The 488,300-nt window shown below is 42.0% G+C and overlaps 2 protein-coding genes across 4 annotated transcripts; both read right to left on the bottom strand.

The window, feature by feature from the left end:
• Nucleotides 1-10,951: 10,951 nt before the first annotated feature.
• FRMPD4 (FERM and PDZ domain containing 4) lies at nt 10,952-303,137 on the bottom strand. Of its 2 annotated transcripts, none has more exons than XM_056862191.1 (17): nt 303,085-303,137; nt 128,682-128,798; nt 91,276-91,436; nt 89,778-89,880; nt 64,762-64,807; nt 53,464-53,568; nt 49,922-50,029; nt 46,535-46,666; nt 41,887-42,006; nt 38,626-38,762; nt 30,719-30,845; nt 20,344-20,433; nt 18,915-19,097; nt 17,906-18,044; nt 15,992-17,050; nt 14,423-15,688; nt 10,952-12,536 (listed from the first exon to the last, which is right to left on the bottom strand). In XM_056862191.1, the coding sequence occupies exons 1-17, from the start codon at nt 303,123-303,125 to the stop codon at nt 11,191-11,193; spliced, it is 5,280 nt and encodes a 1,759-aa protein (XP_056718169.1). In that variant the 5' UTR covers nt 303,126-303,137; the 3' UTR covers nt 10,952-11,190. The 2 variants fall into 2 exon arrangements, with proteins under 2 accessions (XP_056718169.1, XP_056718171.1); XM_056862193.1 differs by having other exon boundaries at nt 12,402-12,541.
• Nucleotides 303,138-439,369: 136,232 nt separating this feature from the next.
• On the bottom strand, nt 439,370-456,481 carry MSL3 (MSL complex subunit 3). Of its 2 annotated transcripts, none has more exons than XM_056861751.1 (13): nt 456,350-456,481; nt 452,484-452,566; nt 451,048-451,143; nt 450,492-450,589; nt 449,766-449,854; nt 448,920-449,042; nt 448,426-448,586; nt 444,243-444,401; nt 443,746-444,008; nt 443,138-443,247; nt 441,029-441,128; nt 440,571-440,655; nt 439,370-439,919 (listed from the first exon to the last, which is right to left on the bottom strand). In XM_056861751.1, the coding sequence occupies exons 1-13, from the start codon at nt 456,446-456,448 to the stop codon at nt 439,820-439,822; spliced, it is 1,566 nt and encodes a 521-aa protein (XP_056717729.1). In that variant the 5' UTR covers nt 456,449-456,481; the 3' UTR covers nt 439,370-439,819. The 2 variants fall into 2 exon arrangements, with proteins under 2 accessions (XP_056717729.1, XP_056717728.1); XM_056861750.1 differs by having other exon boundaries at nt 439,371-439,919; nt 449,766-449,857.
• Between the last annotated feature and the right edge of the window lie 31,819 nt (nt 456,482-488,300).

Raw genomic sequence — 488,300 nt, 5'->3', positions numbered from 1 at the left:
CCACAGCTCACTTCTTCAGATCCTAGAAATGGATGTTTAGGATACGAAGCACCCTGCTTAGCTTCTGAGATCTGGTGAGGTTGGGCTAGCCGGGACCTTCACTGGGCCATACGTTCTATATCAGTTCTGGACTATATCTTCCATTCTAATTCTACTAGTGTTGTACTGTGTGATGTTAAACATATTAGTAAATCCAATGGAGTTTAGGGGGATTTACTCCCAAATAAAATTTGCAGCATTACAGAAGAACACCACGTTGCTATTATGAATGAATAAATCAGCCGTTAGCTACCGCATGTTCTCAAACAGCCTTTTGTAGTTGGATGAGGGGTGCAGTCTTTGAATCAAAACACAAGGCAGTCTCTTTACTTTTCAATTTCTTATAAGCTGTCATTAAAATGAGCGTTGCCACAATGAGCTTGAACTCAAGTTTGTTAAACCCATCTGCGCCCCTTGATCCTTCCCTCTCCCCTCACCCGCACAGCCATTAAGGCTTCTGGGTTTAGGAAGCCTTGAAACAAATGCCCATTCCCCATAATTTTTTGAGTGCAGGTGCCTGGCTGAACTGGCAATTGCATGCCTCCCCCAGACTGGGATTCTCAACTATTTAATCCTGATTTAGGAAGGAAAAGCAAGCTCCTGATTTGTTTGGGTGCCTACATTGGCCAACATGACAAAAAAGTCTGATTAAAAGTTTTCAAAACTTGTAAATAAAGGTTATGATTATAAATGTTTTATATAAACCAGGAAGCCCTGGTTGCTCTCTGTGTATGGGGAAGGGGGGGCTTTAGAAGTGGAGGTGTTCATACCCTCCCTAGCAAATTTCAGTTTAATTACAGCTTGTAATTCCAAACTTAGAAAACATTTTCCTCCTAAAAACACATGCACAAACCTTGGCTTGTATTCCTCTCTGTTTTATGAGAGCCTGATCACTATAATGAATAAAAGCATTGCTCACCAACTGCATGTTAAATTTCATGGGTCTCCAGTAAGAAATTACAATAATTCTTATTGGCCAAGAAAAAAAACTTAATGTTGAAGGCATTAATGAAGTATTACTGTATATTTTCCCATAATTTTGCATAGAAACTCATTGGTAGTGAAAACCTCAGCGGTGAAAAAATATGATTTGATTAAGTATGTCATGAACTCAGTGGTCCCTTACATGGCCTCTCCCCACACTTTCTTGCTTGCCTCTCCTGATTTCAATGAGACTGAGTGCCAGCTCAGAGTCTTATGCTTCTCATGTGAACTCTGCTATGCAAGATTTCAAAACCCAGTATTGTCAGCGAGACCCTCGTGCTTGGAAACTAATTCATGGATGAATTAAGTTCCCATTTCAGATACCTGGCCTCCGAGCATCTCATTTCCTCCAATAAACACTGCCTTTAATAGAAAGCAAAGCTGCTGTGACAGTCGCATATTTATCTCCATTTATTTGTTGAGATTTTTATTCCTATCCTTCCTCAAAGGAACTCAATGCTTGGTTTCTTCTTCTGTGATTTTTTTCCTAACAAGGAAGGAATAAAGTAAGTGGGCTATCAGTCCATTTTAAAATATCTTTGCAAGAAAACCAAGAATTTACTTTTTTTGACAAGTTTTCTGGCATGATTTTGAGTAAACATTGGCTTAAGAACATAAGAACTCTGGATCAGACCAGTGGTCCATCTAGTCCAGCATCCTGTCTCACACAGTGGCCAACAAGTTTCTCTGGAGGGCCAACAACAACAGGGCATAGAGGCTGAGGCCTTCCTCACATGTTGCCTCCTGGCACTGGTATTCAGAGGTTGACTGCCTGCGAATGTGGAGGTTCCCTTTAGTCACTATGGCTAGTAGCCACTGATAGACTTATTCTCCATGTACCTGTCTAATACTCTTTTAAAGCTGTGTTTGCCTGTGGCCATCTTTCATGTCCACCCTTAGTTATCTCTTCTCTAAACTGAAAAGTCCCAGTCTCTTCAGCCGTTCCTCATAGGGAAGGTGCTCCAACCCCCTAATCATCTTGGTTGATCTCTTTGGCACTTTTTCTGGCTTTGCGATGTCCTTTTTGAGATATGATGACCAGAAGGTTTGAGACCTTGTGGTGGCTAAAGGCTGATTTGGTGCTAACTTTACATCCATAAACAGTTCCTTTTAGCCTTTCATATGGTGTGTGGTAGAAGTGTGATAGATTTCTGTGGGCTCTCAAACTGATAAAACAGTATACTAATCTTGCACTGAAAACAATGAAGAATGGAAAGGTCAATTGGGAGGATCCGTGGCTCAGTAGTAGAGCATCTAGCTTGTGTTCACAAGGTCCCAAGTTCAATACCTGGAATCTCAAGTTAACAGGATCAGATTGTACACTATGTAAAAGATTTGAAGTTGGGGGAGACCATGGCTTAGTGGCAGGGCATCTGCTCGGCAGGCAGAAGGTCCCAGTGAGAGCAGACCAATGGTCTGATGCAGTCTAGGGCAGCTTCATGTCTTCATGATCATTTATTTAATTTTAAATTGCAAGTGAATAGAGACTGCCGAAAGTAGACAAATGTATTTTGTTTCTCTATTATTCATTGACCTACTGCTTTGGCCTGATACAAGTACCTGCAAGTGGAAGAAGGGACTGGCTCCCAAAACAAAGAGATGCCATTCCCTCACTACCATCCCTCCATTACAAAATCTGTGTGAATGAAACTGTGATATATGAAGCAGTTATCTGACGTTGGACTAATTTCTATCATTTTTTTTGTTTTTGCTTGCTTCTCTAGAGGCATTGAGAATGGAAGCTGGTAATGTGGGAACCTTTCTTGTGCAAGAAACAAGGGGGAAAGTAAAGCAGTGCTTCTCTTCAGAGGTTTAAATTAAATCAAGATGGAGCTTCCTGTTACATTATGAGAAGACAAGAGTCACTAGAAAAGACAATAATGCTAGGAAGAGTGGAGGGCCCAACATGAGATGGATTGACTCTATAAAGGAAGCCATGGCCCTCAGTTTGCAAGACCTGAGCAAGGCTGTTAATGATAGGACATTTTGGAGGACCTTGAGTCATAGGTTCGCCATGAGTCAGAAGCGACTAGATGCTACTTACCACACATAACACTTGTTAGGGAGTATGCATGGCTTCACACTGCTGCAGGGGTGGAAAGATACTTTGCAGGGGAGAATTGGCATCTGCTAAGTCATCCCATGCAAATGGCTCATGGGCCATTTTTTCCTTAACTGGGCTCTTGAAGTTGCCTGGCAACAGGAAACAACATCCTGGAAGGCATTGGCCAAGAAAGAGTCCTTTGCAATAGCTTTCCTGTCCTCTGGTGTAAACATGAATGTAAGAATCGTGCTTTTGCTTGTGTAATGTGGGCAAGTAGAGGGAAGGCAGCATGGTATAGCCCAATCTCATCAGATTTCGGAAGCTAAGCAGGGTCGGTGGTTGGAAGGGAGACCTCCAAGGAAGACTCTGCAGTGGAAGGCAATGGCAGACCACCTCTGCTTAATCACTTGCCTTGAAAGCCCTTTGCTGGGGTTGGCATACATCGGCTGTGACTTGACGGCACTTTACACACACACACGTTGTAGGTAAGATGGGGGAGAGTGATTAAGATATCACACACACATGTTTTTGGGAGATTGCTGCATTTGTATGTTTTAGCATCAATCAGTATCTGGATGTGCTACTGTTGACTTAAAATAAATTTTCAGAAGCTACCTAATGTATATGTTTGCACTAGTAAAGCAAAAAATGACACAAGGCAGGAAGAATGAACACGCAATTTCCCCTTTCCCCACCCACCCCCAGAAGACCCATCCCTCAGATCGAAACCCTGATGACTTATAGGCATTCATCTGTAAGCTATTAAATTCTATTGACAAGGGTGGGGGAACCGTGTCTGTAGATCAGAGGTTCCCAAATCTTTTGAACCTGTTGGCACCTTTGCAATTTTGAGAAAGGATATTAAGCACTCCCCCAAAATAGCTGCCATAGGAGATGGAGCCAAACACAATACTTCCCTCCTCACTTTGCAAAAGAATAGCAGAAGGGGAATAAAAAAGTAACAAAGGAAAGCTCAGGGGCGGAAGGAGGGAAGAGAAGGGAGAATAAACAGAAGAAAATCCTAAAGGAGAAATGGAACCACAAGCCTGGTTGCTTTCCAGTCCTTCTGATCCTCCAGTGGCTATAGCTGCTGTTGCAGCCATGGAAAACCCTTTCATATGAATGAGGGCAACCAATAAACAGGCCTTATAATGGCCCTGCCCACTTCCTGAAAAACACTGTAGGAACCAGGGGAAGTTTTGGCAGGTGCTATGGCACCCATGGGCACCACATTGGAGAACCCTGATGTAGATGCTAGCAAAGTATATGTGGATACTAGCAAGATGATCCCAAGAACCAAAAATTAGGTGTGTGGGGAAACACTAGTTCAATTTGATTTTACCCCTATACAATAGTATATAGTTACAGAAACAATGCAATATGAACTAACAGTTGAGAGTGTCTTTGAACATATGCAGAATGTCTCTCCCCTGCAACCCAGTAGTAACCCATCTTGGCTGAAGAAACACAGTTGTCCGCTCAGACTATGAGAATTCGAAGGGAATGAGAGCTTCAGGTCCCTTCATTTTAGAAACTGTTGTTTTAAAGTATATCAGGTTTGCATAGCATAGATATTCATGAAATTGCAGACCTGAGTATATTTGCATTCAATTTTTGGAACATTGTCTATACACACATTAATATGTCTACGTGCTTTCCTGACAGATTTTAGCATAGCCAGTGCAAAACTCAAAGTATGAGTTCTTACCCTTTTTGTTTTTCATTTTATACTTCATGTTACATATTATTATTTCTATCAACCTTTGCTATAACCCCATTTAATTCTTCTGTTTTGAGACACAGTAACAGAAAAATAGCAGCAGGGACAGAGTAATTAACACAGCAAAGGTGCACAACCTGATTAAAGTGTAGATAAAGGTTTTCCTTTTCTTATCAAAAAGTACATTTCTTTAACTTCCCCTCTCCCCTCCTCTGACCCTTCATTTAACATTGTTACATTGTCACATTGTCACATTGTTGATATTATAATTAAACAATGGATATGTGTCATGGAATGTAAAATGATTTTGAAAAATAAAAAAAAATATTTAAAAAAAAGTGTAGATAAAGGTTTGTTCAGGAACTGACATACTTGATAGTGAAGAGGAAAGAGAGATAGGGTCCTAACTACACGACTAGTTGAGAGGGTGTGCAAGGTTCAAAGTGGAACCTCTGAGAAGGAAGAGAGTAATCTAAGAGTAGTAATCTGGAGACAGACAAGGAATGACACTTAACTGGAGAGAAGGTGCTGACCTCATTATCCTATCTAACTGCCCTCTTGCTGCCCCTGCAGGGTCTTCTCTTTTTCTTGGTACGTTGCCTCTGTTCCAAGACAATCTCAGTTAATATTCAAAATCAGTGCAAGCCCAGATTTATCTAAGAGGTCTGTATTGATCACAAGAGAACTCAAATCCACATGTAAAATGTTTCCATTAAAATAATTGGTCTAGGTTTTCTGTTTGCCTGGATTTTATACATGATTAGAAAAAATAAAAAGTGGGGACCTGCAAGAAACTTGCAGGAATAGCTATCCCACTTCCCTCACATATGCTTCTTCCCTTCTCCTCCTCCTTTTCTCAGTCTCTCACTTGTTCTCCCTCCTGCTACCCCTTAATCCCTCTTCCACTCTTCCTCTTTCTGTCCTCCCATCATTCTTTGTCTTTCTGCCCCTCTCATCCCATCTCTTTCTGCCCCCATCGCCCTCCCAGCTTTCCACCTGCTTCCTCTGCCCGTAGGGTTGCCAGGTCCCTCTTTGCCACCGGCGGGAGGTTTTTGGGGCAGAGCGTGAGGAGGGCGGGGTTTGGCGAGGGGAGGGACTTGGATGCCGTAGAGTCCAATTGCCAAAGTGGCCATTTTCTCCAGGTGAACTGATCTCTATTGGCTGGAGATCAGCTATAATAGCAGGAGATCTCCAGCTGGTACCTGGAGGTGGGCAACCGTATCTACCCGCTATAGAGGCAGTGGTGGCAGCTCTCTCGCAATCGCAACGGATCTCTCACCAACCGAGAGATCCCCCTCAGGGTTGCCAGCTCCAGGTTGGGAAATTCCTGGAGATTTGGGGGTGGGGTCTTGGGAGGGTGAAGTTTGGCAAGGGAAGTGACCTCAACAGGGTGTAATACCATAGAGCCCACCCTCCAAAATAGCCATTTTCTCCAGAGGAACTGATCTCTGTCATCTGGGGAGCAGTTGTAATTCTGGGTGTACTCCAGCCTCCCACCTGGAGGTTGGCAACTATAGTTTCCCGGGAAATGGCTGCTTTGAAGAGTGGAGTCTATGGCATTATACCCTTCTTGAGGTCCCTCCCCTCCTCAAACCCCAGGCTGTCCCCCCCAAACCTCTAAGAAGTTCCTAACCTGGAGTTGGCAACCCTATCTCCTTCCCACCCAACAGCCAACCTACCTTTATCTGCCCTTCTATCTTAAGAGCCTCCACTAGGAAAACTGTGGCCCAGTTGCTTGGTGCCAGCCTCCGGGCCAGGACCACTTGCATGGTAGGGAACCCTCAAGGACTTGTGGGGGGCACCTCACTTTCCCCTTTATCCCCCTCCCCACATCATTTCCTCTTTCTTTTGGCAACCCCCATACTCTCCCCCCTTCTCCTGCCTCATCCTCTCCTTCTCAGCCACCCATCAACCTGCCTTTGGTCTGCCTCCCACCTTCAGCTGTATTTTCTTCATTTGTACCCCACCTTTCTTCACAGTGGGGACCAAAGCAGCTGACATCGTTCTCTTCTCCTTTTTATCGTCCCCACAACCCTGTGAGGGAGATTAGGCTGAAAGTATGTGACTGGTCCGAAATCACCCAGTGAGCTTCCACAGAGAAGATGGTGCTTTGAACTTAGGTCTCTCAGACCCTACTCTCTAGTTCTCATGGGTACACCACGTTGGCTTCCATACAGTGGCTGCTGTTGAACAGTAGGAGGCCTCCAGGCCGAGTTGAGTCATGCAAGTTGGGTGGTATCAAGTCACCCAGAGGTTGCTGCCTGGCCTAGGGTTGCCAACCTCCAGGTGGGTGTGGAAATCAAGAAAGTAGCACAAGACAATTCTTTCTATAATAAGAAGACCAAACTATAGCAATTAGTGCTATTAAGAATATGTATTGGAAACATACAAAGAACAAAATTCTGGAGCAAAAAAGTATCAGAATAGTGCACAAAAAGATTGAAGGCTTGAAAAAGACTGCACGAAATGGAATTATACCGGATTTCCATTGCCCTTCATCTTGCTTTTGCGACCTACTGATGCACTTTATGAAATTTCATGCGGACTCTATAAGGACTGAGTATTGTTCCCGTGGTTCACTCATGCACTTTATGAAATTATTTATGTAGACTGAATAAGGATTGAGAATTTGGGCTCATGTTTGTATTGTAAAGCCCTTATTGAAAGTTGGGGTCTTAATTACCTATGTGATACTTTTTTGCTCCAGAATTTTGTTCTTTGTATGTTTCCAATACATATTCTTAATAGCACTAATTGCTATAGTTTGGTCTTCTTATTATAGAAAGAATTGTCTTGTGCTACTTTCTTGATTTCCACACTCCCTACTTAGCACTTGCAAGCCGTTTTTTGATTACTAACCTCCAGGTGGGACCTGGCGATCTCCCAGAAATGCAACTGAACTCCAGACAACAGAGATCTGCCCCCTGGAGAAAATGACTGCTTTGAAGGATGGACTCTATGGCGTTATACTCTGCTGAGGCCTCTTCCCTCTCCAAACCCTGCCCTCCTTAAACTCCACCACAAAACCTCCAGGAATTTCCCAACCTGGAGCTGTCAATCCCACAGGCCTGGACCCAATAATGAGTCCTCCCTCAAAGACCAAAATAGACCTCCCCGTCCCTGCCTTTTTCTGAAAGAACCAAGCCTTGCAGTGGTTGCCTACCAATGGCCACTGAGGGAATACATTGCTCAAAAATACAGGTGCTGCTTTTATCGTTTTCAGTTTTTTTCAGACCCCTCAATGTATTTTTTTCAGATTTCACTCCCCCCCCCCCCCAGCAACCTGGGGCTCTTTTCAGGTTTGTAGAAAGGTCTGTCTTGCCATTCACACTTCCAGTCCCTGGATTTCAGTATCCAAAGATTTGGCTGACTTCACTATTAGAATATAAGATTCTTTGTTTGGATTACTAGAATGTGACATCTGCAACATTTGTACAAAAATCATATTTTTAAATAAAATTGTTCTGCAAAGTAGAACTGATGCTTAAGTCTATACTGCAGAATAAGGCTAAGAATAAGATTTACAAGGTTGAGATTTAATAGGTACTCACTAGTGGGTTAACAATCCTGCGGTATGAATTAGCTTCCCTTTCTGTTTTAGTTCTCAACCAGATGGAATTGCTAAGGGTTCACCAAGCAAGCCCACCTACATCTATCAGGGAATTATGAAAATGTATGACTTTTTTTTAAAGAGCATCTATGTAACGGCAGACTTATTTCTACAGGTCTGAAGGGCTGAAAACAACACATTATGTTCAGCCCAAGGAGTAATTTATTTTGCCAAGCCATGGTTGAAAAGTGCTGCGTCTGGGCATCCTTACCACACAGAGGGGATAGTCTGCCACAAAGAAGTGAGTAGTTCCTATTTGCGTGCAGGTCCGTGTGCACCACATCAGATCATATATATGTTGGACCCAGGCTGTGCAAAATGCTTACACAAAGTACCATTAAGTTCTCATGGCCAAGATCCATTAAAAGGTATGGGAGCAAAGCAAAAATATTCCCCCCACAAAATGTGTTTGTTCAGAGAGCACAATATGGTGGCCCAAGGGTTATTTCACCTGTATACTGATGTCTCAGCATGGCTGTTCACGAGCAATGAAATCCAAAGCATATTTTCTTATAATCAGTTTCCATTGAGTACTGTGGGGTTTACTCCCTAATATGTATGCTTATGGTTGTAGCCTATTCCGGTCTGACCATGGTTGAAGCAGCAGTGAGAAGGATCCAATTGAGCATTGACTGTACACTATAAAATCCCATCTAAATTCCATGCATGGAAAAATTACTTCCCCACCTCTCCCCACCCCCAAAGGCTGCACCTGGAAGAGGGGGGACTCCCAGAAGCAGTATAGGGGATGGTTGAAGGATTGTTATAGCACAAAGAGAACTGGTGAAAATCACCTGTCCTCTTGTGTGTATGGATCTTTTCCATGGGAATTAACAGGAGGTAAGGGTTAGCACTGTTGATACATAGAGATGTTTTCCAGGGCCAGATAAAAGTCTGATATGGCTTCGTGAGCCAGCTATTATTAATTTACCCATGGATATGACCTAGCTATTGTTTATCAACATGCATCTAATAAATGAAATGCTTCCTCCACAAACACATAACACCTATGATAATTGTGGGGGACAATCCTTTCTGGCTATGCCCTTTATAAAGCTGACTGATTCTTCCTGGCTATGGGTTGCAGTCCCAGCTTTGTAGACCAGCTGGAATATTAAACAGACCCCCGATCCTGCTGCTGGTTTTTAGGAAGCTCTGGAAATCAGTGTTGTTTGTGAGGGCATTCAGAAGCAGTTTAAGCTGTTAGGGTCTGGGCCTACTTAAATTTTGCTTTAATTGGTTTGAGAATACATTTGTTGTTATTTTGGGGCATATCCAGAAGGATAGGTACTCTGAATAACCATTCAACTAGATCCTCAGATAACTCTGTTGGCATAACTACTGGCTATAATGATTACATGTGGATCAGTTGTAGCGGCACCAGGTATGTATCTGTATATGGCCATATAGAAACCAAAAAGGGTCACACAGCCATTTTCACAATATGTTAATGCTTCAAAGTATTCTAAATCACTATATTATCATTACACGCATGTACTAACTGTAAAAATAAAATGCAGGCATATGGCTCACCTTATAGCTTCATTGAGCCTCCCCTTTGTTAAAAAAAGAAAAGTGGCTAGAAATAAATGCTATACTTAACTATAAATAAGCACATTAACACCTTAATAAGGCTCTTGTTGATCAGAACTGGAGAAGATGACCAGGTTGGATCTTACCAGGTTTTCTGCTAGTGCAAAAGGGAGAATGGCCGATCTTGCCCGATTCCTCTCCTTGCTGCAGCCTCATTCTGTATCCCATGATTCCCACCATAGATTGGCTGGAGGTCAAAGGGGGCCCGTTCTCCCTCTTGTATCATCAGAAAAGCTAGTATGATCCTACCCACCATCTTTGCCCTCCCACATGTCTTTGTTGGAGGTCCACGTTGACCCATTTTGGAAAACAGCTGAATGGAAAAAATATGTTGCTCAAATCAAACTGCACAAAATAGCAGAACATAAGCAGAAAAGCCTGGAGAAATGATGAAAATGAGTATCACGAGTATCTTCCAGTTGTCCATGAGAAATAAGGAGACATTTGCATGCCATGGATAGTAGACTCATTTTCAGCTTGGTTTCATAGTCTTTTGAGCCACATGAAACAGTGTTCTTCCTCCAGCTTTTCGGTCTTGCCATCAGAGTGTGCACGCTAACAAAAAAAAATATGGGGGAAGTTCTTCAGCCCCAGTGAAGTGTGGCCCAACAATGTCTAGAACTGGTTTCAAAGCTTAAACAAGGGAGCAATTGCTGCCCAGAAAAAGATACAGCAAGCAAACAATATGAACAAAAGATTCATTTATTTTATATATATATATATATATAATCTCTAATAAGTTGCAATAGTCTCTGGGGTTTAAAATGTATTTTTGCTATTTTCAATGCTTTAAAAATTATAATTCAAACATTAAATACTGTTATATACATTATGATTCCATTTCTTATCTCTAAACATGAATGGTATAGTTTTCCAAGTAGAAACCCAGATGGGGAAAAGCAAGTAATTCCTCTAAACAGAAGGGCAGATCATACACCTGTAGACTTGACTATGAAAAAGCCAAATTTCCAATGCTGTTATACAGGTTATCTTGTTTTATTTTTGAATGAAACAGAAGGATAGACTGGCCAATATTTTGTCAATTTTATAGGGTTTTTTTAAAATCTCATACCTATTTTATATAAAATAACAAAATATACAGGGAAAGCGCAGTTTGTTAACTTTAGTTCATACACATGACAAGTAAATAAAAGATTTTATGTATGGCTTTGCAAAGGTAGATTATGAAGTGACTTCTGTTTATTTATTTAAAAGCGTTTTAAGAGAACGTGTTAGTGTGCTTACAATAGTGGCCATGGTAGTCGAATGACGAGCCAAGAGTTTAATGCTGGAGTCGCTGGTGGTCTTACCAGACACTGCTTCTGCAGCCTTTAGAAGACAAATGTAGTTTATTACAACCTCGTCTATTTTAGCTACAATTTCCTCCTGCTGTGTTTCAGAGTTCATGATTTTAACTAAACGCATGCAGGCTTCTGTTAAGCAACAGAGTACTTGAAAGCTAGAAGTCATAGCTAGGAGCATTTCCTCAGGGCTTTTTTCAGCTATGGCCATTCTCCTGCAGGCACTTCCCAACTGTCTTGATTCTACAGATAACAGTTGTTTGTACTGAGAAAGTTGAAGGTCATATGTTTCTTGACATACCTCTTCCCTTTTTCTCGCACTGGATCGGACCAAACAGAGTAGCTCATTAGCATCTTTTTGTGCTGCATGAAATCCATCAGGCACTGCGTAATTCTTCTCCTTCATTAAATTGAGCCTTGCAATTTGTGCATCGAAGGACATACTGCTGAGATTCACATGGGTTTTAACAACCTGGTCTTCAGTCCTTTCCATGTTGTTTTGACTATTTCCAATATCTTTGGGGGATTCGACACTTTCTTTCTCATGTTCCTCATTTAGAGCAGAACAAACTTGACTACATTTTTCTGCTGCTCCATGCTGTTTCTCAGGTTGATAGAGGCATGAAAGCTGTGTGCTGTCTTTATGTTCATCTTCATCATCGTTGTCTTCAGCGGGTCCTCTTTTTAGGAAACAAGAGCTAAAGGGTCCATGACATTTCCAGTTGCTGGCATCTAGCTTTCGTAAGGGTAATGTTCTGTACTGTTTGGACTCCTTCTGGATGGTGTTCAAGTCGGAAGACCTTTTACTGCTCATGCTGACATTCAAAGAACTCTGGGAATAACTTTTGGATAACATTTTGCCCAGAGGAAGTTGTCCTCTTTTTTCTAATTTTGAGTCATCTGCTTCACTGGTGTCCATGCATATCAAACTCACCGTAGCTTTCTTCTTTTCCTCAAGAAACATCTCAGTGCCTGTAGGTTCTGCAACAACACTGTTACTACGGCGCAAAACCTTCTTCTTGTGTGGCATTCTGAGGCTTCCTCCCATCATATCATATGGCCATAAACGAACCGTTATCCCACCTGGCTGGTTGACTTTGGGAGCATCAAAACAGTCTTGATTTTGACTTGGCACCTTTGATTCTGAGTGAATGTGGGATGATAGCGTGATGGAATCAGCTCTGGGCTGCTTAGGAAAAGCTGAAGGCATGCCTCCTCGTCTTTCGGTCACAGGCTCTGTGAAAGCTACACTAGGGGTAGTAGAAGAACAGAGATAATCATGAAACATCAACCTCAGAGCATGCTGTTGATTGAGCATTTTAGTCTTTTATCATTAAACATTTTTAGAAAACCTCACCATTATAAACCTTTCAGGCCTTCAGATATGGTTGACAATGCAATCACATACAGTTCTTTCAGGAGACATAAAGTTCATTAAAATGACCACTGTAAATCAGCAAGTCTCTCTGTTATATTGTAAGTCTGGCTTCCCAATATAAACAACAGACTTACATGCCAATACACGGAATTAATTGTTGTGAGTCTTTCAACTGCCCCCAAGCCTTCATCCAGGCTATCTGTTTTTAATTATTTTAAGGTAAGCGTACAGTTCATCTGTTCATTAATTTCTTTATTGGCCATGACCGCACTACTCATTTTCTGTGGCCATGACTTTGCCACCCCAGACGAGCTCTTCCCCCAACCCCGGACAAAAGCAAGGAGTAGAATCCAAGCGGGGATTACAACCCTTTAGCTGATCATCTGAATGCAACAAAACTTGTGGGAGAGACGGCAACGATGACTTGGGCGCCCCAGATGAGCTCACCCCCCCCTTCTAGGACATTTTCAAAAAGGACAAGTGCGGTCAGAATAGAATATATAACTATGGCACAACTAACGGAATATATGAGAGACAATTCACAAGAACAAAATTATGAGAAATGGAAATCTTTTTATGATAATATTAAAATTATCAGACAAAAGGACCGACTATATCAAACTACCACCTAGTTAAGAATATTAATATGTTTAGAAGACAACAATATAGAATATTGTATTTGTATAAAAGAGGGGCAGATAGCCCTTAGATGTTTACAAAACGACTTTTATATAACCTTATTTCCCCACTCCCTATTTTCCCTTCTGTTCACCCTATTAACAATGAAAAATAAAAAATATTTAATAATAATAATTAAAAAATTAGCATTCGTTTTCAAGTCTCGGGGGACTGATGAGGAAAATGTGAGGTATGTAATTAGTGCGATCATGGCCAATAATTAAAATTTAGAAACTTTTTAAAACTGCAAAATGGGTTGGAGAAAGAGTAGGTTTACTTTACCTTGCCTTTCTCACCAATAGAAACCCAAACCAGATTATATTGTTCTCATCTCCTTCATTTTATCCTCATAACAACCCTGTGGAGTAGGTTTTCACTGACTGGTCCAAGGTCACCCATTCGTGGCAGAGTGAGGTTTGAACCCGAGTCTCCAGTCTGAGATTCTTACCATTATGCCACACTGGCTTTCTTGTAGTGGCTGCTGTGAAATCGTAGCGAGTCGCCAGAAAGTCACTCCTGGGCCTGGCTGAGTCATGCAAGTTGTGTGGTAGTGTCACCTAGTGGTTGCTGGCCCCAGCAAGTCCTCCACCCAAGGCTGGGGGAATGAGAGCAGGAGTGGCCTGGGAGGCCAAAACAGCCCTGCAAAGGGCCCCTCCCCCTGCCTTTTACTGACACAAATCAAGGGTTGAAAGTTGGCATTACTGTGATTACCTAGCAATCCCACAATAGTCACTGAAATCTCAAAGGGCATCCATTTCTTAAAGCTACAGGGGCTGCTTCTAATATTTAGGGGTAACCCCCCCAATGAATTTTTTTCAGATTGCAGATTTTCCTGCAAGCCTGGAATGTTTTTCAGGTTTGCAGAAAGATCTGGCTTGTCTGTCCATGGCACCAGTCTCCGGATTTACATATCTACATATGGGACCATGTTGAGAATTTCTGGGTTGTAAGCATGGAAAATGGTCCTAAAATTAATATCGTAACACTTGGGATTCCCTCAGATGGATTTTTATAGCTTTAAATTGCACCCTTGGCTTTTATACATAATCGGATTAATGCTTTGTGGCTGCCATACCTGTAGTTTCTTTAATCTTGGGGATTCTGTGACATCCGTCTCTTAAAGTGCCAAACAGAGGGTCAGCAGAATTAACTGTGGAATGCATAACAGGCACTGCCATTCTATGACACACAGTTTCAGACTGCGGATGCTCCTTGTATGTTGCTCCGTGGCTGGGGAGCACGGCAGCTCTTTCATCCGCTGGGATATAGCTCATGCCTTTTACCATCACGTCAGGCATAATGTGCTTAGCAACCGAGTTGCAAAGAGGGGATTCAATCGGGGTTCCACACGTACTGCTGCCTGTGCTGCACCCGGCATCCACCGAAGAACACTGTGAGCTTTGCAGTGAAAAATGGCCTTCACTCTGCAAGGATGACATTCGCTTAGCCAAGTGATACTCGCATAATCTAGTCACACTCTGCTCTGCCTCTGGAAGCTTTGAGGAATGGTCATCTGTTGATAAGTCAATGTCTTCAGAGTTATTTAGGTCTTTGTGTGAAGACACAGTGGTCACATCTGATATAAAAATTTCCTCTGCCCCATGCCCTAAAATACCATCATGGTCAGTCTCATCTTTACAATCCACCTCTGTTTTCCCAAGACTTGAAACTCTTGGAACAGTCTTTCCATTAACTGGTTCTGAATTTGGTTTCTCTACTGCTCCTTCATCTGAAGCAGAATACCATCTTTGGCCATCCTTGTGAAAGGCAGTTCTCTCCACATTAAAAGTGCTTATGCGCTGACCCTCTCTTGAGGAAAGAGTGCCGATTTTGCCCTTTTGCTCATCAGTTTCTGTTTTTTTAGTTCCCTGCTGTTTTTTCATAACAGCATTGCCATCAGGGGTTGCTTTTGCTTCCCCATCAGTAACTTTATTTTTCCGTTTAGTAGTGCAAGAATACACCACAGACCCCATATGCAGCTTGCTAAAATATTCAGTAACAGATTTTGTTTCCATAGTTTCTGGTTCCATCTCCATGTTATCTGAATGAAGAATCTGCTTTGAAGGCACAACTTTTGACTGCAGTTCTGTAACTTGCTGATTAGTTGAAGACTGTGAGGATTTCATAAGCCCTCCGGCCTGATTCTTGGTGATGGAAAATTCGGCCTGCGGTTCCACAAGGGGTTGATAACCTTCATTTGCAGACAAAAACATACGGGTGGCATTTTCCGTCAGCTTCTGAGCTGTGGCCAATTCTGAACTTTCAGTCATTTCAGAAGAGTTTGTTTCATTGCCAGAATCAGATGATGATTCAGGGCTATATGCTCTCAAGATGGCTACACCTGTATGCCACAAAAAATAAGAGCCAATTAATGAAACCATGTCAGGCACTTGAATAAAATGATAATAAAATGGATTTTGTTAGCTTAAAAATGGTTCTAAAATACTGATTCACATATAGCACAGTTTCCAAGAAAGGCAACTTAACATTATGGTAGTTCTATTATGTGGTATGTACAAGGTGATGGCAAAAAAAGTAAAAAGAATATTGCCAAAAGGGCTAATGGTGAATAAGCGAATGGTGAAAAATGGATGGAATGATATGATTTTTTTTCAATGAATAAATGTAACAGTAGTGAAAGAACCTGAATTGTCACTTGTCTGCTGTTCCTCTGAAGCCGCCAAGGCCTCCAGTGCTTGAAGAGTAGAAACCACAGCATCATCCAGCCTCTTTTCACATTTTTCGTCGACATGAGTAGGGACAGCATCAATAAGTGACACGGGAATATCATCACCACCTAAGCAGCTAGTTTGCTCCTTGTCTTCTCTATACTGTGTTGTATGATTCTGAGAATCCTCTTCATCAGAACTATCCCTGAATCCAGGGGGAGGAGCAGCAATGGCCATGTTTAGAGAATGCAATAAGAAGTCATCTTCATTATCATCCCCTTCGGGAGGCGGGAGTGATGTCAGATCAATGATGTCATCACTGGACCCTGAAAGGCTGAGAAGAGCAGGCCTGCTGTTTTCTCCCACCATAATGTCTTCCTCACAGCTCACTTCATCTTCATCCTCAGCATCATCTGTGTTCTCTGCATAGCAAATATCATGTAGCAAAGGCTCTTCTATTCCTTCAGCAGCTCCAAATATTTTGTTATCGGTGAAGCCTGAATACACAGAATTAGCAGCAAATTGAATGCTTTCTGCATCCGGAGACAACTCCAAATCCTTAATGTCATTGGCATGGCTCATATAAAGAGCTCTTTGCTTATCTAATGCTTCTGGGCTTTCATCCAACAGTCTCTCATAGCCAAGTGTTTGGGGATTAATGCCATCTAAACTGTGATCTCCAAATATAAAGGATACTTTTGCTGCCCTTGGAGACCCCTGTGCTTTTTTGCTGGATTCCAGTCCTGCGTATGACAGCACAGACTGCTGGTTTAAACTTCTGTTTTCTTCTGCCTCTGGAGAGTCATTTTGTTTAGCCAGCTGCTGATCAAGCTCACTCGAATGATAAGCATTTTCTATGTACAGATGCCTGTGATCTTTTGGGCATAAGGTGCCATCAGAAGCATCTGCAGTTTTCTGTTTTGAGTCTACAAACATGTGCATCTCCTGCTCTCCCTCTGCTGGGAAAGTGGTGGTTTTCGCTACACAGTTCCACTCAGACCCATGGAGATTATGTTTCACCTTGGTTTCAATCCCTAAATAACAGTACATAGAAGAAAAAAAGATCAACTTAATTTATGCCATTTAGGATACCTTTATATTAAATTATTTATTATTCTTAAATATACACTTTGAAAGTCAAACAACTGCGTCAAACAATTCCATCCTGTTTTTAATCTATTGGAAAGTTCATAATCTTAGACTAACATTGCAATCCTAAAAAAGCTTTCCTGGGAGTAAGCTACATTGAATTGACCTGGGGAAGATTCTGAGTAAACTTGCTTAGGATTGTATTGTAAGTTTCCTAACAGCTGCCTCTGAATTTATTTTCTGTTTTTCACATGAACCTTTTTACTGCGTTTTAAATTTCCTTACATCATTATCGTAATACATATAAATTTATTTAAAGCCTCCTTAGCTTCTCTCTATCCTGGGATAGTTACATAGGTTTTGCATTACAACTTGAAGTAAATACCTAACCCTAATAATCTGTAAATGTACTTTGAGCCTCTGTCTCTCTGTCTCTCTGTCTGTCTGTCTGTCTGTCTGTCTGTCTGTCTCTCTCTCTCTCTGTCTCTCTCTCTCTCTCTCTCTCTCTCTATATATATATATATATATATATAACAAAAAGAAATGCATATCCAAACAAAGTAGACCAAATTATTCAGTTCTGATTGTTACAAAAGATAAGGAAATTAGTATTTCCACAGTGATAGCAACCTTAATGTTCTCAAGTTCAGCATGCCATTTTAAGATGTTGATTTTCAGATAAGATTTGTAGTAGCTTTTGTCTTCATGGAGTTCCACTGATAGGGGAAAAAAAGCTTATCTGGAAGGCAAACTGATACATTATTTGCATATCTGACAGTTGCATTATGAATATTTATTACCTGATTCACGGCTCCCACCATTTTTCTTACTGGCCATGTTAAATATTGAGCGCCTGGAATCAACAAGAAGTCTGTAATATCCTGCTGTTAAACAGGCAAGATTCATGGCATCTGAGGATTCCATTAGCAAAGTGATTGGCTGTGCACAAAAGACAACAAAGTTGTGATCAATACTATGCTGCTTGGAGGGGCCACAATACACCAATACAAAGAGTATAAAATGTGTAGGAAAAAATTATAATTGCAGCAAGCAAATTCACTAGGGGAGTTAAACCGACAGCATGATCTTAAGCATGATTATTGAGATGCAAGTCACATTTTTGGGGTGTGTGTGTGTGTGTAAAGTGCCATCAGGTTGCTGCCTACTTATGGCAACCCAGTAGGGGTTTCAAGGCAAGAGATAACTGAGGTGGTTTGCCATTTTTTGGTAGAGAGGTTCAAAGAGGAAGTTTTAGTCTGTGGTCTGAATCTTCAAAGCCTTAAAACATTTCCACAAATTTTAGAGATACAAGTCAAATGATAACTTTTTACATTCTTTGCATTCTTCTTGTTATACTCTTTTTCTGTTTTTTAAAAAGAGATGAACAGAGGTGAATGTTTCCCAAATACTGTCACAATTTAAGGCTGTTGTGACTGGTGCTCCATTGAATCTTGCCACAAATAAACCTCTATAGGTCACTTCTTTCACAAAACATATGTTAGTACACTGAAACTGGAAACAATCTTTAAAAAGGAGAAAACAAATATTCTTGAAAATAATAACTGTACATTTGCAATTGAATTCTTAATCAGATAATAACATTCAAACAAAGCTTCAATGTACTGTAAACAAGAACTTATTGAACTAGATTTGCTGTTGCATTAGATGAAACACCAAATCTGAAACATTCAGGAAAATCCCTTGCGAGTCTTATGAGGTCTTTGTGAATATAATCACGTCCTTTGCTCAAAATGGGATGAAGCAGAGAATCTTAAGGAAGCAATGAAGTTCAATCGGCATACAACTTACTTTTACATCTAGCACATGAAGTTCAACTCTAACAGTGGTTTCATCTTCTGTAAACATCTCAATTCTGTTCACATGGCTGAAATCAGCCAACAGGGCCACCAGGTTTGTTTTGGTGTTTATGACGTGGCTGATGCCATATCGTGGTCCCACCAACAATGTCACTTCAGAACGCTTCTCCCCCTGCTGCAACACAGGAAGCACAAAAGAAGAGGAACTTTACACAGCAAGGACCAAACTGCACGTAGACTGAAACAGATAATGCTGTACTAAATTCAAATTCTCAAACAGTTTGTGGATCACATTCTATACTCTTAAAGAAAACACTTTACAAGGTCCCCCCCCCCCCCGAGGTTATATATAAGGGTGTGAACAATTATTTTGGGGGGGGGGTATTTTTCAGATTTTGATTTAATAGACCCTTTTTATTTGAAAATCCAAAAAAAGCTGAATTTTCATACTGTTATGGGGGCTTTTTTCAAATAGCTGAAAATTTTCATGTCTATGGGAAATTTCTGTGGGGCTCTGGAGGGTGGTTTTTTAAAGTAGAGCCACCAAATTTTCAGCGTAGTCTCAGGTGACTCTCCTTACAAGAACCCCCAAGTTTAGTAATGATTGGGTCAGGGGTCCAATTTTACAGGCCTTCAGGAGGGTGCCCCATCCATTTTCCTTTGTTTACAATGGAGAAACAATGGGGCCCCATAAAATTGGAATCCCTATCCCAGTCTTCACCAAACTTGGGTGTTCTTGTAAGGAGAGTCACCAGCAGCTACACAGCAAATTTGGTACCTCTACCTCAAAAAGCCCCACACACACACACACACACACTGAGCCCTGCAAATATTTCCCAATAGTTTCCTTATGCTGGGGAAAAAATATTTCAGTGATTCTCAGCTTTGACATAGATCAGTGTTACATCAGTGGGGGATCTTTGTGGGTCTCTGGGGAACTGTTTTTCACAATAGAGGAACCAAATTTGCAGCATAGCTGCTGGTGACTCTCCTTACATGAACCCCCCTACATGAACCCCCCAAGGAGAGTCACCTGAAGCTACACTGAAAAGTTGGTGCCTATAATTCAAAACATAGACTCTGCAGAGCCCTGCAAAGATTCCCCTAGGGTACAACGGACCTGAAAAAATTTTAAAGGAAAAGAAATTGGATTTTTTTCGTATGTGCCTTTTTGGCTCCATTGAAATGGTCCCTCTTTTTTCAGTTCGACATATCCAAATGTACACCCCTAGTTATATGTACATGTTACTGTGAGAAGACAACTTTGTAAGAGAACAAGAGCATTTTCAAGTCATATTAGAGCTCTTTGCATGAGCAATCTAAATATTAGTTGTGTATACCGAGCCTTAATCATCCTGTTACTTAATCATATGCAGAATATTTGGCAAAAGTGGACAATAACTAAAGATAAAAAGACCTACCAGTAATGTTGCCTTGAATACACGGCCCCCGTATAGGCGTAGATCACAGAGAAACTTAAGATAGTGTACCTTCGCTTGCAAAGCAGATAGCTGAAAGCAATGACAAAACAAAATGGCAATAGAAATAATATTCAGTGTTAATATTATCAAACAAATAGATTAATCATGATATTACTACTCAGCCTAAGGAGACTGAAATGGGACAAAATTGCCAAAGTTTCCTTAGAGAAATGCCTAAAAGTATAAGTTATTTCTAGGTCATAAATTTAGGAAGCAATCCAAAACTGGTCTATTCAGAAGTTTGTACTGTGTTATTCAATGGGACTTACTCCCAGGAAAATGTCCTTAGCATTGCAGCCTTAATGACTCATTTAAAATTAGTCTTATCTAAACTGTTTTGGGATTCTGAAGTTAAGATATGCATCAGAAGTAGCATAGACTGTATTAGAAACATGTCTTGAAGGGCTTTAAGTAGAGGAAAGATCTGAACTATCAAATTTACTACTTCTTCAATAAAGATTTTCAGGGGCAGCCTTTTTTTAAAAAAAAAATTAGACCCACAGTGTGCTAGATTTTAAAAATGATTTATCTTCAAAATGCTCCAAATTGTCCATTGATTTATCTTTCCATAACTGTAACTGATTTGGCTTACATATGTGGTACATTCAATGTGTGAAACTCTTAGCTTGTTTCTTACCAATTGTTTCTTACCACTGGTTAAAAAACAAGTAGTGCAACCCGATCTCAAGGCAGATTTGTCTCCTGTGGCCCACACGTAGGTTTCAGTTATAACAGCTACATCCTCCTCAAGACAAGAAGGCCGGAACTGTTCTATCCATGTCCAGGTGTCTCTGCAAATCTCCTTAATACCATTTTACTAACCCAAGTTGCTCACACCAAGTGGAAGGATATTGCTCAGGATATTGCCTTAGAACTCCAGGCTATTATAATGTTTGGTTTACTCTGTTACAATCCCAATGACATTCCTCCCAACCTGTTGCTATTCCTTGTCTGGTTACTTCCAAGAGATGACTTAAAATGCAAATGCAGCATCAGCAATCCACATGTGGACTCCCAAAAGTTCTGTTAAGATATCTGGATGTAAGAGAAGTCCATGAGGAAGTTGGTCACACGGTTATGGATGCCTGCCATTTCCTAGTTACACTGCCATTACATACCCTGTAATGTCCTTAATTTTTTTACAGAATTCTGCCGCAATAATTTTATATTTATATTTTTCTATCATAACTGTTAAAATAAAAACACATATTCCTGGGAAGAATAAAGGAGAGCAAGAAGCTGTTCCCTGAAGGAAAGAGCTCCTTTTTTTTAGAACCTCCTCTCCCTTTCTCTTTCTTATACATACATGCACACACACATTGGAGTAACTGAAATGGGGATGGGATGGAAACAGTTGGGAGAGGCTGGGAATATGGAATGAGTTTTGAGACTGGCTAAAGATGAGGATAACCTATTTGCCCACTGCAACAATATAAAGAGTGGCCTGCTGTGGGACGAGCAAGAAGAGCTCAGTGTTTCTTAGTGGCTGGGAGATATGAGTAGCGCCGGCCTTGCAAAGACAGCCACTGGTGAGTGTCAGCCCTTGGCCCACAGAACCAGAAATCACCACAAAGTCGTATAGAGTCCAAACAGGTGGATTTTACTGATCAAATAGGCATACAGTGCAAACGAATAAAATGACAGCTATGAAAGGCTCACTAGCTGGGAGATATTATAAGGCAGGAAAGGCGGGAGATTACACGCAGGAATACAGTTTCCCAGGAGCTGAGTTCCCAGGCTTAGGCTTAGGCATGCGACCTTGGGGGGCAGACAATACAGCACAGAGACAGAGGCAATAACGAAACCGAGATAGCAGCCTGACATTCTGCTCCCCTCAAGGCCCCCTCCCAGTCCGCAAGGGGGCTGGCCTGTTCGGGTAAGCAATGTGAAAGGCGTCAATGAGGTCGGGGGCGGAGACATCCCGTGCGCGCACCCATTCGTCATAGGCAGGGGGGAAATGTTTCCAACGAACTAGATACTGGAGAGTACCATGGTGAATACGGGAGTCAAGGATCTTGGAGACTTCGAAGTGTTCTTCCCCCCCCACCATGATGGGTTGCGCAGGCGGTGGGTCCGGATGCCACCGTGGAGAAGCAACATGGGGTTTGAGGAGGCTTATGTGGAAAACAGGATGCACACGCCTCAAAGATTTGGGGAGAGCCAGTTCCACTGTGACAGGGTTTATGACCCGAGTAATGGGGAAAGGGCCAATGAATTTGGCGCTGAGTTTATGGCACGGTTGGGTGGACCGGAGGTTTTTGGTGGAAAGGTAAACCAAAGCACCCACTTGCAGATCACCCCCGGGGGAGCGATGTTTGTCAGCTTGCGCTTTGTATTTACGTTTGGCCCGGTCGAGGTTGCTAACGAGCCAGGGCCAAGTGGTACGGAGGGCGTGTGCCCAGGAGGCAATGTCGGGGTTCCCCTCCCCCTCTACATCATCTGTAGGAACGATGGGACTGAACTCTTGTCCATACACAGCAAAAAACGGGCTAAAACCTGTGGATTGATGCATGGCATTATTGTAGGCATATTCTGCTAAAGGTAGCAGTTCCACCCAGTTATCCTGGTGGTAGTTAACATAACAACGCAAATAACATTCGAGTACAGCATTGACACGTTCAGTTTGACCATCAGTTTGAGGATGGTATGCACTAGACAATCCCTGTTCCACCCCCACCAACTTGAGGAAAGCTTTCCAAAACTTAGAAACGAAACCACTTCCGCGGTCACAAATTATTTTACGCGGAAACGAATGTAAACGAAATATATGCGTCACGAAGAGGCGGGCCAGTTTCTGAGCAGAGGGGATCCCTGCACATGGAATCAAATGTATTTGCTTAGAAAACAAATCAGTAACAACCCACAACACAGTTTTACCCCCACTGAGAGGGAGATCAGTCATGAAGTCCATAGCGATCACTTCCCAAGGTTTGCTGGGCGTTTCAAGAGGTTGTAGCAGTCCCGGGGGTTTGCCCTGCGATCGTTTCGCAGCGGCACAAACGGGACAGCTGCGGATGAAGGAGTCAATGTCGGAACGCATTCCCCCCCACCAGAACTGTCTGCGCAATAAGTGAAGGGTCTTCAGAAACCCAAAGTGCCCAGCTGTTTTGGCTCCATGAGCTAAATGTAAAACGTCCTTCCGGAGAGCTTTGGGTACATACAATTTTGAGTCTTTGTACCAGGACCCCCCTTGTTCCAAAACACCAGGAGGTAGGGTATGAGCGGAACGTTCTAAAAGGCACTGGTCCCGAAGGACAGTTAAAAAGGATTCGGAGATGGGGAGTTTGGAGGGAGCCCCCCCGTCGGTTCTGGAGATCTGAGAAATAGTTATAGGGCTAGTGCTTACGTGTGGCGGCGCGCAGACTGCAGGCGGCTGAGCGGTCGGAGGGGTAGGAGGGGCGGGAACTCCGGTCTGTTGCGGTGGCGGCTGGGCAGCCGGTTGGGCTGGCGGAGCTTGCGAGGTGTGTTGATGCTGGGATCGGGTTTGCACAGCCAGCATAGGTAGGGCCCCACGTTGCATAGGGGTGAACAGAGAGTTGGTGGGTCTTTCGAGTTTTACCGGATATTGTGGTAAACGGGAGAGGGCATCCGCGAGAACGTTCTGCTTCCCAGGGACGTGCTTCAGGGTGAAACGGAACTGAGCAAAGAACTCCGCCCACCGTTGTTGTTTCGCCGATAGCTTATGGGACCCCGTGAGGGCAGCTAGATTTTTGTGATCGGTCCAAACTTCAAAGGGTATTTTAGACCCTTCCAAGAATTGCCGCCATAAAGTCAGTGCATGATGAACTGCAGAGGCCTCTTTCTCCCAGATGGGCCAGTTTAATTGAGCGTGCGCAAATTTTTTTGAAAAGTAAGCGCAAGGGTGAAGAAGACCGTCCGGTCCTTGCTGGAGGAGAGCCCCTCCCATGGCTACATCGGAAGCATCGACTTGCACAATGAACATTTGATTTGGGTCTGGGTGCCGTAGCACCGGCTCCGAAGTGAAGAGGCGTTTGAGGGCCAGAAAGGCGGCTTGGCATTGCTCAGTCCATAGGATCTTTGCGGAGAGCAAGGCAGCCGAGCTTACTTTTCCTTTAGTTTTCAGCAGGTCCGTAATGGGTAGAGCCACTTGGGCGAAGTTAGGGATGAATCCCCGATAGAAGTTTGCAAATCCCAGAAATTGCTGTACTTGCTTACGGTTGGTGGGGGGAGTCCAATCGAGGACGGCTTGGACTTTGGCGGGGTCCATGCGAAGACCTTGGTGGGAGATGATGTATCCCAAAAACGTGAGTTTGCTTTGGTGAAATTCACACTTAGCTAGTTTAGCGAACAGTTGATGGTTACGCAGGCGTTGTAGAACTTCTCTGACCAGAGTCACATGCTCGTCCATAGTTTTCGAATAAATGAGAATGTCATCTAAGTAGACCACCACCCCACGATATAGAAGGTCATGTAGGATTTCATTGATGAGTTGCATGAAGACCCCCGGGGCCCCTTTTAATCCGAACGGCATTACAAGGAATTCATACATTCCGAAACAGCTAGAGAAGGCAGTGAGGTGTTCATCTCCTTCGCGGATACGGACTCGGTAGTAGGCTTCCACCAAGTCTAATTTAGAGAACACACGGCCTTCCTGTAATTGTCCCAAAATATCCGATATTAATGGGATAGGATAGGCGTTGGTCTGGGTAACCGCATTGAGCTTTCTGAAGTCAATGCACAGGCGAAGGTCGCCCTCTTTTTTCCGGACGAAAAACGCGGGGGCCGAGTTTGGGGCATTCGAAGGGCGAATGAACCCTCTGGCGAGGTTTTTGTCCAAAAAGTCCCGGAGGACAGTGCGCTCGGAAGCGCTCATAGGGTAAATCTTACTTTTGGTTAATGTGCAGTCCTTTACTACTTCAATCGCACAGTCTGAGGCCCGGTGGGGGGGTAAGGCATCACATTCCTTAAGGTCGAAGACATCTTCAAAGTCCCGGTATACAGCGGGTAGAGCCGGTGGTACTGGGGCAGTAGAGGTTAACGCTGGAACGGGCGGAAATGGCAGAGCAAAGTTTTGCCGATGCTGGTCGCAGGTGGGACTAGCGAAAGAAATAGTGTCTGTTTCCCAATCAATACTGGGACTATGTCCTTTAATCCAGTTAATTCCCAAGACTTCAAATCGGATAGGGGCTATAGTGAAGTCTATTTGTTCCCAGTGGGAACCAATTCCCATTGCCACCCCTATGGTGCGATGATCAACTGGACCCCCCTGGAATTGGCTCCCGTCCATTTGAGCAAATTGGACGGGGGCGGGTAAAGCCTCTGAGTCGGCTCTGAGGGCAGCAAACGTGGCTTCGCTTATGAGAGTGCGACAGCAACCGGAGTCAATTAGTGCTTTGACGGGGATTTGTGGACCTCCGTTAAGTTGTTGTAAAACTGCATCTACGTAGACGGTGGAGTCCACTTCTTTGATTTTGGTAGGAGCATTCGGTTTGATAGGAAGATCCTGAGAGGTCTGTGGAGATGCTCCATTCACCACAGACCGGAGCCGTTTTTTGACAAGTCGAGGGGAGATTCCAGGTTTAAGGCTGGAGAAATCCAAGGGTTTTCCTCATCCGAAGAGGGAAAGCTGTCCCCCAATGGGGCACTTGTAATCCGAGACCCGGCGGGGTCGTTGGAAGCAGGCAGGGAGGCTGGGTCCCCGGCATGGAGTGCAGAGGGTGTGGGCCTTCCCGGAGCTGCGCTGCGGGTGGCCGCGGTGCCTCTGCGTGGTGGACGACCTCGGGCGCGGGTTGTCGTGCTGGGACGAAATAATTCCTGGCGGCGTGGGCAAACGGCTGCAAAGTGGCCCATTTCTCCGCATGTAAGACAGGCACCCCTCTGAAATCGGACTTCACGTTCCTGGAGCGGACGTGGGGGATTTCGTGGGACGAGCAGTGGTGCCTTGGGTTGAGGCTTTTGGGTGCCCTTCTCCTTGTGCTTTTGACGGACGAGAGAAATAAAGCGGCGGCGGCTTTCCACTTCCTCGGCTAATAGGATCCAGCCTTCGAGGGTATCGGGATCGCCCCGCATGTAAGACCAGTTCAGAATGTCAGGATGCAAGGCTTCCCTGAAATGATGGATTAGGGTGGTCTCGGGCCAACCTACAATTTTACTTGCCAGTCGCTGAAATTCATCGGCAAATTCCCGAACTGTAGCAGAGCCTTGTTTTAATTGTAAAAGTTCCGTTTTGGCTCTTTCTCCCAGGAAGGGGTCCTCAAACCTCCTTCTCAGGGCAGTCATGAAGTTGTTGAGGGAACGAATCGCACGAGAGCGGGTGTCAAACTGGAGGACCATCCAGTCAGCCGCTTTGCCTGTCAGGAGGGAAGCTACGTACCGCACCCGGCTATCTTCCGTGGGGAAGAGTTGACCTTGTTCTCGCATATAACTGTCCACTTGATGCAAGAAACAAGGCAAAGTCTCAAGAGATCCGTCATACGTAGTCCTCAATTTGAGTTGCTTCCAAGGGCCGGGCGCGGGCTGACCCGGTTGCACGGGTGGTCCGGGCGGAGGAGCAACAGGAGCTCCAGGAGGCAAAGGTGGAGCAGGCACATTAGCAGGTGGTTGCACGGGTGGTCGGAGCGGAGGAGCAACAGGAGCTCCAGGAGGTAAGGGTGGAGCAGGCACATTAGCGGGTGGTTGTACGGGTACCGCCTGACCCGGTATCGGAACGGGCTGTCTCTGAGCTATCAGGGTTTGTTGTAATTGTCTGTTCTCGTGAAGCATAAGTTCCATTACTTCTTGGAGTTGATCCACACGGTCGGAGAGCTCCCGATTCTGGGCTCGTAAAAGATGAACCTCCTCACTTGGGCCCCCAGTAAGATGAGGCTTACTGGTTCGGAAGCTCGTGGCCCATTGAGAGCTATCCCCATATAAATCCTCGTCTTCAGACTCATCTGAGTCTCGACGTCGGTCAGCCAAACGGCGTGCGCGTTGGGTCGTACGCGACGGGACAAACGCCGGGGAAAAGGTGAGACCTGATAGTCCCAGTACATAGTCCTTGGGGCGCGTGTCCACGTTCGCCTGATTCCTTGCTGCAGCCGCCCTGGCTGCTTCCGCCGCCTCTCTCTCTCTTGCGACCCTAGCCGCTTCGGCGGCTTGCTGATCCGCAAGAACTTTGGCGTTCTCAAGTCTTAGGGCAGCCTCTGCCGTAATGCGCGGCAAAAGTTCTGTCTCGAGGAGCAAGAGTATGGGGTCAGGTTCCCCGCCCAGCAGAGGTTGTACTCGAACCGCCAGTGCGGATGCCTCGGCTCCAAACGTCGGGGTCAAAACTTGAGCCAAGGTGGCTACCGGGGTGTCCTTTGTACATTCCACAAGGAGAAGAGCGGTGCTAATAGCGACTCGCTTGGCCTCAGCCTGGCAGCTGGCCGCATCCGGGATCAGGGAAAAACCCTCCGGTGGGGCTCCCGCCATGGTAGAAAGAGTTTGTCGAGAAATAAGATTATCCAGAAGTCCAGTTAATATTTGTAAATCCTCAGTCGCCAATCGGGCATCGTCCAGTAATTGATCCAAGTCCTGAAGATCTAAACGAGCATCAGTATCCTCCGATGTTAACATCCAGAGACGTCCTGTAAGAGATTGCCACTGCGCGTGTACCAGTCCCCTCAAGCGGCAAACCTCTCGGTTCGTCCGGAAAAGTTCAGCAATTAAGTCCTGTAACAGAGTAGGGTCCTCTGAGAAGGGCTCCAGGGTAGTAGATCACCTGGAGAGCTGCACAGCTCCCATCCAAGTGGCAGGCGAACCCCCCTGGGCTCCAGCCTGGCTAGGAGAACGGTGAAGATGTGAGATAGCTGTCATAATGTCAGCCCTTGGCCCACAGAACCAGAAATCACCACAAAGTCGTATAGAGTCCAAACAGGTGGATTTTACTGATCAAATAGGCATACAGTGCAAACGAATAAAATGACAGCTATGAAAGGCTCACTAGCTGGGAGATATTATAAGGCAGGAAAGGCGGGAGATTACACGCAGGAATACAGTTTCCCAGGAGCTGAGTTCCCAGGCTTAGGCTTAGGCATGCGACCTTGGGGGGCAGACAATACAGCACAGAGACAGAGGCAATAACGAAACCGAGATAGCAGCCTGACAGTGAGGTGAACAGGGGCTCAGAGCTCTGAGATCATGGCTCTGGAGCACACAGGGCACGAGGTTCCCTCCTGGAGGCATTCAAGGGCATAATTTCCAACAGTTACAGTGCTAGACAAAGAGGTTCGGCCCATCTAAATCTGACTGTATTTGTGAAAATGCAAAACAATTAACTAAAATAAAACAGATTATGTGATTCCCAACTAGAGTAGATGCCCAAGTAAGGTAGTAGTCACACACACCATATGGTTTGGATGGGGAAGAGGGAGAAGGGAAGAGGCCCATGGAATAAGTCAAGTAAAAGTGGAGGATCTCCCCACCTGCCTTGCCCAGTCCCTTCCCCCCCCCCCCCCCGCACATCACCAGCATTTTGGCTTGGCTTTTGCGTCTCCTGGCCTCAATTAATATTGCTGAGGAGCAAGAACTTCAGGTGAATTCCACTCACTAGTGTACATTCAGTAACAGCCTCTTAAGATTGTTTGTGCTTAGTCAGCTGGCTGTCCTTAAATTTCATAGATAGATCTGGATCCTTGGCAGGGAACTTGTCAGAACTTCAGGTGCTCTCCTCCTCCATCCCTCACCTAGACTCAGCCCACTCCTCCCTCTCTTTCTACCCATAACTTTTCCTTCTGGTATCCCAGTGACCTTCTTCAGTTAACTACATGCTGTCCACTTTGCATTTGCTCTAAAATTAGATTTATATAAAAAAGGTAAAGGTAGTCCCCTGTGCAAGCACTGGGTCATTCCTGACCCATGGGGTGACATCACATCCCGATGTTTACTAGGCAGACTATGTTTGTGGGGTAGTTTGTAATTGCCATCCCCGGTAGTCTACACTTTACCCCCAGCAAGCCGAGTACTCATTTTACCGGCCTCGGAAGGATGGAAGGCTGAGTCAACCTTGAGCCGACTACCTGAAGCCGACTTCCGCCGGGATCGAACTCAGGTCGTGAGCAGAGCTTTTGACTGCAGTACTGCAACTTACCACTCTGCGCCATGGGGCTCTTATATAAATTTATATAGCACTATATGAAGTGCTGTGCAGGACTGGATCTGTGCAGGACTGGGGTGTGTGTGGGGGGGCAAGCACTCCGAGCGCAAGGAGGTTGGGGGCCCAGCACGGGCATGAAGAAGAGGAGTGCCACCACAACGCAGCAGAACAAGCGCAGTTGCCTGCCTGCTGTGCAGTTGATGCGCACGGCGCCACCCAGCATTCAGCCACCCACCCTTTCTCATTGCATGCGCCACACCTACAGCAGCTATGCGCGAGACCAGAGTGCGGGCAAGCACATGGTGGCAGTACGGCAACCACTCCTCTGGCCACCAGTGCCTAGCTCCAGCTCATGTACATGCGCCTGGCGTACCCCTCCCTCCCCTCTGCCCTCCCTTTCCCCAAGCTCTGTGCCAGGTGATGTGGCACCTCAGCTTCAAATTTGCCTCCAGCTAAACTGAACAATGGCACAGCAAGTTAACAGTCCTTGACTAGATGTCCGACATAGTCTCAACTGTTCTGCATTTCTCTTGCCACATTTTGTATTTTATAAATCTTTGCTATGTATACATGGGGTGGGATGCGCAAGTGAAGTGCTTATATAAGCAGTTTGTGTAATGTCTTATGCATTTTTTAAGTTATTTATCTTTCACATTCTAATCCACTTTTGACAAACTTGCTAAAAAAGTACAAGTAGGTCCAGCCAAGTTTCAGAACTAGGCATGTGTTTATCTGTGTCTGATCTGTGCTCTTAATTTATAAAGCAACTCTCAAACACACCGAAAGCCCGAGCTGCATGTCTATTAATGTCATTGTGGAGTCACTGGATCAGGATTCTTCACATACCAATATTACAGCATGCAGTGGATGGCATAATGAGAAAGACGTGTGGTTGTGGCAGATTCTCCAGTTAATGCAGTTCAGAACATCAAGCTGAGAGAAAGCAATTTGCTAACAATTTTGTTATGAAATGTGAAAGCAAAATGAACGCAAGAAGAGGGAAAGAGGCATGCCCTTGTGGTTAACTAGCAATTTCCCACCATTGTCAAGTTAAAAAGGTGATTTGGCTAAATAAACTCTTTTAATTACTCTTGAAATATGGCAGTGAGCACAATACATTGTCCAATGTGGCAATCTCTGAAAAAAAATGCACTGGACACTTATTTTTCTAAAGCACTTTCCTTCAGACACAGCTCTTCCTGATTATGAAAATATATTTCCATTAACATGTAAATGCATTACCTTTTTACCGGGAGGAACTAGGTTTTGATTTGCTTTGACAAGATGTGAAAGTGCTTTCTTTATGTTCTTTTCTTTCATACTCTGCAGTACAGCAGATGGAAGAAAAGTCTCCAGTCCCCATTCTTTTCTGCAACGCAAGACATACCTTTAATATCACATTCTTTTGGAAAAGCCATGCTAACAAGTAACCACAGAACAGAGAGAATAACATTCTGATGCAACAATTGGTGACACTTTCAGTTGCAGATGCAGGCTTCTTTCTGTTCCATATAAATCTGGGACAGAAAAAGGAAACTGCTAATGCTGGGGGGTAGCCCCTAATTTCTTCCATGAAGGAAGTCCTTTTGAGAGGCACAACAATTCTTCTCGTTTTGTGTTTTCCTTGAAAACGTCCCATAACGTTCATTTCAGGAATACAATGTGAAAACTCACAGCTGATTCGTATACACAGCCATCCACACGGGTGAAAAATCAAAATTAAAGTAAGGAAAAGGGAGAGACTGTGAAAGTTGGCTGCCCTGCACAGTTCAGAATATTTCAATCATGCAGGTGCAACCTACAGCACAAGGAATTGTGCTGGTTGTTGGAAATCAGTTTAGCCACCTGGACAGCTTGTTAAGCAAAGGGCTTTCCCTTGGCACAATTCCATTTCTAAGTGACCCCCTATATGGGCAAGAGACAATCAAGCCTAAAGAGAATACCTTTAAAATTCTTTGTGAAGAATATTTTAGTCATGGACACAGGGCTGTGGCTTTTGGCCTATATCTACAAATGTCCTGCTTCTTCAGACCGATACCACAATGAGCATCTTGGATCAAATATTGCACCCAGTGTAGCTTAGAAGAAGATTCAGTTTGAATAGCCGGTCTACCGTGGGATGGCTACCAACTTCCATCACAGAGCACTGATGAATCAGCAGGAGGGACCTGGGGTGCTTTCACACTAGAGTTTTATTGTCCCCATTATGTTGCCAGTGCAATATTTTCTCAATTTTGCATTTGCAACAGAGATTCCACATGGCAGAATGCAATCCAGTATTAGCCATGTATTCCATCACGTTACCATCATCTCTTCCTTCCACTGCTGTCTCTCCGCCATCATTAATCCCCTCCCACCCTCCTTCCTTGTTTTAAATGTTTTCAGGCGCATGTGTGGTGATGAAGAGGAATTGTGTGATAACACAAGCCTTTACATAAACCTTCCACATACTTACATATTTACATAGCGCAGTTTAGGAATAACACAAAACTTGAAACTTCAAATCCCTTGTATTTGCCTGCCTATCATAACACCATTGCCACCAGTTAATGAATGGTCCTCTCTTCCGAGTTTGCTACATTTCAGTGCTGGGCGGGTGACTGTGGGTGATCCCCCCTTTTCAGGATCAATTACAGCACTGGGAAACGTATGTGTGAACCCTTCCCCCTTTTGATAAGTTCCCCTCTCCTGATTTCAGGGCTACATTTCAGCAATAAGCTGTGGGTGATTCTCCCCCCCCCCCCCAGTTAATTTTAGCTTTTGAAAACTCTTTTTGAATTGCTGTAGTTGAATAACAGGACAACAACATTACAGAGATAAAAACTTTAAACATTTAATGGCTAGGCGGAGGAGGTGTATGTTTTTCTTTTAACTGAAACGGAAGGCATTTCTTCCCTATGAAAATCTTGTAACGAATTATGAATAAAAAGCGGCAAGGGATTACGATCCACACAAGGTAACCGACAGTGCAACTGTGCTGTTCCACATTATTTATGAAAAGAAAACAGGATATTTATATATGTGTATGCCGTCAAAACTGACTCACAGTCACCCCAGCGAGGGGCTTTCAAGGCAAGTGAGAAACAGAGGTGGTTTGCCATTGCCTTCCTCTGTAGAGCACTCCTTGGGGGTCTCCCATCCAAGTACTGACTCTGCTTAGCTTCTGAGATCTGAAGAGATCGGGCTATACCATGCCACCTTCCCTCCCACAACATTTTCAGTTTATTCAGGTTTAACACCCCATAAGGCTTATACCAAGAAAATATTTAAGAATTAAAAAACAACAGCAAATAAATTTTTTGCTATACATGCTTTACAAAAGCCACTGAGAAACAATCTTAATTTATGGGTATCAGAAGTGGCTGATTATGTTAACAGTCATTTCGCAAGAAATTTCTCCCTGGCAACAGTGTGTTCAGAACAATTAAAGAAAACATGCAGTAACAAATCAGCCATTGACAGGGAGCAATCACAAAAATGTTGTTCTGGAGGAATCCCTTTAACACACCCTTCATCTGTGCTGTAGGTAGCGCATTACAGTGTGCAAACATACGGCCATCTTAATTTAGGTATTATCAGCATATAAAGGGAGGATGGGAATTCAAATTCTGGTAAGTATTTGATTCCCAGATGGAGTGGGGAACATTTCCATCTGGCATCTTGGATTAACAGGTTCCAGTCTTGTTTAAAAAGTATTTGATTCCCAGATGGAGTAGGGAACATTTCCATCTGGCATCTTGGATTAACAGGTTCCAGTCTCGTTTAAAAAGCTTCTTAATAATTAACACTCTTTCCTTCACTACCAAAGAGGTCAAAGACCTCAAAGGAGCCAGTTGTGCAATTTTAGAATCTGTAATTTTAATCCACCAGGACCAACAGCGCTCTCGAGCTGCCAATCGAGTAAGCACTGGTTCTTAGCATTAAGCAACCTATATTTAAAAATTGGTTATGGCTTTCCAAATCAAAGTAGAAATTTTTGGAAGACCCAGTTCCAAGCACACAACTAAAGATGCTATATGTGGAGGTAAGGCAAGGATTTTTTGAAAAAAAGAACTCTGAAGCTCGCCAAGTAATTCAGCTGGACCTGAGAACCAGATCTGAGCACCATATTGTTATATTGCAGGGCTATATTGAAGCGTAAAATATATGCTTTCAACAGTGCTGGTATAAACTGAGCACCTTGGATAAAAAAGAATTTCTGAAGTGCTAACAATGACAGTTCAATTTTATTTTTAACATGCTAAATATGCTTAGACCATGATAAATCTAACCTGAAGATGACCCCGCAAATATCTAAATTAATTAACCACGTGTATACCTTTTGATTGGAGACTTTTTAGATTATGCAAAAATCATAATTTTAGATTTGTCATAATTGATCTCTTGAAGTTTGTTACTGCAGTAGGTCATAACAACTTTTATAGCTCTCTTCAGGCCAAAGTGAGACCTAGAAAGCAGTACTAGATCTGCATATAATAAGGCAGGAACTGAACAACCTTCCAAACAAAGCACATGGAAGAGAATATCCTGTAAATTAGGCAAAAAATCCTTCAAGAATGGGTTAAACAAATGTGGAGCAAGTACACAAATCTGCTGCACTCATCTCTGGACAGAAATTCAGTTAGATACAGAGCCCAAATTATCTAGTTTAATATACAACAAATTCTCAGAATAAAGGTTCGTAATTAATTTCAGCAGTCTAGTAGGCAAATGGGCAGCATAAAGCTTGTTCCATAAATGTGATTGAGAGACTGCGACAAAAGCAGCTCTTAATTCAATTAATGCTGCATACAAAGAGCCCGGCGTATCTACAGAATATTTATTTAATAGTGCAGCCAGCGCAAAACAATCCATACAGGAACACTCTCTTCTAAAGCCCACTTGCTCATCACCTATAACTTTCTCATTGTCCATCCATTGAAGCAGGGTTCTTTTTGCAGGAAACTTGCATATAGTTTGCTAGTCATTGTCCAAAGACTGACCAATCAGTAGTTATATGAATCTGTTTTATCCCCTTTTTAATAAATCAATGCAATGAACAAGATTTTGCATGAATCTGGTTTTCATTCCTTCCTGATTGATCAACATAAATAGAGATGCCAGCACTGAAGCCCACCACAAGGAGTTCATTTTCAAAAGTTCAGAAGGGAGAACATCAAGGCCTGGGGTTTCCCTGTTTTCAACTCGTTAATCAGTTCAACTACTTCCCAATGAGTTATGGGTTTCCAGCATGGAAGCTGCTGGAGATAAATATCAAAGGCCAAGTCTGATTCCTTTTTGGGTTTCTTATATAGATTATTGAAATCGTTTTCCCAAGTAGATGTTGATATAGTGGCTGAATTGTACCCCTTGGTTTCAATATTGGAATAATTAAATGCCACAGAGAAGTATTTTCCCTCTGCAGCCATTATTATATTATTTCAAAGAGATTCCATGACCTATCCCATTTTCTTCTTCAGCATATTCTTATACTCCTATTTAGACCATAGAAGTAGGTTTCTTGCAGCATCTGAATTTTCTGTCTGAAGAGCCTATAACTTATTCTTAACCCGATTTTCGGCATTCCTACAGTTAGAATTGAACTAGCTTTTATTATGACTTTGAGAGATATTAGATTGTCTAACTGGCAAGCTGCTAAAAAAACCAGACTCAAACAGATTAATAAGTATAGTCATACTTGACAATGCTGATTGACAGTCTTGAGCTTTGACAACTCTTTCCTTTAAATGAAGGGGTTCTGTGGAATTAAATATTGTTCAGCAGCCTCTGCTAAACTCTCGTTGCATCTTTGCCTAGGTGGAAGTGTCTTGAGCTTGGGCTGATCGATATCCAGCTCCAATTCAGTTCCAATATTTATCTTGATGGAAATAGGTTGATGGTAATTTACTCCATGATCACACACCTTAACTCAAGCACTTTGGAAAAGTGAGAATTATCAATTAACAGGTAGTCAATCACATTTGATCCCTGTGATGTAACAAAAATAAAATATCCAAAGGGATCGATGCAATTCCTATTAATAATTAATGGTGATAATTTAGAGGTCAAATTTATCAATCTGACCCCTTTATTATTAATACCCTTGTCTTTCTACTGCCAAGTGCCTGGCGTGGGATCACAGTAAAAAAGCTATCATTCCAGAGTTTAGAACAAAGTAGGTCACCATAATTTGATCCAATTCTGGCATTGAAGTCACTGCTCACTACCAAGATACCTTTTGTATATCTACTTTGCTGGATCTAATAAATAATCCTCCTTGGTGGTTCTAGGAAGATGATAAATATTGACCAACAGAATTATTCTCAAATTAATCAAGATCTTGACTCCCATTGCTAGATTAAAAAGGCAGGAGGGGAGAACAGACTGTTTACCAATTTTGTTGGATACAAAACAACTTAATCCCACCTGTGGATACCTCTTAAAACATTTTTACGGGAAGATGACAACACTTATATCTACCTAAGTCAGAGGAGTTAGAAAGTCAGGATTTTTTTTACCGTAATACAATCAGAGTTATTCAAAAAGGAGAAAAAAATCCATGATCAGAAATGATCCTTTTCCATCTAGCTATGTTGCAACTTAGAATTGTCAGCTTTCTGAAATTAGCACTGGATTCAATTCTTATCTCTTTCTTCCTAAAAAAACACACACTCATCCACTACTCGATTGGACACAGAAATGTTCAATAATGTAACTTTTGGTAAAAGGGGGACTAAAAGGGATTCATCATCATGTTTGGCAAAAATTCTTGTCTCCATATTTGACTGGGTCCAGTGTTTAATTTATCTCTGTTGAGGGATCTATAAGTACTTCATCTGCTATAGTGGAGGAGATAACTACTATGCCCTGACTTTAAAATGCAGATATATAGGATTCCAGTCTCAAGAGGCCTGGACAAGCCATCAAATCATCTGTGAACAATGATGGACAATTATCACTTAGAATCACTAGATAGTTCAGCTATATCACTTTCCATGTTAGTAAATAACAAAGGCTCTGTAACTTTGAAGAGAAGTTGTGCATAGGGGGCTTGCCATCTAAAGTGTTTCCTTGGGCACTGGGCCAACTCTTTGGGGCAACACACTTGGTTGAAGCAAGGTGGTCAAATCAATGAGTTCTTGATGAAGCATCTGTTTTATTGTCATTTCAAGGGTATTTGTAGAATCTGGCCTCAGGGCCTGGAGAGGATAGTAGTGTTTGAGTCCTTTCTGTTCCCTTTTTTTGAAGGAAGAGGTTAAAGGACTGTAAATTCTGCAAAGATGTCTTGGACAAGAGAGTGACATCCACCCATAGCAGATGACTCAGTAAACAAAGAATAATTCTTTGGTTAACCCACCATCCTTTACTCAGCTGACAAACAAGGTGATTTGATTACTCTGTAGTGTACACATTGATCTTTCTAAGGGCTTTCTCAGGTCATTTTCTCTTATTCCTGGAAAAACAGTTTGTCCATTACCCATTACTGTAGCCAAAGAATTACAGGTATCATCTATGTTATTTATGCATTCGGTTCCAGTCATAGAAGTGGGAAGGAGAGAAACTGCAGAGCTCTTACTAAGGACGGTGACATCATGGGTGACCTTGTCGAGTTTACTTGAGATATAGTTAAGCTGCTGATAGACAGCCACCACAGTTTCTCTAGTAAGAAGGAAATGGTCACCTATGAATTTTAATTAAAAAAATCCTTGCAAGAGTCTCCAAGGTGTTCCTTAGTACCAGGAGTATTCCCATCCAAATTGGGGGAGGCTGCCTGGTTTATCCCCCCTGGAAACCTCTTGCAGATCCAATGAATGACCTTCTGGAAAAGAGTGAGACACGGACTCATGCTCCACAGCTTTGCATCCAATGAGAGACGAAGAATCAGATAATCCACTTACTGTTTCTTTCATTACAAGAAGGTCATCAATATGAAGCTGCTTAGTATAATTAGTTGGAGAACATGTATCCAAATAGGTCCTTGTACACTTTTTCTTTCCCATAGTTGGTAATGGATAACAATAACTATAAACTGCAAGGTGCTAGAAAGTAAGTCCAAAGACTCCGAGAGGATATACCAAAAAGAAAGCCGGCAAGATCTCTCACAGCTGTCACAAATTATCTTGTTTTGTTGCCTGGAGAAAACTCACGGGAGGCAGCCAGACCAAGATAGCAGCTAAAACAGCCAGATAAACCAGCTGAGAGCAAAAAACCTGCTTGAAAGTGGGAAGAACAGGCTTCCTAAAACTACTTCTTATCAATTTCTTATCAAATCAGGGTCTAAACAATAAACACAATTTAAAAGGCAGTTTTACCACATTTATCAGAGGGTGTGGCAGAGAACAACTACACTGCCAGTGCCATCTTGGCCCACCCCCTCCCACAACAGCATATTTTAAAAAGCCTAAATACAACCTCCACTTCCCCCTGCAGCTGTAACGTGTTGGTGGAGCTGACAGAGATCTTAAAAAAAAAAAATCTAAAAAATTAATGGATAGGTGGAGGAAGGGGGAGGAGGTGTTCATTTTCATTGGAACCGAAGACATACCTTTCATTCCAGACACATTGAAAAGAACGCCCCAGCAATGCCATGCTGGGGGAAATTTCCCCCTCCCCATTCTAAAAAAGGCATTTCTTTTAGAGAAAAAAATGGGCTGCCAATGGCTGGGGCATAAATGCAAAACAATGTCATGTGGAAACTGAAAAAAGTGCATGAGTTGGGTGGCTGAAACAGGGGGAAATCCCTGTGGAAGCAGCCCTGGTATCCTTAGGAGAGGGAATCATGAGGTGGAGAGAGGGACTGAGGTGGGTACCTCAGCACCGAGTTGGTACACAGTTGCTGCTGCTACTGAATGGTGTCCTTTTAACACCAGAGGTAGATTAAACAATAAATAAGAAGTGATTTCGTTGGATTAGCTCCAGTGATATGTTAAAACAGAAGATAGTGCTGGATTAAATTGAACAGACTATCCTATCAAAACACATGGACATATGGTTGAACTTTACTTACTACAATACTACCATTAAAGTTAAGGTTCTTTACAGCAGCAGGGTTTGTTATTACAGGCCAAAAAAGTTGGGTCAATTTCTGATACAACTTGGACGGCCAGACCAATTGAGCTATTCCAATCGAGTCACTCCTTATACTCCTGAAATATACATCTTATACTTACTCTATATATTTGAGGGAGATTTTCTGAGTATGTTTTGTGGTCACAGTTGCGATGTACATTTGCAATGCGGCCAGTCGCAGTGCAATATCGTATTTGAGTTCAGGTCCAAACCTCTCCTGAACCACATCATTGCAGCTCTGCCAAAGAACCAGTAGAGGGCACATCAAACTCAAAAAAATCTCAGATTTTAAATATAACCACCGCATTATGACTAATTCAACTCTAAAAGACAAGTTTATAATTAACAAGAACTATGACTGCCAGATGAGCCATTCACGAACATTTGAAGGCCTCTGAATGAGAAATACTAACAAAGTCCCACAAAAAATGTTGATATATAATATTAAATTTGGGATTGGTAATCTCAAATTAACACTCCCCAAAAATCAGAATACTGTGGATTTTTGTTATTTTTTCATATGACGGGGAATCTCAGAAGGTTAAGCATTAAAGGGTAGAACTAGAGAAATCGTGAATAGAAGTCTGACTCTCTAAGTCACTCTTCCTCTACCGTTAATGGTTCCAGTGATACTGGTTCCACCAATCTCTCCCTTGGCTTCAGCCCACTAATTTGCTAGGGCCCTGAATACTGTAATGCTTTACTTGCAAACTAGCATGGCTCTCTTTTAACCTTTCTCATTTCACAGCTAAGAAAGAGATTCTAGCAGAATAGATGAGGCAAGAGGAAGATGAAAGAAGGTGAAGGGCAGTAAGCACTCCAAATATGACTCTTCTTATTTTCCTATTACAGGACTCCTCCTCTTGGATGCACACCTTAACATGGTGAGGGGGGTTGTGTGTGTCAGTGAAGCTCAGCGTAATACCATAAGGGGGTCTAAAATCTGTCAGGAGTCTAAACTCCTAGCAGAGTCACTCAAGGCAGAATGGTCACAGATGAGACACCAGATGAAGATGCAGCCATGCCCTTCAGGGATCAATGACCACATCAGCAGAACAGAAAGGACAGTTCCAATGGTGATGAGGGTGGAAGAATCCTTGAAGGGTAGCTACTGGGCAGCAGCAGTAGTAGAAGGTGACACTGGCAGAGGGTCTTTCGTAGACAGCGCCACTTCATCCAACCCTGGTTAGTACGGTGCAGAAGAAGACAATGATAAACCACTTCTGACCAACTCTTACCTTGAAAACCCTATGATGAGACAATCAAAAACAAGACAAAAAAGATATAGTGCTGGAAGATACTGGATTGAAGTCAGATGGCACTCAATCAGCTACTGGGGAAGAGCTAAGCACAACTAAGAGTAGCATTATTCTTAATGATGCAACTGCACTAAAGCCAAAAGGACATTCAGTTGTTGATGTGAATGAATGCAAAAGGAAAGTCCAAAAGTCGATGTGAATGAATACAAAAGAAAAGTCCAAAGATAGACAAGAAGAAAAAAATAAAAGGTGACAGAATCAAAAGTCTCAATGCAGCATTCCTGCGACTTGCACATAGAGCCAAAGAGAACTATTATAATAACCAGTGTAAAGAAACAGAAGAGAACAAAAAAAGGAAGAACAAGAGATCTGTTCCACAAGATCCAAGAACTCAAAGGGGAAGTTAAGGTGCAGTTAGGCATGATGAAATATCAACACAGAAATATATTAACTGAACAGGACAAAATAAAGAAAAGTTGGGAATACAACAAATAATTATACAGAAGAGACGAAAGGATGACAGATTCCTTCCAGAGAACCTTTTGAAGAAGAACCTACAGTTTTAGAAAGTGAAGTGAAAGCTGCACTGAGAGCAATTGGGAGAAACAAATCACCAGGAGTAGATGGGATATCAACAGAGCTAATCCAAGCCACAGAAACAGTGCCTATCAAAATCTTGACAAGAATATGCCAACAAATATGGAAAACAAAACAATGGCCCAAACACGTCAAATACTGAAGCAACTATTGGACCATTGCATTAATTTCTCAAATAAGTAAAGTGATGCTCAAACTTAACAACACAGACTGTTACCATACATGAAACGAGAAATGCCATATGCCCAATCTGGATTCTGACAAGGCACTAGAGATCATATTGAAAATTTATGTTGGTTATTAGAGCATATGAGAGAATTTCAGAAGAAAATCAGCTTGTCTCATAGATTACAGCAAAGTATTAGACTATGTGGATCATGAAAAGCTATGGGTGGTTTTTAAAAAATGGGTGTGCCTCAGCATCTGATTGTTTTGATGCACAACCTATACTCCGGACAAGAGGCTACAGCTAGGACAGAATACAGAGTGGTTTCCAGTTGTCAAAGGTGTCAACAAGAATGCATTTGATCTCACTATCTCTTCCAACTATATGCAGAACATATAATTAGGAAAGTTAGATTAGATTGAGATGAAGGTGGAGTGAAAATTGCGGGAAGGAACATCAACAATTTGAGATTGCAGATGACACCCCATTACTGGCAGAAAATAGTGAAGACTTGAAATTACTACTGCTGAAGGTTAAAGGAGAAAGTGCCAAAGCAGGATTACAGCTGAACATCAAGAAGACAAAAGTAATGACTACTGGAGAATTACAATTTTAAGGGTGACAATGAAGAAATTGAAATTTTTCAAGATTTTCTATTCCTTGGCTCCGTTGTCAACCAAAACTGCAACCAAGAAATCAGAAGGAGATTGAGACTAGGAAGGGAAGCCATGCAGGAGCTAACTTTGATCACATTATGAGAAGACAAGAGTTCCTGGAAAATACAATAATGCTAGGAAAAATTGACAGGAGCAGGAAGAGGAAGACCCAACATGAGATGAATTTACTCAATAAAGGAAGCCATGGCCCTCAGTTTGTAAGATGTGAGCAAGGCTGTTAACAATAGGACATTTTGGAGGACACTAATTTATAGAGTTGCTGTAAGACGGAATTGACTTGATGGCACTTAACACACACATTACAGAACTGCTGGGAAGCTGGAACCTGTGCCATAGCAGTAAGTGTAATGCCAGAGTGATTGGATTAGGTACACCTGACTGCTCACTGATGAAGCTCACTGGATGTTTCTGAGCTATTCGCTCTGTCAGAGCATAGTCTACCCTCACAGAGCTGATGTGGGGATAACAGGTGGATGGGATATGTGTGTCATTTTTGTCCTTGAAGGAAAGGTAAATAAAAAATGCAATAAAGAAGAAAACAAGTATTCTCTGTGTTTGTATTTCAGGATCACTACCAGCAATCGTGTAAACCAACATGTTATTTTTACGTTTATTTTATATCATCTGCAAATGTCCATATTTGGCATAAATATATAGACCTACCTGTACATATAGATATTCAAAGGCAACTGCATCTCTTCGTAGAAGATCAATGGGGTCCTTGGGGACAAAACTTATTCTGAAGAGACATCTCATCTTGTGAGAGCTTGGCCTCTGGGTCACCTAGGACAGCAGAACACTTACATTTTAGCATGCAGTCTCCCAAGTTCTGTATTAGGATCCAATGTGGTGCGCAAACCTGAAAATGGTCAAAGGGCCTACTGAATTCAAAAGAAATTTAAAAGAAGGAATTGACCTCAGAATACAGGTAGATAAATACAGGTAGATGATACTCTATCCTTCTCCACCATTTTCAAAATCCCTCGTCACGGTTACTCTTCTTTTAACTAGTGTTTTATTTATTTTGTTTTCACCCTATCTTTCAATTCAGAGGCAGGCCTACACAGAATGATAAAACACAAATTTGAGGATGCTTCCATTTCCTCTGGCACAGCAATGGTATGGAGTGGCATGGATGCCCCCAGCCTCTTTCACTACAAATTGATATTTTAATGGCTAATAAAATGAGATCTTAATAACTATGACACTGGCTTGATTGTAAAAAAAGGAAATCAAATGAGTCTTTGAGGTGGGGCTATGGGTCAATAGCAGGTCATGTACCTTGAATATAAAAAGTCCCACGTCCAGTCCTTGGCATCTCCAGTTGAAAGGATCAAGTAACAGGTGATGTGAAAGACCTCTACCTATGATCCTGGACAGCTGCTGCCAGTCTCAATAGATACCACAGCTTTGATAGACCCATGGTGTGACTCAGTATAAGGAAGATTCATGTGGTCAAAATGGCTCCAGGATCTTTAAATCCATAAATAAGGGCCAGGGCCAGAGAAAAGAGGTATTTTTACACACTTGGCAGAAACCTCAAGTTTGCAGACAAGTACACAATCTTTAAAAGAAAAACTGAGGCTTTCTAAAAGTCCTCTTATTGGAGAAGTATGGTCTGGGCTTGTATAGACATCACAACTTAAACAAAGCAGATCTAATACTTGAAACAGTGAAAATCAGCTGAAGTCACTAGAAGATGCTGCTGCCAACTGGTAAGGGGAAAAGGAGGTGGAGGGGACTGGAGAGAGACAAAGAGTTGCTGGAGCCACCATGTGAGCCAGGCTTGCTGATGCAGTAGAGCTGCAGGTGAGTGGGCTGACCGGCAAGTGAGCAGGTGGGTGGGCCTTCTGAAGGGTGGGCAGTCTGGGTAACAGCAAGTGGACAGGGAGGTGAGGTGGCATAGCGAGAAGGTGGTAGTGGCTATGAAATTTGGTCCAAAACGTACCATCCCAAGCTGTGTGTTCTCTTATCTGAAATATGTCTGGAGTTTATACACTACTTAGGAATGCTGTGATTGGTTGAGGATGTAGTCAGTATACTAATCTGGTCCATGGCAGTCTAGGCATGCCAGGAAGCAGATGTGAGGGCTTTGTTTTTCACTTCCATTGGAACTTTACTTATGCCAGATTTTTTGATAGTGTTAATGTTATGCCAGCACCAGGGCAGGATATGGGTTGAGGAGCTTTGGATGATGAGTCTAATGAACCCATTTCTTGCCTCTACATGGAATCACCTCCATTACCACTTGGTTTACAGAGGTTGCAGCATCAGGAGGGTGCTATACTTGCATATATCCACATAGAGGCTTATTTGGCATTCTAATCAGTCTGCAGATGGCATTAGGGATTTATCTATTTACCTGGGATGTGCCCCCCCCAAAAAAAATCAGTAAAATTCAGATTCGAGGCTAATGGACCTTTTTTTTTTTTTTTTTTTTAAAGTAAACCCAGATATTCCCAAGTGGTAATATCCAGATTCCCAAAAAATCTGGGTCATTAGACCCAATTTCGAATTCATCCTACAAAACATTCTGCCTTAGTTTCTCCATATTTAGTTTTAACTAGTTGCATTTCCTCATCTAGGATATTTTTAAAAGCTCACTCATTTTATCAAGATGTTTTTGTGGAATGTGAACTTGTACTGAAACAATGGTGGAAATCTGTTTGTCAGCATCAACACTGAGTAGGTATTTGAGGATAAACCAGGCTACTCAATCAGTTCAATGTGTTTTTGGCTAAGCATTGGCATCTCCAATCAAGAAATTACATTGCATAAGAATCCATTACAAAAAATACTGCCATTGACCAGTCCACCTAAGTGCATGGTGTTTTTGTTTATCAGCAGGAAAACCACATAAATGGATGGGTGTATTCAGAGTCTTATATGGAACAAGGTAAAAAACCATAAAGAAAAAATGTAAAGGGAAGTGTAAGTGTTCACTATTGACAGCATAATTAAACATTTTAAGTAAATATAATCACTACTAAATTCTTAAGTTTAACACAAAATATCAGAAGTTTATATAGACCTGTGCGTAATTCAAGTAACCCAACTTTATTAGCAAGGACACAGTAATCATGGACTCTATTCAACAAAAGAGAGCTTCCATCTTGCGATTCACATCTTACTAGGATTTTGTTCCCTTTCTACCCCTAAACCCCCTTTTCTGTACCTTATTGTACCATTGCAGTGGATAGGGTTGCTGATGTTTTATTTACTAATCATTCTTTCCAGGACTGCTTCCACATCAAGAATTTTACACATTTTAGTCAACTGGCCCAAGGAATCCCCTCTCCAAATACAGCATGACATTTTGTATTCATGCGCAAAACATAAATAGCCCATTCCTTTCTCAAAAACCCTTGTTTTATTTCAGACCTGTACAAAAAGTGGTGTTTCCTCTGCAAGATATTATCAGCACAAACAGTTCCTTGTATTAGAAAGGAAAACTACACGTCATGTTTGAATGGACATGCCTCCTTTGCTCCTTCCTTCCTCTGAATTTTGTTGAACTGCCATGTAGTTGCTGGAAAATTCCCCTTCCCCCACCTGGCATTTTCAGCACCAATAAAATTTTATTTTGAGGAGTCAGATCTGAACAATGTTGTAGCGCTGTTTCTACATTGCAAAGCCACTGTTCTTACCATCTGTGAAATCAATGGTTATGTCTCCCCCCCACATCCTTCATGGCTTGTCTGTTTTTTTTATGGGGGAGGTGGTGGATGCTACAGAATGCACTTACACAATAAAATGGCAGGTCATTAATGCATTTCATCACAGCCAGAGAGGGGATGGCTACCTTTTGCTACTGCCAAAACCTTCAGATCTTTATGTATGTGTGTGAGGGGAGGCAGGAACATTCTGTTCCATTGACAGAAGTGCCTTCATTGAGTAAAAAATTAATATATATCAGACTTCTCTATAGGACCTTCTCTATAGCAATGTCAAGATGATGGAACTTCCTGGTTAGAACACACCTGACCTGTCCCCTCACTGGTTGTTTTCTGATAAGGGCCAACATTGTACCAGATAAAAGGAGCAAAAAGCCCCTCCCCCCCAGCTGCCATGTCTACTGCCAAAAATGGCACAGGAAGAAAACCTGAATCTTCCTCTCCTCCCTTGCAGCACTCCCTCATAGTGTTGAGTGAATGCCTGTTGTATAAAGTCAGTTTCTTTGATGTACATCTGACAGAGTTGAGTCACATACCCATGACTAGGGCTGTGCAAAAAAAAAATTCTGGAATTTTTCATGTTTGGGCTTATTAAACCCGGATATATTTTTTTTAAAGTGGGTTTGATAAACCCAAAAAAAATACTGAAAAATACTGGAAAAACCTGTATATTTCAGAACTGTCTTGCTGGCCTTTTCTAGGGTGAAGAGAAAGCCAGGGGAGAGATCTGAAAGCAATCCATCCTGCACCACTTCTCTGGAGTCCAGAGAATTCATGCAAGCTTGATTTCCATCAGATACCACCCCCACCCCGGTCGGGCTTCTCTGGACCCTGAAGAAGCCGGGGTGGGGAGTCTGAGAGCAATCCAGCCTGCACTGCTTCTCTGGAGTCCAGAGAAGCGCCGTGGGCTAGATTTCTGTCAGAGGCAGGTAAGTAAAAGGGGAGGGAAGATGGGAGAGAGGGAGTGTGGGGGGAAATGTCAGCAGGGCCAAAGCAGATCCTGAATAATGCTGAAAAAATTGGCAATATTCGGGATCCACTTTTTCGGCCCCTTTATTGCCGCCTTTTTAAATACCAGTTTAAAAAGCCTTGAAAAATACTGAAAAGGTATTTTTCGGGGGGAGGGGAGGGTTATTTTGGGATACCAATATGCACACTCCTACCCATGACCCAACTCATTTCAGGTCTATCATGTATTTGGTCCTATATTTAAAGCTGCTTGACATTGAGGGCTTTTAATGTGTAATAGTACTGATAGTTCATTGGGAGTCTTTTTTAAAAATCTGGAAGCTGATTTTTGTGTATGCTCTGCAGATGCCTACCTATGTGGAAGGGTGGAGTACATGTTTTTAAACACATAAAAAATCAGCTCATAAAAAACATAAAAAAGCAGCTCATCTCATCTCATCTGAATAAGTTATTTACAAAAGTTGCTCAGATGTGTGTAATCTGAATCTCTTGATTAGAAAGCTTCTTGTTATAAACTTCTTTGGGTACTAATCTTGTTTGAGTAGCGCATTCCTAATTGTGTTCTAAAACACATTTGACCAATCTCAGTACTGGCTCCAGAAATCCACACACTAAAATACATAGACGGCAGGGCAGATCTCAGTATTAAGTTTAATTAGGTCACAAACCTGAGTTAGAGTCTCTTGTTCATGTAGCAAGAGAAGTTTGGTTCCAGACCCTTCAGTCTTCTGCTCCAACATCAGAGAAAAGTGTTCAATACACTTAATGGAGAGCTTTTCTTGAAGTGTTAAGATGACATCCTTTAAAACACAAAGGAAGATACAAACACAGAGCTGGAAACTGGTTTTGTTGCTTTACAAAAATGGGGGAAAATGCGTTGCATGTGAGCTGTCATGCCTTCACCAAGTTATGTTTTAAGGGTTTTTTTAATTCATGGAAAAACAGGCTTTGGATTTTGCTTTTGGAACTGAAAACACACAAACACCACCAACTCATCTGGCGTTTAGCTCCTTGAGTGGGCACCAGCATGCTTGGGCTGTTACTAAAATCATGTTCGGAGAGGTTAAAAAACATGGATCTCTGGTTAATTTGCTTGAGCAACTTAGAAAAGGGGAGGGAGCTTAGGCAACACGTGTAGCAGGAGGAAAATACAGTTAGTTACTAACAGTGCCATCTTAAGTAGCATTATGCCCTTCTAAGGCGATTGAAGTCAGTGGGCGAAGATAGGTGTAACTTTGCTTAGGGTGGCACTGTAAAAGGTAATTTTGTACTTGTTCTATATTTCTCATTAAGTATTTAGTCCTGCCAATGGATATTCAATTAAGTAAACAGGATCGATGAGTGAGCAAATAATTACAGGATCACAGCCTAAATTAACATCAAACATAATCAGTATCAGCATATTTTCCACCATTATTTTAAAGGTCCTCCCAATGACCTTTCTCTCATTTATTTATCTTCCTCCATTATAGTCTTTTTGTAACTTTCAATCCATATCTTACATCATTATAACATGCCGCACAATCCCCCAGACTTTTGAACCATCTCTGCCTTTTCTTCCTTGCCTTCTACTGCTGTTGAAACTCTCTGCCAGATAATGGCCCCCAAACAGCTAAAGTCAGTTGTGTCTCAGCCCCATTGAAAACAATAGATTTTAGTTACAATTTATGTATTCTATTGAGTTCTGTGCAATGTGTAACTCAATCCTATGCAGAAGTCAGTCCCACTAAATTCAAGAATTACAGCCTTAGGGCCAAACTAGATGGGTCTGAGTCCCCCAGACCTGAGTCACTTTCCCTGTAGCTGCTGTGTGGCTGAAAGGGAATGACATTTTAAAAGTCTGCTGCCAACTCCAAGTTGAGAATTACCTGGAGATTTGGTGGGTGGAGCCTGGGGAGGGGAGGATTTGAGGAGGGGATGGACCTCAGAAGGGCACAGTCCATAGACTCCACCATCCAGAGCAGCCATTTCCTCCAGGGGAAGTAGGCTTGCCAACCTCCAAGTAGGGGCTGAAGAACAACTGCAATTACAACTGCTTCCCAGATGACAGAGACCAGTTCCCATGGAGAAAAGGGCTGCTTTGGATGGTTGACTCTATGGCATTATACTCTGCTGTGGTCGCTTCCCTCCCCAAACCTCGCCCTCCAAAGGCTCCACCCCCAAATCTCCAGGAATTTCCCAACTTGGAGCTGACAACCCTAAGTGGAACTGATCTCTATAGTTGGGTGATCCATTGTGATTCCAAGAGTTCTCCAGGTTGGCAACCCTAGAAGGAGAGAAGGGAGAAGAAAAGGGGGAGATGCTGTGGGGGTTTTCAGGAAAGGGAAAGAGCAAATAGTGAGGAGGAGGAAATGAGATGCTTATAATTTGGTTATAGTAATGGCAGAGCCATTCTCCTATGCAAGGCCCCTTCCAGTGGCAGAAGGAATTTTGATCAGGATGAAGCTGTTTGTCCTACTGGTGGAATGCTCCTTGTGTTGGAGGAAGTCTCCACCATTAGTGGAATGGAACTTTTAGAAACCGTGAACGTGAGATTTGAAAGGTGGAAAAAAGAAACGATAGCGTGGAGCCAAGAGAGAAACCCATATATTCAAAAAAATATGGAGTGGTCTCCATTAGCTGTACTATCTTGCTGGGGTCGCTGTAAGTCGGGTGCAACTTGATGGCCCTTTACACACTGCACAATCTATACTTATTGATATGCCTAATTTGTTTTTGAAGCACGTTGATAAATGAAAGATATTTGTTACATTGGAGTCAGAGCCTAATGGCAACTGAACAGAGAAAAATGTACAACACTCCCAACATTAGCACAATTGCAACAGTGTTCCGCCAGTTCACTCTTGAAACCAAAGCATTCATACTTCAGTGTTTGACTGCACAATCCTAAAAACATTTTCACTGAATAGAGTTGAATGGAATTCACAGAAGGATATTTGAGGAGATGACTAGGAGGGGACATGACCACTGATGGGCCCCTGCTGTCCAATTTCAGGGCTAGGGTGACTCAGTTTCCTCCTGGTGCAGCAGCCTCCTGTTATCCAGGTACTATAGCAGTAGAGACGTAGTCCCTTTCTCTGACTAGAATTAAGCCGGAGCTCATGGAATAAATGCAGACTATGTCTTTGCTGGTCTTCGCCTCCAACTCCCTGTCCCCTTTTTGTTTCACGTATGTTAATTTTTTAATCGTCATTTCCTGGGGGACAGAAACCGATATCCAAATCATGCACACTGATCGAGATTTACAAATAAAATAATTAAACAGTGGGGCTTCCCATTAAAGTTAGCGGCATGAAGGGGGCAGCTCTGCACCTCTTGCCTTGTGCAAGATGCCACTGCATTGGTGCACAAGCTTTCACATGATAAATCACAGAACTGGAGAATTAAACCACAACACATTACAGAATGCAGTGTGAACTTTCATCCTTGTATGATCTTTTGGGGAGCAGATTATACCCAAAATTGCTGCATGGATACAGCAGTCATTCGGTCTCTGCTGTCTTCTTATACCATGTTTGCACACAGATATTCAGAATGCTTTGACTGTGATATTATAGGATTGAAGGAAGCAATACACTACTAATGGAGAAAAATCATTACACATTATAACACAAACACATTCATCACTCATATTACTGGAAGTTTTGCAGGTTTTTCAATAAGTAAACCAATCCCTTAATCTTAGCTTTTCATTTTGCTGGCAAACCATGCTGACTTCTGGCAGCAAATCAGAACTTCTTAGTGAGGTCCATGTAATGTTAATTAAGCTGCAGCCATTACAATTACCACCTCTATTTTTGCATCCCTAACATCACATTAGATTTTATGAGCATAAAAACAGGTTAAATCTGATTAGGTCTTCAATTCACTCTTTGCAAAACTGGCCACGAGGGAACCTTACATGACAGGTTTTGGATCCTGCATATGAGATTTTTTATTGTGAATTTTTAAAATGGCCTTGCTAATAAAATATGATGGAAGCTTCCCATGGTCTTGATTTTTATTAAGGCCTTAAGGAGAGACATATGTTAAAAGGGGCTGAACAGTGAGCCTACCTTTATTGAAGTGCTGCAGTCAAAGCGAAAAGATTTGGTTTGCCCATTTTCAAGATATACTTTCAGAACATTTGGCATGAAAAGAAGTGCATTATCCTTAACTGTTTCCTGTTAAAGAGAAATAAATGTGATTATAGTCCCCATATTAAAAGGCATAAAATAAGCCTCAATCTCTGAACTGAAGAAAAGAGCAGTAGAACTGGCTGATACTGGAAATCCAGCATACTAGATCCTATGAAGCAAAACTATTCTTACATTTTAATCTTAGTAATGTGCTGTATCTGTCACTGCTTATTATTTACTCAATCAAATGGCAATGTTACGAATTATCTTAAAATTTTCCTTCACATCAATTCTCTGATGCAGGTCAGTGTTACATTATTATCATCCTGATACAAAATCTACTAGATCGTGACAGTGATCCACAGGGCCTGTAAGACTGAGATGTTCTGCCAGGCCTATGGTTGAGGGCAATAACAGTTTCCATCATAGCTGGCCTCCCCTCCACTTCCCCTTCTTCCACCTTATCTGGGTTGATCTGATTTGGGGATCCTGACCGTTCCCCTCCAGGCTGGCTGTTGATCTGTGCGTTAATGAAGTGGGCGCTAGTTGGATTTTAGATCTTATAGAATTATGGTTTAAATTGTCAATTATATTTTTGTACGCTAATAGGTAATGTGGAATATGGAAATGATGTTTTCGTGATGTAAGCTGCTCTGAGCCCGGCTTTGGCTGGAATAGAGCAGGATTCAAATTTAAAAATAAACAGTGCCCCACAATCCTGGCAACAACTGTTGTTGGCATGGAGATATTTAGAATGAAAGCGCTGACACATAAATGTGATTAACATCACCATAAAAAACCTAAAGATCTGTACACGAGTAAAAGGTGGAGCAGGATAGTGCCTATTTGCACTCACTGGCTCCACCCAATGTGCATGCAATGTAACAACTGACCGAGAGTGCACTTTTACAGAGGGTACATGAGTAGGTTCTAGCTATATGATCTATATGAACATTGAAAAGGCAAGCTTCCTGACTGAAGCTGAGTTCTATACATTTTATCAGGAACCCTGCCTTTTCAATGTGCCTCTTTACACAGATAGAAATTAAGCATTTACAGTTTGAGTGGCTGTACTCTCTTTTAAACAATATATCAACTGTTGTGGAGAGTCATTTGGTACAGTGTCATTCTCTTCTGTGTGTACATTCCCCATACATAATGTAACATATATTCAGTTCTATAGCAAGCCCAGTATTTTATGCTGTGCTGTGCGGGGTACTACCATTCACAAAGGGGTATTTTGCACTGCCATCCTAAGCAGAGTTGACTTCAATGGATGTAGAAGGGTGTGTTTCTCTTATAGAAGGGTGTGACTCTCTTATTTATTTAGACTTATACCCCGCTCTCTATCCTGACCAAAGCTGGGCTCAGAGTGGCTAACACCCATTAGGTTTCTAGAGGGAGGGTTTGTCCCTTAGCCTTTGCTATTAAAATCATAGCACTGGTTATTCAGTCAGCAACAAAGAGCCACCTAACAATGCAGTTTCACTCTTTGGGTTGCATCCATCACAGGAAGACTCCTCACATAGTGGAAGGAAGTCACTAAATCCTAGTAATTATATTCAAGATGCAGGGTCCTTCTCCAATGGGCTCTTCTACATAATGCAACCATGTTGCATTTTTGTTTTGTTTTTACAGACCAGAGGGAAGCCTCTGAGCTCCAGGTCCACCCAGCCCCCAGAGGAGCAATTGGCCCACCAGGGACTGCTCCAGGAGCTCTCCCAACAGGCTCCTTGGTGCCGGCTCAGAGCTGAGAAGATGACCTCCCTTGTCTTGCTCCCGACCCCGTGACTGCCAACACAGCCCCAGCTAAGTCTGGGGCTGTTGCTTCTACATAATGTAACAATGTTGCATTTTTTGTTTTGCATTAATAGAAAATATTTGTTAATGGGTTTAGAAGGAATGAGGAAACAAATATTCTGTTCCTTCTTTGCGTGTTGTTCTGGCTTCTCTTCCCCCGCCTCCTTGAGCTTCCCAGGCTTGCTACAATCAATAGCCAGTGCTGAGCTGAAGGAACTGCTGGTATCACCCAGCATGGCATTTCTTATGTTGTATTTCTTTTTGAAAATTATGAGTACAAATCAACATCTGAGAGCAAATGTCGCAGAGATTAGCTTATGGAAAGGGCAATAAAGGGAAAAATAAATTATACAGAACCATCTAATTAGTGCATGCCTGTTCTTCTTAGAAATGAGCAAATACAGAATTCAGAAGCTCAAACCCTAGGAAACAAGATTCAAAACTACAGTAATGAAGAACCCTTTTAAAAGAAAGCATTAACAGCTCTCGTATTAGGACATCATTCCTATGAAATATTTATGCTGAGACACTATTTACTTTATTAACCAAAAGATTTCATGGTGGCCTTGGTTTTAATAAAGGGGTTTTTAAATTATGAAAATGTATCAGGACCAAAAACGCCATAGTTGCATTTTATGTTTCATCTTCTCCTTCAGGAGAGGGTGCTTTGGCTTCTCTGTGTTGTGTGTAGCATTCTTCCTTAAAGCTCTTTTGAACAGCCAATAGATCTTTATGACAGATGATTCAGCACTAAGTTAATAACATGGTACAGCCCTCTCCTATAAAGGTATCATTTCAGATTTCACATTCTGGGTTGCCTGTCTGTTCGTTTTTTGGTCAGCACCAAGGTTCACATGAAAAGCTTGTATATTACATTTTCAAAATCACACTTCTCATGATAAATTTATATGTCAGAGTGAAGGTTCTTTCTCTGACAAATAAGATCTCGTGCTTTCAAGCAGAAAAACTCCGTGTAATCTAAGATGTTACTGATGAACAAGAGGACTATGCCACATTAGTGCTATATAAGAACATAAGAAAGGCCTTGCTGGATCAGACCCAGGCCCATCAAGTCCAGCAGGCTGTTTACACAGTGGCCAACCAGGGGCCTCTAGGAAGCCACAAACAAGACGACTGCAGCAGCACCATCCTGCCTGTATTCCACCGCACCCAAAATAATAGGCATGCTCCTCTGATACTAGAGAGAATAGGTATGCAGCATAACTAGTATCCATTTTAAGTAATAGCCATGAATACCCCTTTCCTCTATGAACATGTCCACTCCCCTCTTAAAGCCTTCCAAGCTGGCAGCCATCACCACATCCTGGGGCAGGGAGTTCTACAATTTAACTATGCGTTGTGCGAAAAAATACTTCCTTTTATCTGTTTTGAATCTGTCACCCTCCAGCTTCAACAGATGACCTCGCGTTCTAGTATTATGGGAGAGGGAGAAAAACTTCTCCCTGTAAGTCTTTCAAATCCTGGAAATCTTGATTTTCATTGAAATAACGAACAGCTTTGCATTGTTGCATTGTTTGGTAAACATGTTTATAATAAACAAGTTCTTCGCACATGCCAAAGTAATTGTATTGTATTATTTTATCCCTTTACAGAGCAACTTTGAATACATTCCTTTTCCAATCTGGGAAGTAAAATGATAACAAAGTCTTGGCACTCACTGAAACCTGGCCGTTAATAATGACCTCTTCTGAGAATCGCACTTTGACAGGGTTGGACTTCAATCTCGCCTTTTTTGCAGCACTGATAAATGCCGACTTAGGAGACTAGGAGAAAAAGGAGGAAGAAAGGTCACATGGCTGACACTTAACCCTCTACCTCTTCAGCAGCTCTCATGAGGAATAATAATTTGTTCTCATCTGTAAAGGACTTTTCTGAAGTGTTATTAGATAAGCAATGGGAATGAAAGCAAACCACAGTTTTTCCTTGATGTACAGAATATTAAAAAACGCTGGTCGAATGCAACAAGGGTCACTCATTCATTCAGTTTTCAAACTGATGAAACATCACCTGCTCTCATTGTCACTGGTCATCCCTTGCAGTGCTTTTTAAATTAATGCTGTCAAATGTGTGTTTGTATGACTGGCTCCAGATCAGGGATCGCTCAGTCAATAAATACTCCATGAAATGCAATGGCAAAGCCATGTCCTGTACATATACACAAATTTCCACAGCTTTCATTTATTCGCATTCAACACTTCTAGATAATCTGAACTATTAAAATGTGAGATCTGACACGTTTTTTTTAAAACACACACAGTCTTTGCAAGTCTTCAGGTTCCCAGGCTTTTATTCCTATTTTTGGTAATGAGAACAACAATATTTCTGCAAATTTATTCTTTGTACTGGTTTAAGCCTGGGCTCATAACAAAATATATCGAAACCTAAATTTACAGGGCTCTGTCAAATAAACCCTTAGTGGGATATTCGTTATATTCCAGATTAGTTCCTCTATTTTAGAATAACTACTCTTTTGTAATAATGCTAAAATTATATTTTGGTAATTGGCACACACCAGCATATGTTACATGTCATGGAAAAAAAACAGGCACCATGTATCAGAACAGGCACACACAGTAGGCACAAGAAAGCTAAGTTCTTGCAGTCTAGCTCTGAAGACAAACCACTGAAATCAAATTACTGTCATTACCAACAAAGGCTATGCAATAATCAGCATACAAGAACAGACACCTGGATATTTTCTTGAAAAAAGTGGTTACATTTCATATATAGGTTGCTAACTGGTACGCCTGCAGAAAAACGTATCTCACTAGTTTTGAAGGAGATGCATTGGCCAGTGATTCATTTTCAATTACAAAACTAAGTGCCACTGTCCTTCAGTGTTAATCCTCTGAAGATGCCTGCCACAGCTGCTGGCGAAACGTCAGGAAAGAAAATACCAAGACCACGGTCACACAGCCCGGACAACCTACAAGAACCAATAAGTGCCAATGCTTGTTTTTAAAATTTGAATTGGACTGGCACCCAAGTGTTATAAAGTCTTGCCTTCTCTCCTACCAACCTGCCTGAACATTACAATTAGAAGTTCTGTTGAACACATTCCTGTGTATAGAAATGAGGTGGCTGGCAATGAGAGGGTTATTATTATTATTTTAGGTATTAACTTGCTCAGGAAACACTCTCCCTCCGGCCATATGACTGGCACCTTCTTTGTTGAATTTCAGCTACCAGATAAAAGACAAGTGTATAGTCCAGGCTGGATCCTGCCTAGATTTCTGCAGCCACTTTAAATGCCCTCTGAGAGGGGGGACCCCCAGGAACAGCTCGGTAGGAATCAGATCTCCTGTGGGAACGGGTATCAGGAAAAATCATCGCACCCATGGAAATATAGGCAGGATCCTCTGAGGGTACTAAAGTCAATAATCTGGAGTAATTCTGCCTAGGATTGCATTCTCATTCATTCAAGTTTTTGTCATAGTTTTTATGAAGAATGACTGGTATTGTTCCCTCATTTACCGGTTTGGCTTTAATTGCTGCAAAATTAATGTTATGCTATTGATGATCTCTTTTTATTGCTGCTTAATTAAAATGTTTTAAATTGTATTGCTGCTGTTTTATTGATAGCTTGGTCTTATTGTTGCTATTTTTATTGGTTGTTACTGAGCATGACCAGAGAATGCTGCAGATTGGCTGATGAACACGAATATGTGAAAGAAAGAATGGGTTAGCATGTCCACTGAATCCCTACTGAGACAGCATCATTTTTCTTCACCTTACTGAGGATGGGACAAATTGTTCCATAAATTATTGTAACCCCTGCCATTTCTACTTTTAATGTAATTTTCTCCTTGCTTTTCTGAGCATGACTACAGCCAGTTTTCCCATGTGAAATGATAACTTTTCTTTCATGATTCCATTGTTTCCATTGGAAGCAGTTTCCATTATGCCATGTGTTCTCCATTCATCTAGCTTTCTTTAAAGGCAATGTAGGCTATAGGATACTAATGAAAATTAAATGGGGAATCTGTACTGAATGGAATCTAAAACTATGAATTCTGTGTTCTAACTTCAAAAAAGACAACATAGGAAATCCATTCCCTTAAAAAAAAAATTCTACAATTGTGCAAATGCTGATGTCGAATTTGCTGAGGACTGCCATTAGGAATTAAAAAAAAGTGGGAACCTGCAAGGACTTGCAGGAGGCTTCTCATTTTCCCCTCCACCACTATTTCCTCTTTTGCTTTCCTGAAAGCCCTCCTAGACGCTCCCCTTTACCTGATTCCTTCTCTCCTTGATTAGGATTGCCAGCTCCAGGTTGAGAAATTCCTGGCACTTGATTTTTGAGTACCATGAGCTTCTATGGGCTATGCCGTGCTTTTTGTTGGTGTAAACGTCCGACTCTGATAAGGACATTACTGGGCTGAAATGGCTTGGGGAGCTGACTAACTCTGGCCATGCCTCTAGAACTGCCTACAACCACACCGGTGCAGGGGCCTATGCCTAAGTTGTGCTGGCAGGTGGCTGCGGTGGGGATGTGCTGGCGCCCAAGATCAACAGAGCGGTACTGGGGGCCTGTGCTAGTGTAACCGGCCCTTATACTGGTGTAACTTGAAGATACGCTAGAGTGAAGGCCAACTAGCTCCCTGAGTGCATTTCCCCCCCTCTCACCCCAAAAAAGGATTGTACTGAAAGTCTCAGAATCTGGGAACTAGAATCAATGAAGGACAATGCTTTGGGTTTTTTTTTATTTTAAGTAAGCAAGTTTTATTTCAGCAGAACCACTTTTTGTATTTTCATCGCTCAGACATGGAACAAAATAAGACTAGTTAATTAAACCCAAGCTGAGAGGTGGCAGTGATTTCCATGTGAATGTCTCCATATTTTCATGTAAATATCCAAATATCCAAATGGTTCACTTGTCTATCTACCCTAGTCACTTGTCTATCTACCCACAGTTCATGTTTATACATTAATTTAAAATACAAAATGCAAATCCATCAGATTAGGTTTTACTTATCCCCCTAAATTAAAATTAGTCCTATCTATGAGGAAACCTTTGAGAGGCGAACTTTAAGTACTATTGTGCAAAACCCAGAGGTAAGTCCCCTGACCCTGAGCACTGTTAAGAGTTATTTTTTGGTTCAACTTTCCCATTAGTTGTAGTAAAAAAAACCTGAATACTAAATAGCAAGTAAAGGAAGGAAATATCAAAAGTCCAAACTATTTCTTAGTAAAATATATGCTCTATTTTTCTGTCTCATATTCACCTACCATGAAAATGCCTAACGAACACATGAACACATGAAGCTGCCTTATGCTGAATCAGACCCTTGGTCCATCAAAGTCAGTATTGTCTACTCAGACCAGCTGAGACTCTCCAGGGTCTCAGGTAGAGGTCTTTCACATCACCTGCTTGCCTAGACCCTTTAACTGGAGATGCCGGGGATTGAACCTGGAACCATCTGCATGCCAAGCAGATGCTCTACCACTGAGCCATGTCCCCTCCTGTGGTGGCTGATACAGAGAACACAACTGTAGTACCATCATATGCAAGGCCAGGCCAATGTATTAAGTGCTGGGGAATACCTATTATAGCTGATATTTCATTAGAGACACGGTATAGGGACATATTTGTTTAACAAAAATATTTATATACCTGCTTTTCTCCCAGGCATCCCAGGAGCCAAGATGGGTAACGATTGTGTAAAACTGATGTAAACAATTTAATAAAACAAATATTAAAACAACTCATCACAAACAAAACTAAAACAACATATGCTCCAATCAGCAGAGCATTTCCCCTTCATCCAGGTTCAGGCTGCCCCAAACCTCTCTGGAACAGCTCTGTTTTGCAATCTTGCTGGAAAGGCAGGAGGGTAGGGGCCCCTATCGCTTCTCTCAGGTGGCTGTTCCAGAGGCATGGACCAGCCACTGAAATAGTCAGAGCCCAGACTATAGCAGAACGTGCCTCAGACCAAAGATTCTTAAACTGTGGGTCCAACCCCATATAGGGTCGCGTAACTGAATGTGGGGGTCACCAAAAATTGGCAACAGTATAAATTTCTTTAGGATTTATTATCAGTAAATGTTTGATTTCTATACCTATTTTATATACCTATATACCTGGGGTCGCGTAAAAACTTTTCAGGCAGAAAGGGGTCACAAGTGGAAAAGGTTTAAGAAGCCCTGCCTTAGACAGTGGGTGGACTGATAATACTGAGAGGCCAAAAACGCATCTTCCACAGAGCTGCCATAGAGGAATATGCAGGGAGAGGTGGTCCTTCAAGTAATTGGGGCCCAGGTCATGGAGGACTTTAAAGGTGAGCACCAGCACCTTGAACTGGATCCAGGAACTAAGCAGCAGCCAATGAAGGGAACTCAGAATAGGAGTGACTGACATGGTCCCATCAGCTAGTCACAAAGAACAGATAAGCTGCTGCATTTTGCAGCTGCAGTTTATGGATTAAGTGCAAGGGCAGGCCCATGTAGAACGTGTTACAGTAATCTACCCTTGAGGTTACTGAAGCACAAATCTGATGTGTGCAAATAGGGAGCCAGCTTCCTAACTAGAAAAAGCATTATTTTTATATTGTGGACACCTGTTGGTCCAACAAAAGACCAAAATCCAGCCAGACCCTGAATCTACCAACAGCCTTTCAGCAAAAAGTTGCACACCATTGATGGAAGGAAGCACAACCCCATTTAAAGCACTGGCCATTTCAGCCATCATTACCTTAATCTTATCTGGATTCAACTTCACTTTGTTCTCCCTCAGTCACATGACTACCACATTCTGACACTGGTCCATGACATGCATCCTTAATGTACCAAAGACCCTTCTAAGAACATGTGGGGAGTGGATTATTGAGCACACATCCCAGGTTGCTTGGTATTCTGTGCAACCCCACAACCCAACACATCATGTTGACACTGTATTCTCTGTGCCCAATTCTGGCCACTTATGGAATATGGATGTTTGAAATATACAGCCGTTTTGGCATATGTGTTTACAAATACAATTAGTGTTTCTTTTCATAATGAAACAAAAAGTATTTCATGTTTTAGATAGCAGGGAAACATTTTTCATGAAAGTGTTTTAGAATGTCACACAATTAACACTGACCGAGAATGAGACGGTGAAGGGAAAGATTAGCATAAAAATAAACTGCCTGCTTAGATGTGCGCATTTAATGTGTTATTAAATGAACTTCATCATTATATAACAGTATTCACATTAACTGTGGTAATTAATAGCCATAAGCTACAGTTCATCTAGTTTGCAAGAATAAGAATCAGTGCTCTGGAAAATAACAAAATTGAAACAACAGCTGAAAAGCCATATGTTTGTAACCTCTATTGTGATCTATTTTATGTTCTAAAGCTCGTTTAGATTCCCAGATCAACCCAGTTCTTTTTTTTTACATCCCTGTTCTTCATTTTTACATCTGCTGCCTCTTGTTCTTCTCTTCATACTGCAGCATATCAGAGCCAGCTTCTTCTAGAATGATTATATTGCAATTGCTGATCAAATGCATTGTAATTGCTAATGTTCATTTTGAGGAAACCATTTGAGAAAGGCAATTAATCACTTGTACATGGCCAGTAGGCAACTTCTTCTTCTCAAGTATGCTTTAGAATTCCTTGGAAACTAGGCTATATTCACATCTGTGCATCCAAACTTAGGGCAATATAATATTAAAATTTCCAGACACAGGTAATATAATTTGCACTGTTCTATAGGGAAAGTAATTCTCCTGAATGCTTAAAGCACTTCACCTATATTAGCATTTGATATTAGTATCTTTACAGCAAATGAGTAATGCAGACAAATATTGTCATGTTCAAATAACAGATAATGATGGAAGGGAGCAAAGTCTAATAACATCCAATGAAGCCATGGTTCACATGAAATGGTGACTGACTTTCTAGCATTCAACAAAGTATGACTTCAACAGAATGTTGAACTTGTACATCTGATCAAGAAGGCCACCGCATGTAAGAACATAAGAAGAGCTCTGCTGGATCAGACCAGTAGTAGAAGAAGAGTTGTTTTTTATATGCCAACTTTCTCTACTTCTTGGGAGAATCAAACCTTCCTTTCCCCTCCCACAACAGACACCCTGTGAGGTAGATGGGGTTGAGAGAGCTCTAAGAGAGCTGTGACTAGCCCAAGGTTACCCAGCTGGCTTCATGTGTAGGAGTGGGGAAACCAATCCGGTTCACCAGATTAGCCTCCACAGCTCATGTGGAGGAGTGGGGAACCCAGTTCCCCAGATTGAAGCCCACCACTCCAAACCACAGTTCTTAACCACTACACCATACTAGTCCATCTAGTCCAGCATCCTGTCTCACACAGTGGCCAACCAGTTCCTCTGGAGAGCCAATAGCAGGGCATAGAAGCCAAAGTTTTCCCTCATGTTGCCTCCTGGTACTAGGATTCAGAGGTTGATTGCCTCTGAATGTGGAGGTTCCCTTAAGTCACCATGGCTGGTAGCCACTGAGAGACCTATCCTCCATGAATCTATCTAATCCTCTTTAAAATCTGTCTATGCCTGTGCCATCACTACATCCTCTGGTAGAAAATTCCACATTTTAATCGCCCTCTGAGTAAAGAAGTATTTCCTTTTGTCCATCCTTAATCTGCTGTCCATAAACTTCATCTGATGCTCTCAAATTCTAGTATTTTGGGAGAAGTTCTCTCTGTCCACTCTCTCTATCCCATGCATAATTTTATAAACCTCTACCATATTCTCCCCAGTCATGTATTTTATAAACTGAAAAGTCCCAGACTCTTCAGCCTTTCCTCATAGGAATGGTGCTTCAACCCTTTAATCATCTTAGTTGCTCTCTTATGTACTTTTTTCAGCTCTGCAATATCCTTTTTGAGTTATGGTGACCAGAACTGCATACCATATTCTACATAAGGCCACATCATATTGCTATAGAGGGTCATTATAATACTTGCTGTTTTATTTTCAATCCCTTTAATCTCCAGTATACAGTTTGCCTTTTTCACTGCTGTGGCACACTGGGTTAATACTGAGTTTCATTGAGCTATCTGCTACGACCCCAAGATCTTTTCCCCTCTCCATTTCAGCAAGATCAGACACCATCAGCTTATATTTGAAGGTGGGATTTTTTTACCCCATTGTGCATCACCTCACCAACATTAAAGTTCATTTGTCACATTGCTGTCCACTCACCCAATTTGTGGAGATCCTCCTGGACCTCTTCACAGTCATCCTTAGTTTTCACCATCCTGAATAATTTTGTGTCATCTGCAAACCTGGCCACTAGACTGCTCACCCGTAGTTCTAGATCATTTATGATCGAATTACCAGCCCCAGTACTAATCCTGCTCTGATCATGTCATTTTTGGTTTTATTTCTGATTTTAACTGGAAATGTTTTAAACTATTATTGTAAGCCACCTTGAACCACGGAGAAAGGGGAGATATAAATGTTTTAATAAATGAAATAAAACATCAGTGCTTGCTTTCAGAGCACATGTCTTGAGTTGTGTGGGCCTTTTTGACTTAGGCCAGGGCTGTTCTCCCTAACAGCTGCTAACAGTTTCAAAATTTCCAACATTAATAGGAAAACACCAAAGTTATAAAATCACAGAACAAGTCATAGGCTAATATCAGTTTATATACTCCTGTATTATTTATTGCATGCAGTTTATCTGAATGAGTGCAGATTTTTACCATTCCTGTGCAAGATTTCTGCATTATGGTACGTCGTGCCTTAGACACGAGTTTTTTTTTGGGGGGGGGGGCGTGTTACTGTTTTTTAATTGTGTAATTCTACTGCATTGTCTTATACCGGATTGTCTTATACCGGATGTCTTATACTGGCTGACTGAATTTTTAAAAATATTTTGTTAGTTGCCTCGAGTCTCAGCAAGAAAAGTGAGCTATAAAAGAGGCAAATAAAATAAAGATTAACGGGATCTGCTGCAAGCTACTTAAAAGACAGCAAAGATTTGTTTCTGCCGCTCTGTCAGACCATGGTAGCTTGTGAGAATTTGATAGTTATCTAGAATGCCAGATTATCAGGTCAGCAATTGAAATTCATTCCCTAAACCTAAATGTATAGCACATTAGATAAATTGTCTAATTAGAAATATGCTCAAACCTAATAAAATACCCATTGCAATGATAACCCATTTCAAAACAAAATGTTTTCAAAAGATAATCAAATACACTTCCAGAAGAGCAAAACTTAAAACTCCCTCAAGTGATTAAGCTCTTAACTCCTTTCTTTATCAGTATAGATGACATTCAAATTAACCTGCCAAAGATTTACTAAATTGTCAAGAAGTACAATAGAAGAATGTTTGGTCTTGGTTGTCATTAAACTGAAAGTGAAATAGTTTAAGCAAAACTAATCCAGAAGACACTAAGTGAATTATGTTCAGCCCAGTCATTCGATAGTCATGTTAGTTTTACCAGCTATTTTACTGATGAGTTAGTAGCAAGTATACAGAGATTATTATATTTATTCAGCACATTTTGATCCATTAAGGGCTCCTTTAATTCCCTTCCCCAAGCCCTGTAATACTTCCTTTAACACCCAAATAGCAGACTACTTAGAGTAATTCAATGTAGATAGGAAATTATGTTTTGTTTAATTGTCCTTGTGTTGAGGTAGCTAGAAGGAACAGGTGATCTCTGTTGGTAACATATATGGAGTCAGAGCTGCAAGAGTCCAAAAAGCTAACCTGTTCAAGCTACTTTGAAATCCTTTATTTACAGCATTTTACCTTAAAAGGACTCAAGCATGTTACAAGTTACTTAAAAATAATTTCAAAGAACAACAATTAAAAGTCAAGATAACATCACAATTCCTGTCTTAAACTTTCATACAAAACCCCACACTTGCAGCCCTCTAAGCCAGCGACACACCACCAAGAAACTTTTATACCCTTATTGGCAACTGCTCCCTGATTGGAAGAACTCAGCCTAAATTATCCCTCTGTGCACTCCACAAGCCATGCCACTCAATGCTTCTGGCTACTTGAAATGGGCAGTGTGTCAATCATTCTATCCTTGGCTCACCTAATCTGGATTTGTTTTCTTACATGGCTACCTTTTGACAGGACATTGACAGAATGGGTGCTTACATATTTGTGCTTGTACCAAATTGGTTTGATTTGGCTAGTACCAAGATTAAATACAAACAAGAGGCTTCACATTTAAGTAAAAAAAAACCCTACCGCGATAATGACATACAAATTGGTGAAATTTATCAGGTTTTCCAGTACAGTTGAAGGATATATACGGTAGGCACTGAAAATGCCAAGGGGCTATACCTGAGGCTCTAAATAGCTAGTTTTGTCTGCTTATGCTTCCAACTGACCTGACATACTTCTGGTTTTTGAAGCTATCCATCTTGAGTCCACAGCCAGTCACGTTTTCAGCATTCTACATCGCAAGAGCATAACTGCGTATGTGACAGGGTTTCTACCCAATGAGAGTTAGCATGGCCTTAGGCCAGAAATAACACTTACATCTCTGATTGTTCACAGTGGGTAGCCGTGTTAGTCTGTTTACAGTAGTCAAAAAGGGCAAGAGTCCAGTAGTGTGAAAGGAGTGTGACATTTTTAACTAAGCTGTCAATGCATCGGGCTACACAAATTTAATTCAGTAAATGTTCCAAATGACACATTTTCCCAACAAAATGATGTGCGGCATAACCCTAAGCACCTTCTGCTACAGGCTGGTCTGTCTTGCTGAACATACACTGAAAAAGGGCAAGAGTCCAGTAGCACCTTAAAGACTAACAAAAATATTTTCTGGTAGGGTATGAGCTTTCGTGAGCCACAGCTCACTTCTTCAGATACAGCTAGAATGTGAATCCATCGGTCTTTAAGTAGAGGAACAGTATGTAAATGTGAATAGCAGGCTTGATGGGATTAGGTGTGATATGCAGAAGAGTCTGTGATGTCCAGGGGAGAGATGGGTGTGGAGAAATCAGCACTGGTAATGGGCCATGAATGCAAGGTCTTTATTCAGCCCAGGTAAATGCATTGACTTTAGTTTGAATTACCTGGGCTGAATAAAGACCTTGCATTCATGGCCCATTACCAATGCTGATTTCTCCACACCCATCTCTCCCCTGGACATCACAGACTCTTCTGCATATCACACCTAATCCCATCAAGCCTGTTATTCACATTTACATACTGTTCCTCTACTTAAAGACCGATGGAGTCACATTCTAGCTGTATCTGAAGAAGTGAGCTATGGCTCACGAAAGCTCATACCCTACCAGAAAATATTTTTGTTAGTCTTTAAGGTGCTACTGATCTCTGATTGTGTTTAGCACTACAACAGAACTACACGCACAGAGCTTTACTATAGGCTGTTTATTTATCACTCCCATATTATTAAAAGCAAAATTCTCATAATGGAGTAAGCCATTGCATTTCTTAATACAATAAGGAATGAATTTAGCGCAACCAAGTGGAACTGTTAATGGGCAGCGGCCTGCCACCAGAATACAACCATTTTGACTTTTGAGCATTATAATAAAGGGGTTAATGACTACTACACAAGACATCACTACGGAGAAACCCCACACCATACTAATGCTGCTCACAATAATTTTGTGAAGTATCTTGAAGCTGAACTCAGTATCCTGTCCCTCAGAAATATTCCTCTGACGGTTGGAAAATGCCCAGCTGCTGCAGCAGAGGTCACCGGGAGCTGCCCTGGGCTCAGAGTTGCTCCCATGCACTGTCACCGTCACTACAAGGCTTAAGGTGGGCGGTGGGGCCTGGAGCCACGATAGGGGGGAGAGATGGGATCCCACACCCGTGGGTCTGATGGGCCTCCCACTTGCTGGTATATAATCCTCACATTTATCATCAGAGACACAGCTTGTACTTCACTTGTGCTTTTGGTTATGCAGATAAGAAACACAGGAAGAGAACAGGCAGACAAAAGCCATAAGTGTTGCTAGGAAACTGATTCAAAAAATGTGTTAACTACTTACAGGGTAAGGCTGAACAACAGTGAGAAGGATAGATTCTTTACAGCTCCTGGAAACAAAGAAGATGAGAGTGAAGATCCACATTTTCATGCTTCAGCGATAACAACAGTTTGTCCTTGAGAGCATGTTCATTTCAGTCACACAACAGCATTGGTTTGAAAGCAGAGCTGAAAGCTGTGGGTGCTATGTGCGGATGCTTTCGGCCATTAAAAAAAAACCATCTTGACTGTGCTTAGGGACCACTCTGAAATGGTGACAATATGCTGTCCATTCGGAGTGAAGGCAATGGCGAGTCAGAAATTATTTCCCCCACTTTGAGCCTAAACAAAAAAAAATCCACCATGATGTTACACAGCCAAATCTTACTGGCAACATAGCAGCATGGTGTTAAGCTGTGACTTCCCATTGGTTGAGGATGGCTCATATGATTAACCTAGGAAGAAGCAATAAAAAAACCACAGTGGCATAGCAGAAACAACACAAGACACAGTAGCAATAAAATGGACTGAAATAAAGGTGAATGTTTCTGTTTCTACTGTTTTGAGCTTTTTTCAGGATACATTTCAGCATCCAGGGAGCAGTGCAATGTAGGCAGGAAAACATTAATACAGCCTTAGTTGAGAACAAGAAACAACAAAAATTAATGTCAAAATAAAAAACGATACCCATATTAAAATTAAATCAGAGCAAATAGACTCGAACCTTATAATATATAACATCCAACTGAGAACCAAGGGTAGTTTCTTCTTACAAAGGTTGGCAATGGAATCCCATTAATCAAAAATGTAATGTACAAGGTGTTAGTTTATGTTACTATTTTAAGAGCAGCTTTACACACATACACTGATAACGGGTTGGAACCCATGGGGGATTTCTGAAAATTGAAGGGAGGGCAATTTTTCTGATTCCCCTCTCCCATTACAAACCTCAGACCCCTGCATGCTAATGTAGGAATCATCCGTCTCCAGAGACAGGTTTGGGGGGCATTTTTGGCAGGAGGACAAGAATAGAGGCAAGAAAGTCCACTATGCTCACAGAAATCACTTCCACCAGAATAAAGGTTCCATGGGATTTTTTGTTGTTGTTGCAAACTTTATATCCTGCCTTTCTGCCTTCAAAAGGGGCACCAAGGCAGCTAATAAATTAAAATGTACACAATAAAATCAATTCTTAAAAACCATTAAAACTAACAAAAAACATCATTAAAACAATTTAGACCAGTGCTAAACTACATACAAAAATGTAAAAACAAGTAAAACACTGGGCAGGAAGGAGGAATTGCTGAGGGAACACCAAATGGAACGGAAAAGTCTTTACTCGCTGGTAGAAGATGGCAAATGAAGGAAACAGTCAAATCTCCCTGGAGAGAGAGTTCCAGAGTTTTGGTGCCACAGTCAAGAAGGCCCTCTCCTGGGTTGTCCCCACCAAATATCAGAAAGTGGAGGCACCCAGAAGCAGGGCCTCCGAAAATGACCAGTGGTCAAATACATACATAAGGGGGTAGGCAAACCACAGATGTATTTATTTAATTCATTTGTATCCCGCCTTTCTCCCCAATGGGGACCCAAAGCAGCTTTCGTTGTTCTCCTCTCCTCCATTTCATCCTCACAACAATCCTGTCAGGTAGGTTAGGCTGAGAGAGTATGATTGGCCCAAGGTAATCCAGCAAGCTTCCATGGCATGAGTGGGAATTCAACCTGGGTCTCCTAGATACTAGTCCAACACTCTTAACCACTACACCACACTGACTCTCGGGTTTTATAGAGCTGTAAAGGTCAGAATCAGCACCTGGAATTGTGCCCGGAAATAAACTGGGAGCCATTGTAGATAGGCCAAGACTGGAGTGATATAATCTCTTTGACCCACTCCAGTCAACAACGTAGCTGAAGCATTCAGCACTAACTGAAGTTTCCAAACACTTCTCAAGGGCAGCCTCACAAACAGTGCACTACAGCAATCTAATCTAGCTGTAACCAAAGGATGCACCACAGTGGCCAGATCTTTCCTGCCCAGGAAGGGCCACAGCTGGCTAACCAGTCAGAGCTGGTAAAAGGCCCTCATGCCCACAGCTGCCACCCACTTATCCAGCAGTTTGCCTAGGTCTAAAAGCACCCGCAGACCCAGACCTGTTCCTTCAAGGGGAGTGCTGCCCCTTCCAGAATGGATGACACCTTAAATCCTGGGTTAGACCATCTGCACACCAGTAGAAGTTCTATCTTACTGGGATTAAGCTTCAGTTTATTATCCTTCATCCCTTCCAAAATCACTGGATTTAAGTCACTGGTGTTTCCTGCAGCAAATACATTAATTTTCTAGTATATTGCCCTCCTTCCAAGGAGCTCAGAACAGTCCCACGTCATCATTCTCCCTCCTCCATTTCATTCTCACAGGAAGCGAGTGAGGGCGATTAGGTTGATAAAGTGTAACTAGCTCAAGGTCACCCAGTAAGCTTCATGGATAAATGGGGATTTGAACTCTTGCCTCCCACATCCTAGTCTGATATACTAACCACCTCACCATGCTGGAACACATATGATTCTCTGACTACCTAAACACATTCATAAATAAATATGTTACCCAATAAATAATCAGTTTTTCGGCACTGAAATGAGGGAAACAGGAAAGAAAGCATAGGTGGTTCTGTTTTGATATGTTGTGCCAGTTGATGTGTTGTGGACTAATAAAAGATTAAAAGAGAAATTTGATGACAGAGAATTTTGTTAGCATCCCTACTTTAGAGGTAAGTAATAGGAATATTTTTGGAAAGGTATGCTTATTTTAAAGAGTTAATCAAGAATTTAAAACTAGTAAACTGGTGAACTTCTTACATTTTGAACCAGGAATTGATAATATACAACCAGCACAATGGGACACACAGTTTATAAGACCCTGTGCTGAAGGAATCAAAGCTGGTTCAGAAAGACTTTTCAGAACTGTTTTATATTAATGAAGTGTCTCAGAAGCACACACATAAATGCACATTTATTTGCTATGCAAAGCCTCTCAACATCAATATTTGTTTTATTGAATCAATGGGCAGTTTTTCTTTTTATCAGTTGGGGAAAGGTTAGTTGCCACTTGATTGTGATGAGCTTGATTTTCTGTTGGCTCCCCTAATTTTAAATGCAATTAACTGTCTGCTTTTGAGATTCATTGCTGGGCTGAGTGAAGTGCAACTAATTTGCATGCCAGTACTGATCAGTAGGAAAAACAAAATAAATCACCACCACAGCATTAGCCTGCATGAACGCAAAGCAGCTATTCATGTACAGTCTAACTCAAGCAATTGGGGACTTTGTATAAGTGGCTCCACATTCGCCACTCATGTTACTGGTCTTAAAATGTTATTGCTCTCTGCAGCCCATTCAGTCTGTAATAACTCCTTGACAATCAATAGAACACCAGGAAACAATTTCAATGGCAGCCTTATCCATTGCTTTATCACTGGGTGGGGACTGGACTCTACAGAGATCTTCTCTGTATTTCCCACGCCTCTTCAGCCACTCGGTGGCTTGCCACTGGGGTAAGCACAGGGTCTCTACAGAAGTGGAGATGGGGATTTGCAGTGTGAAGAATGGGGACTGTCCTCATATATGAAAGAAAATAACCCAGTCTTAGGATCATCAAATGTAGCGCAATTGTAACAAGTTATCATGGGTTGCTCAGCTACAGTGACAACACAACGATTCTCCAAAGTAGAGACTGCTGCAGGATTGAGTGATATAAATTCTGGTATCTGCTAATGGAACATATAGGGTATTAGACATACCATGCATTCCTGAGGGGAATGCCTGTGCCGGGCTTAGGAGCGGCGTAGGAGCAACGTAGCGGCGCTGCCTCCTAAATACGCCACCTGAAAGGTGGCGTATCTCAACAAAAAAAAGGGGCGTTCCCAAGCTGTAATGGCTTAGGAGGCCACCTAATGGCGGCCCCGACCCCAGGCCAGCACCTTGAAATACCGGGATCGCCTCCTGGGACGCCGGGACGCCCTGGGAACACCTCCCGGGGCCAACAACGCTGCCTTTGCTGGCGTCCGGACGCCAGCAGAAGGTCCGTTGGTGTCCTGGCGCTGCCCCAGCAGTGGCCGGCATCCAGGCCTTCATGCCGGCGGGTTGGGGCCACAAACACCAGCATACATTGCCTGGATGCCAGCACCGTGGGCCCTTGCGCCGGCGCAGGCCTTCGCTGGCCTCCAGAGGCCTTTCATCCTTGCCACCAGCGCGGCTCAGGAATGCGCGGATAGTCAACTAAGAGCCCACTCAACATTTTTCAAATTCCTGAAAAACTATGATGGCATCAGTTGAGCCAGCTGAAATTTCCTCTTTTATACAACTATTACAAATTCAGGCCTCCATGCTAAAGAGACATCCATCCCTTTAATTGGTGATGGCAGGCACTGAACCTAGGACCTTCACCAGGCTTTGGTCTAGCAAGAGCCTACCACCACTGTGAAATCATGAAATATTAGGATAGCTCATTCAATATTAGGATAGCTCAAGAATTCCAATTTCCCTCTGCTGATGTTTACATGGCCTTTCTAGTTATGTAGACCAACTCTATGGATAGCTCTGTAGACGGCATTCTACATATTTTGTACAGTTCATCAGAAATTTGAAGGTCAACAAACAAATATGTATCTAGCAGAGAGAATAGTTTTTCTTAATATGTTATTTGCCTGACAAATAATTAAAGTGTTTATAGTGATTTTTGTTTTCTAAGAATTAATACAAGATTATCACGGTACAATTTTGTGACTGAAATGTTTGTGAAGATGATGAGAATTCTGCTGTCATCTACTTGACCTTTGTAATGGCTTCTACTGTATATTTGGTTTTCCTGCCTTTCATACAGATAATGAACATGCAAGGAATGGGGAATATAAAAGCTATGAGAAGGATCAAATTGCAGAACATTAAAAAGGTCAAAGCAGTATTACTAAGAATTATCTGTCTTGGACTACATGAAGCATGAACCTTTTAATACGGAATTTGCCATTGACTTTGCCTGTGAACTTGCAGATGGAGAACTCCCAGCTTTCTGTTCATTTGATGTGGAAGGAAGGAAGGAAGGAAGGAAGGAAGGAAGGAAGGAAGGAAGGAAGGAAGGAAGGAAGGAAGGAAGGAAGGAAGGAAGGAAGGAAGGAAGGAAGGAGGATTTGAAGATAATGTTCGTACAGAGAGTCAAGCCATGAAACAGCTGGCCCTGAATCATATTCTGACAATGAAATGTTTATGAAACATGAATGGGTAAAGAGGACCCAACCAAAAATGGGGCCTACTGAGATACAGCTGGCTGCGGTGGAGCAAATATTTAATCTTTAACAGTGCATTCCTAATGAGAGTTACTTCAGTCTAAGCCCATTCATTTCAATTGGCTTAGACTGGAGTAACTCTCCTTTGGAATGCACTGCAAGAGGCAAAAAAAAAGAGAGAAACGGCAGGACAAGAATAAGATACTTAAGGGATTCCCCCCTCCCCACACACAAATACCTTAAAACCTATTAGTACAAAGACTATGAAGATAAAATTTATTTTCATGAAGAATCCCTACTATTTTACAAATGCAACTTTGAAACTATGTTGAGACACTCCAAACTTTACATAACCCCCTGTCAATAGCACAAAGCAAAACAACCCACTGCTTTCAGGCATTATATGAAAAGGTAAGGCCAAGACAATGAATTATGTATTTAGAGATTATAGCAAACGAATGAACTTCAATCTGCTATTCATTTGCTGACCTAGTTATCTTGAACTCCATGTTCCTCAGCAATCTCCACTGAAAAAGTAAATTGGCTACAAGGTGTAAAATCTCTGAGGTTAAGAAGTGGATAAGGATTCCATGTACAAAGAAACTATTTTGAAATTTTAAAATTTTATCCCCTGTAATGCCAGCTAATCCATTTCCCAGTGAACCAAAAATAATAATGTCCACAGCTTTCAAGCGTTTATCCCTCTGATGGTATAAATTTGCTCAAAAAAATGGCAATTTACTGTTGGCAAAGGAGACAGGACTGTTAGACTTATGAAAAGAAAGAAGCTCTACTATCTTAAAGCACAGGCTGCCTTTTATACTTGCCCGTTGGCTTCTAATTATTCAAATGATCCTGAACAGTCACTTGCTTGGGATAAGGGCCCTAAACTCAACCATGGTTGCTAGAAATTAATTTCATAACAGTATATACTTTATGCTTTTTCTCTCTACTCCTGTATTATCAATTTAAATTTTCATTGGGGTGGATTCAACTCGTCCAGGAAGAAAGCAACTTTCTAGAAGGAAACAAAATATCCCAATTTTCCCTTTTCTAGTGCAGCCCTCTTCTGAAAAATTGGTCCTATTTCTGACTGGAAGGGACCCTGAGGAAGAAACCGAGCGTGACTCCTTAAACTCTGCTTGTATGCACCTCGGCACCTGAAAGAGTGTGAAAGAGCCACAGTGGTGCTCCTGGGTGCTCTTCCCAGGCAGAAACTGTGGATTGCCCCAAAGTAGGGTTGCTAGCCCCCTGGTGGGGAATTCCCCACCTTCATCTGGTATTTCCCTATGAGTGGTGGTGGGAGACAAATAAAATAAAAAAGCAGTTGTCGGCTCATGGCATGACATTACTTCTGGGGAAACCTGAGAGTGATGTAATACCTCTCTAGGAATTAGCCAAAACTCTGTGGTAAAACCACACCGTTTTTGGCAATTCCTAAGGAGGACTGATGTCACTTCTGGTGGTCATGCTAATGCCCCCCCCCATGTCCCTGCGCCCCCTAATTCTCCAGATGATTTCCAGACTGGGCCTGGCAACCCCACCCCAAAGTTCTCTCATCCTCCTTCAAGCCCTGCTTGGTTTCAGAAAAGGAGATGCCAGGAGGGAAGAGATGTGTGCTTGATGGACTGGGCCCACGGAGGGTCGATTTTCTGCCCCTTCCAAGCCTGGATGTGGTTACAAAGTGATGCCTATGACTTAAGCCTTCTAGTAAGGTCTTTTGAAGGTGGTTCTGTCAGGTGGACCAGTAGGGTTCTGAGTGTCAGGTATAGCTAGCGTGTACGAAGAACAGTTTCAGATACCAAGATGTTACTATCATAGATTCAGGAGTAGAATTGATTTTCACAGCTGTCATCCCTGACAGTATGTTTTGTGTCAGTTCAGAAAGCTGATCACCTCTTCTATTATGCAGTAGACAAATAATAAAAGCATACAAAATGGAAGGAAGATATATATTTACAATCAGGGAGCAACTTTTGCTTTAGTATCATGCTGCAGTGCACTTTCAGAAACTACGTTTCATAGTTTGTTGTGGATTCCATCAATATTATTGATTACTCTTATTTTTCAAAAACAACCAGCAATCCACCCTGAACCGGGGCGGGGGGAGTTTTAATCAAATGGCTGAAGGGAAGGAACCCCGAAAGTGCCTTGGGGAAAGCACACACGGTTCTTTGAGGGAAGACACATACAGTGTCTTGAGTTCCAGAGATCAATCTGAATTGCCGCTGTGATCTCTCAGTTTTATTAAGGAATATTACAATGGATAGCAAAGGTCAGTCAGTAATTACACAATGGAACTTAGGCAAGGCATATCACAATTAATGATTAATGAGATCAAGGCATAGAGAAGACAATTATACATTCTATCTTGAAGCCAGCATCCTTTGAGCAAACATTGGCTGTCTGTTACATAGAATGATGAGATTACCCGAAGCTAATCCCTTTAAGGTTACTGAGGTAAGGAGGTCACTATACAGTCAGTAGACTTTGGACATCTCAGAGACCCAGAATTTGTTATGACCAATATTTCAATATGGCAAGAATATTGGAACCAATATTAAAATGGCAAGGGTGTGCCCTGCTGCCAATTAATTAAGTTTCATAAATCGCTACAAATGGCAGAGTTCTTCTCTGAGCTCCTTCAAGTTCTGATTGCTATGATGTACAACAGCAATCGCTTCGTTATGGTATAGGGAAAGAGAAAACTATATGAACAAGTTTTCAGTATAATGTTAGACATTAGTTAGACATTCTAACTAGAATGTCTAATTCACTTCTAATTTCTGAGTTTTGGATGGAAATGTTTGGTGGACTGTCAAAGATACGTATCCAGAAGATCTACAGTTCATCACAAATGAGACTAGATATGGATTTGCAAATACAGCCAAACAAGACTTGAAGCTTGCTATTCTTTTGTTCTCTAAAAGTAAAGGCACTGCTGTCTTTCTTCTCTCCCATGGGACATCTAACTGGTTGCTGTTAGACTACTGGACTAGATGTCTGAATCAGTATGCCAGTTGTATGCTCTTTTGGATCCATTAAGAAGAAGAATCATAGAATCATAGAGTTGGAAAGGACCACCAGGGTCATCTAGTCCAACCCCCTGAACAACGCAGGAAATTCACAGTGATCTCCCCCCCACCACACTCCTAGTGACTCCCTACTCCATGCCCAGAAGATGGGGAAAAACCCTTCAGGATCCCTGGCCAATCTGACCTGAAGGAAAATTGCGTCCTGACCCAAAGTGGTGATTACCCTGGACATGTAAGAAAGGGCCACAAGAGCCAAACACGGGTGCAACCCTTCCTGCCCTCCCTTTCACGATCTGCCTGCCTTCACAGAATCAGCATTGCTGACAGATGGCCATCTAGCCTCTGTTTAAAAACTTCCAAAGAAGGAAAGCCCACCACTTCCCAAGGAAACCAGTACCACTGAGGAACCACTCTAACTGTCAGGAAGTTCTTCCTAATGTTTTGCCATAAACTCTTTTGGTTTAATTTCAACCTGTTAGTTCTGGTCTGACCTTCTGTGCAACGGAAAACAACTCCACACCATCCTCTATATGACACCCTTCAAGAACTTGAAGATGTTTATCATATCACCTCTCAGTCATCTCCTCTCCAGACTAAACATACCAAGCTCCTTCAAACTTTCCTCATAGGACTTGGTCTCCAGACCCGTCACCATCTTTGTTGCCCTCTTCTGGAAATGCTCCAGCTTGTCTACATCCTTCTTGAATTGTGGTGCCCAAAACTGAACACAGTATTCTAGGTGAGGTCTAATCAGACCAGAGTAAAGCGATACTATCACTTCGCGTCATCTGGACACTGTGCTTCTGTTGATACAGCCCACCCCAATCTTCTGGCACCTCACCTGTTCTCAGAAATGCCATCTGCGAGTTCTTTTAGTACCCTTGGATGCAATTCATCTGGCCCTGAGGTCTTAGTTTCATTTAAAGAAACTTAGGTGTTTATGTACTACCTTTACACCGATCCTAGGCTGCAACTCCCTTCCCTCATAATGTGTTCTGTTTTCTGCAACGTTGAGCACTGTTTCTCTTGCAAGAGAAGACTGAGGAAAAGTAGGAATTGAGCTGTTCCCCCCCTCTTCATCACCTGTTGCCATGTCACTTTCCTGTCCCTGCAGCAAGCCAACCATATCTTTGTTCTTTTTCTTACTCTGAACATAGCAATTTTTGTTGTGTTTTTGTTGTGTTTAGCATCTCTTGCTAGCCTAAACTCATACTGAGCTTTAGCATTTTTAACACTCTCCCTATAAGCACTAGTTAGTTAATTATATTCTTACTTGGTTATAAGGCCTTCCACTTCCTAAATGAGTCTTTTTTATTTCTCAAATCTTTAGAAAGCTGTTTATGGAGCCACCCTGGCTTTTTTAGACTCTTCCCATTTTTACTTCTCATAGGAATCATTTTTGATTATGCCTTTAATATTTTGAAGAAACTCCCACCCCTCTTGAGCTCTCTTCGCCTTAAGCATTTCTGACCATGGGATTCTACCCAACATAATTTTAAGTTTGTTAAAATTTACTTTCCGAAAGTCCAACCTATAAGTCTGACTTTGCTTTTTTGACTTTGCTGGCTTCAAGCTCTATATCTCGTGGCCTTGGTTTAAAGGCAGCCCACTTACCAATTTAGAACCTTTTGTGGGTAACCCCACCTTGCAGGAGGGCAACTCTGCAAGGTTGGCATTCAGCTTGGTAACTGTTAAGTGCAGTCAGGGCCTCTTGGCCTCTGCCTGGGTTGAGCACTAAACAAGAGCTGGTGGCATGCTACCTTGGAGCAGAGTGGATGCTCCTCTCAGTGCTTTGTTAAAAAGGGAAGTTTGCCATCCACCCTCCAATCGTGCTCCAGTGGCTGCAGCAACTGTCCCTCCTTCACAAATACTTCCATCCATAATGCAAATGCTATAGTAGACCCCCCCAAAAAAAACCTCCCCCACATATATTTATCTGTGGTTGCATTAGCCTTGAGTTAAAAGGTAAAGGTCCCCTGTGCAAGCACCGGGTCATTCCTGACCCATGAGGTGATGTCACATCCCGACGTTTCCTAGGCAGACTTTGTTTACGGGGTGGTTTGCCAGTGCCTTCCCCAGTCATCTTCCCTTTACCCCCAGCAAGCTGGGTACTCATTTGACCCACCTCGGAAGGATGGAAGGCTGAGTCAACCTTGAGCCGGCTACCTGAAACCAACTGCCATCGGGATCGAACTCGGGTTGTGAGCAGAGCTTGGACTGCAGTACTGCAGCTTACCACTCTACCTGCAGAAACTGAGTGATTTATGTTGTTTTGTGGCTATGAATCAAACCAGAAAGTTAAATGTCACTGAAACCACAATCTAGCCTCAAGGTAGCCTTCCCTACGCCATTATCTTGGAGCCTCTGCTGGAACCCCCCCCCCCAAACATCTGTAACGTGGAAGAAACAATATGATTTACGTTATGGAGTTCTTTTAAGCAATAATGGCATGATGTGTGTGAAAAGCTTTTCAAACTCTAGAGTGCTATATAAGGTAAAGGTAAAGGTCCCCTGTGCAAGCACCGGGTCATTCCTGACCCATGGGGTGACGTCACATCCCTACGTTTCCTAGGCAGACTTTGTTTGTGGAGTGGTTTGCCAGTGCCTTCCCCAGTCGTCTTCCCTTTACCCCCAGCAAGCTGGGTACTCATTTCACCGACCTCGGAAGGATGGAAGGCTGAGTCAACCTTGAGCCGGCTACCTGAAACCAACTTCCGTTGGGATCGAACTCAGGTCGTGAGCAGAGCTTGAACTGCAGTACTGCAGAGTACCACTCTGCGCCACAGGGCTCTTGCCAGCCTTGAGTTACATCCCATAAAAGTTTTGAGAGAATTCCATTTAGTATTTAAAAGCCATTAGATTTTACCAGACCTTTGGAGAGCTTTATTTGGCATGTAAACTTCGCGGTGTCATCCCACCCCATATTATGAGATGCCATAATGTTAAACTTGGTGAACTTTTGGCAGGTTTTATAGGTTTTTGTGATAATCATAAAAAGAAAAGACATATTAAGGGAAACGAACCTTCTTTCCTACCATCTTTAAGTTTGAAATAAATACTCTCTCTTCAATTTATATTCAGTAATTTATCGCTTCCATAGTTAAATTCAGCTATCCCTGTGAGTATCTGACAGATGCTGGGACATATGCTGCTTGCCGCCTTAAGCCAAATGGTGCATAGCTCTTTATTTCCCCTTTTCTTTTGTACTAATTACCCTGTATCCTGTCTTTTTCCTGTATTAATGAGAAACTGGTTATTTTGGCAATTTAAGCATTAACCTTAGGGTTACTGGGGTTTTTTTCCCTTTTCAAAAACGATAATCATGCATACATTTTATAGTGAAGGAAAATTTCATATTTAATGATAATTTGGTAAACTAAGGTTTATTAAAAGGTAATAGGTCCACCTTAGGTATTTGGAAGTGTGTAGGTGCAGTTCAGTTGTATTTGATGTTAAACTATTATGTTATGCCATTCTTTCTCACCATCCATCTTAGCTCATCTCGCAAGTCACAAGGGGCCAAGGAATGAGTTTCTGGCCATGTTCAATACAAAAGCTGGGCAAGAGAGAGAGGGGGCAGAACTATGGGAAGTCCTTCATAATCTCATCACACTTTCCCAGGATAACAACAAGCCTCATCATGCCCACAGCCCTCAGAATATTAATCAAGGCATTTCAGTTTTTAATCATAGTGGGTTTAATACAAAGGATCAAGATGCCCTTAGGGTTGCCAACTCAGAGTTGTGAAATTCCTGAAGATTTGGGGTAAAGACTGGGGGGGGAGGTTTTGAGGATAAGAGGGAGCTCAGCAGGATAAAATGCCATAGAACCAACCCTCTAAAGCAGCCATTTTCTCCAGGGGAACTGATCTCTGTTGTCTGGAGATCAGCTGTAATTCTGGGAGATCTTCAATTGTACTTGGAGGTTGGCAACTGTAGTTGCCCTGAAACACAACCCTTTGACATACCAAAAGCCCATATTAACATATACCACAGGACCCTGGACCTTCTTCCTCATTACTTTTGGCCACTCCCATGACTCACCTAGCATTTATTTATTTACTTAAAATATTGCTATGCCACCGTTTCACCCAATAGTGTTCCCAAGGCAGCAAGTATCAAAACATTTCAACATTAAAACATTAAGACATTAAAACAACATTTAAAATATAAGTTATATAAAATATTTAAACAATTCAATAAACAAACACAAATAACAACACAACTAGGGATGAAGGCCAGTGACAGTTGGAAAAAACCAAACCAGACAAAACTAGTTTTCTCCCACTGGCAGAAGGCAATGATAGAGGAAGTCAGCCAAATCTCCCAGGAGAGTGAGTTCCAAATGGGTCAAACCTTCCCCAACCAGTAGCACTTCCCCATCACCACCAATTTTGTTGGAATTAAGTTTCAGTTTGTTAGACCTCATCCATCCCCAAACTGCCCCCTGTTCATGGTTTACACATCCTCCTTGGGGTCTACTGGAAGTGTGAGATAGAGCTGAGTGTTGTCCGCATATCGGTAGCAACTCAGGCCAAATCTCTGATCTCTCCCAGTGGCTTTGCGTAGATGTTGAAAAGCATGGAGGGCCAAGAAGTAACCTTGTGGGACCCTATAGACCAGAGGCCAAGGGGCAGAGCAAAAGTCCCCTAGTACTACAATTTGAAACCTACCTTCAAGGTAGGACAGAAACCACCACAGAACAGTGCCTCCCTGTCCCAACCCAGAAAGGTGGTCTAGAAGAATACCATGATTGATGGTATCAAAAGCTACCAAGAGGTCCAAGAGAACTAACAGTCCCCCTGTCCATCTCCTGGTGCAGGCCATCCACCAGGGCAACCAAGGCCATTTCAGTTCTATAACCAGGCCTGAAACCAGATGGGAATGGATCCAAACAATCTGTTTCATTCAGGAATCCTTGGAAGTTGCCCAGCCACTCCTCAACTTGCTCAAGAATGGTACATTTCGGACTGAATGATATTATTAAACTCTCCTGGGTCCAGAGCAGGTTTCTTTAGGAGTGGACAAACCAGTGTCTGCTTCAAGCCAGGGTGACCACCTCCTCTCTCAGGGAGACATTCACTGTATTTTAGATCCAGTACACACACACACACACACACACACACACACAGTAAATTTAAGCAAGGGGAGAAGCAAGGGGGGTCATACAAACAGGTGGTAGATCTCAAATTTCCAAGAATCCTGTCCACATCCTCAGACTCGACAACCTGAAAGGTATCCATATATCTCAACAGATCTTCACCCTGGGAACATCCCATTCTATCAGTGCTAATTTAGAGTCCAAGTCAGAAAGAATGCAAGGGATTTTTTATCTGCAAAGCAGTGAGTAAAAAACATTGAGTGGCTAGAACCCAATAGGCCTCTGACCATCCAGAAGTATTCTGCAGATCTACACTGTGGGGATGCAATGCTTGCAGATAAATGTTTTTTCTTCATCGCCATCACAGTCACGGTATAAGTTTTAAAATGGGTTCTAGCCCATGCCATGTCGGATTCATGCCAAGACTTTCTCCACTGTCGCTCTAGTCATTTCCCTTTTCATTATCCACAGTAAACCACGGGGCTGCCTGGGCCCTTAGAATTAAGAGAGGGCACCCAGAAGTAGTAGTGTCAATTGCCCAGGTCATTTCCTTACTCTAGAGCAGTGGTTCTCAACCTTTTTCCGTCCGTGGCCCCCTTTCGACCTTGTTTCCTTCCTGTGCCCCCCCCCCCCCGTCCTACTGGTAGAAAGCTAGCTATTTAAATGTTTGTAAATAGCCAAGGAACAAAGAAGCATAAACAGCCACACAAAATGCACACATGCAGTTCTCATTGGGTAACTTATATGGAATACCCCTGCTCCCCTAGTGGACTCAGGGTTACACTTGCATGAAGAAACAGCACCCCACACAGTGACACTGCTGCAGCCATGCACCTTGCCCGTGACAAACGAGATGCGGACAGTTTGGTGTGCGCAGCGGAGGAGTGTGGAAGTGGGAGGGAGAAGGAAGCGGAAGTGGTGTTGCCACAGAGTGCGCATGGCAATCTATCCACTTCTCGGTTCACTCTACTTCTCTGTTTTCTTTTCTGTTTTCTTTTCTCGGTCACTTCTCTGTTTTCTTCACTTCTCACTTCCCTCTGTGGCCCCCTAGTCTCGTGCCATGACGCAATTTTCACCTGTGGCCCCCTTGGAATATCCTGGGGACCCCCCAGGGGGGCCAGATGGCCCCAGGTTGAGAACCACTGCTCTAGAGGACAACTAGGGCATTGAAAGGAGCACCGGCCATATGAGCAGGAAAATCCCCTAATCCCATCTGAAAATGAGTCAGGTCCATCAGGCTCCCAGGGGCAGATAATCTTAATTGATCTCATACCCTTGCAGAGTCTTGGTATCCCTGTAATTGTAAGTTTGGTATACCCAGGATCTAGTGAGCTCTCCATGATATGGGGACGATGTTCAATCCCCCCCTTCAGATCACCATCTTTTTCCCCAGAGCAGAACACCAGATCAGTTTATACCTTTCCCCAAGCCAGGAAAGAGAAGAATCTTTAGTTTTTAATTCCAGCCTCTAGCCCTATAACTGAAGCCAGAATTCAAGTGACCTTTTCATCTGCCCCAAACCGCCCAGAACTGTGCAGCTGTGAAAGTCCCCATTTGCTGTGACATCACTGCTCTTCCCTTTATCTTGTTATACCTATTACATTATTGCCTGCCCAGGTATTTAGATCCCTGTGTAGGGAATAACACTGTGGCCAGACCTTCATAGGTAAGGAGGTATCAGCATGCTGCTCTACCTCCTTGGCAACTTTCCTGTCAGTATATTTCTTTTGCTGTTTCTGAATGTCATTGCCTAGGAACCCTCAGCTGAACCTAAGCCAGTAGTTTTTGTAATATAAAATGAAATGCAATGGAAGAATGCTCCCCCCCTTACACCTGAATATAGATGCCAACCTTCAGTTGAGGGATGAAGCTCACCAGGATTTACAACTGATCTTCAGGCTCATATAGATAGAACCTCTGAAGGAAATAGCAGGTTTTGGGGGGAGAACTCTATGACACTGAATCCCCAAGTTCCCACCCCTCCCCAGACTCCACCCTCCTCACACACTGCCCCTATATATCCAGAAATTTCCCACACTGGAGTTGGCTACTCTACTCTTGAATGATACTAGGGTAAAACTGGGTTGAACTGGGAAGCAGGCCACGTTCACACAGACAAGCATATAAGGGAATATATCCACTGACCAGACGTAGTTACAGAGAGCAATGTGGGATTACTGGTGCAAGGCTATCTGAGAGGATTGGCTAACCTTAAAATAACCATAACCATAAGTCCAATAAAACAATACAATTTTATTTAACAGAAGAAGAAGAAGAGAATTGTGGTGTTAACAGGCAACAACTTATTTTCTTAACTCTATAAACAGCTGTAAGGATTGGTGCAGCATCTGGAGCAGGATCCAGAACATCTGCCGACCCCAATGCAGACTGATGTTGTTCCTATTCCAGCTGTCCCGCTGGAATAGCTGGGGATGGCAATAACTGGATATACCTGGGTGTGAGCCATTTGATAAAATCCTCTGCCACCCTAGGGAGAGACCACCCTGGCTGCCCCAGAACTGGCTTGCCTTACCACCATGTCTCTCCCCTAAATCCCTTATGGGGATTTCCACAACAGAGGAAAGGGGTTCGCAAACCGCTTTCCTCCTAAAACAGATCCTGCCTGATGCGCACCCCGCCAAATAGCAGTGCGGAGCCCATGTATCCGCTCTGCTTCCCCCAACTCCCTACAGCTGTAACCATTCGCCTAGCCCAAAATGGATACTAGACAGCTGTTGAACAAAGTCTTCCTCATATAGTAAAGAAATGTGAATGTATGGCCTGACTCACATCTATTCCTTCATGTGCTCATGACCAGTTGTAAATTTATACGTTATATTTTAGCAAGAAGCATACACATGTACCAAGGCATCTCTGCTCACTCTACTATGTTCAGGTCCCTAAGGCCTTCAAATAATCCTGTGCAGTGAAATAACAGACTTTCAACATCCAGTAAAACTACATGTGTTCAAGCAACCACAATTAGTGTCAATTAAATCAACAGCAATGATTAAAATACAGTCACTAGATCTGTTAATCGTTTAACACAGTGGTTCCCAAACATTTTGGGCCACCGCCCACTTGGTTCCACAAACTCAACCTCGGGGGCCCCTACCCTACCCTATAAAAAGCATTATTCAAAATAGGGGTTTGCATGATGCACTAAAGAAGATAATAGCAATAAAATTTCAAAACAGTAACAACTAATTGCACATTTATGCAAAATCTAATTAAAACTTTTTAGTTGAAATTTATCCAACAAAACTGATGAACTTGATCCAGTAGTACCAGCTCTTCAAAGTCTGGGGAAAAATTCTGAGTTTTCACCAAATTTGCCGGCTTGATCTATTGTAAATTAGTGAACAACACAGTTGAAGGGGCCCTCCTCTAGCGCCACCCCCTTGCCTCTTAGTGCCCTCCTAGGTAATACCACCGACCCCCAGGGGGTGGTACTGCCCACTTTGGGAACCCCTGGTTTAACATAATAATGTCATAATGGAAAGAACCACAGGGAGATATGCTAAATAATAAGGCACTTGGTTTTAGAAAACCTTTACTCACTTATCCTGTATATGGAATAAAACGGACAGCATAGCGCTTCAAACAAAGAATCAACACATACTTACAATTATAATATTTTTGTTGAATACTGCAAAAATGGAAAAATGTCTCAGAGTAGTAAATTAGACACTGCGAGACCTTTTTATTTTTTTAAAAGCCAAACAACCCTTCCAATATTAAACAGTAACAACAATAATTCCCAGTAAAATATAAAAGTATTCATGGCCTGCAGTCCTCCAGTACTGATGAACCAAGTATTAGATCCTGGCGAGAATTTCCATCTTGTTATTTTCCTTGGGCTAAAACACATATGTGTCTTTCCCTGCAAGTAGAATGTAATGAATGAGCTGGACAGGACTGCATTTATTTGAATATGGCATCTTTCCCTGGAATGCCTCTAGCTTACTTTCACACAAATGTTTTGGTGCTTGCTTACTTCTCAAGTAGGAACCCCGTGGCACAGAGTAGTAAGCTGTAGTACTGCAGTCAAATTTCTGCTCACAAAGTTCAATCCTGACAAAGGTTGGTTTCAGGCTCAAGGTTGACTCGGCTTTCCATCCTTCTGAGGTTGGTAAAATGAGTACCCAGCTAGCTGGGGGTAAAGTGTAGATGATTGGGGAAGGCAATATCAAACCACCCCATAAACATAGTCTGCTAGTAACGTCACTTCATGGATCACTAATGACCCAGTGCTTGCACAGGGGAACTACCTTTACCTTCTTGTTCTCAAACATCTGCTCATACCCTGCCAGAAATTTTGTTAGTCTATAAGGTGCTACTGGGCTCTTTTCATCTGCTCACTTGCTTGTGAATAACAAATCCTACAGCAAGCTTTCACAACCATGACCTTTTAATAATGTTATAAACACTTTTAATTAAGAGTGCTTTTTTAATTAACAAGCTGAATGTATATGTGCAAAATGCTAAGTTCTTTCAGGTTTCTGGGGCATGCACACTTTTAAAATTAATGTTTCAGAACAGTGGTTTGATGAGGCAGTGTGAAACCCACAGATGCACACCCAACCCTGAAGATATGTGCACATCTTATCAGTTTGGAAAGGAATGTCCTCCCAGCTAAGCATCCTTTCCATGGCAGCTGCAAGGGAAAAGGCGGTTGACCAGTGTGAAAGATAGTTTCAAGTCCCACCCTCCAGAAACCTCAGCCAGTCACTTTCAAATGGGGGTCTGGAATGATCGGGGGGGAAAGGAGAAATTGGGCAGTATAACTGCTGGCCAACTGACAGAGTTGAAGGTTGTTGAATTTTGGTGGGAGAAATGTTCGGAGGTCTGCTGGTTAGGCAGGAAGTCCATCAGGGACTTTAGGTATTTTGAAGACAGGTAGGGTTCTTGTTAACAACAGTTAAAAGCCTTTCTGTTCGATGTAATAAGTCTGGATCAAACAAGAAAGCCTCTTTGTAACTTTGTTACTGTAATACTGAGAAGCTGGAGAAAAGGAAAATAAAGAAACAACCAAGCTGTACATACTATTGAAATAAACCTGCGTCTTAGTTGTTTTCATTAAGCCCACTGTGTGGTTCCTTCAAGCCAGTAATCCCCTCATAATAGGCCAAGTGAATGCCAGGTGGCACTGGGGTTGCCAGTTTAAGGTTGGGAAAGACCTGGAGATTTGGGGGATGGAGCCTAAGGAGGGCGGGGTTTGGAGAGGGGAGGGACTTCAATGCCATAGAGTACAATTGCCAAAGCTGCCATTTTCTCCAGGGGAACTGATCTCTGTTGCCTGGAGATCAATTGTAATAGCGGGCGATCTCCAGCCACCACTCTAGGTGGCATCCTGAGTCCAAGTATTTGTCTTCATTGAGGACTAGAAGGCTAAACAGTCCCAAAAGCCTCAACTATAAAAATAAAAATATAGATCAGAAAAGAAGAAGTTTGTAAGGTATGAAATTTTAGTTCTTTTATGCATGGGAATTTTACCTTGGGTTCAATGCTCCCTTGACCCACACTTTTTTGATATGAATTTTCAAAATCCTATGGTGATTGTTTGCCCTGAAAAAAGTCCTGGAGTATCAGGAGTAAGTTTTGGTAATGCAGAATCACCAGCACAAATCCGGAGCATCTGAATACGGGCTGGAAGGCCCACTGAAGTTCACGGGGGCCACTTGGCCCAGATTCTGGCACTGGATTGACAGCCCCCACAGTGCACCATCGTTCCACTCTGGGGCTGTCATTCCAGTCCCAGAACACTTCTGCTACTCCCAGAAGGTGTCATTCAATTCTGGGGGCTGTCATTCCAGTGCCAGAGCACAGATTCTGTTCCCTGGGACCATTATTCCACTCTGGGGGCTGTCAATCCAGGGCCAGAATAGTCTATCTGGGCCAAGTGACCTTAATGGAAAATCCATTCTGCATTTTCTTTGCAACTGTTTTTGTGCTGTAATGTATTTCAATGGAGCCCATGCAAGTGCTGCTAAGTTGCACTTGCTTCCTCCCCCCACGAATGGTTTAGAAAGTCCAGTGAATGAAGAAGTAGTTCCTCCAAAGCTCTATCTGAACATTGCTCAGGCAAAATTAGAACGAGAAAAACAGAAGAAAAAGCCCTGATGATGTGGCATGGATAGAAGGATGCTTGAAGGAGGCTATAGGGGACTTGTCAAGTAAGGAGCATGCTTGAAGGAACAGGGAATTACAATTATTGAAAAAAACTGCAATGTGTAAAGCATCTCTTAGGCTCACTAGCTTAATATGTATGGCATGATTTCTTTTTAAAAAATCACAGAATCATGTCTTACTGCATGGCATTTTTAGCTGACCTAAAAATCTCTGTACTTCTGTCATTTTTTGGTACTGTGTGATTTCCAGCCTGTTCAGCATGGAATAGATGGCCTATTTTAAATAACACAGAAGTCTGCTATGCCATGTGGTGATATAAAAGCTCTCCCTGCATGCATGGGCATTAATTCCAAACTATGCTGTGATTAACTTTAAGGCACCAGAACATGTATCACAAGTACAAGGGGAAAAAATCAGCAGCTGCTGCTGCTACACAGCAACACAGCCGGATCTTTAAATAGACCTCAGCTGTTTAGTATGCTCTCCTTTGGTATTTTAATGATATAGTAAAATTGAGCTCATTTTTGGAGCTCCTTCTCAGTTTCAATAACTTTGCTTTTAAAGAAGGGGTTTTCTCCTCCCTCTAAGCATCAGCTGATCTTACAAAAACAGATAAAAGCAAGCTCTTTACCTTCTTTTTGGAAAAATGGCTTTGGGGGTCTCTGCTTAGAAAAAAATTAAAAAGCTCAGCAGAAAAGAAGACACCAGGAAAGCCATTGCAGAAAGCCAGAAACAATGAGACTTTATATATTGCTGCTGCAACCTTGTCAGCTAAGGTTTCCTGTCATCCCCGGATAAAACAAAATGGTTCTTCACAGAAACTAAATGGAGTTTTAGTTCGCTCCGTTCCCCCCCCCCCCATTTGCACTCTGTCTCCCGCCTGGCATCTGCACCACAATGGAGACCCGCCCACTAGTATGATACCAGGTTTAGTGCTCTCCCATCTAGCCAAGAAATATTCCTCCCCCCGAAAGGCACCCTTTATGCGGGTTTTATGGATCTTAAGGGAGCTTTTGATACCATCCCGAGGGAGAGGCTATGGTTGAAACTATCACATCCTACTATGGATAGGAGGTTACTATGGCTTATTTAGCAATTTCATACTGACCTCACAGCTCAGGTTCGCTGTGGCAACCAAGGAGAACTAACCGAGCCTTTTGAACTGGTCAAGGGAGTTAGACAAGGTTGCCTCCTTGCACCTCTCTTGTTTAATCTATCTCAGAGTTTTGCCACCCCCCAAAGCTTGCAAGCCATCCCACCCCGATTCTACTCTATGCTGACGATGCAGTTCTCCTGTCCCACACAAGAATTGGTTTGAAAAGATCTTTGCAAACTTTTTCTGAGTACTGCTCTAGGGAAGGTCTTAAAATAACCCATCATAAATCTAAGATTATGATCTTCACTAAGAGGAGAAAAATGCCTCTTTTTCGCTGGGTATTAGATGGCTTTGAGGTTGACCAAGTCAAGGAGTTTGTTTACCTTGGCATTCTGTTTTCCCATAACCTAAATTGGAAGGCCCATCAAAAAGCAGTGTCCAACAAAATTAAACCTGGGGTTGGTGCTATTGTCAATTTTTTTCACACCAAAGGTGGCAAATATATTCCAGGGGCTATTCAGGTTTTTAACCTGAAAATTACCCCAATTATCCTCTTTGGTGTTGCCATCTGGATTACAGTCATCAATGAATCTATAGATCGTCCACTTCAGCTTCAGTTCTTACGAAAACTCCTAAATGCCCCTCGATGTGTTGCTGCCGTTACTCTTCGTTCCGAGTTTGGCCAAATGTCACTTGAAGCTAGGGCGTGGTTGGCCGCCTTTAAACTCCACCTTAAACTATGCTTTAGCACTGAGGGGTTCCTAGCTTCTCTGAAGCATGACCCTTTCAAATCCTCATGGCAAAAAATCTTAGATGAGAAACTGGCGTTGTTGGGCTTCTCGCAGGATATGTTATCAGATCTTGGGAAAACTGAAGCTTTTGCCAAAATTAAAAAGCGCATTAAAGAGCTCGATTATAACAGCACTACTTTTCGTGCTCGTCGCGTCTGTTCATCCCAGTTCTTTGGAATACCCCCTCCATGTGGTCTGCCTGCCTATACATATTATCTGACAACCCCTCGTCTCTGTAGAGCTTTTTGCTTGGCTAAATTGAATGCTAACCCTTCTGTGGTAATGCAGGGCAGAATTCTGAATATACCCTACTCAGACAGGATCTGCCCTTGCTCTTCTGGCTCTGTTGACACATTAGCCCATGCCCTTTTGGAATGCCGTTTTTACGAGGAACTTCGATAGCACTATATTTCCCCCCTTTTAATATACAAATCCAATGCCTCTGTGACTGACATAATGCCTTTTTTTACTAAGCGACAGGGACCTCAAGGTTACATTGTCAGTGGCAAGATTTGTTTCAGTCCTTATATACCTCCAACACTAGATATATGCTGCTCAAGATCAATTGATCAAGGAGCTTCTAAGGGATAAAAGGAAAGGATACCAGGTCCCGTGGAACAATGCCGGAAGCTCTGGAAGATCATCTAGCTATTGCACACGTTAATTTCTTGTATGCATTTTCTTAAGTCGTTACCGGCAGTTAACTTCTGTATTGTTTCTTTGTATCTAAACTTAATCAACCTCATTGTATGTACCCTATATATGTACCAGTATTTCCCCATGCCTTTATTCTAGCCTTAAGTTTCAATGACTTGCTGAACTCGCTGGCTTTCTTAATAAAACTTTAAACTCACGACTACGTCTGGAGTGAAGTCCTTTATGCAAGGAACGCAACGAGGTACTGAGGTCCGAAGGAAGGCTAGAATCACTCATTTTTTATTTTTGTAGTAGTTTATTTTTAGAACAGGATGTCCGCACGATCCACTAACCCACTCTTCGTGGATGAAGACTTCTGCCAGAGCTTCTGGCCGGGAGCAAGTCCCCTCGATGGAGGGAGCCGGGGAGAAGCAACTTCGAGACGACGCCCGTCTGAGTTCGCCGGGTTCCCCAAGAGGCCGGCGTGGACCTCTCTGCCGACACACGCCGAGCTACAATGCAGGACCAGGACCGATGGTGCTCCCTGAGCACAGGAGGCCCTGAAGGCTGCTCCCAGGCTGCAGGGAAGGCGCGCGGGCAGGCGGTGGCAGCCCCCTCCCTGAGCGCAGGAGGCCCCGCAGACCGCTCCTAAGCCGCAGGGAAGGTGCGTGGGCAGGCGGCGGCGGTAAATCCCCCCTTCCCTCCACCTACCGTATTGACCCGTGTATAAGCCGAGTTGGGCTTTTTCAGCCCTTTTTTTGGGCTGAAAAACTCGGCTTATACGCGAGTATATACCGTAATTAGAATTAGATTCAAATAATCAAATCATAAAATCAAAAGTTGCAAGGGGCCTAAAGACCACCCATTCCAACCCTCTGCACAATGTGGGATGACCTAAAGCACCCCTGACAAATAATCATCTGATCTCTGCTAAAACACCTCCAAGGTGGGAAAACACAACATCCCTGGGTAACTCATTCCACTGCTGAACTGCCCTATCGTTAGAAAGTTTTTCCTACCATCCCACCAATATCTCCCCACTTATAACTTAAACCCATTATTACTATTTCTATCCTCCATTGCCAGCCAAAATAGCACCCTACCGTCCTCTAATTGACAGCCCTTCAGTTTGCTTTTATTGTGGTGCTAAGATTTCTTCGTGCTTATTTTTATTCTGTTTATCACTTCAGGAGCATGGACTGAAAACCAGATAAAATCAAATGAGAGAGCTGAATCAATGAATGAAAAGAGAAACCTAACACTAAAAAAGGCACACCTGAAGTGATTTCACCGATGATGGATTTTTGCAACTAGAGAAAAGACAAAATCTCAAAGAGCATGTCTGTACATGTATCAAATTATGACAAAGCATGATTTCTGCATATGAAGAAAACCAGAACTAAGTATGACCCTGGTTTAAGTTGTTGCCTAGAAGGGATGCTTTACCACGCAAGCACAATGAATTACTTTTTGCCATAGTGTGCTGAATGCACAGTGTTTTCTTTAATCGTTCCAGATGTCCCCACTGAAATGATAGTAAGCTCTTTATGTGGAATGAAGTGTTACGTAACTCTAATACAGCTCACTGAAATTCATTAAAGTCAATTGCTGTCAAACCCCACAGGCAGACATATATAGAAATGAAAGGATGGGATTCTGCATCAAGCTGTCCTCCAGCAGAGTATTCTTCCCAAGAATTCAGCACAGGATTCTATGTACAGATTCAGTTTGCCTGACTAAACTGGTATCTGAAGACTACATACAGAATTAACCCATGAAACATATGGCTAATTCACAAGTTTAGGAAGATGTAGTTTTTCTTAGAATTTTAATAGATAGTGAGGATTTTTAAATCGTAATTGATGTGTTTTTAATTATTGTTGGAATTTGCTGTAAGCCTCCCTGAGCCTGACTTGGTTGGAAATGGGTAAGTAAGATAGATAGATAGATAGATAGATAGATAGATAGATAGATAGATAGATAGATAGATAGATAGATAGATAGATAGATAGATAGATGCATATGGTCTCTGCTATTTTGCAGTGTAAGTGAATAATCTGGTTCCTGCCATGGCACTCAAATGCCATTCATGGCATTCAAATGCCTCAGAACCTGTGCTTTCATTTTTGTGTCTTTAGACAATGTGAATGCAGAAAAAAGGCAAAGCATAGATTCCCATGAACAGGAAGCTCTTTGTCATTTCTCCTTTTTACATGTTAATATTCTTTGGCCCCTTTAAATATCCAGTTGCCATGCCCTCTTCCTAATAATCCTTCAGTTCTTACTAAGAAGATTCCAATAAAAGAGGCAGTTATAGTTTTTAATTTTATACTTGTCACCTGTCAAGAGTTTTCACCAGTAATTTGTTCAGGTTGACAGCTTTTTTTTGTCTGTCATAGTGAGCCTGTTAACCTACATAAAATTCCTGCTTGTCACAATGGGCGTACAGAAAGGGAAGAAAGACATGCCAAATTCATTATCCCGTCGGTCTCTTCTAAACCCCTCGACGTGTTCCCTTGATCATACCCCCTCCTGACTTGTGGTTGTCTTCTTCCTTGCCATTACTTCTCCATTGCATCATCTACCTTTTTCTCCTCTGCCTCCTTTCACATGGCATTCAGACGATAACAGTTTCCCTCATTCTCAACAAGCTTTCTCATGAACTACCTCCTCATCAACTACCACCTGATTTCCTGCCTAACCTTTGCCTCCTAGAAAGTGCTTCTTTATCCTATTGTCTTGATTTTCTCTCGTTTAACATCCTACAATCTGGCCTGCACTATCTACCTTCCAATGAAAGTGCCAAAATTAATCATGGCCAGAACCAAAGATTTCCATCCATTGGCTGACATGACGTGTTTATTAAGATGCTGGATGGTTTTGGTTTCTTAACAACAAAAACAAAAAAAACCCACTAAGTGATAGAGCCGGTCAGGTCTCTAAATAAAATTTAAAAGAAAAAAGAAAACATTAACTACCTGACAAGGTCGATGACTCTCTCCCTTGGAGCAGTGTTCACTGGCTCATCATTAATCATGATGATCTGGTCTCCTGGGATAAGTTTTCCTTCAGAGGGTCCCCCTGTTGAGATATGACATTCAAGCACAGATTACACAGATATAGGCAGCCTTCTCAATTATGTAGAGCACAGAGATTTGTTACATCTTAGAGAAGTGTATATTTTTCAGTTTGATCATGCTTATTGGATATCTAAGAATTCAACACAATCAGTGGGCAAGAAATAACAACTGCATTTCTCTACTGCCCTTCCCACTGAGGTATATATGTACAATCAGGTTTTTTTAGCAAGTAAAGCTGGGAAATTGCAGCAGAGGTTTTTTTTTAAGTTGTAGTTTTAGCTTCTAATGTCAGAGTCCCCATTGTGGTGGAGTGTGAGGAATCCTCTCTTCATTTTCCCAGGCACACAGCTTGAAATTCAACTATATAGAAGTTCTAAAGGTAAGGTAAAGGTCCCCTGTGCAAGCACCGGGTCATTCCTGACCCATGGGGTGACGTCACATCCCGACGTTTCCTAGGCAGACTTTTTTTTACGGGGTGGTTTGCCAGTGCCTTCCCCAATATAGAAGTTCTACCTTTTACTTTTAGATAGTTTTGTTTGAGGTGTTTTAACCTTCAAAAACTTTCACCAGGCACTCTGTACACAACCAATGTGTCTCTGGCTGTCATTAGCCCTTACTGGCCAGTGCAGAGGGGAAGGTAGCTATCAGATCCCTCCCCCCAAACCATATAATAGCTCAGGAAGGAACTCAGTCAGGCAAACAGCAAATCAGTATGGGAGTATCCCTGCAATAGCTAAAACTGTTGCTGGGCTACTTTCATAATTATTTGATGTTTTATTGCTGTTTATTTTATGATATCATCTTTCACTTAAAATATCTTTTCACCACTTTCAATACTGGAAAAGCAGACTAACTCATTTTAAAGAAAGAAAGAAACCAAGAGAAGTCGTTTGTTGTTCTTTCCCAGAGAGCCACAGCAATATTTTCCACCATGGGTGTCCCCGAGTCTGGGCTTTGGAGCAAACTGAGTGGGCGGCTAAGGCCTCTTAACTTTGCGAAAAGCTGATCTGCAATTAATGATCTGCAATTAACTCCTGAGACCGGGGAAGAGCATAAGGGAACTCCTCATCTTCATCCACACAATTGGAAACAGACCCTGGAGACGGACTAGGCAACAATACACGCTTCATTATTTATTATGGCTTCACAATATCTGTTTTTATGATAGAAAAATAGACAAAGTTTATTAGGAAACAAAAGTTTTGTAATGACAAAAAAGTTAGTTTGTAGGTCCTTTTTTGTTTCTATATCTGTGAATCAGGTTTCCTAAAGGAACAGCTTCTTCTATTTTTTGTTAAAAACGGTCAGAAGCCAGTGCATTACAGGACTCTCTGGACAACAATTATGTTAATTCTGCTGTGGGATACTAACTTAAACATAGGAGAAGAAACCATACCTGGCGTTACAGAGCGTACAACCACGGGTTTTTCACTGCCAGCTACAAAACCAAAGCCCAACACAGGATCTCTCCTCATTTCCACTTTCCGGGGGGCTGGAGGTATTATTTGGCAGCTCTCTAATCGAGGGTCATCAAAAGAGGATGGCTGGGTCATGTGACTAGAGAAAAATAAACAATAATTTATTTTAAATTTGTCATCTTGGGTTGAAGAAAGGAGAAAAAATAAACTTGAATCTACACAAGCACTACCAATACATTTCAGTAAACTAAAAGAATGCCCATCAGTTCAACCTTCAGTGTGTATATCCTGTTTGTCAACTATTCAAAATATTTGAGCGATGTTTCACTGGCCATATATAATATAATATTAGAGTGAAAGTCATCAGCACAAAAACCTCCTACTTGATATACCAGAATACAAGTGTGCAAGTAGTAATTTTAAGGTTGGAGTTGGGTAGATCTTCTTTTAAACCCATTTCATCTGTTTACACCACTAGTTCCCAACCTTTTTGAGCCCGCGGGCACAGTTGGAATTCTGGACTTGCCTTGGTCTGATCCACCATGGCTTTTCTTATGTTCTTATGTTCTTAAGTTCCATAGTTAACTGTTTTATGTTTAAAGAACATAAAATCTCTAATCGGTAATCAACAAGCATATTAGCACAATTTCCCAACTGTTATCCCTACTGTGGCAACATTTTGTTTCAGTACATTTGACAGGATTCAGATTTTTAAGCCTTTATTGTGGAAAACGGTTTAGTTATATTAATTTTTACCGGGTTTATGCTTTTGATAATTAAATCCATCATTTTAATGAAGATGCAAACATTCAGATTTTGCAGGGCTTGATGCACAAAATTTTCATAGGGTACTAGTCTCAAATAAAGTATTCTGGACATTTAATATTAAACAATATTAAAACGAGAGATCAAAATTAAACCAAAGCATTAATAGTAGCTCTGATCTCTAAAGCTGAGAGATGATGGCCTATTCTCACATTTGCCGCAGCTATGATTGGATGGGTGTCACGAGCAGAATACGCTCTTGGAGAATCATTTACTCTTTTGACTGGATCTTACTGTCATTTGTGTTCTGTAACAATACACCTGTGTCCTTGAAAACTGGGCCTTCTGAACTTCATAATAACTCCCTTACCCTTCCGTCATTTTTAGTTTGGGGTATACATAGATCTGTCTAACTTTACATATCTGATTAAGTTAGGATTGCCAGATTGCTTGGATTGGCGGGCAATAGGCCAGCTCAGGAGCGGGGATCACATGTAAGCAGCCGCGGCAGCGCGATTATGTCACTTCCAGTTTATACCCAGAAGCACCGCATTGCGACAAGCCGCTTTACCACTCAACCCCCCCAAATGCTAGTGTTTGGGGGGTTTGAGTGGTAAAGCAGCCTGTTGCAATGTGGCGCTTCTGGGTGTAAACCAGAAGTGACATAATCATGTCACCGCAGCTGCGTGTGATCCCTGCACCGGCTGAATCCCAAAAACCTCCTGCCAAAGGAGAGGGGGTACCTGGCAACCCTAAATGAAGTGGGCTCTTGTTTATGAAAGCTTGTGCCACAATAAATTAATTTGTCTTTCAGGTTTCACAAGTATCTTTGCTGTTTTGGCTGCAGCAGACTACATGGATCTCTCTCTGGGTTGTGACTATATCATTTCAAGGCCAATTTAGACCTTACTGTTAAGTGATAAAAATCAGGTAAAACAGGAGGACTTGGGACATGCCTTTTAGGTTTCTACCTACAGATCAAATTCCACAACAAAAACAGCGGGCAGTCAAATAGCATTAATTGTATCAGGTCACTGAAAGAAAAAGCCAGCTGGGGATAAAGGGGGTTACCGCACTTTGTATTCCCAGCAATGTATTAAGAGTTTGAAAATGTTGTAAAAAACATCGCTTTAAAAGGGTTTTTGGATACCACAGCTTATAAATGGTTGGAAAACGTCTTCACAGCTAAAGGGGCCAAACAAAGTGCAAACAGTATTTTTTATAACATTTTCAAACTCTTAATACATCGGAATACATAGAAAGTGTGAACAGTATTGGTTCTTGTAGGTTATCCGGGCTGTGTGACCGTGGTCTTGGTATTTTCTTTCAGGAAAGAAAATACCAAGACCACGGTCACACAGCCCGGATAACCTACAAGAACCAATGAACTCTGACCGTGAAAGCCTTCGACAATATTGTGAACAGTATTTTTTATAACATTTTCAAACTCTTAACACATCACTGGGAATACAAGTGCGGTAACCCCCAAAGCAAAGTAAAGTAACAGAGGTTAAACAAACTTAATTCCCATTTCTGAACATGTTAGAACTTTACAAGTTCAATCAGCTCACAAAGGGATTCATTTCCAAAAGTCAGTTACTTCACCATCCAATTCTGCATGTTCACATATTTATTATAACGTTATTCTCCCTTTCATTATGTATGGTAAAGACAGATTTCCCATGAAGTCTCTAACAAGATACAAATGTATTTCATTTCAACATGATGGCACCATTTCCTGGGCCCTGAATTTTTTACTTTTACATAGGTATCGTTATGTATTAATATTGATAAGGGTTGCCAGATGCCTGTTAATGGTGGGCAATTGCCTGCCAATTAACAGGCGTGCCCGCCGCCCCTTAGCTGACCAGTAGGGAAGAAGGCCAGCAGGCGAAGCAAGCCAACGAAAGGGAGAAACATTCCACAGGCACGTGTCTGGCAGTGCACAACACAATAATGTCCCTTCCAGGGTAAACCTGGAAACAATGGAGACACTCTAGCACATTCCTCCAAAAAGTCTATGGTTTCCATAGAGTTTTTGGAGGGACATAATGGCGCATCCCCATCACTTTTGGGTTTAACCTGGAAGGGACATTATTGTGCGTGCGTGCTGTACACTTGCAAATCACCCCACCCCAATTCCCACCAGTGGCAAGGAGGAACCTGGCAACCCTAATACTGATATTGTGATGTATTTAAAAGTAATCTATAAATAGTGTAAAAAAAACAAACACGGAGAACAGATTTCTATACCACAAACACATAAAACTTTTCTCTGCAGGCAAAGAAAGATATTGAATTTTTTTCAGCTAACGTGTCAATTCTATTTTTTCATAAGCTTCTTCAATGATGAAATCTTCTAAAGTAAGGTCATTTTATAGCACCCTATAAGATCTGAGTAGAAGCCATCTGGATGAGCATATGGCAGAACTGTAATTAGAAAGAAAAAAGGTTCAGCTGTTTTTTGTTTGTTTTTTTATATAAAGTCATGTATAGTTTTTGGCCTAGGACAAATTCCTCTTCATACAAAGAGGAAAACAGTGCATAATGTCTGGATCTGGATTTTGGATTATGGGACTGGCATCACATAGCGGTTAGAGTGGTTAGACCAGGTCTTGGGATGGCCAGGTTTGAAGCCCTGCTCTGCCACGGAAGCTCACCAGGTGATTTAGGGGCCATCAGCATTTCTCAGCCTAACTTATCCTCACAAGGCTGTTGTTATGAAGATTACATTTAGGAGGGGAGAACAATGTCAAAAGCCTCTTTGGGTCCCAATAAGGGAGAAAAGCAGGATATAAATAAAAAAACAATACAATAAAGGTATTACAAAAAATAAATCAAAAAAATTGTAAGCCATCAAAGGCCATGCAGTTTGCTTCAAACAGGAATACATCATACATGCTGAATGACAATTATTCTTCTAACCCAAATTAGATTTTTCTACTGCCCATACCTTGGGCTAGAGTTGTCAGGTTCCTCTTTGCCACCGGTGGGAGATTTTGGGGGCAGAACCTGATGAGGGTGGGGTTTGGGGAGGGACTTCAATGCCATACAGTCCAATTGCCAAAATTAGCTGACCAAGCCCCAAGCAGGCAGCTGCCCCAGATGACCCCCCCAGCACGGGCAAGCAGGCAGGCATCCAACAGGTGGCGCACTCGCCCACCTGGTGGCACAGGATGGTCTGTTGCACCAGCTGGGCATAGCCGTCCAGCCGCACGCCGGAGTTGCTCCTGCTCCCTATGGTCAGGGCCGGATTCTACAGCCGGCTCCTGCTACCTCCGCCTGCAGGGATGAAATGAGGACACACTGGCTAAGAACTTGTCGTCCCCCCAGATTCCTCTCCTCCTCCCTTGGATGTCTTGGTTCAACCCATGGCATCACATTTTTTTAAACATTATTTTGTGCACATGGTTTTGTAGGACCAGCATACTTGGTAGTTGAAAGCAGCAACTACCTGCCTTGGAAACAGATCATAGGGCGAGAGCCAGATGGGGCCATCATCTATAAACTTGTACATTGGTACTTCCATGTTACATATTGTGTCGCATGAATGGTCAGAGTCCACTGCAATACGTTGTACTTTCAGACCTGAGATTGAGAGCACTTCCTCAAGGTCTAAAGCTATCCATTTAGGGTTGCCAACCTCCAGGTACTAGCTGGAGATCTCCTGCTATTACCACTGATCTCCGGCTGATAGAGATCAGTTCACCAGGAGAAAATGCCCACTTTGGCAATTGGACTCTATGTCATCAAAGTCCCTCCCCTTCCCAAACCCCGTCCTCCTCAGTCTCTGCACCCAAAATCTCCCGCCGGTGGCAAAGAGGGACCTGACAACCCTATATCAATTTGAGGGTATTTATCCCATTTACACCATCTTTAATTTGTCTGTGTCAGCCCCACAACTACTTAATAAATGTAAACTTGGGGGGAGGGGAAGAACCTGAGCGGAGAGACAGCTGTTTCTGCATAAAAATGCATCAGTGAACCTTGTTGCTGAGTACAAGGGGATGAGGCTGGCATGGTAAAGAGGGCCAGAGCACCAAAAATGCACACTCAGTTAATTGAGGTTGAAGGGGTCTGTACAAAAGTGGAATGAACAATATATGCTGGTTGTGTTTTTGACAGGTTTCATTTTATGGAGAATGACAGTAATCCATCTGCTAATTTCCTATCTAACTCTATACGTGAAAGCATGTTATGCCTTCAAATGAAGACCTTGAAAACGTCTTCATCAGGAGAAAAGAGACAATGTGTCTAATCGATCATGAAAAGTAGAGTTAACAGGCAGAGCACGACAAGGAAGCAAAACGTCTAAGGGCTACATTACCTAACTCAAATGCATTGATTCGGAGAGACTTTTTCAGCGCTGTTGGAATGTTTTAATTGTTGTTTGAATTATATATTTATTATTCTGATGTAAGCCGCCCTGAGTCCGGCTTGCCAGGGGAGGACAAGATATAAATAAAAATTTACCATCATCATAATGAAATCATACTTAACATTTAAATGGAACTTTCTAATAAATCAATGGGCCAGATTGCTCCAAAATAAAATGATTTGTACGCTTCCTCCAAAAGAACTTCCCCCAGCCCCTTCCATCAGATGAAGGGTTGCCAAGACTGATATGCCTCCATTTTGTTGGTTTCATTCCCTATAATTTTGGCTTGCACCTGCCTTTGCCATATTCAAAATAATCTGCCAGATTTTACAGAATCTTCTAGGTAGAAATGGAGGTGGGCTGGTAAAAGAGATGTGAGGCTGGCAATAGTCGCTCATCATTGAATCTGAGCCTGAGACAAGGGCTGGCTCATCAAGGAAGGAACTGAAGTGTGCAGGACCTTTGGAAGTGTCCTGGAAGCCAGCCACAACCTAACACACACAAGGTATCTTGGTTATTATATTGTATGTTTTGACATAGTCAAGTAATCAAGGCTATACAGCTACCTTTATTCCCTTCTGCACGCCAGCTCTCATTCAGACAGGTCAATCAGATTCTTCTCAGCCAGCTCTCATTCAAATGGTCCAATCAAGCCTTTTTCACATCTCCTATCTCTCCCCTCCTTCTCTGAATGGAGGAGCAGCAAGCTGCCATTCCACCGTGCACGTCCTCCTGTGCCAATCAAAAGTGTTACTTCCAAGTTTCTTTGACTTTCCCTCTCTCCTGACAAGTCTGGAAATTGTGCTCAATCCTTATAACGGGATCCTCTTCCCAATGCCAAACCTCACTGCCAAGACAGGCTATCCTGTACACTGTCAATGTGCACACATATATGTGCTTGCCCACCTGCTTGCCTTCAATCTGTGTGCCCTTATTCCCTCTTGGTTTTATTACCTGGAATTGCTGCTGATTCGTCCACTTGCCCTCCCCCACTTGCCAAGCACCTTTCCTTGGAACTCTCTCCAGGCCATAACTAAGGATCAATGAAGTTAGACCATCCCAGAGGACTCCCAATGCAGAAAAAGATAGGTAGTATCACCCCCAACATGTTTACTGCCCATGCTTATTTCTTGCCCCTCTTTCTCTGGTTTTGTGATGAACTGCTCCATGAGGGTAACTACTAGGTCAGGAGTCCCCAACATGGGCACCATGGCACCCGCTTACCCCTTTTCTGGTGCCCACCAAGTGTTTTTAGGAAGTGGGAGGGGCCGGGTAAGACTTTGCCCAGCAAAGATTATGATTGACTATTGGAGATCTGATTGGCTGTGCAGATTTTTTTTTAATGTTGCTTTGGTAGCAGCTGCCACCATATCACAAGGATCTACACTGTATTACTGACACTAACTGGTGGCAATCCTTTTGTGGCTAGCTCCGCCTCCTGCAGCAGCCATTTTGTTGCTGCACCCAGCATGCCTTCAGGCTCAAACAGGTCTGGGACCCCTGTACTAAGTGAATGTCAGAATTTGGTACAGTTACTGATGAGCACTGTGGTATTTTGTATTGAAATGTTCTCCTCATAAACTATTCCAATTTATAATAGCCTCTGTTTTCTTTTCTAAGCCTCATTGCGAGCTCCATCACTTTTCATTTTGATCCCAAATCATTGAGCATGGAGTATTCATTCCCCTCCATCTGGGCTTGGACCTGACGTCTGTGCATTCAGCAAAACCAAACTGAAAAAAGCTGGAAAATACCTTATTTTAGGCATGAGGAAAACCAAGTATTGGCCAAAAAAAGGTGGTTTTAACCTGTAGCCATTAATCCTGATCCCGAAAAAGCCGAAAAATTCAGCTTTTTTCAGGATTATTTCAAGATCACCAGCTACAGCCACTAAAAAGGAAAAATACTTCCACAAACATTTAAATCCCACCACCCTCCATTGTAGTCTATGGGGAATCTTTCCGATATGCGCCAGATGGTGGGTCAGCTGTATCTCTTTAAAGTTTAAATAGCATAGCTCTGTTGTAGTCTATGAGGAATCTCGGAAGGGGGGGCTATTTTTCAAGGTAGAAGCCCCCATTTTTTCCCACTGGAAACAATGTAGGATGGATGAGGACACCCTCTTTGGAGGGCCATATAATTGGACCCCCAACCCAATCTTTACCAAACTTGGGTGTTCTTCTAAAGAGACTCACCAGCAGCTCCACTGAAAATGTGGTGCCTCTACCTTGAAAAACAGCCCCTTAGTGCCCCAGAAAGTTTCCCCATAGGGTATAATGGACCCATTTTTTTTCAGATCCCCCCCCAAAAAAAACTCAAAACGGTATGGAGATTCAAGATTTTTGGGGAATCCCAAAAATGTTCAGGTTTTATGCACATCCCTAACATTTACTTATGCTGCCTTATGACACTTGGTCACAGAAGGCTCTTAGGCTGGAGGAAGGCTCCAAACTTTGCTGAGCAGAATAGTAGCCCATGGAGTATGGTTCCAATTGTTGGCATATTTTCTTAATAGTAAATCCAAAGTTTGTGTTTAGAACAAGGAACCTTGGGGCAAAGCTAAAGGAGACACTGGAAATCCACAATCATTTTCTCATTAGGAATTGGCCTCCTGACTTTGCTATTTGCCCTGGCAGGACAAACATATGCTTCACAAATGATCTTCCTACTGTGGCAAATAATGCTACCAGTGGATTGATTACACTGAGAGAAAGATGCAAGGCGCCTTAGCCTTGATTCAAATTGGGCTCCCCCAGCAGCTGCTATTGAGAAAAATTTAAAGTGCTCTGACACAGATCTCCAATGCCTCATCCAGTAAAGAATTAAACTATCAACCGAAAAAAATCTGTAAACAGCAACAATCAAACAATCTTGACTATATATCATATATATTAATTGAAGACATGCAGATACGTAATAAACATCTTAATTAAAAAAAATATATAATTTTACCAAAGTTCTCAAAGAGCTACAAAGATGCTGGCCTTTTCAAAATGGATTATATTTTACTGTCTACGTTCACACTTAAATGTGTGTGACTCTCGCTCTCAATCCTTATGATATAGCTGCTTTCCAGTTTCTGATATGACACAGCTAGGGCTGCCATTCAGCTAGCATTAGAAAGCTCAACAGCAAGCCAGTGTGCACGGCCATGCTGCATACAAAGAGGCCAGCTGAGTTGAAATCACTCTGCAAAATAGCAGAAAGTACATAAATGTAGGGCTGGTGAATATACCTAGTAGGGCTGGAGAATATACATAGGTTTGCCAGTCTCCATGTGGGGCATGTTCTCCCAAAATTACCACTGATCTCCAGACTACAGCAATCATTTCCCCTGTGGAAAATGGCTACTTTGGATGGTGGACTGAATGACATTATGCTCTGCTCAGGTCTCTCCCCTCCACAAAACCCGTCTTCCCCAGGCACCACCCTCAAATCTCCAGAAATTTCCCAACCTGGAGTTGGCAAATCTAATTTACTTCTATGGACTTTACATACATACATTTTTCTGTAAAAAACTGGTTAAAATGGAAACAATGGGTGAATCTATGGATCTTGATAGCTGTAATGACAAATAATTCTATAATATTGTCGAAGGCTTTCACGGTCAGAGTTCATTGGTTCTTGTAGGTTATCTGGGCTGTGTAACCGTGGTCTTGGTATTTTCTGTCCTGACGTTTCGCCAGCAACTGTGGCAGGCATCTTCAGAGGAGTAACACTGAAGGAGTAACACTGGAGAGACACTGTCCTTCAGAGTGACTCCTCTGAAGATGCCTGCCACAGCTGCTGGCGAAACGTCAGGACAGAAAATACCAAGACCACGGTTACACAGCCCGGATAACCTACAAGAACCAATAAATTCTATAATAAAATATGATGTTAAAATTCTCACAGCATAAAAATAAAAAGACAAGTATTTGTTTTGAATTTTTAAAGTAAAAAATAGAGCCAAAGCAACTTGGAAGATGAGGGTATATTATATTTGATCCATTAATACAGCATGATTTTCTTTTTCTACTTAAAAAAAAAAGTAAATGGTCTTATATTCCATGCGGTGAAAACCTCAGTTTTGGATCAGGGATGGTTTAATACACTCTGTGTATGCCTTGAGGGGTGCAAAAGTTCAATTTTGAAAATTATATTCCAATACTGTTCCTGCACTAGTTACATTTTGAGCAGTAATAATGGGGAAGATTGAAGTTTTGCATGACCTCAATAATAATGTAATAATTTAATTTTGATGAGATATGCAGATGATTTATGTATAATGATTTGCAGATTACTCATTTGTATGGTGAAGTTCAAATAAAAGGAATAGCATAATTGGCAGAACCATGCTTATAAATTTAATTAATATTTAGCAAAATATGTAAGTTGGTTACATTACATGCTTAATTTCAGAAACTTTAATAATTTACTATGCCCTAATTAAATTGTATTCCTCCTTATTAACCCTAATTTAGCATAAAATGTCTTATACAGTTCACCATTGATCCTGACCAGTGCCAGATACATCTTTTACTGTAAAAATTTGCAGTGTAAGGCTGCAGTCCTGAGGGGGGGATCCCCTTAGGATCTGGCGTGACCCCACACTGGCATAGGTGCCACTTGATCACAGGATCAAGTGGCAAACACGCCAGCACGGGGGCAAACACACCGGCGTCTGGTAGGCATGGAGCTCCGCCAGCCCCCACCGCCAGTGCAGCCATTCCGGCAGCTAAATCCCGGAAGAGAACAGCGTGGCGCAGAGCTTCCTTTGGGCAGCTTCCCTTTCGCCCCAGGAATGCTCCCTTGAGCTGCAGTGGGGCTGCACCACCTTTTTTGTGGCGCAGCCTTGCTGTTTGCAATGGGGCATTTCTACCCATTTTCCCTTTTTTATTTTTAAAAACCTTTTTTTTCTCTGTGGCAGCTGGGAAGCCTCTGAGGAGGTGGTGCGGCTCTGCCACTCCCAGCTGCCACGGATCTATCCCCTCTTTAGGAATGGCCTGTAAGTTACACTAAAATTATAACTGATCAGATTAGCTATTTCAGTTCATTCTATGTGGTTAGAATCTTAGTAAGACTGAGTTGCACAGCTCCAACTTTACTGTGGTACTCATCCAAGCAGAACTGAACTAGCTGTATGCATCTTTTTTTGTTGCATCCATAGCAACCAGTAGTAGTTAACCATGACTAATTGCTTGCTACTACTGCTGCATTTTAGAGCAATATAGAAGCAGTTTGATTGTTGTATTATCACCTGTCAGCTAGCTAGCTTGATCCCAAGCAATGGGGGCACTCAAAAGCATGGTGCCGAATTTGAACTTTTTCATACAGTGTTGTGAAATATATCTATAGGACCACAGAGAAATGATGCAGAGGCTAACTGCTCATTATCTTACCCAAACTTGAGTCAAAATCAAATTAGGATCCTTGCTCAGAATCTTGAATTGCAACCCCAAGCATAAGTGAAGGAATTCACGGTTCCAATTATATGACAGTACAATATATTGGGTTGGCTCCAACCAGCTTTTCTGCTACTGAAAAAGAGAGAACCTTTGACTGCCAAAAAAACCACACTGGGAATCATGGGATCTGCATGGACAAAAAGCTGTTGAAAAGAGATAAATTATGTGAGACTGTGTGAAAAAGGTGGCTAGATCCAACCCGTTGTGTAGATAACATCATGACTTGATTAATTATAATATATACTACGTTTCACTGGAAATTTAAACAGATCTCTGGTAAAGGTATTACTAGGGAATAGCTAACATCAGAAATAATTCCCATCATATGCAATTCTACTCTTCATTACTGGTGTTATTCACAAAAAGTGGGATTTTAATCATTTATATGTATATTGACAAAATCTGCTATGCAAGTCCATTCAAAGATAAACCATCAGTGCAGTCCTTTCAGGATGGGAGACTTGTTTATTTATTCATCATGGTTCACCATGTCATATTTTTGACGTTTCAACTAAAGTTCTCTCTGAAAACAAAAGAGATCTAACTACATGAGATTTAACTTCAACACTAAGTACAAGGATTGTTGCCATGGCACACACCCATTCAAAGATGAGCTTTGGTTGCCCAGACAACAAACCCAACATACTTTCAGTGTACAGTCCACAGATAAAATGAGCCTGCAAGAGAGCGGAATCAAACTATATTTAATAAAGAATGCAAAACAAACTTTCGTTAAGCCACAAATTAAAGTCAATCAATCAAGTTTTATTTCAAAACAAAATCAGCTCTGGATAAAAATCAAAGTACATTAAAATCAGAACAGTAGATTTCATTGGTTTAACTACCCATTTTAATTTGATGTATGAGCCAGATATATCAAATAAAAACAAATAAAGAGAAAATAAGTATATTAAAATATGTGTTTATCTGAAGTTATTTTTCCCACATACTTTTAAATCTGATTTTAAGGTTGATGCTGTTTTATGCAGCAGCACTTCACTTCACTTTCATTCATTTAAAACCAGATAGAATTTTTGACAAAGAAAAAAAACATGTTTGGCTTTCTCATTTTCATATCATCTACTATCCTTGGACATTAATGTTCTTCCCTGTTTCAGAAGCAGAGCCCATAAACACTTCCGCAGGGGGAGGGAGGGAGCAGGCTGAGACTCTGGCAGAAGAATTGGCAGCCAAATATTCTTACCCTTTCCATGTGGACCATCGGCATGTTGCTGGGGAGGGGGGTGTTGCCAACTGAACATACCTAGCTTGCCCTACTCATAGGGTGACCTTCAGAACTCAAGGGATGAAGCATTTTCAGTGGAGTTAAGCTTCATTATCTGTCAACAGCACACCAAGCTGCAGAGGATGGTTGAAAATTTGCCAACCTGTAGTCATATTGTGAAAAACAAAATGGAGAACTCTACCACACTGCAACAGTCTGGATCAACTTTCATACACAGACCACTTTAAACAATGTGTGTGTGTTAAGTGCCATCAAGTCACTTCTGACTTATGGCAACCCTATGAATAAATGACCTCCAGAATGCCCTATCTTTAACAGCCTTGCTCAGATCTTGCAAACTGAGGGCCATGGCTTCCTTTGAAAAGTCAATCCATCTCATGCTGGGTCTTCTTCTTTTCCAGCTGCCTTCAACTTTCCCTAGCATTATTGTCTTTTCCAACGACTCCTGTCTTCTCATAATGTAACAATACAACTTTTTATATACTGTAATCTATTGCAATGTTTATTGCATGTATCATCTTTCTTTTACTACACTGTGTTCTACCTTTGTATGCCACTTGCTGCATTATTTATGATATTTCATGCCTTAGAAAGTTTTCTGTTTGTTTCTAATTATGTAATTCTAGTCGTATTACATTGTTTATCGGATGTCTTAATCTGGTTGACTGAATTTTTTTTTCTATTTTGTAATCACCCCTGAGAAAGGTGGGCTATAAATAAAATAAAACCTTTTAAAATATGCTGTTGAGTCACAACTAACTCGTGGTGACCCCAGCCATGGCATGTTGAAGGCAAGAGATGAGCAGAGGCTGTTTGCCAGTGCCTTTCTCTGCATAGCAACCACAGTCTTCCCTGGAGGTCTCCCATATAAGTATTGACTGTGGCCAACTGAACCAGTTTAGCTCCCAAGCCCTGAGGGGCTCAGGCCAAACTGCTACTTGGGCTGTTAAATAAATTAGCAATCACTAAAAATGTCAGCACAGCAACTGTAAGATCACCCCATGACAACATCACCCAGAAAGACAATGTTAGCTAGGAGATGAACAGCAACTGAGTCAGCAAAACATCCATGCTTACCTAAATGCTCATAACAACAGTGTCCTTTGCACCTTTTCAGGCAGGCCATTTCACAAAGTTGTAGCAGCAGTACAGAAGACTAGAGAGTGCGCTGCAGATGTGAATTAGAAAAGGGTATTTCTGGCAATGACACCAACCTGCTTTTTTAGAAGCATGGCTTGTTCCAAAAGCATCCCACAGAATTTCATTTGACTCACCAATACAGCCAACCCCAAACAAGCAGATCAGTCCCTTCCAGATCACTAGGGATCTCACCCACCTTTAGTTCTGTCTTGTCTGGGTTGTTTCAGCTTGTTTTTCCTCATCAACTTGACTACTGCATACAGAACTGAAACCTCCATTTATGGAGTTTTTTTGAGTGTCATCAGCATACCGATAACAATTTACCCCAAAGCTATGGACAATCTCATTCAGTACTCTGAAATACATGTTGAACAGCATGAATGAGAGAACAGGGCCTTGAGCCACTCCACAATTCTAATTCCATACACAGAACTCAAACCTACCCCCAACACAAACTTTCCAAGTTTGACCAAAGACTGAAACAATAGGAGAGCTGTTTTTGTAATACTCAACCTCTTTTCCAAATGTTCCAATAAGATGTAATAATAAACCATGTCAAAATGTTCCAAAAGATCAAGGAGGAGCAATAGGAAACCATATCCCTTGTCCATTTGTAAGTGGATATAATCCACCAGAATGACCTATGATGACTCAACTACAAAACCAGGTCTGAAGCTCAATTGAAATGGGTCAAGGGAAGAAGTCTTATTCACATGTGCCTGGACATGCTTTGGAATCACCCACACAATTACCTCCCCCCATAATAGTTGGCCAAGTCCTTTTCACAAAGGACTGTTTAATTGGCAGGAACACAATAGTTGAGAATAGGGGATACGCAAGGATCTCCCTTCCAGGAATGTTGAGAGCAGGCAAATAAAACGGGCTAGGGTGAAAGCTCTGTGGTATTTGTGGAATTCTAAAGCATAAAGATATTTCACCAGCAAAATTTTTTGGCTATGATTCCCTACTGCTGGATAGAGGTGCGCCTGAGTTCTATCAGCTCGAGGAGCTGTATCCCAGATCTTAAAACAGTGTAACCCTGTTTAGGATTGCACAGTTAATCTTCCAGTATTTGGAAGAGTATCTTCTTCAACCCCAAAGACCCATCCATATCTTTCAATTCTGAACCTATGTACAGAATACTAGCAAAAAGATGCTTCTAACACTGAATTGAACCCATATCTAAATTGAGACATATTAAAGAGATATTATCAGCAAAAATCTTGTCACAGCATTCCATGGAATTATCTTCAGTGGAATATTTCCATAGATCTGCAGCAAAAATTCCAAGATGTACGGACCAAATTAGACTTAATAACGACATCCATAAGCATGTCCTGCTTGTGTACAATACATGTGTATGTGTTGAATTAACATCCAGTAAGGTGCTCAGATATGGAGAGTTCAACCTATTCCCACTTCATCTCCCTGTAGTCCATCACACCAGGCATTTATTTTATAGCCCAGCTCTCGTTGGAGTTGTTCTGGTAATTTTTAAAAAATTAGGTAGGGGTAGGGGAATGATGATCTTCCCCTAGCTATGCATTACTTTGAGTGTTAAAGACATTTTATTCACTAGGACTTAAAATGGTGCAGGTATTTTTTTTTGCAGTACTGCAGTCAAAAACTCTGCTCACGACCTGAGTTCGATCCCGACGGAAGTCGGTTTCAGGTAGCCGGCTCAAGGTTGACTCAGCCTTCCATCCTTCCGAGGTCGGTGAAATGAGTACCCAGCTTGCTGGGGATAAAGGGAAGATGACTGGGGAAGGCACTGGCAAACCACCCCGCAAACAAAGTCTGCCTTGGAAACGTCAGGATGTGACATCATCCCATGGGTCAGGAATGACCCGGTGCTTGCACAGGGGACCTTTACCTTTTTTAAAAAAAATTTGGAAGACTGTTGCTTGGTTAGTTTTATTGTGCTTTGTATGTCTGAAATTTGGATAAACTGTGGTGAAGTTATTCTGGAATTGGGAAGAGCTGCTGCACTGAACTCCTTAAGGTTTGGTTTTGTTGGAAACAGTTCCCCCCTTCCAAGTAATCCTGGGGCACCAATTAATGGTCAGCACTACCCCAGCATGGAAGGCTTAGGAATGGACTGAAAATCCGATCCTCGTGCTTTGCTTGCCAAATAGAATAGTATTCAACTGTGGCTGAGGCCATCACCTCTAGCTTGGAACATGAAAAGTTTTTGTTTCTAACATATGGTCATAAGGAGTTCAAAATACAATTTCTGATATCTGGACATATGAACGTAAGAGATATGCTGCTGGATCAGACCAGTGGTCTGTGCAGATCACTGTTCTTTCACACAGTTTCTCACCAGTTGCCACGCAGAGTCAACAATTAGGACATAGAAACCAAGGCCTTCCTTAGGTGTAGCCTTTTTGAACTAGGGTTGCCAGATCTGGGTTGGGAAATACCTGGAGAATTTGGTGGTGGAGCCTGAGGAGGGCAGGATTAGGGTAGGGGAGGTACTTCAGTGGGCTATAATGCCATAGAGTCCACTTTCAGGCCAAGCAAACAATTCAGCAGGGCAAGGGTCTCGCCAGTGGCTGCTACTGCACGACTTACCTGGCACATAAAGATGCTTATAAAGAACAGCTATAGCAGATATCTCTGAGTACGTACTATAAATATGTTTTATCTTCATTCAAGAAACATTTTAACACACAAAGGTTTTAAGAGGTTCCACAGTATCCCTATTTCTTGTCAAAACTGGCTAGCAAACTGCCCTTATTGAGAAAAATCCCTATATCCATTTTGCATTGCCTTCAGAGAAGACCTTTCTCAGCAATGGCGCTATATGAATGAGCAATAAGAACTATGCAGCCATATTTGTTTCTTCTTTAAACATTTCTGGCTTATGTAACATGCCATCCAGCTTTACTATAGAAAAATAAGTCAAGGATGATGAGGAAAGCCTGAGATAGTGCTACTGATTAATAAATAATGGACAACAGTAGTAGAATAGGGGAAGATCTAAACAAGAAGGAAAACATAAGGAAAATGGAAGCAGACAATATCAGCAAACAAAGTGTGATTTTTTTTTTCTGCAAAAGGGCCAAGATTCTTGGTATTTTATGAGATTGGTTCAGCTCAAGATTCCCAAGATGATTCTTACTTCAAAGAGATCTTCACAGGAAAACTTTAAAGACAACAGCATGTATGGCTGTAAGTACTTTGTTCATTGGCAAGCAATTCTTTCAAAGATTCAAGTTGCCAACTTGATATAGCAATTCTCACTTAACATATTATTGTTGAGTGAGAATTTCAACCCAATGCCCTGTTTCAACCCAATGCCCTGTTTTAGGCAAAATGCATACAGAAGTGAATCTTTTTCCTCTTGGAACATTAGCATCCATACATTAGTAAATAATATCCTCAAGGTATAGCTTTTTCTTCCTCCCCCATAATTTCAGAACTCAGGGCACCTAATGAAGTCGATGGGCAACAGATGCAGGACAGACAAAAGGAATGCTTCTTTACATAACTAGTAATTAAACTGTGGAATTCACTTCAAATGGACACAGTGATAACCAAGAGCACATATGGCTTTAAAAGGAGTTTAGAGCAGTGGCCTTGCAGAGCTTGTGGAAAGCAATGACCATCACCCCAAACCTTTGCAATTACCATCACCCAAAACAGACACATTTACTGCCATCCCTGGCACGAGGTCTGCACCTCAGGGAGGCTCGCAGCTTACTATTTCCTCCAGCAACAACGGTTTCAAGATGGAAACAACCTTTCAACCACAAGCCCCACTGGGCAAAGGCCTTGCCAACTTTCCTCAAATGTGGGCAGGCATCATATTAGTCAGTGCTCAGAAAAGCCACAAAGTAACATGTCAAAAAGCTGTATGTGGCCTCCGGGACACTTAGTGAGTATCACTGGCTTAGACAAATTCTGTTGTGCCAGGGGAATGTGGGATGCCCTAAATAACACACAAGCCTTTTACAAAGGTGCCATTGGACTCAGAGGAATCATACCTTTACACAGGAACTATGCAATAACATCCTCATGAGAGGCAGCAACCTATTTATGGTGAGAGATGAAGGGAGAGAAGGGACTAGTGGAGTTCCTCAGGGATCTGTGCTGGGCCCTGTGTTGTTCAACATCTTTATAAATGATTTGGATGAAGGAATAGAGGGGATGCTTATTAAATTTGCACTTCAACAAAGACAAATGTAAAGTTCTGCATTTAGGTAGGAAAAATCAAATGCATAATTATAGGATGGGGGAGACTTGTTTGAGCAGTAGTGTGTGTGAAAAAGATCTTGGGGACTTAGTAGACCAAACACTGAACATGAGTCAGCAGTGTGATGCTGTAATTAAAAAGGCAAATGCAGTCTTGGGCTGCATCAACAGAAGTATAGTGTCCAGATCACGCAAAGTGATGGCATCGCTTTACTCTGCTCTGCTTAGACCTCAACTAGAGTACTGTGTTCAGTTTTGGGCACCACAATTTAAGAAAGATGTAGACAAGCTAGAACGTGTCCAGAGAAGGGCAACAAAGATGGTGAAGGGTCTGGAGACCAAGTCCTATGAGGAAAGGTTGAAGGAGCTGGGTATGTTTAGCCTGAAGAGGAGAAGACTGAGAGGGGATATGATAACCATGTCCAAGTACTTGAAGGGCAGTCATATAGAGGAGGGTGCAGAGTTGTTTTCTGTTGACCAAGAACGTCAGACCAGAACCAACAGGTTGAAATTAAATCAAAAGGGTTTCCGTCTAGACATTAGGAAGAATTTTCTAATAGTTCGAGCGGTTCCTCAGTGGAACAGGCTTCCTCGGGAGGTGGTAAGCTCTCCTTCCCTGGAGGTTTTTAAGAAGAGGTTAGATGGCCATCTGTCAGCAATGCTGATTCTGTGACCTTAGGCAGATGATGAGAGGGAGGGCAACTTGGCCATCTTCTGGTCGCTGGGGGTGTGGAGGGGGGGGTTGTTGTGAATTTCCTGCATTGTGCAGGGGGTTGGACTTGATGGCCCTGGTGGTCCCTTCCAACTCTATGATTCTATGAAGAGCAGGGAACCATTGGCCACAATGTCCTGGAGTGCCCCCAAAATATAGCGTGATTGGACAAAGGCAGCTGTGGCAATTCAGCCCCTCCAATATTGAATTGATCACAAAGAATATTTCCCAGCCAGGGAAGAATTTATTAACATGTTCAAGTCACTCAGTGTATGTCAGCCAAGTCCTGAGGAATGCAAAGGAATAGATGGATATCTGAACAAATTCCAAGACCATCTTTTTGTGTATTGTTCCTGCCAGCTTCCATCCATTTCTTGAAGAGGAATGCCAAGGTAACTTAGTCATTCAGTGTAACTCAGACAGGATGCTTTTTTAAAACTATTTATTTCCTAGTTAGAGGCATAGAAACATAGAGCTGGAAGGAAACCCAAGGGTCATCTAGTCCAACCTACTGAACAATGCAGGAAATTCACAGCCTTCTCTCCCAATGATCCCTGCTCTATGACCAGAAGACACAAAAAACCTCCAGGATCCCTGGGCCAATCTGGATTGGAGGAAAATTCCTTCTTTACCCCAAAGTGGCAATCAGCATTAACCTCGGCATATTAGTAAGGGCCACAGAAGCCGAGTACTAGCTTATACCTTCCTGCCTTCCCTCTCATGTTCTGCCTAAATTCATAGAATTGGCATTGTTATCAGATGGCCATCTAGCCATCTAGCTTTAAAACCTCCACAGAAGGAGAGCACACCACATCCCAAGAAAGCCTGCTCCACTGAGGAACCATTCTCTCAGAAAGGTCTTCCTAATGTTTAGCTGAAAAACTCTTTTGATTTAATTTCAACCCATTGTTCTGGGGCAACAGAAAACAACTTCAACTCAATCACCTATGTGACAGCCCTTCAAATACTTGAAGATGGCTATCATATCACCTCTCAACTGTCGTCTCTCCAGGATAAACAGACCCAGCTACTACAACCTTTCCTTATAGGAGATGGTCTCCAAACCCCTCACCATCTTTGTTGCCCTCCTCAAGACACGTTTCAGCTCATCAACATCCTTCTTAAACTGTGATGCTCAAAACTGAACACAGTACTCCAAGTTAAGCCTAATCAGAGTAAAGAATAGTGATACCATTACTTTGCATGATCTGGATACTATACTTCTGTTGATGTAGCCCAGAATAACATTTGCCTTTTTAGCTACTGCATCACACTGCTGACTCATATCCAGTGTATGAACTACTAAGACCCCTAAGACCATTTTTTGCTTGTACTACTACCAAGGCAAGTCCCCCCCCCCCACATCCTATAAGTATGTATTTGATTTTTTCCTACCTAAATGCAGAGACTTTACATTTATCTCGGCTGAAATTCATTTTGTTATTTTTAGTCCAGTTTTCCAGTAGGGGTGTGCATTCAGTAAAGTCGACCTGAAAAAAATAGCCAAAAAAAAACAAAAACCTGGTATTTTTAGACATTCTTTCTCCCCCCGCCCCCAAAAAACAGAAGAAACCAATGGTAGCTGGCAATCTTGAACTGAAAAAGCCAGGGGATTTTATTGGGATGGCCGGTTACAATCTGAAAAAAGGAGGGGGGTCCTCCCTCTTTAATTGCCAGACCATGCCTGAGTTGTTCAGGGCTTCTGCACATCGCAATAAGTTCTGCAAGGCTTGAAAGGATCCCCCCCTTTCAGTTAGTTCTGCAGAGATCCTCCATTTTGACAATGGCTCTCTTGGGCTTGATCCTGGTTATGCAAGTTCCCTACCCACCCTCCTTCAGTTTCTACTCCAGAGTTTCTCTGGTGTGGTATAGTGGTTTCTGCTCTTCTTGCCCTGCTTGAGTGGGCCTGGGTTCTGATGGGCATCTGCACATTGCTAAGACTTGTGCTGAGCTTGCAAAAATGCACCCCTGCGCTTAAGACTGCTGTGCTGGGCTTCTAGGGATTGTACTTGGTTGTGAAAAGGGAAAAAACCCACCCACCCCCAAAATGCTGACATTCCGTGTTTTGACTATAGTTCTGTTGGGCTTGCACTGCTTGAGTAGGCTGGGGTTCTGATGGGCACCTCCACATTTCATTTGGTTTGTCTGGGCTAGCAAAAGTCCCCCCTTGATTATTATTTTTGCTGTGATTCTCTGGTTTGACATTGGTTCTGTTAGGCTTTGCCACATTGGCTTGGGGTTCTGCTGTATTGCTGGGTTCTCATTTGGTTCTACTGGCCTTGGGTTGGTTCTTGGGGTGGCATTGAAAGTGCTAATGCCTCTTTGCCTTTTCCCTGGAGGAAAAAAGGAAGTCCCAAGATTGAAAACAATGGGGGATGAATGGGGCCCCCTATTTGGAGGCCCATAAAATTGAGACCCCTGACTCAGTCTTCATGAAATTTGGGGTTCTTCTAAGGAGAGGCACCTGCAACTATGTTGCAAATTTGGTGCCTATACCTTAAAAAAACAGCCCCCCTCAGACCCCTGGAATGCTTCCCCATAGGCCATAATGAAGCAGAATTTTTTCAGAGCCCCCCCCCCCCAATACTAGTATGAGAATTCAGGTACATTCAGAAATGTCAAAAATGTTTGGCTCTAATATACACAAATCTGGATTTTACCTTCTTTTTTTTAATTCACACTTTTATTTTTCTGCCTGTCAAGATCATCCTGAATCTTGATTCTGGCTTCTACTGTACTTGCTACCCCTCCCAATTTAGTATCATCTACAAATTTAATGAGCATCCCCTCTATTCTTTCATCCAAGCCATTTATAAAGGTTGAACAACACAGGGCCCAAGACAGATCCCTGAGACACTCCACCTGTCACTCCTCTCCAAGAAGACGAGGAACCATTAACACACACACTTTGGGTGCGATCTGTAAACCAATTACAGATCCACCTAAAGGTAATAGGATACAAACCACATTTTACCAACTTCAACAAGAATATCATGTGGATCCTTATCAAAAGATAACTATGTCCACAGCATTCCCCTGATCCAACAAAGTCGTAACTTTCCAGGAGAGCAGCAGCAGCAGCAGAAGCAGAAGAAGAAGAGTTGGTTTTTATACCCCGTTTTTCTCTACTTAAAGGAATCTCAAAGCGGCTTACAATCACCTTCCCTTCTCTCCTCACAACAAGCATGTTATGAGGTAGGTGAGGCTGAGAGAGTTCTGAGAGAACTGTGACTAGCCCAAAGTCACTCAGCAGGCTGCATGTGGATGAGTGGGGAATCAAACCAGGTTCTCCAGATTAGAGTCCGCCTCTCTTAACCACTACACCATGCTGGTAGGAGTTATCTGGTGCTGGGAGGAAAGAGATTAGTTATCCTGTACACACATACACAGGAACCCCACTTAGAATCAGAACACTGGGGGAATTTGGAAATACACATGAGGGTCTGGTTGGTGGAAGTCTACAGTAAGAACAGAAACAGGAGTGCTAGGGCTCCCCTCCAGTGAGCTGAAACCCCACACATGCACTGACATCCCATCCTCCGGGCTGCTTACAGCTTGGAAGCCAAGGAGAGGAGGGGAAGTCTGAGGAGTTGTGGGATCGAGTCATGGAGGTAGTGGCCATGATGACTAAAGGGAACCTCCACATGGAGAGGCAGCAAACTAGTACTAGGAGGCAGAGTCAGGGAGGCCTAAGCCTCTATGCCTTGTTCGATAGCCTTCCAGGGCCACCACTCAGCCACTGTGTGAAACAGGATGCTGGATTAGGTGATCCAGCAGGCTTTTTTTATGTTAAATTCTTATGAGAATAGATGTGATTTCTAGCACAAGTAGGATGCCTATCAAATTAGAAGTTGTCTACTTCAGACACAGCCAAATATGAATTTTTTTTAAATTCCTCGTAAGTTAAATTTGTAGAATGCAATGAACTAGCACACACACTTGGATTGTGCTCCCAGGCGTTTTAGGCACCTTTGGCTTATTGGGCTCCTTCCTCCTCACTCCTCCAGGCTACTTCCACCTGCTAGTTTTTCAAGTATAACACGAACTGTGGCAGCCATGCTGGAAGCACTTAATTGACTTGCTAAGTCCTGATGCGAAGTTGCACATGTTCGTATCTTCTTTTTTACTGCCGCAGGTTGGAGGGAAAAGGTGAGGAATGAAGCAGAAGGAAGAACAATTAATCCTTTCTGCCAGTATAAAGGGTGTGCAGGAATGTTTTGATCAGGCTCTCCAAGTTGCAAAGGGAAGGCGTAGTTGCGATTCATAGCAGGTAAAATCTCTGCAGCAAAATTAGCTATTCTTCTCCACTCTTCTGTATATAAATGAGCAAACAAGTTATAGCTGAACAACGGGTGCCTCTAGAGTTGGTTTAATCCTTCTGAATACTGAATTCCACTAAGCACACAGGTGGCTCAAACTAAAGCAGCGGCACCCACCCTCACTGTCACTGATCACAATTAAAAAGAAAGAATTCCCATTGTAAATCCTAAATACAAGAATGATCTTAATACATCTAATGCAGAGTGGTGAGTTTTTAATGACAGATTTTCCAGAGTTATTTATTTACAGAATAAATCATGTGATTCAGAAGAATCTTCAAAACCAACAAGATGGCATTGGTAATATTTACCAAGAATTCTTAATGCAATTCTACTCAGGCTGTCCTAACAAACCGAAACAATCTAATTGTTAAACAATGCAACGTAAAAAAAAATTCAGTATAATTAGAATATAGTCAATATTGGTTTCTTGAAAAGTCCCTGTAAACCTATTTTTTCCATTTCCCCAAGAGACAGAACAGTTTTGAGTTTTTATTTCAATAAGCCTCTCTTGTGCTGTATTTCTGACTTTTATAAAGAAAGTGGGGTGATTTTTGGGTGGATTCCCCAAACTATCTTCAGTGTGGGACAGAAAAATAAGAAGAGTCAAGCCATAAGCCTCAGGAATTATAATGGTGGTTGGTGAGGGAGAAAAATAATTTAAAACAAAAAGAGTTGTCATACATGGGTTTTAAAAGCCCAGATGGACTCCTGTCAGGATGTCTTTGAACTTTTCAAGGGAGTACATCCAATAATCACAAAAGTTAACACTGAGACTAGAAATTGGCCTCAGTTCCACAATGGAATTAATACAGTTCCTAAAGCTGCTCCACTAAACACTCCTCTTCCTTGGCGTCTGACTTTCTATTACATATAGAAGCTACCAGTTTTGTCTGTGCCAGTAACATGAATAGGACAGTATGGTAAGGATGCCTGCCACAGCAGACGCAGCCTGGGTAGGTATGCTTAACAGACCACAAAAGAGCACATAATCTATTCACAATGGTTATGTCATGTTAAACTGTGTAGGGTTCCATTGCACAGGGTCCAATTTTATTTCATTAAAATCGTTAATATGCTGCCTTTCCCACCTACCACAGCAGTTCCAGGTGGCTTAGAAGAGCATGACCGGCAGGGTAATAAATCATTAAACCAACATTAAGATTATGGAACAGAGTAATTTGCCCTCAAGGCAGCCCTTTTAGCTGTCTAATGACTGCCTGAACAGAATGGCTTTGCATTAATTACAGAAGATGGCGCTTATGAATTTTCACATTGCGGAGGCCACTAATGAGAATGGGCCCAAGCTCCGCTGATCACAACTACTCAAAGATAAGGTTCAACCAAGAAGGAAGCTGAGCAGTGGCAAGCACGGTCATAATGTACAGGCAGAAGAAGATGAAAGTATGCAAACCTGGATGAAGTTTGGTGACTTGCTATCACAATACTTATTTGTGCAATTGTGTAAACCTCAAAAATGCCAATAAAATACTGCTGATGCACTGAACCTTTTGCCCATGTATTTATAGACCATTTTGGTAGTTTCACTTTAATAAGAGTGTGAGAGGGGGAAGATTCTTGAAAGAAAATTGTTTTTGTGACCATTTATTCCCATAAATAAATGAGAAACTACATTTTCTGCCGCTGCTTTCCAGTGGTAGCAAAATGGCTTTTTGGCAGAGCTGTCATCCATCATATTGTAACAGACTGCGTTTAACAACTACTATTTATAGTGAGTCTGATGCCAAAGCAATTTTTCAGAGCGTGCAACGACTTGAGAGATGTTATTTTACAAATCCATCTGTTCAAATGTAAATTGCCAATAACCTATAACTTTTACCTTTGGTAAAATATTGACCTGCCTTGGTAGGGCTGTTTAATATTACTTACATTTCTGAATGAGTATAAGGCAGAATGTTAATGGTAGATGATGCTGTAGGAAAACGAAGGTGAATTCAAACTGTGATATCACTACAGCATATTAATCTATACAGTTTATTGTAGCCATTCTAAATGTTCTTTGTTTGTAAAGAATTACTGCACAATACCTTTAGTTTAAAAAAGCAATAATTGCTTTAGTGTGGGTGGTTGTTTTCTTTTAACAAGGAGCCTTGCAACCCTGCCAATTTTTTGCACTGAAAAATGCAACCCATCAGTACAGATTATTCTAACTACACATTATATTTGTAGCAGCCCTGTTTTCTGCATTAGCAGAGACCTCTCAAAAGGGCCGTTTAACCATTTCCCCCCCAAGAGTGTCACTTCCATATTCAATGCACTATTTATATGCTGCAGTTGCTGAGTTATGCCAGGCTGGTTAACTTATGCATGGGAGTTTTACCTGAGGTCCGTTGCTCGCTGGGAGCTTTCCTGTTGGGAATGTATGCACCAGCAGTCTCCAAGCTCAAATCAAGTCCCCGCCCCTTTAAATGATGCTTTGTAATTGGCTTACTTTGTAGAGCTTACTGTGAGAGAAAATTCCCTCCCCCCCACAAAAAAACCAATTGCTGCATAAAAAAGCATTTTAAGAACAAAAAACAGAGCAATCTGAAAAGGGGGGGGGGAATCCAAGCCTCGGTTTTAAAAAGCCTTTCTTCAGAAAGAGCTCCAAGGAAGCTGGAAGCATTTGAATCCCCGCCTCTCTACACGCTGCTTTGTAATTGGCTGTAAAAGAAACCAAGCTTGCATGGCCCACACTTTGCCTTATGCATGGGGATTTCACCCAGGCTGAGGTCAGGGGTGAGGGAAGAATCGGGTCAACAGAGGAACGGGAAGTCCGAGGATTTGTGAGGGCTGGCAGCAAGGTCATCTCTAATGGATGGAAAACTCATGCATACCTCCAAGGAACGACCGAGACAGACTGGGGGCAAACGTGAGTGAAAGTACCCATGCATAAATGACCTTAGTCTTCTATATTATAGAGCATCAGCGGTGATCACTTATCCTGCTCTTGCCCCAGTTCCCAGCTACTCACCATAAATTGGTCTGATTCAGGATTTGGATCCAAATTTAATCATAAGGCACATTTGGAGAGTCAGAATTACTCTCCCTGGGGCCATTTGAGGGGAAGCCAGTGGGGAAGGGGGGCTTTCCATGCTGCCATCGTAACTTAAAAGGCCTTAGCTGCTAGCCTCCAAACAAACAGTACTTCTAAGGCACAGATGAATGGCCCAAGTGTAATTTGAGCTGACATGCAGATGAGAAAGATTTGAATGTTATACCAAATGCATGGAAAATTTATGCAGGTAAGCACTTCTTGGTGGACTCCATGAGGACTGTTGTTTAAATCAGCCTTCAGTGACCCAAATGTTATTATACATACCGCACTCTGACAGATGCAATGCTGCATTTACAGATGTGCATAACCATAGTGAAGGTAATAGATTTCAGTATACCACACAGGGCATAGGGCTGTAACCAGTGCTATTTTTCTACATTAAAAGGTACCCATGGGGAACTGAAATAATGTAGAGACTCAGAGCCTGCGTTATAAAATGCACACATGAAGAATAAAATATATCTAAGCAAAAAGGAGAGAGCACAAACATTCCTGTTCTTTTCTGTCTCTCATGCTAAGGTGCAGTCAATAGTAACAGTGCATGCTATTTATAGCCAAACGGTCTGAGTTTTAATTATGGGAAACTGATTAAACCCTCTAAGGAAACATGTTTATGTATCTGTTTGCCTTGTTCCCCTTTGTAATTCAAGATAATTACTTCCTTTGTCAGGAAAAAAAGTACTCTGATGTGCAAAGATATGGCCAAAACACTTCAATCCCTTTCATTTTCTATGAAATAGTTCAGTTCAAGCTGATGCCAGAGTCCTGAGAAAATCTGAACTATCCTCTTCAGCTGGTTTCTTACTTTACATGTTTAATTTCTGTGACTATGGTAAAATAACAGTTGAAAAGCTGTCTATTGTCATTTTTGTAAGCCACTCTAAATATGATTGAAGAAGGTATTCTAAATATGATTGAATAAGGTATTTGGATGCACACCTTAACATGGTTACAGCAATACCGCAAGGGGCCTAGACTCTGTCAAAACTTCTAGAAGAGTCACTCAAAACAGGATGGTCACAGCTGAGACACCAGATGAAGATGCATCAGCAGAAGAGAACAGACAGTTCCAATGGTGATGTGGGTGGAGGAATCCCTGAAGGGTGATGTGGTGATGTGGGTGGAGGAATCCTTGAAGGGTAGCTATTGGGCAGCAGTAGAAGGTAACACTGGTGGAGGATCTTTTGTGGACAATGGCAGTGCCACTTCAGCTAACCATGGTTAGTACTGCACAGAAGAAGGCAATAGTAAATCTCTTCTGATCAACCCTTACCTCAAACACCCTATGATAAGACAATCCAAAATGAAAAAAGTTATCATTCTGGAAGATGGAATGCCCAGGTCAGATGGCACTCAATTAGCTACTGCGGAAGAGTGGAAGACAAGAACAAGTAGCGCTATTCTTAATGATGAAACTGGACTAAAGCTGAAAGGACATTCAGTGGTTGACGTGAATTGATGCGAAAGGAAAGTCCAAAGCTGTTTGATGCATATAACAGGAACTAGGGTCGTGAAAAAAATAAAAAAATCAGTGAAGTTCGGGATTATTGGGCCTGATTTTTTTTAGTAAACCTGGAATAAGCCGAATACCCATATCAGTAAATTTGTATTTCAGCTTTATATCCGGGTTTACCGGAAAGCTTGAGCCCATTATAATCTATAGGGATTTTTTTTCAAAGCTCCTGTGGGGGCATTTTTGGGGATAGAGTCCCCATATTTGCAGCATGGCTGCAAGGGACTCTTCTTAGATGGACACTGACATTTGGTGAAGTTTGAGACAGGGGGTCCAAATTTATGGGACCACAAAGGGGTTGGCCCCATCCTCCAGGCATTTGTGAGCCGAGCTGTCCATCGGTTTTCATGTTCAGAAGTTCAGCATTGCTGAGGACTGGTGGAAAGAGCCGACTGGCAGGCTAATGCCTCAAAGTCTGGAAGCTCCCTTTGTATCTGGGGCGCATAGCATGATGCCCATGCAAATTGGATCCAAACTGAGGAAAAAGGCTTAATTGCAAGAAAAAATAAGGCACAGAAAACAGGAAAACATTTCTGTTGGTGGCAAATGATATCCTGTGAACAGTCTTTAATTGTTGTCATCAAACATCTGATTTCAAGAGATGGTCACGGCGTGGGGAAATGAAGCCTATATTTGGGGCGACCTTCAGTTTCAGAGAAGGTTTTCAGGGGTGGGGGTGTTGGTATTGGAGCCAGCTGAAATCATGACCAAGGCAGCTCTTGTGAAGGAGATTGCTCATCTGCGAGAGGTTAGAAGTCTTCTTCAAAAGCCCAATGAGCAGCTGAAGAAGCTGGCATTTTTTAGTTGGATGGTATATCCTTCCGGACAGGACTGGGTGAGCCCCATCTTTTAAAGTGCAGATCAGCCCACCACCTGGTTGGTCAGACCAAGTTGGCTCTGATTACACGACTCCAACCTCAAAAGGGTCCCAACTATGGGGCCGTAACAAAACCAGTAAATAAAAAAAGATAGAAAAATGGAATAAAGCACAAAGCTGTGCACTTGAGCAAAGACAAATAGCCGAACCCCCAAAAGCTGAATATTTCGGGAATCGCCTATACGGCTCCGGGCATATCTCCAGGTTTTGGTGAAACCCAAAAATTACTGAAACAGCTAATTTCGGGTTTATTTTTGGTTCGGTTATATCGATATGGGTGAGCCCCATCTTTTAAAGTGCAGATCAGCCCACCACCTGGTTGGGCAGACCAAGTTGGCTCTGATTACACGACTCCAACCTCAAAAGGGTCCCAACTATGGGGCCGTAACAAAACCAGTAAATAAAAAAAGATAGGAAAATGGAATAAAGCACAAAGCTGTGCACTTGAGCAAAGACAAATAGCCAAACCCGCAAAAGCTGAATATTTCAGGAATCACCTATTCGGCTCCGGGCATATCTCCAGGTTTTGGTGAAACCCAAAAATTACTGAAACAGCTAATTTTGGGTTTATTTTCGGTTCGGTTATATCGATGTGCACAACCCTAATAGGAACACAGAACTTGAAAAACATGAATCAAGATAAGCTTGATATCAAAAAACGAAAAATGGAACTGTGTTGGACAACTGCTTTCTGTGGAGTTGTCCCAGTCAAAGAATCCTATGATTGAAAGAGAGTTTGAGTAGAATTCTAAGAATGGCAGGTGGAGAGTAACAGACAGAGCTTGGAGACAGTGGTGTGAGCTGCAAGCTGTCCGGTGGAGGATTCTCCTCTAGAGTGAAAAGGAAAGCATTTGGGTTTTGGATCAAGAAGGATCCATAACCAGTTATCGAGGAATAGCTCTAAGGTTGATAGACTGATTCCTAAGATTTTAATGGGAGATAGCTCTGTTGAAAGGAGCGGTCCCAGGCCATTTAAAAGAGAAACTGGGGAAGTATGTTAACGTTCCTAACTCCTCCAACTAAAGAATCAGTGTAAAAGAAATAACAAACCAGTAACCGGTAAGAGAAATTGCTCTCAGTAGAAAACAGAAGTTTAAACACTTGTATGTGAACCAACTTGATACATTTGGAATTACAATATGTCACTTGAAAATAGCCAACTGAAGTTTCTCAATTCTGTTATTCCGTTACAAACCACAATCCTGTTATGAAGCTTTGCTAACCTGATTTTTAAATCCCCCCAAAAGAGACAAATAAAACATTTTAAGTTGCACTTCGAAAAGCCTGTCAAGTGTCATATATTTCTGACCTTTTACAGAAAATAAGGGATCCATCATGCACAACAATTTATAAGTCTCAACAGAGATTGTGAAACCCAAATAATAGCTAGCTGTACAGTCTAGCAATGACACACCTGAGATTAGCATTCCAGCGGTGCTTTTAATTTCACTGGGAGCTTGTTTTCATGAATAGAACTTGTTGTCTGTGCCGGCTACATAAATCTAGAGCTCCTTTTCTTACAAATGAGCTAGTAAAGAAAATAATAGCAAAACCACCCAAATCTACAGGAATGCTACCAGCACAGCCCTGCTTCATGAAAGGCCCTCCAAATGCTTAAGTGATTCTTAACTGGTGCACAAGGTAGTCAGAGTACAATTTTTTTGCTCATTCTGACTCTGCCAGTGACTCAATCATTACTCAGTGAAGAAGTACAGCATTAACCTTAGTGAGGCCTTAGCACAGGCCGCATCATTTTATTCAGTATATCAAATGTCAAACCTAGTTCACTTCAGCTCATAACCCCCCCTCATTAAAAAAAAAATCTGAGGCAGCTAGAATTTCCCAGCACAGAACGTGTATACTTGTAGCTTTACATAACCATCTCTCTTCAACTGGATCCCCTATATTCACGTTTGGCAAACTGCGTCACTATTTTTCTAATATATAGTGAGTAAATCTTCCCATTCTCTATACCCATTCTCAAGCTATATTCACCAATGCATATGCATCATGCTGTGATTTACCATTTGATCATAGCTATGAATATTTTTTTTCCATTATAGTTTCTTTTTACATTTCAAAATGTCATTCAACGGGTTGGATCCAGACGTATTTTTCCATTAGTGGAATGGAACTTCCCTGCCTCCCCCTCCCACTGCATCCCACTGATCTTCACAAAATTTGGCTCCTGGAGGACAGAGACCCTGAGGAACAACATTAAGAGGGCCTGCAGTGGAAAGGGGCATCAGTGGAAATAACAAACTCATTGTTGTTGCATTCCTTTTCTTTTCTTTTTTACATAAATTGGTTTTCATTTTCTAAACATTACAGTGGAAATCACATTTTTTAAGTATTGCTTCTTTCTTTCCATCCAATTTGGGTGAAATGATCAGAGATTGTACCCCTCACTCAGGGCATCCTTCCTTGCCACCTTCAGGCATGAGAAAGCAGACAACGTTATAGAGTGGGCGTGTGTGTGTGTGTAAAGTGCCGTCAAGTCGCAGCCGACTTATGGCGACCCCTTTTTGGGGTTTTCATGGCAAGAGACTAACAGAGGTGGTTTGCCAGTGCCTTCCTCTGCCCAGCAACCCTGGTATTCCTTGGTGGTCTCCCATCCCAGGGCTGACCCTGCTTAGCTTCTGAGATCTGACGAGATCAGGCTAGCCTGGGCCATCCAGGTCAGGGCATAGAGTGGGCGTAGGAGAGCCTTTTTAGTACCACAATGAAAGCAGGCAGAGTTCAGCAGCTGATACAGATGTTTGCATTTGGAGCTGCAAGGAAACAGGTAGAATTACAGAGGGACAGAAGGCATTTTTAATACAGGAAGCTTGTTTAGAGATATTAACATATCCCTAAAGTTCTACCAAATGTGACATTAGCATTATGTAATGTCACAACAAGGAATGTTTTACTTTTTATAGCAGGCAATTGCATTGTCCTGCCAAAACAGACATCCCCTAAAAGTGTCCTTTGTGGCCTGTAAATTAAGGATTACTTTTGATTCATCTGTACAATAATGATCAAAATAGCAAAATCCACTTTTGCAACCTCCAAAGAGCACATTGAAAATATAATTAATTCTTTTTAAAAAGTACTGAACACCACATTCATATCAGCTTCTTGACTTGCTAAGGAAGTTTCACATTCACATCAAATACCATATAGGACAGCATCTGTTCAGCACACAGTAGCTCTTCTAACACAGCAGTCTTTAACATTTCCAGATTTGGGACCCATCATTAATCCCCATGCAGCCACAGGGACCCTCTGAATTGCACACATGGGATGAAGACTGCATCTTGCTGCTCCTCTTAGTATACAAACAAGCAGAGCACCCTTATTCTCAGCACATGGAGCTTAACAGTAGTCTCTTCAACAACAAAAATGGAATTTTGCATTTAAAGGCTTGCATGTGCAAGCAGAAACATAAATGGACTTAGTGCAGTTCTGCTTGCACAAACCTAGGTGCAAACCTAGCCCTTTTCTCTCTTACTATATATTATGTGCATATACAACAAAGCTCTGGCTTGATACAATACAATGCTGTCCCGCGCCCAGGCTAGCCCCGGTCGCGGGACTGCCCAGCGGCGCGCTTACCGGGCAGGAGGAGGCGAAGGCGGCCCGGAGCGAGGGGGCGGGGCCAACGTTCCGCGGCCCGCGGAAGCCCCGGGAGAACTGCCAGCCTGGCCGGGAAGGCTGGGGCCGGGCAACGGGGCAACGCGGGAGCCACCGGCGGAGGAGGAGCCGGGTGGGGAAGAGCCGGAGGGGCGAGAAGGCGCAAGCGGGAGCGGCGGAGCACAAGCCGCCGATCAGCTGGGTCGGGGCTGCAGCCCTCCTGAGGGGGAGGGCGGGCGGACGGAGCTGCCAGCGATTGGTGGAGCCCCTGTCAGTCAGAAGGGGCAGACGGGAAAGGGGCGGAACCGCTGGGAGCCTGGCTGGCTATATGACTGGGAGGGGGTGGAAGGCCAGGGAGGAAGCGGTGCAGGTCTGCCATGGAGCTGGTGGCTCAGAGGAGCAGGGACTGACCGTGGGCTGAAGAGAGGGAAGGACATCCTCTCAAGAAGCCCATTCTGAGGCCAAAGGAAGCCCTCCCCAAGTCAAGCCGGCCAGGCCGCAGGGCTAAGAGGCGGGGTCCGAGGGGACGGTTCCTCACAAATGCAATATAATATAACATATTATAATTAGGGCTGTTGAAACTGAACCGGAAAAATACCGGAAAAATGCAAATTCGGTAAAATTCGGATTCGGGTTTACCAAGTCCACAAAATCTGGGAAGTTGGCAAAGCCAAATTTGCCATTCCTGAAAAAACCGGATAAAAATCTGGCTTCTTCGGGAACGTCTTTCAGCAACTCCCAGGGGGCATTTTTGCAGGTAGAGGTCCCAAATTTTCAGGGTAGCTAGAAGGGACTCTCCTTGCAAGAACCCCCATGTTTTGTAAAGATTGGGTCAGGGGGTCCAAAGTTATGGGGTCCGGAAGGGGTCGCACCCATCCTCCATTGAAAAGCACTGGCTAAGTGGCTGTATTCAGATTCTTTAGTGTGATCTTTGCAATGTATCTCAATGGAGAAGCCGGGCTTTAAATGGTGGGAAAGTTCATCCCCAAAACTCCGGATCCCCTGACTCAATCTTTAACAAACGTGGGGGTTCTTGTAAGGAGAGTCCCTTCTAGCTACCCTGAAAATTTGGGACCTCTACCTGCAAAAATGCCCCCCAGGAGTCGCAGAAAGCCGCGAAAAGCCCCCATAGGGTTTAAATGGATGAATGTTTCAGGAAACCTGAATTTAAAGCCGAATTCCTACCTTTACCAGTATAGGAAATTCAGCATTTGGGTTTTCTGGGGGGAGGGGGTATGGCCAATAAACCCGAACCTGAATTTCACCGAATTTTTTTCCAACAGCCCTAATGATAATATAATATATGATAATAAATAATATAATATGTAATATAAATTATATATATAATACATAATAGAATAGAAAGGAAGAGATGCAAATAGCCACAGAATATGAGAGACAACACGCATTGCTGTTTTCTCGCAGTCACCCTGCTGACTACTCCAGGGCTTTGCTTTGATTATGCATGCATTTTCCGACAGTCAGAGGTCGCCTCACTCTCCCCATGTGTTTCTGCGCAGTTTCTTTACATTTTCTGAATTCTGGCTAAACATGAATCCAGATAACATGAGCAAAATGCACGGAAATGCGTGGGGAACCTCTGTAGCAAGGTGACCTCTGACGGTCATAAAATACATACATCATCAAAGCAAAGCCCCAAAGCAGTCAGCGGGGTGACCGGGAAGAAACAGCCACACATTGAATTTGAAGAATAAACTGATGAATATGTTTGTGAGCTTCAGCAGTGAACACTGCAGACATTATTAGCTGTTAGGGAGCAGAGCAGACACATCATTAATAAGCCTATCTAATGTTTGTCTCTCTTGGAGCTTCAGGAGAACAGTTATAAAAGTTGCACTTGCAATTTTTTTTAAAAAAACATTGCAATAAAGGAAAGCAAAACACAAATGATTCAAACAAAGCTTGGGTTAGCGCCTTACTTCTTTAAGATACTTAATGGAGTACAAGGCAGAAGCAACATACCATCTTAAGCAAGAATGATCACCCATTCTACCACAGATAATTAATACCCATTGAAATGTTGTTGTGATTCAGAGAGCAGCATTAGCCTGAATGTAGTCTACTGTGCTTGTGAGGATCCCGTATTGAACACAGAAGGTTTCACACACACATCATTATGCCGATCAGGTTAGGATTAGCAAATTTAACCCAAATTTCAAATTCATAACTGTCAGTATTTATCACAAATTGTGTACATCCAGCTCCTTAAGGATTAAAAGAGTCATTGTGTCCTAAACTTTCATAGACAATTCATGAAGTGTGTCCTCTAAGTGGGCTCTAGTTCACACAAGCTCTTGTCAAAATACATCTGTTTATCTTTATGAAGCGATAAGATTTCATTTTTAGTCTTGCTATAATGCATGGTTGCATAACATATGGCCCAAGGGCCATATGCAGCCAAGCGAGCCAGCTTGCATGGCCCAAACATTACAGGGAGAAGTCAGAACCAGAGCTCCAGAAAAGCACACCGGTGAGCGCCTTTGTTGGCCAATCTGAGCAGCCCCTGCAGTGGAAAGACGGAGCAACCGGTGCCTTGACATTTCTACTGAAGGTGCCGCTCACATCAGGTCTGCAGAAGAGGAGACAAAGGCTACTGGGGAAAAGGTGAGGACACTTCCCCTCCCCCATTGGAACTGTGGTGGCTATTGTAATTTAGAGACATATAGGGACATAGAAGATGGGAGTTTACAGAGGATCCCTGCTGGCTAGAAGGGAGAAGATGCAGAAAACAGGACTCAGAGAGCATTCAGGGAAGCTAGGAGAATACTGTGGGGTTTTTTTTTTTTTTTGTAATCAATGATTACATTTACTTTGACTTTGGTGTGTCCCTGTTATGATTGAGCCCTAACTTATTACTTGGAGTAAGAATTGGAAAGCTTTTGAAGCAGGAGTAGGAGAGCCGCTGACTATTGTAAATGAGAAGAGCTCCACCCAAGGATCTGAGGCCTGGTGGCAAACCAACAGCAGAAGGTAGCTATGGGGTTTTTGTGACCACTATCCAGCCTGCAGATGCCTGGCAATACTGCAGGAAATTGCTGAAAGTTTAGACAAAGATTTGAACTGTATCTAGTTGCCACAGGGACTGAAATAAAACCTGGTAAAGTAAAATCATCCATATTGCTGCATGTGGTAGGAAAAGAAGCACGGGAGATTACAGAAATTTCTGGCTTGCAGGAGAACGCATGAAGTTCAGTGTAATAATGAAAAAAAATTGAGGAGTATTGGATGCCCAAAAAGAATGAGACATTCAAAAGGCATTGCTTAAGAGGGTAGCCATGTTGCTCTGCCGTAGAACAGTTAGATTTGAGTCCAGTAACACCATAGAGGCCCTAAACTGGATGGCAAAGGCTAGCCTGATCTCGTCAGATCTCAGAAGCTAAGCAGGGTCAGCCCCGGTTAGTATTTGGATGGGAGACCACCAAGGAAGACCAGGGTTGCTATGCAGAGGAAGGCACTGGCAAACTACCTCTGTTAGTCTCTTGCCATGAAAACCCCCAAAAGGAGTCGCCATAAGTCGGCTGCGACTTGAAGGCACTTTACACACACACACAACACCATAGAGACCAACGACAGGTTCAGGGTATAAGCTTTCGAGAGTCAAAGCTCCCTTCATCAGACACAATATAGTAGAAATGGAGATCTGAGTCCTTTTAGCATAGATTCTTTAATGCATACAGGGACTGTGTATGGGGGGAAGGTATGTCACTGTAGGAAAAGAATGGAGCTCTGCTCCTTTACACCAGCTGACAGACTTGACAGGACTTTGGCTAGTGTTTTTTTTTTTTTTTAAGTCAAGTGGACTGGATTCAAAAGAGGCTATTTACACAAGAAAAACCTGCTGAAACAGGACCAGCTACATTTCCAGACACAGATCTGTTTGCCCTGGTTGGATTTTTTGTGGCAGAAGGAGTGATATTAATGGGAAAACAATTCATTATGGGTACACCACTGGGACTACAATGAACCTTTCCTTGATTTTATTATTCTATATAATGGAAGTAATATATCTAATTCTGAACAATAGCTCCAGAGTGTGGAACAAAACATTTGTACCTTGGAGCCATGTGCAGAATTGGGGGGGGGGTTGTAGAAAAACCCAAAAATGAAAAATAAGGTCAGGAGACTTTGAAACACCCCCTAACCCCACAAAAGCATTGGGCCAAATGAGATCTTGTGGTGCTATGTCGTGAGATCTCTTCCACCCCCTTGAGTTGCTTAGCAACAACAGAAATAAGTGACAAGTATAAGTGGCAGGCAGGGCAAGTGAGCCAGTGGTGGTGCTGGTGAGCAAGCCAGGTAGGTTGTAGGGCATCACTGTGGGTGATGAGGCAACAGCAGTACAGACAGGTAAGCAAGCACGGCAGTGGTGGGGAAGGAAAGATGGTAGGTATAGGCTGTGGAAGGGTGAGAAGAAGAAAAGCAGCCGGGGGGGGGGGGGGAGAGAAACGTCAGGAAGAAGGAGGGGAAAGCGCCCAGCACACTCTTCCTGCTCCAGCCATGCCTTCCTCCTGCCCCTGAATTGAGTGGGGATCTGGGCTGCAGGAAGATTAGGGACAAAGAGATGGCTGGGCTGACAACAGAGGAAGAGGTGTCAGAAAGTGTTGAAGGGAGGGACGGGAGATGGAAAAGAAAGTGGTGACCAGGCTAGGAAGTGAGAATGGGCTGGTAAGAGAGAGAGAGAAGTGGCAGCCAGGATGGGCAGGATGGGATTTCTGTCCTCCCCACAGATCTCACAAGTCTCCAGCCTGTATTTTCTAAAGTTGGTACACTTTGTGCTCCGAAGGAAATAGCGACGGATAAAGAGAAATCATGAAATCATCAGATGCTACCACCTCTCGTCTAAAAGCACTAGAGTATAGACCAACCTGACACTTATACTAGAAACCTGCATTCTGGCCCCTCACAAGCTACCTCCAAACAGCTGCTTCTTGTTGTAATGCAGTTTTTAGCCTATGACAAAGGTACACCACTGTGCCTCTTGAAGGGCACAGCCTGGCTTCATGCCTGACAGTTGCTGGCAGGTAGAGTCACAATTTGCTGCATTAACAGTAGGTGATAGTTGGTTAACTCAGTGGGGAGGTACACTATTTTGTATTCCAATGTTATTTTTACCTTTTCTATTTTAAATGAGTTCATTGTCATATAAAAGTAGAGACCTCAGTCTCACACTTACACATGGAACACAACAAAAACAGAAACATCACACTGACTACTAAGTCAAAATGTAGGGTTACTGATTTTCTATAATTCTGAGCTCATGAAATTTCATATTGTTCCATTATCAACATAGGAAAAACAAGCTGTTAGCATTGTGCCAGACACCGCATTTCCATAAGCCAGTTCAGAGACATAACACCATCTTTGTAAGTATACCTTAGGGCTCCATGTCAGGTTATAATCAAGAATCCAGAGTGCTTTCACTTTCAGATATCTCAATCTATATTCTATAGAGTAACATCAAATGAGCCATCCTAAATCACACTGAACTCACATGAGTAAATCACCCACTGAAATCATACGAGATTTTTAAATGCTTAACTTTAGCCAGATCACACCCATTATTGGTGAACAAGCCCCAGTGTTTTCAATAAAACCTAAATCTAAGCAGATAAATCTAGACTCCCCCTTTCTAAAACGGAGTTTCTTGTCCCAGGGGCAGGGGTAGTCAGCAAATGCTTAAAAAATATTTTCACAGTGATAATGTTTTCAGCCTATTAATGTTGTGTTAAGACAAATACTAGTAGTATGTAAATGCATTTGTTATATGAGACAAGATACCAGAAAAGGGGAAAAACTGGTTCTAAGATTAGTACAATTTAGAGAGCAATCCAAAGCAGGTCTATTCAATGGGGCTTATACCTGGAAAGTGTTCTTAGAATAGTACCGTTATTCTGCAATATTACTTTAATTATTATTGGTGATCTCAATAAATTTGAATTCTGACTTTTGGATGAAAGGTTCAACAAATTTAAATGTATATGCTCCCTTGGGGCCCAAAAGGTTATCACCTCTTGAGTGAAATATTTTAAACCACCACAAGTTCGTGATGCTTGCTTGGATCTAAATATCATCTATGTATACAGCTCATTTACTCACTTGATGAAGTAGTCTCTCCCATCTCTGTTTGCCGTCATCTCCCATCCATAGGAAGATCCCTGGTTCAAGCTCCAGGTTCCTGAAGGAAGAGGCCAGCCTGAAGACTTGGTCCTGTGACTAAAACAAAGAAAATTTTTTGAGTGTGCAGTAAGTCTTTCAATTCAGTTCAATAAATTATGTGTATCAACTAAAGGATGTGTTCTGTTAAAAAAAAAAAAGTAGTCGTAACACACTTTAGAATATGAAGGGTCTGTCATCCTACACAGCATCTTTCTAGTTTCAAGACATTATGTCTAATTAAAGTTTATCTGCAGGACATAAGAAACCAATTTATATGGCTACTTTTTCATGTCTCTCACTGCCCAGCACAGGAGGCATTCTCCCTATATTGTCATCTCTGTAGCTAGAAAGCCATGAAGGACGGCACTATGGCATTACTCAACAACCTGCATTTTATGAATTCAAATATCACGACAAACCTTAATGCAAACTGTGATTAGCAAACCAGCTACAAACCTTGGTTTGAAATCCCAGTTTGATGCCAACCAACAAACTCCTAGCTTGTTGAACCACCTGAGTCACAATTAACTGCAGGGTTGATCATATCCCAGTTTATAAACCATAGTTTATCATGATGTATGAATGCACATTAAGTCATATGGTATATGGAATAAGATGACTTAATGTGCATTCATACATCATTTGTAAAATTTGCAAAATAAAAGGAAGCGTTAATCCAACACTTTAGCTCAATGCTCATACACCGTAAAAGCAGAATTCCACAAAAGATGTCAATGGTATTTATCCTTTTAATACTAAAATATGTGACAAAATTGCAGTTTCATTCAGATGTTCTTACTGTGAATAAAAACAAACAAAAAGTAATAATTTACTGAGCTGAATTGGATATTTTTTCGCAAATCAGTTTTTTAAAACTGAAACAAATTATTTAAACACTAACATTATTTATCTTTATTCTCCGCATCCTTAATTATTAGTTCCTTACAGGCATTTACTTTGGATTTTCCCATGCTGGGTATAAACAGGAGCAGGATTATGTTATAATCAGCTTTAAAAGCAATCTCTGAAGACCACAGTGGTCCGTTAGGAAGCTGTAAAACGTGTATAACCAAGTTTTGCATTATATGTCAATCTTTACAGTCTTCTAATACAGGAGTGTCAAACATAAGGGCCCAGGGCCCCTGAGAGCTCTCATGCAGCTTGTGAGCCAGCCGAGGCAGCCATACCCCAGTCCCGATCTGGGCTGCGGAGCCCGCTGCAAGCTCGCCAGTCAAGGCAGCCACCCCCCAATCCCAGTCCTGATGTGTTAACTATCAAAGGCTGTTAAATAAAAGAATATACTGTAATAGTGTTATTGTGTGAAGCATGTTTGTATTTTAAGTAAAAAAATAAAGTAAAAAATAATATCACTCATTGGCTTTGCCTGTGTCTTCTGTAAAGTTTGTATCTCTGGTATCTGGCATTAAATTTGATAGTACGCATGACCCAGCTTGACAAAGTGACATTTATGTCATATCTGGCCCTCGTAAAAAATGAGTTTGACATCCCTGCTCTAATACCTTAAAATTAAACAACGAGAGGAGTAATGTGATTGATGTAATACTTCAGGTTGATCAACACACATTTACAAACTACATTAAGTTGACAGGGCACAACTCAGTCCAGGGCCCACTGTCCGTTTGTAGCGGCTCAAGAGAGGCCAATTTGCACCCTGCGGAGATATGTGTACAGGCAATGCAGTAGGCTGGAGATCCCTGCAGTTCCCTTATCCTCGTCCAGCTTCACCTTTTCCCACAAAACAAACTACCCATGCTCTTGAGATTTATGAACTTGACAGCATTGCCACAAGTACAGGCCCAGAATGCCTGGTATAAAACTATTGTGTCATATCCTTACTTTCAGTTCGCGGCACAGCTCAAATCTGTTGTCCTCTGATTAACTTTTTTTTTTTTGCCATCAAGTCACAGCTCATGTATGGCGACTCACTAGGGTTTTCAAGGCAAGAGACGTCCAGAGGTCGTTTGCCATTGACTGCCTCCGCATTGTGACTCTTGACTTCCTTGGTGGTCTCCCATCCAAATAATATCCAGGGCTGACTCCGCTTAGCTTCCGAGATCTGATGATACTGGGCTAGCCTGGGCTATCCAGGTCTAAATACAGAGTCGCCAGCCAGTGTTATGACACAGGCCACATCTACAGGTTGTTGAACAAAGGATGCAACGTACGCAAAGAGAATCCAACACACTGCTCTTTTTAGTTCTGAAATTAAATGCATGTTATATGTACATAAAGTTGCCAACTGAGAACAATGTTTCATGATGGAGTAGTTATCTTTTATCTTTATTATGCTATATGTAAGCAAATGATACAATAAAAGGTTTCAGAACAGAAGCCAGCCACCAGCTGTCTTCAGGGAAATGCAAAATAATCCCGACAGGAAATGCCAGCTTCCAACACAGGGTCGCCAAGTCCCTCTTCACTACTGGCGGGAGGATTTTGGGGGAAAGCCTGAGGAGGGCGGGGTTTGGGGAGGGACTTCAATGCCATAGAGTCCAATTGCCAAAGTGGCCATTTTCTCCAGGTGAACTGATCTCTATTGGCTGGAGATCAGTTGTAATAGCAGGAGATCTCCAGCTAGTACCTGGTGGTTCCAACAGCTGTTAATCAAACCACTGTGTCAGTCTCTTCCCTCCTACTCACACAAACCATGTACTTCCATTTCTCCCTTATGCCATGTTTCTAGCTCCATGTTTCAAGCAAGGAAGAATGTGCGCTACAGACATTTAATGTTTACCCCAGTGTGGTGTGGTGATTAAGAGTGTCAGACTAGTATCTGGGAGACTCAGGTGTGAATTCCCACTCATGCCATGGCAACTCACTAGGTGACCTTGGGTCACTCACACACTCTCAACTTAACCTGCCTCACAGGGGTGTTGTGAGGATAAAATGAAGGAGAGGAGAACAATGTAATCCGCTCTGGGTCCCCATTGGGGAGAAAGGTGGTGTAGAAATGAATTAAACAAACAAACCAACATGCAACCCATATGATAAAGGGCCCCACAAACAACAATATTGCTGAAGCTATACAGGTACGGGTCTGGCAGCAGAGGGATGGCAGACCACCGGGTACGAGCCATCTAGAGTTCCATGGTGGAAGAAAGATGAGATATAAATGAAATAAAAATAAATAAAATCCTGTTTCTAGCCCAAAGGGATTGTTCTTAAAGGAACTTCTGTTACAAATAGTACTTTACCATTATTGTCACTAGGGAAGCTGGGTCCCACAGATCATGCAAGATGAAATCTAGTTATCAGACAATGTCACTACAGATTTACTATTCGGCTTTCACTTCTCAAAAATCAATAGTCCTGATTTTTCAGGCATTGGGAAGGAGGAGAGGAAGATGCCATAAGTGGCAAGCAGTTGAGCAGTGAATGTGTTTTGATTTTTTAAAAAAACTATTTTGAGAAATGAATAGCTAATCCTCGTACTGGAGAACAAAGGAATCCAGGTAAGTTACCAATGCATCTGTTACCTTCTTGCAAATACATATGTGATGTAAATTACCTGCATTTCTTCCAGATGTAAATGATTTATCCTTGGGGAGGGGCCATGGCTCAGTGGTAGAGCATCTGCTTGGCATGCAGAAGGTCCCAGGTTCAATCCCCAGCATCTCCAGTTAAAGGGACCAGGCAAGTAGGTGAAGTGAAAGACCTCTACCTGAGACCCTGGAGAGCCGCTGCCAGTCTGAGTAGACAATACTGACTTTGATGGACCATGGGTCAGATTCAGTATAAGGCAGCTTCATGTGTTCATGTGACCTCTCATTTAAAAAAAAACTCTAGGTACCAGATTTAATGGTGTCACCACACATTAGATTTTATTGGATTTTAATGGTAATTCATAGGTATTGTTGGGTTCTTAAATTGACTTGTATATAGTTGTGATTCTATTGATGTAAGCCGCCCCGAGCCCAGCTTTGGTTGGGGAGGGACAGGATATCAATTTAATAAATAATAAAAATAATATCTATTCTCAGACATATTCTCCCAAACTCTGAAGTGGCACAGAAATACCTTAAATAAATAAATAATGTGCACTCACTGATAAATGACAACAATTCTCTGCTGGTTTTGTTTGAACAAAAAATACCAGTATGCAAACTCCAGCCATGTCACAACCTCGAAAAGAACCTTGTTACCTTGTGATGTCCCGTCTTTTGAAACAACAGAACCTTGCAAAAGCCTAGAATTAAGGCAGAAACAAGGCATCAATTGTATAAAGAAGCTAATGTACCAGCGTTTCAGTTGCTGGTGTACAGTTAGCTGCAGTCATGCACTACTATGTAATCAAAAGCAGCATAAATAAGTCTATTGTAAAGAATGGCAACTGAAAGAATTAGGATCAGTAGGAGCCATATTTCTCCTGGGTAGTCCCACAAAGAAAGAACATGGAAGTTTCCCTAGAAAAGACTTACAACCAGCAAACAGTATGAAAGCCAAAACGTCAGGTGATTGAGTGTGACTAGTGCATAGAATATGCACAGGAAAATGCTTTTCTGCAGTGGTGCACTCATCCAGCAACATTACATTACTCAGGGGAAATAGTGCCAGCAATTTTAAGCCCTCTTGCCAGACACCAGGCTACATTGATATCTGCATACTTAACTTCTTGAGTACATACAGTGTCTTTCCCTTAACAGCAGACCTTGGGCAAAGTAAAATAGAACGTGAAGGGACAAGGTGGCAAGAATGCACAATAAAATTCTCAGTCTCCTCTCCCTTCATCCCAATCAGCATATTTGTGACTGAACTGTGACAGATTCAGTGGACCACTTCCATGCAGAAAAGAGCAACCAAAATGATCAGGGGGAGCCTATGAGGAGCGGTTAAAATGCTTAGGGCTGTTCAGCTTAGAAAGAAGGCGGTTAAGGGGAGATATGATAGAGGTCTATAAAATGATACATGGACAGGGAGTGGACAGGGAGACGCTTTCTCCCTCTCTCATAATACCAGAACATGGGGTCATCTGCTGAAGCTGGAGGGTGAGAGATTCAAAACAGATAAAAGGAGTATTTCTTCACACAACACATAGTTAAATTGTGTAACTCCCTGCCCCAGGATGTGGTGATGGCTGCCAACTTGGAAGGCTTTAAGTGGGGAGTGGACATGTTCATGGAGGAGAGGGCTATCCATGGCTACTAGTCAAAATGAATACTAGTCATGATGCATACCTATTATCTACTGTATCAGAGGAGCATGCTTATTATATTAGGTGCTGTGGAACACACGCAGGATGCTGCTGCAGTCATCTTGCTTGTGAGCTTCATAGAGGCACCTGGTTGGCCACTGCTGGACTTGATGGGCCTTGGTCTGATGATCCAGCATGGTTTTTCTTATGTTCTTATCATTCAGTGGACCACCTGCATGAGTTTTTGCTTGGTTGGAGGAGAAATGCTGTTTGTTCCTTCTGTGTTGGTGACTTTATATTTAAAAAAGCATGCCACAGGCTCATAGATATAAGCCTTCTTTTTGTCATCTATTCAGCCTGCTGCGCGGGAAGCAAATTTATCTTCCACCCCCTTCAAGATTATAGATCCCCAAATTATTTTTTAAATTCAGATGTAGTCTTCAGAGGTGGCTCAGAAGTACCAAGGTGATAGTCATGTTTTTCACAAAAAAAGGTTTTGGTTTTACACATACTGGTAAAAAAGTATGATGACAGGTGTTTTTGGACAGAGCTGGAACAGAAGATTTTATAAACACAGGATGAAGACAACATGACACAGGGTCAAATATGCTTTGTGCTGCCTTTTGCCTAGGAGAACTTTCCATCTAGGACTAAGCTTCCCCTAAGCTGCTCAAGCTACCTAGTGCTATTTTATTAGTTCTGATTGACTAATGAGTGTTTGCATTATTTTATTAGTATCTTCTATATTTGTAGTCATGCTTGTGTGCTTTTTGAACAAGAATGTGAAACAGAAGTAAACATGCAAGTGAGTGTATCTTTTCAAATGCTCCCTGCTCCTCCTTTTACTTTTCTTGCTTTGCACCAAGGGGCTAGAATACTATTTTTTTCATTACCTACAGACACAGATGACTTTCACATGGGACACACAGTTCATTTTGCAAACGAAGTACAACAAACAGCAGGACAACATTTGCAAAAGTTCAAGCCAGCATCATACACAGCAGGGTGCAAAGTAGGAAATTTGAGAGCTCCTCACATTTCAACTGACATTGTTTCTCCCCTCCCAGAGGTTAGAGATCTCCTGTGTGCAAGATTGAAGAGCAAAAGATTGATCCCTACTGCTAACTTCCATCATAAAGCTGAAGGGAAAGCAGAGCATTTCTTGACTAGAAAGTTGGTCATTATAACTCTGCCACAATAGAAACTTACCAATTCTATCCACTTGAACTAAAGTTCACAGCTAGAACATTTTTGTTCAAGGTCTGCAATTTCTTAAATCTTTGCAACTTAAAAAAAAACAACCTTTCATGAGAATGCTAAGGGTGCAGACCATTACAGGGAGGTGTGCTACCTGAGCCACGCTGAAGGAATGGAGCTGCGTCACTGCCCACCTGTTCATGTCAAATGCTGGTTATGCCAAAGACCCTCCCACACTGCAGTGTGACCTCAACTCTCATAGAAAGTAATATTGATTCTGAAGGTTATTACTAGGGAAAAGAAGACTATGCTTCAAGATTTACTGGAAACTGCACATACATACGCAACTGCTTAAATCAAAGTTCTGTCATTCTCATAAATTCTGGGAATCTTTTATGTTGGAAAGCCATTTATACTAAGGCAGGTTAAGCACCTGTCCGGCATTTACTTCATCTGCTTCCAAGGTTGTCAGATGCCAGTCTGGGCATTCAAAGTCAACATCCAGAGGCTGTGAGCATAGAAGTGCTAGGAAGCAACAGAATTTTCTCAGTGTCTCAGCGGTGCAATACCAAGGACTGGCTGTAAACTGCTTTAGAGAGCAGCAGGTAAACCACCTCAATGGCATAACACAATGATAAAGTGGCACGGGACACTGCAGAAGCTATACTGCTATAAACCTGACAATGGATTAACTGTGTTGGTGTGGAAGCCAGAAATAGTAATGCCAGGAATATTCCGGCGGGAAGAAGCAGTGCCTTTCTCTTGCCTTGAAAACCCAATGGGGTCGCCATAAGCCGGCTGTGCCTTGACAGCACTTTACATAGACACATATTGCTAAACTAGAGCCTTGCAAAGAGCTTTCCCTTGGGTATTGTTGTACTCTCCCTTTGGCTGGGGAAGTCCTTGGAGTTTCTGCGTGCCAAGAGAACTGTGGAGAAGCATAGGTGATGTAACTGGAATAGCCTCCCATGTGGGTATATGCATGTTTGCAAGAGGGGATTCATTTCTGCATCTGCAGAGCTCCCAGGAGTGCACGTCACTTCTTTCCTTATAGGAAGATATAAGGGAGATGTGCTGGCATCAGTGTGCAATAGTTGTGTGTGTTATGTGCCGTCAAGTCGCTTCCAACTCATGGCGACCCTATGAATCAATGTCTTCCAAAATGTCCTATCTTTGACAGCCTTGCTCAGATCTTGCAAATTGAGGGCTGCGGCTTCCTTTATAGAGTCCATCCATCTCTTATTGGGTCTTCCTCTTTCCCCGCTGCCCTCAACTTTTCCTAGAATGACTGTCTTTTCCAATGACTCCTGTCTTCTCATAATGTGACCAAAGTGTGTCAGCCTCAGTTTGGTCATTTTAGCTTCTAAGATCAGTTCAGGCTTGATTTGATCTAGAACCAACTGATTTGTATTTTTGGCAGTCCACAGTATCCGTAACGCTCTCCTCCAACACCGCACATCAAAAGAATCTACTTTCTTCCTATCAGCTTTCTTCAGTGTCCAGCTTTCACACCCATACATAGTAATAGGGAATATAATGGCAATAGTTAAGTGTTTCCGTATATGGCTGGCATGGTGGTAGTGTTGGCATACTGTTCTATGATTGGTGGATGTGGCTGATGTTGCTATGGACTTCAGTTCAGTTGCTCTGTTTCCAGTTCTTCAGAGGTGGATCATTTATGCTATTTTTTTCTCTTCTGAGGAAGCACAGGATACTGATGCTGTGTCAGCATCTGCAATGTGCTGGGATCCAGGCCTTAGGACTCAGATGTGAATTATTCAAGGGATTTAGGAAGGGGGGGGAAGATGACTAGGAAGCATCCTGGGACATTTCCATGATGCTCACTGAATACTATTACAGTGTAGAAAATAGTATGGACTGTGTGCGTAAGGATGGAACCCAGACTAGGGTTGCCAACCGCCAGGTAGTAGCAGGAGATCTCCTGCTATTACAACTGATCTCCAGCCGACAGAGCTCAGTTCACCTGGAGAAAATGGCCGCTTGGGCAATTGGAGTCTATGGGATTGAAGTCCCTCCCCTCTCCAAACCCCGCCCTCCTCAGGCTCCGCCCCTAAAACCTCCTGCCGGTTGCCAAGAGGGACCTGGGAACTCTACACCAGACAAGCCCAAATGATGCACAGAATGAAAGCTTACATTGTATCTTTCACAGCTAGTGGCAATAGTTGGGGAATGGTAAGCTACTGTGACTACAGTTGATGTAATCATGCCTATACCTTATTCTGAATTCAAAATACAGTTAATTTTCCTTACTGAATTATTATTAAGGAGGTTACTACAGGGTTCCATTAAAAGATTTCCCCTCCATCTTCAAAGAGAAAAGCCAGAAGATCTCTCACAGAACAAGATTTTTTAAAAAAACCAACTGACAAAGGCTCTATGATGAGATTCTTCTTCCTCATCCCACATCTTAAACTAAGGCAGGCAAGAAGGACAAGACAAAAAATATTAAAGGAGGTGAACGAGATGTTTCCAGTGATAAAGTGTACAGTATGTCATTTATCCTGTATCTGTAGCCTAAGAGAGAATTTGTACCTCCCAAAAATACTTCCTCCTAATGTACCCTTTAGTACCACATGGGTCTCTATTAGGCTGCAAACCTGAAAGGGGGGGCTGAAGAAGCCAGCATGACCCCGTTCCGGTGCAGGCGCCACCGTATCATGGAATAAACTGGCACCTACGCTGGCATGGGGGTCAACACGCAGGCGCCGGGAAGCCACACCGCTGTGCGGGGCTCTGCTGCCAGCAATGCTACACTGGCAGCGAAATCCCAGAAGTGGGAGCCCGCGCCGGTGTGTGGGGGCATTCTCTCAGCTTTCCTGTGGGCCGAGCTGCTTTTAGGCAGCTTCCTAACTCCTTTGGACCTGGGAACGTCCCCCTCAAGCTGCAATGTTGCCACACCATCATTTTTGGTGGTGTAGCCTTGCTGTTTGCTATGGGGCATTTCCCCTTTTTATTGTTTAAAGTGCTTTTACTCTACACAGAGTAAAGCCTCTGTAAGGGTGGTACAGCTGTGCCGCTCCTGGCAGCTGCAGATTTACCCCCCCCCCCTTAGGAATGGGCTGCTCGAGACCAATAGGAACAGCCAGCAGGTTTGAGTAACTTCTTGGGGAACATATGGGGAAATGCATTAGCTACAGAAGCGGGCTTTATACTTCCACTTTTTCCTCAAAAGAAAAAAAATTGCAGTGATAAAATATTTTATCGATAGCTCCTTGGCCGTTTATATAATCACTAATATAAACTACTGCTCGATGGATACATTCCTTAGAAAGCCATTAATCTCATGAAGTAAGCATTGCACTTGCTAGAATACACCAGTGCCTTGAATAAAAAGTGTCCATTGCTTTAATTAATTTAACTGCCATAACTTTCCATTCAGAATTGTGGGAACTGTACTTTTTTACATGGGTACTATTCTATTATTTATCCTTAGTTCTCTTTATGGTACCTGTTATTCCCTGAGGAGAGAGAATCTAGGTTGTGATATAGATGCCAAAACACTGAGTTGGGGGGGGTGCCTTTTTGAAAAGTCTTCTGTGCTTATTAGAAAATTATTCATTCAGTGTCATTCAAACATCCAAATGCTATCTTTAACATTGCATTTTAAAATACCACTGAAATAAAGTTGCTCCTTTGAACCCTCCTATTTAAATTTTATTTGCTTTTTTGCATACATAGAGAAATATGGAGTATGTAGATAAATTGCACAGAAACTAGTAGGAGGGAAGGAGGGTGGGGAAAAAGCTGTTTGACATATGAGGAGCAAGTGCCCTATTTTCAAGCAGAAGGTGTAAACTTTGAATGATAGACTATATGGGCTATTAATCAAGCATTTCATTCTCTATTCCTTTTGAGGAATACTAAAGTTAGCAGTTATGGGGGGTTTGGAAAATAGACTGACAAGCTAAATTATTCCTTCTGGCACCACACTACTCATTCCAATTTTTACCTAACAGTATGATTTACTTCACAGCTCCAGAAACACGTTTGTTATGCTCAGATCTCCAACACTGAAAGGCTGTGGGAATGCTAGAAAAGAAATGGAAGCTCTCAAATAATTGGATTTATGAGCTGCCAGAAGCACCTGTCAACTAGTCTGAGGTGGAGAATGCACAAGGCAAGATAGATTGAGTAAAAAGAGTCAACATCAATTGAAAAGAACTTTGTAATAAATTCTGAACAGGACTAACCAAAGTATGGAGGGATACTGAATTGGCTGTCATCACAGATAGCCACTCCTGTGGTGATTTTGATTTAAACAAAATAATTGCACTTATTAAGTGAATTGCCACTGTGTACAAGGAGCTTCTGCTGAGAGGATTCAGATTTTCTTCTTCAACACACAGTTTATTTACCAGTTTATTTGCTAAGAAAAAGGCAGGTGAACTCTCTAAAAGCATTACATAAAAATAATAACTCATCAAGTATTTTATGGTCTCTTTATCATTTACAGGATTAATTCATTCAAAGTGCTTTGCATCTACTATTTCTATAATTCTTGAAAGAAACGTTATTTTATACTGAGACTGGAAGCAACTCTCCAGGGCCCCAAGCAGAGGTCTTCCACACCACCAACTACCTGATCTTTTAAACAGGAGATACCAGGGGTTGAAACTGGGACCTTCTGCATGCCAAGAGTTGCTCTACCACTGAGCCACAGCCTCTCTTACAATCTTCCTGTTAGTTATGTCTTTATTATTATTGTTATACTGTGGTTGGGGGTCACCAAAGCCCAATCTGCCAATAGGTACTTAAAATCATGAACTTCAAGAGTACTTAAGCAATCTATGCTATCTCCATTTCAGTGAGTAAAATTTCCCTCCTTTCTTCACAGGCAGGGAAGACGTTTTGCCTTAGTCCTTTGGAGGGACAAGAAGAATTGGGCAATGCCCAACATGGTGTTCAGTGTTTGAAGTGAGGTGTCTAAGGGAATTTAACCCCAAGGAGAACTCCATGCCTTCCTCGTTCCCTGCCAGACTCAGCTAGTGCCAGAAGTCAACAGTTCATCTTTACCAGGAAGCAAGTTTGATCTTAGTGTTCTATATGTTTATATGGGGAAACCTCTATTATCACAGTGTGACTGAAGCCATCACTGATGAATGCAAAATCAACCTAATATGAATCAGTATATTGAACAAAAAACCATCTATTTGAAAATATAATCTGCATCATATATTAAAAGAGCTTTCAAAATAAAAAAAAATACCATGACGTTCCATCATTCTCTAAAAGATAATGGTGGGATCCATAGGTGGGATCCTTCTGCTAATGGGACAAGCTCAGTTGTGAGATACAATGTGGTCTAGTGTGAGAATACAGAACGAGGCCTGAGGAGATACAGGTTAAAATCCTCCTTCACCACGAAACTCATTAGGTGACTTTGGATCAGCTATACTCTCTTAGTCTAACCTATGCGACAGGGTTGTTTTCTATAACCGTTTTATTATCCTGCATATCCATATCAGCAACTGAATTTTGACAATAGTGATAAAGTTTATTGTCTGTGGCCGAAGGCCATCACAATCCACCATACAAGACATTAAAATAACATAAAAATATCATAAAATAACATTAAAATAACTGAATTTTGACAATAGCCAAAGTGGTTATTGTCTTGTAACCAAGACTGACCACAGACTATGATTGCTGTTTCTATATATTTTTGGTTTATTTATATTGTGTGTTTTTCTACTGTTGTCAGTCCCTTTGGAAGATAAGGATATAAATATTTAAATAACTACATACACAAATAAAGACATTGGTCTGCCATGATAATGCGTAGTCTCACATTCAGATCCCACCCTCCACCCCAATGCTGGAATGCATTAGTGCCTCCTGAGGTTCCGTTCATATTTACAAACAAGGCCATCCACCAAAACAAAAAAATGCTTTCAACTCTGTGCATATCAATGACTTGACAAAAATAATCAATACGAATGACCCTAACATTCCCCCCGCTAATGCCTGGCCTCCCTATTTAATCTTGGGTCATCCCATTACAATCAATGGGAAGAGTCCCAGGGCACAAAGGCAGCAGGCAACATTGCACCAGAATGCTCGTGAACTGGTAGGCAGGGTCACAAACTGCGAGAGACTACAGATGAGCTTTAGATACACAAAGCAATAGGGGCAATATCTGGACAAACATGCAAAAACCTTAGCAACAAAACCTGGAAGGGGGGGCGGGTATTGGCATTAATGCACACAGAACCAATTCTTGAAAAATATAAACAAGTTCTCAAAGCTCCAGGGATCAAGAGAATATAATTTGGAAGTAATACAAATTAATAATTTACCAAAATCTCATGAAGAGCAAAGTCAGTCTTATTCTTACATGCTGCTAGAAGCTGATGGGAAATGCTATACAGTTTGCTTAGTTCCCATAAGCAATACTTCTGCATGTGTGAAAGTTCTCCAGTTTCCCCCTTCCCAGTACAGGTTCCCCGTGCTGCCTCACAGTTTCTGAGGGTCCACTGACTTCTAGGAGCAGGGCCAACACACTGTCATGTGTGAAGTATTAGATCACACAATGGCTGGCTTTATTTATTTGTTTGTTTATTTGTTTATTTATTTTGCAAAACTAAGCATTCACGGTCCCCTCTTATCAAATTGCAAGGATGACTATAGGCTTTGAAATTACCTCTTCCCTTTTGGCCTGGCTTTCCTTTCCAGGCTTCTGTGTGGGCACCATTTTCACAGCCCAGATTGTGTAATGCTGCATCTTTCCTACCTTGCTCACCTTCAAAATCTCCAGCAGTGGTGGCAGAAGCTGGCATTAATCATTCATGACTATAAATAAATGAAAAATTAATAGCCAGTCTAGAATTCCAAGGTATTCACTGAAAGAACTACAGTGTAATATCACCATAATCTCCAAAGTACATAAAGCTGTTTCATTGCAAAACAGGATTTACAACTGCAGAATATTTCAATACATCCAATTATTTGGGGTCTGATCCAGATAGTCTTGGAAGTACAGCATTAGGCTGGTGCAGTCCTCCTGCAAACACAGTTCTCTGCTCATAGGAGAATAGCTGATGGGAAGGAAAAGGTCAGTGGCAGGAATTCCTTGTGGGTGAAGCAGCACATGAAGGAAAAGATAAAGAAGATGCACAAGATTGGGGGGGGGGTTAAACATACGGCCTGGGGGCTGGATTCGGCCCCTTGAGAGCTCTTAGCCGGCCTGCGAGCCACCCCCCGGTAGTCAATTTAACCACAAAAATGTTTGAAGCCAGGATCCAGAAGAGCAATGTCCATACATATTTCACCATACTTAATTGTTATAGAGCTATGTTTGCAGAATGTGTCTCTCTTCTCAAACTTCCCTAACTGCTCTTTGAAATATGCAAAGCTAAAAATTACTTAACTCTTTCCTGCATAGTTGAAACGAGCAAGAGTCCAGTAGCACCTTAATGACTAACAAAATTTCTGGCAGGGTATGAGCTTTCTTGAGTCACAACTAACTTCTTTAGATACAGCTAGAATGTGAGTCCGTCCTTAAGTAGAGAAGAGGTAATTCAGACACCTAATGGCAATAGCGATGTAAATGTCAATAGCAGGTAAATTACGATAGCAGGTGTGATTGGATTAGGTGTGATATGCAGAGGGGTAGTAGGCGTGGAAAAATCGGTATTGGCAATGAGACAGGAATCCCAGGTCTCTATTCCGTCGAGGAGAATGCATTGCCTTGAGCTTCATTATTAGTTGTAATTCAGCAGTCTCTCTTTAATCTCCCTTTGAAATCCCTTTGTAAGAGTACTGCTGCTCTTAAGTCAGCAACTGAATGTCCTGGAAGGTTAAAATGTTCCCCTACAGTTTTTTGAATGTTGTGGTTTCTGATGTCAGACTTATGTCCATGCAATCTTTGTCGCAGGGACTGACCTGTTTGTCCAATGTAAACGGTGGACAGGTATTGCTGGCATGTGATGGCATAAATCACATTAGAAGATGAGCAGGAGTATGAACCTGAGATAGTATAGCTGACGTTGCTGGGCCCAGTGATGGTGTTGCTAGGATCTATATGAGAGCAAAGTTGTTGCAGTCCTCGGTACCAGAGTCCATTCTATTGTTAAATAGTTTATCATTGCGGGTGAGAAGTTGTTTTAGGTTAGCAGGCAGACTGTAAGCAAGAATAATGATAAACTACTACTGGACTCTTGCTCTTTTATACTGCTACAGACAAACACAGCTACCCATCGTGATCTTTCCTGCACAGAATGTGTCATTTTAAAAGGATTTGATTTTTTTAAATTTTAATTAGGAAGGAGACAAAAAAACAAACTATAATAGTAAAAGAAACAAGTTGAGTGAAGACAAAACCCAAGAATAAATCCAGAATTAAATGCACCAAACTGAACCATGAAAGAAAGAAAAAATAGGAAAGAGATCATTTAAAATATATTAGATTAGAGATAAGGGTTTTGCAAACGTTAATGAGTTTCACTAACTGGCAGAAGATTAGTGTGTCGACTTCGTTTTTTGCAAATATTCCCACATTTCCTCCTTTTGAGCTTTCACAAAAATCTAAATAGAACAATGGACTCTGATCTCAAGCATATAAAGTCCATTAAGTGCTGCTAAAGGAACAGTTGAAGAACTTTCTTTTTCGAAAACTATTTTGCAATGTGCCAAGTGGCCGAAAGACTGCTTAATGTTTTTCTTTGATGTCAACTATAACCACATTTCTAATAGACTTGAATAACAGGCACAGTTTATAAAACCATGAATAACTATGCCTTGATTAACAAAAATGTACTTTCTTTTACTTCCTTAGCTTTCACATTGGGAGAGTCCCAGATTATCAGAGTACACTGAAAGAAGGAAAGAAGTCTGCTGAAGCTAACCATGGTGTTAGCTGAAATGGTGGAAATGCTGACCTGGCCTTTAAAACTCTAGCGAGTGAAGGGACAGAAATCTGGACTGAGGATTCCAATGTCTGCTCACTGGATTACCATGAAAGAGTCTCCTTCTCTGTCTGGCCTACTCAGCAGAGTTTTGTTTAGATAAAAAATAGTACCATTCAACTTGTATTAATGCTTTAGTCACAGACCTTAACAATGTTCCGATTAAAACCATACAAAATATAGATAAAAACAGATTAGGATCACATCTCCAGTCCCAACCTAATGTGGACTGGAAAGCCAAAACAGTTCCTCTATGCAGAGCATCATAAGAACATAAGAACGGCCCTGCTGGATCAGACCCAGGCCCATCAAGTCCAGCAGTCTGTTCACACAGTGGCCAACCAGGTGCCTCTAGGAAGCCACAAACAAGACGAGTGCAGCAGCACCATCCCGCCTGTGTTCCACAGCACCTAATAAAGTAGGCATGCTCCTCTGATACTAGAGAGAATAGGTATGCAGCATGACTAGTATCCATTTTAACTAATAGCCATGAATACTCCTTTCCTCCATGAATATGTCCACTCCTCTCTTAAAGCCTTCCAAGTTGGCAGCCAGCACCACATCGTGTGGCAGGGAGTTCAACAATTTAACTATGCGTTGTGTGAAAAAAAACTTCCTTTTATCTGTTTTGAATATGTCACCCTCCAGCTTCAACAGATGACCTCGCGCTCTAGTATTATGGGAGAGGGAGAAAAACTCTGCCTGTAGAATTGGAATCCTGTAATATATAGGATGCCCAATCATACGAAAACACCATATTCATTAGGGTTGCCAGGTCCCTCTTGGCAACCGGCAGGAGATTTTTGAGGCAGAGCCTGAGGAGGGTGGGGTTTGGGGAGGGGAGAGACTTCAATGCCATAGAGTCCAGTTGCCAAAGCGGCCCTTTTCTCCAGGTGAACTGATCTCTATTGGCTGGAGATCAGTTGTAATAGCAGGAGAACTCCAGCTAGCACCTGGAGATTGGCAACCCTAATATACATGCACATGTAGGATTTCCTTAAAAGTGCTGTTCACACCTTCATTTATTCTGATTACATGGAAGAGGGACCATAATCATGGCCGTTTTCCACATTCTCCCATTTCTTCATGTTCAACCGTAGATGTGAACAGAGGCTTAAATGTGCAGAACTGTACATGCAGAGTCTGTGTACAGGAATGTGCCTTTTTTCATACCTTTGGCTGAACATGTGGAAGTCAAGGGTATGGACAGTTGGTTTGATCCTGCTCTTCCCCCTCCCTTTCATACATTTGGCATACATTATTTGAGGTGTCAATATCATTAGATATTCTGTTCAAATCATGGCCATCAGAGGTGGGAATAGTTTATGTGATCACATGTAGTTGCCTTATAGTGAGTCAGACCAAACCAATACTGTCTACTCTGACAGCGACTCTCAAGGGCTTTATGTTGACCACCAGGGCCTCACATCACCTACTACCTTATCCCTTTTTTCCTCTGTGGGTTGGCTGTACAACCATCGGAAGGTCAGAAAAGAGCTCATGATTTTGAATAATCCTGCATAATGGACATTTCCTAAGTATACTTAAAAATTGAAGAACCATAAGCATATAACACATGTTGATGCTCTCATATCCCTTCCTCTCCCAAAAAAGAATGTTTGCGGTGCTTTCTTACTTAATGCCTTGAACTAACATGTTCCTTTTATAAGCACAATATAGTTATCTGTTAAAACAAATTAACCAGAAATAAAGCCTTGCATGCTTTACTAATGCAAACCTATTAGCTGCAGTTATGCACAACAAGAACAGGGCAGATTGATGCAAACATCATCAAACCAATATGAAGCACCAAGTCAATACAACGGCAGCTTCCAAGCTTTTGTGCCATGAGCCCAAAGCTGCAGTCCAATATCAGCCCCAGCAGTGGTGGCTCTTCCCTGACAAGCCCAGGAGGAAGTTGGCCAGGCAAAGCTAGTCTTATCCCCAGGTACCCCTACAACTGCCCACCTCCCCACAGCCCAGCCCTCTCCCCCGCTTGCCACTCTGGCCACCCATCTGACCTCCTGCCCAAGCGGCGGGGGAGAGCTCCTGCCCTTTGGTGGTAGCAGTAGCTACCATTCCCCCAACCTCTCCCATGTATAGTGAGGAGAGTAGATACTGCTTGGTGGCCGAGGAGCCATTCCTTCATAGTTTTCAGATTTTTTTCCTGAAAACTGGGGGGGGGGAGGGTTTCCAATTGCAGAACAATCTCTGTTCTATCTCCTGGCCCCAATCCATAGATTTGAGTATCTACAGATGTATGCACATTAACTACTAGATATGCTGATATTGTTCTGTAGTTTCTGTTTTGTTTATCTCCTTGAGTACTGCACGATGGAAAGATAGTGTGTATATATTTTAGAAAGAAACAAATGAAAAGAGGGGAGAATGTGATGCTACGTTCTTCACCACAAAGTTTCGCGGTGGTGATCAGCTTGCTTGGTTTTCTTCCATCTCTGTTTTATTTTTCCCATTTAGCAGCACGAAATATGAGCATGGCAATGTATTCCTTCATCTGACTCTGTATAACTACTGTGTAGATGTAGTGCCGGGCAGAAGCTGCTGTTTGGTTCAGCGTTAATGAATTACTAGGGTACAGTGCAACCCTATACAATATTTTATGTCATTTGTAGTTAAAGGCTGCTTTTTAGTCAGAAAGGGGTTTTTTCAGTGTTCTACCAAGAGGTACTGTAAACTATAGTTTTCCCTTTTCCCTCCCTACAGAATTTGTGCCCATTGAATTAATATGTATGCATGTGCTGTTAAGTCACCACCAACTTATGGTGACCCCCAGCGAGGAGCTTTCAAGACATGAGAGAAGCAGAGGTGGTCTGCATTGCCTTCCTCTGCTGACTAGTTGAACTCTTCCTATTAATTCAACAGATCTGTGGAATGATACAGCATAGCTCAGTCTTGTGAGATCTCCAAAGCTAAGCACTGTCAGTACTTGGATAGGGGACCACCATGGTGGTCCCCTATCCAAGTACTGACAGTGCTTAGCTTTGGAGATCTGACAAGACTGAGCTACGCTGTATCATTCTACAGATCTGTTGAATTAATAGGAAGAGTTCAATTAGTCAGCATGGTATAGTGATTAGAGTATGGGACTAAGATCTGGGAGAGCCAGGTTCAAATCCCCATGCTGCCATGGAAGCTCACTGGGTGACCTTGGGGACAGTCACGCACACTCAACCTAATGTATGTCACATGGGTGTAAGAACTAAATAGAGGAGAGGAGAACGGTGTAAGCTGCTTTGGGTCCCCGCTGTGGAGAAAGGCAGGGTGTGGATGAAATAAATAATGGGTTTCATACTTAATTACTTATGTATACTGAAAATGTGGGCTTATGGCACATTAGATTGCAGAACAGCTCAAGTCTCAAGACTAATTCCTATTTACTGAATCCCATTTTATCACAGATCTGTCCCCAAACTCAACCACTTCCAAATTTTTGCAAACTAACTTATTTTTAACCTTTTCAACAGTTATCATATAGCAAGCATCACTCTGAGATATTAGACAAGCATATAAAGCACCGCAACATGAGCTATTTCTCCTTAATATATAATTTTTTTAAAAAATGTATCCAGTTATCTATCAAAAGCATGCAATGATTGTTCAAGTGATAATCAAGCACCACACATTTTAACATGATTGGTTGGTTCCCTCCCATGCAGTTGAAACTGTATTTTAAAGAAAATCCATAACCTCATTTTTCCTATAGCTACAAAATTTCTGGCTTTGTGACTTTTTTCTTCTCAACAGACATATTTTGAAGATATAATCAATAATTACCATTAACTCTTCTGTCAGTTTTTGGTTCAGAATAAAAATAAACAGTGAGTAAAGATCATCCCCAGTATGCAATCGGATTCCATTTTTTTTGTTACACTTTAGTGCTTCAGTAAAGGATGGTTTGAAAAACACACTGTGAGTATAGTGATTTCTCCAGGGTTTTTCTGCTGAAGTCCTTATGAATTCAGGTCACTGTATCTGATGCACAGTAGTTGAAAAGGAGAGAGAAAAAGAAATCACCCCATCCTATTTCCCTCTCTAATGCCATTTATTATTCTGATAAATATTCTGCAAATCTGTGCAACTAAATCAGGTAAGAGTCACGAGAGGCCAAAATACGGATAACCATGAACACTGTAAAAGGATGTACTTCTAAAGTCATTAGGCATTCTGGGAGTCTGGGAAAGAAATGCCTGAACTCAATCTTTGTAGGCCCTGCATATCAGAGGCTGCTTTGGCAATTGGACTCTATAGCATTGAAGACCCTCCCCTCCCCAAACCCTGCCCTCCTCAGGCTCCGCCCCCCAAAAACCTCCCGCCAGTAGCAAAGAGGGACCTGGCAACCCTAGCTGATACTGATATTTTGGAAGGGGATACCTTTGTGACCCACACATGCCTGGGGCATGGAACAGTTGTCGAATGTGACTTGCTTTCCTTGTACATGAATATGTAACATCCCCATTAGATGTTAACTGCTGTACCAGGTTGTAAATATGTGAATAATGAGCAACATAAAGATGTGGGGCTATTTGCAGGGGGTGAGTGGGGAGGATGAGGGCATTGTATATTCCCATCATCCCTTCAAGTCTCCCTAATCTATGCTCTGCTATAGATTTCCTATATGTTAACATAAAACAGCTAAAGCTTTTGTTGTCTTTTTATAACATGATATTAAAATAAATGGTTAATGATGTTAACTCGATTGATAGGACTTGAAAGCCAAAAGCATTCACATGTAACTAAACTAATTGGTTTGTACAATGAAGCAAGACATTTTACAAGTGCTTAGATTGAAACGCTTTACCACTTTTTAAATGTTTGTAGAATCTTTTCCTGAAACAGAAAAAACAAACAAATAATGGTTCACAGATCTAAAGTTAATTGTAACTAGATCTGCATATATCACTGACTACTGAAATTCAGTTCTAGTTCCCATGAACAATCCCAGTCTCTTGCCTCCACTACAAAAACTCATAGAAATGCTAAGTGCAATTAGTTTGCTGTCTATACATTCTTTGCATTCTGAATTTGCATCTAATCTAATGACTGAATTTATCAATCTCATCCACTTACATTATAAATGTCCTTTATTAAGGCTAGGTATGATTTGTTCACAAGCAGTATGGAGATCAGTTCTTCATTTGTTCACTGGCAGCTCTTGGCATGATGGCCAGGTAACTCATGATCATGCCCCAGGTCAACATAGGAGATCTCCATTTAATACAGCTGTTGAGTTTGGTGGGTTGCTTTTGTGCCTGTGCAAGCAGAATTTCTTATTTTGTTTCTTCTCTCCCTGCTATTCTTAGCCAGGATCCTTTCCTTTCCTGGTTTTGTTCTGCGTATTCCAAATATGTGTTCCTCTGTGGCTAAAAACATATTGGCCAATTTCAGTTCAAGTTCCTAAACTCGGTTAGTCTCAGCTATTATTTCATGTTATATACGAACACGGTATCTTGTCCTAATCTTTATTTTTGCACTGATGCTCTGCGCCTGGCAAAGAGTCTTAAAAATAAAAACACTGTTGCCTTTTAGTCTGCTCTCACTAGTGCCAAGCCTTTCCCCATCTTTGGTTCTCAGTCTGCTTTGCAACAGACTTCTCTCTCAACCCGCGCCAGTGCCCGGGTCACACCATTGTAAGTGGCCCCAGCACCGGCATGGGGGGCCAGACGCCAGTCTTTGGTCGCTGCTGTACCTGCACCACCTCGGGATGCCGGCGGGGCATTCTGCCGCCATCTTGCTGGCGTAGAGGCCCACACCGGCATCCCAGGAGGCTTCCCAGCGTCCCAGGAGGCATGCCCCTTTGGGCTCGGACTCCGGCAGTTGGGACGGCATTGCTGCGTCTACTTTTTAGCAGGCGCAGCCTTGCTGTTTTCAATGGGGCTTTTAGCTCTGTACGGCGGCGTGCAGGGAATGGGTTAGGAGGTGGTGCGGCAGCGCTTCCTCTCCGCCGTCCCCGCATGCCAGCAGCTCAGGAATGGGCTGTCTGTGCCAAAATACACATTACAATGTACTCGAGTCTGCCATGGGGGCCTGCAGCCATATTGCTAGGGCTGCCAGGTCCCTTTTTGCCATCGGCAGGAGGTTTCTGGGGCGGAGCCTGAGGAAGGTGGGGTTTGGGGAGGGGAGGGACTTCAGTGCCAAAGAGTCCAGTTGCCAAAGTGGCCATTTTCTCCAGGTGAACTGATCTCCATCGGCTGGAGATCAGTTGTAATAGCAGGAGGTCTCCAGCTACTACCTGGAGGTTGCTACATATTGCAACTTGGATTTCCCATTGGGATCTCCTTTTAAAAGCACTGCAGAGGCCAGATCAGATTGAGACCATGGCACAGTGGGAAGAGACGTTTAATTTTCCTGAGCTGAAACAGTGCCAGGGCATTATTTGTCCCATGATGGTCTTGCTTACATTGTAACATGTAGGTTGGCCCTTAAAGCCACAGCAATGTGTCCACCTTAGTCCATGAATTCGGGGGGGTGTTGTGTTGCAAAGCTAGTGAAGCACTGGCTATCCTAACTGCCTGTGCAGTGGTTTCAGCAAGCACTCTATTCACATTTATTATATTGCTACAATCAACCGGGGGGGGGGACTGGTTAGAAAGAAAGTTCCCCCCCCTCTATACACATCCAATCTAAGTTTTAATTTTCAGCTGCTATTTGCTCTCTCTGTTCAATAAAGCATATTTAATACAATTCACTTGTATGAGTGGAAATGGTGGGGCTGCGCACTTTTCAAAGGGAACTGGAAATTCTGGTAATGATCATTCTCAGTATGTGGTAGACTGATGCTGTTTGCGTAGAGACAGAAAATGCAGGGGCATACAAATAATGCCAGGGCGGATTGCAGTGTGCTGCATGCATCTTGTATGCCAAAAAACAGAGATGGGATGTTAGGAAAGAATTGTGTATAGTTTGTATGTTCGTGTTACAGTCAAATATTTTAACAATCCAGTCTAGCACAAAACTACATTTGCTCTGAATACATAAAATCTATTTTTATTACAAGGAAGGAAAATAGGACATAATTTTATTCAGCACTATATTTCATGGAGTGACTTTTACCTGTATACCATATTCAAATAGCTTTCTCCTTGCTGAAGAGTGTTTCTAGGATACCACGTTAACATTACAATATTTTTATTATTCTGTTTATTAATTTATGCCATATACATTCGCACATTCTATTCCTCTTGAAAATTACTAGTGCCTCTTCTGCCTAAGAACAATAATTTTTAAGGAGGGTTTATATTATAACAATCAATATATGGCTAATGACTTAACTCTGACCTTTTACAAACATTTAAAAGAGCAGCCTATTTTTATTATGAACGTTATTAATTTTGCGGTGTGCAATTGTCATAACTTTTATGGCTAGCCATAAAATGTAGTAGGAGGTAGATGATTCAGCACCAGCAAAAGGCATATCAATTACCGGTAAAAGCCAAAAAGAGTTACTTTCTAGTAAATGACTGGTTGCGTGGGCTTTCAGCTGAGCCATAAATTATCAAATTGAGGTTAACTGTGGAGAGGGATGGAACCATTTGGTCAGGTGACAGTTATATGCACTGTCATAACTGAGCAATAGAAACCACTGAACATTAAAGGTTGCTTTGTGCTGATTTCTGAAATTCGTATCTCTTTTTTTTTTTCAATTTAAGCAGCAGCCTATAAAGAAATCGCAGGGTTTATGGACTTGGAAGGGAGGCAGAGAGTAATGAATGCCAATCCCAGGCATTCAGTGATGCTGTGAGTATCCTGCTCCTTCCAACCTTCTCTTAATTGGAGAAGACTCTACCATTTCCTAGAAGCCCCAATGCCACCAAATCTCTTAATTAGCTCACCTAGCACCAGTCCTGGCCCCCTGAAAACTCACTGGTGGCAGTGATCTGAAAACCTGCTGCTATGAACGTCTATAGGATGTAGCAAAATTTTGGGTTCCAAGGTCCTTGGCCAATGACTTTAAAAGAACCTATGAACTCTTGGAAAATGAAAATTAATATCTCTGAGAACTTACTCAGCATTACATGATTTATCCTAAGCTTATTTTAATATATATTGAAAGAGTAGGTAAAATGTGCAGCAAGCAGGTATTAACTATTCTCTACTGGCAAATGCCCACTTATAATATTAATGTTAAAATATAAATATTTTATTAAAGACAATACATTTTAAAGAGGTTTTATGACATGGTGTTTTATATTTAGCAACAGTCCTGCCGGTTCTCATGGCAGATAACAGCTAATGCCTGTGACAAAGCACAATATCTCACCTTGCGCCTTGTTGGTCCCTTTGTATAGCATTTTAGAATCATGATTCTTTGATATTTTATCATCATCTCTGAAGAAACCTTGAGGGGAAAAACTAGAGCAGGTGCCCATGGGCACCATGGTACCTGCTGATTCCTTTTCTCATGCCTGCCAATAATTTTTAAGAAGTGGGAGGGGCCAGGTAGGGCTTTTGGACAGCAAGGATTATGATTGAGTATTGGAAATTTGATTGGCTGTGCAGAGTTTTTAAAAATGTTGCTTTGGCAGCAGCTGCCACCACAGCACAAAGATCTGCACTGTGTTACTGAAAATAAGCTTTGGCAATCATTTTGTGGCTGGCTCTGCCTCCTGTGGCAGCCCTTTTGTGGCAGCCCTTTTGTTGCTGCACCTACCTTTCCTTTTATCCCTTAGAAGCTCCTTGATCAATTGATCTTGAGCAGCATATATCTAGTGTTGGAGGGATATAAGGACTGAAACAAATCTTGCCACTGACAATGGGCCTTGGGGTCCCTGTCGCTTAGTAAAAAAGGCATTATGTCAGTCACAGAGGCATTGGATTTGTATATTAAAAGGGGGGAAATATAGTGCGATCGAAGTTCCTCGTAAAAGCCATTCCAAAAGGACATGGGCTAATGAGTCAATAGAGCCAGAAGAGCCTGTCTGAGTATGGTATATTCAGAATTCTGCCCTGCATTACCATAGAAGGGTTAGCATTCAATCTAGCCAAGCAAAAAGCTCTACAGAGACGAGGAGTTGTCAGATAATATGTATAGGCAGGCAGACCACGTGGAGGGGGTATTCCGAAGAACTGGGATGAACAGACGCGACGAGCACGAAAAGTAGTGCTGTTATAATCGAGCTCTTTAATGCGCTTTTTAATTGCTGCACCTACCATGCTGTGTTAGAATTACAAATGGGCCCGCAAAAAAGGTTGGCGACCCTTGGACCAGACAGTGAGTGCTAAAAATAATATCTGAATAAGAACTTCCTGATCTGAAGCAATGATTTCCAAACCACGTGTCATGACCGAACTGCTACAATGGTGCAAGGAAAGATAATTATTAAAATAGTTCTGGCAAATTCATGCTGCTTACTAATTCCATGGACACATCCTTTCATTTTGAAAATCCCAATTTCTGACATGGGTTCTCCCTACCTGGGATGAAACTGCACTCATCTTTTTTTTTCCTGACCATACTAATGACATTGGATATAATTATCATCATAATGTAAGTGGCAATCAAACAGACGTGGAAAAAACAAATAAAGAAGAAACACCACCAACAAAAGCCCTATTTCATGTCTGCATTATTCATTGCTCTGATGTTGACTCGGCCATGGAAGGGTAATTCTTCCATATCTCTGTACTGGGCCTGTTTGGGTCATCCACTTATTGCTCTTGCACCAAGAGCAGCAGAATCTAAGGAGGCGGCATGTTTCATCTCAGCGTGAGTCACTGCTCTGTGATACACACTTTCAAATCCAAAAGCATGCCCAAAACAGCTACTTACGTATGACTACAGGCAGAATGCTCCTGTGACGATGGATAGTTCTTATCCCTACGCATTTTCCGTGAATGACTTGTGTCTTGAATTTTCACTCAGAAAAAAGTATGCCTCATCTATCAGAAGTAGACACCAAGCATGTATTTCATTGTTATGTTTTCTCCTACATTAGAATAACTCAATCTGAAGCAGACGCAAGAACCGTTTTGGTACTGCCTTATAAATCCCATTTAGGACAATCATTCATCTAAAGTTATTCTGTTGCCTCACTTGTGGAGATTTTCTGTTATTAAATAATATACTTGGCTGAACTTCAAACAGAGTTTAAGTAGCTGTGAATTACAGCCAAATGCCAGAAACCATGATGCATGCACCTTTTTCTTTCAATTTTAGTGTGTTTTAGTTAATGGACAGTAAGTGGTTTCACAATTTGTTTTGAAATACAAGAACACAGTCAATACAATGGAAACTATTTTGAAATGAAAATGTTTAATTAAGAGTAGGGAGGAAGTATTTTTTTTTAATGGCACCATCAAGCCGATGCATGACGCACAATTCTTCCAGTAAATGACAAGGCTGCAGAAATTTTCAGTTCAAAGGTATTCTAGAGGCTGCCACTGAAAATGCCAGCCTGTCAATAGTTGTAATGGTGACATGGCACACTGACAATATTACAAAGAAGATACCCTCAATCAGCCTAAGACATTATGCTGGGATTTAAGGAAAGACCAAACAGGATTTGAAATGGAGACTCTCAAAATATTGTGGGCTCGACCAAAGAACCACTGTATCTGTAGCTAAGTTTCCGTTCTTCGCAATGAAAATATGGGCCGGGATAACATCCTCTGTCTAATTTACTCAGATTCCAACCATTAAACTAGGGTCGTCAGGTACCCTTAGCAACCGGCAGGGGGGTGGGGGGAATTAATGAATGGTCAGGGGGCCATTCCTGGTGATACACTGGCATCACTTCCTAGGCATGCTGGAAGGGATGTCAGCACATCAGTGGCGATACTGGGGCCACTCTGGCATTTCAGCAAAACTCTGTGGTTTAAGCAGAGTTTTGCACAAATGCCAGAGTGTCCCCAGCATCCCCTGGTGACATGCTGACATCACGTCAGAACACTGGGCGACTGCTGACGTCCCCCCAGTTTTCATGCCATTTTTCCTCCCACTGGCCAGTTGAGTAGAAGTGAGGCCCTGGCATCCCTGCCTTAAACCTAGGGTGCTAGCTCCCTCTTTGCCACTGGCGGGAGGTTTTTGGGGCGAAGTCTGAGGAGGGGAGGGTTTGGGGCGGGGAGGGGTGTCAATGCTATAGAGTCCAATGGCCAAAGCGGCCATTTTCCCCAGGTAAACTGATCTCTATCATCTGGAGATCAGTTGTAATAGCAGGAGATCCCCAGCTAGCACCTGGAGGTTGGCAATCCTACTTAAAATGTTAGATACATTTGGATGAATGATGTATGCAGAAATGTTACGTAGGTAATTAACTCAACAGCTGGTTTTTTTTTCTGTTTCTGAGTGGCTTGTGGGCTGTCCTAGACTGACTGACTGAATGCTCTGAGGCCTGGCAAACTCCATTAATTGAACCTGGGCCTAGAACCCTTGGCCTATCCCTTGAAGAACATTCCTGTAGACAGATTAGGCCAAGCCTCAGCTCACAGGTTTATTCCAGCCCTCCCCATACCAGCTGTTTTCTGTTACTCTCTTGTTTTCCAAACAATGCAGTTGTAGCTCATTAATCTTATTAAGGAGAAAAGATGAACCAGCAAAAGTTTTAAACAAATGGCTGCCAACCTTTTATTGATGACAAGCTAAAGGTCTCAAAACTGCGGCTCCAGAGCCGCATGCGGCTCTTTGGCCCGTTGAGTGCGGCTCTCCGAACTTGGTTCAGAGCCCCTGCTCTTGCGCCCGCTCGCGCCAGCAGCCGGGCTGCGGAGCCGGCACACCTGAGAGAGAGCGGGCGAGCGGGCGCTCTGTCTCTCTCCCCTCCGCCGTGGAGAATGGCCAGGTCGCCCTTTCCCTTGCCCTCAATGGTTGGGAGGCTAAAGCCTCCCCTCCCCTCTAGCCGCGCGATTGCTGGGCGGGCGGCTCGGCTGTTCCTGGCCCCCCCCCGCCTATCAGCTGCTGGGCGGGGCGGGCTTCCTTTGGTAGACCTGGCCTCCGGCTGAGTCCCATTGGGAGGCCATGTCTACCCACTGGCTTTCTTGGTGGTAGACCTGGACTCCGAGGAGGGGAAAAAGTCCCCCTTCAGAGGCCAGGTCTACCAATTGGCTTCTATGGGCCTCTGGAGGCCAAGAAAGCCAATGGGTAGACCTGGCCTCCCAATGGGACTCAGCCGGAGGCCAGGTCCACCAATAGGCTTTTATGGCAGTAGACCAGGCCTCCAGACGAGGACTCTGGACGGGAAGGGGGAAATGGCAGGGACTTACAATTTAATTTTTATCAATAAATAAGATCACTATTAAGTATGATATCAAGTTTTATTCAGTGTACCTATAGTTTAATTAAGACTTAAAACTTTAATTATATAGTTTAAGTTTAAGAAATTTGGCTCTCAAAAGAAATCTCAATTGTTGTACTGTTGATATTTGGCTCTTTTGACTAATGAGTTTGCCGACCCCTGAGCTAACCCAATCACCAACATTTCAAGAAATAATATCCTGGTAAGTTAAAGGAGAATGCACAAGCTTTCAACAGTCTCAAGAGAAACATTATTTAGTTTGGAGATCCTTTTACTTTGCCCATCGTCCATGAACCACATCAACTAATGAGACAATATTCAAAAGTTAGTTCTTGCTATGCTCCTGCATAATACATTCTTCTGTGTTTTGCCAGGAAGTCATGGCTTTTAGTTTTAAATGTAGCCTTTAGAGGTACCAACCCACCTATGCCATGGAGATGGTGTTTATCTAGAAAATAATCACCCTTAGTAGCACACATAAATAAGCTATCATATTTCAAACTCTAGCAGAAACCCCTGTGAATATACAAAGTATAATTTAGCTTGTGATGTCAAGGTGGACAATGTTATTCCCTACATATGGAATATAAATGACTTAGCCGGAAATTATTAGTTGCAAACTAATATCAATCAAATGCTCAACGGGAGGTTTCTGCCTGTAAATATTAACAGCAACTTCATTAAAAACCAAGTCCGTGTTATCACTAAGCACTTGCATTAAAAAAAAATACTTGTGTTAATTCTCTGAACAGGGAGAACCTGCACTTTTAAGTGATGCTTGTATGGGCTCATAACTGAGGTAAACAATGTAAGAACAAAAGAAAAGCCCTGCTGGATCAGACCAAGGCCCATCAAGTCAAGCAGTCTGTTCACACAGTGGCCCACCAGGGGCCTCTAGGAAGCCCCAAAACAAGACAACTGCAGCTGCATCCTGCCTGTGTTTCAGAGCACTTAATATAATGGGCATGCTTCTCTGATACTGTTGAGAATACGTACGTATCATGACCAATATTCATTTTGACTAGTAGCCATGGAAAGCCCTATCCTCCATGAACATGTCCACTCCCCTCTTAAAACCTTCCAAGTTGGCAGCCATCACCACATCCTGGGAGAGGGAGTTCCTCAATTTAACTATGGGTTTGTGAAGAAATACTTCCTTTTGTCTGTTTTGAATCTCTCACCCTCCAGCTTCAGCAGATGACCCCACGTTCTGGTATTATGAGAGATGAAGAAAAGCGTCTCTCTGTCCACTCTCTCCATACCATGCATAATTTTATAGACCTCTATCAGACCGCCGGCTCTCTGAATAATACTCAGTGAATAGGTCAATGTTTAGATTAAGTAATTTGTAAATGATATTGAAGCATATCCTATCTAACCTTTCTTTTAGCTATGATTTAGCTGCATTGTGTGTTTTGGTCTGGCCTATGGCTGTAAGAATAAAAAAATAAAAAAGGCCTCTATCATGTCCCACCTTAACCACCTTTTTTTTTAAGCTAAACAGCCCTAAGCGTTTCAACAGCTCCTCATAGGTAGGGTTGCCAACCTCCAGGTACTAGCTGGAGATCTCCTGCTATTACAACTGATCTCTAGCCGATAGAAATCAGTTCACCTGGAGAAAATGGCTACTTTGGCAATTGGACTTATGGCATTGAAATCCCCCCCTCCCCAAACCCCACCCTCTTCAGGCTCCGCCTCAAAAACCTCCTGCCAGTGGTGAAGAGGGACCTGGCAATCCTACTCATAGGGCAGTTGCTCTAGCTCCCTGATCATTTTGGTTGCTCTTTTTTGGTTGCTCTCTTGACTTTGTCAAAAGCCTTTTGGAAATCCAAATACACAATGTCCACAGGCTCATTCCTGTCCACATACTTATTGACACTTTCAAAAAACTCTAAAAGGTTAGTGAGACAGGGCCTACCTTTGCAGAAACCATGTTGGTTTTTGCTCAGCAGGGCTTGCCTTTCTATATGAAAATTCTATATTTAATAATGCTTTCCATCAATAGCCAGTATGGGGGGGGGGAAGCTTTATTGTTTATCTTTTTACCGTGCCCTTCCTCTGGCTTACATGGTATTTTCCTACTGGATCTTCCCAACAACTTTATATGGGACCTAGAAACTGATTTGCCTAAAGCTACCAAAAAGCTTCAAAGCTGAATAGAGATTTGAATCTACATCTCAGTCCCACATTCTAGTCCCCATATCACGCATAGAACACAATCTGCCATACTAACATTACTGATGAGCCCAATTTAAGGCATTTTTGAGAAGCTATTTTGGGGACATAGAACTGATTCTTTCACCAGAGTTATCAACTAGCATGCCATGTGACAAGATAACACTTTACTATTTCCAGGCCTAATAATCTGCCAAGTAAAGCACTTAAATACAGTGGAACCTTTTTTAAAAGGTAGTAACTTCCAGATAACAGCAATGGAATTCACTAAAAAATAAATTTGCACAGGAATCAAATTAATGCTAAGTTGCAGCTTGGTGAAATAGCTCATATTGCAAGAGGAAGACCTAGAGATGTGTTTGGTATATGACAAGCTTTCTGCAATATGGTTTAGTCAGCCCTTTCACACAAATGTGAGCATCTCTTTTCTGGAGCATCTGTGCTCTGCTCATATACATATAAATTCATTTTATTGCACAAAAATTGCAGTTCAGCACAGAGGAAAAGAGGAGAGAAAACCAGATACTATATAATCACCTTCAATTGCACACAGAGCACTGTGAGATGAACCTGCCACTGAAAGATAAAGAACCGTAAAGCAAGTACATACATTTCACCCTCTTTGCATTCAGGAGCCAAAGAATGTAACCATCTACTATTAATCAGTTGTCCAAATTGCTTCCACTTAAGCAAGATACAAGATGAAAATGCATTGCTATAAGGAAGCCAAATCTGAGATTATGCCTCTGTTTCTCAGTTTACCTTAATCAGGGAAGCACTCAGAAAAATGTACCATGCTTCTGGGACAAATTTACTGAATTCATACAAAAATGTGCATGAGAGAGGGGAACCAAAGATGGAAAGGTAGTAAGATACCGACAACTCTGAGATGTAACTCAGAGCAAAAATTGGATGATGGCATAGAGGACATTCTAATCAAATTTGCAGATGACACCAAGTTGGGAGGGGTAGTTAATACCCCAGAGGACAGGGTCAGAGTTCAGAATGACCTTGATAGACTGGAGAGCTAGGCCATAAACAATAGAATGGATTTCAATAGGGAGAAGTGTAAGGTACTTCACCTAGGCAGAAACAACATAAGGCACAGGTACAGGATGGGAGAGAGTTGGCTTGACAACAGTACATGTGAAAGAGATCTGGGAGTCTTAGTGGACCACAAACTGAACATGAGTCAACAGTGTGATATGGCGGCTAAGAAGGCCAATGCAATTCTGGACTGCATCAATAGGAGTATTGTGTCTAGATCAAGGGAAGTAATACAACCACTGTATTCAGACCTCACTTGGAATACTGTGTCCAGCTGGTAAAATTGGCAACTGCCCACTCCTGTACATTTTCTGTTGGCTCCCACCTTCTGGAATAGCCTGCCTGAGGAGGTCAGGAAGATTCTCACAGTACTATCATTCCACTAAATGTGCAAAGCAGAAATGTACTCCTAGTCCTATGGCATTATCCATCCTGCATCCTATACTGTATGATTACTCCCCCCTCTCTTTGTAATCCACTCTGTAATCCACCTTGAGACTCAGTGAGAAAGGTGTGCTTCTTCTTCATCATCATCATCAATTTTTTTTCTCAGTTAAGTCTGTTTCTCATGAACCATGTTATGATGACACAGTGTTTTCTATAGATCTGAAGTTGGATCGACATCACTATTTGTACAATTCATGACTGATATTTTTAGTTATTTGGGCAGCAGACATCATTTTCCAAAAGATACAAAAAGATGCTATACGAAAATGCTGCAAAAATGATTTCACTTTCATCTCTTGCAAGGAAGGTAAATGATCCTTAGTATTCCACTAATGTCAAACGGGGCCACTTTCAATTTTGCAGTTATATAGCAATACTTTTGCTAAAGAGAATACCGTCCTGCTCTATTCAACTCCTAGTTCTGTAAGATCCCTACCACTTGCTCCTTTTTTATAGGTGGATGAATATTATGTGACATCACAATTCTACAGTGGGAATGAAATGGCAGCTCCTGTAAGCATCTGGGTTTCCCACTATATGGTGTCATTGCTACATTGTAAATACCAGAAAATGTCAGCATGAACATCTACCACAGATTACCCAAAGGGAGCAGGACTTGTCTGTTTGTGACTGCCTTGTATTTTACTTTGGTGTATGTGCACACACCACTCTTGGACAGAGCACACACCAAGTTCAATAGCTGCTATTTCTAATTAACACAATATTCTAGAACTCCACTGCTAGTCACAGCACATGATATAAGGCACATTGATTGGATTGAAAACAGGTGACATTTTTATATCAATAGAAGCTATAGTATATCTATAGATATAGAATCTATAGATATAGAATCATAGAATCATAGAGTTGGAAGGAACCACCAGGGTCATCTAGTCCAACCCCCTGCACAATGCAGGAAATTAACAACTACCTCCCCCCACATCCCCAGTGACCCCAACCCTCCCCCTGCCATGCAGGATCCCACAATCAAAGCACTCCCGACAGATGAGCCTCTGCTTAAAGACCTCCAAAGACAGAGGCTCCACTACCCTCCGAGGCAGCACATTCCACCATTGAACAGCCCTCACCATCAGAAAGTTGTTCCTAATGTTTAGGTGGAATCACTTTTCTATTAGTTTAAATCCATTACCCCGTGTCCTAGTCTCTTGAGCAACAGAGAACAAGCTAGTTCCCTCATCAACATGACATCCCTTCAAATATTTAAACATGGCTATCATGTCTCCCCTCAATCTTCTCTTCTCCAAACTAAACAAACCCAACTCAATAAATCTCTCCTCATAAGGCATGGATTCCAGACCTCTGATCATTCTGGTCACCATCCTCTGGACACGATCCAGCTTGTCAACATCCTTCTTAAATTGTGGAGCCCAAAACTGGACACAGTATTCCAAGTGAGGTCTGACCAATGCAGAATACAGTGGTTGTATTACTTCCCTTGATCTAGACACAATACTCCTATTGATGCCGCCCAGAATTGCATTGCCTTCTTAGCCGCCATATCACACTGTTGACTCATGTTCAGTTTGTGGTCCACTAAGACTCCCAGATCTCTTTCACATGTACTGTTGTCAAGCCAACTATCTCCCAGCCTGTACCTGTGCCTTATGTTGTTTCTGCCTAGGTGAAGTACTTTACACTTCTCCCTATTGAAATCCATTTTATTGCTTATGGCCCAGCTCTCCAGTCTATCAAGGTCATTCTGAACTCTGATCCTACCCTCCGGGGTATTAACTACCCCTCCTAACTTGGTGTCATCTGCAAATTTGATTAGCATGTCCTCTATTCCATCATCCAAGTCATTTTTAAAAATATTAAATAGTACCGGTCCCAGGACAAATTCCTGTGGTACCCCACTGGTCACTCCTCTCCAGGATGAAGTTTTGCCATTAATTAGCACCCTTTGGGTTCGGTTGGTCAACCAATTACCAATCCACCTAACAGTAGCAGTGTCCAGCCCACATTTTACTACCTTTGTTTCAAGAAGATCATGGGGGACTTTATCAAAGGCTTTACTGAAATCAAGGTACACTACATCTACAGCATTCCCTTTGTCTACCATACTTGTCACTCTTTCAAAAAAAAAATGAGATTAGTTTGGCATGACCTGTTTTTGAGAAACCCATGTTGACTGCCAGTGAGCACGCCATTTCTTTCTAAGTGCTTACAGACCATCTGTTTAATTATCTGCTCTAATATTTTACCTGGTATTGATGTCAGGCTGACTGGGCAATAATTGTTTGGGATTTCTCCCCCCCCCCTTTTAAAGATGGGGACCACATTTGCCCTCCTCCAGTCTGCTGGAACTTCTCCTGTTCTCCATGAATTCTCAAAGATTATTGCCAGTGGTTCTGAAATCACTTCAGCCAGTTCTTTTAACACCCTTGGATGCAGTTCGTCCAGCCCCAGAGACTTGAATTCATTAAGAGTAGCCAGGTATTCCTGTACTATCTCAGTGTCTATACTATTCTATAATTCCCCTATTGCATCCTCTGCTCCATTATTCCCAGGTTGAGCACTATTCCCCTTTTGGGAGAAGACTGATACAAAAAAGGAGTTAAGTAATTCTGCCTTTTCTGCCTCCCCTGTTAATAACTCACCATCCTCTCCATGCAATGACCCAATCGTTACCTTGATCTTCCTTTTGTTATGGACATAACAAAAAAACCCTTTTTTGTCGTTTTTAACTTCCCTGGCTATCCGGAGCTCATTCTGCACTTTAGCATTCCTGACTTTCTCCCTACATGTGCTGGCTACTTGTTTGAATTCCTCTTTGTTGATTTCTCCCTTTTTCCATTTCTTGTACATGCCCTTCTTAAATCCTATCTCAACCAAAAGCTCTTTAGTCATCCACCTTGGTTTCTTCAAACCTCTACATTTTTTTCTCCTCGTGGGAATTGATTGAAATTGCACCATCAATATCTCCCTTTTAAGAAGTTCCCATCCTTCATGTACTCCCTTCTCATTCAATATTCTCACCCACGGGATTACACCCAGTGTGTGTGTGTGTAAAGCGCCTTCAAGTCGCAGCCGACTTATGGCGACCCCTTTTGGGGTTTTCATGGCAAGAGACTAACTGAGGTGGTTTGCCAGTGCCTTCCTCTGCACAGCAACCCTGGTATTCCTTGGTGGTCTCCCATCCAAATACTAACCAGGGCTGACCAGTAGTTCCCTAAATTTATTGAAATCAGCTTTCTTAAAGTCTAGAGTACTTGTTTGACTATTTCTTGCTTCTCCTTTCTGCTGTATAACAAACTCCAGGAGAACATGGTCACTCCCACCTAAAGATCCCACTCCTTCTACCCCATAAACCAAGTCATCGTTATTGGTTAAGATCAGATCCAAAATGGCTGTTCCCCTTGTTGCTTCATCTACTTTTTGGACTATGAAGTTGTCTGCAAGGGAAGGGAGGAATATGTCAGACCTAGTTGTTTTGGCAGAGTTAGCCTTCCAACAGATGTCAGGATAATTGAAATCTCCCATTACTACTACATCTTTCTTTTTTGAATGTTTGGACATCTGTTCCAGGAAAGCATCATCTAACTCTTCAGTTTGGCTTGGGGGTCTATAATATACCCCCACAATGACATCACTATTTTTCTCTCCCTTAATTTTTATCCAGATGGTTTCAAGCTGGGTTCCACCGTTTAAGTCCTGGATCTCCTCTCAGGTGCAATCATCCCTAATGTATAATGCTACCCCTCCCTCCTTCCGATCTGTTTCTTCAAAATAGGTTATACCCTTCAATTAATACATTCCAGTCATGAGACTTGCCCCACCAGGTTTCCGTAATGCCTATTATATCATATTTGCTTTTGGCTATTAAAAGTTCTAGATTTAGATTTAGATATAGATTTAGATATAGATAGATATAGATATATTGACATCCGGCAAACTCATCCCTCAGCACAACTGATTACTATTTGAAATTTTTTTTTTATTTCACCATTGTGTTCTTCATCCACATTTACATGTTGCATCATATATTCAACAGTCGCTTTAGTGGCATCTTCCGTAATGTCAGCAATTTCTCTCTATGTGATAAAGGCAGACTGTACAGATCTGTAACTTGGTAGTGACTGACACCCTCTTCATCAGGATCACTCACATGACATGTGGAAGCTGACTTCACAGGGTGGACAATCAAGTGAGCCAGGACAGATGACCCAGCTCCCCTGGTGCAAGCACAGTCATCTGTATCATCCTGTTAAATGGCAGCAGAAGCTCACTATGCCTCAGATGCAGACGTGGAGGTAAAAAGGCCACCCTAGTAGCCTTAATGTGGGAGAGATACAGATGTTTCTGCATCTGGGGGGTTAAAGGGGAAGAACCAAGAAGCTGTGGCAACTAAGCCACTTCAAGCGATGCATAAACAGGCCCTTAGACAATGAAATCTCAGTCTATTTGCATACTAATGCTTTCACAATGCGTTCTTCGTTGCTTGAGGAAAGAGATCAAGTTTTTCATGTGAAAGTAATTTTGATTTCTTGCACTACTTACTACCTGCAGAGTGTGTAAAAGAAAGCAATGCAGATAATTTATACACAAATCTTGAATTTGCAGTATTTATATGTTTAGGCATCTGAAATATTTATGTATCTGTAATTCTTATAGAATGCCTCCAGCCAAAGATCTGTCAGTCTTGCTTTTAGTGGTTTACAGTTGAAGAAGAAAAGAGTTTGCAAAGCAATTTATATTAACCTGGGTTGCTTATGTTCAATATGCAGCTATGAAGCCATGCAATTTGTTCTTGCATTTAAATAGCTGGAAGCCATTTGGAGTTATAAAACAACACGGAAATGCAACCATCACAGCAGGGGAGGCAAATCGCAGCTTTGCATAAAACTGGTTGAAGAGCTTCACATTAAGAAGAAAGATTTTTCCATTTTCAGAAATAAATTCATGCTTTAAGTGGTCTAACAACATAATAGTGATTTACTGAAAAGTATATTAAGTATACTTACTGAAGTATATTTACTGAAAAGTATATTAAAATGAATATTTTTTGAATATATTCAAAATGAATATATTTCACTATATATTGAATGAGGTTCATGACAAGAGATATACATGTTTGCTCAAATCATTAGTTTCATATGTAACAAAACAAACCACTTCCAGTAACAAAACAACACAATACAGGTCTTTTTGCTCTGCTCCACAACAGACAATAGCATCAGGAAGATGCTTTCATCTGCAATACAGGCCATGGTAGTCAATAGCAATTAGCAGCATACTTTTCTGAGCTGCACATAAATGGTTAGAATAGTAGGTATGCGATAACAACATATTGGCTGCAGGGTTCAAGGATATTGAAGGGAAAGATCTTCTGTTGTTTCCAAGCAATTTTCCCCTTTGAATTTTGTGAAGGTCTTCTTTAGAGATTTTTAAAGCCCTTTTTAGACAATCCATTTTCCTGAGATAAGACCTCCTTGATTCACTCCATCCTCTAATTTGTTTACACATTCAAATCGAAAGCTTTAATGATCCGAAATGAAGTAAAATCAGGCTTTTGACTTACTTCTCCATCTACCTGAGCAGCCACTTAAACAATAGCAGGCTTATTACTTCTAGTGTGCAGAGATGGCTGGAGAGGAACATGGTGACCTGAGTGTCAGAGAGGAGAAGGAGGATGCCATTGGGTTGTTGTCCATATTGACAGGGCCAAAACAACATGAGTTGGGCGTTCCATGCTCAGAGCTCCCAAACATTTTTCAACTTAATATTCAACTTAAAACTCAAGGATTGCTTGAGAAGGGGGAAATTAAGCCTCCCCACGTGCCATTTTCCTTACTGCCGGGAACTTGCCCTGACGAGATAAACGTACAGATACATGTACATTTACGTCAGCAGGAGAAATAGTGGTTCTGAGGAACTGTTTCAGATGAGGAAGTATGTACTAGGGGGAAGTGTAGCATTGTGATTAAAGTATCAGACCAGGATACGGGAGAACCAGGTTTGAATGCCCTATCATGAAAGCTTGCTGAACAACCTCGGGCCGGCCGCACATTCTCAGCCTAACCTACCTCACAGGGTTGTTGTGAGGATAAAATGGAGAACAATGTAAGCTACTTTGGGTCCCCATTGGGGGGAAAGATGGGGTACAAATGAAGTATATAATAAGCAAATAAGACTCTTTCCTGAATGTTACATCTCTGATTGGACCCTCACTGGCTCAAATACACACATCCAAAACAAAAATATGTGAGGCACGATGGATTAGTTCAGGGCTTTACACACCCATTCACCAACATCACTCAAAATTGGAGATTTCTTAGTAAAACCACTTTTCTGCGTTCCTTATTGTCTTCTCAGTCACTCTGTAGTGGTTAAAAGTGGTGGACTCTAATCTGGTGAACCGGGTTGGTTTCCCCACTCCTGCACATGAAGCCTGCAGGGTGACCTTGGGCTAGTCACAGTTCTCTCTGAACTCTCTAAGCCCCACCTACTTCATAAGGTGTCTGTTGTGGAGAGAGGAAGGGAAGGTAATTGTAAGCCAGTTTGAGACTCCTTAGAAGTAGACAAAATCGGGGTATACAAACCAACTCTTCTTCCTCTTCAATTCTCAGCACAGATCCAATTACGGATACTTAACTCTAGAGAGTGGTGCCATGAACTGACAAGACTGATCTTTCTACAGTCTACAACCCTAAAAAACTATATTGTACGGCTAAAATCCCCCAAATAACAGAAGCAACACCTGTACCTTTAATAAATGGATGCCCTCCATCGGGCCAGGCCCAGCAGCCAACACCAGGCAATGTGTGCATCTCATTCAAGTGTGGTGGGAACTAGCAGATGACTTGATACCACGAGTCACCTAGGCCCAGTGGCAGCCTCCAACCAATTTGTGCTACTTGGCCGAGCCCAGCTGCGGCCCACTACACAGCTCATCTAAGCAATTTGCTACTGCACACATTTTCCAGCTGGGTCAGAATTTTTCAAGGAGATGCTGCCAGGGGGTGGGAGGAGGGAAAGCTGATAGTGTTGTATAGTGGTTGGAGTGCAAGACTAGGATCCAGAGCTCTAGGCTCAAAACCCCACTCTGCCCTGTGAGCTTTCTAGGTGACCTTTGGCACAGTCACTGCCGGCCTAATCTACCTCGTGTGCTGGTTGTGAAGATAGAATGGAAGAAAGGAGAATGATGTAAGCTGCTTTGGTTTCCCCACTAGGGAGAAAGGTGGGGTATAAATGAAGTAAATAAATAATAAATAAAAGTAAGACTGTGGGGTCAGATTAAAAAAAGGTTGGCTTGTTGAGTGAAAAGGAAAGAAGGAAGCAGGGAAAGAGGGAAGGATATGGACACTGTCAGGAAATAGTGTGAAGAAGGGGATACAGGGGGAAATGAAGTAACCCCCACAAAGCCTTGTGGGTTCCCCACTTGCAGTACTGTCTCTTATATATGAAAACATTAATCAGGATCCATTCACATGCTTTATCACAAAAAATCACAAAATCACACAAGGTTGGAAGAGACCCCAAGGGCCATCCAGTCCAACCCCCTGCCATGCAGGATTCCACAATCAAAGCACACTTGACAGATGGCCATCCAACCTCTGCTTAAAGACCTCCAAAGACGGGGACTCCACACACACACACCCGAGGCAGCGCATTCCACCATCGAACCGCCCTCACCGTCAGAAAGTTCTTCCTAATGTTTAGGTGGAATTGCTTTTCTCTTAGTTTAAATCCATTACTCCGTGTCCTAGTCTCTGAAGCAGCCGAGAACAAGCTAGTTCCCTCATTAACATGGCATCCCATCATGATAAGGAACTTAAATCCATCTAGAGACATATAAATTTGGATCACTTCAAGTTTGAATATGAAATTCTCTCTCAAAATTTGAAACTCAAGCCTTTTAGATTTGTTGATGTCCTTTTATAGATATTGACAGGTGTCAAATATGAATTCCCACAAGCTGTCAACCATCAAACAGTGTCAGATAAATACCACTGCATGTCACATTTTCATTTGTCTACAGTTCTCCAGCCTCAAGGACACTGATGAATGAATTAAACAAAGGGTTTACATAGCATACTTTATGGAAGAGACAGAGCGTATATTTGCATTTATATCAGTGGGCTGTGACTCTAAAATGTGTATTTAAATAAAGTTCTGAAAGGGAAGAGCGCAACCTAAATCATGGCACAATTCAAAGGCCTATCTTTTGCATTATTACATTTGATCTTAAATGGATTAAGTGATATGAATGTCAATTTGTAATTTAAAATATGGAGAAATTGTAATATAGGCTACTGAGCATATTTTTCAAATGCAGCCTAAGGGCTCATCCTAGCTTTAGTGGATTCTTTATAGTTATTTAGGATCCTTTGTTTAAAACATTACTTTGGGGAGATACACATCGTTTTCTGTTAAAATGTTGCTGTTGTTCATTGGACTCGTTCACACTCCTGCCTGAATGGATCCTCTGTGCACATGGTAACGCATGTGAGTAATTTCATATCGGGCCTTTCACCTCATATACAATGTTAGCAACACAAGCTAAACACAATACATTTGTTTAAACCTGCCCTTTTTTAAAAGGGAAGAATCAAGTGAATAACAGCCCATTCCTGAGTTGAGGTGTTCGGGGACTGCGGGGAAGAGGCGCAGTGGCGCCTCTTCCAAAGCCGTTTCCCGTAAGCCGTTAAACAAAAAGAAAAAGCCATTTTGCAGCTTTTTTTTTTGTTTAACTGGGGCCTTTTGCCCCCGTAGGGAACAGCGAGGCTGCGCCTGCTAAAAAGCAGGTGCAGCACCGCCATTCCAGGCGCTGGCGGAAGTGGCCCAAAGGGGATAGGGAGCCACCTAACCCCTGGCCCACCCCCGAAATGCCCCCCTGCGCCGGCATAGCCTCTCCACACCGTTGCCGGCACCACAAAGTTGCCGCGCCGGCAAAGGGGGGAGGCGCGGTCCTAGTCGAGTGATTACACGCATTTACACAGGCGGCCAGGTCACGCTGTCTCCAAAGTACTTTCAGCCCCATTCTCAGGAGTGGGCTGTAAGTGCATTTGACTCACATTATGTTACATTGCAGGTGTGTACTTTATGGAGGGTCTTGCTCCAGTAAGTGTGAAATGGCCCTCTTTATATGTGTACATTGGATGTAACATCTATCACTGTGTCTGCAACATAGCAGAAGGACCAACAAAAGAGATAATAATAGATGATAAATTCAACCGAAGCTCAATATAGGCTGAAAATAATATCTGAGCAAGTAACACGAGGGTGCTAAAATCTGCCTGACTTGCACTGTTATACTTAGGCGGCATTCCTACGAACACTTTCCTTGGAGTAATAAGCAAGCCCTTCCCTAAGAGTGGGAGCTGCAGTTGCACCAGTTTGAAATTACATGGGGGGAGGGACCCTACATAAAATAACTACACATATAAAATAACTACACATCTAAGTAATTTTTTGCAAACTTGTCTTATATGGAAAAGAATAGTGATCTGTTTCTCCAGAATTATTACAATAATCTTGCATCTGTGTACAGTTCATATTTTCCACATTTGTAATGTTGTCTAAAAAGGTAAAGAGGCAAATCAATAACTTTCATTCATTTGGGTTTACTCTCAGAAGCTTAAATCCCAAAAATCTTGTTGATCTCTAAGGTGCTACTGGACTCAAATCTAGCTGTTTTACTGCCAGACTAACATGGCTAACCTCTCAAACTAAAATGTTAATTCATCTTCCAGCTTGGGTTAGCTATTTGATGCTTCCATAGAGAATTTCAGTTTCTCTTAGCATTTTCCAAACCTTCCACTCACTGCATTTGATAATAAGGGAATCATAAAGTAGCTTTTATCAGCCTTGCATTCTGAGGCTGGACCTCAGCAGGGACACTACTGTAACAAGCATAAATAGCTACATATTTGAAAAGAGGCCATTACTACAGAGGTAACTCCAAGCACTTTTAACCAGTTAAAAAGCCTATGAGGTACAGGAAGTAGTGCAGCTACTTCTCCCAACTACCTTTATCATTAATTAAATCTGTGCAGCAGCACATGTTATGAGTGATCCATGCTGGTGGTGTTACCTTTGCTGACAGCCAGGTGGGAGAACAAGTGCAGCATCAAAGTCCAGCACGTTTCTTGGCTCAGTGTTTAGGCCTCCCTTTCCAGCAATTTCAGCTGTTGATCAAGTAGTCATTTAAAAGAGAGCTAATTATTGCAATTAGCCCTTATTTCACAGATCAAACCTATGTTTAGCAAAAATTTACCAGAAAAATTCACAACTTCAAGAACTCTGGTAACTTTGTTCTATATTAATAAAATAATATAATGTACACATACAAAAACCATAAATGGGGTTCTTAAAAACAGAAAACTATAACAACTATCCATTGAACTGGCTGCATAACTCTATTCAAGTCTACTTAGAGGTAAGTCCCACTGTGTTCGATGTATAGGGTTGCCAACCTCCAGGTATAAGCTGTTGATCTCCTGCTATTACAACTGATCTCCAGCCAACAGAGATCAGTTCCCCTGGAGAAAATGGCCACTTTTGCAATTGGACTCTATGGCATTGAAGTCCCACCCCTCCACAAACCCTTCCTCCTCAGGCTTTGCCCCAAAAATATCCCGCTGGTGGAGAAGAGGGACCTGGCAACCCTATCGATGCACCTTTTTCCTAGTGCCCATGTCTCCAACCTGAGTCTTTTAACATATCCATACAAGTATTTGTTTGTTTTAAATTCCATGATAATTAATAAGCTACAGATGACTTAGGTATATTTCTTAATTTCAAAATCTGCCTTTATATGAAAGTCAATGTTTTTTCCTCGGTTTCTTTGGTGTTCTGGTGAAACTGTGGACATCCTTTTCCTGAAAATGTTAACAAAAAATTCTATCAACATTTCTATCAAAATTAATACCAGTTCTATGAGAAGTTGCTTCTAAGTGACTTGGTAAATGGAGTAAAAGTGACAAGTAAAAATAGGATTACAGTGGCACACGAGACAAACAAAATCTGCCAAAGAAAACAGATGAGATGAAAATGGCATTTTCAATCACGTATGGAAAACTGAACCAAAAGAAAAAATATCCACCCTATTCATACATTCCTAAATACTTCAATCTTGGGCAGAAGCATGACTCTGCTTTGCTGCTGCATGGAATATTTGCAATTCAGAAGCTGCTTTCTATTCTTGGAGTTTGTCCTGAGTGACTGTCTAGTGTAGAAGTACGAAATATGATGATGCAAACTGGAATTGCCTTTATCTCGAAATGTGACTTGAAATAGAAAACCTTAACAGGTGATACTTACACAGTTTGGACATATGTGTTTTAATTGCAGATGTGTATTCCTTGTGAAGAATAATTAACTTATTTTTTTAAAAAATTGAACAGTTTCTATTTCAGGTCTTATTTAAAAAAAACTTTACCATGGACTTTACACACCATAGCCCTTATAAAAATACTTTATGATTCAGCATCTACCTCTCTGAAGCAATAAAATATTTAATAACCAGCCCATCAGATGGAGAGCTGGTCATTTTGGAAAATGCAGAATGCCAAAGGAAATAATAAAAAGAAAAGTTGATGGCCTCTATTCTAAGGGGAATTATGTTTTGGATATTATAGAAATAGAAGATCATCAGACATTGATACTGTTTCCTAACACCAACTGTTGCAACTAATCAGAATGGTTCACAGAACACTCATAAGGATGGAAATAGGGCTGCCAAGCTGTGCCTGGTAACTGCTGGGAGCTTGGGGTGGCGGTGGACTCATGGGAGGGCACCACAATCTTGTGGTAAAACCATACAGTTTCCAATTCCTAGGGTGACATGACATCACTTCCAGGTTTTCTCTGGAAGTCAAGTTACATTATTTGCTTCACTGGGTTTAAAAAGGGTTTTTTTCTGCCCCCACCACACTGAGCAGCAGCAGGCAATGAGGTTTGCCAGAGGGAAGTCTCCCACCACACTGGGAGACCTGGCACCCCTATTTGGAAAGGACTCAAGGTATCCTTTGAAGCCAATGTGACTACAGCATTGATTTGGACTGGAAGGACTGACAATCAAATCCCAGCTCAGGCCATGAGGCCTACAGGGACTGCCAGGGTCTGTCACTGGTTTTCAGCCTACTCCTTGTCCTTCCTGCCTTCCTTTGCTATGTTTCTCCCTGACTCTTGGGGAAAGTTTCCATTTAGGCTACATCAGACAGTGTGTGTGTATTTGGTGGTCTATACTGTATACATCTGTAAAAGTAAATGCAATAAAATTGCAAATAAAAACACACTTATTATGAAATTGGCCAAGCAACTGCCAAGGAAACTGCTTTCCTAAAAAGTCCATTAATCTCCTATTTGGGGGTTAACACAAGATTTTATTAATGTTAAATTGTTACAGAGCGCTCTATCTGCAGGATACCTGATTCTGCAACATACCACTACTTAGGCTGCGATCTTATATTGTTCCAGAAGGTTTGGAGCTACGGCAGAATCACTTGTTCCTGCCAGGGCTTAATCAATTCCCAGTCCTATCACCATGCGCAGTATATTTTATGTCTCTGAAGTTATATGCAACATGTTCTTGATACAGTGCTGTCACTTGGTAGGTGGACTGAAATATGGAATGTTTCAGTCACTTTAGTAGATAAAAACTATTCCAGCTTGCAAAATTCATGTAATCCTTGCAAAGAATGGTTTACCATTGTTAATGTGTCACTTTAAACACTGGCTCCATTAAGGACTGAAATATAGGCTCAAAAATATACACATCAACTGAACTTCAGGTCTTCTAAATAGCAATGTTCTACTTAATCAATGTAACAAACCACTTAGCTGTACATATTAACTACACAAACATGAGGAAAGCCACAAATATACCTTAGGTATACTTTTTTTGGGTGATTAACAGATTTACAAACAAGAAGTATTTTTCAAAGGTGGGATTTGTACAAATTATCACTCAATAACTATTATGGAGCACATTCACAGTTTGGAACTCTTTACAACCTGTATGACCATAACTTATTATGTACAGAACTTCTGAAATATAAATAATATATAAAAAAGTAGAACAATTATTATTGATGGAGTTTGTTCCTTTTTAAAAACAAAGGCAGAATTGTGTTTCTGAACAAAATGCAGTCGTTCACACCTTCTGTTTCAAAACTATATATGGAAGTATTAAGGGAAAAGGCCTTCTGGAGTGAGGATTGAGATCTCCCAGGCTTTGTCCCTAACAGGGAATTTGGAGCTCATTTGTAAGGCCTCTAGGAGAAATTAAAACTTCAGGGCATTCAGCTAGTTCACATATATGATGGCTTCTTTTAGGATAAGTACATAGCATGCATACTGGTAGTAACTAGAAGTGTGCATTCAGCTAAAGCCAAACCGGAAAAAAAAATACCTTTTTGGTATTTTCTAGTATATTCAGCTTTTTGGTTCTTTTTGAAAATTTCCGGGTTTGTTAAAACAAAACCCAAAATACCTTTTTGGAATTTTTTTGGGTGGGGGGAGGGTTACCAGTAAAAAAAATTGGCAAAGATAAAGGGAGCAGAAATAGTAGTTCTGAATAATTCTTATTTTTTACCTTATTTGGGCCGCTTTGGCCCTGCTGCCATTTTCCCTCTCCCTCCCCCATCTCCTCTTCCCTCCCTCCTTACTTACCTGAGTCTGATCCTGGCTGCCTGCGGGCTCCTGCAGGAGCCGGGATCTGAACACAGAGTCTTTCAGATCCACACTGCTTGCTGGCTCGGACCTCCACAGGCAACTGGGATCTGAACACAGGTTCAGCTCGGTGACTGTATTTTTCTGGTTTGGATTTAATAAACCTGAAAATTTTCAACTTGTTTGAAAAAGCCGAATCTAGTATATTCGGCTTTTTGGTTCTTTTTGAAAATTTCCGGGTTTATTAAAACCAAACCCCAAATACCGGGAAAAAAGGTGCACAGCCCTAGTAGTAATTACTGCACATGTAAATTGGAGATCAAAGGAATTTATCTGGCACTACTTAGCTACATTTTAGTAACTACAGTACATGTGCAATGTGAAATATGCAATATGACATCACTAGGGACAGAGAGAGCACAGAGCAACAGTACTTGTGCTCCCAATGGAACAAAAATGAGTAAGGGTAATTTATTTTGTAGCAATACAATGCACAGTGTGTAATATATGATTACAGTAACCCATCCTGAAAACTGAAATTGCTGTGTTCTACAAGAATAAAAATATGATAGATAACACATGATAACACTGGTTGCAATCTGATCTTGAATTCCTACTAATTTTATCCAATGTGTCCAATGTGTGCTAGGTTAAATAGACCATTCTTTTCAGCAAGTAAACAAATTTGATATAAAATCTAGCAAATATACTTATCACCTCTGTGTGGATAATAATGACTTCCTCTAGCACTGGAAAGAAAACTCTCATATGATTCATTATGTTGTGTCATTTTATAGCTTATCCTCTGTCACTTTCTCAGCTTCAGCAAACTAATAGTTGCCCACCCCTGTTACCATAATCCATTATTATAATCTTCTGAAATTTAATCTGTCATTGAGTCCTTGGGAAATAGAACAGAACACAGTGATTAATTGTTGTTTTTATAGCAATATCATCTCAGTCTTTCCTTTGGATGAGGCATAGGTAGTTGTCTATGCAGAAGTTAAAAGATTCAAGGACAATTTTGAACACAAAGTACTGCCAGTTCCATTTGTCTGCATAAATAACTCTTCCAACCCATTTTTTTAATAATGTAATGTGGTGATTTTAAATGTTATGCACTATAGCATGTCTTTATTAATGGCAAAAGTCCTGTTTTTACAATATAGTTTTAAAAGAGTTCAAAAGGCTTCCACTGCTTATAAAGTTCCAAAATATCAGTGTAGTATGTTCATTAGGCATTGTCATTCACCACAAGTTATTTGCATTCTTATATTCTTTTCTTTTTTTTCATTACCATAGAGCTTTTTCAACAACATAATTCAAAAGTTTTTTTTCCTTGAAGGAATCTATAATTCAACAGAATCTAATGGAAGACCAATAAAACATATTCCCATTACTCCCACTGTTCATCATGTGTTTAATCACACACACACACACACAAACTAGCATAACACTGTTCTACTGAATATCATATAAATGTGAAATCAAAAGTACTTCTTATTTCAATTGGGAATAATTAAATGTTCTAAACAAGGATGCACAGAGGCTCATATGCTGTAAAAAAAAGAGAAAAAGAAGACATACAAATGACTACTTGAATCAATTAAACTTCAACTCTAACATGGGACTTGCAGAGCTTAAGCAGGTGTGCTCTGGTCCTAATGAAATTCATGGATCTCAACATGAGATTCTCAATTTACATATTATATCAGGAGTAGAGAAAATGACAACCCATTCCACTTTTCTAAGTATGTGCAATGTGTAAAAGAGTTTTAATACCCGACACACATTTTGCACAATACTAAAGTTGCCAACCTCCAGGTGGTGGCTTGAGATCTTTTGCAATTACAACTGATCTCCAAACGATAGCAATCAGTTCCCCTGGAGAAAATGGCTGCTTTGGCAGTTGGACTCTATGTCATTGAAGTCCCTCCCCTCTTCAAACCTCACCCTCCTCAGACTCCACCCCCAATATCTCCAGGTATTTCCCAACCTGGAGTTGGCATACATAATATTTGAAGAAAGGCCATAGGCACATGCTTTGCATGTAGAAGGTCTGAGGGTCATTCCCTGGTACATTCAGTTAAAGTATCTCATGTATAAAACACTGGAAAAGACCATGCTCAGTTTGAGACTCTCCAAAACAACTAGCAGCCAGAGTAGGACAATATTGTGCTAAATGGACAAATGTCATTTTTCTTGGATTCCCCTGATTCCCCAGACAATGGCATTTCTGCCTTCCAATAGAATCCTTTCAAGGGGTCCAGAGAGCAATCCCAGCCGATCACCATCAAAACAAGCCCCCAAAAGGAATCAAAACAAGCCCCCAAAAAGGAATTTCTGGCTAGCAGAGCCACTTACTATTTTCCTGTCTTGCTGCTGCCTATCTGAGGGCCAAACAAGGCCCCTTGTAACCACCACAAGGATGCCACTGCCATTTTCAAATGCTGCAGTTGTCCCAGTAGAACTTCCAACTCATGATGGTGATAAAGTTGCGTGTGAACTGGAACTATATTTATTTGAACACCGTATCTCCTACATTAACTTAACAGGACAAAATAAAGAAAAGGTGGGAACAATACACTGATGAACTGAAAGGATGACAGAGTCCTTCCAAGAAGAACCTTTTGAAGAAGAACTTACACTTTTAGAAAGTGAAGTGAAAGCTGCACTGAGAGCAATTGGGAGAAATAAATTACCAGGAGCTGATGGGATATCAATAGAGCTATTCCAAGCCACAGAAACGGAGTCCATAGAAATCTTGACAAATATGGGAAAAAAATATGGAAAACAAATATGGAAAACAAAACAATGGCCCATTGACTGGAAACACTCAATTTATATTCTAATTCCCAAAAAAGGAGACATCAAAGACTGCAGCATCTATCAGACCATCACAGTAATTAATTAATGTAAGTAAAGTGATGATCAAAATCTTACAACAAAGACTGTTACCACATATATGGGACAAGAAATGCCTGGTGTGGAAGCTGGATTCAGAAAAAAAGAGGCACTAGAAATCATATTGCAGATTTACGTTGGTTACTGCAGCACATGAGAGAATTTTAGAAGAAAATCAGCTTGTGTTTCATAGATTACGGCAAAGCTTTTGACTGTATAGATCATGAGAAGCTATGGCTGGTTTTAAAGGAAATGGGTATGCCACTGTGTCTGAAAGGTTTCCCTCAAGGAAAGGTTGATTAGATTTAGATCAGGGGTGTCGAACTCATTTGTTACGAGGGCCAGATATGACATAAATGTCACTTGGCCGGGCCAGGCCATGCCTCGCCAGCCCAGATCGAGACTGGAGTTGGTGGCTTCCTCAGCTGGCTCATGGGCCGGATAAGAGATCTCAAGGGGCCGGATCCGGCCCTTGGGCCTTATGTTTGACACCCCTGATTTAGATGAAAGGAGCCACAGAAACCCCAATAGGCTTTATTGGGCCCAATTTTTGGGGGGGAAACCCAAAAAAAGCCAAATTCCCATATTTACAAGAATGAGAATTTGGCTTATTTCGGGTTTCCCAAAAAAAATTGGGTCCAATAAACCTGGACCCGAAATTTACCGAATTTTTTCCCCCACAGCCCTAGTCCTGAGGTCCTGGAATCCAAATTTAGGTTGCTAGGCAGGAAACTAAAAGCCAGGTCCTCCAAAGTAGCTTTCTCCGAAATGCTACCTGTTTCACATGCAGGACCAGCTAGACAGGCACAGTTGGAGAGTCTCAATACATGGATGAGATGATGGTGGAGGGAAGAAGGCTGATCCAAAAGATCAGCTTCTAAACCAGAGGAATGAAGAATGGCCAATGCAACACCCATTTATAAAAAGGGTTCCAGGGGAGACTCAGGAAATTACAGGCCAGTTAGCTTAACGTGTGTTCCAGGTAAATTGATGCAAAACATTATTAAAGATAGAATTGTCAAGTATACAGAAGGGCAAGCCCTGCTGAGCAAAAACCAGCATGGTTTCTGCAAAGATAGGTCTTGTCTCATTAACCTTTTAGAGTTTTTTGAAAGTGTCAATAAGCATGTGGACAGGAATGAGCCTGTGGACATTGTGTATTTGGAGTTCTAAAAGGCTTTTGACAAATTTCCCCATCAAAGACTGCTAAGCAAACTTCATAGTCATGAGATAAGAGGACAAGTCCTCTTATGAATTCAGAGCTGGCTGAAAAATAGGAAGCAGAGAGTAGGAATCAATGGTCAGTTCTCACAATGGAGGGATGTGCGCAGAGGGGTCCCACAGGGATCTGTGTTGGGACCGGTGCTTTTCAACCTGTTCATCAGTGACCTGGGGTGAACAGTGAGGTTTGCCAAATTTGCAGATGACACCAAATTATTTAAAGTGGTTAAAACAAAAACGGACTGTGAAGAGCTCCAAAAGGATCTCTCCAAACTGGAGGAGTGGGCATTAAAATGGCAAATGAGATTCAATGTGAGCAAGTGTAAAGTGATGCATATTGGGGCAAAATATACCCTGATAGGATCTGTGTTGGCAGTGACAGACCAAGAAAGGGATCTTGGTATGGTAGTGGATAGTTCGATGAAGATGTCAACCCAGTGTGTGGCTGCTGTGAAAAAGGCAAATTCCATGCTTGCCATAATTAGACAAGGGATAGAGAATAAAACTGCTGCTATCATACTGCCCTTGTACAAACCTATGGTGAGACCACACTTGGAATACTGTGTACAGTTCTGGTCACCACACCTAAAGAAGGATATTGCAGAGCCTGAGAAGGTGCAGAAAAGAGCAACCAAAATGATCAGGGGACTAGAGCAACTGCCCTATGAGGAGCAGTTAAAACACTTAAGGATGTTTAGCTTGGAAAGAAGGCAGTTAAGGGGAGACATGGTAGAGGTCTATAAAATTATGCATGGCATGGAGAGAGTGGACAGGGAGAAGCTTTTCTCCCTCTCTCATAATGCCAGAATGAGGGATCATTTGCTGAAGCTGGAGGGTGAGAGATTCAAAACAGATAAAAGGAAGTATTTCTTCACACCGTGCAGAGTTAAATTGTGGAAACTCCCTGCCCCAGGATGTGGTAATGGCTGCCAACTTGGAAGGCTTTTAAAAAATAATAATTTTATTTTTATATATTAGGGTACAGAAAAAAGAAGACGGGAAGAAAAAAAGGGGGAAATCAAATAAAAAAATATGTCTGTGTCCAAGCTTCTAAGTAATTACGCATACATGCACCCATCATCAACTTAAAACTCAGAAGGTTTTAAGAGGGGAGTGGACATGTTCATGGAGGATAGGGCTATCCATGGTCAAAATGAATACTAGTCATGATGCATACCTATTCTTTCTAGTGTCAGAGGAGCATGCCTATTATATTAGGTGCCATGGATCACAGGCAGGATGCTGCTGCAGTCGTCTTGCTTAGGGCTGTCAAAAAAAAAATTCGGTACAATTCGGATTCGGCCGAATTTGGCCCTTGTGGGTTCGGTACGTGCCGAAGTCCGAACTCCCCCACTTCGGATCCGTTCAATTCGGCAGGAATTCAAAGTTCGGAAACAAATTCGGCCGAATAAAGCCATTAAAAACACAACCGCGCCTTTCCGTGGCTCTGGGGGGGGCATTTTTGGGCTTAGAGGTCCCAAACTTTTGGCAGAGCTTCAAAGGACGTTTATTGAAAGACTCCCCAAGTTTTGTAAAGATTGGGTCAGGGGGGGCTGAGATATGGGCCCTGAAAGGGGTTCCCCCCATCCTTAATGTTGTGCATCTCTCAGCAGAGCTTGCCGCCCACACACAAAGCTCCCAGCCCGACAACAGCGGAGAAATTAGCAAAACAACTGCAAACACAACCTTGTTAAACAACACCTTTGCAACACACAACTGAAACCTCCCCCCTCAAACCAGGGAGCGAGAGACTCGAGGGGGAACACACACCCCAGGCAGAACCGACGAAAGCCCCCTTTGGCTTCCCCCCCACCCACAGAAACTGCTCCCTCCCCACACACACACAGACTCTGCTTTCCCCCACACACACACACATACACAGGAGAAAAATTATAGATTAAAGCCCCCAAAGGGGTCTTACTGTGGCTGTCTTCTGTTCCATCAAGAGGGGCTGTAATCCAAGATGATTCCAATTAGGCACGGAACGTTTTGCTCTGGAGAGGAGATGCACACAGGATCGGATCGGCTGCCCCATTCATCCCAATAGGGGAAAGGGAAAAGGGGAAAGCCCAAATCTCGGGACCCCCTGACCCAATGTTCACAAAACTTGGGAGGTTCCTTAAGAAGCTTCATCTGAAGTTCCAGTTAAAGTTTTGTGTCTGCACCCCCAAAAATGCGCCCCCTGCAGCCATGGAAAGAGAAAAGGGGGAGAGGCAATATTTCTGCCCCCACTGAACCCATCTTTACAAAATTTGGGTAGTATCTTAAGAATAATTCACTGAAGCTATGCTAAAAGTTTGGGGGCTATATCCCCAAAAAAGCGCCCCCTGCAGCCACATAAATGGAAAAGGGGGGAGGGAAAAGGGGGAGAGCCCATATCTCGAGACCCCTTGACCCAATGTTTACAAAACTTGGGGGGTATCTTAAGAACACCGGTCTGAAACTCCGCTCAAAGTTTGGGATTTTTACCCCCAAAAATGCGCCCCCTGCAGCCATGGAAAGAAAAAGGGGGGAGCCCATATCTCGGGACCCCCTGACCCAATGTTTACAAAACTTGGGGGGTACCTTAAGAAGCTTCATCTGAAGTTCCAGTGAAAGTTTTGTGTCTGCACCCCAAAAAATGCGCCCCCTGCAGCCACAGAAAGGAGCAAATGTGCACAAGCACCTCCCACACACACACGAGGATTTCGCTCTCTCGCTCTCTCTCCCTGGCCGGGCCGCACATCAGCTGATTCCTCCAGTACTCAATCCTGACTGATTGGCCAGAAGAAGACCCAGCTTGCCCACCGATTGGCCGGGGGAGGAGAATGCTGCTTACTGACGGTTATGCTGCTTACTGACGGCCGAATTTGCCGGATTTATTCGCGAACTCCCGAACTCGCTGAATTCGCCCCCCCCCCAGTTGCCCGCCAGTTTTGAGTTCGGATCCGTCCGAACAGAAAAGCGCCGAATCAGGGGAAATTCGGCTGATTTTCAGTTCGGACCGAACCGAATGGACAGCCCTAGTCTTGCTTGTGGGCTTCTTAGAGGCACCTGGTTGGCCACGGTGTGAACAGACTGCTGGACTTGATGGGCCTTGGTCTGATCCCTTGTCTTAATTTCATATTAATTTTGAACAACTGACTATATGTTTTTGTGTCCCTTCTCTCCCTATTTTCTGTTCATCTGCTGCAACATGTTCTTGATTTGTTACGATCTTTTCGGCTTGTCCTTTCTACTAACTCACCAATGAATTCTACTTGCTGTATCCTGGACATTATTCAGCCTCATAGTTTGCTTTGCACCCTTCATATTCTCAGTTCCCATTTGTAAATTTCTTTTACATTTACTCTTCTTACTCCTACCTCTTATTCTGAACCAGGTGTCTTTGTCCTCTTTCACTTTTATTCTTTATGCCTTTTATTATCTTCTCTACATCTTTTGACTGTTCTTGACTCTGCTTGTTCTACCTCTGCTTCTTCAACATTTGTAAAAAAAAAACCTGTTGCTCTTTAGGTTCATTCAGAGCACCTCTCTTCTTCACAATCTTGGCATTATCTCCTTTTTTTGTATTTGAATGCAGAATGCCTGTGATAAAGATCTCATTCCACCCTTGACTGCATACGGTTTAAATGACATTATCTGTCTCCCATTTTAAATTCTGTTACAGGCTTATTTTTCTAATTTGATTTCTACATACTCACATTCACGTTTGTCCTAAGTGTTCCATTTCCTAATCCATTCTTCAGCCACTTCTGTTCCACTTTCATGGACTCCTCAGTCTTTTGCACAATTTTTTTTTTATAAAATGCCTTTACAGCTCTTCTTGTACTGTTTTAACATCTTTTGATAGACTTGATTCAAGTTCTAGGCACTCTCTTGTATTTCCTTGTTTTCCCTCTTTTTGTTGCTTCCTCTAACCTATTGTGGCAGCCTCTTATAATTTCAGGAAAGTTTAGGTATGTACTGTGAGACCTTCTCCCCTTCCCTCCTCTGAGGAGATATTCTGTGGTAGCTTAGTTTTGAGGGCTGCAGAATAGTGGGAAGCCACAGCCTTCAATTTGCAAGATCTGAACAAGGCTCTCAAAGACAGGACATTTTGGAGGACTTTCATTCATAGGGTCGCCATGAGCTGGAAGCGGCTTGATGGCACTTAACACACACACAGAATAGTGGGTACACTAATGTGTGGTAAAATGTCTGTGTCTGTCAAGACACTGAAATTCATAAGGCAAGATTTAAAAGAATGACAGAATACTTTTATTGCTCTCAGAAGGATTTGAATGTTAAAGTTGTCAGAAGTAGGTTGAACAGGTCAAGCTGAGGTAAAATATCTTCTTCCCATATTACAGTGCAAGCCAGTATGGGCGAAAACGCATGGTCGCTTTAGCCTCCTTTATTCCCTGTTTCAGCCAGGGTTCAGCCAGGATCGAACGCACATGCGTTCAATCCTGGCTAAATCCTGGCTGAAACCGGGAATAAAGGAGGCTAAAGCGACCATGCGTTTTCGCCCCATAATAATTAACTTGTTAATTCCCAGAGACTTAGAAGCCAATTTCTCACCTATTTGAAGGAATGCCTTGAATCAGATTGGACCCACTAACACTCAAGAGTTTCTAAACAACCCTGAAAAGAGACTTCTTTTATTGGTTCTTGTAGGTTATCCGGGCTGTGTGACAGTGGTATATTCTTGGTTACACAGCCCGGATAACCTCAAGAGAAGTCTTGTCGAAGGCTTTCACGGTCAGAGTTCATTGGTTCTTGTAGGTTATCCGGGCTGTGTGACCAAGAATATACCAAGACCACTGTCACACAGCCTACAAGAACCAATGAACTCTGACCGTGAAAGCCTTCGACAAGACTTCTTTTATATTTTGTCTTCTCTCTCTCTCTCTCTCTCTCTCTCTCTCTCTGAGTCAGACCTCAAACTGCACATCTGCTCTCACTGAGCCAGACCTCCAACTGCTAACTGCCAGCTCTTCCCTCAGCCTTCTATCAGGCCTCTCCTGGCCACGCATGTCAGGTTTCCTGCTTCAGCAGAGACCTCTGTCCCATGCTGCCCATTCCTGCTACTGCTCAGCTGGATTGGAGAAAAATGGGGGGGGGGGGAGGGACTGCAGCCATCAGAGTGACTGGAAGTGGTGTCACCAAGGCACCAGAGGCATCCTCAGCAATGTGAGGATGTCACTTCCAGTTGTCCCAGAAGTGACATCACTGCAGTGCTAGCAACATCACTACATCGCCGTCAAGGCCCCACCAGGCTGGATGAGTAGGGTTGCCAGTTCCCTCTTCACCACCGGTGGGGAGTTTTTGGAGTGGAGCCTGAGAAAGGTGGGGTTTGGGGAGGGACTTCAATGCCATACAGTCCAATTGCCAAAGTGGCCATTTTCTCCAGGTGAACTGATCTCTATCAGCTGGAGATCAGTTGTAATAGCAGGAGATCTCTAGCTAGTACCTCTAGGTTGGCAACCCTATGGACAAGCCTCCCACTAGTTGCCAGCCTTTTTCTGGCAATCCTACTCCAAACTGATTGGATGTGCAGCCAGATTCAAATACGTACAGGTATGAGCATATGATTGGTTGCTTGGCAGCTAGGTGCTGGAGAGTCTCCTGTCTGACACACCTATCCTGTATTTTTTCAGTTAATAGAAGTGTTTGAATTTCCTCTTTTTCTTTCTGTATTCCTCTCCCTATTATTTTCCTCAAGTGTCCATTTGATTTGATCATTATCCTGTGGGCAGGACACTGTTGCTGTTTTTTCTATATTTCTTTAAAAAAGAAATTATCCTGCCTGTTCACAAAGGTCATCATCACTGTGTTCCAGATGTCTCCACAAATTGAGATCAAGCAGGTATCCATGGGCACCAGGGCCTTTTGAAAGACAACACCAAGGCCTTTGGAACAATCTGCATAGTGATGTCCAACTGGTGCTGTTCTCATCTAAGTGTCAAGTGAAAATGCATTTATTTATTCAAGCCTTCCATTAACTTTCACTATTCCATAGCTGCTCTTAATATAGACATCAAACTGTAAATATTTATGGTTAATTCTATGGCTGACTTATTTTTATTTCTGTTGTTTTAAAGGTTTGTGAACAGAATCTATAGAAAGTGGGATATAACTTTTTAATTAAAGAAAGAATAAAACCGCAATTAGATACTGCAGGCCCATCTAGCCATATCTTCTAGTTTCTTCAGTTGTTTCTCCCCCAAGTACTTGCACACATCAGTAACATGAATGGGAAAAATGGGACTGAAAACAAGGAACTGAACTGGGGGCATATGGCACATACATCCTTTTCTGAATGAATCAACAATAGGAAAACCAGTGGACAACTAATGCATTGGTGCCAACCTGCAAACAAGGCCATGTAATTCAGCACAACCAAAATACAGGGAGAAATTCAGATGTACAACATTTCATCAGCATTTCTATTATTCAGATTCACATAACCTTTGTAAAGGCAAAACTGCTGCAAATGGGAAGCTATTAAAATGTGTAAAGAAAACAAAAGCAACAGAGCTTCCAAGAAGAAAAAGCAACGTACAAACATGTGTAATTACTCCAGGATAAAAGATCTATTGTACAGTCCCCCATTCAGCTACATATTATCTTTCACTGTCTGGCTTCTCTTCATTGCTGTACACTCTAGGAATTGAGTGCAGATGGAATGGAATGTAAATTACACACAAACTGTATTTCTGTTCCCTACGGACAGCAAAAATTGGTACATATGAAACAAATAGCCAGCCAGCAGCAGCTGGGACCACAGTTTTAAAGATGCAAAGAAAATGTGTTGTCCAAGTGCACTGCAAGGCCACAAAAAAGTCTTTTAACTCCACAGTTCCTACTTGCTTTGTTAACTCAAAGGCACCCTTTTTCACATCCTTGGGATACCTTTTCATGATTATGACCTTCTCTTTCAATATATAAACAATGGTCCTTGGCTTGTTTATTCTGCATAGATATGTGTAGTTGTACTGAAGAATTGTTGTGATAAATTCTTGTGGAAGTGCTGTGACCAACAGTGACACCTCCTTTGTACTGTTCAATCCTTTGTACTGTTACCAATTGCTTTTATAGCACTCCAGTGTGTGCGTAAAGTGCTGTCAAGTCACCACCGACGTCTAGCAACCCAGCAGGGTTTTCAGGGCAAGAGACTAACAGAGGTGGTCTGCAGTTGCCTTCCTCTACATAATGACCCTGGTATTCCTTGGTGGTCTTCCATCCAAATTCTAACCAGGGCCAACCCTGCTTAGCTTTTGAGATCTGACAAGGCCAGGCTAGCCTGGGCCATCCAGGTCAGGACAGCACTCCAGTAGAGAGGGTAAAATCACGCCATTTTGGTTTGTAGGAACTATGAAAACCAAGCAAATCTGCAGACCCTATAACCAGCACTAATAACCTGTGCCTCTGCAAAGTAATCATAGTTGCTACAACCACTGGAGCAAAGCAAGACACCAGAAGGCTTGTATTCATATTTTAACCCATGGCAGGCAATCCAAACCTACCTGTGCACATAAGCCACACTGCCTAAAGTAGGGTCCTAAAGGAATGATACAGTGAGCTGGAGACTGCTAACATCAGGGGAAAGTGGTTGTTATCCTGTGCTAATCCACAAGTGCTGTGAACAGCACAACGATAAGTGAAGCAATGAATGCTAGCACAGCAACATTGACAGACATTTCTATAGCGTCTCTAGAACCCATACCTCCACCAACAATACCAGTGTCACCCCCATGCCAACCAATATGCAGCAACATCAGGATAATGTCACCATACCTAATGTACACATATGCCCCTTTCACAACCAGAACCTAGACCTTTTCAAGTCCTGTGGAAGTCTTATCTGTTGATTTCAACAGGTGATGCTGATACAACTGCCTGCATCCTATTTTGGATTGATGTCTGTGTAAAGAGAAAAAGGTTTTTTACAAGGGCAGGACAAAAGAATTACACAGATAAGAAAGAACAGAAAAATTATAGGTGGCAAGGGAAGAGGCAGCAAGCCTCTGACACCCTAGCCACATAAAGCACAGAGACCAACTAGGAATTTTGGTGGTCTGCCAGAGCCAAGTCCATAATATACACTCATGTCACAATCTTCTACCTGGGATTGCAACCACAAAGCTTAATAAGGAGGGCACTCTGTTTGGATCCACAGTTATAGAAATGCACAGGCTTAGCATGCAAGATGTCCTAATCAGTCCCATGCTAAAACCACCCAGGGAAATGAACAGGGAAGGCACACATGCGCGCACACAAGTGCCACTAGAATGACTAGCACATGGTCCAATAGCATATTTGAAGTATTTGATCTGCTCATGCTCAAGAGTGCTTTACATTTTTTGCCTACTTTTAGATCACACTACATGTTCACAGTCCACGTGCTTTAAGCACTGATCATGGGAGAATTTCACTACATCTGCTGCTTGGTGATTCATTGTGTCAATCCAGCAATGGCAAGTTATTCTCTTTTAAATTAACATTTAATGAACTTTAAACAAGAAAGGGCTTGTGTAACACAACTGGTCCAAAGAAAGACATTTAGTATGCTTCTACAGTTCACTTCAGCATCAATAGTGGAGAGAGTTCTGATACCATCACAGAGCAACTGGATTGCCAACCTTTTTGTTCATGTAGGGCCCCTGTGTCTTTTACAACTAGGCCAGACAGAGGTGAAACCAGTGCCACTGCATCAGTGCATATTCATATTACTGTTCACGTTACTGCCAATCATACACTCCGGGAAAACACAGGAGTATGTGGTAGCAACCTAGGGTTGCCAAGTCCCTCTTTGCCATTGGCAGGAGGTTTTTGGGGCAGAGCCTGAGGAGGGGGGGGTTGGGGAGGGGGGGACTTCAATGCCAGAGTCCAATTGCCAAAGCATTCAAAATGCTAATCATGAACACTGTGTTTCTTAATATTTTAACTACCTACCTTTCATGATAAATGAAGAAAAATTATATTTAAATTGAGTTTTGCCCTTCACTTTTTATCTTTATTAAAAAAAAATTACTGAACATGTTTTCAAAATGACATAATGGACCTACATCTGCAAAAGAGAAAATGTAACACCCACTTGGAAGAACCCAGAGTTTAATTTAAATGCCCTGCACCAAGAATCCCTTGAATAATGCAGGAATGTGTTAAATAACCATACCTCTCAACTGCAGCTTGGAAAGACTTGCTAGACTAGAGTGTTGTCTCAATGAAGTCATTCTAATCTTTTATTAATATGATCATGCCCTAGGGTTGCCCTCTTCGCCACCAGCAGGAGTTTTTTTGGGTGGAGCCTGAGGAGGGTGGGGTTTGGAGAAGGGAGGGACTTTAATGCCATAGAGTCCAATTGCAGAAGTGGCCATTTCCCCCAGGTGAACTGGAGATTAGTTGTCATAGCAGGAGATCTCCAGCTAGTACCTGGAGGTTGGCAACCCTATAGCAACCCCACAGTGAGAGAGCAAGCATGGGGGGGTAGGGTGAAAAGGATCCTTGCCTCAACCATCCTTGGTTGCCTGTGACAAGAGATACTTGGAGTTATCAGTATAAGGTAGCAGCTACAACATGCCTATGACCACGTTTTCTGTAGGGACTGTTGAGTGAGCAAGTGGAAAGTGGTGCTAGAACCAATTCTGCATACCTCAGCCCAGCTCTATATGCACCCACCCATGGGTCATCTTCTTGATGTCTATGTTTGGGAGTCCACAAGGCTTTGCTGTGCCTCCAGCTTGGCAGGCAGGCTCCTGTGCTTTCAAGAGTGTACACTAGATCTAAGATCACCTGGTATATTAAGCAAGCTGGAAAGTCCTTTAGCTGTCATTCTTTCCAACAGTACAGTTCCTACAATCCCAAGTAAATTCCACTCCTGCCCCATCCCCACACAATGCACCACATGTGTCACTCCAAAACATGATAGTTAAAACAGTTTAAACTACACGGTTAAACCAAGCAGTTAAAACTACATACAGCAAATTCACTTCTTGTACACACAAGCAAACATTGCCTAGTATGCAAACACTTTAGAGTGGTCTGCATAATAGATTATGGTGGCTTGATTTTGCCAGTGCTTCCAAAATGCGTATAACGATCCATTAACATCTCTGCTACAAGGGGGAAAAAAACCTTTTGGTTTAATTAAGAGGTAAATTAAGCTCTGCAGAAGGTAAAAACACAGTTAATGAAGGTGAACCACTTCTCACTTTTCCTTCTAAATTTCTCAATTTTCAATTGCCATACCCTTCTAAATTACTGGTAGTCAGAAGGCCTAAGGTTGGAAAGATGATGTTCGTCCTTTTACAGAATTCAGTTCCAGATCTAATAAATGTGGAAATGAGAAACTAGCAAACAAAATGTCCTTTTCACCTACAATTTTTGCAAAGACCATAAAGGAAGAAAAATATATATGGGATAATCCAAGCAAATGTAAGCACTTTAAAATCCTACCAATGTCAGTGGCAAAGATTGAAGAACGAGCTTATTTTTCCATTGACACCAATGGGTTTAATGCTGCTTCAGTTTGAACAATAGTTTCTATATTAATTTGCCAAAAATAAAATGTTGTTGGAAGCTATGTATTAGTAAATAGTTTACGATATTATCTACCTTATAAACGGCATATTTCTTGTGTACCTATATTATAAGGTAGATATATAGGTAGATATATAAGGAACATATAGACACAAAAAATCAATCATCAAAACTCTTTAATGTAATGGAAAAATTTTGAATCTTTCCTACTGCTTTTCTATGAATAACCACAACATTTTAAGAGAAATCTTTGCTAATCTCCACTGCACTAGAAGAAAATAAAAAAGGAGAAGACTGGAGCATTTGACAAATGGAAGTACCAATCCAATTCCTCACCCTTTAATTTATTGCTAGACATTTTGTCTCTCTTTCTCTTTCCTCGCTGGAGTCTTATTGGAATACGAGCCAGCTCATTCACAGCAACCTAAAGCTCCAAAAATAGAAACTCGGTCTCAGAAACCATATAAAATTGTTTTGTAAGACTATAGCTCGCACAATCTTTTGCCATTCAAGAAAACAGTTCATTCTAAAAATACACCAGACACACAATTAAGAGCACTTCTTTACTAGATGCACACGCTTTGATCTATTTGCATTTGTGGCCTTAATATAACTTTACTACACCTGCCACAGGTGTAGTAAAATACAAGAATTTTTAAAAATTAAATTGTACAGCATATGGTACATGAAGAGTCTATTTGAAAGACCGAAAACAGTACTTCTTGATTACTATAAACCACTCTGAGACGCTATTCCTGTTACACATAAAATATTGTGATGTCGTCTACAACTAGGTTACATTATTCTCTGTAGAATAAGAAGGCCAACCAGTCAAAATGCAGATTTATTATGTATGTCAGCTTGGGCTGCAGCCAAACTGAACTCACTTCCTGAAGATTCTAGGATGATGCTCATTACACATGAGCATCATGATGCTCATTACACATTAAACATTTGTCTAGTTGCTCTTTCAGGTACATTAGTCAACTGCTTCTTGGTGCAGAACACATTTTTTTCATTAGGGAAATTCATTAGTAAGAGAGATAGGATGCGTATACACACACATTTGTTTGCATTTTCATCAGCAAGTTCTGCAGCTTCAGAATCCATCAGTTAATCGAGAATCGGCCCCAAGAAACTCATCAAAAGTTTCTGTCGAGTTGTATCCCTGAGAAAGCTCTTTCCCCATTTGCATCCGAGAATGAATTTACCATCACTACACTGTTACAAAAGATATTCTCGCTTCTGAGGCACAGAAGGCTGTTAGTTATGCAAGTTGCCCAGTGTTTAAGGACGACAACATATTATAACGCAATGCCTCACTGGTATCATGCATCCCAAATGCAGTCACATCAAAAAGGATATTTTCCTTCCCCATTAATTCAACAGAATTTAAAGCCTAATTATTCTGTCACACATGCTTGAAAACGATAAACCAAATCGTTACGCTTTGCTATAGTCCTCTCATACTGCTACATTAATACTCTTTCCAAAATATCCAAAAAAGATGCAGGTGATATCTATAAGCCCATTCAGAAGAAACGTCTGCTTCAGCAAAGCATTTAGTGCAACATGGAGGAACCGATCAAGTCAGGACCACAGGCTGTGAACAGCAAACTCTCCCTGTTGCGAACGCCTAGCAAGAGGGGAAACATGCAGCGAAAGCAGACAAAACTAGGCAATACCAAGCTCCTTGGCTATACACTCATTGCATTTCCAGCACTAAAAAAGGGAGGGGGCGAGAGGAAGCCACAGAGAGAAAAAGCTGCAGTGCTGCTACAATCGTAAGAAGCAAAATTAAAGAAAAACCTGGAGAGGCACTTGAGTCCTTTTTTCTTCCCAATCCAATCTCATCCATTCCGGGAAAACGCGACAACAGGTGATGTCTATGACGGCTGCCAACTTGGTTCCCTTGTATCCAGCTCTGTGCCTGTAAAGCAATCTGTAATCTTGCCAGTGGTTCTTTGAAGAATGCCTTCAGCGTGCACAAAGACCAGCAAATAAACATCCAATAAACGGCAGAGTACGAAGCTGGCAGTTTCCCTTCGCTCTTTTGCTCTTTTTTCGTGCTTTTTGAAAGTCAGCCTGTTCCCTGTTTGCTGAAGATGCTTCTCTTACCAACATTCAATTTGAATAAGCCAGAGCAAGTGCGCGGCTCATCCTCTCACGAGGCCAGGATGCATTTATGTGAAACATGAGGAGAATGCTTAATGCTGAAACAGACTCTCTGCATCTTCAATGAGATTTCGTTACACGGCTCTCTTTCACTTCACTGGCACATACTATGGTGACCAACAAGTAGTCTGTATTTTTCTTGGCTATTCTCTTATAAAGGGAAGGAAAAAGTTGCCTTTCCTATACATTATAAATACACACCATGTTTTCTGGTAGGGTTCCCATAAGGTGCATCGCTGCATGGTCTTCCAGTATTATAAAAAAGGCTGTTTTTAATACACTGAATCTTGTAGTCTAGTATGAACAAGTGCATATTGGAGGTTAGCAGAGAAAGGTGGCCAAAGGTGGTCAAGGCAGAAACAGCAAAGTGCCCCTGGTTTCAATGCTATTTCTAGATAATTACTACAACTGATACCTTTTTGGAATGTGCAGGGCAAAGTTCAGTCCATCACTGGGCTATTATAGAAATGCTTGGACAGATCTCTCATCCTGAGGTTAGCTATGAGGGGCTGTGGCTCAGTGGAAGATTATCTGCTTGGCATGCAGAAGGTCTCAGGTTCAATCCCTGGCATCTCCAGTTAAAGGGACTTGGTAAGTAGGTGATGTGAAAGACTTCTGCCTGAGACCCTGGAGAGCCACTGCCAGTCTGAGTAGACAATACTGACTTGATGGATCAAGGGTCTGATTCAGTATAAGGCAGCTTCATGTGTTCATGAGTTTTTCAGATCCACAGATTTCTGGGTACTTCTTTCTCTATTGAATGACTTGGGCTATTTTAAATGTATTTAAATTATATTTTAAGGGTTTTATTTATTTTATTGTTGTGGACTTGGGCTTGGGAGGGCAGGGTAAAAATGTAAATAAATAAATAGGCATGTCCAAATATGCTTCTTAGTAAGGATTTGCCCATGTGCATGGGTACACAAAGGCTCACAGACTACACATTATCAGGATTGACAATTTTCCACTAATAGTTTTGGATATAGAAATTGTTAGTTTTACCATGTGTGGAATTCCCATACCAGCACTGATGATTCCCAAGAAACTGTAGCACTGATGCACATACAGCCCACTGAGACACATCATTGCAGATATTGTTATAACACAGAGAAATGGCAACCACAATGCTTGGAAGAATACAGCCTAACTTAATTCCATATTGATTCCAGTCCCTTGATCCGGATGGCTGGTGTGCACCTTCAACAAATTAACTTTACAGTCCAGTGCATAGATCCAATGATTTTCATATTCAGCATAGATAAAAGCAGAAGACAATTTAACCCAATTTATTTGCAGTTTCAGGAGTTTCATACATATGCCTTATATGAAGGAACCAGGGAAAGGTGAGGACATGCAGGCTTCAGAAGGAGAAAGAAAGGAAATAGTTGGCTGGATCTTACCACTCCACTGAGTGAAGTTTATTCACGTATTAATTAAAATATTTATACCCCACATTTTCTTTCGATTCATGTTTGAAGCCTTCCTCCAATTTAAGTGGCTCTTTAAGTGACCACTTAATTTTGAGGAAGTCTACTTTATGTAAGAAAAACCAACCAACTCTTCTTCTTCTTCACGTACCAGCCTCCTTGGAGCATGGTCAAAAGCCAGCTCCGAAGGCGGCTATCATGCACCTCATCCCTGGAACCCTTCTAGGGCCATGCAGGGAGCTCTTCCCTACACACTCTCTACTATGCTCCCCAACTAATGTCTGAATGGAATCAGCCAGTTGTGACAGCTGTGACAGTTACTCTCAATGAATAGCATAAATCATCCACCTGTGGGTTTATTTTAACTTGGCATAAGCGGAGCCATCTTTATTGTCTGCTAGGTGTCTCTGGTGAAAATGGGCCTTTGTACCCTGGCTTTGCTATTCTAAAAGGGCTATTGTCAAAGAAAACAAGGCCTCCGTCCTTGGGTGCTGATAAGGTGGTACAGAGTAGAATTTTGAGCTACCCTTCCTGAAGCTACAAGAAGCTAGATACAATTTCTAAGCTGCATGAATGTGTCAATACAAGCTTATGTCTAATTGGATGGGATAATTCTTCTTTTGCAGTTCTTCCTTACTAATGCTGTGATGTCATTAAAACTATGAAAGTTGTATGCATAATGAGCTCATTAGAACTTCCTTGTCTTTAAGTGACTTAGACTAGGTGAACTTCTCAGCTCGAGCTTTTAATAAAGGATTACTTTAATGGCTCTGTTTTGTTTGGAGTGCATAATTGGGCAACCCTCCTTGGAACCTTCAATACATTCCCCATCACATGCATAGAATATACTCTTCTGCTATGGCAAAGGCAAAAACCCTAAAGCCTATTAGCTAATCAGGACCAAGGGTAAAATTCCTCCCTGGCCCTGTTATGCCAGCATTTCCTTATGAACATAGCAAAGATGACTAGTAACACCAGAATGAAAATATGAAACAATGGGGTGGGATGAGTTTTGATGGCAGAGTGCTCTGAATGCCCAGCCAGCCTGCCTCCTTTCAAACACCCCGAAGTGGAGCCACCAACACTCAGGTCTGCTTGCCCCACCTCCAATCTGAAGGAGGCAGGGCCTCATAAAGCAGCATGAGAGTCACCAGCTGAGTGCCAGTGCTGGACCCAATCTCCCAGAGTCCTTCTGCTCCCCCCCCACACACACACAATGCAGATGCAACAGGTACACCAGCCTAAGGTTGACGGCTGAACTTATTACATAAAATATTGTCGAAGGCTTTCACAGTAAGAGTTCATCAGTTCTTGTAGGTTATCCGGGCTGTGTGACCGTGGTCTTGGTATTTTCTTTCCTGACGTTTTGCCAGCAGTTGTGGCAGGCATCTTCAGAGGAGTAACACTGAAGGACAGTGTCTCTCAAGATGCCTGCCACAGCTGCTGGCGAAACATCAGGAAAGAAAATACCAAGACCACGGTCACACAGCCTGGATAACCTACAAGAACTTATTACATAAAATTTAGAAATGGGTTATGACGCTTACTGTCTAATCTGATTATTCTGGTTGTAGCACTGTTTAAAACAATGTACAGTTTAAATGGAACATACTTGCAAATTATAAACTGAGTTTCTTGTAGCTCATGACCAATTCTCAGTTGAAACGGCTGGTTGAAGAATCCACAAAAAACGTGTCCTGTCTTATAGCAAACTTTTTTTAGGCACACTGAAATAAATGGTGTGTAAAGCAATCCTGAGTTTTACAAAATAAAAGGAAATAATCAGTCTAGGTCAGCATGATTTATCTTCTTTTCATAGTCCTTTTCTTTTGGTTTTATTGTAAGGTTAAAAGTCAGAAAAGTATCAAAGATGTCCCAGGGTGAGCATAATTTGTCTTGTATAAATCACTTTAATATCGGCTTGCTTCTCTGTAATTGTTACTATTATCTGTTATTTCTATACAAATTGTAGTGTCTTTATAGTCCTTATCTCATTCATAGTTGTCAAAAATGTATGCTGTATTGAACGAACATCTTTTACACAAGCTAAATGTCTCAACAATGGCATCAATAATAATCTCCTTTGTCGTTTGACTCCAGTTCTTCCCGTAATGAATACTAAGTTCAGAATTGTCTCCATTTATTCTATCCACCATTTAATTCTCCCACTTTAACTCTCTTTAAATTCCCCTGTACTCTTTCTCCTTACCAGATAAGTAAATTCCACATTTGGCTAAGCAGGGAGCAAGTCTGCTTTACACAATCCCTTTCTCTTTTATCCTGCTGTTCCCCTCCAGCAGCCTAGAACTGACAAACCAGCTCCAAGTTTACAAAAGTCTGCTCACTGCTCCAGTTCATTACCTTGGTCACTGAGTAAACGCAGGAAAAGGGACTTAAAATACTTCTAGTCAATCTGCTGTAAAACACTATCAGTAAGGAAGACTCGAAGCAATAAAAGACACATCCATAGCTAAAACAGCGCAGCCACTCAACAAACCCTGTGAAAACACTAATATTTCTATAATAGCAGGATAGCCTGCCCTTTCACTACTGAGACTGGGTATGAGAGACATTCCTAATGTTCGGCATGCCACATAATTCTTCCACAGTTCATAACCTGGGCTAGCCTATGACATTTCTACATCGATTGAGTGATGTATTACAAAACCATTGTGCTGTAGAGATTTTATGCAAAAGCTGCAGAAAGCAATCTGGTGAAGGAAGCAGAGGAGTTGGCTCCATCTGTATGTCCCTTACATTGGTTACTGAGGCACAAGAGAGGGGGACGGAAATGAGCAAAACATAGGTCATGCTTTCCAGCAAAAAAACCCCAAAATGTAGACAAGATATCGTTCAGCACCCTCTCAGACATGCACTATATATTACACTACACATGGGCCTGGTTATCACTTTTGTCTCACAGCAGCGACTCTCTCTGATGCTTGCCATAAATGACCCATTTCCTACCTTCTCAGTTTTTCTATGGATCTAAATAGCATGGGCACCCCTTCTTGTTGCCCACCATGGTTTTACTCCCTCTACAAAAATGCCCTCCTGAACAATTCTCTTTGGAACATTTTGTGAATTGACAGAAGCATTGGGGCCTTCCTAAAAGCCTCAGGCAGATCATGAGAGATTATGTGGCCAAGTGTCAGTTACAGAAAATGGTCAATCCAAACAGAAGCTAGAAAGTGGAATTACAAAGGCAGAAGACAATGCCATAAAAGCAAGATACCACCTACAGTGGATAAAGTGTGCAGTCAAGTTGCAACCAACTCATGGCAACCGAATGAAGTTTCACCTCATGGGGTTTTCAAGGCAAGAGATGAGCAGAGGTGGGTTGCCATTGCCCTCCTCTGCACAGCAGCCCCAGTCTTCCTTGGTGGTTTCCCATCCAAGTACCAACCCTGCTTAACTCCTAGGGCTGCTACAATACCTACAATACAAGACTACAAACCTATTCATTCATCAAGGCAAGTTAAGCACCGCTGAGACATTTAAACTATCACTGGTGGTTCCCACACAGCTAAAGTAGTCTGTGAAAAGGACCAGAGGTCGTATACACTCAGGCTGAGAGGGTTGTGACTGCTGAAGGCCCCCTCATGCAGTAAGTGTAAGACTTCATTGACTAAGTTTACTTGACAAATGTAAGCATTTCAGTTAGCTGCCACCTAATAATTATCTGATGTGATGCAATGTGTGCAAGCATGAGCAGAGTGTCTTTCCTTCACCACTGACCAACCAGTACTTGATCTTCCCACAAATGTGTAATTTATGGAAGCAGAAAAGGACATGGCATGGCACATCACTATCTATATTTTTAAACACAGCCCATACTTCTCTTGGAAGCATCCTGTACTACCAGAATGTGACCAATTCCCTACTGCATAAATGCACTCCAGTATTTTCACCTCATTCTGTTTTAGACAGCAAAAATGATTAAACATTCCAAAACATTTTTGTGGCTTATATGAATGCCTTCTACAGCAAGTTCAGATCCCCTCATTTTCATTTGTGTGTGGGCTGAGACTCAAATCAGATACAGCACAGGAAAATGCCACCAAGCACATAGAGACATCATTTAGTCACCTCTATATAACTGATCTCGTCAGATCTCAGAAGCTAAGCAGGGTCAGCCCTGGTTAGTATTTGGACAGGAGACCACCAAGGAATACCAGGGTTGCTGTGCAGAGGAAGGCACTGGCAAACCACCTCTGTTAATCTCTTGCCATGGAAACCCCAAAAGGGGTCACCTTGTGTCGGCTGCGACTTGACGGCACTTTACAAACACACACACACAACTGAAGTCTCAACAGATGCAACTGATGAAAGGAGAGGGTCTCAGGGCAGATTATACAAACACTGCCCCATGCTATCCTGCTCCATCCCCCCACAGCATTTCTGACCCCCCAAAATGTCTCTAATTAATGCACTTATCTTCTTTGCTTTCTCTTTTTCCTTCTCTTGTGACATGAAACAAGGTGAGACACATACCCAACCAGTCGCTCTACAACTCCTGGTAATAAAAGCAAATATACCTTTTTGCCTTTATTGCTTCAGGCAAGTGATGGGGCTTGTGACAGCCCATATAATAAAAGCCTTTTTCCAATCCTGATTTTTGGAGATCGCAGGTGTGGGAGCTCAGAGCTGATCTGATGAAAGGAAGAGCCAACCACCCTGCCTGATTCCCTGGGCCCAAGAGCAACCCAGGTCCTGGGAATGTTGTACTTCCTATCTACCGGTATGCTATTAGCAGAATGGAATCTTAGGATCTGACCCAGAAACGTTGGTGTGTATACTTTACCAATTTAGATGAACAGTACATGTCCCTACTATAGGTCCAGTTACACATAAATGTCCGAAGTACATTGCTTTATAGGGAACGGGTGCACTTTACCACAGCCTGAAAGCACAGAAGCACATTTGGACCAATCTAATTCATAACACCAATTCACCGGGGCAATCTATTTAAGTTCCAGGTCACAGCAAGGACATGGCCTGCATAACAAGTCATCAGCCCAAATGCTGCTGTTCTTTGTACAACTCCGTTGGCTTTGATTTCGGCTCTGCTTTTTGTTCTTTTCCTAGCCCTAGAGCCATTAGTACATTCCTCAAATGGCGGCACTATATTTCCTATTAAACCCTTAACAATTATTTCCTTTTCCACCACTGCCAAGAAGCAGGAAAGGCACCGTGTAAATAATGCATGTCATTTAACACTCACTCTTTCTCTCTCTCTCCATTCTCTAGTCGAATTGTTACAGACCTTTTGAAATACTAATAGAGTTAAACAAATCAATGTCCATTCGTCAACACACATTTGGGTAACCACAAATTCAACATCATGGAAAAAGTCAAGAGGCCAGCATCCATCCATCCATCCAATAATTGATCATTGCTTACAGCATGATTGTTACGGACTTACAAAACAAAAAACTAAGTAGGTTTTGACTCTCTGTAGGGCAAAGGCTTGGTACAAAGCGAATGCAAATATTATCAAACTGATGTGTTCTAAATTTTATTTTAAAGCTATTTTCAATGACATTCCAGGTGATTTTTTGATTTTTTTTTTTTGGCATTTAAAGAAGCAGGCACTTGCAGATTGAAATTTTTAACATGAAATCTCACATCTGCTCACAACAGATGGCTCGGTTCTAACTTCTTTTAAGTACATGTCATATTTCTTTCAAAATTAAATGTTTCATAGATAAAACCTATTCATGATGTTGCATAGTTACTTTCAAAATGGGTGAAGCTTGGGCATCTCTTCAGGAAAAAATGTTTGCGAATGCATCTAACTTTTTTAGAAAAATGGTTTCCATTCCTGCCTTTACAGAATTGTTTTTGGATGTTTGCAGCACGTAATAAATAAGGACTCAAAATCCAAAATCAGCCATACCATCAAGAATTCATTTGCCTGCACATTCTTTAATATGTTTACCAGCAACACCTTTCTGCCACAGTTAAGAAGAAGAAGAAGAAGAAGAGTTGGTTTTTATATGCCGACTTTTTCTACCACTTAAGGGAGACTCAAACCGGCTTACAATCACCTTCCCTTCCCCTCCCCACAACAGATGCCCTGTGAGGTAGGTGGGGTTGAGAGAGCTCTAACAGAGCTGTAACTTGCCCAAGTTCACCCAGCTGGCTTCATGTGTAGGAGTGGGGAAACAAATCCAGTTCACCAGATTAGCCTTCTCCGCTCATGTGGAGGAGTAGGGAATCAAACCCGGTTCTCCAGACTAGAGTCCACCACTCCAAATCACCACTCTTAACCACTACACCACCTGGGACACTCCCAGGTAACTATGTTGTGACTTGACAGCTTTATGATCACCCTCATCATTATTACTGTGCATAGTACTGAGCCTGAAGGATGTGGGCACAGTAGGAGGGGAAAGCATCTCATGAATTAAAATATTCAACCTGCCTTCTACATCATATACTTTGCATTACCCTTCCCCTGTTTTTAAATCCTTCCGGATTTCTTAGGCTCAGGTTCCCTGTGTGTTCACTTTAAACAACATTTTTTATTTGCAAATGCAACTTCTGAGATTGCTTATCAATATTCATTTAAAATTACACCAGCCTCGGCTAACTTTAACATAATTGGATTTGTGCGTGCACATGGAGATGAACAGGAAGAGTGTTGTGCATTCTGGAGTTCCATTAGTGGCTACCTTATATGCATTATGGTTTAGATAATTGCTTAACATATTTCGATATGAATGTTCTCAGAGGAATGGACAAAGAACCCCTCAAGTCATTTTCAGGCTTACACATCTTAGCCAGTCTAGACAAATAGTTCAACACATGGTAATAACTATTCCTGGAGATGTACTGTTTTGATTGTAGGTGAGGGAATGTATAGCTGAATATTTCCCCCATATAAAGAAAGGCTTTAGTCATAATGACATCATACAGGGTTAACTAAATTGGACTATGAATGGATTGATTCTCCAATCTGCCATGACCCTCATTGAGTGATCTTGGGCCAGTTATAGTCCTTCAGCCTAATCTACCTCACAGGGTTATTGTAAAGATAACAGGAAGGAGGGGGAAACTATGTATGCCACCCTGCACTCCTTAGGGAAAGACAGGAAAAACTGCATGCTATGGACAGCTTTCCTGATACACAGCTGTGATGGAGGAGGGATGGAAAGGGAGCAAGAGAAGAAAAGCAGTTTCTTTGTGTAAACATTTGGATGCCCAGTTAAGAGCTAAAATCTATTATAATATACTAAACCCAGGTGACCTGGAACAGCTGAACATCAAGGTAACATTATTTTTGATTCAATAGCCTTGAGTGATTATAAGGTTGGCAGCCCAGCAACATCAATGCAACCCATTTACTGAAAGTAGATAATAGCTAGGCAGGCATGCTTTCTCCAGCACAATAGACCTTTCTTTTAAAATACCATAAATATTCACGTACCTCTTCATTTTTTCAAATTGTACCTCGTATGATGAATAACACAATTCTTTTTAGTTTCAATGATCCCCTGCTTGGTCATTTGGGAGGGCGGCAAAAACAGTTAAAGCAGACATTTTACATTTACTATGTATCAGCAATACCATATCATAATGACTTAACATGATTTCTTTCCTCGGGGCTTTCTTCTAATTGAGTCAAGGCAGGAAGCTTCAACTTGGCAAACAAAATGGCTGCTTCAGAGCCAAGTAAGCATCCGTGTCCAAAAGGAAGTAGTACGAAACAACATACTACGAAGATTTATTTAGCTTTCCCAGATATAAAATTAATGAGAATGTGAATTGTTAAAAACAAACCACTGTATTTATTGCAAGAGTAACTAAGTCATCATTAGGATTTGCATCACATTTACCATTTTTGTACAAAATGTTTACAATCTGACGTATCCCAAGCCTCTGAAATGTAAACCCTTAGAATTTGCTAAATACCAATGCCAATTTGGACACCATGAAAATTGGGGAGGGGGTTAAACGCAGGGGAGCTTCCCCAGGCGCCTCCGACTGACCCACAGAGCCGTGGCAAGGAGGGCAGGTATCAAGGAAACCAAAAAAGGGAAAAAAAGATGCAAGGAGAGAGGTGACAGCTTTATTGCCGTGTGTTGCCATGTCATGTCCCATTTTGCTGCATAAGCTTCATCAGGGGGATCAGAGTTTTACTGACCTTTCCACGGCAACTGAGTTCTGTGGACTGGAGAGGTTCAGCAAAAGGAACTCTGATCCCCCCGATTAGGCTGATACAGCAAAACATGTAGGGGCTTTAGATGACAATAAAGCTGTCCCCTTGCACCTTTCCCCCTTTTTTATGGTTTTGCTGGCACATTGCTTGGTGTACCCCTACTTTTCTTTCTTTTCGAGTATCAGGTAAGTTACAGGCAATGCAGCCCGTTTGGTCGAGGCTAGCAACCACTGGCTGCTGATTGTGATGCCGATCCTGGGGGTGGGGTTGGGGGGCAGCACCTCACAACTGACTAGCGGTCCCTTTGCTACTGGCAGGAAGGAAGGAAGGGCCGACTGCAAAGCAGGCATGTTGCTTTTCCACAGCCATGCAGAACCATGGGTGCAATCAGACCCACAGTGTGTATGTGTGTGTGTGGGTTGGGGCTTCCCATTGAAACTATCCTCCTCCCCCCCGCCGACCTCTAGCCCTGCTCCACCCAGCTCTGTTCCTCAAGGCTGAGGACAACATGCATGCAGCCAGGAGTCCTACTGGTCACTGAGACTTAGGGTTACCAACACACAATCTTGTAGGCTGGTACCCGGCACCAAGTCTCACTCACATTCTCTTCCTTGCAAGCTTCACTTCTTACCCCCGCCTTCCTTGTTCTTGTATGCTGCTGCTGCCATCTTTCCTTTCCTGGTTTTTGCTGCTCACTATTGTCCCTCCCTGCAAACTCACGAGAGCTAGAGTGTCCCCCCAGCTGCCTGGGAAACTGCGGGGGAAAGCTGCAGGGGGGAAAGCTGCCTGGGAAACTAGGGATGCCGGGCAGAGTGACAGAGGAGACCCACACCACCCGAGTGGCCAGGAAAGCTGTGGAGACATGGCAGAGCAAGACAAAAAGCCTGCACCACGCAGATCACTCCCCTCTCTTCCCCTGCCCACTAACCAGCTGAGGTTCAGCGGGCAAAAGAAGCAGTAGGTGGCAGATTGCCCACCATAACCAGGCAGTTGAGAATCCTTATGTAGATATAGAACAGGGGTCCCCAATCTTTTTGAGCTTGTGGGCACTACTGGAATTCTGATACAACGTGGTGGGAGCAGCCACAAAATGGCGGCCACAAAATGATTGCTGCAAGAGGCAGAGCCAGCCACAAAACGGCAGCCGCAGCTTACCTTCAGTCACACAGTGAAGATCCTTGTGCTGTGGTGGCAGCTGCTGCTAAAGCAACATTTTTAGAAATTTGCAAAGCCACTCAAATCTCCAATGGCCTTACTGGGAAAAGCCCCACTTGGCCACACCAATTTTTAAAAGCACTTGGTGGGCTCCAGGAAAGGTATTGGAGGGTGACATGGTACTCATAGGCACCAGGCTGGGCACTCTTGCTCTAGAAACTGAAAACACAGGATTGGGACTAAGGCCATTGACCCTACCCTTGACCTCTAGGTGTTGATTTACTTTGTGTTCAGAACCCTGGGATGTATATCTGAGTTTTGCATAACTCTTGGAAGTGTGATCTGGGACATGGGAAATGGAGGCTCCTGGCTGTGTCTTCCCAGTACTTACAAAATAGGTTGAACAAACTGGATGTTAGCCAAAAATCAGGGCAAACACCCATCCAAAATGGAAATTATTTATTATCCATTAACTGTGATTTCTAATAAATCGTTCAGCTACTCAAAACATGTTACAAGGCTTTTCTACCAATAGACCACTAACACCAATACATCACTAACACAGAGATTTGCTATTATATACCACTACCACCACCACAAGGTTACAAATGATTTCACCTGAGTGAAAAATGGCATAAGAAGAGCTCAAAATCGTACAATGTTTATCAAAGAACAAATATCAACTTCAGCTTCCAACAACCTCACAATAAATATAAGGCATCAGACCTCCTGAGTGATTTTAGCAGGGAGCCCTGCAAAACCAACACATTTAAGTTATTCTGTTTTCAGATAAACACAATCAAGATCTGAGAAGTCAGGAAACCATTAGCCTCAAAAATATTCAAGCTTATGATACCTAGATGAAAAGATGGGTAAAAATTTTGGAGCTAATAAAGAAATTTCCAGTGTAATTTCCTTTCCAGTATAATCTCAGTAGACATTATATCTGCCAAATAGATATTACTCAAGATAAAGACCTGAAGGCTAAGGAAATGGTGTGGATTACTTGAGTCAACAAAGCACTTAAATCGCTACTGTTTAGCTTGAAGTCTTCAACCCAATGAAGCCTACAAAACCTTCCTGCCTTGGATCACAGAAAGCAATTTGTCTGATAATTCACAATGTATCATATGCTGAAGACTTAGGACATATGCACCAACTTTCTGCTTGATAGAAGACAGCATTCTTGACTGATATTTCTTAATTTGGCCCAAGTAAACTGTGGGGGGTTGACCTGCTAATTTTGTTACACGGTGCACCAGGTAAATTTAAGGCCATCTATTTATGATTGTATTATGTTTTATTGTTTTGAGGTTTTAGAAGTCTGAGGTTGATGTTTTAATGATGTTAAGTTTTTTTTTATATGTTAGCGGTTGTTACCCGCCCTGAGCCTGGCTTGCTGGGGATGAGGGCAGGCTACAAATTTGAAAAATAAATAAATAAACAAAAAAACCTAATTGCAGTACTTGTAGGCCTATTCCTGGTAGAAAGGAAATTGAGCCAATATTCTCCTTTTGTAGAAAACGTATGTATTAGGTGAGTTTTCACAGGTGTCATAATATTAGATTTGTGTTACAACCTAGGAAGTATACTTCCTTCCAGCCATTCTTTAAATAGCTTCAGCATGAAATTATATCACTGTTCCTGTCTCAAACACTCAAGTATCAGGTACAAGGGCTTTACAAATCCTTCTTCAGCTTGCAGTGCACACACTAAATTACTTAAGTCTAACATCCTACTTTTAAATTGATCATAACTTTTCTAAGGGTTGCTCTTGGTATTTAGTAATCATCTTTAGAGGTTATTGAAAAATGTGGCACCATGACTCAAACGTTGATCGCTATCATTGATGTAAAGAGAACTGCAGACACCTTTCCAAATGTCTAAGAACTTTGAAAACAGGAACATTGTTAACTGCAAAAACAAGGGGCCATCTTTACAAGAAGGTTGAACTAGATGACTCCGGAGGTCCTTTCCAACTCTGTGATTCCATGATTCTATGATTCAAAGCTGCCAGGCAATTGTCATAATCAGAGTACATTCTCACAGTTCTTTTGTAGATGTGTGCCTACAGGAATAAAAGCCTTTTCTAAGGTTATGTTTTTGGAATCCCCTCTTAAAGAATGTCACCTGCTGTTATCTCTATCATCTTCTTGGTTGAAAGCAAAATACTTCCAGCTTGTCTGGACATCCAGTAATTGAATGTTTTTCCTCCCCCATCATTCCCTCTGTATTTCAGTCTCTATTCCTTCTCTGTGTTACTAGCTTTACTTTATGCTCCTTGCAGTTCTATTCATACCTTTGTTGTAGTGAGCATCAGATTGTTGTAATTCTTTTAGTAACATGGCCTTGGGAGCCAAGGTTATGATTTGACAAGTATCACTATCATAGACAAGGGGTGAGGCAATACCACTAAGGTCCACCATCCAGATATATGTTGTCATTCTAATATCTGGCTGATAAGCCAAAACTGCTGTCTACAGACTCTTTCTTCCTATTAATTGTACAATATTTTTAATCTCTTGTAACATTAAATAGAGCTGTTGTAATTTCCCATCCACATAATATTTGGGGGAATGCAGTTACTTATGCTTGATCATTGAGTAGAACAAAAAGGATGCACTAATGTTATCCTACCCCATAAAACTGCAATAGAAATACTGCTTAGAAGCTGTTGCTGGAAGGCTAGAAGAGCCACGTACCGAAGTGAGAAGAGATACTAACAGCTACCAGTTTAACTAACTCCACTTCCTTCAGTTATTCTGGAAGCTTTCAGACATTTAGTACAGGGTGTACTGCTGCTTCAGAAGCACCAGTATGCTGTCAGATTGAAAATGTGTCTTTTTAGGGTTTTTGTTTGTTTGTTTTGGACCGTTGCTAACACTTGCTTTAAAAACAAGTGGGGGGAAAGAACAAAGAAAATTAATTTTAATTGCCTGCTATCTCTTGTTGAATATTAAAATAACAACATACAAAAAGAACATTGATAGCATCTTAGAATGATCATGTATCCGAAAATGTGATAGAAGAACATGGTTTACTATATTGTGTCTTTTGCAAAATTATTAGCATTTGGGCACTGGATGACAGAGCACCAGGGAACCTGATGCAAGGCCTGTTCCGGCAGCAACAAGAGTTACAGCAGTGCCTCATGAGAGATATGGCCCAGCAGTAGCAGGAGGCATAAGCTAATCTCGTGAGAGATGTGTGCCAGACGTTGGAAGGGGTGTCCACTACTACAACAGCAGGGAACCCAGACCCATTGGGCGAAGCTAGTCATTTGCCACTGATTTCTTTAACTCATTGGATCCTGCCAAAGCCAGACCACCCCACAGGTAGCTCACATCCTCTGGTAACCCATTCCACAGAGAGGATGGGTGGAACATGAAGTAACCAAAATGCTGGAGAGGGGCTCATTGAGACATCCTCGAGTGCCTGGCAGAGCCTGATTGCACTAGTCCTGAAACCCAACGGGAGTATCTGCTTCTGTATTGATTATCGATAAGTCAACACTCACCCAATTTGATGCATACCCCATGCCCCGAGCAGACCTATTAATAGATCAGCTGGACTATGCTCAGTACATCTTGGCCCTCAATCTTACAAATGGGTATTGGCAAATTCCGATGCAGCCTGAGGACAAGGAGAAAACAGCTTTTGCCACCTTGTCTGGTCTGTACCAATTTCAGGTCATGCCTTTTGGACTCCACGGGGCCATAGCCACCTTTCAACAGCCAGTAGACTGTTGCAAGCATTCATGGGAGACTAAGTTTTCCCACGACTCTTTGGAGAGGAAGCGGCCATTACAGACTGTGAAAAGTCTTTTTAGAATTCTCCTGGGGGGGCATTTTTCAAGGTACAGTTGCCAAATTCGCAGGTAGCTTCAAGGGACTCTCCTTGCATGAACTCCAAAGTTTGGTATCGTTTGGGACAGGAAGTCCTTTTTGATGGGGTCCAGAAGGAGTCATCCCTCCTCCATAGAGAAGTATGGTAAAGTTTACAATGCTTCTCTATGGAGGAGCGGGTGACCCATTCTGGACCCCATAAAATTGGACCTCCTGACCCAATTTTCACCAAACTTTGGGGTTCATGCAAGGAGAGTCCCTTGAGGCTACCCTGAAAATTTGGGGGCTCTACCTTCAAAAATGCTCCCCCCAGAGCTCATTTAAAAATTCCCATAGAAAAAAGCCTGGAGAAAGCCGAAGCCGAAAAATTTTGGCAATCAGCTATCCGGCTTTGGCTTTATTCCCAGATTTTGGTATTCGGTAAAACCGAAACTCGGACACTGCCAAAACAGCTAATTTGGGTTTAATTTTGGTTCAGGTTTATTGATATATACAACCCTAGTTATCGTAATAGATTCAAATTCCTAGAATTCACTTTTCTGATAGATCTACTGAATTTTTGCTCAATAAAATCTCAAATTTGAAGAGGATGCAAGTGCATGAAGCTCTTCTTTAGTTGGTTCCCTATGATTGGTAGGTACCAATTTCCCTCTTCCTGCTGCAGACCCTCTCATGCCACTCTTCAGGCACATTATCTTGATACTTACAGGACAATACTTTTGCAGGACAATACTCAGCTCAAACCCAACCCTTTCTGACTATATATTACTCTTCCTACACCCTTGACACTGAGAGACACTGTCCTTCAGTGTTACTACTCTGAAGATGCCTGCCACAGTTGCTGGCGAAACGTCAGGAAAGAAAATTCCAAGACCACGGTTACACAACCCGGATAACCTACAAGAACCAAAGCTTGTAATTGTTTCTACTTTACCTTTTCTGTAGTTGTTGTCTATGTTTCTTTGGTTTGTTTCGCTGTGTTTGGCGGCTGTGGGCCATGGTTGTAGCACCTATGGCTCCTTTTTGTTCTTCCTTTTCTCCCTTTTGTCCAATTAAGCACATGAGGAGGGAGGTTTGATGGGAGAACATTGTCAGCGACTGCTTTTCCTTTTCTCTCTTTTATTTTATGTTCATTTCTCTTTACTAAGAGTAGGAAGGTCTATCTAGATGGTCTTTCAATTTTTTTAAGGAGGAAAACACTTCACTCTGTGGTTTAATTGATTGCCCTTTTTGTTACTATTTATATTGTTTGGTCCAAGGACCTTATATTCAGTTACTCTTTTGGGCCTTTGGATTAATTATTTATATACCAATAAAGGTGCTGTTGTTATCATTTATTTGTTGTTATAATTATTAAGATTCACAGAATTCTTTTGTGGGTCGGCATTTTTAGTGTTCAGCATAAGGATCAAAAAGGGGGAGGCCGCTTAAGGACAACTTAGTTCCATCCACAAAACAAAACAGAATTGTAGATTTTTGGGAGGCCCTCTCCCTTTGACCCCCCCCCCATTCAAATCGAAACACATGCCTTGAAGATGATGATCCTCTCCTATCCCCAGTAGAAACTAGCCAGACTCCTTCATTGATCATGGAGGAACCTGATAAGCTAAAAAATGATGTTAGACTTTAGGAACCCTCAACTTCTATCTCTAATGCATGTATAGGTTGAACCAATACTCTTGCATTGCTTGCTCTGCTTACAGCCCAGTCTCTCAATAAAACTGATGAAAGACTGGAGAATATAACGCAGATCTGTCAAAAGCAACTCTCTTTATGTGAATTTTCTAAAGAATGTTTGGCTCTGATTCTAATGGTAATTAATGAGGTGAGAGATGTCATGTTGGCCATGACTGTTCCAATAAAAGCGGATTTTCTTCTGGGAAGAGAAGCCTAATGTTGGATCCATACTCAGTTATTCTGAATGTTTATCCCTACCTGGGTAAAATTAAAAACTGGACTCCTAGATGGAAAGCTAGGCAACACCATAAATTTCTTCTGAATCTATCCTATGTTGACTTAAAGTGGGTCAAGCAAGTGCCAGGTACTCTTCATTTCAATAGGATTTTGCTCTCTTTCAATTCACCAAGAATACCATCAGTGTTTCTGGCAGAAGGGGAAAATACAAATTCCAGGAATTGAACTTTTCCTACATGAGCATACTATTATTTTGCTCCAGAAACTTGGACCCTTGAAAGTTGCTCCCTTACAGGATATTCCCTTACAGATATTGTTTGAAAGCACAACAAGGGACAAGAGAGGAGCGTCCTACAGCTGGCCTTACCTGTTTGGTTTCTAATGGTCAACCTCTAGGAGATATTCAGGTTTTTGAACTCTCTCTGGCACTTGCAGTACACCTTGAATTTCCAGAACTGTCCCCTGTTGAAGTGTCAACCTATCTCCTCTCTTTCTCAAGTAATGATAGACTGGGGAATTGTTGAACTAGTCTGGGGAATTTCTTCAGTTCTTTAAGTCGATTCTTCCCCAAGGCTAATTTAGTAATTGCTGGTGACCTTAATGTATGTACTGGTACATGGGATGAGGATAGGTTGTTGAAGGGGGGATGGAAAACTTCGATCCCTTGGAGAGAAGTTATCCCTTTTTTATGATAGAAGCTCCAAGGACCATAATATCAACCAGTCAGGATTGAGGATGGTGAATTTCATAGTGGAACATAATTTGGTAGTACTTAATGGTAGAAGGGGAGTTGATAAATTCAGATTATATGTTTTTTTCCCCTCGAGGGTGCAACTTGATTGACTATTTTCTTATTTCCCCATGCACTACTCACTTTTGCTGATAACTTGCAAGTGGGGCCCTTTCTCGACAGTGACCACCTGCAGGTTATATTTTCCTTTATGGGTCTGACAGGGGAACTACTTCCAGAACATCAGGTTCCTCTTTTGGGGACCCAGAACACTCTCAGGCCAGTCCAATGGAATGCAGATGTGGAAGGAAAAGTGGTTGCTATCTTAGACTCTCTACATCCTCTGGAATTCACTGCACATCACAATGCTTCCCAGGAATTCCTCCTGGGAATGCTGGATGTGGTTTTGGCACTATTGAAAACAATCTTTTCTAGGGACTCAAGTGGGACTAAGAAACAATTTTTGTTTAATAGTAATAACTGGTTTGATAATGAATGTTAATCTCTCAAACGTTGAATATCCCAAATTCATCTCCTCAACTGTAGGTTGAGGAGAACCTACAGTTCCCAAACATACACTGAGTTGATCCAGTGAAAAAGGAAAATTAAAGAAGTGGTCAGAGTAAAAAAGCATGAAGAAATTAGAAGGGGATGGAATTATTTAATCCTTGCCTCTCAAAACAAAGACTCAAAAAGTTTCTGGTCCTTGGTCTCTGGTGCTATGGGAGGAAGGAAGGGAATGGTTTTTACTGAAGCATCTGAATGGGAAGAATACTAAGCTAATCATTTTGATGGTCCACAAATGAATGAAGAGCCTCTGTGGGAGCAAGGGACACTTCCAGCTTGGCTTAGGGTCTCACCAGAGGAGATAGCGAATTTAACCAAGAAACTAAACCCAAGGAAAGCCCCCAGGCCTGACCTGGTTACAGCTGAAGTTCCTCATTCTGATCCTGGATGGTGGGTCTCACTGTGCAAAACCCCCATCTGGCCCTGACCGCTTTCTAAAAACACTTGGCAGGCACCAGGAATGGTACTGGCAGGTACCATGGCCCCCATGGGTCACACACTGGGGATCCCTGTGCCCCTGCTAGGGTTTGACAGTGAGTTTGCTCACACATACATCTGAGTTGTCTCTAGTGAGTGGGTGTTAAAATCATCTTCAAACTCATAAAATACTTTTAATATAACTGGAAGGATTTTAATGAATACCAAAGGTCATTTATCTCAGCTATAGGCTGTGCAAAAATTGTTTCGCCTAGGTTATACACTGAATACATTTTGTAGTCCTGTAGAGTGCTTTATCAACAACTGTGAACCACTTTGCTTCAGTAAAGCAGAAAGTAGGTCCAGTCAGGATATGCATCACTGAACATATTACCCTACTTTCCTCCACTGCATCTCTCCTATTTATTTCCATGACCTACCTTTTCAGCACCCTTCATACTATCCATGTTAATGTCCCAACAGGGCAATCCTAAACATGTATAACTCAGAAATAATTCCCACAGAGTTCTATGGCACTCACTCTCTAGTGAGTGACTTACGATTACAATCTAAGGCTCCTGGTATTCATATATTAAACACGCATACACATATAGGCAAATCTAATGCTATTTTTTAACATAAAAGCATAAGATGCTACTGACAATGTAGACACCTGGGGAAGTTTCCTCTTCAAAACAATTTAGCTGTTTGATACTCGCATGCATCTCCTCATAACCTGCTGGCTGTAGAATTAAATTATTGTAAATGTTCACAAACTGAACACTCTGATAAGATTGATATAAAAATAAATCAGATGTTGCATACAAGGAACCCTGCTGCATTTCTAGTTTGTCTTCAGGAGTTCAACTCCATAGCAGTGTGCTTACAAGAAAGTATTCTCCGTGATAGATGATTTCAATTAAAATAATTTGTAAGACTTTTCTCTGTCCAGACATAGTCTGAAATAATTTTGAAGTTTTCCTGTGATTGGTTTGGGGTCTGAAGCCAGTTGTGCTCAGAGCAGGGGGAGCCCCCCATCCCCAACACAGATAAACACATGCAACTTTTCCAATTTCAAGTTTCAAAGCACCACAACTACTCAAATCTTCTAAAACTAATAGAGATAGTATAACAAAAACATACAAAAGGGTGCATTTGCATATACAATAGTTGCTTAAAGTGTTGATTTTTGCAGGACAAGTTTTGCTGAGTTACTCTCGGTAAGATACAGCAATTGAACTTCTACCCTGTTATAAGTGCCTAGCTTTTAATAAATGCATGTTGCTGAAATTGTGTTCTTGCACCCTCCGCAACAAGAATAAACTAATTATTGACAACTATGACTTCAGCTTTTAGAAATACAAATGAGGGGGCAGAAGATGTGCCTTTCCAAGGGAAACTGCAAATCTGAAATTTTTACCTGAAGAAAGAGAGGGACAACCCTACTAGCTTTAAAGTATTTACTTATTTTATCTTTTTTTCTGCAGCACTATTAGTTCTTTTAAAAATACTGAGAGTAATTATACATAATCTTCTGCAAAAGCTGTCTCCTTAAATGTTTGGCTACCCTGTCTTTTCAAATTATTATAAACTGAACAATAAAAGGAAACATATAAAATAGGACTTCTAAAACACCATAGGGGCAAAGAAAATGACTTGTCAGAAGGAAGGAAGGCGGGAGGGAGAGAGAGAAGTGCACAAAAACAAACCAGCAAACTATATGTACATCTGATATTTAATTTTTTGTTACAGACATGTTTATTGAATTTAGATTCACGAAAATTCCGTTTTGTAAGAATAATTTTACATGCTGGTGTCTCTGGACTGAGCTGGCATAACTATCTGCAATCTCCACCTTTGGATGAAAGGGTATTGACGTATGTCAGGAAATATAAATTTGGGAAGCATGGGTTACTAAAGGAATCAAATTAGCAAAGGAGTCAAATTTCAGCACTATGAACCAATGGGATTTCGGAAAACGAGTAGTGTTCAGCCCTCTGTTGTGCTAATGAAGTAAAAGTAAATGCTTCTGGCAACATAAAAACAAAGCATCTCAAAGCCTGGGTTCTACTTATTAATTGGGTCCCAACTAGCCCTCATTCCAGTTTTCTGGAGATCATGGATCACAGTGCAAACAGAACAACTGCCACCAAAGCCTTTCTTCCCATGAGAGGTCCTTCCCTCTGAGAACTTTTTGTACTTCACGGTTTTCCACCAGCTTGGGAAAGCTGTCATCAGAAATGGGACTTAGCGCCACTATGATCTGGATTTACTAGGAAGGCCAGGGATGGCAGGTTGCCAGCTATATAAACCTTCTGTAGCAGACTGGTTGTTATACATCTTTGCTCCAGTTCCAGTTCTCTGGATGTTTCTGTAATCTTTTCCCAAACATTGTCCTAGTGATTCAGTGTTCTTCAGTCTGCTGGACAGCTTCACTACTTTTCTGAAAAGTGTGGGAATCTAAGAGTATAGGAAGGACACAAAGAGCCAGAGAAAAGGGGCAACCTCTCACCTCCTTATCCACTGGCAGAAGCAAGATGGGAAACTGGAAGCTCCTTCTCTCCCTCGCCCCCTTGCAGTACTGCCTCACAGCTCCAAGCACTTTTTAAGGTGACTTCTTCCAATATATGTCTCTCTGTACGTTCAGTTGTTCACACATGCACATGTTGGGTGTGTCATGTGGCTTTTCTTGAGGCATGGTCCCAGCATATGCAAGAACACAACAGCCATTTATATATATGTAACCCCACCCTCCACACTTCTTTTTTTAAAATATTTTTTTATTTTTTTAATATTTCAACAAAATGCAAAAAACAATACAAAACACACATTAGCTAACATTACCTAAATATTTAAAACTACATTTCTTAAGACAAGACATTTCTTATTAAGTGAAGTGGGTCTACAATCCATCTAGCTTCAATTGATCTAAAACAATAAAGTAATTATACAGAATCAATTTATATATATAATTGCTAATAAACCTAATAATTTTAAATCTATTACACCGTATAATTCTCCTAATAGTTATTCTGTTGCAACTGAAAATACTTACTAATAATACTTGTGTATCTAAAGTTCTGTTGAAGTAAAATTATATCAGCATTTTAAAAAGGAAGAATGTATCCTTATAAACTTTCCTTTCCTTTCCTTTTATCCCTTAGAAGCTCCTTGATCAATTGATCTTGAGCAGCATATATCTAGTGTTGGAGGGAAATAAGGACTGAAACAAATCTTGCCACTGACAACGTAGCCTTGGGGTCCCTATCGCTTAGTAGAAAAGGCATTATGTCGGTCACAGAGGCATTGGATTTGTATATTAAAAGGGGGGAAATATAGTGCGATCGAAGTTCCTCGTAAAAGCGGCATTCCAAAAGGGCATGGGCTAATGTGTCAATAGAGCCAGAAGAGCAAGGGCAGATCCTGTCTGAGTATGCTATATTCAGAATTCTGCCCTGCATTACCATAGAAGGGGTATCCTTATAACAAGGTTGATTAATGTAGACCCACTCTCCACACTTCTTAAACTTGGAACAGAGCTGGAAGAACAGAATAGTGTGAGGCGTATGTTACAGAATGCTGCCTGTCTCTCCACCTATCAAGAACAGCTTTTATTAAACACACACTAGTGTGAATAGAACACTGTGGTGCCACAAGAAAGTCAGGCAGAAAGACCCCAACCCCTTCACAATATCAATAATCATAAGAACATAAGGATGGCCCTGCTGGATCAGACCCAGGCCCATCAAGTCCAGCAGTCTGTTCACACAGTGGCCAACCAGGGGCCTCTAGGAAGCCCACAAACAAGACGACTGCAGCAGCACCATCCGGCCTGTGTTCCACAGCACCCATGATAATAGGCCTGCTCCTCTGATCCTGGAGAGATTAGGTATGCATCATGACTAGTATCCATTTTGACTAGTAGCCATGGATAGCCCTCTCCTTTACGAACATGTCCACTCCCCTCTTCAAGCCTTCCAAGTTGGCAGCCATCACCACATCCTGGGGCAGGGAGTTCCACAATTTAACTATGCGTTGTGTGAAAACATACTTCCTTTTATCTATTTTGAATCTCTCACCCTCCAGCTTCAGCAGATGACCCTGCGTTCTAGCATTATGGGAGAGGGAGAAAAATCACAGCTCCCCCCCCCCCACACACCCATCATCGAAACACTCAAAGAGCAGACAATTTATTGTGAAGCAGAAGCTGGAGGAGGGAAAATGAAAAGGTCTACTTGCTAGAAATTATAATAGCAAACTGGTTTACTAACAAAATGTGACAGGTATTTGATTGTTAATAGTTGACTGAGAGAGCTAAGGGGCAGCTGACTATTGTCCGGGTTGGCCTGCTTGAGTTTGGCCCCTCAGAAAAAGTGTTAAGACACTTCTCTCCTGCTGCAGATCTCCAGTTGAGCCTTGAGTCAGATGGGACCGTCTCATTCAATCTTTACCAAATCAAATATACATTTGCAATAACCGATCATCCGTGGAATTAACTGAATCAATATTGAAAGAACTTTGCCTAAAACAAACAAATGCCGTACGTGGTAAAATAATTTGGTAACAATACAGGTGGCAAATTCTAATTAGGCCGGGCAGCCAGCTCAGAAAATAGCAAATTAGAAAAGCACCTGCCTCACAGCACCGAGCGCCGGCTGCTCGGCTCCTGGGTCCTGTGAGTGATGCAGCTGCAGACCGAGTTCCTGCCCAACTCACATGCTGTGCCAGTCCCTTCAATGAAGTAAGATGTGAGCAGTAAATGAATGGAGACCAATAGTACACTGTGTATGCATCTTCATTCCCATAGCTGCAGTAAATCTCAGGAATGAAGCATATGTGTGTTTATTGCTTTCTCTATATTTTTGCTTTGTGTATGGACTTTATATTTTATATACCAGTTTTTTCTTATCGTAGTAAAAAGAAAAATTCCTGACTACCACAGTTTATTATATGACACTGCATTCAAATGGTCTCCTCCTTTCATTCATGCATTTTCAGAGGTTTTAGTATATGTGCTGCCGAAGCGAGCACGCATTTTCAAAGATTAATGTGCAACTTGGCTCATGCAATTTTAGAATATCATCGCACAAAAGTGAAGAGATTCTGTGCCTTCACCTGCCAGTTTAACACAGCTGTTCCATGCAAGCATTATATTACTGCCGATTTTCTGCCAACCACTCCAAATATGTCATCTTTTCAGGGGTACCATGAATATCCTTTTAATTTTTTTTATAAGTAAGAGTAAGTCCACAATTCTACATATTGGGTGTTTATATAAAAGAGAAATTAATTTTAAGTGCAGGAGTTATGCTATGCAGTTCTTTGATGAGACCTGCTATTGGGTCTCTGATGCTGTTTGCCATTGTAAATTTAAAAAGATAAGTATTTTCTGTCAACTGCTGTTCTCATAACCAAATTTGGTACTAAATAATTGCTGTTTTGATCAAAATCCCTCACCTATTGTTTAGGCAACTTTCAAACCACCTGCATGCACAAGAGTCAGACAAGCACAAAGAAGGTTTGAGCAAGAGAGGCAGATACTGTGATATTGATCCACATTGCTACCTATTGCTACTCATATCTGACACATCACTATGCTGTTAGTAATTGTGTCACAGGCCAAATACTTTGCTCGTTGCTGTCAGGGAGTAATGTCCTTTCTGTACTCAAAATGACAGCCATTTTCTCCACAAAATGGACAACTGTGTCAAGAATAGAAGTACTGCTAACAGTTGGAAGATCCCCATGCCTGTCTATCCACATCACAGCCATATAACCACTAGGATATGTACTTCCTTTCTGAAAAGTTATTTCAATTGTGTTGCATGTGTTAAAACAGCAGCAGAAGCATCTGCGAAAGGACAGCTTAAAATCTGTTATCAATGGAATTCTTCACGTATCTGGCCCAGGACAAATCACCCTTTGGGTAGTAAAACTGCAATTACTCCAACATCTCGAAGTTGACAATAAGCATTTGGAAATAAAGGAGGCAACTAAAACAACATAAAGTTCAATAGCAAACTTTGCACACAGAAAAGTTTAAACAGTAGAAAATATGTAAATATTTATGTGCAAATGAAAATTCAGGACTAGAAAAGCTAAATCAGAGAGGTTGGACTACAATAAAAAATATACACATCAGAAAAGATGTAAAAATGAAAATCAATGGGATTGGTTTAGCCCTGGACACTAAATTGTATTGAAAAGCCAGCATGGATCCTACATGAGATGGTGTCATACTGTACATAAATTCATTTCTATAGGATTTTAAGTACAGAATTATTATGGATATAAATTCCAAGGCTAAGAAAACAAGAGCGTATTTGAGAGGCACTGCAAAAATTATTAAAATTATTAAAATATTACTAAAATAAGTACTAATGCCAATTTAACACAATACAAACAGCGCAACAGCAATAAAATAAGCAGGGACTGCAAGAGTAATGCTTGGGACGAAGACCTCAATGGTTGACTAGAACAGTAGAAGTGAAAGTGATCCTTCATGTATCCCAAGCCCAAACCATTTAGGGTCTTAAAAGTGAGCAGTACTCTGAATTGTTCCCAATTACAGATACGTAACCATACATGATTCCTGTGCCCAAACCCAAACAACAACCTGGCTGCCATATTCTGAATCAAGTGAAATTTCTGAACAGGTTTCAGCAACAGCTCCACATGGACAGCATGGCATTAATCTAACCTAGATGTCAAGAGGGCATCAATGGGGCTAGATCACACTTTTCAAGGAACGACTGCAGCTGGCTTATTAGCTGGAGCAATTTTCAAGGAACTGCTGCAGCTGGCTTATTAGCTGGAGCAAATAAATAATAAATAAATAAATTTTATTTACTACTAGTATGCCAGATACAGACCATACAGAGAATATGTTTACAAGGCCAACAAAATTAGGAGTCATCCAATTTTACATTTCCACAGATAAAGGAAGTACATTAAGGCGATGTAGCTTCATTGCTACTGCATAGTATTTTGCGACCTGGGTGGTGATTGGTGAGCTGCCTCCCAGCAGAAACCTTTTTGTCCATTCACCCTCATCACCAGAGCCCATTTCCCTTAGCTGGAACAAATAAAAGGCATTATATACATATGAAAGAGACTTGAGCCTGCATGTGCAAGTCACGATCTAGAAATACTCCGGGAGACGGTGGGGTATAAATAAAATTTCAATTCAATTCAACTCAGTACTCCCAAATTACAAACCTTGCTTTTTCAGAGGGAGTGTGACCTGCTGCAAAACAGGCTGACTCCTTATTTCCTGAGTAGATTTATCATTGACCTACAGCAACTCAATTTTCTCTGAACTGAGCTTCAGGTTTTTTGCTTTCATTCATCCTACTACCTTCTGTTATGCTGGGCTATATTTCGTTAGCCTTTACGGTATCACTGGGCTTCTATTTTATTTTACTCTACAAATTAACATGGCTTCCCTGCTAGAATTCTTAGCATGAACTCTATCACAATAAAAATCAATATAAGAAAAAGTAGAATAGTTCTATTCTTTTAAACAGCATACCTGGAACCCAAGGTAAGTAATAACATAATAATTATAATAGCAACAATCCTAAAACATCTGTAAGTGACCAGCTATGCCCTAATAATGAGTAATCATAACATTATGCCAAAGAGTTACTTGCTCAAAGAGTCTTGCGGCCTCTCCTAATGGCAACCAAGGTGGACCTATGCCTCAGCACCTCTCAGAGGTCATTCCAGAGCAGAAGGATTGCAACCAAAAAAGTTCAGCTCTCAAACAGAGCAAGGATGGATGTGGCAATAAGAATACAATTACTGGACACATGGAGAAGTTTACATGTTCTGCCCTGAAAGGCAGGATACACACATCATTGAATATTGCACTGTTGTAATCATGCACCTTATTCCTGCCCTAAAAGGAAGACCCATGAGGTAGATAATTATAAATGTCTAATATTCAACTAGGTGTGGACCCAATGTGTCTAAATAAAGGCAAGATGACTTAGTAGGAGAAGACTTCTACCAATAGTAAGTCATTTTTTCTTTGTCATTGAAAGATAGGAAGAAGAGTTTGACCTTCTCCACATGCTGGAGTTACTCTTGATTTTCTTGGGAGTCAAGTCACAAACATTGGAATTGATTTGGGCAGGGTTCTTCCGCACATCTGCCCCCCTGTGCATTTTTACAGTTGTGGAGTCATTTATTTTCTTCCGCACATAGATTAAATAAGGAGGATTTTCAAGAGAGGGTGTTTTCGTCATTGGTGGCATCAGAACACCCCCCTTTTTTAAAAAAAAACAGCCCTAAAATAGTGATATAACACTGTAGTGTTAAAATGATAGTTTAAGCAGCTTCTCTGAATTCCCAGCTTCCCCCACTTTTTTTAAAGTATCTATCCCCTCTCTCTTGCAGTGATATGCCTTCTTCCTTATACCTCTGTGAGGGAAAGAGCTAGAGATTTACTTTTTAAAAATGAAAGCTGGGAATTCAAAGAACCAGCTTAAACTACCATTTTAACACTACAGTGTTATATCGCTATTTTATGGCTTAAAAAAATTGAAATTACTCATCTGGGGGGGAAAGGGAGTGGTTTAATAATGATGACAGTTCAGTCATTGACAAGTGGGATGGAGGTGGGTGGGGCAAAGAAAAATGATATAAACATTACGCCCTAGGAAAAAGCTGACTCAAAATCAGCTTCCAGAAAAATATCAGGGTAAAAATGGTCTCCAAAGAGCTGGAAAAAAAAAACGGGGGAAAGGGACACCGAAAAATGAAAATTAAAGGCTCAAAAATGTATGTGGAAATCAAAGAATAAAGCTAGGTGGGAAAGCCCCTGGTCTCCTCTATGCCAAAATTTCTCCCAATCTTTTTAAAAGCAGCAAGGAGGCTTGCTTCCCATATGTAAATTCTTCTCAAATGATTGATTCTATTAGTGCAGTTTCCAAATCTGCCAATAATACAGTGGCATGACTAATGCGAAAAAAGAAGCAGTAGTTTGCCATAAGACTCACATAGGGCTGGCATGTGCTTATGGTAAGCTGCCCTGTAGAAATCAGACTGTGTTTTATCTGCATATAAATATCTTTTAAAATAACATATGAAGTAAAACTGCTGCACTGCTATTCATGTTTCTTGTGAGATATGTATTTTTCATTATTTGCACACATCGGCAAAATTCAGTAACGTATCTGGCAGATGCTGGCTTAATGGTGTCTAAATGGGTAAACAATGTGGAATGATTACAGTAAAAATTAGCATAGTAATAATAGATATGCTAAATATGCAACCCAGAGGCAAGCAGTAACTTATGCGACAACAAGTTTATAATGTAGTTTTAAGTATCCATGCTGGCGCTAAACATCAAACACATATGGCAATCACACTGTGTATAATTCAAAATGCTAATTATGAACACTGTGCTTCTTAATATTTTAACTACCTACCTTTCATGATAAATGAAGAAAAATTATATTTAAATTGAGGTTTGCCCTTCCCTTTTTATCTTTATTAATTTTTTTGACCGAACATGTTTTCGGTCAAAAACATGCACCAAGAATCACTTGAATAATGCAGGAATGTGTTAAATAGCCATACCTCTCAACTGCAGCTTGGAAAGACTTGCTAGACTAGAGTGTTGTCTCAATGAAGTCATTCTAACCTGTTATTAATATGATCGTGCCCTTCAAATGTTACATCAGAAGTGTGAAAAGCTCCCCAAAAATGGCAAGGGGTTTTGGTGCTGCTGCACACGCACAAACTCAAATTGGATCTTTAATATTGAAATTAAACTGAATTATTATAGGAAATAAATCCCAATATTGCTTATACCCTCAATGGTGGAATAGTAGTATGGTAAAGTGGTATGATAGTGATAGTGGTATGATAGTGAGCCCCGAGGCGCAGAGTGATAAGCTGCAGTACTGCAATCCAAACTCTGCTCATGACCTGAGTTTGATCCCAATGGAGGTTAGTTTCAGGTAGCTGGCTCAAGGTTGACTCAGCCTTCCATCCTCCCGAGGTCGGTAAAATGAGTACCCATCTTGCTGGGGGTAAAGGGAAGATGACTGGGGAAGGCACTGGCAAACCATCCCGTAAACAAAGTCTGCCTAGTAAACGTCGGGATGTGACGTCACCCCATGGGTCAGGAATGACTCGGTGCTTGGACAGGGTACCTTTTATAGTGGTATAGTGACCAGACCATAAGGCTAGGGCTGGAGAAATTCTAGTGCAAATCCCCAGGAAGCTCACTAACCTTAGGTCAGCCACTGCCTGGTATCATAATCAATCGCATACGTTGTCAGGGGGAAATGGGGCAGGGTGTGGAGTACCTTGAATGATGCCCTGAGCTCCTTGGAGAACGGGAAGAAAACTGTGATCCCTCAGGATTACTGATCTCTCATATCTTCTAAGTGCGTATTAACGTTTCTGCATATGCGTGCACATGTGTTTGCTCTTTCCTGTCGTTGATGAGGGCCTCACTGCATCTATTAAGAACACAGAGGCTAACTTTTCTGGAGGGGATGAAAAAGATTAGACTGCTATCTCTATTGCCATTTTTCTCTGCAGCCTCTTGTGCTTGCTAGACAACTTGTGCGAACACCTTTGCCTGTTCCATACAGTCATGAGGAAGGAGAAATGTAGCTTGAGGCCAAGTCTCTGCCTCTATCTCACCTGTAAGCAAAGCCTTTGCCTAGCAGGTGGTGAGTCCAGTTTTAGAAAATAGTTTACACAAGCAAGGAGGCCTGTGCTTTAAAAAAAAACCAGAACTCCCCCCCCGCCCCCCAGTCAATTTGCTAGGGCTGCCAACCTCCAGATAGTAACAATAGCAGCACAAGGGCTCACAATATATTCTTACTTAAGAAGGTTTACTACAAAACAAACAAGGTACACCAAATACATCCAGTATCTTCAATACAGTAAGGTAAGGAACAAACAAATAACTAAAGGAGTGTATCTCTATTAGGTTCAATTCACCTTACAGTAATAATTGTACAAATGTTTCCAATAGCACAAAGTTCTCCAGTAGTTGAAGCAGACGACACCTCTAGTTTGGTGATCGTTTCGCAAAAGCTTCTTCAGTTATTCTTCATTTGGGAATAGGGCACATGCCTCACAGCCAAATATAGGGTACAAAGCTGGAGATCTCCTGCTATTACAGCTGATTTCCAGCTGATAAAGATCAGTTCACCTGGAGAAAATGGACGCTTTGGCAATTGAATTCTATGGCATTGAAGTCCCTCCCTTCCCCAAACCCCGCCCTCTTCAGGCTCCACCCAAAAAACGTCCCAGCAGTGGTGAAGAGGAACCTGGCAACCCTAATGATTGCAGACAGTGGCAACACTGTATACACCAGCTGGAATTATCCTGTTTGGCAGGAAGAGGAGGAGGAGGAAGAGGAGGAGTTGGTTTTTATATGCCGACTTTCTCTACCACTTAAGCGAGAATCAAACCGGCTTACAATCACCTTCCCTTCCCCTCCCCACAACAGACACCCCGTGAGGTAGGTGAGGCTGAGAGACTGTGACTAGCCCAAATTCACCCAGCTGGCTTCGTGTGTAGGAGTGGGGAAACAAATCCAGTTCACCAGAGTAGCCTCCGCCGCTCATGGGGAGGGGTGGGGAATCAAACCCAGTTCTCCAGAACAGAGCCCACCACTCCAAACCACCGCTCTTAACCAGTTTGTCATATATCTGCTGAGTCACTCTCTGTCTTCATTGCTCTCATGCCACCCTCTAGGAAAATGAAACCAGAGAAGCTGGTGACAGAACGACTGGCAGATTGGAAGGTTTCTTCGTGCTACTAAGTTAATTCTATCCAAATTCAGAGTATTTATTATATTTACCCATGTGCCTGTTTCAGTTCAGACCTTGATTTATAAATTAGTTAAAAATGTTATTATGCTGATCTCTATAGATGGCAGTGAGGTTTGGTTGGAGCCTTTAGCTCGAGCACTTCTACCACTTAAATCCCAGATGATGCTCAACAACACAGAAAGAAAGTGGAATCTTCTGCTGTTCTTGGCGAGAGACACTTTGAGAAAAATTTATTTTACTTTTACCAGAGAAAGGCATGTCTGTGCCACTGAAATCAGCTTACCCAAACTGACATTCAAATAGCTTCAATTTAAAATTCTCCAACCTAGACCCTGAAATTCTATCCTTGATCCCTATGAAACACAGGATTCCACTTAAATTGAGTTCTCCAAACACGTCACTCCGCTCAACTATACAACCGCCACTCAATTCAGTGTCTTCCCATTCCCAATGGTATATGTTCTTTCTACTTCCACTCATTTACTATGAATAGGATTTTATTTTATTGGGAGAAGGGCTCGTGCTGTTCAATTACATGACGAACTCTCCCAAAGAAAGTAAATTAAATTTCAGTGTATGAAATGCTTAAAATTGTGAATTACAATGTTTTAGTAGCTGCCTTGGGCCCTTTTTGTAGAATGGAAAGATATTAATAAAATTTTAAAAAGTTTTAACAACAAATGCAGTCAATGGTCAAATAGTTAATACTACCTACTTCCTGTGCTCTAAACAACTGTAATTTTCCCCCTCAATATCATTTGATTTTCAGATTTGTACAGCATGTCAAGTAGCACAAGTATTTTCTATTTTTCTTTCAATGTCAGCAGATCATTTAATCCATGAGCTTGGCATGCAGAAGGTCCCAGGTTCAATCCCCGGCATCTCCAGTTAAAGGGACTAGGCAGGTAGGTGGTATGAAAGACCCTTGCCTGAGACCCTGGAGAGCCTCTGCTGGTCTGAGTAGACAATATTGACTTTGATGGACCAAGGGTCTGATTCAGTAGAAGACACCTTCATATACATTTAAAAGCCATTAGCTCAGTATTTATCCCCCCCAACTCAGCTCCCCTGCTGCAGGGAGCCGGGAGGGGAGCGCAGGCTGGCCCTTATCCGCCCTCCGCTCCCCCCCCCCACAAACGGCCAGCCAGGCCCTGCCACCTGGCGTGGCTCCGCAAACAACGGATCCCGATAAGTAGGGATCCCCCGCTTCTTGCGTGAAAGTCTCTGGTAAAGCACTTCTGATTAACCAGATCCTTGTATCCCGTCTAAAATTAGTACAGTGTGGTGTCACACTAGTAAAGAGCATGCTTTGCATGCAGAAGGCTTCATTTAACCCCTGGAATCTCTACATAAAGGTTGTAAAGTATTGAGGCATGAGAAAGTCCTTTCTTTGTCCAAGATCCAGTGGAAAGCTGATGTGGGACAGATCAGATGCAAGCCCTGCTGGATCAATGGTTCATCGAATCCAGAACCTTGTTTCCAACAGTGATCAACCAGACATTTCAGAAGGTCCACAATAGAGGCACCAAATCTTTTCTCTGCTCCATAAGACAACCACATATATTCATATGTAAGGTTTAGCTACCTGGCTGGACAACTCTCTTGTTTCAGCAACCTTGGTCTAGAGATAATGCCCCCGCACTCTGCTAGATATCACCCTTGCCTCATTAAGTTGATACAGAATCTCTCAGTCTTGGTACTGGCAGAAAGGGACATAAACAAGAAAGCATGGCTGAGATGGGAGGCACTGAGGGACAAAATTCTAGTGGCGCTGGTCACTCTGAGCGCCCATGGAAACAAGGTCATGTGATTTATTTCATATGATATTTTGGATGATCAGAAGAAGCAGCATATAAAAAATCCTTGTTTGGGTCAAGATTATCTGTGTTAGCTCTCAGAAACCCTTCAATAGACAGAATAGCAGTACATGAGGCAAAGAGAATATTGCAATCCTGTGGCTCTAGACTATGATTTGGCAGTTAGTGTCAGTAATGACCATGCTATTTTATGTGTATTTAAAAAGTCATGTTAAGCAGAAATGGCAGCCAGCCACACTGATGACATAAAAATGTCAAGCAAAGTAAGAACATGGTATTGCTGTCAACAACCTGAACTCTAGACCCCTAAAAACAACCTGAGCTCCTGCCCATAAACAACTGGGTTCATAATAACCATAAAATATAAGCCAGTGGGATACATATCTTACTGAATCTACAGGAAGATAAATGTCATTTGCTGCATTTCATCACAGGAATCGAGCTCTTTTTGTGAAATAACCACACATTCAAAAAAAAGACAAGGAAATCTAAATTAAAATTACTTTAAATTAAAAAGTCTGGTGTTATCATGGCCTGGAGGTAGGAAGAAGTAGTATGTCCCTAAGCATTTTGTAAGACATATAATACTCTAACAAAATATATTTAGGGTGATTTCACAACTAACGTTCACTACTCAATGACCAAACCTCCATCAAATATTATGTGTGTGATAGGGCAATCATAGATCAAACACAATAGACAAAAGTTGTCTCAAATCACTTCAGAATCAACACTCATCAGGATCCAAATCTAATATTCAATTAAGGCAGTTCTTTGGTTTAGTTAGTTGCTAATCGCTATGTAATTAGTTAAAATTGACTGATGTACAGGGATGTGTGAGTCTGTCCTTAATTGGATGGCCAGAAAATCAATAAGGTCAAAATATTTTTATTTTTTTTGCAAAAGGAAAAAGAAGTCATCCATCAGAGAGAGAGATAGCATTAGATTAAACGTGAATAAAGTTTAACAAGCTACCATTATTCTGTCAAATCAAGTTATAGGTAATCAACCCAGCTCGTTATCCAGCATCCTCATTTAGACATTTAATATTACTTCTTGCTGTACATTACTAATTCTGTTGTCATTTATTTAATAAATGGTTGCCATTGACATAAAAATTGCTCATATTTGTAGTCCTTCCCCCCCCCCCAATATGTTTATACACAGAAACACAAACCAGAACTTCCTAACCCGTTATTGGACATTCAGTAATTTAGTTGATGCTCAAGATTGCACAATCAACATCCTTGCCACTATCATTGAGCTGGGAGTTGAATTTGATGGACTGTATAGCCCCTTCCAACACTATGATTCTATGATTCTATTAGTATGGTTAGCACACACAAATCCTGGATCCTTACTGATCTGGACATCCAAGATCTCAGAAACCACAGCATATGTCTTGCTCCGCCATTCCTGTACAAGTGCACATTTCGTTGTTCCTAATGTGGAACAAGGTTTCAGCTGTTTCCCCACATTTCTAGGAGGCATTAGACATAGAGTTGGCTTGGAAATGAGGGTTAATTTGGGTGGTGTATAGTACCACCTGTAGAGCAACTTGCAACCATTTTCTTGGACATTCAGTGAAGTACTGATACTATTTTTACGCAGCTTTAACCGGACTTCTTTAGTGATAGCTACTGGCCCTATGAATAGCACGAAATACTCTGAGAAAGTATCCCAGAACTACTCAAACATTATTAGCCTAGAAAGTATGTATCAGTTTAATATACCTAGGAACAAAAAGCACAAGTATTCAGAAAAATAAGACATTTAATCGTATCTGTTCCAGTGCCCTTCTGCCAACTGAGGCTTCCCAAGCACACTTTGAAGGAACATCAGTGTTTTCCTGTTACTTTGGTCTCTTGCTGCAATGCAAGGCTTGCAAAGGAAAGGATTTATGTTCAAGAGGGAAAAAAACTTTTAAGGACATGACTTTGAAGCAGACACTGAAGACAAATAGTTACATCTTATTTTAGAATACAGTTAAAGTAAGATTCAAGATCATAGATACTGTGATATTCCCTATAATGTAAATTATATATCGCTGCCAGGCAGTTATAGTTCAGGGGCTAAAATAAATACAATCTAACCGGGACAGATGTAAAATCACAATGTTTAGTCGCCAAGTGCAAGAGTTACAATGAGAAAAGCAACCAATGGCACAGAAATGTAGCGCTCACTCGACTTGAGGCCTTTAAAACAGCTAGAGGGAGAAATCAAAATAGCTCTTCTACTCTTTCCTGCAGTGACTCTTATAAGAAGGTTGGCACAGCTTCGCATCACCCCGATCTCTCCTCCATTTTCCCATCACAGCAGCATCATATCTATTTTTCATTCACAAGCTGAAATGCAGTATCTGACTTCAATGTTCTCTTGTTATGGGGGGGGGCGGAATCCAGACATATTTTTTTTCACATTTCAAGTACACCTCAGTCCTGAATTTGGATCTTGGTGCAGATAAATACTGTTCTGTGCAGGCTAAACTAAGAGCTAGCGTGGGGGTAAGCAGGTTTTGGATGGGGGCTCAGATGTTGGAGCTGTATGGCAATAGTTAGTAGATAACCAGAAACAGATAGGTAATTGGTTCTTGTAGGTTATCTGGGCTGTGTAACTGTGGTCTTGGAATTTTCTTTCCTGACGTTTCGCCAGCAACTGTGGCAGGCATCTTCAGAGTAGTAACACTGAAGGACAGGGTCTCTCAGTGTCAAGTGTGTAGGAAGAGTAATATATAGTCAGAAAGGGGTTGGGTTTGAGCTGAGTACTGTCCTGCAAAAGTAATGTGCTAACCATTGTCCTGTAAGTATCAAGATAATGTGCTAATGAGGGTATGGTATGTTAATATGGAACCATTGTATCCTGAAGTGATCTGTTAATGTGTGTAATCCAAAGCTAATCTGCATGGCTATTGTTGAATGTTGTCTTTGTTAGTCTGGAGGTTTTCAGAACAGGAAGCCAAGCCTTATTAAAAAAGCAGAGAAAAGTAGAAACCAGTTAAAAATTCTCAAACAAGCCAAGAGAAGAGAACCCACCAAAACAGCACAAGTCTTTTAAATATTTTTAGAAACAGTGCAAAACAAAAACATTTCTAAAAATAACCAGGAAAAAAAGGGTTTTTTATGTTTAAAGGGTTTGTGTTTTTAGGAGGAGGGTTTTTCCAAGTTGGATTCTCTGGTTTGATATTGGTTGCACTCTGCATGCCACATTGGCCCTGCTTGGCTTCTGTGGTTCCACTCGACTTGCAACAGCGTATCTTCCTTAAGTCAATTTGGCTTGTGATTTTCAGGTTTGACATTGGTTGTGCTAGGCTTGCCACACTTGCTTGTTTCTGCTGGGATTCTCTGGTTTGACGCTTCTGTTGTGCTGTTGGTTCTGTTTGAATTTGGAGACTTTTGGCCAGTGGTTGCTCTTGGGCCCTGGAGAAAGCATGGAATTACCTGGCCCCCCATAGAAAACAATGGAGACACGAAGGATGGCTGGAGGAACATTGTTCAGGGGCCCACTGAATTGTGCTCCTTGGTCCAATTCACTTGAAACTTGGGGGAGTTTCGACCTGGTAAATTGCCACTGGCTCTTGCTGCACAGTCCCTAGTTCCCACAACAGCAGTATCTTCCCTCTCCCCCATCACGAATTAGCATTTATAACACAAGTCGTGTATTTAACAGATGGGAAAAGGGAGGCAAACATCCTTTAGTGCATGCAATAATCAGAGCAAATCCAGAGAAGAGAACTCAAAAAAACAAGTTGAACAAGGAAGTGAGCATGCTGCAAGAATAACGTTGAACCCATGGAAGAGTAGTCACAACCCATGCAGGGTGGCAGATCATTTAAGAAAGTGAGGCAAGCCACAGAGAAAATGAACCCACACCACCAAGAACTCAAAGTACATGCCACATTATACGTGGAGTAGCTCTCCCTGTGGCGCAGAGTGGTAAGCTGCAGTACTGCAGTCCTAGCTCTGCTCACGACCTGAGTTCGATCCCAACGGAAGTTGGTTTCAGGTAGCCGGCTCAAGGTTGACTCAGCCTTCCATCCTACCGAGGTCGGTAAAATGAGTACCCAGCTTGCTGGGGGTAAAGGGGAGATGACTGGGGAAGGTACTGGCAAACCACCCTGTAAACAAAGTCTGCCTAGGAAATGTCGGAATGTGATGTTACCCCATGGGTCAGGAATGACCTGGTGCTTGCACAGGGGACCTTTACCTTTTTTTTTTTTTTTTTTAGCTCTCCCTGCCTTTGATCCTCTGACTAATTCTGTTGGCCATATCTAGTGAATGGCTGTTACTTCTGTTCTGGCAGCTTGGCACTGGCAGACTGGGCAACAGGCTTGGTAGCAGGTCAGGTAGCAGATCCTGTGCTACCTACCATTATCCAGAAAGGATTGGGAAAAGAGGGAGGGTGAAAGATGACAAAGTGTGTATACAAAGAACTGTAACTGGGGGGAGACCAATAAGGGGAAAGAAATGAAAGAGAGAAGATGAATCAAAGGTTATATACCAGGAAAGGGGAAAAAGCAGGGAAGTGGCAGTGTTCCTGCTCCTTTTTGCTGCTGCTGCCACCACCAACATACTCTTTGACTATTCACTTCAAATCTTGCCCAACGAGACATCAGCTTCAACAACATTTTGTGAAATGTTTACAAAAACGTATCTTTAAAAACCATCCTGGTATAGTTGCAACAGACAACCGTATGTGAGTTTCCCTGAGCCAGTCTGCTGCATCTTATTCTTTTGACAGTCTTCAATAAATCATAATATGTATTCTATCATCTCTCTGCCACAGCATATGCTATAAAAAGCAGGTAGCTTTGAAGCTCTCTTCTGTAACAATCAATTTGCTCTTTTTTTCCAGATCAGAAGATGTGCTCACTTAAAGCAACATGTCCTCTTTTGGAACTCACAGTAGTGTACCATTCGGACATAAAATAATTGCAAATAATTAACTTGAATTAGTGCACGAGTAAAAAAAATCATGGAGAAGGGAGTGGCTTTTTAGAGAAACCCTTGTGGGAGTGCCATGCATCTCTGCATTGGATCTAGCAAATATGGACCTTGTGAAGACTTGCTAATCCAGTGGTGGGAATTTGGGGTGGGGTTTTGCTCCCACTTGATTTCGGTCTTCAAAAGCATTATTTTATATAAGCATGAATGGCAGCCACTATGGAGGATGTTAATTCTGTCACTGAGGTGAGGGTTATTTTGCCCTTCTACGATTTATCAGAGAAACTATTGCCTTTTCCTTTACTGTGCCAAATGCCATCACTATAATGCGTTACCACCTATGATGACATGTATTGGTCCTGCTTCGTTGTGCTTTTATAGCCTTAAGTTTCTTTTTTAACTTGCTATTTCAATTAAATTATTGTTGCTGTATTCTCCAGTCTTCAGTTTCCCCTACCCATTCAGTGCCTTGGCTGGCTCATCAGGTGCTATACGATTGGAGTTGGCCTGCAGTAGGAAAAAATGATTCCTTGACCAAAATCAAAGCTGGATGATGTCAACAGGAAGGGACAGTTTTGAAAGCTGTTGTTGTAAAGTGCTTGAAAAGACAACAATGGTCTCAGCACTGTTAGAAATACATTGTGCTAGGAGTGGGTGAATCTGGATGACACATAGTTCTATCACTAGTCACAATCTGAAAATATAACAAATAATAGCTGTATCCCGAGTGGTAAGCCAGCATAGTGGTTAAGAGCGGTGGTCTGGTGGACTCTTAACCTGGAGAACCGGGTTTGATTCCCCACTCCTCTACATAAGCAGTGGGTGCTAATCTAGTGATCTGGGTTGGTTTCCCCACTCCCCACACATGAAGCCAGCTGGGTGACCTTGGGCTAGTCACAGCTCTCTCAGCCCCACCTACCTCACAGGGCATCTGTTGTGGGGAGGGGAAGGGAAGGTGATTGTAAGCTGGTCTGATTCCTCCTTAAGTGGTAGAGAAAGTCAGCATATAAAAACCAACTCTTCTTCTCCTCCTCCTCCTCCTCCTCCTGAAGAGCATGTGTGTGTGTGTGCGTTTGCTGGGGAGACACAAATGACTTCATTGCTATTTAAAGCATCCTATAGTGTGGGGAGGGAGAAGCCCCAACCAGTTCTTTAGGTTCATAATGAACAAGCTCAAAGAATCTTCCAATTATGAAGGATTCATGAACAGTACTATTCCTAAACATTACAGTAGAGAGTAATGTATGTATTTTCCATTATATTGAAATCTTGCACAAGCTGCACAGCTTTGTTATGTTAATGAAGTTCACCACAATGTTGTAACCTCCAATCCAATAAGCACTTTGCCATATGGCTATTAAAATTGAAGGAGTCCAGCAGAAAACAAGGTAGCAACCCTATCTGGAGGATTTACATTTAATGCCCAAAACAATTAACCCATGCAACTCCTTGTGAAGCAAAGGGGATATTATGCTAACACACTGTCATGAAGAAGTTATGAAGGCTAGGGGTAAGAAAGAAACTAAAATTAAATGTGAACTGCAATATTTATTTTGAAAAGTCTATGATGTTTAAAATGTATATATAAAACAGCACTTGAATTCAAAGAAACATCCAAAGCTAGCAGTATCAGTCAAGTTGTTTTGAGGGACGGCATGGTTTTTATACAGCTGCAGCAAGCACTGCTTAGAAATAATAGACTGAAATGGTTTTCTCGTTTACTTTTACATTTTTTCTTACAGTAAACTAGGGGCTGGGTCAAGGGAGAACTCTATATCTGCTAGGAAGAGGATTCCAGCACCTGCTACCTACTGTGAAGGAGCAGGACTGAACTTGTTAATGTCTTAATACACCTTGCCTGTCAAGAAGATAAAATCAGTTTCTAGACCCCAATTCCTTTCTTTTTTTGTAAATATTTTATTAGTTTTTGATTATACAAAAAGAATAGGGAAAAAGGGTATGGGAACAATTGTGGTATCATACGTGATTGACATTAAGGACAGGCTCACATCTTATTCATCATTTCTTTTGGTTCATGGTTCATTATCTACCAGAATCTAGTATCTAACATTAAAAACTTTCATTAATATTCTATCCTCTATATTTTATCATCTAACTATATCCAATAATTTTATCTAAAATGGTTAGTGTTAATAAAAGCTTCACAGTTATCTTAAAATCTTATCACTTCATCTAATCTTTTGCTGAAGTCCTTTCATCTTCAGGCGTGTGTAGACTAGTCAGCGTCCGGAGTGACTAGAGAAGGCCAGTTGTCTTGTGCTTTCTTTAATCACATATCTATTATAGAATAGTTGCCAGAGTTGTTGATGATCATCTGGAGATTTTTCTTTCATCCAGTTGGAAAGTCTTGCCATGTCAGCATGTTCATGCATTTTTGTAATCCATTGTTCTAATGTTGGTATTCTTTTATCTTTCCAATATTGTGCATATAAAATTCTTGCAGCTGTCATTCCGTATTGAAAGAACTCTTTGTTTATTGGTCTTATCTGTGATGGGAACATTCCTAGCAAGAAATTTTTTGGTTGAAAATCAAAGTTTGAATTCAATATTTTTTGCATTTCCCCAAGTATGTCCTTCCAATATTTTTGTGCCTTTTTACAGCTCCACCTTATTTTCAATTCTTAGTTCCTTCCTGAATTCAGAGAGGTAGATGTGACCAAAATTAGCAACTTGGATTTCAACAGCCTGGCCTCCTCCCCAAGAAACCTTAAAACAGTAATGTTACATAAGGAACTGCCTAGGAAACAACTTCTTTCTGTTTATTCACTGAGAATTTAGGTAAATGAGGACTGTCAGAGGAGAGAACAATTATCTGGAGACATACTTCTCTGCCCAACTAGTGTAGTGTAGGGGTTAGAAGCAGTGGACTCTAATCTGGAGAACCGGGTTCGATTCCTTGCTCCTCCACATGAGTGGAGGATTCCAATCTAGTGAACTGGATTGGTTTCCCCACTCTTACACATGAAGCCTGTGGGTGACCTTGGGCTAGTCACGGTTCTCTCTGAACTCTCTCAGCCCCACCTATATCATAAGGTCTCGGTTGTGGGGAGAGGAAGGGAAGGCAACTGTAAGCCAGTCTGAGTAGAGAAAATCGGGGTATAAAAACCAACTCTTCTTCCTCTTCTACTACTTCAGAGGAAGAAGGGTTAGGCAAAATGATATGCAGACAAGAAAAAGAAGAGCAATTTTGCTTGGCTGTTCCAAGAAACCATTGTCCAGGACACAACGATTCCTGATGTGATGAAATAGACTCTGTGAGGGTCTCTGTCTTTGTGTCTCTGCTTTCCATCACCTGCGGTATTATCAGTGAACTCGTAAAAGCAGTTCACACCTTCTGGTCTCAGGCGCCAGGCCTGATGGCCCATGTATCTTCCCCCCCGCTGTTTTCCTGCCAGTACTCCCTCAGGCCGGTGCGGCCTTGGAAGTGTGATAGCCGCACCAGACTTCCTGGGATCCGTCTGATGTTTTGTATTATGCCAAGCTTGTAACTTCCCATAACAATAAGTGTGAACCCCAGTGCCCCAGTGCCCTGGAGTCAATATATTCTGTAAACCCGTATAGCCCCTCACTTGCAACTTTCTACCTGTGCCTGTCTCATCTCCTGAAGGCTTCAATAAATCTATTGTTTCTGTATCAACGTCTGAGCAACTGATTTGGAGAAGCAAACTCAGAGAGGGGGGATCTCTCACATTAAGTTGCAAGTCCTTGCCTCTCGGACTGCAGCTGTACCGCTTTGGACAGAATGTCAGCCGACGAGGATACCACCCCTATCCCCGATGCCCCCAAGGCTCCGGACGAGCCGGAGAAGCCGGACCCGAAGGAGGAGGGAGCCAAGCCAAAGAAACCGAAGGGTCGCGCCCCCGACCAAGATCGGGACGAACGTCCCCGGGGGCTTACTTATTGGCTGGACTCTCCCAAGGGCTGGTCGCTCTCGCGGACTGCGGCGAAGGATCGCCGGTTGGCCTTCCCCAGCACGGGACTCGAAGGGGACCCGGCCCGCAAAGAGGCCCTCATGGAGGAAGAACGAAAGCAGTGGCAGGAAGACCGCCGGGCTATGCAGGAGCAGATGGAGACCATGCAACGCGTAATGGGTGAGATGGCCACGGCCCTAGATGCGCTGAAGTTGCAACCTCCAGCCGGTGCTCCCCCAGACGGGGCGCCGGCAGTTCCGCCCGCAACCCCTGCCCCCCCGGCCCGTCGGGACCTGAAAGTCACGTATGACGGGTCGGGAGACCAATTGACCTTTTTTATGGTCCAAGTGGACATTTTTATGCGGGAACAAGGCCGAACCTTTGTTTCTGAGGAGTCCCGGGTGCAGTACGTGGCTTCCTTACTGCAGGGGGAGGCGGCTGCCTGGATGGTGTTGCAGTATGAACTCCGCTCGCCGGTACTGCGAACCCTGGACGAGTTCATGGTAGCACTCCGAAACCGTTTTGAGGACCCGACTCTGGGTGAGCGGGCTAAAGCCTCCCTGATGCAACTGCGCCAAGGGACTAAGTCGGTGGCGCAGTATGCAAGTGAGTTCCAGTCGCTGGCTAGCCGAATTCTGGACTGGAGTGAAGCTACCTTGGTACAATGTTTCAGGGAGGGTCTCAACCCAGACCTCCAACATTGGGCCTTCATGCAAGGGAACCCCCCGGATGTGGAAGGTTGGGTTCGCCATGCTGCTGACATCGAGAATCGCAAGCAACTCCTGAACTTGTCCAAGCAACGGCTTGGGCGAGACCCCAGGCCCCGAGGTGACCGTGGCCGGGAACTCCGGCAAGGGGATGGCGGGGGTCTCTCGGCCGCGGAACGCCGCAAGCGGTTCGAGGCCGGCGTCTGCCTGATCTGCGGGGGAAAGGGTCACTTTGCATCGCAATGCCCCTCTCGCTCAGGCCGTCCGACCCCCCCCCGCCAAACCCAGGCCGAGCCGACGAAACCGGCCGCCGACAGCCAGCCTCGCCGTAGAAGCGGACCACTGAGCCGGCGCTCCGGCGCACCCTCCGCTCTCCACGCGCGCCCCCAGGATGGGGCATCCGACTCTACGGTCCCATCGGGGTCCCGGATTACAAATACCGTCTTTGATTCGGACGGCTCCCCGGAGGCCACCACCCCGTCCCCCTCTTCCAGCGAGGAGGAAGAGTGGGAACAGCCGGCAAAAAACGCCGTCGGTCTGCTGTAGAGGGGGCTCCGCAGCAGACCGTCCCTATCGTTGTGCAAGGAGCTCCACCGATGGTAAGCGCCCAAGAGGACAATGTATTTGTGCGTGTTCATCTGTCCCTACCCAAAGGGGGTCCCCCGTTAGAGGTCCCCGCGTTGGTCGACTCGGGGTGTGCCCGCACCATGATAAATGAGGAAACTGCCAAGAAGTTGGGGGTCCGGCGCAAGCGGCTTCCGGGACCCCTCCGTTTTTCCCAAATGGACGGGAGTGACTTTAAACGGGGCCCTGTGACCCACAGAACTGCAGCCGTGATTATGTCCGTGGGGGAACATTGGGAACGGTTGTATTTCACCATCGCCCCTATTGTAACCCCTGTGGTGTTAGGGATGAACTGGTTAAGGGGACACAATCCCTCCATTGATTGGGTTAAACGGGTGCTTTCTTTCCCCGAAAACCCCTGTGGGTTGCATGACAAGGAACGGGTACTCAGAACTCCAGCCGCCGCACTGGTAGGGTCCCCCGCCCCAGTCTCTCCACAGTTACCCTCTGAGTACTCGCAGTTTACTGATGTTTTCGATGTTAGAGAGTGCGACGAACTGCCTCCCCACAGAGAAACGGACTGTGCCATCGAGATCGTGGGGGAAGGCAAACTGTCTAAGGGAAAGGTTTACCCCATGAGCCCCAGTGAAAAGACTGTATTGCGGGACTATCTGGATGTCAATCTGGCGAGGGGTTTCATACGCCCCTCCAAGGCTCCTTATTCAGCCCCAGCTTTCTTTGTAAAGAAAAAGACGGGAGATTTAAGACTGTGTATTGACTTTCGCAGACTGAACGCAGTCACCCAGTCTAATGCTTACCCCCTCCCTCTTATTCCTGACCTTCTAGCACAATTAAAGGAGGGCCGAATCTTCACCAAACTGGACTTGGTAGAAGCCTACCACCGCATTCGCATCAAAGAAGGAGACGAACCCAAAACGGCCTTTTCCAGTTGTTTTGGGATGTTTGAGTACCTGGTCATGCCGTTCGGACTTTCGGGGGCTCCGAGTGTCTTTATGCAATTAATTAATGAAGTTTTGCATGATTTACTGTTTCGGGGGGTGGTGGTATTTCTCGATGACATTCTTATTTACTCTGAGACCATGGAAGAACATGTGCGCCTAGTGCGAGAAGTGCTCCAGCGGCTGCGGGAGCACAAACTGTATGCTAAGGTGTCCAAATGTGAATTCCACCAACCTTCTATTACATTTTTGGGGTATGTGATTTCCCACCAAGGGTTGGAAATGGACCCCGCCAAGGTCCAGGCGGTGCGGGACTGGGAAACCCCCACTACCCGCCGCCAACTTCAACAGTTTTTGGGGTTCGCCAACTTTTACCGGAATTTCATTCCCAACTTTGCCCAAGTTGCGCTTCCCCTCACTGCCCTGTTACGTACCAAGGACAGGGGGGCTAGCGCCGCACTCCCCTCAGCCCGTCTGCAATGGTCTCCCCAGTGCCAGCAAGCTTTTGAACGTTTAAAGCTACTTTTTTCATCCGAACCCGTTTTGGCTCACCCGGATTGCACCAAGCCCTTCGTGGTGCAGGTGGATGCCTCGGATGTAGCAATGGGCGGGGCCCTATTGCAGAGGGATGAGGGGGGACGGTTAAGGCCGTGCGCCTACTTCTCCAAGAAGTTTTCCCAGTCCGAAATCAACTGGGCCATTTGGGAGAAGGAGGCAGCAGCGGTCAAACATGCCCTTACCATATGGAGACACTTCCTGGAGGGGGCCGAACTGCCGTTCGAAGTGTGCACAGATCACAAGAATCTTGAGGCTCTCAAGGGAGCTAGAAAACTCAATGCCAAACAAATTCGGTGGGCCCAATTTTTTGCAAAATTCCGGTTCACCCTCAAACATGTCCCTGGCAAAGAAAATGCCCTAGCTGATGCTTTGTCACGACTTCCCCAATATCGCAACGATTTCGATCGCCCCGTCGACTCCCTGTTCACTCCCGAACAGCGAGGGGAAGTCCCTGGCTTAGCCGTCACCACCCGATCCCAAGCCCGCCAACCGGAGACCCCCCCTACGCTCAAAGGTATCCCGGAAGTGTTCCAACAGCGACTCCGGGACGCCTCCTTGCAGGAGGAGGAGCACAATCTCCTCCCTCCTGGCTTGGAACGAACCAACACTTGGTGGGTGCAGGGGGGGAAACTATATGTCCCATCTTCCCTTCGCAAAGAAGTATTGGGACTGGTACATGGGGCCAGGCTGGCAGGTCATTTTGGTTTCGTAAAAACGCTTCACCTGGTTCGAAGGCAGTTTTGGTGGCCCGGTATGAGATCTGATGTGGAGTTGTATGTGCGCAGCTGCCCCACCTGCGCCACAGCCAAGAAACGGATGGGAAAACCCCCGGGGCTTCTCAAACCGCTTGAGAACCCCTCCCGTCCCTGGGAAGTCATCGCCATGGATTTTATCACCGACCTACCTCCAAGTCGGGGGAAAACGGTTCTCTGGGTTATCACAGACCTCTTTTCCAAACAGGTTCATTTCGTTCCATGTGCAGGTCTTCCTTCAGCCCAGGGCTTAGCTAAACTGTTCATCACGCACGTCCTCAGGCTACACTCGATCCCGAGGAAGGTCCTCTCCGACCGGGGGGTCCAGTTTGTTGCCAAATTCTGGCGGGCTTTCCTAAAGTTAATGGGAGTGGAGGAACAGGGCCTTTCTTCCGCCTATCACCCCCAAACGGATGGTCAAACAGAACGAGTAAATGCGGTAGTAGAATGTTATTTGCGCTGCTATGTAAATTTCCACCAGGATGACTGGGTTGACCTGCTGCCATTTGCCGAATATGCGTACAACAATGCGCCTCATTCCTCTACCGGCTTTAGTCCCTTCCAAGTTATATACGGGACGGATTTTGGCCCTTTCGGTTCTGCCCCCGTCTCGCCAGAGCTCCAGTCTACCCCTGATCTTCAGGAGTGGATTCAGGTGGTTAAATCCACCTGGCCATGGTTGCTCAAAAATCTGGAAAGGGCAAAAAGCAAGTACAAGGAACAAGCGGACAAACACCGGTCTCCGGGATGGGAACTCAAGGTGGGGGAGCAAGTCTATCTGTCCACCAAAAACCTCCGCTCTCTTCGCCCCTGCAAAAAACTGAGCGACCGTTATGTAGGACCTTTCCCCATTACCAGAGTAATCAACGAGGTTACCGTGGAACTGAGTCTCCCTAAGACACTCAAGGGGGTTCATCCAGTCTTCCATATAAGCCTCCTCAAACCTTATGTAGCAGCTCCCCAGTTCCACCCCCCTCCCGCTCATGAGATTCCTACCGTAGTAGGAGGGGACACCCATTTAGAAATATCCAAGGTTTTAGATTCCAAATGGAAGAAAGGGAAACTGTTTTACTTTGTTCGCTGGAAAAACCTTGGCTCCGCTCATGACGAATGGGTGGCCGCACCCCACATGGCAGCTCCTCGCTTGGTCCGAGAATTCCACCTTGCTTATCCCGATAAGCCTCATCCTCCCGGAGGGGGGCCTTAAGGGGGGCAGAATGTGAGGGTCTCTGTCTTTGTGTCTCTGCTTTCCATCACCTGCGGTATTATCAGTGAACTCGTAAAAGCAGTTCACACCTTCTGGTCTCAGGCGCCAGGCCTGATGGCCCATGTATCTTCCCCCCCGCTGTTTTCCTGCCAGTACTCCCTCAGGCCGGTGCGGCCTTGGAAGTGTGATAGCCGCACCAGACTTCCTGGGATCCGTCTGATGTTTTGTATTATGCCAAGCTTGTAACTTCCCATAACAATAAGTGTGAACCCCAGTGCCCCAGTGCCCTGGAGTCAATATATTCTGTAAACCCGTATAGCCCCTCACTTGCAACTTTCTACCTGTGCCTGTCTCATCTCCTGAAGGCTTCAATAAATCTATTGTTTCTGTATCAACGTCTGAGCAACTGATTTGGAGAAGCAAACTCAGAGAGGGGGGATCTCTCACAGACTCCTTAAGAGAAAGGCACAGCAGCATAAGAAGAAAGATGTTGTTCACAGTCTTTAAATCAGACATAGTCCTTAAACAATGACAGCTGCCATTATTCACAGTGGACAATCATTCTAGCAGAGATCCTGGAGCACAGTTAATCATGTCTGACGATAAAATTATTACCTCATAAATGAGAAGCCACCACTACATTTTGAACAGAGGTGTTCGAAGGTTAAGCACAGACATATTGCAAAAAAGAAACAAAACTCTCCGCAACTGCAATCAGTAGTAATAGTCCAATAAATAATCACCTCTGCCAAAAATAATTACAACACTCATTTTGGATACCTTGCATCTTATAAATAAGTAGCATAATAAGAATGACTAAAATCTCTCGTTACTGAGGCTTTCACTTAGCAACAGGCTGCTTAGCTGGAATGCCTAGGAATGATGTCAGGCTTCCGGAACACTCCCCTGAGATCTCACTTCCGGAACACTACCCTGAGATCTCAGTGAGGTTGCCCAAGCTTCCTGCAGCACTGGAGAACAATTTTTATGAAACTTCCTCAAATATGGTATACCTACCTATATGCATACTTGAAGGGGAAAACATGGGAAGGAACTGCAGGATAAAGAAAGGTAGCTTTGCAAAGGCAAAGAGAAGGGAAATGAATTGGTCAACACAGAAGCAACAACCTTCCCAGAGGGAGAATGCACGAGTCGGAGGAAGCGGAGGAAGGAAGCGTGTGCAAACTTCAGACCGTTAAAACTGTCAACTGAGGAGGAAATTCTTACTTTAAAAGAGGGAGTACAAGTGTGTAAGAACCTCTACCATGAGACACTGAGGAGGTGAGCCATGTTTTTACATATGTATTTTACTTTTGGTTTTAAATTGGTTTTATGATTATTATTAATTTTCTGTATTTTAATTGTGGGAGAAGCGGAACATAAATTCTATCCAAAAAATAAACAAACAAATAAATAAATTAGCAAGCTCTAGACAAGGAGAGGAAGAAACCATAGGAGCAGTACTACTCCCTCAGTCCCCTTCCTCTTACCCATACCACTACACTTACAAAGGCATACAATATCCATCTGCATCAGATGTGTGCACACACACGGACCACTTCCAGTGTTCATTTATTAGGGATTTATTCAGAGAGCATTAATCTTGTAGTTTTTATACTGTCCAAAGTAACTCCTTCCATCAGCTAAAAGTGCAAAGAAAGAAAATAGTCCAAGTGAACACAAAGATGCTTTTGATATTCAAAGAGCGCATCAACAGCAAATGAAACTTGCTACAAATGACAGTGAGAATGAATTAAGGCACAGCAACTCATCTTTTCAAAGAACAATTTGCATATGTTTTTCTTTGCAGTACTGACAGCTTTTAGTTTCATACAGTTTGCCTCCTTCAGAGAGCATTCCACATCATTAAGAAGCCAGGTATAGCAAACTGATTTTACTTGCAGTCATACAATTTCTATTAAATATGGTGCTTCTATGAAATTAAATTTCATGAGAGACATCCTAACCAGGAAATTCAGTTATTATATGATATTGGAACCTAAGTAACCAACTTTTCTGGTTATTTTACTATTTAGGTCCATAGGAATGTTTTAATATAGCCACAGTGTCTTATTACAGAGGCAGTAATATTGGAACCCTTTATTATGCAGGATAACTGTCAAATCCTTAGACATCACTTGAAACAAGCTTATTTAGAAGAATTTGGACCAGAGGTAACAAGGCATTTTGACTTGAATCCTAAGCAGCACACACAAAATTATACTACAGGAAGGCAACTTCCTCCGACTACAGCCTTCTGTGCCCCCTGAAATTAGGCTCCTGTGGATCAGTAGATCCCCCCCCCAGGAACAGTATGGAAGGCAACAATGAGGAGATTACAGCAGGACAGGATAATCATGAAAACTGCCCTCCTCTGCGGATCAGCTTCCATTGTTCTTTCAGCAGAACTGCTGACATTTCAACAAAACGGAAATTTAGGGTTCAGGCCACGAACTCCTGTCATTTCCACTTGAGAGGGCTCATCTACCTAACCAATACCAGGAACCAAAGGATTAGCTTGCATCAAGCAATCAATTATTATTTATTTTGTTTGACCAAGTCCTCCTGCAAGACATTTTTTCCAGTGACGCAGCAGGGTGCACTGTCAAATTTCAAATCTTTTAAACTTGCTATTTGCTACCAATGAGATATTTTACAACAGTGGAGTCTAGATCAACTGCTTCCTACTTTTATGGAAAGATAGCTGTGACTCATACCATAACCAGCAAGCCATTTACTCTACAGCAGTCCCATTGATTTGACTATAGTTTAATCATTACAGCTTATTTTTTATATACACCTATAAACAGCTTGTTTTCAGAAATTTGAAAGAAAAATCCTGAAGTTCTAACTATACTTCCATATATCTTCCAAAATATTTAAATGAAAAACTATAATACGAATACTTTAGGAGTGATGTGACTCAATGTCACATTGAGTTGTAACATCTACCTCTTAATTATTTTAAGAATCACAATGACATTTAGCTGTTAAAAGCACCAGCCATTCTTTGAAAACTTATCCCAGTGTCTAGAATATCTGTTGCAAATCAAACAGGTTATTCCAATCTGACAGAGTGCCAAAAACCACTGAAATTAAATGTTGCTTCTGTTCCTTAAGCTCCAACATCCCATTACTCATCTGCACCATATTATTAATTGTCACAAACTCACAAAAGAATCTTGTGCAAAACATCATTTCAGGTTACAATGCAACTCGGCCACCAAACCCAAAGAATAATGGGAGATGCATCTGAAGTTATTAGAGCCATCTTTCTCTTTTACACACCATAGCGCGCATCAAATCATAGAACCATAACTCAAAAAGTATTCAATTACATGCTTGCAATCTTAAACTCCCTAGCAGAAAATGTCAGGATTTAATAAGGATTGGACAGAAATATAGTCACATATCTCAGTTCCCAAACAGAATTTTCATAAGAACGTTTTTACACCTTATATTTCTTATATACACACCTTATATTTCACTACCTATCTGGTATCTTAAAAGAGTTTTCTTCAGTCTGTAACACTGAATTGTATAGTACTGCTATGCAATCAATAAATAAGTTCTCGAACAGTCCTATTTTTGCCAAGAGGTTTACTGTATTACAACATATACACATTTCTGTTATGTATTACTGTATTTTCCCATGTATAAGACAACCCTTATATTTTTTAACCCAAAATTAAGAAATCAGGGGTCGTCTTATATATGGGGGCATATGGAAAAATACAGGTGGGGAAGAGAGCAGAGACCATGGGAAGGGTGGTCGCTGGCTGGCCAGGGCAACTGGGCTCTTCCCCCACGATGGGAAGGGAAGAGAGTGACCTTCCGTGTATAAGACGACCCTCAATTTTTTTCTAAATATTTTTAGAAAAAAAGGTTGTCTTATACATGGTAAAATACATTTTTTTTGGCAGATGCACAATTAATTTTTCCATTTCATCATGAATAAGTAAACCGAACTATAATGTATTAACTGGCAACATACTAAACTGACTCACACGAAATACAGAATTCCAAGCTAGCTCAAGATTTCAGTGATATTTCAGTGTGTTAGATCTGTGAGTTACTAATTCACACCTCTGGTCTCCCCACGTATGCAATCATAGGAATGGATGATGCCTGCATTTGCAAAAGTAAAATGTGCATACAGGCTTCTTGTTTTCAGCTTGGCTTGAACAGGCTTGCACCCAAAATGTGTCATCAAGAATTTGAAGAGGCTTGTACACAATAGCAATGAAAATTCCCACCTTGTGTTCAACCTCAAACACCTTCAGAGAAATGAAAGAGAATGTTAGAAATGCAGGGGACTGTATTAAAATAACCCAGTTTATACATAGCAAAGCAATAGGGAATGCATACATCAAAATGAATGCATATGCCAGTGAAGACAATCTGGATCATATATGAAGTAAATACAGACACAAACATCTATATACTTTAAATAAGATTGCCACTTGATTATTCATCTTACAGTGCAGTCCTAAGCAAAGTTGTACCTTTCTTAATTAATTAAAGCTGATGAGCTTAGAAGGGTGTAACTGTTTAGGATTGCACTATAAAACAAGCAGCAGTTCCTTCAAGCAAGCAGCTTGCTGAACTATGCACACAAGAAAGAAGGAGATTGGTAGAATGAGGGCATCACACAAGCACAGCAAAGAAGCTGTTTTCAGCACAGTAATGACAACCCTCTGTTGTGACATCTGAAAACATGACAACATGACTTGTAAGGCCAAGTAGGGATGTGCATTTGGATATTTCTGGTCCAAAAATATATATCCCCAAAATACCTTATTGGCATGAAACTTGTGCATGCTTTTGCAGTTACGTTTCTTTGCTAAGTGAGGGCTCTGACTGCTTTTTCCCAGGTCCGTCATGGTCCTGTGCACTGATACATAAGCGCCATTGGATTGCTCTAATTTTATCGCTTTAGTCTGCTCTGGTTAGATCTCACCTAGAGTATTGTGTTCAGTTATGGGCACCACAATTTAAGAAGGATGTAGACAAGCTGGAATATGTCCAGAGGAGGGCAACAAAGATGGTGAGGGGTCTGGACACTACGTCGTATGAGGAAAGGTTGAAGGAGCTGGGTACGTTTAGCCTGAAGAGGAGAAGACTGAGAGGGGATTTGATAACCATCTTCAAGTACACTTGAAGGGCTATCATATAGAGGATGGTGCCAAATTCTGTTGCCCCAGAAGTTCGGACCAGAACCAACTGGTTGAAATTAAATCAAAAGAGTTTCCGCCTAGACATTAGGAAGAATTTTCTAACAGAGCGGTTCCTCAGTGGAACAGGCTTCCTCGGGAGGTGGTAAGTTCTCCTTCCCTGGAGGTTTTTAAGCAGAGGCTAGATGGCCATCTGTCAGCAATGCTGATTCTATGACCTTAGGCAGATCGTGAGAGGGAGGGCATCTTGGCCATCCTCTGGGCATCGAGTAGGGGTCACTGGGGTGTGTGAGGAAGGTAGTTGTGAATTTCCTGCATTGTGCAGGGGGTTGGACTAGATGACCCTGGTGGTCCCTTCCAACTCTATGATTGTATTATTGGAATTTATTTTTAGATTTTGTATTTGAATTTTAACAGTATGTTGTTGTTTATTTATTTATATAATGCTGGAAGCTGCCCTGAGCCCAACTTGGGTTGGGAAAGGGTGGAGTAAAGATGGAATAAAATAAATACATAAATAAATTTACATGCGTAGGAAGGAATAGAAGCACCAGCAATGAAGGGATGTTGGTTCTTGCCACATTGGCCCTGGGTCCTGCTGCAGTTTAACATTAGTTATGTTGGGCTTGCCGCATATTGGGCTGTGACCCTGCAAGGATTCTTTGGTTTGACATTGGTTCTGTTAGACTTATTGGCCCTGTTTGCATTTGGAGGCTTTTGGCCAGTGTGGTTTTGGTTGCTGGTTTGTTTGTATTACCCCACTTGGGGAAAAATGGAGACAACTATGATGGCTGAGAAAAGAATTGGACATCTTGGTCCAATTTGCTTGAAGCTTGGGGGGCCTTTAGAAGACAGGAAGCACTGGACTTCCTGAAATGTTGGTGTCATCTGGCTGAAAAACAGCCACTCCAACCCCACAGGTAATAATGGAACATGAATAATTCCAAAATCCTGAAAAAAATGCAAACCCAAATCCTGAAATGGTATAAGGGGAACTGAATACCCCTGAATTTAGGTTTTCTTTAATCTGAATCTGTGCACATTCCTGAGGCCAGGCTTTCTGATTAACTTTGTAGGGTTTTGCACAAAGAGAGTATATTCATCTGTACAAATAAAGGGCAACTTTTGTATCTTCTCTGAAGGTGACATGCACAAGCAGTGCTTGTATCTGGGCATATCTGAAGATGCACTAGGCCCATTTTGATTGTTACAGAAATCAGAAGCACAAATTCTTCTAAGTCCTATCATGGGTGGAATCAGGAAAAGAAATGTCTGTGGAAAAGGGCCCCAACTCCAGCCTTCCCCAGTCCCATCCACCCTCAAAGGAAGGAAGAAGCACCTCTCCTGGCCAGACCCAAGCAGGAGGAGCCTGCACAAACTGGGCAATCAGGCAGGGCAGTGAGGCAAGATGGTACATCTTGTGCCTTGACACAGTGAGGCCAAGCAGGCATGTTGCACCCTTTTTCCGGAGCAAGCCTTCCTTCATCCCTCAGCTCACACTTCTTCCTCTCTGGACTGGAGTGTCCCAAATGGGAGGTTGCCCCCCAGGCCATTGAACCACCAGGATTCCTTCTGGTGACCTTAAGGACCAATCCACCTATTCCCCTGCTAAATTCCATAATATCCACAGCTAGAGTGAAAAGCTCTCCAGAACCCAGCTATTAGTTTGGAGAAGGACCAGTGGGGAAGATGCTCTGTCTGATCAACACCTTCATGGTTACTAAAATTATCACATTAATCAGCTCATTGCAGCGCTGCAGAAAACAGATGCTGAAAAGCAGGCTGCTTCACAAAAATTGGATGCCTATCTCCTACAGGCACTGGAAGTAAAATAAAGTGTCTGAAAGAACAAGGCTTTAAAACAATCATCCCTACAAATATTTCTCTATCTCTCAGATACAGGGTAGGAGTTCTTAAAGTGTGAATAATTATTCTTTTATAGATTTATAAATAGTTTGAATGTCCTAAGGGTATAATTGAGAAAACACAAAAGGCAGATCACATGCCCAGCCACATTTAAGCTCATCATCGCTCTAGGAAGAAAGAACAAGGATAGCCATCTGGACTAACATTCTGCTTTTTGTTCCATGGGGAGACTGAAGAGAAGTCAAAAGATGCAAAGAAAAATAAGGTGATTACGTACCCCCCTTCCAGCATATTGGAGACTGTCAAACATATTGGGAAGATCAAGGGACAAGGAATAAGCACACTGCCATCCTGACATACTTAAGCGCAAATGACAGTGAAGGTGGGAAGAGTTCTCCCTTAGGAATTGCCTATGACTTCTTAGCAAAGCCTCCCTCACATTTGAGAATTATGGATCTGCAATGGCAGCTGTGATTAAACTCCTTTAACATTAAAAAAAGGAAGTCTGAGTAGCAATTACTGTTATAATGACAGCTGGAAAAGTGGTTGAGAATACCACATTTTCCTCATAGTCAACCCAACCACCTAGTATACAAACCTTTGCTGGCTTTAAATTAGAGAGTCTGGACAGCCACCCTTCAGTAGCTGTGGTGCCTGGGAAAAAGTTTCCCTCATGGTACATTCTTCACTAGCTACACACTGGCCTAACTAAAGCACCACAGAAGCACACACAGTCAGTTTTATTCAGCAGCCTTTAGTGCATATGAGTACTTTACACAAGTTTGAGTATATATATTTCCATTTAATAAAAAACTGAAATGGGTCATAGTGGGGTATGGTTTTGAATCTTGACAACTCTTAAGGTAAAGGTCCCCTGTGCAAGCACCGGGTCATTCCTGACCCATGGGGTGACGTCACATCCCAACGTTTCCTAGGCAGACTTTGTTTACAGGGTGGTTTGCCAGTACCTTCCCCAGTCATCTTCCCTTTACCCCCAGCAAGCTGGGTACTCATTTGACTGACCTTGGAAGGATGAAAGGCTGAGTCAACCTCGAGCCAGCTACCTGAAACCGAATTCCATCGGGATCGAACTCAGGTTGTGAGCAGTACTGCAGTTTACCACTCTGCGCCATGGGGCTCCTTGACAACTCTTACTATTAAAGAAATAACTACAGTCTCTTCAAGTGCAGTTGACTGACCAGTACAGGGTAGCAATGACATAATGCAACCTAAACTGACACCGAGTACATGTTTTTAACCAAATATTGGGGCTAAAGGTCTAACAGATGGTTAAAGAGAAAAAGAACAAAATGCAGTAAATGCTTAATCCCAAAATGGAAGTTCAACATAACAAATCACCGCTGCTTCCTAATGTTGTGCCACTTAAGGTAGGGCATTACCACTTACTGATAGAAGCAGGTAATACCCTACGCAGAAAGGGTCTGCAGATGTGGTGCAGGATGTCCTGACTCCCTGTCTCATATACTCCTAGATTGCCACCTACACGACAATTCAAGAGAAAATCTTATTAAACCTCTAGTCCCGAACTTTTCTCCAACTAACAGGACGACGCTTCTCAAACTACTAACTGATCGGGATCCAGAGACTACAGAAAACGTGGCAAGATTCCTGATGAAGGTAGTCAACCAATGGGAACTCAGTCTCAAAAAGGACCACAACATCGAGGGATGAATTACATTTAACTTATATTTCTATTTTTTTTAACTTAGTCTACTGTACTTTTATAAAGTGTATTATGCCAATAAAGGTATTTGTACTTGTACTTGATAGAAGCAGGGCAGAGTCCAGATCTTGGTGGGAGGGTCCTTGACAAGAGCCCCTCCAGTATACTCCTTCCTAAGTGTGTGGCCCATCCTAAGTGTGCACACTAACAAGTGCTTTCTGGAGGATGGGACAAAGAATGATTATTTTTATCTCTGTAAGCTCTGATACTGCTGACACTTAGCTAAAAGGAGGGTAAAGGACACGTTCTAATCTTTGCAGTGCTTTTCCCAACAGGAAATGGGATATTCCCCTAGAAGTCTTTGAAATATTGCAAGGGATTGCAACCCTTTCATGCCCTTTCTAGACTTGGCACCATTGACAGTGCATAAAGGAATATGAGAGAGCTGTACTCCACTACCATGTCCAGCTAGGGTTGCTGGCCATTGACTATGTCTATGATACATAGGTGGTCCTTTGAATCTTGTGCCACTTCCATTCTTTCTTTCTACAGATGCCGAATGCTACATCCCAAGACAAACAGTGGGAAGAAATGTAATACCAATCAAGAACCCAACATTGCTGCTTCTAAAGCACTTATGGGCCTGTGCAGCAATGCTGGAATCCTGCATGCCCCTGAAAATCTTCTCAATGCGAAACTCTATGGTAAACACCTCAGTCACAGGCACAGCCTGGGTACATGAGATTTAGCAGTACACAGTCACTTATATTCAGCAGGCTAGGAATTAAGCACCCTGACCTGGATGGCCCAGGCTAGCCTGATCTCATCAAGTCTCAGAAGCTAAGCAGGGTCAGCCCTGGTTAGTATTTGGATGGGAGACCACCAAGGAATACCAGGGTTGCTGTGCAGAGGAAGGCACTGGCAAACCACCTCTGTTAGACTCTTGCCATGAAAACCCCCAAAGGGGTCGCCATAAGTCAGCTGCGACTTGACGGCACTTTACACACACACACACAGGTATTAAGCAAAAGTCTAGCAATGTGCCATTTAAACAATTCTACTAGGGAACTGGACATAATTCTGTTTTACACACTTATCTGACGTCATAATATCCCTTAAATATGTAAATATGGAGGCCCAGGTCGCAGCCGTGGTCAAGGTGGCTTTTCTCCATCTACGCCAGGCTCGGCAGTTGGTGCCTTATCTCTCCTGCCCTGACCTAGTCACGGTGATTTATCTGATGGCCACCTCTAGCCTAAACTACTGTATCTCGCTCTACGTAGGGCTGCTCTTGAGACTGATCCGGTAGCTCCATCTGGGACAGAATTCTGTGGTGAGACTCCTCACAGGGGTCTCACCCCAAGAGCGTATAACGCCAGTGCTCTGCCAACTGCACTGGCTCCAGCTGGAGTATCAGATCAAGTTCAAGGTGCTGATTTTAACCTTTAAAGCTTTCCACGGCCTGGGACCTTCGTATCCTTGGGACCGCCTCTCCTGGCATACCCCCCGAAGATCTTTACAATCATCTGATAATAATCTACTGGTGGTCCCTGGCCCTAAGAGTGTATGGCCTTTTCAGCCTTGGCACCGGCGTGGTGGAATGCTCTGTCTGGTGACATCAGGGCCCTGCGGGACCTTAAAGAGTTCAACAGGGCCTGCAAGACAGAGCTATTCTGACAAGCCTATGGTTGAGGACAGCTGCAAGGGTCATCTTGCTGGCCTCCCTACCCCCTTCCTTTTATATTATTTTATGCCAACTAAGAGGTAACCTGCCGCTTATCCCCAGCAACACAAGTGGAATTTAGCCGCCATCTGGAGTTTTTAAGTTTTAATTGGGATTGTATTGTTTTAAATTTAGAATTTATGGTCAATTTTACTATTGATTATTATTGATGTATTTTAAATGATGTTATCCACACTGAGCCTGGCATTGGCTGGGGAGGGAGGACTATACATTGTAAAAATAAATAAATAAATACTAAAAACAAGACCCCAAAGTAAATGGCTTATTCAAGTAGACAACAGTAACAACCTAGAAGGAGCAGTGAAAAGGTACCTCCATTCATTTCCCCCCGCCATCTTGTGCCTTTATTTTGTTTTAAATTTTAACCTCAGATGATCAAATTGTATCTTAGAGAATACTTAATGTTGGTGGTTTGAACTACAGTTTAATTATTTTATAATTTTACATTTGATTTATTGGTCCATGAAAGTGATGAGGGTCTTTACTCTTCATGGCTTCACACACCCCACATAAATCTCTGTTATGGTTCTGTTATTATGAACAAACCATCCAAGGGCTCACTTCAGGCATAAGCTTCCTGGGTTGCCAGGTCCCTCTTCGCCACCGGAGGGAGGTTTTTGGGGCGGAACCTGAGGAGGGCGGGGTTTGGGGAGGGGCGGGACTTTAATGCCATAGAGATCAATTGCCAAAGTGGCCATTTTCTCCAGGTGAGCTGATCTCTATCGGCTGGAGATCAGTTGTAATAGCAGGAGATCTCCAGCTAGTACCTGGAAGTTGGCAACCCTACCTCATACTGATAGCAATTGTATTGCCTTCACAAAAGCATAGATGTGAACATTACTGATCTCACAACAACTTGGCAATGGCACCCACTTCTCTTCAAGCTGCATATGTACACAAAGCAGACACCATCATTTAAGCATCTGCTGCAATTCCTGGATCTTTTATCACAAAAGATCTGTGAAAAAAGAGCTCAGTGGATAGAATAAGATAATATTTCATGGAGTAGTACGGCATGTGGAGTTTCTTGAAATCAGGAGATTTCTCAAGATCAGTGCGGATTTTCATGGACTACTGAAGAAGCTACTACCATTTGATTTATAACATTTATTTGAAAGCTTCAAGTAAGATGACTCAGCCTGTGAGGTCTAGGCTAAAAAATAGAACAGCACATTATTTTCCGTTTTTCAAGCATAGTAACGTTTCACTACAAGCAATATGACTATTTTCCATATCATATATTTTGAGGCTTTGGCTTTGTGTTTCAGATCAATGCCTACTGACCAATAACTGAATGCATTTTTATTGCTGTACTTATTTGGGAAACATACACTTTTCACTGCTTACCTGTAGTCTGAAATTGGTTAGCCCAGGGGTAGGCAAACTGTGGCTCTTGAGCTGCATGCAGCTCTTTGGCCCCTTGAGTGCGGCTCTGGGCTGCAGGATCGCGGCCACCCACCCGAGAGAAGCCACCTTCCCCGGCGCAGAGGGCACGGGGGGGGGGGGGACTGGCTTCTTTCGGCGGAGGATCGGGGCTGTACGTCGCGGCGGAGGAGAGCCTGGTGTCCCTTCCCTGCCCCGGCAGGGCTCTGCGCGCACGCAGAAGTCCCCCAAAAGTTCTCCGCCTTTCCGCCAGCCCAGAGCCGCTGCGGCCGCCACGCCTGGGGGTGGCGGATCTTTGCAACGTGCTTGCCCGAGCACCAGGGAAAGGGAGGGAGGCCCCGATCCAGCACACACACACCCTCCCCCGCCTTCCTCACCTGCAAGCTCCAGCGCGTCGCCCTTGTGGCCTGCCCTTCCCTTCCGCCGCTGGAGAATGCTAGCGAGAGGGGAGGGGAGAGGACACCCCTCCGCCTTCCTCCTCCTCTTCTTCTTCCTCCTCCTCCTCGGAGGCTGAGGTGCTGAGGAGGGGCCGACGGCAGGCCGGCCGGGAAGGGAAGGAAGGAAAGAGCCCAGGCGGCGGTGGCGAGGAGGAGGAGGCCGAGAGGCGAGCGCGGGAGGCCGAGGCGGCCGGGATGCACCAGGGTGGCCGCCGAGAGGTCAGTGGGGGTCGGGGAGATGCAAGGCCATTGTTCACATTAAGTGTTTGTCAGTCATTGTCATGATTTAATTTTATGGATACTTTACTTACAATTTAATTTGTATTAATAAATAAGATCATTATTAAGTATGATATCAAGTTTTATTCAGTGTACCTATAGTTTAATTAAGCCTTAAAACTTTAAAGTTTATTAAGTTAATAAACAGTGTACCTACCTATATAGTTTAAGAAATTTGGCTCTCAAAAGAAATCTCAGTTGTACTGTTGATATTTGGCTCTGTTGACTAATGAGTTTGCCGACCACTGGGTTAGTCCAACCACAGATATAGTATGTGGATCTATTTAGTTGCCTTTTTTTTAGCTCAAAATGCCAGTCTACATTCAAGGGTGCTTGCAACAAAGGAATTATCTGAGTATTCCTTTGTGAGTATATACCCTCCAAGTTCGGAGTCTTGGAAGATGTTATATTGAGGAACAATCTACCAACAACTGGGATTGGGTAACCTGCAATCGTTTCAATGAGGTTTGCAAAAGACCCTCAAGATTTTTGCTAGTTGCTGCACACTTCGGAATCACAGTATACTGGAGGTTGCATGAGAGTGATTGAGCATCTTTCAGAAGTGTTTAAGACATTCCTTTTTGGAGAAGCATTGCTTGCAACGTGAAGGGTTTAATCTTGTTATGAGTTATTTATTTGGAACTGAGCTTGGTTTTCAAATGTGGTTACCTGTCATGATGACTTAGAAAGTGGGAAACAATCTAAATAATTAACTGTTCATAATTCTTTTATTATTCAGTTTCAAAATATATAAGAAATTGCTTATCTGGAATCCGCAGGAATATTAATGAGATCATTGCGCTATAATTATGCCTGCAGTGGTAAGAAGAGAAAAGAATCATACTCAAGAGCTAGATGTAAAGTAGGCCATAATTTGATTGAATGAATTATTTCTAGTAGTTTTGGATTATTAAATCCAAGTGTTGCAGTTACCAACCAATCAATAAAAACCGAAACCCTCAATTTGTCAGCACTCTGAATCACTCAGTTCTTGGGGTCTATGAATCAGAGAGAAGAGTAATAGTGTCCCCTCTGAATGTTGTTCGGGAGATATTAATGATTACAATAGTACGCACTATATGTGCATAAACATAGACATTAAGGCTGTGGTCCTATTCACACTTCTGTGACAGTAAGTTTCAAGGAAACCTATCAAACCCCATTGAAATCAACAGGAAGTAGTTATGCACAGAACAGCAGCCCAGATCTTATTTCCTCCGACTCTGATGGCTTTTCACGTCTATTAACTAAGGGCCAAAGTACACAATATAACCAACATGTGCCAGGTCACAAATGCATGACTGGACTCGCAGTCAGACCTAGGGCTTTTCCACATGCTCGACTTACTCTTGATTTTCTTGGGAGTCGATCCATAAGCACTGGAATCAGTTTGAGCATGGTTCTGCAGTTCTGCTTTCCTTCTGCTTTTTCACAGTTGTGGAGTCAGTTTATTTTCTTCTGCATGTGCCTTAAATAATCAAGATTTTCGAGGGAAGGCGCTGTTATCATTGGGGGTGTCAACAGGGGTGTTACAGCACTCCCTCCCTCTTATTTTTTGTGCATGCTTATATTCATATGTCAATATCATGGCTGCATTTTTAAATGGCACTACAATATCGAAATACTGCTGTAATGATAAATCAAGCAGGTTCTCAGAATTCCCAGCTTTCATTTTTTTTAAAGTCTCGACCGCCTTCCCTTGTGGAAGTATGCCTTTCCCCCTTATATCTCCACAAGGGAAGGGGACTACAGACTTACTTTAAAAAAAATGGCTGGAATCTGGAAGCCCTTTCTCCCCTCTTGCAACACTTTCTCATAACTCTGAGCAAACAAGCTCACTCACGCTCTCACTCTTCTGTATTTTATAAAGTTATGTTTAACAAAAATTAAACTAAACTCTTTGTGAAGTGCTGAAATATGGTCTAATTTAGAGATATAAAGTACATTCCTATGCCTGGTAATTTGAAAATAAGATGCAGTGGCCATGTGTGCGCGCAGGTGCATGCATGGGATGACAGCGCTTCCAGTTTTACTTGGGGCTTTGAGTGTTAAAACAGCCGGGGCCATGCGGACCTTCCAGAAGTAGAACCAGAAGTGCCGTCATTGCGTCTGCGCATCTGCGCATCCGTGCACGCAGCCTCAGCTCTGGAGTGGCTGGGTGGATTCAGTTAATATTCCTCATTAATACTCCTGAGGATTACAGATAAGCACTTTCTTGTATATTTTAGACCACCCACCTGACAACCCTAATAGAAACATGATTACTCTTTTCTGTAACCTTTATAGTGGCACTGGTGGGCCTCTGGGGTCAACCAATTTTATTTTTGCACAACTGAAAAAGTGCCTACAAAAAGAAAGCTAAGAAGCAGAAATATCTAAAGCAACTTCTTTCAACTAAGAAACATATCATTAAATAATCTACCTTACTAAAAGGAGCACGCAGTCATAACACAATATTAACTTAAGAAGCTGTGAGGTGGCATATTGTGTCACTTTACATGGAATACTGCTTGTTCAAGTACAGTTTGCAAATCAACCTCATGTGGGCCCCAAATTACAATGTATTCTGAAGAAATGCTGCAGCAGATATATGATTAAGTCCAAACATAATGAATTATTTAGCACAATTCCACATAATACTGGAGAACCAGTGTTCCAAATATATCTAGTGACATATTATTATATATGCATACCTCTCTACCTGATATACAGTATCCTATTTTGGGGTAAGAGTTTTTGTGAAGCATACAGTCATTATCTGTAGCACTATAACTTACAACACAATCTTTAATAGAGATTCTCATTTCACAATCTATTGGCCGGCTTGGACCTTGTGAGCCCCCCTCCCACATTATGCACACTGTTGCTTTTTTTTTAGCGCCATCTATTGTACTGTTTTAATTTCGTTTTAATCCATGTATTTATTTGGTGTATTTTAAATTGTTGTTACCCGCTATGCAAGGGGAGGGTGGATTAAATGTAAGTATAAATAAATAATTCCAAATCAATAAGCTTAGAAAGACATAACTCTATTTAAGATTGCATTGGAAATTGCCATTTACAACAAAGAGCATGATTGGATGCACAGTAGAACTTTACTAATTGCTTTGACATTCATGGGTACCTTGTGATACACAAATTTCCAAAAGAGACTGATTATTAATCATGTATTTAGCAGAAATAAGAACTTAAGAAGAGCCCTGCTGGATCAAACCAGCGGTCCATCTAGTGCAGCATCCTGCTTCCCACAGCAGTCAACCAGTTGCCCTTGGAAGATTTAATTCCCTGGAAGTTTTTAAGGAGAGGCTAGATGGCCATCTGTCAGCAATGCTGATTCTATGACCTTAGACAGATCATGAGAGGGAGGGCATCTTGGCCATCTTCTGGGCATGGAGTAAGGGGTCACTGGGGGTGTGGGGGGAGGCAGTTGTGAATTTCCTGCATTGTACAGGGGGTTGGACTAGATGACCCTGGTGGTCCCTTCCAACTCCATGATTCTATGAAGGCCAATGAACAGGGCACACAGAGGCGTAGGCCTCTCTGTATGCTGCCAGCTAGCACTGGAATTTAGAGTTTTGCTGCTTCTGGCTAGTAGCAGTGACATTTAGGGAACTGATTCTCAAATGGTTGTAGATCAGTCAGCAGACTGTGACTATGAAGGCCAAATACACCAAAAGGGGGGCTTCTAGTCAGCTGGAAGGCAGCAATTCACAACACAGAGAGAATACCTTTTGGAGATTTCATTCATGTTTGCCCAGTATTTGTTCCCTAAAATGCAGGACACTTGTCCTCTGCTTTAAAAACTTAAAATATCAAATAAAAGCTATAGATGAATTACTGGGAAGGTCTCAATAGACTCCACTGAACAAGGGTTAACTATGACAGGCAACTGAAACATTATGGTTTGAAAAGGTTCCAGTACAGTAGAAAGAATTCTTGGGTTCCACAAGGCCAGAAACCCTGTTTTGTCCAAAAAGCAATGCTGTGCTTCTTCTAGGTATTTAATTCCTAAAATCCCAGTTCCCAGCCTACATGAAACCATGACAGCAGAAAACGATTAGAATACCACAAATAAGGAATCAGTTATAAGAGCCTGAATATGCTCTAGAAAAACTAGGGGTCCCATTCCAAGCCTCAATAGTTTGGCTTAAGATATAATCACTCAACCAACAATATTGAAAACAATATGTCATTTAAAAATCCCTTTTTATATAATACAATTAGTTCCACTTCCGGGATCTTTTAAAAACGGTTGTGACTGCTTTGTGCCCTAATAATCTACAGAAGATCAGCAACATTACACAGCCTTGAAGAATTACTCAATAACTGAACAAAAATCCAGTCAGAAAAATGTTGTGTCATTTTGAAAAGGCATTAGGTTCAACAGAATGTTTGAACTTGAATCTCAATCTTATTCTGTAAATTTCTTTTATTGATATTTTATTGACATTAGATAAGCACACTGGCATTTGATACAGCACAATGAAATCAATCGTATTATAGCCTTCATCATAGTTTTTTGCATATTTATAAAGACACAAAGATAGCCACAGTAATGCACACTGAAACCAAATGCACTGCTGTTCACGAAAACTAGGAAATATGAAATTAAAGCCATTACATAAGACTTTAATCCTATACTTGCCGAAAGCTTAACTCAGCATTTCTTTTTCTACTGTATTTGATGCTATTTTTGCTTTATGGTCCTTTTTAAACAATTTTACTGAATGCTGTGGGAAAATGTGGTCTGTCTAAAGCAGGAAAGAACGGATTAAATATTTCCATTTCTTTTCATTTCTCCCTTTAAAGAAGCCTACTGCTCCCATTTGCTCTCCTGACGAAACAGAAATAACCTTACATAAAGGAGAAATCCAGTTCTTGGAAAATGCGGTGTGTATGTTTGCCAGTTCTGCAATATTTGTCGCATCTGCTGAAATTTTCTAGCATCATGAAACTAAGAGATGTAATTTTCTTTAGCCAGCCTGTACTGAAAAATGATACAATGAAATTATAAGGATTATTTTTTTTATTAAGATAACAAATGTATACCTGAACCAAAAAGCCAGAATGGGTTTAAAATTGAATGAGCATTGCTGCATTCCATCTGGTGAAAGTGGCATTGACGTGGCTTCGGCAATGGACACTTGGTTTGTACTAAGTGGTGGCAGCAGGCTTGCTTCTGATAACAGTGCTGCAATAACAGTTCCAGCTTTAACAGCCCTTTGAGAGCAGCTCTAGTCCGTCCTGCTATCGCCACGGATGCTCAGGAACAAGTCAACACCCTCCTTTTACAGCTTCCCTTCAGCTCAGAGTGGGATCTGGCAGGCCCTGGGATAGGAGGATCGCAGAGGAATTTGCAATAGCTGCCCCAGCACTAAACCAAGGGCTCCTCTGCTCAGTGCCACGACTGGCACCACAGAACAGCAGCTGAATGTTGAAGCAACCCCAGCACCTCCACCTATTCCCCCTGACAGTGGGAGGTAGTAGACACACTGGGGGTTGAGGCTACAAATGTTTATTTTCCTAGTCCCACATTTTGTTTCCTATGGTGGCCAACTAAATACTTGACAGAAGTTTACAAGCAAGACGCTCTGCTATTGTAACAAACACCTGGTTTACAGAGGTATACTGTTCCTAATTATGGAGGTTCTAAGTTAATTATCATGCAGGAGTGGCAGTTTACTGGTGGGGCTACTCACTGCCCCTCTGTTGGAGTCAAGGGAGAGGGGAAAGCCCACCCTGACCATGACTGCTGTTTATCCCCTGGAACCAGGTTAGAGCAGGCCTACTCCCTTATGTTGACAGAGAGAGCATCCAAGCACCTTCACCAGGTCTTCAGAAAAATTATATACAGAAATAGATTAACTGGGGGAGGGGCAATATAAAAAAGTGAATCCCATGTACATACAGCGAAAACAGAAAAGTTCTCAGAAATATGCATACAATGAACTCATCAAATAATTATGAATGCAATCCATCAACCTAGTAGCAATAGAAGAACACTCAACTAGGATCAAAGCTTCAGAAACAATAACAGCAACCCATTTTATTTTTATGTTGTGTTCCTTCAGAGACTAGTTGAATAGGTGAAATCTTAGATGAATCAAAAGAAGAGCAATGGACATTCTTATCCAATCCAAGCAAACATAAATCCTGGCATACTACGTTAAAATTCCAAAGAGAAGATCAAAAGATCTTAGCCTGCTCTAATTTCTAGGAAATGTGTTCCCTTGCTTTTAATTCTCTCAGAAGCGTGGCATTACATAAGGTTTACCATAGTGTTCTTATTCATTCAAGTGGGATCTCAGGTGACCTGCTATTCTTCAACAAACTAGTTAATATGTTCTGTACAGCATATTAAGGCCTCCTAAGCCAGTATGTTATTAATGCCTCTTGTTACAGTTCTCAAAAGAGTAATGGGCAGCTGCTAAAGAAATTCTGAACACCTTCCTGAATCTGGAAAATGTGGAATAGTCTCCATCTCCTGGGGTGTAGGAAGTTGTGAAAATCCGTTAAAGAAGGGAAGAAGTGATCTATGCAGCAACAACTCTGAGAACCACTTGTGCCTGGCAGAAAGCCTTGTGATACCTCCCTCCTCCAGGAGAAAGGTGCTTCAAAAAGACCAGTTAAACATACATTTCCAATTTGAAGTAACACTAAAGAGTCACCTTGTGTTAAAAAAGATATGAATCCATACTTCCTTAGGAAACAGGTGTGGAAAGATTCTAATTGACAGGTGCATTTTAGATGTTGTTCCAGGCATGTGGGAATCACTTAGCTGTCAGCAGCTTCTGTGAGACTATGAGAATACCTAAAGGGCATCCCAAGGACATTTACCGAGCTTGTTTTTCACTAGCCTAGACAAATATTTTAGCTCTTGTGAAGCCTGATAAATTTCTGAAAACTCCTCTATTATGATTGACTATACTACTGCTTTGAATTATGTTGAAACAAGGTGTTTTTTCCAAGTATTACTCAAAGCATGAACATTTTGAAATCCCTTTGCTAAGGTCAATGCGAGTCAAATATTTTCATGTTTGCTGCCTTAGGGACCCTATTAGGTGAAAAGGTGGCATAGTAATGTTATAGATTAATAAATTCCATATGTTTCTCAGGGTATGCAGAACTGACTTGCTACCCAAGATTGCTTGACTTCTACAAACACTAGTGCAATTCTAAACAGAAATTCTAAATGATACTGTGATGTTACTAAAGGCATCACTGAGTCCAAGCAATCACAGATCACCTCTTCCTTTGTGGCTCATCATAACCCCTCAGATGATCAAAGAACATTTCTGGTACATTTTTGCCCATATCCTCCAAGAAACTCAGAAAGGAGCACATAGTTTCCATTTCCCATTTTGTTCTCAAAAAGCCACCCCATCCTCGCCTTCAAGGGTTTGAGAGGAGGGACGTGGTTGGGCTGCTGGTGGCACGAACAGAGAGCCAGTCTTCATTCACGACTGGGGCCTGACACAGAAAGGAAGTCTGACCCAAGGAAAAGGCATATATGGGCCAGCATCAGGCTGACCCTCCCTTTTGGGAAAGTGAACATTTGGAGGCAACTTGGGATGCAGAGGAGGCCTGACTCTTCTGCATCCCACTAATTGCTGGCACTGCAATTAGCTCTAGGGCTTTTGGCCTGTGTGCGCTGCAAATCCCTCTAGAGCACTGGTTCCCAACCGGGGGTCCACGGACCCCCAGGGGTCCGTGAGAACTAAATTAAGGTCCGCGAAACAAAGTTATAAACCCATAATAAATTAATATTTTCAATTAAAAGTTGTCTATTATAAAATATATTCAAATATTATTCTAAGTTTAATGTTTAACTAACAGTTATGATTAAAGTTTATTTTCAAATTCTCGGAATTTTTATTTTGAACCTTAGGGTCCCTGCACCGAACAAAAAAGTCCTAGTGGTCCCTGGTCAAAAAAAGGTTGGGAACCACTGCTCTAGAGCAATGAAAATGAGGAACATAAGAAATAAAGAAAATTAGAACATAAGAACGTAAGAAAAGCTATGTTGGATCAGACCAAGGTCCATCAAGTCCAGCAGTCTGTTCACACAGTGGCCAACCAGTTGCCTCTAGGAAGCCCACAAGCAAGACACCTGCAGCAGCATTATTCTGCCTGGGTTCCAAAGCATCTAATATAATGGGCATGCTCCTCTGATCCTTGAGAGAATAGATAATAGGTATGCATCATGACTTGGATAGCACTATCCTCCATGAACATGTCCACTCCCCTCTTAAAGCCTTCCAAGTTGGCAGCCATCACCACATCCTGGGGCAGGGAGTTCCACAATTTAACTATGTGTTGTGTGAAGAAATACTTCCTTTTATCTGTTTTGAATCTCTCACCCTCCAGCTTCAGCAGATGACCCCATGTTCTAATATTATGAGGGAGAAAAGCTTCTCCCTGTCCACTCTCTCCAAACCATGTATAACTGTATAGACTTCTATCATATCTCCCCTTAACTGCTTTCTTTCTAAGCTGAACAGCCCTAAGCGTTTTAACCGCTCCTCATAGAGCAGTTGCTCTAGCCCCTTGATCATTTGGTTGCTCTTTTCTGCACCTTCTCAAGCTCTGCAATATCCTTTTTAAGGTGTGGTGACCAGACCTGACACAGTATTCCAAGTGTGGTCTCACCATAGATTTGTACAAGGGCAGTATAATCGCAGCAGTTTTATTCTCTATTCCTTGTCTATTTATGGCCAGCATGGAATTTGCCTTTTTCACAGCAGCCGCACAATGGGTTGACATCTTCATCGAGCTATCCACTACCACCCTAAGATCCCTTTCTTGGTCTGTCACTGCCAGCACAGATCCCATCAGTGTATATGTGAAGTTGGGATTTTATATGTATATGTGAAGCTGGCCCTTTTATTATCCCAGCTCTGCTGTTGGCTCTCTTTATTCCACATCTGCGGACAAAGAACTTTGTGGAATAGGTCAGGCAATGACAGTGGGACTAGCCCAGGGTCACCCAGTGAGGTTCATGGCAGTGTGCAGACTTTAATCACACTGGCTCAGTGACTGTGGAATCCCCTTCCACTGGAGCTTCTCCAATGCACAGACAAATCTGGAGGACAACTTGCTTTCAATCAAGTACATAAGTGCACATTAATCAAAAGCACTTCTTAAAATGAAATACATCTTAGTTTTTCTTAAACTCTGCATTTTAATGTATTTGCAATGTTTGCAATGTTCACAGTTTTCTTGCTGAAAGTATTTGTGAATATACTTCTTGTTTCTTCTGTCTTTGGGTTTTAGGAAATAAATAAATAAATAAATATTAAAATTCCACTTTCATTGGTAAAATTATGTTTGTGGATTGCTAGAAGTACTTTTTTAGTTTTTCCTTTGAGCTTCAAACCACAGGGTACATATTACTTTGACACTTTGGTGATCATTTTATAACAGCTAGTAAAGAAATGCTGACATGAAATTGAGTGGCTGGCTTAAACAGAATCTTCAAATATTTTCACATTCAAATTTGTGTATACTAGATACAAATTATTTTAAAAGACTTAATATAAACTGTAACTGAGTCCAATTTGTCAGTTAATACAATCACAATTGCTGCATTTTATTGGATGACATAATTCATTAAAATATTTTTGTGAACTCATGCATCATTGAAGGAAAATATTTTAAATTAAAACATTTTCTCACAAGATTTTGTGACGAACTATTTTTTTTGCCTGTCACTCTATTAATATTTTCGTTATTATTGATTTTGATGACCTTAGAATATTTTAACTCCTGCTTAATTTAAGCCACCTTGCCTGCACTCTTCAGGTAGAAGATTAGGGGATTTATATCTTAAACTAAATATCCAATACACTGCCTAGCAAAAATAACCAAACCATCACACAAGCTTGTTCATATAAATTCAAATTAACTGCTATGGATGAGAACTTGAATTTGCACACAGCATACTAGACATTTTAGATTTAACTAAATTCATCATTCACAGGAGTCACTTTTTCCCTGAAGGCAAGAGGTTGGAAAATTTATGAAGCAAGCATGTTCCTTAGATTTTATTATGAGGGAGATCTATATAATAAACTGACTTTGCACAATATCTTCTCTTGACTTGCAAAATATGTAGAGTAATGTCAAGTAATGAAGATTTTACTAAATACATTAAAACAAATAACCTCTTATAAATAGTCTCTACATCACTTTCTTCCCCCCACCCGGCCCTCTTTTACTAGATAAACTCATTTGGAATTCCAAACTGCTGGCACAGCTTAGTCCAAATTATATGAAAGAAGATTGGGAAAGGCCATCTTGTTTACAGCAGCAACCCAGAACGGCAGGGCTGTGGCTCAGTGGTAGAGCATCTGGTTGCCATGCAGAGGGTCCCAGGTTCAGTCCCCAGTATTTCCAATGAAAAGGGTCAGTTAGTATGTGATGCAAAAGACCTCTACTTGAAACCCTGGAGCACTGCTGCCAGTCTGAGTAGACTAGGGGTGTACATATCAATAAACCCGAACCAAAAAAATACTGGAAAAAAGCCATTTCAGTAAATTTCTGGTTTGGGTTTACCGAATGGCAAAGCCTGGCGAGAAAGGCAAAGCCCAATTTGCTTTTTTCAGCTTTCCGTGGCTCCTGGGGAGGCATTTTGCAGGTAGAGCCCCCCCATTTGCAGCATAGCTGCAAGGGATTCTCCTTGAAAGAACCCCCAAGTTTGGTTAAGATTGGGTCAGGGGGTCCGATTTTATGTGGTCTGGAAGGGGTTGCCCCCATCCGATTCTCCTCCATAGAAAAGTTAAGTAATAGTGAAGTGGCTGACTGGCTGTAGATTCTCTGTTGTGAATCGGGTCCAATAAACCCAAATCTGAAATTTAATGGATTTTTTTTTAGCACACCCCTAGAGTAGACTGTTCCAACCTTGATGGACCAAGGGTAAGGCAGTTTCATGTGTTCACAGTACTAGCAGAAATCCCAGAATGCACTGCTTAAAGAAGCTGAAACGTAAGTCTACCTTTGTTCTGGATAATTAAAATACAAATAAGTAGCAAGGATAGTATCCTGGCTCCTTATTTAATGGATGCCATCTCTATAAATATTCAGGACTAACCCAATTCTTTCCACCATCAAAGTTTATCACTGGCTCTAATTGGTAAGAGCTGTCAATCTTGAAACATTTTGCAAACCCTTAACGTATACCAAATTAAATTGGATTCTGTTCAGCGGCAACATCCTTACAGTAATTCAGTTGATAAGAAATTGTTTTATTTTCCAAACAGTGAAATTTCATGATTATGCTAAAAAATATAAAGTTAATGTTTTCCTATTTTTTTCATCCTCTCTTTATAAAAAAGATCCACTATCCACTCTGACTGAATGTGGTTCTCCCGGCAAAAGAAGTTCTTTCCCCATATCAACTCACTAAAATTACTGGAGATGCCAGGGACTGAATCTTTAGGGTTGCCAACCTCCAGTTACTAGCTGGAGATCTCCTGCTATTACAACTGATCTTCAGGCGATGGAGATCGGTTCACCTGGAGAAAATGGCTGCTTTGGCAATTGGACTCTATGGCATTGATGTCCCTCCCTTCCCCAAACCCTGCCCTCCTCAGGCTCCGCCCCAAAAACCTGCCACCAGTGGTGAAGAGGGACCTGGCAGCCCTATGAATCTTAGACCTTATGCATGCATTTTACTGAGCCACAGATCCTCCTCACACACAGCACATCATTAGTGCCTTAACACAGAAATGAACATTTATCCATGCTGTAGGAGAGAAACTGAGTACTGGAGAATCTGGAACAAGAAAAAGAAACTTCACCATGGCTCTAAACTAAATCTACCATGCTGATCAGTAGGATTGCCAACCTCAACATCATTAGCACGATGACATCACTTCTACAAGTGACATCATCATGTTGCAATGATGTGGGGGGGTGCTCTGGAATTTGGGCAAAATTTCTATGGTACAAGTTGTTGCTTTTATCATAGAGTTGTGCCCAAATACCAGAGTGTTTCCCACGTCGTCGCAATGTGATGACTAGGCTTAATTTTCACCTGGTAAGACCCCCGCCGGCTCGCTGAATGGCACATGGGGGAGGGGGCCCAAAGCAGAGGATCCCCTGCCCCTGGCAACCCTCACCATCTGTAATGTACTGCGAAGTGTAAAACTTTACTTATGCTCCTGTCAATGGAAAGCAGGAAAGAATTGCCTTTTACACTTTTAAAGTGTACAGATCACTATAGTTGCATGCTTGGTACACATAAAATATAAATGGCCTGATTTACAGTACAAACTTCAATGCACTGTGGGGGGAATCAGAATTTACTCATGAGCACAAACGCAATCGGAAGTGTACAGATCTAGACTAGAGTGACACATACACTAAACCTAACAGGGATACAGCAGGAATCTTTTTTTAAAAAAATGAATGAACACTACTGCAGTATTAAAATGCTATTTATTTCTAAATCAAGCAAAATGAATCAGCAAGAATGTAAATAAGAATTCTTTATTCAAAGTAAATGCCCCTCATCCATTTTCCTTCCTTTGCTTCCTGATTACACATGGAAGAAAACAAAATAAATCCGATTAGGTTAATCTAAATCAGTTTGACAACTCTTCATGCACTTGAATTTAAAATCTCAGGTTAACACACTAACGAAAATGTTTTAAAAACTTTTATTTCAACTTGGCATTTAGGGAAGTCAGCATACATAAGTTTATAATCTTTAAAGTGCAAATAAATTATTATGTTAAATGTACCTTTCCAGAAAACAATTCATCAAATAAATAAAACAAAATGATGATACAGATGGTTCAATCTCTTCCATATACACACACACCCTGAACCAACCTCTAATTCATCAGTAAGGAAGGATGACGGATTGTCCTCACAAAATGAAGTTATGCTGGCATGGAAAAGAGGCAATTTGGCAAAGTCTAAGCAAATGCAGATTAAAGAATGCAAGCTCTACAAATACCAGGATAAATAACTCATTACTGATCAAAGAAGGGACTATACAAGTTATAAGTAAAGGCACAACATATAAAAATTATGTAAGAAAATAATACCTCCATCTGCTTTCAAGGATTCAATAGTGCATACTTTTTGTTTGCTACCTCCAAATGCCAAAAAAAGAAATCTTGATAGAAAAGCATCAAATAATTATACTGTTGTGTTACAATGCAGTGCAACAAGTATCTATATTGTGAATACGCTGGGACAGTTTGCGTGCAATTACACAAATATACTTCCTTTCATTATAGTAGAAGGAAATATAGAGGTTATCTTCTCTAGCCAGTGAGCATGGTGAAATTATCAAATAGCTTTAAGCAAATTGTTGCCACTTGCCTTACAGACCATCACAACTAACAATACAACACATTTAATTTCCTTCACAGAAGGTTGAACTGGAGTAGCATTTCAAGCAAAGTCAAACCATACACACACAAATTTTACCTGTTATATTTTAATTATTTATTTACATTTATTTATTTACATTTATTTATTTATGAGAGCCAGCTTGGTGTAGTGGTTAAGAGCAGTGGTTTGGAGCGGTGGAGTCTTATCTGGAGAACCGGATTTGATTCCCCACTCCTCCACATGAGCGGCAGAGGCTAATCTGGTGAACTGGATTTGTTTCTCCACTACTACACATGAAGCCAGCTGGGTGACCTTGGGCAAATTTGCACGTTCAAGTGCCTATTCTGTACAGTTCAGTGTTAGTGCAGTTGTTGGAACCCAGTGGAGTTGGGAAGAGGTTGCCAGCCCTGAAGTGCCTTCGGCACTTGCCTTAAGTCTGAGTTGCACAGGCATGCAACTGACTTGCACAATTATTACACAAAGATCCCAAGACTTGTGGAGTATTCTTCTCACGTTGCACTTTCATTTTTACTGCTTGCCCCTCCCCTCTTCACACTTAGCTACTTGTGCAGATCTATTCCACTCCAAACAATCTATTCATTGAACCTCTTGGAATGTAGCACTTAAGAGGTAAGAGGTTGATTAAGTGTATATAGATTTGCAAGGGAACAATGAGATTAAGGTTTTTTCCTTAACTCTGTGTGCTTATTTTATAACATTTTTGCTGTGAAGAAGAGGCATGTTATCTCTGCAGACACAAATTCATACTTTTGAGAACTGCAAAAACAACCATCTGCGATAATATCTTCTCATTAAAAAAACCTGCCCCAAATAATCTTACAGAAATCTCTGGAAGAGCATGACATTGTGAATGGATTAATGGAATTCATTTACCAAAAAAATTATACATTGCATAAATGTAGCCTCCTGCTACATAATTAAAAACTAATCCTTATTTCCTGATGAATAGCCTTTGGACTATAATGTATCTGAAATAGAAAATTATCTTTAGATAGATTTTTCCTCCAAAAGCATTTTATCTTTTAAAAATCCAATTTAAATTAAAAAATTCCAATTTAAATTTTAAAAATCCATTTTTTTATTTAAAAAAAATCATTGATTTTTATCTACCCTGATTGATAGGCACTTAGATGCATTTGATCTTGCTGTATATATCAATCTTCAGCACCTTAAGAAAAAAAGAAGATAACAAAATGTAGTTTTATATTTATAAACTAGAGAATAATTTCAGAGTGGTGCACTATGTAGGAATTTAAGACAAGACAAATTGAGTAGCTGTTACCTAGTGGATTGAAGGCATGAAACTCCCCCATAAGATGAGTCCGATAGAAGATCAATTCTCCTTCAATTGTATTCTCTCTCTTTCTTTGGTTACACTTCTCTTCATCCACCCTTAGTGTTGCCAACTTTGGGCTGGGAAATTCCTGAAGAGTTGGGTGATGCCTAGGGAGGGTGGGGTTTGGGTTGGGAGGGACCTCAGCAGGATATAATGCTACAAAGTCCACCCTCCAAAGCAGCCAGTTTGTCCAGGGGAACTGGTCTTTGTATTCTGGGAATCAGTTGTAATCCCAGGAGATCTCCAGTCCCCACCTGGATATTGGCAACTCTGTCTACTCTCCTACTCCCCCCCAAGACAAACTGCCATAACCTCTGATTTTGACTGTATCAAAAATTACTGTACATGTATTTTTCACATACATATTGACCCACTCATTGCTTTTAACCTCCTTCACCCCCACACCCCCAGCCCATCATTTTCCTTTGGTTTTCAGTTCTTTTGTTTCAGATTTGTTTTTGGAATGGTTATGCTTGGCATCCACAAAAGGAAGGGCTATGAAGTAGTAATTTTAGAGTCTGACAGAACTCCCATCTGTGCCTTGCTGTCTTGAGCTAATTTCAATTTCTCTTGCAATGAAACAAAGATAGTGCCATTATAATGACTGGATAGTTGGTAGAAAGGCCATAATTATTCCTCTATGGAGCTGCCAACATTTGTTGGGTTTCTTTTTGTAGGGAATTTCCAAGGCAAGAAACATTTTTTAAAAATGTTCCAAGAGTGGAGCCACCCCATAGAAATGTAGATAAAGCATCTCATATATTCACAAAACTAGAAATATAATATTTCAATTTATCTTCATGTGAGCAAATAGTATTTTGTTCTGAATACACTGTTGTCAAGATATATGTGACTTCTCTGTGACTTCTCCAATGCTTTTCAATCAATTCACCCTTTCTCTTCCACTGTGCGTAAGATATAAAAGACATTTCCAGGTGCAGTCTGAGCTCTAAACCACATACGAAAAGCATTTATCTAGCACCATTGTTATTGCTTCTATTTCACTGCATAATAAAACATGTAATATTTTTAGCAATGAGGATGCAGGAACTATATCTTACCCACATCTCTTACAATGCCTCCCTATGGACCTTTGCTCAGGTCTTGCATGCTCAATGACATTTCACAATAGCTTTCTGAGAACTTAGAAAGCAGGCCCTCCCCCTCTAACATATATTATTTTTGGTGGTCCTACCCACCTAATTCTACATTCTAAACCCAGCCTATCTGCAGGTTCTGTACATCTTACTTTAGTATGAGAGGAAAGACTATAATTCCATGGTCAGGAAAGCCTCCTCCAATGTGATGGATTCTCAGTGACAGTGTTCTGGGTCAAAGAAGCCATATTTCCTGTTTTAATGCAGTTATCCCTGTCTACTAATCTCCGTTTTCCCGTCCTTTTCAACAGGCTCCTTCTGGAACCCAAGGCTTATTTTCATCTCTAGACCCACTAGTCAATAGTTTTAACCTTACTAACTTCTCTTCCAGCCACAGTACCACCAGCTGTATTGATAAGACAGTGACGTGAGATGAATACAAGCCAGTTTAATAATGTACTGCTAATTCCTACACTTGAACCAACGGCAAATAATCTTCAGCCCCTCCCTAGAAAACTAAAATTGACTGGGGATGATTAACATGGATGTCATGTCTGGAGTGTAGCTGCTATGGATGCAAATCATCCTCCAAGATATTCAGCCTGAAAGATGAAGAGTATATCACTTTCAACGTCAGATAAAAAGACAGTCTGGAAATTTGAGGTAATGATCTGTCATCTTCCCCCCTGTTCTTGATGCATATATGGAAGAACACATTAGCAACGCAGTCACACTTTAAGTCTCAAGTACATAAAATAAATGTAAATAATCTAATCTAATGGTCTAATGTTAAACAGTCATGAGATTTTCTCAACTGGAATAGAGAATCTAGGCCACACTAATTTTCAAGGGATGTTCGGGACTTTAACTTTTCAATGAGGGTTTCCTTCTCTGTTAAGCAGCATGCATTAGCCATCAATAAAATTGTCCAAGGGAAGAGTCCTAGGTATTACTTTTTGAAACACTCCCTGTGATTAGTAAGAAGTTCAAAGACGATGAAATAAGCTCCTCCCTTGTCCCCATTATGCTCACAAAGGAATACTATGACATGTTCTAAATAGATAATTAGATCCTCTAGAGTGGTGTCAGGTCTTTTATAGTGTCAGGATGGAAGAATGTGTCTGTTTGGAGCACAGTTGGCAAGGTAGTTTCCAAACTTCAAAAAAGGGAAGGGAAGGGGGTGGGAAGGAAAGTATTCCGGAAAGAAAAGGAGGACATTACATTGAATGTCATTCTTTCTGCTCACCTGTAATCCCTCTTAAGTGAATTGGTTCTACATAGACAGAGGTTTATCCCAAGCTTCGTTTGTATAATGGCAATGAAGAATGCAAATTTATGTCATGCTCAGAAACATCTGCCAAGAACATATCCAATAGATAAACTACCTGTTCTATGCAACTGCATATAACGTCTTGTGTTTATTTCTCTTTCTGAACTGAAGGCAACCTTCAAGGCTGTTGTGGCAGCTGAGTTATCAACAGAGTAACAAAGACTGCACAGGAGAAAAAGTTGCTATCGAGAGACCTTCAGAAAAGAACAAACCAGAATGAAAATGCCAGTACCTTTCTTCCCCTACCCTTTCCTCCACTGACACTCATACGCAACTGCAAATAGTTTGGTTCTCAGAAATAAATAACAGTTTGACCCCACAGCAAAATCTGAATGCCTTCACGTTTGGAGCACCTGAAGGCCCAGATTGGCATTTCGCTCCCTCCCTGTTTGAGCGATGAGCTGATTTATGCTCGCCCTCAGAGACTCATGGATCCGGCTGGATTCCAGAGGGCTCTGCAGGATCCTACCCCTCCAGGCAATTCTCTCGATGTGCTTGTGGAGGACTGGCATAGCCAAGTCTCCACGGCCATTGATGAAATTGCTCCCCAATACCCTCTTTGCCACCGCAGAAAGTGGGTCTTACGGTATACTGAGGGGCTCAGGAATATGAAGCGGGAGCTTAGACAGCTACAGCGAGTTTGGCAGCACACCCGGGACGAGGCCACAAGAGCACCTTATAGGACATTTATGAAAGCCTATGAGACATCAAGAAATGCAGAAAATACTCAAAATTAAATTTCCTTTGAGTCCGGAAACTATGCTGTTAGGGATGGAACCAGAGAATCTGCAAAGTAACCGTAAAGAACTATTTGGATACTTGACAACGGCGGCCAGATTAGTATTGGCAACATTTTGGAAACGAGAGGACATTCCAGACTTGGAAAAGTGGCAACAGAAAATGGAAGAATTTGCGGTGATTGCCAGATTAACCAATATGATGAAAGAAAAGCTGATGGAAGAACACGGAAGAAATGGCAATGTTATTTTGAATATGTTAAATGGAAAGAATAATTAAAATTTGATAAATAGCGATAATATAGATAATGTTTAGATTATGTACCTACAGAATTTATTAAGTATATTGTATAACACTGAAATAATCTTAGTCAAAAAGGGCAAGAGTCCAGTAGCACCTTAAAGACTAACAAAAATATTTTCTGGTAGGGTATGAGCTTTCGTGAGCCTGAGCTGTGGCTCACGAAAGCTCATACCCTACCAGAAAATATTTTTGTTAGTCTTTAAGGTGCTACTGGACTCTTGCCCTTTTTGACTACTGCAAACAGACTAACACAGCTACCCACTGTGAAATAATCTTATAAGAGGTATTAGATGTAAGAAGAAATCTATTCCCCGAAGGACTATAATCTGTGTGACTGTAAATGTATGTATGTTTTTTTTCTTGTTTGTTTAAAAAATTAATAAAATATCTTGGGGGGGGAGAAAGCCTATGAGATGGCAGTGAAGGCTGCTAAAAAAGAATATTATGCAGCTGCCCTTGCATCCACTAGCTCTTGCCCAGCACAATTATTTAGAATTATTAGGTCTTTAACGTCCCTATCAGAGGGACAGCCAAATTTAAATTTGAATTTGACCCATAGCTGTGAGGCATTTTCAAGGGTTTTTTGCGGATAAAGTCTTGTTGCTCTGCCAGGACCTCCCTGCCAACTTTAACACTGTAATGGAACTGGAGGCCCCTTGCCTGTCTTCTGGTCCAATATAAGACCACTTCAGCCAGCCTTCTCTGGACAATGTGGACAGGATCCTGTCAGCTGTAAGGCCCACTACTTGCCTCCTGGATCAGTGCCCCTCCTGGCTGGTTAGGTGAGTTAGGAGGCAATGTGCCCCCCCCCCCCGGGGAGCAATTATCAACTTGTCCTTTAGTAGTAGGACCTTCCTGGGGTTTTAAATTAGGCAGTGGTGCGTCCGCTCTTTAAAAAAACCATCATTAGATATGAGAGTTCTGCCCAACTACTGTCCAATGTCGAATATTTTGTACCTGAGTAAGGTAGTTCAGAGAGCGGCGGCCACAGGTTTTTCTGGATGAGGCATTGCTTCTAGACCCAAGAGTAGCGCTTGGGGAGAAGGTGTTGCAGCGGCGCCCTCTGGTATGTGGGGTTCCGCAGGGTGCGATCCTCTCCTCTATGTTGTTGAACATCTACATGCACCTTCTTGCCCAGCTTGTCAGGAGTTTCAGGCTGGGTTGTCATCAGTATGCAAATGACACTCAGCTTTATCTGTTGATGGATGGCCATCCAGACTCCACACCAGATACACTGGCCAGGTGCTTGGATGCCATGACTGAATGGTTGAGGCAAAACTGGTTGAAATTAAATCAGTTGAAGACAGAGGTCCTGTGGCTCAGCCAGGGCAGCTCTGGGGTGGGGTGCCGACTCCCAGCTCTTGACAACATGCAGTTAACACCTATGCCCACGGTCAGAAGCCTGGTGTGACCCTTGATGCCTCATCAATGGAGGCTCAGGTCACAGCTGAGGCCTGGACGGCTTTTAAGCATCTTTGCCGGGCCCAGCAGTTGATGCCTTACCTCTCCTGCCCCAACTTGGCCATGGAGATCCATGTGACGGTCACCTCCAGGGTAGAGTACTGCAACTTGCTCTACGAAGGGCTGCCCTTGAGACTGATCCAGTAACTCCAGCTGGTGCAAAATGCCACAGCGAGGCTCATTACTGGAACCCCGCTGCGGGAGCATATTACACCAGTGCTATATCATCTGCACTGGCTCCAGCTGGAGTATCGGATCAGGTTTAAGGTGCTGGCGATGACCTTTAAAGCCTTATACAGTCTGGTGCCTTTGTATCTGTGGGACCGCCTCTCATGGTATGTTCCCCAGAGAGCATTAAGATGTTCAAATACAAATTTGCTGGTGGTCCCCGGCCCAAAGAATGTTCAGCTGGAATCGGCCAGGGCTTTCTCTGCCCTGGCCTCTGTCTGGTGGAATAGCCTCTCAAGTGAGACCAGGGTCCTTTGGGACCTTAGGGCCTTTTGCAGTAGGCCTGCAAGACAGAGCTATTCCACCAGGGTTATAGTTGAGTCCAGCTATGGTTTGTTCCCATCAATGCTGGCCTCCCTACCCTGCTCTCCCACACAAACACGTAATAATCTTATTTGTGGGGGATGTGGGATGCAGCAGGTTTTTGCTGTGGCTGTATTTCACATTAGTGGTACCTTGGATGTTAGCTTAGTGTTTGTACGAGCTGGCTTTAACTCTGATTTTAATTTGCTTTAATATGCTTTTATCTTATAACTTATATTATGTGAGTCACTCTGAGCCCAGTTTTGGCTGGGGAGGATGGATTATAAATGTGACTAAATAAATAAAAGTTAATCAATATTGATGTCAATGGGGGTTATGGATTCAAACAAGTAATCCCCAACATGGTGCCTGCTGATGTGTTTTCTGGGACCACTTGCTTCTTCCCCAAAGCATCTCTTCCCTAAAGCAAATAGCAAATCCTGGCTTTCCTACAACCTTTTGGAGCAGGAACTGCTCCTGAAGAGCTCAGGAGGCCATCGCCTTTGGGTCAGCAGGGAACACCCATCCAGAAATAGCTCATGCCAGTAGGAGGATGCTTTGCTTGGAACTTTACAATGTTTTTTGATTATCCTCTGTGCCAGCCATTTTGTGATCAGTCCTGCCCCCTCATGGCAGCCGTTTTGTGGTGTTGCTTGCTATCCTTTCTCAAAACTCCCAAACTACCCACGGGCACAGTGTGTCCTACAAGATTAATCTCTTTCTTCACCTCTATTCACCAGAAACAACATTAAAGGAATATTAACTATTTGCATAGGTCAGTGATGGCGAACCTTTTACAGACCGAGTGCCCAAACTGCAACCCAAAACCCACTTATTTATTGCAAAGTGCCAACACTTTGTGCAGGGAAGGAAGCGGGAGCTTTGAACTGCTCCGCGCGGCGGCGCGGTTCAAAGCCCCCGCCACCCAGCTGGGTGGCGGGAAGTGCAGGGAAGGGGGCGGGAGCCATGCGTGCCAGCAGAGAGGGCTACGCGTGCCGGAGTCGCCACGCGTGCCATAGGTTCGCCAACACAGGCATAGGTATTTATCTCTGCCTCAAGATGTGGAATCATAATCAAAGTAGCCACACTGCAATGCGTATACACATCTGAATTCATATCAGCCTCACCACTACGATGGGGGCTATCAAATTCTCTCCTGGAGTATTTCTCCTGTCTTATTATTTCCTACCTTCGGAGAGCTTATATGCTAGCCCGTTTTAATGTTCTCCCTTCTGCCGTTCTGTTTGGGAGATATAAGAAAATGCCATACTCTGCCAGAGTGTGTAATTGTGTTATGGGAGAGATAGAAAGTACTGACCATATTCTTTTGTACTGTCCTTTTTACTGCGAAACTCGTGCTGCACTTTTAAACCCTATTTTATCAAACTATGCTAACCAAGTTGATGACAGTAAGATGAACTTGTTGTTATCTTCCCGAAGTCCTGAGATCATCGAATCTGTAGCCAAATGTTTTGATGATGTAATTAAGAGACGAGGTAAAATGATGTACACTAGCTAGTTTTATTCTTATTGATTGTACTTAGTATGCCAATAAAGATATTGAAATTGATTGGATTCATATCAGCATGGAGGCACTGACATGCAATCAGCTAGCTGTGGAGGTCTTATGGCGTTCAAAGGGTATAACATTTTTTCCCCCTAGCCATGCCCTTTCTTCTGACTGCTTTCTCCCCACAGGTTTGTAAACTGTGCAGCTCAAAAGCTGGCATTGCCATGCTGTGATTAATGTCAGGGAAGAGGACAGGGTTTCTCCCCCCACCCCCACCCTACTTTGCCATTCATGTGCAATTAATTGGTACTGGATACAGATGTGGATTACAAATCAGTTATTGTGTGTAATCCCTTGCACCCCAAAAATCTAATCTAAAACACTGGCGGAGGAGCGATTGCATAACCTGAGCAAACATTGTATGCAGATCATGAATGCAAATAAACAAAATAAATATTTTAATAAACAGGTTGCTGAAGCTCATAATCACCAGAAAACTGTAAGAACAGAAAATCAGTTGGGAGGGGGGCCTGCAAGCATTCTGTCAGCAAGGTCTGACAAAACCTGACTAACTATTGAAAAAGGAAAGGGAATAAAGAAGAGGAACTGTAGAACATTATGTTTCAGATAACAAGCTGCTCACCCATCACACCTGTCTCCCTAAATGTCAATATCACTGTGTCACAAAGAGCTTAACAGAAAAACAGTGTGCTACATCAGGCCCATGGAGCACCATCCTACTTTGCAATAGCTGCTCTGGAAGAACAAGGTAGAAAAGCCAGATCCCCCTATGTTCTTGCCCCTGCCTCTGGTGGCTCTATTTAGTCAGAATGACTCTCTCCCAATTCCTAGTTGTCCTGATTCCCTAACAATTGCACATGTGCACTGTTCTCATGCAAGAGCCAGGGTTAGGGAGCCATCCATAAAAAGCCATCTTTGCACATTTTTTAGATCACCACATGAAGAGCAGGCAGAAAATCTTGCTGCCACTAACTGCTTGAGCAGGGGGTGCCGTGCTAGCCAGTACTGAAAGCAGCAGCCATCAGCTGCCTACTGACTTTTCTCCCTCCAGGTGCTAGCTGCTTGTTCAGACAAGTGAAGTGAATGAGTCAGGCTCTACCCCTTATTTAGCACAGCAGCAGGGAGGAAAAGGAGAGGATACCTGCCACTACAGGGGAAAGGGCCCGGTAACTTCGAGAGGCCATAACCATTTCCACTGTTAGACTCCCTGGGCAGTAGCTTGGGGGTCCAGGGCTGCAGCCCCCTCCAGCATTTCTTTTTCCCGACCCAGCCTGTGCAAAGCCTTGGTTATAGACAGGAGAAGGATTCTTGCTCACCACTGACCCCCTTCTTTTTCAAGCCATCCACCTTTCCCTGAGCATCATGGAAATGGTCTGGCCCTTCTTCCTTGGCATTCCCTGGGACAGCCCAATAAAGGATTGACTGGGAGAGAGCTGGCCCTGGACTCCTCCAATGTCCTCTCCACAGAGGTGGACCCATGGTTAGTGAAGGGAATCTGGGCCAATGGCTGGTCTGCTGCTGGGTTTCCATGCATTGCCTCACTCCTTTCCTCACAGCCTCTTGGGCTGCCTGTCTCAGCAGTGCCTGGGAAAGGCTGTGCCCTTCTGGATTCTCCTCTGGAGCAGGTGAGTGCAGGTGTGGAGCCACCAACCCCAGAAATACACTGCTGGTGAGAGGGAAGCCAAGCGGTTCCTATATGTATTGCCATTCAGTCACTAGTGCCCAAGAGCTGCTGCTGTTCCTTGCTCCCCAATCGCTGCCTGCCTCCTCACCAGTTGCCCTATAGTTAGCTACAGCTCTCCTAGCCATCATTTCTGTTGATGGAATGGTGGCAAATGGGCTTTCACAACATGAAGATGACAAGAAGTCACAGGGGAGGATATATGGGAGGGAGGGAGGATAGACCAGAAAGGCAAAATAACCAACCTTCCACTGCTGTTGCAGTAAGGGATGGCAGCGGCGATGGACCCTCCTGAGGTCCCAGGGCCATAGCAGCAGCCCAGAAGAACCAGTCCCCAACAGTGATGTTGCTGTCAGTGAATGTCAGCCATACAGAGTAGCAAGAAGGTGTGTTCCCTCAGCTAGCTACTTGAGAGAATGCAGAAGCCTGGACTACCAAGAGCAAAGAAGGAATTCTCCTTGGAAGATTCACTGCCAATTTCACCTAACCCAACAGGTAGCTGAAACGCCATCTTGCAGGGCCCAAGGAGGACGCATGACCTGAGGTGCCTATCCTCTGACCAATTCTCTCCACCACTCCTCCCTTGGAACTCATAGTCATAGTTCACAAAGGGCACCAAAAACCCTTGAGCCAGACCTGCAAGGCAGTTGAAAAGTAAGTGGGCAACACACCTAAAGTACAGGGGAAAGTACATCGCCATTGAATTTGAAGCAAATCATGTGACATTTGAGGTCCAATATCAGAGGGAAATGAAGCTTACACAGAACACACATGAACACACATGAAGCTGCCTTCTACTGAATCAGACCCTTGGTGCATCAAAGTCAGTACAGTCTACTCAGACAGGCAGCGGCTACCCAGGGTCTCAGGCAGAGGTTTTTCACATCACCTACTTTAACCTTTAACATCTCCCTTTAACTGGAGATGCTGGGGATTGAACCTGGGACCTTCTGCATGCCAAGCAGATGCTCTACCACTGAGCCACAGCCCCTCCCCTACAGCTGTAGGAGTATGTGTGAATGCACCGGTACTGTATATTGGTGTATTTGTAAGCACCTTATATCACTGAATACTCTTATATGTGTAGATTTTTAAATAATATTTTTACTTATCCACTGCTGAAAATGTATGGTGCATTGTTACAAAGCAAAATCTGTGGAGCTATGCCGTTAAATGCTACTTCTGCTTCAAAAAAGCTTAATCACATTTCAGACGTGAAGTAATGGATACTGAAAATGCTAGCTTCAAGACAGCAGGCAATTCATCATCCCTTCTAATCTTACTGAGCTCGACAGCAATAAATCTTCATAAAACTAACTGTATTTACTGACCTTATTATGCTTAATTCCAAATTACTGAAGCAAAGTATCATGATATCTGGTCAAATAATATAAACCTATGTCTTATCTGTTCCAAGGCAAACAAGGATGAAAAAAGCCAATATCCTGCCCCACCACTGCAAAGTCTCATGCTGAATAACATTGTGCACTACTGCCAATGGATATGAAATTAACCTGTATCACCTCCATTAATCCCTGCTGAGAAAACATTTTGGACATGTAAATCTTATATAGTGCTTTCAGGATGGGTGCTCTGGGTCATCGGCATTCCTTTCTGAGGATACGTTTTGTATCCTCAAGTCAACAAAATGTTTCCTGCCAGGCAATTGCATATCTCCTGCAGCTGATGTCTCATGGAAAAGCAAAGCTCACTGCTGTTTTATATTACACTCTGTATAACTATCTCTTCATTTCCCCAATTAGCACACAGAGGCATCTAACACTTCTACTGCCCTTTTTAATTTCTTTTCTCTTTTTTTGGACAAATGTGGACTAGATCTTGGAAATCTGTAGCCTAACACCTGCAGATATTTTCTACTGACGCTATCTTACCAGTGTGATGCAACTTGCTACTGTATACAAAGCATCCAGAGTAGTCTTCGTACCCACTCAAGATATATCAGATGCTTTTTGCTGGGATACATTCCAGGACAGACTGGGAATTCCAGGTGTAATCTGTTCCCTAAATGGCTTCAGATTAATTGGGAAGACAATGATCTCATTAAAGGCTCCCTATGATATTCCTCACTGCATCTGGAAAAAAACACACCTCTGTCTTTTAAAGTTTGCCATTATAAACTATAGGCTTCACCACCTACCCTTAAGTTGGCTGAGGATTCCCTTCATTATCTTTGCACTGCAAACACAGAAAGAGCAGCACAGAAATGGAGAACAGCAGTATCAGGACAACAAATGAGCAAACAGCAAACCAAAATAAGAGAAAGTAGCCTGCAATAAGAGCTTGGTGGCGTACTCAGGCTTAGTGTCCTTAAGGATCCTTACTTAAAGTAAGAAAACGACTAGGACTGTCTCACAACTGCAATAAAATTCAACATAAGTAATTTATATGTGAATAAAAGTTAACCTAATAAACTCACTGCCTCGTTTTAAAATGACAAAGGCAGTCACAATTCATTTCTATTGATACCCATACATAGGACACTCTGCTTAGAGGCCCCAGTTCCATGCATGAGCTCCCTGGCAGCATTTTAGACTCACTGTTATCTCACTGTTTGATTTCTATTCCCTCTGTTGGCTTAGCAAACATACAGCACCCAACAGGGCAACTATCGGCTCACAATTCCGGACATTAAGAATTCGGTTGCAGCAGAAGGGTAAAGATGTTGCAAATTACCCAACACTTTCTATGTTGTAGGATATGTATAGACGAATCAAAGAAGGAGCCTTAAATGAAGCACCAACTCCAACACTCACTAATTATTAAAGGTTCTTCCAAACACACAGAAAGGTATTACTCTGTCCACACATGATAAAACACATCTCTCCCCTTCCAACGAAATCTGAAAAGGAGATAACAGCATGCTTCTTGCACCAAACGTGTAACATTACATTTCCTTCATAAGCAATTAGTGCGCCAGGAGCAAACAAATGTATCAGTGTCTGACCTAAGTGTCAGACGTCCATCTTTAAAAATAAATTCAGATTGCAGGGCACGAAGGAGGAGAGCAAACTGGATTGGGAGGCCAGCATAGCCGTGGAAAGGTTCCCCTACTGTCTTTTACTGACAGGAGCCAAGATTTCAAACCTGGCAATATTGTTGTGCTTGCTTAGCAGTGGTCACTATCTCAAGAGGGCATTAATTTCTTAAAGCTACAGGTGCTGCTTCTAGTATCTGGGGGGATTTTAACCCCCAATTTTTTTGTCGAAGGCTTTCACGGTCAGAGTTCATTGGTTCTTGTAGGTTATCCGGGCTGTGTGACCGTGGTCTTGGTATTTTCTTTCCCGACGTTTCGCCAGCAGCTGTGGCAGGCATCTTCGGAGGAGTAACACTGAAGGACAGTGTCTCTCAGTGTCAAGTGTGTAGGAAGAGTAATATATAGTCAGAAAGGGGTTGGGTTGAGCTGAATCATTGTCCTGCAAAAAGTATCAAAGGTAATGTGCTAATCATTGTCCAATTTTTTGTTTATTTGTTTATTTTAGATTTCAGATTTTTCTGCCAACCTGGGGATTTTCACAGGTTTGTATAAAGATCTGATTTGTCTGTTCATACTCCAATACATGGATTTACGTATCCACAGATGGGGCCATGTTGAGAAGGAGATCTGTTGATACGAAGGTCGTAACTAATTCCTAATATGTATTAATGATGAAAACAGGAGGTTGGTGATCTGTTTTGAGACATAAACAGAGCACAGGGCAGAAGGGACTTAAACTTTCCCCCCTCTCATGCTTAATTCGTGTTTTTTCCAGTCAGACTCCAACACCGAAAGTGACCAGGACTGGGAAGAAAATAAGATAAAATGAAGCAAAGCATGGTAAGGTATAGGAACGGGCAAGTCATAGTACCCCTTACTTACTTACTCTGTTTTGTTGTGGGGGGGAACAGACTTTCTACCACTACCTTCTTTTATGTGGGATCTGGATTAGAAAATGATATTAAATGAAAAGTTTAAACACACCCAAATTGTGGGCTTTATTTATTTATTTAGAAAATGTTTATGCCACCTCTGGCCTTAACAGGCCAAGGGACTGACTCAGTAGAAGATCCCCAACAGGCTTCACGTGGCGTGAGGAATCAAACCTGGTTCTCCAGATTAGACTGCTGCTCATGTAGAGGAGCAGGGAATCAAACACGGTTTTCCAGATCAGAGTCTGCTGCTCTTAACCACTACACCACCAAGCAATGTAGGCGCCAGGCAAGCCTCAAGGGGAATGGTTTTCAATAAGCGAGATGCCACTATTGAAAAATCCCTGTGTCTGGTTGCCACCCACCTTACCTCTGAAGGCGGGGGGGGCGCACTGGCTTCCAGTTCAGAGCATTTGTTTTCCATGAAGAAGGTCCTACATTCATTCCTAGCATCTCCAGTTAAAATGATTAGCAGTACTAAGATGACTACCTGAGATCCTAGATGCTGCTGCCAGCCAGAGCAGATAATACTGGCCTTAACAGACCAAGGGACTGATTCAGTAGAAGGTAGCTTCATGTGTTTGACATGCTTTCTCATAGCCCGTACAAAAGATGCCAGGTCATAGGTCAGTGAAAAGACAACTAAAAGATGATTGTGCCCATTTCCCCACCCTTGTAGATCACCAGGTAGCATTTTGTTCACGCCACTCATCTGATGCTCAGCCTGGGCGTGTCAGGGTTCACAAGGAATTTCTCTAGGATTGGAAAGGTCGGGAAAATCTGCTCTGTCAGCACTTTCTGCTTGTAGTTTGGGGAAATCTAATGCATAATATCTACCTTTACATTTTTCATCTCATAATCCTATATGTTGGTCTACATACTTGTCATGAAATAGTAGTTCTATAGCACACTGTTAAGTGTAGCCAACGAAACCCTTCTAACAGATATTTAGAGGTACTTCAACAGCTGATCTGGAAGTGAAAGTCCATTGGCTCTTTTATTTATTTAGGATATTTCTATGCCACCTCTTTAGAGTCCTGCTCAAGGCTTCTTTCTCGACTCAATCCCAGTATCTACTACTGACAACCAGATTATATATTAGTAATCTTTCTATAGCCCTTTGCTGCCTCCCAACTACAGTTTTATGTCAATATCCATACTGATACAAGTGGACTACTTCTGTAAATAGAAATAAAACAAAAAAACCCTCAAAATAATTTTATTCTAAACATTAAAAGTAATGTTCATGTTTTAAACATGCTTTCTACAAGCAAAGAGAATTAGATTCATTATTTGCATTAACTCTCGTATCAAAAAGCTGAAGGGTGTAAAATGTTCAGCTTCTTACTTTTCAGTTAGGACAATATACTTCACTAGAGATCTATTTTCTGGAAAACAGCTATCTATCCTGTAGTCTTGTTTTGAAGGTAAAAACCTTCAAAAGGTAAAAACCTTCAAAACCCTTAAAATGTGTTTTCAGATTTGGAATATGAAGCATTTTGTTTAGTCTTGTGTTACTGTAATTGTGAAAAATCTTTATTACAGGCTATTAGAAAAAATATTTTTGCAGTCCTGGACTTCTACATCAGGTCAAGAGGAAGAACGACAAGCACACTACTGAACAAACAGATTTTGGAAAGAAGATGTTTGGGATTAAAACATAGATACAGATTAGAAATTCTGTGAGAAAAGTACTTCTATGATTAAATTGTTATCTGTTAAATCAGTGGTGGGGAACCTTTTTTCTGCCAAGGGCCATTTGGATATTTATAACATCATTCATGGGCCATACATCTTAAAAATTAGCTGACCAAGCCCCAAGCAGGCAGCTGCCCCAGATGATCCCCCCAACCGGTGGTGCACCGGTGGTGCATCCAACCGGTGGTGCACTTTTCCACCTGGTGGCACAGGATGGTCTATTGCAGCAGCTGGATTCTACAGCCGGCTCCTGCTACCTCTGCCTGCAGAGATGAAATGAGGAGACACTTGCTAAGAACTCCCCCCCAAGCATTCAGGCCCTGCCCCCTTTAACCCCTCCATTGTGGCCACTTCCGTCCCCAGCCCTGTTGTAGTACAGAGGGAATACATTTCTCCACAGGCTGGGTGGGAAAGTTTCTTGGGCGGTCCTAGCAGCTCCACAGCTAATGACTTCTGCAAGGGGGGGGGAGTTCCTTTTCTCAGCAAAACAAATTCACATCTGCCTTGAATAAGGCTATTCCTGTCCACGGGAGGGGGTGGATCGCCAGTCTTAGATCCTTCTGAGCTAGAGATCTGCCAAGACCCACGAAGGGCCAGACCAAATGATTTTGCGGGCCTTATACGGCCCCCGGGCTGATATTCCCCACCCCTATGTTAAACTGTATCATCTTAGAACATTTTTCCTCCATAAGAATACACATAAAGTATTTCATAGCAAAGAAAAATGTATTATGTTTTCTCATTCCCATATAACTTTTGCCTGAGCAAGGATGGATGTGTTATCAGGACCATTTTTTCCCTCTGTCACATTCTACTAGTTCTGTAGCAGCTGTACTGGTTTTAATCTCTGAGGGTTTCTTGTCTCTATTTCTGCCACATATGTAGCAAATTATTCAAATCAGGTGCCAGAAACAAGCCTCCTGAGTCAAACATACCTGCCAAAGCAATATGTGAGGCAATATCCCCAAAAGGAAAGCAAACCAGTTCCTCATATTTCGTAGTAGGGTTGTCAACCTCCAGGTGGAACCTGGATAACTCCCACTTTTACTACTAATTAGGGCTGTTGAATTAAAAAAAATTCGGTATAGTACGGTTTCGGCTGAATTCGGCCCATTTAGATTCGGGATATGCCGAAGTCCGAACTCCCCCACTTGTGTAATTCAGCGGGAATTCAAAGTTCGGGAAAAAAATTCGGCCAAATAAAGCCATTAAAAACACAACCGCGCCTTTCCGCGGCTCTGGGGGGGGCATTTTTGGGGGTAGAGGTCCCAAACTTTCAGAGGAGCTTCAAAGGACCCTTCTTGCCAGACCCCCCAAGTTTTGTAAATATTGGGTCAGGGGGGGCTGAGATATGGGCCCAGAAAGGGGTTCCCCCCACCCTTAATGTGCATCTTTGAGCAGAGCTTGCCGCCCAGGCACAAAGCTCCCAGCCCCGACAAACAGCTGATGAGAGCAAGGGCGGGGCAGGTGCTAAGAACTTTGCAAAGCAACACAACTGAAAAGCAACACCTTTGCAAACATGCAAAGGGCGGGGCAGGTGTGAAGAATTTTGCAAAACAATACAACTGCAAAGCAACACAAGCACGCAATGCAACACCTTTGCAACAGTGCAAAGCAACACCTGACACCTGGGAGTTTGCAAACCATGGAAAGGGACAGAGGCAGCTAGCTATGCATAATGAGCAGGAGGGGGTGGAATTTCTCCTTTTGCATTGGACTTGGGACCAGGCAGATGCATTCTTTAAGTCACCATTTGAAAACCAGTTTTGAGCAAGCATCAAAATAACCTAACTGATCTTATGAATGAGGGAAAACCTGAAGACATAAAAATGAAGCCCCCCCTCAAACCAGGGAGAGAGAGACTGGAGGGGGAACACAACCCCAGGCAGAACCGGCAAAAGCCCCCTTTGGCTTCCCCCCACCCACCCACAGAAACTGCTCCCTCCCCCCACACACACAGACTCTGCTTTCCCCCACACACACACAGAAAAGAAAAATTACAGATTAAAGCCCCCAAAGGGGTCTTACTGTGGCTATCTTCTGTTCCATCAGGAGGGGCTGGGAGGCTGGGTAATCCAATATGATTCCATTTGTATCCAATATGAGATCCATATGTATGCATCTCTCGAGGGTGATCCATTCATCCCAATAGGGAAAAGGGGAAAGCCCATATCTCGGGGGGCCCTGACCCAATGTTTACAAAACTTGGGTGGTCTCTTAAGAAGCCTTGTCTGAAGCTCCGCTGAAAGTTTGGGGTCGGCACACCCAAAAATGCGCCCCCTGCAGCCACGGAAAGAGAAAAGGGGGGGAGCCGATATTTCTGCCCCCACTGAACCCATCTTTACAAAACTTGGGTGGTCTTTTAAGAAGGATTGTCTGAAGCTATGATAAAAGTTTGGGGGCTGCACCCCCAAAAAAGCACCCCCTGCAGCCACGGAAATGGAAAAGGGGGAGAGGAAAAAGGGGTGGAGCCCATATCTCGGGACCCCCTGACCCAATGTTTACAAAACTTGGGCGGTCTCTTAAGAAGCCTTGTCTGATGCTCCGCTGAAAGTTTGGGGTCGGCACACCCAAAAATGCGCCCCCTGCAGCCATGGAAAGAAAAAGGGGGGAGCCCATATCTCGGGATCCCCTGACCCAATGTTTACAAAACTTGGGTGGTCTCTTAAGAAGGCTTGTCTGAATATCCCCTGAAAGTTTGGGGTCTGTACCCCCAAAAATGCGCCCCCTGCAGCCACGGAAAGGAGCGAATGTGCACAAGCACCCCCGCACACACACACGAGGATTTCCCCCTCTCTCTCTTTCCCCGGCGGGGCCGCACATCAGCTGATTCCTCCAGTACTCAATCCTGACTGATTGGCTAGAAGAAAACCCAGCTTGGCCACCGATTGGCCGGGGGAGGAGAATGCTGCTTACTGACGGCCCCGAATTGGCCGGATTTATTCGTGAACTCCCGAACTCGCTGAATTCGGCCCCCCCGGTTGCCCGCCATTTTTGAGTTCGGTTCGTCCCGAACTAAAAACCACCGAATCAAGGGAAATTCGGCTGATTTTCAGTTCGGTCCGAACCGAATCAACAGCCCTACTACTAATCTCCAGACTACAGAGATCAGTTCCCTTAGAGAAAATGGCTACTTTGGAGGGTGGACTGTATAGCATTGTACCATGCTGAGAACCCTCCCCTCCCCAAAGCCTGGCCTCTCCAGGCTCCCGCCCCTAAATCTCCAGGTATTTCCCTACCCAGAGCTGGCAACCATATTTAGTAGTATTCTAACAACTCTGGGAAGCAAAGTTGAAGTATCCTAAAGTAGGGGGGTCCCCCGATAACATGTCTTGAAACCAGCTGTGCTATTCTTGCCCAATGCTGCTGCTTATTTCGGTAGTTGGGTGGTAAACCCCATTTCATTGCCTACTGCTGTAAATTATGGTAAAAAATCTAGTTGCTGTACAGACTGTTGGAGCTGGGGGTCTGTGACTGAAGGCCAAATTACAAGAGATATTCAACTGCATGAGATTTGTGCTTGACATTACTTTTTAAAACAAAATTTAGCCACACAGTAAACTGAGAAGTTTTGTAAAAACAAAAAACTTGCATGAAAGATTTGTGACATTTGTCTGCTAAACCCCCTACCACCTAGCTTTTTCTCTCCACAGGGAAAGGGTTGCAGAAAGATTTATCTTTATTTTAATAGATTTGTTCATACACCTTTCAACCATAGTTGGTCCCCAAAGTAGTTCACAATACAATTTAAAACAAAAAACTTAAAGCAGTTAACAACATAAAAGAGAGGACACTTTCCTTGCAGCCCTGCCAACATATGAGATAGATCTTCACGGCAACCCCTTACACTAAGCCAAATGTCCTCCACAACAGGTAGAACTTTAAACAAGTCCAGAAAGCTCACAGGAATGTGGTCTTTCACAACTCCTAGAGTAGGACACTTCAGATTGGAGGATGCCATGAAACCTTCAATCAGCATTCAGCCAGAAGAGCCTAGGATAAGTCAGCCTCCCTGAGGAAGGTCTCTTGTGCAGATCTCAAGGCCCAGAATGTACAATACAGCTGGAGGCTGTCCTATAGGCGCTCAGGCCCAATGCATTTAGGGTTTAAGGCTCAACAGTAGCCTCTTGTTTTGAGCCTAGAAACAAATTGGAAGCCAACGTACATGACACAGCACTGGTTTAATAGGATCATAGTGGCATGACCGTAGTTGCTGCACTCTGTACCAACTGTAGTTTATGAATTTTCTTCAAAGGAAGCCTTATGTAGAATGTGCTACAGTAATCAGATATGAGTGCTACTGAGACAGGAGTAACTGTGGCCAGCCCGATTGTCTCCAGAAATAGGTTCAGCAGGTGAACAAGCCTCAGTTGGCAAAAGGTATGCAAAGCATCTTCCAACACTAGTCTGTCCAGGAACACCCTGGAGTCCAAAAGTACCTTCAATTTGCATATCTGATCCTTCAAGTAGGGAGTACAACCCCAACTGGAGCTGGTCAATGTTCACTTCCTGTATCATTCTTAGTCCACCCACAGCATTGTATTGATCGTCTGGATTATGTTATATCCAGTCTGTCATCAAATCCAGACACCCATTTAGCACTTCTACCACCTCCCTGGATTTTGATGGAAAAGAGAGTTTTGTGATAACAGGACATTGATGACTTACCACAAATTGACAGCTTCATATAGATATTAAAGAGAATCTGGGGCAAGATTACCCCTGTGGCATGAAAGTACCTGCATTGTTTGTGTAGCAAAAGCTGATTAGGAAAAACAACTTGCTGAAAAACAGCACCAAGGGAAAGGGTTAAACAGCCCAATCCTGTTCAAATCTACTTTAATTTGCAGTTTCCATGGTTGCATTTTGTCAAACCAAACAAAAAAACCGTGATGGGTACGAACGACACATGACTAAGCATCACATGCAGTTTGGCCCTGAGAAATCAAAGATGATTCCTGAAAGAATGCTTTTCACTATGACAGAAGCCTACATTTTGTTAACAGAACTCACTCCCGGAAAGCCTCTAGACCAGAGGGGATTTTTCTCCCTGGATCTTCTTTCAAACTGAAAAAATAAGAACACTTCTAAATGACACCAAAGTTGTACTCCTCACACATCCAGATAATTAAGATAAAGAAAAAAATAGATGAGTTCTCATCGTTTATTGGGTGCTAAAATGCTGGGGTACATGCTTTGAGGGACGCTGATCATTAAGGCTAGTCTGCTAAGCAAATTCCAGCCTCCCCTTAATATGACAAACACCATGGACTAACAAGCTATCCTGATTACACAACTTGGTTTGAAATGGGGATTTGGCAGAATGAAGCTGATTGAGTGTGTGTGTGTGGGGGGGGGAATTAATGAAAGATGAATAAAGTAGGGCACAGTGGAAGAAAACCAAGCAGTCAAGTATACTAGAAAGGGAAACACAAGAGAGAAATGAAAGTGGTGTGAACTTGAACTAGTGCAGCTACAAGAATATTCAGAACAAGATAGAAAACTAAGACACTATGCACAAAACCAATCATGTAGAAGAAGTGTAGAGACGTTACGGATTCTTTCAGGATCCAAGCATCTTCTTTCTAAAGTTAGTTTCCTGTTGAGCAGATATCATATTTTCTAAGGCCATTTGTATACATTTTACAAAGTGCAATTGTTCCCCCCAGTTAATACAGCCATACGGACTGTGTTTCCCATGTGGAATGTAGCTGCCCAACAATCACAACCACCAATACTACCAATGACTATGGTTGCCAGGTCCTCCCTCTCCTCTGGCAGGAGGCTTTTGGGGGCGGGGTTGGGCGGCCGCACGTGATCTGATTACATCACTGCCAGGTTTACTCCCAGAAGCACTGCATCACGATGGGAAACTTTACCAGGGGGTTGAGTGGTAAAGCATCCTGTCACGATGCAGCGCTTCCGGGAGTAAATTCGGCAGTGATGTAAGCACATCGGGTGAGACTACCACTCCAAACAGCCTGCTGGACAGACGGGCAATTACCCGCCAGTTCCAGCAACCTGGCAACCCTACCAACTCCAAAAAGGGAAACAAAAAAATATAACTCTTCTTTTCTGTGTCTGTGACATTTTCTGACTCTTGTTTTATTTCATGGCATTAGTGCTATATCCACATACTCAGCCTCCATTGTGCTAAAATAATTCCATACAATCTCCATAACAGCATGTGGTGGATAAAATCAGCATTTAAAGACAGGAGAGCTGCAGAAACTGGCAGAAGGGAAAACGCTTAGGAGGCACATTTATGGTTGAAGAATTTAAGAAGAGCCCTGCTGGATTAGAACCACAAGTCCATCTAATCCAGCATCTTGTTTCACATGGCAGCCAATCAGTCACCCTGGAGAACTGGCAACAGGCATATAGGCCTAGGCCTTCTCCTGATGTTGCCTCCCAGCACCAGTGTTCAGAGTTGTACTGCCTCTGAATGTGAAGGTTCCCTTTAGGCAACATGGCTAATAGCCACTGAGGGACCTCTACTCCATGAATCTGTCTAATTCCCCCTTTAAAGCTGTCTGTGCTCTTGGTCATCATTATATCCACTGGTCTCCAAGAAATTCCACTGAGTAAAGAGCTACTTCCTTTTACCCATCAATTTCATTGGATGACCCTGAGATCTAGCATTATGATTACAGGGACAAAAAGTTCTATGTCCTCTTTTCCATCCCATGCCCAATTTTATAAACCACTATTGTGTGTGTGTCCCCCACCCTTAATTTGCATTCGTGTTTAGGTGTGCAGTTTTTATCATTCAAATTACTAGTAGCAGAAACCATGCAAAATCCCCACAGGACTGTATTTCCCCTTCATTGTAATGCGAGCCAGCAATGGTAATCCACAAAACCAGATACAGACCTCTATACAGTAAGAGTTGCCAGCCTCCAGGTGGAACCTGCAGATCTCCTGCTATTACAGTTGATCTCCAGATGACCAAGATCAGTGCCTCTGGAGCAAACGGCTGCTTTGGAGGGTGGGCTCCATGATATTATACCCTACTGAGGTCCCTCTCCAATCCAAACCCTGCCCTCCCCAGGCCCTACCCTCAAAACCTCCATGTATTTCCCAACCTAAAGCTGGCAACCCTATATAGTGTTGCCCTATGGTGCTATGGTTGCCCTTGGGACTGCATAATCAGGGTAGCTGATGAGGACATGGCTGATTGCTGGGATGCATTCAGCTTGTGTGTGTGTGTAAAGTGCCATCAAGTCACAGCCAACTTATGGCAGCCCAGTACGGTTTTCAAGGCAAGAGACTAACAGAGGTGGTTAGCCATTGCCTTCCTCTGCATAGTGACCCTGGTATTCCTATCCCATCCTAGTACTAACCAGGAATAACCCAGCTTAACTTCTGAGATCTGACAAGATCAGGCTAGCCTGGGCCATTTGCAGATCACAAGAGCAAGATTATTATGTAGTCTGAAGGCCCTTTGAAAATTTTAACATTCCTCCCTCCCACACAAACATCGGTAGAACTAGCATATGGATAAAAGGGGAACAGTTGAACTTAAAATAAGTGATAGGTTAATAAATAATAGAATCATAGAGTTGGAAGGGTTCACCAGGGTCATCTAGTCCAACCCCCTGTTGAACCCTGGTGCAAGAAATTCCAAACTACCTCCCCTCTGAGTTTATAAACAACTCAAGACCCAATCAATCAAAATTTGATTTTTACAAGGCCACAAACAGCTATTAATTCTCGTAGCTCCATCTGTCAGTTAAGTCACGGGTGGTCTGAATGCTAAAAAGGCATTATTAGTAGCACAAAAGAAAAAAACCACATTCGTTAATATTACAAAGTATTATATTAGTATATACAGCCAAAGTTCATTAATGCCTCCAAAGTTATCAGCTTTAAAATGAGCCTACTGTTATCTTCTGTGGCATCAGATGCATATAATCATGGCATGTATAATTATATTAGCAATGGCCTTGAATAATTCATGAACAGACAGCATTGCTTCTCATCCCAGCACAGCATCCTCAGAACACACGCTTACTGAAGAAGTTTCAATTAGTTAACAGGTTTAAAAAAAGTAAATTCTGATGCAACAGAATGAGATTTCAAGCTATGCCCTTTTCAGCATAATCACAGAAGCACAGAAGTCCCCCCCACAAAAAAAAAAAAAATCATTAGTAGATGTGGGGGGAAAATGCAAATTTTACTATTTTAAAACATTCTCCTTTTAAAAAAAAACATGATAAAAGAGATACAACACAACTTTTTCCCCTTCAGGATGCAAGTAGGCCACAGAGTGGAATATTTGATAACACATACAAAAGGTACACTAACAACATACCAGAGGCTATTGAATATCCAGGGAAATAAACAGTTCAGAGAAGACACTAAAATGACAAGGAGATCTCGTACGCACTGATCCACAGAAAAACTAACTGCTATAGAAACTGGCTAATCTTTCCATTAAAAACAAAAACAAAATAAGTATGCCTAAAAGGTTATTTATTTACTACACGTACGTTTTACTAGCATGTTCTGACCAGCCACTTTGCTTTCTCAGATCTGGAGTTGTACTACAATTAATGGCTAATCTTCCCTACTAAGGTCCAAAATCCAATGTCGTGCACATTCTTCCATTAAAATATTTCCAGCTTCATGTTTCCAGAGAAAAATTCAAGATGCGAAACAGTTTCTGACACATTTTTACACACCAGAGACAAGGCTTGGATATATATATATATGCCCTATTTGTCATCCACATTTAACAGTGAAAACAAAAAGTGATCAGCAGTGCAATCTTATGCAGGTCTACTCTAAATCCTACTCAAATTCAGTCAGTGGGGCTTACTCTTTGGAAAGTGTCAGCAGGTTTGTCCTGCAGATGTCTAGGACCTATTGGTGGCCTACCATTTTTGGCCCAGAGAAACTATGAAGTCCATTTTATTTGTTGAGTAATTTTACATGCTGCCTGGAACTGGACATGGATGGCCCAGCCCAGCCTGATCTCTCATCAGATCTCACAAGCTAAGCAAGGTTGGCCCTGGTTAGTACTTGGATAGGAGACCACCAAGGAATACCGGAGTCGTTATGCAGAGAAAGGCAATGGAAACCCACCTCTGTTCATTTCTTGCCCGACCCGGCAATGCCGTGGATTGAACTTGCAAGGGTCCAGATTGGGGAGGGGCACAGAGTACACAGAGAGATGCTGCATGTTTGGTAGTCCATCCCGCACCTGGGACCTTCTGCATACCAAGCAGATGCTATGCCACTGAGCCACAGCCTCTGCCAAGCAGATGTTCTACCATGGAGCCACAGCCCCTGCCAAGCAGATGCTCTACCTCTGAGCCACAGCCCCTGCCAAGCAGATGCTCTACCTCTGAGCCACAGCTCCTGCCAAGCAGATGCTCTACCTCTGAGCCACAGCCCCTGCCAAGCAGATGCTCTACCATGGAGCCACAGCCCCTGCCAAGCAGTACTCTACCACTGAGCCACAGCCCCTGCTAAGCAGATGCTCTACCACGGAGCCACAGCCCCTGCCAAGCAGATGTTCTAGGGGAGGGGAGGGGTGCCAAGCAAACAATGTTGGGCTGCCGAGAGAGCCAGCTCAGCCAGGCACATGTTTTGTCCCTCTCTCCAGGAACAGGAAGCAGGGAGACTTGGGAGAAATGCCCCCACAATCACCTAATCAGCTTTGAGTTTTGTGTGCGTGTGCTCCTGCCTGCCAGCAAAGCCCGAAGTGCCGAGAGGAGGGCCTGGCTAGCGACAGCTAGCTCCGTGGAGCTTCTGTCCTCAGCAGGCGAGCCGTGGAGCTCCCGGCTTCAGCAGGCAGACCGCGGGCCAGAAAAAATGATCTTCCGTGCCGTAAACAGCCCACAGGCCGGAGGTTCCCAACCCCTGCCCTCTACGCTTCCCCTGCAACAAGAATTTAGCTCTGCAATAAAACAGCATCAGCAGGGGCAGGAGAGAATCTGAATACAGGTATAAAATTCATAACCACTAAATGTCACCTGAACCAAAATAACTTCCTCATTAAGAAAAAAAATGGCCTCAAATGCACATACAAATGTTATTATACTAAAATGGGAGCTTTTGCCTCTATCAATGTTTTATCTGAAATCTTGTAATAAGGCTTTGATCCTAAGAGCAAATACATATACTTAGCCAATGGTCACAATCCCAACAAGTCCCAATATCAGTGTTTTCCTTACTGTTCTTACATCAGCACCCCTCTACCTATCTAGATAAGAGTTGTGCATATCAATATACCCAAACCGAAAATAAACCCAAAATTAGCCATTTTGGCAATATTTGGGTTTTGGGTAGACCAAATACCAAAACCAGGGAATCTGCCCGAGGCTGAATACGCTTTAATTTGGCTTTTTCGGGTTTGTCTATTTGCCTTTGCTCAGATGCACGGCTCTGCGCTTTCTCCCATTTTTCTATCATTGACTGGTTTTGTTGGGGCCCTTTCGAGGTAGGGGTCGTGTAATCGGAGCCAACTTGGTCTGACTAACCATCACCATTCAGTGGGTTAATCTGGATCAAGCATAAGGGGTATTTAAAAGACAGGGCTCACCCAGTATCATCCGGAGGGATATACCCTCCAACTAAAAAGAACTGCCTTTGACAGCTGCTCACACCACCAGGCTTCCGAAGGAGACTCCCTCACCTATGCAGATGAGCAGTCTCCTTCGGAACAGCCCCAGTGGTTGAGACTTCATCTGGTTCCAATATCCAACCCCCCCATGAAAGTCGCTTTCAAAAAGAAGGTCACTCCAAGGAGTGGCTTCATTTACCAGGCCAAGACCATCTCTTGCATTATTAATGCAATCCTTACGATAGCCCTGTAAGGAAGGTTAGTATCATTGTCCCCATATGGCAGAAGATAGCCTGAGGCTGCTTTGTGAGTTTATAGCAGAAACAAGATTTCAAGTGAAGACTTCCTGGATCCCTGACTATTTGCTTAGCCAAACACCATGTTAATGAAACCTGTATGAATGCCAGTGTGAATTAACATGTATACCTAATAGGAGCTACAGCCAGTGAACAGATGCAGTTCTGTTAGGAAGTTCAAGACTCACTAGTTGAATACAACAAATCACCATCACTCAAATAGCAAAAGGAGCACCTGTGGTCAATTAACTCACACAATATCCTAGAACGCACAGCCACAAAAAAAGCACAGAAAAGCTAGGATGCTTCATTATCCTCACTGTAAATAGACAACTTTTTTATATGCAGATTTTTAAAAAATGAGCATTTATTATGGAGAATTCTGTTAACACATTGTGAGGAGACTAGGGGGTTTTAGAACAAAGGAAACTGAATGTTTTTACAAGCATTGCTGAAAAATGCTGCACACAAAATTCAAAGTCAAACCAGAAATAACTTTCCTTGTTACCGATGACTCATACCTCCTTAGTGTCTCTTTGATTTGTTCATAAAAATTGCAATTAAAGTTTTATACAGTATATCTGATACTGAATTTTTTATCTACAGTTTCCTTGGGAAAAAATGGCCTTAATATATTCAAAACAGTCTCTGGAGTCTCATTTGCAGAAAGTTCCACATAATTTCAACCAAGACTAAAAAGAATAATTCCTTGAAGGCCTGGGGGTGTGTGTGTGTGTGGGGGGGGGGTTAATGGGATTTATACTCCCAGCCCGCAAGCATTCTGATACACTATCTACTACAACTTCCTGTATCTGGTTCTTTACAGCCTTTTATTTCTTTACAACATGTTATTTTTCTCTCGTCCATCGATTGTGGTCAAGATTGGCAAGTGCATTTCTTTCTGAATCAAATGCTTCCATTGGTTCTTGAAAGCCTTCGACAATATTTCAAATGCTTCCACTTTGCTACTATACTGATATTTTTATGCCAGCTTATTTTCTCCTTATCTGAGAGATTTTCTTATCTTGTTCATAATTTTTATTCCAGCCCATTTTGGAAACATCAAAACTATCTAGGAGTCAACAGCAAGATCAGGTCTTCCCTGATCTTATCCAGAAGAGAATCCATAAATCCCAGTACTTAGCAAGAAAGGCTCCTCCTGCGTATAGACTTTCCCACTTTTTCCCTTGTAAACCATTAGATAATGAAGAAATGTTTAGGAGTATGGACTCATCATGTCAATATCACCAACTTCTTCTCTGCATAATGTGCTCACTACACTGTCTCTGCATTATGCATGTTTCTAGCTACTTGCGGGGTGGGGGAAGCAGCTACTCTTGTCAAAACATATTTGAAAAGGAGTTGTGGGGTTGTTTGTTTGCTTTGCATATTTCTCTAAGGAATATCAACTTGTTTTGAGAAAGGTATTTTAAAAAGTGGGGTCTAAGTTGAGATACGCATACAAAGTAGTTAATTACACACCAACAGTTGAGTAGCTAAAAAAATAAGGGCACAGCTTTGAAGGTTAACCATACACAGGACCACTGCACTGGATGCGCACCTCCTAAAAATCTATATAATAAAACAGAAATCTACCCTTTAAACAAAGTGTCCAGGAAAAAAATGTTCTATATGACACAAAACTGGAAAGATACTAGAAGATCTCAAAGTCAGAACCTCTACCAAGACACTGAAAGACTGGACAATTCTACCAATACAGTCCACAATAGCCATGCAGATTAGCTTTGGATTTCACACATTAACAGATCACTTCAGGATACAATGGTTCCATAGTAACATACCACACCCTCATTAGCACGTTATCTTGATACTTACAGGACAATGATTAGCACATTACCTTTGATACTTTTTGCAGGACAATGATTCAGCTCAACCCAACCCCTTTCTGACTATATATTACTCTTCCTACACACTTGACACTGAGAGACACTGTCCTTCAGTGTCACTCCTCTGAAGATGCCTGCCACAACTGCTGGCGAAACATCAGGAAAGAAAATACCAAGACCACGGTCACACAGCCCGGATAACCTACAAGAACCAATGAACTCTGACCGTGAAAGCCTTCGACAATATTCTCTACCAGAATGTCACATAATAGCCGAGTTGGCCCAATCTGAGGATACCTAAATCCAGAGACTAGACCCATGATCAGACAAGACAGATGTTTTTACAAACCTGAAAAACGTCCCAGGTTTGCAGAAAAATCTGAAATCTTTTTTTAAAAGGGGGGGGGGAGAAAAAAATCCAAAAAGATAGAAGGAGCACCAGGCCTTTAAGGGAAGACTCACTGGGGCCAGGCCCTATAGGAACCACTGGGCGACTTGATACTCATCTGGGTCTAGCTACTTGCTAATGTTCAACAGCAACCACCCTACAAAAGCCAGTGTGGTGTAGTGGTTAGAGTTTCAGACTAGAACCCCGAATCCACATTCTGCCCTGGAAACTCACTAGGTGACCTGGGGCCACTAACACATTCTCAGCCTAACTTGCCTCACAGGCCAAGATTAACCATTAAGAGCACCTGGATGCTCGTGGACCTCAAATCCTGATTCCGCCCTGGAAACTCACTAGGGTAACCTGGGGCCACTAACAGATTCTCAGCCTAACTTGCCTCACAGGCCGGGCCAAGATTAACCATTAAGAGCACCTGGATGCCTCCCAGTGGGCCAATGGCCTCCCATTCACACCTGGGCCAGCCAGCCCGCTGAAAGAAGTGCTGAGCCCAACCCACCCGAGCCCCTTGCAAGGCAAGACAGGCAGTGCCCAGCCAGGCTGAGGCAAGGAGGAGAGACAGAGATCGGCCCACTGGAGCCCCACACAAAAAAGTAAGATGGGGAAGGTGGCACCTAGCTCAGCTCATGCGAGACAAGGCAGATGCTGGCACCTGGCCCGGCCAATGCCCATGCAAAGCGAGGCAGACACTGGTGCCCAGCCAAGCTCTGCACAAGGTGAAGAAGACAGCAGCACCAGGCTGAGCACCACATGAGGCAAGGCGGGGTGGGGCCTTGGGTGAATACTGCAAGGTGAGGGAGGCACCCAGCAGAGATGAGGGAAGCAGTGCCCAGCCCACACAGAGCAAGGCAAGCAGCATCTGGCCCACCTGAGATCTGTTTGAAGTAAAGAAAGCGGCACCTGGTCACTTGGTTAGGTAGGCTGCCTCTTCCTCCCTCATATCATCCCTCCCTTTGGGAGGGAGGGGCAGGATCAGACAAACTGTTCTTCTTCTCTCCCTCCCTCCTTTGGGGAGCCAGGGTGGGCTGGGGAAGGGGTCCTTTCCCATGGTTTTTCACTCCAAGTCTGCCACTGAACACAGGGTTGTTTTGAGGATACAATGAAGGAGAGGAGAATGAAGTAAGGTGCTTTCAGTCCTCATTGCAGAGAAAGGTGGGCTATAAATAAGTAAAAGAGGGAGAAGCAGATAAAAGATGACTGGGTGGGAAGGACAGAAGGAAGCAGGGAAGGTTGATAATATGGTTGTTGTCAGGCGGAGGGAAAGAAGAAATAGTGTGGGGGGAAATGGGTGCCCTTCACAAGTCTTTGCAGGTTCCCTACTGTGCAACAGGCCCTGGCTTGTCCTGGCAACCGGCACCGTGCAACTGGGCCATAGTTTTCCTGGGTAGAGTGTGCCGGGATAACCTAGAGCAGAACACTGAAGATGGGGACAAGGTAAAAGTAGATTGGTTGGCGGATGGGAAGGAGAAATGCAGGAAAGAGGGAGATGCAGTGGGGGCTTTCAAGGAAGGGAAAGAGGAAAGAGTGTGGGAGAGGGAAATTCACTGCACAAGTCCTTGAGGTTTCCCGCTTATATGTTTTAATCAAGAAAGGGCCTCAATAGTCTCACTGGATGTTTTGGGGACAGAGTAACCTCTACACAAGACTGAAAACTACTATTCAGATGGATGATGCTAAGTGAAATTTCTCACATACAACATCAAGTACACCTACTGAATATTTTCAGGGAGAATAATATAGACAATGCTGTTCTGTCCTATTCAAAATGTATGTGTGCCTTTGAATTTCAAAAACATGCTGCTATGGCACATGGATGCAACTACAGTAATTGAAACCTTGAACCATTTCTTTGGTTATTTGGCACACTGCTGGAATGACATATTTGCTTCTGGTATTTCATTACCCTATTTACTTAAAATCCAGTTGCATGCTGTGACTTTAGCAACTGGGTACTCAGGAAGAATGGGGCTTCCTCCAGACTGGCAGTATGTGATTTCTGTTATCTTTCTAAGGGTTTGTCCTCTGTGGGGGAGGTTCTGTGAAGATTGGGGAACTGCATGTCTGCTTGCTAAATGTATTCTTAACATTTTAGCCTTTCCCCTCCTGCACTTAAAGCAAATAGAAACGTTTAGAAGAAGAGTTGGTTTTCATATGCCAACTTTCTCTACCACTTAAGGCAGAATCAAACCGGCTTACAATCACTTTCCCTTCCCCTCCCCACGACAGACACCCTGTGAAGTAGGTGGAGCTGAGAGAGTGTGACTAACTCAAGGTCACCCAGCTGGCTTCATGTAGAGGAGTGGAGAATCAAATCCAGTTTACCAGATTAACCTCTGCCGCTCATGGGGTGGAGTGGGGAATCAAACCCGGTTCTCCAGATCAGAATCCACCACTCCAAACCACTGCTCTTAACCACTACACGACACTGGTCATAAAAACCAATAAAGCAGCACAGAGAAAAAACATTGTACAGATTAAAAAGAACCTGCAGCAATGCCGTTCAGTGGCTCGTGAAAAGATGGGTCTTCTAGCCTCTCCTGAATACTGGTAAAGATGTTCTCTGGCAGAATCCTTCCAGGAGGTTATTGCACATCCAGGGATAGATCTTGGGGGGGGGCTGGGGGGAGCAGCTGCCCTGGGCACATGTAGAGGAGGGGCGCCGCTGTGAACGTGGGGAAAGGAGGGGCGCCACTGCAGCATGGGCATGGCTGCCCACCCGGCTGCAGCGAACGCCACACTCTCAGGGAGCACCTGTATGGCCTAAGGGGTGGGGAAGAGAAAGGAGTTGACTGACATCCGCTGTACTTAAATGGTTGCATTTTGTGGGATTAAGACTACAATCCACCGACTTCATACATGAGAGTAAACTCAGCTCGGGGAGAGAGTGGGATGGCTTGCTTGTTCACCAGTAACTGTAAACAGGGTCAAACTTTTTTTCTTACTTTGTAATTTCCAGTTTATTGTATGTCCTGGGTGAGAAGGAAAGAACAGGCCAGCTTTTCAAGGGAAAAAAACTTTCTAAAAATTCCACGGGGCTTTCACAGACACATTGGGTAAGTCTAAACAGCTCTACGAATCTCTCCCCTTCAGTTCTTTATTTAAATATAATTAATTTATATAAAGTACCTGCTGGTTCACCAGTCTCTATTTTTAGAATACTATCTGTGTTTATTTTCATTCCACATCCTACAATTCTCCTAACAGTATTAGAGTTCATTACAGAAAGATAACATAAACTGTAATTACATAATTTGTTGACTATTTCTTAGAAGGTTTATAGTGTGACATTTTAAGGCTATGGACCTTAAAATGGATCACTAACTCTTCTTTGAAACAGAAATCCTCTGTTACTCCAGGGCTATTAGAGAGCCAAGATAAGATTGCTTAAGAAACCATTGTCCCAGATCCTATACAAATACCGGTATACCCAGAAGAAATTCCATTTTCAAAGCAGCCATTTCTCTCTCTCTCATATCTGATGCCGTGTTTTCATTTGTGTTATAAATAGCAAGGAACTATCAGCAAAGAAAATAAATAACAGATCTTTTGCAGGAAGTCATATTAGCATGTGTGTCCATTCAGTATTTTCATTTATCGCTCAGATACTGGATTCTGAGGTGCAGTAATCCCTATTTGAGCAGAACATTGAAAATGGAGTAGAACATCAATAGCTTCCCCACTGACCTGAGAATATCTAAAATCCACTTATAATTTCAGGCTCAGGTTTAAATTATAGTTGGCTGGGCTTCTATAGCAACCTAGAATGGCATAAAATAAGGAAACTGACCTGCAAAATGCCTCCATGTTACAGGCAATGAAAAGCATCCTCAGCACTAAAATCTTGTGGGTCAGTGCATCAAGGATAAGTACAGAACAAATTGATTCAAAATTGAACCAAGATCTTTCTTAGTGCATTTCTACACTGAACAAAATCCAACAACACCCATGCAAGCCTTTTTCCCCTTTGGGGGTAGAAAGTGCCATCAAGTTGCATCTGACCTATGGCAACCCTGTAGGGTTTTCAAGGCAAGAGACTACCAGAGTGGCTTCTGACTGCCTCTGCATATCAACCCTGGACTTCCTTGGTGGTCTCCCAGCCAAATATTAACCATGTATGTTGCTGGTTCAAATATGTCTCCTTTCAGCAACAAATCAGACCTGCTGTCCTCTACTGATAAATGACAATGACACATGAAAATTCAAAGAGGCTCATCAATATAGTTTTGGGATACATTCCAAAAACACTGTATAAGCACAACTACAAGGATTAAAAGAAATGTGATTAATCTGGGCCTTTTCAGAAAGGCAGTATTTTCAGCATCCTTCCAAAAATAAGCCATTATCCCATTAGCAGGATGTACCCTTGCGTGTTTATTCTACAAGTACACAACTTCAACCTGAGCATTGTAGTGGACTTCTCCAGCTTCAATAAAACAGAGTGCAAAAACTGAGTAATTAGAAATTGGGTATGGGATTTCCGTCCCCAACACAATAAGTAATTTTGGGACTAATTCATCTAGAGAAGTAACATTAGAAAAAAGTAATGTATTTGTTATGGTGCCATCCTAAACAGAGTTACTCCAGTATAAGCTCATCAAGTCAACGGGCATAGGCAGCAGTAAATCTACATAGGATTGCACTGAAAGTGTCCTTCACTTAAAGCAAAATTAATATTTAAAATACAGAACTTTAATAACTAATCATTCCAAGACTCTGAAGCAGTCAGATGACATGTACAGTTGTCTTCCATCATTATTTAAATAGTCTCTGTTTACCAGGTGATGCTGTCCTGGTGCTAGCCACTGGGTATCGTTTTTTTTTTAAGTCATATCTCTGGTCATCTTCAGTAAGAATGATGTCCAGGTGAGCAGGTAGAAAAGTTTTGAAGAGCTATAGCTTGTTCTTGTTTTATGTCAGGCCATTAATATGTAATTAATGAATACAACAAGTATGAGTGGACATGTGGGCTTGTTTATAGGCTGATAAATCTGTGGGGTAATTTGTATCTTTCCAGTCAATTAAATGGCTTCTGTCAGACCGCCCCTGTGTTGGAGGGACATATGCTAGTTTATCTTGACTTTAATCCTTAAGAGAGTGTTGAACTTTCATTCATGGGTCATCACAGCTAATTTACGACCACATGTGTCCCTTGTGATCTTATCCACCAGGAATGTAACTTAAAAAATTTTTAAAGGTAAAAGTAGTCCCCTGTGCAAGCACTGGGTCATTACTGACTCATGGAGTGACGTCACATCACAACATTTACTAGGCAGACTATGGCCATTTATATGGGATTTTTACGCTCTCTTGGGTTTGACGCTCTTTTGATGCACACTTTTCTCATCCGAATACTCAAAACTCTATGCATGGGGGGGTTTGCCCCAAAGAAATTCCTGGAGTATTAGGAGTAAATTTTTGTACTGTAGAATCACCAGCAAAAATCCGGAGTGTCTGAGTCCCTGCCCCCTGAAAATGCTGCTTTGTAATTGGCTGTAGTGTTTATTTTTAGAAATACATCACCACCGCCCCTGTCAGCTCACCTCTGCCCCGAGTGAGTAGTCATTTTACAGCCAAAGCCAAAAACAAAGGGTCCAAACAAATGGCCAGCCCCCCCTTTTTTGGGGGCTGTGCAATTTCAGCAATAAAATGCTAAATACATAAATATTCTAGCATTTTATCACTAAAATTGCACAGCCAAACAAACAAAAGCCCGTGCTGCAGCCCAGGGCTTAGCTACCTGTGCCCTGCAAACTCCCATCTTGGGTCATGCAGGGGAGGGAAAGCTACTCTTTCCATCACTGCAATGGCACACACATAAACAAATAAATTGGGTGCAACTAAACAGGGATAAGAATAGCCATCATGATGCTCCCAGGAAAGCAAGGGGGGAGCCAAAGTTGTACTTCTTAAAACACCAATGTGAGTAACAAATCCCCAAGGACTTGTAACAGTTGCCAAATGTGTTTGTATGAAAATCCCACACCAAACCAGTAATCATGATTACGAAGGAGGGCAGAGAACAGGACACATGTTAATTGCCGCATTACTGGATTAGCGGTAATTTGATTATATCTATTAAAAATAATTTCACGCAACTAGGGGAGGGGGGAGAACACAATGGGGGGAAATTAAAACCCTTATGTTGAAAGATGGCTTTTGGGGCTTCGAGGGGATTGCGGAAGTATGGGAGGGGAAAACGAGAGGGTGGGCATTTGGGAGTGTGAGTTGAGGAGCCTGTGGTTTGCCTTATGCACACAAATTGCATGCATTTGACACAAGTTGAATTTGAGTTGGAGTTTAAATTCACACTAAAACAGCATCAGGAAGACTCAGGGAAAGTGTGGATGGAACCAAGTTGAACTTCGAGGAACGGAAAAATCATGCATAACTCCTGCAAAGAACCAAATCAAACTGGCGGGGAACGTGAGTCAAAGAACCCATGCATAAATCCCCCATGTTTACGGGGTGGTTTGCCATTTCCTCCCCCAGTTGTCTACACTTTACCCCCAATAAGCTGGGTACTAATTTTACCGACCTCGGAAGGATGGAAGGCTGAATCAACCTGAAACCGACTTCCGTCGGGATCGAACGCAGGTCATGAGTAGAACTTTGACTGCAGTACTGCAGTTTACCACTCGGCGTCACAGGGCTTTTGCTTAAAACAGAGTACATTTTTTAAAGTAATAGTTATGAGTCCATCCACAACCAAAATCCTCACTGATGTGTTTCATTTTTTAAAAAATCAATTTAGTTCATTACATAACAGAGGAAGAAAATAAAACATACTCCCTTTTAAAGTTATGCCCATGGGAGAAAACATTCATTATCTTTGCTTACCTTTGAAAATGTTTTAATAGAAAACTCTCAGAAGTGCTATATAAAAGACAAAGATCATTGTATCCAGTTCGCCCTAAACAATTTCCTGCCTATTTTATGTATTTAAAATGGCAGAAAAACTATTTGGGGACAGATTACAGATCAACTTTCTTTAAGACTGCAGCAGATGCAGTAAAGAAGATTACCTAGAAGAAGTTCCACTGAAATCAACTTATTTCTCTCCTAGTAAACACATTTCTGATTGGGTTTCATCTATAGGGAGCACACTTATAAAAGAACAGACTTATAACGCAGGTCACCAGAGATTGCTTAGTAAAATTTTGCTTTGTTTGTACATAAAATCCACAATGAAGCCCATCTTTTTAACCCCAAAACAGAAAGGAATATGACCCATTTACTGGAAAGCTCCCCTCTCCTTTGATGCATATGGTTTATATATGACATACAGTGGGATGGATCCAATCCATTGCCTACCAATCCACTAAGCAAAGCTTATTTTTAATTATTTACAACTTTATACCCTACCTTTCCTTTTGGCTCAATTCTGAAGTCTTACAACCTAAGTGGCTCTCCCTCCAGTGGAAGCCACTTACATTGGAAGAAGGCTCGTTGGAGAATGGTTGGATCCACCCCACAGTCTTTGGTGACTGATGTAAACCTTTAGATGCCAACATTACAACAAGTAAGTTGCAGTCACATCTTGAAGTGATGTGATCAAAACAAGAGTTTCCAAAAGAGTTTCCAATACAAACTGGTGATCGCAAACAATGGTAAGAATTAACACCAGCCTTCCTTTACTAAACATGTGTACACACAAAGATCTTTCACAAACTGAAATTTAGAAGTAACATAACTTCAAAAATAATAAGCCCAACCAATTATGGCATAGATGGCTTGCACTGTGTGGGATCACTCTCACATCCAAATTCCATGTATGAATCGTTAGATATAGTAAGCATGCACACTTTCATGGGAGATTGTATCTACCTCTGGGTAAATCTGTTCAGGACTGTGCTCCATGAAAAACAAGAATGACCAGCAAGACGTCTACTTAATGCTGTGGATGAAAAAAATGCACCGAAAATGGGACCAAGACTGAGATGACAGGTGACAACCTCAACCCCACCCCCCGTTTCCTGCCGAGTTCCCCCACACACACACACACACACACTTTTTCATCCCTTGGGTCATTTATGCAGGGAAAATTTTCGTTTGGTTTGCTGCACAGTTTTCTGCTCTGAATTCTCAAACATCATATGCATGATGTTCCGGGATTACCTTGTGATTACTCCCCAAATGCATGATGTTCCAGGATTACCTTGTGATTACTCCCCAATTCCAGGAGTACCTTGTGATTAATTAGGCATCCCCAGTGAATCATGGATCTTCTGAGTCCCTCCCCCTGAAAATGTAGCCTTGTTGCACTTGACTAGGAGGGGGCGAGTCAGCTCTTAAAGGGACTACGTGTGCTTTTCCTGGGTATTCCTCCCCACCTTTCTTCAACAGCTCCCTTCCGGGAGCTGCTTTCCAACCTTTGCAGCCTCTCTTTGGTGTCTTCCTGCACATTTCATGGCAGTTTAATTCCCTCTTTTATGCTTTGCTTTGAGGGAAGGGACTGGATGGGAGGGACAGACACATGGGAGGGAGAAGCCAAAATGGGTGTGGGGAGAGAAACCCGAAGTTAAGAGATATGCATGGAAATGGGGCGAATTTGCGTCGCTCTTACCTCGAAGCAGTATTTAAATTCGTTCTAAAACAGGGCCCTGGAACTGTGGGGGAAGAACAAGGCCACAGCGAAGTCAGGTCTGAAGGTCGGTAAAATCATGAATGCAAAAGAAGCCTCGAAGCAGCCCAGCAGGAACTGCGAAGTAAATACCCCTGCATAAATGGCTTTAGTCTCTGTTTCCACCTTTCCTTATTTTCCACTGCACTTCTGCCTGCTTTCCTCAGGCTCTGCTATTTCCACCATCACTATCCCCCAATTTTCCTCCTTTCTTCATCTTCTGCTTTTTCCTCCTTCTCCAGATATCCTCAACTTTTAATTTTCAATATCTTTAACGAATGGATGCCTCCTTTCCACGAACTGCACTTAGTTTAATTTTACATTAATGGCAGTGCTTGAACTAATGGCCAAAAATAATATACAGAATAAAAAGAGAAAAACCTGGACACACTGTAGGACCCTTTTCACACATGCATTTTTCTCTTCATATTTATTAAGGTTCCTGTTAGTGATGTAGCTCTCTCTATGGCTAACTAGCACAAGCATGGCTTAGAGCACTTTCACACATCCTGAATAATGCACTTTCAAGGCACTTTAACAAGCTTTTGCAAGTGGATTTTGCCATTTTGCACAGTAAAATCCAGCTGCAAAGTGGATCGAAAGTGCATTATTTGGCATCTGTGAAAGCACCCTTAGAGTGACTTCAGTCATTCAGCTATGCACACAGTTGCACTTATAATCACTTAAGAATGTCAAAGCTGAAGATGGCTATAACCAGTTCCCACAAGACCAGTTATCAGAGCTCAAGTTCCCCTACCACGAGAGGCAAGCTGGGAGGTGGAAAGCTTATCCCAAGGGGCCGTCAATCAGAAGAAAGAAGAAGAATTGGTTTTTATACCCAACTTTTCTCTACCGAAAGGAGTCTCAAAGCAACTTAGTCGCCTTCCCTTCCCCCCACAACAGGCCCCTTGTGAGGTAGGTGAGGCTAAGAGAGTCCTGAGAGAACTGTGACTAGCCCAAGGTCACCCAGCAGGCTGCATGTGGAGGAGTGGGGAATCCAATCGGGTTCTCCCGATTAGAGTCCGCCGCTCTTAACCACTACACCGCGCTGGCTCTTTTAAGATATGCCTCTTAAAACCCAGTGAGCTACTTGACCTCAGAAGGTCGCATACTGTACAAAAAGTACTGTTGTGAACTTGGTTAGTTATATTGGCTAGGTATATTTGGAAGACAAGGAAAGCAATAAAGAAAAAAAGAATTTAGTAGTGCAGTGCAATTGTAGCTTGGCAATCCACGGTTTTCACACCTGTGGCATTTTCTGACTTTAGAACACACTGTGCTACAACACATTTGTCATTTTGACAGGTACATCACCTGTAAGACCCTGAAATAAAGTATCCACTTTATTTCTCCTTCCCCTCTCCCTAGAGTACATTCCATTTCTGTCAATACCACTGATGTTGGTAAAGGCCAGTGGTTAACTACAGTGTGTCAACCAGTGTATTCAGAGTACTCAATACACTCTGGCACCTGTACACAGTGTAAGGTATATTCTTTAGGAAGACTAACCATACCAAAACTCATTATGAACCTGCAACTGCAGCACTTCAGGGCCACATCTGTGAAAACACATGTGGTTGGTTCCTCACGACACTTTCACACAAGAAAACCTTGTATAACCACAGAGGAGACGCTGTCAAGAGTCTTAACCTCTTTACACATTTACACACCTGTGTAGCCTAAGGCCTATCTTCTCTCTGAATGTTTTCTTCTTCTTCTGAAAGTGAGAGATCGGCACTCTTCTGGTACTTACAGGAAAAGAAGATAGGTATCTTTTAATGAAAAAAAAGTGTCTCTATCAGACATAAGGTCACACACGGGAAATGCACGTATTGCACAAGCTATGCTAAGCAAAGATGAACGCAGTTAACTGCCCAGCACCCAGCAGAGAAGTATTGAGCATCCGTCTCAGCAGGATTTCATATCGCCTCTAAAAATACTCTTATTGTGCAATCTGATCTATTTCAGATCCCATATGGCCCAGAACAGGTATAGAAGAGCGATGAGGACGAGCAGCACACTTGAAAAGCCACGTTGGGAGGTCCATGTTGACTTTCAATTAAACACGATTTAAAAAAAAAATGTTTTCTACATCATGTTTTCTATTCAATGTGGTCCCAACTGCTTCCAGGGCAGGTGCCGGTCATGTTGGCGCCTTAGGCAAGGCTAGCTACTTGTGTCGTCCGTCCCCCCCATTGCTAACCAATTTTCAAAAAACAAACATGTTTTGTAGAAAAAATAAAAGCACAACACTTTTTATAAGATGTTATAATTCATTATATTCCATAGTGGCTGGCCACCAAGACTAGATTAATTCATGCCATCGTATTCCCTATTACTATGTATGGGTGTAAAAGCTGGACAGTGAAGAAAGCTGATAGGAAGAAAATAGATTCCTTTGAAATGTGGTGTTGGAGGAGAGTGTTATGGATACCGTGGACTGCCAAAAAACAACAACAAATCAGTGGGTTCTAGATCAAATCAAGCCTGAACTGACCCTAGAAGCTAAAATGACTAAACTGAGGCTATTGTACTTTGGTCACAATGAGAAGACAAGAGTCACTGGAAAAGACAATAATGCTAGGAAAAGTTGAGGGCAGCAGGAAAAGAGGAAGACCCAACAAGATATAGATTGACTCAATAAAGGAAGCCACAGCCCTCAGTTTGTAAGATCTGAGCAAGGCTGTCAAAGATAGGACATTTGGGAGGACTTTCATTCATAGGGTTGCCATGAGTCGGAAGCGACTTGACGGCACTTCACACACACACACGTATTCCATAGCTCTGCTGTGGTGCTCATCTTAAAATAAAAAAAATATATAAATTGTCGGTTGCATTTTTTTCTAAGAAACTGCTCTGTTTAAAACGGTGCCCCTCCGGGCAGCTCTGCCCCCCTCTGAGGTCTGCGCCCTAGGCGACCGCTTGTCCGCCCACTGGCAGCACCGGCCCCGCCTGCCTCTCCTTCCCGCTCACGGGCCCATTAGCATGAGCACTCCAAGAGGAACTGTGGCTTCGAAGCAGGGTCTTCTTCCCAGTGTAGCGGTAAACAGGGGTTCGTGGGGGAAATAGAGACCCGAACCGTTATTTCAAGAAAACAGTTTATTCTGGCAGCCAGAATAATGGGCAGAAATCTCTGAGTAGCGATTGAACTCAGGAAAGGATATTGATCCAGATTCAAGTTATGACGGTACATCCACATTCTGTACATATCTGATTGTATTACAGCCAGAAAGGCGACTCAGTACAGTTGCAGTTTCATCCAGTTTCTCCTATCATTGTTTATAGTTCACTCTGACACGCCATGGATGGGCATTTATTCATGGAAGGTTTTGCATTGGATTTGCCACTCTTTAGATGCACTTCTCCCCCATCCGTATCCTCAAAACTCAACAAGAAGCCGCCAGGCAGAGTTTTGAGAATTCAGATGGGGGGAAATGTGCATCTACAGAGTGACAAATCCAATGCAAAACCTTCCATGAAATACTCGTAGCCCACTTACTTAAAGCACACAGAGAGCAAGCCTGTATCTAGGTAGACCTTCCTTCCCCCAGCTGCCCTAGCAGTCTGGATGCCAATGATTACCGGGAGATCTTTGGGGCCACTGTTGCACCAGCTTCCCCCCCCCACCCATCACCAGCAGCACTTTCGAAACCACCCTCGAGCTAAGGCGCCTCCCCCCCCCACGCCCCCAAGGAAGAAACCCCGGGGCTCAGGCGAGCTAATACCAGCCACAGCCGGGTCGGGCAAGCGCCGCTCACCCATTTCAGAGGCAGCCGGAGCCACGTTGCATCGTGGAAGGGGGGGGGGGCTCCCAGGACCCCGCGGGCGGGAGTCACGTTGAGGACACGGGTGCAAAGCAGGTGCCTGGGGGGGTGGGGGGAGAACGCCCCCCCCCGCCAGCATCAGGGCCGGGACGTTGCAGGGGGGGGGGGGTCCGAGACGCGGGGCTTACCCGGAGAGCTTTGCAATCTTGACGAAGCTGAACACATCCATCCATGCGGCCGGCGGAGCGCTCCCACCCCCCCCCCCGACCCCCGCTGCTCGCTCACTCCCTCCGGCCCGGGCAGCGGCGGCGGCTGCACGCAGGAAGCGGCCGGAGCATGGCCCTTCTCCCCCAGCAGCAGCGGGAGGCAGAGGATGCTGCTGATGCTGCTGATGCTGATGCTGATGCTGATGATGCTGCTGCTGCTACCCCCCTCCGGCCGGCAGCTGGGCGTGCAGCATCTCGCAGCAGCAGCAGCAGCAGCAGCAGCGAAGCGCGCGCGGCCGGGCGAGCGCGCGCGCGCTCTCTTCCCTGCCGCGCACGAGCGCCCCCCCTTTTTTAATATTAATAATTATTAATATTATTTTTAATAATAATAATACTTTTTTATTTGTCTTAATTTCATATATCCAAAAAGTCGATATGATAATAATTATGACAATAAAGGAAAAAAGAAAAAGAAACATCTGTTATTCTGGTTTCACGATCCAATGCCTTCCTCTCCCGTCAAAAATTAAATTGGCATGCTCTTTGCTAACAGGACGGATCGCAATGTTATTCACATTCATCTGTTGTTATCATAGCCGACATTCTGAAATCAGTACCTGATATAAAAATTAGCACAAAATGTAAGTAAGGGGTTAGAATCTGGTTCCCAACTGGGGGTCCGTGCACCCCCAGGGGTCCGCGAGAACTAAATTAAGGTCCGCGAAACAAAGTTATAACCCCATAATAAATTAATATTTTCAATTAAAAGTTCTGTATTATAAAAATATATATTCAAATATTATTCTAAGTTTAATGTTTAACTAACAGTTATGATTAAAGTTTATTTTCAAATTCTCTGGATTTTTATTTTGAACCTTGGGGTCCCTGCGCCGAACAAAAAAGTCCTAGTGGTCCCTGGTCAAAAAAAGGTTGGGAACCAAAGGGACCATTTAAAGGATACTCATTAATCTACCATTGGTTCCCAACCTTTTTTTGACCAGGGACCACTAGGACTTTTTTGTTCGGTGCAGGGACCCCAAGGTTCAAAATAAAAATTCTGAGAATTTGAAAATAAACTTTAATCATAACTGTTAGTTAAACATTAAACTTAGAATAATATTTGAATATATATTTTTATAATAGAGAACTTTTAATTGAAAATATTAATTTATTATGGGTTTATAACTTTGTTTCGCGGACCTTAATTTAGTTCTGGTCCGCGGACCCCCGGTTGGGAACCAGTGCTTTAGAAAGTAATTTTCACAGTACATTCTCCAAGCCTCCCATTCCCCCAAAAATTGTTCATTATCATTCTGATTTATCAAAGCTGTAAGTTTCACCATCTCTGTCAATTCCAGCATTTTTTTTATCCAGTCTTTTGCACATGAGCGGCCATTGATTGGGCGGAGCGGCTAAGGTGGCGGGCAAGGGAAGAGAGGGCGGGGGGCTCCGCGTCTGCGCAGAGGCCTGAGTGGCGCGAGCAGCTGCCTTGCTGGAGAGGCGGGAGGGGGAGGCAGAGCCTGCTCAAGAACCCCAAACAGGGGTGGGGGCAGAGGGGCCGTTGGGTTCACTTGCCCCATGGAAAGTGAGCCCCCTTAGACATTAGACAATGGGCTGTTACCGCACTAGGTATTCCCAGCGATGTATCAAGAGTTTGGAAATGTTATAAAAAAACATCGCTTTAAAAGGGTTTTTGGATGCCACGGCTAAAAAATGGTTGGAAGACGGCTTCACAGCTAAAGGGGCCAAACCAAGTGCAAACAGTATTTTTTTATAACAGTTTCAAATGCTTAATACACCGGTGGGAATACAAAGTGTGGTAACCCCTTGACGTCAAAATTAACCCTTCAGGCATCAACGAGTGGCAAAGACAAGTAACCGCAGTGGTCGTTTACATGTTTTAATTTGAGATTTATTTTCAGAATTAAACTGCTCAACCCTGATATTACAAATATTTCCCAAGCTTGGCATTAGGAAAAGCAAAATACATCGGAGGGAATACATAGAAAGTGCGAACAGTATTTTTTATAACATTTTCAAACTCTTAATACATCGCTGGGAATACCTAGTGCGGTAACAGCCATTGGCTAATCAATCAATCAGTCAATCAATCAGTAACTTTAATACGGTCCAAGACCAGCAGATAAAAATATATATACATAGTTACAGGATTAGACAATACGTTAAAGATAAAAAAATTAATAAAAATTAAATGATAGCCTTATAGTGGTGGGTGGGCCCCCTCTGTCTCCTGGCAACCAATATTGTTAGACCCAGTCCGCCACTGAACAGGGGTGCCGCCAATCCGGGACCTGCCAATGGGCTGCCCCCGGATGCTTCCTGCCAATTGCTGCCGCCCCCCTCCTGCTCTCGTCTTGGATTCCGCGCTTTCTTCTAAGCGGAGCGGTCACACCTAACGTCCGTTGCGGAAGGTCATGCGTCCCCCTGTAAATTCCGTTGTGTGTAGCTGGCGTACTTAGTGGTGAGAAAGAGTTACTTTGCACATACTCAGAGACGTTCTGTTCTTTCGTGAAAGTTCACTTCTCCTTGGAACAAGCCCCATAGCTTTTTTTTTTTTAAGGCCCAGGAGAGACCGGTGAGCCCAGTGCTTGGATCCAGAGGAAGCAGTACCACATTCTAGATTAGCGATGTCAGACATAAGGCCCGAGGGTCCAAGAGCTCTTTTCCGGCCCATGAGCCAGCTGAGGCAGTCACACACACACACACACCACTCTCGATCTGGGCTAGTGAGGCATGGCCCGGCCCAAGCAAGTGACATTTATATTATATGCAGCCCTCACAACAATTGAGTTTGAGACCCCTGTTCTAGATCCTTCTCATGGAGAGAACTGGACGAATCTCAGAGCCTCTCAGAACTGTCTGGCTGGTCACTGTTAGAAAACAAATGCAGGGTTAGATGGATTCTTACCCATCTGATCTTCTTGTGAAATTGGTGATAGTCTGAATGAAATCCAGTAGCACCTTAGATTATGGGGATACAAAGGTTTGGAGAGTCAAAGCGCCATTTGTCAGATATGGGAGTCTTAAGGAAGACAATCATGCTAGGAAAAGTTGAAGGCAACAGGAAAAGAGGAAGACCCAACAAGAGATGGATGGACTCTATAAAGGAAGCCACGGACCTCAATTTGCAAGACCTGAGCAAGGCTGTTAAGGATAGGACACTTTGGAGGACACTGATTCTTAGGGTCGCCATGAGTCAGAAACCACTTGACGGCACTTAACACACACACAAGGGAGATACAGAAGAAAGCTTATGAATCCAGGGCAGGGCAGGAAAGAGAGTGAAGGGTGTCCACCTGCCGCAAGGCAATTGGACCACTGACCAACTCAGTAATTTCTGTGGATGAAGAAAGCTCTGATTGCCAAGAGTGAATCATACAACCATGGCTCTGACATACATTGGTCAGAACACAGTAAAGCCACCATGGGTTGCTTTCGAGGGATTGTGACTGCTCCAATATGGACCTGGTTTAGCATCAGCCTCGATATTTGAACTATATCTTAAAAATATACCAATGTATACATTGGATAGCTGTGTTCGTCTATAGTAATGGAACAAACTTCATGTCCAGTTGCACCTTAAAAGACCAGCAACATTCAATGGAAAAAGCAAGATTTGATTTGTGTGTGTTGAGCATGTGCGTAAAGTGCCATCAAGTCACAGCCAACTTATGGCAACCCAGTAATGGTTTTCAAGGGAAGAGATGTTCAGAGGTGGTTTGCCATTGCCTGACTGCGCAACAACCCTGGACTTTCCTGGTGGTTTCCCATCCAAGTACTAACCAGGGCTGACCCTGCTTAGCTTCTGAGATCTGATGAGATCAGCCTGTGCCATCCAGGTCAGGGCATCAAAGCTTATACCCTGGCATATATCTATAGGCACACCTCATTTTTGGAGGACTTTCATTTATTCGGTCGCCATGAGTCGGAAGCGACTTGACGGCACTTAACTCACACACATACACCCCTCATTTTATTGTGCTTCACTTTATTGTGATTTGCCGATATTGCATTCTTTTTACAGTCAGCAGCCATCAACATTAAGGGAAGACCCTCCAGCAGCAAAAAGATTATGACTCTCTGAAGGCTCAGATGATGGTTAGCATTTTTAGCAATAAAGTATTTTTAATTAAGGTACGTACATTTTTAAAGACATAACGCTATTGCACACTTAATAGACTGCAGTACAAACATAACTTTTATATGCACTGGGAAACAAAAAAATTCCTGTAACTTGCTTTTGCTTTATTGCGGTAGTCTGGAACAGAACCTGCAATATCTCTGAGGTACGCCTGTGTATAGTATCATTTATTGTTTTAATGGCATTGTTCAATTTAAAAAATACAAGTATTATTGCCTTATACTTACCACAGTCTTTGAGGTCAATTTGTGTGTGCTTTATGGCTGAGCAGAGATTTGGACCAAGGTCTCCCTGCTGAAGTCCTGCATTTCCCATTGCATCACACTGGTTCCACCAGAGATATCCTGTGCCTTTTATATAGCTGCATGGCAAAGAAATGTTTGGCAGGTGCAAATTCTCCTAGCTTTGCCACCCTACAGTGGGAAAGCTATTCCACCACATGAAGATATGAAGCTATCATACACTGAATCAGACCACTACTAGCCTTTCTGGCACAGCATTATCCATTATGGCCCTCAGCAGCGCCAGAAAGACAGAAGATTTGCCCAGCCCTGTTTCCTAGGATCCTTTTACATGAAAATATTGGGACCAGCACTTAAGACCCTCCACACTTAAAAGTGTGGGTGCTGACAATACAGAAAGCAGACCTTAATTCTGCGCCATCAAAGTAGAAGCCTGGGTAAACCTATTGAGGATGAGAAGGTTCAGAAGTGATAAGAAAGTAAAGGGGAGACATTCCTTCTTCAAAGCCTGAAAGGCTGAGGGCTGTGTGAAAAACCAGCACAGAAGGTGGTTGCACCAAACAGTATGATATTGTTGCCAGAGCCTTCGGATAAGCTTAAGAGGGCTGCTACAGAAATTCTTCAGGCCTCCACATGCTTTAGTCTCCTCCACAGCAGCATTGATCGTTGCCAGTCCTGGTTCCCGTTTGTCCTGCTTCATACCCATCTCTCTCTCTCCTGCTGTTTCTAGCCAGCTGTGCTGTCGAGATGTACAGGACAATATCGAATAGTCTTCTTCATAAAGTTCCTTTAAGAGTTTTTTGAAAAACCCCTTCAGGTCAATCAGCCATTTCTCTACCATCTCACAGCTATTACAGCCCACAGTCTGCCTCATCTTGGAGTACGCTGCTTCATATAAAGACGTTTAGGACTCTCATGAGATAATTTGAATCAAAAGGAGGCAAAGATAAGGTGGTTGTCTTCATGGTGGAGATCTCTTAAGCTTATTGGAAGGTGGGAGGAAGTTTTGCCCCAGCTCTGATTTTTATACACACCTATTAACTGTACAGTTTCACCGAAGGCCTGAGGCAGGACTGTGCAACCCCTGTAAGCATCTTAACAATATGTCCTCATTGGAGCTGGCAGGTCCTTCTTCGTATAGAGATACTGGCAATAGTACAATGAGGAACAGACTGTACACAGACTCAGTGTGAGTCTAGTTCCCTGGTATACTTTTCTTTAAAGCAATGAGAATGACTGACTGACTGTTTACCTTGCGAGAACACTGAACTGCTCAGACAAGAAGTGCTCATTCATCTCAGAGATATACCACTGGCAATTGTGTAGCAGAGCATTTAATTTAATGTTTGTGCTTAGGATCTAAAAAGCTTCTCATTTAATTCTTCCTCTATCCATTTAGATTTAGAATTATGCCAAATAACATTAAAACTACAGAATCCTTGCATGCCATTTATCTTGTAGCATTGATTCACAAACTCATACCAGAGAAAATGCCATTCCATCAGCAGAGACACAAAATAAATACCATTTGTCAACTGACTCTAGTAAAATAGTTATATCTATTGCTAGTAAATAGAGCTTGTATTCTGCAAGCAAACAATTACTTCTTGCTCCCTCGGATATCTCCTTGCTCCCTCAAGGCCTGTGAAAGTTGGTGTCAAGAAACTACCACATCTCTCTAGTCTTTCATGTGTGTGCCCTGTTCTGTTTTCCATTCCAGACTGCCAGAATGAATTCTCTTCTTTCCTAATCTGAAACTGATCCAAGTGTGTGAAGACTTGACGTTTACCAAATTTCAACTTTCTATCTTTTGTGGAAGCGATTTCAGCACTCCCTAGAATGAGTACAAAAAAATTACAGGGATACTCATACAGTCTACTTCATGGTAGAATTGTTCCTGAGCTATACCAAAGTGCAGGTGAGGGATCACATGACTGGCATGGCAAATATAAAAACTCCTGAACATAGAAAACTAGATGTCTGGCAGAAAAGATGTAGAAGGGACATGAAATGAAATTAAGTATTATTCAAGCCATGCACATGCTGTTTTTAACTTTAGAAGGGGTAACTCATCCAAATGAAATTTCCTATAACTTTGACATATCAGCTGGCTTTGCTGTGTCCAGTTTTTATATGAATATATATATATATATATATATATATATATATATATATATATATATATATATATATATATATATATATATATATATAGTTACTGCCACAAAACCACACTCTGTTTTCATACAGCATTTCCATGTGCTGTCTTTAAATTTCTGTTACCCTCAGATGGCAAGAGGTATGGAAGAGGCAATGAGGAGAGAGAGAGAGCAACTCAGCATTATGCATCTGATAAGGGCCTCATCTGATCAGAACACTTAGCCCATCTTGGTGCCTCGGGGTGTCGGGGTGATTGACTGATTTATTGATACGGTGTGTTTGACCAGCCTAAAGTTAATACATAAAATTATCTGACTTAATAAAACTGCAAAACTAATATAAATTACAAAATTAGATAAAAGTCTAATGATATTAAAATGTAAGATATTAAAACAACTCACAAGAATTAACTTAACATCTTAACATTTCTAAAAAATATAGCAAGGTTAAGTAATTTTTTTCCATTCTATTTTTGCGAGTTTTAATTGCGATGGCACAAAATTTGGCAGTTGGGAGCCTCGGGGTGTTTTGTTTGATTGGTGTTTCTACGCACAATGATCCTCACAGTCTCATTGCTGAGGCTTGGCGAGTCTTCTGACTCTCTAAATAAGGACCCTTTGAGCCATTCCATCCAGCAATTGTAAAGAGAAATTAGGGTTGCCAATTCTGGCATGAGAAATTCCTGGAAATTTTGGGGCAGAGCCCAAGGAGAGGGGAATATGAGGAGGGATTTCACTTAGAATCTATGATATACCATAGAGTTTACCCTCCAAAGTTGCCATCTCCTCCATGGGTACTGATCTCTGTAATCTGGAGATCAGTTGTAATTTCGGGAGATCCATAGGCCCCATCTGGCAACCCTATAATGGGCAAATGACTTGCATCACCACTCATCACCACACCTCCATTTGTCTTCCTTAATGGCCTGTACAATGGGGATCCTTTTGCCTTGACATGTGGAAGGGAGGATCCATTGGGTGAGCGCTACAGTCCCTGCGCATTTCATTCTAACTGAATAGAGAGGAATGGCAACTCCTCATATAGATAGAAGTTACAGGTAAGAATGTGTTAATTATTGAAACAACATATACATTATCTGAATAAAATAGCAACCCCAAACATGACAGAATGACAACTTAATCCTGACCAAATGGAGGTGCTACTGGTAGGGGGAAGGTCTGAGCCAGGAAATGGGTAATCCTCTGTTCTGGATGCGGTTGCACTACCTTTTAAAAAGCAGGGTCATAGCTTGGGGGTGCTCCTGGACCTGGGCCTCCTGTTGGATAAACAGGTGGCAGGGATGGCCATAGGTACCTTTCAGCAGCCTCAATCTGGTCATCCTTAGAGGCCCTACTTCAGTTCCCCCCGACATCTGAGACTAGATGGGTATTAACCCAAGAAATGGCCTTCTCCATTGTGGCACCAAAACTTTGAAACTCCCTCCCCTGGGAGACACCTCTGTTTCCCTATCAGTTTCTTTTTCCAGCAGGTAAAGACTCTTTTGTTTCATCTGGCATACCCCCAATAACGGGTTTTAGCCCTCCTTCTCCTGTTGTTTGCTTATATGTTTTAATTGAATTTTATATTTTAACTGTATTTTAATTGTGTAAATGTTTTAATGTTTTTATGTTCACTGCTTTGTGGACCTGGATTGGGTGACAAAGCAATATAAAAATATTTTAATAAATAAAATAACCAAATATTAAAGAATCTGGACAACATTTTAATGAATTGAGCAAAGTCTGTGCTCATCCCTAGGATCTAGATTAGTCTTCTCTCTGACATGCTATGAAGTGGAATCTGCAATACTACTGTCCATGAGTAGTGTTACAATGGGATCTCCCCAACCTGACTTCACATGCACCCACAATAGCTTGGGGCTCTCATTTTCATTGTGCAAGCCATGTGTGAGATAAAGGAAAATCATGGATGGGTCTATTCCAACCAGTTAATACTCTGACTGGACAAAAAAAATGGTCATTCGGGTAGAAAAGGCACAACCTGGCTCAGCCTTTGTGTCCATTATACTGAAATACACTCCCCAGTGGCATGTGATCATATAGAGAAGTAGTTTAGATGCTGTTGGGTGTGAAGAAGGCCTTACTTTATTGCAAAATGTATCATTCTGCAATCTTGGAACTAGCTAGTATATTTTTATCCTGCCCTTCTTCTAAGGAGCTCAAAGAGGCATTCATAGTACGTCATTCTTCATTTTATTACAATAACCCAGAGAGGTGGGTTTGACTAAGAGGAAATGGCTGGCCCAAGGTCACCCGCCGAGCTTCCTGGCAGAGTAGGGATTTTAATCCAAGGCTCCCAGATCCCAGTCCAACCACTTCACCACTTGTCATTAAAATCCTCTTTCTTGAATGGAAATTCCTGCTAAGACATTTGCACTCAGCGGGTCAACAGGATGAAGCAGCAGACAATGTGCATTTGTGTCCCTTAACGACTCTTGATGCAAATTTAAGGCCTAGTTTAGAAAAACCCAGGAAACAACATTGTTCTCATTTTTTCCCCTTAACAGACTAGAAGAGATTTCTGAACAGCATTTTCTCTAAATGTGGCAAACATTCGATAGTACTCGGCACAGTACACCGTGGAACATAATTGATGTAGTAAAAGATATTTAGAATGCAATCCTAGTGCCTTTTCAAAGGGGAAAACCGCCTGTCTGCCATTCTAATTGATCAAGCCTTGTTTTGTTGTTCAGCATCCATCTCAAAAGCTAGACCAAGTGTTTGATAATTTGATTGCACTTTGACTCCACAGCAGATGAAAACTAATTAAATCAGTTTGAACACTAATACTTTTCATAACATCCAAATTGCTTTAGTCCCAGGAAAGCAATTAAAAGCTTATTTTCATAAACAAGCTTTTTATTTTGGTACTATTAAGTACACCTTTGTGTGTTTTTTTCTTCTTTTTTATGTGACAGAGGTGTTAATTGGGAAATACTGAATAGTAGCCCATACTTCAAGTTGGACACAAATCTACACAGCAAACTTTATGTCAGCTTGACTTCCAGAATACTTTTGCTTCCTGCACTGCATTGAAATGATTATTTGATGAACTCCATCGCTGGTCTATCAGGTGACTAATTGCTCTTCTCTGAAATATCCAAGCCTGTTGTAATGGTCATGAGAAAAGAAATCAAACTCCATTGAATTTAAAAAAAGAACTTCCTTGTTTTAATTCTAGGTTGTTGGTACAATAAATCTTAATGTATCTTAATGTATCTTCAGGATAATTTTTAGATTTAAACTTGTTTTATTTTTTTAAAAAAAACAAGTTATGAATTCACCTGATTGTCTGCGCACGTCAAACCAACACCAGAGCTAAAAAAATTATGTTCTATGTCCTCTCATATGGTGGATGGGATAATGTAATCAACAATTGGAAATGGAACTAACAGATAATGCAAATGCGTTCTGTACCAACTGTAGCTTCCAGACAGTCTTCAAGGGCAGCCCCACATAGATCACATTGGATTAATCTAATCTAGATGTTACCAGGGCATGTGTTACATATGTTACATGTGGTACAATCTTTTCTACCCATGAAGGGCTGCAGCTGGCTCACCAGCCAAAGTCACTGAAAGGCACCCCTGACCTTACTATACAAAATGGAATGCTAGACTGCCAACATCATGATGTCAACATCATAATTTGCTTAAGATGCCAAAAAAAAAAAAAAAAAACACCTTTGGACCAGCCCTGGATGGGTCACCAGACAAAGTAAATTTGGACTTGTGGGCCACCATACCAAAACGTTTGGGAACCACTGATCTAGCAGACCTTAACTCAGCAATGACTGCTGGACAGCTCCTCAGAAAGGCATGCTGCTCTCAGAGATGGCTGCTGCAGATCTGTCATTCCTGGCATTTGATAAATTAGTACAGAATGTCCTATTTTAAAAACTGACTTCTTTATCTATAAGGCTGTTTAGCTTGGAAAGCAGGCGGCTAAGGGGAGATATGATAGAGGTCTATAAAATTTTGCATGATTTGGAGAGAGTGGACAGGGAGACGTTTTTCTCCCTCTCCCATAATACTAGAACGCGGGGTCATCTGGAGAAGCTGGAGGGTAACATATTCAAAACAGATAAAAGGAAGTATTTTTTCACACAATGCATAATTAAATTGTGGAACTCCCTGCCCCGGGATGTGGTGATGGCTGCCAACTTGGAAGGCTTTAAGAGGGGAGTATTCATGGAGGAAAGGGGTATTCATGGCTATTAGTTAAAATGGATACTAGTCATGCTGCATACCTATTCTCTCTAGTATCAGAGGGGCATGCCCATTATATTAGGTGCTGTGGAACACAGGCAGGATGGTGCTGCTGCAGTCGGCTTGTTTGGGGGCTTCCTAGAGGCACCTGGTTGGCCACTGTGTGAGCAGACTGCTGGACTTGATGGGCCTTGGTCTGATCCAGCAGGGTCTTTCTTATGTTCTTATGTTTTTAATGCTTATCCCCCTCCCCAAATGCTATAATATACTATGCTTGCTTATACATTGTGAATTCACCTTGCATATGAATACCTGTACTCCACTATTCAGCTCTGGAAAAGAGCCCCTTTAGCTAAAATTTTTGATCTTTGACCAGTTAAATTTAACATTTTTAAAGCCTGTTACTTATAGGCACATAATGTGAGACATTTAAAGTGAAGCTAAAATGGCATGTCATATGAACTCAGAAATAGGTTTAACAATTCCAGGCTTGTACAAAGCCAGATTTTTTCCCCTGGCAGCTATATAAGAAAGGTGGTCAGAACAGGTTAGGAAGATGAATAATAATGGTTTATGAGAAATGTCTCAAAGAGGATATAATTCTACCCCAAATAAGTGATACAGGTCACTGATGTTTCCCCCCCCCCCCAAAAAAAACCCCAATAATCTAATTAACTGCCAGAACCCAGGAAAGAATCAAGAAACTGAAGATTATGCAAAATGAGACCACCATCTTCTACTGGTAGGTTAGTTAAAAGCCCTCTACTATCCATACCCATAAACAAAGGTTATATATTGGTTCTCATAGGTTATCCGGGCTGTGTAACCGTGGTCTTGGTATTTTCTTTCCTGACGTTTCACCAGCAGCTGTGGCCGGCATCTTCAGAGGAGTAACACTGAAGGACAGTGTCTCTCAAAGGTTATATAGTGGTTCTTTTTTGTTAGAAGTATCTAAGACCTGTTTTGGTTATACATGGAATACACACATGCCTTATACTGAATCAGACCATTGGTCCATCGAGGTCAATATTGTTTACTCAGACTAGCAGCAGCATTCTGGGGTCTCGGGCAGAAGTCTTTCACACCAATATCTTCTAGATCCTTTTAACTGGAGATGCCAGGGATTGAACCTGGGACCTTCAGCATGCAAAGCAGATGGTCTACCACTGAGTCACGGCCCATGCCAAAATTCATACAGCCAAAATGTTTTAGATTATTTTGAGAAGTTGGACATGTTGTGCCTTTTTCTATTGGCCTGTTCATGGCTGTGGTACCACAGTGTCTTGTAAGAGTAATCTCAAGAAACTGCGCCATAAAGGACCTAAGAAGTAAAAAGATTATAACCAAAAATGTTGATCAGTTCCACTTGTTTATCACATGTTTGTCAGGGAAGACTGGAAAAGCAACAGAGATTTGCATTTCTGATTTGCATCTCTCTGAAGTGACAGCCCTTGCTAGCTCTCTAAAGATAAGAAACCAAAGCATCAACTGTGCTGTAATTCCTGCAGAGGCTGTGATAGCTCATCTTGAAGCTAGTTTATAATAAATTGGGTGTGGCCTGCCACAGTCTAATGTGCATCAGATCTGAATGTGAATATCTGTGCATTCGGAGACTGTGTGAAATGCTGTAGAATTTCTGGTTGTTAGGCATTGGGTTTAATTTTTTTTTTCTGGTACAGAAATGGTCTTGGGACTCCTGAAAAGTCCCAACCTGCATTCATGATTCTCAAAACGATGGAATGGCCTCTCTGCTGATGTGCCACTCTGATGTAGTTTTCTGTTAGCCTGCTGAAAGAGGTCACAAAGGAAACAGCTATCACTTAGCCTGTAACGTGCTGGTAAGCTACTACGAGTAATTTCCTTTGAACATCTGACTACAGAAAAATAGCTCTGGCAGTGGCAGAGATATCCTTGTCCCACCTCCAGGCTGAGGACCTGTGAAGACTCAGTCTAGTCATGGTTGTGGAGCACTGACACCTGCGTGGATTTATCAGTGGGCAGCTCAGAATGCAGATCGCAATGTGTGTAGATGTGTGGAAAGATAAGAATGGCAGGAGAGCTCAGAGATTGTCAAGCCAAACCATACTACGTGAAGCGGAAAGCAAAGTCAAGGCAACAAGTTCTGAAATTTTTCATTTCTCAGGGGCAAACGGTGTCTGACATCCTCACTGTACAGTAAATGCAGGTTCTTGTTTCTGAATTCATAGATGACTTGTTTGAGGGCCAAACTAAACATTACATGTAGACTGCATTGTTATATTCAGTGTTATATTCAGTGTTATCTTAAATGTAATGGTTTTTAAATGGTTATGTATATTATATTATTAATCACTGGTTTATGTTTGCCTATGTACATTGATGTTAGTCTCCCTGAGCCCGGCTGGTGTAGTGGTTAAGTGCGGTGATTTGGAGCGGTGGGCTCTGATCTGGAGAACCGGGTTTGATTCCCCCACTCCTCCACATGAGCGGCGGAGGATAAATCTGGTGAACTGGATTTGTTTCCCCACTCCTACACATGAAGCCAGCTAGATGTCCTTGAGCTAGTCACACTCTCTCAGCCCCACCTACCTCGCAGGGTGTCTGTTGTGGAGAGGGGAAGGGAAGGTGATTGTAAGCCAGTTTGATTCTTCCTTAAGTGGTAGAGAAAGTCGGCATATAAAAACCAACTCTTCTTCTCTGCTGGGGGAGGGTGGGATATGAAGGAGGAGGAGGAGGAAAAGAAGAAGAATATAAAAATCTTTAAATGCCCTTTTTGAAAAAACAAAAGAAGCTTCAGTAAGAGAGAAGGAAGACTGGCCGTGCAACGCGGGGGGCGGGACACACTTTCCCTGTTGGCCATTTTAAACTCTGAACAGCTTTTTTGTGACTATTGCTAGTCTGCAAAGAGAAAAAAATCACATTCTACAATGTAACAAGCCTAGGTTTCAAAATATTAGTATACTGCAGTTTCCGTGTATATTAATAAATTGCCATGGGAACTGCTGAGAGCTCACACAGCAATGGCTTCAAATGGCTGTCCTCCCCAGGCTTTTTGAGCCTGCGGGCACATTTGTAACAGCATGGTGGGCACAGCAACACAACGGCTGCCACAAAACGGCTGCCACTGGAGGCGGAGCCAGCCACAAAATAATTGCCACAGCTTTACTTCAGTAACACAGTGTAGATCCTTTTACTAAGGTGGCAGCAGCCGACAGAGTAACATTTAAAAAGTTTTCTCAGCCAATCTAATTTCCAATAGTCATTCAGAAGCCTTACTGGGCAAAAGCCCTACCTGGCCCCACCCACTTCCTAAAAACCCTTGGTGGACACCATAAGAGATGTTGGCGGGGGCCATGGCACCCATGGGCACTATGTTGAGGGGCCCTGATCTACACAGTGTAGGGCAATAGCAATAGGATCAGAATAACACCTACATTCAAACAAATAGTCACCTTACACAATTAAACTAATGTCAGTCAGTGGAGGATTCAGGATTTTAAAGATATCACTTGCTTCACCAGTTTTAATTTCTGAGGGGGGAAATTACAAGATAATGTTGTGTGTTGATTTTATTTAAATTTATGTAATTCATTGTTTTTTTGTTTTTTAAAAACATTTTTTTTATTTTCCATAATATCATATTCAAACATTTCAACAGTTGATAAAAATCATCAACAAAGAGGAAAAAAAGAAAATATAATATTGTTGAAAGTATATTTTGTCTTTAAATAAAAATTGAAACTTCCCCTTCACCCCCTCCATCTTATTATAAATTTATGTACTCTTTTGTATAAAAATTCTAATCCAATAGTATTTTATATAATTAAATATAGTTTCTTGTTTACTATCAATTAAATTGTAATTAGGTACGATTTTACAACATAGATTCCATTATTTCAGATTAACCATGCTATAGTAATTATAACTATTAATTATTAGGCATTATTTATAATGGTAAAAAATGGATTAAATCAATGAATAGCCTTTAAGCGTCCCCATTTGAAATTCATTCTCACAGTAAACCCTCCACACCTCCCATTCACCCATAAATTGTACATTGTCTTTTTGGTTTATCAGTGCAGTAAGTTTTGCCATTTCCATCAATTCTAACATCTTTTGTATCCAGTCTTTTTTGTCTGGAATTTCCATTGTCTTCCATTTAGCTGCATATATTAATCTTGCAGCAGTAGTGGCATAAATAAAAAATGTTCTTTGAGTTAAAATAGAATCTGGTATCATGCTTAATAACATCATCTCAGGTGTTTTAGGTACATTGTTTTGTATAATCAACCTTATTTCATTATAAATCATGTCCCAGACATTTTTCGCTTTTTCATAAGTCCACCACATATGATGAAATGAACCTATTTCAGTATTACATTTCCAACACTTCAGGGACATTGATTTGTAAGACATTGCCAGTTTTTTAGGTGTTAAATACCACCTATACATCATCTTGTACATATTTTCTCTTAATGATTGAGAAAGTATGGGTTTCATATCTCGTGACCAAAGTTTTTTCCATTTATTTAACAGTATATCATGGCCCAACATCTGTGCCCATAATTTATGTAATTCATTGTGATGTGTTATTTTCCAATACCATTTTAAGTTTAAAAACCACATTCGCAAGGCAATGGGGAATTCCCCCTCCCCTATTTATGCAAATCCCCAAAAGTAAGTAAAAGTAATAATTAAAAGTGGCTGCAAGTGTGAAACCATGGCCTGTTTTCCCCCCAACAAACTTCAGTGAATCCTCTCCCACATTTTCAAGTGCTCAGTAGGATCATATTGTCCACTTTGATGAAATATCTACAAAATGGCTTATAGCCGGGCAAATAGCACCATAAAATCTCACAAATGTTTTATTAGGCTGCTATACCACACATGCTTATGTTAGTCATTGACGGTACTTCAAACACATGAAAGAAAACCCTAGCAACCTAGCACATATTGAGGTGGATGAGTTCTGTTGTAGACTGCCATGCATAGCGGTAAACGTTTCCCCAAGTACTATAATTGCTTTTAGCAATTTAAAACTTTAGCAAAATTCTGTTTGCCTTGATTAATATTTTTATGATGCTCTCTCACTTCATGAACTACTGCTGTATCTGATATTCACGTTACAAGGGCAAGCTGTATCATAACAGATTTCGGCTACAGCTGACTTGGGGAACAGAAGTACACCCAAGAGCGTTCATCCTTTCTAATCTTTACTTTCGGATCTTTGGGAGATGCACCATAGTGGAAGGGGGATGGGTGGGCCAGATCTTTGAATTAAGGACATACATTACCTTACAAGACCTTTGGTGTTATTGGGGGGGGGGGCTTTTTTCCCATTGTTCCACAAATGTTATCCAGCATTCTGCTTTCCCTCCTCCAAGAACAGTTGCCTTGGTTACAACGCAGAAGTGCTTAAATGAGAGGGAAAGGGTGGGGGAATAGTATTAATAAAGCTTCCAAAAATATCTACCATCACTTTTCTACAAACCAGGATGGAACTTTATTACGATGTGGCATGCCAAAGATAAAAAAGGTATTCACATAATGTCTCAACCTACTATGCAGCATTAATGACAACTTCAAAGCCCAGTTTTCCACATGGCCCCTGATGCAGGGTTCCACATGTCAGCAGTCATGTAAAAAAATCACCAACTACATGGGTTGCCTGGATTATTTGGCGATATCCAGTGTTAACATGTGTGGTAGGACTGTGCATCAGAAAGCACAGCCTGGATTTCTGAACTTCAGAAGGGGGAACTAATTTGTCCTTTTGCAGATATTTCTGGTGGCTTGGTAAAGCTTCATACAATCCCGACTTCCATCCCACCGGTGCTGAAGCTAGCAGAATGACATATGAAGGGCATGCTTCAAAACGCATCAAATACAAAATTGCATGAGATCAGGGCATGGGCAGCTGTATCCCTTTGGTTGGAAGAGGGGGACCCAGAAATTCCAACATGGCAACACTAAAAGCAAAACAACAGCCAATCTGTTACAGCTGTTTTGAAATTTAAAGGAGAGGAAGAACAACCACTTATCTGGCAGGTCAGCAGTGCAGCTAAGGAATCTTAAGGGTTTTTGGTACAAAAGCATGGGTGAATATACCATTGAAACACCGCAGGACAGGAGGGAAAAATCCAAACCACTAATATTTCTGGGATATCAGAATGCAGCCAAATCATACCATTTTGCAAATGACCAGAATCAAGTTACAATAAGCAGGTCTGCAAACTTGGAGAATCCTTTAATTGGCCAAGGTTACACGGCCCTGATAAGGCACCTGAAGTGGTTTTATTGCCAGCTAATGAGCAGCCAGAGGCAAGTGAAAGTGTTTCTTCTGGAGAGGCTCCTAGCAGGGAACTGTAAAGATTGAGACTCTAGAAGGAGAAGAGTCTAGAGACATGGTAGTCAGACGTTCTAGCCGGAGTACAAAGGGAGTAGCTCCACAGAGTTATGGCTTTGAGGACTGTGACTCTGTAAACAACGTGTCTGTGATTGAAACTGTAAGCTACAAGCCGGTACTTTCTCTTGGTGACAGAGAGAGGGAATTATGGCTACAAGCCATGGGTGTAGAGATGAATGCTTTGAAGGAGCATAATGTGATTACACCAAAGCATTTACCAAAGGAACAACTGGTGATTGGTTGTAGTTGGGTTTATTAACTAATAATGAGAGTGACCAAGAACAATTTCAGAAACAGCTGGGAGAACGCTTTAAACTGAAATGTTTGGGACAGATAAAAAATTATCTGGGGGTAAAAATAAACAGAGACAATAAAGGTGTGTTTTGCTTGTTTCAGTCTGAGAAAATAAAGCAGTTGCTGGAAAGATTTAGCATGGTTGATGCTAATGCAGCTGAAACCCCAATGGTCACAGGTTATTTGTGTGATGAGTCAAAGGAACAGGAAGAGTGTGACAGATCTCTGTATCAGTCTCTGGTAGGAAGTTTGTTATATCTTGCCTGTTGGACTAGACCTGTCATATATCAGGCTGTGCATTGCCTGAGCAGAAAAAATATGTCACCAAAGCAAAATGATTGGAAGGCAGCTAAGCGAGTACTCAGATACCTGAAGGGATCTGTGAATAAGCAGCTATGCCTGAATGCAAGTAATGGAGAACTGACTGCCTATGCAGATGCTTCGTGGGCAGATAAGGGAAGCGCCAAATCGACCACTGGTTATGTATTGTATCTTGGTGAGGCACCCATACATTGGAAATCAGTAAAACAATCATTTGTAGCCATGAGTTCATGCGAAGCGGAATATAGTGCTGTGAGCAAATGCATAAACCAGGTAGAGTGGTTTGTATATCTCATGAATGAACTCAATGTGTCTGTACAGTTACCAGTAAAAATATATACTGACAATCAAGCCGTGCTAATACTTGCGAATGAGCAAAACTTTAAAGGAAGAAGCAAACATATTAGGATAAGATATGTGAATGTGGCTGAAGCAGTAAACAAAAATTTGGTATATATTGTGAAGTGTACAAGTGCTGGTAATGTAGCAGATCTGTTTACTAAAATTGTGGATTGTAGCAGATTTGTGAAGTTGACCAAACTGATCTAATACCCTTGAGAAGGAGTGTTGATATTGCAAGGCTGTCAGATCAGTTTGACAGGTTGCAGATAGATCAGATGGATCTGTGATGATGCAACAAACCTGGAAACTCCCTGGAGAGCTAGAAGGAGCTGGTCAGATCAGGTTATGACCAGTAGGCTGATGCAATGTATGAGCAAGTCAGAATGACAAAGCATCTTCTGTGATTGGTGCTTGAGACTGAAATATGTATATAATGGAGTGAAACTGAAGCTCAGTGTGGGATGCTATGAGCGGAAAGGAATGTAAGGAGTTCTTGTGTTATATCTATGCACTGTAAAATAAACCAACACTTTTCTAAGTAGCAAGGAGTTTTCTGGTGGTGTTTTCCTGGACTGACTGCATAATCCGCTGGCAATCCGCGTCAGAATGTGACTGTAGATTCACCCATTAACTAGAAAGCGATGGCATTTGGCATCAGATGAGTAAAGGGAAACATTCATGCAAGCTAATGGCAGTGCTTTGGGTGATTTTGTTGGACTTGGAGATGGTAATGACCACAGATATTATCCTTCTTCAGGACAATTTGAATGTGATTTTCCTGGCTCTCCCTGCATCACAGGATTTTTAAATGCATGCACAGCAGCCGTCTTTCACACACAGCCTTTCCTAGATCAACGAGGAGGCAGGGGCAGGAAGCTTGCAGCAGTGAAATAGGCAGGATGCTGCAGCTGGAGCCAGCCTATTTGGCCGGACATCAGTTATGCTTGAGAATCTCACTGAAAGCAGCAAGACTATTCTGGAGTAATTGGTTTGGTGATTGCAACCTCAGTATCTGGGGAACTGCATTCTTAATCAAAGGCCCACAAGCTTCCGCTCATGCCATGAACATCAAATGGAGCACAGAAAATTCTCACCATCAAACCTGGGAGCTAAAGAGCAGTCCAGTTCAGTTATCAATGATAAGCAAAGCTGGAAAGCGATTAAAGCATGAATCTGAAGTTTATTCAGTTCAGCGCTTGGTGGCTGGCATTAAGTTATTAGAGATTCCCTGAATGTTTGGTCTTATGATCCATGATGATAATGGAAGATACTATATGTGTTGTTCTAAAACTGATCTAAAGCGAAATTTTGTAAAAAAAATAAACAAAACCTATTTACAGTTGGTATTTAACACCAAATAGGTTGACATGTATACATCCAGGGACTACTAGTTGACCCTGTTGAATATGTTCTTGCAGTTGAGCAGATCTCATACATACAGTTTGGACCTGCTCTGTTATCCATTATTTGGGGCAACAAATTATGAATGTTATTTGCAGGATACAATTTGTTGCTAGAACCTATGGTTACATTGCTATCTAAAAGAGTGTGCCTTAGCCACAAAGTAGTGGTTAATTTATCAACAGCAGCATGACGAGTCACTCCTCTGTGGAAATCACAAGAAGCACCTCTTACAAATGTCTGGATTTTAAGAATCTGAAAAATAGTGTTTATGTCTTAATTAAGGTATCAGCACAGACAGAAATGTTGAAGATGTTAATGTACAAGTTTATCAAGAAATGGTCAATGTTTGGTGTGGAATGCTAAAGTTAAAGATGCAATTATAAAGGTAAAGGTCCCCTGTGCAAGCACCGGGTCATTCCTGACCCATGGGGTGACGTCACATCCTGACGTTTTCTAGGCAGACTTTGTCTACGGGGTGGTTTGCCAGTGCCTTCCCCAGTCATCTTCCTTTTACCCCCAGCAAGCTGGGTACTCATTTTACCGACCTCGGAAGGATGGAAGGCTGAATCAACCTTGAGCCGGCTAACTGAAACCAACTTCCGTCAGGATCGAACTCAGGTTGTGACCAGAGCTTGGACTGCAGTACTGCAGCTTACCACTCTGTGCCACGGGGCTCCTAAAGATGCAATTAGACCTAACTTATTTTTAATGTTTTATGATAACCATGAATTTTTTACTTTTATACAAATAGATTTCTAGACCCTACAACTGTTTTGTGGTAGAATTTGAACATGTTTGTACTAAAATTAATATTTTTGCATAGCTGACACTGTCATAGCTTTTCATTGCAAGCTCAACATATTGTGAATGAAACCAAGCATTTATACAGAACAGTAGCAGATGCATTCAGTGCTCCAATTTCAAAGGCAAGTGTTTTACCCAATGGAGAAGAGTAAATATTAGAAAATAGTTTCCCCAGCTTCATTTGTACATTTTCTTTTGAGGCAGTTTGTTATTTTATCATTTTCTTCTTTGGCAGCTTGTTAGGCAAGCAATTGAAACCATGGGGATTTAATTTTTTTTCCCATCTTTGAAACTACTCAAAAATGGCAAGACAGATGTTTCATTGCAGATTTGTTTCAGACCAAAGCAATTTAAAACTACCCAAAAATAATACTCCCATATAGGAGCAGTCAGGAATTGTAATAATGAGAGCATATTAACTACCATACAGACATGTAAAGAGCATAATAAAAATAAAGAGAAATGAGAAACTTGCTAGATAAGGCAAAGGAAGGATGATTATGGAAGAATTATTATTTAGCCAATACGTTATTCTGCTTTCCTATTCAGGGAAGTTTTCTTATTGAGCATTAGTGTGGTATAGTGACTAGATTTTGACCAGGAAAAATTGTGTTCAAAGAATCTGAGAGCAACCATGCTGGATCTGGGGAACCAGTGATATCTGGATAGGGAACCCGTGAAAGCTGGACAGAAATCAACCTGGATTATTACTTTTGAATTTCTTTCAATCAAGTGATAGTGAAGAACTTGATTTCCTGTACAAATTGTTAGATATAGCAAACACTATTTATTTAAAACATTTAGTAACCACCTTTCTTCCTTATGGAGTTCAAGCCGGCTTACAACATTGATAAAACATACAAAATCCATTAAAAGCATAATAGAACAAATTTTAAAATGACAGCTCTGGACTGCTAGTAATAACCACATGCAGCCCTAAATAAAACCAACTGCCTCCTAAAGATCGAAAATGAAGTGGCCAGAAACACCTCCCAGGGGAGGTTGTTCCACAGTTGTGGGGCTGCCACTGAAAAGGCCTTCTCTCTTATGTACCCACCAAAGGAGCTTTTAATGGGATGGTCAGGAGGGCCTCTCCCTGCAATCTTAATTACCAGACTGAAGCATATGGAAGAAGACAGTCTTTCAGATACTCTGGTCCCAAGCCATGTAGAGCTTTAAAGATCAAAACCACTTTGAGTTGGGCTTGGGAGTGAATCGGCAGCCAGTGTAATTGCTGCAATAGCCAGCCCCAACCAGCAGTCCAGCCACAGCGTTTTGCCTCCAAACACTCTACAAGGATAGCCCAAGTAAAGCACATTGAAGTAATCCAGTCTAGATGTAACTAAGCCATGGATCACTATGGCTAGATCTGACTGGCGTAGGAAACACTCCAAACCATCACAGCCACAAAGTTTTTGAAGATGACTCTTGTGCTGAGTAGCATTCCCAAGCTGTGAACCTGGCTTTTCAAGAGGAGTATAACCCCATCCAAGACAGGAGAGATCTCGAGTTCCTGGTCTGCATGTCTATTAACTCAGAGAACCTCTGTCTTGCCAGTTTCAGCTTGTTTGCCCTCATCTAGCCCATTACTGACTCCAAGCACCAGTTCAGAACACCAACAGCATCCTTGGAATTAGGTGGGAAAGAAAGATGCAGATGGGTATCATCTCCTTATAACCCCTACCAGTGGCTTCACATAGATATTAAATAGTATGGAGGATAAGGTTGAACCCTGTGGAAACCCACAGGTCAACAGCTGTGGGTCAGAGCAGGAATCCCCCATAGCACCACCTTTTGAGACTGCCCCCTATTAAAAAATATGTGAATTGATAGTTTGATACCTGCTATTAAGAGTCAATGTCTGATCTGCATTCCACTTTATTTTAATGAATTGTAATTAAATAGTGTAACTAAATTCTCTGACCTGGATAGCCCAGGCTAGCCTGATCTCGTCAGATCTTGGAAGCTAAGCAGGGTCGACCCTGGCAAGTATTTGGATGGGAGACCTCCAAGGAATACAAGGGTAGTGATGCTGAGGCAGGCAAAGGCAAACCACCTCTGAATCTCTCTTGCCTTGAAAATCCCAGTAGGAGTTGCCATGTCAGATGTGACTTGATGGCAATTCAAAAGAAAGGGAACATGGAAAAGGTCTGTGACAGAAAGAAGAAATGAAGCAGACCATATAAGAAGAAAAGATGAAACACTAATTTAAATTACCCTGGTGGGAAGCAATATTTTTGAATTAAACTTATTGTCATTAGAGGAGAAAATCTGCTGTTGGTAAAAACAACTCTCCAGGATCAGATGAGCATGCCTATTATATTAGGTGCTTTGGAACACAGGCAGGATAATGCTGCTGCAGTTGTCTTGTTTGTGGGCTGCCTAGAGGAACCTGGTTGGCCACTGTGTGAACAGACACCTGGACTTGATGGGTCTTGGTCTGATCCAGTATGGCCTTTCTTATGTTCTTATGATGACAATGATCTAACAAAGCATTTTTGGTCCCATAATTTCAGTAGAAGTAACTACAGTACATGCTTAACTCTCCTTGAATACAGATAATGTTCAATCTGTGCCCAGTGAACTCTTGGAATATGTTACCTGAAGACTTTGAGGTCTGATTCATACAGCTGGTAGATTTCACTTATGAATGTTTCTTCAAATCCCCCCCACACACACACACACCATGTTAGTATGGGAAACTAGCATAGCAGGATAAAAGGTTCTGTCTACTCCCTCAGCTTGCACAGTTATCCATTTTCCAGGAATTTTTACCATAGGAGAGCATTTCAAAATGTGAACCTCCACCTCCATGATGGCCAGTCTGCCACTGATTGATTGATTGATTGACTGACTTCCTTTATCTGCAGTCTTCCTTTCTCATTGAGGTTCAAGGCAGTGTAAGTCAATGCAGTCAATAGGACATGACATCTGATAAGCAACATAATCATACTAGGATTACAGCAATTTGAAACAAAGCCAAAAAAAGTATTAGACATGTTATGTTAAAGAATGGTATTACATAAACAGGAGACAATGGTGTAGAAGTATGATAATACCTACAGCAAACAGATAATGCACACTATACACAGTAGTCTAGTCCACAGTCTCATTCTTTATAAAAAGCACCCTCCTGAACCATTCCACTGTAATGGAACTCTATTGAGTTCATAGAAGTGTCCTCCTGGACCATTCGGTTTTACACAGTTTGAGGAAAGAGAAGCATTGGGAGCCTTCCCAACCTCCTCAGGCAGGCCATTCCACAAGGATTCCTATTATTCCTATAATAATTGGAGGTTGTGCACTCTAGCATCTTCCATCTCACTCCTATCTCATTCTCTTGCATACTTGAACCAGTGGCTTGTCGTAAGTCAAAACACGTGTGGTGCAGAGGTGGCAACAGAAGCCAGAGGAAGCCCTGCCTACTGGGCCAATGGTATCATCCACTTGAGAACAGGGCGGGGCAAGGGAAGGAAAAGGTTAAGAGAAGGACAAGGCTCAGAGAAGAGAGGAGCAGTGCCGTTCTTGGCCAGCATATGTGGAGCCCCAGGGATTAAAAGGGAGCTGACTTGAGAGATGGGGAGGAGAGGAAGGCAAGCTGGCTGGGAGAGGCTGAGAAGGCACAGAGAAAGGAGGAAGAGAAACACAAAGGACAAGCTTGGGCCTTGGGCAAGATAAGACAACCAGACCTGGGCAGGCCTGGTGGAACTGCCCTGTAGCTCAGCCCCCTGAGGTTTTAAATGGGCAAAGTGTGTGGGTGAAGGAAACTGGTCATGTGAATACTTGTGTGGATGTGGTTCTTGGCCATGAAGGGAACTTTGATGAGCACCATTGAGTCTGGGTGAGTCTCTGCTGACAATGGAAAATGCTCACAATGTCCTGCTGCCCCTTGGTGGGTCCACATGTCAGCATGTTAGGACAGACCCAGATAGTTTGGATTTGGAGGGCAGGAGGACTGGTTTTAGGTGACTCTCATCCTCACAATCAATTCTTGCATGGTGCTTTAGCCCATGCTGACCTCTCCAAGTCCACATAACAGACATGAGATCAATGCAGGATACACAGACTGGAAAGCTGACTTTCTCTGTTCACCCTGGGGAAAAACTTTTCTGCCTTTCCTGTCCTCTGCAATGGTACCTGATTTGCCATTTCTCGTCCCCTTTAAAAGTAGCTTCTTATAAAGAATTCATGCCCTGACCTGGATGGCCCAGTCTAGCCTGATCTCGTCAGATCTCAGAAGCTAAGCAGGGTCGGTCCTGGCAAGTATTTGGATGGGAGACCACCAAGGAATACCGGGGTTGCTGTGCAGAGGAAGGCACTGGCAAACCACCTCTGTTAGTCTCTTGCCTTGAAAACCCCATAAGGGGTCACCATAAGTCGGCTGCAACTTGACTGCACTTTACACACACACATAAACAATTCATAGGACAGTACACAAACTACACTGAAACAAATATCTGGCTATTTAATATATTTTCTGTTAGGAAGGATTCAGCTCTTTTTTCTTTTTCTTTTTCTTTTTTAACAAATGTTGACATTGCACTGGAGCTCAGATTAAATTAATCTGATTTATTCCTAGAAACAGTGTTCATTCTCTTGATCTTTGTTTCTGAATTAGGAGAAGGGCAATTGTTATGCAACAAAGGCTAAAAGGAGTATAAATCAAGGGATTTGACATGAATTGTAGCATTGAGCTTGGCTAGGCACACACGAACGACTTCACTTCAAGTGGGGAGGGCTTGGTCATATTTTAGTTTGATGGAAGAACATTTCTCAGCAATGAAGGGGGTTATTAAAAAAAACCTGGGAAGTTAGGTCTGGGTTGTTGTTGTTTTTTACAAGAACAGTGCCATTCTAAGCAGAGTTACACCTTATAGGCCCATTGAATTCAATGGGTTTTACGGGGTATAATTTTGCTTACTGAAAGTTTTATACAGTATGCAGGAAAAATGTATGTAAAGTATCTTTTGGTTCCAACATATATTTTGAGAAGTTGCACATAAAGTGTATTCCTATCATGCTATGACCTTCCACAGATACTGCTAATTTAACTTATACATAAGTCATCCATGAATGAACTGTATCAAAATGTATGAACTGAACTGTATCAAAAAATAATTACGGTGGGGCTGTTCTATGAATTACAGAAAGTCATAAATGTTTAGCCTGTAATCCTTTTCTTTAAAGTATGCCAGAAAAAAAGAAAAAAAAACTGTATTTCTTCATGCAGTATAACAACTCATTTTATAACTATGTGAAATTGAACTCTAAATTCTTTTCCCTCCACTTCTCTGATAGCTCATTCACTTCTCAATGTCTCCTAAGTACTGTGCTATCACATCCTTCAAGTCTTCATGGTAAGATAGTTGGACATCCACAGTTTCCTTTTGCCAAGCAATAATGGACATTAATAGTGACAGATGACCTTGAGATGCCAGGACTTGAAATACATTTTGAATGGGTCTGCCAAATGTTTAGAAGATTCTGAGATCCAAATATAAAATATATGATTACATTTTAGTGTACCTTACGTTAGGGATGTGCAGTTGGATATTTCCAGTCCAAGTGTACATCCAAAAATTATTGGTATTTTTGTTTATATTTAGGTATCTGGATGGTATTTGGGATTCTCAGAATACAGTTAATCAGGTCCTGAATATTTCTGATAATATTTTGGAATATCAGGTACCAGCGTTTTGAGGCTCCCAGACCTTTTCTTCCATTTAACAGGTTTCCTGGGCAACAGGAGGGAGTGGAGAGGAAGGAAGCTCTCCCAGGCAATGGGATGAGACTTTAGGGGGAGCACTAAAAGGTTTCTAAAAGGTTTTTAATTTTTAAAGGGTTTGTGCTTTTGGGGGTTGGTGATTTTTAAACGGTTTGTGATTTTTTTCCAAGTAGGGTTCTCTGGTTTGACATTGGTTGTGTAGGGCTTGCCTCATTGGCCCATTGTTCTGCTGGGATTCTCTAGTTTGAAGTTGGCTCGGTCGGGGTTGTTGGTTCTGATTGCATTTTGAGGATTTTGACCTGTGGTTGTTCTTCTAAGTTTGGCTGCTGGCTTATTTGCACCCCACAGGAAACAATGCAGACAAGTAGGATGGCTGGAGGCACCTTGTCAAGGGGCCCTTAGAATTGGACGAGTTGATCCAATTGCTTGAAACTTGGGGCAGAAGTCCTTAGTGAGCAGATAGGGCTAGGTTCCCTGCAATTCTGGTGTCATTTGCTTGAAAACAGCCACTCCAGCCCCCTAGAAAGAGTCCCCCCCATAGGAAATAATGGATCTCCAAAATTCAGAGTTTGAAAACAAAATCCATTAGCAAAACAGTTTCTAAAATCTTAATCTGAAAAATACATTTTAAAAAAAGTGCACATCCCTTCAGGAAGTGGTTGCAACAGTGAAAAAATCATAATTGCTCAAACAGAGCTGGACTACAATAACAAACCTCATCAGCCTGTTTCACCAGGCTAAAATAGTTCTCTTCATGTGAGTAGCTGGAGTCATTGTAAACCTACATAACAATCCCCTCAGCCACCTGAGTACCACACCAATATGGATAGAAAGCTCTGTCCTTAGGAACAGAATAAGTAAGAGGTATTTTCCTACTTGTGCTCCCACCAGGTAGCTGAGAGCCACTCAACAAAAAAAGCCTGACCCCTGGTGGGCAGCATTACCAACAGACCTTTGCTGTAGCCCTTTGCTATCAATAGACATGCTAACTATGGCTTTAAGGGAGCAGAATTAACTAGTGAAAAATTTCATATACCAATGCAGACTGCAGTTATTGTGCCAAAGGGGCTCACAGGAATTTAATGGAATAAGTGGATGACTCAACCATTCTGAACTATCCTAAACCAAAAGCTATACAATACCTTTTTATTAAGACCAAACAAAATAACACAGTATAGTATGCAAGCTTTTATGTTCTCCGGACCTCTGAATCAGTCTGGTTGTTAAAAAGTATAATGGGTGAGGAAGGAAAAATATCTCTTGGGCTACAATCTTAAGGCCTCTGTGTGGTGTAGTGGTTAAGACCAGTGGTTTGGAGTGGTGGAGTCTGATCTGGAGAACCAGGTTTGATTCCCCACTCCTCCACATGAGCAGCGGAGGCTAATCTGGTGAACTGGATTTGTTTCCCCATTCCTACACACAAAGCCAGGTGGGTGACCTTGGGCTAGTCACAGTTCTCTCAGCCTCACCTACCTCACAGGGTGTCTGTTGTGGGGAGGGAAAGGGAAGGTGATTGTAAGCTGTTTGATTCTTCCTTAAGTGGTAGAGAAAGTCAGCATATAAAAACCAACTCCTCTTCTTCTTCTCTTTGTCAGCATCCTGTGTAGAATGCTTTGCTGATTTCAATGGGCACAGGGTGTTGCTAGTATCCAGTTGTACCCTTGGCACGGTAGGAACAAAGGGAACTTTGGTTCTCAAAAGCTTATACCTTGAAAATCTTCAAAAAGGGCAAGAGTCCAGTAGCACCTTAAAGACTAACAAAAATATTTTCTGGTAGGGTATGAGCTTTCGTGAGCCACAGCTCACTTCTTCAGATATCTGAAGAAGTGAGCTGTGGCTCACGAAAGCTCATACCCTACCAGAAAATATTTTTGTTAGTCTTTAAGGTGCTACTGGACTCTTGCCCTTTTTGACTACTGCAAACAGACTAACACGGCTACCCACTGTGAATTATCTTGAAAATCTTGTTGGACTCTAAGGTGCTACTGGACTTGAAACTAGCTCTTCTATTCCATACCAACTCTTGAAACTATCTTCATGGTAGGAAGAATAATCAGAAAACAGAAGCCATTTAATTATAGCCCAGTAGCTGAGGAAAATGCCTCTCTGGTACCAAGAGATAGACATCCTTGCATGAACCAATCGAACACATCAAGGAATTACACCTAGCATTTGGTCAAGTCATAAAACTTTAGCAAACATTCTGCTGGATGAGAGAAGTGCCACAGAGCATCGACATCAAAGCCTGTGAGTTCTGTTTGTACTTCAAAGGATCAAGCCTTGGCTGTTAACAGCTTGACGAAATGTGAAAGAGGGGGGAAAGCTCGTTTCTATAAGACAGGCAGAGTGAACAAAGGGGTCAGCTGTCACTCACTCACGCGTGCACATACTTACGCTCATGCAAGAAACCAGGGAAGATGGAACCACCTGAGACTTTACTTGTATTTATCTTCATGTATGTGAGTATTAGGAGTCTGAAGTTATTATTTTACTGCACCTTCTTGCTTGAACTATGTTTTGTGCCTGAACCTTTTATATTCCATTGAAATAAAGACTAAAGTTTTTACTGGCGTGATCTACTGTATGCAAGGGTCCTACCCAGACTTGGCTATGACTACCTTATAAGGGGGTTGATTCCAGCGTCGCGGCAGAGGAACAAGGGAATTGAATCACCTGAGCTGGTTAAATAAAACTGGCAAGAACTTGACAACAGGTCCCTGAAAAGGCAAAGGAAGAATCTCCCCAGGCTCTTTCCCCCTCTCCACTCAAAGTGTTCATTTCTTAAACAATTAAATTCTGATTTTCCTAAATAAAAAAAAGTAGGTAGGTGCAGTGGACAACAGTAAAATCTCAAAACAAAAGCTCGTTGATGCCTTTTATTATGGTAAAAATCACACAAGGGGTGTGCCAGCATTTGTGTTATGCAGAACTCTTCATCAGACTGGATGTTAAAAACAGCAATCAGTCATTGTTAAAGTTGCAACCTTACAAAGATATACTTGGGAGTAAATTCCATTATGCTGTCTTTCATTGGCTCAGGAGTAAGTGGATGCTGCATTTTGACTTTGGGCCCAATCTATGGGCATTAACGCATGGGCAGAATGTTCCTGGTTCGCTCCTCTGTTATCCCACAATATTTTAATCCCACAATATTTAAGTCTGGATAATCAAACGCATGACGCCAGCCTATCCCACATTAAGTCTGAAACAAGTAGCTGCTGGAGGCTCTCCGTGCGTTTGAACCAACCATATAATGTGGGATAGTTCGCAATGCGGGATAGCAGGGGAGTGACATCGCCCAAGGATTGGCTGAGGAGTTATCCAATCAAAGGGCGATTCTCCCCCCTTTTTTTTCTTTGAACGCCAGCGTTCCGGTATACCATCGTCTCAACCTGTCAATTAAAAAAAGGCGGGACGGGAGACCGGAAGCAGCAATTGCTCACACAGGAAAGGGGGCGGGACGGGGGACGGGAAGCGGCAACTGCTTGCGCAGGGAAGGGGGCGGGACGGAGGAGACCGGTAAGGAGCATTAGTAGCGAGCTAGCCGAGTAATTACACGCACGTCGGCGTTCCGGTAATGTAGCGGAATTTTAAAAAAGTAGCGGATTAGAACCGAAAAGATCGCTATAAACCAGGGATTGATTAACCCGGGTTTTTTTGCCTTAATTCGCGACTAAGGTGGGTCCGATGCGCAGCCCTTGGACGGTCGTGCGTGTGGACCATGGAGATTCGCTACTATTAAGGCACAAAAGCGAGACAAATTGGCCGTGCGTTAAGCCCCTAAGTTTCCTATGTATGATGCACACATGGACCTTCAAACATATGTGGGTATTCTCTTTTACTATCAGGAAGAAATCCTACAATTTCTTTGCTAATACTACTGTTTCAAAGATATTGTAAAGAAACTCATGGTAGCAGAATATGTTAATATTTACAGAATATGTACAGAAGACTGGGCCATTCTAACACTTTCCTGGCTAGCAGAGATATACCCTAGTTTATTATAGTCAATGAGCTACAAAAGGTATAACTCTACTTATAATGGTAGTTTCAAAATGCAATCATAAGCATACTTATTAGGGCATATGTTCCATTTAATTCAGTGGGACTTACTTTGAGTAAGTGTGGACATGCTCTGATATTCTTAGTTAAGCAAACACAAGAACTACTAATGATATAAATATTAATAGGACAGATTGCATTTGTATATGTCTATCTTTTAATAAGGCTTTGCCCACTACTCCAACTAAATCATAATTTACAGTAACATCTCAAATACTTATGGGGATTCCACAAGGTGTTTTTAAAAAAGATTTAACAGTGAAATTTCAAAAATATTTCCCCCTGTAAATTACACTGACCTAGGTCTGGGATGGGCCATATACATTTCTACAAAAGTGATGGGTTGCAGGAGAAGACAATAAAACCTATCTGGGACAGAAATGAGAGCTTTATTGCACTCACAAAACTGCCTTCTACTGAATCAGACCCTTGGTCCATCGAGCTCAGTATTGTCTACTCAGACTGGCAGTGGCTGTCCCAGGTTTCAGGCAGAGGTTTTTCACATCACCTCCTACCTAATCCTTTTATCTGGATATGCCGGGGATTGAACCTGGGACTTTCTGCATGCCCAACAGAGGCTCTTCCACTGAGCCATGGCCCCTCCCTTATTCCAAGATGGTGAGGAGTCTGGAGACCAAGTCCTATGAAGAAAGGTTGAAGGAGCTGGGTATGTTTAGCCTGAAGAGGAGAAGACTGAGAGAAATATGCTAACCATCTTCAAGTACTTGAAGGGCTGTCATATAGAGGGTGCCGAGTTGTTTTCTGTTGCCCCAGAAGGTCGGACCAGAACCAAGGGGTTGAGATTAAAGCAAGAGAGTTTCTGTCTAGACATTAGGAAGAATTTTCTAACAGAGCGGTTCCTCAGTGGAACAGGCTTCCTCGGGAGGTGGTAAGCTCTCCTTCCCTGGAGGTTTTTAAGAAGAAGTTAGATGGCCATCTGTCAGCAGTGCTGATTCTATTACCTTAAGCAGATGATGAGAGGGAGGGCATCTTGGCCAACTTCTGAGCATGGAGTAGGGGTCACTGGGGGTGTGGGGGGGAGGTAGTTGTGAATTCCCTGCATTGTGCAGGGGGTTGGACTAAATGATCCTGGTGGGGGTCATTCCAACTCTATGATTCTGTCCACACAGATGTGCGGTTCCTTCCATGTCTCAAAGTGGAAGGATGCTCAGAAAAAAAATCTGCTTCTGCAGATGTCCTTAGTCAGCAGGAATAAATCCATGTTATGATGATGAAGAAGAATATTTGCTGTTTAATGAATGTGGGAATTCCTAACTCTGAAGTCACTGTTGCCCCATCTCCTTCTTAGGGAAACGAAACAAATGTAAAAAACAAAAACCCTTCTTTCTGCCCATAGGGGTTCTAGCAGCTATCTCCTGTGTTCCCCGGTGTTCACCCTGGCTCAGGGTGACAGATGGCTGCACAGGGGCTTGTGACTGAAGTGGACAATGCTTCTTCCCCCCTCCCCCAAGCCCTTGCCCATGTGCCTGCATCAAGGCTGTGTGGGGGACAAGCTGATGGTACAATGTTAGAGGTGGGTCCCTGTAATCAGCCCACCCTGCAGATGGCAACTTTCCCCAGTTGTTGAGGGTACCCTGTAGGACATGGCATGGGAATGGAGGAAAGTGGTGTGTCATGGTGGTGGTGAACCCCAACAAATGGCCAGCCACCGCAGCTTCGACACACCACAGGATTGCTCTGTATGTCCAGTAAAATACCTATCTCTCCCCCCTTTTTTTGCTCTCAAGTCACACCTGACTTATGGTGGCCTCTGCTGGGGTTTTCAAGGCAATAGATGTTCAGAGGTGGTTTGCCATTACCTGCCTCCATGTCATGACCCTGGTATTCCTTGGAGGGCTCCCATCCAAATACTTGCCAGGGTCAACCTTGCTTAGCTTCTGAGATCTGATGAGATCAGGCTAGCCTATGTTATCCATGTCAGGGCTCTATCTCCTTAATTATCCATATTTTCCCACCAAGTGATGCTGCATATGTGTTTCTTCAAAAATCATTTAAACTTATGGCTAGGGTCCATTTGATATCAATAAAAGAAAAGCTATTACATATGCTTGTGGCCTAATAAAAACTTATTTAATTTGTTCCTAATGGATACATATTTTGTTCACTAGCTACCTTAAACATTCTATTAATCACTACAATGTATTTCACTGGTCAACTAATGTTAAAGTTATGACTCCAGCTTGGTCCTGCTTTCCTATCACCAATTGACCTTGCAACAAAATACTACAGCTTTAAACTTCATTTCAGAACACATAATGATTTCAATTCATTCAATTAATTTAAGTTTGTACAAACTCTGCTGAAAGACATATTTTCCCATTTGGATTCTGCTGATCTTGACTTTCCCTCCTCTCTAAAATCTTCTCTGTTCATAAATGCCCTCTCTACCCAGTGCTGCAGTAGGTTCATCCACATCCAAGATGGCTGGTGCCATGTGTCCTCTAGAGGTTGCCATCATGAATATGCACATGCATAGAATGCTCAAGATGGCAACATCCATGCTATTTATTGTGTTCATACTACTACTAAGCCATCTACCTAAGACTGCAAAACTGGTATTAGAGTTAACAGTCTGGAGGAAACAAGGTACTCATCATCCAAGTAACAAGCTGGATGGCAAACAGATATGCCAGTAAGTACAATGAGAGTCATTAACAGGCTGCTTAGACTGAGAACCCAAGAAACAGGCTGCTTAGACTGAGTTTTGTATGTTCAGTTTTGTATGAACATACAGTTTTGTATGTTCAGTTGTGCCTTTTCAAAAAAGTTCTGACAACGGAACACCTCCATTCTCTAACCAACTACTTGGTGAGACAAGGAGTAAGACACCTTGGACCTAAAGACAGCAGAAGCAAGAGGAAATGTATAAAAAAAGGTAAGATGTAGGGTGACTTTATGAAAACATTTCAGGCTCCATGAAATCCCCCTTTTGAGGCTGTAAAGAATTGTCTATGAAATTGCAGTCTGTTCCTTCTTGCTATTATTTATCATGATTTTTTTAAAAAAAACCACAACTATGATTTCTAACATTTTTAAAAAATAACAAAGCATAGATTTAACACTGACAGTTATAAAAGTCCACACGCCTTATACCTTGAAGTTTGTAATGCAACAAGTTTGCTAATTAAAAGATTTATATAATGTACAGCAGCTCAGACAAACAAGGACACTGGAATTCATACATTTAACATTGACATTGAAGCTCCAATTCCCACTGATTATCCGATCATTTTACTCTCTGAGGGGAAATGAAGTATAATTAAGTACATTGCATAACTAAGGATTCAGAGGTTGAGACACAATTGATAAGGGCAGTTTAAAAAAAAGAAGACAAGAGTCTTCCCTTTAGAATTATAGAAGAAAAACAACTTGAAGGTCAGATATTTCCAGTTAGTGACTGGTGAGGTCGATGGCTAGCTGATCATTAACTGCCAAGTAACGCCTTCAATGTGAGCCATTATACTATTAAATTCCAGGAGCTTAATAAGTTTTTCTACTTCGCAAAAAGTTTGGTCAGGAAACTCACATAATTCAATATATATGGTTAGTCCTGTATCCAAATGGCATTGATGTTAGTTGACATCTCATATTCCTCAGTGTGCCCTTCATCCTTCCCAAGGCTGGTTGTCATGGATCCCCCTGCTGGGGCTTCCTCAGACAATGAAGTCATTGAAGCTGAAGGCTATGAAAGAGAGGAGCAGCAGTAAGGCAGGAAGAGATTGCAGAGTGGGTAAAGCTATGAGCGTCTGCAGCAGGCAATCCTGAACCCTCTTGTGGGTTTAGAATTTTAGACACATGAAGCTGCCTTATACTGAATCAGACCCTTGGTCCATCAAAGTCAGTATTGTCTACTCAGACTGGCAGTGGCTCTCCAGGGTCTCAGGCAGAGGTCTTTCACATCCCCTACTCACCTACTCCCTTTAAATTGAGATGCCGGGGATTGAACCTGGGACCTTTTGAATGCCAAGCAGAGGCTCTACCACTGAGCCACAGGGAAGGGGAAATTTAAGCCCAAGTTTAGCTCTTCCTTTCCTGCTTTTGACAGTGAAGTCAATTATCAAAATATTAGTGGCTATGCAGCTGCAGCTAAAGCAACCAGGTGACATTACTATTCCCCTATAGGTGCCAATGTCAGTATCAGCTGCACTGATACACCAGAAGGATATGACATAGTACTTAGGGCAAGGATTTGGGACTGTTCAATGGACCTCAAGACATGATGCAAGAAGCCAAAGGCAGCAGCTGTGCCTACTAAGAACATGGAAGATTTTCTTGTTCCTTCTGGGTCTTCTTTGTCTGTATAATACAGGAGCAGTGGTGCCAGAAGCCCCAATCTTATTCTCTGCACATCATGCACAGCAGAATTTAAACCAGGCTGATACACACAAACCAAATGTTTGCTCACATGTATAGAATTGTATTCTTAGACATTTATTAATTAAGAATTGTTTACATTAATAACTAGGATCTATATTTTAAAGGGATGAAGAAAGGTTTAAAGGGTTGTTCTTTCATAAAAATGGGGGGAGGAGTTGGAAAATCAGGAAAACTGGCATTTATTGTTGCTATTAAGGATTAGAGGGATTTTCTTTTTCCTGCTGAGCACAGATGGTGCAGAGCCAAGATCAGGATTATGTTTAAAATTTTCAAATTTATATTTATGCAACTGGTTTCCATAGTACTTTTACAAGCTGGAGTGTTGTTGAGGAACAGCAGCAATTTATAACAGTCCTCTCTACTCTTTGGTCATCCAAAGATTTGGTCATCCTGCTGGTGCTTCTACAAAGGAGGTGTGTGACCTTCATGGAGGAGAACTGCAAATCTCTTTCCACAGAAAGATCTCTTAATTGCAAGCTTTGGATAATGAAAAAAGAGGATTGTTGTGAAATTACATTTTTGGGCAGTAACAAATGAATTTCTGTTTACCACAAATTTTTCTCTTTGCTTCTAAATCATATGCAGAAAAGAGTTCACAGCTCAGTGTTTCCCAAGTAGCATATACTTTCCTTAAATGGTGTGTTATTATATTTATAAATTCAAAATTAACAATTGCTTAGTAAAGTGCCCTTTGCTAGTTAAGCATGTAATTCATGATTACTGAAGACTGCAGCAGTTTTCTGTTGCTCAGAAAGCGTGAAGCTGCATTCCTCTGAAATTAGCTTAATTTTAATTATTAAATACAAAAGGGAGTCGTTCATGAGAGGAAACTCTTTTCATTTCTTAACAAAGGAAATATTTGCAGCCTTCCTTGAGGGACAGCCTCCCACCAATAGAAGCATATCAGTGGTCCATTGAGCCAAGCGTTGTCCTCTGTGTAAAAGGTAAAGGTAAAGGTCCCCTGTGCAAGCACCGGGTCATTCCTGACCCATGGGGTGACGTCACATCCCGATGTTTACTAGGCAGACTATGGGGTGGGTTGCCAGTGCCTTCCCCAGTCATCTTCCCTTTACCCCCAGCAAGCTGGGTACTCATTTTACCAACCTTGGAAGGATGGAAGGCTGAGTCAAGCTTGAGCCGGCTACCTGAAACCAACTTCCGTTGGGATCGAACTCAGGTCGTGAGCAGAGCTTGGACTGCAGTAGTGCAGCTTACCACTCTGCGCCATGGGTCCTCTGTGACCAGCAGGAAATATTCAGGATCTTAAGCAAAGCTCTGACCTCAAGCACAATGTTTGCACCAGGATCCGCCTGATCTCACTTTCCTACACTTACCCTTTTTCTCATTGCCTTGGCTTCCTATAAGCTATCTAGATAGAAAAGAAGAGAGTTGAAGAATGAATAAGGCTTGGCTTCCTGTCTTGAAAACCACCAGACTAACAAAGACTACAGTCAACAATAGCCATGCAGATTAGCTTTTGATTTCACACATTAACAGTTCACTTCAGGATACAATGGTTCCATATTAACATACCACACCCTCATTAGCACATTATCTTGATACTTACAGGACAATGGTTAGCACATTACCTTTGTTACTTTTTGCAGGACAATGATTTAGCTCAAACCCAACCCCTTTCTGACTATATATTACTCTTCCTACACACTGTCCTTCAGTGTTACTCCTCTGAAGATGCCTGCCACAGCTGCTGGCGAAACGTCAGGAAAGAAAAGACCAAGACCACGGTTACACAGCCCGGATAACCCACAAGAACCAATATCTAGATATCAATTTATATTTTCCAAAATGAATACAGAAATTATTCCGTTCCAATAACTGATTAAAAAATTAGCTTTATTAGAGCAAATTCAATCAAAGTCCAGTGGAAAAAACCAATTGGATTCTGGCCTGTTGCTCAGGCCCCTGATATACTGGAGGAGATTTAGGATGAGGGAAGCTCTCTCATACAATCCTTCTCCAAATATGCATAGGCAAGTACCTTTCTCCCTCCCATCATTCAAGTTATCATGTGCCTCAAGGAGAAAGCAGGTAAGTGGAAGGGTCACCACAACATCCACTTGAAAGACAAGGGATACAAACTGAAAATCTCTCTATTGTTACTTTCCTGTTTTGCAAGCTGTTTGTAAAGCTGTTTATATTCAGTGCTTGAAACTGCAGCACAAGACCTTGCTCTAAGTTCAAAGGCCCATAAATCAGATTGTCAGCTGGTACAAACTGTCAGAGATTAATTCTGTGCCATACACACAGCCATATATTCATGTCATAAAAATCTCCTTTTTCTGCAGCGGTACTTAGCCTCTTTTGCTATTCCACAAGTATCAGCTAATTCAACTTCATGGAGATTTGAGATATCCACAGAAAAACTAATCTCTGGAGGAACAGTATTTTCTTGTATTCCATATCAGTTTGATGGATAAATATTTTCATGCTAGCACCTTCGTTATACATTCAGTCATGGAGCTTCATTTGTGGGAATGGTCTGGACACCTATGAGATGCTAGTTTTCAGATCTCAAATTCAACAGTTCTTTGTACTTGTCGATGTATATTTTAGAACCTTGAAGATCTTGACCACTGTTGTGGTTTAGATGTGTGCTAGTAGATCACATACAGCTTTCTCCAGGGCAGTCAATGGAATTCCATCAATGGACTTAAAAGCTGTAACATTGCTTAGGATGGCACTGAGAGTATCTCCTGCCTTAGCTTGCCAGGCAGTTTTTGTGAACTGCAGCAGAGGCTGATGATAACGTAACACTGGAAGAAGACTTCCAATACCTTGCAAGCTCTTCTAATATCAATATAGTCTTGATTGTTCTCATGTGCTTCAATGAGGATATTATTTTTCTATCAGCTAGTTATTAATGCATGATATTGCAGATCACAGTAGAAGAAATGTATGGTTAAGGGCACAAGGCTCCCAATTAGAAGCACAACTGCCTGGTATTTTTTTTCTCCAGTAGGCAAATAGCAACTAGGATGAGAGAGTGGTTTTGATTAGAATAACAGCAGGAGGAAAGGGGATCAAAAGCTTGCCTCCATACCTCCTGCTGCCCCAAATACACTGCAGTTCCCTTTTTTAACTGGAATTTTTTTTGAGAGATGACAAATCACCCAGAACATGGTGCAGACTGGCCTTTAGTGAGTGGGTCAGCAATTTTCCATTCTGAGCAGAACAGGGTATAGATTGGCCTGTCATAAGAACCTAGTGGAGTCTCCCTTGCCTAATCAGGTTATATCTGCAGTTTGTTTACCACTGGCAGAGTAGGGTTGCCAACTCCAGGTTGGGAAATTCCTGGAGATTAGGGGATCAAGTCGGGGACAGCAGGTTTGGGGAGGGGAGAGAGCTCAGCAGGGATGTGATGCCATAGAGTTCATCCTCCAAAGCTGCCATTTTCTCCAGGGGAACTGCTCTCTGTTGCCTGGAGATAAGTTGTAATGATATGTTGCTATGCTCTGAAGCAGAAATAAGGAACACCAGATGTTGACACTATATAAACTTATTACATCATCTTATTTAACTGTGATTATGTGCAAAGGAAATTTTTGAAACAAAGAAGGGACCAAATGGCAGCTACTATGATTGTTTGTGAAGTGTAATGAAGATTGCTTTCTAGGGTTATCATGTAGCTCAAAGGCAGATCTACCACATGATGACCATTGTATAGCATTCCTGTAGCAATTACAGCCAGGGGGTCATCTTTGTCCACTAATCACAGCATTCCTGCCTAGTCCTGAGAGCCTTTGATGCCATGCAGTCTGAGAAGCTTGAAGGAAATTTCTCAGGTCTCTGTGGATGAGAGGACTTGAGCTTCCACTCCCCAAAATAGCAGGCAGCATGTGCTGCTAATTGGAGATTCCCTACTGAGAGGGGTAGAGGCTAAAGTGTGCTGACCAGACTTGTTGTCGTGAGAGATATGCTGTTACCAGGTGCAAGCATCCAGGATGTGACAGAAAGGGTAGAAAGACTCATCAAGTCCACAGATTATTATCCTTTCTTGCTAATCCATGTGGGAACTAATGATATTGCACATCACAGCACAGAACGTATTAAAAGAGATTATGTGGCTCTGGGTAAAAAGGTGAAGGGCCTGGGAGCACAGGTTGTGTTTTCGTCAGTCCTTCCTATTGAAGGCCATGGCTTCGGAAGGGAAAGAAGAATACTGCAAATAAATGACTGGCTATGTAGATGGTGTTGTCAGGAAAGGTTTGGTTTTTTGGACCATGGGTCACACTTTCGAGATGAAGCTCTTTTATTGGGAGATGGTTTGCACTTCACAAGGGTAGGAAAAATGTGTTTGGTAAGCGCCTTGAAAACCTGATGAGGAGGGCTTTAAACTATGGGAGGTGAGACAAAAACTTAAAGCCTAGTGTGATGGCAATAACTGGAGATAAGAACACTAAAGATTATGGTGAGTAGCATGTACACAAGGAAACTCAAAGGTAAGTCCAGAAACAAAATCCTCAGGGCACCTAAACCATGGATTCTGATGTCTAATGCATAGAGAATGGAAAACAAGCAGGAAGAACTTGCAGTCCTAATACAGGAAGGGGACTGATGCTCGATCTAACAGGAACATGCCAGCCAGACCACATAATATCGAGCTGCTAGATCAATGATCTGGCTGAGTTTAAGATTCAGCAGTGTGGAATGTGGGACAGTGGTACGTAAGAGATCCATACTTTTTACTATATGCTCATTCCATTTGAGGAAAAGAAAGAAAGACACCCTTTTTTCAAATATCCTCAATTAAATAACAATTCCCGCCCCCCTACTTCCTTAGTACTTTTTGCATATAACCAAATTAACCCCCCATTATTCTACCAGACTACTTGTATAACAGGAAGGTTTTTTATTCTTCTATATGTCACAGAACATTTGAAGCAAGCCCAGCAGTATATATCTTACTGCAAGGATGCCATTAAATCAGGCAACACTATTTTAAACAATGTGGCAATAACTCTGTAATCACTATATTGAGACTGCTGTAAACACTGATTCCGAGATACAATTTTCTCTTATGCTTTTACTCTATAATAGGGATCCAATGACTCCAATAAAAATTAACAATTCAGTTGAAAGGACTTTAAAAAAAAGTCATGTAATATACATTGGAATGCAAATTTCAAATTTTGTTCATTTATAAGAGTAAATATTAATTTTATGCATTGCAACCCATTAATTTATATAAAGCCTAACATATTAGACATTTCCAGCCAAAGCTAGTAATTATGTATTCCTTTGGAGTTAAACAAATAGGACAAAATGTTCTTTTCCAGGTTCTGCTTTGCAGATCTTGTGTCTGCATAATAGACTTCCCATATGAGTCCTGCTGCTTCATCTATGCAACAAATTGAAAAGTGCCCAGAAAAATTAAAACAGCCCTAAAGGAAGATAACTAAATTGAACAGAACAATGATCAATAGCATGATGGCTGGCAAAAAGCCGCAAATGCCCAATAACAAAAGCAAAACCCATCAAGATTCCTTCTATCTACTAAAACAATCAAATCTCTTACAAGAGGCTTATTCAGATACCATCTAACATGAGCCATCCAGCTAACTCCTATGAGCTGAAAGGTTTACTCTGTCCTGAATACTGGTGAGGAGTGAACAAGGAGTCAGAGTCAGTTACACTAGCCAGATGCATTTATTAATTATTATTTATTCAACCATTTCTGCATGCATAGCTTTGTGATGGAGTTTAACTGCATTGAATAAAGGAACTGCATCAAATAAAGGAACTCTTTGGCAAGCATGGGCATTTTATCAAATCCTGTTACGCCTGCCAAAAACTGCATTAAATAACCCTGCCTTACATTTATAGGCATCTGGCCACAAAACCACAATACAAAACTACAGTAAAGACTGGTTTATGACTTTAAGGCAGCAGTCCTATACACATTTACCTGGGAGGAGGTCTCATTGATCACAGCAGGATTTCTGCCTGAATAAACAAGCCTGGGAGATCAAGCAGAATGGCAGAGGAACTGATGATTGGCCTCCCCCCCCCCCTTCATAGACAAGGACATGGGGAGGAATATATTATGAAAAAGAGCACAGTAAAGGTTCTTAATGGAGTTGGTTTCACAATCTGGGCAGCACATACTGCTGCGTGTGCATTGGTGTTGCACCAGTGTCCCCTGAAGCACATATAGAAAGTGTAAGTCAGGGGTGTCAAACATAAGGCCCAGGGGCCGGATCCAGCCCCTTGAGAGCTCTTATCCGCCCCGCAAGCCAGCCACCTCCCCCAGTCCCAAGGGGTCAATGATCAATAAAAGACAATACTGTAAGAGTGTTATTGTCTTGAGCATGTTTATATTTTAAGTAAAAAATAAAGCAAAAAATAATATAATTAATTGTCTTTGCCTATGTCTTCTATAAAGTTTGGTACCTCGCATTAAATTTTATGGTACACATGGCCTGGCCCGACAAAATGACATTTATATAATAGCTGGCCCTCGTAACAAATGAGTTCGACACCCCTGGTATAGGTGATGTACACATAGCAAGTATAGATGACATACACATGGCAAATATATGCTTCAGAGAATGCTGCGCCAATCAGTTTCCAAATACAAGTTCACAGGTCTTTTACAATGTTGACCGATGGAGAATAATATATCGGAAAGAGGTGGCTAATGTTGTATTTTAAAATGTTGTATTCTATTTTGAAGACCTTGTGGCTGAAGTTCTCGTGTGTGTGTGAGAGAGAATGTCATCCACATTTTGGGAATTTGCTATTGAAAACATTGTATAAATGCAGCGGTGATGTTTTTTGTGTAAGGTGAAGAGCTGTCTTGGAAGTGCAAATAAAGGAGGAGAATCTCTGATGAGTTTATACTTATATACTCGTAACATTGAACGTTTGGAGAAAAAGCCTAATATCACTACTAATAGTGCTACTATTAATTTATGGTGACCCTGCAGGGTTTTCAAGGCAAGAGACAAACAGAGGTGGTTTGCCATTGCCTGCCTCTGCATTGTGACCCTGGACTTCCTTGGTGGCCTCCCATCCAAGTACTAACTAGGGCTGACCCTGCTTAGCTTCAGAGATCTGACAAGATCAAGCTAGCCTGGCCAATCCAGGCCAGGGCCCTACCACTAATAATAATAGTGAAAAATTCTTCTGTTGCTTCTCCTGCACCTGCCACTCCTCCTGCTTATACTACTACTACTACTACTATAAATACTACTGTTGCAAGTTATACTACTTCTCCTACTACTGATAAGTTTCCATCTTGCCCCCATCTATGTAAAGCCACTGGGAGAAGTCATCTGGAGATTTGGGCTGAGCTGCCACCAATATGCAGATGACACTCAGCTCTATCTCATGCTACCAGCAGATCCCAGGGAGGCTGTGGAAACTGAACAAGAGCGAGGAGGCAGTTTTGGAATGGATTAGGGCTAACAAGCTGAAACTTTATCCCAACAAAACGGAGGTACTACTGGTAGGGAGAAGGTCTGAACTGGGAAATGAGTTGTCCTCTATTCTGAATTGGGTTATATGCCTTTTAAAGGAGCAGAATTACAGTTTTGGGGTGCTCCTGGACTCGGGCCTTTAGTTGGATGAACAGGTTGCAGTGGTTGCCTTTCAGCAGCTTCATCTGGTGAGCCAGCTGTGGCCCTTCCTGGACAGAAAAGATCTTGCCACTGTAGTGCATGACCTGGTAACATTTAGATTTGATTACTGCAATACACTCTAATGGGGTTTCCCTTGAAGACTGTCTGAAAGCTACAGTTGGTAAAGAATGCTGCAGCCAGAGTGTTGACTAGGGTTGCCAACTGCCAGGTAGTAGCAGGAGATCTCCTGCTAATTCAACTGATCTCCAGCCGATAGAGATCAGATCACCTGGAGAAAAATGGCCGCTTTGGCAATTGAACTCTATGGCATTGAAGTCCCTCCCCTCCCCAAACCCCACTCTCTTCAGGCTCCACCCCCAAAATCTCCCGCCTGTTGCAAAGAGGGACCTGGCAACCCTAGCGTTGGCTGGAGTGGGTTGTGGGATGCATATAATTCCCATCTTGTTCCACCTATACTAGCTTCCAGTTTGTGTTTGGGCACAATGCAAGATGCTGGTATTGCCCTTTAAAACTCTATGCAGCCTGTTTCATCTGGCATACCCCCGATAACTGTTTTTGGCCCTCCTTCTTATCATTGTTTGTTATGTGTTTTTAACTGAATTTTATAGTTTAACTGTATTTTAATTGTTTAAATGTTTAAATATTTTTGATGTTTGTGGACCCTGACTGGGTGGAAAAGTTGCAATAAAACTTTGGTTCTTGTAGGTTATCCGGGACAGTGTTACTCCTCTGAAGATGCCTGCCACAGCTGCTGGCGAAACGTCAGGAAAGAAAATACCAAGACCACGGTCACACAGCCCGGATAACCTACAAGAACCAATGAACTCTGACAGTGAAAGCCTTCGACAATATTTTGGCAATAAAACATTTTAAATAAATATATAATAATACATGTTCTTCAGGATATATTCTGCAGTGTTGACGTAGTTTTTCCACTTTCCATTAAAATACGTACAATATCACTTTAACCTTTACTGGTTATTTTATATCAGTATGTTGGGTTGATGACACTGTTTATGTTCTGTTTAACTAACAAAGTGGGGCAGTTTGTTATTTTGTGAAAACAGCCTTCCTTAATTTTGAGAGTCCTACGTTGTTTCTTTGGTTTATTTTTAAGAGATAATTGAGCAATGCAAATTGATGTTTGCATCTACCAAGGAAGGTTTGCTTGTAATCAAAGGACATTTAATAATGTCCATCACAGAAAATGCAGAGTTGACCTTAATACAAAGCACTTAGTGAATGAAGTTCACATTTTGTTATAAATCAGAGTGGAGTTAAAATCTGATTCTATATTCATGAAGGATTTGTTTACCTCTTATTGCGCAGAAAATAGTGAGACCTGTAGAGCTAACTTCAAAGGAAACAAAGCTAGACAACTGCTAAATACTTTTGAATTAGCCCACTTACTTTATCTTTTGTTCTGCACCTGAGAAGAGTAATTAATGGTGGTGCCAAATCCCATAATTACCTAGTCCAGAATATGGATTTGTGCTGCTTGCAATGAAAAGGTGATGAATAAACTGGACACCATTTCCTCTGGGCATCCTCCAACTGCCCAGTAAGGTTCATTGACATTTCCCTACCACTCCCCTGGCTATAACAATTATACTAGTCTATAATACTCTACAGATTTATAAAAATTAATTTCCATGCAGTAACTTGTATGTATACTGAACATTGTATGATTTTGCCCGCTAAGAAACATATTGGAACATCGTAAAACAAAATATTACCTGCTCAAAACAGCAACCTTTTCTGAGTATGTAATAAAAAATATATAAGCCACAGCCTTCAATTTCAAGATCTGAGCAAGGCTGTCAAAGATAGGGCATTTTGCAGGACTTTCATTCATAGGGTCACCATGAGTCGGAAGCGACTTGACGGCACTTAATACACACACACACAATAAAAAATAACATTTTAAAAAATGCTGTTTAAATGCACAGATTTGTTGATAGTAGAACGTGCTGACTATCAGGAAGAAAGATCCCTGTGATGAAGAATACCTGCCAGGCTATCTAATATTTTATAAGTCAACCAAAGACAGTGTCATTGAAGCAAGAACTAGATTAACTTAATTCTGAGATCAAATTAGTTTCACCGTCTAACAAATCACTTGAAAGTTACTTTTATTCATCAGCGCACAGGAGAAGGGTATCTTGAAACAATGCCCTTGAAAGCATGCATATATTTAAATATTTGAGATCTTAAAATGTGAAGAACAAAAGGATTCTCTTACTCACTGAATCACCGTGAATATTCCCAATGGTTTATCATTAACATCCATTGTATTTAGCAAAGATTGCTGCAGCTTTCAGAAAAGTCTTTTATTTATGCCTCTTGTCTTCTCTGCACACTCAAGATTTTCTGGATTTATCCAGCTGCCTTCTCCAAATGAAGTGAACCACATCACTGTTAGTATTGGAGTTGGGGCTTAAAAATAAAAATAACAGAGGCCCTCCAGGCAAAATACTGCTATTGTGACACACTCCCATTGCATCCCGCTGTCAATATAGTAGGGAGGGGGGTGGAGGAAGAGGAAATCGATGCAAAAAATGTTGTCCAGTGTTCTATGCTATAACAATTATGTGACAATTTAAAGCCATTCAAGCTCAACCTTGAAACTTGCCTTGAGATTAACACAAATACATGTAATGTATCACGTGATTTGGGGTGCCGCACATAACAAATATAATCAGAGGGTTTTTTTCTCACATAATTTCAGAATCTGCTTTTATTGAAGCTATCTACTATCTGCTATCCTTATCAGTGGAATATTTAATTTTCTTAATACATTCTGGTGGATTTGTGCTCTTGCATTGTCAGAATTTGTTTGCAAAATGTTTAATAAAGCCTACAGGCAACTTTCCCACAAATATCAGCTCGATACTAGCTATGTTTAATTGGAATTAAGTTCTAGGGATTTCAGTGGGATTTCTTTGCAATGTGTCATCCCAGGACCCTGGATCCTATGGTTGTTGCACTGTGGGGAGAAAGTTCCGAAATGACTTATTGGAAACTCAGAGCCGAGGGATCATGTCAGAATCTATAGCAACAGCAGAGACATAGTCATGATTGGCAGGCTGTGGTGCAACCAATCGGCACCATCTAATACACCATGACCCCTTGATATCTCCTCAGTGGTGCCCACACATGGAGTAGGACAGGACAGGGCTGCACAGAGTAGGCTGGCCACCTGCCCCCCAAATATCATAAATAGCAGACCAAGATTGGCACTGCACACTGAGTTCCTGACCTAAGTGAAAAGCTCCTGACCTACATATCCATCTTGCGGAACTAATGAAGCTCCCCCCCTTCCTACAAGTGGCACCGTAGCCCCGTCTTGAGCAGCAGTTATGGGCTATGCAGCAACAGCAGCAGATTGCCATCCAGAACCAGATCAAGCCTCAGATTCATGTAAATGTCATGTGAAGACAGGAATGGCCAGTGAGTGCTTCAACAGTGTCTCTGGCCTTTGCCTAACTGCAGAGATGGTAAAAAGCCATCTCTGGTCACGGCTGTGACCTGAGCCTCTATTGCTAAGGAGGCATCAATGGCCACACCCAGACTCCTGATGGTGGGCATAGGAGGTTCTATGAAAAAAACGCACATGAAAAAAGCCCACATGAAAATTGCTCACAGAAAAAACCCCACGGTCATAAATGCACACAAGAAAAAAGCCCACATGGAAAAAAGCCCACATGGAAAAAAGCCCACACGGAAAAAAGCCCACATGGAAGAAAGCCCACACAGAAGAAAGTCCACATGGAAAAAAGCCCACACAGAAAGAAGCCCACATGAAAAAATACTCAAAATACCCGGAGAAGGGTGGCTGGCAGGGATCGCAGGGGGGCTTCTTGCCAGACTCCCGGGGCCCGCCACCGCCGTGCCGAGAGGCGCCCCGGAGAAGGGAGGCTGGCTGGCTGGGCTGGGAGGTGAGGGCGGGAGGGCTTCTCGCCAGACTCGCGGGTCATTAGTGACGTCACTTAAACAGAGCAAACCAATACACCGCTTTTGGATTTTGGATACCACGGCCAATAAACGGTTGGAAGACGTCTTCACAGCTGAAGGGGCCAAAGTAAGTGCAAACACCATTTTTTACAACAATTTCAAACTCTTAATAAATTGGTGGGAAAACATTGAAAGTGTGAACAGATTTTTTTACAACATTTCCAAACTCTTGAAACACCGCTGGGAATACCTAGTGCGGTAACGGCCATAAAAACAGTGAAATGGCTTTATTTTCATGTCAAATAATCACTGTAAAGGAATAAAGTATATAGTTAAATAACAAATAAGATACCTTTACATAAGTGTGAATAAAATTAATGTGAAATTTAAGAATTAAAAATGAATAATTACCAGGTATTATAATACCAGTACAAATAGTGTTTTTTATTTGGAAATAATAAAATATGGCTCTGTCTGCTCTAGTTATTTTTTTATTAAGTAATTGTTAATAGTTGTAAAAGTTATGTTGTGGATTGTAAAAGTTATGTTATGGTTGTAAATTTTTTTAAAAATAATAATAATAATATTAAGTATTCAAATGTGAGTATTTTTCTGTGTGGGCTTTTCCCCGTGTGGGCTTCTTTCCATGTGGGCTTTTTCCGTGTGGGCTTTTTCCGGCTTTTTCCCGTGTGGACTTTTTTCTGTGTGGGCTTTCTTCCGTGTGGGCTTTTTTCCATGTGGGCTATTTTCTGTGTGGGCTTTTTCCATGTGGGCTTTTTTCTTGTGCACATTTATGACCATGGGGTTTTTTCTGTGCGCAATTTTCATGTGGGCATTTTTCATGTGCGTTTTTTTCTGGTTACTGGCATAGGAGTCAGTTGCACACTGTCAAGAGTTGGGAGCCAGTACCCCACCCCAGAGCCACCCCGGCTGAACCACAGGACCTCTGTCTTTGATAGTTATTTAGTTTTAGTTGGCTCTTTCTCAGCCATCCAGTCACAGCCTCTAAGCACCTGGCCAGTGTGTCTGGGGCAAAGTCTGGATGACCATCCATCAGCAGATAAAGCTGGGTGTCATCAGCGTACTGATGACAACCCAGTCTGCAACTCCAGACAAGCTGGCTGAGGGGGTGCATATAGATGTTAAATAACATAAGGGAGAGGATCGCATCCTGCGGAACCGCACACACCAAAGGGCACTGCTGCAATACCTCTTCTTCAAGTGTCACCCTCTGTCTCCAACCTTGAAGGAAGGAACACAGCCATTCAAGGGATGTGCCCTGGATTCTAAGGTCAGCAAGGCAGTGGCCTAAAAGTTCGGGGTTGACCATGGCGAAGGCTGGTGAAAGGTCTAATAATGTCAGCATCCCCGACCTACTTCGATCCAGCTGTCGACGGAGATCATCTGTGAGGATCTCCTTCCCATGGCCAGGGCGGAAACTTGACTGGAATGGATCCAAAGCTGATGTCTCATCCAAGAATGCTTGGAGCTGCTTGGATGCCGCTCTCTATTTTTTTGCAGGCTTCACTGCCACCTCATAGGCTTTCATAAGCATTCTATAAGATATTATTATGGCTTTGTCACAAGCTCGCCACCAAACTTGCTCTAGCCATCTAAGCTCCCATTTCTTACTCTGGAGCTCCGCAGTGTACCATGGAGCCCAGTTTCGACAGGGGCAAAGAGAGCATCGGGATGCAATTTTGTCGATGGCAGAGGAGAAACGGCCATGCCAGTCCTCCACTAACACATCTAGAGAGTGGCCAGAGGGAATAGGATCCCGCAGAGCTTTCTGAAATCCAGTCAGTTCCATAAGTCTCTGTGGATGAGCATAAATTGCCTTGTCACCCAAACAGGGTGGAATTGGGAAATCAATCCAGGCCTTCAGGCCTTCTAGGGAGATTTGATCTAGAACTCACTTATTTGTATTTTTGGCAAACCATGGTATCTATAAAACTCCTCCAACACCACATTTTAAATGAATCAACTTTCTTCCTGTCAGCTTTTTTGTGTCCAACGTTCACATTCCTACTTTGTCATGGGGAATACCATAATATGAATTAAAAATTATGGTAGTCACAGGCACAGCATTAACAAAAGAAATCCTTCTTTCTGGTACCTATTTAGTGTTGCTTCAGTATAAAATCTGTGAGGAATGTAATTGGAACATCTGTGATAATGCTCCATAAGGCCTCTGTAAGGCTCATCCAGGCCAACCCAGCATGCATGGGGAGGGTGCTGGGCCACCTGGCCTGGCTGAATCATGCCCATCAAAGGTGCCACCCAGCCTGGCCAAGTCACATGCATGAAAGGGCTGTCCTGCCAAGTTGTGGCAAAGTGGGGCTGGCTGGGCAGGCAAGGAGGATGCTGCTGCAGCTCCTTTCTTGCAGTTGGCTCTTTCTACCTTCCTCTGTTAGGGGGTGGGGCCAAGGTGAACCAAGGGGCAGAGCCCTTTTCTAAGACCATCTCTGAGGCTCCTACTCATCCTAGACATACAAAGGGATTAACATTGATCAAAAAGATAAAATACATTCTATGATTCTATATGTAGGGCAGACAGGTGTGTGAACAGACAGAATCTGCCCACATCACCTCAGACATAATGCAGTCAACTGTGAATCAAGTTCTGAATAATAAAACAATGAAGTTGCCTCAGGTTCCCACCTCTGATAAAGAAAAATGTTGCTCAGATTGCCTCAAGAATGCAAAAACAATATACTCACAGTCTCTTCACAGACTATAAGGAATTGCAACCGCCATACCTTTATGTTCCTGTGAGTACTTCAGATCAGTGGCCTAAGACAAATATTCATGATTTTTTTCTCTTACTTAAGGAAACACTGTGTAGACTTTTTTTAAAGGTCTTATTAAAAAGATCTTCCCTGTAGGTTACTGATAGTGGTATGAAACGGGAATAATTTTGCGTCCTGAGCTAATTAATTTTTCACCAGTTATGGCTGTGTTGTTCCATGTGTATCTCAGACCAGGCAGACAATGAAATAAGGCTAATTGCTTCCATTCTACTTTATACTGTAATTAGTTTCGGATTCTCATATGGGAACACAATCTGGCTGTATTTACATTTCCAACACAACAAGGGGATTTTTAATTCAACCTTTTAATTCCACCCTAAGAAGGCTAGCTTACTTTTCTTCTATTTTACAATTATTAGTATCTATGAATCAATGTTTTTCTGAGACCTTAACATTAACTAGTGTGATTTTTAGTCCTCATATTTAGAACCTGTTGATTTTAAGCCTCACAGTAAGCCTTCCCTAGTTTTAGCTCCAACTAGGAGAATGCACTTCAAAAATTATCATTTTAATTCCATACCAGAAAGTCAGGAAGGGCATGAAGGGGATGAAATACTAGAATCAGTAATTTTGTGAGGAAAGCCTTTCTCACCATCTGTTATTGCCGATCCAATCAGATACTGGAAATTTCAGGCATTTTATTGGGTTGGCAATATCAGCTTGCACATCCCTTACTCCATCCAGAGTTAAGCAAGTATTTCTTTTTACTATATATGATTGGCAGAAATAAACAGCACATAGTCTTGTCATCAAAATATCTAATTCTCAATGTAGCCATACATGTGGATGCTTAAATGTAGAGAATGAAGCCGTGAACAGACAAGACAGATCTTTCTATAAACCCCAAAAAGCCCAGGTTTGCTGAAAAACTTGAAATCTAAAACAAACAAAACCCCCACATGGGGTTAACCCTCCCCCCCAAAAAAATAGAAGTGACACCTGTACCTTTAAGAAACAAATGCCCTCTGCAGTGGCCATTGCGGGAGTTGCTACACAACCACAACAGTATTGTCAGCCTTCAAGCCTTGGTTTCTGTTAGTAAAAGGCAGTGGAAGGGGGTAAGGTCATTTCCAAGGCTGTTTCGATCGTTGAGTGAGGACTCATTGTGGCCAGGCCTGGCAGCAACCATCAGGCAATTTGATAACTTGGGCCTTGCATGACTCACCCAGGACTGGCTACTTGCTACTGTTCAACAGCTGTCACTGCATGAAGGTCAGTGTGGGGTAATGGTCAGAGTTTCAGACTAAGATCAGGGAGACCCAGGTTTGAATCACCAATCTGCCATGGGTAACCCTAAGCCAGTTACATATTCTCAGCCTAACCTACCTCATAGGTTTGCTGTGAGAATAAAATGGAGGAGAGAAGAATGGTGTAAGCTGTTTGGTCCCTATTGTAGAGAAAGGTAGGCTATAAATGGAAAAAAATATAACTGAAGATTGCTGGCAGTTAAAAAAGGTTGGTTGGTTGGTTGGTTGGTTGGTGGGAAGAAAGAAGGAAGAAGAAAAAGATTCCAGGAGGAAGAAAGACAGAAATGGTACCTGTGTGTGTGGGGGGGAATACAAGGGAAAGTAGGTACCATCTGTCGTAACAGGTCAGGATGGCAGCCAACACCACACAACTGGGCCATAGTTTTCCCAGGTAGAGGCTGCTAGGGGAGAGGAAAAGCTGGAGACAGGGGGGTAGATAAAGATAGGTTGGCGGGTAGGTGGGAAGGAGAAAAGGAAGCAGGAAAAAAGGAAATACTGTGGGGATTTTGTAGGAAGAGAAAGAGGTCAATGGGGGAGGAGGAAATGAGCTGACCCCCACAAGTTCTTGTGGGTCCCCCCCACTTGTGTTCTCTAATTCCAGTTTACGACCACTTCCAATGCATACCTGCAAAGAGATTTGACAGCCAGCATGGTGTAGTGGTTAAGGTGTCTGACTAGGACCTGGGAAACCCAGGTTCAGATCCCCACTTGCTCCATGGAAGCTTCCTGGGTGACCTTGGACCAGTTACACACTCTCAGCCCTGACCCTGGCTAGGATTTGGATGGGAGACCTCCAAGGAATGTATGGGTCGTGGCGTGGAAGCAAGCAATGGTAAACCACCTCCAAATGTCTCTTGCCTTGAAAGCCCTACAGGGTCGCCATAACTCAGCTGTGACTTGACAGCAAAAACAAAAGAGAGAGAGAGAGAGATCTGTCAACACCTCTGTTGCTTAAGTGACGTTCAGTAGTCAACATTCAGACTAACTTCAAGTCCTTTTTGCCTTGCTAATGCAGCACAAGGTGAATCAAGAGTTGTTCCCAATCTGGCCTGATAATATGACATAAATTGAACTTTACAAGGGTCAGCTTTTTAGTCTGTGAGCTTCAAAGTTCACATTAAAGCAAATGCCTATGATTTTAATGCAATTTATAAGCATTCTGTGTGCTATAAATGGAGGACAAAAAATAGTAACTTGTGGACAATTATCTCTGATTACCACTACATTCAAATTATATGCAAATGAATGCAAGTCAGCTACAGCACAGCTTTTGATGGCTTAATTACTGTGTGTGCACCATTTACTCGATCAGAAATAAGGACAACAATCCTTGAACATGCAAGCTGTGTTCACAACTCCCATAGACGGCAGCATCCTAAATGAGTAATGGCGAGATCATATACAGTCGACAGGACAATTATTGAGCAAAGGATGGGTAAGCTCAGCAGGGGAAAAGCATGCCATCCCATCAGTCAGCACTAATGAGAACAAAAAAAGTAGGTTACAAGATGCAGAATACTAATGTATCTAACGTTCCCATATCCTAATTGTGTTTGACTTCAGGGTTAAACGGATCTCTACAAGGTAAGTACATTAATGCTTGTGCTAACCAAGGCACAGTGCATCCAAAAATATGGATACATTCTATTATACTCCTTTTTAATTAGCCCGAGTATTCAAATAGGTCACTACCCAACTGCTCCCATTGAGCACAGGAGCAACTACAAGCTGAGTACTTTTGAAAATTGTCTGTCTCCCTTGTTTATGGTTTGTGCTTCAAAACAGAATATTTCATTTTCTATCTGAATATCTATATAGGAGAATTCATGCTCCCAGATGCAACACTGCTGACAGGATAATAACTCTTTCTCCTTATATTTTTTGTACATTTTTAGCGTTTCTTAATGGGGAATTTAGAAAAGAGAAACCTTGCAGCAGGAATCCAGTAGACAGGTGTTAGATCAGCTTTTGGGACCTTAATCCCTAGATGATTAATTCAAAAAACCCCATGGTATTTTTGTTTTGTTCAGTTTGTGAACAGGAATAACATTCTATCTTAATAAAAACCTAGTTTTGCCAAATAAAACACTAGTATGCCACTTGATGTATCCCTGATTTACCACTCCTTGTTGTAAAGTGATGGCTATTGTGACCCTGAGACTGCAAAGCTGTCTAATTCTGTCGCTTTTTATTAGTCTAGGAAATTACTGTCCAAACCCAGTGCAAAGAAAAGGAACTCAGACTGTACTCCATGTATCATTTGGAAACTTTAAGCCATTCAAAGAGAATGAGGCACAGCTGACAGGTAGAAGCCTGACTCAGAACTGAAAAGATACATTGCCCCCCCCCCAAAAAAAAAACTGCAGCCAAGAAAGGTTTTTATTCACTAGTACATATCATTGCATCCAACTGGGGGGGGGGGGCGGGCAGGGGGCAGCCAGGCCTGCCGAAAGGTGGGGACATAAGCAACAAAGTTGCAGAGCAGAGGCCCTGAGTACCCTGGTATTTGGGTTGCTTCTGGAAGGTCCAAAAGGAGGGGACTGTGGTGATACCTGGGGGTAGCCATGTGTTGTCCCATTTTATCTTCCACAACAGTCCTAAAAGGAAGGTTAGTGACTTCTTCAAGACAACCTAGAGCATTTTATAGCTGAGCATGGATTGCAGCCTAGACTCGCCCAGTCCAAGTTCTTGTCAATTACAAACTAATCCTGGATCTGATTTCAGCTCTTGTGCTTGAATCCTGAGAATGTGAGATGGGCCTCCCTAATACAGTACACTCCCCATCAATGACTTTCTCCTTTGTTGGTCTGCGTTGGTCCGGTGAAGTGCCACTCTGACCTAGAGCTTCAGCACCAGTGCAACTCCTAAAGGTAAAGGTAAAGGTCCCCTGTGCATGCATCACGTCGTTTTTGACCCATGGGGTGATGTCACATCACGACGTTTCCTAGGCAGACTTTGTTTGCAGGGTGGTTTGCCAGTGCCTTCCCCAGTCATCTTCCCTTTACCCCCAGCAAGCTGGGTACTCATTTTACCGACCTCGGAAGGATGGAAGGCTGAGTCAACCTTGAGCCGGCTACCTGAAACCAACTTCCGTTGGGATCGAACTCAGGTCGTGAGCAGAGTTTGGACTGCAATTCTGCATCTTACCACTAGCAGGAGATAAACAGATGCTTTCACATGCTTAATTTCCTTCATGCCAACTACTCTTAAAAGCTCAGGAGCCAAAAACAGGAAATAAATAGCATCCAGTATGTATTTGGTAGATCACGATGGTAGCTGTGTTAGTCTGTCAATAGCAGTAGAAAAGAGCAAGAGTCCAGTAGCACCTTAAAGACTAACAAAATTTCTGGCAGGGTGTGAGCTTTCGTGAGCTACAGCTCACTTCTTCAGATACAGCTAGAATGTACATATTTGGTGGACAGATTTAGTAGCTGTTGGCCAGTATGTCTGAGCTCAGCTTGGTGATCAGCTGCAATTGCTGATCAGCTGTAGTTCTGGACAGATGTTTTGGAAATCTGGCTTCCACCTTGATTCAGGGTAACTTTTAAAACCCAATAATTATGGGAGCCCAAATTGCAGATGTTCAAGGCTGCAATACTGAACACACCTACCTAGAGTAAAACATTAAAATAAATATGACCCCACTCCTAAGAAGGTATATGTAGGATGCAACCTGAATTGTACTTCTCTTGGCTATGAAGACATATTATTTTCCTCTGGATTGGGTTAAACTCCACAAGGATCCTTAAAAAAATCACAATTGTCAACTGGGAGAAAAATGACAAGCTCGCTTTTGTTTCTGAAACTCCTTCCATTTTAACAGATGAGTCATTTCAGTACTATGTGCTGTTTGGAGCAGCAGAAATAGGGACAATGTGACTCAGCAGTGTGGCACATCTTCCCACCCAGCATGCTTTGCTTGGCATCAAGGTTCAGAGCATTGTGCACATTAAAGATCTTGTATAAATATACAAACATAATCATAATCATAGATGAGAAAGACTATTGTTATCTTACATGATCAGATAAGAAAATCTTTTCATTGCTTCTTCCCCAAATGTTTGCAGATGCCTGAAGCAAACACAAAGGCAAGGCACAAAATTAACATGCTTGATTTCTATAATTAGCAAGCAAAGTCATGTGGATTTAGAGGACAGGGATGTAACAATGTCACAGGGAGGGGTTGTGTCTCAGTGGAAGAGCCTCTGCTTTGCATGCAGAAGGTCCCAGGCTCAATCCCTGTCATCTCCATTTAAAGGGACTAGGCAAGGAGGTGATGTGAAAGACGCCTGCCTGAGACCTTGGAGAGCCAGTGCTAGTCTGAGCAGACAATACTGACCTTGACGGACCAAGGGTCTGATTCAGTATAAGGCAGCTTCATGTGTGTTCACTTCTGACTGACACAGCTATGAAACAGAAAGCAAGAACATGATCAGCATGACTGGAGTAAGCACTTTCCACCTACTTAGTGCGGATTTCTTGCTGACAAGGTGGATTTGGGGCTAGTATTCTTTTGAGCGCTTCATTTTTTGAAGAGGTCATAGCTTTGGCATGCAAAAGGCAGTACCATAAAATCAAATGTTAACAACAAATGTGAAGTAACAGATGCAGATACTTGTAAAATGTACTGTTGCTAGATTCCAATATGCTACTGATTAATCAAATGAAGATCTTGGAAAACATACATGCTAGTGCTATCCTGACAATGGAAAACGAGTAAATATATTTTCAGCAGCTTTGGGGATGACACACAGATCTTGAAATTATGGAGTAAGAGCACAGTGTCTCTGTGTTCAATCTATTACAAGAATATCTTCCTCAATATAATTTTGTTGGCGTGGAGTAGTGGTTTAGAGTGGGGGACTCTAATCTGGAGAACTGGTTTGTTTACCCACTCCTGCACATGAAGCCTGCTGGGTGACCTTGGGCTAGTCACAGATCTCTCCAAACTCTTTCAATCCCATCTACCTCACAAGGTGTCTGTTGTGAGGAAAGGAAGGGAAGGTCATTGTAAGCCGGTTTGAGACTCCTCATAGGTAGAGAAATGTGGGGTATAAAAACCAGCTCCTCCTCCTCCTCCTCCTCCTCTTCTTCTTCTTCTTCTTCTTCACTACACACAGATAACAGGGAAAGATCCTTTGTAAATGCTTACTGAGATTCAACCAAATTTCACATGTGAAATGAGACAGACTTACAGCCTACTCTAGAGAAACTGAGAAGGATAAATGGGAGCATGTGCCAGCTGACTTGTGATGTCTATTTAATTACTTGACTGCCATCAGTTTATATTTATTATAAATTATTTATTATAAAATAATTTTAAAATAAGTGTTATCTACAAGTTATCAACTGTTACAATTATTTTACCTAGTTCTACATTATTTAAAGTGCTATGTCTGAAAGCCACAAAAGTACAAAAGTACTTTAATATCCCCACACTTTTAATTGCGATCACTGCATTTCAGATCAGTGTTTCCAAGTTTCTAAAAGCAGAACTACATTTTTTTACTAAATTAAAATTGTAGGCACACTCCAAGATTTACTTTTGGAATTAAAAAAAAAACCATTTGGCCTTTCAGATGAACTCAGTTCTTATGTTTCTGCTTGTGTCACTGTTCTGCGCATGAACCCTGGTAGACTCCTCTGAGTGTGTTATTCTCATACTTTACATGATACTATGAATGGAGACTTTGCAGGATTACTGGGCCCCAGAAAAGTCTGATTATGAGGAGAACAATAACAGTACAAAATACAGCAGGCAGCCTCTTGCATGGATAAGTGGTCTGAGCCTATAGGAGACTTTGCTTAATTAATTTTTCTCACAGCAAACTAGCAGTCCCTCTGGGTCCAGGCTCACAGTTTGTAAACTATTGGTTTAGGCTATCTATGGTATATTCTGATAGCTGATGCTATTAAGCAGAGTACACATCTTCAATTCCAAGCCAATTTACGGTTAATAAATCAGAAACCAAACAAAAAGTTTTTAAAAAATTATTCAGAAAATAAAGTCTTGTTCTTGGAACTTAAAGGAAAGTTCGAGAAGGCACCATATGTTTTACCAAGCTGTAGAATTCGATTAAGCTGAGGTGATAAGCCTACCATTGGTCCCTTCTTTCATCACAGGTATCCAATAGATGGCCTTGATTTCCCCAAAGATGTATTCCATATTGTATTCTCCATTCCAGATAACATTCCACATGACTATTGAGGACAATACCAGGGATGGAGGAGAACTCTCTCATTTCCCCAGGCACCTTGAAAACAAAATATCTCTGAAAGGGCTGGACTCCCTTGAGAAGCAGTATTGACTATGCACTACAAATAAAAACACCAATGTGCTTTTAATGTGAAACAGTAACGTGGAAAGTGTTCTAATGCAAAATAAATATAATATACTTTGTTTTGACAAATGTTGGAGGTGCAAAGTTATGAGCAGAAACAATTTGATGGATTGTTTATGTGTATGCTCATCCCCTTTATCATCCATTACGTTTCTTGACAGGTAACCCATTCTGGAGAGCTTTCCAGAGATTTCCTGAAGATTAGCATCTTGATAGATAGCAATAAACAACATATACCTTTCTGTTGCCTGGAGGAACATGTCACCCATTTTTAAGGTCTTTTATGATGACAATATTTGGAAATTTAGTTTGACTTTGTTATTAGGATTTCAGATAAGGATGAAGGCCATATATGAACTTGTATGTCAGATATCTGGCTGAGACCTTTACAGTGGCATACGAAGCAGAGTAGAAGACAATCATGCTAGTAAAAGTTGAAGGCAGCAGGAAAAGAGGAAGACCCAACAAGAGATGGATTGACTCTATAAAGGAAGCCACAGCCCTCAATTTGCAAGATCTGAGCAAGGATAGGACATTTTGGAGGACATTGATTAATAGGGTCGCCATAAGTCGGAAGTGACTTGACAGTGCTTAACACACACACTAAGCAGAGTTATATATGTCCACTGAAGTCAATGATGGGCTTAGAAGGGTGTAACTCTGCTTACAGTGGCACTTTTAGTCTAGTTGGGAGAGAAATCAGCTCCTAACCAAAAAATGATGTAGGTTACACATCAGAGATAGCTTTCCCATCAGCCTCTTATAACAGGCCTTGATGTAAATGGAGAGTAACATGCCCATGGAATCCCATATAAATCTAAGATGTACAAATAAAGAAGAATAATGTAATGCTGTAATGTATCATTTTAATAGTTGGGCAATGCTTGTTCTCAGGAAAATGAGTTTTCTGGTTCTCCTCTGAGATAGGCACGGTGCAGCTGCAAGGTTATGAGATGTATAGTTACCTGCCATGTGATTGTGTAATCATGTAAAAAGACATCAGCACTAATTATCAGAAACGAAGGGTTTCTCTTCCTCTTTTGAGACAAGCTAATAGTGCGACTTAGTCCACTGTCTTGGAGCAATGTCATTACTTAGGAGGTCACCAGATAAGAAGCAGATGGCTCCTCAGTAAATTGCTGACTGTGTGATGTAAAGGGAAAAGAGCCTTGGTTAACTTTTCCTACAGCTGCTTAACTAGAGGAATAAACTATTCTCCTTATTGTCAAAGAAGCAGTGCCAAAGTCTTATCAAAGACAAGGACGGCACTCTATCAGAACCCTCCATTCCAGGGGTACTGAGGCACCAGAACCCTCCATTCCAAAGGTACAGAAACACCAGAACCCTTCCTCCTACAGGTGAAGGAACCCAGCACTCCAAGGCTACCCCTACGCTTCGTAGGGATAGATGCCCTGCTTCACATTGCAGGTGCATCTAATTCTTAGATCAGATAACCTTGATCTTGGAAGGATATAAGCTGGAGTCAAACAGCCAGTAGGTAGAATAGTTAGTGGAGGACAGCATCGCTGTCTGGCCATTGGCTTTCTCCATCTCTTGTGTGAAGATGTAAAACCTGAGTGAGTTCTTGGAGGACAGCGTGGCTGTCTGGCCATGGCTCATTCTCTCATTCCATATCTTGCGTGATATGTGACTCTAACATTTCACAAGTTTCTTGTGAGAATGGAAAAGACTCCTTTTTGAGGGAGATTCATTTCAAGATGACTTGCTAAGGCTGGATGTCTGAAATGGATGCTTGCAGACTATTCCTTCCTATGAATAGGATGGAGACTCTTAGAATTCCTACTAACCTTAATGTGGGTCTAAGAGTATGGGATCTCTCCATATTTGGAATACCGACATCTCATTTATTCTAGCAAGGATTAATGAGTTCTCACTAATAGATCTAAATAGTCTGGCTTGGCTTTTCTTATAAAGCATGAAAGTTGTGAAACCCAGAGCTTCCTTAATACAGGTCCTTCACAGAGTTGAAGGAACTAGAAACATGTTCTTTGAGACGCTCTTAGAGATTCCTCTAACCAACCAGAGATATCTCTCAGGGTATGAGCCAGAGGTTTCCTCAACGGGCAGGGGACACTTCTGCACTCAGTGACAATGATAGTGCATACACAGAGTGCTTATACAGAAACTCTTGCACTGAACAATAGGTTCATACAAGGCTCTCTCTTATATTAGCATATAGAGAGACTTCAGAGTTTAAAGAACAACTCTTGAATATTAAAGCTACACATAGCTGCAAATTACCAATTGACTATAGTTTTGCAAAGCTCTAACTTCAGCTTTGCATAGACATATAGACTTCAGAACAATGGTGTCCTATATTTTCATGAACCTAAACTAGCATGAAGTACTGAAAGAGCTTTTGACTGCAGCTCTAAGATGAACTAGGAAACAGAGATTCTCTGACCTTGGCATATACCAAAGATATTGCAAGAACATAGAAATATTGGAAAGATTCTATGTCCTTACAGAAAAGTTTTAAATATCCTAAACATGAATTAGGACCTTTACAAAGCTCCCTAAACTAAGCATATGAGCTGGAGGTTTAGAAATAATATAAGGTTGTACTTGGTTTACTACAACTTATGTTTTATATTTCAGGTACTCTGAATTAAGATGCTTTTAACTATAATAGGTCTTTTCCCATTGTACTAACCATATTTTACAGGATTTCTGTAAGTGTTATATTCCTGAATGAAAGTACATTACAGGTTTAAGGTTTGAACTCTCATACAGAGAAATATAAAGAAACATAGAAACTGCTTAAAGTTGTTTAAGATTGCTTGCATATATAACATGTAAAAAAATCATAGTTTGTACTTTATGACATGTTTTTAAGAGTGTGTAAATATTCACATGCAGATATTTTTATGTGAAATAAATGGTAAAATGAAACCCACTGATTTAAATTTATTGGCACACTTCAGTAGAAAGCCTACTTCGGTAGGAATCATTGAGTCCTGCTCATTGGGTAACTGGCTGAATAAGATAACATATCACTTCTCAGGAAGTGGTCCTTTCTAAGAGCCTGTTACTTTAACAGCATGAACCGTGGCAGTCTTGCCTGAGCTACAGAAAGCTGGGCTTCCACTTATAAAATGAGTCACGCCTGGCCCAGGACATAGCTGTAAATGGGCAAGTTGATAGCAACAGTTTCAATCCTAAACGTACTTATTAAGTCAAACTGACAATTGGGCCAAACTACACTGCAGATTTCCAAGGGTTGTGTCTGGGTTGCCTGACCAGATTTTCAGTCAGTCATTCACATATCAGCTGTAAGAAGAAATTCTGGAGGGTGGAGCATACTCCAGACTAAAAAAAGTAAACAATTTTCTTTCAGAAATGATTTAATACTTGCAATCTATTTTCCGGAACTCTAGCTAAAATAATATGGATTTTTACACATGCTTCTAAAATGAGATGGAAATTTCTCAGCTGAATTTATGATCGATATTAACCCCTCATCTGCCCCCAAAGTTGAAGAATGTTTCCCTTCTCAAAACACCAGAAGAAAATCAGCATTTAGAATAGTTTGTTTTGAGATTAAGGAACAGATATTTTCTGTTTAGCCAACCAGAAATAAACTTTATTTATCCAGTTGAATGATTTAAAACTATTTTGCTAGCATAATTGTACAGAGTGTGTGTACTGTGTTATTTTAATGGGATGTTTCATATTTTGCTAAAGGATTACATGTAACATTCAGTTTTTTATCTAATCCTATTTCACACACATTTAACTGTATAATGACATTTCCCCCATTAATTCCGGTGTGGCAACTTTCAGTGACATTTGACATCCATCCATCCTGTATCATCTCTGATTGAAATCACTTTAAATTGTAAGTGAAATTTATTATACCTCTTATTGCTGTATGATCAGCAGTTTAAACAAATTAGGACCATCAAAGGCACATGTATTGTCTGACAGCATGAGAGATTTCATTTATCACATCTAGTTTGTTTGACATGGTTGTAGGGATCTGAACTACCTAACATATTCTCAATTGATGTCAAGATGTTTTAACCTGGTATAAAATGGGCATAAAGTTACAGCCAACTTGTTTAATCTGTTTAGCCTCAGGAGTGTGCTGTACTGCATGGCTTGTTATTTCTCACATGAAAATATTTCCAGAATCCATAAAATTCAGTCCAGCAAGATCTGCATCTCCATCCTAGTAAAACTCAGGAGGGCCTTTTCTGGCCCTGCTTCAACCACATACTTGTATTTTAAGACATGTTTTAATCTAATTGGCTGCTGGTAGGGTTGCCAGCTCCAGGCTGGGAAATACCTGGACATTCGGGGAGGGTGGAGCCTGGGGAAGGCAGGGTCTGGGAAGGGGAGGTACCTCAGCAGGGTACAATGCCACAGAGTTCACTCTCCAAAGCAGCCATTTTTTTCCAGGGGAACTTTATTGTCTGGAAATCAGCTGTATTAGTTGAGATGCCCAGGCCTCACCTGGAGGTTGGCAACCCTAGCTGCTGGGGTTGTGCAGAAAACTTCAGAATTTTCTTTTACACACAGCACAAAGAGTGGGGGAAATCACAGAACTTGCAAATAAATCACGAAATCTCTCTGCCTGCAGATATCCTAAGTGTCAAAGGAAGAAGAAGAAGAGTAGGTTTTTATGCCCTGCGTTTCTCCATCAAAAGGAGTTTCAAAGCGGGTTACAATCACCTTCCCTTCCCCTCCCCACAACAGACACCTTGTGAGGTAGGTGAGGCTGAGAGAGCGTGACTTACCCAAGGTCACCCAGCTGGCTTTGTAGGAGTGGGGAAACCAATCCAGTTCACCAGATTCGCGTCCACCACTCATGTGGAGGATTGGGGAATCAAACCTGGTTCTCCAGATCAAATTCCACCGCTCCAAACCACCGCTCTTAACCACTACACCACACTGGCTCTCTAATATATGGAGGGGGGAAATGTATAACACCACCTGGTAAAAATATGCCCGGGATTGGAATGAGATCTAGATTTTTATTTGTTGCATTTTGACCCCATCCATCCTCTAAGAAGGCCAGGGTGGCATTCATGGTTCTCCACCTTCTCCATTTTATCTTAATAATCCTGTGATGCATACTGTGCTGAGGGAGAACAACTGGACCAAGCTTCATGGCAGAGTGGGGGAGCTGAACTCTGGCTTGCATTTTCCTAGTCCAGCTTCTACCCATTGCTCTACGCTGGCTCTCATTTCACCACCCTGGTTTTCCACTTCCGATCTCCCCATTACCTAAATTGCCAAGAAGAGATGAGGCACACAAAAAGAAAGTCTTCGCTCTCACAGGGTTTAAGTTGGTCCCAAAAACACAAACTGCAAAAGGAGGCAGGCTAACAGGCAGGCATTATACAGTGCTTTGTTTTTTGTCTTTGTTGTATGTCTTTGTTTTTAATCCTAACTGAGGTTCTTACTGTTGGAAGTTCCTAACCCAAGGGTGGGGAACCTTTTTTCGGCCAAGGGCCATTTGGATATTTATAACATCATTCGTGGGCCATACAAAATTATCAACTTAAAAATTAGCTGACCAAGTCCCAAGCAGGCAGCTGCCCCAGATAACCCCCCCCCAGCAAGCAGGCAGGCATCCAACCGGTGGCTCTGTGGGAGGGGGCGGATCGCCAGTCTTGGATCCTTCTGAGCCAGAGATCTGCCAGGACCCACGAAGGTCCGGACCAAATGATTCCGCGGGCCTTAAACGGCCCCCGGGCCTGATGTTCCCCACCCCTGTCCTAACCTGATGCCCTAGTCATATACTTAATGGAAGCTTCTCCTGGGGAAACACTCATGTCCAGAATATTTAAACAATGTTCCCTGAAGCAACACACAAAATTGCAGTCAGGCTCAAATGGGAACTTATTTTGTCCTCAGTTTATCCTTGGAGGACATTCTAATTATGCCTCTGCAGCGTTAAGTCCACTTCTCCTGCATTGCATTTGAGAGCTTCCCAGTCTATTTTCCACATTTAACACTACACTAGTAGAACTATCTTTGAGGCCGCCTCTAACGATTGTTAAATATTGATTCTTTCTAATGAGCTTTACATAAGTCACAAGGGTGCTTTCCAATTAAAAGATACTTTTAAAACGTGGAACAGGCTAATTCAGTATGAGCAGCTTCAGCGTTTCAATTAATTTCCTGTACTTTTCCAAGCAGAAATATTTCAATTTACTTTGTAACATCTACCTTCTCTCTCTCTCTCTCTCTCTCTCTCTCTCTCTCTCTCTCTCTCTCTCTCTCTCTGTGTGTGTGTGTGTGTGTGTGTGTGTGTGTGTGTGTATGTGTGTGTGTGTGTGTGTGTGAGAGAGAGAGAGAGAGAGAGAGAGCTCCCCTTGCCTGGTCAGTGTTTTAGTGCTAGCATTATTGTTATTTTATGACAATGAGGGTTTTTAATGGCATTCCGCTGTGGCTTTTGAAAAATAATTTCATCTTTTTAAATTGTTTGCGCTATGGAAGCTGCCTTAGAAGCCGTAGCTTAGATTTGCAGGAAATACATTGTTAAAAAATGTTTTCCACCCCACAAATTATCTTTACATTGCTGTCAACACTATTTTTACAATCCTTATTTTTTAAAAAATACAATCAAACCAAGATAGAAAATGTCATGTACAAAATTGCACCTATGGCCCTGTCCCCCTTAGCCCAGGGCTGATCAGACTACAGCAGGGCTGGGACCTGTGAGCCTGTAGTTAGTGAACAGAAGGAAAGTCCCAGGCAGAGATCCTTTATATGAAATAAAGCTTTAATGAAATTGCTTATATATCACTCTAGACAAACTGCAAACTAACAAGTCACAGGGACCAGATGGTGTTCATCCTAGAGTTTTTCAAGAACTCAAATGGGAAATTGCTGAACTCCTAACAATGATATGTAACATGTCCCTTAGATCAGCCTCTGACCCAGAGGACTGGAGAATGGCCAATGTAACACCTATTTTAAAAAAGGTTCCAGGGGGGACCCAGGAAATTACAGGCCAGTTAGCTCAACATGTGTTCCAGGTAAATTGATGGAAAGCATTATTAAAGATAGAATTGTCAAGCATATAGAAGGGCAAGCTCTGCTGAGCAAAACCCAACATGGCTTCTGTGAAGGTAGGTCCTGTCTCACTAACCTTTTAGAGTTTTTTGAAAGTGTCAGTAAGCATGTGGACAGGAATGAGCCTGTGGACATTGTGTATTTGGATTTCCAAAAGGCTTTTGACAAAGTCCCCCACCAAAGACTGCTAAGCAAACTTCATAGTCATGGGATAAGAGGACAAGTCCTCTTATGGATTGAGCGCTGGCTGAAAAACAGGAAGCAGAGAGTAGGAATCAATGGTAAGTTCTCCCAATGGAGGGATGTGACCAGTGGGGTCCCTCAGGGATATGTGTTGGGACCAGTGCTTTTCAACCTCTTCAACATTGACCTGGAGTTGGGGTGAACAGTGAGGTGGCCAAGTTTGCAGATGACACCAAATTATTTAAAGTGGTTAAAACAAAATCAGACTGTGAAGAGCTCCAAAAGGATCTCTACAAACTGGAAGAATGGGAATTACAATGGCAAATGAGAGTCAGTGTGAGCAAGTGTAAAGTGATGCATATTGGGACAAAAAATCCCAACTTCACATACACACTGATAGGATCTGTGCTGGCAGCAACAGACCAAGAAAAGGATCTTGGGGTGGTAGTGGATCACTCAATTACGATGTCAACCCAGTGTGCGAATGCTGTGAAAAAGGCAAATTCCATAATTAGATGAGAAATAGAGAATAAAACTGCTGCTATCATCCTGCCCTTGTACAAATCTATGGTGAGACCACACTTGGAATACTCTGTACAGTTTCAGTCACCACACCTGAAAATTGATATTGCAAAGCTTGAGAAGGTGCAGAAAAGAGCAACCAAAATGATCAGGGGACTAGAGCAACTATCCTATGAGGAGCGGTTAAAACACCTAGGGCTGTTTAGCTTAGAAAGAAGGTGGTTAAGGGGAGACATGATAGAGGTCTATAAATTATGCATGGTATGGAGAGAGTAGACAGGGAGAAGCTTTTCTCCCTCTCTCATAATATTAGAAAACGAAGTCATCTGCTTAAGCTGGAGAGTGAGAGATTCAAAACAGATAAAAGGAAGTATTTCTTCACACAACACATAGTTAAATTGTGTAACTCCCTACCCCAGGATGTGGTGATGGCTGCCAATTTGGAAGGCTTTAAAAGGGGAGTGGACATGTTCATGGAGGAGAGGGGTTTTCACAGCTACTAGTAATGGATACTAGTCATAATGCATACCTATTCTCTCCAGGATCAGAGGAGCATGCCTGTTATATTAGGTGCTGTGGAACACAGGCAGGATAATGCTGCTGCAGTTGTCTTGTTTGGGGGCTTCCTAGCGGCACTTGGTTGGCAACTGTGTGAATAGACTGCTGGACTTGATGGACCTTAGTCTGATCCAGCATGGCTTTTCTTATGTTCTTATGATATCCAAATGTCTCCCTTCCCTATCATGCACATATTTTGCTCCATTATGACTCACAAATATCCCTAGTAAATTGCTGCAGAAGTGAATCAGAAATGGAAGTTTAAATTAGAAGCAACCATCAGGGTGGCATTTTTAGGCACCGGTTGGTACATATACCAGTAAAGTTGTTAATTGTATATTTTAATCAAGATGAACATGGCACAATACATGTGAGGGAACAGACTCTACTATACTAGCAGCATGATTATTTATTTTAGCTTGGTTTTTTAAAAAAAGATTTTCTACCTCATGGAAGAATATCAGTGTGTGGGGCAAAGGATTAAGGAAACTCAGGCATATTGAAATGGAATAGTAAATTAATTTCCTGGCATCACAGATGCAGCTCCCAGTGGGATGTTAATGTATACGCCATTCCTTTTGGCACATAATGTGGGTTTGTTTAATCTTTCATTATTAGGCTTTATAAAAAATGATTTAGAAGGAGAGGCAAAGGGGGGGATCCTGCTGTTAATAATATCATTCAGCTTCTATCAAACAAGCAAAAATATTAACAATTTGCAGTAATTTATTCTCCCCTCAATTGCCAGGTTTAAGCAACAGATTTTGTTATATGTCATAACAGCAATGTCATAGATTCTGAAATTAATTGGCAAACTGTCATAAAAAATTGTATTTTCTAGGTTTGCCTCATCTGAGTCACTTATTCCTCTCTACCCACAAACAGCTGGTCTAAAGCAATTCTTTATGGCTGCAAACATTTGCTGTATATATTTAATACATTCCTAGTGTTTGGAAAATAGGATACGACAAGTGAAAACCTCCTACAAATCATAGATAGGGTTTTTATACTTTTTTCAGCTGAAGCATAAACTTAATGTGCTACTGTCCCCATTAAGGCCAGCCTCATCCATATACTAACACTCACCCCATTCATAGCAACAAGAGCTCACCCAGCTCTTGGAGAGGTTTTACTCACTCTCTCTCCCCCTCCCTTTGGTACACCACTACCAACTGGTTGTTTTAGGAATTACCTGCCAAGATGGCTAGTAGTCCCAGCTTCCCTTCCATGTTGCTGTTCTAAGGGTCTGCCTAGAACACACATCTTCTGCTACTCATGGTCTGGTTACAACAGGGACAGCTTGCTACACTTACACACTCCTTGGAAAATAGCATTTAACAAGTGGTGCCTATGTTGAATAGCATGTTTGAATGACTGAGGTCTAAGAGATACAGAGAACAACAACCAGCATTTTAAATAGTAAGAAAAATATATTTTTACAAGTCCTGCACAGCAACAGATTGAGCAAATAATACAAAGGAAAGATGTAAACATGTAATCCCCTGTCCACGAGTGTTATACATGCTCTATCTGGTTCTAAGGCAGGTTTTTTAACGTAAAAGTTACAGTTTGGTAAAACCTTCCCATTACACCACTAGCAGTGCAGTCCTAAGCAGACTCACAACCTTCTGTGCCTATTGACTTCAGTGGACTTAGAATGATGTAACTCTCCTTACAATTGCACAGCAAGTATTGCAATCCTAAACCTGAGAGACAGCTTCTTTAACTACAGTGGGTCTGACTTCCAAGCAAACATTTATAGGATTGGTCTGTAAAGTTCAAAACGCAAGCTGCAGCCATGCTTTGAAAATGTCAAGCCAAAGCCAGTCCATCTAAATACATTTCAGATTTTCCTTCCAACACATACTCCGTATTCCTTTCATGAAGACTATTCTTTCTGTGACTTGAACTTTCTACAAGGCATGTGCGTGTCATGGTGGGTACAACTTTCATGGGTGATTTTGTCCTAAACAGCAAACTATGTGTCAATCATGTGCCTTTATATCTCTGTGAAAGAGTTCATTTAGTTAACAAGGCATGTCTGCTATTGTTATGGAAACTGAATTTTATGAGCACATAAGTATCAAAATAGCTCGCTGCTTACAATCGAAGCTGAGGATGGTCAAGAGCTCCTGTTATGAATTGGCAGCTGAGAATGCTTTCATAATGCATTGTAAGAAATGGGGGTGTGTTTTTTTTTTAGTCTGGGTGTCTTTAGGTGCATGGCTAGCAAAGATCTCTCTATGTGCAGTGACACAGGCTTCTGTTTGTGGCAGAGAAGCCACACCATAGGCCTGGAATTCCAGACTACAATTATTCAGATAATCTTATCTCACTATAATTGTTCATTTTCTCCTAATCAAGTGGAAGGAAGGGCATGGAAATGTTCACACCACCAGTTTGCATCTCCCAGGATCTACAGCCAGCAAACACAAAAATCCATCAAATATGTTCTGGCTTTCAACTGCAGAAACTGACTGACTTCAACATTCTGTGCCTATGTTGTAATTTTAATGTCATTTTTACAAATCAAGTACAGTGCATGAAGTGTTGATTAGGAAACGAAGGGCTTTATAAGGATATCTCAGAAACCGTACATTTCTAACTGTCAAATAAGACCTTCTTTAACTCTCTTCACAAACCGAATGGGAGCTTCGGACAAGCTCATTGCAAACCACAGGAAGACCATGGTAGGACAGCTGAGCTGCAGCAGACCCATTCTTCCCAGGTGTCATTGTTCAAATGAGAGGCTCTCGGTATGAGGGAAACAAATCTTTCAAAGTGCTAAAGGTCTCCAGTTTTCACTGGCCAGTAAAAATGAAGCTTGCCTCTCACTTTGTGCTTTGGTTTGATTTAAAATACCTCTCCCGCTACATAAGCACGACAGGAAAATTGTGCCTCACCGTATTGACCTTCAACTTACTTATGGGGGCGTAAAAACAAGAGGGAACAAAAGAAGTGCCAGATCAGATTATCCCTGAGTAAAATGCTTCATAAAAGGCTATGTACAGACATTTTAAATGCTGGCACAAGACATCTTGAAATGGATTCACTTATTCACAAATGAAATGCTCTTCTTTCTCTCATCAATTTTTAACTTGCCTAAAAGGGATGGATATATATATATATATATATATATATATATATATATATATATATATATATATATATATATATATATATATATATATATATATATATATATATATATATATTTAAATCGTGGAACAGAATTATTTACATCCCCTTTTTAAAAATGCTTCTTTTCTCCTACGTGTAAGGGCAACACAGATTGTTTAGAAGCATGTGCTTGTTTTTAGAAAGCCTCCTAAAGTCTTTGCCTTGGTAACACCATGGCAGTGATTTCCACAGGGTAATTAGCTCTATAATTTAGAAGATCTTTTTTGTACACATTTACATCTCATTGGGATGAGTTTATTGCTGTAAATAAATTCATTCATTCATTCGCCTCATTGGAAGGGCTAGTGTCAAGAGTTGGCATCATTCACTAGCATCCAAGGCCACTCTGAGCCCTCAGGCCTTGTTTCTCCTCTAATGTTGTCACCGCCACCCTGCCAACCCTCTTGTGGAAGACAGGTCAGCTAACATGAGGCACCTTTTACTCTCAGTAGCTGTTTGCATGGGATCCGGAGAGAGAGCAAAAGACAGGGCAGCTGTCGTGAGTCAGCCTGCTGCTCCTTCCTCAAACAAGGGGGTGGAGGGTGTGAAGTTCTTGAGCTGCCCTCAGCAATCCCAAAAAGTCACTTGCTCGAACAGGTAGAGTTGAAGCAGGCAAATCTTTATTGAGGAGCTTGAAGGTATACGGCATAAGCAATCCACGGAGTCAAAGCTGCTAATGGCGGCCGAATCTACAAAGCATAACTTTAAGCCTGACACCATCCCAGGTGCAAAGCTAAGCGGCTTGGGAACCATAAGATAACAGCGCTTGGTAGAAAGCAGGGGAGTGAGCCAGCCACAATACTGAGAGGCCTGCTAGGGGCTCAAGGTCGGAGCAGGGAGGGAGGATGGGAAAGGGTTGAACAGTTCAAAGAAACGAAACCTAATTGAGACATGAGAACAGTGATGGGCCTGTCTGACAGTTAGACACCTCACAGAGAAACGAACCCACACGACCTGTTACTCTACAGAACCAGGCACAAGACAGTCAGGACCCTGAAGGGACAGTCAGGATCCTGACAGAGGGACTCCGTCTCCACCTGGGCTGACAACAGGAGCAGTCGCAGGCAGAAGCTATACCAGAGGAACAGTTGTAGCCAGAAGCTGGGGCATCGTGCCCTCAGCCCTCTAGCTCAGGAACTCAAGCCCTGCCTGAAACCCAGCAGCCATCAGCCTCACCTTGAGGGTTGCCGGAGCCTTTTGAACAAAGGAGGAGGTGTTGACGATGAGAAGTCCAGGAAAGATGACGAAGGGCATGACTGCCAGCTCAGCACAGATTAATCCCTGACAGCAACGCTGAGGCAGGGCTGAGGAGCAACACCTGGCTTGAAATGCCAGAACAGCCTAATTAACTGCAGCTGGCTTATCTGTCCCAGCAAGTTTCCTACTTAAGCAACTAGCAAAACCCTTGCTGTGCCTGCTGTTTCTGTGCTGCACTTCAGACTCTTGGTGAACCTGACCCTTCTAGATTGGACCTGACCCTCGCCTTTTGGATTTGCTTTCTACTGCTCGACTCCTTGGGCTCTGTCTTATCGGTATTTGATCTTGGACTGTACCCTCTGACCATGCTTTCTGTTGCTTGCCAAAGCTAGCTACCTGACTCTGGACAGCAGCATGAAGGTGATGAGCTTAGTCAGAAGGGGGGGGCAAAGCTCCCCAAACTCTTTTTTCAGTGTAACCCTATGAAGAGGTATTCAAGCCCGTTGACACAAGTAAGCTTAGAATGGAGTAACTGTGCACTGTTAATTGAACATCTACTCTAGGCAACCAGTCCAGCATCATGACAAGAAGGTCTACGGCATCTATTATACAGATCTTTTTCTGAGTGTACAGCTGCTATTAAACTGAGTTGTCTCCGGTGTTTTAAATCCCTCTCATTAAGGGAGTGTCATCCCGGGGTCCTTCTCAGGGCTAGGTCAAAATGGTGGAAGGGTGGGGTTGAGTAGCAACCCTGGCGTGTGGGGTCGTCCCTCCATTGGTTCCAAGGAGCAGAGCAGACAGGTCAGTGCAGTACTCGCAACTGCTTTACGGGAATGTCTGCCATACAGCGTGAAGACCACCGGAAAGTTCACTCGCTCCTTGAATCAGCTGCCTAATGCCTGCGTGCTGGCCACTGGTTCAACCCTTTCCAGGGTGGGGTGTCCACGCCCTTGTCCTCACCTCCTCTCAAGGGCTTGGCCCCCACAGTCATAGGGAGTCTTTTGTCCTTTGTGTTCATTTTGTTGTTGCTGCTATTGTTACCATCCTTACCAGATCTTACAAAGCTATCTGTATGGCAGGACAGCAGTGAAGTTTGTGACACTGATTAGCTCAGCTGATCCACAAATCTTCCAACGGTTCCAGAAAAGAGTTCCATGATAATGTTCACAGTCCAAGTTTTCATGAGAGAAGGAGAAATTATCAGTCTGGCTGGGATTAAAATGTCTAACAGGCCCAGAACACAATATTTTAATTTTATTTATTGAAACATTACATTGCAAGTAAACAGAGCTGTCCAGTGTGGCTAATCTACCACCACTGCAAAGGAGTTACTGTCTAGGCAGCTAATTCTTCCTTCTAGTACCTGCAGACAAATGCCATAAATGCCATAAATGGCTGCATTCACCAGAATGTTCAAATGTAGAAATAAAATCGGAAGATTCAGTTCAGCTGGGCGTTTTCTTGTGTAAGACTTATTTCAATTAACAGGGCCACCTATTCTTCTACAATTTCCAGTCATTTCAGTGTGATTTACACAGCATACCTTTAGGAGATTGTGCAAACTGATGTCAGTTCAGAAGAAGAGTTAATGCTCACTATATCCCACAAAAAGCAGACATTGACATGAGTTTAAAAGGCTATGAATTAATTTTCATAGCAGCAGGCTACAAGTCAAAGGAGGAACCATGCATTAGCCAGTGCTCAAAGGACTATGATCCATAAATTCTCACCAATGTACTTCTTCATTTAGTAACAGAAGCTGTGACCTACATTTTAAAAGAATGGGAGAACATTAAAACAGAACTGTGAATTTCAGCAGCTTCTTTGAACCAAATCTATTTCAGCATCCTTAGCAGATCTGACTTGCATATTATGTTTTGAAAGATGCAAGAAAGACCTGCATGTGTATACACAGCTAAATAAAATGTGTGAAATAGTAACAGACAAGCTGGGGACCCACAAGGACTTGGGGACATCACATTTCCCCTCCCCCACGATTTCTTCTTTCCCTTCCCTGACAGCCCCCACAGCCTCTCCCCTTTTCTTGCTTCCTTCTCTCTTTCCCACTCACTAGCCAGCCTACCATTATCTGTCTCCTGTCTTCAGCTTTCCCTCCTTCCCTCCACCTGCAGCCTCTGTCTGGGAAAACGATGGACCAGTTGCACAGATGCTGGGCCCAGTTACCTGGAAAGCAACCCGCAAACACTTGCAGATAGTGTTGCTAAGTCTGGGTTGGGAAATGCCTGAAGATTTGGGGGTGGAGACTGGTGAGGGTGGGGTTTGTGGAGGACAGGAGAGGGACCTCGGCAGATATAATGCCATACAGTCCACCCTCCAAAACTGCCATTTTCTTCAAAAGAACTGATTTCTCTCATCTGGAGATCAGTTGTAATTCCAGGAGAATTCCAGGCTCCACCCGGAGTTTGACAACCCTACTTACAGGGCACCTCACTTTCCCCTATATTCCTGTCCCTATACTATTTTCTGTTTCCTTTCTCCTGGCTAGCCCCATACTGTCACTTTTCCTTGTTTCTTTCTCTCCTTCATACCCAACAACCAAACTACCTTTTGTCTGCTCCCATCTTTAGCTATAATGATATTTATTTACTCTGTACCTTGCCTTTCTCCATAAGGGAGCCCCATAGCAGCTTACAGCATTATCTTTTCCATTTTATCCTTACAACAACTCTGTGAGGTAGGTTAGGCTGAAAATATGTGACTGGCCCAGTCACCCACTGATCTTCCATGACAGAGTAGGGATTCCAACCTAGGTCTCCCAGATCCTAGCCTGGAACTCTAACCACAGCACACTGGCATTCATGTCATGGCTGCTGTGGAACAACAGTAAGCAGCTGGGCCTTGGTAAGTCATGCAAGTTGTATGATAGCATGTTGTCTTGTGGTTGCTGCTGGGACTACCCCCAATTAGTTCTTCCTCAAAGGCCAAAATGGCCTAGCCTCCTCCCCCTTCCTTTTACTGATAAAAACCAAGGCATGAAGGCTGGCAATACTGTCATGGTTGCCTAGTAACACCCACAACTACCACCGAGAGGGCATTTGTTTCTTAAAGCTATAGGCACCTTCCAAAGTCATGTGTGATTTTTTTTTAAAAAAATTTAGATTTCAGATTTTTCTGAAAACCTGGGGCTTTATTCAGGTTTGTAGAAAGATCTGTCTCATCTGTCCTTGGTTTGAATATCTGGATTTATGTATCCAAGGACAGGGGAATCTTGAGAATTAAACATATTTATTTAGGCCTGAAATTTGCATTTTCCTTTCATTTCCAGAGCCATGAAAAGTAGTTTAGGACAGGCTACTGCTTTTTGCCTTTCTCTCTTTCTTGATGTACTAAAATGTTGCTGTTATTAGCTGTCTATGCTCCATGCAGTTGTTCACTTCTTTCTTTGCATTTGATTAAATTCTCCTGCTGTCGTCTTCCTTCATTGCTTCGTCCCATTCTCTTCGGACTCTCACAACATCTCCGTTTCAGTGTGACTGCTCTTGCTTGTCTCAAGCTCTCGTGTTTCTTAAGTTATTAAGGAGTAGTCAGAGATATCTGAAGTGTAGGGTTGCCAACCTCCATCTCCCGCTATTACAACTCATCTCCAGCCAATAGAGATCAGTTCACTTGGAGAAAATGGCCACTTTTGGCAAATGCCCACCCCCAAACCCTGCCCTCCTTAGGCCCCACCCAAAAAACCTCCTGTCGGTGGCGAAGGGGGACCTGGCAACCCTACTAAAGTGACTATCTCTTAAGTGCCAGTTTTTAATTGTGAATACTGGGGGGAAAGTTTTTAATTGTTAATTAATGATGTGTGTTTGGGGTTGATGTTAATGGATTTAAAATGTGATTTTATCATGTTTGTTTTAAATTGACCCTTGTAAAGGCAGAAAGGTGACATACAAATTTTATAAATAAATCACATCTCCTGACTGGAACATCACCAGTGACTGAGGCAGGATAGGCATAACTACTGGAAGGAAGATTCTAATCAGAAGGTTATTTAGAGATACTGATTCTGTTTTTGATAAGAGTATTGTGGAGGGAAAGTCTTGAAAGCAGATACTGGTATGAGAGATTTTTGTCTTCACAACCCCTTAATAAAAAATTTTAAACACCTTTGAGATGGAAAAAATGGGCAGCAGCAGCTTGTTGAAACTATAGAGACTTTTGGAATTTAGGGATCACTGTGTTACTATTATTTATTTTCACAATGCTGTCTCATCCATTCAAGTGAGCAAGTTTCTAGGACAGCCTTTTTCAAACTGTGTTCCAAGAAGCACTTGGGTTCTATGGAAGCTTGCCAGATAAAGATAAGTAATGACTGGAAAACTTCCTTGAAAAATTGCTTACCACAAGGAATGTTGCTAGCAATGTACAACTGAAGGTAAGTATTGAGTGTGGTTGAGCTCATAGTATAAAATCCCAATATATAATTTAAAAGCAGTCAACAATCAGCAATAGATGGTACACTAAAATCCTACTGTTGCCTCACCCTGCCCTAATAATTTCACAATCATCCACTAAAAAACAAGAGGAGGGCAGAGGGGAAAACAGAGGGGGCGCGTTCTGTCCAGTGGCCAGTGTACTTTGCAGAGTGTCTACGAAGTCCTCAACTATATATGCCTGGCAGAACACCTCCATCTTTTTAAAAAAGTTTTATTTATTTTTACATCAAAGGAAGGGGAAAGTACAGAGAAAAGGAACAATCAAAAAGTTTAACAATTCACATAGAGAAAGCAAAAGTTGGCTACATGATACATGATTTACATGGTTTACATGACAAGGCAACTTCCCCAGCTGATAAGTGTGATTTGTTGAAATTTCAAAAATTAATATGAGCTATATCCATCTACCATCTACTTTTCTACAGCTACTCCTGTAGTTAAACCTTTACATATTGGGAACAAAGTTTTTTTTCATAAAACAACTCATGATGTTGATCATTATTTGCTAGTTTAGTCATTTTAGCCATGATTGCATATTTGGACATATTTTCCTTCCATTCTTCACTGTTTAGAAGTGGTGTCAACTTTCATTTTCTTGCTAGAACAATTCTGGCTGCAGTTGCAGCATATTTGAACAGTTCTTTAGACTGTGCCAGCAATTCTGATGGAGTAATGCCCAACGACATATTTTTAGGGTTCAAGGTGAATTTTAATTGGAACAGCTTTTGAAATTCATGATGAATGTTTTTCCAGTATATCTGTATCTTTGGACAAGTCCACCAGACATGGAAGAAGGATCCATCTAATGTGTTGCACTTCCAACATGTGCCTTGATTCATACTTGTCATCTTTTGTAACAGTTTTGGAGTAAGATGCCATCTGTAGGACATCTTGCACCAGTTTTCACATATATCCTGGTTGACAGTAAATTTTAATTCTCTATTACAAAGCAATTCCCATTATTCAGTTGGAATCGTTTCTCCAAAGTTCTGCGTCCATTTGATCATATTGGTCTTTACTTGTTCCGTTTCTGTGTCATATTTCAATAATAGCTTGTAAATTCTACCAAGGAGGTGATCCTGGTGTTTTGCTATAATAGTTTCAAATTCTGTTTGTGCCCTAAGCGTGCCTGTTTTGAGGCAGTCTTCCTTCAGATTCAGATTCAGACAACTTTATTGGCATAGACAGTCTTCTTTCAATCTCTACCTTAATTGTAGGTATGTTAACCAATTTAGAGCCTTGTTTTCTTTATCTTAAGTCGATAGTTGCTTGATTTCTCCGGATTTGTTGATAAGATCTTGGTAAGATAGATATTAATTGTGTTTCCAAATGGATGGATCATAATAAGCTTCCAATGGAGACATCATGGTAGGTGGAGATGGGCTTGTCCTTTTTCTTGTAGTTATTCCATACTTTTAGGAGGGCGGGTTTCACATTGCAATCTGGTTGGCTCAATGGTAAAACAGGTAAAATTTTATGTGCTTCCGCAGACCAAAGTAAACTGTGAAAACCAATTGTAATAGAATATCTTCATCTTACGGTGTTATAGGCTTTGACATATTAGAGCACATGAACATGGAAATTGTGTTGTACATATGCAGAATTATTCAATATAAAACTCAATTACACATATAAACTGCAAATTATAAAGCAGAGGCTTTTAATTTCCATTTAAAAGGAAAGAGAGCCTGGATATTCTTTGCCAGAGGCTTATGCTCTTAAATGCTTCAAAGTCATTGTAATTTTATTAGCAACACATTCTGGCTTTTTCTATGACCTTTCCCAGCCTTTTCAATGGCTAATGAGAAATGCTTAGCAGCACTTTCTATAATTCTTGAGTTATAGAACTGAGTGCTTGATTCTCGCCTTTCCAAAGCCTGTACAGAACTAAGTGCTTGATTCTCGCCTTTCCAATGACTTCGAGAGCAGAAATGCTATCCATCCCAAGGGTATCATAGGCTGACTAAGATGTAATAATGTAATGTAAACAATAATTGTATTTTATGATTTAAACATGAAAACATGATCCTATTAATTAATGAATGGGTTCAATCTCAACGTATTTTTCTGGAGATGAGAATCATGATAAAATTGATTATATAGAGAGATGGCAGAGCTCAAAACTGATTGTTTATAGTTTAGCAAAATAGCCTGGTGAAAGAGGAAGTCCTTATTTGGTAATACAATGGGAGGCCACTGAGCATGTGCAGTAAAAATGACAATTGCTCTATTGTCAGAGTCAACCTCATTGAAGGTGATTGAAACAGTATAAATACAGGCAAGGAGAGGGCTAGTACTTCAGAACTCTTACAGAGGGTCTCAGAAGATGGTATTGGTATGTATGGCTTTACAAATATATTATTCTAGAGTGTGAATTAGATACTTTGAACTAAATCAGACTTCTTTAACTGTTACATTTTAAGTGTTGGATTTTAAAACTGAATAGTATGTAGAACTTGCTTGCTTTACTGTATACATTGTTACTGAATTTGAAGACTTTGTAATACTTGCATATACACATATATATATACACAATTACATTGGAGTACATCAATAAAAAGACCTACTTTTTAAGAGTAAAGTAGTTGAGTCCTGCTTAGTAGGTGACTATCTGAATAAGATAACATACCACCTCTCAGGAAGGGGTCAATTCTAAGAGCGTAGTCACTCGAAAGGCACTGACCCGCTTCAACAGGACCCATGGAACTGAGAAAGGTTCAGTCCAGATCATTCCCCAGAATCCTTTGCAACAAGTTGAGCTCCAAGCAGAGGCTCTTCAGCAGTCACAACAATCAAAAATTGTTCCTTGACATAAAAGACAAACTGTTCTAGAGCACTGAGAATCCTAGTGAGACATTAGGCTTCTGAAAGCTACAGCTGTTTAAGAAACAGTGACAAAAATGCACTGAATTTTTAAGTTGGTAACTTCTGGGACCTTTTAAAATTTGTTTAAGTAATCCAAACACCAGTTGTCATTTGCTGTTTTGAAATATCTTTGTGGATTTCTATTATTTCATGGCCCATTGACTTGAGAACATTGTCATCAATCTGAAATGACATATGGTAGTCCACTGTAGGGAAAAACTAGCATGGCAGATGTCATTTCACAGGGTAGCTAAAGCATCGGGAAATACACTGAACCAGCAGCAAATATTAATAGACTGGCTTAAAGGATAACATAGGTATTTGGCACAATTCTGTAAAACTTACAAGAATGACCCAATCCCCAAGAACAAGGTACTTACTCCTTAATGGCATGTCTTATTGAACCACTTTTCAATTGTTGTTTACTAATTATATAAAAATGAATGTTGCAGAAGTGCAGATTAATTATGCCCATTCACACAAAATTTTGTGAATCCATGTGACTCTTGCAAAAAATTATGATTCAGCATGCTGTATTAATACTTGAAGTTCACAAATAACAGCCTTTAACTCACTGTGCTGGAAAGAATGGTGTGGAAGCATAAACAGATCTTAAAGATTAATCATTAGTATGCTAGAGAATAAAAGGTTTTGACTCTTTCAGTGATCATTTTATGTGTTAAGCAATCAAAACAAGGTTCACTTCTGTTTAATGTTAGAAAACAGTGGTTATTTCCACATTTAGAGAGAAATGTGTCAGGTTTTGTTCCCGCACCCTACCACCAGAAGCTAAACTTACTACTATAGATAAGAAGAACTGGAAAGCTAATGCCTGCTAGAGTAGGAAAACTATAGAGAAAACACTATTATTTAATTCGGACAAAAACCAAGCCAGAGAAGGTGTAGTATGGGATCAGATGTTTCCTTCACGTTAATTGCAAGAGCATCAGCAGGGAGGTAACTGTTCTTTAAATGAGAAACATTATAGATGGTTCTTGCACTATGTGCCAGACATGGGCTTAATAAATCTGGTATTTGAAGGGTGTTTTTCATCATTAATGTCAAACTATTAGCAAGCATTTTAATCCATATTTACCAAAGATGTTGTATTTTAATCACAACCGCTGATAAACATATGGTCTGCCCTGAAAGCCTGTTACCCTCAAAACTACCTTGTGAGTTATTATTGAGCTCAGATTTAGCAGGGCAATCCATTGGGAGTGTGCACACTTCCATTTTTTTCTAAATTAACTACTGACAACTACAAAGATGAATAGGCATAAAATGTTGGTAATTTAGTAGCATTGCATAGTTTAAAGGGACTGCAATATACAAGGTGGTTTGGGCAAACTAGGTTGCTGAAACCATGGAGGTGGCAACTTACTCTCCTTCTAGTAATCTGGTTCTACAAAATTCTCACTGCTTAAAAACAAAAATCAACTGAGCATCAGCAAGGAGTAGCTTTTTATTTAGTTAATTTATATTCATTAGTTCCATAACACTGTGGAAAGTTTACAAAAAACTATACACAATTTAAAAAATGCTTTGTTGCTCATGTTGAGACCAAGGAGATAAGGTGGGATACTTTATTTTATTATTTTTTTAAATTTACACCCTAACCTTCCCCCAATGGGATCCAAAGCACCTCACATCATTCCCCTCTTCTCCATTTTATCCTTACAACAACCTTGTGAGGTAGGTTAGACTGAGAGTGTATGACTTGCCCAAGATCATCTAGCAAGCGTCCAAGGCAGAGTGGACATTTTCCTTTCATCTCCTGGCTATGACCTTCAAGCCAACAGCCCTTTATTTCTTGCCCTTCATCTTACACCATAGGCTTGGGTCTCTGGGCCAGCTCAGGCTTAAAAAGGATAACTGCAAGAAAGTGCAGGGCAGCAACTCAGCAACAGTCTGATGTTCCATGTCTCTCCCCTGGCCTTATTCCTGGAAGCATGAGTTGAATCCATTAGTTTAAGTTACATCAACAGTCATCAGTAACAGGAGAAAAAATTGACATACAGGTATGTGTAAAAAGCAAATCTGAGGAGGACAATTTATAAACATTTGTAAAATACACGAAAGTAATGTTTGAAGCTGTGCAGGAAACAAACAAGGACAGATATCAAAACAGTGTATAAAAGACAGAGCAAACTTACAAACAGAAACCAAAGAAAAGGGGTTAAACTATTATGCAAGAATAGTATGTTTTAAACAAAAAAGTGCACTAGTAACTACGACAGATATTATTCCTCACCAACCCTTTCACTCGGGAGACTTTTGACTTGTCTCTTGTTTTTCTGACCCACCCTTAAGACAATGAGGAATCCGCCATAAACTCTTTATTTGTTTAAGTCAGAATGTGGCACAAGAGAGATTGAATGAAATTAAGAACTCAAAACTGTTTTATTTGTCTCTTTGTGGGGAAATGATAAAGTGAGCTTGTCAGTGAGGTTTCAGGAAATAAACGTGGCAGGTAACACAACAACAGGAATAAGGAAACTTAGGTTAATTATATACAACATATATTTTGTATTCAGAATATTTTGTATTCAGTCACTGCTTAGTTAAATGGACATAAGTTTCTTTGAAACTACAACAACAACAACATTTTATTTATATTCTACCCTCCTCCTGCCAAAGCAGGACTCAGGACAGTTTACAACAAAAATAAAACAAATCCTCAGTAAAAATAACAAAATATAAAACACAAGCAAGATACAACTCTAAAGGATTAAATATTTCTAAAGTTGGTGGAGTCAGGAACAAAGCACACAATTTCCCAGTTGTCTTCCTTAAAACTGGTAAGGAATCACCCCTTTACTTTGGAGTAATTTCCTTTAGGGAAGGACACTCAGTTCAGTTCCCTCACACAGGATCCTTCTTGATCCTACTCACAACTGTGTTCCTTCCACCCTGGCTGCTGGCCTCTAACTCTCAACTGTCATTCTCCAACTGCCAACTGTAGAATTCCCTGGGGAGCTTTCTTTTCTTTTTGAACCTCCTGTCACTCAAGGTTCCATGACTGGGACAACACATTAGTATTCCGCTGTCCTTCACAGTAACAAAAAAATAATAACTTCCAGAAATGTTGCTTAGAGTGATTAATTGCAATTAACATTGAAATACTACATAATCAAAGTAACGATGTCTCAAATGCATAATTCCCAACAGTTTTTGTAATTCGTGATAAACTGAGACACTACTAATGGCCAAGCTTTTGACCAAAGATGACTCTGTTCCAAAAAGAAAAAAAAAAGATTTGGGATTCAGGGAAGACGACTTGCTTAAGACAGCAGCTGGCCTATGCCACTTTCTCTGCCCATCGGCCTCCACCTTGGTCGATTCAAGTGTCAGCCTTGGCCTTATCCTAAGGGCATTAAGTAACCCTTTGTATAGGCTTGCAGGTAGCCCATTGCACTTATCCCTAAGTGCCATCAGCCAGATAACTATCAGCTTCAGGAAACTTGTTTCTTTTCTCTTTGTCAAAAGAGACATTCCAATCAACTATCAGTTACCCAGAGAATGTAGATGTGAGGGGAAAGAAATTTTCTTTACCACTAGTTAAGGGCTGCTGAGTAGTTTAGTTTGTATTGTTTTATATTTAGTCTATGGTTTGAAAGCCATTGTGAGTATAATTGGATGGGGTATAAACCTTTAAAACCAAATATGATCCCTGCAAGTGCTAGAAACAGTTGTGACAACACCTGATGAGAAAGAAGAAAGATTATAATGCATTGCTATCTGGAAGACAAACACCAGCTCAAGTTGTTAGTTGGATGAAATTTCTTCCAGCACCTCATCCTCTGATGTTCAACTTTAAGTCTTATGACAAGTATTTCTAATAATTTTCTGCATTTAGAGAACAAGATTTACTATTAACGTTTACTGTTTTCAAAGGTATTAGTTTTGTGCAGGCAAAACAAGAAAGGCTAACCAGTTTATTGTGGCATAAGCTTTCATGAGCTAGAATGGTCTTTGTCAGGCACAAGGAGTGTACCAATCATTGCTTAGCTGCTTATGACACATGGAATTCCTACTACCACATTTGGTGTACTGTGTTATGGATTGTGTGGGATTATACATAATGTAAGACTTAATGTCCTGTACAAGAAGTATAATATACTGTTCATAAAATGCATTATTTTCAGTGTGTAGGCTGAAGCAAATCTTTTAGTTCAAGGACTTTGGAGATGCCACAACCAATCTACAATCTTTAGAACAGACATGTTCAGTTGACAACAGCTGCTTTTGTTCCTCTGATTAATATTTTTATTAATGTTAATATTTTTGCCACATGGCTCTCTCCAGAAAAATGTTAAACTTGGGAAATGGGACAAGGGTGGAGGGAAAGGTAATATGTGATATTTTAACTGCAATATCCAGATATATACTATATCCATTTTAATACTATGTTAGTTTTAATGTGTGTGTACACACACACAACCTCATGGTCCTTGATAGGGGCGTTGACTTGGCTTAACAATAAAAAGAATGATTAATTAGTAATTCCTTTTTACCCAAGCAAGGTTTCAGAAGCTGAGTAGCTGAGTGGACCATTGCTGTCAAAGCCCTCAAACCATCTAAGGCTGACTATTTAACATTAATAGTTCCCATTATTTTGAATCTCATTATAATCAAGATCAAAAGAAACATTACTCAACCCTTCTGGGCAAAATAACCTTCCTGTATTGAAAAGCTATAATATCCTTTGTAGAGCTGAGATCAGATTTATTAGGAACAAGGTCTTTTTAAAACCTTTTAAAAGGAATTGCACAGTAGCAAAGAAAAATGTATGTCGTAATCATTTGTCCTTTTTTCTTTCACAGTTTTGCAGCTTTCTTTTTTGCTTTTGACTTGACAAGACAGAAGTCTCCCAAATACATAAGAGCATTTTCTTTTCTATTTTCTGCTTATGTCGTGATCATTTGTCCTTTTTTCTTCCACAGTTTCACAGCTCCCATTTTTGCTTTTGACTTGACAAGAGAGAAGTCTCCCAAATGCATAAGAGCATTTTCTTTTCTGTTTATGGCTAAGGCTATCTGACTTTTTAAAATTTATTTCTTGTTTGGGCAACATATATGAAAAACAAGTTTGCCATGTATTTTAAGCGGGCAGAAAGACACAACATGAAGTTGGGACAAAAAGCCTTAGTGGAGTATTGTGTCATCTGGAAACTCTCACAATTTTTCTGCCTCACTCCCTCTGCCATACCTCCCCGAAACAATGCCATATGAGGCCTACAAAACGTTTGACTCACTAGCCTGTGAGATCTTGACTATCATTCTTTCCAAGATCCCAGGCAAATACAGGAGAGAAAGGGCTGTGGCTCAGTGTTAGAGCATCTGCTTGGCATGCAGAAGGTCCCAGGTTCAATCCTAAGCATCTCCAGTTAAAGGAACTAGGCAAGTAGGTGATGTGAAAGATCTCAGCCTGAGACCCTGGAAAGCCACTACCTGGCTGAGTAGACAATACTGCCTTTGATGGACCAAGGGTCTGATTCAGTATAAGGCAGCTTCATGTGGGTTGGTTTTGGTACTCCACTATAATAGGTCTATAGCTGCAGGGGAGGGAGATATGGGGGGGCAATGCCTGGGAATATAAGAAAAAAATTGCAAGCAGTTTTTATCCGGATTATCTGGGTTAGAATGAGATGGAATGCAGAAGCTGCAGCAGGCCTTGGATTTGAGTTGGTTAACCCTTTCACTGCTCTGTCCCATAACCTTTTCTCTCTGGGCCTCTTGCTTCTTGCTTGTTTGAGTCTTTAAGGTCCATAGTGATAAGTTACAATGCTTGGCAAAAAAATTGAAGTGAGATTAGCACTATTTTGGTGTTACCTCCTCTGCTGGCAGTGAGAAATTTGCCACAGGAGTAGGGTTGTCAGGTCCCCCCTTGCCATCAGCGGGAGCTTTGGTGGGGGTGTGTGATTTGCACACATGCAGCGCACGCACACAGTAATGTCCCTTCTGGGGCAAACCCAGAAGGGATGGGGATGCTCTAGCACATTCCTCCAAACACTTTATGGTTTGAGGGACATCCCAGAGCATCCCTGTCACTTCCGGGTTTACTTCAGGACATTATTGTGCCACTGGCCTGTTTCTCTGGCTCACCAACAGGCACCTGGCAACCCTACACAGGAGATGGGCAGGAACAGAAAAACGGACGCCTATTTTCACTCACATGGTATCTGTTTTTAGGCATTAATGGCAAACCATCTTGCTGTAATTTGACTGTGTCAAAGAATGTATGCCTTTGAGCATGTGCCGAATGCCTTTTACTCAGAACTGAATAACTGTCAAGCTCCTATCCTATCCTCTAGGACTGTGCATATTGATAAACCCGAACTGAAAATAAATCCGAAAAAGATGTTTTCGGCTTCTTTCAGGTTTAATTTAACCCGAATATTAAAACTGGGAATGAAGCCGAAGCCGGATAGCCGATTGCCAGATCAGCTAAATAGATAGATAGTTTTTTTTGGGTTTTTTGGGGTTTTGGCTTTCCTCAGGATTTTTTCTATGGGAATTTTTTTAATGACCTCTGAGGGAGGCATTTTTGGAGATAGAGTTCCCAAATTGTCAGGGTAGCTTCAAGGGACTCTCCATGCATGAACCCGAAGTTTGGTTAAGATTGGGTCAGGGGGTCCAATTTTATGGGTTCCCGAAGGGGTTGCCCCCCCCCCCAGGAAAGCATGGTAGAGTTTACAATGCTTTTCTATGGAGAAGGGGGTCGACCCCCTTTGGGACACCATAAAATTGGACCCCCAACTCAAACTTTACCAAACTTTGGGGTTCGTGCAAGGAGAGTCCCTTGCAGCTATTCTGAATTTGGTGACTCTACCTCGAAAAATGCCCCCTGGGAGAATTTTTAATGGCTGCTTTCTCACCAAAGAGTTGTGGGAAAACTCAGTTTCCCATGAATGCTTGCAATAGGCGTGCACAAAGCTTTAGGTTACAAAAACAGCAGTAAGATTCAACTGAACTAAGATAAAGTATACTGACTTCTGTTCTATGGATCCCAAAAAGTCTTGTACATAATCAAAATGTATATTACAACAGACTGGCAATATATGCAATTAATCTAACATATAATTATTGTTACATGTAGTAGAATTTTTATTTCAGGTATCTGTGAATATTAGATAAAAGATGAAATCAACTGTAATAGAAGATACATTTTAGAGTAGCACTTATTTTCATACTGAAAAATGGAAGTATGGGTTATTTTTCAAATAAACCTTTTACTGAGGTTTTTAAATATTAAGTTCCCCTTGTTAGTGCTTTTGGGCAAGAAAGATCAGCTAATGCCCTGGAGGAGACAGACAGACAGGCACAGACAGACAGTCAATCTTGCTTTCTAGAGTAGGATTTTATTTTCAGCCTAAAATAAGAAAGATATGAAAACACATAAATGCCCTGCAGCACGAATGCATTTTATAATTCCTCAACCAGAAAGAGCTAATGTCCCAACAGAAGTCATTAAACATTTTCTTTTTCTCCATGTTAAATAAAGTTATGATTCTTTCCTTTACTGTAAATGAATGCCACAAGGCTTTTGGAGCAATAGAGGGAAACACAAAGCAATAATTCAGAGCATCTTTTTGGCCTATGACACAATGATTATGTAACCCTTTTTATGTTGGCTAGTACTTTACACACAGCTGCATTACGTGTTCTCCATTTTCTGTTTTTTTAAATGAAAAAAGCAATTTCAGTGAAAAGATTTTTATTCCAAAAGACTGAAATTATGAGAATACTTGCTGTTTTCCCCAGTCATGCACAACACCACTGTTTTCCCAAGAGTTAGTGCCATTAGTTTCCCCTAATTACTGATTCTTCCTGTGATATTCATATGGGACAACCCACAGCCATGAACAGAATAACATCTCAGACTACACAGCCAATCAGATTTGGATACATTATGATGTTACCAAGGACAATGGAGGGCAAATAAGGGCAACATAAATTAATAAGTACAGCAAGGAGTTCTAGAAAGAGGGAACTTTTTCCAGCACTGCCAAATACAGCGCAATACAAATGCAAAAGTAAATCTACAGTTGGAAACGATTAAAAGAGCTCTGAAATCCAGTAAAATTGGATACTAAAGTAACAGAAATCAGTTTGCTTATGTTAAGGTTCCATTACACAATTGAAAGGGGGCTCAGCAAAGTGTCTTCTGTACTGCTTTCTCTCCACATTGGTGTAATCATGGAATTAGGGTTGCCAACTGCCAGGTAGTAGCAGGAGATCTCCTGCTACTTCAACTGATCTCCAGCCGATAGAGATCAGATCACCTGGAGAAAAATGGCCGCTTTGGCAATTGAACTCTATGGCATTGAAGTCCCTCCCCAAACCCCGCCCTCCTCAGGCTCCGCCCCAAAAATCTCCCTCCGATGGCGAAGAGGGATCTGGCAACCCTACATGGAATGTTGATTTATTTTATTATTTATTTATTTATTTTGTGATTTATAGCCCACCCTCCCCAGCTGAAGCCGTCTCAGGGCGGGTAGCAGCATGCACATACAATAATATATTCAACAATAAAATTAGCCAAAAAAAACTAAATTTAAAACAATAAAATCCCAATTTTAAAACTTAAAAACTACAAAAATGCAAAAATATGGATGGCGCCTGACACTGCTCATGTTTCCAAACATATGCAGCAGGTTACCCCTCAGTTGGCATCAATAGTATACCCAAAGGGAGGGGGATAGGGGTTATGGGTGCCTTTTTCCTACTGATCCCAAAATAAGTAAGTTCCCTTTACTATAAACAATTATAGGAATATATGTATTGCTACAGATGTTTCTGAACTCTTGCACAGAGACAGACAATATCTTTTTCACCATCTTTATATAGTATGGGTCTGCATAAAATGTGTGACTTTCTAAGATAAATGCAGATTGTCATCCATCTGAATAGCCAGAAATGTTATGGTAAGGAGGCATAAGTACATGAGGGGTGGGTCTAGGGTGGCCAGGTCTTTGTTATCCTAAACCCTGAGAATCATTAGAAGGGGGCAGATAATGCCATGGGAGGAATCCAGCAATGTCATGGCAGAGGAGACTGGTGATGTCACATTAAATAAATGTATCAGTAGTAGTACTTCAATGCACTACTAGGTGACATATGGTACCTGCGTAATCTCAGACATATGACTTCGAAGAAATGGGCTATTTACCAGATCCCGCCTCCAAACCCATGGAAATAAAATATATGCTAAATGTAAAGCAGAGCCAAATATTTATTGCTCATTATTGCCTCCCATCAGAGGTTGACAATGTCATCAACTTCCCTCCCCCACACACACACACACCTTCCCGCTTTGGGCTGACCCTGAGTCCTTTGTTGATTTAATTAGTCTGCCTGCATGCTTTTCTCAAGAGCTCTGACACATGTGCAGAGTGTTTGCACCCTCAGCATTTAGACAATTAGACAGACTTACGTAGATCCTCCCAAAAACCTCATTTTTCTGTAGAGATAGGTGTTGGAGCTTAAGACTGCCTGGACGTTATGCTTCCTCAGCCCTTTGGCCCTGCTGTAGTAAAATAGTTCTCTCTTTTTTTGCAGTGAAAGGTACTGGAGCTTAAACTTGCCTGAGCATTACACCTTTTCAGTCCTTTAGCCCTAATCTCATATTTTGAGGGGATAGTAGGGTTGTGGGGCGGGGGTCGGTAAATTTTGGGTTTGGGTTTATTGGGCTCAATTTTTTTTTGTAAACCCGGAAAAAGTCTAATACTTATATTGGTAAAGAGGTATTCAACTTTATTTATTCAAAATTGGACCCATTTTAGTCTATGGGATTTTTCCAAAGCTCTTGTGGGGGCATTTTTGGAGGAAGAGTTCCCAAATTATCAGGGTGCCTTCAAGAGACTCTCCTTGCATGAACCCAAAGTTTGGTTAAGATTGGATCAGGGGTCCAATTTTATGGGGCCCCAAAGGGGTCATCCCCCTTCCTCCATAGAAAAGCATGGTAAAGTTTACAATGTTTTTCTATGGAGGAGGTGGTTGAACCCCTTCAGGACCCCATAAAATTAGACCCCCCCGACCCAAACTTTACCAAACTTTGGGGTTCATGCAAGGATATTCCCTTGCAGCTACGCAATGAATTTGGTGCATCTACCTCAAAAAATCCCCCCCCCCCGGGAGAATATTAAAGTACTTACTTTTCATAGTCTGTAATGGCTGCTTCGTCACCAAAGAACTGTGGGAAAACTCAGTTTCCCATGAATTCTTGAAATGGCCCTGTGCAAATTTTGCATATGTGTGGTATTGCAAAAACCAAAAATAAACCTCTTCAGCAGGCAGTTACTATTCTTTACTATTCTGTAACCAAAACGGCTTATTTATCAACTCACATCGGATCAACTTATTCAAACACAGTAAATTCAGTTGTTGAAGAGTTTATGGTGAAATCTGCATAATCTCTACAGAATATAAGAATGTGTGTGTGTGTGTTAAGTGCCGTCAAGTCGCTTCCGACTCATGGCGACCCTATGAATGAAAGTAAGTCCTCCAAAATGTCCTATCTTTGACAGCCTTGTTCAGATCTTGCAAATTGAAGGCTGTGGCTTCCTTTATTGAGTCAATCCATCTCTTGTTGGGTCTTCCTCTTTTCCTGCTGCCCTCAACTTCTCCTAGCATGACTGTCTTTTCCAGTGACTCTTGTCATCTCATGACATGGCCAAAATACGACAGCCGAGTTAGAGATGACATCAAAGCTTTGTGCATGCTTATAAGATTTATGGCACCTTGGTCAATTGATATGAAGAGTACAAAGGAGAAGGGATCTTGGGTGGTAAGATAAGAAGTTCAGCATTGGGGATATGAAGGGTGAGATTGCAGTGGAAATTGCAAGTGAAAACAACATACAGGCAACTAGATACGTAGAATTTGGATGAAGGAAGAAAGTTCAAAGATTGAGAGGTTTTGATGAATGTCATCAGCATTTATGCAATACTGATTTGTTAAGGCTAACCAGGAGACATGGAAATCTGGTGGATAAGAACAAACATTGTTATCCTAGGACAGAATGGAAGGGAAGAGATAAAGCACACAATTACATATTTACAAGAATGTGGTAGTTTAAATTTTCCTGGAATAGATTTTGGAATCACAGTCAGATGTGTGCTGTGAAAAATGTATCCTCAAATCCCAACTTTCCCCCTTTGAACAAAATACATTTGTACAGAGGTGGTGGAAAACCACACACACACCCTTCCTGCATTGAAGGATTCTGATGAGCAGCTTCCTACTCAACTGGCCTCAAATTATAAGGCAAAGATAACTGAAGTTCAGGACTTAAGTGAGCTGGAAGCTACTTGACTTGCTCCAAAGTTCAGCAGTCTCACACTATTGCAGTGTTGAAGAGAATCTTCCAGGCTTTAATCCCCCGTGGCTTTGGCCCAAGTTGTAAAACCTAAAGGCAAAGCCCTGACAATATTCATTTCTATAAGGAGGGCACATTTCTGTTCTCTCATATTTTTCACAGTGTGTGTTTTTCTTATACAAACTCATGTGCAGTTCTTAAATATTTGACGTTTACATACAGTAAGGGCTCTTTATAGTCTAATAGGCACTTAGGCATTTCACCTACTTAACTACTATGCAGCTTTATGTTCCAAGAAGCAACTATTTTAAGAATACCCTGACACTGCAGTAATGGTCTACCCAAAGTTTAAAAGGGGGGGGGGAGGTTTGCAGAAAAATGAATCATTAGAAAAAGCAAAAATGAATTCTCACTGAGTTTCCTCCTGTGATTGTTCTTAATAGCAATCAGATTCTTTTTCAAGTACACTCTTTTCTGCATTTTTCCTTGTCCAATTTTATGCATCACAAAGCAATGAAAGAAATGTGGACAGGATGCTTATTTCAGATAGATCAGTATGTCAATGGAAGTGGTTTATAGACTGAGAAATGAGACTTCAAACATTATCGCTGGCTAGTTACAATTCAATGAAATAGGCTATGATTATGCTAGCTGCATATTTATTGGAACTATACTTTGCAAATGGATTCATCAACCCAAGTGCAAAGAAAACTAAATGTATATTGTTTGAAAATTAGGTTTCATCACCACTTAGAGGAGTTTAAGGTGCAATACTGAATCATGAAAATGCTTTCAAGATCATCAGGACAATGTGCATGAGAAGATACTACTATTTCTATAAAAGCATCTGTCTCATCTGTTCCCCCCCTCCTCTTCCACAAGTCCCAGATTGTGACCCTACAAGTTTTCCACTTATACAAGACAGTGGGCGATTTTACTTGATTCCTCTTATTTGCTCTTTTTTTGCCTTTTGATGCAATGCATTTTATCTACCAGAGCTTACCAGACCCTCAAAAGAAGATTATCAGAGTGCACAGGGGAAGATTGTCAGGGGTTTGCAGGTGAAGGATAACGTGGGGGAAATGTCTACCTCTGTGAGTACAAGACCCATAGAATCCAGGCTCTAGGTTGTGTTAAATTAAACTATTACAAATATTTTAAGTCAACTATTAAAATCTCAGTAATCATCCAACTAAAACCAATAACATAACATCAGGAGACGCAGCTTCCCTTACATCTTATAGTATGTATAAAAACAAGGGTGATTGATTATGCTTTCTTTAGAAAGTCAGCAGGGCCAGTTTATGTGGCACCTTTATGAGGCAGATGACACTTAAAATGGGCAACACGTAGTCCTTTTTCCATGATGATAGATCACAGTGGGTAGCCCGTTAGTCTGTCTGTAGCAGGAGAAAAGAGCAAGAGTCCAGTAGCACCTTAAAGACTAACAACATTTCTGGTAGGGTATAAGCTTTTGTGAGTCACAGCTCACTTCTTCAGCTAGAATGACCATTATTGGCACAGTGATACATGGTGAGATTTGTCAGGTGATGTGTCCTTTATATTTATGATATATTACACCTGTCTTTTTCAAAAGAAAAAAAAATACAGAAAAGAAAAACATTCTCCAGACTAGAGAGATCAGTTCCCCAGGAAGAAAGGGCCACTTCGGCGGGTGGGCTCTTTGTCATTACATCCCTGCTAAGCTCCCTCCCCTCTACAAACTCCACCCTTCCCAGATAGCACCTCAGGCAGCCCATTCCTGACCCCAGCGGTGCCTCCAAAAAGGTTTGGAAGCTGCCACGAGCAGGAAAAAGAGCCCTTTTACCCACAAAAATGAAAATTGTGGGGGAAAGCCCCATAGACTAAAGCGATGCTGTGCCAGCAAAAGCCTGGCGCAGCACTGCTGAAGCGGGGGGGGGGGGCATTCCCAGGCTGGAAGGCAGCTCCACCCCCCAACCCCCCTGGGAACGCCCCCCAGGATGAACGTGCAAGCACTTGTACTGTTGGGACACCAGGGGGAGGCCGAGCTGGCGTCCCAGGGCTGCACTGCCATGGCAGCACAGGGAAGCCGGCGTAAGTGTCCAAACGCTGGCATCCGTGCCACTCTCGGTGGAGCAAGTGGCTCAGGCACCGGCGCAAGTGGCGCCGGCACGGGCCCTTGCACACCTCCTGAGGACTTTCCCCCTCAGAGCTCAGGAATGAGCTGTAAATGTTCAGGAATTTCCCAAGCTGGAGTTGACAATCCTACATATGAAACTGTCTGGAGGAACTAGTCTTAAACTCAGGTTTAGTAGTTTTGCTGATTAATGCATTAAAGATTTCATTTATTTATTTATTTATTTATTTGAAAAGCTACTACTGCATAAGCTTCTGCTTCTTAAGAAAAAGTCTCAAGGTGATTTAGTATAAAATGTTGAAATCCATTAATTAGACACACAACAACACAACAATAAGCACATTAACATTTTAAAAGGATTTACATTTTACATTTTAATCCTCTAGATTTTTTTTTCTTTTGCTGAAAGCACCAGGTTATCATGCAAATGTATGACAGGTATTTACAAATTCCAAATTAGGGTATACAAAACAGTATCTTGTATTTTTTTTTAAGAGTGTTAAGTTCAAAAAAGAAAACTGAATTAGTCCTTTGACACTTTTATACATATAATCACAGTGAGGGGTAAAAAGCAAGTTAAAAAATCTAATGTTAAATAACTGTCAATTATATCTGGTTTTTATATGCCTTGGACATTTTGTCAAAGAGAGCTAATAAAAAAAAACTAAAGCATGTGTTGGAAGCTTGCCGTGGAAATGACTTATATAACATCACAGATGAAACTAAATCTCAGCATTTGAGAATTGTGGGGGTGTACTGCAAAAGCATTTGATGTTACATTTAACTGGCAGGTTTCATAAGCACAATACACATATATAAAGTATGGGTTTGGGAGAATATGTGGGAAATACAGATCTCAACACACACACACAAAACTAGAGGCTGCAACAGTAGCCTAAGATATTATAAGAAGTGCCAGACAGTCTGCTTTTTGCATTTCCATTGTAATGCCAAAAAGATAATTTGAACAGGGATTGTGTAGACAGCATACCAGAGGCCTGGAAATCTTCTGTTCAAGTCTCCCTTTAGATATGAATGTGTGAGCTCAAGTGCTGGAAGCATGAAGCTCTTAATTCAGTACATCTGCTCCATGTCGGGGAAACATTTCTCTTTTTAAACTACAGTTTAATCATGAATTGCAAGCAGATCACTCACTCAAAAAAATTCTTTTTACTGAATGGTTGAAGTTCTAAACTCCACTGTTAGGGTTGCCAACCTCCAGGTACTAGAGGAAGATCTCCTGCTGTAACAACTGATCTCCAGCAGATAGAGATCAGTTCACCAGGAGAAAATGGCCCCTTTGGCAATTGGACTCTATGGCATTGAAGTGCCTCCCCTCCCCAAACTCCACCCTCCTCAGGCTCCATGCCAAAAACCTCCCACCAGTGGCAAAAGAGGGACCTGGCAACCCTATCCACTGTAAACGCTGCATGCATGCACTTTCTTGTACTGCTTTCTCAAGGCTTTCCTTGTCTTTCTCTCCGATCTACTCTTTACCCAACCTACCTGAAAGAAAACAAAATATTGAATTAAAAAATTGACTTACAAATAGTTTGGGAACTGTGGTTTGACTCACGAAATTCTCAACACGTCCCAATATGACAAATGCCACAAACTGATGAATGTCATTAACTGTGAAGGTGTAAATTTCCTTATACACTCATTGTGATAATACAATTATGCACCCCCTGCCTCTGATGACCCTGAGGCACACTCAGTCCAAGCAAGCTAGCAACTTGTTGCATGCACTAACAGCAGGTAGCTGCCATGCTGAATGCTGCCAACTATGTTGATGCAGAGCTATTTGAAATACTGCTCATTTTAAATGGAGTGCTTGGAAAAGAAATGGGCATGTGAGCAAGGTAACTTAAATTTTCAAATAGCTTCCTTATGAAAAGTGAATAATCTGTATTCATGCTACATTCATAAAATTAACAGGGACCATTGCATTATAAGCTACAGTCTTTGATGGCATGGTGGCACTAGAGAAATGGTATCTACCTGTTTAGAAATTCTTTTCCAAGTCTTCGGATATATGCTGTTCTGCTGAACTGGGAACATGGGAAGCTGCAATATTGAGTTTATTGAGATTCAGCTAATAGAAATGCTAGCGGAAACTGTTGCCCATTTGGTATTGTCTCTCTGTTTTATACAATGCTGTTTATAATATGATTTGCATTTACTCAGGCAGCAGCAGGGAAGGTCTTTGGTCTTTATGCCCTATTTATTTAGCCCTCCAGGGCAACTGGCTGGCTGCTGTGTGAAACAGGATGATGGACTAGAAGGATCACTGCTCCAATCCAGCAGGCTTTTCTTATATTCTTCGTTTTACAAATAGCCACAGTCTTTTTCTACATCAGTTTCAACACCATAGTGTTCATTTTTGGATTATCTGCATGGCCACTTCTGTGGTAAATAGGGTTGCCAACCTCCAGGTACTAGCTGGAGATCTCCTGCTATTACAACTGATCTCCACCAAAAATGTTTCCCTGGTGTATACAAGGCCTCTTGATTGAGCAATGTAAAACCTTTAAATATTTGGCTATAACCTTTAGGGAAACTTTGAATTGGAATGCCCACTTCTCAATCACTAAGTCCTCAGCCTTAAGGACTATAGGAGCTATCATGAGATTTTATTATACCAGGGGAGGATTTCTTATAGATTCAGCACTTAAACTTTACACCAGCAAAGTCATCCCTCACCTAATGTATGGTGTTGCGGTTTGGGGGTGGAAAGAACTAATCTTATCCAACCTGGAAACTACTCAAAATATGTTACTGTGGCGCATTTTGGCATTGCCAAGAGGAACACCTGCAGCCTTGATGAGGGCAGAACTTGGTCTTCTTTGGATTAAAGCCCGGGCTCAGTTTATCATCTTAAACACACTGAAAAAGTATAACTTAAATAACCTTGATTCACTCAGTAAACATAGTTTTCAGTTATTGCAAAACAAGGTTACAGAGCATTCAGATTTCCTTGAAATTATTGCTTCCTGTTTTACCATCCCAGATGACATGCTCCAGCCCACAGGGAATAATTTAGACCTATGGGAATGGATTTACAAGGAGATGCTCTAATTGATAGCCTTCTAATTGCCCAAATGAAATCAACCCCGTGGTATAAAATGATAAAAAAGATCATCTCAGATCTTCTTATCTGGTAGATATAACAACTTATAGTCTTAGAGCGACTATCACATCACTGCGATTTCAAACTATGCCCACAGAGCTTCTTGCCTGTCGTTTTTAAAAAAAAAAAAACCTGGGCTCAACGTATATATGGTAGCTCAGTGGAAGATCTACTCCATTACATCCTGGTCTGTACTCTCTACATCGAACCTTGGAATAAATTCCTGGCAAATGTTCTTTCCACTTATTATCTGATGCTGATAAACTAATTTTTTTGCTTTCTTGATACTGACCCTTTTGTTTCCCGGAAAATGGCACTTTATGGCCTTGCAGCCAGGAAAATCAGGGCAAAAAAAGCCATCGAATGATGAAAGGAGCCAAACTGGTGCATTTTAATCTTACGACTTTTAATGGTTTTAAATCTATTTTAAGTTGTTGTAATATTGTCTTGATTGTAAAGGCCTATGGCCATGCACAATAAACATGACTGACTACAACTGATCCCCAGCTGACAGAGATCAGTTCCCCTGGAGAAAATGGCTGCTTTGGCAATTGGACTCTATGATGTTGAAGTCCCTCCCCTGCCCAAACCCCGCCCTCCTCAAGCTCCACCCCAAACCCCCCCCCCAGTAGCGAAGAGGGACCTGACAACCCTAGTGGTAAATAAATTACTGCTTTGTGTTGAAGGATGAGGGAAAAAATAGTGGCCATACCATGTTCTATAACATTGAATAAGGAACCATGAATATTCCTTGATATATGTGAGAATGGTTCTCTGTACTGGAGAACAGAAGTACATGCTTGTTATGCCCCTTCTCCACTTACACAGAGGGCCTACCTCTCTTTCTCTCAGGTTCCAGGTTGCAAGTAGGTAAGGATGGCACATTTGCCACCCTTCTTGTCTCTATTAAAATACATAGAGAGCCTTGACCATTTCCCCTCTCAGGTCCTTTCTCTTACTCACAGAGGCATTTGCAGGCAGGGTAGGCCATACCCCTTTCATAAAAGGCCCTCATTCGCACAGAGTTATTGGGGTTAGGGGCTCAAACACTTTTTCATTCACTCTGCCACCATTTATTCATATCCTATAATACAACTGATCTCCAAGACCGAGATCTTAACTTGTGTGTGTGTTTCTTTCCTTGAGACATGCAGCCCATAAAGTTAAACAAAAGAAGTTAACTTTTATTTATGGTATGAACATAATACTAAAGAAAGGAAGCGGACTGAGCACAGCACGGCCGGGACCTCCTCTCGTGTGAGGAAGCCGGACCCGAATGGCATTTCCCAGGTCTGGCTCCACGAGGCCCCACCGGCTGGGAGCCTCGAGCCCCCATTGGCCCATTTAAGTGGGACCTCCGCCAATCAGGGAGGGACATGTGGCCCTCCACCCGACGTCACCCGTGATGCCAAATTTCCTCGCCGCCATCGCCCCAGCTCCGACGCGGAAGCTCGCCCCTCCCGGTCGGCCTGCGCTCCCCTCCACTGTGCGCTGCCTCAGCCCCTCAGCTTACCCGCGCTCCCACAAGCCCAGCCCAGCAACCTGGGGGCTTCAGGAAGTCATTGCCCCGTTTCTTTCCTTGAGACATGCAGCCCATAAAGTTAAACAAAAGAAGTTAACTTTTATTTACTAAAGAATACTAAATACTAAAGAAAGTAAGGTGAAGTTACAATGTCTTGCTTCCACTGAACTTTTTAACTTTTCCTTTTATCCCTTAGAAGCTCCTTAATCAATTGATCTTGAGCATCATATATCTAGTGTTGGAGGGATATAAGGATTGAAACAAATCTTGGCCCTGACAAGATAGCCTTGGGGTCCCTATTGCTTAGTAAAAAAAGGCATTATGTCAGTCACAGAGGCATTGGATTTGTATGTTAAAAGGGGGGAAATATAGTGCGATCGAAGTTCCTCGTAAAAGCGGCATTCCAAAAGGGCATGGGCTCATGAGTCAATAGAGCCAGAAGAGCAAGGGCAGATCCTGTCTGAGTATGGTATATTCAGAATTCTGCCCTGCATTACCATAGAAGGGTTAGCATTCAATCTAGCCAAGCAAAAAGCTCTACAGAGATGAGGAGTTGCCAGATAATATGTATAGGCAGGCAGACCACGTGGAGGGGGTATTCCGAAGAACTGGGATGAACAGACACGACGAGCATGAAAAGTAGTGCTGCTATAATCGAGCTCTTTAATGCGCTTTTTAATTTTGGTAAAAGCTTCAGTTTTCCCAAGATCTAATAACATATCCTGCGAGAAGCCCAACAACGACAGTTTCTCATCTAAGATTTTTTGCCATGAGGATTTAAAAGGGTCATGCTTCAGAGAAGCTAGGAACCCCTCAGTGCTAAAGCACAGTTTAAGGTGTAGTTTAAAGGCGGCCAACCACGCCCTAGCTTCAAGTGACATTTGGCCAAACTCGGAACGAAGAGTAACGCCAGCAACACATCGAGGGGCATTTAGGAGTTTTCGTAAGAACTGAAGCTGAAGTGGACGATCTATAGATTCATTGATGACTGTAATCCAGATGGCAACACCAAAGAGGATAATTGGGGTAATTTTCAGGTTAAAAACCTGAATAGCCCCTGGAATATATTTGCCACCTTTGGTGTGAAAAAAATTGACAATAGCACCAACCCCAGGTTTAATTTTGTTGGACACTGCTTTTTGATGGGCATTCCAATTTAGGTTATGGGAAAACAGAATGCCAAGGTAAACAAACTCCTTGACTTGGGCAACCTCAAAGCCATCTAATACCCAGCGAAAAAGAGGCATTTTTCTCCTCTTAGTGAAGATCATAATCTTAGATTTATGATGGTTTATTTTAAGACCTTCCCTAGAGCAGTACTCAGAAAAATTTTGCAAAGACCTTTTCAAACCAGTTCTTGTGCGGAACTTTTTAACTGTGGTCCGATTTCCGCAGCTGGAATACTTTGATGACAAATTGACTATTTTCAGCCCACTATAAGCAGCTCTTCTGCACTCTTCTTCCACTCCTCCTTTCCCCTCTCAACTCCCCAGCTGCCAACTTCCCACTGCCAATTTAACTGCTGTTTTCCAACTGTCTCGCCCCAACATTCCATCAGCTCTCATTGGTCGCTCCTAGGAAGAGGCGGAGCCTAGCCTGTCTGTTGCAACACTCCCTGCTTAGAAATGGTCTGCATGGTCTCCTTCAAGCATTCGTAATATTTAGCAGGAGTAGGCTACAGTGACTGGACGCTGGAACAGTGTAAACAAGGGATAAGCAGATGCCAATATTTCATTTCTTTATTCTTCCATAATTTCGATTCCCCAAGTTTCACACCTCTGGAATTCCAGTTTAACTAACATGTTTTCCAAAATTAATTCCTCAACTGGAACATGCACTGTTTGTTATAGTCCGCTTTTACGAGGAACTTTGATCGCACTATATTTCCCCCCTTTTAATATACAAATCCAATGCCTCTGTGACTGACATAATGCCTTTTCTACTAAGCCATAGGGACCCCAAGGCTACCTTGTCAGTGGCAAGATTTGTTTCAATCCTTATATCCCTCCAACACTAGATATATGCTGCTCAAGATCAATTGATCAAGGAGCTTCTAAGGGATAAAAGGAAAGGAAAGGAAAGGAAAGGAAAGGTTTGTTATAGCTTATATTTCTCTCCATCCACCCAGTTAACTAATGCACCTAAGTACAATAATCAACACCGAAAAAAATAGGTTGCGTATCTGTCAACACAGAAGCAGTAGATGAGTGCCAAATAAAAAAAGTATGGGAGTGTACGTGTACAGAGGCATCAAGATTCTTTATGTGAGGCATTTCATACAAGCAAGTCAGCATATTGGTAAGACCCATGTATATGCACAATGCACACATGTACGTTGATAACATAGTGCAGAGGACATGAATGAGTAAAAAAAAGATAGCTATGGCAAAATGTGCACAGACTATGTTCTGCACAAGATTCTAAAATAATTTATGAAACGATAACAAATTCCTAGTCCATGTGTTCCAGTTTAGAAGGAACATGAAATCAGTTAGAATTCCAAAAGAAATCAAGAGGGAAAGAATTTCTGAAGCATCCCTAGTGCAATACTTCCAGCAGGAAAATGACAGTGGAAAGGTATCCTAAGATTATAAAAAATTGCATTCCTAATCATTAACCTACTAATGTGAGATAGCTTTGGAGATTGTAAAAAGCAATTTCTGATCCCCTAAGATCCAAACAAGACATTATATTTACCTTGTGACTGCCACAGCACCTTGAAGTCAGATCTGGATTTGGACCATGGCAGTTTAAGCCTTCCCCACCCCACATTCCTTGCCTAAAATGGCCACATAAGGATATTATTTATGCCATTGCAAGGTGCATGTATACTGATGGGCTACATATGCACCACCCAACAACAAGGCAAACTGAGTTCCCACGTTGTTAGCATTCAATACATCAGGTCATTCTCTCCACTTATGTAAAATAATCAAACTGTATTAACGCTGTCTTTTCATTGCTTTACCTCAGTTCTTCTCCCTTCACAGAACCATCCCACTAGCCATTCCTCCTTTCCCAGTCGAAGTATGCCGTCTTCGGCAAAAGTGACTCTGCTACTTTCCTGTCCCCTTTTGCATTTTCAATCTTTAAAAAAAGTATGACCAGAAAGATTTCTTCTTGTTGCTATAATCCCAGAAGATGCTGGCAAAGTACATATGAACACCCGCACCCAGGTAATCATCTTTATTAATACTAGAATTATGTTGTTTAAATTCTATATTCAAATGATCAAAAACTGACACCACAAATTACTTATTTACAGTTGGCATCTCAAAATATTCCAGTGTGGCTGTTCAAATGAATAGACTGAAATGCTTTGGATGCCCCTTAGGAACTGCTTCTGAACAGCTAGATTGTTAGTATGACCTTTATTGCAAAAGGTGCTATATGAAAACATCTTGAAACAGAAGACCTTCTAGGAACTTGTAAATAAAGCCTGAAGGATTATTAATCTCATACAGTGTTTTATGTACACAAGAAGAAGTGAAATATGCTTTAATAAAAACTACCAAAGAGCATTTTTCTCCAACTCAGGGTTGCTGTATATCAGTCCCTTTGAGGAAAAACTCTGTCCTGGTTGGTTAAGTTTGTGGAATACCAAGTACAAACCAGACAGTACCTTTGTTCTGTCTTCAGATGTCACATGGGGAGACAATGTCTGCAGACAACAGCGGAAGTAGATAAATTATTAATTTTTTTTGGTAAAGATGCCTACTGATAAAACACAGGAAGCAAAACAAACACATCAAAATATAAAATCAAGTTAAAGCCAACTCTTGGAGAAGTTAGGAAATCTTCTGAAAGCTTCTACTGAACTCAAATAAGCCAAACATTTGCTTGAATCAATCATGCCTTGGCCATTTCTCTATTAGTCCCTTAAGTAAATGGCACAAACCTGTATAGCCAATCAAACAACTGGCCTAAAATATGATTAATACATTTGTCTCCCCCTGAACTTTCTTTGTACACAAGTCAAAATCAGAGTAAGAGAATTATTTTGAATGGGATTAGTTGTACAAATACTCCATGTATTGTAGGAATATTGTTGTAGGATCTAACCATTGGCTCAAGGCATGTCCCATGGCAGATGAGTGTTGTGTCAAAGAGATGTGCTTTGCACCAAAGGAATGTGTCACCCTTAACTGAGCCAAGTTGTAGGATATCACCAATCAGTTAATGATAATGAATTTCACTGGTGCACAGGGCATCCCATGAGGATTGCCAGCCCTAAACTGGTAAAGACCCAGGAGACTGGTTGGGGCAAGACTTACCCTAACAGCATCCTGAAACATTGCGACATCACTTCTGCTGCATAAGTGACATCACCATGTTATGGGACACTTTAGGATTCACCTGAAACTCTATGATGAAAACCATCAAAGTTTCAGGAGAAGCCTAGTGCATCCCATAATGCAGCAACATCACTTCTGGTTACATATTTGGAAGTGACATTGCAGTGTTGCAGGATGCCATTTCATCCCCATTTCCCCCCACTGCCCTATCAAGCAGGGGACAAATATCAAGGGTGGTAGAACTCTGAACTGTATAATTTTAGACTGGGGCATTCATCTTTTTGATCATCGTGTATTTTATGGGTTAGTTTGGTACATGACCTGCCTAATCTAGCCCAGCATTTTCTTCCCTGACTGCTAGTGGATTTCATGTATCAGCTACAGATTGTTGCCAGTCCTGCGACTGAGAGTTGCCAGTATCTGAACTTAGGAGAATACGAATACAAAATTTGCTCTACAACTAAGTATCCCCCACCTTTAATCTTGAAAAACTTAACAAAACATATTGAAAATGCAGCTTCTGCTCTATGTACTCAGGCCACAAACAATGTGTAAGTACATGAAGAGCTGTGCACCTTAGATACATAGAGCATTTTCAGTTGGCTCTGCCCTTTTACCCTCAGTTTAGCTCTTGGGCATATAATTACCTCCCTAATGAAGGGAGTCAAGTTTATTAATACGGTCGACTAACCAATCATGTGCCAATACATCAAAATTTCCAGACACAATAGTTTTGCACCGCAGAATCACAGACTGCCTCATACATATAAAGGTGTAAGGTTATTAAAAGCAACCCCTGGTTAAAATTATCACATTTAAATTGATAAAATTGTAAAACATTCTAACAATCATTCTCTAATATAGCTCGGTGTATTTTAATAGCAACATCGCAGAACTTGGCAGTTTGGAGCATAAGCTGAGGGTCTTCCCCTAATAGGAGCTTCTTTGCCAAAAGCTCAACTGACTCATCAGGGAATTTACCAAGTAGGGGGGAAATAAGCTTTGATCTAACTTCGTGGTAGAATGGGCAACATATCAGTGCATGTTCGATGGTTTCAATGTCCCCTGTTCCACATGGACATAACCTCTCTGAACTAGGGATCTTCTTATATTTCCCTTCTAAAACAGCCGATGGTAGGGCCTGGCATCTGGCAAGCATAAAAGCCTTCCTATAATTAATAGACTCAAGATGATAAAAATAAGCTGCAGGTGAGACCAAGTATCTAGATTTATCAGGTACTAGGGAAAATGATGATTTTCCAAGGTCTGTCTGGCGTTCAATGTCTTCCACCCTTTGCTTCAAGAAACGTGATGCTTGATCTACACCCATGGCTAACAGGGTAGGTGGAGAAAGGCCCAGGCAGGCCATTTTATTAAGGACCATCTTTAGCCATGTTGACTGGAACTTATCCTGTAGAAGCAGGGGTAGCAGTCCTTGACGAATAAGATTTAATTTGAGCCAAAGGATAATGGAAGCAGTACAGACCCTTGCGTCCACCCTCGCCAGGAGTTCAAATGTAAAACACACGAACAAGTGAAACTGCCTTATACTGAGTCAGACTATTTGTTTATTAAGTTCAGTGTTGTCTATGGAGACCAGGGCATACTCCCAATGTATGGAGTATATCTCCACTTGCCATTAGCTATGGTAACTAAAGGGCATCTCTTTATTCAGAAGCAGTCTGTATCAGGTATAGACATGAATTTCTCCCTTATACTTTCATCTGCAAATGCCGGGGATTGAATTTTGGACTTCTGCATGCAAAACAGATGCTTTACCATAGAACCATGGCCTCTCTCTGAATTCCCAGTCTGATAACACCCCCCAACCAGGCCATCTGAATGATAATTATCCATCTTTCTACCACCTTGTTCTGTGTCATATGTAGAACAGCTTAAATAAATCCTAATTAATATTGTTCACCATAAACCTAAAATCCTGAGCCTACCTGAAAAAACAGGCTGCTTTATAGACATTGTCCACAATCCAGCACGGATTTAGGCAGGCTTAAATCCTGCCTAGTTCCCTTCTGAACTGCAGTCATTAGCTGCAAGCAGGATTGAAAACATTGATCAAGTTTGTGAAGAGGGCAAAAACAAATAAATGCAGCCCATAGGTAGAAAATTGCAAGGCTATTTGATGGAGAGAGATCCAGTTACCACTGTCCTCCCCACCCACCCCTTCCCAGTCAAGATGAATGATCTATTAAATCACAGAAATCCCAAGCCCTTCAGTTCCTGTTCACTGGGAGTATTGCATTATACTCAGTCAGCAATTATCTGTAATGTGAGACAAAAATCTTTACTCTAGAAGCAAGCTTTGAAAGGTCAAAATGTAATCCTGTCTTTAGAGGGTCTTTTTAGTGTATATTTGGCTGAGTGAAAGAAAGCAGTCCAAATGCATTCATCTTCCAGGCCTGCATTTCACAATATGCAATCATGTTGGCTTGTCAGAACTGTAGGAAATGCAGTGAGAGAACCCTTTAATAATAATGTTTAATACTTACATTTACCACTATCCTTTATCTGAAAACTTTCATGTTTGCAACCAATTTCTTTGTGTAACATTGAGTAACAAGAAAGTAAAAAAGAAAAAGAAAAGAAACATAGAGAAATGAAAGGTTATTCCAACAAACCACTGGGAGATAAACATTTTTCCATTTTTTAAATGCAACAACAATTTTGCTTTCAACTTGTCACGAGGCCTAGATCAAGACCACTGCTGCTACATCTTCAGTTCAAGATCATTCTTCAGTTGTTCCATTAGTGATATTAAGCACAACATAATACACAGCTCATCTCCATCAAGTCATTCCACAGCTGCAGAATACAGATAGATGCCCTGAAGCTGAATCTAGAAAATGTGATGGCCTGAAGGCTAAACAACTGGGCGATGAAGGAAATGGTCAGTCAGTCTCAATGCGACACTGATGGGACTTCAAACACTCATATTATTTCAGAAAAGTATATTTCTCCAAACTTATACTTTTTTAACAGTTCACTTAAGCCATGTTTTCTCAATCACATGCAGCTTTCCAAGGGCGTACTTTCTCTCTCATAGGGACCCAAAGGAGTTTACAGGAGCATTCTCCCCTCCTCCGTTTTTTGTTCATAACAGCCCAGTGAGATAGGTTAGACGGAGGGAGAGCGAATGGCCCCAGATTACTTAGAGACCTTCTGGGCAAAGTGGGGATTTAAACTTCGGTCCTAGATCCTAATCTAACAGTATAAGCACTATGCCACATGGCTCTCAATCAGATGCTTTCTGCATTTTGTTCAGGGGAAAATCTTCATTTGGAAGTAGCCACAGTCAAGAACAGTGTGTTCTTTGAACACACTCTTATGTTAGATTAGTATCTGTGGATGTGGATTGGTATAGTATAGTCTGACCTCGTCAGATCTTGGAAGCTAAGCTGGGTCAGTACTTGGAAGAGAGACCTCCAAGGATGACTCTGCAGAAGAAGGCAATGGCAAACCACCTCTGTTTAATCAATTGCCTTGAAAACTCTACCAGGGGTCACTATAAGTTGTCTGCAACTTGATGGCACTTTACACACACACAATGCTATGTATGCACCAAAGACATTTAGTAAGGTTTCCCATTCAGCATATATTAGAACTGAGCCTTGTCTCAAGCTCTGAGACACTCCTTTCAGTGGTGATTTATAGCACAGTCTTATGCAGTTACTCCTCTCTAAGCCCACTGATTTCAGCTCTTTTGAGAATAACTGTTTAGGACTGCATCGCCAGACCACCACAGGCATGATCATTCTCTTGAATTTGTCAGGAGTTGTACTCAGTCTTTAGTAGAAACAAGGCCCCTCCTCAGCTGTAGGAGACAGGAGAATGGCTGCAATGCAAGAGGTGCTCTCAGAGGGTCGATATTCATGCAGTGCTTTCCAGATTGCTTTTCGGACATCTTTGGCTGGTGAGAGCATGGAAAACTTGTCAAGCCGGTGCACCCTCTTTTATCAAATAATTTACTATCCATAGGGCCTAAGCATGGTTAGTAACTGCCGCTGAAGAAGAAAATAGAGCTCTATATTCTGTTTTTATTCTCTTCCTGAATCTGCTGCTTGACAGGAACAATATGCAAAAGGCAGCATAAAAGTGATATTGTGGAAGGGTATGACTTCTACTGAGGTCTGTGAAAAGCTCCTGACAAATCGAAAGAAGGTTAAGGATGAAGTCATGTTTATAGTATTCATTTTAAAAAAATCCTCAAGAAGCAGGTAAGGAAAGGGAACACAATGCAGTACAATGGGGACAGAAAGTGCTATACTACATGTAACATATCAAAGATAAGGGAGAGCCCACATAATATAGCATATTGTGTGGTCATCTTAAAGATTCAAAGGAGATTTAGCCATAAATCTCCTTGGGTGATGTGCCAGTCACTAACTCTTACCTCACCCTTCCTCCCAGGGTTTTGCTGTGGCAATAAAATGGCAGGGGAGAGAGATATACTATGTACGTTGCCTGAGCTCCTTGGAAGGATGGGATAATAATGTAATAAATAAGGGGTGCAAGCTGGAGGGAATTCTAAACATTTCTAGGTTTTAGAAAGTGTGCCATTATTTCTCCCTTACATCTCTCAAGTTCTACCAGAGGTAGGTAAAGGGTGCTGGAATCAAATGGCTATGTGAGCAGAGCAGCAGGTAATAAATATGTTACATCTCTCCTGAACAAATGCATCCCCTAACAAGTGCATCCACTCAGAAATGCTGCATTCATTATAAAACACATCAGTGTGCATGTGTTAAGTCAATACATCTAGTGCCATGCTGTATTGATCCAAAGACACAGGAATAATTACTATTGAAATTTTACTAGCATTGCACTTTTTTTTACAACATTAAAAACTAAGGAAAGCTTGACACTGAAACTATCACTTGTCAACCTCCTGCCTTTTCACCTTCAGTGCTGCATTACTCATTTGTGTCATCCATATTAACAAGGTCAGAACTTATGGACAAATAAATAAGGTATACTATTTACAACAGACAGTTTGAACATTGAGCAAAAACGATTTAGAACTGAGAAATAATTTATGATGTCCTACAAGCATTGCTACAGAACAAATTAGAAATAGCATATCTTATTTTTTATGATCTTGACATATATTTGATACAGTTGGCAAACTGTACAAAGGAAGCATCCATCAGATCAGAAGATAACCTACTATAAATCCTTTGTTGAGAACATCTCTAGTCATGCTCCTAAGCCCTCACATAGTAATACAAAAAAACATGGTGGCTTTTTTTTTTTTTTTTGTTCTTCCACATATTCAGATCTGCTTAAGAGACTTCATCATGGATGGATCATATGGGAATCATGCCAGGGAAGTTAAACAATTAAATGTTATTACTCACTGACAAAGCTGTTTCTCTTCATCATCTGCGACCTTGCCAATGTCCCAGGGAAGACAGAGGGTCTGCTGAATTTCTTCTTCAATGAAGTCCCTCTCCATGATTTCCAGACAGAAATTACCTAATCTTTTTTCTTCTTCATTAGGCCAACAAAAGTCAGCCTTGTTCCTGGGATTTTTCAGAAGAACTGTGGACAAGAGTTCTTCACAAGTGAAATGAGACAGCAACAAAAATAGCTAAGAACGGTGCGAGTAAGACAGCAATACAGAGTCTGGGAAAATAGAGGCAATAAGTGCTTGGAGGCCAATCATATTTCATTATTCTGCTGGTTAGAAACCAGATATGTTTAAGAGGTCATGTACTTAGAGTGCTTTACAAAAGCATTGGCTGTGATAGCAACCACAAGAGGTCCTCCACCCTTTACAAGAATCTGGACTGGAGCTGATATACAGATCTAACATTCAGTCTTACAGACTTCCATCAAAATATCGAGGACAGCATCAAAACGTTGAGCCGCTTGAAATGTTTTTTAAACCCCGAAGGATAGAGTTGGAGGGATCATGTAGCAAAGCTTAGCATTTCCGCGCTTCCTGTAGCATCCTTGAAATGTCTATGGCAATCCTAGGACACCTTTACCAGAGAAGGAAATTCTCTTTTCTGAGCCAGGCCAATTTACCACAGGAATAAAGGAAGAGCATGCATATTTCATTTCAAGGGTGTCCTTTCTAGAAAAGCATTGTCAGAGGACAGCTCTGCAGAGAATTAAGCTATACTTTCAAAAGTACAGCATTATCATACTACTATCATAAACTACATCTATTCTGGTACCTCAAATAATGTTAAAAGGAAATTGTGTCACAATTGTTTCTGTTAATAATTATAATTATGTATTATGATTTATAGCCCAGAGCCCTTAAAACCAGAGATGTTGTAAAAATATAAACACATATAATTTAAAAGAACATGGAGTAAAAACAATGGAACAGAAAAGAGAACATATGTAAATATTAATACATATTTGCCAAGCAAAACATCTAAAAATATTTATTTATTTAAAATATCTCTAGAATGTTTCTCAATAAAATGTTACAACAAAATTAAACACCAAATAAAGCTCCACAATAATTCAGCAATAAAATAACAGCTATGACCAGCACAGTGAACAGATTCCTGTATTAACATTGTAATCCTAAGCAAAGTTACATCCTTCTGAGTCCTTCTGAATCCAGAGAAGACAAAGGTAATGCTGGTTGGAAGGCTGATATTCGATAGGGAGCGAATCCACTTGTCCTAGATGGAGTGATGCTGGCTTTTTCGGAACAGATTAAGAGTTTGGGGGTGCTCATGATCCTTCAAGGATCATCCTTGCCTTGTTCTTGGTAAAGCCAGTAAGCACAATGGCCAGAAGCACCCTCTATCATCTGATTTTCCAACTCTCTCGTTACTCAGACTTGTCCATTGTGGCTCCATCTCCGTGGAGTGGGCTCCCTGAAGAGGTTAGGGTGGCCTGCCGCTTAGCCAGGGCTTTTGAGGGAGTCTGAATTGGCAGGCATCTTTTAAGGGGGGGGGAGAGATTTGACTTTTGTTCTTTCATTATTTTTTTTACTGAAAATATTTTTAACTATTATCGTAAGCTGCCGTGATTCAAGAGGAAAGGCATTATATAAATGTTTTAATAAATACATAAAGTTAAAGTTACATCCTTCTGAGTCCTTCTGAATCCAGAGAAGACAAAGGTAATGCTGGTTGGAAGGCTGATATTCTATAGGGAGCGAATCCATTTGTCCTAGATGGAGTGATGCTGGCTTTCTCGGTTTATAAGGGTGTAACTGCTTAGGATTGCACTAGCTAATATTAAAAACAGCAATTACAATATATTCTAAACATCAACAATAATAACAGTAAAATAATATATAAGAGTAAGCAAAACACCATATGCCTGGAGAAGAACAGAAGAACAGAATTGTCTTCTTGTGATACCTCAAAATTAAATAAATATTTGCCGGGAAAATTGCTGGAAAAAAGAAAGTTGCATAGGCAAGTCACAACCATGGAAAAGGCCTTGTTTCTTGGCCAGCCACCTTACCTCAGAAGAAGGGGGCCTTCAGTTCTGACATGTAGTTTATTTAACGAAGTCCTAAAGTCTACCTGAAGAAATGGACGTAGTGACACCCCTTCTTCAATCACATAGAGTGCCTACCACCCTCTACACCTCTCTCAGGTTCAGGGTTACAAGTAGGTTAGGTCGTCACACATCTCTTTTAAAATCTCTAGAAAGCCATGACCATTTCACTTCTCAGGTCCTCTCTTGTCACTCACAGAGACATCAGCAGACAGGGCAGCCCAGCCCCCTTTAATAACAGGCTGTCACTCAACCACTTCATAGGGTCGCCAACCTCCAGGTAGTAGCTGGAGATCTCCTGCTATTACAACTGATCTCCAGCCGACAGAGATCAGTTCACCTGGAGAATATGGCCGCTTTGGCAATTGGACTCTATGGCATTGAAGTCCCTCACCTCCCCAAACCCAGCCCTCCTCAGGCTCCACCCCAAAAACCTCCTGCCAGTGGTGAAGAGGGACCTGGCAACCCTACTTCACAGAGTTATTGGGGTTGGGGCTCATGCATTCTTTCATTCACACTCTGCCACCATTTATTCAGACCCTAAAACTTATATATACTTCACTGGTGTGTGTGTGCTTATGTCCCTAAAACGCACAGCCCACATGGTAAAACAAACAAGGTGTTAACCTTTTATTTATGGTTTGACCATAACTTTTTATTTGAGGTTTGAACATAACACTGAAGAAAGGGAAGCAGAAGCGACAACTTTATTTCCCTTGAGCTTTTGAACGGTTTCCCTATTCCAGCATTTGGGATCTTTTGTTACAAATTGACTTTTCTTTCTGTTTGGCTTGAAGCTGATCTCTACCTCAGCTTCACTCAGTCAGACATACTCTTTTCTCTCTCATTCCCTGACAAGTCCTCAACTGCTCTCCTAACCACTGTTTTCCAACTGTCTCTCCCCAACATGCTGTCAACTCTTATTGGATGCTCTTAGGGAGAGGCAAAACCATCCCTGTCCATCACAGATGTATTATAATTTTCTGGAGGAATACAGTCCAGTCAACAGGTTATGCACATGAAAGAAAAGTAGGACATATTATTCTGTGTACCAGTCATCTTATAGCAGAGTTAAGTATGGGTCTTGCAACCCTGGGAATAGACTTCCCTGGGGTCTGAAATGGAGTCTGATCTGGAGAACCGGGTTTGATTCCCCACTCCTCCACATGAGCGGCGGAGGCTAATCTGGTGGACTGGATTTGTTTCCCCACTCCTACCCACGAAGCCAGCTGGGTGACCTTGGGCTAGTCACACTCTCTCAGCCCCACTCACCTCACAGGGTGTCTGTTATGGGGAGGGGAAGGGAAGGTGATTGTAAGCCAGTTTGAGTCTCCCTTAAGTGGTAGAGAAAGTCGACATATAAGAACCAACTTTTCTTCTTCTTCTTCTTCTTCTTCTTCTTCTTCTTCTTCTTCTTCTTCTTCTTCTTCTTCTTCTTCTTCTTTTGCAGGGAGGGGACAGACAGAAATTCCTGTGGCCATCAGTACTTTCCACTAATAGGTCAAATGATCCAACCTAATGAATGTACCATATACAATCATGTTTCATGTCAATACAGTTAAAGGCAAAAACAGTGTATACCGTCTTCCAAAACTAAATATATAAAATGAAAAATCCTTTGCATTCTATTTTATATGTATTTCTTGACACACACAAAAAGAAACAAGCAATTTTGAAGCAAAGAGTGGGTTTGTGGTGAGGTAACAGTCCAACTTGGTAAAATCTGTATAACAATGCAGAGTAGAAATATTGAACTGTTATCTCGCAGGTAAAGGAAAATATCCTTGTCAACCCCAAGAATTAATCTTGGTTACAGTCCAGCCAAAATTAACGACTTCTAAGTCTTACTAAATTCAATTAGAGAATTTAGGATATGCTTAAATCTTCCGGTTGGAAGCAATGGATCTTAAAGAGCTTAACCCTCAGTACATTTGTGTTGGTTTTACACATTTCCTCCCAAAGCTTAAAAGAAGCAACTTAAATTTATTATTTTCCCTGACTGAGCTTCCAAATAGTAGAAAATGTATTGCACTGTTCCCTTGCCAAATAGAAGTGTTTAAAATAACCACACTCACGTATCCAAACTGCATTAGGCATAGTCATAAGGAAGAAAGGACACCAAGCTGAAAATGGAGTAAGGTTATAAAGGTAAAGACAATGACTTTCTGCGAAATCACAAAATGTTGAGCATCCCTTAAAAAGAGACTGCTTTTTATATATCCAGTACATTTTAATCCACCCTTCCTCTAAGGAAATCAGAGCAGAGTACATGGTTTTCCCTTGCTCATTTTATTCTCACAACCACCCTGTAAAGACTAGGGCCTTGCGGGACCTCAAAGAGTTCTTCAGGGCCTGTAAAACAGAGCTATTCTGCCAGGCTTATGGTTGAGGCCAGCTACGGTTCCTATATATAAAGACTGGCCTCCCTAACCTCCCCATTGCGGTTAACACCTTTTATTCCATCTGGTGCCTTCCATCTGCTCGCCTAGCTGGGTTGTTGTATTGTGACTCGTATGTTAGAGGCACCTAGGTAAATTAGTATAATTATTATGATTTTATAGGGCTATTTTAAAACATTTTAATGCTTTTATTGATTAATATGACTTTTATATTCTGTAAGCCGCTCTGAGCCTGGCTTTGGCTGGGAAGAGCGGGGTAACAAATGGAAATAATAAATAAATAAAGTAGAGCCCTGTTCGCAAGTTACAGTGAGCACATGTACAGTGCACAGTGTACACTTTATTTTTAAAATACATGTGTTGCATTATTCTCATGTTACACTCAACCATGCCCAGCTGAACACGTGATACAAAGCCCACATTTATTCAGGTAACGGTCCCTGATTTCAATAGCAATATGCATTGGCTTCTTCTTACAAACAGATGTACAAATTTACGTGCAGGATGTACATGCATTCACTGTAACATGTGAACAAAGCTTTGATTAGGCTGACAGAATGACTGGCCCAAAGTCACCCTGTGAGTTTATAGCAACACAGGGAATTGAATCCAGGTTTATTGGATCCTATCCCAGCACATTAATCACTATAGAGTGCATTTTAAATGGACCTCTAGCTGTCCAGAGAGCTGGCTGACATGATTATACCCCAGCATTCCTAGGAATATCATCTCATTTGCACTGTTCTTCCATTTCTGTGCCTTTGCCAGCAAACGAAGAAGATAAGTGATAAATGGCGATAAGAAGGACTTGAAGAAGTAGTAGGAAGGACTTGAAAACCCTATGGGGTTGCCATAAGTTGGCCGCGACTTGATGACACTTTACACCACCACCCCCAGGAGGGAACCATAGCTCAATGAAGATTCATGTTTAATCCCTGGGATCTGCAGTTAAAGAATCTCAGGCAAACGGTATTGGTAAAGATTTTTCTTGCCACAGATCCAGGAGCACTGCTGCCAGAGTTGTCAACACTGAGGTAAGTAGACCAATTGCAGACATTATCATTCTCAGGATAGTTTAGCAAGTATTGGTTGCTATGCAAACTACCATCAAGCAAATCCCAAGCATAATAGTTAAAGAAATTTTTATGTTTGCAGTTCTGCCCTTTTATTTTATTTCTCACTTTATGTTCTCAAATTTTGGGGGGAGGGTTTCATTGCTCTTGACTGATGTTTAACTACAGTTCAACAAGTGCACCATGTGCCTAATCTCTCTGTAGTGGTTCTGATCTGAATGGGAGTGCAAATCTGGAAGTTAGAAAGACTCAGGATCCAGAGGCAGCAGAAGTTACAGATTTGCTCTGTTACATATCCTCCTGAACCATCTCCTCACAGGCAGCTTCTCCCTCAGGAGGAGAGAAGCCATCCGTAGAGAACTGGGGGCAGTGACTAATCTCTGAAGAAGAGGTAGGTTTTAATCAGAATTTGTGAGACGCTTGTATAAAAAGAAGTGGCCAAATTCTCAGGTTAGCAGCACCTGATTATGCTGATTTTTTTTTGTACGATTTTATGAGAGAAATTCAAATAACAGACAAGGAGAAGTGGAAAGGAACAGTAGTTGAGCAATGCAGAATCTTTACAGAACAGGACTTTTGAGTAAACATAGTAGGATCTTCCCCATGACAATGGATGTTGTTGGATTTTTATGGGGAATGCAGCACTATATTAAGTGCTGTACAGAACCACTGTTTTTCTGGTGCTTCCAGCAGTTTGTGATAAAGAAATGCTTCCGCTGTGTAAAAGGTTCCTAGTGTTGAAGCAATTTATGATTTGATTCTCTTGTTTTGAACTTGACAATCAGTGGTATTATTATTACAACTGCTAAATTGTAGGTTCTGCATGCTAAACAGGTACTCTAGATGTTATGTTTATTAATTCCATTTTATACTAATCATTTCTGCAGCACAGCGTATAATGCATAGTGCTTTAGCATAATTATCTAATTTATTTTGGCAACAGCCTTATAGGGTATAGTTAAGCCATCATTAGAAAAAAATGATAGATACACTTTTGTATTCTAAACAACCTAGTAAAAAGTTCATGATATCACAAAGGCTCTGAAATTCCAAGGCAAGCAAAATAATCTTGTGTCCATATGGTAAATGAAATACTCAGCAAAAGACATTTGAGAGTACTCCCAACATTAAGATAAATTGACAGTCTAATCTTATACATAAACCTGACAGCTGATATGTGATTTGATCTTCAACTTAATGCTTTATGGAGTAATGCAACATTCATACTAAACAGATTTAGAAGAAAGCTGTCTTCTATATCTGGAATGAAATATATTTCTTCCTGGCCCAGTGTTGACTTGTGTTGCATCGAGTGTCCAAATGGGACAAAATGAGTAAGCAGCATCCAGCTAGATACCTAAAACAAAATCAATGGTGGTATCTATGATTAAATCAGTGCTATTTAATCCTGCCTCATCTCTAAAGGGTCTTTGAAAAGATGGAGTCACTATGTCTGTACAGATTAATACAAACTGGGCAAGTTCTGCTATTCATAAGGGGGTTTCAGGTGGGTAGCTGTGTTGGTCTGCAGTAGAAGAGCAAAATTTGAGTCCAGTAGTGCCTTAAAGTCCAATGAGATTTCCATGGTATATGCTTTCAAAAGTCAAAGCTCTCTATCTGAAAAAGAAAGCTTTGACACTCGGAAGCTTATACCTTGGAAATCTTGCTGGTCTTTAAGGTGCTACTGGACTCAAATCTTGCTATTCATAAGGTGATACCATTTCTTAGAAAGGAAACACATTAGATCGGTCCTTAGCTGCTCCTATACCTTTCAACACTGGAACCATAACTCTAGGTCTATAATACACCTGAGTCAAAGTCTTCTGTCAGGAAGCTCACAGTTGTGGAGATCAAAACAAAGCCTGATATGATACCAGTAAAGAAATAGAGGAGGCACTACCTGATATTGAACTGGCAATGTCTGTCTGCGGAACAGGACACAGTTATGAGAAGGTGTCTTCATCTTGTCTATATTTTTGCTGTTTCATCAATCAACATTGACTTTATTTTAAGAGGAAACTGATTTTAGCGATTAGAGAAGCAAGCTGAGAAGTATGGTCTTTCAAAAAAAGAAAACAATTAACACATTTAAACTTTTAATGAATCTATCAAAAGTTTTATCCCTTTGGATATAAAATAAGAAGATAAATGAGCTTCTCTCAAATAAAGACAATTATGGCTGCTTTTCTTTCTTTTTTATGACATTGATTTTCAGTCTTTTCATATGAAGCCTTTGATTTTTTTAAAAAATGGTCATCTAAAGAACATTTACTAAGCTGTTTTTCTTTCTGGAATGTTAACATGTTGAAAATCTCATTCATATAATCTGTTTTATATCCTTTGGAAACCATACAAAATAAGCATTGAATCAAAGCACCTTAAACCACATGTAGTTGGAAATAATTGATAGTAGAGAAATAGCTTATTTCTGACTTAAAGTTTTACAGAGCACTCTTACAGTGTCACACTCCATTTACTTAAAAAATCTATGGATTATATCTTGGGAGAAATTATTTAAAATGGGGGAAATAACTTTAAACATCCAGTCTTGCTTTATTTTAAAGGTATTGGTGGGAAAATCTTGTTTTCTCTTTGAAATTTCACTAATAGGAAACATCAAGGCCAGCTTCCTAAATGCAAAATTATTCTAAGCCGAACAATATTACAAAGCCAGTGTTACTTATTAAACTCAAGGCTACCTTAGTAGATTTGCTATTAAGCAAAGAATAGAAAGACAGTATCAGCAGTGAACAGGCTAGTGAGGATAGATGTAATTATGAATTGTTAGTGACATCTGCAGAAATGAAACTTGTACAAACAGACGAGTCATTGTTCCCATGATGCAACCACTTTTTAAACGGTTTTCTAATATAATTGTCAAGAGTTTCATAGTCATTATCAAGTACTTGCCTCTCAAAACAAGTACACTGGCAATGAGCAGGAGGCTCAAAGATGGGAACATGGGGGGCCATAACTTCCTGTGCATTTCTACATCACTTCCAGGAAAGAAATCCAGAAGTGGCGTAGGGTAGTTCTAGGAATTGCCAGAAACTTTATGGTAAAACAGAACAGCAACAGTGGAAGGACTCTCACCATAGCAGGAGGCCTGGCAGCCCTATCATGAAATATATCTGGTACATTACATGTAGAGTTCTGCATATGGTTTTATTTTATTTATTAAAACTGTTTTTTACCACCTTTCCACCCAACTTAGGATCCTTATGATAGCAAAAAACAAATCCATTAAAGCAAGCTTTAAATATAAAAGCAACTGAAAACAACAACAAAACACAAATAGTTAAAAAAAAAAACAGGCCATTAACGCATGGCTCCGCTCACATTTTTCTGTTACTGGTAAATCACACCTTTTTTTGCTTCGATTTCAAAAAAGGGAACACACAAAGTGCCTGGCGGGTGCTCTGCGCTCCTCCACCCCACTATCACCCAGGTGGAGGAGAGGGGAAGCCAGCAGTGGGTGCAGGTGGTGGCAACTAGTGTAAGAAGTCACTGCCGCTCTGCCGTCCCCCTGGGTGGAGGCCCTCCACCTCCTCCTGCACCGGCGTGTGCAGCGGCAGCCGGTCTCTTGACCCCCCCACCTTCTCCTCCCCAGCGGCGGCCAGTCTATCAACCCCCTGCCTTCTCCTCCTGCAGTCTGGCTGCAAAGGAGTGGTGGGAGGGGAAAGTGGTGTCGGGAGGAAGCGAAGTCGAGTTGCGCACAGACACACATGACAGAACCCTGTGCTTTGACAAGATTGTTTTGTTTATAATCATGATAAGGAAAGGATTGTCTAACCCGGGAAAGTAGATGAGGGAGGTGGGTTGATTTCGCACTCGGGATGTGGCCATGTGTTTAGAAAAGGGAGATTCGCCATATATTCTGGAGAAACGCAAGACAAAGAAGCCATGTGTTAATGACCACAGAAACAGGAAGAAGAATCCTTCCTTTCCTTTTATCCCTTAGAAGCTCCTTGATCAATTGATCTTGAGCAGCATATATCTAGTGCTGGAGGGATATAAGGATTGAAACAAATCTTGCCACTGACAATGTAGCCTTGGGGTCCCTATCGCTTAGTAAAAAAGGCATTATGTCAGTCACAGAGGCATTGGATTTGTATATTAAAAGGGGGAAAATATAGTGCGATCGAAGTTCCTCGTCAAAGCGGCATTCCAAAAGGGCATGGGCTAATGAGTCAATAGAGCCAGAAGAGCAAGGGCAGATCCTGTCTGAGTATGGTATATTCAGAATTCTGCCCTGCATTACCATAGAAAGGTTAGCATTCAGTCTAGCCAAGCAAAAAGCTCCACAGAGATGAGGAGTTGTCAGATAATATGTATAGGCAGGCAGACCACGCGGAGGGGGTATTCCAAAGAACTGGGATGAACAGACGCGACGAGCATGAAAAGTAGTGCTGTTATAATCGAGCTCTTTAATGCGTTTTAATTTTGGTAAAAGCTTCAGTTTTCCCAAGATCTAATAACATATCCTGCGAGAAGCCCAACAATGACAGTTTCTCATCTAAGATTTTTTGCCATGAGGATTTAAAAGGGTCATGCTTCAGAGAAGCTAGGAACCCCTCAGTGCTAAAGCACAGTTTAAGGTGGAGTTTAAAGGCAGCCAACCACGCCCTAGCTTCAAGTGACATTTGGCCAAACTCAGAACGAAGAGTAACGGCAGCAACACATCGAGGGGCATTTAGGAGTTTTCGTAAGAACTGAAGCAGTAGGGTGTCGTAGGCCAACCTGAGCTGCCCTCCTCCTCTGAGGAAGAGGAGGAGTGGAAACCTGGGCCCGTTCCTCCAATAACTGCACTGGAACAGCAGGAACGGGCATCAGAGCCACCAAGGCCCATGGCAGGGGATGAGGGCTGCTCATTCTGGCAGCAAACAGAACAGCAAGAAGAGCAGGACTCCTCGCCTGCAAGTTCTCCCAAGCCGGCTGAGAAGCAGAGAATCAAGGCCCGGCTTCAATTAAGGGAACGAAGGCAAAAGGCCAGGTGGGCCTTGAGAGATAGAGCAAAGACAATCAAGCCTAATCAGGGAGGAGTGGAAAATGCTGGAACCGCAAGGCTGATAAAAGGCCAGGCAGGTTGCCAGAGCTCTTGTGGGTTCAACACATGTTGAAGGTCACTGACTGAAGGAAGCTCCAGCAACCGAAGTCATCCCAGTCAACCCCGGCATGCAAGCTGATGCCTGAACTGAGAGACAAGGAGATTGGACTGGTAAGTGCCTCTACTCCTTTACCTGCTAATTACCTTGGTCTAGCCCGGTCCACGGGAAGAGAAAAGCCTGCGTCAGGCTCTGGTCAATGCAGTACTCCCATTGCTGTTGTTGAAACCAGAGGCCAAGCCTTGGGCCTGGTTACTGCCTGCACGCTACACTCCTGCCTGAGTACGACATAGACAATCTATAGATTCATTGATGACTGTAATCCAGATGGCAACACCAAAGAGGATAATTGGGGTAATTTTCAGGTTAAAAACCTGAATAGCCCCTGGAATATGTTTGCCACCTTTGGTGTGAAAAATGTTGACAATAGCACCAACCCCAGGTTTAATTTTGTTGGACACTGCTTTTTGATGGGCCTTCCAATTTAGGTTATGGGAAAACAGAATGCCAAGGTAAACAAACTCCTTGACTTGGTCAACCTCAAAGCCATCTAATACCCAGCGAAAAAGAGGCATTTTTCTCCTCTTAGTGAAGATCATAATCTTAGATTTATGATGGGTTATTTTAAGACCTTCCCTAGAGCAGTACTCAGAAAAAGTTTGCAAAGATCTTTTCAAACCAATTCTTGTGCGGGACAGGAGAACTGCATCGTCAGCATAGAGTAGAATCGGGGTGGGATGACTTGCAAGCTTTGGGGGGTGGCAAAACTCTGAGAAATTGGTTGCCATATCATGCAGGTATAGATTAAACAAGAGAGGAGCAAGGAGGCAACCTTGTCTAACTCCCTTGACCAGTTCAAAGGGCTCGGTTAGTTCTCCTTGGTTGCCACAGCGAAACTGAGCTGTGAGGTCAGTATGAAATTGCTGGATAAGCCATAGTAACCTCCTATCCATAGTAGGATGTGATAGTTTCAACCATAGCCTCTCCCTCAGGATGGTATCAAAAGCTCCCTTAAGATCCATAAAACCCGCATAAAGGGGGAAGAAGAATCAGTGAGGGAACACCAGTGGAACAGATTAAGTCTTCAACCACTGTTAGCAGACATTGGGGGTTACCGCACTTGTATTCTCCAGATCAGAGGCCACTGCTCCAACCCACCGCTCTTAACAACACTGGAACAGAAAGGGTAAACTAAAACGAATATTGGATCATCTATTTTCTGAGGAATGGCTAAGTTTTTTGTCACTTTAAATACAGAAAGATCTGGTTAAGGAGGATGTGATAGAGCTTTATAAAATTATGATTGGTGACATGAAGCAAAAATGGTTGAAACCCCCCCCCCCACCTCCATTTTCCCTTGATTTGATAAGGACTGCTATGGCATAGAATTCTATTTTGCTTTTTGAAAATGTCATGGTGTAAAATCCATTTTTTATTTATATACTCCTAACACATATTCTGGTTTTCCTTGTTTGTCTCTACTATTGTATGAAATAGATATGCTGTTCTTTATAAGGCAATATTCTGAGTGGAATGTAAAAAAAACCTGAAAATGAAAACCTTTCCATTATGATTAATTGATTAAAAAACTTTTGAAAAAGAGACTACTGATTAATCAAACAGAATATTTTAAAATGCTAATTCTTTTTAATGTAAGCACTTCCTGATCGATGGGAGCTTAAAATTGGTTGACAGTAGTGGTGACAATCAAGTGCCTTGGGACTCCCATTTAGTAAACTGCATCTCACAGTTAAGGGCATCTCCAGTAGAAGCCTCATGCCAAGTCAGAGCACAGCTTCCCTTGTTCTAATGTCCTTCCCTATGAGCGGGGAATATGCCATCCTATCAAAACTTACCAAGTGCGTTAGATTGAGGCCATTTTTGCATGGAAATTAGCAGCGCGTTCCAGGCTAAATTGCCCCACAGTTTTTTTAAAAAAAATTGCACTCTGAACTGTCATTCCGGAAGTGACTGCAAAGCCAGCGCAGACCTGCCGTTGTGAAGAATAACCAGAGGGAACCATGCAAAGCAACAGCGGTGCGTTAGCTATGGACATGCTAATGGCTATGCAAAAGAGCGAAGGAGCAGGTGAGTGGGGGGTGGGTGGAATTTCTCCTCTTGGGACCGTGAATATGCATTTTTAAAGTTGCATTTTTAAAAAGAGCTTTGAACGAGCTTCAAAATTGACCATGCATAAATGGCCTGAAATAAGGTGTGTGTGTGTGTGTGTGAAGTGCCCTCAAGTTGCAGTCGACTTATGGTGACCCTTTTTGGGGGTTTTCATGGCAAGAGACTAACAGAGATGGTTTGCCAGTACCTTCCTCTGCACAGCAACCCTGGTATTCCTTGGTCTCCCATCCGAATACTAACCAGGGCTGGCCCTGCTGAGCTTCTGAGATCTGACGAGATCAGGCTAACCTGGGCCATCCAGGTTAGGGCAAAGAAAGAAGGTAGGCAGTAATATATACATTCAGAATTTGATTATACTAATTGACTATTGGCAAAGTAAAGATCTCACATCCAAAAATATGTGTACAGTTTCCTGTAAAACTAATTTAAAAAATGAACACAACTATATACTTGTTTTTATGTCTGTGTTTGATAACTTAAATATATAACAAACTTATGGAAACTCCTTCTGATGTGGGGTAAATCCTGAGCCTAAACAATGCAACAGGATAGACACAATAGCTGGCAACTTGTGGGAGTTTTGTGTTAAAATGATTGTGTGAATTATCCCTCAGCGTTTGACCATATGCAGACCACCTTTAAGAGAGTTACTTAGCATCTGGGTATGAAGAAATGAAAGTGGATTATATTCTTTAGTACTGCCAGGTCCAATAAAAGAATACTGATCAGTTGTGAGGAGGGAATTATAAACATCTTTTCTGCTTACTGCACTGAAATCGGTTCCCAGAAGCATTGAAATACAAGATCTCTCACATATTTGTTTTGGAAGACACGATTTAATTGACCTAGATGCTTACTAGAATGGAGTTGTGTTTAATTTCACACTCCAGCAGCTAAAATGAAAAAGGATAGAGGCAAAAGAAATATGTTATCAGATCATCATAAACTGGCAACTCAAGTTCTGAATATTTTCAATGTCTCCGTCTCATAAATATACAGATTTTGCTTCTTAAAATGTGGCAAATGCTTCTATAATCAGTTGAAGATACTTTAATGTTTAATGACTATGCTTCACTGTGGAGAATGGTGTATACACAACGTGCAAAAAAATAAATCAGATACTGTCTCTGAGAGGATGGACTGCATTCAGCATAACCTTTTCCAAGGCTTACTGGCTACTCCAAATGGGTTTCAGGGCAGCATAGCACTGAGAGCTGAATTGTGTGAATCATCTATGGAGGCTAAGGCATGGATAAAGGCATTCCTTTGGAAAGTTAAGATATTAAAATCTGTGGGGAGGCCTACTCTACTTGGACTTGTTCAGGCAGATGCTCACATTAGCCAATGGGATTATTTACTGAAAAAGAAAATGAAATGTCTAGGAATTACAAATGATATGGTAAAGACTACAGAGACCATAGAAATAACTAGGCTAATCAAAATGCAAGTAAAGGAATCGGACTCTAACAGCACATTTGTTAGGGCTCATAGGGAATGCGCAGCTTCCTTTTTGGGTATTGCCCTTCCGATGCAACTGCCGAAGAATTTCTATCATCTGACAATACCAAAGCTCAGAAGAGCTTTTACTTTGGCAAGAATGAATGCCCTTCCTTTGGCGGTTTTGGAGAGCAGATATTAAAAAGTGCCATACTCAAATAGAACATGTAGATGCTCACATGACAAAGCTGAAACTATCAAACATATGATCATGGAATGTCCTGCATTTAATGAGCTGATGGCCAGTTTAATTACTCCTTTATTTTAAAATATGGAAATGTCCAATGAGGCATCTGGCAGTACAAGGGTTCAGGTGACATGGCTTCTATCAGATACAAATGATTCTGTTACTCTGTCTGTAGCAAAACTTATAGGGACGATAATTAAATAGCAAAAGAATAACACTAAGTAAGGCAATTTTATTATTTTATTTTCTGCTCAAGGCTATAGCTGTATGATCAGAGATAGATAGATAGATAGATAGATAGATAGATAGATAGATAGATAGATAGATAGATAGATAGATAGATCTGATATTTCTGGGTCAATGTGGTCACTATGACTATGAATATAGTTGGATAATAAAAAACTCAAATAAAATGCAGTTGGTTCCTGATATTTCAGGAAGTCCACCAAGCAAAACAAACACCAAAAAAGAAACATGCATTTGCATTCATTTAGTTGTATCCTGCTTTTCTCCTCAGTTCAGACTCAAAGTGGCTTTTAGAACATCGTTCTTCCCTCCTCCATTTTCCCACAACAGTTCTGTGAGGTAGGCCAGGTTGATAGTTTCTGACAGGTCCAAGGTCACCCAGTGAGCTTCTATGGCAAAAGTGGGGATTCAAACCTGGGTCACCCAAGGTCTTAGTGTGCTGCTCTACCCACCACCCCGGCTCTCCTTTCTTTGGTTGCACCACACAAACTCTCCTTGTTCCCACTGAGACAACAGATTCTGTCCCACCCCCAATATTTGTAATATTACTAATCTTAATGCTGTTAACAATATTGTCTCTATAATATTTTATGTTACAAATAGAAATCAATTACCCATAGTCCATTTCAAAAACTTCAATCTTAAGAACACTTCCATGGGAGTATGCCCCAGTGAACAGACCTGAAGAAGCAGAACATTGGGTAGAACAGCTTAGGATTTCTCTCGTCGAAAACTATAGGCTGCCTGGCTGCCCTACTTTCACTGTTAAGAGTACCACAAGGTAAACAGGGGACCATAAGTGTAGACTTTGGTCATAATTACCCCTTTATAGTCATGTTGCTCTGGACTGCAGTTTATTGACAAACAGGTAAGGGGATATGCCTGACCAGAGAGTAGTTGAATGAGAGTACTAGTAAAACAAGAGTCGTTTGTTGCTTATTTGGCTCTACTCAATAAGTTATTTTTGCTTTCTGTACATACCTCATCCAACAGATCTATGTCTGATATTTTCCCGCAGCAATGCTTTTCCTTGCACATTTATCACAATGACCTGGAAAATGGAACAGTTCAAGCCGTCAGACTAGAGGATGCTTATCAAGAAATGGAAAAATACGTAAGCACCTTAAGCCACTTTAAAAATCATCCAACACAGAATTTCTTTGATATCATTCCTCTACCATACTCCCTATTAGAAGATACAGTCTTCTGTTAAGATCAGTTCTGTAACTAATTATTTTGCAGCTTGGAGCACACAATCTAGTTCTCTGGCTCATCACCAGGCACATTCAAAATTCATGCATTCTCTGAGATTATATTGCTATTGTTCTTTCTTCCTGTTTAGCTCTGGTTCTCAGAACTTGTTTCAGAGAGGCAGATAGATATGAGTAGGGATGAAATGCAGAAGACTCGTTTCCCTTGACAATCATTTCTTCTCTTGCTCACTCAGTCTTTCTGTGCTCCCTCATACAAGACTTCCCTTTGTAATAGTGCAGCATGAATCTCCACATCAAAACAAATGTCTGTTTCAGTGAGGCACATGCATAAAGTAGCTCAGCTCTTTCTGCTTAAAATGTATGACAGCATTTCAGAAAAACATTTAATATGGAGCATTAAACAAGAATATCCCTCAGACGTAGACAGGCAAAAACCCACTGTCAGATCAGAATAAAAGTGAGCATGAAATATCTACTCTCCATCCAATGTGGTTCACATTTCTCATTCTCCATTACTCTTTAACAGTTCAGCATATGCCAATTTTCAATCAATTTCTTCCTGTCTTGACTTTATGATGTGTCTTTATGACTTTTAAATTTAGCAACATCTATGTCTAACAGGGCTTTTAGCTTTTCTTTTAATTTCTGTACTTACTGGAAGGTGGAACTCTATAGTCATACATTCCTACCAACCATAAGGGGAATATAGAGTGGGAGGGGTTCTTCAAGAATTGTCTATTGACCGAGTACCGTGTCATTGCTACCATTCCATTCCCAATGACGTTTTAAGGGCAATTGATTTTCAGGGTCAGACTCTCCATTGTCACATGCAGCACAAATGCAACTCTTCCATTTATCTTAGTACATTAACAGTACAATTCAAAGCAGAGTAATGGCCATGTTAGCCCACTGGACAGAAAAAGGTATAACTCTGCAAAGGATAGCCAGACTCTTCCATTTTCTAAATGGTAAACCTATATAAATCCAATATTTAAAATAGTGTGCAAGGGCACATAAGACACCACTTTCAAAACTTGCACACAGAATTATGCATAAAACAGCCAATAATTTACCATCTTTCAACAGCCCCAGAAAGTTGTTCTCTCCTCCCCAAACCCCACCCTCTTAAGGCTCCACCCCCAGAATCTCCAGGTATTTCCCAGCCCGGAGCTGGCAACCCTACACATGAACATAAGAACATAAGTAAAGCCATGCTGGATCAGACCAAGGCCCATCAAGTCCAGCAGTATGTTCACACAGTGGCCAACCAGGTGCCTCTAGGAAGCCCACAAGCAAGATGACCGTAGCAGCATCCTGCCTGTGTTTCACAGCACTAATACAATGAGCATGCTCCTCTGATACTGTAGAGAATAGGTATGCAACACGAGTAGCATTCATTTTAACTAGTAGCCATGGATAGCCCTATCCTCCATGAACATGTCCACTCCCCTCTTAAAGTCTTCCAAGTTGGCAGCCATCATCACATCCTGGGGCAGGGAGTTCTACAATTTAACTATGTGTTGTGTGAAGAAATACTTCCTTTTATCTGTTTTGAATCTCTCACTCTCCAGCTTAAGCAGATGACTCCATTTTCTAGTATTATGAGAGAGAGAGAAAAGCTTCTCCTGGTCCACTCTCTCCATACCATGCATAATTTTATAGCCTCTATCATATCTCCCCTTAACCACCTTCTTTCTAAGCTAAACAGCCCTAAGGGTTTCAACCGCTCCTAATAGGGCAGTTGCTCTAGTCCCCTGTTCATTTTGGTTGCTCTTTTCTGCATCTTCTCAAGCTCTGCAATATCCTTTTTTAGGTGTGGTGGCCAGAACTGTACACAGTATTCCAAGTGTGGTCTCACCATAGGTTTGTACAAGGGCAGTATGATAGCAGCAGTTTTATTCTCTATTCCTTGTCTAATAATGGAGAGCATGGATTTTTCCTTTTTCACAGCAGCCATACACTGGGTTGACACTTCCATAGAGATATCCGCTACCACCCCAAGATCCCTTTATTTGGTCTGTGACTGCCAGCACAGATCCCATCAGTATATATGTGAAGTTGGGATTTTTTGCCCCAGTATGCATCACTTTGCACTTGCTCACATTGAATCTCATTTGCCATTTTAATGCCCACTCCTCCATTTTGGAGAGATCCTTTTGGAGCTCTTCACAGTCTGTTTTTGTTTAAAACCACCCTAAATAATTTGGCATTATCTGCAAACTTGGCCACCTCACTGTGCACCCCCAGCTGCAGGTCATTGATGAACAGGTTGAAAAGCACTGGTCCCAACACAGATCCCTTAAGGACCCCACTGCTCACATCCCTCCATTGTGAGAACTGACCATTGATTCCTACTCTCTGCTTCCTATTTTTCAGTCAGCTCTCAAGCCGTAAGAGGACTTGTCCTCTTATCCCATGGTACACATGGTGCAGGGGTGGGCCATCTTTCCTAACAAGAGGGACAAGACACAGCAAAAAGTTAGCAAGGCCACTGTGCAACTGCTGGAGGTGCTCAGCAGCTCCATCATCTAGCACCTGGACATTTTGTACAGCCAGGTGGCTTTATTTAGGGTGAATGACATGCACCTCTCTGAATGGGGCCAGGACGTTTGGCTTCACAGCATTCAAATGCAGCAGTTTGATCTGCTTTCTTGGGTATATCATAAGAGATGGGTGGGGACCCATCTCTTTTGGCAGTTTGGGCATCAGACTGGATCCAATTTGGGGGGCAGACTGAGCTTGTGTGCCAGCCTCCCTTGGTCTGGGGACTCCTGTAAGGGGTCTTGGGGTTTAGTCTGTCCAGTGATATGCCCAGCTCAGGGGCTGTCACCCAGATCTGGCCCTCAGGTGGCAAGGGAGCCATGCAGTGGCCTGAGTGGAACCCCTGGACTTGCCATCCTGCATGGTTTCTCCCGGCAGGCAGGCTGGAGTGAGGGTCTGTGCCATTGACTGGTAGGTGGATCACCCAATGCTGGATCCAGGCTTGATATTGCACGAAATGCTCCTGCAATTGTACTCAATAAAAGCTGTGGCCTATTTTCCTCCAGTCAGGTGTCTATGGTCTATCCTGCCCCTTCACTCCTTCCCTTGCCCCTGGGGCCTCAAGTGACAGTCCTGGGCTTTCCCAGGGCTGCTTTTGCAGCCAAAGGGTTTGGGAGCAAGACAGACGAGGAGGGTCCTTCCTTGACTTCCTGATGGTAACTTGTGGGTGGTGATGAGCTAACCCTGGCTCTGAACGGGGGCCAATCAGCAGCTGGGGTCGTTCAGGAGAGGCAGGGTCTCCAGGCAGACCTGATACCCAAGTCTTCACTCAGATGCAATCCCGGGGCCTTAAGGAGCTGCTGTTAGAGAGCGGCCCTGTCAATCTGCTCTGGCTTCCCCACCCACTGTCCCCTTGGTTTCAGCATTTTGCAGTGGTGGGACTTTTTGGGTACTGTATGGTCCTGTCATAGCTTTTCAGAGGCACTTTGGGCATTGAACCAGATCCAGTTATGGGAGGTTAAAGCATCCAGCAATATGCCTAGTTTGGGGACTTGTTGCCCGGCTCTGGCCCTTAGGTGGCAAGGAACCATGTATTGACTCGCACCTGAGTGGGACCATCCTGCATGGTTTGGGTTGGTACCATCGTCCAGCTGGTGGGTTGCCTGATGCTGGATCCAGGCTCAGTCCTGCACCAAATGGTCCTAAGATTGTATTCAATTAAATCTGTGGCCTATTTCCCTCCAGCCAGGTGTCTGGGGTCTATCCTCCCCCGTGTCCTCGCTTCCTTCCTTGACCCTGGGGCTGCAGTTAGAAGACTTCACTATTCTGGTTCTGCACAGTAGATGAAGAAAGGGGTGGGGGAAGCATGCTGGAGTCTTCTGGTACATATTTTATAAAGCTGTACAAAAAAAACCTAGTAACAGGAGGAAGAGGGAGTTAAGTTAGTCCATTGTTGGAGTAACTTTATATTTCCCCTAAGTTCCTTGAATAATGGTTTGAACAAAACAAAAAACCCAAAATATATACCCAGATTGTTAAACTACTCCTCAACTTGCTGAGAGGTTAAGGTTGCAGTTCTAAGACAATGTTCCTGAGGGTAAGCGCCACTTAATAGAACGGGGTTTACTTCTGAATACTCCTGCTCAGACAAAATATAAAAGCCAGGGTGGTATAGTGGCGAAGAGTGGCAGACTCTAATATGGAGAACCGGGTTTGATTCCCCACTCCTACACATGAGCGGCAGACTCTAATCTGGTAAACCGGGTTTGATTCCCCACTTCACATGAAGCCTGCTGGATGACCTTGGGCTAGTCACAGTTCTCCCTCAGAGCTCTCTCAGCCTCAGCTACCTCTCAAGGTGCCTGTTGTGGGGGTGGGAGGAAAGGTGATTGTAAGCAGCTCTGAGATTCCTTTTGGTAGAGAAAAGCAGGGTATAAAAACCAACTCTTCTTTTTCTCTTCTTAGATCATAAGAAAGGCCCTGCTGGATAAGACCAAGGCCCATCAAGTCCAGCAGTCTGCTCACACAGTGGCCAGCCAGGTGCCGCTGTGTGTGTGTTAAGTGCCGTCAAGTCGCTTCCGACTGATGGCGACCCTATGCCTCTAGGAAGCCACAAACAAGACAACTGCAGCAGCACCATCCTGCCCGTGTTCCACCGCACCCAAAATAATAGGCATGCTCCTCTGATACTAGAGAAAACAGGTATGCAGCATCAGCGTTGTGTGAAAAAAATACTTCCTTTTATCTGTTTTGAATCTCTCACCCTCCAACTTCAGCAGATGACCCCGCGTACTAGTATTATGGGAGAGGGAGAAAAATTTCTCCCTGTCCACTCTCTCCAAACCATGCATAATTTTATAGACCTCTATCATGTCTCCCCTTAGCCTTCTTTCCAAGCTAAACAGCCCTAAGCGTCCTAACCGCTCCCCTAGGACAGTTGCTCTAGTCCCCTGATCATTTTGGTTGCTCTTTTCTGCACCTTCTCAAGCTCTGTAATATCCTTTTTTAGGTGTGGTGACCAGAACTGTACACAGTATTCCAAGTGTGGTCTCACCATAGATTTGTATGAGGGCAGTATGATATCAGCAGTTTTATGCTTTATTCATCGTCTAATTATGGCCAGCATGGAATTTGCCTTTTTTACAGCAGCCACACACTGGGTTGACATCTTCATTGAACTATCCACTATCACCCCAAGATTCCTTTCTTGGTCTGTCGCTGCCAGCCAGATCCCATCAGTGTATATGTGAAGCTGGGATTTTTTGCCCCAATATGCGACACTTTACACTTACTCACATTGAAACTCATTTGCCATTTTAATTCCCATTCTTCCAGTATGTAGAGATCCTTCTAACTTGAGGACATGAAGCTTAGCTTGTAAGCAAGGTCAAGTCAAACCACACATAGAACAGTTTTTGGGCTGTGAGGATTTCTGTTGCTTCTTCACATACTTCAAGCAATGAAACACAATCTTAGATCATGTTGAAGGCTGAGGTAGGTTTAGCGAAGGCTTCATGGAAGAGGTGTTTTTAAAATTGAGTCTGCATTAGCTATGTAAAAGTAATGTGTCTTACTGAATATGATTGAGTAGCAGATATATGGAATAGCACAGTTTGGCTTTCCCACTATTGTGGGGGAGGGAATAATGTTAGGTTGGAAGATTTTCATAAGTAACAGCTGCCAGTTAGACAGAGTCAGTCTTTAGAAGGATGGATGTTTCCTTTCACTGTGCACCTCTTCTCTTCAAAGTCTGTTTCCAAGTGTCACATTTTATAACAGCAAGTTAAACCACCACCCTGTACCTGAAAGCTGCCAACAATTTCTGAAGAACAGCTGCATACAAGCAAAAAAAGACTATAGTACCTCTGTATCATGGTGAGCTAGACCATGAAAAGACTTGAAAAAGGAAAGTGCTATGATTTCTTAATGTCGACTTTAGATGTTCACCAAAAAAACATTGTTTTCAAATGTCAGAAGTTGAAATATGTTAGAGCCTTGCCCTTTCAAAGGATAGAAGAGACACAATGTGAATTTGATGCAGTAGAAAGTTCTGTGGGCTGGTGGCCATTGCTGGAACTACTCATTCAGAGGAATCACAATTAACATGTACAATGTATTCTGTTTATATTGTATCCATGCTTAAGTCAGGAATTCTGCTTGAAATGCAGGTCATGTCCACATATCTTGAATAAGTTAATAGGAGGCATGCAGGTTCTATCTATTTATGGCTTCATAACTGTTCAAGATGAGCAACCAACCTCTTCCTATACTCTTCTGTTTGCTGAGGATACTGATAAGCAGTAATAGCACAGACTGTGCATTTCTCTAGTATTAACAACTTGGCTACATAGCAAGGAAGCTCACTTGCTGAAATGCTACACAGTTTTTGACTGGTGGTAACTGTTCAGCAGCTGGAAACCAAAATTACTGCAGAAGCTCTTTCATGTTAGAGAGCCGTCTAAGCACTTTGACAAAGTGTTGCTGAGAAGTCACATTAAAAAGAATACAATGAGTGATCATAATGACACACTAGAAACCAATTTTTAATATTTTTAAAGCATAAGGGCTTTTGTAAGCTGAAGTCTATTTCATTAGATGCACGAGGAGGAATTGTTAAGGGCTGGTTTAAATGGTATTCAATGCTTGCCACAGAACAACTCTTCCCTGTGTATGATGTTGCTATTATGCCTCAGGCACACAAATGGAGTGTTCACACACTAGAATGAGCGGGACCCACCCACGAATATGAAACACTGGTATGTGAACATGCCATGTGCTTAGAGCCACATGTGTGGGAAACATATTTAAATGTGTATGGATAATCTGTACAGCAGGGAGTTTTTGTCTGTGGTCATGTGGCATGATCTAGGGTCGGCTAGGTCATGGGGCTACATGCGCAGCCCACAGTGGAACAAATGGCACCCCCAGAACCATTTCAGTCCAGAAAAATGGCAAAGGAAGTCCCTTCTACCCCCTCCAAGCCCAACCCAAATCCAGGCTCCACCACATTCTTGAGATATTAGTTCTCAGCAGCACAACATGTGACTGATGGTTTGAAAGTTGGGTCAGGGAACCCAGATTTAACCTCTGAAAAAATTGTCTTATCCAGTCTGGCCCTAAATCAAACATCTGAAGACATTTTGGCATTTTTTCCTATTTCTGCATCCCCTAGCTAGCCCCACCAATTGGTGCATCTCCAAAATGAGACACAGATCTTGATTTTGAATATCACATGGATGCAGGCCATTAAATAGGTGATGCATTGTGCCCTTGTGTGGTAAACATGTGTTGGCAGGGACAGAATCAGGACATTCTGTCCTGCTCTCTTCTACATGTGCTAGCCCATGCATTGACATATCAAGTCTTGAGCCCAGGAAAGAAGTGAATGCTTTTATCTGGACTGCATTTCCTTTTAATGGTAATATAATTAGCCTTCCAGATTTAGTGGGATACCTTACCCAGATTGTCTCTGCTTATGCAATACGGGCGAAATTGAAACTTTGGACCACTTGATGCTCCATTGTCCTCGCTGGTCTCAGGACAGAGAGGTTTTTATTGCTCCAATTCTTACTAGCTTGAACCTCCCTTCACATGCCTGGGTGTTGCCATTTTTGCTTGGCGATTTAAACAATGGTTTGGTAACATCGAATGTGGCTCGTTTTTTGGCCAGAGTGGTTGCACTTAAGAAGAAAGAACTTTCAATGCCTACCTCTGGCAACTTTTAGTCAGTTCGCTCCACCCCTAGTTTATTTTAGCTAGGAATTTTATCTATCGGGCTGACGCCTGGTTTTTAGCACTGTTAATTTAATATTGTCTTATGTTTACTACATTTTATGTTTCCTATCCTTCCTTTGTGTTTCCCTCCCTCCCTCTTTCCTTGGTCCAAGACTGCGGTCATAGACCTAATAAATTATTATTATAATTAGCCTTCTAGTTAATCATCCACCAATTTAAACTTATATTAAAATGTGAAATGCTTGTAATTGTAAACAGAATTGTGTTTCTCTGTGTAGTAGGATGCATATATGTTGTGAAACCCTTTCCCAAAGCCAAGGGACTGAAACTAAATTTAAGGCTGATGTTTTAAATTTGGTGCCATCGCTACAGAAAAGTAAAATATGAAAAATGAATTTGCAGTAAAAATAACTCCAGACTAAATTATTTATCGTGCTTGTCATCTTGAAGTCCATTAATAGGTATAGGCCCACAAAGAATCTGAAATTACTCAAAATGACATCCTTAAAGAAGCCTATGTAACTAGACATAAAACTAGTCACAGGACCACTTCAGGAATTAAATTTAAAGCATAGTTGAGTGCTGGTAACATACAACTGTAAAAATAAGCTTGTAGTCTACAAGCAGAGATGCCTACACCAAAATAGTTTGACTGGGCATGACGACTTTTTAGGGAAATAGGTCCACCCCAGACTTTTGTAATAACCCTGAGGTCTTAAGACTGTGTTGACCAAATGACAGCCCACAGTTAGTGTCAAAGAAGGCTACCCAACCCAGGATATACTTGGAGTCCCAATTTTGGAGGAGCATAAATAGAAAAGAGAGCACTTTCCACACTGTTTTTTCTTATCCCACGTGCAAATTAAGGATGTGCATGCATTCCAATGAGCTAAAAACTAAATGGGGAAATTTCTACGAGAATTTTTTTTCTTCATGCATCATTCTTGCCCATCCTTTATCTGCCCCCTTCCATTTACGGTGCCTTCTGCATGGTGGCTCCAGACTGGTGGTAGTAGCAGGCCATGTGGCCAGACAGCCAACAGATCTCTTTCTCCCTCCTGCTGCTGCTGCCACTTCAAATGTCTTTTTCTCACAGCATCGATGATGGCATTCCTCAGGGTACCCTGATAAATGTAATAATTCAGGCACACTCTGGAGACTATTTCCCAGGATACAACAAGCTCAGAGTGAAAGCAATAACTGAGGTATGATGATCCCCCTCCTGTCTCCCCGGTTTGTGATGAGGGAGAGGGACAGCTTGAACAGTTTGCCAGAATGGTTATTTGCAGTTTTTAATATTTTCATTCTTAGTCCCCCTTATTTTACCTCAAAACAAAATATGACACCAGAGGCTGCTTAAAGTTAACAAAGAAAACAGAGCAATTTATTAACCAGTATTCAAAAGATGGATTTTTGAGTAGGGTTGCCAACTTTCAGGTACTAGCTGGAGATCTCCCACTATTGCAACTGATTTCCAGCCAGGGGGAAATGGCCACTTTGGCAATTGGACTCTATGACATTGAAGTCCCTCCCCAAACCCCACCCTCCTCAGGATCCACCCCCAAAACCTCCTGCTGGTGGCAAAGAAGGACCTGGCAACCCTTATTTTGAGGGGAATCAGTATTGAAGGGAAAGCATAGAACTAGAATATATATTTACAAGACTCACTCCAGAGAAATCTTAATTCATATTTGGCTTAGATGTTACACAAGTTACATTCCTTAAGAGTTTAGCTCACAAACTTTGTTCTGTTCCCCAGAACTCCTATAGGTGTTGTTACACAGACTCTGCCCCCTAGCTATCAGGGAAGGGAGAGACCATTCAATCTCTATTCCCCAAAGAAACGCAGAAGTATGGAGATTTACCTAAATCACTCTTCCCATTCTCACTAAGATCAACCCCACCTCTGTTGCAGTTATATCTAAAACAACACCCTGTAATTGGAATAGCTCCTTCCAAGCCTATCCCCCCTTAATGACTTGAGAAAGAGCCCTTTTCCTCCCTATCTCCTCTTTTCACTCTGGTTCCCAACCTTTTTTTGACCAGGGACCACTAGGACTTTTTTGTTTGGTGCAGGGACCCCAAGGTTCAAAATAAAAATTCCGAGAATTTGAAAATAAACTTTAATCATAACTGTTAGTTAAACATTGAACTTAGAATAATATTTGAATATATATTTTTATAATAGAGAACTTTTAATTGAAAATATTAACTTATTATGGGTTTATAACTTTGTTTCGCGGACCTTAATTTAGTTCTCGCGGACCCCTGGGGGTCCATGGACCCCCGGTTGGGAACCAGTGCTCTACAGGATTTGTTCTCAGCCAGCACAGGCTAAACTGAACCCTCAGGTTCTCAGAGTCAATCACAGCTTCAACACATGCAGGTTGCCAAAGTCAGAAATCCCTCAGAGCTGAGAGAGGGATCTCCTTGACTCTGCCCACTCCTTTTCTCTCAGCTTAATCCTTTGTCCATCACATGAGGCACCATAAGAAGGCAGACACAGAAATCCTCTCTACTACAAGCTGGCTGACTGTCTGTAGTCAACCATTGCTGCCAGGCTAGAAACGTCCTGCAGCAAGTAACAACAGCCATTCTCACCTGGCCAATAGGGGTGGGTTGCAAAGGAAAGAGAAGGTGCTTCCAGAGAAAACAAAAAGTACATAAACGGAGTGTTAATTAATGCCATACAAATGCATTAAGCTTTACTTGCATATCCCTAACAGAATTCAGAACTCAAGCTCACTGAAGAACTTTGGTTTTTATACCCACGTACATACATGTTGTGGAGAGGCACATTTCTTGGAAACTTCATTTTTTATCAGTGTATGAACAGATTTTGTAGAGAAATATTGCCCAAAATGGCTTTTCCTGAATGAACCAACACAATTTGACTTTCATGCAGTACAAAATGGTCTCACGATATTAAAAGTGAAGGCCGATTCAAGGTACAAAAGCCACGATGAATTATCGGACATTATTTACAGCATACCTTGATTAGCTACATCAATGGGATTTCATTCCAATTTAGTATGTTCAGAATGGGGATGTCAGTGTAAGTGAAGAATCTGGGGAACTAAACACTCTGAATCATCTAATATGTGAATCAGGCAAGATGGCTGGTTGTAGATTATAATGATATTCCATTTGCACTGGTGGCCAAGGGAACCATATTCAACATATAACATCTTGGGGCTTTGAAATAGTGAGCACAAACCAGGAAAAGCTAAAGTCCCTTGAGTTCTTATTGATTTCAGTGAGAACATAAACCTTTACGCTTAAGCTCTCTCTCACTGAAATGCATGGCATGCCAATTATGGAGAAATGCATTTTTCTTTGGAGGTCTGAACTAAGCAAAACCTGCACCTGGCATTTTAAAAAGTTTTTCTCTCTTGGCTGAGACCAGGCAGGAGTGGGGAAGTCAGCTCAATTACTTTCCAGTCTCACCTCAGCCACCCTTTTAGAAATGTGAATAGGTCTAGCTAGAGAAAAAGGGATGGTCCAACTCCCAACACACACTTCCAGCCAGACAGGTGATATCTAGCTGGGAAAAGAGATCCGGAGAAATTAAGAGCTAGAAAGACTTCAGGAAAAGCTTCTTAGACTGGGCCTGACCTGGTCAGTGGGAGGAGAAAGAGATAATAAAACTCTTGGGAGCAAGGAAGAGGTTATCTTTTATCTGCAGATTCCATCGAAGCAGATGGAACTTTTATCTGAGGTCTGTGGGAGGCGGCCAGTGCCATGTGTTCGCCTGCAAGCGTTAAAGAGGCTTCGGGGTAATGAAAACCCTAGAACATCTGTAACATTCTAAGCTTAAGAGCCTGCCTTATATTTAACATCTGTTAGGGAATGTATCAAGGGAGGGACAAAGGAATTGTTTTACCCTTTTCCTTAGAATCTCTTGCTCAATCTGATGCTGTGATGAGAGTATGCTTGTGAACATTTTCTTTTCAGTAAATATTTTATAACTTTTGATACTGGTAGTGGTTCTCTGTACAACATGAACCTCCACCATCTTGGACACACTTTTTAAAAAGGAGTCCCAGGGGGAAGGTGAGGGGCAGTCAGTGGGCAAATGGCTATTCCCCCAGTGGTGCACAAGGCAGGAAGCTGTCCCTGGGATAATCAGATGCTGGACAGCTGGACACACAGAGGCAAGGCCTCAGAGCTTGGAAGAGAAGCTGAAAGTCCTGGCCCTTCCAGTGGGCAATTCCTACAAAGGCCAAGTGCAGGCAGCAGAGGAACAGAGAGAGAGAGAGAGAGAGAAAACCCACTCTTAGGTGTTGGGATTTAGCAATGTGCAAGCAGAGAAATAAAGGGACTAGCATGTTTCTGCTTATGTAAGACTTTTCTGCCCTACGTATTATGGGGCCCAGAAATGGGTTGTCAAAGGATCTTGTCCAAGGGGAAATGCAAGTGGTGATACAGTAACTACTGCAGTCTTCTTTGCTGCGTTTTTGGAAGATCTCTAATGCAAGCAGAAATTTTGTGCTGGATCTAACCCAATGTGTTCGCTTCTTATATCACCTGGAAAATACCTGGTGGAACTTACAATTGCTAAACTTTGTAGAGCACTATTGTAAGCCACTTTGGGTTCCCTTAGGTGACAGGGCATGTATATTCTTGAAGCCCCTATAACCTAGATACAGTAGCCTGAAGAGGTGGTGTTTCCACTACAATTCTCTGTGCCAACTAGTTGGCCAGGGAATTTGTAACAACTGTCCATCAAGCCTTATAAAAATATTAGCAAGTCTTCATTAGGTTCAACTGCTGAATACACCACTGTAGCACCTTCTTGGACAGTCTATTACAGGGGTGTCGAATGCAATTGTTACGAGGGCTGGATATGACATGTCACTCAGTTGGGCCACGCTATGCTTCGCCATCCCAGATCAAGAGTGGGGTGGCTGCCTCAGCTGCCTCACGGGCCGGATAAGAGCTTTCAAGGGGCTGGATCCAGTCCGCAGGCCTTATGTTCGACACCCCTGGTCTATTAGATCATTCTTCCTTAAATGCTTCTGATTTGACCAGTTCCATCACTACAGTTCCATGGAAATGAACCAATACACTGCTACAAGTCATGTTTACACAGTACAAGTTTGCTGGATAGGACGACTTCCACTTTTCAGTTCCAATGGTTAGGTGAACAACCATGGAAAAATGAAAGTATTTCAGACACACAGAAGGTTTATAATCAGCTATCCTTTGATGTAAGACATCAATGCAGAATGTTTATAATGAAGATGAACCGTCTTATCACAATTGTCCAGATGCTATTAGTTTACAATAAGGACTGTTTGACTATAAAACGTTAGCTATTGCATAGTAATTCTCCCTTACACTAAAAATATTTGGACCGGTTTGCATGTAATGGAAATTTTTGCCCATAAATCCCCAAATCTTCATTTTTCAGAACAACATACTGTGCAAAATTATATCTTAAGAACATAAGGCCATACTAAATCAGACCAAGTTCCATCAAGTCCAACAGTCTTTTCACACAGTAGCAAACCAGGTGCCTCTAGGAAGCCCACCAACAAGACAACTACAGCAGTATTATCCTGCCTGTGTTCCAAATATAATATAATAGGCACTAATATAATAGGCATGCTCCTCTGATCCTGGAGAGAATAGGCATGAATCACGACTAGTATCCATTTTTACTAGTAGCCATGAATAGCCCTCTCCTCCATGAACATGTCCACTCCCCTCTTAAAACCTTCCATGTTGGCAGCCATCACCACATCCTGGGGGAGTTCCACAATTTAACTATGCTTATGCACTACATAAAGCCCATAATCTGTAGTATTCACATACATACTTCAGCTATAATGGAAAAAATATTCCAAGCTAAAAGAACAGCTAAGGAATTAGCTGATTTATCAATATATGAAATTTAGCCCCCTCCCTTGTTCTTCTTGATGCTATTTAGCTCCTTTAGCAATGTCAAAGCACAATACCTATATGACAGAAGCCACAAACAGCAGAATCCTCTTTCTGTGCACCTCTGAGGTACAGAAAGCCTAGGACCCATCTTCTCTTGGATCCCTGGTCCAAAGGCACCCCTCCCCAAAAAAACTGAACTCCCCTAATGTCTTCTGAACACAGAGACTATTGTTCCTAGTCCCATGTAGGGAACAATAGGGCTTTCCCACATTCCTTTAATCTTTCCTTCAACTACAAATGTTTACCACATATTATTTCTTGAGAGCTGTGTATCCAATTCCTGCTAACTTTGGTTTAAGTATCAGATTGACCTAAGTAGGATAGATCACCTAGCACTGCTGTCTCCTTCTCTACACCGTAGTACACGCTGTAAAGTTTCTTCACTGGCTTTTCCAGCTACCCTTGCTTCAGTTCAATCTTTGTACTTTTCCTCAAGCATATCTCCTCCTTCACCTGCCTTTTCTGCCTAATGGTTCAGAATCCACTGAGTAATTGGGCCACTTTCTTTAGCCACTTGGTTCCTTACCACTGAGCTTGCATACATTCCTGGAATCTCGTTCCAGTTATCTTCCTGTCCCCCATATTACTCTGTCCCAAGCCATTATAGCATTTTAATCCCAGCCAATAACTTCCCCTTCTCCAAATAAAACTGAAAATGCATTTGCAGACCACTTCAACCCATTTGTTTTGGAGGTGTCACAGCAGATTGCTGTCACACTGGTTCACCTAAGCAGCAAAAATGATTTCATTACAGGATTCTGTGTTACGCCCATCTTGAGTTTCAGGATTCAGGCCCCAAAGTTATCTTCTATCTGACTGAAAAGCCAGACAGCTCCAGTGCATTTGCTATTTCATAATTGGTTCTCTACTGTCTGTCTGGATTTTCCTCAGCACCTGTGGGAGCCATTCTGTAATATTATCATCATACATTAGAGGAGAGGCAGGACTAATTGCAAGGAGGAGAGAATAGATTGCAAACCTGCTAGATACTTGTATCTCTTCTCCATCACACAAATAAAAACAGTCCCCTAGCAATATAAGCTGTAACAAACTTACTCGTTTGACCTGCCCTGCAGAAACTGATTTTATTCAAGAAATGTCACAACATATAACACAACTTATTAACAGTCATCTTTGAAAATTGTGGAACTCCCTGCCCCAGGATGTTGTGATGGCTGCCAATTTGGAAGGCTTTAAGAAGGGAGTAGACATGTTCATGGAGGATATCCATGGCTACTAGTCAAAATGAATACTAGTCATGCATACCTATTCTCTCTAGTATTAGAGGAACCACAAAATAGCATGACTATAAATGCTGCACAGACCCAATTCTTATCTGGGAAGTAAGGTCCACAGATTTCAAGCCCTCAAAAGTCCTATAACAGACCTGTATGAGATAAGTGTATGCAGGCCCACATAATATATAAACAGGCGCAGAGTTGGAAGTGGGTTTTTTCAATGGATTACCATTAAGCACATACTGATTTTCAGTTTAAGATCATGGAGGTGCTTTTTCACTTTGGGATTGGCTCATTTAAATTGACAACTCCAGTACATATATTAGAGGTTGCAACTTTAAATTGTCACAAACTATTATGGGACTCCGAACCAGATGCTACTATCGCAGACATTTTCCGAGGCAGTAGTCTTCTAGCTTAATCCATCTAATGCAAACGAGTCCCCAGTTATAGCCCAAGATGACCAATATAAGCTCTAGTACAATTAATAGTGTTTATGAAAGCATACCTGCTAAATAATTATACTGCACAAGTGATAACCTTTAGGCTCATCTGCCTGTCTTCAGATCACTGTATAATTTTTTGAAGTCATCAAACTATTTGTTGGCACGGGTAGCAAAGACTCTAAATGTAAATTTTATTTAAGTCTGCCCAGTACAGGGAAGATAGTGTTAATTTTAAAATGGCAGTAGTCACGTTATGACCAAGACAACAAACTGGAGAGCAGGTGAAGTATTCTAGATCTCTATACAAACAGTAATGTATACATTCCTAAAACTAGTCAAAATAAAACCAAATACCCTTTTCAAACTGAACAGCCTTGAATTCTTACCTTGAATTAGACGTCACTATTTTAAGAAATGTTGCCTAAATGATTGTTGTTGTTTTGCTGCTTTTCTTCCTAAGAACACTAAGTACACTCTGTTCTTTAACAACTGTTTACACAATCATCAAAACAATTCAAATCATGTGTTTGGATAAATTAGTCCAAGACCAAGCTATTCAGACACTGCCAACACACCTACTCTGTGGGAAAAGGTAGATACATTCTTTTAAAGCAATTCCAATTACCCCTCTCCCCATAAAAGCACAGCTCAAAGTACACATCATGCCAAGAAGCTAGTTGCACATTCTTCTACAAGAGAATTTTGATCATCATCGCTTCCTGTAATGAAACATGAATTCCAAATGTGAAAAAGAAAGCCTGTACAATATGCCCCTTCTGCATGCATCTTAAACACCGAGGTGATGTTGGGAGAGTTCAAACCGAAGTGAGCTTATGTTAAAGTGGAATGCGGCATAAAGTTAATTCTCACGAAGTCTGTTTTTATTCCTTTTCCTTGCTTCTGTCGGATCCAGTTCTATGCATTAGCAGTCAATGCAGAGCTTCATTTATCTGGCAATGAAGGTTATCTAGCACTAGAATGCAATGTCAGCATAACTTCGAAATGAGAAAAAGATGCATTCATGTCAAAACAACGACAACGTTGAAGGAACTTTTGAGATATCAGAATGATGACACACTTCCATTTTTTCTCCTCATTCTGAAGTAGTAATGCAGTAAGTCATGGAGTATGTACAACTGGGTTATAGCAATAGTCATATCTTCAGTAGATGGCACGTGGATTCTTTGTGCTATAGTAGGCCTCACAAGCAGCAACATAAGCAGATTCTGGGAAGAAGTCATCGTGATATTCTGCTAAAAACCTGGAAGAGCAGAGTATGTATGATTTGCTTTGGAATGTATAATATGCATTTACAAGTAGACAATGGTTTAATTTTTTTAACAATATAAGTGGGAAAATGCAGCCTTAAAAAGGGTACACTATCAGATATTGCCTCATTTTGACAATCTGTAAAACCATACTGGAGGGTAGCATCTAAAAGATCCTTTAAAAGGTGACAGTCCGATGCAGTATGTTTATTTCAAATTAGGAATACCTTAATAATCCAAATAGTGTGTGCTTCACTGCTTTGGAAACACATATACTAAAATTGGAAGAGAGGCGTTACCAGGCAAAGAAATTATTTTTGAGTTATTAATGTAGCAATGTTTGGTCACCACCACTAGAGGTCTCTGGTGCCAATGAAAACCAAACCTTGTTGTGCTACTTTCTTTCCAGTCCTGCTTCTGCTACAAATACCATTGAAAATAACAGTTCCTACCTCCAGTTTCAAAAATAAGGTTCCCAGCATTTTTTGAACAGAAGAACCCCAAATAAGCTTTTTAGACAGAATCTCCTACTTTTATATCTTTAAATATTTCTACCCTGGTCTTCTCTCCCTCAAAACCTATTTCTCTTTTAAGTTAACAGATGCCCTTGAATGTTAGGGTTGTGAGACATAATATCAAATTACCTTAGGAACAATTCAAAGTGCTTTACTAATGCCTTTAAGTTTTTGTCAGGAAAGCTCATCTTCCCAAGAATCTCTGGAAGCTTTACTGTAAAAGCAAGAGGGAGAGAAATGATATGGTTTTCCCATCACTTCCCACAGTGTTCCATATGAACATAATATATCTCCCTAAACACTTTTTCTTCCACCAAAGCAATTCATAGTATTGAATTAACTTCATTTCTCTATTAACATCACTTGGATCATCGTGCATGCTTTCAAAGTTACTTATGCTACAGCAAATCTCAGCAAAGATTTACAGCTGCAATTTTATACACAATCTCTTGGAAGTAAGTACCACTGGACATATTATGATGCAATTCCAAGTATACATGTATAGCATTTGTTCAATGAAGATTACATGCAAACCCTTTTAGATGTTCAGTGATGCACAGATTTTAAAAATGAAAACTATATTTTACCAAACATTCGTAGCAAATGCTGAGACCCGTAAATGTAAGAGGGTGGTGGTGGTTGATCATCTAGGGGATAGTTCTCTGGCATGAGTTTCCATGACAACACCTGAAGACAAAACAAGAGGGCATTCAGGAATATATGATCAACAATCAAATCAGCAGTTTAAGAACCTATAGACAAAGGTGATATAGACAATGAATGATGGTGTAATTCTTTCTGTGGGTAATTGGAAAATCTGACTTTAATTTTTTTTAATGTTTCAGCTTGGAAGCAGCTCTGACAATTTCAAGTACACAAAAATGCATTTTTATATTTTATATTGTATGTTATATTATGTGTGCTTATTTTATTCTGTTTAAATAAGTCCTTGTTTTGAATTTGCAAGATATTTTATGTGTAGTACTAATCTCCACTCTTTTTGCTGTTTTATCAATGTTATCTTTTTATCTTTTGTATTCATTATTATCTAAAATAAATATACAAACGCATTTACATGATTAACACAAATTATGTGGGGGAACCTGTGCGGTTCCTGGGGGAGGATCTCATTTCCCCATTCTTTTCAACCTCCTGCTTTCGTTTTTCCTTTCCCCGTGCTGTGTCTTAAATCTTTCCCTTTTAGTTTCTTCCCACCTTTCTTTTCCTATTTCTCTCCCTGGAAGCCTTTGCTGGCCCCACCCTTTTACTCATTCAACCCACCTATTTCTGTCCCCTTCCAAGTCTTCAGCTTTCCCTTTTTTGCTCTTCTCTCCCGGTTTTTTTATCACTTTCAGTCCATCTCCCCCCTCCCCAACGCTGACAAGAGATTTGGAATCTTGGGCAATGTTGGTTGTCAGGCACCCCTCAAAATGGTCACTCTGTGGTATGTTTTCATAAATAATCAGATATTGCTTCTACAGTTTGGGGTGTTTTTTTTTTAACCCTACACTTTTTTTAGCATTCCATATTTCTTCTGGAAACCTGGGGCTTCCCCCAGGATTGTAGGAAAATACTCCCTATATATTGCCCTATTGTGCAGATTTTTTGATCTACACTCTGAGGCCGTTCTTCAGAATTAGATATAATGATGTGCAACTTTTGCATGCAAAACTATGATTTAGCCACCTGGCTTGGTGACATCCAGGTTAGTTACTACAACACACACTACATGGTGCTGTTTATGACAACTGTTTGGAAACTTCTATCTGTCCAGAAAATATGAGTTAAACTGGAACAGGAGGATCATATCTTGTCATTGTTAAAATAACTACACTGGCTACCATCCTGTATCTGGACACATCAAAAATGCTGGCTTTGACCGAAAAGTCCTATCCAGCCTGGGCCTAGGACACATGAACAATTACCTACTTCCCAATGTTAAAACCAGCATCAGAGGATAGTCTCTGAGTAGTCCTCATTGACAGGTAAGCCTTGCAGATCCCAAAGGTAGGGCACCATGAAATTTTCCTTGCACATTTGTGAGACTAGCATCATCAATAATGGTTTTTGGTTTTTTGCACCAATGAGTTCAAGGGGTGCTCATAGCTCTATATTCTGAACAGGTTTGAATCTTGTTAAGAGTTTTTTGGTATTTTATTCCTGTTGATAAGCTCTAGTTTGTTTGTAAATTGTCTTGGAAATTACAGTTGGAAATCTAGGTTATAAGTATTTAAATAAAGTTTAGAAGGTAAAGAATGTACTAGACCATGAGCCAGAAGGCCTCAAAATTTGGTTGCCAAACCTGACGTCTAGCCCAAAAACAATTCTGATATTTTCTTCTGTGTACCTGAACTAAATCCCTTAAGAAGAAAAAAGTGGGGCCGATTGTCTTGAACTGGAGCTAAGGTCTTTTAGGTTCAACACCAGTCCACATAACAATCTTTTCTGACCTGGTTTTTGGGCAAGGGTCCATTTCAGTTTGACTTCCTGATTTTAACCCTGATTATACTTGTATCAATCTGTTTACATTTAAATAAGCCTTGCTTGAGAATTAGCTTCATTACAAGGTTATCTGCATATTTCAGGACTGAATTAAAATGATTATATGCAGGGGCACTGGAAGACCCTCATGCAGGAAATCGTATCGGCCCACTGGCAGAGACCGAAGTATCTTGTGTAAGACGAAAAAGGTTTACCTCGTTCAGTTCATTGTTTCGTCTGCCTTCAAAACCAGCAAATACTGCACTGCCTTCTTTACTGGGAGTCAAGGTAATGGGCGAAGAGGACCCACTGTGGACAGGAGTTTCTTCAAAAGAAAAGCAGAAATAATTTTATTCACTGACTTAATGGGACCAGAGTTGTCTTCCAGCAACTGGACTACACAATCTCCTTTATCCTTAATTCCATTCTTTATGCTTGAGGACCAACTGGTCATAAGCAAAACAAATTCAGTACATTCCATAATACATAAATAACCATAATACAAAAATATAATATCTAAACAGTTCAGTTAAAAAAAGATATCATTAAACTACACAATCTCCCTGGCCACTCAATGAAAACTCTAATTCTTCCCAAGGAGATACCATGGTCAGACATTCCATTGAGGATGGTCAAGGCCAGTTTTCTACTACCTATTAACAGTGCTGGGATGCTGGTTATAGGGTGCCAAATGATCGTCTTTTATTCTGATGCCTGAGCTAGGATACTATTTTACAGATTGTTTATTGAATGTTGTGAGTTGCCCCGAACCCTGAGACCCAGGGGAGGGACCGGATATAAGTCAACTAGAACAATCGCTTACTCTTTTCAAGATGCAAAAACAATTTTGGCATTGAAGCAGGAGTCTCAATATTCCGTCTCTTTGGTTGCGGAGAAGCACTACTTTCCGACAGTCTGTCACAATTGGATGTATGACGGGTAGAACGCCTGAGAGACTGCAAGATTTCAGGTTCAGTTTTCCGCCGCTTTGGTGTTGCAGACTCTCCTGCTACAGGTTGACTGTCCGTGGACTGTGGAGTTGATGGATTCAGAAGAGGTGGACTTGGGGAAAGCTCTTCTTGATTTCTGAGGGGGACAAAATAAAGGAGGGGGTTGTAAGTTTGTGTAAGGGTGTTTATGTTTACAGCAACTATGCTTACTTTCTTGTTTTCTATCAAAATGTCTTCCTTCCATGGGCTTTTGTTCATTAACTTCAAATACAAAAGCTTGCACAATAAAACTTAAATGCATTGCAATTGCACAATCTATTTAAAAACTGTTCAAGAAAGACTATATTAAAATCCAGAGCACCAAACCTACCTGTTAGTATTTGCTACACACTCTTGGATTGGAAGAAAGAACTTGGAAGAAGTGACCTTCTTAAATTGGGCTTGCTCATATGGATAGAGTAAAATCAGTGGAAGAGTGAAGTCAAAGGTGATTCTGAGCCCATCCACCATTTCTTTGCATAACTCAACACTAGAAAATAAAATGGATAATTAAAATAAGTTAGCATTAATATTCCATAAAGTAGTTGACAAATTTGTTTTTTTAAATAAAAATAAAAATGATACAACACAAAGTTAGTAGAAATGGTCTTTCTTGACAGCAAACAGGTTTTAGCTGGTTAACACAATTCCCCCAACAGCAGAGGGGCAATCTTTGTCTTATCCTCACCTGCTAAGCTCAGGAAAAGGACTAGAATGAATTCAAGTTGTGCTGCACCCTTGAAGCACTCAGTGAACAAGCTCCTGGCTCTCATAAAGCAAGTTCACTTCCTCGAGGCCAAGGTAGCTCAACTGGAGGAGCTGAGGCAGGCAGAGAGAAAGGTGACTAAGGACTCCGGGGATGAAATAGTTACATCCCAGTCCCAAGGTGACGGCAACCTGCCAGTCACGGATGATGGAGCCCTTGGGGAAGGAGGCCATCTCACTGAGGGAGGGGGATGTGGTACCTTAGAAGGGACCTCTTCCTTGGTGGATGAACAGATATCCTCTCGTACTGAGGATATGCCTCAGAGGGAAGGGGGGCTTCTTGTAGTGGGGGATTCAATCCTTAGGAATGTAGATAGCTGGGTTTCTGGTGGGTGCATTGACCGCATGGTGACTTGCCTGCCTGGTGCGAAGGTTGCGGACATTACCCGTCATATAGGTAGTCTGGTAGGTAGTGCTGGAAAGGAGCCAGTGGTTGTGGTGCATGTTGGCACCAACGATGGGGAAATGTAGTCCGGAGGTCTTGGAATCCAAATTTAGGTTGCTAGGCAGGAAACTAAAATCCAGGACCTCCAAGGTAGCTTTCTCAGAAATGCTACCTGTTCCACGTGCAGGACCAGCTAGGCAGGCACAGTTGGTGAGTCTCAATGCGTGGATGAGATGGTGGTGCAGGGAAGAGGGCTTTAGATTTGTAAGGAACTGGGCAGCATTTTGGGACAAGCCGGGCCTATACAAAAGGGATGGGCTCCACTTGAACCAGGATAGAACCAGACTGCTGGCGTGTAATATAAAAAAGGTGGCAGAGCAGCTTTTAAACTGAACCTGGGGGGAAAGCCGACAGGAGCTGAGAAGCATACGGTTCGGGCAAACTCAGTGCACACTGTCAAAGGAAAAATTGCTTCAGATTGCCCACATGGGAATTACTTGGACATGAAAGGGAACGGGGAAAAAATGATGGATAGCCACTTAAAGATGCCCAAAGGCACATGCCAGGCAAGTCGAAAGAGAGAAACAGTGTGGAGGTGTTTCTATGCTAATGCTAGAAGCCTCCAAGCAAAAATGGGGGAATTAGAGTGCATGGTTTTAAGAGAAAACATAGATATAGTGAGCATTACAGAAACCTGGTGGAGGGGAGAGAACCAGTGGGATACAGTCATCCCTGGTTACAAACTGTATAGAAATGACAGGGAAGGGCGTATTGGAGGGGGTGTTGCTATGTATATCAAGGAAGGCATAGTGTCTAATAAGCTAGAGACCATAAAAAGGGCAGACTCGTCCACAGAATCCTTATGGGTGACGATTCCGGGCTCCAAAGGAGATTTAGTACTGGGGACGTTCTATCGGCCCCCTGACCAAATGGCTCAGGGTGATCTTGAGATGGAGAATGAAATTAGGGAAGCCTGTAAAGGTAATGAAGTAGTAATAATGGGAGACTTCAACTTTCCTCATATTGATTGGATAAATGTATGCTCCAGTCAAGTCAAAGAGATAAAATTTTTAGACATCCTAAATGACTGTGCCCTCGAACAGTTGGTCATAGACCCAGAGGGGAGGCAATCCTGGATTTAATACTCTGTGGTGCTGCCGGTGATTTAGTGCAGGATGTGGATGTAGTTGAGCCAGTTGGCAATAGTGATCACAATGGCATCAAATTTAATTTATATGCAAGTGGAAAAGTGACTGGGAAATCTCACACAATTACCTCTGACTTTAAAAGAGGGAACTTCTCTAAAATGAGAAAACTGGTAAAGAGGAAGTTGAAAGGAACAGTTAGGAGGGTTAAATCTCTTGAAAAGGCTTGGGGGTTACTCAAGTCCACATTACTAGAGGCTCAGCTAGCTTGTATACCGCAGGTCAGGAAGTGTAGTAATAAGTCCAAGAGGTCACCACCATGGCTAACGGGTAAGGTGAAGGAAGCAATTAGAGAAAAAAAGTCTTCCTTCAGAGACTGGAAGGTTTGCCCAAACGAGGCGAACAGAAGCAAGCACAAACTTGCACAAAGGAAATGCAAGCAGATAATTAGAGATGCAAAAAAAGATTTTGAGGGGCAAAATCCAACAAGGTTTCTGTAAGGGTAGGTCCTGTCTCACTAACCTATTAGAGTTTTTTGAAAGCGTCAATAAGCATGTGGACAGGAATGAGCCTGTGGATATTGTGTATTTGGATTTCCAAAAAGCTTTTGACAAAGTCCCCCACCAAAGACTGCTAAGCAAACTTCATAGTCACAGGATAAGAGGACAAGTCCTCTTATGGATTGAGAGGTGGCTGAAAAATAGGAAGCAGAGAGTAGGAATCAATGGTCAGTTCTCCCAATGGCGGGATGTGAGCAGTGGAGTGCCTCAGGGATCTGTGTTGGGACCGATGCTTTTCAACCTGTTCATCAATGACCTGGAGTTGGGGTTAAACAGTGAAGTAGCCAAGTTTGCAGATGACACCAAATTATTTAGGGTGGTTAAAACAAAACTGGACTGTGAAGAGCTCCAGAAGGATCTCTGCATACTGGAAGAATGGGCATTAAAATGGCAAATGAGATTCAATGTGAGTAAGTGAAAAGTGATGAATATTGGGACAAAAAATCCAAACTTCACATATACACTGATGGGATCTGTGCTGGCAGCAACAGACCAAGAAAGGGATCTTGGGGTGGTAGTGGATAGCTCAATGAAGATGTCAACCCAGTGTGTGGCTGCTGTAAAAAAGGCAAATTCCATGCTGGCCATAATTAGATGAGGAATAGAGAATAAAACTGCTGATATCATACTGCCCTTGTACAAATCTATGGTGAGACCACACTTGGAATACTGTGTTCAGTTCTGGTCACCACACCCAAAAAAGGATATTACAGAGCTTGAGAAGGTGCAGAAAAGAGCAACCAAAATGATTAGGGGAATAGAGCAACTGTTCTATGGGGAGCGGTTAAGACCCTTAGGGCTGTTTAGCTTGGAAAGAAGGCGGCTAAGGGGAGACATGATAGAGGTCTATAAAATTATGCATGGTTTGGAGAGAGTGGACAGGGAGTTTTTCTCCCTCTCCCATAATACTAGTATGTGGGGTCATCTGCTAAAGCTGGAGGGTGAGAGATTCAAAACAGATAAAAGGAAGTATTTTTTCACACAACACATAGTTAAATTGTGGAACTCCCTGCCCCAGGATGTGGTGATGGCTGCCAGCTTGGAGGGCTTTAAGAGGGGAGTGGACATATTCATGGAGGAAAGGGGTATTCATGGCTGTTAGTTAAAATGGATACTAGTCATGCTGCTTACCTATTCTCTCTAGTATCAGAGGAGCATGCCTATTATTTTGGGTGCGGTGGAACACAGGCAGGATGGTGCCTGTTAGTGGCTTCCTAGAGGCACCTGGTTGGCCACTGTGTGAACAGACCGCTGGACTTGATGGGCCTTGGTCTGATCCAGCAGGGCCTTTCTTATGTTCTTAAAACACAATACAAATCAGCAGCCCCTCCTCTCAAGACTAGAATTTGCTGGGGTGGGGGGAGAGATTTTCCCATAGCTGTGCTGTGAAGGAGCTCCAAGGACCCCAAAAACACAGCATGATTATGGCCACAACACTCTGCCCTCCACCTCAGTTCTAAACTTGTGACAACAACTGGAACTCTCATGCTTGCCAATACTACAAGGATACATTTGAAGTCCTGTAAATCTGACAACTTAAAGTTAAGCATATTGTTTCTGCAGCTAAAGAAAACACAGGACAAAGACTGACAGAAGATGATTTAGCCTCTCATTTCAAATATATAGATTAGACACATGGAGCAAAAGAAATTTCCTTACTTCTTTTCTGGAGGGACATAGTGGAGATTCAAGTTAGCATGTGAAGACATTTGATGGTGGCGAGATCTTTCATTGGCTGAAAAAGCAGCATTAATGGCAAAATGCTTCACGTATGACTCCAGGATGGTTATTATATTTGTCTGACATGGCAGTTTCACCAGCTGAAAAAGAGTTAATTAGTTACCAAACCCAAACAATTATTTATTTATGCTATTTGTAGTCTGCCTTTCTCACTGGAACTCAAGGCATATTACAACAGAGTGAATCAATACAATCGACAATCAATAAACAATGAATTAGGATATGGGTTGTAGAATAACCAGAAGTCTAAAAACAGAACTGAAGTAACTTCAAAAGTACTGTTGTATCATTTTAAAATGAAACATTTTTACACCAGTAGCAAAAATTAGCTATTTAAATAGTTCATTATCAATTCAGAAACCTCTCACTAGAACTTCCATGAAGTTTATAGAAGCATTTTCAGTTATTTTTACCCGTTTTCTCCTGTTAATATAGTAACAATCTTCTTCCAGCTTCTTTTTTAAGATTTCAGGAATTTCAATATTTATTGCTTTTTCTTCCATCTCCCTTTTAGCATGAGTCTCTTGTTCTTCTTTCTTTAAGATGAAAAACAAAATTTAAAGAAGGCTACTAACCCTTTTCTTATACTTTACTTGAGTTACGTGAGAAAGCAGAACATTAGAATTTCTAATGTAAAACTGTGAAGTCCCACTTTGTATATTTACAAAGTATATTTAACTGCACATATTTACTTCCTTATGTTTACAATATAGTCAGAAATGTGCACGTTCCACGTGTAAGCACATCTGTGTTGTTAGCATTGTCCTATTATAATTAGTTATTTTTAAACATACACTTTCAGGATCAGAATGATAAATTACAAAATCAGAATGATCTACTGAGATATAGCTATCTATATCTACAAAAGCTGCCACACTAAAGGATGGAATTTACCATGAGCATTTTTATAATGAAAGTTAACATGAAGGAAATAAACTCAGGTGACTTCGCAAACATTGTTTAAAGCCTCACAGGAAGCCAAAGGTCTTGTAAAAGATTTCCCACAGTAAATGCTTATGCTGCTCCAACAGCAGACTGTTTTTCAGTCTGGACACACCGCTTGCTACTCCAACAGTGTTAATGACTACGCCAGAAGCTTTAGAGAAAGCTCTGGCCTCGTAAATCTCTGATTATGACTCTCCACCATCATTTTGCTTTGCCACCCTTTGTACTTAACAAGTTTTCAAAGTTGATGATAAAGTGTTGTCTGGCATTTCATTTATTTATAAATAGTGTCACGCTAGGTCACAAAAACATACCATTTCTGTCTTCTCATCAACATCACTTTCTTCACTTTTTATTTCTTCATCTGTGCCTTCATCGCTGTCATCAGAAGAACTGCTTATAGCTGCTTAAGAAAACAATGAGTTACCTGACACACTTGTTCTACTCACTTCACCTGATAAGATGTAATCTCCCAAAACTAGAATTAGTCATAGATTGCTCGAAATGAATGTGTTTTCTTTAATGTCCAGCACAGGATTAATTTTATTTATCAAACCCCAGTAAAGGTTTCTTTTTGAGATAAACACAAAAACATAAAAATCTACAATGAACGAAGAATCAAAGAAGTATTAGAGAAAGTTACCTACATTTTCCTTTGAGTAGCACACCAGAAGAATAACCTCAAAATATGTATGCCTTTAACACTGTTTACCAATTAAAGCTTAAACTCACTATTAATTTACCAATTCGACTAGTCATCTGAATCTTTGCATAAACTCCTAATAGACCATACCTACTTTTTTATCTATATAACCCTATGAAATGCTACACACATGGATGGCTCCATATAAATAATAACTAAACACTTTGATAAACAGATATTTTGTTTACTGGCATGCATGAACTTTCCCCCCTTAAAAATGGCACACGGGACTCATTTCTTTTTCAGCATTAACTATTTACTAATAGAAAAATTGCTTCTTTTAGAATATCTTGAAAGAAGCAGCGTGACTATCAGAGCAGAACAAAACACAACTTACAGTTTCCACTACTTTCATCATTCTCTTCAGCAGGAAGGCTTTTCAACACAGAATCAACACCAGGCAACCTGCAACGCCCCTTCTTCCCTTTTCTTCTCCTAAAGGAGGAGACAAACCATTCAGCATACCATTATTTGGCTACTTTCCTTTAAAGTAGTAAAGTATAAAATATATATATGTCCAAGGACAATGAAATGGTAAGCCAGTCTCTAAAGTAACTTTCCTTCTAAACCGTTCTAGCTGATAGGAAATCCCTCCTGCCTCAGAATTCTAAGCAGGCTAAGGGCTTCCCAACCATGTGGCTTCTCATCATAAGAACAGTGAGCGAACTCAGCCATGTTAAGGTACAAGGAAATTTAAATACTAGCAGAATCAAGAGTAATGTCATGTGAATGTACAGAATAGCAGTTTCTTTCAACAAGCAACAAGAACCACAATGGTATATATATAAACTTTATGAAAAAAATATACAGAATTGTGGTTTCTGAAATGCTATTACAGCAGTGTAATGAATTGCATTGGCTTTAAGTAATGTTTCATATGTTTACATCCTTACATGCGAGCCACAGCTTTCCTTGCCAATTTACGTTGTAATCTGCGGTTTTCATCAGTATCACGAAGAACATGATCTTCGGCTGCCCATCTGTCCCAGCTAGGAATTGAAAATTACAGCAATAGGTAAGTATAAAAAATAAAGGAAGATTAGGATGCTATGTATGAAATAAGGATCTGAAATATGTATTTAAATTTTACTATCTGTTTCAGATGTTTTTCTTTAAAACTGGTACACTTTTTATTCTTCATTTTTACCTACAAGGTTATCATAAGCCAATTTATGGACCTGCATGGCCACATGAGCAGATCAGTTGAAGCTTCTTTATAATGAAGCAGACCATTGGTCTTTCAAAGTCAAATATTATATTCTGACTGGCAGCACCTTTTGGGATCTCAGGCAGGGGTTTTCCGCATCACCTATGACATCATCCTTTTAACTGGAGATGCTAAGGGTTGAACTTTGGATCTTCTGCATGCCAAGCATGTGCTCTATCACTGAGTCATGGCCCCTGTCCAATGACCAGCCAATAACAAAGAGCACACTGCTGGCAGCAGCAAAGAGAGCCACAGGAAAAAGGCACAAGGCTGATGCAGTGGTGACAATTCCATAATTGGTGTAGTCACAACAGGAACCTCTCCTTATTCACTCTCCCTGTTACAGGGGTGTAGATTTCTTACACCTGGAGTTCCTCCACCAGGGCCTCTCTCACAATAGTCAGGAATACTAGCACAGAGCAACAGGGAGGAGGTTTGTGAGGATTTAGTTAAAATAGATTTTTAAACTATTTGATATTAAATATTAATAAGTAACAAGTATCAAGAGTCCCGTGGCGCAGAGTGGTAAGCTGCAGTACTGCAGTCAAAAGCTCTGCTCATGACCTGAGTTCGATCGTGACGGAAGTTGGTTTCAGGTAGCCGGCTCAAAGTTGACTCAGCCTTCCATCCTTCCGAGTTCGGTAAAATGAGTACCCAGCTTGCTGGGGGTAAAGGGAAGATGACTGGGGAAGGCACTGGCAAACCACCCCATAAACAAAGTCTGCCTAGAAAACGTCAGGATGTGATGTCACCCCATGGGTCAGGAATGACCCGGTGCTTGCACAGGGGACCTTTACCTTTTTTTAACAAGATCACACTGATAATTTGAATTAAGCACAAATGCAAAATTACTGGACGTATGAAACATCACATGACTCAATGAGGTCACTGCATCCTACTATGCAGTCCTAGACATATTGGGGGGGGGGGGTGCCTTAGCTCAGTGGCATGTAAGGTAAGCAGGCTTCAGATTGGCACAATTTCATTAAATGAGCATTATGGATACTCAGTCCCCCCAAGCATATGACTCCTTTGTGTTTTATTGAGCATAACTCTTCACAAAGGTTTCATGACTTGGAAGAACTTTCAATAGTATACCAACTATGTTACAGGTATTCTCACCTTCTGTTCCAACCATTAAAATGGATCAGATATTCTGGAATCTTTCTTCCTTTCTCATCCTTTCCAATAACAATGTCAACAATCTGAAATCAGAAACAATTACTGTGAAGTCATGTTAACAATACTCTCAGCAGAGTAATATTCAAATTATTTATGCTTTCAAAAATACAGCCTTAAGCAAAAGGTTATAAACCCAGTTATTCAGAAATATATTTAAGTTTTCATTCCAAGTCAATTAAGTTTCCAAGCAGTCTTGTTAGTATGATGCTGGCAGACAATACCGGACTTAGAAGCTCAATATTGCACTTGCATTACATAAAATGTACAAAAAAATTACAGTTGAGACTGCATTGGAAAAAAAATCCGCATCGTCCCTAGTAGGAATACTGTAACTGAAGTTTGGATTCACTTCGTCTAGAGATCAAAAACTTCACAAAGCCCTTAGCAGAAGAACATGCACACTTAGTGGTCAGGGATGAACAGAGACCATTGAGTGGGTAGCTTTTTATATATTTGTTTTCAAGATATGTTATTAATGACTACACCTCCTGAACCTTTGGAGACAGGATGGGTTAGAAATCCAAAGAAACCAATCTCATATTCCAAAACCCAGAATTACAAGCCCTACCAATGTTGTTTCCAATGTACTACGTTAAAAAATAGTACTGCAAAAAATATTAAAGCGTGCAGCACTGACAGGGAAGTATATTACAAATGAGCCCTGCTTTTAAATAAGTTCTAATTAAGTATGTTTGGAGATGAGATAGGATTAGGTTCATAGCATCCAAATCAAAACCATATCACTGGTATCTACAAGGTCTCTCTCATTTAAGGATTCTGGTGCACCATTTATGCTATCCAATCACCATAAATGTACAGAAGACTGACTCTTGATTCATACAGACATCAGAAACCACTATAGGAACAACACAGGCTATATAATCATATTTTTAAAATGAATGGTTATGTTTTCAGGAACAACTGACACACACAAAAATCATTTTTATTTAAAAAGTAGGCTCTCCCACCCGCCCCTGAACAGCAGTGACAGTCCTGGAAGACAGGAATACTTAATAGATTTTGCACAGGATTGGTTTTTAAAGCAGTATTGTAGAATGCCCCCCCCCCATTTGATCCTATTAATATACATTGGCATATTTAAAAAAAACACTTTGAAGGGAAGCAGAGACCAGGATCTGGTATGCATAATGGATAGTTTCAGTACTCAAAGCATCAGGCCCTAATCCTCAGCCATATATTATATTTTTCAAGTGCTTGGAATAGTTCCATGTATGATCCACCTTAAAGCCAAAAACCTCCAATTGTCCCCTCCCATCCAAATGCATTTATCTTACCAATGTGTTTTGAAATATGGTGTACCTTGCTCTATTCTTATGAAACATATTTAAGTCAGATGTATGAGCCTTAAATAAACCTCATACTGGTATTATTTTGTCAAGAATATTTATTGTTATTTTTAAATTCAAGAATAAAAACTTTATTTTTCATACTGCTTTTCCAGGCCACCTCATACAGTACAAAATACATTTATCACACACTTCTATTTTGTTGTATGCACAGACACTGGTATGTTGTAGCCAAGCATGGTTTCCCAGAACACGTACACTCTACAATTTGCATGTGTATATGAGGAGACTGGCATAGCCAAAAAGGTCTTCCCCGTATACAAACACTCTGAGTTGCCAATCGTGAGAGAAGGTATGGTAGCACTTCAGCCTCCTCTTGTGCTTGATCTGCACGGGTTGACAAAGCTTTTCACAACATGTTACAACCACAGGGCATTCCAGGTGATAACTTGGAAGACGATAACTTAGGAATTCAATAGTCTGCATTTTCTTGACAAAGGATAAAGCCATTGTTCATTAAGATTCTCTACACCTCTTGGCAGAATAAGTGGTTTACATACACCAGGGCCACTACCCTGCCAGGACTACCCCAGCCCCTAAAGAGGGGCGGACGCTGCAGTGAGGAATGGGGCTGCTTTGCCACTGCCCCCTCAGGAAGGCCAGGGGACCACCCTGCCAGAGCCAGGCCCCTCCTGCTCTGAGCTGACCGGGCAGGCGCTCCTTCCCTTTTTGGTTGGCGGGGCAGATTGGGAGTTTTATTTATGTATGGGCCCTATTCTACGGCTGCTTCAGCCATCCCGTCCCTCCCCCCTATTTATATGCCACCTGGCTAACGGAGACGCTGTAATAAATCCTGAGCCCTGAAAATTGTTGCAGATCAAACAATGTTAACGGTAGAAGTTCAGGGACAGGACAGGTGAAGGGGTGGGCAATGGCGAGATGCCAACACAACGAGGAAACTGAAAAAGTGGAGGGGAAACAAATAGCATTGGTAGAATTAAGTTAATTCATGCCATCGTATTCCCTATTACTATGTATGGGTGTGAAAGCTGGACATTGAAGAAAGCTGATAGGAAGAAAGTGGATTGAAACTGTTCAAGACTTTCTATTCCTTGGCTCCACCATCAACCCAAAGGGAGACTGCAGCCAAGAAATCAGAAGGAGACTGAGACTGGGAAGGGCAGCCATGAAGGAGCTAGAAAAGATTTTGAAGTGTAAGGATGTGTCACTGGCCACCAAGATCAAGTTAATTTATGCCATTGTATTCCCTATTACTATGTATGGGTGTGAAAGCTGGACAGTGAAGAAAGCTGACAGGAAGAAAGTAGACTCCTTTGAAATGTGGTGTTGGAGGAGAGTGTTACGGATTCCGTGGACTGCCAAAAAAACAAATCAGTGGGTTATAGATCAAATCAAGCCTGAACTGACCCTAGAAGCTAAAATGACTAAACTGAGGCTGTCGTATTTTGGTCACATCATGAGACGACAAGAGTCACTGGAAAAGACAGTCATGCCAGGAAAAGTTGAGGGCAGCAGGAAAAGAGGAAGACCCAACAAGAGATGGACGGACTCTATAAAGGAAGCCACAGGCCTCAGTTTGCAAGATCTGAGCAAGGCTGTCAAAGATAGGACATTTTGGAGGACTTTCATTCATAATTCACAGTGGGTAGCCGTGTTAGTCTGTTTGCAGTAGTCAAAAAGGGCAAGAGTCCAGTAGCACCTTAAAGACTAACAAAAATATTTTCTGGTAGGGTATGAGCTTTCGTGAGCTACACGAAAGCTCATACCCTACCAGAAAATATTTTTGTTAGTCTTTAAGGTGCTACTGGACTCTTGCCCTTTCATTCATAAGGTCGCCATGAGTCGGAAGCGACTTGACGGCACTGAACACACATACACACATTTGTCTCTGGATGGATGGACAACGGGCCACCTTCTCTTTAACTATGCATTATTTGGGGTACTGTTGGATTTGTTACAGTATCCGTATTTTGAGACACCATGGTAATGTTGGTCTATGCCTTAGCTCTTGGCACAAGAAGACACAACAAATACTCCACTGGCACCTAGTGACATAACAGCGTTTCAGTCCTAGAACAAAGCACAGTCCCTGGAAAGCAACGACTCCCACTTTCATTCATAGGGCCGCCGTGGGCCGGAAGCGACTTGAGGGCACCTCGCAGGCAAGACGATGGTGGCAGCCCATCGTCCATCCCACCCCCGACCCCCGACCCGTCCGACAGCGGAGGAGAACCGATGGAAAAGACCCCCCCCCGCGACCTTTTATGTCTTAAGGGGCGACGTGAGGAAGGCCGGCTTCTCCTCCCCTCACTCCTCTCAAGGGCAGCGCCGATAAGGCCGACCAGCCTCCCCCCCCCCCCCAACCCCAACGGACGCAAACCGTCGCCGGAAGCGGCCGTTAGGATTCGTCCGTTGGCCCGCCGGAGGAGGGGGGGCCCCCGCTCGCTCGCTCCCTCGCGCACGCGCAGGACGCCTCACCTTGGCATCATACAGCACCTTCGCCTTGGTGGGGTCCGGCTCGAAGCAGAGAACTCGCTCCCCTCTGTGGAATTTAAATTTCATTCCCCGCGAGGTCATTTGTTCATCATGGCGGCGGGGAGACGCGGCCACGCCCCCCGAGGGGAGCGCGGAGGACGCCTCGCTCCGCCTCCTCCTCCGGCGGAGGGCGGCGGGAGCGGGCGGGGGAGGCGCTTCCCGCCCGGGACCGGTTCGGGCCTTCTCGTAGGCTTCTTCCCTTCGCCCGCAGGCTGTCCGGGCGCCGTGGGGGAGCGCCGGCCCCGCAGCCCGAGAGGAGGAAGGGAGAGGCAGCTCGCTCGCTACATAAGGACATCAGGAAGGCCCTGCTGGATCAGGCCCAGGCCCCTCAAGCCCAGCAGTCTGCTCACCTTGTGACCAGCCAGGGGCCTCTAGGAAGCCCCCAAACAAGACGACTGCAGGTGCGTTGTCCTGCCTGGGTTCCACAACACCTAATATAACAGGCATGCTCTTATCCTGGAGATAATAGGTGTGCATCATGACTAATAGCCATGGATAGCCCTATCCTCCATAAGAACATAAGGAAGGCCCTGCTGGATCAGGCCCGGGCCCATCACGTCCAGCGGTCTGCTCACCCGGTGGCCAGCCAGGGGCCTCTAGGAAGCCCCCAAACAAGACGACTGCAGGTGCATTGTCCTGCCTGGGTTCCACAACACCCAAAATAATAGGCCTGCTCTGATCCTGGAGATAATAGGTATGCATCATGACTAGTGTTCATTTTGACTCCATAAGAACATATGAACATTTTGACTCCACAAGAACATCTTGACTCCATAAAAACATAAGGAAAGCCTACTGGATCAGACCCAGGCCCATCAAGCCCAGCAGTCTGCTCACCCAATGGCCAACCAGGGGCCTCTAGGTTCCACAGCACCTAATATAATAGGCCTGCGCCTCTGATCCTGGAGAGAATAGGTGTGCATCGTGACTAGTGTTCATTTTGACTAGTAGCCATGGATAGCCCTCTCCTCCATAAGAACATAAGGAAAGCCCTGCTGGATCAGACCCAGGCCCATCCAGTCCAGCAGTCTGCTCACCCAGTCGCCAAACAGGGGCCTCTAGGAAGCCCACAAAGACTGCAGATGCATTATCCTGCCTGTGTTCCACAACACCTAATATAACAGGCATGCCGCTCTGATACTGTAGAGAATAGGTATGCATCATGACTAGTCGCCATTTTCACCAGTAGCCATGGATAGCCCTCTCCTCCATGAACACGCCCAGTCCCCTCTTAAAGACTTACAAAAGAACATAAGAAGAGCCCTGCTGGATCAGGCCCGGGCCCATCCAGTCCAGCAGTCTGCTCACACGGCTGCCAGCCAGGGGCCTCTAGGTTCCACAGCACCTAATATAATAGGCCTGCTCCTCTGATCCTGGAGATAATAGGTGTGCAACATGACTAGTGTTCATTTTGACTAGTAGCCATGGATAGCCCTCTCCTCCATAAGAACATAAGGAAAGCCCTGCTGGATCAGACCCAGGCCCATCACGTCCAGCAGTCTGCTCACCCAGTCGCCAACCAGGGGCCTCTAGGAAGCCCACGAACAAGACGACTGCAGGTGCATTGTCCTGCCCGTGTTCCACAACACCTAATATAACAGGCATGCTCCTCTGATCCTGGAGAGAATAGGTGTGCATCATGACTAGTAGCCATTTTGACTAGTAGCCATGGATAGCCCTCTCCTCCATGAACACGTCCAGTCCCCTCTTAAAGCCTTACAAAAGAACATAAGAGCCCTGCTGGATCAGACCCAGGCCCATCAAGTCCAGCAGGGTGATCACACGGCGGCCAACGAGGGGCCTCTAGGTTCCACAACACCTAATAGGCCTGCTCCTCTGATCCTGGAGATAATAGGTGTACATCATGACTAGTGTTCATTTTGACTAGTAGCCATGGATAGCCCTCTCCTCCATATGAACATAAGGAAAACCCTGCTGGATCAGACCCAGACCCATCAAGGCATGATCCTGGAAATAATAGGTATGCATCATGACTAGAGTTCATTTTGACTAGTAGCCATGGATAGCCCTCTCCTCCATAAGAACATAACGAAAGCCCTGCTGGATCAGACCCAGGCCCATCACGTCCAGCAGTCTGCTCACACAGTGGCCAGCCAGGGGCCTCTAGGAAGCCCACAAACAAGACGACTGCAGCAGCACCATCCGGCCTGTGTTCCACAGCACCTAAGATAATAGGCATGCTCTTATCCTGGAGATAATAGGTATGCATCATGACTAGTGTTCATTTTGACTAGTAGCCCTCTCCTCCCTAAGAACATAGCATAACCGCGGCGCCACTGACCCCAGCAGTGCCGCCGGTGCCTCCGTGGCTTGGAAGATCTGGCCCTGAGCACCAAGCACAATGATCCACTGTGCTGCTGTCAGCAGCATGCAAAGGGTGACCCGGCCATGCTGTGTAGAACACACCTTCGTTACTATTCTGTGGCGTTGCTTGGGAGTGAAATGCATTTTTTTTTTAATCCACCATTGCATTTGCACAAAACAGTTTGGCTCAGTTCTGTGTGATTAGGGTGCTTCTGCATGATCAGGCTGCTTATGGTGTAAACCCAGAACAAAAATAACTCACTGGTCCTTCTGAAGAACAGATAAAAAAATTTGCAGATAAAAATCGCTCATAGTTTCCGTGGCTTGAATGCTGCTATTTTAACAAGTCAGCCAAAATAATCATCACAGTGCAGACTTATCGCTATTGCTTGAATGAGTTTCAGTTACTGTGGCCGAATGATGTGAACAAGTTGCCTGGAAGAGTGTGGCCTATTTCATTATTCAGCCTTCACCCATCACAGTTCATTATACAGCCAGAAGTGTGTTACCTCACCCCCACAAACATGTGAACACACATTCAGATTAATATGGGGAATTAGCTTGTGTGTTTGTGCAGGGCACAGCAAACTGGGAACTTTTACCTAAAGAGGTGGCTGTAATAAGTCTTTAGTAGGAAAAGGATGGCAGAGATCTGATTTAAAAGGAATATAGAGTTTATTGAGGGATTTGGTACAATAGTGATGGTGGTGGGGATTTATCTTAAGCAAATACTAGCAGTACTAAACCAAGGCATACATTCCTTATCCCAATTAATATAGCAACAACTTACAAAAATTCAGGAGAGTTACTCAAATGTAGAGCAGGAGTTAATCTTTGAGCTGAAGGTATGGGAAATGGGGCGGATAGATCAGGAGGAAAGCCCAGAATACCTGTCCTATTATGCAAAGAAGTCAGATGGAAGGAGGAGGGATCCAGTGTGTGTCGGGAGTCTGTTGCAGTTAGGATGGTATCCTGGACCAGAGACTCTTTCCTGGCTCTAGAGTCAGGTTAGTGATACAGTTTTGGGTCATAGCATAAAATGGGTGCATTTCAGGAAACAAAAGCTGGAGATGTCAAGGTGAGTCATGTATTGGCCAGGAGCTTTAGGGGAAATGGGAAGCTTTGAATCAAAGGTTCCAGACTGTCACAGGGCACTTAACAGCCAGATTGTGTTAATGGTCAGTGAGTGTATCTCATGTAAAAGACACTGCAGGAAGCATAGAAAAGAGCAAGAGTTAGTTAAAGACTAACAAAATTTCTGGCAGGGTATGAGCTGCAGCTCACTATCTGAAGAGGTGAACTGTGGCTTACGAAAGCTCACACCCTGCCAGAAAGTTTGTTAGTCTTTAAGGTGCTACTGGACTCTTGCTCTTTTGTACTGCTATTGACAGACTAACACAGCGACCCCTCGTGATCTATCTCCAATACAGGAACAGGCATCTTTTTTCTTCTTGCCTGGTGTGGCTTAATTGCTGTTGGCACACCCTGATTTCTCCCAACAAGGCTTCCTTGGAAGCAGTTGCTTTAGTTGTAGTCCCAGGATGCTCTACTGTGTTCACCGCTGCACAGTTCCCTGTGAGACACAAAGCATGGCAATGGTCCCCATGTTTTGCGTGTGCCTTGTGGGACTTGCTAATGGTATTACTCTGGCAGTACATCCATTCAGGCTGGGAGGGAGGGTGTGCAGATGAAAGGGGGGCTTGAATCCAAGTCTTCATCAGAAGCGAGGGTTTATAAATTACAAAGGCGTTCTCAGGCTTTGTTGCGGGATGTCAGGTGTTCCTTCTTTTCCAGGGTGTGTCGCTTGAGAGCTTGTTTCCAAAGATATTTCAAGATGATAAGCAGGCAAGCAATATGACCACTTGAAAAACGTATCACCACAATGGGGTGAAGAATTACATTGAAAGCTCCTGTGGCAGAAGGGGGGCCAGCCGAGCAGTTTCCCACCATGAATGATCCCCAGCAGTTTTTTTTTTTTTTTTTACCTTAGCTATGATCTGTGTGATGCAGGAATTGGCAAAATAGCTTTCTGTCACATTTCCTTGGCCTTGAGTAACTCGTGTTCCAGAGAAAGATGGGTTAAGGATGGTCCAATTTTATCACATGAGACCCTGTAAGTGGGTTAGCCATTTGCTATACTTCTGTTACATTTGAAATCACTGGGCTGAACTGGAATAAAATTAAATCTGTTCCATCCATGCTAAAGGTGTAGTTTCCTTTCTCACTGGAGGCTACGATAATAGTAGCTAACCCATAACTTATTTATTTATTATTTATTTATTATTTGCATTTATGTCCAGCTCATTCATGGCAAGCCGGGCTCAGAGCAGTTCACAACATAATTATAAAACATCAAAACATATATTAAAACAAACTTTAAAACTCATATTTCATATTACAATAAAACAAGATGGCATTCCAATTCTAATTCACAGCCACTGGACAGGCACGGTCAGTTGTGTTAGGAAAATTCTTTTATCAGAGGATTATGGATAGTATAATCATGGCTGGTGAAAGTCAATTAAAGCACACCCACACAATGAACAGACAAAGTCCTTTGTCTTAGCAAAAACAAAACTTTACTCACTATAAAATAGGGTAGGGTGTAAGGTGCCTTCAAGTCGCAGCCGACTTATGGCGACCCCCTTTGGGGTTTTCATGGCAAGAGACTAACAGAGGTGGTTTGCCAGTGCCTTCCTCTGCACAGCAACCCTGGTATTCCTTGGTGGTCTCCCATCCCTATACCAACCAGGGCTGACCCTGCTTAGCTTCTGAGATCTGACGAGATCAGGCTAGCCTGGGCCATCCAGGGCAGGGCAGGGTAGGGTAAACTGGAGGTTAAAACAATAAATCCTTACTACATTTCTAGCACCACCCAGTCCACTGGTCCTAACTCATTAAGATTTGCTTAATTTCCCACTGCTGAGTCACCCATTTACTTGTTGTTCTGGAGTACTGAGTCCCAGATGGTGAAGTCACTATAAAAGCCAATTTATCAGCGGAGGTTAGTCAGTTCGCAGTCCTAACAGCCATCTGCAGATGTAGGGGAAAGGCAGGATTCCAAGAAGCAGCTGACAGAACCAAAACATTGCAATGTCTACCATGAAAGAAATAAAATCCAGGGGCCAGAAGCATTTTTGGGATATATGCTTTGAGAGTACGAAAAAAATCTTCATGGTCTCTCAGGTACTATTGGACTTGAATCTAGCTGAATTTGTAAATAATTATTGGCCAGATGTACAGATGCCCTTGGCAAGTAACTCAAACAAGAAGTGGTCCTGCAATCCCAGTCGTCGTCCCCGCCCCGCTGTTTCCACATGGATTATTTGCCCCTGGTTCAGTGCTTTGGGGAAGTGGTTTTTTTCCTGCTTCCTCATAGTATCATGGTGCCCTCATACATCTCCCAGAGGTTTCCAGGCTTTTATCCAGTCTTTCCCAAGCCTGCTTTGCTATGCATATTGAGAACACCATGCTCCTGTGAGTCTATTCTTACTTGGCCATGCTATTTCAGAAGATGATGCTGGGGGGTGGGGGAGACAAATGCTTGGCCCTGTGACATTTGAAATATGACATCCTACAACCTGAATTTTGTCCATGATGCAATTTAACACCTATATTAAATCACTGCGAGTGATCTTTTGGAGATTTAGATTAAGTAGACTAATATATATACATAAATGATGCACATCTCTATTCTCCTTTTTAACCAAGTCAGGTGAGACAGTGGGTGTTCTTCATTCATCTATAGACAATTTAATGAGCTGTGCCAAGGCCAATAAAATGAAGCTCAATACAATATAATTTGATGGCCAGCATGAGTTATGGGAATCATATTGCAGTTGTTTTAAAAGATATTCACCGTCAGTTTGTTTCCAGGAACCACTCAAAACGTTACAAACCTCTACATGGTCTGGAAGCACGGTAACTGAAGAATTACCTTCTCTCATATGACCTTGTCAGTTGACATCATCTGAGGTCCTACTCTCTATGTCCCTTCTTTCAGATATGAGATGGGTGAACTCCAGAAACGGCCTTTTCTGTTGCAGTGTCAATACATGGAACTCCCTCTCCGCAGAGGTTTTTACCTACTGCCAAATCTGAGACCTTTTTTTTTTTACACCAATCAAAACATTTCTGTTGTCTCAAGCTTTTAGAGTAGTGGTTTTCCTTCTTTGCTGTTTCTGCTCCCTTTCTACTTTGAAATGTTTATCTTTGCCCCTCCCTCCTCTTGATTTTTATGTGTGTATGTCACGGCTGGCCCCATTCACAGTTATTGTGTATTTTCAGATGGCAGATGCTGTTTTATATTTTTATTTGCTCATTAACTATTTAAATGGTTGTATTCCTGCTCCAGTACATGTCTGTGCTGCTGGTATTATGTTGATGTACATGTGTGCATTCTTTTCTTGCAAATGTTAAGCTGCCTCAAGAATATTTTACTGAGATAGCTTGGATATAAATAAATAGAGGCTATATCTTTTCCTCCCTTTCCATAGTCTGTTTCTTGCCTATATTTATTCCCGTTGCTATATTTGAACATAGTGTCTGGTGCAAAAGTTGACTGTGAATAAGGAAGCTTCTCTTTATTTTTAAATCTGTCTTGTGCTATTTGTTGGCTTATTTGTTGATCTAGTTCTTTGGTTGGTCTTTGCAGGGCTGAGGCCCCTTAGAATCCAGAACTGGACAAGAAAGTGGTCTAGACAGGGCAAAAGGCAACTCCAAGAAAGCTAGCCAATCTAAAATATCTTTTTAGACCAAAAGTGGAAAGCTAAACCAGGGTCATAATAACCAGTAAGTTATCAGAAAGTAACAACCAGGGTGATTAAGAACAGCTGCAATGATTGATCTACTTGCCAGCAGACTCTTCCTACATGGTTGTGTAGGAATGCTGAGTGGCTGGAATATGGTGTAGTTCAGCCTGGTAACCATGATAACCCAGAGAATCTGGACATATCAGTATCACCTTCCAAGTAATAGAGTACTTAGGCTTCAACTACCCCACTGCCCATTGCTAGCTGTCAACTGTTGTAACCATTTATATTGTTAGATTTATATTATGCATTTCTTCCAGATTTACAACCAAGGTGGTATGCATAGCGTTCCCAGGAGGTCAGGTACTGACCAGACACAAACCCACTTAGCTTCAGATGTAAGTTAGGGTGCTGAGTGCTACTGGGGGGCGGGGAATTCAGGTTTAACTCTTTTCACTATGAAATCACTGAGTAGTCTTGGGACAGTGGTTTTGTCTCCGCCTAGGTTGACTCAGAGGTTGATGTGAGGATAAAACGGAGGGGATAACTCTGCCCTGAGCTTCTTGGTAGAAGGGCATGGGAAAATGAAATAAAATCCAGCAGTGCTGATGTGGTGTGTGCTCTGTAACCATGCTATGAGGCCTAATAGATATCCCATAAAGGTTCATTGAGACCCCAGGGTCACTCTGGAACATAATTCTTCAAGACTGGCTGGAATATCATTAGCATTGAGTAAGCATGGATCAAAACTGGGATTATGTGTGTAGTATAAAGGCCTGTATTGTATTCACATTGTTTGTCACAGTGCTTTAGTATTTGATATATTTTAAAGAGATATTAAATTCTGAAGAGATCTTCTCAGAATCTCAGGTCCTCTTACAAAGTATGCCCCCTTTTCTTATATGTTGCTATGACAATAGCATAGATAACAGATAACAGATGACAATAGCATAGATAGATAACTGGAACTAGGTGGGAATGTCCCATAAAAGTACAATTAGCCTCCTCAAGACAATGGATTTCCTCCTGAATAAGAAAGGGCAGTCTTCCTCACCTTTGTTGATAATGAAAGAGACTAAGCTACAGAATCTGCACTCTTCAACTCTTTATGAATTTGTAACTTGACTGTTTGCATAGTCTTGACTGTCTTGACTGCATAGAATAAACCGCTTGCTACATAACTAGGGCAGTTACCACACTAGGTATTCCCAGCAATGTATCAAGAGTTTGAAAATGTTATAAAAAACATCGCTTTAAAAGGGTTTTTGGATGCCACGGCTAAAAAATGGTTGGAAGACGTCTTCGCAGCTAAAGGGGCCAAACAAAGGGGGTTACCGCACTTGTCTTCCAAACAATGTATTAAGAGTTTGAAAATGTTAAAAAAAATACTGTTCGCACTTTCTGTGTATTCCCACCGATGTATTAAGAGTCAGAAAAAGTTATAAAAAATAGTGTCGCACTTTGTTTGGCCCCTTTAGCTGTGAAGACATCTTCCAACCATTTATAAGCCGTGGTATCCAAAAACCCTTTTAACGCCATGTTTTTTATAACAGTTTCAAACTCTTAATACATCGCGGGGAATACAAAGTGCGGTAACCCCCATAGTATGAACAGTATAACAGTTTCAAAATCTTAATGCATTGGTGGGAATACAATGAAAGTGCGAACAGAATTTTTTTATAACATTTCCAAACTCTTGATACATCGCTGGGAATACCTAGTGAGGTAACAGCCTAGGAATCAATTGTGTAGTTTCTAGTATAAGATGCAGTTTTCCTCATTTATCACTAGATGGCTTTGTTTGGCTTGCAAGAATACGATAACAAGGGGAAAATATTTATTTCATATTATAGTAAATCGGACTAACCAAATGTACTATTGGAGCAATGAATCTGCTGGAAATGAATAACAGCTGTCTCCTCTTTAAAAACAAAAACAAAAAAATGACTTCTCAGAAGCAATGCTGTTTTTCTGTGAATATTTCTTTGCTGTTGTGAAAAGAATGGCGACTCTTTTGGTATGCCACAGCTACTTGAAATAATCATGGCATATTAGCCCTCTATATGTTTATTAAAATTAAAAATATATAATACTGTTGAGTTTTCAAACATGACATTCCTTTTCGAATAGCATAAATCCATCCTAGGCTCAGTTCTGTACCATTTGCAATCTGTAAGAATGTGACACCAATGTTATTAATTTGAACAAAAGAAGAGGGACTAGAAAAACCTTCTGTTCGCTACAAGCTGGGACTTATACAGAATCCTGGAGAGCAGTACAACTTGACACTCTCCTGTCACACACATTTTACTCTATAGGATCCTATAAGCTTTTAGGGACTTCAACGGGCTAATTTAACATTCCCTTCTATTTCCTCCCCCACTTTATAACTGTCCTCCAATAGCTCTCAACATTATGTGGCTCCTGAAGCATTCTATTGTCCTTTCAATCTGCAAAGCCATACTTCTCTGCTCTCTTGGGGTATATAAATTCCTACCCAGATTGTGAATAGACTCATTTTCCTGCTTCAATACCACAAGCCACCTAGTTTACCTTTACATTTGGTGAACAGCAAGGAAAATACCACAGAGCATTATGCAATTCTATGCATGTTTAAATTTTGTTGTATGGACTTTATTCCCACTTCAATATGCATACGATTATGACTGCTATCCTTTTGAACCTTGATTCTTAGTTGGACAACTTCAAAGGACGTTTCCCAACAGGCTGCCTTTTTTGGAGAAAGGAAGGAGTTGCTTCTCCACACCCCCCCCCCCCCCGCAGAACTCTTTCTATTCAGCTGTTAAACTAAGTTTGAGGAAGCTTTTTTTCAGAAGCTCCTGTTCTGAGTTTAGAAGATTTTAAGGGACATTACCCCAAAGAAGATTACTTTTGTTGGGAGGTATGGGAGATAAGAAGCTTGTTCCTCATCAAACACACACTGCACAACAGCAGTTCTTTAAAACTTCCAAATTAATTATCCAGGATAGGCAGGGAAGGTGCCCTTCAAAAGCCCTGATGTACACTCTAGTATTTTATAGAGCTGTTTAGAGCCCATAATACTGCCAAGCTGAAACTCGGTTGAGCAATGTTTTGGGGATGATTGCCCCACAGTGCTTTTGGGAGCAATCAGCCCCATAAGCTCTGATTTTCACTTGGAGTGCTGTCAACCTAGTTAATCCTGCTTCTGTAGGTGTGTGTGTGTGTGTGTGTGTGTGTAAAGTGCCTTCAAGTCGCAGCCGACTTATGGCGACCCCTTTTGGGGGGTTTTCATGGCAGGAGACTAACAGAGGTGGTTTGCCAGTGCCTTCCTCTGCACAGCAGCCCTGGTATTCCTTGGTGGTCTCCCATCCAAATACTAACCAGGGCTGACCCTGCTTAGCTTCTGAGATCTGACAAGATCAGGCTAGCCTGGGCCATCCAGGTCAGGGTCTGTAGGTAGGTATGTTGAAAGCAGAGGCTCACTGCCCCCATTAGAAGCCAAAAAGCCTTATAGCACTTCTAAATTGAAGACGGAGGCTTAGATTTTCAAAGCCCACACTTTAGCTTAGCAGTGATATGATTGCCAATAGTACTCACTGAAGAAGCATGAGAAAGCTGAGCAAATGGCCCTTGACCTCCACCTGTGCCCTTCAACAGGAGCACCCTAGGCAATTTTACTAAGGCTGAATGGCTGCAAGTAGCTCAATGAGGAGTGAGGAGTGTGCGTGCATATTCCCCATTCTGTCTGGTTTACAGCATTTCCTTCCCCTTTTTTGTGGTGAATGGTAAACTAGTATTTTCTGCATATCTGGCAGTTTTCCTAGGTATGTGGAAGCCTCCCTCTCTTTAGTGGCTGGCCCCACTGTACTGCTTTCATGGTTGGCATAGGGACCAACCACTTTACTGTTAGAAGAAACAAGCTGGGGCTTGCAAGTAATTGCAGGAGAGGTGATAAATGTTTTAGAAATCCTACACATCTTCACATCTCCTCAAGCATTCCCTAAGCTCTCAGGATGCTGGGAAGACCAATTCCACCTCCCTTCCTATAACTGATTTTTAACTGTTTTCAACTTTTTAATGGCTTCTGGGACATATTCAATCCTTACTGGTTGTTCAGGAAAAGGAGGAAGAGGTCCTTTTTCTTACCTTACAACGTCTTTTTTACCTGCACACCTAGGAGTTCCAAATATACAGAAACTGCTAGCATGACAGTGGATGGCCTGTTTTGCAGTTTTTGTGATCATAATGGGGAACAGCTATGTTACTATTAAAAGGAATAAGGGGGGGACCTGTGGAGGAAGAGGGAAATCCCCTGCTGGCCCATTTCCTCTCCTCTTGCTCACCTCCTCACCCACCCATCCCACCACAACTACCCCCTCCCACCCAACCTTCCCATTGTTTCCACTTTAAACCATATTGTCCCTGTGTCCCCATCAACTCTCATTTTGCCTCTTTCTCCACCTCCCATTGGTCGCTCTGATTTTTAAAAAATGCCTGTATGCCAATGGACATTTTAAAAAAAAGTTGTTGGAGCATCTGTACACACATCACTTGTTCGTGTTTGGGATGTAAGCATCTTCTTTTTTAACTTTGGGGATTTTTCTACAAGAGACATCTCCTCTTTCTGTACCTGGCCCCAATGTGTAGATTTTTTGATTAGCACTCAGAGGCCAAGTTCAGAATTAGATATATGCTTATGATAAATCCAGTACCAATCTTTTCAGGAAGCTTTGTGAAGAAGTTTCTTCACTTAGGCAGGATGCAAACTGTCCAGGTCCATAACTATATGGATGTCATTATTTGTTCAGTACATTATTTTTGTTGTCCTTTGGCAATGTAGATAGAGTAATTAATAATATCACATGACATAAAAACACCTAGCTGCTGGAAGTCCAAAATGAATGGACATATTAGCTATTATGTGAAGCAGAAAAAGACACCAAACCTGAATTGTGGATCATTGTGTATATTACTGCCATTTGTATGCTATGTATTACTATAAAGATGACATACACTAAATACAGAAACCATTGTTTCAAGACTTCCTCAAGGGCTGGGCAACTGTACATTTTGTCACTGTTGTGTAAAGCATGTCTCCTCCTGCCCATGATTACAGATGTACTTTAGAAAGTTTATGACCTGCTGTTGCCAAATTACACCCAAACGTTTTCTATACTTCTTACCATTAATGAGTGCAAAAAGATAATTCTCCTGCATATTCAATTCTAATGGACCAGTTACCAAGTGGAATAAATGTGCCATCTGCAAAGGCTGTTGTGCAAAACCTTGTGTGTTCACTTTAATTCATATACTATATCTCTTAATGTTTTGTATTTTCCCCTAACTGGGAGTTTCTCATTAGTGTAGGTATCTTGATGTAAGGTTTTTGGTTGTGTGTGTGTATGATTGTTGGGTTTGTTTTTGGTTTGGTTTGCATTGATATAGTTTAAATTTCAATTCACATTGTATTAGATGTAATACCTCACTGAAGTCTCCTAGAGAAAACATAGATTTAAGCCATTTATGTTATTTGTTTTATGTAAAACTATTTGGTTTTAATTACACTTCAAGTAAATGGTATACGGTAGATGTTTTTTCCATTTCAGCAACTGATATTCAGAAACTCTTTGTGCACGATGAACACCATCAAATTGCAAATGGCCACCCGTTAACTGAAGAAGAAGAGTTGGTTTTTATATGCTGATTTTCTCTACCTTTTAAGGAGTCTCAGAGCTGCTTGCAATCTCCTTCCCTTCTCCTCCTCACAAGAGACACCCTGTGAGGTAGGTGAGGCTGAGAGAGCTCTAAGAGAGCTTTGACTAGCCCAAGGTCACCCAGCTGGGGAAATCAATCCAGTTCACAGATTAGAATCTGCTGCTCATTTGGAGGAGTGAGGAATCAAACCTGGTCCTCCAGATTAGAGTCTACTACTACACCATACTGGCTCTCCAACTGAAAATAGGTTGAAAATTAAAAGCTGGTTCCATTTGAAAACAGATCTCAATGTAAGATGAACAACTTGGAGTGCAGATGCACTGGCAATCTATTGCCGGAATCTTACATTGGATCCAGTTGCTCTTGATCAGTAGTAGTTTGGTATTAGATTATAATTTACTGTTATTCCCTGTTTGGCACTTCACAGATAGAGAAAGGATTACTTAGAAAGTATAACTACTTCCATTTTTCTAAGCAACAACAGATCATACTATGCCATTTTCTAAGTTGGTATTCTCCAGATGTAAGGAAATATTGGATAGTCACTACCTTCTTAGCAAAGGAGCAAAACAAAGGGAAACAGCACCGATTTAATACCTTCTTAAGTGTAAATACTGATGAAACGGTTGGAAAGTTTTTTAAAAAGCTAGGAAAAAACATGTTCTCACATATAGCTTCTGTTTCGTTTGTGGACAGTCCCAAGCTCAGCCTGAGCATCTCTGGTTGGTAATGATATGCAAAGCTTCTTGAAACCCTAGAGAGCCTCTCCCAGTCAGAGTAGACAATACTGACCTTGATGGGCCAATGGTCTGACTCAGTGTCAGGCAGTATCATATGTTCCAACAGAAATACAGTTAGGGCAAGAAACTGTGCAAGTATCTGCTTATATGTAGCCCATTTTACTTTGTTTATGTATGGCGGTAGACAGTAGTAGCTCCAAAGAAAGTGTTGCCTCAGGCTGCTGCTCCCAGTTGTTGCCACTCGTACGATTGCACTGCCCAGGAGTCAGAACAGGTAACATTCCTTCCCACTTCATTCTCCAGGCATCTTTAAACACAGTGTGGCAAGCTGTGTGTGCCCAAGGGACTCTCGTGTCTTGTGAAATTTTAGGAAGTCCTATTGGGCATTTTAGAAACATCAGGTGCTCCAGCTCTTGAGTGGGGACAGAACGGCAGTGGAGGCTGCCACTCCTCAAAATCTGCTGTTCAAAGCCATGGTCTCTTTGCCTCTTTGCCCTTATCCTAGACCGCTGGTAGCAGTTCAGAAAGTGTTGTTGGTTTGATGGACCAATGGCTTGGGACAATGCAGACATTTCCACCAGGGTACCAATTAGCCATTGTGGACAGATGGCTTTCAAAAGACAGGAAAGCAAAATGTATAATAAAAATGTAATGACATTAATATGTCACTGCTAAATAACTTCGCTATTCTTTCATATAAATCTTCCATACTTCTTTTATATAATTTGTTTATTTTATACTAGCTTTTGTTTTATAGTAAGGGGCAGTTAATCTAAATAGTGGCCTGAATACACGTACTCACTGACTAAATTTGACATTTATAGCTACAAGCTCTTGCATATCTGCATCCCGAGATTAGTAATTGCATCCCAGTTTCCACTACTGGTACCAGCAAATTCACCATCTCTCCATTTCAGTGCTCTTGTTTAATCTCTCCCTCTTCCTGTCTTTTCCCTAGGGAACTTGGCTATTATTCCTAGTCTGAGTTCTCCCACTTTAAAAAAAAAGTGTGTGACCCCATAACATTGAATTACAGTGTGTTCAAAAATGATAATCCATTTTAACATGTTTTCATAGAATTGAATATTATCAGTTTTTTCACAGTGAAACAAATGTTTATCCTATTGCATACTGGGAAGCTTCAAAACAATAAATGAGAGACAATCTTATTTGATCAGCTGAATTTCTGATTGAGAATCAAGTAAGTGTATTTTAGAAAGCAATATGAAAGATCCCATGCCTCATAATTGTTGAAATAGGTTTCCAGGGGGAAAGGCAATAAATATGTTCCTTTGAAATGAGAACATTCTGTGGAATACAAACATATGTAGAGAGAGAGAGAGAGTAATTTAAAGATCCCAGCTATTAAAAAATGAATATGCCCTCCCTTTTTTCCATTAGTATCCACATTAAAGTGACTTATGGGACATCTGCAGGAACAACAGTAAAGCTGTAGCATAAAATATGCATCTCTCTGATATGAATTAATCTCTCTGATTTGAATAAAGGGCAACAAAGATGGTGAGGGGTCTGGAGACCAAGTCCTAGGAGGAAAAGTTGAAGGAGCTGGGTATGTTTAGTCTGAAGAGGAGAGACTGAGAGGGGATATGATAACCATATTCAAGTACTTGAAGGGCTGTCATAGAGAGGAGGGTGCCAAGTTGTTTTCTGTTGCTCAAGAAGGTTGGACCAGAACCAACGGGTTGAAATTAAACCAAAAGAGTTTCCATCTAGACATTAGGAAGAATTTTCTAACAGAGCAGTTCCTCAGTGGAACAGGCTTCCTCGGGAGGTGGTAAGCTCTTCCCTGGAGGTTTTTAAGAAGAGGTTAGATGGCCATCTGTCAGCAATGCTGCTTCTGTGACCTTAGGCAGATGATGAGAGGGAAGGCATCTTGGCCATCTTCTGGTCACTGGGTGTGTGTGTGGGGGAGGTAGTTGTGAATTTCCTGCACTGTGCAGGGGGTTGGACTAGATGACCCTGGTGGTCCCTTCCAATTCTATGATTCAGCTTTAGTTGCCTTTTTCTAAATATCACATTCCTCTTTAAAGGTATAAGAGCAGATTAGCTTGCAACCCAACTTCCCTAGATATTTCAAGGAGTATTTAAAAATCCTCATATTTAAAGATCCATTATTTATGCCTAGCATGAAAAGGAATGCTTGTGCATTAAACTGTTTTGCCTTCTGGGTTGATTTCAACTTTTCATTCATTTCCCTTTCACACCTCCATCCTTTCAACTCCACCCAAACTTTCTAACCTCTCTTTGGTCAGATCTTGTGATGTTTTTCCACACATCCGTACACTGTCTTCCCATTTCTTTCGGTATCCAGCATATACTTACCTTTAAATCTTTCCATATTCTTCTCCCTCCATATATTGTCTGCCTGTATTTCCTATTATATCTTAGCCTTTGCTCTTTCCGCTCTATACTCTCAGCTACACTGAAGTTGCCTGGTGTCTCTGTCTGTCTCTTAAAATCCTTTTTCAAAGCCTATCTACTCCACAAGGCCTTTCATCCCAAACTAACCATGTTCAAGTATGAGTAGCTGCGTTTATTCCCATTCACCCCTTTTTATTCTCTCTCTCTCACCATGCCATGCCATCAATTTTAGATGGTAAACTCATTTGATTCAAGAACATTTCTACTGTTTAAAAAACTTTATAAAATCTCAACCCTCGTATACTTTTTTAGTGGGCCAACAGAACTGCTACACAGGAAGAGCTCAGAGCCAAAAAATTGAATGATGTCAGGAGTGAAGGGATGGAGCCCAAGAACAATCGTAGCGTTGTGGCAATGTCACATTGCCAGAGAGAGGGATATGACATCATCAGCATGACAGACTGATAATGGCATGATAATAAAACATCATCTAGGCTACATGAGCAATGATATTTGTTTAGGAAATTTGTGTGCTACCTCTCCAGACCTTATATGCATCACAACATTAGACTCATGGGAGAGACAATCTCTCCCATGGGGTGGTGGGGTGGCAGACGGAGGAAAAACCCTTACAGGCCCACTTGAGCCTGAGTTACAGAAGGATAGCAAGATCTCATCCTGGTCAGGCCTACACAAACCTAAAGTACATGAATTATGCTTTATTTTGGAAAAATTATAATTTTAAGGCATTTGCTATGAGCCCCAAGCACATTTGCAGCATGCCTGCTTTGGGAGAAGTGATCTAAACACGATACAAAACGAGGACACTTCTCACATTATATCCCCAGTGTGACAGGTGCTGCAGTGCATATTATATTATATTATATTGAGAAATCCTAGGCCACGTGTAAAGAATCCACACTGCCCTACTCCCCATTCTCTCTCAGAATTCTGGACTGCAGACTGAGGTTGTTTTTCAGATGCTTCTCTTGTAAACGCCTTGCATGGAGCCACTAGGACATCAGAGAGAAAAGTATAGTGGAACACCTCCCTGATTTGCTAGTTCACTATATTCAGGGAATGTTATTTTTTATCATAGGGAGCATTCTGCCAGGCCATAGGACATCCTCCTTGTGGTTTGAATGGTACAGTTCAGAATTCAGCTCTCCCTGTCTTGTTCCACCTAATATAAGTAGAATCACTTTTACATGGACAGACCAGATGCCCGCAGTCAGCACGTAGTTTCTTTTTCACAGCTGCTTTTCTCTGCATTTAAAGATGGAAGGAAGCACTATACAAAGAAGGGGCCACTTTGTGAACAAGTGTCAATATCTCTGTGACTTTCTGTGTTACAGAACAGTGCGTGGTGCCCCAGCTTTTACTATATTTTCATCCTTGGTGTAGCATGGCTCAACACGACATTGCTTCTGTCTTGAAACGTTTTTTACATAGTTCATGATCAAAGACTTTTTTCTATCCAAGATCTTACTAGGAATGTATCTAGGACAAGATCAAGAGCAGTAGGAAAATTCCAGATCATGAAATGGTGAGGCAGAAGCAGACTGCACTCATCATCCTGTCCTGGTCTGTTCTGTAAAGTGGTATAAGATTGTTTCTATACCAGTGACTCTTCTAATGTTTTAGCCCATGTAGAAAAAAACAGATGATGATTCAAATTACAGTGGATGACAAACGAATACTGGATAGGACACTGTCCTTCCAGAGCTCCTTATGTACTCTCTCCCCCTTTCATTTCAGTGGTCAGCAATGGCATGTTATGTTCATATATGCTTATGGCGCTGCTTTTGAAGTGGAAATGAATATGAAAAAAAAACTTTTTTTCTTGCACCAGAGAATTGTGCAAGAGGTATTTGCATGGAAAGATTTAAGGGCCCAACTAAATGAGATGCCAGGAAATCTGTGGTTGCATCTTTTCATTTTTAAAATGTCAGTATAGCCAGCAGGGGAGGGGTACAGCAAATTGGTGTTGGGGTAGGTGCTACTTTATCTTTTCTTCTTGTATCTAAGAAACCCACTTCTCATGTCTACCCCATGGGGGATATAACAGCTTTAGGAAGGCAATTTAGATTAGAAAAGTAATGGGGAAAAGGGTTAAATACGCTTGCTGCTTTCTCAAATGGATTTGTCCCTGGCTCCCTGTAGTTTCTTTGACTTAAAAAGGAAGAGTTTATCATAGATCTCTGGTGTGTCTTGTCTGGTTTGGCTATACGTTTAATAATCACATTGTCCAGGTTACAGAAAAATGGAAATGTTTCTACATTAATGCACTAGTAGGATTTCTGTCTCTCTCTCCCTCCCCCCCCCCCACGCCCCCCGGTCATATTGTATTGCAAACTGTTTTTTAGGCTCTCCACATTTGGAAAGTTTTATGCATTGTGACAGGCTGTTAAAGAGTTTGTGAAATGCTGGGGGTCTGCTGTTCAAAGAAGAAGAAAAAGAACCCAAGAGTTTCTTGGACTAGCCCAAGACCCTGGAATGAGCATAAGAAGCTCTCTGGGTCCTGATGGTTTTTAACCATCAGTTGGTGGCTTAAGGATCAAAGGGTTTGGGGCCATTTCTGAGCATTGTTATTTCACTAACTCCACAGCTGAGCACTGACACTGAAAGCCAGTTTCAGAACTGAATCTAATTAATAACTTGAGGATGAATAATTGTTATTGTTCATTATCAAGCCACAGAGTAACTATTCATTACTTGGCCAGAGCAAAACGTTCTGTTAAAACAGTGTCAGTAGTTTGCTGACAAGTACGCATTGACTCCTAATTCAATGTTTTTTTGTTTGAAAAAAGTAAAAAATAATAATTTTGTGCTCATGGGAAACGTTAGGAAATATATGGAAAATAACACAACTATTCTGTATTTTTTTTAAAAAGCTTGGAAACAAGAATGTGGTTCCAAGTCGGACCACCAAAAGAGATACTAAAGATAATCCTAAAAATAGAGCCAAATTGGTTTCTATTCTTAGATTTATCCAACAACGTAGAAGCAGCAGGAGAAGAATTTTAGAACAGTAATAATCTAAGACACTTTTACAACTTACCACACACTTGACAAGTTATTGTTACAGAACGGAGGATAAAAAGAAACCAGTCAAGGAGAATGCTGAAAAGTAGCATGCAGACTGACTTAGCAGATGGAGGCACTTGTGAATCATAAGATTAGGAAAGAAGCAGTTAGCAACATTTGTATTTTTTATTATTGTATGGAAGTGCACACTTCGTATACAGTCTAAGACAGGATATACTGACCTCAGTCCAAAAGGTTGCCATGTGCACCAACACTGCAGCTTCAGAAGCATCGTCAGACGCCGTGCTAAGAAGTGCCACTGGGGGAAACCAGAGAAGCAGCCTAACATGTGTTGAAAGGAGCACTTCTCGCCTGAGCCTCAATTTCTATAGCTCACTTTCAGAACAGAGTAATCCCCTTTGGTTTCTACATAGGAAAGGGAATATTCAATGTTTTTGTCTTTGTATATTTACTCCAAATTTATTAAACATAACAGAAAAATCATTGCGGATATCTTAATGTTTATTACCTACGTTTGGTAAATATTGTCCCGTTTACTATTACCTTCATGGAAAATTACCATTTTGTTCATTGCATTTATTGCAGATAAATTTAGTTTGACTACAGTGGAAAAATACTGTCTACTGTATCTGATATTACGAAATGTGTTAATTTAATTTAGTTAGATCCTAAACATCTTACAATGGCATCATGGATTCTTGGTAGATTTCCATGTTTGCCACTTTTATTAATCTCCATATCTAGGTTCTCAATCTTTTTTCAAATAACCAAGAAGCGATATCAAATGATCCATACCCAACTATCTTTTCTTAATATGTATTAAGCCACCTTGAACCAAGAGGAAAGGCAGGATATAAATGTTTTAATAATAAATAAATAAATAAATAAATACAAAATAAATAAATAATACGTGGTACCTCTTGTATAACATATAATTCCATTATGGATGCATTAATATCGTTAGAATTCTGCACCTACCTTCAGTGGACTTAGGTGAAACTTTGCTTATGACAGTAGTGTTAGTAGCCATAGCCTAGTTTTCAGTTTATTCTGAATGGGGGGAGGTGATGCCCCAGGACTCCCCCTCACAGGGGACTCCCATTTTGATCTCTGTACACATACACAGGAGCCAGCATAGTGTAGTGGTTAAGGTGTCTGACTAGGATCTGGGAAACCCAGGTTCGAATCCCCACTCTGCCATGGAAACTTGCTGGGTGATCTTGGACCAGTCACACCCTCTCAGCCTCGACCCTGGCAAGTATTTGGATGGGAGACCTGCAAGGAATATCAGGGGTACGACACAGAGCCAGGCAATGGCAAACCACCTCTGAGTGTCTCTTGCCTTGAAAATCCTATGGGGTTGCCATAAGTCAGCTGTGACTTGACGGCACACACACACATGCCCATCTTAGCATGGGCCTAGAAGTGAAAAATGGAGTCTGGATCAAACTAATATTGTTATGAATTTCCTGCATTGTGCAGGAGGTTGGGCTAGATGACCACGGTGGTCCCTTCCAACTCTATGATTCTATGAATATGAAAATGACAGTGTGTCATGCTGAGGGTGTGAAAGGAATATAAAGGCAACTACTCCATTAATCATGTGAAAGCCATATCAGGTGGAAATCAACCAAAGGGCCTTTTCTCCCAAGGACCTAAGGGGTCCCCTCCCAAATAAACCAGACAATAAGCAACAGGCCAGCCCCACCTAAGTCCCCCTTCTGCCTGTGGTTGTTCAGCCTGCTGCTGCTGTTCCACTGCCTTCCTCTGCTTCGAGGACTTCTTCGTCTGAGGAAACCTCAGCAGCCTGACTCATGTCATGACACAGGCTCCTATGCCTTCAATTTTCCCCTTTTATTTCCTCCATTAGTAGTAGGCAGTTTGTTAGGGAAGGGGTTTAAACTGTTTGTACTTCACATATGCATTTATTTCCTTTCTGTATCTCCTCTTTTTATTTTTGTGATTTAACTTGGTTCTCTTTCTGTTAATTCAATATTTTTTCTTGTTTTAAGAAGCTGTTCTTGTAGGTTATCCGGGCTGTGTGACCATGGTCTTGGTATTTTCTTTCCTGACGTTTCGCCAGCAGCTGTGGCAGGCATCTTCAGAGGAGTAACACTTATTCCCTTCATTTGTTTGGGAGTGTTGGTCTGTATCTCAACCCCAGAATACACAGGTTAAGATCTCAGTAATTAATATACGTGTTTTCCCCTTGTTAGCAGAAGGATGCTTTTGCTAGCTACAGGGGCTGTACATGCACTAGTGATGGATAGCCCTTCATTTTTTCCTAAATAAGTTGTACCATCAACAGTGTAGCCCCCCCCCCTTGACCTACATGAGCCAGTTGATGTGAACATGCATTACTTTCAGAATAATGCTAATGTCAAGCTACACTGGCACACCACCAAGTTCTCCCGAAAGAGACAACAGAAAAATATTTTTTACTTTAAGGAACTAAAATATAGGAACAGCACTGGAGTCCATGGCAACACTTTAATCATACAGTAGCAGGCTGACTATGACTGTATTAACCACTCACGGAAAGAGTGACAATATACAGTGCCAATATACTTCCATCAAATCACCCTGCCCATCTCATACAAAAGGAAAAGACACAAAGCACAAATGCAACACTGCCTTGAAGTCTATGAAGGACTTTCTGGCATGCCCAGCAAATACCCTGTAACTACTGTACTTGGGGGATTCTTGCAGTCAGGTATTTGAATCACTTTCTGCAGATACCTGCTCCTTTGGGTGGTAGATGCACAAGGAAGGAAGATGAGCAATTCAAATGTATAATCCAGCCACCTACTTATTCAGTTCACTTGGAACAGGAAAACTACTAGGAGGAAAAAGTCATACCTTTTCTTAGATAAGAGTTCAGGTCCCACTGTATAAAATAATGCCCCAAAGAGGAAATTTTTGTCATCAATCCCTCCTTTGCAAAAAAAAGTCACATGCAGTGGAGGGATGAGAGCCTCTGCCCCCTATGTTCCCTTGCAGCATTTTAAAATCACTTTAAAAATCACTTCTAGTTTGGCCTTTAGACTTCCTTGGTTAGAGGCAGAGTACAGGATTCCCTTCTCCCACTGCACAATTTTTATTTTAGTGACGTATTTTTTAGTGTCAACTAGCTCAAAATAAACACATACTTACACTACGAACAAACAACAGGAATAACTTAACTTTTTAAATCTATCCAGAACTTCATCTTGCCAAAGAAGTTCAACACAGGTTGTCTTTCTCGAAGTCATTTTACAACCTGGCGCTTTTACTATTTTCAGTGTTTTTAATTCTTCCTTTGCAACAACAATGAAATAAAACCAGGATGCCGAAAAGTACATCTGTTAAAACAAATGCTTTATCTTGCGAGAAGATCAGTAATAATAAACCTCTCTGCAATTCATCGCAAGCAGTACGTAACCCTTGGGCCTCACAAATTATTTTGGAATCCCACTATTCCAACATGGTTCTGATTTTCTCAAGTTGAGCAGAAATGTTTAAAACAAATACTTCGGTGGTAAATTCCGTGGTCTTAGATGAAATGTTGTAAACAGAAAATACCTCAAACCAATGTCAAGTACTCATTAGCTTTGTCACAAGAGAAAAGGAAATGTAGCCATACCACCTGCATGAGCAGTAGCTATTGGAATTACAATCTGTCAAATCCATATGCTCAATGAAGTGGGCTTGCGCTTTTCTGTAAAGCTTTAAACACTCCCTAAAGCAGAAGTACTTACTCCATGAATTGCAGATTTACATTTATTTTCGATCCAAAAGAGCCACATTTTACTTCCATCCCTGGCATGAAGCCCATACCTTACCTGTTTTTCTGATGGTGGCTGTTTCAAGGTGGGAACCAACCTCAATCACAAAGCCCATGGGGCAAGGGTCTTGCCCGCTTTTGTGAAACATAGGGCAGTGCTCAGAAGAGTCACACATGGCATGTCAAAGAGCCACGTGGGGATGTCAAACCAAGGAGTATCATTGCCCTGAAGGAATCTGGAGTGGGGATACACAACTACCAATCAACATTACACTATTTATTTACTGAATTCAATACATTTGTGCTTGATATGTGTGCGTATACACACACAAACATATATGTAAGCCTTTCAGATATTCAGAATTCAGTGTTCTATCACTCAGAATGCTGCATCAACTCCCAAAGCGCTCCTCTAACAAATCAGTTCTAGACATAGGGCAAAAACGCATGGTTGCTTTATCCTCCTTTAATCCCTGTTTCAGCCAGGATCGGACGCATGCGTTTTGCCTAATGTGCGTTCGATCCTGGCTAAAACAGGGATTAAAGGAGGATAAAGCGACCATGCGTTTTCGCCCATAATGAGTTTTTTAAAACTCCCAAGATTCTACCGGACTCTTGCAATTTACATTCCCTTTTCAATGTCCCCAGTGAAAATAGAACACTTTCCTTTTGACTTTTTTTTTTGCCACATCACCGATAACTATCTGAGATTATAGCTAGGCAATTTGCTCTCATTTGCTGTTTTTTTTTCAGAAGTCCAACAGAGTTCAACGGAACTCATTTTCAAGTCAGTGTGCATAAAATTGTAGCTTTCCAGGCTGAACCTCTGCGTGTTTACTCAGAATTAAGTCCCACTGGTTTCAACTGGATTTGTTCACATGCAAATGTGAACAGGACGGCTAATATTCAGCCCAGTCTTATGGAGTTTTTCAAGTCCTTGATGGCAATGCACTAAAGTGAATCTAATTTTGCATAGGATTGGACTGTTAAATTTTCTTCCAAACAAGCAGTGAACTAAGTGCTACAAAAGCCATATTGGGGCAACATTTTATCTTTTTGGTTTTCCTGCTTGTAGTTCTTTCTTCTGATATGCATATGTGTCAACAAGAGGCTGAAAGGCCGCAGTAAAATGATCTGTTTCCAAAATATTCTTTATTGTTTCAAAATATTTAACAATTGTTCTGCAGCAGTGGCTGCTGGAAGGGATGCAGCCCCATGTCAGACCACTGTGCGCAATGTGCATTACAAGATAATGAGGTGCCGTCATAAAGCCAGTTTGTAAACTGTCTAGGATAGCAGCTAAAGCCCCCTCCGTGGCCTCATTGTTGGTGTGATGTCATGCTGGTGTTGCCCCACAAGCAAGTGGATGAAACAAGGAGCACAGCCACATTTCTGGGCAACTACCAGACACAACAGCCATTGCTACTAGTGGAAAAAACACTCATGGGTGCTTTTTAGCATGCTGGATCAGGGCCTTATAACAGCTTTAGCAGAACATGCAGCAGAGTTCCAGCGCAACTCCCTACAAGGAATGGGTATTGGGTCAATGGCTACATTATGTTCCCTCAAAATGAATCCCACCATGTGGCAATCCTCAAGAGGGTTGTGGAAACTGTCAAAGGACTGTACAGAGAATGCTGGAGCCTATTTGCTGTTAACTGCCGAGCATTGCTCAGTGCTGACCTTGTGCCTCTTTTGGCTCTTTTAAGAGCCAGCATGGTGTAGTGGTTAAGACTAAGAGCGGTGGTTTGGAGCAGTGGACTCTGATCTGGAGAACCGGGTTTGATTCCCCACTCCTACACACGAAGCCAGCTGGGTGACCTTGGGCTAGTGACAGCTCTCTCAGCCCCACCTACCTCACAGGGTGTCTGTTGTGGGGAGGGGAAGGGAAGGTGATTGTAAGCGGGTTTGAGTCTCCCTCAAGTGGCAGAGAAAGTCGGCACATAAAAAACAACTCTTCTCTTTTTAGGCTGCTCGCCAACTGGGCTTTCTGAACACTTCTTAAGGGCAGCCCCACGTAGAATGAATTGCAGTAATCTAATCTAGATGTATTCTAATCTTGAATAGGTATGCACCACAGTGGCCAGATCTTTCCTGCCCAGATAAGGCTGCAGCTGACTAACAAGCTGAAGCTGGCAAAAGGCACTCATGGCCACAGTTGCCACCTGTTTATCCAGCAGGAGGCCTGGGCCCAAAGGCATCCCCAGACTGAGGACCTTTTCCTTCAAAGGGAGTGCAACTCCACTTGGAATGGGTGACACCTTAAATCCTGGATCAGACCTTGGCTCACCAGTAGCACTTGAGTCTTGTTGGGATGAAACTTTAGTTTATTAGCTCACTTCCACTCTAAAACTGCCTCCAGGCACCAGTTCAGGGTTTCTACAGCCTCACTAGACTTGCCTGGAAATGTGAGATAGAACTGAGTGTTATCTGCATATTGGTGACAGGTACTAACTTTGGCCACGTGCAACATGGGGCTCACACTGGAAAAGTTAAATTGTGTTAATTTGAGGAACTCCCTGCCCCAGGATGTGGTGATGGTTGCCAATTTGGAAGGCTTTAAGAGGGGAGTGGACATGTTCATGGAGGACCCTTTGCTGAGTGGGTGTTCTCTTGACGTTCATAATCTGACATTTGGGCCTCTTCATATCCTATGCTGCTGGAAGCCCTTCTGGGATATCCAACTTCATAGCCCTTGTGGAAATAACTTTTCCTAGGCAAACATTTCCCAGTTCTTCCCACCACATAATGTGAGCGTACGGACAGAGGAATTCACAGTGCAATCCTAAGAACGCTTCCTTGGGAGTAAATCCACTGAATAGACCCGAGTAGGATCCTGAGGAGGTGTGCTTAGGCTTGCTCTTTAAAGGACTTTCCTCTCAGAAACATTTACAGTAGTTCATAGTTTGAAGGGAGGAGGAAATATTTCAATAGTTACAAAAAAGGCAAGGTGAATATTTGCAGGATTATGCCCAGATACTTTTTTGTGTATGTATTTATACTTGTTCTACTGCCTGCTGGAAAGGAAATGGGTTACAGTTCTGAACATCAAATGACTGCCTACAGTAGTTGCAAGCATGGGAATTAGAGTATCCAACAAAGGTCTTTTATGCATGGGTTGGATCTCTCTGCTTGGACCAGGGTTCATCGCACATTCAAGCAACCTGGGTTGGGGGAAACTTTCAAAGAATAACCCCTTCTCTTTCTTTGAAGAAGTAGAAAAGGATAAGAGTCCTGTAGCACCTTAAAGACTTAACAAAAATATTTTCTGGTAGGGTATGCACTTTCGTGAGCCACAGCTCCCTTCTTCAGATACAGCTAGAAAGTGAATCCATCTGTCTTTAGGTAGAGGAGAGTGAATTCAGACAAGCATTAGTATGTAAATGTTAACAGTATGTCAATGTGAATAGCAGGCGTGATGGAATTAGGTGTATGCAGAAGAGTCTGTGATGTCCAGGAGAGAGATGGGTGTGGAGAAATCAGCATTGGTAATGAGCCATGAATTCACATTTACATACTGTTAACATTTACATACTAATGCTTGTCTGAATTCACTCTCCTCTGCTTAAAGACAGATGGATTCACATTCTAGCTGTATCTGAAGAAGTGAGCTCACGAAAGCTCATACCCTGCCAGAAAATATTCTTGGTAGTCTTTAAGGCGCTACTGGACTCTTGCCCTTTTCTACTACTGCAGACAGACTAACATGGCTACCCACTGTGAATTTTTCTGGTAGGGTATGAGCTTTTGTGGGCCACAACTCACTTCTTCAGATACAGCTAGAATGTGAATCCATCTGTCTTTAAGTAGTGAATTCAGACAAGCATTAGTATGTAAATGTTAACAGTATGTAAATGTGAATTCATGGCTCATTACCAATGCTGATTTCTCCACACCCATCTCTCCCCTGGACATCACAGACTCTTGTGCATACCACACCTAATACCATCACGCCTTCTATTCACATTGACATACTGTTAACATTTACCTACTAATGCTTGTCTAAATTCACTCTCCTCTGCTTAAAGACAGATGGATTCACATTCTAGCTGTATCTGAAGAAGTGAGCTCACTAAAGCTCACACCCTATCAGAAAATATTTTTGTTAGTCTTTAAGGTGCTACTGGACTCTTGCTCTTTTCTACTACTGCAGACAAACACGGCTACCCACCGTGAATTATCTTCACGGGAATTAGAGTCTCCAACAAAGGTCTTTGATGCATGGGTTGGATCTCTCTGCTCGGACCAGGGTTCATCGCATGTTCAAGCCTACCCGGGTTGGGGGAAACCTTCCAAGAATAACCCCTTTCTTTGAAGAAGTAGAAAAGGGCAAGAGTGCAGGAGCAGCTTAAAGTCTAACAAGAATATTTTCTGGCAGGGTATGAGCTTTCGTGAGCCACAGCTCACTTCTTCAGATACAGCTAGAATGTGAATCCATCTGTCTTTAAGTAGAGGAGAGTGAACTCAGACAAGCATTAGTATGTCAATGTTAACAGTATGTCAATGTGAATAGCAGGCGTGATGGGATTAGGTGTGGTATGTGGAAGAGTCTGTGGTGTCCAGGGGAGAGATGGGTGTGGAGAAATCAGCACTGGTAATGAGCCATGAATTCACATTTACACACTGTTAACATTTACATACTAATGCTTGTCTGAATTCACTCTCCTCTGCTTAAAGACAGATGGATTCACATTCTAGCTGTATCTGAAGAAGTGAGCTCACGAAAGCTCATACCCTGCCAGAAAATATTCTTGGTAGTCTTTAAGGCGCTACTGGACTCTTGCCCTTTTCTACTACTGCAGACAGACTAACATGGCTACCCACTGTGAATTTTTCTGGTAGGGTATGAGCTTTTGTGGGCCACAACTCACTTCTTCAGATACAGCTAGAATGTGAATCCATCTGTCTTTAAGTAGTGAATTCAGACAAGCATTAGTATGTAAATGTTAACAGTATGTAAATGTGAATTCATGGCTCATTACCAATGCTGATTTCTCCACACCCATCTCTCCCCTGGACATCACAGACTCTTGTGCATACCACACCTAATACCATCACGCCTTCTATTCACATTGACATACTGTTAACATTTACCTACTAATGCTTGTCTAAATTCACTCTCCTCTGCTTAAAGACAGATGGATTCACATTCTAGCTGTATCTGAAGAAGTGAGCTCACTAAAGCTCACACCCTATCAGAAAATATTTTTGTTAGTCTTTAAGGTGCTACTGGACTCTTGCTCTTTTCTACTACTGCAGACAAACACGGCTACCCACCGTGAATTATCTTCACGGGAATTAGAGTCTCCAACAAAGGTCTTTGATGCATGGGTTGGATCTCTCTGCTCGGACCAGGGTTCATCGCATGTTCAAGCCTACCCGGGTTGGGGGAAACCTTCCAAGAATAACCCCTTTCTTTGAAGAAGTAGAAAAGGGCAAGAGTGCAGGAGCAGCTTAAAGTCTAACAAGAATATTTTCTGGCAGGGTATGAGCTTTCGTGAGCCACAGCTCACTTCTTCAGATACAGCTAGAATGTGAATCCATCTGTCTTTAAGTAGAGGAGAGTGAACTCAGACAAGCATTAGTATGTCAATGTTAACAGTATGTCAATGTGAATAGCAGGCGTGATGGGATTAGGTGTGGTATGTGGAAGAGTCTGTGGTGTCCAGGGGAGAGATGGGTGTGGAGAAATCAGCACTGGTAATGAGCCATGAATTCACATTTACACACTGTTAACATTTACATACTAATGCTTGTCTGAATTCACTCTCCTCTAATTAAAGACAGATGGATTCACATTCTAGCTGTATCTGAAGAAGTGAGCTCCCGAAAGCTCACACCCTACCAGAAAATATTTTTGCTAGTCTTTAAGGCGCTCCTGGACTCTTGCCCTTTTCTACCACTGCAGACAGACTAACACCGCTACCCACTATGATCTATCATCATGGGAATTTGTCTCCAACAAAGGTGTTTGATGCATGGGTTGGATCTCTTTGCTCGGACCAGGGTTCATCGCACGTGCAAGCCTACCCGGGTTGGGGGAAACCTTCCAAGAATAACCCCCTTCTCTTTCTTTGAAGAAGTAGAAAAGGGCAAGAGTGCAGGAGCAGCTTCAAGACTAACAAGAATATTTTCTGGCAGGGTGTGAGCTTTCGTGAGCCACAGCTCACTTCTTCAGATACAGCTAGAATGTGAATCCATCTGTCTTTAAGCAGAGGAGAGTGAATTCAGACAAGCATTAGTATGTAAACGTTAACAGTACGTCAATGTGAACAGCAGGCGTGATGGGATGAGGTGTGGTTTGCAGAAGAGTCTGTGGTGTCCAGGGGAGAGATGGGTGTGGAGAAATCAGCACTGAAATCCCCCTTCTCTTTCTTTGAAGAGGGCAGCTTTTAAAAAGCCGTGCGAAGGGGAACCAACGGGCAGCGGCGGGGGAAGCCCTCCTCCTCCTCCAGCCCCGCCGCAGGATGCAACCGGACAGCTGCGGGACGCGGCCCGGACCAGAGCCGCCGAGCCCCCCCCCCCCGCGGCACCCCTTCTGGGGGGCCGTGCAGGCGCGGCCGCCCCCTGCCGGCAGAGGCGGGCCCCGGCGCGCCTGGGCTCCCGCCAGGTGGGGCTCCGCTGCGGTCAAAGCTGCGCGTGCGGTCGGCGAGGCTGCCGTCGGGGCAAAGCGAGGGGGGCGCGCCGCGGCCTCTTGCAAGGGGCGGGCCAGGGCTAAGGCGCCCAAGCGGGGAGGAAGGAAGGACCCCGCCGGCCTCCCCAACAGGGCTGGGGTGCGAGGCTCCCGTCCGCCCGTCGGTCCTGCCCGCCCGCCCGCCTTCCCCGCCCGGGCGGGCGCATGCCATGAGCCGGAGCGCGGAGGCGTCCCCGCCGGCGGGGCGAGGCGAGCGGCCGGCCGGGGGATGTCGGCGCACAGCCTGCTGCACGGCGTCTTCGCCTGCTCCTCCGCCGCCTCCTCCTCGCCCCCCGACGCCGCCGCCCCGAGCGGCTCCAAGCGGCGCCTCCGCCAGACCCGCAGCCTGGACCCGGCCGCCGTCGGGGGCGCCTCGCCGCCGGGGCCCCCCTGGCGCTCCACGCCCGGCACCCCGCGCGAGAAGGCGCCGTCCGGCGGCGGCGGCGGCAGCAGCAGCTTCCCCTTCGAGGGCGGCGGCCGGCGGCCCTGCCCCGCGCGCGCCCCCTCCGCCCCGGCCCTCGGCGGCGCCCCCGGCGGCGGGGGCGCCAACAGCCTCCTCTTCTCGCCCCGACGGTGGCTCCTGCAGAGGAAGGGGCAGCACCCGGCCGGCGGGCCCGCCTGCGCCGCCTGGAAAGCCCAGGTAGGGCCCGCGGGGCGGCCGGGACCCTTGGGGGGGGGCGGGCTTGGGGAGGGGCTTTATGGCCATAGAGTCCAATGGCAAAAAAAAAAAAGTCGGGAACAAGAGGCAAGAAGGAAGGGTGAGAGTGGGGCTGTGCCTCTGGGACCTCGCCATTCCAGCAGAAATGGTCTTTTGGGGGGCGGAGCCTGAGCAGGGCGGGGTTTGGGGAGGGGCTGGATTGCCATAGAGTCCAATATAAAAAAAAAAGTCGGGAACAAGAGGCATGAAGGAAGGGTGAGAGTTGGGCTGTGCCTCTGGGACCTCGCCGTTCCAGCAGAAGTTGGGTTAGGAGCAGAAGAAATGGTCTTTTGGGGGGCAGAGCCTGAGCAGGGAGGGGTTTATTGCCATAGAGTCTAATGGCCCCCCAAAAAAGTCGGGAACAAGAGGCATGAAGGAAGGGAGAGTGGGGCTGTGCCTCTGGGACCTCGCCATTCCAGCAGGAATGGTCTTTTGGGGGGCGGAGTCTGAGCAGGGTGGGGTTTGGGGAGGGGCTGGATTGCCATAGAGTCCAATGCCCCCCCCAAAAAGTCAGGAACAAGAGGCATGAAGGAAGGGAGAGAGTTGAGCTGTGCCTCTGAGACCTCGCCATTCCAGCAGAAATGGTCTTTTGGGGGGCGGAGCCTGAGCAGGGCGGGGTTTGGGGAGGGGCTTGATTGCCATAGAGTCCAATATCCAGAAAAATGTCAGGAACAAGAGGCATGAAGGAAGGGAGAGAGTTGGGCTGTGCCTCTGGGACCTCGCCATTCCAGCAGAAGTTTGGTTAGGAGCAGAAGAAATGGTCTTGGGGTGGCGGAGCTTGAGCAGGGTGGGGTTTGGGGAGGGGCTTGATTACCATAGAGTCCAATGGCCAAAAAAAAAGTCAGGAACAAGAGACATGAAGGAAGGGAGAGAGTGGGGCTGTGCCTCTGGGACCTCTCCGTTCCAGCAAAAGTTCGGTTAGGAGCAGAAGAAATGGTCTTTTGGGGGGCGGACCCTGAGCAGGGTGGGGTTTGGGGAGGGGCTTGATTGCCATAGAGTCCAATGACCAAAAAAAAAAGTCGGGAACAAGAGGCACGATGGAAGGGAGAGAGTGGGGCTGTGCCTCTGGGACCTCTCCATTCCAGCAGAAGTTCAGTTAGGAGCAGAAGAAATGGTCTTGAAGGTCTGATGGAGAATTAATATTTAAGAATTTGAAACGGCCCTATCCTCATTGTGAACTTGGCTTCTTCTATACGAGACTACATGGGAAAACGGCTTGATGGTGACGTGTGTACTCTATCAGAGACATTTTAGAATTCTTATTTGAATTTCCTCCATATACAATTTTGTCACCTGTATGGCATACCTTGTTGTCATATTGTAGGTCTCATGTGTTTGTTTGTTGTGTATGTATATATCAGCATAGTTGTGTTTAGTTAAGTAGCACATATAAATCTATTTTTGCACTTTATATGGTTTTCGCTCCTGTACTGATTTCCTAACCTCCTTGATACTAGTACAGTGGTGTCTATTTTTCCCCCACTACCTGGAGGCTGGCAACCCTATCCTGGAATAGGGTTGCCAAGTCCCTCTTCGCCACTGGCGGGAGGTTTTGGGGGGCGGAGCCAGAGGAGGGCGGGGTTTGAGGAGGGGAGAACATCAATGCCATAGAGTCCAATGGCCAAAGCGGCCATTTTCTCCAGGTGAACTGATCTCTATTGGCTGGAGATCAGTTGTAATAGCGGGTGATCTCCAGCTACTACCTGGAGGCTGGCAACCCTATCCTGGAATAGGGTTGCCAGGTCCCTCTTCGCCACCGGCGGGAGGTTTTGGGGGCGGGGTTTGAGGAAGGGAGAACATCAATGCCATAGAGTCCAA

Source organism: Euleptes europaea, chromosome 16 (genome assembly GCF_029931775.1).
Source record: "Euleptes europaea isolate rEulEur1 chromosome 16, rEulEur1.hap1, whole genome shotgun sequence".
Taxonomy (NCBI): domain Eukaryota; kingdom Metazoa; phylum Chordata; class Lepidosauria; order Squamata; family Sphaerodactylidae; genus Euleptes; species Euleptes europaea.
Note: the sequence above shows the minus strand (reverse complement) of the source record. Positions and strands in the feature narration are given on the sequence as shown.

Coding starts and splice junctions, on each gene's coding strand:
- FRMPD4 (XM_056862191.1), bottom strand. CDS start 303,125: ATGGATGTGTTCAGCTTCGTCAAGATTGCAAAGCTCTCCGG. Junction 128,799..303,084: donor AAGATTGCAAAGCTCTCCGG/GTAAGCCCCGCG, acceptor TCTTTGTTTTAG/TCACAGGACCAAGTCTTCAG. Junction 17,051..17,905: donor TGGTGGGAGCCGTGAATCAG/GTAATAAATATT, acceptor ACTGTTATTTAG/GGATTGAAACCAAGGTGAAA.
- MSL3 (XM_056861750.1), bottom strand. CDS start 456,448: ATGACCTCGCGGGGAATGAAATTTAAATTCCACAGAGGGGAGCGAGTT. Junction 450,590..451,047: donor AGGAAAGCTGTGGCTCGCAT/GTAAGGATGTAA, acceptor CTCCTCCTTTAG/GAGAAGAAAAGGGAAGAAGG. Junction 444,402..448,425: donor TATGTCCCTCCAGAAAAGAA/GTAAGGAAATTT, acceptor TTTATTTTCTAG/TGTTGAGTTATGCAAAGAAA.